General features: G+C 45.2%; 1 protein-coding gene across 3 annotated transcripts; it reads right to left on the reverse strand.

Moving 5' to 3' along the window:
• Positions 1–37,774: 37,774 nt before the first annotated feature.
• Positions 37,775–386,130, reverse strand: HHLA2 (HHLA2 member of B7 family). Of its 3 annotated transcripts, none has more exons than XM_078665808.1 (8): positions 385,382–386,130; positions 345,769–345,885; positions 342,198–342,282; positions 275,722–276,051; positions 222,005–222,259; positions 141,089–141,397; positions 85,237–85,311; positions 37,775–38,479 (listed from the first exon to the last, which is right to left on the reverse strand). In XM_078665808.1, the coding sequence occupies exons 1-8, from the start codon at positions 385,442–385,444 to the stop codon at positions 38,340–38,342; spliced, it is 1,374 nt and encodes a 457-aa protein (XP_078521934.1). In that variant the 5' UTR covers positions 385,445–386,130; the 3' UTR covers positions 37,775–38,339. The 3 variants fall into 3 exon arrangements, with proteins under 3 accessions (XP_078521934.1, XP_078521935.1, XP_078521936.1); XM_078665809.1 differs by having other exon boundaries at positions 85,233–85,311; XM_078665810.1 differs by lacking the exon at positions 345,769–345,885.
• Between the last annotated feature and the right edge of the window lie 190,586 nt (positions 386,131–576,716).

The raw sequence follows: 576,716 nt of genomic DNA on the forward strand, positions 1-576,716 counted from the left end.
GTACCCCCCCAATTTCGGAAATGTGCCAATATCTACTGTTCCTAAACTCTATATTTTGTTCCCATTTCACAAATACATAGGTGTCTTTCATACCGATTTTCCCATGTATAAATTTTCCCAGAATAATTGCTACATACCCGATACATACTAAAAAAACATTGCAAGACACTGCTCAGTTATTGACTCTGGGTTCGTCGGGTTCTTGGTGAACCTACAAGTCCTATATATCGCCACAGCCAGAAAGGTCCAGCGGATTTAACAATATATTTCTTTTAAATAGCTGTCATAATTAAAAGAAGTTACAGGTGAAAACGTTGACACAAATGGCTGCTTTTTTCAACTAATTTGCAGTTTTTCCTATATTTAACTGTTTGTTTCTACAAAGAAACCTTGAAGGATCTACACAAATGACTCCTTGCTGAATTCAAAATGTTGTCTGGTTTTCAAAAACGTATAGCTTTCCAGGATTCATTATTGCTTTCATACCAATTTCTACCATTAACTGGAAGGAGGTTGAAGGCACAAAAAAAGCAAAAATAGGCTATGTCCCAGAAAAATGCCAAAACTGTGTAAAAAAGTTTGGTTTTCTGACAAAAGTCTGCTTGTACCTGAAATCTGGGAAGATGGCAATTTTAGCACCACAACCCCTTTTTTCGATACCATTTTCAGGGAAAAAACAGACGCTTTCATCTGTAGCCCTTTTTTGCATTTTTCCCCCAAAAAACTAAATGTAGCTGTGTTTTGGCTAATTTCTGGGTCCCCTCCAGGGGAATCCACAAACCCTGGGTACCTTTAGAATCCCCATGATGTTGGAAAAAGTACGCAAATTTGGCATGGATAACTTATGTGGTCAAAAAGTTACAAGGGCCTAAGCTCGAACTACCCCATATAGCCAACATACCCCAAATAGCCCAAAAAAAAGGCTTAGCAAAGGAGGGGAAAAGGCTTAGCAGCAAAGGGGTTACTACGTATTCACTACATATGCTCCTGCGGTCATCTTCTGTGTTTACTGCTGGCCTCACTGGAAAGGTAGAAACAGCAAGGCAAGGTCCGTGGGCTGCCAATGAAGGCCTGCAGGGCCGTTGGCAGCCCGCAGGCCGTACTATGAATACCACAGGCCTAGAGATATTCCACTAGTTCCAACTTTTAGAATTGATTTTTCTGGGATCCTATGAAATTTAGGGAATTGTTAGAATCCATGTTAGTGCATTTTATTGTCCACCCCGGATAGGTTTTCAATGACCCATCAAAGGTAGGGTACCTTACTGGTTCCCTTTGTGCAGCTGCCCACTGTGATCACAACCATTGCGCACGACATCTTATCCAAGTCTGGATGATTATACTTCCCTTCTACTGGTATTCATACTGATGTTTGTGCTTATTGTTGTTGAATACGGAGGAGATTAAGCCTTATCCAGTGTCTAGAAGGCAGTAAAGATGGTCTCTCCTATGTAACTCATTTCCTTCAGTTGACAGCTGAAATAACTGGAAAGGGGTCAGCTCATGTTATTTCATTAACATCCTAAAGAAGAGAGCAAGGGCGAATCAACTGAAACATAGAGATTGCCTTTGTTTGCCAAACTCATCAATACTGTATCAATAAAAGAGCACAGGTTACAGGAATATTACAATGAGAAGCGAAAGTATCAAAAAATTCTTCAGGAGTATCAGTCTCATGGAACAGACAGCACAAATAAAATATCATGGTAAGGATAGCCTTAGTGGTAATAGCAGCAAGGGTCTCATTCCTGATAGTGAGCAGGAACAACAATGTTAAACTGGCACCTGCCCAAAATATATGAGTCTTCAGCAAATGTTAACATCGATTCCCTAGGCGGAAGAATTTAACAGGTTTACATGGAATTCCCCCCCCCCCCCCATGCTGGATCCATTCCTAAGTAGGTGCGTTTTACATTCACCTATTCCCTTTGCGGATCACTTTAAAGTCCAAATGTAGCTTGAGAATTGGTATCCTTATGCTATTGGACTGTGGAGCCTGTGATTTGTTAAAGACCAGGAATGGGTGACCAACAACAATATTCCTAAGGTTCATAAAAGGGTATCTGAAGTATTCAGACAATTTACGGTATTACCTTGATCTCAGAGCCAATGAAAAATATGCCACAATGTTTAACAGTCTCTTTAGAAGTCCCCAAATAGATTTTATGATTTCGTTTTTTGGAATTTCATGGTTAAAAAAGCAAAAGCATCAACTGCATGTCAATTGGGCAATTCGCACTATATATTTCTTTGTCTTCTAATTTTGTTGTAACCATTACTTTGCCTCCAGAGAGCACTGGCCACAATCAAAAGATACAGTATAGCAACATGTTCACTAGTGAACAGCCTATCCTCGGTCCAATGTTCGGGGAGGCAACACAAAAGCAACACTTTTTAGTACATTAGTAATGCCTCAGAATGAAGTCAGGAGTCTTCGATGATGCTTCTTTTATTTTAAAAAATACTGGAATATAGGACAAGCAAATGCAGCCAATGCGCTTCTCCCTGCGTAGGGCTTCATCAGGGCAGTATGTCTTGCAAAAATGATTTGAGAGATCAACTTTTTAAAGTCATGTAGACACGCTCAATTTGGTAAACAGTCTAAATATCGAATTCAAAATATCGAGATGGCAAAATATCAAGTTTTAAATATTGAGAGGACAGAATATCGACATGTAGGTAAGAAATATCATTTGTTATAATATCGAAGTCAATAATATTGTCAGTCATATTATCGTTGTTAAAAATATCGATTTTTTTGTGTTTTAAATGTTAATATATGTGTTAAAAGTATATCAGATTTTTGTAATGTATGTTTGAATTTTTTACAAGTAATGAATTTTATGTTAAATTATTTTTGCGTATTTTTGCTCTGTAGCAGGTTGTGGGTTTAAAGGGGAATAGGGTGGGAAGTAATTTAATGATAATATATTAATTAAGATTTTTTTGAATTAATGAATGAATTTTATGTTAAATTATTTTTGCGTAATTGTATTCCGTAGCAGGTTGTGGGTTTATAGGGGAATAGGGTGGGAAGTAATTTAATTTACATTAATTAATTAATGAATAAATACATTAATTAATATTTTTGTATTTATAATTTATATTGCTGTGTTAATTAATTAATTATTAATTAATTATAAATTGATTCATAATAATTAATAATGTATTGGTAAATATGTTAATTGTGTTTAAAAAGTTATTATTTATTAATTTGATATCAATTGTTAATAATGAATGTGTTAATTGTCATCGATAATCAGAATGGTTGTCCTGCTAAAAACTTAAATTGCTGCTATCCTTTTTAATAATCATACACTTGGGGAGCTGTGTAATAGCTCGGGTGGAGGGTAGACCGGGGAATTGGCTACACCAGGAAAAGGCTCACGCAGCAACAGGTGCTGTGTCAGCGGTCTAGTTGCTGGACCTGAGGCCCTGCTGACGACCTTAAAAGCGGCACATGATGCGACCGCGCAGCGAAGCTTGCAGTGGGCGTGCTGCTGGGATGCCAAAGGAAAGCCAGTCTGCGCCCGTCTGCGCCGGATCGAATCCAGGGGCCAGGAACCCTGCTTTATCTTCCCCAGATGCCATTACTATTCCAGTCTGCAGCTTAAACTAATAATACACCGGTAGGGCCAAAATGTATCCATACCATTCAACCTGAGCAGTGCCAGGCGAGCTGCCATCACTGTCCTTTCATCCTCCCCCCTCAACCTACCCCCTCCCCCCCGCTGCCCTCGACAGGAAATCCCATAGATTGTACCTCATAAATTGCCGATCACTACCTAAACATATGACTGAAATCCTAACACTGCTAGAAGACACAGGACCAGAAGCTCTGTTCCTGACAGAAACCTGGCTCACATTCAATTCTGAGCCAGATATCATACAATCTCTTCCTCCTGGGTATCTTAACCAGAGGAAAGACAGACTTGGGGGTGGAATTGCCATTATATATAAAGATTACATGACGTGTCGTGTACTAGGCAGCCCCGTATCAGTCTGTGAGAACATTCACTTTTCAATTGAACTGTCTCCTTCTTTATCCGTTTCCGGTATTCTGATCTACCTTCCTCCAGGGACGATTGGACTCTTTTGCAACTCCTTGCTGGAAACAGCCATCAATCTTGCCAGCAATTCACCTAATTTTATTCTTCTCGGAGACCTCAACCTGCACTTTGATGACCCCTTAGCAGTGATAGCAAACAAGCTAGTTCTCGATCTTAGGGTCTGCTAACTGTTTCAGAAAGTGTTGGAACCTACCCATATCAAAGGGCACCTCCTTGACCCTATCTTCTCGAACCTGGATGGAGACACTTAAAGGGAAAGCCCCCTCCCTATACCCTGGTCAGACCACTTCCTTAGTCCTTTTACTTGGCTCCCCCTTCCTATGGCATTACCTACCCACTTGACTCGCAGGCTCATTCGTCAGTGGCCCCAACTCCCTCTGGAGCAGTGGATTCAGGAGCTTGAAAAGACTAAACCATTCCTTGATCCCAATCCTGTGACTGCTAATAAAAGTGTTGATGACTGGATCAAAGGATCCCTGAACTCCGTACACCCTAAAAACTATCCATAAGAAATTGGGACCTAATAAGGCCGGTTGGTTCTCCCCTACATTACATATCCAAAAACAGCAATGTAAAAAGCTTGAAAGGATCTAGAGAAAAGATTTCTCACCCAGCAAAAAACAGGAATATAGGATAGCCATTTTCCTGTATAAGTCAGAAATAAAGAAAGCCCAGGCTGCCTACTTCGAGGAAAATATCACCTCTGCTGGGAATTCATCGCGAGAAACTGTCCTCATAGCCAAAAAGTTACTTAAAGTCCGCAACCCCCAGGCAGCACCCGACCCTTAGGGAAACCGATGTAACGAGCTAGTGGAATACTCCTCTAAAGTACAGAACATCCTCAAGCAACTCCCACAAGCCCATAGTGACACTACTACACCTTCTGCAGACTTGAGCCAGGGTCAAAATAAACATCTCCTGGAATCCTATGCCCCGCTGACCAATGAGTCCCTTTCTTCCATTCTCTCCTCAGTCAAATCAGTATCACCACTTGACCCGTCTCACCCAATATATTAAAACTGGCATTACCCAAAATTGCCCCCATTCTCATGGGTCTGATTAAGGCCTCCCTTGCGTCAGGAGTAGTTCCTCCGGAGTGGAAAAAGGCAATGATAAAAGCCCTGCTAAATAAAACGCACTTGGATCCGGCGGACTTGAGCAATTACTGCCCCATTTACTTGCTCCCTGACATCAGCAAAATTGCTGAGAAACATGTTAATGCTCGACTCTCCACTTTCCTGGAGTCCCACAACCTGCTCCACCCTTCACAAACAGGCTTCTGCCCCCGCCAGGGCAAAGAGACCTCCCTACTAATGGTTGTGGAGGAATCAAGGAAGATTCCAGACGCAGGAGGCTCGGCTACCATAATTCTTCTCGACCTGAGCCCAGCCTTTGACAAGTTGAACCATCAAATTTTGATGCATCGTCTCAGGAATATTGGTGTGTCCAGGACCACCCTACTCTGGCTCCAGTCCTTTTTAGAGGACAGACATTTCCAGGTCTTTGAAGGCGACACCTGCTCTAAACCCGTCCCCCTCCAGTGTGGAGTCCCACAGGGCTCCTCCCTGAGCCCAACTCTCTTTAATATGTATATGTCCTCACTGGTAGATATCACTTCCCCCTTTGGGATCCACACAGTGACATACGCCAACAATGCTCAGCTTGTCGTCGCACTCAACCAGAATGACAAGACGCCCACCGATCTCTGCTCCTGCCTCGAAGGAGAGGCAAAATGGATGAGTTCTTCTCATCTAAAGCTCAACAGCAGAAAAACGAAACTGCTGCTGCTGGGCAACCACTTAAATTTTAAATCCAACAGCATGTGGCCATCATGTATGGGCCCAGTACCATCACCTAAAACAGAGATCAAAAGTCTTGGCGTTTGGTTAGACCAAAAACTTTCAATTAAAACCCAAGCCAGGAAGACCGCAGCATCGTGCTATGGACTGTTAAAAATGATACGCAAGGTGCTTCCACTTTTACATAGCCAAGCCAAAAAACTGCTTGTCCAACCCCCTAATTCTGTCCCAAATAGACTACAGCAACACCCTCTTCTTAGGTGCCCCCAGTTCAGCAGTCATGAAACTACAGATCGTGCAGAACTCGGCCGCAACAGGGAATTCCAATCGCTGCTCAGCAAAACCTTCCTTGCGTGCCCTCCATTGGCTCTGGTACAGGAAAGGATCCATTTCAAGTTCTTGTGCGTAGCCCATAAGTCTCTGAGATGAACCGGACCACCTATCATTAAAAATCTGATCCGCCCCTACAGAGCCACCAGAAGACTATGCTCAGATGAGCTTCATCTAGCAGTGACACCCAAGATCAAGAAAGCTAGAAGCGGGGGCGGCTCTTCTCCTACAATGCTGCTAAACTCTGGAATGCCCTCCCTCTTAGCCTCCGTAAAGAACCCAACCACCACACGTTCCGAAAACATCTAAAGACCTGGGGGCATATTATCAAGGAATGGCTTTAAAATTATCGCGCTTTAGCGGCAGGAAACTGCCGCTAAAATGGCGATAATGGGCTTGATAATATGCCGAAGAGAGTTCCAATAGATGCCCATGTTAACACCAGAACATGGGCTTCTATTGGAATTCTCTACGGCATATTATCAAGCCCATTATCGCAGTTTTAGCGGCAGTTTCCTGCCACTAAAGCGGCGATAATTTTAGAATAAAACATTATATTGTGCGGTTAAAACATCTTAGAACACAGCCCAGCTGCCTACATCGACACGCCGGCAGGGCGGATTCATACAGTGAGCGAACACAGTGTTTTGGGTCTACATCCCGGAGGTCGACCCCGCGTAGTTGAGGAATCACCACCACCTCACCGGAAGCATAGCGTCCGCTTTTAGAAGAGAAGAATCAAAAGAACAGAAAAAACAAGGCCCCTCCATCCATCCTAACCCCTCACCCGCCCACAAAACCCTTCCCCCTTCCACCCCCACCACCTCCACGTCAGCTTAACCAAGTAGCATGTGTCCTCCAGGGCTCAACCTCCCTCTGCGTAGCTGCTGCCAGTAGGCCGTTTAGGTGCGCGTCGAGGCGCCTACAGGTTCCAGGGGTATAAGTTGTAGTATTTGCAAGTACTTTGGGCATGTCACCTCCCAAAGATCCTTAGACAAGAGCTGCAAAAACGGTGTCCAAAGGGTAGAATATTCAGAACCTTTCCCATCCATACCCATAGCAAGGGTGTGCCACTGCCTCTGAATCCAATCCCGAGTATCAGGTACCGCCGGAGAGCCCCATTGTGCTAAAAGGACTTGCCGCGCCGCCAATAGAGCCAGTGCAATTTGTTTACCCCTAAGGGAGCGCAGGGGAAACATTTTTGGGTGGGGTAGCCCTTGCAGACTATGTTCGGGCAGTCGGGGGAGTGTGATTTGAAAAGCAGCATCCAGCTCATCAAGGACTGTCGCCCAATAGCGTTCCAGCTTTGGGCAGCGCCACAACAGGGGCACCAGGTTCCCAGACAGCCCGCATCCCCTCCAACAAAGGCCTGACTTTGCTTTGTCCCACATCTTGATGCGCGCTGGAGTATAATACCAATAGGTCGCTGTTTTGTAGGCCGATTCAGTCCCTGCGGTGTTAGAGGTCGTGTGATGCGCTCAGTAGAACACATGCTCCCATTCTTTGATCTTTCCGTCTCCCAACGCACCTGCGCCTTTGTACGTTGCATCCGGGGCCAGCGCAAAATCATCGCATAGAGTTCCGAGATAAGACTATGGTCATCCTGTTTACAAACCAGCCATCGTTCAAAGGCCTTTAGCGACCTCGACATGAGGGCTATATTAGCCGAGCGAGTCACCCAATGTGCCACTTGCGCGTGGTAGAACGCATCCTCTGGGTCCAACGGAAAATAGTCCGACCACAGCGTCGAAAACGGGACTAGCCCTTCCAGGTCGAAGAGCATGCCTACCCTCTTGCAACCTTTCTCCCTCCAGCGGTGGAAGACCGGCGATGAACAGCCCAGGGGGAAGTCAGGGTTATCCACTATTGGTGTCATTGGGGAGGGGAAGGAAGTCCATCCCTTATGTAGAGCCAGCTGGTCCCATGCTTTTAGCGTCAGAGATGTCACAGGGGAGGAATACAATCCCCACGCTCTGCATTTGCGCGGCAGCCAAAACTCCCGCCAGATATTACATCCGGCCACTGCCTGGTCCATAAAGAGCCAATATTTACTGGACATAGGCCTGTTTCATTCCACTATGTATCTAAGACAGGATGCCTGGAAATATGCAGATAGTAGAGGGAAACCCAGGCCACCCACCGCCTTCTGGGAGGTGGCCACCGCGAACGCAAAGCGCGATCGCTTGTTATTCCACAAGAACTTGTTAAGCAGACTCTGAAGTTGCCTCAACATGCCCTGCGGTGGAGTGAGGGGCAACATCTGAAAGAGGTAGAGTATGCGGGGGAGCACTGTCATTTTAATCGCGGCCAATCTGCCAAACCATGCCAACTTAAGGCGTGACCAATCGGATAGGGTCTTAGCAACCTGCTCAGCTAGTAAGGGTTTTGGTAAGGGTTGGGGCTAATCGTATACCCAGATACGTGATGTCCGAGTGCACCCATTGAAAGGCAAAGTCCCTCTGCAGGTCCGCTACGTCAGAGTCCGGTATCGAGATATTAAGAATCTGCGATTTAGAGAAATTAACTTTTAACCTTGTCGCTGTGTGGAAGGCAAGGAGCTCCGCGGACAAGTACCGTAGGGAAGAGTAAGGGTCAGTCAACGCTAAAATAACATTGTCCGCATAAAGGCTGATTTTATGGACATCAGCCTCAAATCGGATACTCGAGATATCAGCGTGGGCACGAACGCACAGGGCGAAGGGTTCCAAGTAAAGCGCAAAAAGTAGGGGGGAGAGGGGACACCCCTGTCACGTTCCTCTAGTAACGGGAAAAGGGGAAGACCTACATCCATTCACCCTCACCACCACTTTGGGAGCTGTATAGAGGCACTGGACCCATCTCAAAAAGTTATCGCCTATACCAAAGGCTTTTAGCACCGCAAACATATAACCCCAGTCCAAGGCTTTCTCTGCGTCTATGGATAGTGGAGTGGTGTGGCTCACTGGTTAGAGGCGGCAGACCCATGAGCAGAGAACGGTCCGGGACCAGGGTTCAATTCCCAACGCGGCAGGGTCGTGGACCAGGGTCAATTCGGACTCGATAATTCTCGCCTCGGTGCCTACTCTAACCAGGGAACACACTTGGCAACTCTGGGCATTAAGCTTGCCTCATCTCTACATTGGCCCCCCACAGACGCCGGGGATGCCTGGTTTCACCTTGGATATACCCAGAAAAGGGACCATCTCACAGGGAAAACCAGGACGGGTTCCCCAGCGGTCTTCAGCACCAGGATACTCCTTGGAGTCGCAGTGCGATTTACAAGTACACCTACATTTACATTTAAAGTAGGAAAGCCCGAGCCTTAGAGCGGTGGACCAAGTCCAGCAGGTGGAGCAATCTCTTGGTGTTATCCCCCCCCTGCCTGGTTGGTGTAAACCCTGCCTGGTCAAGTTCAATCACTCCATCCATTAACAGGATAAGCCGCGCTGCCACAACTCCCGCAAACAACTTGGCATCAATGTTGAGGAGCGAGATCGGCCTATAAGAGCCGCAGTCTGCAGGATCCTTCCCAGGCTTGAGAATGACCGTTATGGCCATCTCAGTCATGGAGGGAGTGACCACCCCAGTGTCAAGGAAGGAATTGAACAGACGAGTCAAAAAAGGAGCCAGCTCCCTACAGTACGTCTTATAAAATATGGCTGAGAACCCGTCTGGCCCTGGCGACTTAGCCAATTTGAGCCGGGAGATGGCTGATATAACCTTTTCTATGCGTATCTCCGAGTCTAATTCCTCGGCTGATTCTGGATACAGGGGAGTGATACTAGATGATGCTAGATAGTCGGTTATGTTCTCACGCGTTACCCCTTCCCTCGTATATAAGGACTGATAAAAGTGGCGGAAGGTGTCGAGAATGGCAGTGTCAGTGTTGTGGTTTGTCGCTTGCGATCCCTGATCTCAGTGATGGCATAGGTCTGCGCCCGCAGCCTGTGTGCAAGCACCCTACCCCCTTTATCTCCACAGAGATAAAATTTGTGACGCAAGCGCAATAATGCATATGCCACTCGGTCAAGATCCAGGTGTTTGAGCATGCGCCTCTTTGTCTCTAATTCTCTCCATACCCTTGGGGCCCCCGTCCTCTTATGGATTGCCTCCAAATGGCGTACCTCCCCCTCCAGTTCCTCACGTTTCTCCCTGCGCAACTTAGCAAATGTGGCCGCGAGCGCTATGAAATCCCCCCTAACCACCAACTTCAGGGCCTCCCAGATTGATGCCAAGGATGTGTCCCCCACCTGATTTTCGGCGAGGTAGTGAGTGATAGTGTCACGAATCTTCGTCACCACATCATCCGAATGTAACATGGAGTCTCTAAGCCGCCAACCGGCCGACGGCGGTCGGGCACCACAGAACGAGACCTTTACTGATATAAGTGTAAGGTCGGAAAGAGAGCGTGGTGTAATGTGTGCATCAAATAAGTGGGGTAGAAAGGCAGATGTAGCTAAGAAGTGGTCAAGGCGCGCATATGTCTTATGTGCTGCTGAATAATATGTGAAGTCTCGCTCTTGAGGGTGCTGGATGCGCCACACATCATGCAACCCTTCCTCGGTCAGCCACTTCTTCCCTTCCTGCGACCAGGCGCCAGCTTGGTTCGAGCGCTGTTCTGATCTATCCATCCCCCCCTCCTTCACAATATTAAAGTCCCCCCTCCCCACTAAGATCAACCTATCCGGGGACGCCAGGACCTGCATGAGGGCAGCATGGAGGAAGGGTTCTTGCTGGATGTTCGGGCATACATAGACCCTATTGTGAAGGTCGCCTCTCCCCATTGAACCCGTACCGCCAAGAACCTCCCTCTAATATCTACCACTTGGGATAGCACCTTACAGTGCATACAGCTACTAAACAGCAACATCACCCCATTTTTCTTGTTTGGGCCAGAGGACCAGAGCTGCAAGGGATAACGCTTGTCCTGCATGCGTTGGACGTCTTTAGTAAGCAGATGCGTTTCTTGTAAGAGGCACACATCACTATCTGCATTCTCTAAAAGGGACATGATTGCAGCACGCTTCACCGGACTATTTAGCCCACGAACATTCAGGCTCACCACTTTCGGAACTCTAGACATCTCGTTTCAGACAAAGGAGACAGGCTAGAACGCATGCTGTGTCCAGACCAATAAAGGAGACCTGAGGCCGTACAAGCTGTCTGCAACTGTTCTCAATACCGCCAGACTGTGGGCTCAACGCTCCTACAACCCTCAGTTCCAAACGCGACACAGCCATAACTGGTGTAGTATAATACAGCTAAGGACCTCTCTGGACCGCACCTGAATCCAATGCACCCCTAATGCCCCCTCCAATTTCTCCTGCCCTCCCCCCTAGATGATGCGGATCTTCCCCCCCAACCCCCTCTCCAACCCCCCCAGACCCCCACCCCCCCACTCCAAAACAAACCCAAGAACACAGAGTAAAGCAATACAAGAAAAGGGAGCACAAGACAGTTCGTGAAACAGGCCTTAAAGGCAGAGGGACATGGCACCCTGCTTCAGTCAACCAGTTCCTGATACAGGACTCACTACCGGACAGGGACAGAGAAACCCCAGCCATTTACCTCTTGTGGGTGGGCCCCTCCGGCACCAGCTATCAGCCATCTTAGGGCCTCACAACTTGTCCTTGCCTCAATGCCCACTGCAGCATCCGTTACTAGGGCCACAGAGGCGACCGCCATCCCTCTTTCCTGCAAACTTGCAGACAGGTCAGGTTTAGCAACTGGAGCAGGCTTGCCAACTCTCTGCCATTCATCGGAGCGCTGCCTTCGTCTGCTGGGAGAACCACCGTTGTCAGAGGAGGGAGCGTTCCTTTCCAAACCCAGGATGTCCATGGCCGCCTCCAAGGAACGAACTTGGATCAGTTTATTCTTCCACCTGAAGACAAGCCTAAATGGGTGCCCCCTGGAATAGGGCACGTCTTGCTCCCGCAGGTAGGTAGTCACTGGTTTAAATTCCCTCCGCTTCACCAGAGTGGAGGCTGCTAGGTCCTGAAAGAGCACAGGGCGATGGTCACGGAACTGAAGGGGATTGAAATTGCGTGCCCTCCGTAAGATCCGTTCCTTAAGCTGAAAGTCATGCACGCAAACTAATATATCAGGGGGAGGAGCTTTAGGGCCCCTTGGCAGCCCAACTCTATGCACTCGGTCCAGCTGTATGTCCTGCAGGTCGTCCTCATTCAAGATATGTTTGAAAAGAGCTTCCACATAGTCCCGTAGGTCAGGTCCCTCCCCCTTCCACGGTACCGCCCGAATCCTAATGTTGTTGCGGCGGGATCTATTCTCTAAATCCTCGGCATAGGCTTGCAGGTCCAGGTTCTGTTCTGTCAGGCGGAGCACATCCTGCTGGAGCCGATGTATGTCCTCCGCTGTACTCAGGTCATGCTCCTCCAGCGTCGCCACTCGCTCTCCCACTCCATCCACATCCCGCCGCACCTCACGGAGATCCGACGCAAGCTGGGAGCGCATGTCTGCGATGTCCTCTTTGATTGCAGGGAACAGCTCTATCATGAAGGCCTTGGCAGCGGGCTCCGCATTCTCGTATTGTCGCGGGGACTTATCCGACACTGGTGAGGGAGACCGCATCGCCATCTTCGGCGTTCCATCTTTTCCAGGTTTGTCTTTCTTTAGCCTGGTCGAAGCCATGTCTCCCTCCGCGTAGGCCCGCAGGCAAGCCATCAGGACGAAGAAGGAAGCGTCCACAAGAGGTTAGTGTTCCTCACCTGCCTCACGCAACCAGAGGCACCCCACCGCTGCAGCCTTCAAAGATCTCCGCAGCTTTCAAAGATCTCAGCCTCCTCCCTACCGCTGCTACCAGACAGCCCCCAGCCTCGCGTTATTCTCAGCCCTTCAAGGCCCGTGCCGTCCACTCTCCCACGCACACCTGCAAGGCTGTGGAGGGGCCTCGCCGAGGGGAGAGCGGGAAAGATCCTCAAAGTTCGGGCCCTCTGCCTCGGGGCCCAGTAGTCTTCGGTCGCGGCGTCAGGGGTGTGGGGAAGGGGTGCAGCTGTTCGTACCAGGCCTCTTTCAGGCTGCTTGCCACCACCAGTCCGTCAGACGGACCCAGCACTGACCGCCGATATGTGGCCCGCAGTCCCGACACCCCCGGGGACCTCCGCCTCTCTCCACACCTCGGCTGCCACGCTGGGCTACAGCTAGGAGCCCCAGTTCTCAGTCTGTAGCTTGGGTTTGTGTCTCACGGGGCTCCAGCTCCCACTGTTAAACCACACACCCCAGGTACACTTCACGCTCCTGAGCGGGGAAGGCCAAACACAGCTCTCCACCCCACACACACCTCGGGGCCACCAGCCACCACTCAGCTCTCGCTAGGCCGCACACCAGCCTCCTCCGATCTGCGTGGTTGCTTCGGCGTATCTCTTGCAGCCCAGGGCACCGCCGCAGCTACTCCGGGTGCCCCAACGTTTATGTTCCGGCCGTAGCTCCAATGCAGGCTAGTGTTGCTGCCCCAGTGAATTCTGGCCTCTCTCCCAGCTCCGCTCACCTCAAGGCCTCATACCCAGATACCTCCGATCCCCCGGGCGGGCCGCCAGGCCAAGCAGGCAGGCAGGTTGGGGGCGCCCCTAGCTGCACGGGACACCGTTGATCAGGCCGGCGCGTGCGCTCACCGCACCGCGATCTCTCCGCAGGTCGACTCGGTAGCGGGACTCAGGTCACCCCCGGTCCCCTCGTGGGTCTAGGCCTCACCGCTTAACTCCGCAGATCCTCGGGTCAGACCCGTGTCATGGGGCCCCAACCTCCTTTCGAGTAGCACCTGGGCACCGGGCACCACAGTTCCGCCGCCACTCCGGTTGCTCCAACGCTCTTGCTTCGAGCGTGGCCCCAATGCGACCAGTGTCGCCGCTTCAGGGGATCAGGCCTCGCTCCCGACTCCGCTCACCTCAAGGCCTCACATCCAGGCACTTCCGATCCCCCGGGCGGGCCGCCTGGCCAAGCAGGCAGCTCGGGGTGCCCCCAGCAGCACTGGGCACAGTCGATCATGCTGCCGCGTGCACTCACCGCAGCGCGACTTCGACCCAGGCCACTCCCCGGCCTCCTCGTGGGTGAAGGCCGCTCCGCCTGTCTCCGCAGATCTCCGGGTCGGGCCAGCAAAAAAGAGTAGAACCTGGGCACCGGGCACCACGATTCTATGTTCAGATGGGCACCTTAGAGGGCGCTAAACAACGCGGTGAGCTTTGCGGCGCCGGAGGGACAGGAAAGCATGTCCTACTCCACCGCCATCTTGGCCACGCCCCAAGTGGCGATAATTTTAAAGCCATTCCTTGATAATATGCCCCCTGGCTTTTCCCTTAGAGGCTGACTCCCTCTCTGGTCACCACCACAGCGCTGGGATGCCTCCGGGTAACCATGCGCTTTATAAAAACCCTTTTCCTTTCATTTCATTTCATTTCATTGTGTACTTGTTTTCGGAGTGGGTTGAGGGTTGATAGGGTAGTATCGTGGGAAGTAATTTAATTTTTATTAACATTCTAAAGATTTTTTATATAATATTTTTTAAAGTAATTTTATAGTGTTATTTGCGTGAATTCATTTATAATTGATGGTTATTAATTTTATCGTTAATTGTTAATTAATTAATTGATAATTAATTATGCAATTGATTACTATTTTAAAATATTGGTGGTGACGTTTATAGGGGAATATGGTGGGAGGTAATTTTTTTAAATTAATTAATTGTTAATTAATGTTTATTATATTACAGGAGTGGGAATACTAAATTAAACCCCTACGCTATCCAACACTTTCCCTACTGTTATACTTGGTGGAGCGGGAATAGTAAATTATTTCCAACCGATATCCATCACTTTCCCTACTGCTGGAATAGTAATTTTTACCCACCTGCTATCCAACACTTTCCCTATTGTTGCACTTGGTGGAGTGGGAATAGTCATTTTTACACACCCGCTATGCAACAGTTTCCCTACTGATACACTCGTTGGAGGGAGAATAGTAATTTTTACCCACCTGTTATCCAACACTTGACCTACTTTTGCACTCAGTGGAGTGGGAATAATAATTTTTACACACCCGCTATCCAACACTTTCTCTACTGTTACATACTTGGGGCATCATTAGGATGGGGGGCGGACAAAGTCCGCCCGCCATCTTCACGGTAAAAGGGACCCCCCGCCATAAGGGCGGGTGTTCCATGGGGGCAAATAGGATGCGCCGCAATGTTAAAAATACAGGATGCGCCCGCCACTCTGGCGGGCGCATCCCGTATTTTTAACATTGCGGCGGGCGGTACTGAAAGCATCATCCGCTGCAATGCTAAAAATACATGTTGTGCTTTCCAAAGCACAACGTGAAAGGCACCGCGCGGTGCCTGCCACGTTATTCTTTGAAAGGATCCCATGTGCACCCACTACCCCCCGGAGTCCATGGGGGCCTTCAAAGGGCCCCCCAAGCAGACTCTGCATGCCTTTCCGTCGCGGCATTGAATGCACATACTAATATGGCTGGCAGTGACTGAAAGACACCACCACCATATTGAACCCTTTCCCGCCCGGTCGACATTTTTACCCACCCGTTATCGAACACTTTCCCTACTGTTACATTTGTTGGAGTGGGAATAGTAATTTTTACCCTCCCACTATCCAACACTTTTCCTACTGCTACACTTGGTGGTGTGGGAATAGTAAATTATTCCTACTTGCTATCCAACACTTTCCCTACTGTTGCACTCACTGGAGTAGGAATAGTAATGTTTACCCTCTGCTATGCAACACTTTCCCTACTGTTACACTTGTTGGGGTGGGAATAGTAATTTTATCCCCTACGCTATGCAATGTTTTCCCTACTGTTATTATTAATGCAGTCTGAAATATTAATTAAAAAATATTAATAATCCTAATAATTTAATTTATTATATATAAAATACATTTTTATTTTTATATTACAGGTTTATTTAGATATGTATGTAATTATAATTAAAATTATGTTTTTAAAATTGTATAATTAAATGTAATTATTATTTATGAATATTATGACAGTAATATATATATATATATATATATATATATATATATATAAAGTTACATTATGCATATTTAATATTTTTTACATTACATCTAATATTTATTAATTTTAACATGTCCAAAATAATTCTAAATATGTTTATTTAATTATATTTATAATTTAATTAATTTTATATTATTATTAAGACATTAAACAAAATCGATATTTTATACAATTATATTTTTAATATCAATATTTTGTTTTGATATTTTGGTACCTACCTTTATGGAGATAGGAAGTCGATATTTTGTCCATATTTTGGACTCAATATTCTGCTACCTCCATATTTTGACTGACGATATTATGTCAGTCATCCGCTCAATTTATAGGCACGTGATGTGTCCATATTGATAGGATATTTGAAAAAAGAAGAAGAAACTGTATGTGGCAAGATAGAATTCACTCTGATAGGTGAAGTTATAATGGCCGTGTCTGTCAATGTCTTACTCTCAGAATACAGAAAGACCCCAACCGCGGTGTGAGCAGTTCGCCTCCTGAAGTTGTGTTGGTTTTCCCCCATTGCTGTGCATTTTCAAATTACTTTATCAAACCAACTGCTAACTCTCTTCCTCTCCACGATTGTGCCATTATGAATAAACAAGCAACCTTTGTTCCTTTTTAGCACATCTATTATTTTTCTGAAAATGAAAAGGAAGCTCCAAATGCCCACTTACAAGCGAAAATGCAGAATTACTTGATTATATGGTCCTGATTACCCACAAAAGCCTTGAGTTTAGGCCCTGATTCTTCCATAAAATGTTAAAACAGATTGCAATCAAGGACCAGTACCACCTACCCATTGTAAAAAAAATCTTAGAATTAGCAAGGAGTAGCTAATAATGGAAGGCTATTAAAACATGGCTGTTGGTTTAATTCTTTCGCTTGGTGGCTTTTTGCTCTTTTCTGATTCACCTAAATTCTACAGCAAAGTAGCATTTAGGAATTAGAGCGCTTTATATAACTCAATCTAAATCTAAATTCAGAGCACAAATGTTTACTAAACTCAAGTAATACAGAACCTGCCTATTTCTGCTTATAAGTAGGGGTCAAGTAGAAGACTGCCTTTTGCACCACGTTATGGCATGCCAGGTATTGAATTATTCCATTTGGATTGTGGAATTCTCCTGCTATAGACTAACGTTTTACGGGACACACATTTGTGTATGTCTTGAATCATTTTGCTGGTCTGTCTCATAACATCCTGATATTATGCAAGTTACTCCATGAACAAAAGGAAAATGATTTACAATAGCATCAATGTAACAGAAACATCAGCTGTCTTGCAAGGTAAAAAAGTGATGTTAAAGGTAGAAAACCTAGACTTCATGCCCAATTCTTCGGATTTGTCAATGGATCACAAGATAATACCTGCCATTCTCAAATTACCATTTCTGTCAAATATAAACGCTTGGCTTTTTAAACTTTGAACAACAATTTATCAAGGTTTAGACACATCTAAGCAGTGATATCACCCACGGCACAAAGAAGAAAAACACGAGGAACGAGTTCTACTGTTATTCTAGTGCACTACAAGAATTTGTTAGCCCTAAAAATCTGTTTACAATACATCCAGTGGCATGTTTACTAATGTTTGTCACAACGTAGGACAGTAGGCAAAGTTGCTGTGATGTGTTGCGTGAAACAGAGAGAGCAGAAATGCATCATATCGACTAAGATACAGAGCACGTTTGCTACTTCCTAGCAATGGTGCACTGTGTGATGGTAAACAGCCTTTACAACTGAAGTGTTACAATGCATGCCATTACAATGCATGTTGTTACAACGCAAAAGTCTTGTTGCAGGGGGTAGAAGGTGTTGGAATTAACTTCAACACCTTCCCTACTGTTTCACCTACTGGAGTAGGACTGGCAAATTATACTATTCCAACTTCCAGCGCACCCCCAACAGCAAGTTGGGATAAAGGTATGCGTTGTAACAGCATGCATTGTAATGGCATGCATTGTAACATCATACAACCATGTGTGATTGATGCCTAGTGCCAACATAGGCTCCCTTGTGTCATGCTGCAAGGGTATCTGCTTTATGGGCAGGACTGTTTTTGTAGAGCAAGGGATACCTTCCTGCACAAAAACAATCCAAAGATAAATTTTCCTATATCTATGTGCGATGCAAAATGCATCACACAGAGGGGCTGATTTTGATAGTAAGCAGTCGTACTGCCACCCACTATCATCGCGGTCAGAGGAATGACCAACAAGCAGGAGGTAGTATGACTTCTGCTTTACGATGTGACCGCCGTGCTGGTGGTCACAAAGTACTCCTTTACTCAGTGGATTGTGCTGCACCCCAGGAAAAGGGCCACAGCGCAAGCAGCTGTGCAAAGGAGCACTTTCTGCACATCCATGCACTGTGCCATGCACCATTTGGTGCAAGGCACACAGTGCATGAAGGTGAGTGGGGGAACTACATGTGCCCCCTGAGCCACTTTACATTGGCCCACGACAGACAGGGCCCTGTTTGGGGCCCTCAAAATCAGTTTCCAACAGCCTTTTCATGGTAGTCTTTCTGACTTGAAAAGGTTGTCGGAAAGGGATATCATAATCCAGGTGGCCGAGCCTGCCTCAGCGCTGCCAGCATTCGGGATTGCAATTCCGACCGCTGCCCTGTTGGGTTCAGATGATCCTGTTGTAGGCAGCGGTATTCCCCCGACCGCTTAGGGTCCCATTGCCTGCATTGAAATGCGGCAGTCAGACTGCCACCAATGACCTGTTGGTGTTCAGTCTGACCTGCCTCATAATCAGGGCCTTAGTAAGAGGAAATTACAAGGAGAAAAAACATTGTTCTATTTCTCATGCCATCCTCTGACAGGTGTACCGATGTGACTCAATCTGAAGTTTACAAATCTTTGAAAATCTGGAATTGTGTCTTGTCAGAAAAGGGGACTCAATAGTATGTTGTTGCATACTGGTCTGCATTATACTTGTAGTGTACAACAATTACTGCAAGTAAGGCACAAATGCAAGTCCGGATCCTCACCGCTGACAACCAATGTTAGAAATGAGGGTCTCTAGTAGGCAATGGTTTTCAACATTGTCTAAGTAGGGACCCTTCTTCCTAGTCCGGGTAAGGGGGATACACTTCTAAAACAACCTCTGCTCACCCTCTTGATGACTTGGCACGAGCAGACAGGCTTATCTCAGTGGCAGTGATTTGTGCATGCATACAGTAACACAGTGAAAACACTACAAATGGGCACCATACCAGTTTAGAAAAATAAGAAATTCTTCCTCTAAACCAAACAAGATCAAAAAAGATAAAAATCCACAATACAGTTCTGACAAATATGCAGTTTGCAAGAACACCTTAAAATTGTAGAGATATCAACAAAACACAGTTCTAGTCTAACAGTTCCAGTCGACCACCTCAGTACGGGCCAGCTAAAGCATTGACAGACTCGTGAACAGTACCTTTCCTGGTGCTGCTGACACGTTGGTGTGAGTCGGTCAGGGCAACCGTCGCAGTTGCGTTGCAAATTGGAAGCGATGCAGGGTATGGTGCCCTCACGACGGGGTGCAGGCAGCGGCTCAGTAACGAACATTCACACAGCGTCAGTGTGACCAAAGCTTATGGGGCTGGGTGAGGTGGTGCTTGATCCAGTGCTGTCACGTTGCGGTGCAGGCGACAGAGCCGGTTGATGTTCAGGACATGCATCGGGTGAAACAAGGTGGTGCTGAGTGTGATGCTCACAGGATGCGGTGCAAGCAATGGCTCAGTGACAATCGTCCATACGGCATTGGTGAGACCAAGTGTGGCGTGGCCTTCTGCGGTGCCTTCACAACACGGAACCTGCGACAGACTAGATGACAGAGTCGGCTGCTCATTTCTTCTGTGCCGACTGAAACCAGCGGTTCCAGAGACGGTGCCTAGAAGAATGGTGAGATCTTTACTGTTCCTGAGACTTCTTGAACAGGGGGCTAGCCCTACCTCAAGCCCTTAGGGACACTTTACCAGCAGGATACAGACACAGTCCTCTCTTTGACAGACAACAGCTACTTCAGGCCAACCCAAGACAGCACACAGCAAAGGGACAGTACTTCTCCTTTAGCTTTTCCAAGCTCTTCTCCTTGGCAGAGGTTTCTCTTGAATTCCAGAAGTAGTCTATAAGTCTGGGGTCTGGGCTTCACTTTTAATAGCACAAATTCGTTTGTTCTTAGGTAGCAGAGGCAGAGAAGTTCTGTCCTCTCTGGTGCAGCTGCCCAGCAGGAGGTGGAGACAGCAATGCCCAAGGCAGACCAGGCCCATTCAGGTGTGAAGGAAATCTCCTGCCCCTTCTCTGATTAATACCTAGGTCTATTCAGCACAGCCCTGCCTCCCCCTGGAAAGACAGGACACAGCTCACCCCCCAAGTGCCTGTCTAAACAGAATGCAGGTCCTCAGCCCGTCTGCCCAAAGCCAAACAGTCAATACACAAACGTAGAAGAGGCACAAAGGATGGCTAAGCAGGAAAATACCCACTTTCTAAAAATGGTATAAACAAACACAGAATGTACAAATCATCCTTACTAAAAGATGCATCTTTATAGTCTGAGTTCAGGCATACTAAACTCTATTTTCTAATCTTGTTCCCATGGGCAGTTATACTTATGAATTGTTATAAGTAAACCACCCATACTATCATATGGGACAGATAGCCTTTCAATAGTGAAAAACGGAATTGGCAAAATTTCACTATCAGGACATGCCACTCACATCAAGACATGTCCTAGCTTTCACCTTCACTGCACCCTGCCCACAGGAGTACCTTGGTTCTACCTTAGGGGTGACTCATGCAAGAACTGGAAGGTTAGGTCTGGCAAGTGAGTGCACTTGCCAGGTTGATAATGAAATGGCAGTACTAGACTGCACACAGATACTGCACAGACGCTGCAGTCGCAGGTCTGAATTACCTTTGAAGGCTGCTTGTGGTGGTGGCACAATCAGTGCTGCAGACCCCCCAGCTATCTGCAATCTCCAATACCCTAGACCATCAATTCTAGGGTTCTTAATGCTTTATTTAGCTTATTTTAAATTATTTAGATTAGCTAACCAAATAAATATTTTGTCATGTCTTAGAAAAGAAACCTTCCATTTACAGAACATCACATTTACAAAAACACAAATGTTATATTCCACTCAAAAATGAAACAATTTAAAGACAAAAATGACAAGTGAAACAAACTTAGACGTGTGAAATAACATTAACATTGAAAGTACAACACCAGTACTACTTTTTACATAAGACACCAAGCGGACGTTAGATTCTTAACTAGACGTTGTTAATTGTCCAGCCTAGGCCAAGAGACCGGGGGTTATTTCTTCAAAACAATGTTGCCTACACAAGAGGAAAAAAATGATTGCTACATTTCTTAAGGCACAATATATACACAATTCCCCGAGCTCACAAGACTATAGGACCGGTCAATCTTGTTGTTTGTTAGTATTTGTAATGTCTTTGCTTTTGGTTATTTATGTGCTGAATAACATATGTGTTGTGATTACTGTTTGATACAATATTGAATGTCACTAAAAATGTATTGTCTTTCTGTATGATATGACTTAAATGGTCAATAGATTGAACAATTGAATGAAAAATAAAAAGGTGAAATAAATACACCCAACCACTTTAATTGTCAAAGAGGCTTGTAGAATACAATAACTCTCAACGCATGCCCAAACAACCTTTTATTATAACGCAGACCCACTAGCAGCATTTGATTTACGGGCCCTGGGCACACACAGTGCACTGTACTAGGTTCTTAACAGTAAACCAAATAAGCCAATTATGGAAACACTATTCCATGACAACAATTTACAGAGGAAGCCCTTGCAATTTGACACTGAATGGCAGTGGTAACGTGCCTAAAGCATCTAGACCAGCAAAAACGAAGTCCAACACACAGTAAAAAGACACAGGATGCAAAAAGCAAAAATACAGGGGAAACCCACACCAGTGATGCCAGGTCTAACACGTCACATCTATGGGTTAATGCATTGGAACACCCATGCTCCACCAATGAAAACCCTACCAGCTGCAATTGGTATATTTCAGAGCGCAAGTCACTGAATTAAGTAATTTGCTGTGCCTTGCATTAACTTGAGTGATGTAAGAACAATGCAACTCCTTCATGCATCTGGCCCATTGTGTCGCAGCAGAAGGGGAAAGGCACCAGGCACGTACAAAACAGGCGGTCTACAGTCCTATTTCATCCCTTTGTTACCATGTCACCAGAAAACTGCAGCAGTGAATCACTGTGGTGGTGTATATTCTCTCCAGCGAGAGGGAGTTTCAGCACTGTCTCTATTGCTGCCTGAGTCCGGAACCCGTAAGAATGGTATTTCCTGTGCTCTGACAGTCATTCATGCACCGAACCATTAATCCCATCACCTATCCATTTACTCATCAGTCATTACTTATCCATTCAGCTTATTTACTCAGGAGTTCATTCAACCATCCGTCCAGTAAATCATGCATTCTCACATTCTCCAACTCACCCATCTACACAAACTCATTGAGTAGTACTTTCCATTTCCCTTATAAAATACTTAATGCTTGTTTTTGTCATATATATTACTGTTATGTGAATAGCATGATCAGGCTTCAGAGAGCTTTGAAAAGAGGGTCCAATCTTTTTAATGCTTGCATCGCCGCATGTGTTTTTGCAAGTGGGTTTTACAATAGTGAAGTGATTATGTTGCATATATTGTCACAGTCCAACTTTTCAAAGATATTGAGACAGTTCATGCACAACGTGTTCATTTTAACCAGCCTACACATCATATTCCCCATGGACATGGAGAGGATGACATGAATTATAAAATATTCACAATATGATGGGATTTCCTGTTGCTCTAAGATCTATTGCTTTTTCCCACATACCACTGGCTGCTTCCAGGACCAGAGTTCAGGTTTACCCCGATTGTAACATGTTGCACACCATCAAGCTGATGACGTGTGACATTAGGCTGTATGTTATGTGAGAATTTGGGTTGTTGGTTGAATGGGGTTTTAACCCTGCTCAAGCAACAGCCACAATACTTATCAGGGTGAATCACAAAAGTCACTAAATTAACCTGTGCTTAACCATCTGGTAGCTTTGGGCAAAAGCAGTTAGGCTTAATTTAGAGGCAATGTGTAAGGTATTTATGCAGCACACAAACATCAAAAAAGTGTAAACACAACATAAGAAAATCTCACACCAATTTAGAAAAACCGAGTAAATTTTAGAAAGAATTTTTGACATAAAAATGACAAAAATCCAATCAGTTGAACCAGAGTTTTGAATTTTTAACATTTAACATAAAAACTTGCGCCTGAAAGATCAATGTGCCAACTGAGGACATTTAGTCACTAGAAACAAGGGCAAAATCGAAATATATGGCAGACTGCGATGGAGTGCGGGTAAAATACAAGAAGTGGATTGGGCCTGGTGGGCACTTACCTTAGGACTTTGAAGAATATAATAGAAAAATAGCTGAAAAGCTAAAGTTCAGCAGGGCAAGGCTGCGGGCGATGTCTGAGGAAGAGGCGTGATCATTAGAAGCTGCTGTATGAAGGCACAGTGAAGATTTGCATGTTCGGATATAGTCTCTTTTTTGAGAGTCTGAAATCTCCAGTAGGAGCCGACGAGGGCTTCACAAGACCAGATTACCTTCTGCAAAGAACCACTGAACAGGATAGGCTGCTGTTCTCAAACAAGATGCGGGAACTTCCGTTAAGTCAGAAATACTATGATGCACCGGGGCAAACATACGGGCAGGTAGGTCTTGGTCTCAGAACACATTTTAGCCCCAAAAAAATAAGTGCCAAGTTTTGGATTTTAGCTACCTGGGCACCTTTAGAACCACTTCCAAGTGTTCAGGACTGGAGAAGCACCACTTGGAGAGTAAGGACTCAATCACGTTGGGTCCAGGGAAGTGTTCAAGATAGTTGGAGCCTTTTTTGTCCCTCAGGCTCTGACTAGGAGGCTAACCAATTAGAGATTGGAGTCACTCTTGTATTCAAAAGGTGGGACAGGGCTTCACCAGAAAGGTAGGCTTCTGAGGGTTCAAGGCAGAATTCATACAGCAAAGCAGTCCTTCCAGGTGGAGCAAAGTACACTTCTGAAGAACAAAGCAGGTGCCACAGCAACAGGCAATCCTCTGAGAGTCCTTCTGCAGGTCCAGAAAGGGCACTGAAGAGTGGGTCTAAGAGTGCTATTTGATCCCTGATGCCATTTTTGTAATAGGAGAAGTTTTTAGAGAATTCCCTTTAAAGTTCTTGCAATGTCCTGCCTCTTCTGTCCTTGCTCCTGCCAGCTGTAGGCACAATGCACTAGTGTGACACTCTCTGTGTGAAGGCACGGCACAAACAATCGATTTGCAAGTAGGGTTGTGCCCAACTCCACCTCCTTCATGCCAATAATGGCCCATCCAGGCCCACTTATTCCCCCTATTGTGTGGCTGCCTGGGAGGAATAAACAAAGTCAAACTTCCAACTCTACCTAGCCATGTGACCCAGGAACAGGCTGCAGGCATGAAATAGTCAAGGCAGAAACCTGCCAACTTTCAAAATAGTTAAATCAAAGGGAGGATAGGCCCTGGGACAGTGGCCAGGTAGGGCCTATTTAAATAATGATACCAATGGGGAGTTACATGGCTACTACTTTGTACACCTGTATTTTTACTTAAACAGGTACAAATACCAAACTCCAGCACTGTGTCTTGCATGGATCCAGTTATTTATTTAACTTTTGTTTCTTTTACTGAATTATTTACCTTGTTTAAATCCTTAACAAGGTCTCAAGATAAGGGTAACATTCTTTTCTGACATACATTCACAAACAAATAATACAACATTACACAAACAAATAAACCGTGGGACATAAATCAAGGGCTTGTACATTTTGCATATAAAATACAATTATACTGTGAAGCACCAATCACCACACTATAATTCCACAAAACTTGCGAAATGTTCATTTTATTATAAGTCAATAATTCCGTTTCTACACAGAAACACTTTCATAAATGCCAAATACTATTTTGAAAATGCCAACGCTTTTCGAGTTCCAATACCACTCAAGGAACTCTCATCAGGGCTTCTGTTGTTTCAGAATTGACTTTGGTGTGGATTTTTTCTAAATAAAATACAAACAAAAACTGTGTGTAAAATAACATCTTATCTCACAGTGCCATCAGCCTCTATGCTAAGGAGTTTACCTTAAACTCGATGCATTATTGTGACTGTGACGGACTACAAGGGGGTACACTGCTTTCTTCCCCAAACTGGACGCTGTGGGAGTATTAGATCAATCCTACAAATCAACATAGTAGCAATTAGATGTCTATTGGTTCTCTGTATTTACAGATTTACAATTGATCTGGAACAGCAAAAATGGCACCTCATACCTCTTTACTTTGTTTCTTGGTTTGTCAGTTCATGAATTTGTCTGATTTCTAACTTTCTAAATAGGGCTTTTTCAAAATTGTGATTCAAAATCCAACTTTAACAATAAAGAGGATTTTAAATTACAATTTCTCAGACACCAACAATGAATGTCCTGCTTGCTCCTAATCAAACGTTAGTGTGAAGATTTGGGCATAGTCTATGATATGGCTGTGGGGCCTTATCATGGAGTACACTTGGAAATACTGTCCTGGGTCTAGTCAGTCTCATTTACTTAACACTAGCTTAACTCAGGGGAGATGTGGCTGCGAGCAGTAAAGATTGACAAAGGAACATGGTATAAAGCATTTAACAGCACCAAACAATGAAAGAAGAAAGTAACACAACCAGAAAGAGGCACAACAACAACTTATAACAATAGAGCATATCTTGATCATCTAAATCCACCAGCTCTCCAGGAAACATGGGCCATCGAGCAATCCCATTTGTTAGGATATAAAACCTTTTTTACCCCGGCAGTTCGTAGCAAAATGGGTAGACATAAGGGAGGGCTGTCTATATATTTGTCGATTTACACCGGCCCTATTGTCCTTAAGAGCTTAAGAGCTTTTTGGACTGTGCATACTATCAAATACTAGTGGTAACATGGGGCTCTTTAAAAATCTAGCTAGCCTTTATAGTGAAAATGATGAAAGGGGCTTTTCCAGAACTGAGCCATTGGGATTGGGAGAAAGAGATCCAAAGGGTACATAAATTCCCAATCATGGCAAAAAAGAATTATCAAAACTCACAAGATGGGAGCCCAAGACCCCGAGCAATTTTAATTTACTTTGGGAACTTTCTTTTGAGGGAAGAGGTATACTCTAAGGCTCGGCCTTACTCTAAGCGCTTATTTGAGACTCACTCGTTCTTTACTACTCCAGATTTCTGTCACTCTACAGTCGAAAGGCGGTGGAGACTACGTGAATTGATTGAGCCATGTCATCAAATGGGACTTCAGGCTTACCTAATGAATCCCGCTAGGCTTAAAATTATATTTAAGAACACTACCAGAGTTTTCACGTCAGAAATCCAAGCAAGAGAATACATGAACTCATTAAAATCAGATACTGGTGCAAAAACTGGATGATTAACTGAATAGAAGAATCTCATTTCTTTGCTACCTATGGCTCCTAATAAATGATCTAGAAGGGGAATAGCAGATTAGAATCATAGGTGGATTCTGATTGTGATTAATAATTCCGTTAGCAATTTAATTTAAATTCACATTTCACTTATAGAATGTCACTGGGTAGGGGTAGAGGTAGTAAAACTATTAGTAGCAATGTCAGGTTGGTGAATATAACTATATAGAATAACATTAGGTGATTCTTTGGTGACGGAGGGAACATGACTACCAGACACCATCACAGAGGCCATAAGCCTACTTGCCTTATTGGGTGGAGAGGGGGGTGGTGGGAGGGCTCAGAGGGGAGGTGGGGTATGGGGGTGGTGCAGGGGGGAAAAAAGGGGAAAAACTCATCATCAGAATAAAAATGAAATCAGATATGGCTACAATGGGAAGGAAAAGCAGATGCCAATGGGAAAGGGAAGGTGGTACAATATACAGAATAGAGATAAAAAAACTAATTTTTATGCGCATAGTCACAAATAATGTTTGCGGTTTAAATGACGCAAGAAAAAGAAGGGATCTGAGAGAATATTTTAAAAAATTGCAAGCGGATATAATTTGTATTCAGGAGACGCATATTGAGATATCGCAGAAGTTTCTATTGGAACAACTGGGTTATAATTTAATGGCCTGTACGACTCAGGGTACAAGGACTCGTGGGGTAGCTATACTGACACGAGGAAACACTGTTAGGCTGAAAAGAAAGCAGGTAGACAAATATGGTCGATGGATCTTGGCTGAATGTCAAATACAAAATTTTAATTTTACAATATGTTCTATTTACGCACCTACAGTTGATGATCCGGAGGTTCTAATTCATATAAATACACAATTGACCAATTGGCCGCTCCCGATTATAATGTGCGGTGATTTTAATTTAAATGGTCTTGACTGGCTGTGGCAGAACGACCCTAACAGGTTTAAAGGCAGAAAGAAAAAAAGCCATAGAGCTCTGATCATTCTTATGTTGGATAATGGATTAGTGGATACCTGGGAGCAGTTAATGGGAGGGGGAGGCAGCACATACTACTCGGCACCCCATAAAATTGTTGCACGGTTAGACTATTTTTTCATCTCTCCATCGTTGTTGCCAACAGTAAAAATTAAAAAACTACCGAGACTGATGTCAGACCACAATCCACTCTCCCTGGAAATCTCTTTACTAAATCTACACAAAAGCCCAACCTCATGGACATTTGAGAGAGCATTACTCCAGGATGCAGAATATATAGCCCATATGGAAATTTGGCTAAAAGAATTTTTAGGGCATAATAGAGGCTCTGCATCACCTTCAATAGTGTGGGATGCAATGAAGGCTGGTATAAGAGGAGAAACTATTAGTTATTCTCTCAGATGTAATAAACTGCAAAAAGAAGCAATAGAGAAAAAGATAAAGGCGGTAGTAAGCTTAGAGGAAGAACTGGTAACGATCATAAGGGCCAAAGGGGATGCGACAGGGGTGATACAAAAACTAGCCCAGGCTAAAGCATCAGTTGGTGAAATTTATGCGGCAAAAGCAGCAGGAAAGTATTTAGCGAGGAGGGAAGAGCAGTATGAATATAATGAACAAGTTGGAAGGATTTTAGCGATAAGAACTCGACAGGCAGCTACTAAGGGGCAGATAACAGAAATGATTACAGAGGCAGGGGTAGTAGTTAAAAGCCCAAAAGAAATTTGTTCAGTATTTCAAAACTTTTACAAAAAATTATATAGCCAGGAGGGAGTAGAACCAGAAGGGGGGGATGTGGAGAGTTATCTCGAGGCGGCTTCACTAGATAAAATCACTGAGGAAGACAAGAATGTGTTGGAGGTAAACTTTACCCGCAAAGAAATACTAATGGCCTTTAAGAGCTTGCCGTCGGGGAAGGCTGTGGGACCTGATTTAATACCGCTAGAATTCTATAAGAAATTCTTCTTAATCCTAGAAGGTGATATTAATACACTTATGGTTTCAATTCAGAACGGAGCTGAGCCACCGGGATCCTGGGGAGAAGCATCAATGGTGGTTTTTCTAAAGAAAAAGAAAATTTCTACTGACCCCGGGTCATACAGACCGATCAGCCTGATGAATAGCGACACTAAGGCTTATTCTAAAGTTATGGCTACCAGATTGAGTTTGGTAATTGGCAAGGTAGTGTCCCATCATCAGCACGGGTTTATCCCAGGTAGGGGGACAGCTGACCATATTAGAAGGGTTTTTCCTCTGTTTGACGGAACGGCAGCTTCACCCTATGTCCTTAATATTACTGGACGCTGAAAAAGCATTTGATAGGGTCTCGTGGGGCTTTCTATGGGCAACAATGAGCAAACTTAACTTCGGGAAGAGATGTTTAACTGGGTTAAAAGCTTTATACAGATGTCCGGTCATAAAGGTGAGAGTAGCTGGGGAACAGAGCGAAATTATTAAAATTGAGCGGGGAACTAGACAGGGATCTCCCTGTTCCCCGCTGCTCTTCGCCTTTTATATAGATTCCTTTATAAGACATATTGAAACAAATATGGATATCTACCCAATTGTTCTGAATGGTCACGAGACCAAAATTCTCGGATATGCAGATGATTTGGCAATTACATCATCAACCCCAGTAACAGCGCTAGAGGAAATAGAGAAAGAGGCAAAAATATATGGTTCCCTGTCAGGATATAAACTTAATCAGGCTAAAACACAGATAGTTGTAAATCAATTTGTCACGATAAATGATGTGAGAGTAATAGAATCGGCCGTCTATTTGGGCATTACGATAACTTCTAACTTATCCAAGGTGGTCGAGGAAAACCTGACCCCTGTGATCAGAAAGGCTAAACTAGATTTGGATAGAATGGACAACCTACACCTAACAATAATCGGACGCTGCAATGTTATCAAGATGTTTCTACTCCCCAAAATGTTATACTTCTTCCGAACAATCCCCTTAATATTTAATACCAAATGGTTCAAGGAAATTGATGGGATCTGCAACCGATTTATATGGGCAAAGGGTAGAACCCGGAGAGCTATAAAACTGATGGCGCTCTTTAAGGAAAGGGGGGGGGTCTGGCCTTGCCAGACTTTAAGGGTTACTATTTGGCAGCAGCTTTGCATTGTCTCAGAGGACTTTTAGGGGGAAATATGGAGGATATTTGGAGGGGTGGGAGTGCTAGCCCAGACATATATGAACTATTGGTTCGGAATTCTAATAAGGGATTGCTCACATTTAAGGAGTTAAATTATTACAAGAGAACAAAGTTTAAGGTCTTAGGTCTACTGTCCGGAAAAAGATTAAGCTAGGGCGAATGAATTTCTATACCCCTTTATATAAAAATGAACTCCTCCCGGAGGTGTTTCATGATCAAGTGATGAAGCGTTGGGATAAATCTGGGGTGGGCACAATAGGAGATATTATGGATGATTTAGGTTTAATTTCTTTCGAAAGGGCCTGCCAATTATATGAGTTAGAGCGTAAAGATTTTTTTAAATATTTGCAGATAAGGTCAGTAATACAAAGGAAACTGGTAGAGAATTGTAATTTTAAAAGAATCGATCTGATGGAATTTATTCAAAATGAGAAGGGATGCTCAATTTCACAATTGTATGGGGCATTGTGTCAATATAATGATGATGATAGGATAACATCTTTTGATAAATGGAGAACAAAACTAAATCTAGTTGGAAATGAGGGGGAAACATCATTAAGATTTATGAACTCTATTGTTAAAGTGGCAAACTTACAGGCACAATACTATAAAACGTATTATGAACTGTATTATACACCGCATAGAATTGCACGATGGGGGGGGAATGAATGGAATATCTTGCCCGAGATGCCAAAGCCTGCAGGCTGATACAGTTCATATGTTTGCATCGTGTCCTAATTTAGATCCTCTTAAACAGGCGATTGCAATATTTTTTAATGATGAACTGGAGATCTCTGTTAGGCTAACAAATGTGGTTATGATTTTGGAGGTAGGAAATGATGGACAGGATATACCGCATCAAGAATTCATATTTATCGCAATGGCTTTAGTTAGACTTTGCATAGCAACTTTGTGGAAGGATCCCAACCCTCCGTCATTTCATCAATGGCTTTCAAGAATGTTAGCTATGTATACTTTGGAGAAAGCTCTGTATGAAAAAAAAGGGCGTAAGGCGATTCAGATCGGTAAACGGATCTGGGCACCGGTGGAGCAATGGAAATTGAAATTAGAGGGGTAATGGACAAAAAGATAATTTTATAATGATAGGAAAATAGCCTGTATTGCTTAAAGTGGACATGAATTCAACAATATTACAAACTGTTTTTTTTTCTGCTGCTAGACCTTTTAACCCCACCCCTTCCCTTTTTCTTTTTCTTTGGTATATCTATTTATGTTAATACTTTGTATTGTATTATGCATTTGAAGAAATGCAAATGATGAGCATTGGCTGTATGTTATAAATATATGGAATGGAATAACTGTTAGAACTGTATTATCTGATGATGAATAAAAAAAAAGTAAAAAAAAAAAAAATCTAGCTAAAGTTAATTTTTATAATAACATCCCCACAGTCCACTTGGAAACCATCATTAAGAAATTCTCAGGCACCCTTATGAACATCGAGGAGAGCTGCGCGGGGAATATGGCTATTATGTGGGTAGGGGATTTTAATTGTCCCTTATGTCCAATGAGCCTACAGGGTGTGTGTGGCTGGGAAGACGAAAATTTGGGGGCGTCTAGTCATTTTGCCCACACAAAACTAGGGGACATGCTTAATAACTTACTAGTGGAGCATTCCATGGTATTTATTAATGAGGCTTGCTCCCGGCCCAAAATATTTACTCCCACTTTTAACGCAAGAGGGGCAAAATCAATTATTGATTTTACTTTACTTTCGTCGCGTTATGCCCCACTGGTCACTAAATGGGAGACACTTACCAGTGGTATTAGTGATCATTACCCTATTTCAGTCACCTTTAAACTAAATCTGGAAGTGCCATCCCATAATACTCATTGTAATTATGATTTTAATCCCATTCTTGGTCAGCAAAATGGATTTTGCATTAAATGGGAGACGGTAATCCCAGCTAGTTTCTAAAAAACCTAGTGATCAGTTCCCAAAAGGAAATGAATACGTGCCTGACCCTAGAAGAGGACGAAGATCTTGTTTTGGATTCTTTTAATAAAATGTGCTGCTCAATTAAACAGCTCCTGACCAGAAACCCGCGCAATGTAGTGAAGAGAACTCCTGAGTGGTTTGACCCAAATTGCACTAGGGCACTGAGGGAACTTAAACAAGCATTACATGTTACCCCAATAGTTAGAGCACAGGTACAAATGGCAAGGCGTAACTATCGTGTCGCCCTGGCTAGAAGGAAGGAAGACATAAAGGCTGAAGCTTGGACAGCCCTTCACGCAGCCTCAGTACAAAAGGACACTGTTGCCTTTTGGAAGGCTGTGAACGCTCCCTTCTACCAAGATGACCAGGGCCCACGTTTAGATAATGCTATCACGGCTCAGGAATGGGTGGATCACTTCCAAGCCCTCTATGGCATGCTGGTTCCACCTGCGGCTTCCCCCCAAACAGCAATAACTGCTGAGGGAGCAGATTCTTTGTTTCCCTTAGATATTCAGTTTGAACTGGAGGAGGTCTATAAGGCCCTAAGGGAAAGCTCAGCTTCCAAAGCACCAGGACCCGACTGTGTCCCTATTGACGTGTTTAAAACACTTCCAGACCTGTGGGCCCCTTTACTCACTAGAGTCCTGAATTGTATAAATAAAAGAGGTTTCATCTCGACATGGAAGGAGGCAATCCTGGTCCCGATTCATAAAAAGGGGGACAGGAATGATCCTGCCTGCTATCGGCCCATCTCTTTGTTAGATGGCTTTATGAAGATGGCAGGTAGGGTCATTCTCGCCCGCATTCAGGACTGGCTGGAGGGCCAGGAAGTGTTATCACCTTTCCAGTATGGGTTTAGGGGAGGGCGGGGGACAATTGAGCAAGGGCTAAATCTTTCCCTAATTGTCTCCAAATATATACATGCAAAGAAAACCAACCTATACGTGACATTTGTGGACCTCAGCTCTGCATTCGATTGCGTCTTGCATGACAATCTTTGGCAGACTTTAAGGGACATTGGCTTGGACAACCAAATAATTGCTTACATCAGAGAACTTTATGCTGGGGCAGGTGCACGTGTAAGGTACGGCCAGAGGGGGGAATGTACTGAGCTTTTTAAGATTAATAGAGGGGTAAGGCAGGGTTGCATATTAGCTCCCCTGCTATTTAACCTCTATATCAATGGGGTGGGTTCTTGCTTAACACAACAGTATTATGATTATCCTGTAATCAAAGGCAAACCCATCCCCATTCTATTGTACGCTGACGATGCGGCTATCCTCTCGCAGAAAATGGTGGGCCTTCAGAAAGCCGTCCAGACCGTCTCAAATTTTATGAAGTCCAGGGGACTACGTGTAAATGTCTACAAGACATTTACCATGTCGTGCGGCCCAAATAACCAAAGAACACCATGTCCAATTATTTTAGATGAAAGGCGGGTGGAGTTAGCCGACATCTTTTGTCATTTGGGGGTTCACTTTGACAGGCAAGGCACGTGGAAGCCCGCTGTAAACGCAAGGGCCCTAGCATTTAATAGAGCATCTGGTGCTCTTATGAGATTCGCAAAAAAAAATAGGGAATAGACCAGTCAGGGAGCTCCTCCAAATATTTAAAGCTAAATGTGTGGCCACTGGTACTTATGGGGAGGGGATTTGGGGCTGGCAGCAAGTGGAGGCAATACAGCGAATCGAGAACATGTTCTTGCGATTTTTAATAGCTATATCGAAGAACACTGCTATATATGCCTTACACGCCGAAGTTGCCCTCCTTCACATCACGGATATTATAAAACTAGCCCGTGTTTTACTTTGGCGCAATGTTTGGACCAATACTGCCACAGAACTGAATAGAACCATTATAGAGGACTGTTTAAGCTGTGATGGGGCAAAAAATATTAAATGGTTTAGTTACATCAAGAACTTTGTTAGTGAGATTGGTCATCCTGAATATTTTACCGACCCGGCCTCACTGGAACAGCTCTCGCGATCCACGCTAAAAAAGACTCTCCTAGAACATTTGGAATTGCAAAGATGGAAGGGTGAAAGGTCTAAAAAATCTGTCATGAGCCACGATGAGGTGACATCCCAAAGGGGCATTCAGCTGTATCTTGTATTGGAATCCACCAGAGGTTTCCAGAGATACATATTTTTGAAGAAATAAATACTTTTAAATGCAACCGCACACAAGCATTGGTCAATAAAAGCTTTGCAAAATTATGAAAAGTTTTAACAAGTTAGTTTGGCGACTCTAGTCCAGCTTGGGCATCCAAATCCAACAGGGTGGAGGGCTAGGAGTCCAATAAGATTACTTTGGACATCTACCTGTCCACCAGAGCAGACTTTTAGACGAGTTCCAAACTTTACAAAATGACCGCTATAGACATCAATGGAGTGGCCACGATGCTGAGGATGCCCAGGGTACTGTGGTCAATGGGGTGAAGTGCGGTTGATCCACGGGTTTGTTGAGATAACTTTGACCACAGTACTTGGGGTCCCACAACGTCCTCTTTGCAACAGTAGAATGCCAGCTGAGGCTGGGCTACTGTTCTCGTGACAGAGGGGTCACAGTTAATTTCATTGGTGGTGGCTAGTATGGTCTCTGATAGCACTTTTGGGTTCGGCAAACTCAGGTGCAACTTCTGACTATTTCGGATTTGTCCCTTGGCAGGCCCACAATAGAAGTGCTTACTGATTTGCCAGTTTGAGCTTCTTCAGCTTTTGATGTCCCTGGTGCTGTTCCAGCATGCCAGCCAACAGACTCTTGGAATCACTTCTTCAATCTGGGGCCGGGAATCCATTTTTCTCTGAACCAGGAGCGACAGACACAGTCCAAACTCACTAACCCAAAATGCAGCGAATGCAGTCCTTGTGACAATGCAGCTTCTCTTTGTGCAGCTTCAAAGCCAGCAGGGCAGCCCTTTTTAGGTCCTCTCTCCAAATCCGATTCAGAAAAGGGGGTGGTGATGAACAGAGTGTCTGAATTAGGCAGACCACTCTTACCCAGTCCAAAGATCAGGGCTTGATCCATCACCGTTATTTAGCTCACTGCCCCATCCCAGCTCAGAACCTGGCTATATGCAAATTAGTCTGTCCCTGGCCCAGTGCATCATGGGAACAGGGCAGACCAAACTACCAAGCCAATTCTTCACCAGAAAGGATACAAGCTACCGGGGACCGGTTTCTGGCATATCAGCCTCGTCGGCCCGGCTTGCTTGAATCCTGATGGAGCAGTGAGCAAGGGACTCATGTCTGAGTATACCCTGCCACACCTATAGTGGCCAAAAACGATTCAGAAAAGGGGGTGGTGATGAACAGAGTGTCTGAATTAAGCAGACCACTCTTACCCAGTCCAAAGATCAGGGCTTGATCCATCACCGTTATTTAGCTCACTGCCCCATTCCAGCTCAGAACCTGGCTATATGCAAATTAGTCTGTCCCTGGCCCAGTGCATCATGGGAACAGGGCAGACCAAACTACCAAGCCAATTCTTCACCAGAATATAGCCAAGTTCTGAGCTGGGATGGTGCAGTGAGCTAAAAAACGGTGATGGATCAAGCCCTGATCTTTGGACTGGGTAAGAGTGGTCTGCTTAATTCAGGCACTCTGTTCATCACCACCCCCTTTTCTGAATCATTTTGTCCACCATAAGAGTGGAAGGGTATACTCAGATGTGAGTCCCTTGCTCATTGCACCATCAGGATTCAAGCAAGCCGGGCCGACGACGCCTGAAATGGCAGAAACTGGTCCCCGGAAGCTTGTTTCCTTCCCAGTACAAGAATTGGCTTGGTAGTTTGGTTTGCCCTGTTCCCAGCATGCACTGGGACAGGAACAGACTAATTTGCATATAGCCAAGTTCTGAGCTGGGATGGTGCAGTGAGCTAAAAAACTGTGATGGATCAAGCCCTGATCTTTGGACTGGGTAAGAGTGGTCTGCTTAATTCAGGCACTCTGTTCATCACCACCCCCTTTTCTGAATCATTTTGTCCACCATAAGCGTGGAAGGGTATACTCAGATGTGAGTCCCTTGCTCATTGCACCATCAGGATTCAAGCAAGCCGGGCCGACGACGCCTGAAATGGCAGAAACCGGTCCCCGGAAGCTTGTTTCCTTCCCAGTACAAGAATTGGCTTGGTAGTTTGGTTTGCCCTGTTCCCAGCATGCACTGGGACAGGAACAGACTAATTTGCATATAGCCAAGTTCTGAGCTGGGATGGTGCAGTGAGCTAAAAAACGGTGATGGATCAAGCCCTGATCTTTGGACTGGGTAAGAGTGGTCTGCTTAATTCAGGCACTCTGTTCATCACCACCCCCTTTTCTGAATCACTCTCTCCAAACCCAGCAGTGACTGAGGTTCAGGTTACCAGAGGGGGCTGTTTCAACCCAGGAAATTAACCCATGGGGACAATACAGTCACTAGCCAATGGGCTTGCAGGTCCCCTTCTGTTTGGTGACAAAGGTCTGGTAATGTGTTGCATTTGGCAATTATAGAGTGCAATTTTCTTTCCACTCTCAAGATGTCTGAACCTTCTCTTGACTGGGAGGAGCTTGGTGACCCACCCCCAAAGGTTTGGCTACCTAAGGGCTACACAACCATGGGAAAACCGGTTTGTGAATGGATTTTCCCTCTCTGTCCCTGTCTCTAGCTTGTCTGCAGAAACAAAAGCCATCCTGCTCTGGTGTATTGTCACCGGCGGTCCTTCACAAATGGCTTCCCATTTGAAGCTCACCTTTTGGTCAAACATCCCCAGCAGCCTTCCTGGGAGAGGAGGTCACACCTCACTCTGTGGCAGCTGCCTTTGTTCCCGAGCCTGCAAGTCATTCACATGCCTCCCCAGATGGCCAGGAAGCTGTCTGTTGGCCAGGGTTTGTGCATAATCGCTGGAACAGCTGGGACACAGAGTGGCAACTTTCTAAAAATTGCTCAACTTAAATAGTGACATTAATCTAGACTTAGGCATTAAGTCAGATTTAATGCCACAATTAATTTGATACCTTACAGTACCCCAGTTAGGTTCTCCCATTCACAGGTTAGCCAGGCTGGAATGCCAGGTGGTAACCCTGTGTCAGCCAATCGGGCTTTTAACTTTCCTCAACAAAACAACAACTTTAAGGGTGTTGATACTAATATATATACAAACCTATATGTCTTGCTTACTAATGCCATAGGGCTCAAGAGGCATTCCTTAGGGGAGACGTACATATAGTATGAAGGAAATTGTGAATTTCCCACTAATGGTACATGGCAAAGTTGAAATAGCAGTGTACACACTGCTCTTCCAGAATTCAGTGGCAGGCTGGTGCCCATTTTGTCACTTGTCACACTCAGTGTGGCACAAACAGTGCTGCAGCCCTTGATGGACACTCTGCCTTATATGCCCTTGGTACAATATACTAGGGACATATATGTAAGTCAGTGTTAGACTTGGCATCTTTGGCGGGGTTTCCCCAGACTTTTTGCCTCTACCTCCTGTAATTTTGATGCTGTGCTGGATTTTGTTTTTGCTGGCTTAGATGCTTTGGACGGCACTTTGCCTCTGCTGATCAGAGTCAAAGTACAAGTGTTCCCTGTGTAAATCGTTTACAATTGGTTCTCCCTGATTGGCATATTTGATTTACTGGTAAGTCCCTAATAAAGGCCTGGGAGGTGTGCCAGAACCTGTAACTCAAAAGCTATTAGTGGGCCTGCAGCACTGATTGTGCCGCCCACATGAGTAGCCCTGAAAAGTATCTCAGACCTGGCACTGCAGTGTCTGTGCGTCGTTTGTTAACTGCTTTGGAAAGCGGTGACACCAGGCACTGTGTGTTTTACATTAGGCTGGCATGTCAACTCTAGACTAAGTTAATTACACATACAGTGAAAACACAAATACTAATACAGGATAAGTATAAACAGTTTATTATTTTCTTATTAATATTCTTATCTCTTTTTTATTTTTAAATAATATATAGACAAATATAAATATATATTACAGTCTTAATGCTAATCTATGAACCACATGTATTCTCTCCCTTTCACAGTTGATACATTCCATATGCTTTCATGACTATATTTCAAGTAGCAGCATTGTCATATTTTCTATTCATTTGTACACACATAATTTTTTTATTTTTCAACTTTAGTCAAAAGAAGTGTATATTAAAACAGATAAATAGCAAAAAAATGTATGCACAGAGACTGGTGGCTTGTTGAAAAACCACGCGTTTCGGCTAGTCCTTCGTCAGAACTCTGTCACAGTGGTTACTCATAGGCGTCTAGGTAACACTGTCCTTGAGTAATTTGAGACATGTGATGTCTCTATCCTGGATATATGGTGGCTTCTCTTTAAATCTTCTTTTTATGCCACTTTATAGATATTATTGCCATGCAGCTACAGGTACACCTTGGCAAGATGATATCTGTGAGTCTTCCTTCCTCTCAACGGGTGTTCAGAATATTCCTGCCAAGTGGTTGCTCAATATTGATATATGCAAAGTAGCAAAAACGAAGGTTACCATTATCCTGATAGTGCTGGGTTGAACTTTGCACTATTACAGTGTGTTTTTTGATGGGTCGGGATAAGTTCTCTATTTGAGTCACGATCGTGTGCTGATGCTATATTTTCTTGCATCCGTGCCTTCTGCTTTCCCAAATTGTCTATAAAAAAGAGATAAGAATATTAATAAGAAAATATTAAACTGTTTATACTTATCCTGGATTAATATTTGTGTTTTCACTGTATGTGTAATTAATTTAGTGTAGAGTTGACATGCCAGCCTAATGTAAAACACACCGTGCCTGGTGTCACTGCTTTCCAAAGCAGTATTTTCCCTGTCTGGGTTTCTTTATCCTAATTTCAGGGGCCTGTTCTTTTTCCAAAAAAGCCGTTTGTTAACTGCCAGGCCTTTCCTAACATGTAAGGTACCCCTATGGTAGGCACAAGGTACCCCATGGGAAGGGTGCAGTGTATGTGAAAGGTAGGACATGTACTGGTGTGTGTGTGAGACATGTCCTGATTTTGAAAGACCATCTAGCACCATAGGATAGAATGGGAAATGCTTTGTTACGTCTTACAAGTATAACGTTCCATTGGGACAAGATAGAGGCTCTCTGAACTCAGAATTGTATAATACATCTTTTAGTAAAGATGTTTTTTAAATTGTGTGTTTGAAAATGCCACTTTTAGAAAGCAGGCATTTTCTTGTTTAACCATTCTGGGTGCCTCTGACTGTTTGTGTATGGACTGTCTTGTTTTGTAGTGACAGGGTCTGGGGATGTGCATTTACTAAAGACAGCAACTGGGGGGGGGGGGTTGAGGTGTGCCTGGTCCTTCCTACATGACTCAGAGCTGAGCTTAATGGGGCTTGGCTGCATTTAGAGTAAGAGTAGGCGATTCCCTTGCACCTGAATGGGTCCTGTCTCCCTTGCACAATGCTGTCTCCACCCCTGTGGTTATACGGAACAAGTGAGGACAGAACTGGTTTGGACTGGGCTCAGAGACCATTGCACAAAGAGAACAAAGACAATTTCGGGTATAAGTATTACACCTAAAACTCCAGAACTTTAGATTACTTCTGGCCTTGAGAGAAACTTTTGCCAAGGAGAAGAGCTGAAGAGTTGTGAAAAAGGAGTCCTGCCCCTTTGCTGTGTGCTGTGTGGGGTTAGCCTGCAGTTGCTGTTTCTGCCAAGGAAAGGAATAATGAGAGTGCTACTTACACACCAAAATATTCATAAAAATACCTTTCAATGGGTTGCAAAGTTTTGCGTGCAGTTTAGCTATCGCTCACTGGTCCACAAGCTTGTGAGTCAATTGAAAAAAACTAATCTCAAGTGGCATTACAGACCGTTCGGATCCGCTCATAAACTAAGGCACATAACTGCTTGGGTTTGATGGAACGGAACTACTTTTGCGACCATTACTGGTAATAAGCGTACTGTATCTTTTTAGCACACCGTGTTTACAGAAGGTTGCATGAACTTCCCTCACATCTAAATGCTACAAGCTATTTACACTTGCTTGTGTTATCACACTCAATGGCGAGCACGCCTCACATTGATGGCGTTTTTTCGTCTAGTTCATTTACTTCACTTGTTAGGCAGTCACTACCAACCACACATTGAACTCTAGCTTTGGGACTATTCTCTTTGCATTACCTTTGGATTTATCACATCCAGTGTTTCTCGTACAATGTAGATAGTGATGTTGGGCATGCTGACACTTACACAGTGATTAACATGTATTTTTGTTATCAACATGTCTTTTTTGGTTTTCTTTCTTTCGTGCTTCAACCTTTACAGATATTGAACAGCTCACCCTGATGAAGGACTTATCCAGCCCAAAATGCATTGGGTTTGACCAATTGGGACCCTCACTTCTCTGCCAAGGAAAGAACAAAGACTGGAACTTTCCTTTGAACCTCCTTTAAGAAGATCTCCAAGGGCCTGTGTGTGCAGGCCCCATGTTCTGAAGCTCAGGGACTCAAAGACTTCATCCCCAGCACCCCTGAACTCTGCTGCTGTATTCTGACCTGTAAGGAGGTGCCTGTTCCAGTTCTGGGCCTCTGGTGGTTGTGCTTGCTGCTAGGAGCTTAAAGAACTGAAAAAATCAACACATTGTTCTTCTTGCGGCTGTTTTTCCGATACAGCACCGCTGTGCAAAAAGAATCCCCACCCATGGCCGCCCACTGCCGATCCCATGCAGCGCCCATCGCCATTGCAAGAACCAATGCATTGAAGGATCGTGGCTGAAGAAACCGACACAGCACCGCTCAACACCGGTGCATCAATCACCTGATTGCCACACATCGTACCTGCGAGGCAAGTCTTCCAGACACATCACCCACAGACCAGCATTGTCTTGGAGTCGACGCATCACTTCTCCCTACAGACTGGATCCGATGCATCACTTCTCCTGCATGCAGCAGAACTGTTGCTTCGTCTCCCCATGCTCTCAGGAGCTTATGTCGCTCTTTGTTTCTAGAGGCTTCAAATCTCTGCGGCTGGTTGGCCTTGTGAATTGTGACGAATCAACAGGTACTTTGCGAGAAATAACAAATCCATCGTTTTCTATTGACCAAGTGGTTTGAAACGTTTCTCAAGTCATATTCTTATTACATGCATGTTGGATTTTTGTTGTTTTGATATTGGTGAGTTTTGATGAAGATACTTTATTTTTCTAAACTGGCGTGGTGTCCATTAGTGGTGTTATCACTGTATTACTGTGTGTTTTGATCACAAATACTTTTCACATTGCCTTTGGGATAGGTCTGTCTGCTCGCACCATGCTATCCACGGGGTGAGCAGGGGTTATCTAAAGTGTGTATCCCCCTTACCTTGACTAGAAAGAAAGGGTCCCTATTCAGACAAAGGTACTTACCTCTACCAACTAGAGACCCCCATTTCTAACAGACAGTACTTGCCATCTGGGGACATACAATTCAACATACCTTTTATAATGGGTCAGAACACTGGCACTGGTGTCTGCTTAGCAGGCATCAGTTCACTCTCAGAGTCAAAAAGTCAGCAGCTAATAATCTAAATGGGGACAACAAGGGAGGGGAAACCTGCAAAAAAACTGTTTCTTTACAGTTAGCACTTATAAAATGTAATAAGGCAACCCAGTGCCATCCTATGGGAGAGGGAGGCCTCAAAGTGGTGAAAAACAAATGTAGGAGCTTTTCGCCACTAGGACATGTAAAACTTAAAAGTACATATCCAACATTTTAATTACCATGCACCCTGTCCTATGGGCTAACTAAGGCCTACCTTGGGGGATACTTATATGTAAGAAAAGGCGAGTTTAAGGTTTGGTGAGAGGTTTATTTGCCAAGTCGCATTGGCAGTTTAAACTGCCAACCGGCTGTAATGGCAAGCCTGAGACATGTTGAACTACAACCAGTAGCATTTAATTTACCAGCCCTAGATATATGGTATACCATTTTACTAAAGATTTATAAGTACATTAAATATGCCAATCAGGTGTAAGCTATTTTTACAATTTTCTAAGGAGTGCACACAAACACTTTAGGTCAACAAAAATGAATTCAGGAAAATGGGAGGATGAAGACAAAATGTTTGATGGTGACCCTTCGGAGAGGGCCAGGTACAACACTTGATGCATTACTTTGGCAGATTTGTGGATTCCACCAATAACCCTGTTATCCAGAAGAACAGCTACATTTCATGAGCCACAGAGAAATGGCATCATCTCAGGGCAAGATTACTTAGTGAGTAGATCATAACACCATATAATGCCAATTGCACATTGATGGACATATTTGGTTGAGTATCATGTTATGATATTCTTCTGCAAAGGCATTTCCTGTTGCACTAGTGTATAGGCACCAGTGTCATCTCAATTGTGAAATGGCAATACTCGTGTATCCTGAAGTCAGATATGTCTTAAAATGAGTAAATAGATGTACTTATATACACCGAACTGTTTACCTCACGAAGGTGACTCCAATTCAGAGCGTGCTTAGCCCCCCAATTCAAAGACTAGAGGATAATGAATAATATTGACCATATGAATATGACATTCATGTTTGTTGGTCTATTTGATCGTCTTTACATTACCTCTATGATATCAATCCAATCTGCTTACATCCCAATGATTCTATTATTTAATTCTTTGTACTTTGTTTCTAGGGAATTGCTTACTTTTAATAAAAGCACACATATGTGCATGACATATTTATTACATGTAAAAAAAATTCTGGAGATTGAACAGGTCTGTTGCCTAAATTTGACAATATTTTTTGCCACACTTTCGATCCTACGCAACAAATGGAAAACCTTTATAATTTATTTCATCATACAGATATTTCGATCATTCTTTTTTATCGTTTAAAGACTATAGTAGATACCACCACAAGGCATGTTAATCTAGGATTGCTGCTATCAAATTCCAATCTGTTGTACAATGTGGCATTTAGCAGACATCCCCTTCACTAATCTACACCTTCTTTCTGTCTCATTGTCTTCTGCCTCAGTGATTCTGGTAGAATAATCTTCCTATCTTGCAGAAATGTGCTTTCTACCTCACTCAATTTGTCTCTCACTTGCTAAAAAGACTAGGCGGTGGTTGGAATTTCATTTTTATGAAGCCAACAACTGCACTACCAACTTTTGAGTAATGTCAGCTCCTCACCACTGCCCCCCACTATTGCACTTTTCAGTACAGACACTATCCTGCACAGATGATACTAAAACTTACTTACACAGTTCTTCTTCATCCTCGTTATTATTTAAAGGTATTCTAGAAAGACCATCTGATTCTTCCCTTAACAAAAACGCGTGGACAGTTGAAATTGAATTCGGTAACACAATAAGGACCCCATGTCGACTGTAAAGGAATGATGAGGCAGCAGAAGACTCAGGAGTCCATTTGTCCACTAATGTCAATTCAATTATTTCTTTATTTGGTCATCATAACCATCAAAGTAACCTTAAAAATAACAGTTAAAAAATACACAATTGCATAAATGCATTAGTACATGATTTCATCGATTGGACACCAAACACGGTGGAAACAGGACTACCTGTCAAAGAAGTGTCCGGGGTGAGAGAAGAAGCCCCGTGATCATTGGAAGCTGTGGACTACCTGAGGCGCCATATAGCCCGCGCCTGTCATCTCTGAGTGCTGAACAGCAAACACTGTGGAAACATGTACTACTTCACCCAGAAGTGCTCAGGGACAAGGGAAGGAGCCCTGTGATCCTTAGCACCTGTGAATTCCATGAGGCACTAAATATCACAACCCCATCATCCCCGAGTGCTGACCACCAAATACCATGGAAGCAGGGACTACTTGTCCCGGAGGTGCCTGGGGGAGAAAGATCAATGTGATCCTTGGCAACTGTGGACTCCCTGAGGGACTATTAAGCACAAGCTCATCATTCCGCAGTGTGGCGCACCAAACACCGTGGAAACATGGCTTCCTGTCATGGAAGTGCTTGGGAGAGAGGTGGATCCATGTGATCCTTGGCAGCTGTGGACTCCCTGAGACATTATGTAGGGCAAGCCTGTCATTCAGCAGCGCAGGATATCAACACCATGCAAACAAGGTCTAACTGTCCCAGAAGTGCTCGGGTGAGAGGAGGAACAACGTGAAGCTTGGCAGATGTGGACTTTTTGAGGCACTACATGGCGCGAGAATATCATCCCACAGTGCAGGGCATCAACCACCCTGGAAACAGGACTACCTGTCCCAGAAGTGCTCGCGAGAGGAGGATCCATGTGATCCCTAGCAGCTGTGGATTCCCTGAGGCATTACCACCTCATATGTCTCCCTCATTCCAGTCCTTACCATGTGAGGCAATCCTGCCTCATGACAGCCAACAGAAACACTGGTATTTTATTTTTATACTATAAGCCCCTCTCAACCACTGCTATGCCTGTTTTCTTTGCTGTCCAACACGTCTGTCGGAATGCTAGTATGCTGTGCCGTGTTTCCTGTTTCTGCAAACGAGACATACGGTGACATGAGTTTTTTTTACTTAATGTTTCTGTTACTTGCTTTGCACGCTGCCGCATCAGTGTTACGGTCGGTCGCGTACCTACTCCGTTGCGAGAACGGGCTCCCCGCGCATGTGCTTGGCTGGGTCGGAGAGCTTTTCATTGCGTTCTGGCCTCGGGTCATTCCGGTGCTGGGTTCTGCTAGCGGCATCTAGCTCCTGCGGCTATGATTTTCGTTCTATGGCTATAGGGGAGGTGGCAGGGCTGTCCCTTTTGTTTGTTCCAAGTCTTGTGTTGATTCGGACTTGGTTTCTTGGTGACAGCATTTAAGGGGAGTGGCTGGACACTTCCTGGTGTGTTCTGTGGCTTTCTGATTGGTTTGCTCTTCCTGTTTGTGACCATGGGTGAGGAGGACCACTCCTGTGCTTGCGAAGTCCTTATCCAAGCAGAATAAGTTTCATGAGCTGCAGGAGGATAATCTGTTGCAAATTTCCAGGTCTGATTTGCAGGATTTGATTAATTCTGCTGTGTAGGCTGTGCTGCTTGAACCTTCTGCTAAGAAATCTAAGGAGGATGACGAGGACATGGACAATACCCCTAAGGGGAAGTATATAGAGGGAAAGGTTTTTTCAGACATGTTGGTCCATATTCGTGAGGTACTGGGGTTTGATCCTAAGTCATTGTCTGGTAAGGGGTTTTACTCCCAGTATAGGGCCTCGGTGGTGGATGACCTGCCTTTTCATGATGTCATCAAGGATATTCTGGCCAAGGAATGGCTTGAGGTTGACACGCAAGGGATTCCTCGCTTTCTGGAGAAGCGGTATTGCATGGCGGAGTTTGATGCCCAGTTTCCTCAGGGTCCTAAGGTCAATTCTATTTTGTCCTCCATGGTTTCTTCTTCTTCATCTTTGACTTTGTGAGAGGCTTCTTTTGCTGAACCGGTTGAACGGAAGGTGGAGTCCACTCTCTGGCGTTCCTATGCTGCTTCTCATTTTATGGTTCGTGCTAGCACTTATTCGGGCCTATGCTTCAGAGGTCCTTATCAAGGTGTTTAAGAAATTGTTTGGCTGTCTTCAGGATCAAGGGGATCCCACTCCTATCTTGGTGCAGATGGATGTCTTGGCTCAGTTTCTCGCTGATGTGACTTTTGATATCCTGTGGGCTTTCTCCTTGGCTGCCGGGGCAGTGGTAGCTGGTAGGAGGTCTCTCTGGACCATGCCTTGGTGTCTTGATGGTGCTCAAAAGTCCTTGGTTCATAAACTGCCTTTTGAGGGTCCCTGGCTTTTTGGTGATGATTTGAAAACGATAGTGCAATGGTCTGTGGAGGAGAAGAAGTTGTTGAAACCTTTTCAGACTGGCCAGAAGAAGAAATCTTTTTTCCACAAGCAAGAGTCTCAAGGTGCTCTTTCCTCTTCTCAGTCCTTTCGTGGTCGGGCCTGTGGTCAGGGGGCTGAGTTCCATTGTCAATCCCGGCTTCAGCAACAGCAGCTACCCCAGGGTGCTGGACAAAAATTAGTATGCCAAGGTGGTGGCTCAGCTCCATTTGTTCCTGGATCGTTAGTCAAGTCTAATTTCTGACCAGTGGGCCCTGTTGATCATCGCTCTGGGTTACCGGATTCCATTCTGGGGCCCTCCCCCTTTGGACTGTTTACAGTTTACCTCATTGTCAAAATAGCCTGTGAAATGGTCTGCTACATCGACCTGTTGTTATCAAAGGGTGCTGTTGTGCTGATTTTGGTGGTGGAGCAGGGCTTGGGGTTCTATTCCACTCTGTTCCTGGTCCCAAAACCCGATGGTTCATACCACATGATTCTGAATCTCAGATCTTTTAACAAGTTGGTGTTGCTGGATCATTTTGGATAGTCACCTTACAGTCCGTCATTCCCCTCATCCAGGAGGGCAATTTTTTGTCTTCTCTGGATTTAGAAGATGCCTATTTTCACTTTCCCGTCCATCTGGAAAGTCAGCGGTTCCTGAGGTTTGCAGTGAACAAGATCCATTACCAGTTTCCGGTGTTGCCTTTCGGCCTCTCTACTGCTCCCCGGACTTTTACCAAGGTATTGGCTCCTGCTGTGGGGGGTTTGCAGCATCAGGGTTTCTCTGTGTTTCCCTATCTTGATGATTATCTGGTCTCTGCTATCTTCCCTCCCTAAGGCTCTCTGGCGATGGAAGCAACAATGCCATGTTCCAGGGTCTGGGGTTCAAATTAAATCTGGCAAAGTCTCATCTGGTTCCTGTTCAGAGTCGTCAGTTCATCGGGGGACTTTTCAGCACCTTGTAGGGGGCGTTTTTTCTCCCTCCTTTCCGTATCCTTTCCCTGCAGACTCTGTTTCGGGACCTGCTATGTCGCCCTTCTTCCCCAGCTCGGATTTGGTTGTGGGTCCAGGGGTTGATGGCTGCCCCCACGGTGGTGGTTCCTTAGGCTCGCCTGCATCTCAAACATTTGGTGAATCATCTGTTGGCTCAGTGGGACCCCTCCCGGGAGGATTACGAATCTCTGGTTCTTCTCTCCCCTGTTCTGGTTCAGGATTTGGACAGGTAGCTTTGCAGTCCCACTCTGGAGAAGGAAGTGCACTTTCAAATTCCTCCTCCCCGCTTGTTGATGATGGAAGCCAGTCTTTGGGGTTGGGGGGCCACATTGTGGTCCTTGTAGGCCAAGGGTCAGTGGTCTCAGAGGGACAGCACCCATTCCTCCAACTAGCGAGATTTGGCAGTCATTTGGCAGGCGATGCTGTTCTTTCAGGTTTCTCTCCAAGGTACGAATCTGTTGGTTCGTACCAACAATCAAGTGGCTCATTGTTACTTGAACCACCAGGGGAGGACCAGGTGAGTGTTTCAGAATCTGCTGGCTTCTTTGATTTGTGCCTGGGTGGAATCGCACCTGTTGGCGTTGGGGGCTGTTTACATTCATGGGAGTCTGAACTTTCATGCGGACAGCTTGAGCCACAACCTTCCATCCTCTGTTCTATACCATCTGTCTGTTCCTCTGTTCAAGGACCTTTGTCTTTGGTTCGGGACTCCCTAGATCAATCTTTTTGCTCACTATCACAACGCTCTTCTCCCCCGGTTTTGTTCTGAGGTGGTTTATCCTCAGGCTTGAGAGGTGGATGCTCTCTGAATTCTCTTGGCCTTTGGGCCTTCTGTATGCCTTCCCTCCAATTCCCCTCCTCCCAAGGGTGCAGCATAGGATTCGGAGGAGAGGGTGTCTGTCCTATTAATTGCTCCTTTTTGGTCTTGCCACCTTTGGTTTCTGCTCCTGGTGTAGCTTGCAGAGGCAGGTTTGCCCGGCTTTCCTTGGTTAGGGTTCTACTTCAGTATCCACTCCTGTCTTTCCCCAGTCTTCGTCGCTTACATCTGATGGCCTGGCTCTTGAGAGGCTGACTTTGAAGTCTTTAGGCTGTTCTCCTGTGATGGCCTGTGACATTCAACAGTCTTGTCAGCCTTCAACTCTTAAAAGCTATGATAAGCACTGGGGCTCTTTTGTCTCCTAGTGTTTCTCTCATAGTGTGGATCCTGTGGTTGGGGATCCAGCTTCTATTCTTGATTTTCTTAAAGATGGTTTTTTGAAAGACCTTTTCTCTTCTACCTTGTCTGCTCAATGGGCTGCGGTTACGGGCATGTAGGTGTCCCTGGACCTCCTTGGAGATTTGTTGAGTTGGCTTCTGTGTAGGTTTTGGCTTTGTCATCCGGTCACCCCTGTGATTGGACCTTTTTGGGATTTGCCGACTGTTTTGAGGGGTCTGCAGGTGCCCCCCTTGTGAATCTTTGATGGAAGCAGATTTGTTGTGGTTGTCTGCTATGGTGGCTTTTCTGTTGGCCATCACCTCCGCGAGACAGTTGGGTGTTTTGCTTATCTCCAACCCTTATTTGCAGTTCCTTCAAGATAGGGTTGTTTTGTGGCTTGATACAGCCTTTCTCCCTAAAAATTCTACCAAGTTCCATTTGCAGCAGGAGGTGGTCCTTCCTTATTTGCCTGTGGATGGGGATTAGTTTGTTCCTTCGACCTTGGATGTTCACAGAGCCCTTCAGGTTTACCGTCAATGTACCCTGGGGTTTAGTCTTTTCCCTGCCCTGTTTGTATCCTGTGGGGGTGTGGCTAAGGGGAAGAAGTTTTCTATTTCCACCATCAGTCAGTGGATGCATTTGGTGGTCTAGCAATCTTATAAGTCTGTGGTTCTCCCTCCTCCTTCTCAGGTGCAGGGACGTTTGACGCATTCTGTGTCTGCTTCCTGGGCTGAGGCAGCGGTAGTCTCAAGAGATTTGTAGGGCGGGCCCTTGGAAGTCCCATCACACTTTTGTCCAGCATTATCGCCTGGATGTTTTACATGCCTCTCTGGACAATTTTACTGTTGGCGCTTTGAACTCTGCTGTAGCTTAATCATTTGTTTGATTACATTCTTGTACTTCTGCATGGATGCCTAGTGTCATGCGTTTTTCTTCTTAGTTTCCTACTTGTGAGTTCCTCGCATGGTAAGGACTAGGACAAAGAGGACATATAAGGGAATAATGTCTTGTTACTTACTGGCAATCTATGTTACCCTGATTATGGTCCTCCTCGTCCCAGTCCTGTTCTCTCCCTCCCTCTCGCTGTGTTTATGTCTGAACTTGTTGTTAGCAATCATAGTGGTGGGTGGGGAGGCTTATATTATAAAGATTTTAAAAATACTAGAGTTTCTATTGTCTTTCTTGAGCCAGGATTGTCTCACAATGGAAGGACTGGGATGAGGAGGACCTTAATCAGGGAAATGAAGATTACCGGTAAGTAACAAAAAATTATGTAGCACAAGCCCGTCATCTGGCAGTGCAGGACACCAAACATCAAACAAACTGGGACTACCTGTCCCAAAAGTGCTCAGGTGTGAGGAGTCACGTGATCCTTGGCAGCTGTGGACTTCCTGAGGCACTATATAGTGTGAGCATGTCATACAGCAGTGCGGGACGCATGCAGAACACATCCAGGTCAATCCTGCTCCCGTCAGCATCTGGAAGGGACAGTGCAGGGCCAACCCCCTTGGTTCTGTGACCTGGTGTTGTCTATTGAGTTTCCTGTTTGGACTACTTTACACCACCATTAAGGTACTGATGCCTTTCACTTATTCACTCAGCTAATCTTGTTGTGTGCATTGCCACTCTGTGATGTTACCTGGTTGCGACGAGCCAACCAATAATCCTTGTTGTACCTAAACCCAGGATTGCTGCTGTATTACTGCTCTACGCTGCCTGGGGGTCACAACTAGCAGCATGTCTCCCTGAAGCTTGGCAGCTACTAATTTTATGTAGAGCTGAGTGTCTGAGCCTAATACCTTGTGGACATTACATTCTGAGGAAAGTGTACTCTGTTTTTCATGATGTGGGGCAGGAGTGGTTAGGCCCTGGCAACAGGAGACTATTGTTCTTTCTAGGTTCCCCATTGGGTGTGAATAGGTTTGTCTTCATATTTCCTCTTTAATGATTGCCAGCCATGGGTAAGCGGAAAGCTGTTCCTTTTGTCAACAAACCCAACAATTGTGCTAGGAAAGTTGAAGATTCTAGCACCCTCAACCAAATTAATGATTTGATTAAGGAGGTTGAGATGATAATGAACCCGCCCATATCCACTGCTCCCCGGAGTCCAGGGAAGAATGTGAAATCAACTCTACCTGACATTTTTGGGAAGGAGCCAGAGAAGGTACAGATGGGCAGGAGTAAACCACATGCAAGCCCAGACCCTGGGTCGAACTCTGCCACAGATGGTTAATTGTCCATTGTTTCCTTGATGTTCCAACTGCCCCCACTTGAACATGTAGTGCTCTGCTCCAATAAGCTTACCCCTCTGATGGAGACTGCTACGGGAGGGTTACCAGTGTGGGACTGAAATTCTGGACCCGTGTCATAAACATCGTCGTATCATGACGATTTTGGTATCAGCAGACCGAGAATGACGAGTATACTATATACAAGTCTTTTCGTCATATTCGAGTAACGAGATAACCCTGAAATCAGGGATTCCGTTCTGAACCCTCAGGTTCCATTTTGTGTACGGCAGCCATTTTGTGGTTGCCCTCACATAGGCCGATGACTAAGGCCGACCGGGTCCATGGACACGTACACCTTTTGCTGACTCCTGTGTGACCTGGGCAAGCTGACTCCGTTGCCTAAAGCCAAACCTGCTCAGCCTGTTTCTTTCCCAGTGGCCGAACGAGATTAGGGATCAAGCCACAACATGCCATAAACTCTTTATTATACACAACTATGTCTAATCTTACACACACCTGTCTCTGTTCCTTTCTTTATGGCCTGCTTTACGATGAGGAGGTGCCCGTTTTTATTAGGGGTCCGTCCGATATCTGATGAAAAGTGTTAGGCCTTGCCGGGTAATTGATTGTGGGCTGGACAAACTGAAATATGGGCTTGTCATCATGATTCTGCTTTTTCTTTGTCGTGAAAATATGTGAATGGTCAACTGTAAATAAGGAATGTTTGCCTGAAGCATAATATTTGGTATAAAAGGGATGACTAGCTTTGTAAAGTTGAGCAGTCTCCTGAGAACATACACCGTGTTGTACTTCTAGGATGCCTGTTACTGGTTGCAGCCAATAAATTCGATCTTTGACATCACCAAGAAGACTCTGTGTTTCTGTAGTCTGAGACAGGAGAACTCGAAGATTTTGGGTGTGTCCCCTGGCACCGCTGGGTTCTTAAAAACCCAGTACTTCACTTAGCGCCCTACGTGGGGCGATTTCAGCGGTACCGGTCCAAGCCTGAGGTTCGTGAGGAGCTTCGTGTGAAATTCTGGAGGAAGGCCAACCACTTCATCGACCCCTGTATGTCGTCGTGGTCCGAAAGTCTTTGCTGCGAGGTTCCCCGCTTCCCAACGGCTACGAAGGACTGCTGCTCTGACTATCGCCCTGTCTTGGACCCTTTGATGTTTTGTAGAGCGAGACGATAGACGAGTCTTCGGGTAACGTCATTGATACCTCAGTTAAGTATGAGTGGAGCGTCTCCCAGTCCTTAGTTTTGGTTCTTAGTTTTTGGGTATCCCCTTGGGATCTTTGATTTGGAACTTGCAAGTGCCAAAGCCGAGGGACTCGTGTATTCACGAGACTATCGTATTCGATAATCCTTTGAAGTTTGAAGCTAGACTAGAGAGCGAAGATGCCTGGTCTTAGCAGACTTGGAAATTTGTTTTGTTGTGGTCGAAATAGGGATTCCCGATTGGAGGACTCGTGTCCGGTTCCTCCGATTGGAACTCCAACCTATGAGCTCTATGTGAAGCACGGCGTGGGCCCTATCACGTATAATGAAATATGGATCCGATACACCAGGAAAGATGGTGTTTTAAAATGGCCCCAATATGGTAGCTATGATGCCGAGATCTTAGATAATTTAGAGGTTAGACTTTTTAAGAAGAAAGCCCGGCCGGCGATGTTTGACTCTTTCCGCCTATGGCGAAAGGAAGCCAAACAGAAAGAAATTAAATTAGCAAAGAGGAATAAAAGAGAAAAGGGTATCTCGATAATGCAAGCTGCTATACAGTTTAAAGACAACGAAGAAGAACAAGCGAGTGAACAGTTGCACAGGCAACGTAAAATGGCGATTGATAAATGCTACCCAGTTTTGTCGCCTCTCCAGCAAGAGGTAGCAAAAGAACTTGAGAAAGACCCTTTAATGTCACACTTATTGAGTTCTCCACCCCCCTATGCTACAGCACCTCCGCAACCTTTAGTTGTGCAACCTCCGGTTGTTTTGCCTCAGGTTCTTCCACAGCCGCCAGCTCCTCTTCAGTTGGCTCCTACTGCTACGGCGCAGCCACCTCAAGGGACGCCGACTTTGCTACCTGCTCCGCCTTTACTTCCCACGACTTTGCCTACTGTATCGACTACCTCTTCTGATATTCCTTCTGATACTGCCTCTGCGACTTCTTCTTCTGTTCGACAGAGAATGACTGATACTGTTGCTAGTCTTCTATCTCCTCTCTTTGGGGCAGCAAGTATGACCCCTGTTTCAACGCACAAACAGTTGCATAGTCAACTGTCCGACTCTAGAGAGCGGGAAACATTGGATTATTTGGCACATAAATGGGTTACTGACCCCACAAGATATGAGCTAGAGTCTGTTATGGATGTCTTCCATCAGTGGGAAGCACCGAAGCAGAGATATGTTTTTGAGAAAATGTGTGCTTTTCTTTGTGAGGATTTGGAGGATAATGATTTGGAGCCCAATCCACCTGAGCTGTGCCGTGTACGGTTCGAGTTTGCGAAAGGCACGATTGTGGGTTCTGATGTTGAGAGGGCAGTTGCGACATTGTTGTCATTTCGGAATGAGGGTATTTCTCGATCGTTGTTTGAGCCTGATCCCTCTGTTAGGAGGAAAGCGAGACAGTACCCAATGATAGAGGTTCCTCCGGTATGGAAAGATGCAGTTCAGGCTGATGCCGCTCATAATATTGAGGCTGTCCCGGCTCACTTTCAGCGTGTTTGGGTGCATGTTCCGTGGAAGCGAGCTGAAGTTTTGGCTCTTAAGCAGACTTTACCTGACCCCCGTAAAAATCCTGCAGGGTACTATAAGGAATTATCACAGACTGCAGACTCATGTATTATGAACTTAGCTGATATAGACATGTTGTTTGGAAATGTGGTTCCACAACATTTATGGGGTTTGATTCGCCATAGAGATCATGTGCAAGAGTTAGGTGACACATGGGCTAATATTAGTGCTGCGAATGACAGACAAGTAGGCGGTGCTAAACCTGAGCCTTTAGTAGCAGAACTCCCTGGTAAGATCGTTACTTACATGAAGACTTTAATGCCTGCGATGCATGTAAATTGGGATAAATTGTCTGAATGTAAGCAGAAGAAGGAGGAAACTGTGTCTGATTTCTTCACCAGGTTTGAAGAAACGTTTATCGACCACAGTGGTCAAGACATGAGTACAGAAGGTGGTCAACGGTTGTTCGTTGACAAGTTTGTGCACAATTTGCTCCCCGAATTGTGTAAGAAATTGAAAGATTCAGAGAGTTCTTGGGCCGTTTCCTCATCAGCGCAGATATTGGCTACCGCACAGTATTATGAAAATAGAGATAAGGACGAGAAGGATAGAGCAGACAAGAAAACTAAAGAATTGAAGATGAAGGTTCTTTTACAGCAGGCGTATCCGCCTCGTAATGGTCAGCGTGAGTATCAGCAACCCCAGCAGTTTCAGAGGAACTCGCAAAGGTTCGAGTTTTCTCAACCACGTTTTCCCGTAGGTCCTAATCAGTGTGCATATTGCAAAGGAGAGGGTCGTTTTAAAAGTAGCTGCCCTGTTTTGTTACAGCGTATGAATGGTGTGTCTGGTACAAGAGGTCGAGGTGTTCAACAAGCTCCTAGAGGTAGAGGACGTGGAGGTTTCCCCTAGAACGCACGTTCCTTTCCCCCACAGAATTCAATGAATAGTTTTGATCAGCAGAATAACGCGTCTGGTAGGACGACTCAGTACTATGCTGATGACTACTATGCAGAAAGTGAGAATATGGAAGGTGATGATCGCTAGGACAGCCATAGACAAAGAGAGGGAGTTGTTTCAGTTCCAGTAGATCAGAGTGGACCATACGTTGAGGTGATTACATCAGGTGTGTCAGAGCCTTTTCTGTTGGATACTGGTGCTACGAAGAGTTCTATTATGCACTCTAAACTCCCTGGTGCACCTTTGTCTGGCGAGACGAATGTTTCAGTAGGTTTTTCTAGCACCCCGGTTAGGAACCCGATTTCTAGTCCTATGTCTCTGTCTGTTGGACCTTGTGAATTCGAAGCACCCCTTATTCTGACGACAGGTTGTGGTGAGAACTTGTTAGGATTGGATCTGTTGAAAAGATTGTACGCGACATTGTATTGTTCTCCTTCGGGAGTACAACTTACACTAGGTAAGAAAGTGGTCTCCTCAATGTATTTGTCGAAGGATAAACTTCCGACAGAATTGTCTTCTCTTCCTGATTCTATTTGGGCTACTGGTCCTAATGATGTAGGTCTTTTGGAAATACCGCCATATGTCGTGACATTGAAAGCAAATGTTAGAATGCCGCGCATTCCCCAATACAAGATCTCTAATGAAGGTGAAAAGGTGTTGTTAGCGATCATTTATGATTTGATTGAAAAGGATGTGATTGAAGAAAAAAGAGGTAATGTTTGCAATAGCCCTGTTTTGCCTGTCCTAAAACGAACTGACTCTTCTCAGCCACCCGTTTACAGATTTGTGAGCGATCTTAGAGAGGTGAATGAAATAGTTGTGCCACAATTTCCGGTTGTTCCTGATATCACTGCCTTATTAACTATGATCCCAGCTTCAGCCATTTGGTTCTCGGTCATTGATTTGAAAAATGCTTTCTTCAGCATCCCCATTGCCGAGGAGAGTAGGGATATTTTCGGCTTCTGTTTAGGAGGCCGAAGTTTCCGGTTCAAGCGCGCTCCTCAAGGCTATTGTGAGAGTCCGTCAATCTATAGTCAGGCGTTAAAAACACAGCTTGATACGATTGTTTTACCTGATGGTGCTACACTTATTCAGTATGTCGACGATTTATCAATCGCTGCAGATACTGAAGAGATTTGTAAAGAAGCTACCTTATCGTTGTTGCGTCATTTGTCTGACTTCCATCACAAAATGTCTTTCTCGAAGTTACAGTATTGTCGACAAGAAGTGACCTACTTAGGTCATCTCTTATCGAAGGAGGGAAGAAGATTGACCCCAGAAAGAATTCAGGCAATTGCAAAAATGAGTGTGCTAATTACACAGAGAGAAGTGCGTGCTTTCTTGGGTATCGCATCATATTGCAGACAATGGATACCAAATTTTTCCCTGCTGGCCAAACCTTTAGTGGCATTGACCTGTAAAGATACGCCAAATCCCCTTCCGTGGTCTGGAGATTGTCAGAAAAGTTTTTCCGAATTGCGTAATGCGTTGTGTTCGGCTCCTGTGTTGGGTACCCCCGACTACAGTAAGCCTTTTACACTATATGTCCATGAGAAAGAAGGTTGTGCGTTGTCAGTATTGACACAGTCTTTTGGGGACAAGCAGCGTCCATGTGCGTATTTCTCGTCGACTTTGGATCCGGTAGCTAGAGCGTTGCCGAGTTGTTTGAGAGCTACAGCGGCAGCAGCTGTTTCTATTCGGCAGTCTGCTGGTTTGGTGATGAACAACACATTGATCGTAATGGTTCCACATGCAGTGGACACTTTGCTAAACAGGACCAAGACACAGCACTTAACTAGTGCTTGATTGTCAGGTTATGAGTTGACACTTTTAGCGAGTCATGTGCACATAAAAAGATGCAACACGTTGAATCCAGCTACGTTGTTGCTGATTGTAGCAGAAACAGATGTTTCTGAACAGCATGATTGCTTTCTGAAGACAGAGGAAGAAACAAAAGGGAGAGTAGATCTTAGGGACACTCCTCTTGTGAAGTGTGATGGTACCTTATGGGTGGATGGTTCATGTTTCAAGCTTCCGAATGGTGATACGACTGCAGCATATGCTGTTACGACTTTGCATACGATTGTTGAAGCTGCACGCATCCCACATAATTCAGCCCAAGCAGCAGAGTTGATTGCACTTACGAGAGCGTGTGTGTTATCAAAAGGAATGAAAGTGACTATATATACTGACAGCCAGTATGCGTTTGGTGTGGCCCATAGTTTTGGACGATTGTGGAAAGAGCGTGGGTTCCTGACTTCGCATGGAGCCAAGATACAACATGGTCAGTTGGTGAATGAGCTTCTCAAGTCACTTACTTTGCCGTTGCAAGTCGCGATTGTAAAATGCAGTGCACACAAGAAGGTTACCGATGATGTCGGTCGTGGTAATGCGTTTGCTGATGAAGTTGCAAAAGAAACAGCGAGAGATGTGATGAGCCGAATGGATGTTGCAGGCCCTGCAAGATGGATTGGTGACGTTGGAATGTGTGAAGATACGATAGAGCGTGTGAAGTCCATTCAAGCTGAAGCTACAGAGAAAGAGTTGAGTGTGTGGAGAGAGAGTACGGGTAAATTAGACTCGAATGGTTGTTGGGTTGAATTGTCAGAGCATCAGCGATGGTTTCTACCCGATGCATACGTGCTTGCAGTGGTTACAATGGCGCATGGAATGGCTCACATCAGTGTGAAAGGGATCTGTAAGTTGTTGGCTCCAGTATGGCAAAATGCTGGAATTCCTAAGTGTGCAGAGAATGTGGTCAAGAATTGTATGGTTTGTCTGAAATACAATTCTGGTAGGGGAACTCCAACTCCAGCTGGTCATTTTGCACCTCCAACGTATCCGTTTGAGGTTTTGCAGCTAGATTTCATCCACATGGAGAGGTGCAACAACTTGAAATACGTACTCGTTGTTGTTTGTGCCTTTTCGAGATGGGTAGAAGCATATCCCCTGAAAGACAATACTGCCTTATCCACAGCTAAAGCCCTGGTCAAAGAATTTTTCCCGAGATTTGGTTTGCCGAGAATGGTCTGGAGTGATAATGGGAGTGAATTTGTGGGTCGAGTGATGAAGAGAGTATGTGAAGGGCTAGGTATACGCCAAAAGTTTCACGCTGCAAATCACCCCCAATCAGCTAGACTAGTAGAGTGCTACAATGGCACGTTAAAACTGAAACTGGCCAAGATACAAGCGAGCTCTGGTCTTAAATGGCCTGATGCGTTGCCATTAGCACTTTTATCGACAAGAATGACTGTGCATTCACGAGTGGGACTTAGTCCGTACGAGATTGTGTTTGGCCGCCCCGCCAACATATAGGGAGTGCCAAGGCCGACAAAATTCAGTGAGATTGAACACCCTGTACTGCTTGATTACTTATATGATTTGACGGCTAAATTGCGTGTTTTATACCAACAGGTTCAAGATACTTTGCCTCAGGTTTCTGAAGACTCAGGACACATCATTGATCCTGAATCGTGGGTCCTAATTAAAAACTTCCGGCGGACAAAGAATGACCAGCCCCGTTGGATCGGCCCCTACCTAGTCCTGTTGTCAACGAGATCGGCAGTGCGAGTGCAAGGAAAGAAGAACTGGATCCACGGCGTACACTGCAAGAGGGTCCCTTTGCCTCTGCCGTACGACCGGTGGGTCCAGGAGGGTATTGCTGACTCTGAGACTGAGACTGTGCCTCGTTTTCTGCCTTTCAGCGATGCACGTTTAATTGGGACAACTTCTGAGCGTGAAAGCGACTATCTTTTGCAAGAAGCCGTGCCATCTTCAGTTCGACTGGACACTACTGAGTCTGACCTATTGTTTCGTGATCAGACATTACCAGAGAAAAGCCGTTATAATCTGAGGCCGAGAACTATGGACAAATAAAGTTCCTTTTCTTTGCTATTTTTGAAAAGTGCAGCTCTCTCATCTGAGAAACTTTTTTGATTTTTGTTTTTCGAACCACCATCCGGGTTCAGCTGTAGGGTCGCGGGCGACAAGTCTTTGGAGTGCAAGCCGAAGACACAAGGTCGACGGTTCTGGTTGGTTCTTGGGCGTTTCCCTTGAACTGACAGGCGCATTCCTTAGCACGGAACACCCTACCTCCGCGAGCAGCAAGGTTAGAGGATGGAGTTTTTCGAGATGGAAGACCTGCCAAAGAGATGAACTTTAAAGCCAAAATGTGTATAATGATGACCAGAAAAAGTTTTTTGATATTATGCATTTTCATGTTGCTTAGTGTAATGATGTTTTTAATAGGATATGTTTTATTTTATTTTTGAGTGACAATTGCACCCACTACACAGCCCATACCTCCTCCTACTGTTTCCTCACATTCTTTTCACCCTTTTCCTGAACATGAGTCCATTAGAAGATTAGAGTTTATCAATAACTCCTTCGTTCAGCTTTTGCACCAACACCAATTAGTAGTGAACACGACTAACTGTTGGGTGTGTGGTCTTATGCCTCATACTACTGATAAAGGTATCCCTTATCTGGTCCTGCCATTCAGCTACAATGGTTCTGTATGGGCATACAGAACGATGTTCATCTATGCTCGTGAAGTCCAACCCCTACGTTCTGTAAACGATAATCCAAGGAATAGTGCTCTAGTTAAGGGCATAGTAGATATGATTAGAGAAGCTACTTCCTATGAGACTATCCCGAGAGATGAGACACTAGCGTATATTGGATGGAACGTAACAGGATATGGAGTTAGTCTGCGTGAGAACCAGCGAGCAAAAAGATCCTCCCCGATCTGGGTTGTACCCCATCAGGGTCATCTATGTCTGCAAGGTAATGGCAAGAATCCCCAAGCTCAGTTAGGGAAGAGTACCTGCACTGAGACGTATATTTTTGCGTCCCAGACTTCCCCATCGTTCCTAGCAGCTAGGGGTACCTACTTCATCTGTTATGATAGAGCATACACTTGGTTGCCCCCTGACTTCTCGGGCACATGTTTTGTTTAGTTCCTGTTGCCTCTCACTTACACAGCTGCGTCAGATTACCACAAGACAAGGGTAGTTAGAGGCGTCTTCAGTAAGGAAGACACTGCAGGACAAGAGTTGGGAGACTTCTTGAAGGGTTTCCTGCCGTTTTGGGGACCTATGGTTAACAACAGGAACATAAGGCAATTGATGAGGGTGGTTGAGTCCACTGTAGTTGAAACTGCCGGTGCCCTTAGTAACTAGACTGCTGAGCTCCAGTCGGATCGTCTTATGACTCTTCAAAACAGAGTTGCGCTAGATGTCATACTTGCAGACCGAGGTGGGGTATGTAAAGTGATCCAATCAAGTTGCTGTGTTTTCATTCCAGATAATGCTCCAATAGTGTACCAGGCCATTTCCAAACTGCATAAGATCTCCGAATCTATTCATGTGGATAAAAGAGATTGGTCGTTAATGGGGTGGTTCTGGGAACTAATATCCGCCTGGGGATGGAAGATTCTGATGGTCATTGGGATGATCTTAGCCATTCTTTTCCTGTTCTGTCTGTGCGTACAGTGTGCTCCTACTATATGTGGCCTCTGTGCTACATCATGTGTAAGGAAACCTGTATCGAGGGACGAGCTAAGTAATAGGATGATGCTACAGCAACATCTCAATGATTTTATGAATATAGACCTGGACTCAGATTAGCGTGAGTGTAGGTTAAATGCCTATGTAAGGGCAAAAGGAGGGTCTGTGGTACTGAAATTCTGGACCCGTGTCATAAACATCGTCGTATCATGACGATTTTGGTATCAGCAGACCGAGAATGACGAGTATACTATATACAAGTCTTTTCATCATATTCGAGTAACGAGATCACCCTGAAATCAGGGATTCCGTTCTGAACCCTCAGGTTCCATTTTGTGTACGGCAGCCATTTTGTGGTTGCCCTCACCTAGGCCGATGACTAAGGCCGACCGGGTCCATGGACACGTACACCTTTTGCTGACTCCTGTGTGACCTGGGCAAGCTGACTCCGTTGCCTAAAGCCAAACCTGCTCAGCCTGTTTCTTTCCCAGTGGCCGAACGAGATTAGGGACCAAGCCACAACATGCCATAAACTCTCTATTATACACAACTATGTCTAATCTTACACACACCTGTCTCTGTTCCTTTCTTTATGGCCTGCTTTACGATGAGGAGGTGCCCGTTTTTATTAGGGGTCCGTCCGATATCTGATGAAAAGTGTTAGGCCTTGCCGGGTAATTGATTGTGGGCTGGACAAACTGAAATATGGGCTTGTCATCATGATTCTGCTTTTTCTTTGTCGTGAAAATATGTGAATGGTCAACTGTAAATAAGGAATGTTTGCCTGAAGCATAATATTTGGTATAAAAGGGATGACTAGCTTTGTAAAGTTGAGCAGTCTCCTGAGAACATACACCGTGTTGTACTTCTAGGATGCCTGTTACAGCCAATAAATTCGATCTTTGACATCACCAAGAAGACTCTGTGTTTCTGTAGTCTGAGACAGGAGAACTCGAAGTCTTTGGGTGTGTCCCCTGGCACCGCTGGGTTCTTAAAAACCCGGTACTTCACTAGTGGCTGTTTGTTGGGTGTGGAGGCAAGCATTACCACCTATTGCATGACACAACAGCCAATTTGTGCGTGTTTGTACTAACATTGTGCGATGAAGTATTTGGTCTGAAATAAGTTGTTAAATCTTTGGAATGTAAATGTAATACTGCTACACAAATGTTAGCTCAGGCTACTACACCGCAGGGTAATGCAGTTAGCTCGACCCTTCCTTTGTCCCTTGCCATTCCTACTTCTGAAATACTTCAGCAGCATGGAATCAGGGTATCTTTGAATATTGGTAGGACACCACCAACCTGCCCTGATCATCTATCCCAAACCCCTAGGCATCAAGAAAGGATAAAAGGATTAATCTTTGGGCAGGTTCATAGACCTGGCTACAACTTTGCTGACCATTATAGCCCAGTATATTCTAGTAGAACTTTTGCTCCCGCATCCTCTGGAAGGAAAAACAACAGTAAGCACAGGATGGTTTCCGGGTAGGGGCATCTGTGGCTTTTAGTGCGGTGAGAGACTAACCCGAACAAAACATTGTGAAGGCTATTATAACTTCAAGTTAATTAATGTGCTAACACTGGGGAAGGAGTGTTTTGAGGGCAGGGCCACTTTACATAACAAAGTTCTTCTCTGCATATTGTGCAATTATCAGTTTAAGGCAATCATGATGGAGGATATCCTGAGTACCAGCAGACATTGCTCAGACTTGAGCCGTGTGGCTCCATTGAGGTTTTGGTGGCTTGTAGAGGATTCCTAGATGGCCTACTGGCAATTTAAGCTCATGATATCCGCACCACAGAAACCTGGATCCAGTTTGCTTTCTGTAGCAAAAGAGGGCATAGTGGTCATCCATGGCAGGGGGAGGGCGCTTTTTTGAAGGAGTTACCCTTAACTGGTGTTGGATGACTACAATTCATAAGTGCCCACAGCACCTTTGTCCCTGTGCACATTGTAGTGGCCCCTGAAGTCTTGATATCTCAACTAGTAGTAGAGGAAGATTCTATCCTCGTGGCCATCACACTGGAGCAATGTGGAGCCATGGGCCAGCTGCAGATCCTTTCCTGGAACTTGGCTGGTTTAAGCAGTAAGTCGGTGGACCCATCATGGGGCAAATACATTGATTCCTTCCATCTTTGCCTTTTTTAGGGAACCTGGGGCTTAGAGCCATTACACTGGTCTGGCTTTGCCACTTTTTTAGTAGATGCGCTCACTTTTATGTCGAGTCGCCCCTCCAAGGGCCTCCTCATATGGGTTAAAATCTCCCTCAACTGGGTTATTGAGCAACTAGAGATAAAGATGCCAGATATGCAAGGGTTATATATAAGGGTTAGCAATGTGCCCTTTATCAATAGCTATAACTTCTACAATCGTTGTTTGGTTTCCAATAGTGCTTCTCCCACATCAAGTATCCTCGATAATCACTTAGGGTCCTTGCTTTATAAACCTAAGAACATTCTCTGAGATGACTTTAATACCACTTTCACGCAGCTGGATTATTTTACTCTGGTGACCAAAGCAGAAGATGCAGCCCTGGCTATTCCCAAATTGAATACCACCCCCTTTAAAAACCTGCTCTATATTGGCCATACAAATGGCTTTGTTTACTATTGCCACTAGGATTCAGGCATTGCACGGCAGAACAGATTCCCATCATACCAGGTCTTTCACTTTCTCTAGAGGTTCATTATATATTGCTATCTCTCGATGTATGGAAGTGGAGGTTTTCTGTGTTACTGAAAGGACATAGAATGACCATAACCCACCGCACCGATCGCTCAAAGAAGGGCTATTTGAGCTTTTGGACCATATCAGGCTGGAGGCGGCCCCTCTGCTAATGAGGAGGAGTGTTGACCCACTGCTCTGCAACCATTTCAAAATTAAAAATAAATGATAATTGTAGGAAGCTGGCTCTGTATATACTATAAGAAAGTGAGGTGTAGTGTAAGCCTGGGCGGCCAGCTACGCTCCGTGCACGGAGTGCACGGAGTGCCGCCTCCTACGCATTTTGCGTAGCCGTCGTAGCCAGGCGGCACTACGCGCGCTCCGCAGACGGAGCGTAGCCGGCCGCCACCCGCCTCCCTCCCGCCCTCCCTAAATACATAAATAAATGTATAAAAAGCTTTTTAAAACACTTACCTTGTCTGCCGCGTCCCCGGGGCTCCCTCTCGCCGTCCCGCGATGCGCGCCGCCATTTCGGATCCTAATGCGCATGCGCGGGAGGTCGCGCATGCACATTTCTTGTGAGGAATGTGCATGCGCGGCCGCCCGCGCATGCGCATTAGGATCCGATTCGGTGGCGGCGCGAACGGCGGGACGGCGAGAGGGAGCCCCGGGGACGCGGCAGACAAGGTAAGTGTTTTAAAAAGCTTTTTATACATTTATTTATGTATTTAGTGAGGGCGGGAGGAGGCGGGCGGCGCGGAGTGGGGCTACGCGGAGTGCATGGGTGGGCGTAGTTGTGCGCCCACTTCACGTAGCTCCGCGGAGCCCCACTACGCCCAGGGTTAGTGTAGTGTGCACAGAGTCCAGTGAAACCCAAAAGGTAGACAGAGGTAAAGTAGATAGCACCTCACTCTCTATTTGTAGTAGTGTTGTTGAGCAGTAAGGCTTTATCAGAGGACAGTGTTAAGCATTTTTTGTACCCACTCAGTCAGAAAATGAATTCACACACTCAAAGACTGAACTTCAGACCAATTGTTTTTGTATAAAATATTCTTTTAGTTATTTTATTTTCTAGAACCAAGCAAGCCTGGCACAGGTAAGTAATTCATACTTTAAGGTAGTAATGCAGTTGTAACACAGTTTGGTTTGCAATTGTATAGGCACTTTGTTTTGGTTACAGTATTGTTGCTGAAAATGCAATGCATTGGAAATACAAACATATACTTTGTATAGGCTTTTTAGTTAAATTATCAGTTGATTACTTTTCTTACACAGTACATTATACCTGGATACTGCACTGGAACATCTCCTGTAAACAGGTGAGTAAAAGCATTTTTGTTATTTAGCACAATTTTAAAAGGATTTCTTAAGTTTCCAACTCCACACTTGGAAACTTTTCATAGAAAAACAGTCAATGTTATCCTATGGAAGAAAATAGCGATATCGGTTAACAGGTAAGTACTTTGTTGTGGGAGTTGGTATTCTGGGGTTAGACTCAGGGGTACCCCAGGTCAAGGATGCACTCTTGTTACACCCTCAGTGGCACTAGGGTGGCCGATTGCAGAGTGCTGAGGCCCAATGTTATCCAATAGGGCATAGGGGGCCTCTGTTTGGTGGCTGCTGACAAGTAGGTGTAGTATTCTTGTTTATGATGGTCCAAGGAGACCCAGAATCAGCCATTAGCTCTAGTTCAACACCCATAAATTTAACCACACACTTAGGAGAGTCCAACACATCCTCTTCAAGCAACCCTAAACTCACTAATGATACAATCATTCCTCTTTCTTTAAGGGATTCATCAGACACGACATGCTCACATCTTGACAAATTTGATCCCAAATCAGTGTTATCTCTCACACAAGAGACTTCCCCTTTTTTAAAATAATTTCTTTTGTCCCCAATTTTCTTTTTGTCTTCCCTACAGGACTTGGAAAAATGACCAACTCTACCACATTTGTTATAAGGATGTTGAAAATCCAAGATAATTCCAAGTAAAATCCAAGGTTTATTGAACTGCAGCACAGTACATCCACTCTCCAAGTTACCAGTTCTTTTTCTCCACCCCAATCCATTTCAGACCATAACAATTCTAAATGGAATCCATAACACAATGTGCATGAGCAGCCATGAAGAGACATTCTATTTAAAAGGGAAATATGTACACACCTGGAATTTGTATTAAAAGGGAAATATCTGTAAACAAGAATACTACACATTTTCCCCCTAAAGAAAATTAAGTGATTACGTAAACATTAAAAAATATATCCTTACACATAAAAGAAACTACTGGTTATAATAGAAAATTTAAGACACACATTTGGATACTCTTCTAACATTCCATCTTTTGCCATCTTGTGTGACAACGCTATTGTGATAAACTTTCACAACCTTCATAGGTTTGCCAAACTTTGTCTCACCTTTGGTAACATAACCAGGTTTACGAATCCTAACCACATCACCTACCATAAAAGCAGGTTGTTTGACTTTGATCCTAGTATCATAATCACTTTTGTATTTGCACTGTTTGAGTTCCACTTTCTCAGCTACATCCTTGACATTCACATCAATCATGCGATAACCAGCACTTTTCTTAAACCACCAAGGACATAGGTTAGATACAGGATCTCTACCCTTTAGTAGGCGGAAAGGAGAAACTTCTGTAGTGGCATGAGGCGTTATACGGTACAGCCATAACTTTTCTCTCAATTTCTCCTTCCACATTCCCCCAAAGTTCCGAGCCCATAGGATATCTTGTTTGAGAACCCTGTTATATCTCTCCACTAGCCCATTTCCTTGTGGTTCATACAGAGCAGTGGTGCAATGCTTTATACCATAAGTACTCAAAAACTCCAACATCTCTGAAGATTTGAACTGTATCCCATCCTCGTCGCCAATTTTGTAATAAGGATGTTGAAAATCCAAGATAATTCCAAGTAAAATCCAAGGTTTATTGAACTGCAGCACAGTACATCCACTCTCCAAGTTACCAGTCCTTTTTCTCCACCCCAATCCATTTCAGACCATAACAATTCTAAATGGAATCCATAACACAATGTGCATGAGCAGCTATTAAGAGACATTCTATTTAAAAGGGAAATATGTACAACATTGGAATTTGTATTAAAAGGGAAATATGTGTAAACAAGAATACTACACAAGGCCACTGGGTTGTGGGAGCAAAGCTCCTAGACTTAAGCTCAGGGCAAGTGGGGGTTCAAACCAGCACAACATGTGCACCCTCAGCGGCACTGGGACAGTTGGGTGTAGAGTGCTGTTTAGGTGTCAGGTGCCCTGTAGCTTTCAATGGGGAGTCCCAAGTTTGCAAACACACTGCAGGCTTGAGGAAGAAGGTCTTCTGGGTGCAACCACCACTTGGAGAAGTAAGTTGGAATGTTGGGGGTTGGTTAGGCACCGTTGGTTGGGCCACTCAAGACTGTGGGGCGCAAGGTGCAGTGTTGCCTTTATAGGTCGGATCGTCTTACCAGCTCCTGGTCGCGGTTGGGGGACCTTCTAGTTTGAGGCTGCAGGCGTCAGCTGGAGGCTTGAGGCAGGTCAGGGGTCACTGGATCTCAGGTCAAGATTGCTGGGGAGCCTTCCGCTTGGTGTTGGGCCACTCGAACTTGAGCCGTGGGCATCGGGTGCAGAGTGGTGCAGACTCGCTGACTTTGGCGGACCTGGAGTTTGTTGGTGAACAAATCCGGTGTTCACAGGAGACAGAGTCTTTTCTTTTGAAGGCAGGGCAAGTCCTTAGGGTTCTTGAAGCTGCTGGCTGCAGGACACACCAGAGTTTTGCTTCTGCAGTTTCGAGGTGGGGACAGGCCGGAAGGGTTAGGGCCAAGTCAGTAGGCGTCCTCCTCTTGTTACCTTCGGCACGGCTTTTCGGTCCTTCTTCTTCTGGCTTCTTGTCTGAGGAAGCAAGGTTCAGGGTTGCCCCTAAATACTAGATTGAGGGGCATTACAGGTAGGTAAAAGGTTGGGACCAATGGGTCCCTTCCCTGGGGTGGGTATGCCACCCTCAGGGTGGGAGGGGGGCATAGCCTTTCCCTGGTTGGTTGGGTCCCCCCATCTGCAGGATGGCAGGGACTGAGAGTTGTGCTTCACCTCGCCTCCCCCACGTGTGGGGTGGAGTTCGCAGAGGTGTGCACACCTCTCTTCCTCACTTGTTTTTCTCACTGGTTTTCCCACCGAAAGTGGGGGTAAGAACCAGTGGGGCCAGTCGCTGAAAGCAGCAAGTTTCCTGGGGAAGCTCATAAAAAAGGCAACCCTTTGAAGCTTTGCCTTTGTGAATCCTGGCCATCTTGGGGAGGAGGCTTTGCTCCTCATCCCAGGATGCGCAGTGTTTTAGGCCCCCGATAACAGCAGGCTCTCGACCCAGGGGTCCAGAAACATGTCTGGTTGTGGCAGCTGAAAGAAGCCACTCAGCCTGGACACTAGTGGTAGGTCGTTTTTCAGCAGGTATCTCTAAGATGCACTCTGTGTACATCTTTCATGAAATTCCACACTGGCATCAGTGTGGGTTTAATGTGGTGAGAAGTTTGATACCAAACTCAGTATTTCAGTGAAGCCACTATGGTGCTGTGGAGTTCGTAATGACAAGCTCCCAGCACCATATACTCTTAATGGGAGCCCTGTACTTGCAATGTCTTAGAATGGACTTAAACACTCTAGAGGTAGAGGGCTCATGTACCTGTACCCTCACCACAGGTATAGGGCATCCAGCTAGAGGGGTGACTGATCCATGCCAGGGGAGTGGGTTGTAGGCATGGCACACAGGGAATTGTGCCATTTCGATTCTTCACCTTTTTCTGCACCAAGACATGAAGCCTGCAAAGGTAGTGTGTGAGCGTAAAGGTACAGGACCTCAAAGGGTGGCATAATAAGTGCTGCAGCCCTTAGAAGCCTTTCCTGGTCACTGTGCCCTGGGAACCTGTGGTACCATTTACCAGGGACTGACCTGTGGACAGAGATGCCAATTGGGTTTTGTTTTCAATGCAGTTTTAGTGAAAGAACATAGGCCCTGAGTACCTGATTGGCAGAGCCACTCAGTCAAAGCACATCAGCAGTTCAGCAAAAAGTGGGATCTACCATGCAGAAAGAGAGCACTTTCTCACAAATTTGATTTTTCCTACTGCAGTGGCTCAGTTTCTTGAAAGCAGGGCTGGTCAGAGCAGGGGGTAGGAGTGGTGACACTCTCTAAGTATTCATGACAATTTGTCCAGCTGTCTTTCTGCAACCAAACTGCCATGCACACTTTGCATGTTCTCCAGTGGCTGCATTGTGCATTCTGGACAGAGAACCTGCACGGGCTCCCATTCCCCATCTAAGTGGCGAACCACTGTGCGCAGACCAATCGCGACGCTGCTGTCATTGTCACTGCAGCATCGTGATTGGCTTCGGGGAGCCCGAGTGCCTCCTGCTGCCGAGACTCAAGATAGGAAGTCGATGAAGAGGAAGGAGGAGAGGCAGCAGCTGGCCGAACCTAGGTACGTGCCTTAAAAAAAAAGTCATTCCACCCGGCCTTCCGCCCCACCACCCCAATCTGGTAGCAGTTGTTACTGGACCAAGCTACCTGAGGATGTATACGCTAGAAACTACAGGAGGGTTCTTAAGTGGCCAAAAATCTATTGTTGCCCTATGCAACTTACCCCAATTTCCAATCTTTTTGACACAGTCTTTTGCCCATACAAGGATGCTGGTTTAGATACCATTCCCATCTTTATAGTTCATGATCATTTCATTGGCTTTTTAAACTGCCTCTTCAAGCTGTAGGTTGGTATTGGCAAAAACAAAAGAATTGTCTCTGAGTTTGCATCTTGTTTTCTTAAAGGCTGCAAATAGGCTAGAGCATGCTTGATGCTATTACATCTTTATGGCCTCTACAGATTTGTGAGGCAAGTAGTTACTATAAATATATACTAGAGGCTAGCAAAAAGAACTGGGATGGCAAAATTGGCAGGATTTGTTAGACGCTTCCAGAATAAAGAATGTTTCTTTTTTTGGCACATAGTTGCCCTTGACAGTTCGGAAGCTCGCACTTCTACTGTACACCACATTTAACAAAAGACTTGGGTTCCTCATTTTGGCAATCTTTATTCTACTCCCCCTTATGTCTAGTTGCCATCTAGTATTGATCTGCACTCTCAGGTTGATGTAGATTCTGTCGAGCTCAGTACTGTCATCTTCTCCTCTGACGACACAAGGAAGCAATCTTATCCGAGAAAGCACCCTGACTAGATCTTAATTCCAGGTGACTTGTATTGCTTCGAGATCTAAACCCCATTTATTGATAGCAACAAGCCGTGAGGGAAATGGCGCCTTCCCTTTAGCCTGCATCGCCGGGAGGGAAACGGCTCTTTAATCTCGCTGGACCCATACGCAGCGGGGTCTCTACAACACCCAGCTGCCCCGGGGGTCTGGCGCTGGGGCAGTGACGCCATCAATGCACCCGGAGGCGCCATAACTGAAGGGAACGCCTCCCGCCCCGCGGGACGTGCGCGGGCAGCGCCGGGAGAAGCCCGGGACAAGGGCGGGGCTGTGTGTGGCCATCAGGGGCCAGAAGAGCCCGGACCGGGCCACCCCTCTAACATCTCCAAAGGACAACCGCGAAGAGTGGACAATTACACAAAGGCACTGTTATCTGAAATTACCACTTTGTGGTTACCCTTGCATTTAATCCCTCTTCCTAGCATCGGGAGGGAGCATTGGGTACACAAGGGTTAGCAGCCCCCGCAATTGTGAAAATGAGCCATATGGGTAAAAACCAAAAGCCTGCTGCTTCTCGCCCTATGACTAGGCAGCAGGTCGCGACAACACAACCCCTTCCCACCCTAACGGCTATTGACAAGATACTTAAAAAAACTTTTGGGGTAGTGGTAACTGCAATAGAAAACACAGAGTGGAGATTATCAACTACTCCTGCTGCCCATCTGCTACAGCAAGTGGGGGATTATTCAGCAATCACAATTAATCCCCCTGATTCAAGTTCCTTTCTCACATCATCCTTTGCTGAGTTGCCTTGTGCCCAGGTTCCTATAGATGTAGAAGCCAGTTTCCATGCTCCTAGTCCCCCCCTCCCTCTGTAATCAATGTAGCTATCAAATCGCGCCCCAGAAGTAAGAAAGCTAAATTTCCCCAAAAAATAATTAAAAGAACCATGCCCAAACATGATGTCGTAACAATCACTGCTGGCCCTCCCCTATCGTCTATGGGTGCACCGGCCTGGGTTACCCACCTAGTTGCCGATTTTCAGGCTCTAATCGAGCAGACTATTGGCACACATATTAAACCCCTGGTATCTAGCATTGATAGATTAGTTTCTACCCTTAATAATATGGGTCTAGGGAAAACACAGTCTATCAGCCCATTGGGGAAGCTTGCTCTTAATGAGGATGGTGGTATTCTAAAGCCTACTCCCCATGGTAGGACCGATGTGCCCAAAAATAGTGTTATTGGGAACCAAGGCACACGACTAGTTTCGAATACTACAGAGTCTGTCCCCGATTCTGTTAGCCTCCCACCCAGAAATATTATTCCTGCTGAAATCCCCCAGGCAACTAGAAATTCTACCCCTATTTCCGGTAAAACAAAATCTATGCCTAGGGATGGAAAAATAGGAAATGAAAACAATAGAATGGTGAGGGGGGCTCCTGATTATCGGAATCCAACTAGCGGAAAGGCACTACTTAAGGGTCCCTCATTTGAGCTCCCCCCAGAATCTCTACCTTATGTCGTAGTACTAACGGGGGTACCTCCCCTAAGTCAGGGAAAAAGTGAAGACCATACAGATCTAAAAAACAAGTCCATACAATGGCTCAATGCCAACAGGCCTCTATCCCCAAATGTTTCAGGGGAAATACTTTCTGTCAGAAGAATAGAATGGATCGGGAGGGGACCCAAAAGCATTGCCGGAAACTGCGTAGTAATAAACTTTAGGGATACCAGCGCCGTAGAATACATCTGTAGTATATCTTCCAGCAGGTCCAACACTCAAATCCTTCCCCTCCATTTGTCAAACTTCTATCCTACCCCTCACTTGAGGACTGGTCTAAGTAAAAGTGTCCACTACGGTGAGGGCCATAGTAGTCGTCCATATAGAATGCAGCAGGGGATAACAACTTGGGAGGACTCCCACTCATATATTCCTCCACTTTCATTATTTCCTCAAAGAAACAGGTTTAGTGTGTTGGAACAGGAGGATTGGCGCCCTGAGAAGGAGAATTCCCTACCAAACACTGCCAGTGGACTAGCTACTTTTGTAATAGCTTCGGAGGGAAATGATATAACTACTACCTCCGGAAATGCAATAGTACCTCAATTCTCGATTGGGGAGAGTAGGAGAGAAAAGGGGGAAATGGTGCGTCAGTTGGGAGCTTGTACTCCCTTTGTGGCCGTACCTAGCGTGGAAATAAGGGAAGGGAAAATTCAGCTAGGGACCACTACTAGTGATTGCGGCCCCGCCATAGGAATAGGGAAATCACAAGCAAAAGCTGAGGTAGCTGATGGAAGTATAAAAATCCTCTCTTGGATCGTAGCCGGGTTAAAAAATAAATTACTTACGCCTGAGTGGGGTTCCTTTATGGCATTACATGACATCTGCCTGATGCAGGAAACCTGGGCACTGGAGGAGAGTGTTAGCCCAGGTTATGCAACCTTTGACATCTTGGCAACAACTATGTGTAGAGGAAGACCATCGGGTGGCCTTTCATTCTGGGTGGGTACGCACCTGGGTGCCCAGGCAGCCCAAATACCAACTAATTCCCCAGATGTCCAATGTGTGCTATTGACCCCCCCAAAGCATGCCCCAAGTAGCCATAATAAATATCTATTCCAGGCCAGTTAGGAATGGTCAGGAATCAGACACAATCAATGTATTGGATCTCTTCATCCAGGCACTTGACCCCTCAATCGCTACAGTCCTTGGTGGTGATTTTAATTGCCAGTTCGAGCCTCTGGTCAGCCCAGAGTTGGGCAAACAGGATGATGAAGACTTGTTTTGGTGTATCCCTGACCCTAAGATCCCCTCTGTCAGGGCATGGACTCCGTTGGTGTTGCAAATTAAATCATTTTCCCTTGCAACGTATTTGCGGGCGTGCAATGGGAGGCTGGAGCCTGATCGACTGGGGTCAGCCACGTTTAATAGGGCAGAACAAACTTCCATCATTGATGCCGAACCTAACACAGAGATCTTGCCCCTTATGGTAGCCAACAATAGGCGTAGGGTTAAACGGCCTCACTTTCAGGACTCCCCTAGCAGGCTCGCCAAAATATATCAGATTGCTGTACCTTTGATTACTGAGATGGGTGTTTTGGGCCCCAACGGCCAAGCCGTGGAAACCCATAGGCAGTTGGCTCTCGCCCTGGGGGGTGTGTTTTGTCCGGTAGGAGGGAAAAAACAGCATAGGGCTACGACACACCCCTGGTATGATGACACCTGCAGGAAAGCAAAAAAAGACCTCCTTTTGGCAATTAAAACTAAAGATAGTGTAGGAATTAGGCTATCTAGATTGCTCTATAAAAAGGCAATTGTTAGGGGAAAGAGGGACTGGGAGGAAACGAGGTGGGAGGACTTGAGATCTGCTCTCCTTTGTAAGGACGCTAAGTCGTTCTGGGCCATTGTTAGCTCAGGTGTGAATGGGGGAGGGGAGGTCGTTTCCCCGAATATTGCGCCCTCAGTGTGGGAGGCACACTTCGGAGCGCTATATGCAAACTTGGAGCGAGGCGATGCCCCTCGCCTAGGTTTTAAACCCTCCCAAGAGTATAGTACGTCAGGGATGATGGATTTGTCCTTGGAAGGAGCTGTGGTCCCCCCGTCATCCTCCGTCCCAGACCCCCGCCATGAGTATCGACTGGTGGGGGTCTTGGGCACGGGGCCGCGGTTGGAGCACCAGGACGCTCAGGATGTGTATCACTCTGTAACGCCAGAGACCATCACCCTGAAGGAGGTAGAATCTGCTATAGCAAGGCTGCTCCCCAATAAAGCCCCTGGCCTTGATAAATTACCTGGGGACATATTTCGTTCTCAACCTAAAATATGGGCACCATACCTGGTTTTCCTGTTTAATACGGTCCTTATGGGGTCTGATCCACCAGACACCTGATTGGGACATATTTCGTTCTCAACCTAAAATATGGGCACCATACCTGGTTATCCTGTTTAATACGGTCCTTATGGGGTCTGATCCACCAGACACCTGATTGGGAGCTGAGATCGTCCCCATTTACAAGAAGGGTTGTCCGCTAACCCCATCAAACTATAGGCCCATTAGCCTCATAGACACAACACAAAAACTAATGGGTAGGATCTTACTGGACAGGATCCAAGGGTGGATGGAGGAATATGAAATACTGACTACACTTCAGGCTGGGTTTAGATCAGGCATCTCAACCCTGGATCAAATCTTTCGGCTTCAGGTCCTATTCTGGAAAACGGCAAGAGTGGGGGGTGGCTGCCTCTACCTTGTATTTGTGGACCTGCGGGCCGCTTTTGATCTTGTCCCCAGGGAAAAATTGTGGAAAGTACTGGCAGATCTGGGTCTCCCGCCCTATCTATTGAACATCCTGACTAGATTGCATGTTGGCAATTATGCTCAAGTTAGGTGTGGGAGACATGGGGATCTTTCAGCTCGATTCCCAGTCTCCAGGGGTGTGCGACAGGGGTGCGTCCTGGCTCCCACGCTATTTAGCTTCTACATCAATGGCCTCGTGGACGTCCTAAATGGTGTGAAAGACAACGCCGCTCCTTGGCTGGCTACTGGATGGGTGCCCGCTCTGATGTTTGCGGATGACACTTTGCTGCTATCCAAAACATCATCGGGCATCCAGCGCATTTTGGACGGGTTTATAACATTCTGTGCCTCGCGGGGATTGGAGGTTAACTTGGATAAAACCAAGTTTATGATCTTCAATCCCCCGAGGCAGACCCGCCCAAATCCCGTCCTGAACAGTATTCCCCTGGAACGGATAACATTTTTTGTCTATCTCGCTATTACCTTGACGGAAGATTTTGGCTGGGGCCACCAAATCACTAAATCTGCTCTTAGACTATTGCAGATAGTAAGGGGTATTAGCAAGTTCCATAGAACATCAGATTTTAAACCGGCTGCTCCGGTTCTCGAAATCTATGGACTTCAGGCCAAGACAGCAGCAATGTATGGTGCTGAACTCTGGGTACATAAGAATACATCAAGCCTCCTGAGGGCTGAACAGTCCTTTATGAGTAATCTGGTGGGTTTACCACAGAGAACACCACTTACCCCCTTGCGACTGGATCTGGGGCTGGAGTCCATAGAGGAATTGGTAGCTGCCCGACCCTTGCTCTACTGGAAGAGGTTCTGGTCAGCACCGGAACTGGCCCCCTATGGAGCTGAATTTTTGGAGGTCTGGGGACAAATAAAAAATAAAAATATTCCTTGGCTAACCCACATCAAGGCCCCTACCACCCAGGTATGCTTGCCCCAGCTATGGGAGACCCCCGAGTTGAGCTGCCTGAGGATACCTAGGACACAGCTGCTAACCTTGGTGAGGCGACAAAATGTACTTGCCCTACAGCGATCAACAACTCAGGGCAAGCTGTCTGTAGAGTTCCTCCTAGTGAAATCAGAACCACGACTTGAGGAATTCCTAGACGTAATCCAACCCCCTCTTGCGAGGAAATTATATACCCAATTGAGGCATGGCTGCCTGCCAATCAGGGCATTTACCTCGAAAGGGGCTAAAACACAAAATGGAACCTGCCGGCATGTAATTATATGCGAGAAGATGTTGCCCATGTTATGTTCTTCTGCCCAGCGTATGCTACAATAAGAAAATGCTGGTTGATCCCATTATGTAGAAAGTTGGGCTTCAGGCATTGCATACAGGCGTGTAGAGTTCTAATGTATGACACCTCGCCTCCCATTGTCTTTGCTGTTTCTCGTTTTTTACATGGTATGTGGCGCCGAAGGAAAGGCTTTGTTTAATGTCAATGTTAACAACCTTCATTAATTTTTCTAAATCTTAAACGATTTACTACCTGATAACTTTCCTGTTAAATCTATTTTTGCGACTAATATTAGTTGCTCATATTTATTGTTTTAATTACTGTGCCTTGTATGTATTTTATCTGCACTTTTATGGTATTTGACCGAAATAAAGTTATCATTGCATTGATATTCTGTCCAACTCCATCATTTCAGGTACTCTCCTTCCTGGTTCATGGAGAGTAGCAGTGATTATACCAATCTTTAAAAAGGGTGCCAGGTTTGATCCAAGGAAGGCCTTTCAGCCTACATTGACATTTTACAGAAGTTTTGGCCATACTCTAGGCATGGGCCACTAACTTTGATGTCCTTTCCCAATTTCAGGCGTGGTTTAGATTCAAGGTGGGAACAGTGGATCAAATATTTAGATTCATGTTGATACTCTGGAAGTATATCAAGATCCTGAAGGATCATCTCCATGTTGCTTTAATTGGTCTGAGATCAGCCTTCGATCTGGTTCTCAGAGCTTACCTCTGGGACTCTTTCAGGTCAATGGGAGCTCCTTCCACCTTGGTAGGGATCTTAGTGAGGCTGCGCAAGAATATTTATGCCCAAGTGCGGTGGGACAAGGATGGGGTGTTAACTGAGAGGATTAACGGTACACAGGGGGTGCGACAAGGATTCATTCTCTCACCAACACTGTTCTCCCTGTGTATCAATGATGCGTTTAACTACCTCTAGGACTGTGTTAATGATGCCCCTAAACTTGGTGATGTTTCTATCCTCGCATGCTGTTTGCCAACAACATGTTGCTCATCCCAAGAACCCCTGTAGGAATCCAGAATTTACTAAACACTTTTTGTGATATCTGCAACTATAGGGGCTTAGAGATCAATGTCAAGAAAACTACATTTACAAGTATTAGTCTGCATAGATCTTTCAGCAGAAACTTGACACTGGGGACCACAGTACTTGTGGAAGTCAAGCACTTTGGTTTACTGGGTACAAGAATCAACAGCTCCATGTCGTGGTCACCCTACATTGAAAAGTCCAGGGCTACTATACTACACAAATCAGCCGCTATTGGAAGGACGCATAAGGATTCCACCCAGAAGGCAGTATACCCAGTAGTTGAGGTCTATAAGATTTCTGTCCGGTTGTCTGCACTTTATGGGTTCGAGGTTTGAGGTACAGGTTCCTTGGACACCCATAAAGCCAGAAAGAATCATATTAAAAGGTCCTTACTTTCCCTTCCTCAATCTACGTCAATCATACCCTTGTACTTTGACTTAGCTTTGAATTGGATTGGTGACCTTGCGGCTTTGAGACCTCTGGTCTACTGGGTTAGGATTTAGTCTTGTCCAGGGCTCGCATTATAGAGGCAAGGCATTTGCGAACTTGTCCAATGGGACAAGGACTCAAATGTTCCTTGCCTAGCTCATATACAAAATGGCTCTTAATTCTGGGTCTGGAAGCCTTATAGACCAACCCCTGCTACTAATAATTCTTCAATGAAGGTTCTTGTGAAGGAAGTATTCTGGGGGCACATTAAAACAGAATGCACCTGAACATTGAACAGTTACACAGATAAATGAAACAAGGTGAACCCGGATTGATCAATAAACAATAGTACTCCATATGTTTGGATCTGATGGAAACCATAGAACATATTGTTTTGTTATTTTGTTGTCCTCTGTATCCTTCTGCTAGAGGCAAAGAACTCTATTGTCGGAGTTTGGGGCTGCATTATTTACCTATTCTTCTAATCTTGAGCTCAGATACAAGTAGATTCACTGTTTTCTGCATCAACATGTTTTTATGGGAAATATCCTTTACAATGCAACTTTTACCACGCAGTGCCTTTACGACGCAACTTTTACAATGCAAACCATTACAATGCATTGCGCTAGGGGGCGCTCTAGGATAGGGAATAGATTTAATTTACTATCCAACACCTTCCCTACTATCCACGGGGACTGGAGTTGGAATAGTAAATTAAACTATTCACTATCCAGCACCCCAAAGCGCTATGCGTTGTAAAGGCATGCATTGTAAATACCGCGTTGTAAAGGCATGCGTGGTAAAAGCATGCGTTGTAATGTCATACATCCGGTTTTTATTGGTGGTGAGTGTGACCAGAAAAAAACTTGGTCTCCAGCTATAGCACTAGAGCATTAGCACTTTATTCAACTTGGCTGACCTGTGGAATCGTTCAGGGAATGTGTGGGCATTTGAGTCGAGACTTGTGGGCTGCCATCAATATCTGTCAGCACATGAAGGGTTATGTTTCTATATTTTAAATAATATTTATGATTTATCAATTTTTATACTGTATGCTAATGAGACCACTGATGAATTGCATAGTTGTATTTTTTCTGTCACCAGGTAGGTCGCCCCCCCCAGCCGCCACACGGTCACCCTGTGCCGCTGTCCCGCTGCCCGCTGTGTCCTCGCCTGTGATCGTTGCAGTCCTCTTCCTCTGCCTTGGACAGTTTTTTTCCTTTTTTGTGCCATTGTTACTGCCTTCCTTTTTGTCACTATTACTGTTCTCGTTATTTTGTGCTTCATCGCCCCTAGTGCCCATGCCCTCTCCCCACCGGCCCCCCACCCGCTCCCCTCCCTCGCGCTTCCCGCCGCGGCCTCCCTGCGGCCCTGCCCCCCTGGTGCCTCATTCGCCCACTCCCGCCTCCCAGCTGCTCCTCCCTCACATAGCCCTTCTTATGGAGGCCGCGTGGTGGTGAAGGGAGCGACCTTTGACCCTGTAACCAGGTAGGTCGCCCCCCATCCACCACATGGTCCCCCTGTGCCGCTGTCCCGCTGCCTGCTGTGTCCTCGCATGTGATCGTTGCAGTCCTCTTCCTCTGCCTCTGACAGTTTTTTTCCTTTTTTGTGCCATTGTTACTGCCTTCCTTTTTGTCACTATTACTGTTCTCCTTATCTTCTGCTTCGTCGCCCCTAGTGCCCGTGCCCTCTCCTCCTATGGCCCCCATCCACTACCCTCCCTCGCACTTCCCTCCGCTGCCTCCCTGCGGCCCGCCCCCTGGTGCCCCATTCGCCGCCCCGCTCCCGCCTCCCAGCTGCTCCTCCCTCCAATAGCCTTTCCTATGGAGGCCATGTGGTGGTGAAGGGAGCGACCTTTGACCCTATCACCAGGTAGGTCGCCCCCCAGCCGCCACACGGTCCAACTGTGCCGCTGTCCTGCTGCCCGCTGTGTCCTCGCCTGTGATCGTTGCAGTCCTCTTCCTCAGCCTGTTTTTTTCCTTTTTTGTTGCATTGTTACTGCCTTCCTTTTTGTCACTATTACTGTTCTCCTTATTTTCTGCTTCGTCGCCCCTGGTGCCCGTGCCCTCTCCCCCCCTGCCCCCACCCACTCCCCCCCTTGCGCTTCCCGCCGCTACCTCCCTGTGGCCCCGCCCCCCTGGTGCCCCATCCGCTGCGCCGCTCCCGCCTCCCAGCTCCCGCCTCCTAGATGCTCCTCCCTCCCATAGCCCTTCTTATTGAGGTCGCGCAGAGGGTGGGCGCAGCGGGTGCGCGCGCGCCAAAGGCAAGCCTGTCTGCGCCCGTCCGCGCCTGGACCGCACCCAGCACCAGAACCCCTAGCCCCCGCAGAAACCGAGAAACCCGACTGAGATACAACACCACCACCCTCCACGCACTCAACACCGGCCGACCAGCCACCTGCTACCAAGCCACTCCGAAGCGCACACACAGACCCTTCTCCTGCCAAACCTGCAAATTTACCTGCGTCCGAACCTACATCCCACCACCCAGACCATGCAACAGCAACAACCACCTCAAGTGCATCCTGCTCAACACCCGCTCCATCCACAAGCACGCCGTCGAACTCGGGGACCTCCTCGATACAACAGCACCAGACGTCGCCTTCCTCACAGAAACCTGGATGAACGCCTCCTCAGCCCCGGACATTGCCATAGCCATCCCGGACAGCTCACCCAAAAGGACCGTTTCAACCAAACGGGAGGAGTAATCGCCATCATCTACAGGAACACCATCGACGTCACGACCAACTCCTAAGATGCCCTCACCACCGCCGAACACCTACATTTCCAGATCCACACCAACCCCAAGACCGCCCTTAGAGGAACCCTAGTCTACAGACCCCTGGGCCCACGTACACAATTCAGTGAAGCCGTCGCCGACTTCATCAGCCCACATGCCCTCGCCTCATCAGACTACATCCTCCTAGGGGACCTGAACTTCCACCTGGAGAACAACAATGACAACAACACCACCACCTTGCTCGCCAACCTCGCCAACCTCGGATTCAAGCAACTGGTAAACACCCCCACCCACTACGCCGGCCACACGCTCGACCCCATCTTCTCTGCCAGCAGCCACGTTGCCTTCAGCCACTCCACCGGACTACACTGGACCGACCACAGCTGCATCCACTTCACTTTAAGTAGACCACATCCCACCACCACCCGCAACAGATCCCCTGCAGATGCTGGAGCAAAGTCACCAGAGACCAGCTAACCACATCACTGAGCCAGAACCCACCTATCACCACCACTGACACCAATGACGCAGCCCGCAAACCTCACACAGTGGATCGTCAACTGCGTCGATGCCCTTGCACCACTGAAAAACCCTCCAGGCAAGCCCGGCAACAGGAAAACAACATGGTTCACCGACGACCTCAAAGAATCGAGGAAATCCTGCCGAACCCTGGAGAAAACCTTGCGCCGCGAACAGACGACAGAAAACATGACAGCCCTCAAGAACGCCACCCGCAAACACCACCAGCTGATCCGCACCACCAAAAAGACATCGTACAAAGAACGGCTGGACAACAACACACACAACAGCAAGGAACTCTTCAGCATCATAAAAGAGCTCTCCAATCCCAATGCCAACAGCAACGACATCACACCGTCACAAGACCTCTGCAACTCCCTCGCCGTGTTCTTTCACCGCAAGATCGCCGATATCCACAACAGCTTCGGCGCCCAGACTCCGCCCCCAGCCACCAAACCAACACCCCCTACAACCAACCTCAGCGCTTGGACTCCCATCAGCACCGAAGACACCGCCCATGCCATGAACACATCCACTCCGGCTCTCTTTCTGACCCATGCCCTCACCACATATTCAACAAAGCCGACACCATCATCGCGCCCCATCTATGGAACGTCATAAACAACTCCCTCGCATCTGCCACCTTCCCAGAGAGCTGGAAGCATGCAGAGATCAACGCCCTACTGAAGAAACCCACAGCGGACCCTAAAAACTTCCGCCCGATCTCTCTTCTTCCCTTCCCGGCAAAAGTGATCGAGAAGATCGTCAATAAACAGCTGACCGCATTCCTCAAGGTCAATGGATCCCTCGACCCATCCCAGTCCAGATTTCGAGCCAACCACAGCACCGAGACCGCCCTCATCGCAGCCACTGACGACATCAGGACCCTACTCGACAACGGGGAAACTACCGCCCTCATCCTCCTAGACCTCTCAGCCGCCTTTGATACAGTCTGCCATCGCACCCTAATAACCCGCCTCCACAACGCCGGGATCCAAGGTAAAGCCCTAGACTGGATCACCTCGTTCCTCTCCGACAGAACCCACAGAGTCCGCCTCCCTCCCTTCCGCTCCGCGGCCATCGAGATCATCTGCGGCGTACCCCAAGGCTCATTGCTCAGCCCAACCCTCTTCAATATCTACATGAGCCCCCTCGCCACCATCGCACGCAATCACAACCTCAACATCATCTCATACGCCGACGACACCCAGCTGATACTCTCCCTCACCAAAGACCCAGCCACCGCCAAACTCATCCTCCAGGAAGGAATGAAAAACGTCGCTGAATGGATGAAACTCAGCCGTCTGAAACTGAACTCAGACAAGACGGAGGTCCTCATCCTCGGACCATCCCCATCCGCCTGGGACGACTCCTGGTGGCCCACAGATCTGGGCACCGCACCAACACCCACTGACCACGCATGCAACCTGGGATTCATCCTGGACTCCTCTCTCACAATGACCAAGCAAGTCAACGCCATCTCATCTTCATGCTTCAACACCCTGTGCATGCTCCTTAAGATCTTCCGGTGGATCCCTACCAGAACTAGAAAGACGGTCACACAGGCCCTCGTCACCAGCCGACTAGACTACGGGAAGGCCCTATACGGAGGAACCACAGTCAAACTTTAGAAAAGACTCCAACGAATACAGAACACATCCACACGACTCATCCTCAACATCCCCCGCCACAGCCACATATCAGCCCACCTGAGAGACCTGCACTGGCTCCCCGTCAAAAAAAGGATCACGTTCAGGCTCCTCACCCACGCACACAAAGCGCTCCACGACATAGGTCCCGAATACCTCAACAACCGCCTCACGTACTACACTCCAAGACGCAAACTCCGCCAGCCTCGCCCTCGCTACCGTCCCACGGATCCGCAGAACCACCGCCAGAGGAAGATCATTCTCCTACCTGGCGGCCAAGACATGGAACTCCCTCCCCGCCCACCTACGACTGACCCAGGACCACCTCACATTCAGGAAACACCTCAAGACCTGGCTCTTCGAGCAGTAGCGGCCTTTCCTCCCTCCCCCTCCCCACCGCAGCGCCTTGAGACCCTCACGGGTGAGTAGCGCGCTCTACAAATGTATTGATTGATTGATTGATTTCCCTGTTTACACTGTTTTATGGTCTGTAGTCTCGACAAGATACCATTGTTACCATATGCATAAGATCCACCAATAGACATAGAGGACCACTTTAGGTTGTTATCTACAATTTTGAGTTCTCCTTCCTGTGTAAATAGGCTAGTAGGGAAGTACTCAATGTAACCTCAATATGTGTGGAAGATAGCCAAGAGCGCTATACTGGGAGTTCATGAGGTTAATTTACTGTTTTTAAAACTTGTTTTTATTGTATAACTTTTATGTCCTATATCCGAAATAAAGTATTCTCTACTACTCCAACAATTACTACTAGATGATTTCTAGAAATAAAACAGTTTATTATTTGATCATCGTCATATTGCACGAAGGCGGATGTTATAACAATATAAAAACAAACACAGAATAGTGCAAAGTATCATTCTAAAAAATAAACCTATAGCACTGTCAGGATTCCAGAAAAGAATAATCACAATAGTGCCAAGCCTAAGAACCCAACGATAATGGCTCGTATAATTGTCTAAGGATTGCTGCCAAACATCATACAGCACTAGAGTATTTCATAAATGCATAGATTTGTTAAAGTGTGATATAGTGCAGGTACTTAATTAACTAAACATAGCACTTTCAAAAATACTAATGGAATATTTCATATGGTGCGTACCATGTTAAAGTGCAGTTTAGTGCAAAATTACCTAACATAGCACTTTCAAAATTCCAAGTTGACTGTTTACTTGAATCATGGTTACTGAGATAATAACTTAGACAAATCCTTATTCCACTTATACTAGACATTTAGCAACAATTCGACTCACAGCGAATACTGTGTAGCCTCAAAGACCTGTTTATAATATTCTATATGCTACTAAGTAGCGCAGAGTCCTCAAATTCAAACACACTGGATGTTTTCTTTTGCAGCAAACACCAAGGTTCTCCTGACAGAAGAACAGACTATATTCTACAGTTATGGAGTCCATGCCTCAAGCAGGCTACATGTCGGGTGTCTTCCTGTTACTCCACCTGTCTGTAAGTGCTCTGAGGGGTAAATTACCCATTCTGAAGTGGTCATACAAGCGTTTTGCAAAGGGAGGTGCCATAGTGTCTAGAAATGGTTTGAATTAAGAGATAATCTTGATCTAACAAACTGGTTAATTAGATTCCCATTGTTCCTATTCAGGACTTAATGTTCAAGAACAAATACCCAGTAGCTAGTCTTTAGGGACTGCAGCCTCGGCCTTTCAGATGATTCCTGGGTTTTCCCACAGTTTGGTTAAGTCCAGCTCTAAGAACCAACTCAAAACAAACTTCAGCCAGGGAACTTTCTGTGAATTTTTCATACTCAATAGTTCCTTAAGAAGCGACCCTATTATCAGTTTGTTCTGGGGAAGACCATAAATGTACTCAATAAACAGAAGGCTTCAGGTTTGCCACATCAGGGATTCTTTTGAGACCAGCATACAAAGTAAAGGAACAAAGGAAGTACTGGAAGAACCTGAAATGAGGGTTCTTATGAAATTGTTCTTTGCTTTAGTTAGCTTGTGGATGTTTTCATAGCCCTGCAGCATAGCACAATAAACTTCAATGGCAGGAGAAATGGAGCGAGAACTAGTTGTTAAGTGCATTTGTGTGATAGGCCTGCGTTGGATGATTAAGAGAACTTTAGGCCTGTGTTGGATGAGTAGCAGACTCTTATTAAGTTGGGGGCCCCACTTCAACTTCTCATACAATTTTACACCCAAATAATAAAAACTTTGCACCCGTTCCAACAACTCGGCTCCCGCCCTCGCAGCACAATTTCTGTTTGGTCTAGTCCCGAACACCATAAACTTTGTTGTTGATGCATTCAGCTCAAGGCCTCTTAGATCACAAAAGGTTATCAAGTACGTCATGAAGACCCACAGATGTCTGGGAAATGATTAGCGAGTTATGGGTAAAAAGTAAGATTGGAATCTTATTGCCAAGTAGAGTTGATGATTCGGTCAGATTTTCCAGTAAATCTTTGGCCACGCTGTTTATGCAGAGAGTGAATAGCATAGGAGCTAGAACACACCCCTGGTAAAGACCTCATAGGATTGGGATGTGATCAGTGAGTTCTCCCTTGCCTCCCCAATGTAACTGTGTGTATTATTTTCATGTAATTGTGTGATAAGATCAATGAGATGCGCAGGGACACCAATTTCACCTAGGACACTCCATATTTTGTACCACGTAACAAGACAGAACGCAGCACGCAAATTTACAAAGGCTACATACAAGTTTTGTATATTGAGCAACACATATTCCAGGACAAACTGTAAATCTGAACACCTGGTCTTCGAACGAAAGTCAGCTTGGAATGGAGGCAACATACGATGTTCAGCTACCCAATTTAACAACTTATCAAGGACCTGCCTAGCAAAAACCTATTGCAGCTTGCGGATTGTCTATAAGACTCATGGGCGTATAGTTTGGTAGATTACCAGCATCGCCATTCTTGTAAATTGAGATTACTTCAGCTCCTTTTCACAATTCAGGGATTTCCCCAGCAGCCCCAATGTTATTCGATAATAAATTAATATATTTGGACCAGATTTGGGGCTCAGATTTGTAAAAGTCTCCATGTACCTTGTCTGGGCCAGGTGTCTTAGCTAGTTTAAGGTGGCTGATAGTGGCAAGGGTGTCAGATATACTGAAGTAAATTTTACTAGCCACTGATATATTAATGTTGGGGGTAGCTGTTATGGGAATTCTAGAACTTGAGCACAAAAACAAAACGGGGCATACAAGAATGAAAAAAGTGTGTGGCCCATTTTTCAGGTTGAATATGATGATGTAAATAATTTGTACTACCCAATCTTCCATGTGAGATTATGGCCAAAAGGCTTTGTTATTATTTGACTCAGCAGCACATAATAAATCTTGGAAGTTCTTTTCATCCTAATGATTCTTGGCTTTCACAAGTACCACTTTATAGACGCGTAAGGCCTCTACAATCTCCTGGCATTTGAACAGCTGTCATAAAAAGCACTTGGCTAATTTAAAAACAATTTAAATTACTGTTTCCTCTTCATCCAAAATGCTTGTGTCAGACATTTGATAAAAAAAATGTCTCATAGTTTATTGAAAAACCTTTTGTGGATTTCTAGAATAGGAATTTCCTCATCGGGGAGAACTACAAAAGAAGACAAGTGAACATCATATAGTTTGAGAATACTTGGGGCCATGTAAACTGCCAATAGTTATTAGCTATAATAGGTGGTGGTACCTCTGTAGAACAAAAGGTTAAAACTGCACTAAAACAATATAGAAACGCCCCTTAGTATCACATCATTTGGATTTATACATGGCCAAGTTCTACAATATCCTAGAGAGGCCCGCTTTTGCAGAGGAACCAGCGTTATGTGTAATATCTCCTAGCCTTTGTTCGACCTGTATGGGGTTCCAATACACATTACCATTCCAACCCCACAGAGCAGCCTGAAATGAGGTCACCCTCCTCCCCTCCAATGTCATAGTCAGTGTTTTCACGTTCAACCTGCAGGCCCATGCAGTCTATAGTTTTATTTCCTTCACAACCAATCAACAGAGATATATCAACCCTGGGGCCCCTGTCAATCATTTAAGTTAACCCAACACATCCATTCCTATGATTTTTTGATGCCCGAGATTGATAGTTGTTAATTGGCTTTGGGTTATTAGCTTTTCCCATACTGTCAAATCTGTATGAACACCACCACGGGGTGCACCAAAGGATGCTGCTTCTTACTACCACTCAAGTAGATTTTCTATTCAAACAGCAGCTTTCTCAACGTGAGCGGTAGCTTTCTTTATGCGAGAGTAGCGACCTGCTGCAACCGCCCACATTGAACAATCTCGCTGGTAGGCGGTCTAACACTTGATTGTCTCGCGCTCGCCAACTTACTGTTGCGAGCCATGTGTGGGAAGAACTGTACCATACTGCAGTTGGTGGAGTTTTTCTGAAACTCCACACTACAAGCGAAGTGGGCAAAACTCTGCAAACTCCGCCATAGGAGCAGAAGTTACCGCACACCCCTAAATTTTACGACTAGTAACTTTAATATAGTTAACGTTACTAGTAGTAAAGTTACTAGTAGTAAATTACCTTTGTGAATACAAACAAGGTAGTAAAATTATACTTTTGGTCTAACTTTACCTTTGTGAAGCAGGCACTAAGTTTAGACCGGAAGTCTAAACTTACACTTCAGGTCTAAAGTTAGACTTTAGGGCATAACTTAGACTTCAGGTGTGAAGTTAGGCTTCAGGTGTAAAGTTAGGCTTCAAGTCTAAGTTTACCTTTCTGAATCGGGACGCTAAACTCTTATTTTAGACCTAAAGTGTAGCTTTAGACCTGAAGTCCAAACTTAGACTTCTGTTATAAACTTACACTATTTAAAGTAATTACCTGTATGCTCATTTCCCACACAGTAAATTTGCATGTGAAACTAGTAAATGCAATAAACAAATAAGGTAAACAGCAGGGTGAATTTGCCTGTACAGACCTAACAAGTAACAGAGCATTTTCTTAAGACCTTTTACTGCACAGTAACAATTTCTCTCCATACTATTTGTTTCTGCAATTTCCCATAGCACTCAGAGTCAGGGTCTGTATCTATTTACTACTCTACATATGAAGGTCAAGGGCAATCATGGATCAGTTACATGAACACTGGCTTACATTGCATATGAAATATCCTTATATTTCATTAACATTAAACATTTTAAATGAAATATGTAATGATAACCATGCACTCACCTACATGCAAGTATCAAAAGAACAATCACAGGTATTGTTGCTGCATATAATCCATGATGACTTCTTCCTGTTTCTCTTTCTACAGAAAGATGGTATTTAGAATTTATTTTTATTATTAAAAATTTTTTCATTACGATAACATTAACGCATAGACCCACTAATGCTATTTGTTGAGAGAAATTTTTACTAACATTTAGATTGACTATAGCTAATGAAGGCCTGGATCATAGCTAATTTTGTTTGTCATCTGATTTGTGACGTGTGAACATTTTACCTCTCAGCAAGCAGCACTCCTAATTATCGAAACCAATATCCATGTACCTTCTTTCCCATGTGAATAAGTGTTTTCTTTTCTTTGTGTTGATCATGGAATGTTTTAATGAAAAGCAAATTCAGGAAAACATCTGCAATTTGCAGACTGGTCAATTTATCTTATCTAGTTGCAAGGAGTTTCTTGAAGGACACAGAGAGAAACTTGTATTGTGAGAAACCATGAGAACCAAACCAGCATATAACTGTATCTTTTTACTTTAACATAATTTGACAGTCTTATGAGAACTGCATGAAGGTATATAAAATGTTAGGGCTTGTGGGACCGATTCACAAAGGTAAACTTAGACCTGAAGTCCAGCTTAGACCTGAAGTGTAGCTTTAAACCTGAAGTCTAAGTTTAGACTACAGGTTTAATTAAGCCCTGAAGTCTGAAGTACAGACCGGAAGTGTAAGGTCCAATTCACAAAGATAAACTTGGACTTTTGGACTAAACTTAGACTATATGTCTAAGTTTACAACTTTGGAAATTCACAGAGGGCATTTACGAGTACTATCTTTGGCTGAAATTTCACGCATCTGCAGTGCCCTTGAACGGGAGTAAGACCCTTCTCCTACATCACAGCCAAGACCTGGAACAAACCTCCCCTCCGCATGAGATGACCCCCCACACTGCATGCATTCAGGAATAGTCTCAAGACCCAGCTCTTCGGATGAGCCAGAGCTGCCCAAAATACCCCCAGCACCATGAGACCCTCACGGGTAAGTAGTGCGCTTTACAAATCCCTGATTGAATGATTGATGTCCACAGAGATCTGCCCAAGTGCATATATAAAGATAGTACTCATAAATTCCCTTTGTGAATTCCCAAAGTCATAAACGTAGACATATGAACTGAGTTTAGTCCAAAAGTCAAGATTAGCTGCCTTTTATAAATCATGATTGATTGATTGATTGACCTTTGTGAATCAGGCCCTTTGTTTTGACCTGAAGTCTAACTTAGACCTCAGCCCTGAATTCTAAGTTTAGTCTACATGTCTAATAGTTTAGACCTGAAGTCTAAGTTTATTCCTAAAGTCCAACGTTAGAAAGGACGTTTAAGTTTGGGCCTAAATTCTAAGTTTTGTCATGAAGTCTAAATTTAGACCTAAAGTTTACCTTTAGACCTGAAGTCTAACTTTATATCTGAAGCCTAAACTTAGACTTCAGGTCTAAAGTTGGACTTCAGTTTTAAAGTTATACTTTAAGTCTAAACTTAAAGTTCAGGTCTAAAGTTAGACTTCAGGTCTAAGTTTACCTTTGAGAATTGGGCCCTCAGTTTAGACTTTAGGACTAAACTTACACTGCAGATGTAAACTTACATTTAAGGTCTAAACAAAGGGCCTGATTCACAAAGGGAAAGTTAGACCAAAGTTCTACCTAAGACCAAAAGTCTAACTTGACTACTTTTTGCTATTCACGAAGGTAAGTTACTGCTAGTAACTTTACTGCTAGTAAACTTACTAGCAGTGAACTTACTAGTAGTAAAGTTACAGCTAAAGGTACCGCAGTAGCATACCTTTATGAATACCAAAAAGTTGTAAAGTTAGACTTTTGGCTAAGTTAGACTTTTAATCTCAGCTTACCATTCTGAATCGGGCTCTGTGTTTTTAGTGCAGATGATGATGCTTTCAGATTAAAATAGAGCAGCGTTCTCTCAGAGAAAGGGGGCTGTTGTTCCTTGTCCTTTCCTTTCAAGACGAATCCCCGTTTTATTTTTTTATTTTCTTAAGACTTGATCTCATATGATTGCCTATTAATTGAGGTTCATGCATTCTGATTATAACTTGCTACTAACCAATTCTTGCCTTCTGTAAACTATTAACCTTTAATAAACCTTCATGGTTTGAAACTAAATTGTCTGTCCTTCTTGTATGCTTCACATATTATTGAATGAATTGGTTTATTGCCCAAGCTCAGTTGTGTATCACCAAAGTTCTTAGGGGATTAACACTGCTCCAGTGCATCGAGAGTAGTAGTTTATGTTTCTTAAATTTGCACAGAAAAAAGCGACAGCAGTATTATATCCCAAAAGTTATATAATTCAAATAAGTAAGTTTGTAAAGTCCTCTAACATTCATAAAAGTGTGAAATGTATTAATCATATTAAGTATGATTGGAATTATTATTGATGGAAGGTGCCATGCAGATCAGGTGTCATCACAAGCACTTTGACAACATCAATAGTATAACAAGAATTGAAATCTCATGTGTATTGACTCATCTGCGTTTCAGGTATATTAATAAATAGTGACTTAGTATATACAGATAAACACAGGTACTAAAACTGATTGACAGTCTTACTTTCAAAAGATGAGTTAACAGATTGAGGAAATTCACAAAATAAGGATAAAGTTGCAAGGAATACCTACCCCTAAATGATGTCCCAAAAAGAAGTGAAATAGGCTTATTATGAGGTGGCTGAAACTACATCACTCTAAGGCTTCAGGAAAAGCACTGATAATGCCAAAAGTGTGTAGTGTCTTGAGGATGTAATAACGAAACCTTTGTGGCGGCTAATGGATTCTGTAGAACTTTGACATAAGCATTAGAGCATAGTGAATTAAATGCAGGTTTAGAATGTGAAGTTTGCCATTACATGCACAAGAATAAAGACTTGATGTACAAAGCTCTGTTTGTGGCACAGTCATTGGTGAGTACCCAGGTTGGGGAAGACGCTACAATTGGTGACAAGATAGGAGAAAAGTACCCTAAGATCAACAGTGCCCTCCAAGAGAGTTTGCCATGGTCCAGGAAACTGGCTGTGGTTGCCACGTGTGCCTTCTTGGAAGGGCAGAATCGAAGTTTGACATATGCAAAGTCAAACCACAGTCCCAGTTCCGTGACAGGCATTTGACGCTAATTAAAGTATCACTGAAAAGTCTACACATCAGTGGCCAAGAACCTGCTGGGAAAGCCACACAAAGAGGTACTGTGCAACTATGTATCTGAAAGCCATACATTCATATGGAATGACAACATTATAGGAGGATGCAGTAGGGTTTTAAAAGAGCAGCAAAGTTCAAGATAACACTGCGAATAGAAGCAATGTGACACAGAGATCAACCATGTGTTAGATAGCACAAAGAGACACTTGAAGATAAAGTGATACAAGAAACAGGCATTTGCTACCCAGAAAATTTTGCCCAGGGTTGTCTTGCAGAGCTGTCCATACCCGAAGCAGGTGACCACCAAAACTACTGGATGGTGGCTCAAAACAACTCCTAAGATCTCCTAAAAGTTGAGGACTCACATGGAGACAAGGAGGGAGATCAAGGTTCCACTGGCTGTCCACAGTGACACAGAGACCACCACATCATAGAGCCTTAGAGATGGTATGGATGAAGTAGATCCTAGTGGACAGCAGACAGTGTTGGAAGGAACGCCAGCCTCAGCATTAGCCAATCTCATGTATGGTTACAATGCCGCGCCTTCTTGAAATCACCACTGCCGTTTGGTTCTGCCAAAAAGTTTATTATTGGTGATTGATGGACTGCCTGGAAAGAAACATTTAATGATTTCATTGATGCGATTGAAATAGCAGATAACTAGAAGAATGTTAATTTCCTTAAGAATATTACTGGTGAAGGTGTAAAAGAAGTCATTAAGAAAATGCAGCAGCTAACAAAATTACATACAGTCAAATCAAAGCAGGCTTGAATTTCAAGTTCAATGCAATGGCAAATGTAGATTACGAAAGATTCATCTTCAGTCAAGATAGAAAGAAAACTGGTGAGACCATCGACACATTTTTTGAGAGACTTGATACGCTTATTAAACACTGAAAAGTTAAATAAATGTATTGATGAGGAAGCTATGCGCCTCAGAGTGATTGACAGATGCTTGTAAGATTCATTAATATGACGAATGCTGAGAGAAACTCTTACTTAGTCTGGAGCGAGTTCTCATGGCTGCCAGAGCTTAAAATCATATTAATCGACAAGCTGTTGACATAGAGGATGGAGGTGCCTAGAGTGAGTCAGTCATGAATGTGAGAAATAAACAAACGCACAAGGCTGGGAGACTAAGAGTGAATTCTCCACATAAAAATAAATTGGGCTTTAGATGTGGATTTTCGTGTCCCCACTAAGGTAAATGGCCCAGCCATTGGGTAGATCTGCAAAGGTTTTGGAAAGGAGACCCATTTTCTGATGATGTGCAAGGCAAAGGAAAAAGTAAATGTGTCACAGCGTGAAGACAAAATTGCTGTCGGAACGTTCCAGAAGTAAAGTTCGACACATGCTCAGAAAGCCAAGCGGTCGTATCAGCTGAGGCAGATCGACACCAAATAAAAACGATTGACATCTAAATCTTCATCAAATAGTTCTTCCATATCAATATCAAGTGTAAGTAAAGATGATGGGTGTGCCATGTTGATGTTTACATCAGAGAAGCATGCACATGTTGGACTGGTTGTATGTGAGGAAAAACATCGGTCCAAGAAAAGCCAACATGACAAAGCACCAAAGTTGTTTAAATATTGTCCGAAGATCACACTAAAAGTCAATGGTTGTTCAATACCTTTCATTATCGATAGTGGTGTATCAATAAATATTATGTCTGAGGCAAAATATAATGAACTGTCTCCAGTGCCCCAAATTAAGCCATCGAAAACTAAAGCATATACATCTGCTACATCAAAGCCACCAAAAAGGCAAGGTTCATTTTTAGCAGCGCTGTAGGATAAGAAAACAAAAGTCCAGGCACCCAGCCATGTACTTCAAGGTACGGCGTCAAGTGCCTCTTTACTCAGCTTCAGCACAGTTGCTGATATGGGACTGATATCTTTGAACTATAGCATGAATGCTCATCACAAAATAGTAAGTCTTTTCACTTCCTTGTTGCATGGGTTGGGAAGATTTAACACTCTGAAAGTCAAATTACAGATTAATGAGAACATCTGTCCTTTCACTCAAAGACACAGATGAATTGCCTTTCATTTACAGAAAGCTGTTGAAAAGGAACTTGAATCTTTACTCAAGCACGATATCATTGAGCATTCTACTGGTCCAACTCTATGAGTTAATTCAATAGTGGTAGTACCCAAAAGGACAGTGAAGGAGCTGCTTGCATCTGCGTGGATATTCGTCAAGTGAACAAGGCCATTTAAAAAGAATGACATCCATGTTCACACATTGCCGACATGATACCATATTTGAATGATGTAAAGGCATTCTCTCACCTGGATCTAAATAAAAGATATCACCAGTTGGACCTCGAGAAAAATTGCAGGTACATTACAATTTTTTCTACACATGTTGGTCTTTTCTGTTACAAGAGACTAAGGGGCACATTTATGAGAGGCTTGCCCCGCCGTTGCATCACTAAGTTTGATGCAATGGCGGTGCAGGCAGTACTCCATATCTACAAGTCGATGCAAGTTGCCAAATGTGTCAGTTTTTGTAGACCTGCATCAAAAAATGCCTGTGCCAAAATTGGCTGCACCATACACAGAGTGAAATATGCTAGGCAGGTGTTCCCTCATATATTCTAATACAAAACTAACACAGTGACATTTATGATTTTGCAAAAGTGTGATGCATCGTCGTAATGCAACGTTCAGAGCCTAAAATGCTTCTGAATTTCAGCGTATCGGCAACCTGCGGATTTCCTTAATTGACCTCAGGAAGGATGAGGTTATTAGATATTACAGACTTAGAAGGGACTCCATAATGGAAATGCTAAACAATATAGCACCACAGCTCCAGCCCCCAACTGCCAGGCCCACCAACATCCCTCCAAACGGCAAGCTGAAAACAGGAAATTAATGCACCTGGCAGGTTACAGCGAGCACCATGTCTTGTTTGTGTAATCTACTCATGGCAAAAGACCCCCAGGAATTAGTGGCACCTCCATGGTCTCCATGAGCTTCAAACACACCTGCAGTTTGTCAACCTGCACACAATAAGCCACTAAGTCCTTCAATGATACCCATAATTGCACTATTACACCCACCCCAAAGCAAACCCTAAGATCGAGTAACCCAAAAAAATAGGCTAAAAAAAAAAATACAAAAGTACGTTTGGAAATGCACACTTAGAAACAAACCACAAAAAAGCACATTACTGATTCCTACACCCAAACACCAATGCCCACTAAGCCGAGTAACAATACAAGCATTTACAATGCAACGGTCTTGCCTTTGCAAAAGTTAGAGCTATTGGCATTGTAAATGACAACATTTTTATTTATGTGTTGGTTTTGAAAACATTTAGATAAATGGCATTGTCATTTACAATGCCAATGGCATAATCTCTCGCAAATGCGAGACCTATTGCGTTTGCACCCACACACACACACACACACACACACACACAGGCACACACACACGCAGAGCCACACACACACAGAGCCACACACACACACAGAGCCACACACACACACAGACACACACACAGAGCCACACACACACACACACACAGAGCCACACACCCACACACACATACAAACAGAGCCACACATAGACACACGGAGCTACACACACTACTTCGGTTAGGGCCTGGGGGAGATCCGTCCCTTGTTTCTAAAAGTGCAGTCCCCTAGGTCAGACCCCTTTGTCTCTGTCTTACCACCCATTGGCTCCGGATTTTGGGGGATAATGAGTTTATTGGATAACGAGGGGAAAGCTGTTCTGTCATCCCTAACCACTTCTTAAATAACAGAGATGTGTTTTTGTAACCTCAGTTAGCGTGCTGGAGAAGGATATACTGGTTCTGTGGGGCTGCCATCAAACAGTGTAATACAAACTGGGAAAGATTTCACAGCAGCAATGAAAAACACCAAACTTTTCATCCTCACCAACCTTGCAGTGTTCTGTACCACCTTCACTGCATCAGCCTGGTAGAATTTGCACAGAAGGCTAAGATTATACGATACAAAGATATTTATGCCATCTGCCGATATTAATTGTTTAAACCTTTAATCATTTATTTGTTCTCTATTTTTCAGGTCTGCGAACAACTTCTTAATGACGGGCCCAAAGGTAAATACGGATTTATTTTCTATATAAAAAGTTATTGCTGTAACGGGCAGAATGGGATTTTTTTTAAACGTGTTACAAGTACATTTTAAGTTACTGTGTAACTATTGCATAGGCAGAGGGACCCCCCCCAACCCATCACAAACATGCATTTGAACAAAATCATTTGTTACAAACAAATGTTGTAGGGTTGAACTTTTCACAAGAAATATATAACTGGGATAACCGTGCATGAGAATGTAACTTGTCTCCGCTTGTGTTAAAGGCGCATTTGACGTATTCCACCAGCGTGGCGGTGGGAGCGCAGCACAGCATCGAAGAATGCAAGTTCCAGTTCGCCTGGGAGCGGTGTAACTGCCCCGAGAGCGCCCTCCAGCTGTCCACCCACAATGGACTCCGCAGCGGTAAGGTGTTGCCCTTCTTCGCGTCTACCGTGCATAGAGCCGGGTCCATTAGCGGTGGCTCCCGTCTGAAGTGTTTCTTTCGTGTCCCTAAATATAGACTTGTCAAACATATTCACGGGTGCACCATTTAACTATCCATGTAGCGATATGAACGCTGCCTCACTAGAGCCTTCAAAAGGAAATATTACATTAAATGGCCCTGCTTTGACAGTTCGTTCTTATTTTTCTTGTGGATTTACATAGCCTTTACGCTGGTAGAATAGCTCACTGGACGAATGCATCTGCTCCTGAAATCTGCATGTAGTTAGAAGGCGATGTATGACACTCCCAACATGAATTTCTATGCCTTTTGCATTTCTGGGGTTGATAAATGACTATTAAGAAAAGAAAGAAGAACGTCACTAGGACCTCTTCTCCAATGGCTGGCCACCGTTTTGGAGGCCAGCCAATGGAGAAGAGGGGCGGGGCTTAACCACGCTAGTGATGTTCACTCTACCCCATTAAGTCTCGCCAGCGAGACTGCGCATGTGCGCAGTCTTTCACAGGCGGAGACCTAACAAAAATTAAGAAGAGGAAAAGTAGTGAAATTTACAGTTTCTTTTCTTGCCCTTGTGTATTCGCGTATAAGGGCAAATACTAAGGCATGATAACATTGTAAAAACTCCCCTTACAGAAATATACAGTTTGAAAGTAAGTTGAACAGGTAAGATTTTTTAAACCATCTCCACCTCACGGAAGCTGTGAAATCCGACACCCAGTTAGCAGCGTGCAAAACACAGGCAGCTCCACATGTCAGCCCGCAGCCCCCTTTGCTCACATTTCCACACTACTAATACACCAAAACAGGTAAGCAAGAAAGGCAGCTGTGCAGGCAAAGCTCCCAGAGGGCTAACTCACCCTCCATTCACAACAAAAACAAACCAGTGCTACTAGGGTCTGATCGGCCGGTCGGCTGCTTGCGAGATGCCACGATGGATCACTGACTGGAAAGCAGGCATGGACCGAGATGCACTGACTCTCCGAGGCCCGACAGGTGGCACAAATGGACAGGCCTCTCAGAAATACAACCATAGACCAGCCCATCGCAGCACTTGATGCAAATGGTAAACTGACACTTTGACAGCAGATATCCACCCACCTCTTCAGCACACCGTCTCCACAGGGTCACTCTTGGGGCCACTCGGGTTGAGCCAGGGCACGCCTTCCACGAGCGGCCCTGGGTATCGCTAGTGCAAGGGAACTTCAGCAATAGGAAACAGGCCTAAGGGCCATAGGCTGTGACAGAAGAGTGTATTCAGTATTTTATTACCATTTATAAAGTGTGCAACAAGTGACGACAGGCCACAGGGTGCATTAACGAGGCACTACAAATGCTGCTGCAGGCAAACACAAGAGGGAGTTGTGCGGGGCAGTTCAGAGTTCATACTAACCACGAAATAGATAGTGAAACCAAAAGGCAGTATTATGACGCAAAAAGATGAGCCCATCTCAAAATTTAGCTGTTTTGCCCATTTAAGGGCAGTTAAGCTAGCCACGTCACAAATACCCACTTATATTGAGCCAAGTGCATCCGATTGACGCAGAGAGATGGTGTGCATCCATCCGCACTGCCTGCTCTTAAACAAGCATTGGCATAGCCAATAGGTCTCGCCTTTGGGACATTAAGGGGCAGATTTACAAGCCCCCTGCGCCTCTTTTACACCGCCGTTGCATCAATTTTGCGAGAAAAGATGCGCCATGGTGCGGGGTATTTACAACATGATGCATCTACCAGATGCGTCACGTTGTAAAGCCCTGCGCCAGAAGGAGGTGTTCCATCGCAGGGGGGAGGGCGTTCCGGCACAGGAACGACTACCAAAAGTGGCTGAGTGAAATCTACAAGATTTCACTCAGTCACTTTTGGGCCCATGCTGCGTCGAAACCCTGCGCCTGCTTGAAGCAGGCGTAAGGATTGACGTAGAATTGTGGAGATAGGGCCCCCCAGAGCATTGCTGGAGCTGCGTCGCGCTTGCGATGCAACTCCAGCAATGCTCCGCTTTTACAGCACAGATGTGTGACGCATCTGTGCTGTTTTTGCCCCATGGTGCAACCGCATTGTAAATGTGACGCATCCAGGGTGGTGGAGATGCGGCACAAAATAACTGGCGCATCTCTGCTGAGATGCAGGGATGCGCCAGTTATTGTAAATCTGCCCCCAAGTGTTTAGTTATCCAGCACAATATCCTTGGTGCAACAACATCAACTGTCGCATGACTAAACACTTATAAGGTACAAGGTTTAGCAATGCAACAGTTGATGTTGTTGCACCAAGGATATTGTGCTGCAAAACTAAATACTTATAAGGTCCTAAAAGCGAGACCTATTGGCTATGCCAATGCTTGTTTCATTTGCTGGACTGATTTCCTTATGATCTCAAATTGATAATCTGTGTAGTTTTTGCCTAAAAAAGTTGCATAAAAGTGGCAGGGGTTAGTAACTGTGCGGGTGGTGTGTGAGACCTCACAAGAGGGCTACAGCTGTTCCATCAAATAGTATACTTTAGATCCTAGGTGAAGGTCCCTGGTAGGGTGTGGAAAAATGAAGAAGCGAAGGAATTACACAGGTATTAGATTGTGCGAAGGGCTTTCATTGTTTTGTAAAAAAAAAAAATATTTACCTTGTTTATTTTGCAGATTGTATAGCACAATCGAGGCCTACCAAGATCTATGCACATAGCAGGCAGGAATGTGGGTGTATATTCAAAGTTAGCGGAGCCTGGTTAAAGGTGTACAATAAACTATGCATACATACATACAGGACAGGGCAATACAATACTATTGTGTAACAGATGTAATGGCAGAAAAACCTGATCGGGCAATATGCCCTAACAGTGATTACAGGGGGCAGGATTAGTGCAAGTTATACACTGGGGCCTCATTTACCCAAAAAAGTGACGCAGGTGCGGCGCAATGGCCTAACCAAAGAGGCCTCGCGTATATACAAAACGTGCTGCCTAATGCTCCTTCAAAAACAGAAAATGACCGGCATTATGTTTACACATATATCCAGAATGACAATGCAACATCTTTATAAGTGAACGTGTCTACGTATAAATGAATCTTAAGATGTATTTTATGTGATCCAGGCTGCCTGATGTCTGTGTGACGGGTTCTGTAGGTGCATTGTGAGGTCCGTGGTACGCTGAACCAGGCTCTCTGATATCTGTACGAGGCAGTGGTACACGTGGGGGGATCGGAAGGGCACGGCGTGCCCCTACATTAAAAAAATATTCTAGTCCGTTCCACTACTCTGTCTTTCAAAAAAGCATCCCGGGACGGCAAGAATAGTTCTACTTTAAAACAATAACTTTTTGATTAAGCTTCTTGGGGCGGCTCGCACTTCTCTTGAACTCCAGAGGCTGCAGCAACCCCTCCCTGAGCTCCCACAGACCAGAGGGCAGGCAATTGTCATTCTGATTGAGGATGATTACCCCCTTTCGAATGACAATGCGCCTGCGCCTGCCTTTAGCATACCATGTGCCAGTTAGATCGTAGTTAGTGATTTCAGAGAAGCTTTCCCTATATTCGATTTTTTGGGAGAAGGTGAGGATCTTGCAAACTTTTACTACTGGTAGCTGAGGAGCCAGCCTTGCTTGTAACTTTGTATGTAGTATATTGCACTCCACGCAACCAGAGAAGCAGGCAGCCCTCTGCGACTTAATAGTGAAGCCCTTTCCACGTCGCAAGGGCATGAGGTAAGCGCCCCTGGTTTTTTAAAGTAAAGAAAAGCGCATCACAAGGCTCGACCGTTTGGAGCTACTGCAGCCAGAGTTCAAGCGCCCCAGTAACAGGATAACGGACCTGCAACTCGATAAATATACGTATTTTAAAAGGACATATGAAGCCAGCGTTCCTCCTCCTATACTTTATGTCATGAGGAAAATACTGAAATTTGACAGCACTCAAAAGTGGATTTAGAGGAATGCCAACCTCATGTGGAAACTATAGAAACGCTAAATGCAACTAGACGTTCACTGCCAAAATTCGCTAATAAGATGAAGCGGTAACAGGAGTGAAACGTAACAGCACCTTTGGCTTTAGAGGAAGAATAACTCTATCACAGACATTACCTTCCACACCCAATTCGATGAGACTGGACACTTTACCGAAAGTTACCACAGTGCTGGGGAGATTGTACTGACCCCAAGCACTACGACAGATACCATTTGTAGTCTTGATAAAGGTGGATAGAATTTTGGGAAGCCACCGAAACGCGTTGACGCATTCTTCAGTATAATTCACGACTCGGATATCCCTGTTGATACACTGTACCGTAGTGTGCATAAAATTGGTGTCAGAAATTGAGTTGGAATATACACTTAGTATTGTACAAGTTCAATGTCTTACTGTTTTCTGTCTTTATGTATCAATTTTGCTGGTCAATTTTGAATGTTAGGTATTTTTATTGCTATTTCTTTTAAACCTGTGTTAAGTGGTCTTTAAACCGTCCACTTTTTTAATCATTGTGTAACCAATAAATTGTGTTCTTTTTATACATGCGAAGTTTGTAATTGTTTTCGTTTCCAAACTTAAATTGTGTTTACAAATTTAACTTTGTTCAAGGGAATCTCTCCTTTTTTTCACTGTAGTATATTGCTACACTCTGCAACAAATCCAGTTTTAGTAAAAAACGAAATTAACTTTTTTTCTCCCCAATAAAACATTGGGAAAACAAACGCCTCTTTGTGCCCCCGGTTTAAATAAGCAGCGGCAGGTGAAAAGGAGTGAGTTTCCAGGATCTGAATTTGGGGACAAGGGCTTCGAGTCCAAGTCTCCTGGCTCGACCGTCTGCAGCGTGGGCAGATGAACAACTTTATAAGCCTTTTCAACAAGTTGAATTGCTGCCTCTTACTGCATTAACAGTACTACTTTACACAGCACAAATAACTCGTCTTCACTATATTACTTAAAAAATATCTCTGTACCCGCCAGTCGCTTGGCTCAAAATGAGGTTTAAAAGGTGATCCGATTAAGTTTCACTGGGAATTCAACACTTTTTTGGAGGATGATATAGGTTTGAAAAGTTGGGGTTTGCATTAATGTTTATTATTTTATTTTATTTTAAATATTTATAAAGCGCAGCTGATACCTTGCAGGCTTCCTGGCGCTGGTGAATGTACTGCTGAGGATAGACCGGAGTAGCTAGCAGACGGGTGGGGGATTAGGGGAAGAGCCAGGTCTTGATGCGTTTCCTGAATAGAAGAAGTTGTGAGTTCTGGCGTATGTCAATGGGTAGGCTGTTCCATAACTTGGCCGCTGCGACCCTGAAGGATCTGCCCCCGGTTCTGGCTTTATTGAATCTGGGCACCTTTACCAAACAGGCTGAGGACGATCGTAGGTCTCTAGTGGGAGTGTACCACAGGAACAAGGCTTGCAGGGGTCTAGGCCCGAGTCCATGCAGAGCCTTGAAGACAATGCAGAGGGACTTGAATGCCACCCGCTGCTTTAGAGGAAGCCAATGTAGCTCAACCAAGGCTGCTGTGGTCGAGGACCTTCTCGTCCAACCGAGAGCCAGCTTGGCGGCGGCAGATTGAATTCTTTGAAGTCGGTCCAGCAGCGTGACTGGGGACTCAAGGAGCAGGGCATTACAATAGTCAAGGCGACTGAGTATTGTACACCTGACTATCGATGCCCGGGCTTGTGCGGGGAGGAGTGGCATAATTTTACGCAGGGAACGTAGCAGGGCTGTGCAGATCCCCACTGTTTTTGTTACCTGGGTTTCCATACTCAGCTTGTTGTTGAGCATGGCTCCCAGGTTACGGACCGAGGAGACTGGCAGAGGTTTGTCTCCAGTCTCTGGAGGCCAGAATTCACTCGGAAGCTGGCGGGGTAGATGTGTGCCGGCACAAAACAGAACCTCTGTTTTAGAGGAATTGAACTGGAGGGAATTACTGTGGAGCCACCCAGCCGTCTCTCTTAAGCAGTTGTGGAAGGTAGTTAAAGGAATGGAGTCCTCTCCTTCCCAAGAGAGTATGAGCTGCGTATCATCAGCGTAGTTGATTGTTTTGATCCCAAACGACTTAATCAACGTGATCAGCGGGAAGAGGTACACGTTAAAGAGAATGGGGCTGATGGAGGAGCCCTGGGGGACTCCCTGAGGCACCGGAGCGAAGGAGGATTGGAATGGGGGGAGGGAGACCGCCTGTTTCCGATCCCATAAGTAGGAGTGGAACCAGAGCAATGCTGTGCCAACCACACCTGCTTCACCTAGCCTCTGCAGCAGCGTTCCATGGTTGACCGTATCGAATGCGGCAGACAGGTCCAGCAGTATCAGAGCTACTGGCTGGCCCCTGTCCGCACGCATGCGAAGGTCCTCCATGGCTGTCAAGACCGCTGTTTCGGTGCCGTGGGCAGGGCGGAATCCAAACTGATAGTCGTCTAGGAAGTTGTTCTGTTCTAGGTGCCTGGAAAGACAAGAGCTGACCCATCGTTCCGCAACTTTGGCTGGAAATGGCAGTAGGGAGATGGGTCGATAGTTAGATAGACAATCTGGACTCAAGGAGGGTTTTTTTAAGAGTGGGGTGACAAGCGCTTGTTTCCACAGAGTGGGGACATAACCACTATGCAAGGACTGATTGCATATTTGGCGCATGGTGCCAAAAAGTTCCGTTCCAAAACTTTTCCAAATCTTTGGAGGCAGGGGGTCGAGCGGGGAGCCCGAGGTAATTGCAAGCGCCAATCTATCAAACTCGGCGACCGGGATAGGAGGAAATTCCCGTAGTCTGGTCGACAAGCCGGAGCCGAGAGGCGTCAAGATTTGAGAGCTGGAGCTAAGTCCCTGAGTGTAGGTGGCTCCGAGAGAGGGAGGTGATTTCAAGTTTTGAATGATAGTGTTTATTTTATTGATAAAAAATACTGCAAGGTTATCACAGAGGGCTTGGGTGGGGGGCTGCGTAGAAATGACACAGTCTGGATGAGTTAGGTTCTTAAGTATCTGGAAAATACTTTTCGAACTATTGGTGGCATTGGTGATGGTGGAATAGTAGAAGTTGGCCTTATTATGAGCGATAGCAGTTTTGTACGCCCGAAGGTTATCTTTCCAAAGAGTTTTGTTGGTGTCGAAATAGCCTTGCCTCCACCTTCTCTCTGCTTGTCTGCAGGCTAGTTTGAGTGCTCTCAGTGAATCATCGAACCAAGGGGCAGGAGCTCGTCTCTTTGGTTTGCCCTTTTTCAGAGGAACGAGGCGTTCAGAGATGTTTAAGATCCTGGTACAAAGGGACTGATAGTTATCCTCTACCGACTGAGTGACGGAAAAGCTGTCTGCCACCTCAAAAACCGTACCGGACGGCTTTAGTTTGTCCAGAGCTTTCCAGTCTCTATACAGAAAATCGGGGCCGGAGCTAGGAGATGATCTGCTGGTCTTGCTACTGACTATATGAAATTTAATAAGCGCATGGTCGGTCCAGCACATAGGCAGAATGTCGCTCAGCGCTACTAACTGGGGAGAGGAAAAAATTAGATCGAGCAAGTGCCCTGCAGAGTGTGTAGGTTTATTGACCAATTGGGAGAGTCCCATACCTTCACAGGAAAGTAGAAGATTATTGAGAGCTGAATCTAGGCTACCGTTAGGCCATAGGTTAAAATCGCCTAAAACGATCAGCTTATTATGAGTGGTAGCCATATTGGTAAGGGTGGTGAGGAGCGATTGCTGCTGAGAGGAGTTGAAGGCTCCCGGTGGGCGGTAACAGATCACAGCCGTGAAAGTTGTTCTGGCGTGGCAGTTGATTGAGAGTCCAAGTATTTCCGTACCGGCCACTGGGTCCATATCAAGGATATTTATGGACCAGGAGGCTCTATATATTATACCGACTCCACCACCCCGACCTTTGGGTCTAGGGTCTAGGGGTTTACAGAGGCCCCTTTGCTTGCCAAGTGGATGAACATAATTAAAAAGCTGATAAGTTGACAGGTGCATGGTCCCTCTTGTGGCCCTCACATTTCTCGAATGGAAAAGTGTAAATAATAAAAACACGTAATGTTAGACGAGTGGGCAGAGAGTGCCAGACAGAGGGAGACAGACAGATACAGGCAGAGGGTGACAGGCAGAGGGAGACAAACAGAGGGAGACAGAGGGAGGGAGATAGACAGATGGAGGGAAGGAGACGGAGGGAGGGAGGGAGACGGAGGGAGGGAGACGGAGGGAGGGATACAGAGAGGGAGGGGGGAGACAGACAGAGGGAGGAGGGAGACAGAGGGAGACAAGGAGAGGGAGAGAGGGAGACAGAGGAAAGGAAGGGGAGACAGAGGAAGGGAGGAGGAGACAGAGGAAGGGAAAGGAAGACAGAGGAAGGGAGGGGGACAGAGAGAGGGAGACAGAGAGAGGGAGCCAGAGGAAGGGAGACAGAGGGAGTCAGGGGGCGACAGAGGAAGGGAGGGGGAAACAGAGGAAGGGAGAGGGAGGGAGACAGAGGGAGGCAGACAGAGGGAGGGAGACAGAGGGAGGGAGAGAGGGAGACAGAGTGAGGGAGACAGAGGGAGGGAGACAGAGAGGGAGTGAGACAGTCAGTGTGAGTGAGACAAAGGGAGAGAGAGGGAGAGAGAGGGAGTGAGAGGGAGTGAGAGGGAGTCAGACAGTCAGAGTGAGTGTGACAGGGAGGGAGGGAGAAAGGGGGAAGAGAGAGAGCTAGAGAGAAGGAGGGAGACCGAGAGAGAGATAGAGATAGAGAAAGAGAGAGAGAGATGTGTGTCTGGTGGCTCAGTGGACGAAGGCATCCGCTGCAGGGACCTGTGATCAAACTGGTATGTTTTGCTATTTCTAGCCACGCCCCTGACTCCGCCCACTGATCCAATCTGTTGTTATTCCCGCCCCCCGATTCTCCACCCACAGTTCCCCCACTTTTTTTCCCCCACTTCCACCACTGGTATGAGGGTGTAGTTGTCGATTGTGAGTGAAGCTGTCCGATGGCCCTATGAGGGAGCTGAGACCAGGGGTACATTACTAGCCAGTTTGCCTCATACCTGTAGGCTCATACCTGTAGGGTGTGGGGTGGGAGGGCAGCTGTGGTACACTGTGATCCAGGCTACTTGGTGTCTACAGAGGGGAGGGTGTCCCGAACACTGACAGGTGCACGGAGTATGGGGTGTCTGCGAGGGAGGGGGCTTGTGCTACTCGGTGACTCAAGATAGTAGGGTGAAAATGGAGCTGTGCACACTGAGGCAGGGAAGTCTGAGAGGGGTGGAGTCACTGGGAGGAGGGGGGATATCCCGTTGCGACATTGTGAGCCAGGATGTCTGCAGACTGCAGGGGCGTAACCTCAGATGTTTGGGTTGTTACACCCCCCCCAATAAAGGTATTTGTTGGTAGATGGTTGGGTATAAGTGTTTTCAATCGGTTATGGTGAGGTGTTTACAAAATACAGTGTTTCCCTCACTTAATACCCCTACCAATCTACGTCCCGCTCCCTTTCCACTGCCCCTTAAGCTCCTCTGTCGTGCCTGCAGCGCCAGAACCCCCCCCCCATCTTACTGACCGAGACACGCCCCTGAATGTCTGGTGTCAGTAGAGGGCGCGCAGGTGCCTGCAGCTGTGAAGGGGATGGGATAGTGGAAGGCTCGATTAATCAACAAGGCTATGTAGGAAAGGAGTGCCAAGCATAGAAGTTTATATGAAGGAAATACAACAAACCTATCTCGCAGGAAGGAAATACTAAACACAAATCTTCTAATTCAATGAGGATAGCAAAGTGAATGTGAAACGACTGCCTGTAAGTGAAAACACCCAATAAACTGCTGCCTTTACTCTTACAAAAAATGGCGGTCTCCTTTATTGGGATGTTGGTGGGCGTCAGCCTCGGAGGTATCACCACTATGCTTCTCAGGAATTAAAGTGTTGTGAACTGCAAGTGACAGGCTACAGACCATGGGCACTCACAACATTTCTCTCGGGGGCCAAATTTACAGTGTGGTTTGTGTCCGAGGGCTGCACCGGTGGGGGCAGGGTCAGTAGGGGAGGGGGCGGGGCTAGAGCATTAAAAAAAACTGTGACCATGAGGTTGAACACAGGTCCCTGCAGCGGACGCCTTCGTCCACTGAGCCACTAGACCCGGCATACACAAATCTCTCTCTCTATCTCTCCCTCTCTCTACCTATGTTAATGAGGCTTTTGTATTTTATCTTTTAGCGCACTGCAGCCCCACTCTGACTTTCATTGGAATGCCCGAGCCCCGACAGAGCAGCAGAGTCTCTCAGAGTTGCGGCGGCCAGTAGACACTTTTTTTTTTAAATACGGGTAAATTGTCTGCAAGGTCCGCGGGCCGCCAAGGAAGGCTTGCAGGGCCGCTGGCGGCCCGCGGGCCGTACTATGAGTACCCGTGCTACAGACAAACCGTACCCCCACCTCCTTTCTGAAACGTCTCTTTATTGGGCTCTTCCGGGTGCTGAAGTGTCTGTCTCCGCTGAGTTGTCTTGCCATACGCTTGTCAACGAGATTGAACACTTGGCAAAACTAAAAAGACAAAAGAAAAAACACACACACACACACACACACACAGAGCACAGGGCACGTGTATGCCATGTCCTGTTCTGCCTCTTGTTGTACGGCTGGACAATGCGCCATGAGCGAGCGTTTGGGGACAGGACAGAGAAGCTATCTGGAGAAGACAAGCATTTGCATTATTGTTGTAATACTTTATTCGATGGACATACATCATAAAAGTACAAACGTACAAACATATAAAAACAAATAATCTATAGTACTGCAATTACATCTCATGGATCAAAATAAAACAGAAATTGTTTTAAGAAATTAACTTCCCCTTTCCCGAGATTTACACGTTGTTCACCAGTCTGGAGCGTAATAGCCACGCACCCCCCAAATATTTGGCCACCCCGCAAACAATGTACAAAGAAACCGTGTTGGTTGTAATAATACGTAGGGCTGACATACAATCTTTGACCCCCAACTCCCTACATACAGGTTTCAACCATTTAGCTCTAACAACTTTATATGTTGGGCAAGCAAATAGGAAATGGGGAAGGGTTTCCTCGGGACATTGGCACCCTGGACATTTTAATTCAATACCCCCCTTAGAATTCCATTTTCCCACAAAACCATTAAGGGGCAGGGTGCCATACCTTAATTTCAAAAATAGAGTTCTATGGCTGGCTATTTGGATGAAATCTAAGAACGGTTCTAGCTTCATATGTGGTTTATGAGCAAGAAAGTTCGTTGTTAGCGTTCCCAAGTTTGAACTGTTATTAATTTTGGACTCAACCCAATCCCAGTACAATTTTTTTACACTTTCTTTTGGGGGTGGATCCTGAGACGCCCAAGACTCCCCGAGTCCTAATGACACTACTAGTTTTTTGAGGTTGTTAAGCCATTTTATTTGTTTGGAAACATTGAGAGTTATTAGCTCATCCAACACTCGAGCGTACCCCCTTAGTTCCTCGGTTCTTCTAAGGCGGACCCAAAATAACAAAGGCCGAAGCTGAACTTTGTCCGCGATTGATTTTTTACCCATATCAAAAAATAGGGGGTAACAAGGGTGAAGAAATCGGAAGTGACACTAAATCTCTGATAAACTTATTTTCAGCAATTACCAGTGGCCTAGTGTTTTCTGCCCCCCAAAGTTCGGCGCCATAAACTGCCGAAGATAAAGCCTTCCCCTCGTAGACTATTAGGGCCGGGGCTACCGGACGGCTTATGGAAAGTCGCTGATTTTTTGTTATTGCACCGGACACCCTTTTTAGATTCAATACCATCTTAGAAATATGGGAGTCCCAAGTCATACGGTTAGACAGTCTCACCCCCAGGTAGTCAAACTCACTCACAACCTCCAGGGGTGAACCACACAGGGTAACATGTACCTTTCTCATCTTACTATTGGGGGTTAAGACCATTAGTTTAGTCTTCAAAGTCTTAACAGTTAACCCACGGTCATCACAAAATAGAGAGAAACGTTCAAGAAGCGTTTGTAGACCTTAGGGGGTTTTAGACATCAAGAGGGTATCGTCAGCAAAGAGGAGGGTCGGGGTTTTCTCCCCGGCAAGAATGGGGGCATCTGCCGGAACCTCCCTCAAATGGTCCACCACCCCATTTATGAAGAGGGAGAATAGTGTTGGCGCCATCACACATCCCTGCCGTACCCCCCTGCTGACTGGAACCCTCTCTGTCAATTGGCCCTGCCTTCCCCAGCGTATTCTTGCATAGGTGTTCTCATGCATTTTAACAACTAATTGGAGTAGAGGACATGGAAACCCCATTGCTTCAAGAATTTCCCATAGCTTGGCCCGAGGAATACCATCGAATGCCGTTTTTAGATCAATGAAAGCCAAATACAGGCAACCCTTGGTGATCGATACTGTCTTCCAATATACGGCACAAAACCGGAAAACTTGGTCCATAGCACCAACATTCCGCCTGAAGCCAGCCTGAAAATGCGTAAGGATGTCATTGTCCATTAACCAGGTTTCTACTCGGTTTATGATGACCCTACCAACTACCTTTTGAATAGTGTCAATCAGACTAATTGGTCTGTAGTTGGCAGGGTCCTCTCTATCTCCTTTTTTGAAGATTGTGATCACCTCCGCACCTTTCCATGATGCAGGGATTGGGTGGCCTAACTGAATAAGAGCCAATAGAGTAGCTATATAGTTAGCCCAGAGTGGGGGGTCACGTAATAAAAGATCTCCCGGCAAGCCGTCTGGGCCGGCTGCTTTCCCTGGATGCATCTTTAGAATCGCAGCTTTAACTTCTAACTCGGAAAAAGGTATTCCATTAGCCAACATTTCCGAACCAGATGCGATTTTATTAAACTCCAACAAAGACGGGATGGGTGCCTGGTCAACAGGATTACAGTATAATTTTAAAAAATGGGCGTACCATTGCTGGTCAGTAATATGATTTACAATTGGGCTACCAGCCCTCCTGTCTAACTTATTAATCAATTTCCAAAATATAATGGAGTTTTTACCGCTGGCAGCAGTTTTGAGCTTTTGCCAATGCTTTTCCTCCCAATTTTTTTTTGCCAAAGCAATGGAGCCACGGTAATCTTTCCTTGCTAATCTAACTAATAGTGGGTCCTTTAGTTTTATTGCTGTGCCAATAGCTTTCCTCTTGGCTTTGCACTCTGCAGTAAACCACGGATTCTCTTTAGACAGTCCATTGGTCACTGCGGGTTCCCTTTGGGGTGTTTTAACAAAATTTGCTCCTATTTTGTCAGTAAAAGTTTGGTATTGGTCCAATAGTTTTTGGCCCATAAGTGGAATATTACTTCTTACCACCTCAACAAGGTTGGAAGTTTCTACTCGGACCAGTTCCCTAATTTTATCGATTTTCCCCTCTTCAAGCTTAACCACGTCCCACTTCAGTTTCCGATTGCAATTGGATGGTTGAACATCCTTTGTAATCATCTCGGGGCCACCTTTATTGTTAATCCCATTGCCCCAGCCAATTTCCATACAAAGTGGATTGTGGTCACTGTCAGAGGACTGTTTGACTTCCATGTCTTTTAGACTAGCCCAGGAAGGTACATCTAAGAAGATATAATCAATACGTGATGGGCAATTAATTCTATTGAAGGTCATTGCTCCTTCACGATCAGAGATTGTCCGACCATTTAATGCCCGTAAGTTATGGTCCAGAGCTAATGCATTCAACTGTAATGCTCTTGCAGTCCACTTTTTAATAGGCGCCAACGTTAACAGTGGAATGGCCTGACTCACGTCTTCGGAATTTGAACCCATAACATCCTCAACATCCAAAGGTTCAAATGTACAATTAAAATCTCCCCCCAGCAAGATTTTAGATTTAGGTGGAAGCTCGGTCAATTTAGCATCTAAAAGCTCAATCGTTGGGGAAATAGAACCACCCGGTGTCCCTCTAGCATATACACAAAACAGGTGAACACAACTCCCATTGGGACTTTTCAGAGAAATATGCAGAATATCACTTGACAGTATATTATGTATCGTAACAGAATAATTCAAAATCACTTTCACCCAAATAAGCAGGCCGCCAGAGGGGCGCCCTTTACCTATGGAGACCGCTGGCACAAAGTAAGAGGAGTACCCATTTTTATATTGGGGAGTCGTGCACCATGTTTCCTGAAACATACATATATGAAACTTATCAACAAAGTCATTCCATTCTGGGATTTCAAGGTTTTTTCTTAGTCCCGCTATATTCCAAGAGAGAATGTGGATGGACCGAGAGTCAGTGACTATTACAGGAGTTGTGGACGAGGGGATGCACTCAGATTCAATCGTTCTAATGGGCATATCGATCACAGAGTCTTCTCTATTTTCTCCACTATTCTGTATTAGGACCTTATCACCTGGGATGTGGGTTGAAAGTCAATCTACTCCCTCTAAACTACTAAAATGATTGAAGCAAGGAAGAGGGGGGGGGGTAATGTTGCTGGCCCAACCAATCTCCCTGAAACTGGCTAGCCCCCTGAGGATATCTGCCTGTTCTCCTTCGCACAGTACTCCAACCTCTATCTTCCCCTCCATCCCAGAAGTTAGCTTTATAATCACGGAAAGATTCTTCTCACGATCCCCATCTTGAATTGTTCGAAGCTCTTAACCAGCTCCATCTATTGCTACGTTGATCATGAGGCATATAAAAATGGGAAAGCGATTTAACCTTTATAGGAGAGTTAGTGTCACATGGGGGTCCGGCACAGATAAACTCCACTGTGCGCGGGTCCTCAAATGTCACAACTATACAATCACCCTGAATATTTTTGGTCTTCTGGCCCACCCAAGGTGCTCTTTCTAACATAAGCATGTTACTGCGAGTATTTGGCGGTAATGGGTAATTTCTGTCAAGCCAGTAGCATACTTTGTTTTTAAGAGCCCAAAATGGTTCAGATGAAGAGGGAGGGAGCTCAGGAACTCCTGTTAATACTATTACATAGGGGTGAGCATCAGGGGGTAGGTTGATGTTCCGACGCGATTTAATACCTACAGAAGGGGCTGGGGGTGGTTTAGGATCAGTTGTATTGGAGGATTTAGGGGCAATAGTGGAGGCAACCTTCACTTTTAAAGGCAAGCTGTTTGACTTGGAGGGCAAAATGTTGGAGCTATTGTTAACAGTCTTGGCAGGGAGGGTTTTAGCAGGACGCACATTTGGGGCCGGGGCATTCCCTACAGCTTGTGAGGAGGGCAAGGAAGGTGTATCACCAACTAAAACTTGACCTCCAGTAGTCTTTATTGGAAATGGTTTTGGTTTACCTTTTAATTCTAGATTTAGGGCTTTCAGGTTATCTTCAATGTTCTTTAGTCTGGTTTCCTAAGGGGCAAGAAGGGAAGCAATCAGTGAAGCTATAGAGCTCATAAAAATGCCTTTCTCGTCTTCCTCCCCATCAGGTTGCTCCACCTGAGAACAATCCTCAAGGAAGTTTTCCAAACTTTGGGTTGAGGCTGTGTCATCGGGAATACCCAAAGGTAGGGGGTGAGAAGCACGATGCTCCGCAGTTTGGTCTTCGCTGGTTGTTACAAAGCCCACAGTGTCATTTTCTACCTCCAACCCACCAGACAAACCATTTGGATCTCTAGGAATTCCCCCCTCAGCCAATACGGATATTAAAACAGTGTTATCCTGATTCGAACAATGCGAGGATTTGGGTATAGCACCTTCCCTAAGGCCTCTAAGTGCTAGTAGTCCTTCAGGTTCGTTTATGATGTCTGGAGGTACTACTAGTGAAGTCAAAGGGGCAACTTGGGGGGTTAGTAAGGGAGTATGATCCTCAAATGCGGTTTGGCTGATGGAACCCGGTTGGTTTTCAGAGATAGATTGTGAAGGGTCTAAGAGGCGAATACATTGGGAACTGGTGAGGGTACATGGGCTAAAGGGCCTAACGATGATCTCCTAGCAGCTTCGAGATCCCTGGACACTCTTCGTTCCATGAGGGCAATTCCCTCATCTATTAAAGTGTTAGTGCGCACAATAAAATTATCCAGGGTACCCGTCAGTTTGGTGGCGCTAGCAGCAGCCTTACTTCGGGTTTCCCGAGAGCACATCCCTGGACCCAAAAGACAGCACTATAAGAAGTAGGAATAGACACACTTGTTAGTACCAATGTTATAACAATTACCAAACAATCAAAATAATAACCTGGGGATATGGCCCAGACCAGACTCTACGGGCCTCGGAGGGCCACAGAGGGCCCGCCCTTTGCCCGGGCTTAGCCCCGGGCGCTCCCGCGCGCTACCGCGCAGCGGGATCCAATACCTCTTATGTAGAGCTAGGGGCGGGGGCGTTACCGGCAGGGAGAGCAGCCACAGGTGTGACAGGCAGGGACTCTTGGGATATTGAGTCCCTGCAGTACTGCTCGCAGCCCTGCCGGTGCCTCAAGACGGTTGTAATCACTCAGTCCTCACAGCCCCAGAAAGTCCAAAGTCCAGGAGGGCGCAGCGGGACCGCGGAGCGGGTCCGGCAAGGCGTGGGTTTGCAGAAGCAGGCAAATGTAAAATGTTAAAATCGGCTCCCAGCGACGGCAAACAGTCAGTAAAGGATTTGCATTATTAAAGTTTGCGCTATTGCCATTGCTAAATAATGCAACACCAATAGCTCAAACTGTGATAATGCGAGACCTATTGCATTGGAAATGCTTGTTTGAGAATGCATGTTATATAACTTGGATTCTCAAAGTATGGCCCGGGGGTCACTTTTAGCCCTGCTGACATTAATATGCGGCCCCACTTTGAACAGCAGCACTGGGCTGCTGTTTACTTGACAGAGTGATAAAATTAACTCGCAGCACTAAGATGTTCATCCTTCCGAGGTCGATAAAATTAGCAAATTTCTTCTTCTATAAAAAAAATGTTAGGCAACCGCTCACCCAAACCCTAATTGTAAGCATGCGTGAGGTGGGGAATAGGCAGTTTTTACTGCCTTTTTTAAGTGGATCAGAGTAGGTGAGGATTTAGTGCTGGTTAGTTGGTTGTTCCAATGGTTCTCAATTTGGGAGCATGGATACAAATGACAAGGGGACTCTGGCACAGTGAAGCCGTGCTGGGAAATGTTGTGCACGAGAATGTGGGGCAGTGAAAAGCAGCACCCGAAAAGGAGCGAGATGTGATCTGGAGTCCCCCTGCTAGAGGGATGCTGGGAATCGGACAGGGCAACATTAGGCCTGTAAGAACCTAGGCCAAGAAAGAAACAACCCAAGAACAAAAGAAATAGAAAATACTGCAACCCCAAGGCACTGACATGTAAACACTTTTGAAGGAGCACAACATTATGGGGAGCTGTAAAACAAACCACTCGCCTCCCCTGCAGACCAACCGCAGGGGGTAACCCATGACATACCGGTCACACTGCTTCAATTGAAGGGATCATAATATCCTTCCCTCTCCTACGAAATACACCACTGTAGGTCCAACCCGTTTGCCGAACAAAGCCCACCACCCATGGTTACTCAGGCCAGGGAAAAGATGAATGTCCTGTAACCCCGACCTCACCTATCCGTCGGTTCATCGGAGGATGTGATCTACCGGCTGGAACGGTCAGACTTGAAGCTGGGGAACAGGGTTTGAGTCTCGGCAGGGGCGCTGAACATTTTGTGCAAATCACTTAATCTCCCCGTGCCTAATGTAATGAATCTGTCTGTTTGTGATGCAACTGGTGCTTAGGTAAAGCGCTCTGATCCCTTCGAGTCGAGTTCGTGCTAAATAAAAGTCCGGAAAAAAAGTGGCACGAGGCAGGATTGAAGAACATTGCGCCATTAAACAAGGGGCAGTTTTTTGTTTTTTTTTGCATTTTCAGCAAGACTTTGGCAATACTTTTATTTTATACGCTGTACAGGGAAAGCTTTTGTATAATCCTTCTGTATTTGGATTTTGATACTTGCACGCTATTTGTCATTGAAAATACAAGTACCAAAACGCAAATAAATTGAAAGACAGGATTAGCAACTCACATCAGACATTGAGTAACACGCTTGTAGGCTATAGTATTTCCCATTCTGGCACACTGTACATTGCTGAGCAGTGTCAGCACTGTGGCTGGCGATGCTACAGAAATCTCAAGAGACTTCATTCCAGGCAGGTACCTTATCTAGCCGCTTTTTAGGTCGAGCATCGAGAGACCCTCTAGTATACTTTAGTATACCTCTTACTTACTTGAAAATGGGACAGGGGAAGTGCACACGCTTTCCCTCGCCGATTTCACCTCGTGGGCGCGCACGCCCAGGCCGGCGCCGTGCACATCCCCTGTCCTACTTTTACCGCAAGTCAGCCTCTCGCCTCTCGCCTCTCGCGCACGCACACACAGCCACACTCACGTATGCACACACACATACAAACAAGCACACACAGGCGCAGGCACACACACGCACGCAGGCATACACACACGCGCACACAGACACACATACCGCCGCCCCCACCCCGCCCCACTTACCGCGTCAGCGGACTCACCTGCCACTCCTGACGCCGAGACTCACGTTCCTTAACGTGAAACGTAAAGGTCTTGTTACAGAATCGGTTCCTGTCAAAAGTTGGTGACGATACCATTGTTTACCGTTTTGTTTCAGATAACGAACTCCACTTTAATCCTGAAGCAGTTATAATGACAGCTTTATTCAAAATGCGGTCCCACTCAATCCTTACTACCGCCACACCCACTCAAAATACAATGGAATTATTCCCCTGCTGTCAATTTCCTAAATTAAAACCCTGCTTTGAATCCACGCCATCATCGGGCGACTGCTTACTTGGACACATGCCGTGTGGTGCATCACTACACACAGTCTCCTACCAAAAAACAACACAACCGCAAGCAGCCTTTACAGCTTCTCTCATGACTGCCTTTGAACAGAATATTCCCAACTCAAGCAACTTTTGTTTCGTGGGGACAGTCTCAGCTGAGCTGGATAAGAAAACGAAATCATACCGACCGATAATAATAATAAAACAAGCATTTGCAATGCAATAGATCTCGCATTTGCTACAGTTTAAGCCATTGGCATTGTAAATGACAATGCCTTTTATTTATCTGTTTTGAAAACCAACACATAAATAAAAGGCATTGTCATTTACAATGCCAGTAGCTAAAACTCTCGCAAATGCGAGACCTATTGCATTGCAAATGCTTGTTTGTCTTTGCATTCAGGTCTCAGTAGTTCCTATTTTGCAAAGATTTAGCTAAAATGGGAACTGAGGCGTCCATAATGTACACATCTGCAGGTGCGTATGGGTCCACGCTACATGCCCATTCAAATTGTCGTCCCTCTGTTAAGAATGAAAACAGCCGTTAGTGTTTCACTTTGAATAGAACAGTCAGCAGCCCTGCTTAAAGGTTCACTAACTTAAAAATGAATTTAAGGACTGGGACAAGGAGCTGCTATGAGGGGGAATATGCTAGCAGACATACTGAGAGCATCCGGTAGTATTCAATTAAGAAAATATTTCAGCTCAAAAGTTCTGACACTGCCTGTTTAAAAACGAGACCTGCAATGTTTAAGCAGATTTCAGTTTGCTTTCTTTACTGCAAAACCGGAAACAAAGTACCAATAAAAACGACGATGAACTATGACAAAAACAGGTAAATGTCAAGGCATGCTGCAAAAACGCAAATATCTTAGAGATGCTAACCCTTCAGCTGCTACAATACCATTGACCTCAATTCTCTTCTCTTCCAAAGACACATAAGGGTAAGCAGCGGTCTCAGCTCCGGCTATACAGACTTCTCCAGCGTGAGCCCAAGGGCAGCCTCCCTCCCCGAGTACCAGCTGAACGCTTCCTGACACCGGAGCAGCCCAAGAAACATCTAGGAAGGGGTGACCAAGATCCAAACAAAGTCCTCCCCCTGCTCACTTACTTTGGCTCCGTCCTCGAACATCTGGGCGAAGCCCGGAGCTTTGGGCACGTTCTGGGCCATGGTGAGTGCGGGCCGGGGTGAAGAGTGACAGAAAGAACTGGCTGCCGCTGAGAAAGAGAACACGCCACACGCGCTTTGACGTTACTTCCGGCAGAAGTTCATCCACAGACAGAAGTAGACCTCTCGGAAAGCATTGAGCGGCGGAAGCAATCCGCATTGGCAAAGCCAATAGGTCTTGCTCAATTAATAACAGTGCCAAGCTGCTGCCTTTGTGAATCTTTGCATTGTTTAATAAAAGAGCATTAAAAAATCAAAACATTGAAGGCAAAGCAAACACATATCTGTAGCAATTTAACACAAGCAATGGCCGTGCGGCAGTAAAGCCACGCGGCAGTGAAAGTAGCAGCAGGGGGAAGGGGCATGGGCGATTTCCTTTCGGGAGCGTGCGACCATATTGCGCCACCATATGGTGCCGCGCACTCCCAAAAGGAATCGCCAAGATGTGCACGCGTTGCATTGCAAGCAATGCAACACGTGCACTTCTTTGCTTAAAAAGCTCTGCCGATGGCATTAGGTCCCCTCCTATGCAACGCATGCGCGTTGCGTAGGACGAGACCTAAAAATGAAACAGAAATGTTTCATTTTTAGGTCTCGTCTGTCAATGCGCATGCGCATTGAGTAGAGCGAGACTATGGGGGCTTAAACAGAGCTTACCTACACTGGCGATTCACTGGCGATTTGATGAAGTGCATGTGCACTTTTAACTCAATGCGCAAGCGCAATTAGTTAAAATGCGCGTGCACAGCATCAAATCGCCAGCTTAGTGCCGCCAGCAGCTCTTCCCGCTCCGCCCCCTGCTGCATCAAAGGCTTGGCGCTCTGCCTCAGCCCAGCCATTCTCCTCCCCTAATTACCCCCTGCTGCATCAAAGGCTTTTTCACGGCCGGCCGGCCGTGCTTTCAGTTTCACGGCTGGCCGGTCGTGTCTCCTTTTCTTTTTTTTTTTTTTTTTCTTTTTAATCCGCTGCATGTTGATAATAACGATATCTGCTTGCTTTGCTTTATAACACTTCTTATCATAGTTTTGCCGTTTCTAAGTTCTATCAATCACAGGCTTTATAACACTTCTTATCATAGTTTTGCCGTTTCTAAGTTCTATCAATCACAGGTTCTACTGTTATCATTCTCCTCCCCCCTCCCCACATTAATGCCCTCCGTCTTGTTTGTTGCAGTCTGTCTTCCTTTTGTCTCTCCCTATCCCTCTTACTTCACCTTTTTCTCTCCCCTTCCCTCTGCTTCGCCATCTCTTCTTTCCCTCTCGATTCCCCGTGTTTCCTCCTTTCCCCCGCCTCACTCTCTTCACTATATGTCTCACTCCTTTCTTTCTCCCCTTTATATAATTTTTCCGTTCTCTACTTCTCTCTGTCCCTTACCTCTGCACACCCCTTCCCTCCCTCCACTCGTCTGTTCTCTCCCTGCCCCCTTGTTTTTTTTTCCTCGCACAAATGGGAAAAATGGCACCCATCTGTGAACCTGGCAACCCTGGGAGCTGCTTTCCTTCTTAGATGGCATTACGTCAGCAGCTATTCCGGGTCCCTGCCACTCCGGGTCCCAGTTCAGGCCTTTCTTTTGCACGTCATTGTTTTCGGGCAAATTGGTCCAATTTTCAAAAGGGTAGGGGGTGCGGGGGCACACTGCAGGTCAGCATTACATACCGCAAATCATTATGGCAGATGCAGTTCCTGTTAGATGTGTTTTAACATATGTGTTTGCACAGCCAATGCTTGATGCATTCCTGGACATGTGTTTCTGAGTTATTTCGCTCCTTCAACAGAAAGTTGCAGTCGTATTGAGATCAATTACAGTTCCTTCTTCCACGTGTATCTGCTGCTGTACATTTAAATGTATATCAGTTCTCCTGCAAGAAGTGTTGTCTTCCATACTATGCTCTCCAGATGACACCATATCATCAGCGATTCCAGAGCTTTGCCCTGGGCTTGCCTTTACCTTTTAGGGTGCATTAGTACATCTGTTATAGTTGAAATGAAACAGGACGACAACTCCCAGAATGCATTCGGCTGTTAAAAGGCAAGCTGAGCACTATTCTGTGTAGCTGGTATTGTGCTCTTACTTGTACATCCGTTCCTGTGCTATGAGCTGCTCCTGGGCTTTTAAAAATGCAGCAGTCCTACTGAGAATGTATATGGAGTCCCTGCTAATAATTGTTGCATCTGTGGCATTAAACTAGTCAGACCCCTCACCCTCACCCCTTCACCCTCAACCCCTCACCCTCAACCCCTCACCCTCACACCCCCTCACCCTCACACCCCCTCACCCTCACACCCCCTCACTCACCCTCACACCCCCTCACTCACCCTCACACACCCTCACACACCCACTCACCCTCATACACCCTCACATCCTCTCACCCTCACCCACCCACCCTCACCCACCCTCACCCTCACACCCTCACACACCCTCACACACCCTCACCCTCACACCCTCACCCTCAACCCCTCACCCTCAACCCCTCACCCTCACACCCCCTCACCCTCACACCCCCTCACCCTCACACCCCCTCACTCACCCTCACACCCCTCACTCACCCTCACACACCCTCACACACCCACTCACCCTCATACACCCTCACACCCTCTCACCCTCACCCACCCACCCACCCTCACACCCTCACCCACCCTCACCCTCACACCCTCACTCATCCTCACCCCCTCATCCTCACACACCCTCACTCACCCTCACTCACCCTCACACCCTCACTCAGCCTCACTCAGCCTCACCCTCACACACCCTCACACACCCTCACCCTCTCACCATCACCCCCCCTCACCCTCACACACCCTTACCCTATTCCCCTCACCCTCACACACCCTCAGTTACCCTCACACCCTCACCCTCACACCCCCTAACCCTCACACCCTCACCCTCACTCCCTCACACACCCTCACTCACCCTCCCTCACACACCCTCACCCTCACACCCCCTCACACCCCCTCACACCCCCTCACTCACCCTCACTCACCCTCACACACCCACTCACCCTCACCCTCACACCCCCTCACCCTCACACCCCTCACCCTCACACCCCTCACCCTCACACCACTCAGTGCTACAACACATATTGTGTTACAATAGGTGTCACATTTGCGAAAGATAAAACTATTGGCATTGTAAATAACAAAGCTATTAATTTCGCTATTTTCAAAACAAGCACATAAATAAAAAATGTGTCCTTTACAATACCAATAGCTCAAACTTTCCTAATGCGAGACCTATTGCATTGCTGTGCTTCTCTCCCCTGCTGCACTCGCCTGCTCTCTAGAGATGTGGCCTAACGACCAGAGCTGCCATCTAAGTCACGTAAATACAAAACATGTTGCATTCCAAATGCTATAGGTGTCACATTCGCGAAAGTTATAACTATTGGCATTGTAAATGACAAAGCTATCAATTTAGCTATTTTAAAAACCAACAAATAAATAAAATATTTGTCATTTACAAGACCAATAGCTCCAACTTTTCTAATGCGAGACCTATTGCATTTCCAATGCTTGTTCTGTTTGAAATACATCCCATGTAAGGTCCCTTTGATGGGAAGAGGAGGTTTCTGAGGTGGAAGTACCAGGCAAGTAGCACTACTTAGCCTCTTTCGTTGCCAGCCATTGGAATCTCTCTTCATTACTACCTCCACCTGACCCCGGACTCTGCAGCACCCTCCCTTCCAGGCCTGATTATGCATCTTCTACCAATTTAGCACTCATGCACCTAATCTCACAGCTGACCTTGGGACCCAGCCTCAGCCCCATATCAGCCACCATCCGGCTCCTTTTTCATTATTCATGGTAAAAAACATTAGTAAAATCACCCTCAAACTTAAAACATTGAAAATAACTGTAAATATAATTAGCGCACACTTTAAAATATGTTCCACAGTTGCCCTAATGACCTGACTACTAATTATATAAACAAAAACAGAACGGACATGACAGGGCAGGCTTTAGCGCTGGTGCGAAAGTTTTTATTGGTGACCCACCACTAACCTCTTTCTCTGTAGATACTTGTACTACCACCCTCCAACAGTGCCCCTCATCTCTCTGTAACTTCTCCCCCTCGTGCACTCCTTAGACTCTAAATCTACCACCCTCCACCAGGGCCTCTCATCTCTCCGTAGTCCCACCCCATGACCTCCTCCTCTGATTCCCTCATTGCCACTCTCATCCAGTGCCCCTCATCTCTCCAAAGCCCCTCCCCCTCATGACCTCCTCCTCGGATGCCCTCACTGTCACCCTCCAACAATGCCCCATATCTCTCTGTAACCCTTCCTAAACCCCATAACCACCTCCTCGGATTACGTCATTGACACCCTCCACTGGTGACTCTCATCGCTCCATACCCCCTCCCCTATGACCCCCTCCTTGGATTCCCTCACTACCACCCTCCAACAGTGCACCTCATCTTTCCATAGCCACCCCCTCATGATCTCCTCCTCAGACTCCCTCCCTACCACCCTCCACCAGAGCCCCTCTCCCCATGACCTCCTCCTCTGAGTCCCTCATTGCCACCCTCCAACAGTGCCGATCATCTCTCCGTAGCCCCTCCCTCATAGGCATTTCATTTGTTGTATAGCGATACTCGTAATGTAGGGTTTCACAGTACTTTACACCATGCACACATTATGCAGAGACAATTAATCACACAAGTATTTAAATCAGACTATAGGGAGTGTCACATAAGCCAATGAGGATTATCAGGTGTAGGAATCACATGTCTTCCATACTGGTGGGCAATATGTTTTAAGATGTTTAGGTCTGGAGAAGCACAAACACAGGATTTAAAGCATACTCCAGTGGTTGGGGGTTGGCTTTACTGATTAAAATGTATATCTCCCAAACAAATTCTTTATGGCAACATTAGAATAATGAAAGACTGGGACAATTCTAACTATATTGCAACAGACACAAAAAAGAAGTTCTAATTATACCATTCAGGTTTGTATGCAGCTCTTTGATGAAAGTTCATAGGCCACTTTCCTATGTTAGGACTATAACCACTGAACTGCAAGTAACAAAAGGATCTCTGTAACAAAGGCAGTAACCCACTGAGCCATCCACATAAACTACAATTTATCTGCTTTTTAAAACTACAAACGGACAAAAAAATGCTCTCCAACAGTATCATTAATCACCACAGTTATCTGGACATTTTAATAGTTGTCTTGCATCCATCGCAGAGCCAGTCACGATAATGATACAAACATTTTAATTGAAATATAAATGGCATGCACAAAGTATGTTTCTTGCAAGGCCCTCAGAGATTAAAAAAAATATGAACAAATAGCCACACAGTCTCCAAGCATACACGAAGTATGCATGTTGCTGGGCCTTTGCAGAATAAAACAAGCATTTGCAATGCAATAGGTCTCGCATTTACGCAAGTTTGAGGTATTCACATTGCAAATAACAATGCCTTTTATTTTTGTTTTTGTTTTTAAAACATAAATAAAAGGCTTTATCATTTACAAAGTCAATAGCTTAAACTTGCGTAAATGCGAGACCTATTGCATTGCAAATGCTTGTTTCTTTTGTGTGATGCGTTTCTTAAGAAGGTGTGTGTTGGGCCATCTCCCTCGTATATATATCTCTCCCACTGGACTCCGTGTTGGTCTCTGTTGCCCGACTGCTTCTCTCCGTTCCCTCCCTCTTGCACTCGCTTGTGTACAATGCCAGACCCAAGCCCCCCATGTTGCTTTACACCAACTCTTCTGTTGTTTTCGCTTCCAGCCCTCCTCCCATGGTTGCTTGTGCATCTCGTCTCATGTTGCTTCAGCGTCCCCCAATTCTCTCTGTATTGCTTCATCATGTACCCCCACCCACCCATGTTTTGCTTTTCCCTGCGAGACCTAAAAAGTCAGAAAAGAGAAGTGGAAGGAGGAAGTTATAGCTCTGAAAGCAGCCACAACAAAGAGACAAAACGAATACAAAGGAAGAGTGTTATATAGAGACACGAAGTGTGGGCTGGCGGAAGAAAGAAACATGAGCTTGGAGCAAGACTGGGCAGCGGTGGTATTTAGCAACCTTGTCATTCAACAACGCAGGCGCCGGGCTCCTAAGAAAAACATAGGATACCTTATTTTTTATTTTTTACATATTACAGACTGGTTGTGTTCTCATGCGTAACGGAACGGTGCACATCTTGCAGCAAACGAGAAAACAATAATTAAAAATTAAAGAACACTTTTCAGCATTTAAACGCACGCTTGGACCTTAAGGAGGGCTCAGTTTACTAGAGCAGACAGAAATTAATTGTTTAATCCAGTAATTTTTCAATCCATTGCTTGTATATCGTGCACAGAAAAACAAAATGTCCAAAGTTCCACAGCCAGGGTTAAAGCCACAAAATTGTATTTTACTTTGTATATCACTGTCTTAACAGGAACAAAAAACAAACATTCGCCATGAACGCGGGAAATCATTCAATTTCGCACACCTCAATATCCTGATTGCAAAAGTCCTAAGAAATCGGAGCATTTTTTTAGCAGCCTTTAAATCCTCATAATTGGGAGATGCTTTAATGTTTTTTTATTTACGTAAATAAAAAAACCATTAAAGGATCTCCCATTCATGAGGACTTAAAGGCTGCTAAGAAAGGATCCGATTTCTTAGGATTACATGTCCCAAAACGTATTTACGGAAAAGCAAAAACAAAACAAAACAAAACAAACTCTCGCCATTGCGCAAAGGCAGACGCTTGTTTGTATGTGTTAATCGTGTAACAGCAGTGCCATAGTGCCCAAAGCATCTAGACCAGCAAAACAGAGTCCAACAAACAGCAGAAACACAGGAGGCAAAAAATGTAGGGAAGCCACATGCCAATGGTGCCAGGTCTAACAATGAACAAAGCATGAAGTTCTTTAGTTGTTTTTTTGCCTTATTTGACTTATTTTTCTGTTTTTCACTGTTATTGCTGTCCCCCTTTTGCCTTCTGTACCCCGGCCTGCTCGTTTTCCCGCCGCTGCTTCCCCTGCGGCCCGCCCCCCTGCTCGCCCATTTGCCGCCCGCTCCTGCCTCCCGCCTCCCAGCAGCTTCTCCCTCCCCTTACATGGCAGCCGCGCCGCTGGCGCGCCAAAGGCAGGCCCGTCTGCACTCGTCCGTGCCTGGACCGTGCCCAGTGCCAGACCCCCTGGCCCCCGCGACCGTCACTACGCCTGTCTCAGCTACGATGCTAGCACCCTCCATGCACTCAACACTGGACGATCACACTCCTGCTTCCTGGCCGCCCAAAAACATACACAAGTACCCTTCTCGTGCCGGAACTGCAGCTTCACCAGCATCCGGTCTGCCAATCCACCCACCGAGAAAGGATGCAACCACCTCGGATGCATTTTAATCAACACCCGCTCCGCCCGTAAACACACCGTCAAACTCTGGGACCTACTTGACTGACAGAGACCTAGATGAACCCCTCCTCGACACCCGACATCACCATACCCATCCCTGACGGCTACAAAATCACCTGCAGAGACCGCACCAACGGAATAGGAGGCGTTATAGCCATCGTCCACAGGAACACTCTCAGAATCTCAACGAGCACCGACGACACCCTCAACACCGCCGAACACCTGCACTTCCAGATCCACACTGATCCCAACACCACCCTCAGAGGAACCCTCGTCTACAGACCCCCTGGACCCCGGCCACAGTTCAGTGACTCCATCGCTGACTTTGTCAGTACGCACGCCCTCGCCTCCACAAATTACATCCTCCTCGGGGACCTGAATTTCCACCTTGAGAACAACAACAATACCAACCGCTTGAACCAGGAGACGGACACGCCAGTGTGGTGATTGAGACGACCGAAGCAAGGACTCGGATAAGGTTGGCCGGCGAATTCCCTTTAAAATCTTGAAAACCTAATCAGAAGCTGTATGGATGAGACCCTGTGGACATTTCTATTACACAATAGAGTGGAACAACTCTTAAAAAGGAAAGTCAAGAATCGTGTTGCATGAGATTACCACAGAAAGCATAAATAGATCTCAGCATCTGCTGACTAAGGGATCACTAACTGAAAGTCATATAATATAAGATCACTTAATCCTATATCAGATGGTTATCTAATATCCCCTGGATAATTGCGTTGTCTTATTGGAAGTGGTCCTGAAGAAGGTGGCCTTGAGCCGCCGAAACGCGCGTCGACCAAGTGCGGGGTCTCACATTGATCTTGGAGACCTGTATTCATGAGCTTACTTCCTTATTTCATTTGGTGTGGTGGTGTATGTAGTTAGAATGAGTATGTCTGGAATATTGAGTATGTGTGAGGATGTGGGTATCTTTTTCCAGGGGTATATTGAATGATTTATTAAATTGTAGTATCCTTGTTTTTTATACAGAATAGTTGCACATACACTTTATAATGTTTTTCCTGTGCCTACACTATTTATGAAAAAATGTTTTGTCTTTATAAAAATTGATTGTTTGTATTTTATGATGATCTGATAAAGAAATTGATGTAAACTTACGTATCCTATATCTATAAAAATGAAATAAATTATTTTTTGAAAGAACTACAGGTTACTTTTGAGCCTATGTCACCAAAATTTGATTAATGTATATTGTTGTATTATGATGATATGGTAGATAAGGGAAGTCTGTTCTCTGTTATACTGCAACAACAATACCAACTCCACTACCTTGATTGACAACCTTGCAAACCTCGGACTCAGACAGCTCGTCACACCACCCACCCATTCTGCCGGCCACACGCTTGACCCCATCTTCTCCGCAAGCTCCCACGTCTCCTTCAGCCACACCACCGAACTCCACTGGGCTGACCATCGCTGCATCCACTTCACCTTCCGGAAACCCACCATGCACCACCGCACTCAACAGACCTCCCGCCACTGCTGGAGCAAAGTCACTGAAGACCAGCTAAACACCATCCTCCCCCGATTGCCCACCCGTCGACCCAACCGACCCGGTCACCGCCGCCCGCAACCTCAGACAGTGGATTGACATTTGCGCTAACACTCTCGCCCCGATCAAGAAACCCTCCAACAGACACACCAACAAGAAAGCCAAATGGTTCACCGCAGACCTCCAGGCCTCTAAGCAAACCTGTCAAAAACTAGAGAAGAAATGGCACCGCAAACAGACACCAGACAGCCACACAGACCACATGAATGCCATCCGCAGACACCACCACGTCATCAGATCCACCAAAAGGACCTCCTCTAAAGACCGTCTAAACAACAACGCACACAACAGCAAAGAGCTCTTCAACATCATGAAGGAACTCTCCAATCCCAGCTCCAACACCAACGACATCCCACCTTCGCAAGACCTGTGCGGCTCCCTTGCCACCTTCTTCCATCGCAAGATCACAGACATCCATGACAGCTTCAACACCATGACCGCCCCCATAGCCAAGGAGACCCCCGACCTCACAGGCCACCATCCACACCAATCCCTTGCTCACCCGGACCAACATAAACGATGAGGACACCATCAAAATCATGAATACCCTCCACTCCGGCTCTCCGTCAGACCCATGCCCACACCACATCTTCAACAAAGCCAGGCCACCAGCGCACCCCATCTCTGCAAAGCCATCAACATCTCCTTCGGGACCGGGACCTTTCCGGAGAGCAGGAAGCCCACCGAGATCAACGCCTTACTCAAAAAACCCAAGGCTGACCAAAAGGACACAAGAACTTCCCACCCATCTCCCTGCTCCCGTTCCCTGCGAAGGTTGTCAAGAAGACCGTCAACAGACAACTGACCTGCTACCTCGAGAAGAACATCATCCTGGACCCGTCCCAGTCCGGGTTCTGCAGCAACCACAGCACTGAAACCACCCTCATCGCCGCTACCAATGACATCGGGGCCTTGCTAGACAATGCCGAAACCGCGGCACTCATCCTCCTGGACCTGTCAGCCACCTTTGACACTGTCTGCCACCACACCCTACGCACACGCCTCCACAACGCAGGGATCCGAGACAAGGCACTGGAATGGACCACCTCCTTCCTCTCCGCAGAACAAAGATCATCCGCCTCCCCCCTTTCCGATCCAAAGCCACCAAGATCATCTGCGGTGTACCCCAAGGGTCGTCCCTCAGCCCAACATTGTTCAACATCTACATGGCACCGCTCGCTCACGTCGCTTTACTACACGACCTCAACATAATTTCCTACACCAACCACACCCAGCTGATCCTCTCCCTCACTGGGGACCTCCTCACTTCCAAAACCAACCTCCACGAAGGAAGGAAAGCCGTAGCTGAGTGGATGAATAACAGCCGTCTGAAGCTGAACTCGAACAAGACGGTAGTCCTCATCCTCGGCTCTACCCCCTCAGCCTGGGACGATTCCTGGTGGCCGACCGCACTGGGAGCAGCACCAACGCCCACCGACCACCCACACAACTTAGGGTTTATCCTCGACTCAACACTCTCCATGACCAAGCAAGTCAACGCCGTCTCATCCTCCTGCTTAACACCCTCCACATGCTCCGCAAGATCTACAGGTGGATCTCCACTGAAACAAGAAGAACGGTAACCCAGCAGCAGGTTAGACTACGGAAATGCCCTCTCCTCAGGAACATCGGCCAAACTCCTGAGACGACTACAACGCATACAGAACGCTCTGCACGCTTGATCCTCGACATACCTTGCCGTAGCCACATCACACAACACCTGAGAGACCTTGGCTTCCCGTCAAGAAGAGGATCACCTCCAAGCTCCTTACCCACGCACATGAAGCATTCCATAACACCGGACCGGCATACCTCAACAGACGACTCGCCTTCTACACCCCGAACCGCCAGCTCCGCTCTGCCAACCTCGCCATCGCCACCGTCCCCCGCATCCGAAGAACAACCACCGGTGGCAGATTGTTCTCCCACCTCGCCGCCAAGACCTGGAACACCCTCCCATCCTCCTATGGCAGACCCAGGACTCGCTAACCTTCAGGAGGCTACTAAAGACCTGGGTATTCGAGCAGTAGTAGCACCCCTCCCCCTGAGCGCCTTGAGACCCTCATGGGTGAGTAGTGTGCTCAACAAATGTTTTGATTGATTGACTGATTGAAGGACATTAAAAGAGAACTTCAGTAGGCACCATCCCTATAGTCCTTCAGTGAGAGATTAGAAAGTATAGTAACTAAGGATGCTAGCCAGATTGGGTTGGGGGTGGTGCTCAATCAGAAAATAGAAATAGGGGACAAAGGATTACATTTGCGCCATGTAAGCTGACAGGTCCAGAGTGAAAGTATTCAGTGATTGAATGTGAGCTATTGGCCCAATTGGCTTTGATTCAGCCAGCTGGCAGGCCTACCTGCTGCTCAGAACTGCATACGGCAGCTGTCCCGGCAACTCAAGGAGCACGTTATTGTGATTTGAACAGAATGTGCTGCTGTCAAAGAACACAATTTCCGTGATGCTTTGCCTCCTTTGGACTGTATGAAAGGGGAACGCAGAAGAGGTGAGATCTACTGCAACAACTCCATACTGAATTTCTAAGCTGATTAGGGACACAGCACCCTGCATACCCTGAAGATTACGGGATCCCCGATGTTGGAAAGACCCATACAATGTGGCCCAGGAGAGAACTTCAAAATAACAGGCAATTGTACTTTTTCTGCAGTGCACAGCTGAGGTCCACATTAGTGCCTTTGTACTATGGAAGTGTCAGGTGTACTTGTGCCCCTAGTATTGGTTCCTGCTAGCTCTGGACCTGCGTTTTGTGTTTCTTCATGTTGGTCCTGAAGGTGGAGTAGCCATCCTAGGTGATTAATAAATGGAGGTGATCGATTGCGATGTTTATATTGTGGCCGCGCAGAACCCCGTGAAGGTGGTGCCAGTGCAGCTTGCAAGCTAGAGACCTATCTGTGGTGCATGAATTGGTGCTGAAAGCCAAAATAGGCGAAAAAGGATATGGAGAATCCTCAAGTTACAACACCAAGCTTAGGTTCAACAAGATCTGATTGGACTATAAAGAGGAGAGAAAGGGACATTTTTCCAAGCAAGGAAAATGTAATTCTCATATTACTCAACCAAGCAAAGATGCTGAACTGGAGTCAAATTGTTCTCCCACATAAGAGAAACATTTCTGATCACCATTGGCGGAGTCAATAGGAAAGTTTGTGTCTATACATTTTCATGCAGTAAAGGATGGGAAGTCATGGTGACAAATAACCTCATCAGTTAGGTCTGTCAACGCAAGTATTGATTTATGGGCTTAGAATGGATTTAGCAGGCCTGTTCAGCTTATATGAAGGATTCCCTATCCCAAGACTATCACCCTTGCCATATTTACAAGGGATAATTTTGCATGCTTTGATAAACACAAGCTTTTGTTCAGAGAGAGACCAGCCTTTGTCCTGCTGGAGACACAAGAAAATATAGTTGTTATGGCAATGGATAATGATAATGGAAGCTTAGGGAAAGATATTGTACTTTCCTTATTGACCTTAGGAGAAAATATAAACCCCACAAAGCCATCCACTCTCTCTATTGGATGTAATCTTGTTTATACAATACAATGCAACATATATTTCTAAAGCACATGGCTACTCAAAAAACTTTTCCAGCACTAAACATGATGATGGGACAGAACAGAAAGCTTAAAACAACCAGGTTTTCAACAATTTTCGAAACTCCACCAATGACGAGCAGCTACGGATTTTCCGGGGACGAGAGCTCCATAAAGTTGGACCCACAACAGAAAATGACCTGCCACCTTGTCTAATGCTTTGATAAGGGGGTATATTAGCAAATTTTGTGGAAACTGCTCCTGGAAAAGCCAGGTATCTTATGTGTAGGATACTGAACTCTTGAGGAGCTTAACATTCTGCATCAGGTGATCAGTGTCTAAGGACCGGTAATTTACAACCTCTTTTTGAACATGTTCATGTTATTCTTGGCTCCAAGAGAATGTGAATATAAATGGATTTGTGACAATAGGTACATTTGATCATTCAAGGGAAAAGGGTATATTAAGGGGTTCTCTTCTAACATTGGTTTCCACTAGAATGCTAAGAAGTGTATGAACTGAAGGTTAGCAACTATAAGTTCATGGGCTCACATTTCAGTAGTTAAAATTCAGACTGAACAAAAGCAAGAATGTATTTTAATCTTAGCAAAAGTGCATTTCCGTAAGGAGTTAAAGTGTAATTTGTCGGTCTTTCTGGAAAGTTTGGAAGCAAAGCTGTTATTGATCACAATGGAAATGAGTGAGAGTGTTGTAATTAATACTAAGATAGATCATACTATAGTAGAGGAACTACTATGTATTGGAGATGTATAATATTCCCCAAGCTCAGTATCCAATTGGGACCACTGGGAGTGATTTGAGCACCATCTTTGATTGGTTCAGTAGGAGCAGCCTAATACAGTTGAGGGGCCATTCAGACCTTGACAAACATTTTAGATTTGGTTCTCTCTCCTACCCGATGGCTTATGTTTTCATCCCTCGTGACAAAAGTAAGTTGTTTAGGGACTTTATGATGCTTCACTATGAAAGGAATGATCATTGGGTTTTACAGAGGGCCCTTATATTAAAGGAAGTTGTTACCTTTAGATATGGATTTTCTCCATAGATTAAGCACCCACTTGGGCCCAAAGCAATGACAAGTGCTTATATAGTTTCACATGTTGTCTAAACCTGGTGCTAATTGTATTTTTTATCTAAAAAAAATATAGATTGGTTCGTATCCCTAATGGATAGGGTTCTTACATGTCTTTGCACTTTTTTCGGAGTCAGTGGGAAATTATAGGAATAACTTTGTAACCAAATATATTCTGGAGGACGGTTTGATTTAAAGTGTAAAAAGAAGAAAAAATAATAATTAAGCTACAATCTCTCTATAGGACATGTCCATCGGGGGCATCTGATATTAAAATTAGGTGGTTGAAAAGGAAATATAAGATCTTGAATAAAAGGAAGAAAGCAAGCTTTTATGACAAAGAATAAAAGTTATAGAGGCATGGATGAGAAAAAAAATTGGGGGTTGGTAAATAAAATATCTGATTCTCATGCAGTGACCCCTTTTATTTGATCTCTGAAGAGGATTAGGTGTCACATGTGAGCAATCTTTATGGACCGTCCAATGCAAATGATCGGAAATATGCGTATAATGCTGATCCAGATTTTAGTCTTTATGTGGCTGACCTCTCAACATATTTAAATGAACCTAACTCATTTTCTCTAAAAAATGGTTGCAATTCACATTCCCTGCCTGATGTATGCAGACAATTTCGTCATTTTAAATGATACTTTGAGAGGTGTCCAGAAGAACTTGAATGCACTGTCAGCATACTGTGCATTAAATCACTTTAGGATTAATCTAGATACAACAAACATCCAAAATGTTGGAAACAAGTACCCAGCTTCAATTCGCATATTAATAATATGAAAATAGGGGGGGCATGGCTTGGCATGCCATGATTGAGGGTGCACTCTAAGAGTGCTCCGGACCCCTCTGTCATCCACCCAAGCATCCTTCACCATCGGCTCGACTAAATAGAACCCAACACATGCCGATACCCCTCTGACACAGCGCAGAATACCTGGACAAGCGGTGAAGCCACGAGGTAGCTGGGGATACAAGCACCCATGCAAAATGTTGGATCGTCTGGTGGTCGGAGGCCAGACACCAGAGAGCCGACGGGAGCAGTACAACTACCTGAAGGCGTCCCATATCTCTTGACCACATGAGCCTATGCACCGGGGCCTGCGGCGAAGACTCCTGACCTGCTAGTGAGACCCGCGACCACTCCACTGCCGATCCGGAATCTGTGGCCTGCAATTGAGCAAGAGCCTCTCGCGAAGAAACCCTGCCATGGCGAAGCCAAGGAGCGGAGGATCAACCTGCGGCTGAGAAGGCATATTCAGCCTTAGGGTCCTGGGAGAAGAATTAGAACCCTGGGAACGTGCCCAGACCGCGCAGGCAGAGTTTGAGTGACCTATGGCGGTCTGCGCCCCGGACTGCCTCTGGCAGTGCGATGAGAATGTCTTTCACTTAGGGGTTCGAACCACTAGAATGCATGGGCTCCTGAGCCTGATATTTGGCTGCCCAACTGAGGGCTGCTGAGCCGCGGCAGCCCCCACAACCCCAGCCTCCCTACTGCATCACCTGGCAGATAGCACCCTCTACACAAAGAACAGCCTGCAACCGCAGTGACTCATGCTGCCTTGGGGAAGGGATCGCCCCCTTGGGCCATGCCCTGACCACATAGGTGGGCCCTAGACTCGTGGGATTCCCGGAGGGAACAGAGCAGGGGCAGATCGGAGACTTGATTGAGCACTGGATCAGATCCTGGATACCTAAGAACTCCCTGTCCACCTGGTTTGCGGTGGAGAGTGCCTATTGCTCTCTGGCTCCCAGACCTCCACTGGGAGCTCCACACAGGCCTATAATTGCCAGGATTTTCAATTTTAAATACAGAGACTCCATCCTGAATGCGTCCCGCACCCAATAGACTCTAACTTTCCGTGGTCACCCCATACTAATCTTCCCAGACTACAAGCAGGGGGTCCAGGCCCAGAGGCGCTCCTTCACAGAAGTGAAGCAAAGATTGCATACCCTGAATCTTCAATTCAGGTTGCTCTTCCCAGCCTGCCTCTGAGTGGTGTTTCAGAACAAAACCCATTTCTTCGAATCTTCTGAGACGACCTGGTTGACTGAAGGGCGGCCTCTCAGGATGCATGCCTTGGACCCACCCTCGGAGGCCCAAGCTAACGGCTCCTGGAAGGTATCACCCAAACCATGCAGAAGGCACACGTAGTCCCGCAGGAGGCGTGTGGCCCACCGAACCGGGTCGGGCTTACCTGCAGATAGCAAACTAAACCCTAGAAATCAGGCACCTTTGAACAACAACTGCTCCCCACAGCGCTCCGACAGACTGCATAGAAACCAGAAGCTCCTCACCTAAGACTCTCCACATTGACTCCGCTGAGTCAGACCTCTCTCGCAGTCCAGCACTTCTGGAATGAGTGGCCTAACCAGAGCCACACTGCCCAACGTATCACCACCAACCCTACGCTTAAGTGGGTGTATTCTGCTACATTCTAGTCATTTTTGCTGACACAATGAATATCCCTATGTAAGGAGGGGTCCTCCACGCAATTCCAACCTGAACCTTTTAGTTTGGTCAGTTAACCTTACTTAATTGGGATGACAGATGCTTCTGTTCTCGAAGTATAGGGTGGGGGGAGGGGGGAGGGGGGAGGGAGGAGGGTTGGGACAGTTATCCTGAGTTTTTGTTATTGCACTGTGTTTGTCACACCAGCCTTTTCATTCTACAGTATGATAGCCATACACACTGCTTGCAAAATAGCACCACAGTTATTACCTTGCAACCAGAACATACTCCAACCAAATCCACAGCCAGCACCGGCCCTGTAGGCCTCCAAACCCACTCGCGCCCAGAATGACGTACACAAGTAATATTGGAGACGCTCTCCAAATACTATCATGGAATGTCAATGGGCTTCTTGATAGAGTTAAATGGACAGCAGTCTTGCGCTATGCCTAACGCCAGGCATCTGACATACTCCTACTTCAAGAGACCCACCTCATGGGTAACCACTGTCCCTTCCTAGCGAGATCTGATATGATAGAGTTTGGCACTCAGGGGTTGCCTGGGGGTTACGGGGTGGCAGTTCTCCTGCATCGTAATCTCCCCTTCGCGCTTGCACAGGCCACCAATGAATCTCAGGGATGTTTTATGGTTCTAACTGGAACAATAGGAGGGAAAGTCCTCAACTTAGTCTCTATATACTCTCCTCCATCGATGCTTACTGCAAACTTGAAGAGTACTGCCTATCCCATTGGATCCCTACCCCTAGGGACGACCGTAATTGGAGGAGATTTTAACGCGGTTATGCACCCAGACCTTGATATCGCAAAAGCGCCTTCTGCCACAAGGACGACACACACCAAACACTTAGCAAACTGGGCAGATGCCTTGGGCATCTGTGACACTTGGAGAATTTGGCACCCCCAGAGCAAGCAATTCACTCACACCTCAGCTGCGCACCACACTCACACATGAATTGACAACATTTTGATGCCCTCTCTCGACTGCCAGGGGATCAGGGATGTCAGTATCCCTCCGAGGGGCATTTCGGACCACTCACCCATGTTCCTGAGCATTGGGAACCCCCTGACATGATCCGCCTAACATGGGGGACAAACGCATGGTTCCTCCAAGATAAAGAATTAAAAAAAGCAATAGAGGTAGAACTGCAGCAATACTTTCTCACCAATAACGGGTACCCTATGGAAGCAGGCAAGGCCACCATCTGTGGCTTCGCCAAAGGCCACCTTAAACTCAAGCATCTGACTCACAATAGCCAGATAACTCTCCTAGAGGCTCAGGTGACCTTCCTTGAGAAACGTCCGCCTGGAGACCAAGACAATGCTCAGACGAGACAGCTCGTACACCTAAGGGATGAAATTCGGGAACTTTTCATGGAAGCTGCCAAGCTACTATGAAGAGCCTCCATAGCTAAGGTGTACAGCTGGGGAGACAAGAATGGGAAGATCCTGCAGAGAGTGGCCACATACCCAATGGCCAACCGCATAATCCAAGAGATTAAGGATGCAGAAGACCTCATTCACTGCCCCCCCCAGCAATGGCCCAGACCTTTGCCACCTACTATTGCAGGCTCTATTCAGCGCAGCGCCCCGTAGTTTCCCTCTCAGAGCTGCTCATCTCGGAACCTGTCCGTCTCCCTGCCTCACTACGGCTGAGTCTGCCGACATAGACCTCTCCATCACCAGAGAAGAGATCAATTAAGCTATAACACGTACCACAATGGGCAAAACCCCAGGCCCGGACGGTCTCCCACAAGAGTACTAAGCTGCATATTGAGAGATACTAGTCCCACACCTCTCAGATCTATTTGCTGAAGCCCTCGAAAAGGGCTCTTTTCCCCCAGAAACAGATGCTGCCACCATTATTGTCATTCCTAAAACACAACCGCCCTCATCAAATTGCGCAGACTATCGCCCAATCTTTCTCATAAACACAGAGGTTAAAATATTTGCCTAATTTCTAAACCATTGGCTAAGACCCTACCTCACCAAATTGATCCACCCCGACCAATGTGGATTTATGCCATCATGGGGGACAAGACACTGCCTCCAACGCCTTCATTTGGCCCTAGCAAACTGCCAGTCTCTAACCCCCTACTTAGCACTACTCCTAATCGATTTTGGGAAGGCCTTTGATTCTGTGGATTGGCAATACTTGGAGAACGTACTGGTCAAGATGGGTTTAGGCCTACACTTCTGCAACCTGGTTAACATCTTACACTCCTGACCTCAAGCAGGGGTGCTTGTCAATGGGGTACTATCCAAAATGTTTCCCATTAGTAGAGGAACGAGGCAGGGCTGCCCCTCTCACCCCTCCTTTTTCCCCTAGCGATGGACCCCTGGCGTGTCTCATTTGGTCCGACGACCGAGTTCAGGGTTGGCAATGGCCAGACTCGGAGGAGGACAAAATCACCTTGTACGCCAATGACGTCTTGCTCTTCCTTGCGAAGCCCAATCTGGCCCCCACTGACTCCGGGTGTTACACTCATTTCGACAGGTTTCAGGGCTACGACTGAACCCAAGTAAATCTGTCCTGGTCCCCCTGCAGGTCCCAAGAGATTGCTTCGACAGGCAATCCACAATACCCATCAAGTGGCAATCATTTAAATACCTGGGAATCTGGGTGGCATTGCTCCCCGACCTCGCCTGGTCACTCAATATAGCTACATTAGTAAATAGGGCTAAAGAAGACCTCCACAAATGGCAGACACTGCCACTTAACCCCTTCGGGAGAGTCGCACTTTTTAAAATAATGATCCTCCCTAGATTACTCTATGTAATCCAAAACACTCAATTTCACTTCCTGCAGACGTGGTTCAGGGAGCTAAATAGCCTAGCCACTAAATTCCTTTGGGGTGGATGGAGACCCCGTCTAGCCTTAGCCCAATGCCAAATGCCACCCTTTGATGGAGTCATGGGAATGACCAATATATATTTATACTACTTACCAACTCGCCTACTCACCTTACATGATTTGTTTAATGGGGGCTGGTCCGATCCGGCGTACAGACTTGAACTGAACGAACTAGGCCTACCCCAGATCAAGGCGATGATGTACAGGGGGCCCATAACCAGAACTCTGCCTGTAGTGACGCAAGCAGTTCTCCTAGCTTAGCGGGCATCCCTGCGCCACGCCCATTGGACAAACAAATTGACCCAATATACACCGCTCTGGCAGGGCACCTGGCTCAGGAAGGTTAGTAAATTAGATGGATTCCAGGTATGGGACCTTATCAGTGTTTCTCTGCTTGGGGATGTGTGGACCGGCATTCACATGGGCACTTTTAACGACCTACAGATCCAACACTCCCTACACTCATCACAATCCTACAGATACTTAATATTACGTCATGCCCTCCACACGCGTAAATCAGATGGCACGACACTACCAGAATACAGTCCCCCGGAAGCACAATCCATGGTGGGAAATCTAGAGAAGGGAGGAATCTCGCGCATCTATCGTTCTCTAACCAACAACAATCCAACCACACTAGACCGGCATAGGAGTCAATGGGAGGGCACGACACTACCAGAATACAGTCCCCCGGAAGCACAAACCATGATGGGAAATCTAGGGAAAGGAGGAATCTTACGCATCTATTGTTCTCTAAACAACAACAATACAACCACACTAGACCAGCTTAGGAGTCAATGGGAGAACTGGGTGGGCCCCCTTGAGAAGGAAGATTGGAGGGACGCACTTATGGCACCCAAAACGATCAGCACCTCAGCCAGGCTCCGCCTGGTCGAACTGTACTACTTACATGCAGCCTACTTAACTCCAAAACGCCTTCACAGCACTGGCTTGAACTTGACTGCATCCTGCACTCGCTGCGACGAGGCACACTTCAGCTGGGAGGCGCTCCCGCCTCCCAGCTGCTCCTCCCTCCCTCTTCGCCTCTTAAGGCGGCCGCTGGCGACTGGACAGGGTGACCTTCGACCCTGCTGAAGGGCCGGGCCGCTCTCCTGCCGCCACAGCACCACCTGTGCGTGCTTTCCCCCGCTGCTGCCGCTCTGACTGGGGTTCGAGCCTCCTGTACCCTGTTCAGCCTGTGGTTTGTGCTATTTCGTAATTGTCCTTGACTGATGTTTTCTGCTTGTATTCCTTTTGACTGTGTTTCCATCGTGGTTCCCCTCAGCCCCCGCTCCTCCCCCCCACTCTTGCTTCTGTGGCCAACTATTCCCGCTGCTTCACCCGTGGCCACGCCCCCTCGCCGCCCCACTCCCGCCTACCAGCCGCTCCTCCCTCCCTCCTCGTCTCCTATGGCGACCACTGACCGGGCGCGCAGCGGACGCGTGAATCGGGTGTGCCGATTGCGCGCCAAAGGCAAGCCCGCCTGCGCCCGTCCGTGCCTGTCCGTGCCGGGACCGCGCCGAGCACCTGAACCCCTGGACACCAGAGCCGCCACAACACCGGACTGCACTACGACGCCAGCACCCTCCACGCACTCAACCAAGGACAAAATCATTCCTGCTACCGGGCCACCCCGAAGCGCACCCAAGGACCCTTCACCTGCCGGAATTGCAGCTTGTCCTTGACTGCTGTTTTCTGCTTGTATTCCTTTTGCCTGTGTTTCCATCGTGGTTCCCCTCAGCCCCCGCTCCTCCCCCCACTCTTGCTTCTGTGGCCAACTATTCCCGCCGCTTCACCCGCGGCCACGCCCCCTCGCCGCCCCGCTCCCGCCTACCAGCTGCTCCTCCCTCCCTCCTCGTCTCCTATGGCGACCACTGACCGGGCGCACAGCGGGGGCGCGCAGCGGACGCATGCAGTGGGTGCGCCGATTGTGCACCAAAGGCAAGCCCGTCTGCGCCCATCCGCGCCGGGACCGCGCCGAGCACCTAAACCCCTGGACCCCGGAGCCGCCACAACACCGGACTGCACTACGACGCCAGCACCCTCCACGCACTCAACCCAGGACGAAATCATTCCTGCTACCGGGCCACCCCGAAGCGCACCCAAGGACCCTTCACCTGCCGGAATTGCAGCTTCACCAGCATCCGGCCCGCCAAACCATCATCCAGAGAACCCAATCACCTCCGATGCATCCTCCTCAATACCCGCTCCGCTTGCAAGCACGCCATTGAACTCTGGGACCTCCTCGACTCAACCACCCCTGACGTCGCCTTCCTGATGGAGACCTGGCTGAACACCACCTCGGCACCAGACATCGCCATAGCCATCCCAGAAGGCTACAAGATCTCCCGCAGAGACCGCACTAACGGAGTGGGAGGGGGAATCGCAATCATCCACAAGAATACCCTTAGAGTCTCGACCAATACCGACAACACCCTCACCACCACCGAGCACATGCACACCGACCCCAACACCACCCTCAGAGGAACATTCATCTACAGACCACCCGGACCCCGACCACAGTTCAGCGACACCATCGCCGACCTCGTCAGCACCCACGCCCTCGCCTCCACGGACTACATCCTCCTCGGGGACCTGAATTTCCACCTCGAGAACAACAACGGCGCCAACTCCACCGCCCTGATCGACAACCTCGCCAAACTCGGATTCAAACAGCTCGTGACTACTCCCACCCACGCCGCTGGACATACACTGGACCCCATCTTCTCCCCAAGTCCCAACGTCTCCTTCAACCACACCACCGAACCCCACTGGACCGACCACAGATCCGTCCACTTCACCTTTAGGAAACCCACCACACACCACCTCACCCAACAGATGCCACGCCGCTGCTGGGGCAAGGTCACCGAGGACCAACTGACCACCACCCTCGCCTTGAGACCACCCGCCGACCCCACCGACTCCAACACTGCCGCCATCAACCTCAAACAGTGGATCAACGACTGCGCCGACATTCTCGCCCCACTCAGGACACCCGCCGCCAACCACACCAACAGAAAAGCCACATGGCTCACCGAAGACCTTCAGACCTCCAAGCACGCCTGCCGGAAGCTGGAGAAGAGCTCTGAGACCGAACACCAGACAGCTACACAGCCCACAAGAGCGCCACCCGCAGACACCACCAACTCATCAGGACCACCAAGAGGACTGCCTTCAAGGACCGCCTAGACAGCAACACACACAACAGTAAAGAGCTCTTCAGCATCGTGAAAGAATCTCCAACCCCAGCTCCAACACCACCGACATTACCCCATCGCAAGACCTGTGCGACTCACTGGCCACCTTCTTTCACCGCAAGATCACCGACATCCACGACAGCTTCAACACTGCCACCCCCACCTCCGCCGCCGAGACAACCACACCTGCGACCGCCACCTGCACCAGCCGCCTGACCGCCTGGTCCAACGTCAGCGACGAAGAGACCATCAAGACCATGAACTCCATCTGCTCCAGATCCCCATCTGACCCATGCCCACACCACGTTTTCAACAAAGCCAGCACAGCCATCGCACCTCATCTCCGGAAAATAATCAACATCTCCTTCGAGACAGCAACCTTCCCGGAGATCTGGAAGCACGCAGAGATCAACGCCCTACTGAAGAAACCCAAGGTGGACCCCAAGGACCTCAAGAACTTCCGACCCATCTCCCTGCTTCCTTTCCTGGCGAAAGTCATGGAAAAGATCGTCAACAGACAGCTGACCGGCTACCTCGAAAACAAAAACATCCTGGACCCTTCCCAGTCCGGCTTCCGCAGCAACCACAGCACCGAGACCGCTCTCATCGCCGCCACCGACGACATCAGGATCCTTATGGACAAAGGAGAAACAGCCGCCCTCATCCTTCTGGACCTATCCACTGCCTTCGACACAGTCTGCCACCGCACCCTAACAGTACGCCTCCACAACGCCGGAATCCAAGAGAAGGCCCTGGCCTGGACCACATCCTTCCTCTCCGGCAGATCCCAGAGCGTCCGCCTCCCACCCTTCCGCTCCAAGACCACCGAGATCATCTGCGGCGTTCCACAAGGATCATCCCTCAGCCCGACGCTGTTCAATATCTACATGGCACCACTCGCCCACGTCGCCCGACAGCACAGCCTCAACATCATCTCCTCATCCTCGACTCTGCCCTCACCATGGCCAAGCAGGTCAACGACGTCTCCGCTTCCTGCTTCAACACCCTCCGAATACTCCGCAGGATCTTCAAGTGGATCCCCTCCGACACGAGAAAAACCATCACCCAGGCCCTCGTCACCAGCAGACTGGACTATGGAAACACCCTCTACGCAGGGACAACAACCAAGCTCCTGAGACTGCTCCAACGCATCCAGAACGCCTCGGCACGACTGGTCCTCGACGTCCCCCAACGCAACCACATCACACCCCACCTGAGAGACCTGCACTGGCTACCCGTCGACAAGAGGATCACCTTCAAACTCCTCACCCATGCACACAAAGCCCTACACAACGCCGGAACAGCATACCTCAATAGTCGACTCAGCTTCTACACCCCCACCCACAGCCTCCGCTCAGCCAACCTCGCCCTCGCCACAGTTCCACGCATCCGGAAAGCCACCGCCCGTGGCAGATCCTTCTCCTATCTCGCCTCCAAGACCTGGAACACCCTCCCTACCGGCCTACGACAGACCCAGGACCTGCTGGCCTTCAGACGACTTCTCAAGACCTGGTTTTTCGAGTAGAGGCAGACTCCCCCCCCACCCCCCCCTCAGCGCCTTGAGACCCTCACGGGTATGTAGCACGCTCTACAAATGATTGTTGTGTTGTGTGTGTGTGTGTATGGACCTGTCCCCTCCTAGGGCAATATTACGAATCTATAGAAACAGAGCTCGCCGAAGTCTTGGGTTGGGAGGTCTCACACAATCCACTAAACGCGCTCCTGGGAATCACAGATGGGCTGGATGGGTCCAGGAATGATAAACTATTCCATAATACGGCCATGATTGTGGCCAAAAGAGATATTGCTGCTAACTGGAAACCTCCAAACCCACCTAGTTTAACAATATGGTGCAGGGGAGTGGACTGGTGTGCCTCACAGGAGAAGCCCTTGTACAAAGCCAGGGGATGCCCAGCTAAACATCTAAGGGTCTGGGGCAAAGGGCTGGGCTAGATAGAATAAATATGTTGTACTCCACTGACATTACATATTGTATGTGGCATTATGAGATCAGGATCTGCAAAGTGCATAACATCCAAAGAAAACATTTTGTGACGTTTTATCATTACTGTAATGGGCTATACTATGATTATCGCTGGTGTATTCTTGTTAAAAATGCGATAACATTGATTATCAAAATAAAATTTGAAAATAGAAGAAGTTATGTCTTATAAGTATTTGGGATCACACTTAAATACCAAGTTAAAGTGGAATGAACACCTACAGGAAATAAGATCCCGGGCTTGAGTATGGGTGGACTCCTTGGTGAAGTTTGATGGTATGCATGTAGTGTGCCTGTAAAAGCCTTTCTGCTTTAAATCTCTCCTCTTGCACTTTATGGGTCAAAAATATTAAGCATAAATAAAGGGGATATCTTAGACCTGGTGGAAAATATGTGAACAAAAGAGTATTATATCTTCCAAAAGGGTTTATGATGCAGAATATTAGATGCAAATTAAAGCTGATCTTTTGAGCATATATGGCAGGAATACGATTTCAGAAAAAAATTACATAATTCTACTTGGGTGGATACCACTGAAAGAATAGCCCAGATTGTTGGATTGAAGCCCAACTGAGAGAATGAAAATGGGCTCCACCTCTCAGGAGATATGCACGAAATCTCAAAGATCATATTTTTTCCACAGAGGTCTTTGCTAGTTGGGAGCCCTTCCAACATAAGAAGTTAAGTTGGGAAGCTGACTGGATTTTGTCATATCAAAAAGATAAGATGTACTTATTCGAAAAATGTTCAGGCCCAATGCCAGTGTCCTCATTGGGCAGTTCAGATATGTATCCATATCCTTTTTATGTGCCAGGCCCTTTAATTTGTTTGGAAATTTTAAAACTCAGAATACGTCTTAATCCTTTTATGGCTTTCCCCATCTCGGCTAAAAAAGCTAGGGAAAGTAAAGTTTACTGTATATGCACATAACAAAGAAAATGCTCTAATATTCATGTACTAATTGATCCCCCTCTTCTTTTGATTAAGTGTCGGAAATATTTAAGAGCATTATTTGTAAAATATGGTGCATTGTTGTTTCTTCTTGCAATTGATGTTTTAGCTAGGATTGGATTTTTAGATATAATTGTTGGTCTGTGAAGCTTCTTACGATCAAAGAGAACAATGGACTGTTAGGAATCAGTATTATAACAAGATAATCAAGCATTTTAATGTGCTCAATTTTTGCAATTGGCAATTCAGTTAGTATTCATTTCTTAGATGCAATTTCTGGCTTAGAGTATTTTTGAAATTTTTTGAGAAATATGAACAGTTAGGAATTCATTTTATAACAAGACAAATGGATTGTTTAATGTAAGTGATTTAACAATGGGGTATTGAATTGCATTGGTTTTGAGGACAAATTTCCCCACAAAAGTACTGTTTGATCCTGATTCTGGTTTTTCTGACCATCACGAGGTGTAAGTTAGTGCTTTTTTTCAACTGTTACGATATGATGTCTGAAGGACATAATGATAGAAAGGAAGTGGCTTCAATTTTGGTATTTGCAGGACGCCCTACCATTTTTACTGAATCCAAAATATTTGCTATGCTTATCTGATATGCCTATCAGCCACACCTTTATATTGTGTACCTCCACATTGAGAACCCAATAACTTACAGCCATATGGTCAGGGAGAAGACTTCCTTTACTCACCTGCTGCTTATTCAGTGATTCAAAATACAGTGTCTTTACTTGAAGGTCTACTACCAAAGAAATCCACCAACAAAATTACAGTCTCTACCATCTCTAGTTCTCAAGCTTGTCAATACAGATCCCTAGGTATCTCACTGATTGCTTAGGAGTCGAGGGGTCACCTAGATAACAAAGTTGTAGTAATATAGTCAGATATTGTAGTGTCCTACACCAGACAAGTCATTGAATTACGACCTGCTTTAATGGGCCAAGAGGAGCTTTGGGATGCCTAACAGAAGAGAGATGCTGTAGACAAGTCTAGAGAGGACCAGGGCCTGTGCTGAAGATTTGAAGTAATCTGCAATGATGTACTTCATTCCTGTTAGAACTCTAAGTTGGTAATGTCCATTTTTAGCTAGAGTTTAGAAGTGAGCTTGCATATTGCGGTTTTGTGACAGGTGATGCCTAGGAATTTTGAACTCTGTGCAATAGGTTTGCAATCAAACATTTGGTGTTGCATGCAGCCTGACCTGGACTGTATGGGGCAATACTATGAAGAAATAAAGAGTATTTCAGTATTTAGAGGGCTCATCTTGAAGCGGTAATGTGATATGCATGATTGGAAGACTTAGTGTGTGTTTGCCTGGTTGATGTCTTCTGATGAGATGACTTCCAGGTGGTCCTGAGTGTCAACAGCATAGAAGTGATAGGAAATTCTCAAGTGCCTAATAAGGGAGCTGAGATGCTCTGTGTGCACACTGATATGTGTTAGCTACCGAATGACGACTGAGATGATATCTTGGATTGTTTTGGCTGACATAGAGTTTGAGAAACATGAGGAAGGTTTTAGGTTCAGAAACAACTTCTGGGGAGTGAAGAGGCGCTGTAGAGCATAGGCTAGCCATCCTCTGAGACAGAACTTTACACAAACTATAGAGCCCAACTCGACTGGATTAATCTAAGAATCTTCCCGTCGACATAAGAAAAAAATAATTTTACTTTAAAGAACTCACAGCCAACTGGGGTATCCCTTGTAGCAGGCTTCATAATAGAGTTCTTTCATGTTCCAAGGAATGGGGTATGTTACAGCCTGTGAGATGCACAGGAGCACTTTATTTGAAAAGGAATATGGTACTGAGTGGAGGTAGGGTTACTCTTTAAAACTACATACCTGGTAGCCCTAATGTTTTAATCTTCATGCCAGGCGGTATGATTAACACCGGGAAGAGTCAGGAAGTCCAGACTATTTAGGTACCCCTACTTCCTCTTAGGGTCAACATGTTACTGCCACTTACCTTCCAATGGTAACCATGTGACAATACAAGAAAGGCCCCAAAATGTTGTTCTAGCAGTGCCATATAGAGTGCACCATTGCCACCAGGGCATTGGAGCATTTCACATGTACACCACTTTCATTTACAGGTGAGTTAAGGGAGGCCTAAGGCCCCCAGGTACGAATGGTTTTGCATTTCCACATTTGTGATTTCCTAATAAGAAAATGCATATTTGGAAATGCAAGAGCATTCATACCTGGGGGCCTTAGGCCCATAGGTACGAATGGGTATGCATTTCCTAATGTCTGATTTCTTATTAGGAAATCACATATTCACTATTTCCTAATAGTGATTGGAATCCTTAGGAATCGCTATTAGACAATCCAAGATTTAGTACATTCCAATTTGCATTTCTAAGGATTCACTATTTTGGAAATGCTGATTAAAATCTTTGTATATATGGGCATTAGTTTTTTTAATTTAGGAGGGAAAATGTCATTCACTACTTTGGCCATGACATGTTTTTTATCTATCAACTTAGTTGAATCAGACTGTATTTTGTGGTTACATAACTTTGCAAAGAACAAATTTTCATTAATAGGCTTATTTGAGTCATTGAAGATCTAGTGGTGCCATTCCTGTACCTATTGTTTCTTCTTCTTCATTCATTCATGTGAGTCCTTTGTTTTTATGATGGCTGTACTGTCTTGTGCATTCTATCTTTTTTCTTTGTACCTTGTTCCTTGCAGCACAAATGTTAAAGGAATACTTTATTTTTAATCCAAAGAGTTAGTTGCTGTCTCTGTTAACTAATACTGTCTCTACCTCTTGATTTAGGATAGAACTCTAGCCTAAGGAGGTTTAGATCATAAAACCAGGAATTTCCGTTCATGCATACCAGGTATTCCCAAGGCCTCTTTCAATATTGAGTACATAACGTTTAAGTATATATATATATTTTTTAGGCTACTTTTTCCATTTTGTAGTTTCAAATCACTTACAAGTTTCTACACGATATTTTCAACTATGAATACAATCTCACATTAAGAACAGATCATAACATCAAACTTACTAATGTATTTTGATTTAGTTTATATGGTTAAATACACATAACTTTGATATGAAATACTGCTACTTTAGAAGAAATATGCAAACCTAAGTCTTTACAATCTAATTTAATTGGCTGCTTTGCACTATGAATATCGAAAAGCAGATTGGCAAGTGGAGACCATGTTAGATCACATACATAGTACATATCTCACAACCACTGAAGTATGGATTTTACTCACCAACAAACAAATGTATTACCATCAGCTGCATGTAGTTTGGTGACGAGATATTGCACAGATAGTCCCCGCTGTCTGAAAATGTGAGACCTTCAAGTAGTATTGAAGAGGTTGTTGAATTTATATCACTTGAAATTCTACCTTCATAAGCTTTTTCTCTTGTTAAGTTTTTGAATGAGTTGTTAAACTGTGCCAACAATGTTGATAAGTCTTTTCTTTGAATTGACCAAGTGACTGTGAAATCAGTGATGCTCTTCTCTTTAGAAGTGCACTTGAAAACAGCATCATGGTTTTCTTGATGAACTTGAGACTCTAAGATTGAATATCAAAATACAAAAATTAATCACCTGTGAGACAGATAAAATCAAATATAACACAAATGGATTTGAAGCAGGATCCCAAAACATCTATGGTACAATGAGAAGCATAAGGCAATGTAAGAAATCTGTCTTTTTTTGCTGGTTTCAGAATTCTGTGAACGTTACCCTGCTAACCAGTAGTAATGTGCCCGTGACCCCCTTTACACATTGTTGAATGGGCATACACCTAATTGGTATACTTAAATTCAAAACACGTCCCTACTACATGGTACAAAGTGTACCAAGGGCCTGGAAATTGAATGCCATTAGTGAACTGCAGCACCTATTTTGCCATCCACTATTGTGTTAATGCAAACAGGGCTTCAGGTATACTCTGAGTAACCTGAGTATAGCAGTTTAAAAACAGCAATTCGACCAGTCAAAATAAATCCCTTCGACAGGTCAAAACCTCTTTTTGAAATATCAATATGATATCCCTATGTAGGCCTTGGTGCCCCCAAGGAAGGGTGTGTGGTACTTAAAATGAAGGCATGCAGAAATGTAATGTTAACATGTCCTTGCAGTCACTAGCACCCAAAAGTTATATTTTTACTGTGGCAGGTCTAGCTCTACTATGTAGAAACCCAAAGTACAAATGACAAATTCTAATATTGTATCTCAGGAATGAGACGTTATAAATCATTAAGCAGCTTTTTAAAATACTTATTAAAAATCCAAATAATTGGTGAAGTAACCTTTAGAAAGTTACTTCTTTCTTCGTTGTACTGCTAGATTCAAAATTATGATTTGCTCTCTTACTTCTTCCAGCCAGTAATTAAAATCTGGATAGGTGTGAAGTGCCTCGCGGGAGCAAACATTAGGCTTACCTGAATGGGCAGAGGTGAATCCTCTGAATCTGACAGAATATGCAGAAGGGGGCTGTGAGCATCCTTTTGACATAGTATCGAATCCTGCTTGAATTTCAAATCTGCTTGACAGAACTACCGATTTACATATAACTCTATGGAGAGCACTTGAAAGGAAGAGAAATAGGATGGCAAAAAAAAATTCTGTGTATCCACTGTATGGTTGCTAAAACCCTACTTTTTTCCATGAGACTTCTTTCCCTCGGTTCTTTGTTGGTAAAGTGCATTCTGCAAACTCGATTTTAGTGTTAGATGTGGGAGGACTTTAGGATTATCCTGGTATACTCCCAAAACATACACCCCAGCCCTCAGGAGCCCAAGTGCAGGATGGCTGAAAACTTTCACCATCTTACAAAATGCCCAAAGTGGGCAGAGTTGACCCAACTAACATTTACTCAATTGGTTAAGACATTCCCAGTGACTTATTCGATCTACTAGCTAGTGCCAGGCATTAATGAGACATCTAATTGAACCCACTTCAGAACACTACTGGACCTATGGGAGAATTAGAAGAGGACTGAACCTGCTGTCTGTGGCCTAAAAAGATGCCTAAAGGAATGGACCTGCTCTCTCTTGCACCCAGGATAAAGTGGACTCAAAGACCAGTTTACTGATATAAGGTTCAAGCTACGTGGATTTCAACAAGCTACAACAGGCTTTTTCCTGGAAGGACCTAGCTGACCAGTGGCAACTGGACCCGGACTGGACCCTACTGTTGGCCTCTGCTGAACATCGGTGAATTTCTTAGTGTATCTCCTGAGGTCCTGGGGTGTATTGGAAGTGTACTCCTGTGGTGAAGTGGGTCTTATAGTGAGAAGGTATTAGTAGTAGTATAGGCAGAAGGTAAAATCTTTGACCAGGAGGAACCTGGCTGCTGTATCCCACCCGTACTCCATTGCAGTCACCCTAAAATTGGACCTAGGTCTCAGTTTCCACCACCATTAACCATCATTTGCGCTTTATATTTCTTGGCATCATTCCTAAATAAAAACATTAGAAATTCATATCTCTGGTTCCCCTTATTGGTTATTTGTCATTATTGGTTTCATTGCATTCATTAAATGTTACTTTTTCTGTTTTGGTTTTTTATTGTTCTGCATTTTGTCTAAGTCAAGCCTGTCTGCTCTGTACCACAACAAGCAGGGGTTTGAGCTTTAAGGGCTCACCTTGACACGGGTTGCAATTATTTCTAAGAGATAGTCACACTCCCCATATTGCTTTTACTAGTTATCTCAGAAGGGCATAATGATAGAAAGGAGGTGGCTTCAATTTTGGTATTTGCAGGACGGCCTATCATTTTTACTGAATCCAAAATATTTGCTATGCTTATCTGCTATGCCTACCAGCCCCACCTTTATATTGTGTGCTTCCACATTGAGAACCCAATAACTTACATCCGTATGGTCAGGGAGAGGACTCCCTTTACTCACCTGCTGCTTATTCAGTGATTCAAAATATGGCATCTTTACTGGAAGGTCTACTACCAAAGAAATCCACTAACAAAATGACAGTCTCTACCATCTCTAGTTCTCAAGCTTGTACCGCAAGCGGAAGCCAAACAAGACATACTTCTTTACAGTTATCAATGACAGTAAAGAAGCCTATATCCAAGATAGGCTTACCAACAATAGGTTAGAAAGTGTAACCTGTACCCTTCTTCACAGACAACAACACACATTGCTAGTTACTTCGAAAAATGACCTCTCTTTAAGGACTCAAACTGCAAAGTAAAACAAGAAAGTCTGGTACCAGCCGTACTCTTCTACAAATTCAGCCCCTGCATCACAGATGTAGAATTCAGAACCACAATAAAAGCCTTTAATCCTCTATACCTTGGTGACCGCACCCTAGCCACTGCTGTCCCTGACTCCAGAGTTTCTCTGATCAAGAGCCACCTTCATGTCTCAGGCAAGTTCATAAAATATGACAATTTCCACAACAACTTGGTGGACCAGGATTGTAAATTTATATAGGGCTTAGCGGGACATTGAATCTCTTAATGAACAGGTAGGACACTACCCCTTGGAGCCCAGAGATAGCTTGTAATGTTAACTGTTGCTGTTAGTTGTATATTTTGTAGGATTATTAGAACTGGTATACTGATTAGTTGCATGCAATTTCTAGTCTAAAGGAAAGCTAGCTGCTAATTGTTGTTTTTGATGCAGATGTCTTCATTATGTATCAATTTGCATTCCAAATTGTTTTCTGTGTAATAAATGGAAATGGGAGACATTTATTATTCTTTTTAGGTTTCGCCTCACCGAAAGCTGCGCAGCAGACTTTCGCGCAGAGCGAAAACTTTTGAGAAGAGTATGGTGCCTTTGTCACGCCTCTCACTTCCATTGGCTAGCTCCATAAATGGAGGCTAGCCATTGGAAGTGAGATCTGTCCTTCATGGTCCCAGGCGATTCGTGGGCGTTCCTGCGATGTTTTTCTCATCCTGCCCCTTTTATCACGTCATGCGGCTGTGGGCGTGTGTTTTTTTTTTTTTGTAAAGCTTTGTTTCTGCCATTTCGGAAGTGTCCTTTGCAGGGGTGGGTTGCGCGATGTCCCGCTGTCCATTCCCGCCCCCCTCCCGCTGTCCGTGTGCCCGTTAACCCACCCCCCTCCCACTCTCGTACCAGCGACCAAACATGCAGTGACAGTCTAAATGTGTTTACAGAGCGGTGCACACACCCTCGGGTCCTGCGCTGCAGTGAATGTGTTTACAGAGGGGTGCACACATGGTCTCCGCGCTAGCGTGAATGCTTTTAGAGAGGGGTGCACACTGCAGCCTCTGGGTATGTGGTCCGTAAATGTGTTTTGGGAGGATCACGCACAGCCTGGGTCTCTGTGCAGCACACCACTCGTCTCGTTGCTTCTTTTGATGTATCTATGTAGATTGCTGCGCACAAACACTGGCTCTAGCTACTGTGAACGCCCCGCAGAGACGCAGCGCAGCCATTCTCGTGACTTAAGGGCTGGAACGGCCGACTCTGAAGCTGGGGATCCGCGTTTGAGTCTTGGCAGCCTCGACATCCTGTGTTTCTGGACAAATCACTTTATCTACCCCTGCCTAAAAATGAATGTGTCCGTCCGTAATGCAACTGGTGCTCGCGTACAGCGCACTGATACTTTCGGGTCGAGTTTGCGCTATATAAAACGGCAAAATAATCACAATGTGTACTCGTGTGCATAGTACAACCCTGCTCACCGCTTTTGTGGATGTCCATGATGACATGTCCGGCAGGTTTTCTATGTCTGCATTTTGCTCACACATAGATATGCCTCTTTCGCCTGCACCAGCCTATCAATGATGTGTGGTCATTTCTACATCACCTCGAACACCACCCCTCCCGAGTGTCATCTACCACGACCCCATAAGCCCCTTTCACCCATCCCTTCTCTCTTGTCTCGGCTCTATACTTGCCAAACCTTCATTCCAAGACGCCTTCCAGTTACCCCAATCTCTCAGTCCACCTCCCCTTCATTTCCTCCTCCCTGCCTGTCTCTCCTGAGTCCGTCTTCTCCTCTGGTGCCCCTTCTTCCCACCATCAGTTCACGACCCTTCGCCTCACCTACCCCTCCATCACTCCACACAGACCCCCGCTGCATCCCGTCTGTTATTCAGCTCCAGCACCTGCCGAGCCTCAGCCAGTCTCCCTTCCAACCCTCTCATCCTATCCTTCTCACATCTCCTTCACTTCGTCCCTCCTTCTCTCCACTACCCGGTTTCACTCAGCCATTCTTCCCTCTGCAGCCAGCTTGTCCGGCCCCCTTCCTTCAGCTCTCCTGCCGTTTCTTCTCTTCATCTCCTCCCTCGTCTCCCCCCTTCCATTCCGGCCCCCTTCCCTTCGTACCCACTTCCTACGACCCTCCCTATCCCTACACCCAATAACTCTATCCCTCCCTCGTCGTTGTATACCACGTCCACCATCCGTCCTTGGTGCCCCACCCCCCTCCCTATGACCCCCTCGTCCCTCCTTCACCCCATCTTTTTGCCCGCCATCCCCCATTCACAGCATAATCTGAAAAAGTGTGGGCAGAAGGTGAGGTGGAGAGCTAGAAGGGGGAAGGAAGGGAGAGAATCGGGTGCTAGAAAAGTTTACGCCATATAAAACTGCATTAAGTAAAATAAATACTTGCACCCATTCACAGCATAATCTGAAAAAGTGTGGGCAGAAGGTGAGGTGGGGAGCTAGAAGGGGGAAGGAAGGGAGAGAATCGGGTGCTAGAAAAACTCGAGGAAGATTACTTCATATAATTTTTTACACATCGTTTTATTTTATTTTAATTGTAACGGATCTTTTTGCAGAGTGCAGAGTGCAGAGCGAGTGTGTAGAGTGCAGAGTAGTGAGTGCAGAGTGCAGAGTAGTGAGTGTGCAGAGTAGTGAGTGCACAGTAGTGAGTGTGCAGACTAGTGAGTGCAGAGTGTGAGTGCAGAGTGCAAAGTGAGTGTGCAGAGTGAGTGTGCAGAGTAGAGAGTGCAGAGTAGAGAGTGCAGAGTAGAGAGTGCAGAGTAGAGAGTGCAGAGTAGAGAGTGGTGAGTGCAGAGTGCAGAGTGCAGAGTAGTGAGTGCAGAGTGCAGAGTGACTAGGGAGTGCAGCGTGACTAGGGAGTGCAGAGTGACTGCAGAGTGCTAGGGAGTGCAGAGTGCTAGGGAGTGCAGAGTGACTAGGGAGTGCTAGGGAGTGCAGAGTGACTAGGGAGTGCTAGGGAGTGCAGAGTGCTAGAGAGTGCTAGGGAGTGCAGAGTGACTAGGGAGCGCAGAGTGACTAGGGATTGCTAGGGAGTGCAGAGTGACTAGGGAGTGCTAGGGAGTGCTAGAGAGTGCAGAGTGACTGCAGAGTGCTAGGGAGTGCTAGGGACTGCAGAGTGACTGCAGAGTGACTGCTAGGGAGTGCTAGGGAGTGCAGAGTGACTGCAGAATGCTAGGGAGTGCAGAGTGACTAGGGAGTGCTAGGGAGTGCAGAGTGACTGCAGAGTGACTGCAGAGATTAAGCTAATGGCAATGTAAATGGCAATGCCATTTATTTATCTGTTTTCAAAACCAACACATAAATACAAATTTTGTCATTTACAATGCCAATAGCTCTAACTTTTCCAAAGGCGAAACCATTGCATTGTAAATGCTTGTTAGGATTTAGTTAGGAAGGTCAGACAGTATAAGATTGCAGGCAACATGGATGAACATGGATTAAGTTAGCAGAAGCACAAAAATGCATCTTAAGCATGTCAAGCACATTTTGGTGATGGCTCACATGCAGTGCCATGGCAAGAGTATAAGTACAAGAAGACACTTCTTTTGATGTTTTTTATTTGTAATTACTCAGGTGTATTCTTCAGATTATTTGAGAACTAGAAGTTGTAAGAATTTACATAATGCTGTTCATATATCTGTGACCATAGGGCTGAAGGACATTAGCCCTTGCTCCGGCCTCCCCATCCAGTCAGTCTACCATTGGAGGAGCATTGCCTTACTGCTTTTTAGCAGTGAAAATAAAGGAAACATAAAATGATAATAATTGGTTGTTATTATCATTTTATGTTTTCTTGCTGCTGTAGCTTTGCGGCCAGGGCAGGGCAGGGCTGCTCTGTTTTCAGGGCATGGGAGGAGTGGATTGCCCACTACAAGTGTGCATGAATGTGTGCCCGGCCATCTCGGGCGGAGAACATGCCCAGGCCCCCAGTCCCTGGCTGAGCACCAAACTACGGCGCTCATACCAATCACAATTCTGCATTGCAGCATTGTGATTGGCTATGGGGAGCCTGGGAGCCAGGTGATTCCTGCTTGCCTGTCCCGGCCTGAAGAGATGACGGAGGAGAGATAAGGAGGGACCTGGCAACCAGGTAGGTTTTTTCCTTTTTTTTAAACCGCCTCACCCCCAGCCACCTGACCACGATATATGCAGGCCTCCACTGCAGTCTCCTGGAACTAAAACGTCTATTCAGTCTCATGAAAAGTATTCTAACAGGCCTCTGAAGCAGATTTTATTTCTTGATGACCCTGGCAAGTTAACCATCAGCAAGGAATAGATCTGGATGGATGAAAGACAATTACACAGCAGGGTTGCACCAAACTCTATAACTACATCAAAAGCCAGAAACACAAGCTCTGATCAGAACGTAATTGCGTAAAAGTGACAGTGATAACACAGAAAGAGTAGGAGAACAAGTTTTCCTTTCAAGGTTAAAAAGACAAAATCAATGAAATTAGAACAGAAATGTTGATAGTAATTTCTTTTATTTCCATATGCAATATGATGATTCATAATACAAGCATTAAATGTTGAATTCAGGCACCAGGTTGTCGTGTTGTAGTTAATGTAGATGATGACTGGTTGTAAATATATTTGGATATATTTGAATATATGTGTTAGTATTGCATCTACTGCATACTGCATAGATCAATGTAAATACTAGGGGCCTCATTTATGAGAAATGACGCATCGCTGCGTGAAAGCAGCGATGCGTCACTTCTCAGTGCGCACTCCTTGCGACATTATTGATGCGTCATATTTACAGTATGACGCAACATGTCGCCAGGAGTTACAGATACGTCAGTATTTCTGACGTATCTGTAAGCGCAAAAGTCACGTATTGCTGGGGTGTGTCACAAAAGTGACGCAACTCCAGCAATGCGTCCTTTCACATAGGGAAAGCCCCATGTGAAAGGGCTTGCGTCAGTCTTACGCCTGCTGTGAGGCAGGCGCAAGATTTTGACGCAACAGCGTCCTAAAAGTGACGTAGTGAAATCTCATAGATTTCACTGCGTCACTATTACGAGGCTTTTTGCGGGGGAACGCCCCCTCTGCATACATTATACCTGACGCAGGTATAATGTAGCGCAGGGGTTTACAAAGTGACGCATCTGCTTAGATGCGTCACTTTGTAAATAGTGCGCAACAGGAGGCATGTTTTACGCCGCCGATGCGTCACAAAAAGTGACGCATCGGAAGCGCAAAACTGACGCAAGGCCTCATAAATGAGGCCCTATCTCCCTTACCTAACATGTCTAACATAGGCCAAACTCCCAAAAATGTATTTTCAACCATGCAGCTCAAAATGCACCCTGAGACATGTTACAAATCAGAACATTTCACAACCTTGTAGGGGATATAACGCGGTATATAAATAACATTAGCGTAACATTTGTTATCCTTGGTTAACTGTTTATAGTATTTCCTGCTACTATGGGTTGAAATTCTATTTCTCCTGGCTAATCCCGTATGGTATTTCCTGCTGGCTTACTACTTCTCCCAGATGTTAGGCTTCTGTCATTTGTGAGTTTACTCCACATAGTTCTACTATTTCTTGTGCATGTCCACATACACAACCGCTTGCTATCCCTCACTTATTTTTGTGTCAAAGCTCATGCATAGGCACAGCATAAAATGCACCATAAGAGCATAACTCTGGTATTCACATGCAGTATGTGCACTGCCCATATAGGTTATACTACAGACACATTCCATACCCATTCATAAAGTGGTTTAGTGCCTCATCAGTGGGAAGAAGTGCTACATAAATGCAAATACGTTGCCAACAGAAAAGACATATTACAGGACACTGCCAAAGCACTGCTTAGGGTAAAGAATTGTGTGTTTTACATTAGAAAATCTGATGCTTTCATGCCCTCAACCAATTAAGTTTAAAGGTGTGCTGGGGCGTGACTTCCGCGCCGAGTCAAGATGGTGGCGGACAGCTGAGCTCCATTACAAGCACAGAGCTTCGTCATTTTTATCAGCCTTTCCCTGCCATGCCTTTCTTCTCCCGCGTAGGTTTTTGGCTCCTGGACATCGTGGCAACCTTATTCATTAAAAATATCATTGAGGTATGTGTTTATGGCTGCCGGTGCTGTGGCGGTGATTTTCTTCACACAAGCGACCGGCCATTTTCTAGTGCGCCGCTTGTGTCTCTGACTTCCTGCTTCCTCAGGAGTTACATCATAACAGTAACTTTGTGTACCATTAACAGCTGTTTGAAGTGCTTTCCTTAGCTCTTGGTGCCACCGAGGTAAATTCCTTTCCACACATACGAACAATTTGACATCCAGCCTGCTCAGGATTACTGGGCAAGTGACAGTTCTCTTCAACTATGTCTTTCCTGGAATGACTCTTTGATCTAGGTTGGCCCAAATTTAATCTTTCTCTGCTTATTGAAAGATGAACAATGAGGTTCTAAAGTAATCTACACACAGAAATTACATAGAAAAATATGATATAATATGTGCTGATATCTCCATATATATATATCACTTTATATTGAATTTGTTACGCCTCTACAATTTTTCAAACAATCTTTTTGTGCATGGGCAGGATTCGATCTTTTCTAAAGCTTATGCAGCATTCAATTAATTGATCAAGATGGCCAGTGACTCACATACCTCTTCTAAACAACTTTCTTCATGTATGAAATCAAAGTGAAAAATAAATTACCCTCCCTCTCCATTTCTGTCATCCGATAATACTGTTTTAGACACAATTTTGGATGAGGTACAAGGCCTTAAACCTTTCATGTGCGAAATTAATGAAAAACTACAACAGATTGAAGACAGTTGGATTGTCATGGAGAATAAGATGTCTGAGTTGGAACAGCGTGTTTGTAACTTTCAAGATATGACTACCAAAATACCTATGATGGAACAAGAAATCAAAAATGTCAAACTACACACTGAGGACTTTGAAACTTGAAACAGAAGGAACTTTCGTCACCCTTCTGGCCTTCCTGAGAAAATCGAAGGTCCTGACCGTCTAACCTTCCTGAAAAAGTTTTTAACCTGATCTTCTTGGTCTTCTTCCACACCCTCTCTTAACATTCAACATGCACATCGCTTGGGCCTTTTTCAACTCCACTCCATTAAACCGTGTGATATCATAATGCTCTTTTTGGAATTCACTGATTTGATGCATGTTTTGAAAACTGATAAGGAAAAACATCTTCTGGTCTGGTCATAACATATGCATCTCTCAAGATATTTCCAACTCAACTAATGTTCGTCGAAAAGAATTCCTAGCCCTTCGACACCGGATCAGAGAAGTGAACATTCGTTATGGTATTCTTCATCCCTGTAAATGTACCCATGAAGTTGTTGCACATTCTTTTGATGATCCGGCTAAACTTAAAAACATTTACTGAATATTACAAGTCATAATATGGAGGCTAATGTTTGATGTTGCTATATACTTCTAACTCTACGCATGCTTATTCTATTCTTTGAATCTATATTTCTTTAAATATATTGCTATTTTTTATATATTTTCCAGTTTCCTTCTCACCTGTTGTACTTGCTTTTGACGCTAGCATGCCCTAAGTTCATCCTTTGTTCCCTTTTTCCAGATCTGGATTTCTATCCTTGATCTGTCCTGTATTTTTCTTTCTCTTATTTCCTTTCCCGCATTTCTATTTCTCACTTATTTGGCCCTCTTACTATTTTTCCATGTGGACTTTTCTTATTTTCCTTATATTTGTATGAGTGTCTAATTTATCCTACTTTTTCTTTTCTTGGTGACTGTTTTCTTATGTTCTCTCATTGTTGATAAACAGTGTTGTTTTATTTGTTTTATTAATTTTCCAGCCTGTTGTAACTGGTCCCATATCATCAGTTATATTCATCAGTTGATTTGCTGGGACTTTTGGCTGTATCATAGCCCTTCCCATCACAATTCTGTGAGGTGATAGTCCTGTTCTTCTGTCAGGGTAACTTCTCAAACTCATCAAAACCAATGGTACTGCATTCGGCCATTTTAGTGTTGTGGATACACAAACTTTAGCAAGCCTAGATTACATTGTACCATATACTTGCTCGACCACACCTGATGCTTTCGGTCGATAAGCACAATGTAGTTTTTGTTTAATTTGTAATGCTGCACAAATCAACCAAATTATTTAATTATTAAAATGAGTTCCTGTATCAGATTCTAATGAGACTGGAAATCCAAATCTTGGAATTATCTCTCTAAGAAGCAATTTAGTAAGAGTTAAGCTGTCATTACATATTGTTTGAGAAGCTTCAAGCCAAAGAGAGAACAGACACACAATCACTAAAACATATCTTAGACCACGGAATGGAGGCATTTCAATAAAATCTACCTGCATGCATATAAATGGACCTGACAACTGTTTTCCTCCCTGCGTTTTGCTGCTTACAAGTTGCACACCTATGACAGAGACTTTCTGCAATGACTCTAAACTTGGGATTAAATCCAGTTTGTTTGAATAGTCTAATCATAGCATCTCTACCCGGATGTATGACATTACAACGCATGCTTTTACATCGCAGTTTTTACAACGCATACCATTACAACGCATAGTGCTTTGGAGTGCTGGATAGTGAATAGTTTAATTTACTATTCCAACTCCAGTCCCCGTGGACACTAGGGAAGGTGTTGGATAGTAAATTAAATCTATTCCCTATCCTAGAGCGCCCCCAGCGCAATTCGTGGTAAAAGTTGTGTTGTAAAGGATGTTTCCCTCTCTACCCATATGGGTAGGACCATGACAGACTCTGGCCATCTGGGAAAATAAACTATCTGGTAATAGTCGTCTTCCACGGTAATCCACACTTCATCATCTGACATGCATGTACAATCTGCTTTGATCCAACCCTCTCTTTCTTCATCACTAGCTGCATCTTGTAATTGTCTGATTTCTTCCTATGTTTAAACAGATGAAAACATTAGACTACATTTTACTTGATCAGAGCGTTCTGTCAATTGTTCCCCATTGATTGAAATTGAATTTTGAGTTCAATGACACACAATTTTGTCAGCATATCTATTGCCAACGGTAACATAATCATAGCCAGATTTATTTGCTGAACATTTCACCACCCCAATTCGTTCTGGCAATTGTAGTGCCATCAACAGATCTTTCACACACTCCCGATTTCATATTGGTGAACCCAAAGAGTACAGAATCTGATTCAGGAAAAAGAGTGTCTTGTACATCGGGTCTCGCTTTTGAACAAAGCTCAGTAACATCCAAACAATCATGATCTGCCTCATCCACCACAACTTCACAGCTTGGATTTGGCAACAACATAGCTGGATTCAAATTTGTACATCTTCTCACAGTCACATTTTCAGCTCCACAAATCACTCTTTCATATTTTGTTAACCGAATGCTTGTAAGATGCTGTCTGCAAGTTTGTGTTAACAAATTCTCAACTGAATGTGGCACATACACTTTCAATTGATGTTCCATCACAGTTTTTTCACTCTGCTTGAAAATCAGGTATCAGCAACTGCTTTTAAGCAACTAGGTAAAGCCGCAGCCCCTGGTCATGTTTGGCAGAGAAATATGCCACTGGATGGTGTGCTATTTCATGCATTTGCGTTAGAACTGAAAGAGCACATTTGTCATGTTTGCTGCAGAATAAAGCAAAATCCTTATTGAAATCTGGCAATCCCCTATGTGGGTGCTCGACAAAAACTATCTCGCAGCTCAACAAATGCTTTCATGCATTTTTCATCAAGATGTAGTTGATCTGATACGTCTTTACGTTAGTCGTTTCAATGGCTTGACTATCAAGGAGTAACTGTTAATTTACTGTCTGCAATATCCAACCAGTCCCAAAAACATTTGACTTTCTATCTGAGTTTTTGGTGGATTCATTTGCAAAATTGCATTAATCTGATCATGAGACACGTTCCTGATTCCTTTCTCAATTTTGTGACCCAAGAAAAGAACTTCTTCTTGACAAAATTGTAATCTCACTGGTGACACTTTATGCCCACCTACTGCCAATTGGTTCAGTAGAGCAATTGCATCTGTCATACAAGCCTCTTTTGTCTTTGATGCAACCAATAGGTCATCTATATATTGCACCAGAACCAAATCATTAGGCCTTACCAGTGATTCAAAGCATTTCTTCAATATCTGATTGAAGGTTGAGGGGCTCTCTTTATGCCCTTGAGGAAGTTGGCACAATGTCAAAGCACGATTTCCGAACAGGAACACAAACAAATATTGGCTATCTGGATGAAAAGGTATCGAGAAGAATACTTGACACAAATCAATCACTGTAAACCATTCTGTTTCACAGGGACTTTGATAAAGAGTCCCAGCTGGATTTGACACTATTGGACAACAAGGTATTATCATCTGGTTTACTTTTCACAAGTCCTGAACTATTCTGCACTTTCCGCTAGGTTTGCGAAATCTCATTATAAGTGAATTACATGACTGCCTAGAAGCTCTTTTAGTATGCCTTGTTCAATCAACATTTCAATCACAGGTGTTACTCCTGCAGTCATCTAAGGACTCATTTTGTAAGGAGGTGTTCTTAGAAATTCTGCATTTGGTTTAACTGTAATTTAAATTGGGGCTACTCCTTACATCAACCAATGTCTTTCCCTGAAAAATTACACAAATCCATCAACACCGTCTCTCAACTCAACAGGCAAATCATTTTCTGTAAATAAAGGATATGAATCATTCACTCATGTACCCTGCCTTGCCATTTTAAAAACAACATCGTCATCTTTCGTATAGAATGCTATTCCATCTGGTGTACAATAGGTGGAATAATTAATTTTACAAAGTAAGTCTCTTACCAATAGGTTAACCGGACTTGTATCACACACCACAAATCCGTGTAAATCTTGCAATCCTCCAATCTGCACTTTCATTGTTTTTTCAACTGGGGTTTTAATCAATTTGTTTGTCTTCTACAACTTCCAAGTGGGGCACCCATCAAAAAGTAGATGACTGGTTACCAATCCGTATATGTATGTAGTTTATCTCCCAACGAGTATGCGGGGGGGGGGTCTGTTCCAAATTAGTCATCTACTTTTTGACGGGGTCCCGCTTGGATTGCGTATTCATATTAACCAGGATTGTGGTTTTGATTCTGTTGAGGACTATTACGTGGAAATCATAATACTGTACAGCATGCGTCCTCGCTTTTATCTACAGGCTTTGTATACCTGCCAAAACAGTCTCGGAGCTTCAAAGGCTGGGAACACCAGGGTGGGAAGCAATACGAAACTCCGTTCGCTGACTTTGCTACGGGTGTGGATTTGACTGCTGGGATGGTTGTCAATAAAGTTATATTGAGAGAAAACAGGGGTCGGGTAGCTCAGAGAGTATCGCGGTGGGATACCATGAAATTGGCACTTGATTTCTGAAGTGGCACGATTGGGGGCAATAATCCGACTATCGGCAGCTAGCTGAATTCCGATGAGGCGATGCAGAAGGACAAGGTTCAGCACAGGGAAACGGGGAAACACAGGAAGGATCGGGCAAGAAAACCAAGCGCCGCCATGTTGTTAGGAGGGGTTTATGAACCTCCCCTCATGTACATGATTGGTTTCATAGGCGTCATGTGACGGCACGCCTTTAACTCTCAAACCAAGGCATTCTGGGATTCGTAGTGCAGGGGGAACAAGTCAGTATGAGACAGCACATTCTACCTCATTAATGATGCATTATGGGATTCATAGTACACGGATGGCTACACGCTCCTATTCCTAACACTGTGTGTGCAGTTTTAAACTGCCATTTCAATCTGGCAAATAAAAATGTTGGCAGGCCCAAACCTTTTTTTTTAATATGTATAAGTCATCCCTAGTGTAGGCCCTGAACAGCCTAGAGGGCAGGGTGAAGGGTATTTCAAAAGTAGGACATGTGCTTTTAAGTTTTACATGTTCTTGTTGTGAAAAAACATTTTGTTTTTCAAAGCTGAAATGACTACCTTTTCCATGGGATAACAGTGAAGTTACCTTGTAACATTTAATAAGCTGTAACTTCCAATTTGGAGCAGGTAAACAAGTTGAGTTTGGTGCTTAAACATTTGTATTTAAAAGGACATCCTTAAAGTTAACGTTGAAGTTTTAGTCACAAATCACAATTTTTAAAATGCTACTTTAGAAAGTTGGAATTTCTCTTGTCTGAACCATTTGGTGCCTGCAACTTGATCCTAGGTTACATGACTAGGTGTAGCTGGAAGTTGGTCTTTATGTATTGCTCCTAGACAGTGAGACAAAAGGAAGCGAGGTGTTGACAGGATGGGCCACTCTGAGTTGATGATGGGGAGAAGCTGTCATCTACCACACTTGCACATCACAAAGGCTATACCTAAGCACTCTAACAAAATGTTTGTCATTGGTACTTTGTGACCCCCATACAAAATGGAGCCAGGACAGGGAGGAAAGGAATGCCTGGCATCTCGGGGGGAGGTGAAAACCTCTAGAAGCCCCCTCTACTTCAAAGTGGGAACCAGATATAAATATATGACCCTTAGACTCAACTCTTCAGTACACTTCTTGACCTGTGGCCCCTGCCAGGAAGTTAGACTGCTTTGCTGCTGAAAGACTACAACTCTGCTGCGCTGCCCTGCCCTCCTGCCTGAGTGAGAAGAATTGGACCTGCATCTTTAAACCCCGGACCACAGACTAACTCCAAGGGCTAGTTAGCTGGCCTCCTGAACAGAACTCATGTTAACAATAAGGTGATGAGTGTCAAACAAAGGACTGTACTCATTATGGGGTACTAATTTGTAACCATGGCATGTCATCATTCAGTCCCTCTTTACGTTTCTTCAAACTACACACCCATCTTTGTTCTTTATTAAGGAGGGTCTGTTGGCTGTCTGTCCTAAGACCCTGTCGAAATGTTTGATATACAACCCATTTAGTGTCATCAGCAGTATCATGTTTTTTCAAACACTGGTTAGTCATTTTAGTGGAACATTGTTGGGATCTTATATTACTGCTGTGAACACCTATGTGGTACAGACCTTCAGAGAGTCATGGAACTTTGTCTGGGGCAAGTTGTGGTCCAGAAGGATAATTTGTGGGGTATCGTCATAGATGAGAGATGAGAAGCTCTTTGATCTAATGAGTGAGGGCAGAGGCTTGACATATATAGTGAAAAATGTGGGAGGAATAGTACACACTTGGGGAGTGCCACAGCTCTCAGGTGTGTTGGGAGATGTAAAGCATAGCATCCTTCAAGGAAGGATACCAACCTGTTTTCCACTGTGCTCAAGTTTACGAACTCTTCCAGTCTAGTTGGGAGGGCTCCACCGACAAAAATATTAAATGCAGTACAGAAATCCAAAATGAAGTGCCCCTTTTAACTCATCTAACATTGTGACCAAAGCTGTCTCAGTGTCTTATTTCAAATTGGAAGCTCAGCTGCTGGACATCTAGGAGCTCATCGACTTCCTGGTAGATGCTGAGTCGTTTGCCAACAATACTCTCAAGCGCTTTACACAAACATTGGAAGAAGGGTAAGGGGGTGGTAACTGTCTGCCACCTGGTTTTCCAGCGATTAAAGTGTAACAATGGCTCATTATGCTAGCAAGCACAGTGCATGCAGAAAGAGACAGACTGGAAAGGTCAGTGAGATAAAAAATGAAAGTTGGTGTTAAATAGTGAAAAGTGGAAACTGAGCAGATGTCAACTGGTGAGCCAGACTTTCACTGTGGTAACCTCCACAACCTTCTGGGTGGAAACCGGATAAAAGGAAGACTAATTGTGATAAGTGGTAGTGAATATGTAAGAACATATTGCGTTATCGGCTGCAGCTCAAATGATTTGATTGACTGGTAGAGTTCCACAATTGTACTTATAAAGAACACACCAGCCTGTTACAGAATTCCTCTGTGGAATTAAGGGGTCAATTAGGATGGCGGACGGATCGCCACCGCTATGCAGGTGGTGGCAATCCATCTGCCATCCTTGCCCATCCGCCACCTATTTCCCCCCGCCATATTACAATGGCGGGGGGGACCGTGGCGGACGGGAAGACCGTCCGACGCTTTTCCACCGCGGTCGCAAGGCGACCGCGGCGGAAAAGCTCTAATATGGTGGCGGTGTCTATCAGACACCGCCAGCCATATTAGGAGGTGCTGGGGGCTATGCCTTTACGAAAAAGGCATACGGTCCTTGCATTGGGGGCCCGTTGCAGGCCCCCAGGGTGAATGGGTGGTGGGGGGTGCACATGGGGGGTTCCTATGGTACCCCCCTGCAGTTGCATGCACAATGCGGCAGGCACCGCGCGGTGCCTGCCGCTTTGTGCATGCAAATGCACAGCATGCATTTTTTACTTTGCAGCGGGTGCTGCTTAAAGCAGCACCCCCCGCAAAGTTAAATATACAGGATGTGACCGCCAGGGTGGCGGTCACTTCCTAATTCCAATGGAGGGAACGCCGCTGCCCCTGCGGACGGTCCCTCCACCTCGGGGGTGGCGGACGGACGCAGGTCCGTCCGGCATCATAATCGACCCCATTAGTTTATTCGGGATAGCAATAGATTACAGAAAAGTTTCACAATCGCAAGCAGTTTGTATATCAGAATGTCATATACAGAAAGGTTGTATATTAAATTTTCTTTACAAAAATATCGTTCAATTGCATGCTGATTTTCTTTCAACTCCAATGTGGCGATATTATTGTAAATAATATTTTGGACACTTTATTTATGTCACACGACTTTCGCGCACATGCAATAGAAAGGAAAAGACTAGGCAACATTGAAGTTAACCTTGAGAAATGTGCATAATTTTAGGAATTTCTCGTTGCGCTTGTTACTAGAAATTCCAGAATTTACACCATTACGCTACTTTGCATAATTTAATTATGTATCATTTACTGTATACATTTACTACGAATGATGCAATTTGCCATGACAATTTAACGCACATGCTCCGGAACAACACAACCTAAGAAGTTGTTTTTCATGCTGCTTTTGGTTCATACATCCTTGCTTCAAAAAAATTATTTGAGGATGCATTTTGTGCTAAAATATACCACAAAACGACGGATTTGCGTTTAGTGTATTTACACTAATTTATGCTTCATTTCCTATACTTAAGGTGTAATTTTGCATAATTACGTGAATGTGAGTTTCCAACACCCCTAGAAAAGGTTTTCTACCTTGGCAGGCTTGGTAATGCATCTGCTCCTCTGGAGAGGAGGAGTAGTGACTTACGTTCCTGCTGACACAGATCCTTCATGTTTTTATCTACAGTTATGTGTACCAGGTATGGTGTGACCTTTGCGGAGGGAGTATAAACTGTCTAGCTAACAATAACTGGTGTTTCTAGTCAATATTCAGGGTTAGCCTGTAACTGTTGTAGAGAATCATAGTGTCACCTCATCAGAAAGTGTCCACTACATTTGTGATGCTTTCTATTGGTACTATTTGTTGAGACAATACCAAATGGAAGGCCTTTGGTCATGTATTGCGCAGTGGGGGCCGGCCTGTACACAGGGTCGTGGGCAGGTGGGACAAAAATAAATGTAAATAAATGAATAAAAAGGTAATTTCACTTACCTTCCTGGCACGAGGTCCTCCTCTCTCAGGTTTTCCCCAGGCAGGCACGCTCTAACGGGAGACCAAGGAAACTGCAGTAAACAATCCTGGCGCTGCTAGCAGCATGAAAGAAGTGCCAGGATTGGACGGAGCGTCCTCTTTCGGCACTCCTGAGGAATCTAGGGGGCATATTTACAACTAAAGTGGGGGGAGCACTGCGTTAAGCCAAGAAGGCTAACACCGTGCTCTGTCACATTGGAAACCCAGGGCTGCACCGTATTTACAACAATACAGTGAAGCCCTGCGTTTATCCCTGCACTGGCACTAAATTTATCTGCCTAGCGGCAAGGGTGCCTGCCTTGTGGAAAATGACTTTTTTTGGCAGGAAGGTGTCCCTTCCTGCGCATAAACAATCATAAATGGCGATTTGTAACTTAGATGTTGAAACTCATAATTTTTAAAATGATTATTCATGTGCAGGAGGGGACCCCTTCCTACAGATAAAAAATCATGTATGGTGCTTTGCTGTTTCTATGTGTGCTGCACAATGCAGCACACTTAAAATGAACAAAAACAAGGCGAAAGAAAGCATTTCTTCTCATTTCACGCGTTTAAGACAAGGTTTTCCTGGTCTTAATTTGAGCGCTGCTCCATATTTACGCCACCCTTTGAAATATGGGTCAGCGTCAAAATCAATGGGTGTTGCAGTGGAATGCCCACCGTAACACCCATTGCCTACCCCTGTAGTGTAGTTCCTATATTCCCAATAGGCTCTGCGCATTGGAACAGTATATCCTGTAGTTTTAGACGTAGGACTGAAGTCGACTAGGTCTCTACCGAATATACTAAACTTAATTGTATGTGCCAGCTAGCTCAGAGGTCACTAGAAACTTTCTTGAATAAACAAGAAGGTACGAGTTTCTAACAACCGCTTAAAACATGACAACTTTATTCCCCAAGACTAAGAAATAGATCTCTAGAGTCGCAGAAACAATAGATAGTTATTTCACTCAGTCATTCGTGCATGCTTCGTATCACCAGAGGTGCAGAGAAATAGAGAGACGGGCGTTTTCAATAAAAGGGTATTTATTGAACAGTCTTCTTTCTCAAGCATAAGAAATGAACTGCTGCAATCGTAATACTTGCTGTAAAGTACAGAGCGTACAATACAATACAATCTATAAGCATAAGAAACATAACTAAAGCATGTGTCCATAATCCCACCAAAAATACATTAAATGCATTAAACATGGTCTATACACATACATGAGTATTAGTCTTGCACGCATTTTACAAGTAATAGCTCTCATTAAAAAATGCTATCTAAATGAAACATGAAATGACAGTTATGAGAATGGCTCTTAATTTACAGAAGAAAAAAGTCGAGACCATTCCATAGCATAATATATAAACTGTTATCGTTTTCATGAGATACTGCCAAATATTTGTCTATAGGAAGCATCAAATGAATTTCTTGTTCTCTAAGAATAGTTCTACTTCAAGCAGATTACTATGTGCCAAGTGAAAAAGAATTGGGTCTATTCTGGGATGAAGCAAAAAAAGTTTTCAAAATGTAGATTGTAGAAACTTAGGGGCATATTACCAAGCAATAGCGATAATTATCGCTATTGCTTGGTTAGAGACAAAAATTTACCGCTGAGCTGCGGCGATTTTTATCGCAGATAAACCTTGGTATTACCAAGGTTTATCGCAAATGCGATAAAAAACGGCCGCAATGCATGAATATCGCTGGAAAGTCAGCGATATTCATGCATTACCGAGCTAATGCTCTTAGCCATGTTATCCACCTCCCATTGGATAACATGGCTAAGAACTGCTCAGGGCAGGTGTTAGCTTTTGGAGATATTTGCGCTTAGCGCGAATATCTCCAAAAGTTGGTAATAGGAGATAGCGATGTTAGCGACTGTTTCCAGTCGCTAACATCTTGGCACGCCCACTTTGCATGTTATTAGTGATAAATATCACTGACATGCAAAGTGGGGCCCAAGATGGTCGCTATCTCCTACTAGCTGTTCCTAACTGGTGTTAGCGACAGCTAGGTAATAGGGAGATAATTTTACCTCCGCTTTCTTGGCTTTTAAAGCCAAAAAAGCAGAGATAAACCCCCTTGATAATATGCCCCTTAGAGTTCCCAAGTTAGAGGGTTTGTTTTGAAAAACCGAAGGCCGAATTTCAGAGTTCATGGAACGCTGTATGCACTTTCAAAAGTTATTCTCGGTGTCGGGAGAAAACATCAAATCATCTAAGCTGGCAAAGAAACCGTCTACCACAGTTGGTGAAAGTGGAACTACTTCATCAAGTAGATCAAATGTGCATAGATGTGAAGCATCGCCGTCAGCGTCAGTCACATTAGCAATGTTCGATGTAGATGGTACCTGTGTTCCTGTTGTTCCACGTACCTCACCAAGAGCTGGATTTGCTGGTGAGATCTTGTAGTGTAGTTCCTATATTCCCAATAGGTTCTGCGCATTGGAATAATATAAACAGCAGTGTAGACGTAGGACTGAGGTCGACTAGGTCTCTACTGGCTATATTAGACTTAATTAATTTTGCCTGCTAGCTCAGAGGTCACTAGAAACTTTCTCGAATGTTCAAGAAGGAGTTAACTTTCCTGATTAGACAAGAAGGGATTCGTTTCTGAAAACCATAAAACATGACATCTTTGCTCCCTCAGAATAAGAGTGTATCTCTAGAGTCGTGTGAAAACAATAGACAGCTATTTTACTCAGTCAATCGTGCATACTTAGTTTCACCAGAGTGCAGAGAAAAGAGAGACGGGCGTTTTCAATAAAAGGTGTTATTTATTGAGCAGTCTTCTTTCTCATGCAAGAGAAATGAATTGCCACAATTGCAATATGTAGTATAAAGTAAAGTGCGTACAGTAAAAGGAGTATTATGAAATAATACTGTAAAAGCATTGGTATGGTTTCTTAGCCATATGATACTTTAAAATGGACAAAGTATATACATACATATATACATTGACTAACGTACTCAACTGGTGCTTCTAAATACGCCTACCCTGGTGTACCTGACCTAAGCCTAATACGTGGGAAGGAGTAAGTAAGTAGCAGTTTAAGTTAAGTTGGTTTTGCCAAGAATCTGAATCAAGAATTCTCTTTAAGGGTTTAGTCAGCTCCGTACCTGGGTAATAGAAAGCAGGAGGTCTGGTATCTGTCTCTCAGGACTCGATATCCCAGCAACCCGCGAGGGCGGCTGAGAACACCGGAGCTGGATTTCTCGGCAGGAGAAAAGACAGCGTCTCTCTCAGTGCGTCAAAAGGGAGGGGCGGCGTCCGTGGGCTCTCGCATCAGCTGGGCTCTCAGGCAAGCAGATAGCCGCTCTGCTCCAAACCACCGTGTGTCTGCTTAAGGCAACGTTGGTATATTTATACCTGAAAGGTGGCGGGTTTGACATAAGGTTGGACATAAGACGTCAATAAAGATGTCACTAAGAACTGGCCATTCTTACAGTGCTCACAGGAGTTCTAGGACAAGTCAAAACAAAAGCCATGGGGATTGCTGGAGGTTTGTTTTGTTCAGAGAACTCGTTGTACTTTCTAGGAGTCTAGGGAAGTAGCCTTTGCTTAATGTGGACCGCATGGGCTACGACTAAATATGGATATGATTCTTATGCCTTTATAAGGATATTATTTATTATAACCGCATAAGGGCATAAATCAGGAATATCGAATTAGGGTCCTAGATAGAATTACAACACCCACTCCACGATCTAATGTCCCTCATTACTTAAAACTAAGCAATAGTAAACATATAACGGTGCATGTGTTTTCCAACCCACCCCAAAATACATAATTTGCATTTGAAATGGTATATGGTAAATACACGAAAATGAGTATTGCTACTGTACGCTTTTCAAGCAGTGGTATCATGCAGTTAAAAAATGCATATATATATCAGCTGAATGAATTGCGAAAATTACACATGAAATGGCTCTTAATACAGAAGAGAAGGTCGAGACCATTCCATCACATAATAATACAAAATGCTGTACATGTGCTAGAGGCTGAGGTAAAATATTGTCTCTAGAGTCCCTAAAATAGAAGCTCTGTTCTCTAAGAACAGTTCTACTTTAAGCAGAGTACTCTGTGCCAAAAAAAAGGTAAATATTTTGGAAGGGAAAAAAAAAGAATTTCGCTTTCAGGGGAAAAAATATTTCCAAATGTTTTTAGTAGCTTTTGTTTATCAAAGCTGAAGGCCGAATTCAGAGTTCAGGGAACGCTGTGTGCATTTTGCTTCAAAAATTATTCTTTCTGTTCAGGGGAGAACATAATTTCAGACAGACTCGCAAAAAATTGGTCTACCGCATCAGGTGAAAGTTCGACCAAGTTTGAAAAAGCCGCAACAGTGCAGTCGTGAGCATGATTGCTATCATCGATGTCAGGATCAGCAATGCTCACTGAAGGTTGTACCTGGGTGATGCTGCTCTCATCTCATACTTCACTGCCACATAATCATAGTGGTGAGGTCTCAACGAATGCCGTCATCAGAATCGGTAGCCGCTGGGGACAACACGACGCATGAGTCGTTACCGGACCTAGCAAGGTATCTGTATCCATTGGTACTGCTGATAGTAGTGTAAGACAGACGTCCAACACGCATTCTTCTCCGCATAGCATACATCGAAGCACAGGTAAGATGCAATTTTGCCAGATAGGTCTGAATGAAAGAAACCAGGTCATATTCAGATCACTTAGCCGGGCTATTCCGAGGACTTTAGTTATGCGGTCCTGGTAGCGTACTGCTAGGATCGTTTCTTCCATCGTTGCTGGAGTCTTGTCTGCGACTTGGCTTGCCATATCGGAGCAGAAGAATCAAAAATAAAATTCCTGCTACGAGTCCCAAAAGTAGAGGTAGGCCACCAAAGATCGAATGGACAAAATTAGGAAAAATGCCCAGAACTGTTTCAAAGGGTGTTAACAGTCCCGAAAAAATTGTCTTAAATACATGTGCGATGCCACTGGTATCTGACATATTTAGGATTTGGCGTAGCATTTCTGCGAAATGTACGGGGCAATTTGTTGATAAAAGGTTATGTATCTCTGCCGTTGTCCTTGCAACTTGCAGATCATACGTTTCTCTGGACTAGGTCAAAGGCACAGTCGTCTGTAAAAGAATAGACTTCGTTCTGCTTAAAGTATCAATTCGAATAGAAGAGACATTCAAACGATATATTGCCGCCTCCATATCTGGTGTGCTGTTTGGATACAATACTTGCATACAGCAAGTGACCATGGAACTAACGCCGACGAGATAGGCTTTCCCTGGCACCATGCCACAACAGCTGTGGTCCACTATTAAAATATAGCTCCCGTTAGAAAGCCGTCTAAAAAATGGCTCTATCTGTGTTGCAGGAGTGCCGTGCAGATGACATGAAAGGTTATTCGAAGACCCCTCGCAGGCCCCATGCAAGTTAATGCCTTGACACAGAAGTGTACCTCTTAGTGATCGTTTACAATTTGTACCACTAAGAAATACATTCTTTTTCTTTTCACTGTAACATGGGTGTGTATAAGGTAGTTTCCATGTTGACTTGATGTACCCTTTACCCAACCTTTCATACTGGCCTGCTGGTATATATTCTTGGCAGTATTTAAATGGGAAAGTTGTTATCGGAATTGTGATTATTCCGTGTATTATCCATTCAATGACAGGTCTTTCTGACATTGTCAATGGTAATCTCTCAAGTTTTTCAATGCTCAGAATCGTATAGTCTGCTCCTTTTTGTGCCAAACTGATTTGTTTATCAGTAAGGTTAAAGATAGAAAATAATGACGTTACGTTGATTAAACGCCATGGCACGTAGCCTGAACGCAGATTTTGCAACGTCCAGCCAAGCTGTACAATAGAACGTAATTGGGACTGACCATGTTGTAACATTAGTGAGTCTTGCTCTATTATATCAATAGCAGATGATACAATTCTGTCCAGTGAATATATTCTGGAGGACAGAGTCGTTAACCCATTGTCCACAACAGAAAGTGATTTTTCCAAATGAATACGATCAATTTCTCGTATTTATTCTGCTGTTTCAATTTGCATTACTTTCCAAGCTTCGTTGTACGCAGCGTATATACCGGCCGCTATGAAACGTTTTTGACGCTGTTTGCGTGGTCCCAATATGAAATCACGCAAGTCAGCACCGTCTTTAAGTAAAGTCAAGTGTTGCGCAATTTCAGCTAGTGTGGATTTCTGTAGCCATTCGAGGCATAGTTTCCTTACACTGTATGTTGTAACTATCCCTGGATGTTGTCTCTGGGAGTATCTTGGGTCTGGCCTGGTCATTTTTAACCCCTGTATTTTGTTCAGGAATCTATCTTGACAGTTATTTGTGTCTGTGGGCCAGATCAACCATTTTTTCCAATCAGGATGTGTTCTGTTTTGGTATAAAATATGAAATACGTCTATCTCCACATCAGTAGTGCTATTACTATCAGGTATGGGCTTTGGAATAGACGGTTTATGTCCCTAATTTTGGCTAGGCTAAGACAGGTAGTCTGTTGAATGGTGTCATTCAAGAATAATAATTGTTCTGTGATCATGCAGGCTCTAAATAATGCTTCTAGGCCTTGGACCTGCCACTCTTTTGTACCCCAGATGGTTTTTGTTTCAATGGTATTTTTCCAGAATTCAAAACCAAATGTAATCATTTTTTTCATAAAATGTTTCAGAATAAATCAATTTAGTATTTGCCAACATTGTTTTCATTCCTGTCTTATTTAACATTTTGAAATAAAACGTTTCTGCATCACTTGTGTTAAACCCTGAGAAGTATGGGAATTTCTCATAAAACGTTTTTGAGCTGCTTCTAGGTGGCGTTGCACAATGTTCCCATTGGTTATAATTAAAAACATTTCTAGGCTGTGCAGATTTATGCAAATAGTGATGACCAAAGTGATTATAACAGTATAATTCTTCATAATTTGATGAACCCTGTAAGTAATCATGTTCTGTAAATTTAGCTGACATTACTAAATCTGACATCATATTATTTATATTTTCAAAGTCCCAATCATCAGAGAAAGTACTTGGTTTTACAAAGTCACCTAATGAAACTTTAAACTGATGTAGATATTTCAGGAGCTCAATCGGGCCAAAAATGTCAAAATCAGTTCTGTCCCATGCTACCCCGCCGGGTATTGGATTGGCTGTGACGTTCACTGATGATAGTTCTCTTTTCTCAATGTGAGATGACTTGTGAGGTTTTAGGACCAAGTTGATGTTCTGACTTGCTGTGTCCATTGTACTGTATTTTCCTTCAATGAATTTTCCCAAACAAAGAACCATGATGAGCCAAAGCAGGAGGAAAAGTACACCTAACACAATCCAAAATTCAATCCATGGAGAAATCAGATAGGTTTCTTTGAGTTGATGAAAGAGTTCAGTTACTTTGTCTTTGAAAGTTTTTGTTGCTGGCATTTCTTCAGGCTCGCTTGGATCTTCAGAAAAGTCATCGAAATTGATGAAGTAGCCAGATGCAGTTCTGTCAACTGTTGGAATTGCTTCCGAATTTTTATTAGTCTTTGGATCTTTCTTGGAGATATTAGTATAGTCCGATGCTACATCGTTGTAGACTGGTGTTTCTTGACGAACTGTTGCAATTTGGGTTTCAAGAGGCCCAAGTTCCATGGCATTTTTGCATAGTCCTTTTTTATTCACTGCAGGTTTATAGAATGTGATTAGTCTCTCAGTTTGAACCTCTTGTATTGTAATACATTTTGGTACTCTGCTATTTCTTGGGAGTCCACTGGGCCTACTACTTATTATTGGCCACATGATTGTAGTTTTACCAGATCGATGGATACAACTCGGTTCTCCTTTTTACCAGCAAGGGGCGGTAGTACAACTGATCTTGTTCCGTTGACAGCTAAGACAGGTACGGCTTTTCTGTAAGAAGGCCCAAATTCCTTCTTCACCGCGATCTTTTCTCTGACCAGATCCCCAATCTTTGGAATCCAGACAGGTCTTGCTGGGACAGGTGGTTTTTCTTCAGTGGCTGTTGGCTGTTGCTTTAACGTTATGTTGCTCAGGTTTCGTCTTGTTTCATTTAATTCCTGTAAAACAGCCAAACGGTCTTTGATATCAAAGCATTTTTCTTCTACCACTGAAGTCTGACTATCAAGGTCCTGAATATGCATTCTAGTACCGAACAATAGTTCGTACGGACTGAAACCTTTTAGAGAATTTCTTGGCAGATTATTAAGACTACGTTGGACACTTGTTAAATGTTGGACCCACCCAGCACCTGAACCTAATACCCTCGCCGTTATTGATTGCTTTATGTACCGGTTTTTTCTTTCCACTACTGCATTTCCCTCAGGATGGAAGGGACAAGAGTACCGTAATACAATGCCCATGCTGGCCATGGCCTCCTTATAAGCTCGAGAGCTAAAAGCAGGACCCTGGTCAGAATGTAGCATGGCAATTGCGTATATGCCGATACGGACTGGCAAATCTTTTATAACAGTTCTGGCGTCAGCCGAGCGCTGGTGTCTACATTTTAAGTGAATCTAGTCTTAAACATAAATGGGACGCATTTCTCCTACCGGATTTCTGCGTATAGATAGCCTTATGCTTTCTAAAAGAAAGGTCCTGGCAATACTCCGGTCGGTTCGCCACTGCGATCTCTGTTGCAGTTTGGACAGCCCATTGCAAATTTGTAATGTTGCAGGCTCATCCCCGGCCACCAGTATTCTGATTGTAATTGTTTTAGAGATTCCTTGATCTCTCGATGCCTTAGACCCAATCCCATGTGTGCGTCTGCTATTAAAAAGACTCTCCTGTTCGTGTTTGTAATTACTCTATCCCCCACTCCAGGGATTCGAGCAAAAGGAACGGAGTTTGCATCTATTATGTATGTATAATTGAGTGGATAGTTCACAGGTAATGCTGCACAGTCGCCTTGCAATGATTTTTTTACCGACAGCATTGTTTCCCCGTCCATGTATTTTTCTGAACGCTTTTTTGTGGCTTCGGAAGCCGTTTGAGCTGCTTCCGCTGTGGCTCTGTGAGCCAATTAATTCCCTGCAACGTGAACGCCATCTCGTTGATGACTCAGTGTATGTATCACGTGAGTTTTTTGTAGTTCTTTCTGTAAAAGAACTACCTGTTCCCAAAGCTTTTTATGCTTTATTGTGGCACCTGTGTCATCTTTGTAATCATTTTGAATCCAGGTCTGCATGTCATTATTGTAAGACTTGACGCAGTAATGCGAATCGCACACTATTAGTGTGGGGAATTCGCGATCGGCATTTTCAAGCACCATCTTTAAAGATCTTATTTCAGCTCGCTGTGTTGAACAGTTTCTGAGTGATTCAGTTTTGGTAATTAACGGTCTGAATTTACCCAAGCGCCAGCGACCTTTAACAATCGCGCACGCTGCATTGTCGGATTTTTTCTCCACATCATAGTGTTGTGCAAATCTGTCCATGTAGATTACACATTTGTATTGTTTGAGAGGCAGAATTTCGATTGGCAGAGGATATTCTTCTTCATATTCTAGATTTTCTAGTTTTTTGATTTTTGGGTCAAAATAGTATTTCATGTCTTCTGCAGCAAGAGAATTTTCCCATTGTATCCATTTTGGATCGAATGCCACAGCAGTCAAATTGCGTGTGCTTGTTAACGCCTCAAGGGCTGATCCTGCTGTTAAAACAGTTATTCTTCTGCCTTGGGCTTGGGCTCTTTCTTTTGCTACAGCTGTTTGAACCGCTATTAGAATTTTTTCAGTAGAACTGAATTTCACTTCAGCTTGTGTGTACAAGTCTGATTTGTAAGCTATTGGTACCGTTTCTCCCTCATTAGAGGTTAGGTACGTGAATCCGCATCTTCCTGGGATGACTCGGATTACAAGGTTGCGTATGTTTTCGCGAGTTTGTAATTTTGTTTTAGCTAACATGTCTGTTTGCAATGATCTTAAAATTTCTGTGTGTTTCTGAGTCCAATTGATTGGTTTGAAATCAGGTTTTATTAATTCATAGAGAGGTTGAACTCTTTCTGCATAATTTAGAATGTATGTTCTTCCGAAATTCAGGAAACCTAGTATTGATTGTAAGTTCTTCAGCGTTTTAGGTGCTTGGAGTACAGCACACTTCTCTAAGAAGTTGTCTGCTAGGCTTTTGCCTTCACTTGATAATTCATATCCTAAAAATAAGACAGTTAGATGGGCAATTCTTGATTTTTTAAAGTTGAATTTGTAACCCTCAGCTGCGAACCCAAGTATTATGGTGTTCACTCTTTTCAAGTGAGTATCCAGGTCATCATCTGTGAGATAGATGTCATCGACATAAGATAATGCTTCATCATCATATATTTGTAGTAACTCTGTTACTCTTGCTGAGAATAATCCTGGGCTATTCTTGAATCCCTGTGGGAGTCAAAAGAAGTTTTTTTGTGACCCCATTATTGAGAACGCGGTCAAATACCTGCTCTCAGGTGCAATGTTCTGACAAAAGAATCCATTAGAGATGTCTAATGTCGTTTTGTATTTTTTGCGCACGATGTTATTCATTAGTGCTGCACTGTGTAAGTTTTGTACTGCAAATGTTTTGCAACATGAGTTAAGGTGTCTGTAGTCCCACTAGACGATATGAATCGTCTGGCTTGGAGACAGGAAACAAAGGATTGTTCATTTGTGAGGTGCATGTTTCAATCACCCCCTGGTATTCAAGTTGATCTAAGATCTCCCTGACTTGTTTTTTAGCTTCTTGTTTAATTGGGTACTGCCTTTGTGCAGTGGGTTGACATTTTAACTGGATTTTGTGAGGAGGAGAGTACTCATCCCATCCTACATGATTTTTATATAAAGCAGGAGCTTGGGCCACTGCCCATTTTCTTGCATATAAGGATTTTTTATGATTTGGAATATGATTTGAGAAGGCAGGCATAATCATTTCTTCGCTATGAGGGCACTCCCTGACAAACTCTGGTGGCCAGTCGTTCTCAGCTAAAAGGATGTCATAGCCTTTCGAAAGGTTATCCCAAAAGAGACCCCTTATTTTCCTAGTCTTGTCCCCCTCTATACGCAGTGTTATTTCGTATATTTTATGAGGTTTGCTAACTCTGGTATCTGCAGTTTCCACCTGAATGTATTCATTCGTGTCCACTGTCTCCAGAAGATTCATCAGGATCTTGCGAGCTATGGTCACTTCTGCTGCGCTGTCTAGCATTGTCTGAGCCCACTCTCCATTTTTCAGTTGTGTCCTCAGTATCCTCAGCATGTTTAATTATTTTAATACTGGCTACCTTCTTTCTGGGAAATTGTAATTTTTTACTTTGATGAGCAGGTTCCTTGTCTTTGGACTTGACGTGCTCTTCCTTGTGTTCTGACCGTCCTCTTCTTTCCGATTTCTGTGAGGAAGTCTGAAAAGATCGAGAGGGACGTGTATCAATATCTTGATATCTAGCAGGTTTTTTCAGATTATCCCTATTTCTAAAGGTTGTATCTTTTCTCAGAGGGCTCCCTCTGGGGAGACTTGTTACCTTGGTCCAGAGATCTTCTCTCCGTCGAGGAGACCTTCCTCTGGACTGGAATCGTTTTTCTCGCGCCTATTTTATTCCTCATTTGATTGATTGATTGTTTGTCCGAACATTGACTGTTTGGAATTGGTTCTCTCTTTGGGTATTCCCTAGTTGCGAATACTGTAGAATAGAAATATTCTGTCTAGTCTTCGCAAAGTAGTGAAGGATAGGTAGTGCAGACTTTTGTCCCCATTGTAACCCGTCATGCCTATCTTCTCCCCATTGTTCAGTAGTTGGTTCAGCCCGGACCGCTTATTAGAGGTGGATCATCCGGCTCCTCTGGAGGGCACCCCTAATAAGGATATGTTTTTAAAGTATGGACTAGTCGCCGTAGCTTATAGTAAGTTATGGCATAAATATACTAAAAAGGATCAGGAAAGTCAGTGGCCACTGATAGGATCCTTCGATGACGCAAAAATAAGCGTGCTGGAAACAGCCCTTTGTAACAATAAAACAACGCCCACTATGCTTGATAGTTTCGGCATGTGTTGCAAGGAGACGGAACAACGAAAGAAAAGAAACGAAGTCAGACTAGAGAAAGAATTGCGAAAAGCAGCTCATTTAGCCGCGAGCAAGTTGAAAGAAGAGATAAAGGAAAGAGAGGGAGCTAGACTGAAGCAAGAATCCGAGACATCGAGCCAATGTCCCGTTAGAACACCCTCTACGCTTTACCCTGAGCTACCTTCGAAGCAGCGAGCGAACGATGATCTACTGCTAGGTCCCCCGATCATCTACATGCCCCCTCCATACGCCCCTTCCCAACCTCTAGTGCAACGCACGCAACCCCCTAGCACAGATGAGAGCAGTGCCAGAGCCTCGGTCCTCACGGCCTCCGCACCGGCCGAGCCCCTTGTACTCAGCGCAGCGCAAGCAGCAACATTAGATGAGCCCGAAACTGAGAAGAAAGACTCTGCTAGACTCAATCGATTGAGTAAGAATGAACGAGCAGGGATTGATAAGATTGTAAAGACGCTAGTAGAACGGAAAGAAAACGAAGATTACGTGACAGATATATGCAATACATATGCTGATAACCACAGACGACACTTTGTTGCACGTTTCTGTTACCACACCCTTAACGCCTATGAAGACCGGTATCGGAACAAAGGTCCTGAAAGCCTAACGACTCTGTATAGAAAAGTCAACATTGGAGACGAGGGCGAGGGTGATGTGACGGACCTCTTCACGCGCACGCTTGAAGTCTTCCGCCACCTCACTGAACAAAGATTAGAAGCCGACACCACAACCCCTGTACGACTGAACCTCAAACCGAGAGAACTGACACCATGATGCCAATAAGAGAAGCGGCACCTTATTGGGTATCCTCACGAGGACAGGGAACACACGACGATATTAACCACCAAGATGCGAGAGGGAGGGTAGTGTACAACTGGGTCTACCAACCCTGGGATCCGCAAGACATCCTGACTTTCCGAAAGTCCTTGCCCGATCTACGAAAGAACCCCACTGCCTTCTACACAGGATTAGGTACCGCCTTGGGTTCGACGATTATGACCCTAGCGGACATCGACTTGTTTTTCGGGCTATGTCTGCCAGCTGATGTGTGGAAGCAAATCCGGAAAGTCGACCACCTTGAGCTGTTCGGACATACCTGGTCACAACTCGATGGCATGGACAAACAGCGAGAGCCCGGACAGAAACCCTTGAAATCGATTCTAGACCTGCCAGACAAAATAGTACTAAAACTGAAAACCATAGTACCAGAAAAGAAGGTGGACTGGTCGATAGTAACGGCCTGCTGCCAGAAACCACAGGAAGACGCCTCAGAATATTTCTCCCGGTTCGAAACGGCGTTCTCCGATTACAGTGGCCAGGACATGACCTCTGCGACCAGACATCACTTGTTCGTCCAGAACTTTGTAAAAGGCCTGACACCAGAAGTCTCGCAAAAACTGCAGACTAGTGAAAGTAGTTGGGCTGCCTCCAAACCCGCGGCTATCCTTCAGATGGCTCAATACTACGAACGGCAAAAGAACGAGAACGATAGGGCGACTGAGAAAAAGAAAAAGGACTTGAAAGAACGAGTGATGATTGCTCAATTGCAAGGAGTGACGACAGGAAGGGAACAGTATAGAGGAAACTACCAGTCGAATGCTCCTAGAAATCCACCCCCTAGAGACCGCACACCCGCGCCCGGCGCTCCACGAACAGACCTCGATGAGAACCAGTGTGCGTTTTGCAAAGGATTTGGCCATTGGAAGTCTCAATGTCCGGTTATTCTGGAAATGATTAAAAATAAAGAGACGAGGGACATGACGAATGGCCCCAGGACAAGAGGACAGGGACGAGGGCACACCTACGACACCAACAATGACAGACCTGGCAGACCGAACACGTTTGACCACCCCCGACAGAACCAATGCCAGCAGACTGACTGTGACGATGCCCGCGACTTTGCATAGGACTGCCTAGGGCAAGGGAGGGATCCAGTCGAGCTCTATGTTGACCAGCAAGGTCCTTATGTCACCGCTAAGGTCCTAGGTACGAAGTCTCCATTTCTGGTAGACACTGGGGCGACACATAGTGCGTTATCTAAACGACTGATTCCAAGGGCACCCTTGTCTGGCTCACACATACCATCAATAGGCTTTGATGGAACGCCCTCCACTAACCCCTTATCCGCACCGGTTTCCTTCGACTTGGACAGTAACCCCACTGACACGACGTTTCTGCTTTCCTCCAACACCCCCGATGCCATTATGGGACTTGACTTACTGAAGCATTTCCGAGCTACTATCAGGTGTTCACAGGACGGAGTTCGAGTCATTCTGTACGATAACCTGACTCTGCTCAGACCTCATCCCGCACGACACATGTCCTCCATCTCTGACGCTGACGCATCCTTACTTGACTCTCTACCTCTGTATCTGTGGGCTAAAACTGACGCTGACGTAGGACGAATGGTGATCGACCCCGTGCGCATAACTGTTCGCCAAGATGCGATACTCCCAAAACTCCCACAGTATCGGATATCGCCCGAAGGTGAGAAGGCATTGGTAATGATAATCCAGTCCCTGGTAGAGGCAGGAGTGGTAGAGGAAGTAGTCAGCAATATTTGCAACAGCACTATCCTACCCATTGTGAAGAAGCAGGGCGAGAGAGATGAGAAAGCGTACCGCTTCATCATCGACCTTCGAGAGGTCAACAAGGTAGTTGTACCTCAGTACCCCGTAGTCTCAGATATCGCCACCATTCTGACCCTGATTCCTTCCACAGCCACCACCTTCACTGTAATAGACCTCAAGAACGCTTTCTTCTCCATCCCCATCCACCCAGACAGCCGCTACCTTTTTGGCTTCACGTTAAAATCCCGCTCATATAGATTTTGTAGAGCTCCCCAAGGTTACACAGAAAGTCCCAGCATCTATAGCCAGGCCCTCAAGCGACAACTGGACGCCGTTCAGCTGCCGGATGGAGTGGTGTTGATACAGTACGTCGATGACATCCTTTTGGCGGCCGACACCACTCCACTTGCAGTCACAGCCACCATCCAACTCTTGCACTTCCTTGCGGAAAATGGCCACAAGGTCTCCAAGAAGAAGTTGCAATTCTGCCAACCCCAGGTCACCTACCTAGGCCACCTCTTGTCCAAAGACGGGAGAAAGCTTACACCCGATCGAATTCAGGCCATTCTAGAAACCCCTGTCCCAAAGACCCAGAAACAAGTCCGCTCCCTGGTAGGCCTCACCTCCTTCTGCCGGCAGTGGTTGCCAAATTTCAGCCTCATTGTAAAGCCACTACTTTCCCTACTAGCCAAAGATGTCCCCTTCCCACTCCCTTGGACCCCCGAATGCCAATCTTCCTTCAAAGAACTTCGAGACACCCTTTGTTCTGCACCAGTCCTAGGAACCCCCGATTATACCAAGCCCTTCTCTCTCTACACTCACGAAAGGGAGGGGTGCGCTTTGTCTGTCCTGACTCAAACCATTGGCCCCAAGCAACGACCATGTGCCTATTTCTCTGCCACCCTTGACCCCGTAGCGAGAGCCTTGCCTGCCTGCCTTCGAGCCGTAGCTGCCGCTGCTGTCTCTATCCGACAAAGTGAGGGGATCGTACTCTCGAATTCCCTCACGGTATTAGTGCCCCATGCTGTTGACACCCTCCTGAACCAGACTAAGACGCAACACCTGACTAGCGCACGACTGACTGGATACGAACTGACTCTGCTTGCACCCCACATCACGCTGAAAAGATGCACCACACTGAACCCAGCCACCTTGTTGCCTCTGCCCGAAAACGACCCAAATGTCCCCCCTATACATGACTGTGTGACCCTCACAGACGAACAGACTAGGAGTAGAGTTGACCTCCGAGACACCGCCTTCCCAAACCCTGACGGAGAGCTATGGGTAGACGGCTCTTGCATAAAACTCCCCGACGGCACCACCTCAGCTGCCTATGCAATTACCACAGCCCGAACTGTAGTTGAAACCGCCCGCATCACGCAACGATCCGCACAGGCGGCAGAACTGATTGCCCTCACACGAGCATGCATCCTAGCAAAGGGGACGACTGCAAACATTTACACGGACAGCCAGTATGCCTTCGGGGTGGTTCATCATTTTGGGCTCTTATGGAAGGAGAGGGGGTTTCTGACATCTCATGGCACACCTATCCTGCACGGAGATCTAGTCTCCGCTCTGACTGAAGCAGTTCTCCTCCCCAAGCAACTGGCCGTAATCAAATGCCAAGCACACAGAAAGGTGACGGACATCATAGGACAGGGAAACGCACTGGCCGACATCACTGCTCGAACCACAGCCGAAAATAGGACGACGACTCACATGTACGTGACTAGGTCACAAGCTGAAAAATGGACGGACGCTAGGGAGACTATTAGGGACATCCAGATGGCCAGCTCACCACACGAATTGACTGAATGGGCACGGGTGGGATTGAAAGATGATGAAGGCTGCTGGCGGACAAAGGACACTAACAAATGGTTGCTACCCAACTCGTACCTGATCCCCATACTGACTATGGCTCACTCCCCTGCACACATAGGATCTGCCACCATGATCGAACTCATCTCCAAGGTCTGGCACAACGACAAAATCCCCGACTCAGCCAGACGCCTGGTCCAGCAATGCCTTATCTGCCTGCAACACAACCCTGGGAAAGGAACTGTGGTACCCTGGGGAGGGTTTGGGGTCCCCGACCATCCTTTTGAGGTCCTCCAGATGGACTACATCCAACTAGAAAGATGCCAAAGCCTGAAGTATGTATTAGTCATTGTGTGTGCCTTCAGCAAATGGGTGGAAGCCTATCCAACCCGTGATAACACTGCCATGACCACTGCCAAGGTACTACTGAAAGAGTTTTTTCCCTCGCTACGGTCTTTGTCGAATTCTATGGAGCGACAACGGCCCCCACTTCATAGCTGAAGTTATCCAACTAATCTTGAAAGGGTTGGGTGTAAAACAGAGGTTTCATGCAGTCTTTCACCCCCAATCTGCTGGCTTAGTTGAGCGACACAACACCACACTGAAACTAAAACTGTCGAAGATAGTGGCCACCACAGGACTTAAATGGCCAGATGCCCTACCACTGGCATTGCTATCGATGCGCTCCACTCCCACTAAGCACCATTTGACCCCCTACGAGGTTGTATTTGGGCGACCGATGAACCTCTGGACTGCCCCTAAACCGACCTCCATTCACGACGTCCCGGACGTCCTTCTGTCTGATTACTTGTGCAAATTGACTAAAACGTTGTCTGTCATTCATCAGCAGGTGCAGCAGGCCATCCCCGATGCTTCCAGGGGTCCGGGTCACGATATCCAACCGGGGGATTATGTGCTGATCCGAAATTTCCAACGGGCGAAGAGTCTGGAACCCCGGTGGACGGGCCCCTGGCAAGTACTGATCACCACCCGGACGGCTCTTCGAGTGGAGGGGAAACGGCACTGGCTGCATGCACACCACTGTAAGAAGGTCTCCTCGACCCTGGCCACGACAGAAAACGTCAGCACCCAAGAAGAGCTCCTGAACAAAGACCGGCCATCACTGAACTGTTATCCTGATACCGAGGCACTCGAACTTGCAAAATTCTCTGATCCCACTGTGCCATCCAGGGAAGGGTATTTCCTGCGTCGAAAGGAGGGAGCTTCGGCTAAGTAGACCACGGACTAAGTTGAATCTCAGAACGGTAGCCTAAACACAACCAAGGTTTACCCGGAGAGAAGCTAAACGAAGTCTGCGGTTCTGCCCACTACCGAGCACCTCGAAGATGATGGAAGCGCCAGATAAGAAGATGATGGAAGCAACTGGAAATACCCACTACCGGAACCCAAAGACTGACAGTATGCACAAATCGAAGACAATTGCCCTTTTCATTGTCCTCCTCTTTTGCCTCCTCCTCATGACTACCTTCTGGATCGTGGAAGAGACCGCACCCGCTCATCAGATATTGCTGACCACTGCACAGCCAACCACTATGAAAGAGCATCACCTGATCTCCCTTTCGCCTCAGCTCCGAGAAAGGCGTAAGGAGTTCTGGAACAATTCCTTCGTGCAACTGTTGCATCAACACAACCTTGCCGCCAACGCCACAAACTGCTGGATCTGCGGGTTGCTCCCGCATGCCACCGGACACTCCATCCCTTTCATCCCTTCCCCTTTCTCAGTTCACGGCTCCTGCCTTGCCTGGTTGATCCTCTTGCAAGAGAGCTACAAGGACAACGCCACTTCAGGTCAAACAGTGTCACACTTCTACCATGGGTTCTGGCTGAACAAAACCGGAAGGACATCTGCTCCCTTTTGTCCTTTGACCTCTGGTTCCTCCTTCCATATGGACATCCCTGCCAAGGAACGAGTTGAAATGCAGGTGTTCCATAATCCAGCCAGACCCACCTTCTCCTACCTACGGAAACGAACTGCTGCCACTCTGACTGTGGCTCTGTCTGTTATCAATGTCACGGGCCTCGTGTGCCTCGAAGGCCTGGGAACACAGCTGGTGGGTCACAGTTCCTGCCACATCACCAGAACATTGGACTCAATTGATCCCCCCTCCTTTGTTGCTTCTCCAAATATGTACTTTGTTTGTGGCACCAAAGCTTACACTTGGCTTCCAAAAGGTTGGGGGGGTACTTGCTACATCGCCTTCATTCTCCCTCCAACGTACGTGGCCCCAGCAAACCATCACCGGCAGAAGCGCGCAAGAGACATTGAACAAGCCGACTCCACCGGAGCACAGTTCCTGGATGCAGTGAAGGGACTTGTTCCTCTGTGGGGCCCAATGGCAAACAGCCGCGCCATCCGACACCTGACCCAGGCAGTAGAAACGACCATGAACATCACGGCTCACTAACAATACGGCCGAGCTTCAGGCAGTCCGCCTGGTGGCTCTTCAGAACCGCCTTGTTCTAGATGTGGTTCTAGCTGACCGTGGAGGAGCATGCCGCATCATCGGATCCAGCTGTTGCACCTACGTGCCAGATAACTCGCCCTCAGTCTACAAAGCAATCGAGCACCTCCACAGACTTTCCTCTGAGGTTCACCAGGAGCAGGAGGGATGGTCGCTTGGGAGCTGGTTTTGGGGTACTTTGAAGGACTGGGGATGGAGGTTGTTTACATTTATATTGATACCGGTCGTGGTACTGTGTGGGTGTTGCCTAGGTATTCAATGCTTACCACCTTTGTGTTCACTCATTGCTAACTGCATGTGCCCTAAGACTTTGGACTTCGGAACTGAACACATGAGTCCCCTCTATGAAGTAGAAATACGTGGCCTTATGGGGATAGATCCGAATTGACAAGTTGGCGAGACATGTTAAAAGGGAGGACTGTTGAAATCTAGTTTGTGAACTGAACATCATCTGCGCCATCTTGTCCATTTCCTCAGACTCACGCACAAATATGCACGGCAGCCATTTTAGGTGCCATGGCCTCTCTGCCCACTGCCGATAGCCAGCGCGTCTCTCCCCCCTCACTCCCCGGCCTCGCAAGCATTCCCCCCGCGCCCTGACAGCCCCCGGTCTCTCCTGCTTGGGCCCTAAACGCACCTCCAGCGCGACCTTGCCTCCGAGCCACATCCCGTGCTGAAACCCCACACTCTTTCATCTCATTCATAAAACAGGCCCTTTGATAACCTCTTCCTCCTTGCCCGATTGTCCGGCCTGATCCCAGGCCATCACCTAGCCCAACAGTTGCAGTTTATTGCCCCTACAGTAGGACCTCGCCTCACATCAAAGGAGCGGGGATTATTCAATGCCCTCACACCCCTAGATCCGACCGATCGCCCGCATTTCTGTTCCCAGCAGAATGTCCAGCTGCGCGATAGCCATCATGCTGAGATTGGGGTGGGGACTCCTACTGTAGATATGTGTGGGAACGGGCCTGAACCGGGGATTCCAAAGATGCCTTTTCCGTACTTCAAAGCAATACCACGGATGTCACAAATGTAATAAAGCCATAAAACTGTGTATAAGAGGCCAGGCCTCAGAGATGCGGTTAGAGCACCTCGAAACGATACCTCGTTGTCCGATCTGATGTGTTCTGCTCCGTCGGAAATAAACTCCTGTTTCCTGCCTTCCAGTCTCCAGCGCCTGCCTCTTTATTTGGTAACCGTGAGTTGGGTGAGAAGCGGCTAACGCCGGGCAAACCTTGAAAAGGGGTAATCGACCTGATCTGCCTGACCCTTTTTCTAAAGACTGAGGTCGACTAGGTCTCTACTGACTATATTAGACTTAATTAGTTTTGCCAGCTAGCTCAGAGGTCACTAGAAACTTTCTTGAATGTTCAAGAAGGAGTTAACTTTCCTGATTAGACAATAAGGGATTCGTTTCTGACAACCATAAAACATGACAACTTTGCTCCCTCAGAATAAGAGTGTATCTCTAGAGTCGTGTGAAAACAATAGACAGCTATTTTACTCAGTCAATCGTGCATACTTAGTTTCACCAGAGTGCAGAGAAAAGAGAGACGGGCGTTTTCAATAAAAGGAGTTATTTATTGAGCAGTCTTCTTTCTCATGCAAGAGAAATGAATTGCCACAATTGCAATATTTAGTATAAAGTAAAGTGCGTACAGTAAAAGGAGTATTATGAAATAATACTGTAAACATTGATATGGTTTCTTAGCCATATGATACTTTAAAATGGATAAAATATATACATACATATATACATTGACTAACGTACTCAACTGGTGCTTCTAAATACGCCTACCCCGGTGTACCTGACCTAAGCCTAATACGTGGGAAGGAAGTAGCAGTTTAAGTTAAGTTGGTTTTGCCAAGAATCTGAATCAAGAATTCTCTTTAAGGGTTTAGTCAGCTCCGTACCTGGGTAATAGAAAGCAGGAGGTCTGGTATCTCTCTCTCAGGACTCGATATCCCAGCAACCCGCGAGGGCGGCTGAGAATACCGGAGCTGGATTTCTCGGCAGGAGAAAAGACAGCGTCTCTCTCAGTGCGTCAAAAGGGAGGGGCGGCGTCCGTGGGCTCTCGCATCAGCTGGGCTCTCGGGCAAGTAGATAGCCGCTCTGCTCCAAACCACTGTGTGTCTGTTTAAGGCAACGTTGGTATATTTATACCTGAAAGGTGCCGGGTTTGACGTAAGGTTGGACATAAGACGTCAATAAAGATGTCACTAAGAACTGTCCGTTCTTACAGTGCTCACAGGAGGTCTAGGACAAATCAAAACAAAAGCCATGGGGATTTCCCAGGTTGCTGGAGGTTTGTTTTGTTTAGAGAACTCGTTGTACTTTCTAGGAGTCTAGGGAAGTAGCCTTTGCTTAATGTGGACCGCATGGGCTACGACTAAATATGGATATGATTCTTATGCCTTTATAAGGATATTATTTATTATAACCGCATAAGGGCATAAATCAGGAATATCGAATTAGGGTCCTAGATAGAATTACAACAATCTCAATGAATGGCGTCATCAGGATTGGCAGCCGTTGGGGGCAACACGATGCATGAGTCGTTACCGGACCTAGCAAGGCGTCAACATCCGTTGGCAGTGCTGATGGAAGTGTAAGACAGATGTCTAACATGCATTTTACTCCGCAAAGCAGGCATCGTAGAGCAGGTAAGATGCAATCTTGCTAGATTGGTCTGAATGAAAGGAACCAAGTGGTATTCAGATCTCTTAAACGAGCCAAGCCAAGAATCTGTGTAATTCTGTCACGATACCGCATGGCTAGGAGAGCTTGTTCCATGGTAGTCTGGGTATCGTTGGTGACTGGACTTGCCATATCGGAGCAGGAGAAATAAAAATAGAATTCCTGTTACGGGTCCCAAAATGAGAGGCAGACCGCCGAACACAGAGTGCACGAAATTTGGAAAAATGCTGAGGACTGCTTCGAATGGTCTTAACAGTCCCGAAAAGATCGTCTTAAATACATGTGCGATGCCACTGGTATCAGACATGTTTAAGTTTTGACCTAACATGTCTGCGAAATGTACTGGGCAGTTTGTTGATAATAATGCATGTATCTCTGCAGAAGTCCTTGCAAATTGCAGATCATACATTTCTCTAGACGAGGTCAGTTGCACAGTTTTTTGCAAAAGAATGGCTTTCATTCTGCTTAAAGTATCAATTCGTATAGAAGAGATATTCAGTGGAGGTCATAACAGCGTCTCCCTTTCTTTAGTACTCTTTGGATACAATACTTGCATACAACAAGTGACCCTGGCTGACACACTAACCAGATAGGCTCTTCCTGGCAACATGCCACAGCAGCTGTGATCATTGAGCATAACGTAGCTCCCATTGGAAAGCTGCCTAAAAATTGGTTCTATCACGGCCGCTGGAGTACTGTGCATGTGACAAGAAAGGTTATTTAGAGAACCTTCGCAGGCTCCATGTAAATTAATACCTTCACATAAAAGTGTACCGCTTAGTGAGTTTTTACAGTTCTTTGTACTAAGAAATACCTCCTTTCCCCAACTCCAAAATTTTTGTGTGTATGGTAAAGGCCAGGTTGATTTAATGTATCCTTTACCCAACCTTTCATACAGGCCTGCTGGTATATGCTGTAGATAATACTGAAATTGGAAAATCATCACTGGTATCGAGATGGTGCCATGTATTATCCATTCAACGACAGGTTTCTCAGAAACTGTCAATGGTAATCTTTCCAGTTTTTCAATGCTCATCACCGTATACTCTGCTCCTCTTTGTGCCAAAGAGATTTGTTTATCTGTAAGGTTAAAGACAGTAAACAATGACATGGTATTGATTAGACACCATGGCACAGAGCCTGAACAGAGATTTTGCAATGTCCAGCCTAGTAGCCTTATAGAACGCAATTGAGAGTGGCCATGTTGTAACATTGCACGAAAAAAGGGAGACAGGTCCTTGGCGGGGCTGAGGGAGGGCTGGACCCTATATTTAACGTAACACACAAAGAAATGCCCCCCTACTCAATCTACTTATAATCAAATTTCAATAGGATCCAAAAAATCTCATTCAATCTGATCCGGTATATTTATTTATACCATTTAGTCATCTGATCATATACAAACACTATTTCTCTGGCAAGAGTAAAATACACAATGCAAAGAGTTACACACAGTCATAAACAATTGACCAAAAAACGTATTTACAAAAAACATTCAAAAAAAGAATTAACATCAACAAAACATCCATTTAGACAAAACAAATTGCAATTAATCAATTTTGCAATATACTAAACCATTTACATACACAAATTGCTTTCCTAAAAAGAGCTGATTCAAGCACAAAAGCAACAATGCATGTGTCAATTTATCAAAAAGAAACACTAGATGTTCAGGCTGACTCTTGATAGACTCGCCGACGCGTTTCAAGTTCGGACCAAAAGTGTCCAAACCATCATCAGGGCTCTTTTATTGTTCAATTATTTATCTGTTAGGATGCAAGAAAACGAAGTTTTAATGACAACCTAATCGCCTCTTTTTATAAATGAATTTTTTCAGGAACCGTTTGGATATGATATAATAGTACCTGTATATTCTTATACGGATGACCTGTGGGAGCTTCTGTTAAGGGACACAATCTTCTCTTCAGGTCATGGATGGAACAACTTTCTTTTAATGTACATGGGATCTATAAATGAACAGTAAATCGTTCATAGTTGTGAAGATGACTATTAAAGTATTTACAACAGCACAGTTGAATACTTCGTGAATTCATACCTTAATCAAAGCAATCTTGTGCTGCACAAAGGGGCGGAGGGATATCGGTTTCTTGTGTGATGCAGTCCTATTTAAACAACACATAATGTTCTTTTTAGCAACCTAATATATTTTGATAGATTTAAGTCGCTTTATGTGACAATACGTGGCCATCATACCTGCTAAGTTCTCTATTGTGGTGGTCGTGGCCAGGTACTTCCTTTTCTTTTTTCTACTCTGGTGCCCACGTTGTCCTGCTTAAATAAAGTGCTTCATGAGGACACAGTTTCTTTGCAACAGACAGACTTTGGCTAAGTAGTGCGTCTCCCGATACCGGGTTTCCAGCACTAACATACCTGTATTCGTCTTGATAAACGAGCCACCTCTCGCCCCCGTCTACCGCCCCATCCGGGGCCTGCACGAGTATGTTTTTATTCCGATACCTCGATTTCCGATCAATTCCAAAAATTATTGTTATGCGCTCCCTACAAGAGAGAGAAGCTATCTCAGTACCATCGTGGTTATGGGGCTTAATTAAACGCAAATACGGCCAAATCCGCCGTGTGTGTCACTTTACCTTATAGCGCGGTCTGCTGCAACTATCCCAAGCCGTTGTCTGTCACTGACTCCTCGCTCGTTTGTGGAGCCGGCGGCCATCTTACAGGGGTGTAAAAAGGCCTATGTTAACAATAATGCATTCTGGGAGTTGGAGTGTTCCCACTTCTTCGTTGTCCTCAAAGGATGGCAGGCACTTATTTGAGTGGGCCCAATGTTGTTTAAGGGGAGAAGGAGTCACACTGGAAGATGTTTTGAACAGCAATAGGAATTAATTTCGATTTTATAATAAATAGCCACAGTAGCTCTCAATTCATTGTGGCTGAGGCATCTACAAACCGACAGTATGACCCCGAAGACTCAAATTCTTGACAGTTCTGACATGTTGTTTAAGCCAGTTGTTATACAGTTAAATTTTAGAATAAGGTATGCTTCTTTCTCAAGTAGCATCCTATCAATGTCTGCAGGGCATTGTACGTGACTCATTGTATGAAGTACAGACCATCTATAGTCGTTTTCGTTATGGGACATTTCAACAAAATGTTCAACCATAGGGGCTGTAAGTATTTTCTTCTTTATCCTTGATCTATGTTGGCTTATTCGAAGATTGACCTGCTGGTTCGTTTTGCCTATATAGATCTTAGAGCAAGGGCAAATTACCACGTAAATTACGTTCCTGGTTTTACAATTCGAGAAACCAGTGTGTTTCCATTTTACTTCTTGATGTTGGAACTCAGTTCCTTCAATGGTGCTACCACACGAGACACAATTGCCACACCTATGGTGCCCTTCAATTGGTTTCATTTCCCATAACGCGAGGAGATCGTGTTTAGGTTGGGACTTTGGGAGATCAGCTCTCACTATTTGTTGTCCCACACTTTGGTTCTTTTTGTATGCGAAAATAGGCCGCGGGAAGGGGCATTCAAGTTCTTCTAACAGATGCCAATTTTTCAGTACCGCTTGTCGAAGCTTATGAGTATCCGGCCCAAAAGTGGTAACGCATACTGGGCGGTCTAGTTCAGTTTTTGCTTTGGTTAGCATTAAGGTTTCCCGAGAGGTAAACCTTGCCCTTTTATAGGAATGCTTCAACAGCTTCCTTGGGTATCCTCTATGGATCATTTTGTTACAGAATCCCTGGGCATGGTGGTCATAATCGCCTATTTCAGAACAATTTCTCCGGATGCGCAACATTTGTCCATACGGCAAATTCGCCTTCAGGCTTCTGGGGTGGTAGCTGTTATGATGTAAAATGGTGTTCTTGTCTGTAGGTTTCTTGTGTAAGGAGGTTTTCAATTTTCCATCCTCGCATGTGACTTCAACGTCCAAGAACGTCATCTTCGTGGTACTTGCCTCCATGGAGAATTTAATGTCCCCATGTCTGTTATTGATCCATTCATGGAACGCCAAGAGCTCGGTCTGGCTCCCCTGCCACAGGAGCCAGACATCGTCCATGTAACGCCACCATTGTATGAGATTCTCCTTATACGGATTGTTGTTTTCCACAAACATGGTCTCATACTGTGCCATGTAGAGCACTGCCATTTCTGGGGCATAAGGACACCCCATGGCAGTGCCCTTGATTTGCATATAGAACCGATCGTTGAATTTAAAATAGTTCTTCTGTAAGGAACTTTTTTCGATTCATCCAAACATATAATGGCAACTATGGACGTCACGTCCCTCTACACACAAATCCCTCAAGAAGAAGCTCTAGAGGTAATGGAGTTGTATTTAAATAAAAGGGAAAAGCCACATAGGGTGCCTACTGCATTTATTTTAAAACTTGCAGCGATAGCATTACAGAAGAACTATTTTAAATTCAACGATCGGTTCTATATGCAAATCAAGGGCACTGCCATGGGGTGTCCTTATGCCCCAGAAATGGCAGTGCTCTACATGGCACAGTATGAGACCATGTTTGTGGAAAACAACAATCCGTATAAGGAGAATCTCATACAATGGTGGCGTTACATAGACGATGTCTGGCTCCTGTGGCAGGGGAGCCAGACCGAGCTCTTGGCATTCCATGAATGGATCAATAACAGACATGGGGACATTAAATTCTCCATGGAGGCAAGTACCACGAAGATGACGTTCTTGGACGTTGAAGTCACATGCGAGGATGGAAAATTGAAAACCTCCTTACACAAGAAACCTACAGACAAGAACACCATTTTACATCATAACAGCTACCACCCCAGAAGCCTGAAGGCGAATTTGCCATATGGACAAATGTTGCGCATCCGGAGAAATTGTTCTGAAATAGGCGATTATGACCACCATGCCCAGGGATTCTGTAACGAAATGATCCATAGAGGATACCCAAGGAAGCTGTTGAAGCATTCCTATAAAAGGGCAAGGTTTACCCCTCGGGAAACCTTAATGCAAACCAAAGCAAAAACTGAACTAGACCGCCCAGTATGCGTTACCACTTTTGGGCCGGATACTCATAAGCTTCGACAAGCGGTACTAAAAAATTGGCATCTGTTAGAAGAACTTGAATGACCCTTCCCGCGGTCTATTTTCAACTGAGTTCCAACATCAAGAAGTAAAATGGAAACACACTGGTTTCTCGAATTGTAAAACCAGGAACGTAATTTACGTGGTAATTTGCCCTTGCTCTAAGATCTATATAGGCAAAACGAACCAGCAGGTCAATCTTCGAATAAGCCAACATAGATCAAGGATAAAGAAGAAAATACTTACAGCCCCTATGGTTGAACATTTTGTTGAAATGTCCCATAACGAAAACGACTTTAGATGGTCTGTACTTCATACAATGAGTCACGTACAACGCCCTGCAGACATTGATAGGATGCTACTTGAGAAAGAAGCATACCTTAACTGTATAACAACTGGCTTAAACAACATGTCAGAACTGTCAAGAATTTGAGTCTTCGGGGTCATACTGTCGGTTTGTAGATGCCTCAGCCACAATGAATTGAGAGCTACTGTGGCTATTTATTATAAAATCGAAGTTAATTCCTATTGCTGTTCAAAACATCTTCCAGTGTGACTCCTTCTCCCCTTAAACAACATTGGGCCCACTCAAATAAGTGCCTGCCATCCTTTGAGGACAACGAAGAAGTGGGAACACTCCAACTCCCAGAATGCATTATTGTTAACATAGGCCTTTTTACACCCCTGTAAGATGGCCGCCGGCTCCACAAACGAGCGAGGAGTCAGTGACAGACAACGGCTTGGGATAGTTGCAGCAGACCGCGCTATAAGGTAAAGTGACACACACGGCGGATTTGGCCGTATTTGCGTTTAATTAAGCCCCATAACCACGATGGTACTGAGATAGCTTCTCTCTCTTGTAGGGAGCGCATAACAATAATTTTTGGAATTGATCGGAAATCGAGGTATCGGAATAAAAACATACTCGTGCAGGCCCCGGATGGGGCGGTAGACGGGGGCGAGAGGTGGCTTGTTCATCAAGACAAATACAGGTATGTTAGTGCTGGAAACCCGGTATCGGGAGACGCACTACTTAGCCAAAGTCTGTCTGTTGCAAAGAAACTGTGTCCTCATGAAGCACTTTATTTAAGCAGGACAACGTGGGCACCAGAGTAGAAAAAAGAAAAGGAAGTACCTGGCCACGACCACCACAATAGAGAACTTAGCAGGTATGATGGCCACGTATTGTCACATAAAGCGACTTAAATCTATCAAAATATATTAGGTTGCTAAAAAGAACATTATGTGTTGTTTAAATAGGACTGCATCACACAAGAAACCGATATCCCTCCGCCCCTTTGTGCAGTACAAGATTGCTTTGATTAAGGTATGAATTCACGAAGTATTCAACTATGCTGTTGTAAATACTTTAATAGTCATCTTCACAACTATGAACGATTTACTGTTCATTTATAGATCCCATGTACATTTAAAGAAAGTTGTTCCATCCATGACCTGAAGAGAAGATTGTGTCCCTTAACAGAAGCTCCCACAGGTCATCCGTATAAGAATATACAGGTACTATTATATCATATCCAAACGGTTCCTGAAAAAATTCATTTATAAAAAGAGGCGATTAGGTTGTCATTAAAACTTCGTTTTCTTGCATCCTAACAGATAAATAATTGAACAATAAAAGAGCCCTGATGATGGTTTGGACACTTTTGGTCCGAACTTGAAATGCGTCGGCGAGTCTATCAAGAGTCAGCCTGAACATCTAGTGTTTCTTTTTGATAAATTGACACATGCATTGTTGCTCTTGTGCTTGAATCAGCTCTTTTTAGGAAAGCAATTTGTGTATATAAATGGTTTAGTATATTGCAAAATTGATTAATTGCAATTTGTTTTGTCTAAATGGATGTTTTGTTGATGTTAATTCTTTTTTTGAATGTTTTTTGTAAATACGTTTTTTGGTCAATTGTTTATGACTCTGTGTAACTCTTTGCATTGTGTATTTTACTTTTGCCAGAGAAATAGTGTTTGTATATGATCATATGACTAAATGGTATAAATAAATATACCGGATCAGATTGAATGAGATTTTTTTGATCCTATTGAAATTTGATTATAAGTAGATTGAGTAGGGGGCATTTCTTTGTGTGTCATGTTGTAACATTAGCAAATCCTGTTCTATTAGGTCAATGGCAGATGATACAATGCTGTCCAAAGAATAAATTCTGGAGGACAGAGTCGTTAACCCATTGTCCACTACAGAGGGTGCTTTCTCTAAATTAATAAAATCTATTTCTCGTATTTTTTCTGCAGTTTCCATTTGCGTTATTTTCCAAGCTTCGTTGTACGCAGCGTATATACCGGCGTATATGAAACGTTTTTGTCGTTGTTTGCGAGTAACGAGTAAGAAGTCTCGCAAGTCAACGTCTTCTTTAAGTAAAGTTAAGTGTTGTTTAATTTCTGGAAGTGTGGTTTTCTGTAGCCAGTCAAGGCATAGTTTTCCTACACTGTATGTGGTGACTATCCCTGGATGTTGTCTCTGGGAGTACCTTGGATCTGGCCTTTTCATTTTGAACCCCTGTGTTTTGTTCAGGAATCTATCTTGATAGTTATTCGTGTCTATGGGCCAGATTAACCATTGTTTCCAATCAGGATTGGGTCTGTTGTGTTTTAAAATCTGTTTCACGTCTACCTCCTCATCTCCAGTGCTATTTCTGTCAGGTGTGGATTTAGGTATGGACGGTTTATTTAAATCTTTTATTTTGGCTAAGCCAAGACATGATGTTTGTTGAACAGTGTCATTCAAAAATATGATTTGTTCTGGTATAATGCAGGCTCTGAACAAGGCTTCTAAACCCTGTACCGGCCATTCTTTTGTGCCCCAGACAGTTTTTGTCTCTATGTTGTCTTTCCAAAAGTTAAAACCTAATGTAGACAGCTGAGCATAAAAGTTTGCAGAATAAATTTGTTTAGTATTGGTCAACATGGTTTTCATTCCTGTCTTATTTATATTTTTTAAATAAAACGTTTCTGGAAATTTCTCATAAAATGTTTTAGAGCTGCCTTTTGGTGCAGTTGGACAATGTTCCCATTGATTATAAGTAAAAACATTTCTAGAATTTACAGATTTGTGCAAATAATGGTGACCAAAATGATTGTAACAATACAGTTCTTCATAACTTGTTGAACCTTCTAAGTGTTCATGTTTTTGAAATTTTGCTGACATTTCTAAATCTGACATCATATTATTAACAGTTTCAAAGTCCCTATCATCTGAAAAGGTGCTTGATGAAACAAAATCACTTAAAGAAACCTTGAACTGGTGTTGAATTTTTAACAGTGCCACCGGGCCCAAAATGTCATAGTCAGTTGAGTCCCATGCTATACCACCAGGTATAGGAACGGCTGTGATGTTCACTGATGACAGGTCTCTTTGCTCACAATGAGATGATTTGTAAGGTTGCAGGAGTAAGTTGATGTTCTTACTTGCTGTGTCCATTGTACTGTATTTTCCATCTATCATTCGTCCCAAACTTAAAACCAGAATGAGCCATAGTAGTAAAAAAAATGAACCCAATCCTATCCAAAATTCAACCCATGGTGAAACCAGATATGTTTTCTCAAGTTGATGAAAGAGTTCTGTTATTTTTTATTTGAAAGTTTTATTAACTGGCGTGGTTTCAGGTTAACTGGGATCCTCAGAAAAGTTATCGAAGTTGATAAAATAGCCAGAGACAACTCTGTCAATAGTTGGTATCGCATCTGGATTCTTTGAAATCACTGGAGTTGCTTCCTCCTTTGACATGTTTGTATAGTCAGATGCTACATCATTGTAGACAGGAGTTTCTTGACAAACTGATATTTGGGTATCAAGAGGGACGAGTTCCATAGCTTTGTTGCTTAGTCCTTCTTTTCTCACTGTAGGTTTATCAAAGGGGATAAGTCTTTCAGTTTGAACCTCTCGAATAGTAGCCAGATTTGGTCGTCTGCTACTTCTTGGGAGTCCACTGGGCCTACTACTTATTATCGGCCACATGATGTGGTTTTACCAGGTCAATTGATACTGTTCTGTTCTCCCTTGTACCAGCAAGCGGCAGTAGTAACACTGATCTTGTTCCAAGAATTGCTAAGACAGGTACTGCTTTTCTATAAGAAGGCCCAAATTCCTTCTTCACCACGATCTTTTCCCTGACTAGATCCCCAATCTTTGGAAACCAGACAGGTCTTGCTGGGACAGGTGTTTTTTCTTCAGTGGTCGTCGGCTTTTGTGTTGTGTTACTCAGACTTCTTGTTGTTTCATTTAAGTGCTGTAAAACAGCCAAACGGTCTTTGATATCAAAGAGTTTCTGTTCCACCACTGAAGTTTGACAATCAAGGTCCTGGATAAGCATTCTAGTACCAAATAATAATTCATATGGAGTGATTAACCCCAGAGAATTTCTTGGCAGATTATTAAGACTTCTTTGGACACTATTTAGATGTTTGACCCACCCGTCACCCGAACCTAATACCCTAGCTGTTATAGATTGCTTTATGTCACTTTTTTTCTTTCCACTACCGCATTTCCCACAGGATGGAAGGGACTCGAAAACCGCAATGCAATGCCCAAGCTGGCCATGGCCTCCTTGTAAGCTCGAGAGCTAAACGCAGGACCCTGGACAGAATGTAGCGTGCCGATTGCGTATGTGCCAATAAAGACTCGCAAATCTTTTATAACAGCCTAGCGCTGGGGCCACATCCAAATGAATAATTGTGCAGGAATCCACTGCGACCAGGACATATTTATAGTTACCATCCCTCTGTAAGGGACTACAGTGGTCCAGGTAAACACACGCTAATGGTTTATCTGAAATCAGAAGGGGCGTCTGCGCAGGTCTTTTCACTGTAGAAACTTTTATTTTTTGGCAGATTTCACATTCTAGAACATAGTTTCTAGTTTGTTTCCTCATACGTGGCCACCAATATCTCTGGTTTAACAATGATACTGTTCCAGAAACTCCTGCATGTCCAGAGGCGAGTCCTTCGAGTGCTGCTAAGATTAGTCCTAACCTATGTTCCATGTTTGGGATAGCCCTGTCCCCCACTCCAGGGATTCGAGCAAAAGGAACAGTATTTGCATTAGTTATATATGAGTACTTTACAGGATAGCCTTTCGGGAGTGTTTTACCACTGTCTTTTACTGAAGCAGTGACCGCTTGCATTATTTCCCTGTCTATTTTCGTTTTTTAATGAGTAAATGCAGCTACGGAAGCCGTTTGCACAGCTGCCTTCGCGGCCTCATCAGCCAATGAATTCCCTTCAACGTGAATGCCATCACGCTGATGACTCAGTGTATGAATCACGTGAGTCTTTTGTAGTTCTTTTTGCAAAAGAACTACTTGTTCCCATAGCAGTTTATGCTTAATTGTGCCACCTTTTTCATCTTTGAAACCGTTTTGAACCCAGTTCTGCAGATATTTAATGTAAGACTGGACGCAGTAATACGAATCGCACACTATGAGTGTGGAGAATTTGCGATCCGTATTTGCAAGCGCCATCTTGAAAGCGTGTAGTTCAGCTCGCTGAGATGTACAGTCTCCGAGTGATTGAGTTTTTGTGACCATAGGTTGAAATTTACCTTCGCGCCAGCGACCTTTAATAATCGCGCACGCAGCACTATAGGCTTGTTTACCCCCAATTGCGGGCTGTGCTGATCCGTCTGTATAGATTATACATCCGTAATGTTCAGCTTGTGTGTAGAAGTGTGATTTGTAAGCTATTGGTACCTTTTCATCTTCATTAAAGGTTAAGTATGTGAATCCGCATCTCCCTGGGATGATTCGGATCACTAGGTTGCGCATGTTGTCACATGTTTGTAATTGTGTTTTTGCTAACATGTCTGTTTGCACTGAACGCAACATTTCTGTGTGTATTTGCATCCAATTAGTAGGTTTTAAATCAGGTTTGATTAGTTCGTAGAGAGGTTTAACCCTTTCTGCGTAATTTAGAACATAAGTTCTTCCAAAATTCACGCAACCTCAGAATTTACTGTAAGTTTTTTAGCGTTTTTGGAGGTTGAGCAGCCACATTTCTATAAAAAGTTTGCTGCCAGGCTTTTGCCTTCAATTGATAACTCATATCCCAAAAATAGGACGTTGAGATGGGCAATTCGTAATTTCTTGAAATTGAATTCATACCCTTCAGAAGCAAACCCAAGTATTATGGTGTTCACTCTTTTCAAGTGCACGTCCAAATCCTCATCTGTAAGATAGATGTCATCGACATAGGACAATGCCTCATCATCGTACATTTGTAGTAACTCCGTTACTCTGGCTGAAAATAACCCTGGACTATTCTTGAATCCCTGGGGGAGACGGCAAAATTGTCGCTGTGTCCCCATTATGGAGAAAGCGGTAAAATACCTGATTTCTGGTGCAATGTTTTGACAAAAGAAACCATTTGAGATATCTAATGTATTTTTTATATTTTTTGCACACAATGTTATTCATCAGTGCTGCACTATGTGCGTTTTGTACTGCAAAAGTTTTGCAACAGAAATTTAAATGTCTGTAATCCAAAACTAGACAATATGAATTGTCTGGTTTGGAGACAGGAAACAAAGAATTGTTCATTGATGAGGTGCATGTTTCAATCACCCCATGGTATTCAAGTTGATTTAAAATCTCCCTGACCTGTTTTTTAGCTTCCTGTTTTACAGGATATTGCCTTTGTATTGTAGGTTGAGTTTTCAACTGGATTTTATGGTGAGGGGAATCCTCATCATATCCTACATGAGGTTTGTATATTGCTGGGGCCTGGGCTACAGCCCATTTCCTAGCATATGTGTATTTTTTATGAATTGGAATGTGATTTGAGAACACTCGCCATGTGGGCACTCCCTGACAAATTCAGGTGGCCAGTCTTGTTCAGCTAGAAGGATGTCATAACCCTTAGAGAGCTTCTCCCAAAAGAGTGCTCTAATTTTTCTTGGTTTGTCACCCACCATCCGGAGTGTTACTTTATATAACTTATGTGGTACACTAACCCTGGTATCTGCAGTTTCAACTTGGATGCTTTCATTCAAGTCCACTGTCTCCAGATGATCCTTCAGGATCTTGCGAGCTATGGTTACCTCTGCTGCACTGTCCAGCATTGTTTGGGCCCACTCCCCGTTCTTGAGTTGTGTCCTCAAGATCCTCGGCATGTCTGATCTTTAGACTTGCTACCTTTTGTTTGTGGAAATTGGCTTTTCTTATTTTTTGGAACGTGCTATTCGTCTTTGGACTTCACTCGTTCTTCTTTTTGTTCTGAACGTCCTCTTCTTTCGGATTTCTGCGAGGAAGTCTGAAAGGCACAAGAGGAACGTGTATCATTATCTTGATATCTATCAGGTTTTCTCAAATTATCCCTATTTCTAAGGTTGTACCGTTTTTCGGAGGGCTCCTGCTGAGGAGACCTTCCTCTGGACTGGGAACGCTTCTCTTTAGGAAGTGTCTGTTTAGTGCCTAACCACTTCTTTTTAGGAGTAGTGAGATTATTTTTAATACAAACTTTTTCAGAATTTTTAGTTAGTTGGGGTTTTACTGGTTTTCCACCTAAACTATCTCTACCTAGTTCTTCATAGGATTTTTCAATAATTCTGGCAAGCTCATACGGTTGCTCAGTAATATCTGTTTCTTTTAGTTTTTGGCAGATCACCACTGATGCTGCTTCACCTTTTATGTTGGCTAATAGTATAGCCGAGAGCTGTTTGAAATCTTTCAGTAATTTCATACCCAGATTTATGGCCGGTTCTGGACCTTATTCATTTTGAATGTGTCTTAGAACATCTGGTATTACTGCCATATATATTGGCCATTATTTTTAGAGATTCCTACCAATGTCGGATCTCCCATCCCCTCATCCCGAGTTGTGAAAGCCTATCATTTGTACTAGATCTCTCTCCCACCCATTCCTTTTCTGGAATTCTTGCCTATCGCCCACCGGGAACGGCGACCGCTTTTATAGAAAATCTCCCCCCATTAGTCGCCAGTTTAGCGACTATGCCAGCGAATTTCACCCTACTGGGGGATTTTAACATCCATCTGGATGATTCCTCTAGTTCACATGCTCTACATCTTATTGCTAGCTTAGCTGCGCTACAACTTACTCAGCGAGTTGATAGCCCTACCCATTCAAAGGGACATCTCCTTGACCCGATTTTCAGCAATTGCTCGGGCCTAGAAGTCTGTCCGCCTACACCCGTCCCGTGGTCTGATCATTACTTCATTCCTTTCACTTGGACAATCTCCAACTCCCTCCCTCAGTATCAACCAACCCTATCCCTTCAGAGGAATTGGTCAGAACTCCCTGTGACTGAATGGCAATCTATTCTGGATCAGACCCGACCCCCCAGCAACCCTGACCCTAACGTGGCAAATAGGGACTTTAATAGGTGGATCACTAGCTCTCTCGACTCGGTTCTCCCTTTGGGGAAGATGGAGGCAAAGCGGGCATTTAAAACCGCCCACTGGTACACTCCTGAACTGCGCAAATCTAAAAATAAGTGCAGACGCCTAGAAAGGAAGTGGAGAATGGACTTCTCTTTGAGCAGTAAGGCCGTTTATAGAGACTCGATCAGGGCCTACAAAAGAGAAATCAAAACTGCTCAATCAACTTTCTTTGCGGAAGAAATTACCCTAGCTGCCTCTAAACCAAAAGAAATTTATAAGATTGCAAAGACTCTCCTAAAACGGCGGGAACCACCTCCCAATCCCCAAGATGCACAAATTCGTTGTAATAACCTAGCTAACTACTTTTTGGAAAAAATTCAATTGATATATTCTTCCTTTAAAACAAACTGTTCCTCTCCCCAGATAGAGACCTCTTCTGTCCCAGAGATCCACCCAACCCATTCCCTGCAGACTTTTCCTCTGATGCCCCTCGCCACACTTGATCTCATAGCTTCACAGATAAAATCAGGTTCGCCCAACGATCCGGTACCATCACGAACCCTAGAGCTGGCACGCAGTAAAATTCTTCCAACTGTATTGAATCTACTCAATTCCTCCATAACCTCAGGCTCAGTCCCCCCACTCTGGAAACGAGCGATGGTTAAGGGCCTTTTAAAAAAAAAACAACCTTGATCAAGCCGATCCTAAGAACTATCGGCCAATATCGCTCCTCCCCTGGGTGAGCAAAGTACTAGAAAAATATGTTAATACCATATTAATGGAGTACATTGAGACAAGCCAGCTGCTCGACCAGACACAGACAGGTTTACGGCCCAAACACGGAACCGAGACAGCATTATTGGCAGTGACGGAGGAGGCACGGATGATCTTGGACAGGGAGGCTCAGCAGCCATAATCCTCCTGGACTTAAGTGCCGCTTTTGACACTGTCAATCACAACACCTTACTTCTACGGCTGTCGAAAATGGGGATAGCGGGCAAAGCCAAGTCTTGGATAGAATCTTTCCTCTCTGACCGCTCTTTCCAAGTATTCGAAGTCGATATCATCTCACCGAGTAAACCACTTGTGTGCGGCGTACCCCAGGGCTCGGCGTTAAGACCTACGCTGTTTAACATTTATATGGAGCCACTAGCAGGGGTGGTTTGTCCGTTCGGGGTTCGAATTATCACGTATGAGGACGACACCCAGCTGGTGGTGTCCCTCAGCCAACTGGAATCCAACCCCGGAAACCTGACAACCTGTCTAGAGGAGGTTTCCAGTTGGATGACACGGTCACATCTTAAATTAAACAGCGACAAAACCGAGCTAATGCTCTTGGGCAATCCTTCCCCCCTAGCCCTTAAACTGCTCTGGCCCCCTTTACTAGGCTCTCCACCTGTGCCTAAAGATAAAATTAAGAGTCGGGGCATTTGGCTCGATAAATCTCTTAATTTTAACGCCCAAGCCTCCAAATTGTCAGCAATCTGTTTCGGACTGCTTAGGTTATTACGGAAGATCTTCCCTGTGCTACCTTTTGAGGCTAGGAAGATAATGATACAGGGACTTATCCTTTCTAGGTTAGACTTTGGAAATGCACTATACCTGGGTGCTCCACAGTCTACTCTGAATATGTTGCAGATCGTGCAGAACCGCGCAGCTCGCACACTGCTTCAAATTCCCCGCCGTACTTCAATCAAAGCAGGAATGAAGAGTCTTCACTGGCTACCAGTCAGACGAAGAATCGAATTTAAGTCTCTTTGCACCATCCACGGAGCATTCCGGGGAAAAGGTCCATCTATCAATTGTTCCCTGGCGACTCCATACCTCCCTGCAAGGCAACTCAGATCATCGATGCAGTCCTTGTTGATGGTGCCTAAGATTAAAAAGTCTGGATGCGGAGGCCGTGCCTTTTCGTACAATGCACCTAGGTTATGGAACTCCCTGCCCCTCCACCTACGCACGGAATCGATTCTATCGATTTTCCGTAAGCACTTAAAGACCCTGCTCTTTTCACAACCTGATTAGGAAGTCGATTTATCCTCATAGCTCATGATATCTGCTCAGCGCTAGGACGCCTCCGGGTAACTACCGCGCTTTATAAATCGTCTTTCCATTCCCTTCCATAGACGGGACACCATGTGTTTTTGTGTAGATTGAAGCAAAGACTGTACCCCATGTGTCGCAGTCTTCTACGTGTGGTGCAATCCCCATTGGTAAACAGATTGTTAGAATCCTGTGTTTCTCATGAGGTGTACTATCAGGAAATACTGCCTCTATTTGAGTAATTTTTTGCGCTAACCAGAACGAAATTTGTTCCTGTTTTGCAGGCAATTTACCAATGACTGACTGTATAGTCTGTGGTGTCATTTTGTTAGTGTTCCCTTGATAAGGGATGTGCTGTGGAACTCGTACAGCTGGTTGGACTGTTAAAGTCCTCATGACATATTGAACCTCCTGCCTGTGTATTTTAATCAGATATTTTAGCTGAGCCAATAGTTCAGGAGCTGTCATTCTTTCAATGTCAGGATGTGGTGTATAGCTGGCTAGTACCGGCCATGTGGCTCCTGGTCTACCTAGTGGACCGAGCCTGGTAATGTGATTTTGATGTTGGAGGGCGCCATTAAACCAGAGCTGATGCTCTTGGTAAGTTAGTGGAATTTCAACGTCCTCGAAAGAAACGTATTCCACTGGTGGTTCCTCTAATTTGGAGTAGTGGAACTCGTGTGTTGTTGCATTTGCTGCAGGAAAAAGAATCCATGAATAGAATACCTCTGTCTGCCGATATTCATGTGCCTCCATAACAAATATTACTTTACCACCTCTTGGTGATATTCCATTTTCTATAAGTTTTATAGTAATGGTTTTCCTTATATTTGCCGGGATGAGTATGGCATCCGCTTCATTTTGTTAGACATTTGTGTCATCCAAAACTTCTTGAGCTGCTACTGCAGCTCTCTCCCTTTCTCTTTCGTCTTCACTATCCGTCATTTTGTTGACCGAAAGTGTTTGCAGAACAAGTTTCGAGGAGCCAAAGATTAAGTGCACAATATTTTGGAACACTGTATCCTTCAACGTTGAACAAACTAAAAATTAATACATAGGATTTTTTCGTCCTACTCATTTTAAAGCGGATATTTTATCCTTTAACCCACTCCAGACGTCTATTGGAGTATTTTACGGGCAAAGGGGTCTGTGTGAAACGCACGAGTGAGTTATTCTAGTATCTAGCGTTAAATTATCGCCTTACCAAACGTTGGGCGCCATGTAGTGTAGTTCCTATATTCCCAATAGGCTCTGCGCATTGGAATAGTATATCCTGTAGTTTTAGACGTAGGACTGAAGTCGACTAGGTCTCTACCGAATATACTAAACTTAATTGTGTGTGTGCCAGCTAGCTCAGAGGTCACTAGAAACTTTCTCGAATAAACAAGAAGGGATTCGTTTCTGACAACCGCTTAAAACATGACAACTTTGTTCCCAAGAATAAGAAATAGATCTCTAGAGTCGCAGAAACAATAGATAGTTATTTCACTCAGTCAATCGTGCATGCTTCGTTTCACCAGAGGTGCAGAGAAATAGAGAGACTGGCGTTTTCAATAAAAGGGTATTTATTGAACAGTCTTCTTTCTCAAGCATAAGAAATGAACTGCTGCAATCGTAATACTTGCTGTAAAGTACAGAGCGTACAATATGAAGAGTATTATAAAATAATACTGTAAAAGCATGATATGGTTTCTAAGCCATAAGATACCTAAAATGCATAAAAGACATACAGTGATAAATAATGACTAAAAGTACTCAACTGGTGCTTCTAAAATACGCCTACCCCGGTGTACCTAACCTAGGTCTAGTACAAGAGAAGAAGTAAGTAAGGTGTAGCCTAGTTTTTGTATTATTTGCCAAGAATCTATTTCAAGAATTCTCTTAGGGTCTAATCAGCTCCGTACCTTGGTTTTAGAATGTAGGAGGTCTTTTATCTCTCTCTCAGGACTCGATTTCCCAGCAACCCGCAAGGGTAGCCTGGAAACACTGAAGCTGGATTTCCCGGCAGGAGAAAGTACAGCATCTCTCAGTGCTTCAGCTGGAGGGTCGGCTTCATTCGGCACTTGCTGCAGCAGGGTACGTCGGGCAAGTAGATAGTCGAACTGCTCCAAACCACTGTGTGTTTGTTTGGACAAGTGTGGGCATATTTATGCCTTAAAGGTGCCGAGTTTGACGTAAGACTGGACATAATAACGTCATCAGAGACTTAATTCTCTGAAAACTCCGTGAGTTCTTGGATAACTTAATATTAATGCAGGGGGAAGTCCCTGACTGCTGAAGGCGGGTTTTTCCAAGAAATCGTTGTAGATTTTCGGAACTAGTGGAAGTAGCCAAGCCGTATTGGGTCTACTTGAGCTATATCTTAATATGGTTATGATTTCTATGCTTATATAAGGATACAATATTTTATACCTATATAAGGGCAGGAATCGGGAACATCACACTAGGGTCCTAAAACGCTATACAACACCCCTTTCACACTAAGTATAGCGTGAAAGGGTGCCTTATCCACAAGGCGGTGTTAAGCCATGTTAAGTGGCTTAACACCGCCTTGTGAATAAGGTGAAGTCATTATTGCCTAGGGAACATTGATAAAATTGATGTTCCTGTGGCGATAGGGGCTTCTAAATATGCCCCTGAATCCCTATGCTTTCTCTAACCCAATTGTCTTAGACAGCTGGGTTAGAGGGGTTTAAAATGCTCATGCCTGGCTGGCTGTCACAAGAAGGCAGGTCAAAGAGACATACACACTGTACACTTAAAGTGCCCTGCCCCCTGAGGCATGGCCAAGATGGCGGAGTGAGCGGACGCACTGTCCTTGAGCTTCGCTCCCACCAGGCCTACCAGCACCCTCAATAGCACCCACCAGCACCCGGCTGCCCCGCTGAGGACTCACCGGCAGGTCTGGAACCGCGGGGCACTGGTGGCGTGGGGCCATCCATTACAGATTGCCTACTGCAGCCATCATCGGAGCTCCAGAGGCTGGAGTGTGGCAGACGGGGTTGCGCTGGGCCATACGCGCGACCTGTCTGCAGGTCCTTTGCAGCTGAGGTCCGGTGCACCCTTGGGGGACCCAAGTGTGGTGTCCACCCCAACTATAGACTCTGCGCCGTATTGCTCCCGGCCCCTGCCCTAGGTCCTACTGCGGAGCGGCGACCCAGATGGAAGAGAGGCCTGAGACATGTGGTGAGGCCTTCCCGGCAGCGGAGCTTGATTGGGACCGGGGCGGTCACGAGACCCATGACTGCAGGGTGACGCGGCACGGCACCGTACTCGGACCGAGTGAGGCCATGACAGCGCCAGCGGGACTAAGCCCGGACATCGTAAACCGCAGAGGTGAGGTGGCCGGGGCAGCGCTGGAACTGACGCGTGCTCCGGCTGTGGGCCTCCTGCGAATGGTGAATCAGCACATGTCCTGGTGATTCTGCTCTCTTGGCCCCCGCCCGAGGTCCGGGTTGCGGGCAGTGGCCCAGGCCCTGACGTAAGTGAGGTCTGAGGCTGGTGGTGTGGCCTACTCGGCTGGACTTTGCAAGTGAGCCCACGGGTTCAACAGCAACACAGGACTGGGCCCGAGGAAAGGCGCGAGCCTCGAGTCTGCGCAGCAACGCTGCTTTGTGCCCGGTTGGGGCTGTAGGAGGCTTCGACGGCACCCTATCGCCCGCTACGGCCTACGTGGGGCCGGCGCCCCCACTGGACTTCTGCAGGTGAACTGTGACTGAGGTGAGGTGAGAGGTGTGCACGCTAGGGGCCTGGAGGCATCTCTTGGGCCCTTGCAGCGGTGGGTTGTTGGCACCTGCCCCCGCCCCATCTCTCTAAGCCCAGCTGGTAAGGGCCGTCGCTGCCTAGCGTCTGGTCATCATCTAAGCCCGCCATTGCGGCCCCGTCTGTGTCACACTTCTACGGGGTGCTGTGGCTGTTTGATGGGGCTCCTGGAGGTGGACAACGCTCTCACCGGTGATGTCCGGCCTCCTTCGCAGATTGCCCCCTCCCCAGATTGTGTGGTTGGTCCCCAACTTAGACTACCACGATGGCAGCTGCCAAGGCCAAGAAAGACCAGTCCGTCCGGGACCTCCTCCTTAAATCTGCTGGGGACACTCTGGCCCGACTTCAACAGCAGGCAGCACGGGCCCAGACACAACAATTACCAGGGAGGATCTGGAGGCACTGTTCGAAATCCTGGCCATCAAAACTGATCTGCAGGCCGACCTGCGAGAGATGCACAGAGACGTCGACACTGTGGGGGAACGATTGGCCACTCTGGAAGATTCGGCGACCGCCAGAGACGAGGAGGTAGCGGCACTCCAACAAGAGGTCTTATGACTCCATGAACAACACTTGGACCTCCATACACACGCTGAAGACCTGGAGAACAGGTTCAGAAGGAACAATGTTTGCATCCAAGCGGGCCCTACCGGGGCGCAAGGGGACGACCCCGCGAGCTATCTCCAGGACCTCTTTCGCACGATGCAGAATGCCCCGGACGACTCCAGCGTCAAGATCAACCAATGCCACCGTGTGGGCCTGCTGCGGTGACCGAATCGCCCTTCTGTGGACATACTGGTGTGCGTCTATGACTTCACAATATAGGAGGAGATTCTCAGGGTGGCCCGTTCATCCCAGCCACTACACTTCTGAGACCATTCTCCCCAATTGTATCAGGACCTGGCTGCCAGCACCCTGCAAAAGAGATGGGACTTTCGCCCCGTCACCAATCACCTGCGCTCTCAGAATATCTCATATGCATGGGGTCACCGTTTCCGTCTCATTTTCCGCTTCAATGGGGGCCTACACCAGGTGTCATCCCTGGCCGACTCTTGCAAAGTCATGGATCTCAACATAGACGACCTGCCCTCTCAAGCAGATGCCTAGGGGCCGGGCTCCCAGCCGGCTTGCGGGCCCCCGGGGACCGAGCTGTGAACCGCATTTGCCCTGACAGTTTGTGGTGTCACATTACTCTCCTAGGCCTGGCGAGAGTGGGGGACTCTTTTCACCTTTTCGTCTGATAGGTGCGGGCCCATTCTCTTGGTTGACTCCAACTTTCCCTAACCAATCCCAGGTTGAACTTCACAAACTTGCTCAGGTTACTGTTTTGTTGCTCCATGTTTTGTTCTTTTTCTTTGAGGTTGGGTGGGGACTTCTCTCCAGTGAACTTTTTCTTTAATGCCTTTTTGTCAAGCTGTGCTTCGGTGTTCCCGTCCTGGGGCCCTTCCTCGACCCTTGCTTCACAGCGCGCTTCCAGCGACCTCAGCTTCTGCTCTAGATGGACCGTCTTTCACAAATGGCGATCAAGGTAGTTAGTTTCAATGCCTGAGGCCTTAATAATCCTACTAAGCCGAAAGCAGTCATCTCGCTACTTGAACACTCTGGGGGCGATATATGCCTCCTTCAGGAGACACACCTCCTTCATAATGACACACACCGTATGCACCACAGGGAATTTCCTCTACCGTTTTAGTCATTTGGGAGAACTAAGCGAGGCGGAGTGGCCATTCTACTCTCAAAGCGCTTTAGGAGGTCGGTGGTGGGTCCTGTTGCAGAGATCAAGGGGCGTCTACAAGTGCTGCGATTCAAGGTGGGGTCCTCTCATATAACTTTTGCCTCCATCTATTCCCCCAACGACCACCAGGAGAAACTTTTGCTGGACGCACTGGCCGAAGTCCTCCATACGCCTGATTCCATGGTGGTGGTGGGCGGTGACCTTAATATAGTTATGAATGCAGGGCTCAATAGATCGGGCTTAAGGTCCGGGGATACGGGAGCCATATCGTTGAGGGGTGGGGAGTGGTTGAGTGACTGAGGGATTAGAGATGCCTGGAGGAGCCTACACCCAGATACATGAGATTACTCCTACTACTCAGCGGCCTACAAGACCTATGCCCGACTGGACCACTTTCTTGTCACCCAGGCTGCTTGGGCTTGCACCTTAGACTCACCATTGAAGCTCACTCCCTCTCCGACCATGCACATATCACTTTGATTTTGAGCTTCCCACCCACACAGACACCCACCTCACAATGGCGGTTAAGGGACTGGCTGCTCCGATCACAGGCAGTAGTGGACGAGATTAGACGTTGCTTGAACGACTATCTGGGGATTCATGATAATGGCATGACGCTGTTGTCTTCAGTATGGGAGGTGCCCGAGCTGGTTATGAAAGGGGCCTTCATTGCCAAAACGGCCTATGACAATAAGATGCGTTGGACCAAGCGTGCGGAATTATAGTAAGGGAACACGAAACCATTCATAAGCGTACTAGGGCCCCCAGAATAGGGCGCCAAGTAGAGAAGGAACGCCTCCAGCTGCGGCGCTTAGACCTGGACAGAGCTGAGCACGCCGTAGTCCGGCTGAAGCACAAATATTATATTGACTCTAACATGGGTGGTCGCATGCTGGCCCACTGTCTCTGCGGCCAACGTGCCGCGCAGTGTATCAAAGCCATAATGCTAAAGAGCGGGCCCTCGGTTACAGAGGACTCCGCGATCGAAGCAGCTTACCATTCTTTCTACGAATCCCTATAAACCACGGTCTTCCCAGACTTGGCGGATCACGGCGAGTATCTTCGTGAGGTGGCGTTCCCTCATCTTTTGCCCACTGCAGCGGAGGGACAAGTGGCCCCCATACGCATAGATGAAGGGATGTCTGCCATCACCCGCCTGAAGCCCCTGAAGGCGCCGGGTCCCGACGGCTTTAGCGCCCTTTTTTATAGGACCTTCTGCACCGAGCTGGCCCCCCTGCTCACCCGCTTATTCAATTCTTTTGCGGACACGGGCTCCCTCACAGCCTATATGCTACAGGCTCCGATCTCGGTCATCCCTAAACCAGGGAAAGACCCGGAACATTGCAGCTCTTATCGATCAGGCGATTTCTTAGCTGAATATTGACGCAAAGCCATTCTCCAGCATACTGGCCCATAGACTGAACCCTCTCATGCCTGGCTTGATCGACCTGGATCAGTCTGGCTTCATTCCAGGTCGGCAATCTGGGGACAATACCACTCGGATTTGTCACTTGATTGACAAAGTGCAATGCTCTAAGGAAGAGGCTCTTCTCTTGGCGGTTGACACACAGAAGGCCTTAGACCGCGTGCACTGGCGTACCTCTTCGCCACCCTTGAACGCTTTGGACTTGGGGTGAGGTTCCAAAAGTGGGTAGCGAGCATAGATAACGCTCCGCCGGCGGCGGTGAGAGTCAACGGCCTACTCTCGAGCACAATACCGGTGGGGAGGGGGACCAGGTAGGGCTGCCCTCTCTCCCCTTACTTTTTGTATTGTATATGGAACCTTTCGCTCAACGACTTCGGGACAACCCATCCGCACACAGTATCCCGTTTTGGGTCAGACTGCCATCTCATTAGTCTTTACGCAGACGACATCATTTTCTCGATGGCCCACCCCCATACCTCATTGCCAGCGATAGTGGAGGATTTACATGCCTTCAGCCGGGTCTCCTGCTTCAAAATAAATATGCAGAATTCCCAAGTGCTTCATCTCACTGCAGTGCCAGCGACAGTCAACACCTTACAGACACACTTTACCTTCGATTGGGGGACAAAGGGTATCCCTTACCTTGAGCTGGTCCTTTTCAAGAACCTGGACAACACTGCGGAGGTGAATTATATGACCCTCCTCTCACAAATCCGTACAGACCTGACCAGCTGGCAGTGCCTGCCTTTGTTGTGGTTTTGGAGGCTGACTGCTGTTAAAATGAACACACTTCCTCAGGCCTTATATCTCTTTCAGACGCTCCTTCTACAGCCACTGTCGCATTCACTTCAACACATACAAGCTGAGATTGAACGCTTTGTCTGGGGGGCGATTCTTCCTCGCCTACAGAAGTCCCTGTTGCGATGTCCCAAAAAGGAGCGCGGCCTCGCACTGGCCAACATTGCCCGCTATTTTCCGGCCGCACTACTGAGGTACCTCGTGGAGTGGAATCGCCCCACGACAGAGAAGCATTGGGTCTTCATGGACCAGAGAGTGGCGGGTCACCATATCTGGAGGGAAGCCTGGTTACCGCGGTCCGCCCGTGCATGGGGACTATACTCCTCACCAGTCACATGCCCTACTCTGCTGATTTGGGATAGGGTTTCCATGAGGGCCAATCTCACCACCTTCCCTTCACCAATGACTCTGATCTTAAATGGACAAGAGGGTTGGCCAGCGGTGGTTGGATGGTGGGTGCAAACGACTGGGACACCGGTTTGACATACAGGGCCTCATTCCTTTTACAGAGCTTCAGGCGGACGACAGCCTTACTGCCTCAGATCTCTTTTTGCACACACAGATGATGCACTGGGTCTCCAGCACCACAGCACGACCTTTGGCCATTAGACCAATGAAGCAGTTCGAGAAATGGCTTCTGTATAAAAAAGATGATCACAAACTTATCTCCGAAATATACTCACTCCTCACCATGAACACTGAGAAGACATGCTCGTCAGGTCAGAGGCGCTGGGAAGCTGAACTGGGGCGCACACTGTCAGATAAGGAGTGGGAAGATATATTTAATAGAGTTCATCACACCGCACACTCCATGGGGCACACTGAAACTGCATTTAAAATTGTATCCTACTGGTATCTAACCCCGGCCTGCCTAGCCAAGTGGCACCCTCACTGCGACGGTCTTTGCTGGCGTGGTTGCGGTACCCTGGCACCCTCCTCCACCTTCTGTGGAACTGTCCGAAGCTTACGAGGTATTGGGAGAGAGTACTTGATGACATAGATAGGGCCTTTAACACCACAATTCCTAGGCTTCCCTCTTATATACTCTTAGGACTACCCAACGCCCTGACCTTTCCCTTAAGAACTAACAGAGGCATACAGATTGCGCTTGCGCTGAATGCCACACACCGGGTACTGTTAGCCGGGTGGAAATCAGACAGGATCCCGGAGCATACGCAGTGGCTGCACCAACTATGGTACCTTTTAGGTATGGAGAGGCTGTTGATGGCTACACTTGGGAACAACTCAGAATATGCAAAGATCTGGGCTACCCTTATTTCCATCCTATCCACTGAATTCTGGGAATTCCGGCAATTGTCCTGTCCTAACTACCTTTGAATATTGAAACTGATCCCCGAAAGTGGAGGGGACACATAGGGCACTTTAGCTGTTTTGGGAATCTATGACCCTTTCTAACACCGGGGCTCTCATGTCCCTTACTTTTTAGGCCAGATTGTCCTTTTTTAGTTTTGCTCACTGGACAGGGATGGGATGGGGGTGGAGGGTGGGTTTATGAAGGTTCGTCTTCTCGAAGTTCTTTTGGTTTTTCTTAACCACAGACCCAATAGCACTTCACGATGTGTTGCAAAACTTTGGTGAGCTGCTGTGTTCACTACTCGTAACACACTGGACAATGCAACTATCTACTCAATGTGATCTTTGGGCCTGCCACTCATCTTCCCTCACCAACGCGGCCGGCCTGGCATTAGTATCTCGATCTCACTACCTGCCCTCCTAGCTTGTCAATGTCTCCACGGGCCAGCTGGGTTGTAGGTGCCAATATGCTGTATTTTCCAACGATGTGCTCTACTAATAAACAACTATTTTATACTAAAGTGCCCTGCCCATCATTGCCTTCTGGCAGCAGCGGAAAGCCCTGCCCCCCATTTTGACATTCTGCTCGGGATGTATTTTAAAAAATAAAATGTTAATAAACTTACTTTATTACCATTTTATTTTTTCATCTTTGAGGCAATTTTGTTAGTGAGGTGATGATCCTCGGTCTTAATGGAGGAGCAGTCCCTGGTGTTGCGGCCATTAACAATTCCGTGGCACTCATGGAGCATGTACTGTGGTTGCTAGGCACAAGAAATGGCTTCAAACGTGAGCTGTGCTTCGTACACAGTCATGATGCACATCTAAGAATGGCATGACTAAATGGTCATAGTTCAGCTATGGAACACAAGTTCAAGTTCAAGTTCGGGCATTTATATAGCGCACTACTCACCCAGAGGGTCTCAAGGCGCTTGGGGAGGGGGTTCATTATTTGTCGAATAGCCAGGTTTTAAGTTCTTTTCTGAATGAGATGTGGTTTTGAGTAAGGCGGAGGTGAGAGGGGAGTGAGTTCCAGGTCTTGGCAGCCAGGAAGGAGAAGGATCTGCCACCCATGGTGGATTTTCGGATGCGCGGGACTGTGGCGAGGGCTTGATTAGACGATCTTAGTTGGCGGGTGGGTTTGTAGAAGGATAGTCGAGTGTTGAGGCATTCGGGTCCTAGGTTGTAGAGGGCCTTGTGTGCGTGGGTGAGAAGACGGAACGTAATTCTTTTGTTGACGGGAAGCCAGTGGAGGTCCTTTAGGTGTCCGGTGATGTGATCTCGGCGAGGGATGTCCAATATGAGTCTCGCTGATGAGTTTTGGATGCGTTGGAGTTTTTTGTGTAATTTTGCTGTGATTCCGGCGTATAGAGTGTTACCATAATCCAGCCGACTCGTGACCAGTGCGTGGGTCACAGTCTTTCTTGTTTCGAGGGGGATCCAGCGGAAGATCTTTTTGAGGATGCGAAGTACGTTGAAGCAGGAGGATGAGACTGCATTAACTTGTCTGGACATCGAGAGAGAGGAGTCTAGGATGAAGCCAAGGTTACGTGCGTGGTCTGTGGGGGTGGGTGCTGTGCCCAGAGCGGAAGGCCACCAAGAGTCGTCCCAGGCAGAGGGTGAGGATCCTAGGATGAGCACTTCAGTTTTGTCTGAATTGAGTTTTAGGCGGCTCTGTTTCATCCATTCGGCTACTTCTTTCATGCCTTCGTGAAGATTGGTTTTGGTGGTGTTCGGGTCTTTGGTGAGGGAAAGGATTAATTGGGTGTCGTCGTCGTAAGAGATGATGTTGAGGTTGTGTTGGCGTGCGATGGATGCGAGTGGGCTCATGTAAACGTTGAAGAGGGTGGGACTGAGTGATGACCCTTGTGGTACTCCGCATATGACTTCTGTGGCTTCTGAGTTGAATGGGGGAAGTCGGACTCTTTGAGTTCTCCCGGCGAGGAACGAGATGATCCAGTCCAAGGCTTTTCCTCGTATGCCGATGTTGCTGAGGCGTTGTAGTAGGGTGCTGTGGCAGACCGTGTCGAAAGCGGCGGAGAGGTCGAGTAGGATGAGGGCCGCAGTTTCTCCGTTATCCAGTAGTGTTCGGATGTCGTCTGCCGCTGCAATGAGGGCAGTTTCGGTGCTGTGTTTGGCTCGAAATCCGGATTGAGATGGATCGAGGGAGTTGTTGGATTCAAGGAAGGCGGCGAGCTGGCTGTTGACGGCTTTTTCAATGACTTTGGTGGGGAAAGGGAGGAGGGATATGGGTCGGTAGTTTTTAAGTTCAGAGGGGTCTGCTGTGGGTTTCTTCAAGAGGGCGCTGAGTTCGGCGTGTTTCCAGCTTTCTGGAAAGGTGGCAGAGTTGAACGAGCAGTTGATGACATCACGAAGATGGGGTGCGATGATGGAGTCAGCTTTGTTGAAGATGTGGTGGGGCAGGGGTCGGTTGGCGAGCCAGAATGGATTGAATTCATAAGGCGGATGGTGTCTTCAGTGGTTATTGTGTTCCAGGCGCTAAGGTTGTTAGTTGGAGGAGTATGATCTGAGGGGGGTGGGGCGGGTTGATCGCTGGGAGAGTTCGCGAAGCTGTTGTGGATGTCGGCAATTTTGTTGAAGAAGGAGGATAGCGCATTGCAGAGGTCTTGGGAGGGGGTAATGTCGTTGGTTGCTGCGGTGGGGTTGGTGAATTCTTTGACGATATTGAAGAGTTCCTTGCTGTTATGAGTGTTGTTGTCAAGACGATCCTTGAATGCTGATTTCTTGGCGGATCGAATCAGTTGGTGGTGTTTGCCGGTGGCTGTCTTGAAGGAGGCCATGTTGTCTGAGGTTGGGTTTTTTCTCCAATTCTTTTCTAAGGTGCGGAGTAGCTTCTTGGATTTTTTAAGTTCGTCATTGAACCAGGGAGCCTTTTTGCTTGCTGGTTTCATCTGGTGCTTTTTCAAGGGTGCTAGTTCGTCCGCACTGTGGGTAATCCAATGTTTGAGGTTGATGGCCGCTTGGTCTGGGTCCATAGAGAAGGTGGGAGGGTTTTGGCTGAGTGATGTGAGGAGTTGGTTGGTGGTGATTTTGTTCCAGTTTCTCCGAGGGATAGGTTGTGGACGGTTGTGGGTCAGGGTGGTTTTGTAGCTGAAGTGAACACAACTGTTATCCGTCCAATGGAGAGCTGTAGTGTGATCGAAGGAGATGTGCTTGCTGGAGGTGAAGATAGGGTCGAGCGTGTGTCCGGCTGTGTGAGTGGGGGTGTCAACAAGTTGTTTGAGTCCGAGATTGGCCAGGTTGTCTAGAAGGGTGGTGGTGTTGTTGTCGAGTTTGTTTTCAAGGTGGTAGTTGAGGTCTCCTAGAAGAATGTAGTTCTCGGAGGCGAGGGCGTGTGGGCTGACGAAGTCCGTGATGTCGTCGCTGAATTGAGTGCGGGTGCCTGGGGGCCTGTAAATGAGGGTGCCTCTAAGTGTGGTCCTGGGGTCGGTGTGGATCTGGAAGTGGAGATGTTCGGCGGTTGCAAGATTGTCGTCGGAGCTGGTTGTGATTTTGATGGTGTTTTTGTGGACGATGGCGATGCCTCCTCCTGTTTGATTGGTGCGGTCTTTCCGGATAATTTTGTAAGCGTCCGGTATGGCTATGGCGATGTCAGGAGCAGATGATGTGTTCATCCATGTTTCAGTAAGGAAGGCGATGTCAGGTGACGCAGTGTCGATTAGGTCCCAGAGTTCCGTTGCGTGTTTGTGGACCGAGCGTGTGTTGAGCAGGATGCAGTTTAGGTGGGTAGAGTCGGAGTTGTTTTTGGAGGACGTGGTTTTGGTGAGGGTCCTGAAGCAGTTGAACTTGCAGGAGAGGCAGGCGAATGGGCCGTGGGTACGTCCTGGAGTAGCATCGCAGCATAGTGGAGTACGTCCGGGGTCGAGGGCGAGGAGAGTAGCGGCATCATATGTTATTCTAGTGGGTTGGGAGCGGCGGGGACCAGGGGGTCGGGCGCTGGGCGCGGTCCAGGCGCGGACGGGCGTAGACGGGCTTACCATTGGCGCACCTTCGGCGCGGCCGTAGCGCGTGGACGCTGCGCGTACGTCCATTCGACATAAATGGAGGATGGAGGGGGGTGGGGCGAGGGGGGTGTCAGCAGGGAGGCGGGAGCGGGTGGAGAGGCGGTGCTGGGAGGCAACAACAATCAACAAAATGGTAGCGACCCCAAGCCAAACAGGACGAGGCTGGGATAGTAGTATTTGGACAGAGAGGAAGCGTCGCAATAGGCAGCAAAAAACAATTTACACAGCCAAAAACAATATACACAGTTACCGGCAGCAATGCGCAGGCAAAGTCAATTACAGTTAATTGGTGCGCAGCTCAGCGTCTACAATCGCGCTACGATGCAGTACTAATGAGGCACAATGAATGAATCAATGCAGGGGTCAATGCGAGCAAAGGGCAGTACTTTAAAATGCTTTTTTCAGTTTGGCAATGAGGCGATACGATACCAGCTTGGGAGCGAGGGAGCGACCGCTTCTGAAGAGGTTCAGGACGGTCACAGCGCTAGTGGCCGAGGGAAGAGGCTATCCTTTCTGTGGGAGGGGGGTGTCAGCAGGGAGGCGGGAGCGGGGTGGAGAGGCGGTGCTGGGAGGCAACAACAATCAACAAAATGGTAGCGACCCCAAGCCAAACAGGACGAGGCTGGGATAGTAGTATTTGGACAGAGAGGAAGCGTCGCAATAGGCAGCAAAAAACAATTTACACAGCCAAAAACAATATACACAGTTACCGGCAGCAAAACACAGAAAATTACTATCTCCATGACTATATTGCCCAATACCCATGCTTGTGGAAATCATTGGACACTGTCAAAGTCCATACCTGCATCTGCTGTGCAGAGAGTGTGGAGTTCATTTCTGCACTGTGTATAAATTGCATGCCAGCAGTGCTTGGAGCTGTGGCCCTCCCCTTTAGTCATGGTCTGTATCCACTGGAACCACTACAAGGCATTTAGATATACTATGTGACCAGCAGTTATACTATGTAGGTATTGGACAAGGGGCATGGCCGGAGACTCTGCCCATTAATTTATTTTCAATTTTATTTTAGTTCCCAGATTATTCAGACCCTTCAGTTGTGCAGTTACGTGGGTTGCCCACAGAGACTGGCCGGAGGTCAGTCCCTGTGCCCAAATATCTGTAACTGGTCATACACCACTGCCCACAGCCTTTGGCCATGCATTTTTTTTAGATAGCTGCAATACCTGGCCTTCAGTGAGAACCGGAATACAACCCTCTGTCGGAGGCCAACACTCTCTGCTCCCAGACTCTGGCTGTGTGCAGTGGGAGTTGACCACAGGTAGACAGGTCCTACTTCACCCTGCATTGTGCAGCCAACCCTAGCTGCATAAAGCCTTTGATTGTGTTAAGGAAGGGATTGGTGGCAGGGACCGGACTGTGTCCAGGTCCTACACTCAACCGAATGAGCATGGCCATTTACCAAGCACAGCATAATGTACTAAATAATAAAAAAATAAACAAAATCTGGATTCATGAAGCTCTACAAGCCCCATGGGGGTCCAAGGCACCCAGGGAAGGCCAGGAATTCACACATTCCACAAAGGTCTAGTAAAACTCATGACAAAAAAAATAAGTCTTTATATTTTTGTTTTTACTGCCTGAGCTTCCCTTTGGGCTACCTCCTCCACCCACATGGGCCTCAAGGTAGGTTCACTCAGACCACTTATCCCCTTTTCATTTTTATTTTTTCCAACATGGTGCACTGTGTTATAACAACTGCTACAGACATTTTCTGTGACAGCCAGCCAATGAGAGCATGACAGATTCTTAAATACTCAATCGGATTTGTAAATCTGCAACGGATAACAAAAAAAGAAGCTTCCTAGGGCCAGATGTAGGAGCCCAAATACCGGTCGGTAACGGCCGATTTCGGCCGTTACCGACCGGTATTTAGGATTTGGCATGTAGGGGGCATCTCATTTACAGAATCGGTAAATTTACCGATTCGGTAAATATACAGAATCGGTACGATTCTTAAATGAGATGTAGGTGGCACTTCAAAGAGTGCCACAGGCCCTTAAGAGTCGGTATTTTACCACCCAATCCTATTGGGTGGTAAAATACCGAATTCAGGTGTGCATGCACATCTGTGCATGCACACCTGTGCAATGTGACACACAGACATGCCCTTAGGGCATGTATGTGTGCCACATGTTACACGTGCCTGTACTTGGGGTGCTAGAGGGTGTCAAAGTGACACCCCCTGCACCCTTGCAGGATTCGGTATTTACCGAATCGGTAAATACCGAATCGGTATTGCCCATTGATTCCTATGGGCTTCAAGGCCCATAGGAATCAATGGGCAATACCGGATCGGTATTTACCGATTCGGTAAATACCGATTTTTACAGATTCGGTAATTCTAAAAAGAAATTTACCTACATCTCCCTCCTTCTAATTTACCGATTCATAAATACCGAATCTGTAAAATTCGGTATTTAAGAATCGGTAAATTAGAATTACCTACATCTGGCCCCTAGTTCCTAGACTTTATTTATTTAATTGGTTTTCTGAATCCTCCGCTGATTTGCGAATCCATGGTGGATCCGCAAATATCTCTAAAATGTAACCTCTGTGTGCCCATACCAGAACACTTTGACATGCTAGTTTCATGAGAACTACTGAACTGATTTACACCAAACTAATCCAAGGCCCCTTCATGGGGACAATTCTATTTACATTCCAAGGTTAGTGTAATTTTGTTCAAATGTCTTTCTTGATCAAGGATGAAACACTATTATGGAAGTAAAAATAGCAAGTCTCACTTTGTGACTCCTACTATTTAAGTCCCCTGCAAGACAGAGCTGCGCAAAATTTGCCATGAAAAAGCAAAAGAAGATGCACTCTTTTTTGGAACTTTGTATGCAGATTCATCAAACAGCACCAAAGTCATTAAGAAAAAATATGCCTTTACAATGGAAAATTTTACCTATTCCTGGTAACTAAAAAGGCACTGAAATTCGCTAATTATGGCTACTAATGGCGACAACACACACCAAAACTCATGTCACCTACCAAGTTGTTGCTAGGTAGCAAGCAAAGTTGCTGCACTGCATTGATTGGAAGGGAGCCAGCAGAAATGCACCATATCTAGTGAGATGTGGCTTTTTTCTTCTGTCTCCTGGTGCTGGTTCACTGTGTGAAACCTAGAACCAACTCAGGCACCCTTGCCCCTTAGTGGGTAGAGCATTTTAAATCACCTGTAGGCTGTGAGCAGACAATGGCCCTCATAGCGATGTTGGTCAGATCGCAACTGACAGGCCGTCAGTTGCTGCCTGACCGACATCTGGACCGGCAGTCTGCCGCTACATTATGATGCGGGCAGTTGAAGGTAGGGGTAGAGGGACCAACCAATGGTCCTGACGGGTTCAAGGAGCCTGTCCGACCGTCAGTCAGAAAGTAATGCCTTACAATGGGGCCTGCCTGCTCAGACATAGCCGGAGGTATTACGATGTCCCTTTCAGACAGCCTTTCAATGACAGTCTGACCGCCATTGAAAGACTGTCGGAAACAGACTTTGGGGTCCTCTAGCATGGCTCCCGTCCATCTGCGGCCTCCACTATGAGGCCTTGGGGGCACCTGTGGTGCCCCCTTAAACATACATGCATCATCTAGCAGGCACCGCATGGTGCCTGCCATACGGTGCATGAATGTTTAAAACGTGTATTCCTATTGCGGATTGTGCTGCGGCCTGCAGCAGAAATGGCAATAGGAATCTTGAAGGTGGTCGTAATGTAATCTGGGAAGTGGTACTGTCAACTCCTTGTCAGGCGGTCCCGTTTTCTACACAATGCCCATCTATTGCTTATCTCACTGGCATCATAATGAGGCGCTATTTGTTTACTTCTGTTTGGCAGGTGATTTAAAAATGCTCTTGGCAGAAAAGAGCAAACATGCTTCCCTACCCGCATTAGTCCGGGCAGGGAAACTACTATGTCCTTTTTTTTTCTTTTTTTTTTTTCTTGGTAATCCTCATATACCATTATTGGAAGTCTTGATGGGAAACTGGCCGCCTCTATACAGTTGGTCCTCCTGGTCCGGCCCTAATTTCGTTGACTACTAGAAAGATAGCAAGCCTGATCCCTCAAGTAGCCACTGCTTTCCCAGTTCAACTCCATTTCACACCGTGATTGGCGCCCTGTGTTACTTTGAAGGCAAGGGAACCATCAGGGCCCCAGATAAATCATAGGAAAACCATTCATTTGTCTTGCCATGCCACTAAGGCCACCCAGATCTTGTCGAAACTTGTGGGGTCGCATGCCATGTCAGATTTACTTGTAAAAATAATATGTCTTAAACAGCTTGAAAAGGTAGGGGAGATTGGATCTTTCCAGGCTCTACAGATTTCGCGCCTTGCCAAAAGCATAACATAAAAGATAAATCTCGTACGAGGTTCATTTACATTATAGTCCATGCACAGCCCAGAAAAAATGGTTCTTGTATTAAATTCCAGAGGTGCTTGAAGGACTTCTTCCAAAAATTCCCGAATCTTGATCCAGTACTCTCTTATCTCTAGGCAGTCCACGAACATATGGACATCATCCGCGGCAGGATATCTACATCTTGGACAGTGATACTCCGAGTTAGAAAATTTAGCTAATTATTTAGGGGTAATGTAAGCCCTATACATAGTGTAAAGATGATTTCTTTTTAATGTAGCAGGCTTGACTACTGCCTGCAAGATGACAAAAGAATCAGACCACAAATCTTTAATATTTCCACTATTCGGGTTTAAGGCATCACCCCAAAGTTTTTGTATCTCTGGTTCGGTAACATTTTCAACGTCGAGCATAGCTGAATACCAATATGAGATTTGATTTTTCCACCTTCCACACCTAGATACTGAATCAAACTTCGGGCTTGGATCATTGGAGTCCCATGTTCTAGTCGACCACCATCCGGACAGCTGGTAGTATTTGAATCTGGTGAGTGTTCCCCCAGTCAGATTAGAAAGAGCCTCCCAGCTTAAAAGCTGTGCACCTTCCTGTAGATAACCCCAACATTCCAATCCTGCCAACCTCAGGGGTCGGGACAGTTGGTCATCCAGACAGACAGGGGTCCCAGGGGAGTCCCAAATCGGGGCCTGTGTTGCGTAATATGGGATATCAAGCCTTTTCCTAATGAATACCCATTTTTTTAGGGCTGCCCCCAGAATCTTAAGCCTCACTTTCTTAAAAAACTTAGAATCCCCAAATTTAAAAAGACATTTTTTTTGTCCCTGCGGAATGTCTTGCAATAATGCTGAAAAAAGAATGCCTTGGGAGGATAAATCAATTTTACCAGCTAATAATCTGAAATTTTTAAAATGAAATGCATGGCAATACACGAATAAGTCTGGGAGAGCCAACCCTCCTGTTCCTAGGCTTCGAAACTACTATGTCCAAGGGACAGTTCCCCTGGGACATAATAAGTGAGCCGGGGGATGGGGTGCCTGGGGTAATTTTAAGGATTGGGGATGGGTGCCACATGGCACACCTCCCATTTTCTTTCATTTTGACTCTGTGAAATGGGGTCTCAAGGGCCTAAGTAGTCTTAGGGAGTTAGGGCCGCCCTTTTGTAAACAAAATCAGCCCTTGCTGAACTACTGAATGGATTTATACCACATCATAAAAAGCACAATCAGCGTGCTAAGATCTAGCTTCCTCTCAAATTTGCTTTAATTTCATTCAGCAGTTTTTGCGGAAGTGCTTCTTAAAGAAGTCCATGAAAAATGCACAAGGATTTTGTATTTTTGGACCTCAATTTTTTTTCTCAACCCCCACTTGATGGCTTACCCAGAAACTTTTTATGCACAAATTAGGCAAAAAAGATCACTTTTTTGCAAAGTTTCATCAAACGGCGCCAACGTTATTAGCAAAACAAAAAAGGTAAGTGTTAGAATAAAGCTGCTACACAGGAACTTGAAGAAGAGTAGCTTAATTGTACGTCTGGTCTCACTGCTGCCAGCCTCACACAACGTTCTAACATGAGCGCCCCACCAACATTCCATGGGTTATGATAACTTCACGTGAGGGGAGGGGTAGTGGGACATACCATTAATCGCATTACGATATATTGAAAAGCAATTTACAACACATCTCCCTCTGTAGAGAAATCAACATATAGATATAGAACAAATCCTCAAAGAGAGGCAACAGTAAATAAACATTCCAGCTATTTCACGTAGTCCTCCTGCCAACGTGGTGGTTGACGTACTCTAGTTTCTCTGGCTACTTGAACATCAGGTAGTACAACATCCTGGTTCTCATCACAGCCAGGTACTGGAACACATACATTGGGGCAACAACTTACATTGTCCATACTCCATGTACTGCCATCGTTCAAAATCACAGAGTTACTGTTTACACGCTGGATTCTCAATGGTTTGGAGAAAGAGGACACTTTTGCACGCCCAATAACAGGTCTTTTGATTACCACCCACTGTCCAACATGGAATTTTCTACTGGAAGCTCCCCACTTTTGGTCGTATTTGGTCTTGTAATCAATTTGATGTTGGTCCACCTTCTCTCTCACAGAATCTCTATCCACCCACACTGGAATACCTCCATTTAACCAGCTGGGGGTGAGTTTAGATCCTGGATTTCTCCCTTTAAGGGATACGAAAGGAGAAACTCCAGTCACAGCATTAGGGGAAGAATGATATGACCATAGAGTTTTCCTAATGGCTTCCTCTACTGGTTCATGCATGGTAACAGCCATTTGAATGGAGTTCTTCAACATTCTATTTGCTCTTTCTACCATTCCATTTGCTTTGGGACAGTAGAAAGGTGTTCTTACATGTGAAATGGCCAACTCAGATAGAAATTCTTTCATTACATCAGACGTAAATTGGACCCCATTGTCTGTCACTAGGGTACTTGGTATTCCCTCTCTTGAGAATATCTCCTTCAAAAACTCAATTAGGACCGGTGTTGTTATGGAAGGTACAAACTTGGTACTGACCCAATGAGAGTGATAAATAATGATTACGAACATAAACCTCTGGTTGATGTTAAGTAGGTTCAAAGGGCCTATAATATCAAGCCCACGCTTGTCCCAGGGTTTAGTCGGCAACGCCACCGAATGAGTGGTGCTTTATGTATCACCTTGGATTTGTCACATCTTCCACATGCCTCACAGTCCTTCACAGTGTTCTCCACCAACCCATCCATCTTAGGGAACCAATAGTGCTGCCTGATCTTACTCTTGGTCATGCTTCTCCCTGGATGACCTTCGTGTGCTAATGCAATAATACGTTCCTTCATGCTACCAGGGGGAATAATTTTATTCCCTCTGCACACCTGACCATTCATGTTGGATAACTCATTTCCTACTACCCAATATGGTTTGAGAGTTTCTGACAGCTCATGGCTAGACTCAGGCCAACCTTTCTCAATTAACCTCCTCAAATCCCTCAACACTTGGTCTTCTTGAGATTCTCTCTCCCACTCCTCCTTATTGATGGCTGGGTATTCAACTGCGAGAATAACCTCCTCTGGTGGACTGCATAGGCTGTCCTCACTATGTATGGGTAATCTTGACATGCAGTCTGCTATGGCGTTTTTTACACCCGCCACGTAACACATGTTGAAATTGTATCCTTGCAATGCCAAAACCCACTTTGAAATACGTGGAGTGGCCCTCTCAATGTTCTTTGTTGAAAACAATGGGATTAGGGGCTTGTGGTCGGTCCGTAGTGTAAAGGGGATTCCCCATAAAAAAAACTTTAAATGATTTATTGCCCAATAGCACGCTAAGGCTTCCCTCTCTATTGTAGAGTAATTGGACTCAGGTTCTTTAAGTGCCCTGGAAGCAAAAGCAATTATTCTCTTGCATCCATCTACCATTTGGGTGAGGGACGCCCCCAGGCCTTTAATGCTGGCGTCAGTTGTCAGGGTAGTTTTTTCGTTAGGAACAAACATGCCTAAAGTGGGTGCCTTGGCAATGGCTGACTTGACATATTGGAACTCCTGTTGGCACTCAGAACTCCAAACGAAGGAGCAACACTTCTTCAAAAGCTCTCTCATAGAGCATGTGTGACTTGAAAAATTCTCTACGAATTTGGTCATGTACTCCACTAAGCCCAGGAAAAATCTGAGCTCATCTTTATTAGAAGGAGCGGGAGCTAACATCACTGCGTCCACCAGACTAGTTTTTTGGCTTGATCCCCTCTCCTGAAATGGTGTGCCCTAAGTAAGTCACAGACCTGACACCAATTTTACACTTGTCTTTTTGGGTTGTAAAGCCTGCCTTGCTTAATTTACTTAGTACTTCTCTCAGATTCTTGTTATGCTCAGTTTCTGAATCACCATAAATTAGAATATCGTCCTGGAAACACAAGACTTTTCCAAGACCCTCTAAAATGTGCTGCATAATGCGTTGGAATACGGCAGCTGCGGACGCCAACCCAAATGGCATCCGGTTGTACTGGTATGCCCCAAAGGGTGTTATAAAAGAAGTCAGGCTTTTAGACTCCGGATGAAGGGCAACCTGGTGGTACGCCGCCGAGAGGTCTAAAACACTGAAATATTGTGCTCCTTTTATTACACTGAGCATTTCATTTATTTTGGGGAGAGGATGCCTCTCCACCCAGATGTTGGCATTGAGGTCCCTGAGATCCACACACAAGCGAATCCCTTTACCCCCTCCTTTTGAAGCTACCACAATGGGGGCAAGCCACTCCGAGCTCTCAATTTTTTCAATTACCCCGATGGATTCCAACTTCTCCAGTTCACTTTTTAGAGAGTCTCTCACCACTAACGGTACTGATCTGGCTTTATGCACTGTTGGTTTGCAGTGTTTCTTCAACTTTATCTTATGAAGGAAACCCTTCAGCAGTCCAAACTCATTTGAAAATACCTCGGGGAACTCCTCACACACTTCTGTACCTATGCTAGGTTGTTCCACCAAGTATACCGGCTCAGAAGCATTGGGATCTAATTTAATGCCAAGGTCTTTCTGGTGTTTCCACCCCAATAAGCATGATCCCTTCTTGGTTAAATATACTTTGCCCACGGTGACTCTATCCTTGAATTTGATCTGCATAATGACCATTCCTACTAGGGGTATGGTGTCACGGTTGTATCCCCCTGGGTTGATGTCAGGAGGCAATAACTCATACTCTCTGTTAACAGATCTCGCCTTAAATGTAGCTTCATTTATGAGTGTATATGGGGAACAAGAGTCAGCGTATACTTCATAAGGTACATTGTCAAGCAATATCTCGCATTCCGGGTAACTACAATCAGAGCTCTCAAGAAGTTCATTCACCTGGAATACAATGTCACCTCTAGGTACCTCATCATCAAGAATAACATGGGTTACATCTTTCTTCATATCATGACAAACTTTAGTAAAATGCCCCGTTTGTTACACCTCCTACATAAAACGTTCCTTGCTGGGCACTTAATATTATTTGCTAGGTGGTTAGGGTTACCACAACGGAAGCACTTTAACTTTTGAGTTTCAGCCCTTTGAACGGAAGTTCCCATTGGTACACTTTTGCTTTTATCATTCTTTGTTGATACTTTTAATACCTCTTCATCACAACCTTGTTTTACCTCAACAGAGTCCTTCATCTCACTCATACAGAAAGCTGTGTGCTCAATGCTCTTAGCTATATCCACAGCCTGTTTTAAATCCGGAGCATCTGCTAGCAACTTTTCTTCTATTTTTTTATCATATGTACATCTAACCAATTGGTCTCTGATCAGAGAGTCAGTAAGAGTCCCAAAATCACAAGTGGAAGATAGCCCTCTAAGCACTGCAATATAATTCACAACTCTTTCATTCTTCCCTTGAGACTAGAGAAGAATTTGTGTCGTTCCAAAACCACGTTGATTTTCTTACCAAACTAAGCATCTAACTTTATCAAGGCAACTTGATAAACATCAGGTGGAGCATCACCATCAACACTCCCACTCCCACTATCACTTACAATGTCAGGTAAATTGTCATATATTTCTCTTGCATGCTTCCCTAAATTATGCAACAGAATGTGTAGCTTCCGCACAGATGAGAACCTGTTACCACCAATAGCTATTAAGTAGGACTCAAATATCCTCACCCAATTCTTCCAAGGAGTGAGGGGTTCCCCATCCTCAATAAGGAATGGAGGTGGTTGGGACATTGACATTGCAGTTGCCATGGATTAAGCAAAAGCTCAAGGTAGGAGCTATAGGATATTATGTTAAGAATTAACTCAGGTACAGCTATGGTTTATCTAAGCCTTAATCGATTTCAACATATGCATAGGTATAATGTTGACCAAATGTATATATCCTTCACATATACTCCTATATTCTTCTCTTTTCATATATATATAAGTGCACTTGTACACAACAACTAACTCGCCATTACTAGTTAAACACGTCTCCTCAATCCTTTCCTGGTAGGTCCTTGCTGGCAGGCTTTACTTTTCTTTCATAAATGCTGAGCCTGTCAGCGCAATCAGTACACTTCAGGTCACTGTCACAGTACACCGTTTTCTATATAGACTTCAAAATGCTGTGCCTATCAGCGTGGTAATGTACAATTGTATGTCACCGACAGGCTCTCTGGATCTCAACAGCTGTGCCTATCAGCGTGACGTTGTTCAATATCTGTCACCAACAGGCTCTTTAGGCTCCACACAGCTGTGCCTATCAGCGTGACACTGTACAATTGTGCGACACCAATAGACTTCCTCCACAGTATGTGCACATATGACCCTTATTCACCAGAATGCGTTTATACGTTTACACGAGAATCCCTTCTATCAGCGCCGTAGGTTTCCCAGGGTAATTGCCCTCTGGTGGCTGCAATGCACTAGCGCATGATCCTGCGCCTCAGCTTAAGCAGCTGACAGGAAAACAAACGAGCATAAGGTTCCACCTCGCCTGACAGTCGGCAGCTGACTGATCCTTGCCTGAATTGCCACACCTACACTTATTTCAATATGCTAAGCCTCCTGGCCCAATCAATTAAACTGTAGGGCTTATCTCGCGGCTTTCACTCAAAAGCTGTAGGGCTATTTCAGGGTTTTCACAATTCACACTTGACGCCGCTAAAGCAGTAATCGGAACGCAAATGGTGGAACAGCTCCTCGGAACTACAATTGCGCCGACTTCAATGACTGTCAACCTCGCACCTCATAAATACTTCGATTTATTTTTAATTCGTCTCTCAGGCTGTCAACACAGCATCAGTCACTACGGTGTGTAACCCGCATTAACAATCAAATTTTAATCTGCGCTGATCAATTTTAGCAAGGCTTATTTCCTGAGACGTCAAATGAATTCATAGCGCTGGTGCGAGTTAAAATCACGCGCTTTCTATGTTCGAATCAACTCACGGCACTCTTCTCATAAAGATGTCTCGGCTCATCGGCAGCGCTGAAGAAACGGAGGAAGACCAGAAGCTGCCCCCCGCGCAGCCCCGTCGCCAATTTGTTGGAATAAAGCTGCTACACAGGAACTTGAAGAAGAGTAGCTTTATTGTACGTCTGGTCTCACCGCTGCCAGCCTCACACAACGTTCTAACATGAGCGCCCCACCAGCATTCCATGGGTTAGGATAACTTCACGTGAGGGGAGGGGTGAGTGGGACATACCATTAATCGCATTACGATATATTGAAAAGCAATTTACAACAGTAAGTCTTATGGAAATACTGACCTAACTATTAATAACCAGTGCGACCACTGCTAACCCGTGTAGTTATAGTTAGGATCGTGGGGACAACCCTCAGGACATAGTTTTTTGACAGATCCAGCCAAGCCAGAGAAATCAGTAAGTCCACTCCCAGCAAGTTAGAGGCGGAAAACTGCTCCCACCCACAGGGAACAGACTTTTCATTTGTTTTTGTGCCCGCTGTTATATATATATATATAAATAAATATATATATATATATATATATATAGATAGAGGGGCAGAGTGTAACATGCTATTTAAATTATTATCATTGCGTGTGGGTAGGGCCAACACTCAGAAGAGATTTAACTTTGAATGAGTCATGCTGTTCCTCTCCTCTCTCAATGGTAATTAACTCCATATTACTCTATGTATATATGGTTTATGCCACATTATTTTTTCATGCGTATTTGTTTGTACACAAACTATTTAACCAAAACCAGGCTGCATTGAGTTAAATTTGTATTATGTGCACATCTCCATGTAAACTATATATATGTTTGTGTTTGTGTATTTTGTGTATATTCATGACCTTATATTAGCCGCAACTGAGAAAAAGTAAATGTTCCCTATGCACTATTACCTGGTCTACTGAACCATGCAATCAGTTTCAATTAATCCAAGAACATTGAAGCACATACCTGCTTTATTCCAAATACCTGTCCAAGTTAGATTTCCATGTTGGACTTTGCAAATACACATCTTTAATTTGGTAATGTTAATGCTGCTCACAAGAGAATTTAAACCATCATTCTGTTTTGTCAGATTCTTGTAGATGTCAACAATGGAATCATCATCAAAACGCCATGTGATATTTGGTATGGGGTGAACACCAAATGCAGAGCATGTTAACATTTTACGCTGTCCATCATAATTCAAAGCAAATTGTTTAAAAGCTGTAAAATAAAATGCATACATGTAAAGGACGTTGCAAAAAACGTTTACATTCATCTCTAAAGGTTTCATTCTATCTACATTGATGAGGATACCAGTCATGAACAGAACAAGGAATGCTTAGCATTTTATAACAGTTTGGGGTAGCATACATAATATCAGTGTTAATATATTTTATATTGCAGTTCAATTTTAGTAGTGTGAAATAAATAAGTGACATTCTTTGAGACTTTTGGGTGAGTGAGAACAGCTCCCACCCGTCCCAAGTAAAAAGTCACAAATAAAAGAGTAAACAGAAAGGGATACAGGATTTTTGTTATGATACATGTAGGGAGACAATTAGTGTGTCCACTAAATGGTTTTAGAATTTGTCAGGGTATCAGGGGAAAGTAGGTCCCTTTGAGCAAGTTGCTATATCAGTTTCTGTCTTTGGAACTTCATGGAGAATAGTTGCAGGTACATATTACTTTGTACAGCTACTTAGGGATATATTTAAAGTTTAGCTGATGGGATATCTCATGAAACTTCTGTCCAAGTGCATTACAGATTATGGTACTTGTAAGATGGTGGAATACGGCATGAGTGATATCTGCCAAGTATCCGCCAAACATTAAATAAGACCCTAAACCGCAAGAAATTGAGTAACATTTGCAATTTAGTAGTGTCATGACTACACAGTTATTTTGTAATTAGTCAGGCCTGGGTGACCTATCCTCTGATCTATAACTGGCAGGAACACTCTAAGGCTAGAATCAATTTTGAACAAGCCTAGACTCCATTTTCTGCCTTATCATCAGCATGTATACCTTTGATGTAGATGCCGTCTTTCTAAGAACCTGCCCAGGTGTCAAGTTTTCCAGACAATGACATCAATAAGTCACCTAATGCAACATCAATCTGGGACAAGTGCCTTGTTATATATAGTTCAAAGTAAGTTCATAACAACAGCAACACAAAAAGATGATGGATTTAATCCGGAGCATCATCAATCATTCACCCCAAGCTAATAACAACAACATGAAGTGTAGTCTGAATGTATGTAGTTTTAACAAATTTGTTTTTGCTAATGCGTCTAAGACTAGTTTATTGATGTACACCGGTTATGTCAGAAATTCCTCAAAAATCCTCATTTGAGATAAGGCCGGTGATCAACAGTTTACAAGACTCATCAAGTGGCTATTGCTTTAGAGAGATCCTTTGCCCAGGTTATTGCAAACGTCTCTGGGCTCTATTTAGATCTCAGCAGATGGAGTACTCTTTCACAAACATGACAGATATCCCATCTACCATATTACAATCTCCATAGCATTTAATGGTATCGCAATATTGTGGACAGGATCTCCATCACGTCCGCCAAGATCTAATGTAGACTCTCTAAAATAAATCAACAGATTGCTAAACGGCTGAGAGCTGATTTGAGACAAGCATGAGAGGAGAGGAGTTGAGCTCAGCCGGTATTTGTTTTCCTTTCAAGGGAACACTCTCTCCAGGCTGTGGATAACTGCAGCTTCTTGTTATAAACAGGTATGCATGACTCTGAATCCTTAGAAACTCTAGCTGCAAGTTAAGCTACTCCATGCTCTCATAGAATAGAGCATAGAAGTAGTCTTTAGGGTGTTAGGTTTTCAAATGACATTCCGGCTATGTTAGAAATGTTCATAATATTCTGCTTAAGCTGTTTTAAAAAATATTCTGTGTAGGTATTTTACATTGCAAAGCAACGGGATGAACCTGCTGAAGTAAAAAACGCTTTTATATAAAGTGTTTTTTTACTGCAGTACTTGTTTGTGATATTATAAAGAACTAAATTGGGTTTGAACTACCACTGCGTCCCTGACCCTTTTTTTTAGGAACTGTTAGTAACCCACAATGCACGGACACCACCTCAACTATTTAGTTAGTGGGGTTGTGTGGAACTAGAACTAACTGAACTTTCATATTCAAGCTTTGGTGTGATGAACTAAGTTCAGGCATCAGTGGGTGGGAAAGAAAACATACACAGTTCAGCCAGAGTCTTGGTTTAGGCAATATGATGCACAGAGTCAGCATTCAGATTTTCGGGACCAATACGTAAATTTTAAATATGTAAATACAAGAAAAACCTCATTACAGATACACAGACACTTTCGTAGTAAATATGGTTACCTCCTATAGGCAATAAAGGAGCCCCTATTGCTGTACATGTTTCAAGCTTGACTTTTAAAAAGTTATTTCCCATCTGTAGGTTTTCTCTGTCTTTTGAATCCTATGTCTATTTGAGCTGTTTGGTTAAAATGGCGGCTCCTGTTGCGATACAAGTAAATAACAGCAAGACAGTCACACAACATCGTAAGAACAGAGGTGTGCAAAATGTGTGGGGGAGGGCTGTTACATTTTTAATAGCTTCACAGACAGCATATGCTTTTGAAACATTTTACTCATGGGTAGAGCTAGAGGCTACAGATGCTGCCTCGGGGCATTTTCAGGCTTACCAACTGGCAGCAGCGCCTGCACACTATAGGGCATACAAGTATCTGGAAATCTCTTTGACTTACCAAGGTGACCACAATTGATTTGCTGGTGAGTTACCAAAGGCACACAAGCATGTTAGATTGGTTCCCCTTAGTACTAAAAGGGCTACATGACCAGTACTAGCTGGATATTCAGCCTTCCCACATCCTGGAACCCTACCCATCATTGATGATGTAGTGCTTCTGAATCAAAATGTCTCCTTATAGAGGAAACTGATTCAGTATATGCAAGAAGTGTGAACACAAGAGCAGATCTAACATGACCAGCACTACAGGGGAAGGTTGCCGTAGAGCCATCAGTCCACAGGTGATACATGCTATCATGGGAAAGATATCCACGAAGCATGACAAAATTGCCTTCTGGATTGCTCTCAAGACCAATCAGTCAGAATCAGTTTACCATTGCTTGACACCCAAAGGCAAGCATAGAATATTAATTAAACACCTGGGAAGTGGGAATATATATATATATTCACAGAATAAACCATAGGTTTTACAGATGCTATAGTTAGGAATTAGCACGTAAAAAAAAGTTAGAAATTCACAGAAAAAAAATAGGTTTCAGGGACGTTATAGTTAGTTGGACATTTCACTCATACAAAACTATAGAAATTCCGCTGTTCTAGTTAGTTGAGCTAACTATAACTCGCCCCCCGTAATGCACTGCTGATGACGTCACATATTACATCATTCACGACATGGTCAGTGACATCACTGAGGACATCCCTGAGGACATCTCAAATGACATCACTGATGACGTCACTGACGACATCATCCAGTGAATGTGTATTTCTATAAAATGTAAATATGTTCTATATATATATATATATATTGCGCTCAAACAACCTTGCAAATCCAAGGAAGAAAAGACAGCACTCGGGGGGGGTACCAAATTCACACAGTAGTTTTATTCACCACAAGCGTGCCACAGACGCGTTTCGGCTCTTAGCCTTCGTCAGTGTGTGATTTACACATTGAAAACCGGTACGTGTTATATATTTTACAATGTGAACAGGTTACACCTCTCAGTCGACATCGACAGAGGACCAAAGCACTCCCAGCTAGCGCGAGCGCCATCTTGGAACGGTAAAAAGTATACACACATTCCTATTCACAAAGAATGCACTGCATATTATCATACCTACAGATAGGTAAATATGCACAAATGGGAGGTCTTATTCATAATACTGGAAATTATTGTACATTCCTAATATAGCCGTGGATCGGCAATGGTCCTCTAAAAACAAAGAGAGATTACTCTATGTGTAGCCTGTAATGTAAATTCATGTGTTACATTAAATAAACCATAATGTAATATACAAAATGCAAGGGGTGAGGGGTGCCAGGAAAAACCGTGAGGAAATGCCAGTGGTGTATTAAAATCAAGTTACTGTCAACTAAGCAAGTAACATAGGAGACAAAGAGCCCTTCGAATCCTACCAAAGTGCCACTTATCATGGGCAGTGTGTCTAGATAAGATGAAAAATTAAGGAAAAAAGAATCAAAAGGACTTCTCCCTTCTGTAAATTGCATATGAGTTCCAGAGGCAGTTTGTCAATTCATCTTAATAACCTCCCCCACATGTTAATACAGATTATACAATATATACACACGCCCACACGCACTAGTAATATACACATACAGTGACCCATATTTTTGCAGAAATAGAATACGATCAGTTATAGAAACAGCCATGATGTTATTTGCCTAAATGGACGATCATTTCTTCCCCACTATTCATCCCCTTCGGCCATTTGGTGGATAGATCTATGATGTAGCGTGACTCAAGTCTGCGTAGTCGTCGCAGGCGGTCACCTCCTCTAGCGTTGTTTTTTATGGTGTCAAGACCAAAATACTGCAGCTGATTGCGGTCCCTGTTATGTTTTTCGGCAAAATGCCGGGCAACTGGGTATGCCTGATCTGCTTTGTCAATGGCTCTTAGGTGTTCTAAGATCCGCAATTTCAGCATATTGATGGTGCTCCCTATGTAGCGAAGGCCACAGGGACACACCAAACAATAGACGGCTAGGGGAGTACTGCAAGTTATGAACTTTTTTATATGCAGTTTTTTACCGGTTTCATGATTGTCCACTGAAAGTACTCTTCTACTTCCAGCGCACGCTTTGCATTTCCCGCATGGGAAGAAACCACTCATAGATTTTAAGGTGTTACTTTTGGCCAAAGGTCTCTCCAGGTGGCTGGTCACCAGATGATCTCTTAAAGATCTGGTTTTGTTAAAGTTTATCAGTGGGTGATCAGGTAGGTCGTCCTTGATGATACTGTCTGTTTTAAGAATATGCCAATTTTTTCGCAGCATTGATCTGAGGTCATTAGCTCCCGCAGAGAAGGGGGTTATTAATCTAAACCTTCCTGTGCCATTGTCAGCCTTCTTGGTGGCAGGTTTTGTGATGAGTAAGGAGTCTCTAGGGATAGCTCTTACTTTATTCAAGGTTCTTTTCAAAAGAGACTCACCATAACCCCTAGCCTTAAAACGAGTTACACACTCGTTGGCTGCTACATCAAAGTCCTCTAATCTGGAACAATTCCTACGGAGCCTGAGAAGCTCTCCGTACGGAATGCTCCTGACTAGTTGGGGAGGGTGACTACTACTGGCAAAAAGGGTAGAATTGCCAGCGGTTGTTTTCCTGTGTAGAGCTGTATGTATCTGCTGGTCTTGTATACACACTTTCAGGTCTAGATATTCAGCTGATGTCGCGCTTACAGTCCCTGAAAAGTGTAAGTTATGGGCATTCTTATTCAGTTCATCAATGAAGGCATGTGCTGTTACTAACGGGCCCCGCCAAACAATAAACAGGTCGTCGATATACCTGAACCAACCCTCCGTCCTCCCTTCCACTCCATCCACCGTACAGCTCCTGGGTACCTGCTCCTCCCACCAGCCAACGAAAAGGTTCGCGTAGCTGGGAGCGAAGCAAGTACCCATCGCCGTCCCAGACACTTGTCTGAACAATTGATCCTCGAATAAGAATATATTATTGTTCAAACAAAATTCGATGAACTCGAGAATCATGACACTGTGAGTTGCAAATCTCATTTGTCTCAAGTTCAGAAAATGCTGGATGGCTTGTAAGCCCTGTTGATGATCGATAACAGTGTACAAGCTGGTGATATCAAGTACAATATATATATATATATATTCAGAAAGTTCGAAATCAACTCAGCATCCGCTCACGCTGACAACGAAAGTTGAGAAAAGCCACAAACTTCGTGCTCTCGTTTCCAGTGTTATTTATTTGTGAATAACAGCCCACCAGTCGCCATGACGCGTTTCGCCTCAGCCGAGGCTTGATCACATGTCATGTAGAAAAGAAAGGAAGTGACATAAGTAGTGTAGATGGTCACATGATCAATGGTACATCCTTTGTGAATTAAAGTGGTATTCACCAATTTCAAGGAGAACGGAATAGAAGGCATAGTGTCATCTTATTACAATGTTCGTAACTTGAGCTGGGTGCTCGAATCATATTATACCAAATCATTATGTACATATATTCACTATCGTTATTAACAACTAGTTTCTAGAGCTATAGGCAGGCATATATACAAAATTATATAAGAATAATTCTAAAAAAATGTAGTTTTTTAAGAACACATTCAAAATTCATATATTTACACCAAATCCACAGAGTATTATTCACCATTAGTTTTCTTATTAAAAACCTCATAAAGCAGGCCTATTTCATCCCAATATTTGACTTTATGTATATTACAGTTTTAAATAACATTACGAATTTGCCATGCATAGCTTTTTAAGATAGTGAATTGTATTTGAGTCTAAATCATGATTCAGTGCAAAATCATACCACAGTGGGTAATGGCAATGTATAACCTCCATCCAAAGATCTGGTTCCTATACATTTTATTACTTTCTACTTTTTACTTCCTTGGGGGTCGTCAATTTGAACATTACTTAAAGTGACAGTGCATTAAAATTTAGTCTATTGCTAATAAAGTTTCAAAATTGATCAAGCTACCAAATATGTACATGTGAAAAGGTATCACATCGCTCATCGAATGCACTGGTGCCAACAAGAATATCATATATCTCAACATCAAATCATAAGCATGTGTAGAGATCTTCACTACAATTAAGTCCCCCAGGCTGCTTGCTATTGAGTTCGAGGATGTACCGTGTTTCTAAGAGACGTAATTTTCCATCTCTGTCTCCTCCCCTCCTCAATGGTAGAACTGAGTCCACCAGGTAGTATTTTAGCAGGTCTGGGTTGCTCTGGTGACATTTTTCAAAGTGTCTCGCTACTGGATAGGACTGATCTTTCCCTGAGATTGCCCGCAGATGCTGTAAGATGCGCTTGTGGGCAGGAAGACGAGTACTCCCAACATACTGTAAGCCACACGGGCATAGTAGTATGTACACCACAAATTCAGTTTTGCATCCCAGCTTCTGTTTGATAGCAATCGGAGTATCATAAAAGGGACTTACAAAATGGGTTTTGTTGATGGCGTGCTTACAGGCCTTACATACCTGACATTTTTTAAAACCTGTAATCCGTTCCCACCATTTCTTAGGAATGTCCAAGGTGTTAATAACGATTGCACTGCCTAATGAAGGAGACTTCCTGAAGGTGATCTCAGGTCTATTTTTCACTAGATCCCCAATAACAGGATCCCCTTCAACCAGATTCCAGTTTTTTGAAAAGATCCTGCGAATCTCAGCGTGCTGTTGGCTATAGGTGACAATTGCCCTGCATTGCACTTTATCATTGGTTGCAACTGAGGTATCAACTGTACTACCAATGTCTTGACAATTGCCCAATAATTGTTCTCGAGTCAATTTAGTTGTTTTGATTATAGCCTCATCTATCATCTTGTGGCTGTAACCCCTCTCCAAAAACCGCAATTTGCACATATTCTGGGCTAATATGCATTCATTATCTGTACTGCATATACGCTTTATGCGCAGCATTTCCCCATAGGGGATGCTGCGAATCAGATGGCGCGGATGATTGCTGGAGGCATGTAACAAAGTGTTGCCAGCGGTAACCTTTCTGTGTAGTTTAGTCTCCATATATATATATACCAAAGTGTATTGACCAATGAATGGGTGTATAAGAGTCAGGATGGATGATTAAGTAGGTGTGTGACTGACTGTATAAGTGAATTATTAATTGTGTCTTGCTTAATGCATGTGTTAGCGATTGATACAGACATTCACACATTTTAGGTTGTCAGAAGGTGTGTAAGTGGTTGCATGGTTTGGTTTCGCAGCTAAATGAAGATCTATATGGGCTATTGATTGCTTGTCTGAGTATCTGTATGGGTGCCTGAGTGTCTGTGTGGGTGGGTGAGTGGTGTGGCTCTGTGCATAGATGTGTGAGTGTATAATTCACTGGGTATATGTGTTCAAGACTGTATCTGTGAAGGGCTGTATGGCTGGGTGAGTGTGTGTATGAGTGTCTTAGTGAGTGAATGGATACCTCAGTGGTACATGTGTGAGTAATTGCATATGTGAAAGGCAGTATATATGAGTGTTAGACTGTATAAATGACTATATGTGAGAGTGAGTGATTGGGAGAGTGCCTGTGTGTGCTTGTATTAGTTATTGTATTAGAGTGTTAGTATGTGTTAGTATATGTTTAAATAAATGAGGTGGTATGTGTATAACTGTACAGGTGAGTAAATAAAAGTGTGCTTAATTATTTCAATTCCTGACTAGGGGGCCTATTATGATTGCGGTTTTCCCGCATCCTCCGGGCCGGCGGAAGCCACCACCTGCCCGGAGGATGCGGGAAAACCGCCACGGAGCCTCGAAAGACCCACCGCCATATTAGGATGGCTGGTGGGTCTGGCATTCCGTCCGCAGCTTTTCCGCCGCGGTCGCCTTCCGACCGCGGCGGAAAAGCTTTAACATGGCTGGCCGTGTCTATCAGACACCGCCAGCCATATTAGGATGGTGTAAAAGGCATGCTTTTACGCGGCAGCTTTTCCGCCGTGGAAAAGCATATGGACCTTCACTTCGTGGGCCCTTTGCGGTCCCCCTGGGTGAAGGTGGGGTGGGGGGTGCACATGGGGCGTACCTATGGTACCCCCCTGCATTTGCGTGCACAAAGCAGCAGGCACTGCGCGGTGCCTGCCGCTTTGTGCATGCAAATGTGATGCATGCATTTTTAACCTTGCGGCGGGTGCAGATTGAAGCTGCACCCGCCGCAATGTTAAAGATAGAGGATGTGACCGCCACCCTGGCGGTCACATCCTAATCTGCTCGGAGGGAACGCCGCAGCCCTTGCGGACGTTCCCTCCTGCTCAGGGGTCACGGACGGACTCAAGTCCGTCCGCGATCATAATCGGTCCCTAGGTGTGTAAATAACTCTATGAATGAGAGGCAGTGTCTGTATAGATATGTGACTGGATAGGATAATGCTGTATTGATGGCTGACTGTATGTGTGAATGACTGTATGGGTGAATGAATTGATGTGTCTGTAGACCTAGGAATTAGTCAGTGGATATGTACTAACTGGTATTGGTGAGTTCATGGTTTCTAAAAATATAGTCTGTATTTTAGAGTGGGTGTATCAAGTGTTATATTAAAGTCTGATGAGGTGCATCAGATTGTCACATGGATGATGTCATCAGTAATATCATCAGTGATGTCATTTGAGATGTCATCAGTGATGTCACTGACCATGCTGTGAATGATGTAATATGTGATGTCATCAGCAGTGCAGGACGGGGTGGGCGAGTTATAGTTAGCTCAACTAACTATAACAGCGGAATTTCTATCGTTTTGTATGAGTGAAATGTCCAACTAACTATAACGTCCCTGAAACCTATGTTTTTTTCTGTGAATTTCTAACTTTTTAAAATGCTAATTCCTAAATATCACGTCTGTAAAACCTATGTTTTTGTCAGTTATTTTCAAATGTTTTTTAAATGCTAATTTCTTACTATCATTCCTGAAACCTATGGTTTTTTCAGTGAATTTCAAAGTTTTTTTGAATGCTAATTTCTAATTATAATGTTCATTAAACCTATATTTTTTTCTGTCTTTTTTAATTATCATCCCATTCTCAATCTGGTGAAAACTGCAAATCTCACCACTCTTCTATCGATACTTTCCACCAACAAAATCGCCACAAACGAGCGCCACAACTGAAGCTAATGATATGCAAAGTAGGCATTCCCGTGCAAAAAAAACAAGAATACACCACTTCCCCATATTTTAAACAACCAGCCACATCTGCAATGCGATCCAAAAAGCAGGCAATAAGGCTAACAAATTAACATCAACCTTTAACTGGTGTAAGGAGGTCGACTATGTACTGCGTGAATTAGACCCAACTCACAGCCACATCTAAAGACCAGCACGTGATAGAGATAATGATCATGCAGCTCCGACACTCAACAAGACCACAACACCCAGCGCCACCAGCACCACCAGAACCTCCCCCCTGGACCACCCCCCGCTACTACCACCAAGGCAGCACAAAACAGGACAACGGACCTTCCCAAAATACCATGGCCCCTCAGCCGCACAATAGCTGAATGTTGGGAGATGTGGCAACCAACTATGTATGGAGAAAGCAAGTCACCCATCAATAATAGTGCCCACAATGCCAAGTGTAACTCTGATGTGCTGCACAGACCTCACTATGCAAACCACAAACCTCTCCATGTAGAGATATACTATTGATACTTGTAGTGTGGTGCACAGTGGATGCAACCATGTTACCTCAGGCAGGTGGGAAGATCTCGGGCATGTAGCTGTGGTGTCCCCCTCTGGAAGCAGAAGCAGAGTGGTCTGATCCAAGGTACGTCACTCCAACGTAGGAGTATGAATAAATAGGCCAGGCCATAGGCATGGTTCACTGCTAGGAAGACCAACGAGTCTGCCAGAGCGGCGGCTCTTACCCTGGCACAAGGCTGGCGCCATGACCGCGGGCCTCCTCCACACAAGCCCCCTGCGAAAACCCAGTGGCACAGCACCGCAAACTTATGTCTGTACCGACTACTGCCTTCAATCTACACTGCGGACAGCAGGGTTCATAATTTGAATTCAGCCTGGATTTATTAATTGCACAGAGAATTGTACTCTATGTCCTCGGATTTTGTCAAGAAGTGACAAAAAGCATTCCTCGATGTCTATGCTAACTACTGCCTTCGATCTACACTGCGGACAGCAGGGCTCACAATTCAGATGCAGTGGCGATTGCAGATGACGAAATCCAGTTCACCAGAGACATTGCTCCCAGTGCGGCCCGCTGGGACCACGCATCCTTGCAGAATGTGAACACGCTGTGTGCTTCAGGTGCTACTAACTTACTGCACCACAAGTCATCTCCAAGTGGCCTTACCAAGGCAAGACATTGAACCCAGTGAGGCCCGCCGGGACCACGTATCATCACAGGGTGCAAACACGCTGAGTGCTCCAGGTGCCACTAACTGTGCAACTCAACTCAACGCAACGTGGCTGTGCGCCCATCCTGACCGCTGCCTGCCCCTACACTGGGGTTACATGGTTTACAATTCAAGATTAGTAGGGACGCAAATTATGTAAGAGACTATAATGGGTTAATGCTCCCAATCTGTGCAGCTCAAGTCAACGTCACCTGCCTGTGTGCCTTTGGTGACTGCTGCCTTCGGTCTACACTGTAGAATACCGGCGAAACGTGGTGCCAATTAACCCTGTTCAAAGCAATCCGATCCCACATGTGTAACTGGTTCCTGAGTCCTCAATGGCAGCAACCCCAACTTCTTTGCAGGAACCATAGCACCAGACTCCCAGCAATCAGTGAGGGATATTTGCATATCCCTCACTTGAAGGCCAGCGACACGTGGTGCCACTGAACCTGCACTACGAAGGCCGGTGGGGCCACCAACATATGCATGTGACTGTGGGCCCTTGCTCACCGCTACCTCTGGCCTACACTGTGGAACACCGGTGACACATGGAGACACTAACCGTCTTCAACACAAGCCAATCTCACATGTGTAACTGTGTCCTGAGACCTGAATAGCAGTGACCCCAACTCCGCGAGACAACTACAGCTGTAGACTCCCTTCAATCAGTGAGGCATATTGCCATATGGAAGGCTGGCGACACGTGCTGCCACTAACTCTGCTCAACACAAGCCGATCCCACATGTGTAACTGAGTCCTGAGTCCTATATGGCAGTGACCCCAAGTCTGTGGCAGCAACCACAGCACCAGACTTCCTCTTATCAGTGAGGCATATTTCCATATGCAACGGCGGCGAAACGTGGTGCTACTAACTTTGTTCAACACAAGCCGATCCCACATGTTTAACTGTGACCTGAGTCCTGAATCGCACTGACCGCAAGTCCGTGGCAGCGACCACAGCACCACACTCCATTCGATCAGTGAGGCAGATTTAGATATGCAAGGCCAGTGACACGTAGTCCCACTAACCCTCTTTAACACAAGCCGATCCCACATGTGTAACTGTGTCCTGAGCCCTCAATTGCAGTGACCCCAACTTCATGGCAGCGACCACAGCACCTCACTCCCTTTGATTAGTGAGGAGTATTTACAGATTGAAGTCTGCCGACAAGCGGTGCCACTGAACCTGCACTACGCAGGCCGGTGGAGCCACCAACGTATGCACATGGCTGTGGGCCCTTCCTCATCACTACCTCTGGCCTACACTACGGTCAACAGAGCTCACAATTCAGATAGAGTCCTGATTCCACATGAAGCAGTCCAGTAGGCAACACACATTACTCCCAGTGAGGCCGTCCACACCAAGCACCATCACATGCTCATACAGTCTCAATGCTTCTGATGCCACTAACCCTATTTAACACAAACCAATCCCACATGTGTAACTGTGTCCTGTGTCCTGAACGGCAGTGACCCCAACTTCGTGGCAGCAACCACAGCACCAGACTCCCTTTAGTCTTATTTGTTGTTCTTTTCTTTAAATACATTTTTTATATGTAAATCTATACATGACTAAGATTCTTCTTTGTCCAACCGCACAAGGACACTTCCAGGCCCAAGAAGGTTGTTGGGGGTATGTTGGTAATCTGGGGTGAGGGAGTGTCAAAGGGGTATCACTCACAGAAATAACTCCATTATCTTTTCACAAATGCCTCGGATAGATGCCAGCTGACGGACTGAATCACAAAATGGTTTTTCAATACTTATATAAGTATTGAAAAATATATAGTGTTAGTTATCAACAGTTTGGACCCAGGCTTGCAGAGGGACAGCTGCGGCCCGTCCTCTCGATTCCCAGATGCCGTACTACGAGCCGTCCACATCATTGTGTCTATCCCTGCCCTGTTCCGTCGTACGCCACGCCACTCCGATTACGTTCCGACATTGGCCCCACATAGCTACCTCTCGCAGGGGTACTCACTGTTGGTGTGCAGGTCAGTGGTCTAGTTCTCAACATCTCACAGCCCCTCCCTGAGGGCAGGTATGCACACACACCACACCCATCCGGCACATGGCCATGTGACCACGCAAATATAATAGATTGACAACGTCACATCCTTTATTGCCGGAGCTGACTACCTGGCGAATGCTCCACGGGTCTCAACCATAAAGAGTCAATGATAAATTGTGCAGACGGTTAGCCGCACCCTCAGCTGTATGGCCATCAGCGGCCTACCATACCCTTGGCGCGGACTTCATATGCATCGGGTTAGTGCCACCCCAAACTCATGTGGCCATCAGGAGCCTACCACCACGTGGCACAAATTTGAGTTCCACAGGCTTAGCGGCACCAAATCCTGAGGTGGTCTCCGCCATTGACGACTCAGGACTCAGCGACATGTCTGAGATCTGCCGGGCTGTGGAGAAGCTGAAGTGGTCTCCACCATTCAGGACTCAGCGGCATCTGTCACATCCACGGAACAGCTAATTTGGTCTCTGCCATTCAGGACTCAGGACTCAGTGACATCTATAAGATCTGCACAGAATCTCATGTGGTCTCCGCCATTCTGGACTCAGGACTCAGCAACACATCTCAGATCGGCGGAATATCTGATGTGGTCTCCACCATTCATGACTCAGGACTCAGTAACACATCTGAGATTCGGTGGGGTTTTGACGTGCACGTGCAGTCCGCCCACTGCTGCACACTCCGCCGGCACCCGTTAATTATTTGCTTATAGATGCGCAGAGGCAACAGTCTCTCTCTCTTTCTCTCTCTCTCTCTCTCTCTCTCTCTCTCTCTCTCTCTATCTATCTCTCTCTCTGTCTCTCTTTCACTTCCCTCTCTTCTCTCTCTCTCTCACTCTCTTCATTCCTTTCCTTCTATCTCTCTCTCCCCTCTCCCTTTCTCACTCCCTTTCTTTCCTTCCCTCTCTTTTTCTCTCTGGCTTGTTTTTCCTTCTCTGTTTCTCTCTTTTAGTCCTTTGATATGCACATTAAACACGTCCTTTTTTTGTGTTTTATTTTTCAGGCTCTGTCGTCGACATCCATGGTCCCCACAGGAGTCTTCCACCTTGTTTTTTTCTATTATGTTTGTTAAATTTTGTTTATTGGTTTATTTTTTATATATATAATAATAAAAAAATAAAATTTTAAAATAGTTTATGGTTTATAAAAAAATAAAGTTTTACAAAAAAAATTATTAACCTTTTCGGTTGTTTTCTTAACTACTGTGTGACTAATTCTTGTTCTTATTACTGTTATTTGCTGGTATCCACCACGGTGTGAAATTTGGGACCACTTATTGCAGGAATACTGGTGATCTCTGCAGTTTGCACCAACTTCTGAATACTGTGTTAGATTTAGCTCAACTTTAGTTGCATTAAAGTGCTGATAATGAAATGCAGAGTAGCCTTGCCCTTGCAAAAAGACACGAGGTGCACCTTTGCGATTTATTCTAAATAATAAAATCCAGTATTGAATTGCACTGAGGCAGTACCTGCACTTACAGTGTACACACACAATCAATGAAGAAATCTCATTGTATTTATATTGATTAGGAATTGTGCATCAGGTGCTGGATCTTGCCCAGTTCATATATTGCTCTGCACATGAAAAAATTACATCACAACTGCAATGCGAACTTAATTTCGGCGATAACCTACGTTATCACCAGGAATTTTACACCTGCTTTCTTCGGTGTTAAGCAGGACGACTACCTGCAGCATGAATGGAAACACAGCCAAGAGCCACACCAGAACAACCACAGGTGCCGTAGAGTCAATCAGCACGATACAGGGATACCCATGAGGGCCACAAGACTTATCTTAACAACCCCAGGACCACCAACGCCCCCCAAACCCACATCTGAGCAAGTGTGTCTGTGTGGTCGTTGTGTTAACATGATAGACACGGGCCGTGCAACATCACAGTGTGCTATCTTCAGCAGAAGTTACCATGTCACCTCAGCGTTGGCAGTGATCCTGGACATGTAGCTACGCATGCATCCTCCTGCAAGTACAACACACGTGAGCTGGTCTGGCGTACACAGGTCAGCGCAGGGGTGTGCCTATCCGGCAAGGGAAATGGGGTGTCTCAGACATATCTGTATGCAGGAAGTGCGGTAAGTGTGTCTCTGTGTTCTGATGTGGTCTGCCACAAGGGTAGCAGCAGACGATGTTGTAAAGTGGCATACACCACCACCAAACGGCACTCTCATGGTGTAGTTCGAATGCCCCAGGACATGCCAGGATAGGCATTACAATGCTGTGCCGTACGAGTGCATGGGATACAACAGTGTACTGTACAAAAGTGTGGGTGTTCGTGGGAGGGAGGAGCAGCTGTTTCGCAAGTAACACAAAGGGAACCCGCCCATGTGCCACGTGCTGGGCATCTCATTCTTGATGACCATTGTCGCAGACATCCCACAACACCCACGACCGGCCTTTGTACATGTCCTGTATGAATGCAGCATGGTTTTCACTTCTATGCTCGTACAGTGGTGTGATGTTGTTGGATTATGTGACTTATGCGCCTTGTTGGTATGTTTAATTTTGGCCATTGCTTGTCTATACTTGTACTGTACTTGATTGTACATGTGTGCCATTGTGCCCATCTCCCCCGTCCCCCCACTCCCTGCTTTTTCCTCTTCCTGCTGCTGTTGTTTCTATAACTTTGCTCCTCCACACATAAATACATGTAAACAACAAATTAGAATACTTCCTTGATTCTTTTACGTTTCAGAACTTCTCTCTATTAGTTTCTTTTTATTTTCCATATAAACAGTTTTTTTCATATTCAGCGACACATCGAAGTCAGCAGTGCAACGTATTCTATCAGCAACCTTTCTAGAACTTTCTACAACATGTGCAGGTTAAAAGGTCATCAATTATTTTAAACCTAACGATATTTTTTGCAACATCTTCTCAAACATTTAACGGCACGTGCAGGTTAAAAGTTCACAATTGTTTTAAGTTCAAACAGTGCCTTCCAAATGCAAGTAGCAGGTGTGGTTGAGTTGAGCAAATTTTATCCTATAATATGTACTCCACGTTCAAAATTCTTTTTCTTAACCAATCACAAAGATGCTTTTCCACTAAACGAATGTGCACCCTACTTTTAAAAAACAATGCTTTTCATCTCCCAATCAGGTATCATTTTGTATCTGAAAAAAACTAGTTTCCACATATCTCTTATTCTATGAAGGAACTGCATGAGCTACAGACATCTTTCCATACCTTCCAGCCATACCTTCAAAATGCTAGTGTGGATCGTAGGACAAAGCTATGCTTTCTGGTGCAAGAGGTATGCAGAACAGAGACATATTGACTTAGACCTAGGTTTACAAAATGTGAACATTAAATGGTTCCCACAGAGAGGATTGAAGTGGCACCAATTGTTGCCTTTGCTTAAAACCTGTTTGCATCTCCAACACCCTGACCACATGATTGTGCACTGTGGTGGAAACGACCTAGGCACATTGACTGGATTTCCAATATATGCCCAAGACAGAAGTGGAAATGGTCAAGACAATGTTGTCCTCAGATTGAAAAATCTAGGAAGAAAGTCAACAAAGCTGTGTCTGCATACCTCAGAGACCACACAATGGGGTCCATCTACAACAACAACATACCTTTTGATATGGCTGATATCTACAAAAGTGATGGAGTACACTTCACAGATCAGGGAAATAGAGTTTTCCTGAATAACTTGAAGCTGTGCACCCGCACTTATATGTAGCTCTAACTAGTGAACACAAGGGCTCTTTTTAGATCCAACTTATAACTTACAACTTAGGCCCGCTATTTTAGGGCCAGGTAACAGCAACTCCCGGACCCTCGCCAAAGTGTGTTCTCCACACTGCTGTGCAACAGCAGCCACACCATCTCACTTTGCAACACAGAGCTCTCGCTTTGATCACCGACTCTACTCACCCATAGGGGTGAGTAGTTTGCGCTTTACAAATACCGTATTGATTTACCTTCGCACTCCCTATACAACACCACCTAAGCCCCATATACAAGTTGGGCAGGTGTGGCACAGCACCCAGAGCACCTGACTTCACAGCACAGCACACACAGTTGAGGCTCACGGTTTCATCCCCGAGTCCAGCAGAAGCTCAATTTAACCGCATGACACTCTAGGCAATAGCTCACTTAATTTCTGTACCAGCACTTTCAGACCGATAGGGGTCAGTAGTTCAGGGACTTTACCCTGAGTCCGTCAGCAGCTCAGCTTACGCCCCCAGAGCCATCAGACCCGTAGGAGTGAGTAGTTTCCACTTCACAAATACCGAATTGATTTGATAGGCAGATCTTCGATCCTGCTGACACGGGGAAGCTTCGATAAGGCTATTTTCGGCATTTTACTTTAGGCTCAGTGGGTGGAGGGAAGTTCTATTTTATGTTGTCATTGCTTTTAAAACTGCGTGAATAACCCTGAACACCTACCTGAATTACTCGACACTCTTGCACCCCGGTCCACCGCAGCCCTGTGGCTGATTGATGTGGCGGGCATAGGCAAGAGATAAGACCGGAATACATTCACTTCCGGGAGCGTGCCATTTTGGTCGGCGCTCTAGTTGCTGCACGCCACAGTTCTTTATTTAAAGCTTAGAGACGGCACTGGCAGACTGTTTACTGCAGATCTTCAATCCTGCTGACACGGGGAAGCTTCGATAAGGCTATTTTCGGCATTTTACTTTAGGCTCAGTGGTTGGAGGGAAGTTCTATTTTATGTTGTCATTGCTTTTAAAACTGCGTGAATAACCCTGAACACCTACCTGAATTACTCGACACTCTTGCGCCCAGTCCACCGCAGCCCTGTGGCTGATTGATGTGGAGGGCATAGGCAAGAGATAATACCGGAATACACTCACTTCCGGGAGCGGGCCATTTTGGTCGGCGCTCTAGTTGCTGCACGCCCCCTGTCAACTATTTAAATCCAGCATGGCGCGGGAGCGCAGCGGGCGCACCGAAGGTGCGCCAAAGACAAGCCCGTCTGCGCCCATTCGTGCCAGTATGTTGCCTCTCGCCAGATATGCTGGCCAAAAGCTGCCAGGTAGTGGTCTCTACTCTAGAGAGGATTTAGTTAACCTGCGTCCTCCACCTCACCAGTGTAACATGCCTCCATTTCATCCCTTGAGTGGCCCGTTAAGCTGTCCGTGTGGCACATTTGCACTCCCCAAACCTATACCTATATTGGTCCCGCCTGACATACTCCAGTTAAATGTAAGGTCACTAGCTAAACACCATGCAGAAATACATGACCTTATTGTTGATCAAATCCCTGATATTTTCTTTTTGACGGAGACATGGCTGAGTGATGATATGACGGCCGTATCGAATCTGGCGCTACCCCCTGAATACTCGATTTCTTTGGTGAATAGAGCAACCAGGGGAAATGGTATCGCTGTGATCACCAGGTCTAGCTACTCCTGTCTCTTTGAGAAAGTCAATATGGAGGGAGGGTTATGTGCTCACTTTAGTATCTGTGTGAGCACTCATTTTACCCTTTCCGGGCTATTAATATATAGACCTCCCGGACCTGCCTCCAGTTTTAACAACATCCTCTTAGAGACAGTGGGAGCATTTGCCGTGGAATCAGCTAAATTTAGCATTTTTGGCGATCTTAATCTCCATTTTGATTTGGAGCAGCACCGGACTATTCGCACGATGCTTGCCGATCTAGCCGCTTTTCAGCTCCATCAAATAGTTAAAAGCCCTACACACAAAGGAGGACATCTGTTAGACCCTATTTTTACAAACATTGAGATGGCCACTGTGATTACCCCTACACCTATGGCCTGGTCCGATCATCTTCTTGTTGAAATGACCATTCTCACATCTACATCTGCACATAGCAATACTCAAATTCCGGTATTTAAAAGACCATGGCGCAAGTTTCGACTGGAAGATTTCCACGCACTCTTAGGAGCAGACCCTTTAGACTCATTTAGTAATGTCGAGACAGGATATGATTCCTTCTGTGCCTGGATTACCCGGGCACTTGACACTCTTATACCGGCTACCTGGACTAAGGGGCGCACACAGGACTCTAATCCCTGGTATAATGACATCTTGTCTTCCCTGAAGAAGACTTGTAAAAGCCATGTGCGTGAGTGGAGGTAGGTTTATGCTCCAGAGAAAAAAGCCTACTATCTAGCCGAACTTAAAGCATATCATAGAGCGGTCTGCAGGACCCGAGCGGAATACTATGCATCTGAGATTAAATTGAGCTCCAACCCCGCTAAAGTCATCTTTAAAATTCTTAAAGATCTTAGTGTCAAAAAATCTCCAGCGCCCATTCCCATGTCAGAATCCCATTGTGAAGAACTGGCCTCCTTCTTCGTGAAGAAAATACGGGCTATTTATCAATCTTTCTCTCCCATGAGTATGCCCGGCCCAGCTCCTTTGATTAGACCAGCCTTAGCCTCTAATCTGATGGCTAGTCCTGAAATTTCTTGGGAAGAATTTAGTAAATTAACTGTGAAAATTAAGTCTGGCTCCCCGGCTGATCCGCTCAAACCTGCCCAGTTCAGAGAATCCTTGCTGCCCTGTATGGCCCGCTACACCAGCTGATTAATGCCTCTTTTTCGTCGGCCATTGTTCCGGTGAAATGGAAACAAGCGTGGGTCCATCCCATCCTTAAAAAACCTAATTTAGACCCCTTGAAGCCTGAAAATGTCAGGCCAATCTCTATTCTTTCCTGGATAGCGAAGGTAGGTGAATCACATGTTAACTCTATTCTTACCAACATTTTGAGCTCCAATAACATTCTGGATGAAACACAACATGGGTTCCGCGCCGGTCATAGTACAGAGACTGCTCTACTGGCCATGACGGAACATCTGAGATCTATTCTTGATCATGGTCAAAGGGCGGCACTGATCCTGTTGGATCTCAGTGCCGCCTTTGACACCGTCTCCCACAGGATTCTGCTCCACCGGCTTGAGGAGGCAGGGATCACTGATATGGCCCTTGCCTGGTTTAGATCTTTTCTAACCGAGAGGGTGTTCCCCAAGGCTCGGCATTGAGCCCTACACTATTTAATCTCTATGTCCAGCCGCTAGCTGCTGTCGCTAAACAATGGGACCTCACCATCATCTCATATGCTGACGACACGCAGCTAGTGGTCGCCCCAACGGAAGGATCGGCCCCTAATGTCTCCAGGTTTAAAAACGGCCTGACCGCCGTGGCAGACTGGATGACATCTAACTCTCTGCAGTTAAATGCAAATAAGACAGAGGTGCTACTAGTCGGAAAAAACGCAGAACAATGGGGCGATCACTGGTGGCCCAATGCTCTGGGTAAAGCCCCAGAACCCAAAACTGAAGTCAAAAATGTGGGGGTTTGGCTGGACTCCTCCCTTAGTTTCTGCTCGCAGACAAAAAATGTCTCCGCTGCATGCTTTGTCATTTTGCGCGGTCTAAGACCTATTTTAAAATTATTTGACCCAGCCACAAGGCAGCGGATAGTCCAGTCTACGGTTCTCTCTCGATTGGACTATGCCTGTTCCCTGCTGTTAGGTGCAAATTGAGCAGAAATCACCCGAATGCAGCGCATCCAAAATGCGGCTGCTAGAGCCTTAGTAGGCCTTCCTAGATTTTGCTCCATCTCTGAGACCATCAGGAGGCTTCTTTGGCTCCCTGTGGCTCAGCAAATTCAGTTTAAGACTTTATGCCTCTCTTTCAAAATCTAAAGCTTGCTACGCCTAAAATGCTCTGTAACCTTTTGACCCCGTATGTCCCAACTCGCGCACTACGCTCTGCAGGTCACATCTGGTCAGAGTACCCCGGATCAAGCGCTGCCGAGCAGGAGGAAGCTCCTTCCGCTACTTGGCAGCAAAATTGTGGAACACATTACCACCCCCACATACGAGAACAGGAAACCCTGTTGGACTTCAGGAAGGCAATCAAAACCTATCTCTTCCCCCTAAACTAACCTCCTCTGGAAATATACCCTGTTGAACTCCATCTGAGTCAGTTATTGTCTGCTAAACAGCGCCGGGACGCCCCTTTGCTGGGACAACTGAGCGCTATACAAGCTATTTTAACATAACATAACATAACATAAATTTACCTTCGCACTCCCTGTATAACACCCCCTAAGCACCATACATAAGCTACAATGTTCGAAACAAAAGTTCATCCGAGTAGGTGTAACTACATGCTCACACTACTTAGACAGATGTGGCACAGCGGCCAAAGCGCATGACTTCACAGCATATGACACACAGTTTGGGCTCACGCTTTCATCCCCGGGTCCACTAGCAGCTCAGCTTAGCACCATGAGACTCTAGACAATACCTCACATATTTTCCGTACCCAAGGACTTTCAGACGAGTATGGGTCAGTAGTTCATCTTAGTAGGTATAAACACATGCTGACACTACTTCCACAGGTGTAGTGCAGTGGCCACAGCACATGACTTCACAGCATAAGACACACAATGTGGGCTCACGCTATAATCTCCGACTCCTGCACTAGCTCACCCTAGCAGCATCAGACTCTAGGCAATACCTCACTTAATTTCCGTAGCCCAGTACTTTCAGACCGGTAGGTATGAGTAGTTAGCTTTGCATCCCCTGTATAGCACACCCTAAACACCCACAGAGGTTACAGTGCTCCTACCCTCCTCTTTCCTACTTTTTGCGCCCTTTTTTCCCCTTACTCGCTTCAACGGAATCACAAAATGGCAGCCAACACTTCCTAGTTGCACGAGACTCTAGAAAATACCTCACATATTTTCCTTACCCCAAGACTTTCAGACCAGTACGGGTCAGTAGTTCATCCTAGTAGGTATAAACACATGCTGACACTACTTCCACAGCTGTAGTGCAGCGGTCAGGGCACATGACAGCTGATAGTCCAGTCTACGGTTCTCTCTCGATTGGACTATGCCTGTTCCCTGCTGTTAGGTGCAAATCGAGCAGAAATCACCCGAATGCAGCGCATCCAAAATGCGGCTGCTAGAGCCTTAGTAGGCCTTCCTCGATTTTGCTCCATCTCTGATACCATCAGGAGGCTTCATTGGCTCCCTGTGGCTCAGCAAATTCAGTTTAAGACTTTATGCCTCTCTTTCAAAATCTAAAGCTTGCTATGCCTAACATGCTCTGTAACCTTTTGACCCCGTATGTCCCAACTCGCGCACTACGCTCTGCAGGTCAACATCTGGTCAGAGTACCCCGGATCAAGCGCTGCCGAGCAGGAGGACGCTCCTTCCGCTACTTGGCAGCAAAATTGTGGAACACATTACCACCCCACATACGAGAATAGGAAACCCTGTTGGACTTCAGGAAGGCAATCAAAACCTATCTCTTCCCCCTAAACTAACCTCCTCTGGAAATATACCCTGTTGAACTCCATCGGAGTCAGTTATTGTCTGCTAAACAGCGCCGGGACGCCCCTTTGCTGGGACAGCTGAGCGCTATACAAGCTATTTTAACATAACATAACATAACATAAATTTACCTTCGCACTCCCTGTATAACACCCCCTAAGCACCATACATAAGCTACAATGTTCGAAACAAAAGTTCATCCGAGTAGGTGTAACTACATGCTCACACTACTTAGACAGATGTGGCACAGCGGCCAAAGCGCATGACTTCACAGCATATGACACACAGTTTGGGCTCACGCTTTCATCCCCGGGTCCACTAGCAGCTCAGCTTAGCACCATGAGACTCTAGACAATACCTCACATATTTTCCGTACCCAAGGACTTTCAGACGAGTACGGGTCAGTAGTTCATCTTAGTAGGTATAAACACATGCTGACACTACTTCCACAGGTGTAGTGCAGTGGCCACAGCACATGACTTCACAGCATAAGACACACAATTTGGGCTCACGCTATAATCTCCGACTCCTGCCCTAGCTCACCCTAGCAGCATCAGACTCTAGGCAATACCTCACTTAATTTCTGTAGCCCAGTACTTTCAGACCGGTAGGTATGAGTAGTTAGCTTCGCATCCCCTGTATAGCACACCCTAAACACCCCACAGAGGTTACAGTGCTCCTACCCTCCTCTTTCCTACTTTTTGCGCCCTTTTTTCCCCTTACTCGCTTCAACGGAATCACAAAATGGCAGCCAACACTTCCTAGTTGCACGAGACTCTAGAAAATACCTCACATATTTTCCTTACCCCAAGACTTTCAGACCAGTACGGGTCAGTAGTTCATCCTAGTAGGTATAAACACATGCTGACACTACTTCCAGAGCTGTAGTGCAGCCGTCAGGGCACATGACTTTACAGCATAGGACACACAGTTTGCGCTCACGCTTTAATCTCGAGTCCCGCACCAGCTCACCTTAGCAGCATCACATTCCAGGCAATACCTCACTTAATTTCCGTAGCCCACCACTTTCACACCGGTGGTGGTGATTACTTCGCTTCGCACCCCCTCTATAGAACACTGTAAACACCCCACAGAGGTTACATTGCTCCTACACTCCTCTTTCCCACTTTTCTCGCCCTTTTTTCCCTTACTCGCTTCAACTGAATCACAAAACGGAGGCCAACACTTTCTAGTTGCAAACGCTCGCAGCGCTCGCAGTCAATAAGCAGCAAGCTTGTGCTCATAACGCCTCAGCCAATCAGATAGCAGAATTCCCAAATTTCGATCTCTGTAAATTTTGATATTTCTCAAAAACTACTGAATGGATTTACACCAAGTAAACAAAAGCGTGCTTTCTGGACCAAGACACTTCTCCCTGCCAAATTTGGGGTAATTCCTTTCACCCCTTCGACCTGTAGCCTTGTCTAAAGTTTCCTATGGAAATTAACATGGAGGAAACACGTTTTGGGACCCCCCTTTTTTCTCGGCCCCCCTTGATGAATCACCGCCAGACTCTCAACATAGGAGCTGATATCAACAAAGAATTAGTTTTTAAAATTTCATGAAGATTTATCAAACGATGCCAAAGTTATAAGCAAAACAAAAAATGCACTTCCTATGGAAACTAAGCAACCACCAGTAGGTAATAACCTACTGGCGGTATGTATATATTCACTGAAAAAAACATAGGTTACAGCCCAGTTATAGTTAGGAATTAGCATTTAAAAAACCTTAGAAATTCACTGAAAAAAACATAGGTTTCACACATGTTATAGTTAGCTAATACCCCCACCAAACCATACAGACACTCATACTGATACTTAAAAAACCAACTAATAACCCATATACACACTCATTTAGTTACTCACCAACCCATGCAGCCACTTACACAAAGTGAGACACTGATACATATATTTACATATTTAAACATTACTCGCTAATACATGTATTCACTAAGATACACTTAATAAGTCAGTTATACAATCAATTTTACAAAAAAAACCATCCATTTAGACAGTTATTTACCCATTTATTCTTCCATCGACCTTTAGATATACATATATTAAAAAAATTACTTTTCAGAAAGACACGCATTCACTGGATGATGTCATCAGTGATTTGAGATGTCATCAGTGATGTCATGAGTGATGTGACTGACCATGTCATGAGTGATGTAATATGTGACGTCATTACCTGTGCATTGCGGGCGCACGAGTTATAGTTAGCTGAACTAACTATAACGGGGGAATTTCAATGATTTTGTATGAGTGAAATGTCCAGCTAACTATAACGTGTGAAACCTATGGTTTTTTCAGTGAATTTCTAAGGTTTTTTAAATGCTAATTCCTAACTATAACGTGGCTGTAACCTATGGTTTTTTCAGTGAATTTCTAAGGTTTTTTAAATGCTAATTCTTAACTATAAAATGGCTGACACCTATGGTTTTTTCAGTGAATTTCAAAGGTTTTGTAAATGATAATTTTTAAATGTATTAATTGTTATATATTTTTTATACTGATTTACTACATTGTTTTAAAGTATTTAATTTTAGATATTTTATTTTTTAAATTACATTACATATTTTTTATATAAATTGTAAAAAAATGTTTTTAAAAATATTGAAATTGTAATATTTTTTTATTTTATTTAATATTTTTTTAATTTATATATATTTTATATAGCAGTCAATGTTAGCCTATGGAAGGAAATTCAAGTTACTGTAAGTATGGTTAGAATTACTTTTCAGGATTGGTAGTGGGCTGAAAGATGCAGCACTGAGGTCTCTGCTGATAACAGGTGAGTAAATCGGAATTCGTAGTTCGGCTGATTTTAGAGGAATTTTTTAAAGTTCCAAAACTCCACACTTAACAGAATTTCCAAGTGAAACCAGTCAATGTTAGCCTATGGAAGGAAATTCAAGTTACTGTAAGTATGGTTAGAATTACTTTTCAGGATCAGTAGTGCGCTCAAAGATGCAGTACTGAGGCCTCTTGTGATAACAGGTGAGTAAATCAGAATTCGTGGTTCGGCTGATTTTAGAGGAATTTTTTTAAGTTCCATAACTCCACACTTAAAAGAATTTCCAAGTGAACCCAGTCAATGTTAGCCTATGGAAGGAACATTTTTTTCATGATCAGTAGTGGGCTGAAAGATGCAGCACTGAGGTCTCTCCTGATAACAGGTGAGTAAATCGGAATTCGTAGTTCGGCTGATTTTAGAGGAATATTTGTACGTTTCAAAAATAGACACTTAGAAACGTTTCTGGTGAAAACCACACAATAGATTCCTATGGAAGGAAATACAAGTTACTGGTAAGGATGCTTAGATTTACTTTTCAGGGTCCGTACTGAGCTCAAAGATGCAGCACTGACGTCTCTCGTGATAACAGGTGAGTAAATCGGAATTCGTAGTTCCACTGATTTTAGAGGAATATTGTGCTCAATAGTGAAGGAAGGGGGCTGGGCCTGAGGTGACATGTATGCAAACACGTCCTGTGGTGCGTTTTAGGTTGGGGAATTAATTCCTCTTCAATCCTGAGGTCCCCTGTGAGCCAACTAGCCCACCAGGTACCTCCAGTATGCGCCAGGGAGCTGCGTTGCAGAGAGGTGTTCAGAGGGCATGCCCCCTTTTTACAACACTCTGCAACGCAGCTCCGTGGCACTTACTGGAGGTACCTGTTGGGCTAGTTGGCTCCTAGGGGACCTCTGGATTAAAGAGGAATTAATTCCCCAACTTAAAACGCGCCACAGGGCATGTTTGCACACATATTACCTCAAGCCCCGCCCCCTACCTTCACCACTGTGCAAACACACCCCATAGTGCGTTCTAAGTTGGGGGATTAAGTCCCCTTGCATACTGGGGGTCCCTGGGAGCCACATCACCCATCAGGAATCTCCAGTATGCACCAGGGGGCTGCGTTGCAGAGAGGAGTAAAAAGGGGCGTGGCCTCATTACACCTCTCTGCAACGCAGCCCCCTGGTGTGTTTGCAGAGGGGGAACTAATTCCCTTTGCATACTGGGGGTCCCTGGGGGCCAACTAGCCCACCAGGAACCCCCAGTATGCACCAGGGGGCTGTGTTGCAGAGAGGTGTAATGAGGCCATGCCCCTTTTTACATCTCTCTGCAACGCAGCCCCCTGGCGCGTTTGCAGAGGGGGAACTCATTCCCCTTGCATACTGGGGGTCCCTGGGGGCCAACTAGCCCACCAAGAACCTCCAGTATGCGCCAGGGGGCTGCGTTGCAGAGAGGTGTAATGAGGCCATGCCCCTTTTTACATCTCTCTGCAACGCAGCCCCCTGGCGCGTTTGCAGAGGGGGAACTCATTCCCCTTGCATACTGGGGGTCCCTGGGGGCCAACTAGCCCACCAGGAACGTCCAGTATGCGCCAGGGGGTTGCGTTGTAGAGAGGTGTAAAAAGGGGCATGGCCTCATTACATCTCTCTGCAACACAGCCCCGTGGCGCGTTTGCAGAGGGGGAACTAATACCCCCTGCATACTGGTGGTCCCTGGGGGCTAACTAACCCACCAGGAACCTCCAGTATGCGCCAGGGGGCTGTGTTGCAGAGAGGTGTAATTAGGCCACGCCCCTTTCTACAACACTCTGCAACGCAGCCCCCTGGCGCGTTTGCAGAGGGGGAACTAATTCCCCTTGCATACTGGGGGTCCCTGGTGGGCCAACTAGCCCACCAGAAACCTCCAGTATGCACCAGGGGGCTGCATTGCAGAGAGGTGTAATTAGGCCACGCCCCTTTCTACAACACTCTGCAACGCAGCTCCATGGCGCTTACTGGAAGTACCTGGTGGACTAGTTGGCCCCCAGGGACCCCCAGTATTCAAGGGGAATTACTTCCCCCTCTGCAAACGCGGCAGGGGGCGCGTTTGCAGAGTGGTGCAGGGAGGGGGCAGGGCTTGAGGTGATGGATTGCACCACTCTGCAAAAGCGCCCCTTAGCGTGTTTGCAGAGGGGGAAGTAATTCCCCTTGAATACTGGGGGTCCCTGGGGGCCAACTAGCCCACCAGGTACCTCCAGTAAGCGCCATGGAGCTGCGTTGCAGAGTGTTGTAAAAAGGGGCGTGGCCTAATTACACCTCTCTGCAATGCAGCCTCCTGGTGCATACTGGAGGTTTCTACCCTGCCTCCATTTCGCGTTTTTCGAGTTTCTTTTTCTGTTTTCTTGTGCCTCGGTTCTACCGAGGCACAAGATGGCTGCCAACACTTCCTGGTTTGGAGTGTTTGTGGTAAATAAATAAATAATACCCTATTTTTGACTAGACATATATCATAACAGATAGCTCAATAAATAAGAGTCAAGATTCGAGGTAGTAGGAGTTTTGCAGGTTTAATACAGCATAAGGACAGGAACAGGACAACCTGCATAGGAATAGGATGGCAGGGCCCAGCAGCTGCTGGGGCTGGATCTGGGATGAGCGCGCTGGCTTTTAATAACAATACATGAGCATATATACATAACGCAAACACATAGCATTACATTGCAGTAGGCGTAGCAGTGGGTGGAACAGAAGGCGTGACGCGTAGCAGTCGCGAAAGATAAGGGCGAAAGTAGGTGTAACTGGGCGTATACATAGACATGTGGTGCAAACGTAACAGGATATGTCATGAATGGGGCGGAAACATTGGAGGGGGCTACCTGAGGAGCCGGGACCTCTAACCTGATGGTGCGCGCAAACTGGCAATGACGTATCACTAGGAGAAGCTGGGGGCTATGAACTCTGTGCTAGGAGCAGAGACTGAAGTCTGGAGGGTCGGAGCGACATGTACCTAAACAGTATCTAGTATCTGATGTTTAGAGAACATGTTGATAGGAACTAGAAGTTAGGAGGGGAAAGGCTAACTTGATTCTAAGACTGGACCATGCATTATTCTACATGTAGTGCGTGTTGAAGAATATTAAATGACCATTAAATGCAGTATTTCTCTAACATGGAGCCCTGAAGGCTAGACAACGACGGAAACTATTGATGCGATTCAGTAGCTTAGGAATGCAGAGAAGGAGGACTGAACTGATAACTGGAATCATAACATACTTTTGGCAGACTCAGAGACTGAGCCAAGCTGGGCCGGGCACTGCGAGGCAGGAAGTAAGTGAAGGGTCGAGGATACAGGTGGGGGCTGTATCGCTCCTCAGCGAGGCTTCAGGAGACAGGAGCTGAATCTGGTGTCCGGGCCCTTTTGAGGCCTAGAAACGGGGACTTTACAATGAAATAACGTGCACACTGAGAAACGTGGCAACGTAGCTTTACATAGGCCTGATATTCGTAGTATTCACGAGGACTGGAAACTAGCATACTAGAGGTGGACACAACTGTAATTGCGTCATTAATCGGACATGGGGAGTACATATGCATATTTAATCATGCACACATAACATATGATGGATGACACGTAGGGACACAGAACATGGCAAAATTTACTTTTCCACATTCCCTCCTTGTCACTACGTTTCCATCAGGAAACATCAATATTCATGATACCATCTATCATTTCATACAGTATCATTTGCTCGTCTCGAATTATCTTGGAACGGGATTTAGAACGGGGCTTGGGACTAGGAATACAAGAGGTAGCACAAATGCCGCAAATCGCAGGGCCACATTGTATACAGAGGCAGCAACTGAATATGATCGCTACTGCAATACCTAGAAAGGATAATATTTTCCATCCCCATGCGGAAATAATATTCCAGAACCAACCGGACCATGTCCAGGTGCCTGGATCTTGGTGTATCAGATGGGCAATTTTATGGAGTCTGGTTATAGCTGAATAAACAGACGGCGCGTTATTTGGAATGAAAATGCAGCAACTAGATCCGATGACTCTACAGGCCCCGCCCCTATCGGCCAGTATGACGTCAAGGACGAGACGATTTTGCAAAACGACAAATCTCATAGCAGATTGCTCTTCGGTTAGGTTACCTAGAGCAGAAGCAGTCTCATTTACTACAACTTCGAGGGTTCTGGTTAATCTACGGATTAGCTTACTATTCTGGACAGGTCCTATAAAGAAGAAGAAACCTCTGTTGAAATCTGTATACTGTTCTAGAGCAGTTTCAGTATAATCGACAATTGGGGACTCCCTTCTATGTCTAATGTGTACTAGATGTGTGTTTCTATGATAATCAGATGGGGCTAGAAAAACTGGTGGCAGTAGGAAGGCAATGTAACAGGTTCCCTCCCAATCGAGGGGCAGACGAACATATGCGGTTTGACCACAAATAAAATAAGAATGACGTGAAGCTTTAAAGATAGATTTCCCACTGTCACTATACTTGACAATAGTAGTACAATCACTATGTCCTACATGTACGGAACCATTATTTCGGACACATAATTCGCCTTTGACTGGTAGTACTGAAATAGCAGGTAAGTCTGGAGTAGTATCAGACTGAACATTCAGGACCATAAAATTCGACGAATAATTACCTAAATTATACACTTCATTTTCTAGATCTAAACCTGTTCGGTGAGGGAGACCTTGCTTGTCTGGGAAACATGTACTGTTAAGAAAAGACATGTCTGTTGAAGATGACGTTAACGTGGACCATGCTCCACACGAACCATTATGTGAAAAAGGATAAGGAAAAAGTGGCAGAACTCCCTTCGGGGTCTGGAAAGGGGGGAGTCGACCACACACCCAACAATTAGTGGCATTGCTGGTCTGGTGTGAGTAATGTAACATGCGGATAAAGGAGTTATTACGCATAGCGAGGCGGTAAGACAGTTCATGAGGGGGCAGATCACTAAACGTGTGCTCTGCTGTAGTATTAGCAGACTTATTTACATGTGAAACTGGGAAACATAGGTAAAATGCATAACTGGTGCAGGAAATCATAAGGCTGGAAAACAATATAAAACATAGAAAAATGATACATCGGATTGAGTTTTGACTAACTCTCTCACTATGGGGGTCTATTGTATACATGTCAGAAACAGTCTAACCGTTTCACCTAGGGGAGGACTTAGACAATCAAACTGGCTGACTTATTTTACTAGACCGGAGTTTCTGTTTATACTCCTGCTGCGGAGTTTTCTCTAACAGGGGAGGGGTTGTAGCAATGTCTTTTGCGGGACAGTCCTTGAGAACAATGCTTTGGCAATCCTTTGAATCCTGGGAAATGTTCTTTAAGGCGGGTTTCAATTCATTAAAAAGTTTAATATGAGAAAGGTGCACCCAGCCTTTGCGTCCTTCCAACTTCACGGCTGTACGGGTGGTGAGGAGGACCTGTCGGGGCTCTTTCCATCGAGGCTCCAGCGGACTTGATCTGTCAAAGTTGCGGACCATCACCATGGATCCTGGAACGATTTCATGCGGTGCCACCTCGGTATTGTCTGGAAATGCGGCGGCAACCTGTGAACGACATGAGTTGAGGGCAGACATCAAGGAAGCTAGGTAATCTGTCAGCATATTACTTGAAACATCGGTAATACTTCGGGGTCTAGGAGTACCCCACATATTTGGGGGGCGGCCGAAAACGACCTCATACGGGGACAGACCTGATCTGGAATGTGCGACCATGCGCATATAAAATAAAGCGACTGGCAGAGCTACTAGCCAGTCCACACCTTTTTCTTGACAGACTTTGGCGATGCGGATTTTCAGGGTTTGATTATGTCTCTCAACGAGACCGGCTGCTTCAGGATGGCGTACACAATGGAACTTCCACTGGTACCCTAACAAAAGGGAAACGTGCTTCATTAACTCTGAGGAGAATGGCTGGCCGTTATCAGAATATACGACTCTAGGGAGTCCATAACGAGGAAAGAACTCACGAACCAACTGCTTGGCAGTGGTCGCTGCTGTGTAATCTGGGACTGGATATGCTTCTGTCCACCTGGACAAAGCGCATACAACTACAAGGACATACTTGAAACCTCGACATCGCTCCATCTGAATATAATCCATCTGGAGGACTTCAAAAGGGTGGTCAGGGGGCTGGAAACCACCTTGTTCCACCGGGACACTTTTACCTGGATTAAACTGACAACATATCATACAGGTACGGACTTTCTGCTTAGCTGCAGCTCGTAAATGCTTGTTGAACCAAATGTTCTGGATACTGTCTAACATAGCTTTTTCTCCTAAATGTGCTGGACTATGTGCGGTATTAATAATGACTTGAACCATAGAGTCGGGGAGAAACCATGTGGCTCTACCCTTCGTTAACCATCCTTGATCTGTCTGGACCCCTCCTTGTTCGGACCATTTCTTGATTTCTTCGGGAGTAGCATGTAACTGGATATCTATGACATCTTGTGTAGGGTCCTTAACTGTCATACATGTAATCGGATCTGGAGTATGTGTCATGTTAACTTGAATGTCTGGAGTCTGTGCTGTAAGCTTGGCTGTGCGATCTGCTAGATCATTACCTTGGGAAATAATGTCAGTGACTTTCGTGTGTGCCTTGCACTTCATGATAGCGATAGATGTCGGTAAATGTATGGCATCTAACAGAGCTTGAATAAGGAGACCATGCTGAATCTTGGTTCCATGAGAAGTCATGAAACCTCTCTCCTGCCAGAGCACTCCAAAGTCGTGTACGACTCCAAATGCGTAACGTGAATCTGTGTAAACATTGACTTTCAGGTTCTTGGCGTGTATACAGGCTTGTGTCAGAGCAACTAGCTCTGCTGCTTGAGCGGACAGAGTATCAATACGGTGTGTTTCAATAACTTCAGTGTCAGTAGTCACTGCATACGCGGCGACTAGTTCTCCTGTACTAGTTCTTAGGCATGAACCATCCACATAAAGTGTCAGGTCGGGATCTGGTAACGGAGTATCTGTCAGATCTTGTCTTGGCTTTGTCATAATGTTAACTACTTCCACACAGTCATGTGGGTCAGGATTCGAAGTAACTGATGGTAACAGTGTAGCAGGATTTAAAATGTTGCAGCGTCTGATTTCTATGTGTGGCTGGAACAGTGTCAATTCATAACCTGTTAAACGTGCAATTGTCAAGTGCTGAGTTTGTGTTCGGTTTAAAAGAACTTCCACGGAATGTGGAACTTGTACTGTCAAGGTATGTCCTAAGACTATGGAATCACTTTGTCTGATAGCTAGGGCTGTGGCTGCAACTGACTTGAGGCACGCAGGCAGAGCCTGGGCTACTGGATCTAGTGTGCTAGAAAAATAAGCACAGGGCTTGTTTTGTCCTGCTTGATCTTGTGTGAGAACAGATAATGCTGTACCTTCACGTTCTGTGACGAAAAGTGTAAAAGGCTTACTGTAGTTCGGTGTCGCTAGAACTGGAGCTTGACATAGAGCTTTCTTTAACTCGTTGAAACTCAGTGTATGTTCAGATGTCCAAGGGAGGACAGTCGATGCGGCTGCCTCCTGTGTCGTTAACTGTATCAGTGGTTTGGCTAGAAATGCATACTGAGGAATCCATTGTCTACAGTAAGAAGTAAGGCCGATAAAAGCACGTACCTCCTTCTGGGTCTTGGGCTGAGGAAGACTCACTATTAACTGGATACGGTCTGGTGTCAACTGCCTACCCCTCTTGGACAGTAAGTGTCCTAAGTAGACCACTTGCTGGACACAGAATTGAAGTTTAGAAGGGGACACCTTGTGCCCCATCTCGGCTAAGAAATACAAAACTGTAAGGGATGCTCGCTCGCAAGCACGTTCGGAACGGGCTGTGATCAGTAGATCATCGACATACTGGAGCAGGGCAGTGTCAGTTGGCATGTGAATGTTGTCTAGTTGTCTCTTGAGTGCTTGACTGTAAATACTAGGACTTTCTGTGAAACCTTGAGGAGCGCGTGTGAACATATAGCTCCTTCCATTTAAACAAAATCCGAAAAGAAACTGGCTGTCTGGATGAATTGGAACACTAAAAAATGCATTCTTGAGGTCGATTACTGTAAAGAACGTGGCTTTGGAATCAATGGCTGTCAATAGGGAAGAGATGTCTGGGACAACTGGGTACTGAGGAATAATACATTTATTAAGTTCTCGTAGGTCGATCACTAATCGATATACTGGGGGTGCATTTGGATCAGTACGTTTCATGACTGGAATGATCGGAGAATTACATACATTGGAGTCAGTTTCTACAACTACTCCTTGAGCGATGAGCTCGTCTATAATTTTGGATAAGGCTGCTACAGCCTCAGGTGGCAATCTGTACTGTCTGATTCGTGGTAACACTACACCTGGCTTGAGAGTCACACGATAAGGTGTGATTTGCATGTAACCTACATCAGTTGGACCTTGCGCCCATAAATGCTGCGGAACATTAGACAGTCTTGAATCAAAATCTCGTAATACATAGTGACCCTTAAAGTCACGTAGGAACAATCGTATTCCCTCTGGGGAACAGCATATAACTGCACCTAACTCTTTCAGTGTTTTAATGCCTAATAGGTTTTCTGGACATGACTTAGTAAGTAACAGATCAGTAGTGCGGGACAATGGACCTACTTCTAGAGTAACTGGCTTTGAAATCTCATTTACGATAGGTTTTCCTGAAAATCCAAGGGAAACATTTCTTGAGCCTGAGAGCGGAGCCCCTGGAACTTCGGCGTGACTAATTGTGGTCCTACTTGCCCCTGTATCAATCAAAAACTTTCTGTCTTTCCCTAATACTTGACTATGAACATAGGGACCTTCTTGATCTACAGGTATCTCGATGAGAGGCAAGCCTACCTCCCTCTCTAGGCTGTTTCATGAATACTGCTGGTACTCTGGATACTCAGACTGTGCATACTGGTACATCTGCTGTGTGACATGCTGTGTTGCAGCGATGGGCTGCGGTGCGGTAACTGTCTGTTGTGCATTCTGTGGCTGAGGAGTCTGTGAAACTTGCTCTTGTCTAGGCGGACGTGGTCTTTCCTTAGTCTTACCAGTAGCTATGTTGTGTTTCAGAACTGCACACTCATTTATAAAATGACCTGGCTGTTTACAATAATTGCAATTCCCTTTAACGGGAGCTGCAGGATGACTGACTTGATTCGGACCCCTCTTCTGACTGTCTTGAGGAACGGATTGTGCCACTAGTACTTTCATTTTCGTGTCTTTCATACGTTTTCTCTCGTGTTCTTGTTCTTCTCTGATTCTATTCTGGTGGTACTGGAGCATCTGCAGCATTTGGGACGGGGTATTAGCTTGCCAGGTACTCTCGACTTTCAAAACTCGATTTTTAACTTGTGGGCTTGAATTCTCGACTAATTTAGTAACAAAAAGGTGAGGGTATGACTCACTACTTGTCTTGAGGCCACTGTTGATACTAAAACATTTTTCAAACCTAGAATAAAAATCACTAATATCCTCATCTTGCTTCTGTTTACAGGCTGAGATTGCATCCCAGTCTTCTTTTCTAGTTGTCAATAATCTGGGTAGAACTTGAATCAATAATTCTGGTAATTCTTTACATTTATCTCCAAGACCGGTACCTGGTACTCGTGCCTTGTCTTCAGCTTCTAGAACTGCCCAATCGATCTTTTTCTCTCCCACCTCCCATTCTTTTTCCTTTAGCTTTTCATACACCCCTGCGGGCAACAGGACCTTTAACATTTTAATGATATCTGGGTAAGTGTATTCTCCCATACGGAGCATGTCTTTTAATTCTCTATGGAACCCTGCTGGATCTTTGTCATGACAGGGAATTAATTTCTTCATTTCGAGGAGTTCCATCTTTGTAATCGGGGTGTAAACAAACACTCGTTGCATTTCACCGTCCTCTGTCTTAACTGGATGCACTTCTCGTAACGGGTTCTGTCTCTCCATGTAAAATGGTTTACTTTCTGGGGGTGAGACATGAACAAAATGCGGATTCAGGAACGTTCGGTATTTGTGACGCTGTTCTAGAATGACACTAATTAAATCGGTACCTAGACCTCTCCATCTATACTGGAGTAACTCGTTCAGGACATCGTGTAACGGACCTGGATCAGAGTGCTGACCCTCATACAGAGTAATGAGGTGCTGGATCATATACATACCCACCAGTCGCTGTTCGGCTGGGGGCAATTTCAGAAACATTTGTGCCACTATTTCGTCTGGAAAAGTGGTAGAATCAGTAATCCATCGGACTGCTGATCGGGCTAGTTCCTGTTCATGCATGGTACTTAACTCACTGTAACCGATTCGTGATTTTAGAATGTGATCGGTAGCTTGGAACACTTGTTCTAGGGAACCTTGTTCTGGTGCTGACTGATGGAAAATTGACTTGTGTTCTAGGCGTAAATGGCGATCTGGAAATCTAGATTTTCCTACATACGCTATCCTGGCAGTATTCTCGTCGTCTACCTCTTCAGTATCAGAGTTACTTTCTTTCTCGCTTACTTGTGCTGCTTTACGTTGTTCGTGTATCTTTATTATTTCTCTACGGATTTTCTTGTACATACTCTCCATGGCACTAATGGTATTGTGCTTACCCTCGGCTATATTATCACTCCACTTTGTCAGGGTTTTCATTTCGGCCGGATCTTTAGACGGGTAATCTTGTTCTCTTATTAGACAGTTAACTAAAAACTTTAATATCATACGCTGGATCTCAGCTTTCCTTTGAGACATGGCATCACTAATACTTTCTGGATCATCCCCTGTACGGATGAAACGATAGATTCTGTCAAGATCTTCTTTCATATTGGGTAGGGTGACTAGATACTCGGTCACCCTCCTTACGCGTACTGAATATAAAACCATATTATTCTCGCCTGGGACTGGGTCATAGGCACATTCGCTAAGGGCTTGCCTGATTTCTGCAACAGACTTATTACTCTTGGGAGTACGCTGTGATGCTTGAGCATGTAATTCGAGTGCTGATAAACGCTTGCGTGGCGGCGGGGTTTGAGGAGGACCTCCTCCTGCGGCCCCTAGACTAGAATCGTCGACTGATATTCTTCGTGGCGGAGCGGGAAATTGAAATGCTGGCTGGACCGGGGGTACCGTAGCAGGTACTGCATGGGGTGCCCCGGTGTCTGGAGGAGCAGGATATGCCTGATTTACAGGGACTGGCGGAGCGCGAACAGGATCTGCATATTCAGGGACTGTGTCGTCCAAATAGGACGAAATAAAAATATCAGCTGCGGTCTGTTTGTGACGTAGCTTGGTCGGAACTAGTGGTGGCGGGAAATTACTGGATGCCTCCGGGGTCGCTTTTGGCAAGCCCTCGGCAAGAAGAGGATACATACCCTTAATAAGGGCATGCCTCTGTCTGTCTGACTGTTCGGCTTTGACTTGTTCACCTATCTCGATTAATTCTTTTTCTTGGACTCGCTCTAAGGATTCTCTACTTAATTCTGACTTTCTGATTTCTTTTTCAGTTCTTTTATGAGCTTCTTTACGCCATAACTCGATGGCATCTTTCTGTGACTGTCTGGCTTTCTTTTTCCATAATGCTTCTTCTACTCGCATGATGCATTCGGCATCCCATGTACCCGATACGGGCCATCTATACTTTTCCTCTAACTGTTTGGTATATTCTACCCATAAATCTAGATACAATATGGCACTTATGCCATGTTTCTGATACATAAAGTGACCTGGACTGTCCCTGGGCGGGACGGGAACTGCTGCTTCCAGCAGACCCTTTCTAGTTTTTAACTGACGTAACTTGGAAAATATGGGCATGACTGAACTGTAATCTAGACACAATACAATACACAATGAACACGATACTTATTCCCCATTCATACCACGACATTAAAATACATGAAAAACATTTAAAATAACAGTTCGAACAGAATACTACCTGGAAATACTGAGAACAGAACACATAAATTTTCTCGAGAACAGAAACTGACTAGAACAGAAACTAGATGCACTGCTGAAACAGTACGAAACTTACCGGTCTCGTAAAGAGACACGTCAGGACCCGCATCCACCGAAGTGGACACTTCGTTTGTGGGACTGTGTACCACCAACCCACAGACCAGAGTCAATTAAATGGACCCTGTCTAGATACCACCCCAGTAACAGTACTCACCGGGCAGCAAGAACGGAAGGCCTCAGACTGGACTGGACTGCTACGACGACGGACGACGAACTTCGGACTTCGGACTTCAGTTACGGGTGGACCTCCGGATACCTCGGACCTTGGACTCTTGGCTTGGGCTCTGGTCGGGACTCGCCGCGTTCCTCCACCGTCTCGTCTGGATGCTGGACCGCCTCCTCCGTCTCCTCCGTGGGCCTGAGGGATACTTGAGCAGAAATATCTGCCACTGCGCAGAAGAGTTCCGTCACGACTGCAGAGGGTCAGGGGGTCGGCGTGGCTTCACCGACGCGTGGGGAAAGGGCAAGTCCCTGTTCGGGCGCCATTATGTGGTAAATAAATAAATAATACCCTATTTTTGACTAGACATATATCATAACAGATAGCTCAATAAATAAGAGTCAAGATTCGAGGTAGTAGGAGTTTTGCAGGTTTAATACAGCATAAGGACAGGAACAGGACAACCTGCATAGGAATAGGATGGCAGGGCCCAGCAGCTGCTGGGGCTGGATCTGGGATGAGCGCGCTGGCTTTTAATAACAATACATGAGCATATATACATAACGCAAACACATAGCATTACATTGCAGTAGGCGTAGCAGTGGGTGGAACAGAAGGCGTGACGCGTAGCAGTCGCGAAAGATAAGGGCGAAAGTAGGTGTAACTGGGCGTATACATAGACATGTGGTGCAAACGTAACAGGATATGTCATGAATGGGGCGGAAACATTGGAGGGGGCTACCTGAGGAGCCGGGACCTCTAACCTGATGGTGCGCGCAAACTGGCAATGACGTATCACTAGGAGAAGCTGGGGGCTATGAACTCTGTGCTAGGAGCAGAGACTGAAGTCTGGAGGGTCGGAGCGACATGTACCTAAACAGTATCTAGTATCTGATGTTTAGAGAACATGTTGATAGGAACTAGAAGTTAGGAGGGGAAAGGCTAACTTGATTCTATGACTGGACCATGCATTATTCTACATGTAGTGCGTGTTGAAGAATATTAAATGACCATTAAATGCAGTATTTCTCTAACATGGAGCCCTGAAGGCTAGACAACGACGGAAACTATTGATGCGATTCAGTAGCTTAGGAATGCAGAGAAGGAGGACTGAACTGATAACTGGAATCATAACATACTTTTGGCAGACTCAGAGACTGAGCCAAGCTGGGCCGGGCACTGCGAGGCAGGAAGTAAGTGAAGGGTCGAGGATACAGGTGGGGGCTGTATCGCTCCTCAGCGAGGCTTCAGGAGACAGGAGCTGAATCTGGTGTCCGGGCCCTTTTGAGGCCTAGAAACGGGGACTTTACAATGAAATAACGTGCACACTGAGAAACGTGGCAACGTAGCTTTACATAGGCCTGATATTCGTAGTATTCACGAGGACTGGAAACTAGCATACTAGAGGTGGACACAACTGTAATTGCGTCATTAATCGGACATGGGGAGTACATATGCATATTTAATCATGCACACATAACATATGATGGATGACACGTAGGGACACAGAACATGGCAAAATTTACTTTTCCACATGTTGACGGACAGTTTTCAGCCAATTAGCATGCAGCTCGTGCTCGTAATGGTATGCGTATGGTACAACTTCGGATATATATCTATGAATTTACGTTTGATTTTCTCAGGAACTTCTGAATGGATTTACACCATTTAACAAAAAGCACAATCTACGGACCAAACTCTACCTTTTGCCAAATTTGGTGTAATTCCATTCAGCAGTTCTGGCTGTAGCTGCGTCTAATGGTCCCTAAGGAAAATTGCAATGGGAAAGCACATTTTGGGACACCCCTTTTTTCTCGGCCCCCGCTTCACGATTCACCCCCAAACTTTCAGGGAAGGTGCGGAACTGAGCAGGCCATCTTGGAGAATTTCACGAAGATTCGTCAATCGGCACCAAAGTTATTCCAAATAGAATGTTGTGGATTTCCTATGGAAACTGGGCCCTAACTATAACTACCTACTGGCGACCGCCAGTAGGTAATATATATATATATATATATATATTCTCCATTAAAGATAATGGGGTAAACCAGTAACCCTCAGAACCTGAGTAGATATGCAAAAGAAAAACAATGGTTCTGTCGGGAATCACGTATAATTTGTTTTACCGTACTTGATTAATGTAATTTCATGAAATGTATTAAGTACGGTAAAACAAATTATACGTGATTCCCGACAGAACCATTGTTTTACTTTTGAAATGATAGTTCTTGCAGAACTCTGATATCTCCTAGTCCTGAGAGAAGAGCCAGGTTTTCAAGGCTTTCTAAAGGCAAGTAGCGAGGGAGCCGCTTTTAATTCCAATGGTAGGCTATTCCAAAGCAAGGCTGTGGTCCTGAAGAAGCTCTTCCCATCCGAGGTTGTCCTACTGAAAAGGGGTACTACAAGGTTCATAGCTGACCCTGAGTGAAGCATCCTCCCTGGGGTATATCATTTGAGTTTATCCTTGAACCAGGCTTGCCCCAGTCCCTGCAGTGATTAGTAGGCCACGCAAAGAGACTTGAATTTAACACGTTGTTAGACTGGGAGTCAGTGGAGTTTCCTAATAGCTCCTCTAGCTGACACACATTAAGGGATGTTAAAGAAAAAATCATGCTGCTGCATTCTGCGAAGTCTAAAGATTATTCAGAGAGCCTAGGGCAGATTAAGATGTAGGCTATTGTAGTAAAGTACCAGTCCGATGATTACTGTCTTCAAAAGCATTGATGGCAAGACTCAAAAAGAAAAATGAGGCAGATGTTATATTATTCACTTGACCTTTAAGCTGCAGCTCCAGCAAAAGGCCTCGATTTTGTATTTTATTAGCTGGTTCAGGCACCAGGCCTAACACAGGTAGGCCTCAATCCTGCATGCAGAATGAAAGGTTATTGCCAAAGTTGATGACCTCAGTTTTAGCAGCATTCAGTTTAAGACAATTGTTGTCCATCCAATAGCTTACATTGCTAATTCAAGTTCTAAATGCAGAACCTAAGTTATTCTCGTTTCGCTAGTGACACCACGATTTGAGTGTCATTTGCGTATGATGCTAAAGAGAAGCCTGATTTTTTGATAAGTGAAGCCAACGGCGTGACATAAAGATTGAACAATGTTGTGCTCAGTGCCGAGCTTTGAGGGACTCCACAGGGCAGGGAATAAGGTTTGGATATAAATGTTCCCAACGCCACGCTTTGTCCTCTATTGGCTAGAAAGGATTGGAGCAGACCTACTGCTGAGGCCTCTATCCTCAGACTCCACATACGATCAACCAGTATTTCATGGTTGGCCATATCAAACGCCACGGGGAGGTCCAGCTAAATCAGATCCACAGTCCCCCCTTATCGAGCGTTTCACTATATCTTTGGTGGCTACCACCAAGGCAGATTCTGTTGTGGTTTTTCTTGAACCCCTATTGAGTATCATCCAGTGGACAGTTTTCTTTAATGTATTCTGATAGCTGTTCATTCATTACTTTCTCAACCAACTAGGTGGCAAAGGTAAGTCTAGAAAGAGGGTGATAGTTATTATAATCCAGACCAATTAAGATTGTCCTTTTTTAGCAGAGGCAGGACAGAGGCAGATTTCCACTGTGCAGAGGAAACACACACCGCAAACATCATAATGAAAATTTGCCCCAAATGTTGTGCCATTTGTGCTGAAATCAAAGGCATTATTTATGGAGGGCAAGGGTGTTGCGGAGCACCGGATTTGATTAATGGAATTAGATTCATAAATTGTTCTTCGGAAGGAACCTTGAAGGTAGAAAATCTGGCTTGACCTGATGCCACATTCAGGTTTGCCCTTCTGGTTGTGTGGCTGTCCTGCCTGCTGCAAATTTGTTGAAGATGTTAGCTACATTTTCTTGAAAGAAATCTTCCAGGGCATCACAAAAATTAAGATTAATTACTGCTGGATTGGGACTGACTGGTACTACCAATTTTCTTATAACTTGGAAGCGGGTTTTATTTACATCACATGCTAATTTTAACTGCTCAGAGTGATAAGAGGTTTTAGCAGCTAGATAAAATTTCTATGTTTGGCTAGTATATTTCTGTAGATAGTTCTCTCTTCAACCTCATAGTTTTTTCTCCATTTCTGTTCTTGCCTACGGCAGTCCCGCCTTGAAGTCCTAAGGGTCTCATTATACCATTGCTGGGAAACTTTCTTTGTCGTAGTTTTTTAATTGACCGGGGGTAGAATGTCAAAAAATTAGTTTAACCAGAGCGAAACATTTCCAAAACTCTGCACCAGGATATGGTTGTAAGGATGGCTATCAGTTCAGCCGGCTGAATTTTATGCCAGGCTCTGATTGAAATGTTTTGTGCTACATCTGTGTGCACAGAGGTTTTCTGAGTCTTTATCTGCCACTTAACTGCCCAGTGGTTGGACCAGGTAAGAGGGAGGGATGGTAATATAATAATGTATGGATGATTGATAAAAAATCTTTCAAGCATATGTCCAGCCCTACGTGTCTAACCTCTGGAGACTAAGGGTAGTCTGAATGCGTTCATAGCGTCGATCAGCTTTGTAGAATCTGGGTCAGTCTTGTTTTCCAGATGGAAATTAAAATCACCTAGCACCGAAAAATTGGAATTGAGGATAGATAATTCAAGAGTAGTGCTAAGCTTTTCTACAAAGCCGCATCTAGGTCCCCAAGGGCAGTAAATTAGCACACCCTTAAATTGTTGCATGTTAAGTGGTTGCACCAAGAATACTATGGTCTCGAAGCCAGGAGATGTTGATGGCTCAAAAGTAGCTTTAACATGATTACGATAAAAAACAGCCAGCCCTGCTTCCTTTTTTGTTTGTCTATTAAGCTGATGGATGGCAAATCCGGGGAGGGTGGCCACAACAATTTCTGGTCCAGAATTTAAATCTGCCCATGTTTCAGGTACAAACACAATATCTGTGTGCTGCACCTGAATTAAGCCAGAAAACTCTAGGTGATGCTTCACTAGGGACCTCGTATTTAAAAGCATACATGTAATATTCAAATGTGTTGGGCCGGTGTTTTCCTATTCTGCTGATTGGGTGCCTCAGTATGAGGTAAGTGTCTTGCTTATTTGGGTCTTGAGCACCTGGAATGATTAGATCGAAGGTGGTAGAGTGTGGTCAGAGAAAAAGCATTAGCGGAGGGTACTTACCACCGGGTCTCGGTGCCAATGAGACCTCTCATGAATAACTGATGTTCCTCACTTCATCTGGAGTTGTTCGACCAGGGGGCCGGGCACTAGGCTCGATACAGGCACAGACGGGCTTGTCCTTGGTGCGCCCGCTGGGCGTGTCTGCGTCATCCTCCGTTTTTAAGCTTGAAGGTAATGAGCCGGGAGGGAGACTAGACCGTCTCCCTCCCAAGATGGCATCCGAGAAAATGCACACCAGAAGAAGATACTACAACCAGTCTTCACCTCCACTCAATCAGCATTCAGGTGCTGCAGTGGACCGGGGAGGAATAGAGGCAAGCAGCTAGCACTGGCAGTCAGTATGTCCTGAATTACAGTAAAATAAACCTATGGCTATGTTTGTAGCAGCCAGTAGTTACCTCAACAAAGAATACCCAGAAACTAAAGTAAAGCGATAAAAAGCATTTTTTTTTAAAGTAATTAAAATGTATTTAAAGAAATTGAGTAAGCAGGTGCCTTCTCTGCAGCTTTAGCCGCTGTGCGTCAGTGCCATCCTCTGTTTTTAAGCTGGGAGGAAATGAGCCTGGGAGGGAAACTAGATCATCTCACTCCCAAGATGGCATCAGAGAAATGGCACACCGGAAGGAGGTACACCAACCAGTCCTCCTTCCACTCAATCAGCACTCAGGTGCTGCGGTGGACCGGAAAGAAATTGAGGCAAGCGGCTATCCCTGGTACTAGTATGTCCCGAATAACAGTAAATAGCCCTTATGGGTATGTTTGTAGCAGCCAGTAATTACCTTAAGAAGGAATACCCAGAAACTAAAGCAAAGCGATAAAAAGTATTTTTTTTAAAAGTGATTACACATTTTTGGGGAAAAATCAAGTAAGCAGGTACTTTCTCTGTAGCTTTATCCAAATTTGCGTTAATTTACACTAACATGTGTGTGACACCTTCATTATCAGTTCATCCTGAACTATTGAAAGAAGTACAAAATAGGCATGAAGCTACTGCAGCTATGTGCTTAGGTATAAAGTAACCCTGGGCGGGGAACTATCTATGCTTGTGGAGTTTGCATAATTTTGGTAACTTCGCCGTTCGCGTAGAACGCGAAGTTACTGAATACTAAGCAATCTGCACCGTAGCGTAGTTGTGTTCCTTCTTCACGCGCTCACTATGCGTTCTCGCGCACGCGGTAACGACTTACTGGGATTCTGCGTTCACCGACGAGATTTCATACCCGTTCGTCAACGGCATTTGGACTCCTGCCACACAATCCCACGAGAGTGTGCGGACGCAAACACGTCATTCGGACACGCCATCTGACTTTCGGCTGCAGTGTTGGTAAGATCCACATCCTGAACACGCAAAAATTGCAATCTGGCGAAGAATATCTCTCGAGCATCATAAAACCTTCTCGAAAATGATCATTTTGCTCAAAATAACTCCTCAGAATGTGATTTGGCTGTAGTTTTTTGTGCAAGATTTCCTTTTTCTTTTTTTACTTTCTTTTTCAAGAGGAAGAAAGTGCCCCACGAGTCTCCAACTTTCTGTTCCTGTCCAGCAGGCTCCTCCGAGTGCTCCTTTGTCCATATGCTGTACACTTTCATTTGGATTGGAGTTGGAAGTATCACTTTTTGTGTCTGTCTGCTGCATCATATCATTGGATTGGATTTGAGGACTTTGGGATTTGAGATTTCATTTTACAAGTAAGTTGAAGAATTGGTGTTCTTGTTTGTACCTACATTTTTTGGGGATATTCATCATTTTTAAAATGTATTGTTGTGGGTGGCCTGTAGTTTCAGTAGGGGCCTAGTTGTTTTTCTTTGATTGTAATTTCAGCCAGTAGACCCAGAGGTACACATGGGTGGATGTGTCTATGGTGTCTGTTGAATTTAAACATCATGTAGGGCATGGATGGCATTGGACTGAATTGCTAAATATGTTTTTTTGGGGTGTATTTCACTTTTTGGGTGTGTGTTAATAAATAAATACCTTTGTTGGATGTGTGTGTGTGCTTGTTGTGTAACTTTTCAACCTTTCGTAGCCCTGTGGATTTTCGTTTTTGCATTTTTGTATTAAAGCTGTGTTGTATAGCAGGCCCCCTTTGTCTGGTCATATATAGGCCTGCTTGAGTTAATTGTTTTCCATGGCCTTTTGTGACTGAGTGACCATGTGGCTTGGGGCTATTTTGTGGTTGTAGTTTAGAAGTGTGCTACTTTTTCCATATAGGCCTGCATGTCTTTTCTTTGTTCCCCTTGGCCTATGCTTCTTGTTGTTGTGGCCTGGCCATGTTGGTGGTGGCCATTTTGTGAAGGCAGGCAGTGTGTTTTTGCCATAGCCTTGCATTGTCTGTCTTCCATTTCTTTTTGTTGTGGGTGGCTAGCGGCTATTTTGTGGAGCCATCCAGGCAGTGTGCTTTTGCCATAGGCCTGCATTGTCTGTCTTCACTTTCTTGTTATTGTGGGTGGCCTGGCCATGTGGGTGGCGGCCATTTTGTGGACACTGTACCATTTTTTTGTTAGGTGGAGGCATTGACATGCCCATTCTGGGCAGCCCCCACCCCTATGCAGAAAAAAACCCAAAAAACGCTGGTGCCTAGTGGGCTTCCTGCCCCCGGGGGCAGATTAGTGGCTGTTGCCGCATCTGCCTCCTGGAAGGGGCAGAAAGTCTTTTGCCTTCTTTAGGGGCATTGGGATGCCTATTCTGGGAACACCCCTGCCCTGTAGAAAAATAATCCCTGGTATAGCGTGCTTTCTGCCCCCGGGAAGCAGATAGGGGGCTACTGCCCCCATCTGCTCCCCAGGTGGGCAAAAAGACTGTTTGTGCCCAAAATGTATGGGGGAGCAAAGGCCCTTGCTCAATGGGCCACTCCCTCCTCCCTGGTGCTAGTGATCCCCAAGTAGGGATCCACTAGGGAAGGGTACCATTGGAAAGGGGAGAATCTCCCCTTTCCAACAATACCTCTCACATCTGTTGCTCTAGAGGCTGAGATTGTCCCACAAGCACTGAAACTGTGAAACTGAAACTAAGATCCAGTTTCGCTTGAGTTGCAATGACAATCGTGCGCCATGCGCACGATGTTCATTGCAAGAATATCCAAAAATAGGCCTGGGGAGGTTGGGGAAGCTCTACCCCACATCCCCAGGCAAAACAAAATGGGAAGTCCCTCAGCTATCTGCAGCAGAGGGATTTTCTGAGCATGTGCTCATGACGGAAAGGTTCCGTCATGAGCAAAGGAGCATTGGTGCTCACGACGGAACCATTCTGTCATGAGCACCCAAAGGGTTAACACCTCTATTGATTGTTTTTGTGCAGGAAGGTACACCCTCCTGCACAAACACAACTGTGCCAACAATGCAGATACTCTTGCACAATGGTCCATGGGTTCCAGCATTGGTGATAGGCACCAATTTGTGCGCCACGCTGGTTGAAAGGACAGGAATATGGTGCATTCCTGCATTCGATTTGGCGTAAAGCAGCGCAGCAAAAAGACAAGCAGCCCTGCCCTACGCCAAGTCTTTGTAAATGAGCCATTTAATGCCTATCAAGAAAACTCTCCATTTAATTTAACCTAGGATGCTTAGCAAGTAAAAATATTTCCTCTTCCATATTCAGACTGGATGGACTAGAAATTGTGATATGAGATGCAAAAGATTCACTTGGGGTGCAATCCAATATTTGCTATCCGTGCTCTTAGTGAAAAAGTATAGGCAAGATAGGTAACTTACCCATGCACACTCAATGGCAAGAGTTCCATGTGTCATATAATAATTGATTGTCATTTATAGTATGGCTATCCATAGAACATTTGAAAACCTGTATTTATATAGTATGTATTCCTTACAAGACAATCTGCTATTGAACTGTAAGAAAATATGCACTTTTTGTTTGGTGTAATCTGTTCAACTAGACTTTTAACAGCTGTTAAATAGTATTCTATGTAACTATGTGCCATTTTTTAAATGTGTATTTTAATATTTTATGGAATTTACATCTTAATAAACTTAAGTTACTATTATTACTAACCAAGTTTGGGAATTTACCCTGTACTATGAATGCACTATCTTCTCTGAAAAGGTCACTGCTGTGTGTTCCAAGCTAACAAATAAGCTAGTGATTTTTCACTGGAACGTCAGCACTAACTGAGGGACCAGATGCACAAAGCTTTTCTTGTTTACATACGGCCTGATTCACAGAATTGGGCCGTTTAAGAATGCAAAAAGGCATTTTTTGAAGTGCAAAAGCCCACTTTGCGATTTGGTAACCTGTTACTGAATCACAATTTGGGTTGCAAATTGGTATAAGGAAGGGGCATGTTTAGGGTGTCCCTTCTTGATACCGAATTGCAGATGTATGTGTGAATGTTTTGTGACAGAATGCGGTCGCAAAACATTTGCATTTTACCACCTTTGAGGCTGCATTTAAAAAAAAATACCTGCTTTATTAAAAGCAATCACAGACATGGTGGTCTGCTGACCCCAGCAGGCCACCATCCATTTGATTTTAGCGATTCCCAATGGGTTGCAAACCGAAACCTGCCACATTAATATTCATGAGGTAGGTTTATTTATGACCCACTAGGAATTCCTAAATGTGTTAAACAGGCATTTGTTGACTGCAGTTTGTGATAAATACCGAATCTAAAAAAAGTGCTATTTAGTAATCACAAACACTTACCTTCGTACATCTGGGCCCTCAATTGTTTTGACATAAAGGAATTCCCGCCTCTGCTTGTATCAAGGATGAGACTCTTTCCTTCATAGTTTAAGAATTCAGTCCTAGATTTACTAAGATTTTTGGTTGGGTTTGCATCACTTTTTTGATGCAGACCCAACACAAAATTCACTTTGGTATTTGCAAAGCAGCACAACTGTCAGTTTGAGTTGCTTTGTGAAAACAAGTAATGAAATGCTGCATTTTCTGCTGTCCTGCATTACCATGAGCCTTGGAAGCATTCCATGGGTGGTGTATCGGTGTTCTTGTGCATCCACTCCAAAGCCATATCTACAAAGGTTTGTAGAAAATGGTGCATCTGTCTACAGTGGATCGGGGATCCAACTTTAAACCTGGTCTCCTGCTCCGTTCACCCCGCATTGCACCACGTAAGTTTGCCTCACCCCAGCGTTTGTCCCAATCCTCCCTTCACCCACTGTCAGCCACATTAACCCTCCCGTTCTTCCTCCATTAGGGCTGCAGACCGTCATCTACAGCCGCCTCCCTGTACAGCACTTTACCTGTCTCTTCCTTTACTTCTCATCTGCCCACGTCCCGCTCACATTACCTACTGCACCCTGGTCTATTCCTTCGTCCCCTCCTATGGCCTAGCTACCTGTCCTCTCCCTCCCCTTGTAGACACCGCCTCTTCTCCACCTCTGTTACTGTTTATGCGTTCCGTGCCTCCTTACCTCCTTGGACTGCTCCTTCTGCTGTTCCCCCAGCTGAACCGCCCTACCACCTCTCTCCAACCATAACTCCCACCTTGCCCGCTTCACCATTCCTTCACCTTGCCTGTCCCTGGCCCTCAATTTGCCTTTTCCTCTCTTATACAGCACCTTCAAATATGGCAACCCGGTCCTAATGATGATCCTAACTTGAGAGGATCGGAACACCGTTGACCGATCATACAGCGCAACTCACGACGCATCCTCAACTTTGGTTCATGAATAGTCATTTGTCTGCCAATCTTTGAAGAGGAACCATAGTTTTGTATATATTTATTTTTCACTTTGTCACTTTGCGTCCCTCGCTGTGTTTTCACTTGTCACTCGTGCCGTCACTCTTTAATTCACGAGCACTACATGCACAAAGCCCCCTTGGGTTGCCTTCGCATTTCATGCCAACAGTGCTGTTATGACTGTCCTGTATGACCTGTAAATTATTTTTAATACATGATGCCATGAGCACCTTTTAAAAAGTACCCGGAGTCCTTTCTTTGCTACCTTGTAATGTCTTGTACATACCTGTGTATCTGTCTTTCTAATAAATCCGGTTGAGACACTGTTGTATGAAAATGTCTACGTCTGGCATACCAAGGCGAAATATGTACATTTCTCTTTAATTACTCTTTGCATTTGTGCTGTTTTCTGCAACACAAGTACAATGAGGAAAATGCCCTTTAAGGAGAAAGGACTCCTTGCTGCACAAAAACTCTCTGATCATAATGCAGGCACGGTTGTACTGTGACGCAAAGTAGCCTACATTGACGCTAGGCAGCCCTAACTGCGCAAGTCCAGAGAGACAGAAGAATTTTGCCTTTTCTTTGAAAATATGGTAAAGTTCTACTCTCTCCCTTTTATGCACTGCAGCGCAGCAGCTTCACTTGATGCACTGCATTGTGTGGGCTACATCTCCCATCAATATAGGGAGGAGCTGAGGTGCTTTCGATGAGCAAGATGGTAATATTGGTGAGTGAGGGGCAGAGTACAAAAAATGTAAAAGGTGATTAGAAATACGTCCCAATGGGCAAAACTATTTTATTCTGGAGCCCCCTTTGGGTATATTTAAAAACAGTGAATACAGGGGGTAACAACTACCCTATCTCAAAAGGGTCAACATGTTTCTGCTCCTAGCTGACTATATAAGTTCATGGGCATGCTTCAGGACCAGAAATAAACTGCCACTCAGCTTCAACAGTAAAGAAAAGGAAGAGTGGTTAAAATTGAGCATACATTAGACCTGGTGATTCACTGGATGCGTGAATCTCATCCTCAGGTTTTACTCATGGTACTAATGTTCCACGATTATCCTAACTTATCCCATGAGGATTTACAGAGCTGCTTCATGTAGCAATACTTCTCTGTGTACCCTGGCTCAAATTTTGATATCAGCCCGAGGTATTTCACACATCTATACACTTCTTTCCTGAATTTGATCTTGTAGATGGAATAAAGTAGTTATCCAGATTGAGTTTTTTTTCAATAACCTGGTCATGTTTTTGGCTGTGTTAACAGTGATTTTCCATCTGGTAAAAGTGAGAAAGAAGCATTTGTGCAGCCCATAGGTTTCGCCTATGCGAAATCAATTGGCTTTCTCAGTTGTTTTTACATGTTGCACAGCAGTGTGAGCTATTGTGCAACATGGCTTAAAATAACAAAAATAGCGCTATGACATGACCAGTAGTGACTATCCGTTTAAGCCATGATGCACATCAGCCTGCATTACTGTGCGATAAGTAAAAAAATAATAGCGCTGAGGTATGGGGGCCAACAAAATGAGGGTGGGAGAGTTTGAGAAAGCAGGAGGAGGGTGGGGTCTGGGTGACATAACAGAGGGCACGGTGGGTTGGGTGACATAACGGAGAGTGGGATGATGGCGGGGGAGTTCAAACAACGGACGGCAGGGGAGTAAAACAATGTCAGATAGTGGGAGGAGGGCGGGGTCTTGTTTTTAAAAGACAAGGGTGAGCTTAAGAATAGGGACAAACATCTTATTATATATAGCACATGGAGAGCAGAGGGGCATAGGGCTGACTCTTCAGAAAACCATGCATTCTGAGAATCTGGCCCTTTGCGAGTGCAATTTTTGCATTTGGGATTCATCATCCCAAATGCAAAAATCGCTAATTGCGAAATCGCATATTTGCGAGGAATTGCATTTAAGGAATCTCTATTTGAGATTCCTTAAATGCAATTCATTAACCATTTTCTATTAGCGAATTTGCTATTTCTGGCCGCTATTTACCACGAAGTCAGACTTCGTGGTAAATAGCGAAAACTCAGAAAAATGCACTTTAGTGCATTTTTCTGAGTGGTATGTTACACACACACATGTCCTTTGGACATGTGTGTGCGCAACATCTGGGTACATTTGCTTTTCAGGGGTGCTACAGGGTGTCCCTTGGACACCCCTGGCACCCTTGAAATCGCATCCTTATTTGCGATTAGCAAATTGCTAATCGCAAATAAAGAATAACTCCCCATTCATTCCTATGGGCCTTTAGCCCATAGGAATGAATGGGGAGTTATTCCTTATTTGCGATTAGCAATTTGCTAATCGCAAATAAGGAAGATGTAGGAATCGCAATATTTTTTGCAATTCCTACATGAATCCCGTTTTGCAAGTCCTTAATAGCGATTCCTTATGAATCGCTATTACAGACTCGCAAAACGGGACTTTGATGAATCTAGCTGCTGGTCTTATTATATATCTACAATATAATCTTTTGTGGTGTATTCATTGTGTCAAAGGTGTGGGTGTTTTATGCAAACGCTTTACCCATTGCCTCTGGGGATAACCCTGACTCCTCTTTACGAGGCTACCAGGGGGTGAGCACAGGGTATCTTTGGTGTGTAACTTACTTGCCCTGACTAGAGTGGTGGGTTCTGCCTGGTTTAGGTGCATACCCTAGCCAATCAGAAACCCCATTTCTAATACAAGTGATTTTGCAAGTACATCGCAAGCATGGTGCAAGCAAGACATAAAATTAGTGCACAAATACACATCATCAAGCCCCCCCCCCCTATTGCTGCTTGGTGCTCCATTCCAAGCCAAGTGCAAGACTCCAGTTGATATTTGGTGGCTGCTAAAGGCACCCAGGTTGCAATCTTCTACTGGCAACATGTTCCCATTTGAGGCATGCTATTTGGCATCTCTAGAAACCACATGGCAGGTGTCATCACTAGAAACTGGAACAGCTTACCACACATCACCTCATCATTGAGCTACTGTAATACTTAGTTTGGCACTGGAATTGTCATATGCTCCTATTGGTGGCTGTCCCAGATCATTGCCTACATCCTCTCTTATCATGGTATTAAGTGGAAATACTTCAGACCAGAGTTATTAATATTTCACGCAACACAGCAAGACAGCTTGCTGCACTGTGTGAAAGGGAGAAGGCAGGTATGCACCATATTTAACATGATATGGCACATTCCTGTCCCCTCCTTGCTCTGGCATACTTTTGGCTGCCTAGCACCATCGCAGGCCCACTTGCATCATGGTGGAAGGTTGCCTGTGTTACAGGCAGGGTTATATTTGGGCAGGAAGGGACACCTTTCTACTCAAAAACAATCCTCTAAGATGTTTTCCTCTCTCTATGTGTGCTTCAGAATGTAGCAAATGTAGAAAGTGGAAAAAAGGAGAAGAAATAAAAATATTTCTTCTTGTAATGCCTACCCTGGGAAGGTGTAGCATTTTGACACATTCCTAGGTCTACCACTCATGGTATATCTGGGAATGCACCTAATTAACCTCTCTGGGACAGAGTAACACAAGGCAGCACAAGGTGCTGCCTTGCATTACTCCAGATTCACCAAGCACCAAGTGGCCTTGCATGGATTGGTAAAATTGACTTTAGTGTTGTGTTGCCCTTGTGCTACTTTGCGTGACACAAGGGTAATGCAAAACTTTGATTAATCTGGCCCCTCAAATTTTGCTAAGGTGAGGCCGATATGCTGCATGTGCAGTATAGATTTCAAGGGCGTCAAGCACTCCTGCCATTGTCTTCTGCGTTGGCCAGGAGCAGCATTGCCGGCCCGGCTTCCCTACACATGGATGTACTTATTGCTCTGTTTTCCCCAATAGTAGTAGGAGGTGCACACACGATGGCCCTAGATCCATGTAAGTGGGCATGGTTCACATGTCTGCCTGATGTAAAAACTGGACAGTCCACAACGGTCTATGCACGGGCATTCTGCAGGTAGCTAGGCACCTAGATTTCATTCCTGGGCAGGATCAATGTCCTTCTTTGACCTCTGTTCTTTAGCCATATGACACCTGCAGATAGCACACCAGCCAGCTGGAAATCTTTGTGGGATGGACCAGTGTGGTGTTGGGGAGAACTATCGTAAGGCTCCTGTGTATAATTTCAAGTAGCTGAGGCACATAGCATCAAGGGAGAAAAGGTTTACATTCTTTTAAATACACAGATGGTTTGGGCCAAATAATGTTGTATAATTTTGTTCTACAGAGATCAGAAAATCTAAACTCCTACTCCGGGAATTTTCATAATGTTCATATTTTAGTATAGCTCCACTAGTTAGCTCTGCTGTATTGTGGTAGTACTGACAATTTTCATAATGTTCATATTTTAGTATAGCTCCACTAGTTAGCTCTGCTGTATTGTGGTAGTACTGACTTCTGGTAGCACAGCCATGAGTAGATACATATTGGAGTCTCTATGGACTTTGTGGATTTCTGTCACTGTAATTGTGCAATAAATTATGTGAGTGTGTTAATTAGGTCACTGGAATGTGCAGTGGTTTATATGTAGGAGTCTCTCTGGTTTCTGGCTCAGGGATAGTGCTTCACATGATGGGAGCTGAGTAGGTTATTGGCAATTGGCTGATGATCTGCATGCTTGAGTGAAGTTGACCATTGGCATAAGGATGGTGTTTTACAACATTGCTTTGAACTGGGGCAATGGTGTAAGGATGGTGATCTATATGCTGGGGTGGTAGGTTGTTGTCACAAGAATTCTGCTTTCCAGACTAAGGGCCACTAATGAACCAAGAAGATATGGGCTGATTCACAAAGGTAAATTTACACATGTAAATTGACTCTTGTGTAAATGTACTCTTGTACTTTGCAGTAACTTTACTACTTTTAGCGTTTTGCCATTTCTACGTGTAAAGGTTACTCCAAATTGTAGACCAATTTGCAAATGTTTTGGGACCTTTTTGCCAGTAGTAGATTTAGAAGTGCAGTTTGCGAATAACAATGACCTTAATATTTTGTGGTTAGGTGTGCCTCACTAAACCTCCTATAGCCCACCTGACACTTCCTTAAACCCCTGCCATTCACTGACTCCCCATCCATAAAACACCACACAAGCACATACACTTGGCAGTCAAATATCAAATATTGTCACTAATAGGTTGCTAGACTAATGGCTTTGGATGATTGTTTCTCCATTTATCTTACTTACTTCAAAATTTGAACAGGCTGATCTGTCTGGTACTGCTAGACATAAACAACTGCCTAAGAAGCAATTGATGGGGAGAGGAATTTGAATTTAATCACTCAGTTGGTCATTTTGTAAAGGGTGCAGGTTTTGTACATGGTTTAGGATTACATTTCATAATGTATTGTCATTTAATTGTACACCTAATTTCCTGCCTTCCCTTTAAGATGTTTTCACATGTGCTGTAAGGCAGGAATTGTGAGGCTAAAACAAATTCAGCGCTACATACACTGCAAACATGAATCCATCAAATTTACTCTTTACCTGTCACATTCAAGCTGATTTTGGTTTCTTTTTGGTCTGTATTTGTTCCAACATAACAAATGTACTCTTCTTCGTCGTCCAATCTTAGGTTTCTCAGTTTGAGAGACGCATTTCCATTTCGAAATTCATTTTGGAATAAGTGGGTTCTGTTTAAATACTGTTTGTCTTGCTTTTCTGGGTGATCTTTGCCCTTGTAATAACTGTGTACAACTGTCGTGCTGGGTGTCATCCGTTGCCAGTGTATTACGATATTTTCACCAGGTGTAAAATAACAAGGTAGTACAACATCTTCAGACACTTGCCCAAGAACAAACTTTTTATCTTCGTGCACTGGAAAAAGATCATAAAACATAACATTAATTTAATAACATCCACAGTAATCAAATAATTCAGAGATACGGCTCATATGTGGTTCTGCTTTATGGCACTGAGTAGTAATGAAGCCCTATTGATAGTTCCAAGCATTTCAATTATGTGGAGTGCCTGGGGGTGGGGGTTATAGTGTTATACAGAAGGACAGGACAGTGAAGGAGGCTGAGCAAGTCATTTAAATCAAGTCGGGAAGCCTGCCAGAAATCCCGGACAGTAGTGGCTCTAGACTACGCTTCTCTGCACTTCTGCCCACCATATTTTGAGATCCCATCTTAGCCAGCAGTGATTTGTCTGCCTTCAGAACAGCTGCAGTGCAGCAATTGCTTCATAGGAAGAGCACTATAGGGTACATGTACAATGACTTTTAGCAGTCACAAATGGAAAATCGGTTGGTTTGCGACTGCTAAAGACCCGTTTGGCATGACCAACCCTATTTTGCGAGTTGGTAACCTATTACCAACTCACAAAAGGATTTGCGAGTCAATATTTTGGATGGGGCGCTTCAAGGGCGTCCCTTCCTAACAGCAAGTCAGAGTGCCTTATATGAATGTTTGTCGGCCAGGAGGCGGTCGCAAAGCATTCATATTTTACCAACTCCATGATGGTGGTGGTTACCACTTCGCAAATGAGGAGTCCCCAAGGACCCTTCCCCCTTTGCGAATGTGGTCACCAACATTTTTAAGAGCAGGCAGTGGTCCCACTGTCTACTCTTAAAAATTGACAAGGGAGCTTTTCATTTTTCTTTTTTAAATGCAATTGGTTTTCCTTTAAGAAAAACTGGATTTTGAATAAAAAGCAGTCAAGACATGGTGGTCCCCAGAAGGCCACCATCCCTGTGATCACAGTCCATTGCCATTGGGACACAAATTGTAACCTACTTCATGAATATTGATAAGGTAGGTAATTGGCGACCTCATTGGAAATTGCTAAATGTGTCTGAGTCCTTGATTGCGAGTCGAAAAAAAATCGCAATTCCCAAATAGCAAAGTAAAATTGTCATACATGCGGCCCTTTGCTCAGTAGGCGTGATGTTATTGTTGGTGTATTTTGTAAAAAAAGGTTCTTATCAAATGCAAACTCCCCAAAATAATAAAGCAATATACCTAACACACAGTGAGTCTTTTTTTCACCGAGCATTAGGGCTATAAATGGATTTCTATGCCTGGGATCACCATCCCTCGCATTGCGCTCAGGAAGGGACATCTAGTGATAGTAATGTGCTGCAAGTAGGGTCGCTGGTCGTCTCTATAACCTCACGTCCCTGTGGACGATGGGCCATCAGGTGTGAGGTTTCTTCGTTGATTGTGTTGATCCCAAATCTAAATGTAGTAAAGTAAATGTAAAATAGGGTAATGGGTGTCCTGATATTGATGACAGCTACCACACATTTGTGTCCGCTTAAGTGACATGCTGCATATTCAGATTAACCTCTGTTTAGAGCCCTTTCATAGAGAGCTGAAATGCAAGTGTACTCTTCTTTATTATACTATATCTTCATTTTTATTTTTATTGTAATGCTATTCATAGCGCCCAAGATGACTTAAGACTCAATATCACTTTACTCTAAAGTCACATTATTTTTGGTGGAGAGATAGATATCAACTGTAGTTTTTCCAGGAAAGAGCTGGATTGGCATTTACCATTTCAATTGCAGTAAAATAAATATAGATGCAAATATAAAATGAAACCTGCCAGAACTAGTTGGAAACAAAACTTTTTAAATGGTGTCCAACAAGTAATAGCACACTCTAGACAATTGTAAAAAGAAAAGTATTCAAATTAAGAAACCAGTGAATCTGACTGGAAAACATATACGTCTTCTTTGAGCTCTATGGCAAATATGAAGGAATTTTAAAGACACCAGTCGTGTTGGAACACCGCAGTCCAGTTATTCCTCTCTCCAGCCCAATCCCAACTTCTTATCCCAGTGGAAAATGTATCAGCTAGAAGCTGGTCAAATAACCGGAAAAAGAAATTAACAATAAGCCTGGGGATAAGATGAATAAATACTAATTGCAGTGGCCATTCCCCATTTTCAGGAATAAAAACAGTGCCTCACTTCTAGTTGGCAGCAAGTTTCTCATACCCAATTTACCAATGTTGAAAGTATTGGTAATTTCAGGTACAAAATTAACGATGTAGGATTGCAGGAAATTTTGTGATAGAACTCTTGATTAAGTATTTTGAAGCATTTGAATTCGTATTTTGCAACTTTACTAGACCATCACACATAATAAATTAAATGAAACATCGTGCTGATGCTCATTTTAAGTAAAATTGTCTATGAATGGCATAATTACAATTTGCAATGCTTCTTATTTCAAAGTCAGCCTATATCAGGCAGGTGAATTGGCCCAGTCCTGCTAACAGTTCCTTATCACGAGTGTGCTAAGATAAGCTATTTGAATTTAGTGCGATTGTTATTTTGTTCACTTTAGGCTTTTCTGACAGTTTTTCTCCACCTCAGACACTGGTCTGACTAGCTGGGGTGATTTCTAGGCTTTCTGCATAAGACATGTCAGCGCAATCCTTTGGTAGCCATATGCCTTTGCTGACTGTCTAGCCAGTTCGCTAAGGATTAACGGCATAGATGCATCAAGCGAAATTGCTATCGCAATCGCTGCGAAACAGCGATTGCGATTGCAATTTCCGCTCCCGCAATGCATCAAGTACAAAAGCAGCAAATAGCGAATTCGCAAAACAAAGAATCGCAAAACCATTTGGTAACCCCTATTGCGATTCCTTAATAGTGATTACCCACATTTTTTGCGAAATCAATAGCGAAATCGCAATCAAATTGCGAATTTGCTAACAAATCGCTGTTCCCATTCATCATAAATTGCAAATTGCGAAAATACCCTAATTCGCTAAAAAGAGTCGCAATTTAAGGAGAAGCAAAACCAGGTGGTTAACATGAAGTCCAATTGTTGAAAAAAAAAAGGTAAACAAGAAACAGGTGTTGGGTAAATCAAACACACTTAAGGAGACTCAGTAGGGGCATGAGAAAAGTCACAATGTCAGGTCTCTACATCGTGGCAAGGCGGCTGAGGCTCCAGGCTGCAGCCCAGAACCGACGCAGGATCCAGGAGCGCATATTCCGGCTGCGGATTACACTCCTGGGCCAGACTGAAGAGGTGATCTACTCCAAATAAAGGCTCAATGGGGCTATGATAAAGAAGCTCATCAGAGACCTTGACCCCCTGATGCAGCACCCAACACGGAGGACCAATGCCGTGCCCACCCATGTCCAGGTTCTGTGCTGCCTGCACCTCCTGGCCTCCAGCAGCTTCCAGGGGATAGTTGCAGTTACAGGGGGTATATCACAGAGCACAATGTCACGCTGCCTACAGACTTTCCTGGATGCCATGCTGAGCCGGATACACCACCATATCACCTTCCCAACAACCTAACAGGACTTAATGCAAACAAAACTGGACTTTTATCACACTGTTCATTTCCCCCATGTAATTGGCTGCATCGACTGCACCCACATTCACATCTGTCCACCCGCGGAGACCAAATACATATACCGGAACCGCAAGTCATGCCGCTCCCTCAACATCCAGATGGTCTGCAATGCGAAGACCATCATCACAGACATTGTGGCCCAATACCCGGGGAGCACGCATGATTCATTTGTCCTCCGGCACAGCGGCATACACACCCGCTTGGCCAGGGGTGATTTTGGCGAGGGACATCTCCTAGGTAAGCACACATGCCCACATACAGTATGTTAAGACCATGTTGCTGCGCATAACAGGCACTGACCCTCTGCTCCTACCTTCAGGTGACAGCACCTACGGCCTCAGTGAATGCCTCCTCACCCCATACCTCAACCCTGCTACACCACAGGAACGGCGGTACAATGCTGCGCATACACACACCAGATATGTGATAGAGCGGACATTTGGCATGTTAAAGAGTCGATTCCGCATCCTCCACAAGACTGGCGGGGCGCTCAAATACTGGCCTGAGGTCTGCTGCCGCATCGTGGCCGTGTGTGCCATACTCCACAATATTGCCACCAAGCGGAGGATACCTGTGGAGGTGTCTGGTAGTGAGTCGGAGGGGGACAACCTGCCACCTGCACATGTGCATCATGCACACGGGGAGAATCCTGCTGAAGGACACAGGCGCCGCATCAACATCACACTGAACTATTTCTAGTGCACCATACCCCTCACACAACACTGCACTCATGCATGCCACATGAATGAATGACATGAGGAAGATTTGTGTTAAAAATAAATCTTTTGTTTAGTTAACAAGCTCTCGATGTGTTTTAAATCTGCAAACATGTGTGCTAGTGTATTGAGTCATACAGGCTCTTTATCCTGAGCAGGCATGCACTGCCTGAAATGTACAGTCACTGGCGCCTCCTGCCAGACCCACCCTGTCACCTCTCAACCTCCACATTGGGAGTGTCCTGCCATGATGCAGCGTTGGGCCGGGAACTGCGGCACCTTTCAGGTTGCACTGGCACAGACAGGCTGCTGAGGCTAGATGTACCATCACTGGCATCATCCCCCCCTCTTGCATGGCCATGGCCAGATGCCTGTTGGTTTTCCACAGTGGTGGTGACCTGCTCCAGGGCCCTTGCAACATCTTGGCAGCATTGTACAATCTGTATCTGCATGGCCAGTGACCTGCGCGGCAGCTGGGAAGTTGCGTTCCCAATAAGGAGGTTTGAGCGGGTGTAGGCAGATAGCGGTGTCTGCAGCTGGTGGTGGCGTCTGCGTGTGATGTCCTGCTGCGCCACCATAAGTTGGTTGCTCTCCTTGACAGCTGCGGTTAGCTCCTGCACACTCTCAGTGAGTTGATTAACCCGTTTCTTGCTTCAAACGTTCAGCACCAGTGCTGAACGTTCTAAGAAACGGGTGGGGCCGCGTCGGCCGTTGGACGTGCGCAGCACTATAGAGGTAATGCTCGCAACGTCCAACGGCCGACGGCAGCACTAAAGGGGTTAATGTTGCGTGCAGTTTTGTAGAGCTACAGCTGCATTGCTGCCATGTGCTGTGCCTGGTTGCGGTGCACAGCAAGCATCCGAGCCTCAATACCAAGGCCTAGGTTATGTGCCTGTTGCTCCATGTCTGCTGGGGTGGCCACAGAGCGCTGCTGCCTCAACCTGCTGCTTGCCTGGGACCGCACAGTGGCTGTGTATCGTGTCTGCCTCCTGGGTGGTGGTGAGATCTGCTCCACTGGCATGCACGACGACTGGTGAGGTTGTGCTCCTCCTATGGCTGCAGGGGTGGCCCTGCGTGTGTGGGAAGGTGCTGGTGCAGGTGCTGGTGCAGGTGCTGGTGAATGTTCTGGTCCAGGTGCTGGTGCTGGTTGGCTCTCTCCCTCCGTCTCATCAGGAGTCTCCACAATGTGGAGTGTCTCGCTATCAGACGTCTCAGCATCTGCAGCACCTGTGATATGAATGAGTGCATGATTAATGATATGATTTAAGCACCTGGGATGTAGCAACATGCATGCAGGCTAGCATTCCCTGACTGGCTTTAGAGGTATGTTTCACTTGACTATTCTGACTGTGTGTGGCTATCAGGGCACATTGTCACACTACAGGTCCCACAATGCAATTGGGCGTTTGGGAGGTGCAGGGACTGTATTACTGGGGTTATAAATATGGCTTGCTCTGGGGGCTTGGGCATTGTTAGGGGACGGGGTTGCAGTTGCATGGCTCTTACCTTGTGATTGGTGTGTGGCACGGGAGGTGTCCAGTTGAGTGACCCCCACGCAGGCTGCAGGGTTGATGGTGTCCTCCACTAAGTCCTCCATTGTTGTGTTCGCAGGGACTGTGGGGTCTCCTCCTCCCGTGGCCAGTCTCTCCCCAGTCTCTCCGCAATGCGCTCAGCAACGGCTCGTGCAGGGCGTTACACCGGGCGGTGACGTCAGGCAGAGGAGGGGCAGGGTGGGGGGTTGTAAAATGCGAGATATAGACGATGTCAGGTACGTACCGGAAAAAAAAAAATTGTTGCGCGAGCTGCATCACATTTGAAGATGCAGCGCGGGTAACGAAATTCGCTTTATTTCTTTTTTTCGGTACTTACTTGACATCATCCATATCCCGCATTTTACATCCCCCCACCCCTGCCCCTCCTCTGCCTGACGTCACCGCCCGGTGTAACGCCCTGCACAAGCCGCGGCTGAATGCGCTCCTTGGCACGGCCTCTGAGGTCGTACCACCTCTTTTTGAGGTCATCGATTGACCGGTGTGTGACTCCAACGGCGATGACCTTGGCCTTGATGCGCAGCCAATTGGAAAAAACCCTACGCAAAGAGATCTCATGGAGCTGGGAGGTGATAACTCTGGAAAAATATATAGAGTTGGGCCTAATACCAAGAGGCCTACGAATTTTCACGCTATCGAATCACCCCGATACCAGCCCAGAAATGCTGGAAGAGTGGGGGCAAAACAACATGGCCTGCTCTAACAGAATGATTCTTTTCATCATTAAATATGCTAAGAAAAATATTGAAGAGCTCCATATAAAAATTAGGGATCTAGAGGAACAAATAATAGCGCTTGGAGAAAGTGATAACATTGCAAACAATCTGCGACAAATCATGGATAAAAACTTGGATAAGCATGACAACAAAATCCAAGAAAGAAAACAACGAAAATTTCTACGTGATAAGGGCGACTCAGAAAATGGAACTATCTTCACCTTTGCAAAATGCTTTGATGTACTAAAGCAGCAACAACAACTACATCCCCAGACTACACATAATAAACCAGATATCTCATTAAGTGAGACTGAATCTGACTTAAGTGATGGTGAACAAAGATCCATGGGCTTCAAAAAGCTGTCTTTTTTAGACGAAATGCAGATGCTCTACAAAGATCAACAGAATCCAAAGCCAAAAGGAAGAGGACGGGGAAACCAGAGAATGAGAGGAGGAGGAAGAGGTAAGACTGGAGGCCGAGCCCAAGGCGGAAAACCAGAAGAAGCAGGAAATCAAGGATATCGACTACGCAACAGAACAGTTATGAAAACAGTATAGATTCCAACAAAACGTATCCAAAACTCACTGTCAACCTGTCGGATTACCAATTATCTACAACTGAGTGTACTTTGCTAGGAAAAGGACTGACGTTCTATCCGGACAAACACCAAGATACTGTGGAAACACGGATAAACTTATACAAGTTTGTTCGTAAACTCAAACTGAAAAAGTTCTTTGCCAAAGACAGAACTGCAAGAACTGACAATCCAACATCCACTGAATCAAATGGCAATGAGGAACAAGAAGACTTTACAGTCACTGATGCAGGAGGCCTAAGAACTGCCTACAAGTTGATACATGAAATCTCGGAAACAGAATTATAAGATACTCAACTACTCTCCGAGATGGGGATTCCATCAAGCACTAATCTACGAACTAACCTAAAGAACAAGTCAAAGTTCTGTCCCATACTGCTTCCAGGTAACCGCATAGACACATTTCACGATCTCGTGGTGACAGACCTGGAAACCATGAAGAATATAACTACAAGAAAAGAGAACTTAACAGTGGAGGAACACAAAGCCCTAAACGCCTTACAAATGAATATTGCCATCGAAATCACACCAGCAGATAAAGGTGGCAATATTATGATCCAAAACAAAACGATTATATTGAGGAAGCATATCGTCAATTGAATGACGTGACAAACTATAAAGAGTTAACACATGATCCTATCCCGATAATGATGAGCTTCTTACATGAATCTATCAATAACTGGCATGATAAAGGACTGATCAGCAAGGAAGAAAAAACCTACCTTACAGTACAATATCTGATAGTCCCAACTATTTACTTTCTGCTAAAAATTCGCAAGACTCTACACAAACCTCCGGCGCGGCAGATAATTTCAAGTTGTGGGTCACTATGTGAAAATGTGGTCCCGTGAGAGTGCTGCTCCAACCATTTGAGATAACAACTTCAATTCAACAAATGTCATGGCTCACTGGCTGCAGCTCACGGGGCATTGGACTGGGCTCCCTGGATTTTAGTTGGATTTCCTGCTCTGCTGGCTCCCGGTCGCGGCGACCGCTCCTCGGTTGTGCTGCTGGACCCGGCCACACCGCCCACACCGCTGCGGGACTGCGAGGCAGTTCCCAACACACCTGCAGCCTCTTCCCGCAGCGGCTACGCCCCCCCGCCTGGCTCATCCATAACTGTTCGTAACACCCGCTTTGCGGGTGCTACTCACTGGCTGCAGCTCACGGGGCATTGGACTGGGCTCCCTGGATTTTAGTTGGATTTCTTGCTCTGCTGGCTCCCGGTCACTGCGCCCGCTCCTCGGTTGTGCTGCTGGACCCGCCCACACCGCCCACACCGCTGTGGGACTGCGAGGCAGTTCCCAACACACCTGCAGCCTCTTCCCGCAGCGGCTACGCCCCCCCGCCTGGCTCATCCATAACTGTTCGTAACACCCGCTTCGCGGGTGCTACTCACTGGCTGCAGCTCACGGGGCATTGGACTGGGCTCCCTGGATTTTAGTTGGATTTCCTGCTCTGCTGGCTCCCGGTCGGGGCGCCCGCTCCTCGGTTGTGCTGCTGGACCCGCCCACACCGCCCACACCGCTGCGAGGCAGTTCCCAACACACCTGCAGCCTCTTCCCGCAGCGGCTACGCCCACTCGCCTGGGAGGATTAAACCCAGGTTTCTCATTCCGCGCTGCGGGACGCGCGCGGGACGAAGCGCGGGGCTAAGCCCGGGCAAAGGGCGGGCCCTCTGAGGCCCTCGTAGGCTAGTGTAGGCTGGGCTGGGCCTACTCTCTTACGCCTGTATTGAATTGGAACTGTGGACCTCGATACAGGCGACGGACATGGCAACGCCGTCTGAGGAGGGAATCACTGGGAAGGCAGGTGGATTAAGAAATGGGTCATTGGACAAATATTTTTCTAGGGTCCTGGGTGATGGCGATAAGGAAACTTCCATGGCAGAGCGTAGGGCTGAGCGTCGTCGCTCTGTTGAAAGTATGAAAAGCAGGTCCCTTACCGATACCGCTCTTCATCCTGTCGCCCAGGAGGGAGGTTCACCTAACATTAGCGAGGATCCACTAACCCAGGATGGCGTCCCTCTTTTGTTGCGGGATTGTACTCCCACTCTCTGTTTGCCTCCCGATCAGATTGTAAGTGTCTCCCCCCATCCTAGTCTCTGTTGTACGGCTGCAGATCGAATCACCCAGACCCCCACTGCAGTAAAGCCAAGGAAGATGAAGCCGAAACAACTAGTTGTGGTGGAGATGCATGGCCCACCACCCAGTAAGAGAAGAAGGAAGTTGAGGGGAGGGCAGGGTAAAGCCAAAACTCCCCACTCCGATTTCGGTAAAGCATCAAAGCCCCCTATCATTCCTGATATGGCAATAGTGGAGGTGCCAGAATCTCCTTCAACTCTGCCACTACCGTTAGTAGTGGCTTCACCTGTCATGGGTACCAACACCACAGACCATGACACTATTCCTGGGGACCCACCACCGAGTGCATTACTTCCCGCTACATCATTGGGGAATTTGGAATTCTTACTCAGGTCCCTTCTCCTGCCCATTAGCGAGAGCATAAAGAAAGTTGAGATTAGACTGACCATTCTGGAGACTGCCATAGGTAGTATGGTTACTTTAGCTAAAGCCCAGGTGAGTGGGGCTGCTCCGCCCACAACCTCGGTTAGGTTATCCTCTACCAATGCTTCAATTGCCCCATCCCAGCCCCCCAAACCGAAGTCACAGTCCCATGGTAGGGCCGACCCCGTTTGTCAAAGACCGCACCCTCTAAAGCCTATAAACATCCCAGTAGCAGGGCCAGTGGGCGATTCCCAAAAGGGACCGATAATGGCCCCCACAGGAAATATGCGGGAGGAACAGGGAAGCGCCAGACACATTAGAGCTCCAGTGACCAAAGGGCCACAAGTGGAGATACCTCCACAAGCGGTGCCTTTTGTGGTCGTCTTGACAGGGGTTCCGCCGTTATTAGATAACAAGAGGGAGGGCTACGCTCAATTGAAAAATAAAATTATACACTGGTTGAGTACTTATAGGCCCATTTCACATAACATTGATGGAGACATAGTGCACGTCAGGCGGCTCAATTGGTTGGGTAGCAGATGTAAAGATATTGAGGGTGATCTGGTGGTGGTTAATTTTAGAGACCCGCGCGCAGTGGATTACATATTAAATTGGCCCACTGGAAATGGGTACAATTGCATTACCCCACGGGCTCTGACATATTTCTACCCTAGATCAGTGGTGTTTCCCCCAACCTATGCAAGTGGGCTCTACCCCTCCAGACCCAACCCCCCGCCACTATATAGTAATAGGTATGCTCCTTATGGCCAGTACCCCGCCCAGGCGGCTGACTCTTTTGGCTGGATCACGGCACCCCAGAGATACAATAGAAATAGTAATAGCAGAATGGAGCACTTGAGGCCCTTTACCCCTCTGGAGACAGGCAACAGGTTCTCGTTGCTTTCCGGTATGGAAGACTGCGACTGATGTCTACAGTCTAAGGGGGAGAGGGGTGGCCGACCAACTGTGGCTAATCCAAAGGGTACAGATTTTGAGACACTAAGGGTGGCAAGATGTAATGACAATAGACAGGTGGGCCCCTTAGTAGCCCAAAGTACGGATAGTAGCATCACCAGAGTCACTACGGATGTATTGTGTATAGACACCGTAGATGGTAGCATTGTATCCCCCAAGTCATCCACCTGTGTGGACGCCGTTCCCATGCCCAAGGAGGGGGGAAGGTGCGGGAGCAAGGGGGTCCCTGGTATAGCTCCTATAGGTCACAGGGTTATACACCTGTTATCTTGGAACGTGGCAGGGTTAAAAAGGAAGATGGCTCTACCAGAGTGGCACACATTCATTGAGAAGTTTGATGTTTGCCTGTTCCAGGAAATCTGGAGTCTGCTCCCACTACACAAATCCGGTTAAACTACATATTTTTCCCCAGCAGTAAGCAGTGGGAAGGGTAGACCCGCGGGAGGACTATTGGTTTGGATCAAAATTGATCTGGATTGGGATGTTGTCATTCAAGATTCAGTGTGTAGGGATGTACTGCACCTCTCTAGGGGATACATTGAGGGGAGCAGGCTCGAATTATTTAATGCTTACGCTAGAGGGGCACCGGGGGACACTTCCTCAGTAATTTTAACGAGTTTAGACTTAGCATTAGCTAAGTGTCCCCCATCTGCTAAAATTATAGTGGGCGGGGATTTTAACTGTACCTTTGAACCCCTTTCTGGGGATGATCCTTTGGGTACTGAGGGGGAAGATTCTAGATGGTCTATCCCAGCCTTGTCACTACCCCCTATTCGAAAATGGTCAGCAAGGGCAATACAAATTAATGCCCTTATAGGTAACACAACTTAAGAGCACTCAACGGCAGGACTATATCCGACAGCGTTGGTGCAATGACCTTCAACAGGCTTAATGGTCCGTCTAGAATTGATTACATCTTACTGGATGTTAGATTGTGGAAAGACCTAATAGATATGGAGGTGGTGGCTACACAGGATAGTGACCACAACCCCCTCTGCACTAAGTTTAGGTGGGGTAACCCCAAGGGTGGGGGGATGAGTGCTCCCTTGAGGTTAACCAAAGAGGTTGTCCCTTACAATAGTAACCGTAGGTTGAAATGGGATAAGGCCCAATTTTAGGAAGATCAACTTGGGAGTATAAAATCTCTTGTGGTAGATCTGACCTTGGACTTGGCGGCATGGGAACAGGGAATGGGAAGAGCCCCGGAGTCACCCATTGCCTTTGATACAGCCTACAAAACGACAATAGAGCAGGTGAGCCAATATTTTTTATCCAAAGGGAAAAGCCATAGAGTTAATAACACACCTCCCATCTCTAGTAATCCCTGGTACTCGGTCCAGTGTAAGGGAAAAAGGAAAGAGCTAACAGCTGCCCTACTTAAAAAAGATCCCTCACTAGTTAGAGCGGCTAGGAAGGACTATTTAAGGGTAAGGGCACTGGCCAAACGAGAGTGGGAGGAACAACATTGGCAGGACCTAAACTGTGCTGTCAGCATGAGGAATTCAAGGTTATTCTGGGACCTTATTAATAAAGCTAGGCAGCAGAGCGCACAGCCTTTAGCCGCCCACATAACAAGCCAGCAATGGTTTGACCATTTTTCGGCACTATATGGTGAAACTGAAGTCCCCTCTTGTCCAATGGTAGCTAGGGGTAGAGAAGGGGAACTTATAGGGGAGCTCGAGGACCCATTCTCGCCCTCGGAAGTAGTAGTGGCCATCAGACATCTGACCCCGAAGAAGGCGGCTGGCCCGGATGGGATCCCGGGGGACCTTTTGATAGAGGAAACTAGGGCTTGGGCCGAACTAATTGCCATTATAATGAATCTGATTGCCAGGGGTCACCCCGTGCCAGATTCTTGGAAGGGGGCAGAGGTGGTCACTGTGTTCAAAAAGGGGGCTAGAGAGGACCCTGCCAATTACAGACCTATCAGTCTGATAGACGTGATTCAGAAAGTGGTTGGCAGGGTCATCATCTCAAGGGTTGGAGCTTGGATGGAAGAGGAACAAATCCTCTCCCACCCCCAAGCAGGTTTCCGCCAGAAGGTGGGTACGATGGACCAGGTCTTTCTCTTTTTTGTCATCTATTGGAAGTCAGTTACCATCAAAAGGGGTAGCCTTTACATGGCTTTCATAGATCTCAAAACGGCTTTTGACCTGGTCCCTCGAGTAAAGCTGTGGGAGACATTGGAGAAGATGGGTTTCCCCGGGTCTCTTCTGAGTTTTATTGTAAGGCTCCACGAGGGGAATTATGCGAGGATCAGATGGGGCACCCAGGGCCAGCTGACAGATAGGGTGCCCGTGAGGAGGGGAGTACACCAGGGATGTGTTATGGCACCGACCCTCTTCTCTCTGTTTGTGAATGGAGTGGTGGATCATCTGAGAGAGGAAGAGGCGGATGCACCATCCCTGGCGGGGGAAAGAATCCCCACTCTACTCTTCGCGGACGACACCATACTGATCTCTAAATCCCCGGCGGGACTCCAAAAGCTTCTGCACCGATTCAGCACCTTTTGTATAGATAGAGGACTTACCATTAACACCTCGAAAACTAAGCTCATGGCTATTTTACCCTTCCAAAAGATTTAGAAATAACTTTACGCTCAAAGGGGCACCCTTGGAGTTGGTAGATTCATTCGACTATTTGTTGGTGCCGGTAAATAGTCGGATGAATTGGAAGGACCACCTGGCCAAAATGTTACTTGGCCATAAAAGAGTGTCAGGGGTGACCTTGAGGGAGCATCGGGAGTCAACGAGTAAACCTGTGGCACCGGTCATGGCAATCTATGAGGGCCAGATACTCCCGACCGCACTATATGGCTCCGAGCTGTTGGGGTTTGAAAATGTTTCAGAGCTAGTTGCAGCGGAAAACAAGTTTCTGAGGGACTTGGTGGCTCTTCTTGTTTCTACTCCGCTAATTCCCTTGCGGCTAGATCTGGGCAGGCGATCCTTTAAAGATCTAGTGCGGCTGCGCCCTCTATTGTTTTGGGCTCGGTTGCGAAGGACCAGGGAGCTCGCCAAATATGCTGCTGGGCTGGATGAACTAATATTGCTCGACATCGGTAATAAGATTGGATGGTTGAGCAACGTGAGGCAGTTGGTGGTGCAATTGGGCCTGAGGGATGTGTGGGCGAGTCAAATGCCACCCCCCAAACCGGTGATTAAGAAGTTATACTGGGACTGGGTTCAGGCAGAGGCAACACGCAGTGGGGTTGGGGGTTTACTCACTGAGCGGTTTTTAGAGTTTAAATGGTCTAGGAAGTTGGAACCCTTCCTCGACCTCATAGCCAAGCCTCTGGATAGAGCCCTTTATTTAAAACTCAGGTATGGGACCCTTCCGGTGCACAAGTTCACCGCGGGGTGGACTAACACTGGTGGTCCTTCGCCCCCCTGCCCCGGGTGAACTTGTGTCCAAAGGAGTCTGTGGCGCATTTACTTTTTGCCTGTCCCGCTTATAAAGTTGCCAGGAAGGTCTGGTTGAAACCAGTATGCATGGGGTTGGGTTTGAGGTGCCATAGAATGGCCCTACGAGTTCTCACCACTGACCCGTCTTCCTCTGCCATGGTATGCGGGGTGGCTAAATATCTGAGTAGTGCATGGTTGACTCGCACTAGGAGGATGAAGATACATTCCACCCCGCCAAATAGCTAGCAGGCCCTTATTGGCAGGACGCCTCGATGATGACTGGATGGATTTGAAGTCATTTTAATCATTATGCAATAATGTACTGATGAGGATGTCTTGGCTGGGGCCTCATAATAATCACCCAATGTACTGTATAATGTGCAGGTTCCAACTTTTTAACAAGGGAATTTTATCGTTGATAGTTTTTACTAATGTTTTTACTGTATAAAATGTATTCTTTTATGGTGAGAATCTTACCGAATAAAGATTTATACTACTACTACTACTACTACTACTACTACTACTACTACTACTACTAAATGTGGCACTTTATGTGGAATATTTTTGGGCACTGATAGTTCCAACGCTGAGCTCATTTGTAAAAGATGCTGGGGACTTTTTGAGAAATATCATGGAGACAGAATGGCAACAAGAATATTGGTTAGCCACAATAGACGTGGTATCATTGTACACGTCTATACAAAATGACATTGGCATAAATGCAATCAGATATTTCCTTAAACAAAGACCGATATCAGAATTGAGACATACCAACATGCTGATCGAAATGATAACATTCTGCCTTGAGAACAATGTGTTCCTTTTCAACAAGAAAATATATGCACAAATTTGCGGATGTGCCATGGGTGTGTCTTTCTCTCCGAGCTATGCAAATCTCACCATGGGATGGTGGGAGAAATGCATAGCTTGGAGAGAAGAAAACGAACCATACACCACGGATGTGGTGTTATGGCTCTGCTTTATTGACGACCTTTTCGTCGTCTGGAAAGGGTCCAAAAAGAAATTGATTGAATATATTGGCGTACTGAACAACAATGAAGTAGGTTTAAAATTCACTTTCAACATTCAGAAGAAGGAAATAGTTTTCCTAGACACTAAGGTATACGTCAAAGACAATAAACTACAAACAACCGTGTACAGAAAGAAGACATCTACTAACAGTGTTCTGCACGGCACAAGCTTTCATCCCACCCCTTTGAAACAGAGCATACCCTATGGGGAATTTCTACGGATGCGACGCAATTGCTCGGAAAATGTGGAAATGGAAAAGAAATTTGCCGAAATCAAATCTCGATTTGTCAAACGTGGATACAAACAACTGACATAGCTCGAGGAGAATACAGAGCGAGATCTAAAACGAGAGCATAAACGCTAGTAGTGAAAAATAAAAACACAGAACAAAATTACGACAAACCTCGTTTGATTCTAACGTATTCCAAAGAAAGTTTCACAATTCGTAAAATCCTAACAAAATACTGGAGTGTCCTAAAAAAAGACCCAGAAATTGGAACCCTGATAGGGGACAGACCCCTAATCACATATCGCAAAGCTCCATCACTCAATGATACTCTAGTGAACAGCCACTTCAAACAACAGAAACCAAAATCATGGCTTCATAAACAGCAGCTAGGATTTACGAAGTGCCACTCGTGTAAAGCAAGTAAGGTCGGACAAAATCTCAAATCAATTATTGACCAAAAAGGGAGGACCTTTGAGATACGGGATAAAATAACATGTGACACCCAATTTGTTGTCTACCAAATACAATGCATTTGTGGCAAAAAATATATCGGCTCCACGAAATGTCCTCTGAAAAAAAGAATTTTGGAGCATATAAGAGCCATTGAAAACAAAGACTATAACTATGCAATTTCAAAACACCTAAAAAGTCATCCTGGGAAAACATGGAATGACATTAGATATTCAGGCATAGCAATGGTCAAAGAAAATGAGAGCGGTGGAAACCGGATTCAGAAATTGAGACTTTTGGAGTCAAAATTAATCATTCGCCTTAAAACAAGAAGCCCGTGGGGCTTGAACGCGGATGAAGAGATGCATGTACACTTGTGACATTGGTAACTTTATAATTTGATGAATACCTTTGAAGGAACTTTCTTATGACCTAAAAAACATATGCTGATTAAGTTTATAAAACTTTGGTCGTTTGACAGAAAGTGAAGACTTGATATATATCACATAATGAACAAATTTGGTTTATATTTTGAAACACAACAGAAATTAGTAAGCGTTTATATGCTCAAAGATACTTGTTTAATTGATTTGTTATCCTTGTGAGGAGTGTTGTATGTTTGGGGGTCCATTAATTGAGAAAGAGTCAAAAAGGGCACTTAGCCGATACTGACTCATTGACACTCAGTCAAGACTGACCAGCTACGCGAATTTGTAGATAATTGCAACTAGTGGCACAGATGTAACTTTATGTCTAGCTCACCCAATTCATGCTAGTTATACAGAATAGAAGCGATAGCACGTTTCTGTTCTTAATGTTAATACCACAGTCCAACTCTCCGTTACACAAAGCTAAGCTCGTAATTGAGCCGTTTTGCAACTACAAAGCCCATAATGCATCTTGATTTGCTAAGTGGAGTCTTCTGTATAAATATGAGAAACAAATGATGGACAACTGTTTATTTACCGTGATCAGGGACAGATTCTGCCCGAAACGCGTAGGTGGGGATCCTACAGGATTAATAAATCACAGATGAATCTTTGAGTGGTGTGCGGCGTCTTCTTCATTGAGGATTTTTGCTATAAACACACATATATATATATATATAGGTAGTTATAGTTAGGACCTAGTTACCATAGGAAAATCGCAATATTCTATTCCCAATAACTTTGACGCTGATTGACAAATCTTCGCGAAATTTTTAAAACTTATGGCCTGCTTCGGTCTGCTTCTATCTTAAAAGTTTTGGGGTGATTCGGCAAGCGGGGGCCGAGAAAAAAGGGGGGTCCTAAGACGTGTTTTCTCCATGTAATTTCCTTAGGATACTTTAGACATGGCTACAGCCCGAACTCCTGAACAAAATTACACCAAATTTAGCAAAAAGATAGCCCTTGGTTCAGAAAGAGCCCTATTTGTTAAATAGTGTAGATCAGTTCAGTAGATTTTAAAATATTAATGGAAAAAGAAATATATATATCTGGGCGGAGCCTAACCACACAACTCATGGTGAGATCTGATTGGCTGTCAGCACTTCATCCAAGAAGTGTTGGCAGCCATCTTGGGACCAATATACATGATAGTAAATAAATTAAAAATCATTGCAGTTAATAGAAGGTTTTAAGACTTTAGTTACATTATAAATTATTTGTTGATGTACCATACTCATTTTAGGAATTGTGGTGTGTTCTAAGGTAATTTTACCATGTGAAAAAGCCTTCTGCTGGGATATCATGAAGCATGTTTGAGAGATAACTATTTTCTCATGCTTTTGCCACAGAGGTTTGGAAGGTGATCTATAAGCTAAACTGAGAGCATATTTTCTGTAAATTCACATTATCTTTCTCAGTCATGTGAGAATGAAGTCTGACATTCTCAGTAAAACATGTACATCCAACAAGGGCAGAGACTGTCAGTTGATTCCTTTGTGTTCTACTGCAGCTTCCCAGAGTGTTCTAAAGAACAACTAGTTCACTGATAGACCTACTTATGACAAACGTATTGCACACCTAAAGCCATCTTGATTGGAATCAAGTGGTAAATCTTAAAACATTTAATTTAAAAAGGAACAAAATGAGGGGGTTCATTTTGCCATAGAAAGTATGATTAGTGCTGCAGAAAGAAAACTTAGGGTACATTTTGAGTGACTTCTCAAATCCTCTTCTATTTCATTAAAAAATTCTGACATGCAGACTGAAACATGAACTTTCAATACCAGCAACTTATGACAAAAGTATGGCACACCTGAAGCCATCTTGATTGGAATAAAGTGGTAACATTTAAACATTTAATTTGCAAAGGAACAAAATGAGGGGGTTCATTTTGCAATAGAAATTATGATTAGTGCTGCAGAAAGAAAAATTAGGGCACATTTTGACTTCTCACATCCTCTTCTATGTCATAAAAATAATCTGACATGCAGACTGAAACATGCACTTTGAATACCAGCAGTAGACTTCCCTGGTGAGCAGTAGCTTTACTACAGTGATCTAATGAGCAACTAGAGTGCTAACATTCAGAATTTATGGCAAATGTGTGACACATCTGAATGCCTTCTTGATGGAACCAAAGTCAAAAACTGAAAGTATTTCCTACTGAGGAGACTGCAGTAAATGAGGAAATTAGGAAACTTCATAACAAATAAGTCTCCCAAGATGGCCACCAGAGAGAGACAAAAGAGCCCAAATGTAGCACAATTATCATCCAGATGTAGCCCATGTATAGCTCAATTGCAGAATGTCCCAGAGTGTTCTTAAGTACAACTAGAGTGCTTACTGTCTTACTTATGACAAAAGTATGGCACACCTGAAGCCATCTTGATTGGAATAAACTGGTAACACTTAAAACATTTAATTTAAAAAAGGAACACAATGAGGGGGTTTATTTTGCCACAGAAATTGATTAGTGCTGAAGAAAGAAAAATTAGGGCACATTTTCAGTGACTTCTCAAATCCTCTTCTATTTCATTAAAAAATTCTGACATGCAGACTGAAACATGCACTTCTAATACCAGCAGCAGAATTCTGTGGTGAGCAGTAGCTTTACTACAGTGATCTAATGAGCAACTAGAGTGCTAACATTCAGAATTTATATCAAATGTGTTGTTCTATAGCGTTTTAGGACCCTAGTGTAATTTTCCCGATTCATGCTCTTATATAGGTATAAAGTATTGTATCGTTATATAGGCATAGAAATCATAACCATATTAATACATAGCTCAAGTAGTCCTAATACGGCTCGGCTACTTCCACTAGTTCCGAAAATCTACAACGATTTCTTGGAAAAACCCACCTTCAGCAGTCAGGGACTTCCCCCTTCATGAATATTGATTTATCCAAGAACTCATGGAGTTTTCAGAGAACTAAGTCTCTGATGACGTTATTATGTCCAATCTTACGTCAAACTCGGCTCAAGGTATAAATATGCCTACATTTTCCCAAGCAAGACACGGTGGTTTGGAGCAGTTCGACTATCTACTTGCCCGACGCAACCTGCCGAGGCAAGTGCGAAAGGAAGCCGACCCTCCAGCAGACGCACTGAGAGAGACGCTGTCTTTTCTCTTGCCGAGAAATCCAGCTCCAGTGTTTCCAAGCTACCCTTGCGGGTTGTTGGGAAATCGAGTCCTGAGAGAGAGAGATACCAGACCTCCTTCATTCTAAAACCAAGGTACGGAGCTGATTAGACCCTTAGAGAATTCTTGGATTAGATTCTTGGCAAAAGAATACTGAAACTAAGCTACACCTCACTTACTTCTTCCCTTGAACTAGACCTAGATTACCTACACCGGGGTACGCGTATTTTAGAAGCACCAGTTGAGTACTTTAAGTCTTTATTTATTAATGTATGTATTTTATGGCTTAGAAACCATATCATGCTTTTACAGTATTATTTCATAATACTCTTCGTACTGTACGCATTGTACTTTGCAACCAGTACTACGATTGTAGCAGTTAATTTCTTCTACATGAGAAAGAAGACTGTTCAATAAATAACCTTTTATTGAAAACGCCTGTCTCTCTATTTCTCTGCACCTCTGGTGAAACGAAGATGCACGATTGACTGAATGAAATAACTATCTATTGTTTCCGCGACTCTAGAGATACATTTCTTATTCTTGGTAAACAAAGTTGTCATGTTTATGCGGTTATCCGAAACTAATCCCTTATTGTGTATTCGAGAATGTTTCTAGTGCTCTCTGAGCTAGCTGGCACTCACAATTTAGTCTAATATATTCGATAGAGACCTAGTAGACCTCAGTCCTACATAAAATCTATAGGATATATTATTCCAATGAGCAGAGCCTATTGGGAATATTGGAACTACACTACATGGCGCCCAACGTTTGGTAAGGCGATAATTTAACGCTAGATACTAGAGTAACTCAGTCGTGCTTTTCACACAGACCCCTTTTAGCCGTAAAATACTCCAAAAGACATCTGGAGTGGGTTAAAGAATATAATATCCACCATAACTGAGTAGGACGAAAATTCTATGTATTAGTTTTTGGTTTGTTCAACTTTGAAGGATACAGTGTTCCAAAATATTGGGCACCTAATCTTTGTTTCCTTCAAACTTGCTCCGCACACTTTCGGTCAACAGAATGACGGATAGTGAAGACGAAAGGGAGAGAGCTGCAGCAGCAGCTCAGGCAGTTTTAGACGACACAAGTCTCCAACAGAATGACCGGATGCTATACTCATCCCAGTAAATATAAGGAAAACAATTACTATAAAACTTATAGAAAATGGAGTATCATCGAGAGGTGGTAAAGTAATATTTGTTATAGAGGCACATGAATATCGGCAGACAGAGGTATTCTATTCATGGATTCTGTTTCCTGCAGCAACTCCAGTAACACACGAGTTCCACTACTACAAAATAGAGGAACCTCCAGCAGAATACGTTCCTTTCGAGGACGTAGAAATTCCACTAACTTACCAAGAGCATCAGCTCTGGTTTAAAGGCGCCCTACAACATCAAAATCACATTACCAGGCTCGGTCCACTAGGTAGACCAGGAGCAACATGGCCGGTACTAGCCAGCTATACACCACATCCTGACATTGAAAGGATGACAGGTCCAGAACTGTTAGCTCAGCTAAAACAGCTAATAAAAATACATAGACAGTTGGTTCAATATGTCATGCGGACTTTAATAGTCCAACCAGCTGTAAGAATACCACAGCACACCCCTCATCAGGGGAACACAAACAAAACAACACCACAGACTATACAGTCAGTAACTGGTTAGCCCAGAAATGTACTCAAATTGAGGCAGTATTTCCTGATAGTACACCTCATGAGAAACACAGGATTCTAACAATCTGTTTACCAATGGAGATTGCACCACACGTAGAGTACTGCGACACTTGGGGTCCAGTCTTTGCTTCAATCTACACAAAAACACATGGTGTTCCATTTGTGGCAGTAATACCAGAAGTTCTGAGACAGATTCAAAATGAATACGGTCCAGAACCGGCCTTGAATCTTGGTATGAAGTTACTGAAAGATTTCAAACAGGTCTCGGCTATACTATTAGCTAACATTAAAGGTGAAGCAGCATCCGTGGCGATCCGCCAGAAGCTAAAAGAAACAGATATTACTGAGCAACCATATAAGCTTTCCAGAATTATTGAAAAATCTTATGAAGAACTAGGTAGAGATAGTTTGGGTGGGAAACCAGTAAAACTCCAACTAACTGAAAATCCTGAAAACGTTTTTATTAAAAATAATCTCACTACTCCTAAGAAGAAGTGGGAAAACACCAAACAGACACTTCCTAAGAGAAGCTTTCCCAGTCTAGAGGAAGGTCTCCTCAACAGGAGCGCTCGGAAAAGAGATATAACCTTCGAAATAGGGATAATTTGAGATAACCTGATAGATATCAAGACATTGATACACGTTCCTCTCGTACCTTTCAGACTTCATCGCAGAAATCCGAAAGAAGAGGACGATCAGAACAAAAAGAACACGTGAAGTCAAAAGACGAACAGCACGTTCCAAAAAATAAGAAAACTCAATTCACCAAGAAGAAGGTAGTAAGTCTAAAGATCAGACATGCCGAGGATCTTGAGGATACAACTTAAGAACGGGGAGTGGGCCCAGATAATACTAGGCAGCGCAGCAGAGGTCACCATAGCTCGCAAGTTCCTGAAGGATCATCTAGAGACAGTGGACTTGAATGAATGCATTCATGTTGAAACTGCCGACACCAGGGTTAGTGTACCCCATAAGTTATATGAAGAAACACTCCGGATGGAGGGGGACGTAACTAGGAAAATAAAGGCACTCTTTTGGGAGAAGCTATCTAAGGGTTATGACATTCTTCTAGCTGAACAAGACTGGCCACCTGAATTTGTCAGGGAGTGCCCACATGGCGAAGAGATAATTACGCTAGCCTTCTCTAATCACATTCCAATTCATAAAAAATACACCAATGCAAGAAAATGGGCTGTAGCCAAGGCTCCTGCATTGTACAAAAATCATGTAGGATGGGACTCTCCTCACCATAAAATCCAGTTAAAAAATCAACCTACTGCTCAGAGGCAGTATCCAGTTAAGCAAGAACCTAAAAAACAAGTCAAGGAGATCTTAGATCAACTTGAATACCAAGGGGTGATTGAAACATGCACCTCATCTATGAACAATCCTTTGTTTCCTGTCTCCAAGCCAGACAATACGTATCATTTAGTTTTGGACTACAGATACTTAAACTCTTGTTGTAAAACTTTTGCAGTACACAATGCACACAGTGCAGCACTGATGAATAACATTGTGCGTAAAAAGTATAAAACCACATTAGATATTTCTAACGGTTTCTTCTGTCAAAACATTGCACCAGAAAGCAGGTATTTGACCGCTTTCTCCATCATTGGGAACACAGGGACAATTCTGCCGTCCCCCCCAGGGATTCAAGAATAGTCCAGTTTTTTTTTCAGCCAGAGTAACAGAGTTACTACAAACGCATGATGATGAGGCATTATCCTATGTCGATGACATCTATCTTACAGACGATGATTTGGACATGCACTTGAAAAGAGTGAACACCATAATACTTGGGTTCACTTCTGAAGGGTACAAATTTAATTTTAAGAAATCTCGAATTGCCCACCTCAACGTCCTATTCTTAGGATACAAGTTATCAAGTGAAGGCAAAAGCCTGGCAATGAACTTTCTAGAGAAAAGTGCGCTGCTTCAACCTCCAAAGACGCTGAAAAACATACAGTCAATTCAAGGTTTACTAAATTTGGGAAGAAATTATGTTCTAAACTATGCAGAAAGGGTTAGACCTCTCTACGAACTAATAAAACCTGATTTCAAATCAACTAATTGGAATCAAAAACACACAGAAATTTTGCGTTCAGTGCAAACAGACATGTTAGCAAAAACACAATTACAGACACGCGACGACGTACGCAACCTTGTGATTCGGAACATCCCAGGGAAATGCGGATTCACATACCTAACCTTTAATGAAGGTGAAAAGTTACCAATAGCTTACAAATCACACTTGTGCACACAAGCTGAAATGAAATTCACTTCTACAGAAAAGATTCAGACAGCGGTTCAAACTGCAGTAGCAAAAGCGAGAGCTCTAGCGCAGGGTAAACGCATAATGATCATTGCACCTATACCTGCTTTAGAGGCAGTGACAAAAGCGAGCATTCTAAATGCTAAGGCTTTACATCCGAGATGGATACAATGGGTTAACTCTCTTGCTGCAACAGACGTTGAATACGTTTTTGACCCCTACTTGAAAACACAAGAATTTCTACAATACGAACACGAATGTCCTCTGCCTATTGAAAATCTGCCTCTAGAACATTACGGATGTATAATCTATACAGACGGATCAGCACAGCCCACAATTGGGGGTAAACAAGCCTATAGTGCTGCATGCGCGATTGTTAAAGGTCGCTGGCGCAAAGGTAAATTTAGACCTATGGTCACTAAAACTCAATCACTCGGAGACTGTACAGCTCAGCGAGCTGAACTACAGGCTTTCAAGATGGCGCTTGAAAATACCGATCACAAATTCCCCACACTCATTCGCGATTCGTATTACTGCGTCCAGTCTTACAATGAATATCTGCAGAACTGGGTTCAAAACGGTTTCAAAAATGCAAAAGGTGGCACAATTAAGCATAAAATGCTTTGGGAACAAGTAGTTCTATTACAAAAAGAACTACAAAAGACTCATGTGATTCATACACTGAGTCATCAGCGTGATGGCGTTCACATTGAAGGGAATTTATTGGCTGATGAGGCCGCGAAGGCAGCAGTGCAAACGGCTTCCGTAGCTGCAATCACCCATTCAAAAACAAAAATAGACAGCGACATAATGCAAGCTGCCTCTGCCTCAATAAAAGACAATGGTAAAACACTCCCAAAAGGCTTTCCAGTAAAGAATTCATATATAACTGTTACAAATAATTTTCCTTTTGCTCGAATCCCTGGAGTGGGGGATAGAGTAATTCCAAACTTGGAACATAGGTTAGGACTAATCTTAGCAGCACATGAAGGACTTGCCTCTGCACACACAGGAATTTCCGCCACAGTATCATTATGAAAACAGAGATATTGGTGGCCACGCATGAGGAAACAAGCTAGAAACTATGTTCTAGAATGTGAAATCTACCAAAAAATGAAAGTTTCTACATTGAAACGACCTGCGCAGACGCCCCTTCTAATTTTAGATAAATCATTAGCGTGTGTTTACCTGGACCACTGTGGTCCCTTACAAAGGGATGGCAACTATAAATATATCATGGTCACAGTGGATATCTGCACAAGATTCATTTGGATGTGGCCTCAGAGCTCGGCTGACGCCTGAACTGTTATAAAAGATTTGCGAGTTTTTATCGGCACATACGCAATTGGCACGCTGCATTCTGACCAGGGTCCTGCGTTTAGCTCTCGAGCTTACAAGGAGCCCATGGCTAGCTTGGGCGTAGCATTGCGGTACTCAAATCCTTTCCATTTTGAGGGAAATGGGGTAGTGGAAAGAAAAAAACGTGACATAAAGCAATCTATGAGATTTGAAGGCCATACCGCCCACTAGGCAGGCAGCACGTTTTCAAATTATTGCATAATGCAATACGATGAAATATCAAAAACTACAGAGGCCAGAGCAAGCACTCTAGCTTTTGGAACCGTAGAAGCTGAACGCATTTACGCCCTCATTGATGAGGATCTCACTGAAACCACCTCAAGTCGCACAAAAGAACAATGTGTGACACAACTACTCTATCTCTCAAAACGCCGAATCAACCAAAAACTTCACGCCAATACGCCTATTAAATACCACCGAGTCCTGCGCATACCCCGAGGCCTTCGTATTGCTCTCAAGCCCTCACTTTGTAAAAATTCCAAACCATTTCAGGAAAAATGGAATGCTATATTAAACAAGTGCAGTCTTGATCTTATTCTACTGATTGTAGAAGAATTTTCCACAATCTTGCTCGACCTATCAAAAGAAATCTCTGACATTGAAAAAGAACTTGAAGAATCCATCACCCCTGATGAACTATCCAAAACTTTAGCAGAAATCAATCTACAACTCGACAAACACACCAAAGAAATTAACGAACGCAAGATTCGCAAATTTCGTCGAGATACCCTCGACTACAAATTAGGAGAGGTATATACATGGGCCGATGTGTATGCCCAACGCCGTCGGAATACGCCCTATAATCCCAACACAGACACGTCCTCAACAGGAAGTGAAGGCAGTAACCGCCCGACAAGGAAAACCGCACCTGAACCATCAACATCAAATGAGACTCGTGATCTCAGACGAAAATCTATGTCTGATAACAACACACCTTCAACATCTGTGCCTTTTTTAGAGGCAGGCCCAGACGAAAGAGACGACCCCGGAGGGGAAAAAGATATGGAAAGAACACTAGAAGAAGTACAACCACCAAACAAGAATGTGAGGAAACCCAAGGGCAAGAAGAATCGTTAGTAATAAACATTTCGGACACGACACTATCTAAACATGAAATGAAACTATTGCAGAAAGGTACTTCATTTATACCAACCAGTACCACCAACCTTCTTGAACTAGAATTAAGCACCTTCAAACTCACCCGGAAACTACGTCTCAGACATTTTTTTGAAAACGTATTACCACCTACCACAGACAACAAACCTGATCAATTACGCGGATTAAAACCAACTAGCACCTACATGCCACCGTGCAGCCATAAAAGCATTGACTCATTTGAAACACTCGTTAAACAAGACATTTCGAAAATCAACTTCTCCAAGAAAAGGAAGCAAAACATCACTATGAAGGACAAAGATACCCTCAAAAAGATTGCAAATAACCCCACCATTAAATGCCTCAAGGCCGACAAAGGCGGGGCGCTAGTCGTCCTGAATACTAGCATGTATGAATCTAAGATCAAGGAACATATTGCTGATCCTGAAATATACCTACAACTAGATGACAACCCCACCCAACAATACAAACTCGAACTTAGGGACCTTATTACAAAAGCTTACGAGAACGGTATAATTGATGATCGAACCAAAAAATACCTAATTGTGGAACACCCCAGAAGCCCGACTTTAACCATGCTTCCCAAAATCCACAAAGATCTAAAAGACCCCCCATTCCGACCTATTGTGTCAACCAGAGGTTCCCTCCATGAACCCACAGGGAAATTCTTAGACCGACATCTGCAGCCAATCGTCATGAACCTCAAAAGCCATATCAAAGACATCACCGATTTTCTCAAAAAACTTTCAAACATTGACATCAGCACTGATGAACACTTGATCCTCTGCACTGCTGACATCAAAAGTCTTTATACATCCATTCCACATGGAGGCGGCATCGAAGCCATAGAAAAAGCCCTTTTGAATAGTGACATCACAAATTCCTTGCAAACTTTCCTTATGGAACTCATGATATTCACACTTTATCATAGTTATTTCACTCATGATCAAGATTGGTACCTTCAAATGTCCGGAATGGCAATGGGCAACTGCGTAGCACCAACCTACGCCAATATTTACATGGCTGAATTTGAATCCACCTACATTTATGCCAACCAGAACTGGTCAGACAACCTCAAACTATATGTTCGTTATATTGACGACTTATTTTTTATTTGGAAAGGCACCCGTGAAAATCTGGAAGCAGCTCTAATTGACTTGAACACCAAAGACAACCGCATCATCCTCACATGGAACATCAATGAACACCAAATAACTTTTCTTGATGTGTCAGTTGAAATCACCGAAAAAGGATTGACAACGGATCTTTTCCGTAAACCTACAGACAGAAACAACACTGTACATCATACCAGTTTTCATCAAAACTCTCTCAAAAGAAACCTACCTTTCAGTCAAATGTTGCGGATTAAACGGATTGTATCTGATCCTGAAACTTGCAAAAACCAAATGGAAACTACTGCCATGAGATTCCTCAACAGAGGTTACCCTCCGGAAACCATCAGAGAAGCCATACAAAAAACTTCAACCATCTCACGACAGGAAGCCCTAAAGGGATCCATGAAAAAAGCTGAAAACCGAACAGTTTTGGTTTCAAGGTATTCCACCTCTAGCAACACATATAAAAGCATTATCCTCAAACACTGGCGTATACTGTCATCTGAACCGGACATTGGTAACCTCTTTGAAAATCCGCCCATCTTTGCATACACTAGGGGTACCAACCTGAAAGAGATCCTATCTAAGAAACCAACTGAACAATCCCCCCATACTGGCACACGTCCATGCCATAACTGCAACAGTTGCAACAACGTCATCAAAGGTAATTGCATAAGTCACCCCATGAGAGGATTCCCAATCAAACTACATGTGGATGCCACCTGCGATTCCACCAACCTTATATATCTACTGAAATGCCCCTGTGGTATGATATATGTGGGCAAAACCACCAGAAAAATTAAAGTCCGCCTAAACGAACATAAATCAAACATCCGGACCAGAAATCAGAAATCAAGCATTGCCATACACTTTAATGAACTTCACCATAATGTGGCCCAACTGAAGTTTTTGGTGCTAGAAATCATTCATAAAACGGAAGGTAAAGACAACAATAAAGTACTCCTTCAACGAGAGACATCCTGGATATACAGACTTCAGGCGATGAAGCCATATGGTCTTAACGACCGAATTGAACTTAGTTGTTTCCTGTAACACCCACTTGGGTATATATTTGTTCCACATCTGTTTCTTTTGTACATAGATCCAACTTATAATACTTGAGCATTGATATTTCACTTTGTCACACCATTCCAATATGGCCGATCCACACACTATTCTCACCGAGTCCTTTTTCCATTTCCACTAACACATCACGTGTCTCCCACTCCGCGAGGTGTTTCTTCTACCTACTCCGCAACACTCCGCTATTTTCCTACGAGCCCACCAGTCACTTCGTTGCTGTTTTCTCGAACCTACTAACCAAGTAAGTCCGCACGTTCTGATCGATAACATAACCTCTACCCGACTACGTCGGGAATGACACCATCACTAACACGCCTTTCCGCGTTTTCTGTTTCAGAAGCTCAACCACGTTCCATGTTCATGGAATGTAAGTAATGTCACTTTATCACCCCCCGTTTTTTCGCCCCATTGATCTTCTTATCTATACCCCACACGGTCCATAAAGTATATTAAACACCACGCTATCGAACACGACCCTTACACGTTAAAGCACACCCTTGCCCAGATCTTTTAAGGGTTATAAGGTTTTTCTTATATCATTGACACCCAACACAATGTTCCTGCACGTTCGCACAATTTTGCATGTTTTTCATACACCTTGATCAACACTGTTCACCCAATTGTCATTCTGTTTCATGAGCTCCGCTCAGCATCGTAAAAGCGTTCCATTTTGTGTTTTCAGAGCTCCTTGACAAAGGGCACCCTTTTGCCCGAAATCCATCGGAGCACACTTTTAAAACTTACCAGTAATGACCTCTATGTGGTCCAATGAAGCATATCTGAATACTGGGATTTATTTGAACTTCCTGTCAACCAAGAAAAAGAATATCTTGGAATAAACAAGTGATTATCCTTCAAAGGAGTCTGTCTTCTTTTGACGAACCATATCGGAGTGCCCAAATTCAAGGATACGTTTACATTTCTTGTAACGTACTCATCCAATAAAGCAATCTATAACAGCCAGGGTATTAGGTTCAGGTGACGGGTGGGTCAAACATCTAATAAATGTCCAACGTAGTCTTAATAATCTGCCAAGAAATTCTCTGGGGGGAATCACTCCATATGAATTACTATTTGGTACTAGAATGCTCATCCAGGATCTTGATTGTCAAACTTCAGTGGTGGAAGAGAAACCCTTTGATATCAAAGATCGTTTGGCTGTTTTACAGGACTTAAATGAAACAAGAAGAAGTCTGAGTAACACAGCACATAAGCCAGCGACCACTGAAGAAAAGCCACCTGTCCCAGCAAGGCCTGTCTGGATTCCAAAGATTGGGGATCTAGTCAGGGAAAAGATCGTGGTGAAGAAGGAATTTGGGCCTTCTTACAGAAAAGCAGTACCTGTCTTAGCAATCCACGGAACAAGATCAGTGTTACTACCGCCCCTTGCTGGAAAAAGGGAGAACAGAATCGTGTCCATCTACCTGGTCAAACCACATCATGTGGCCGATAATTAGTAGTAGGCCCAGTGGACTCCGAAGATGTAGCAGACAACCAAATCTTGCTACAATCCAAGAGGTTCAAACTGAAAGACTTATCACCTTTGATAAAACTGCAGTAAGAAAAGAAGGACTATGCAACAAAGCAATGGAACTTGTACCTCTTGAAAACCAAATAACAGTTTGTCACGAAACACCTGTATACAACGATATAGCCTCTGACTATACTAATATGGCAAAGGAAGAAACAGCTCCAGCAATTCCGAAAAATCCGGATGCAATCCCAACAATTGACAGAACTGCCTCTGGGTATTTTATCAATTTTGATACATTTTCTGAGGATCCCAGTGAACCTGAAACTACACCAGTTAATAACACTTTTAAAGAAAAAATAACAGAACTCTTTCATCAACTTGAAAAAATATATCTAGTTTCACCATGGGTTGAATTTTGGATTGTGCTAGGTGTACTTTTTCTCCTGCCCTTGTTCATTCTCTTTTTAAGTTTGGGAAAAATGATAGATGGAAAATACAGTACAATGGACACAGCTAGTAAGAACATAAACTTGCTCCTAAAACTTCACAAATCATCTCATCGTGAGCGAAGAGACCTGTCATCAGTGAACATCACAGCCATTCCTATACCCGGTGGTATAGCATGGGACACAACTGATTATGACATTTATGGCCCGGTGGAAATATTGAACATTCTACACCAGTTTAATGTTTCTTTGAGTAACTTTGTTTCACCCAGCACATTTTCTGATGATTGGGACTTTGAAACTGTTAATAATATGATGACAGATTTAGAATGTCAGCTAAATTCACAAAACATGAATACTTAGAAGGTTCATCAGATCATGAACAAATGTATTGTTTTAATCAAAGTCAAAGTCAAACAAGCTTTATTCGGATCATACAAAATGTCCACAAAAGCATACTATACAAAAATTCTAAAATCCGTTTATATTTATTTATTTATTTATTTATTTATTTATTTGTGTATTTTATAAAGCGCACAGCTGCCCAAACATCAGGAAACATCAATTCATCACTTAGATTAAATGAGCACAACGCTAAACAAGTATGCTTATGTTGCTTCGTAATTCAGTCTTTCTAAATGAACAAGTTCATTCCTTTGTTTCATTGCCATCATTATATAACAGATAACTGCGTTACATGCTGAGATATTATCCAAGTTCCGTAAATAATTAAAAGCAATTTTATAGGAAAACAGGATATTAGTTTTAAAAATGGGACGGAGATACGTTTTTCTAAGTTCTATATTGTTTTAATCATTATGGTCACCATTATTTGCACAAATCTGCAGACCCTAGAAATGTTTTTACTTATAATCAATGGGAACATTGTCCAACGCCACCAAAGGGCAGCTCAAAAACATTTTATGAAAAGTTTCCATACTTCTCAGGTTTTAATGTCACAAATCCAGAATGTTTTATTTCAAATATATGAATAAGACAGGAATGAAAAACATGTTGACCAATACTAAACAAATGTATTCTGCGAACATTAATGCTCAGCTGTCTACATTAGGCTTTGACTTTTGGAAGGACAACATTGAGACAAAAACAGTTTGGGGCTCAAAAGACTGGCAGGTACAAGGTTCAGAAGCCTTATTCAGAGCATGCATTATCCCAGAACAAATAATGTTTTTAAATGACACTGTACACCAAACATCTTGTCTTGGCGTAGCTAAGATAAAAGATTTAAACAAACCGTCCATACCTAAAGCTACACCTGACAGTAATGTTACTGCAGATGAGGAGGTAGACGTAAACTATATTTTACAACAGAACAGAACTAATGCTGAATGGAAAAAATGGTTAATCTGGCCCACAGACATGAATAACCGTCAAGATAGATTCCTGAACAAAACACAAGGGTTCAAAATGAATAGGCCAGATCCAAGATATTCCCAGAGACAACATCCAGGGATAGTTACAACATACAGTGTAGGAAAACTATACCTTGAGTGGCTACAGAAATCCACACTTCCAGAAATTAAACAACACTTAACTTTACTTAAAGAAGGCGTTGACTTACGAGACTTCTTACTTGGACCTCGTAAACCACGTCAAAAACTTTTCATATACGCCGGTATATATTCTGCTTACAATGAAGCATGGAAAATTACGCAAATGGAAACTGCAGAAAAAATACGAGAAATTGATCTTGTTAATTTAGAGAAAGCTCTCTCTGTAGTGGACAATGCGTTAACGACTCTGTCCTCCAGAATTTATTCTTTGGACAGCATTGTATCATCTGCCATTGACATAATAGAGCAGGACTTGCTAATGTTACAACATTGCCAGTCTCAGTTACGTTCTATAATGCTGCTAGGCTGGACGTTACAAAATCTGCATTCAGGCTACGTGCCATGGCGTCTAATCAATACCACGTCATTGTTTACTGTCTTTAACCATACAGATAAACAAATCTCTTTGGCACAAAGAGGAGCAGACTATACGGTGCTGAGCATTGAAAAACTGGAAAGATTACCATTAACTGTTTCTGAGAAACCAGTCGTGGAATGGATAATACATGGCACCATCACGATACCAGTGACGATTTTCCAGTTTCAGTATTGCTTACAACACATACCAGCGGGCCTGTATGAAAGGTTGGGTAAAAAATACATTAAGTCAACCTGGAATTTACCATACACACACAAATGTTGGAGTGGGGGAAAGGAGGTATTTCTTAGTGGAAAAAATTGTAAAAACTCGCTAAGTGGTACACTTTTATATCAAGGTATTAATTTACACGGAGCCTGTGAGGGTTCTTCAAATAACCTTTCTTGCCACTAGCACGGTTCACCAGCAGCAGTGATAGATCCAATTTTCAGGCAGCTTTCCAATGGCAGCTACGTTATGCTCAATGATCACAGCTGTTGTGGCATGGTGCCAGGAATAGCCTATCTCGTTCAGGGGCGGTGGGTGACATTTGAAAGTGGTGGGGCGCAGAGTGATTTGCATACAGCACCATAGCGAGCGAGTGCAGCGTGCGTGCCCGAACCCCAAAAGGGGTGAAAAAAAGAAGAAAAATCGTGCATTTTCAAGCAAATTTGAGAAAGCAGGAAGGTTAATAAAGCAATTGTGAAAGTGCAGTTATTACATTAATAGATGGCATAACATAGGTAGCTGCTTATTCAGTATAACCACAGAGCTTCATACATTAAAGTTCAAGTTTAAAAATTGTATAGCGCACTACTCACCCAGAAGGTCTCAAGGCGCTTGAGGGAGGGGGGTTGCTTTACTTATCGAATATCGACGTTTTTAGTTGTTTTCTGAAGGAGAGGTGGTTCTGCGTAAGGCGGAGGTAGGTGGGGAGAGCATTCCAGGTCTTGCTAAGTAGGAGAAAGATATTCCCCCATGGTGGATCTTTGGATGCGTGGAATTGCGGCGAGGGCTTGATTGGACGATCGTAGTTGGCGGGTGGGGGTGTAAAAGGACAGGCGCGTGTTGAGGTATTCGGGTCCTAGGTCGTAGAGGGCTTTGTGTGCATGGGTGAGGAGACGGAACGTTATTCTCTTGTTGACGGGGAGCCAGTGGAGGTCTTTTAGGTGACCGGAAATGTGAGCTTGGCGGGGGATATCTAGGATGAGTCTGGCTGAGGCGTTTTGGATGCGTTGGAGTTTTTTCTGTAGTTTGGCTGTGGATCCGGCGTAAAGGGTGTTTCCGTAGTCCAGTCGGCTTGTGACCAGTGCATGGGTGACTGTTTTTCTTGTTTCGGTGGGGATCCAACTGAAGATTTTTCTGAGCCTACGTAGGATGTTGAAGCATGATGATGAGACGGTGTTGACTTGTCTGGTCATCGAGAGGGAGGAGTCCAGGATGAAGCCCAGGTTACGTGCGTGGTCCGTTGGTATGGGTGCGTTTCCCAGGGCCGGTGGCCACCATGAGTCGTCCCAGGCGGAGGGGGCTGAACCTAAGATGAGGACTTCCGTTTTGTCCGAGTTTAGTTTTAAACGGCTAATCTTCATCCACTCGGCTACTTCTTTCATCCCTTCATGTAGGTTGGTTTTGGCGGTGTTTGGGTCTTTGGTGAGGGAGAGGATCAGCTGGGTGTCGTCTGCGTAGGAGATGATGTTGAGGTTGTGTTGGCGCGCGATGGATGCGAGGGGACTCATGTATACGTTGAAGAGGGTGGGACTGAGTGATGATCCTTGTGGTACGCCGCAGATGACTTCGGTGGCCTCTGATCTAAAAGGGGGGAGGCGGACTCTCTGGGTTCTTCCGGCGAGGAACGAGATGATCCAGTCCAATGCTTTTCCTTGTATTCCGACGTTGCTAAGGCGTTGTATAAGGGTGCTATGACAGACTGTGTCGAAGGCTGCTGAGAGGTCCAGGAGGATGAGGGCAGCTGTTTCTCCGTTGTCCAGTAAAGTTCGAATGTCGTCTGTTGCTGCGATGAGGGCGGTCTCGGTGCTGTGTTTGGCTCGGAAGCCGGACTGTGAAGGGTCAAGGGATTTGTTGGATTCGAGGAAGGCGGCGAGCTGACTGTTGACGGCTTTCTCAATGACTTTGGCAGGGAAAGGGAGGAGCGAAATGGGGCGGTAGTTCTTAAGTTCAGTGGGGTCTGCTGTGGGTTTCTTCAGGAGGGCGCTGAGTTCGGCATGTTTCCAGCTTTCCGGGAAGGTAGCGGTGTTGAGGGAGCAGTTGATGACGTCTCGGAGATGAGGGGCGATCAAGGAGTCTGCTTTGTTGAAAATGTGGTGGGGACATGGGTCGGTTGGCGATCCTGAGTGGATGGAGTTCATCAGGCGGATGGTGTCTTCAGTGGTGATAGGGTTCCAGTCGCAAAGGTTGTTGGAGGGGGGTTTTAGTTCGGAGGTAGGTGGGGTGGACTGGTCTCCAAAGCTGTTATGTATGTCAGCGATTTTGTTGTGGAAGTACGAGGCTAGAGAGTCGCAGAGGTCTTGGGAGGGAGTGATGTCGTTGGTGCCGGCAGTGGGGATGGTGAACTCTTTGACGACGTTGAATAGTTCCTTGCTGTTGTGGGCGTTGTTGTCGAGTCGATCCTTGAAAGCTGATTTCTTGGTGGATCGGATCATTTGGTGGTATTTACGGGAGGCGTTCTTGAAGGTGGCCAGGTTGTCAGTGGTTGGGTTTTTTCACCAGGCTTTCTCGAGGGTACGACAGATCTTCTTGGATTTCTTAAGGTCATCATTGAACCAGGGGGCTTTCTTGCTACCTCGCCTGATTTGATGGTTTTTCAAGGGTGCTAATTCGTCAGCGCTGTGGGTGATCCATTGTGTGAGGTTGGTGGTTGCTTGGTTTGAGTCCGATGATTTGGCCGGAGGGTTTTGGTGAAGCGATGTGAAGAGCTGGTCGGTGGTAATTTTGTTCCAGTTTCTGCGGGGAATTGGTTGTGGGTGGTTGAGGGTCATAGTCTTTTTGTAGTTGAAGTGAACGCAGCTGTGGTCCGTCCAATGGAGAGCTGTTGTGTGATTGAAGATTGAAGGAGATGTGCTTGCTGGAGGTGAAGATTAGGTCGAGCGTGTGCCCGGCATAGTGGGTGGGGGTGTCAACAAGTTGTTTAAGTCCGAGATTGGCGAGGTTGTCCAGAAGGGGGTGGCATTCATCTAATAGGACATTCCGTCCTATTAGATGAATGTTATTAGCTCGCAGTTGTATGTTAGGATTTTATCTTACAAACTGCAAGTAACAAAAGGATCTTTCTGACAAAAGCAGTGACTCACTGACCGATTTACATCATATGCACATGTTGTGATCTGCATCAGGTACACGTACAAGATAAGATTTAAAGCCCTGTTTACAGAGAGGCAGGACTCGGAAGGATCCAGTAAACAAGGAATGCCCACAAGAGAGATGTACTGAAGCTGGACAGCCCAAAGCAAATAAAACCAGATAACAGAAAGCAGGCAACTGTGCGTTACAAACTACAAAGACAATGGTAAGCAATAGGTGAAATGTATTCCCAGAGAAGCTTTCAGAATTTAACCACAATGTCGTGAGCAAACCAAATAGCTGCACCGTCTGGTAGGCTTCGACCTAAAAATGAGGCTCTGTTGGCGCACTGGCTTTACCACTTGTCGCCGCATGGTGCAACATGCTGAGTGATGCTTCTTCACCCACCATGGACTCTAAGACTGTTCACTCCTGCAGGGTCCGACTAGCTATGCTGTCAGACCATTCATTACTTGACACATCACACAGCTGGAAATTAATAATAATGGAATGTGCAGAATCAATCAGAGATGCCAACACGTCCAGGGCGAGCCTCGCGCTCACACACCTGTCATCCTTCACCGCTCAACACAGCGCCCTAAGACAATATGCACCTCTGATCACTCACACACGACCCGAAAACACATCTGATAGAAACTAAAACCAAAGACAACACACATTCCACCATCCACCACCACACCATGATGATTGTCGGGGTTCTTCAGGTCAAAGAGTCAACTCCTAGGTGCAGTAGAGCTTTCTAATGCACAGAAGAGCAGTACTTAGCTGCCAATCTGCATAAGCAAAGCCTTCTTCAGATGAAAGGCGGTAGATTGCCACACTCACACCCGTTCTCCCGAATACTCCAGTCCTGACTTCCCCATTTGTGCTTCGTTTTATGTCCCTACTGCACTCCTTCGCCTACCTTAATGTGCAGGGTCTAGGGGGCCCCTAGGGATGACAGATTCCTTATGAAGATCTCTACTTCCTGCTTTAACTGCTTCAGTGCTTGTTTCTAAAGTTTATAACTTGCAACACTAGATTTGGCCAATTCATCCTTGGTGAGCATTTATTTATTTATTTACCATCTTGTCTTAAGTTGAACTCCATCTATACAGAGAGGTTTCAGTACCAGACTCTATTTCTATCCAATTACATTCAATTCCAAATAAATCGAACAACTGTGTCAAAGTGAAACAAAGGAGGGTACAGTTGCTTACATTAGGGCATTTAAATCACCCTTATTTCAATACCTTTTTTAAAATTCCCATGAAAATGTTGATTTTTTTTACCTATTGGAACTCCAAAGCAATTTTTATGCTGGCTTTAAATATTGTTTCTTAAAGAAAGGTGATAAGTAACTAAGATGGTTTAAGGACCTGGATATTCGTACCTGCCTCGCTGAGGGTCCAGGTTTGAGTCTTGACGTTGGCTCCGCATTTTGTGATTCTGGGCAAATCACAAATTAGATAGCTCCTGGAAACCCCCACCTGTGATAAGCTGCCAGCTGCGCTATACAAATCCGAGTATTTATTTATTAACATTTATCTCCTCCATAAAGTGGCATTAGGGTTAATCGTCTATCACAGTCCTTGACCTTTGTAATGTTTTTGAGCGTCCTGCAGGTTAACAGCCGCACTCTTTGAGGGTCTGTCTGACAGAGGGAGCCTGCCTGATACCTTCACGACTCCGAGTCTGAGGCCATCTGAAGCCCAAGCGGTCCACGTGCTCCTCATGGCGAGATTTAGGGACCGGATGGAGTTAGCAGCCTGAGGATGATGTGTCAGGATGCATTACCCGGAAATACGAATCTTACTGGGGTGAGAATATTCTAATCTCCACACTACGCCAGACGTACAGCCGACAGCGAACTAGACCCTGCACATTAAGGTAGGTAGGTGAAGGAGAGTGCGGGGCTTCTTGGCACATCTCCACGTTCTCGCCTGCTGTGGAGGCCTGGGCCTGCTTGATGACAAAGTCACACTCACAGACACACCGACACCAGGTTTATTGACCGTAACGTCACCCAGCCTGACTTTTTCTGAACGGACCATGCCTACCTCATCGTCTCCGTCGACCGTCGGCTATGCCACATGTAAGGTAAGGTTGCCAGCTGAGCCTCAGCTGGCCTGGCAACCTTGCATGTGGCAAAGCCGACGGTCGACGGAGACTATCTCCAATGATGAGATGATTGAGATCATGATGGGGCATCATCGCAGCACGCACCCACCTGTGTCTCAGTGCATTCTGTGACGAGTCTGACTCTGACGACGTGACAGTCTCTGCTGTGTGGTGACCGTGTGTGGAACTCGGAGCAGGTCGGACGTCTTCTGCTGCTGGCTCTAGTCACGACTCACTAGTCTGTGCATGTGGCGGCGACATTCGAATAGAAACAGAAACTTACACAACGTCACCGGTGCGCGCGGCCTGAATGGCCAATCACTGCTGGCTTCATGCTGAAGTCACACAGTGATTGGCCGCATATGCTGAGCAGTGTCTGCCACTGCCCCCAACCATGCGCGGCATCCAATAATGGATGTTTCGCGGTGGACCAGCCAATCCTGGTGCTGCATGCAGCACCAGGATTGGCTAGGGGGGCAAATTGTGTACTCGCCCTGCTGGGCCTTCGTAAACCCGGGGCCCGGCTGAAGCAGCACCCCAGCCCCTTCTGACCCTCTTTCTATGCTGCACTGCAGGACAGCGCATCGGCGCATGCTCGGGCAAGTCACAGCCCATTATTCCTCATGCGCGCACAGTGCTGCTGGCCTATTGCAGAGACTGTCACTCACAGCAGCAGACCAGCAGCCCCGCCCCCACCCCCTGTGCACTCCGGACCGAGTGTAAATTATCCCCGTGTGTCCCGCGCTGCGGCTAGAATGTAGTTTATATAGCTTGAAGATAGATTAACACTTGTACGCTCACTGTGCGTCCAGCTTAGAGGGGCTACGCCCCTACGCCCCAATGGACGCACCGCGGCTGATCTTGTTAGTGTGTCAGCCAGGGTCACTTGTTGTATGCAAGAATTGTTTCCAAAAAGCAAGACAGACAGGGAGTCGGCGTTATGGCCTTCACTGAATATCTCTTTTATATGAATTGATACTTTAAGCAGAATGAAAACCATTCTTTTACAAAAAACTGTGCCACTGACCTCGTCTAGAGAAACGTATGATCTGCAAGTGGCAAGGACATCTGCAGAGATACATTCATTATTATCAACCAACTGCCCAGTACATTTCACAGAAATGTTAGGTCAAATCTTAAACATGTCTGATACCAGTGGCACCGCACATGTATTTAGGACGATTTTTTCGGGACTGTAAGCACCCTTTGAAGCAGTCCTCTGCATTTTCCAAATTTTGTGCACTCTGTGTTCTGCAGCCTGCCTCTCATTTAGGGACTCGTAGCAGGAATTCTATTTTTGTTTATTCTGCTCCGATATGGCAAGTCCAGTCGCCAACGATACCCAGACTACCATGGAGAATGCTCTCCTAGCCATATGGTACCGTGACAGAATTACACAGATTCTTGGCTTGGCTCGTTTAAGAGATCTGAATACCACTTGGTTTTGTTCGTTCAGACCAATCTGGCAAGATCGCATTTTACCTGTTCTACGCTGCCTGCTTTGTGGAGAGGAATGCGTGTTAGATGTTTGTCTAACACTACCATCGGTTGCGCCAACGGATGCTGACGCATTACTGGGTCTGGTAACGGCTCATGTGTTGTGTTGCCCCCGACGGCTACCAATCCTGATGACGGCGTTCATTGAGATCTCACCAGCAAATTCAACTGGAGGTGAGATACGAGGAACAACAGGCACACAGGTACCATCTGATTTGAACATTGCTAACGCAGCAACTGACGCTGATGGCGATGCTTCTCATCTGTGCACAATTGATCTGCTTGATGAAGTAGTTCCACTTTCACCTACTGTGGTAGACGATTTCTTTGGCAGCTTAGACGATTTGATGTTTTCTCCTGACACCGAGAATATCTTTTGAAATCTGCACACAGCGTTCCATGAACTCTGAATTTGGCCTTCACTTTTCATAACAATCCTTCCAAAACTTTGGAACTCTATTTTTCTGCTGCTAATTTTGACTTTTTCCCAAAGAACTGGAAAATATAAAAAAAATTGTGGCACAAAGTAATCTGCTTAAAGTAGAACTATTCTTAGAGAACAAGAAATTCTTTTGAACACTTCCTAGAGACAATATTTGACCATATCCTCATAACCACAACAGTATATTATTCTGCTATGGGATGGTCTCCATTTTTTTCTGTTTTTAAGAGCCAATTCATGAATGTACATTTTCATTTTTGATTTAGTTAGTATTAATGCTTTAATGCTTTATACTTCATATGAAAACACTATTTCGTAAATGCTTACAGTCAAATGCTCATTTTCGTGTGCAAACCTTTTCAAATGCATTTTTTTTTGTATTTTGGGTGGGAAACACATGCTTTAGTTATGTTTTAGATGCTTACAGATTTAGTAATGTCAGACATAATACGTGGAGTGGGTGTTGTATAGCGTTTTAGAACCCTAGTGTAATTTTCCCGATTCATGCCTTTATATAGGTATAAAGTATCATATCCTTATATAGGCATAGAAATCATAACCATATTAAGACATAGCTCACGTAGTCCTAATATGGCTCGGCTACTTCCACTAGTTCCGAAAATCTACAACGATTTCTTGGAAAAACCTGCCTTCAGCAGTCAGGGACTTCCCCCTGCACGAATATTGATTTATCCAAGAACTCATGGAGTTTTCAGAGAACTAAGTCTCTGATGATGTTATTATGTCCAATCTTACGTCAAATTCGGCACCTTCAAGGTATAAATATGCCGACATTTGCCCAAGCAAGACACTGTGGTTTGGAGCAGTTTGACTATCTACTTGCCCGACGCAACCTGCCGAAGCAAGTGCCGAAGGAAGCCGACCCTCCAGCAGATGCACTGAGAGAGACGCTGTATTTTCTCTTGCCGAGAAATCCAGCTCCAGTGTTTCCAAGCTACTCCTGCGTGTTGTTGGGAAATAGAGTCCTGAGAGAGAGATACCAGACCTCCTTCATTCTAAAACCAAGGTACGGAGCTGATTAGACCCTTAGAGAATTCTTGGATTAGATTCTTGGCAAAAGAATACTGAAACTAATCTACACCTCACTTACTTCTTCCCTTGTACTAGACCTAGGTTAGGTGCACCGGGGTAGGCGTATTTTAGAAGCACCAGTTGAGTACTTTTAGTCTTTATTTATTAATGTATGTATTTTATTTATTTTATGGCTTAGAAACCATATCATGCTTTTACAGTATTATTTTATAATATTCTTAGTATTGTACACATTGTACTTTGCAACCAGTACTACGATTGTAGCAGTTCATTTCTTCTGCATGAGAAAGAAGACTGTTCAATAAATAACCTTTTATTGAAAACGCCCGTCTCTCTATTTCTCTGCACCTCTGGTGAAACGAAGCATGCACGATTGACTGAGTGAAATAACTATCTATTGTTTCCGCGACTCTAGAGATACATTTCTTATTCTTGGGAAACAAAATTGTCATGTTTATGCGGTTATCAGAAACTAATCCCTTCTTGTGTATTCGAGAAAGTTTCAAGTGATCTCTGAGCTAGCTGGCACTCACAATTAAGTCTAGTATATTCGATAGAGACCTAGTAGACCTCAGTCCTACGTCAAATCTATAGGATATATTATTCCAAAGCGCAGAGCCTACTGGGAATATAGGAACTACACTACAGAGTGACATATCTGAATACCTTCTTGATGGAATCAAAGTAAAAAAAACTGAAAGCATTTCCTACTGAGGAGACTGCAGTAAATGAGGAAATTAGGAAACTTCATAACACATAAATCTCCCAAGATGGCCACCAGAGACAAAAGAGGCCAACTGTAGCACAAATATCACCCAGATGTAGCCCAAATGTAGCCCAATGACAGAAGTGTGCAAAACACTTTATTTTGTTAGGTTTTTGCAGTTTTATATAGTGCAGACTTGTCAGGTATTGGAGTGCTTTACATGAGCGTTGGTTACATCACACAAGAACAAATTCAGTTTGGTTTTAGACATGGGGAGATTAAGTGATTTGACCAGAATGTCCAGCTGAAGCAGAAACTCCAACCTGGTTCCCCAGTTGCAAAGTCTGCAGCTCTGGAAGTAACACCACATCCTCTCCCCTAAGTGCAACATTTAATCAAGTGGTCAACTGGATAAAAAACCATAAAGATAACAAATAATTTAAAAAGTGCTTTGTCGCTATTTGAAAACTCAGAAAATATGTCCTAATTTTTGTTTTTTAGAGCACTAACCATAATTTTGATGCAAATAAGGCCCTCTCATATATGTAATTTCTAAAGGAAATGCTCTAGGTATTACAGTTTTGATTACATCAAGATGACGTCAGGCGTTCCACACTTTTGTAATAAATATAGAATGTTAGAAATCTAGTTGTTCATTAGGATATTTTTGAGAGGCATAGGCCAGGGGCACGGACTCTGAAAATTGAAGGCAGGTAGGAGGGAGCAGAGGCAAAAATTTGACCACACTGGGCAGGAAGGAAGGGCAGTAGCAGCACAACAGACTATGGAGGGCAGTGGAAATGGGGGCAGAGGCAACAAAGCAACAATACAAGACTGGCAAGAGAGGCCGTGGCAATATATTAGACTATTGTGGGCAGAAGGAAGAGGCAGTGGTAGTACAACTATACATGCCAACAGACCCGATTCAGCCAGGAAACTTCCAATGTTTTTAAGCCGAAATGGGCTTTATTTGATCTGTCTCCTGTCTACAATGTCCTCTTTTTCAATGTAAGTCAAAGGGGAAAATCAATACCCAGGTTTTTTTTTCAAAATCTTCCTCTTACCAAGTTCAAAACGTTAGCAAGTATGGTATATTGGATCATGGAAGGCAGGAGGAATTGGGGTAGGGACATGGACTCGGATAACAGAAGACAGGAGGGACATGGAGAGGTGCACCAAACTGACCCTACAGAGCAGGCATCAGGGTTTGCAGCAGCACAATACACCACACAGGGCATGGGGGGTGGGAGTGCAGCACAACAATCAATAGAAAGCAATAGGGAGGGGACAGGACCATGCACATGGACAACAAAGAACAGAGGGTAAAGAGGCAATGGTAGCTAGCTGACCATAATGGACAGACAGGAGAGAAATCTGCAGCTTAACGGACAATAAAGGGCTGGAGGGACGGATCAGGGGCATTACAATGGAACAGGCAAGCCAGGAGGGAGGGAATAGGGGTGTGCACATGGAAAAAGAGAGCTGGGGGAAAGGAGGCAGGGCAGGAGCAGCAAAATGACCATGGAGGTCAGGCAGGATGGGCACTAGAAGCAAGACACACCATGGAGAGCAACAGTGACACTATAATGGCATACACACAGACCATGGAGGGAAGGTGGGAGGGGTCAGGGGCAGCTAACTGACCACACAGGGAAGGTGGGAGGGGCTGTGGCAGCACAAAAGACCAAGCATGGCTAGCGGGAGGGTTAGTGCCAGCACAATGTCTATTATGGGCAAGAAGGAGGGTGCAGGGGCCTGCACAAAGGACCATGGAGGATAGAAAGGAGGGTCAGGACCTAGGCACAGACAAGAGAGTTCAGGGGAAGGAGCCTCACAACAGACCACGCGGGGCAGGCCGGAGGAGCAGTTGCAGCACAACAGACCAGGGAGGGCAGAAGGGTGTGGCAGTAAAATGGACCATGGGGGACAGGAGGAAGGGGATAGGGGCATGGAATATGGACAGGCAGGGTGGAGGTGGCAGGGACAGGTTACAGTAATCTGACAATGCTAGGCAGGTGAGAGGGGAGTGGCAGCTCAATAGAACACTCAGAGTAGGTAGGAGTGGCAGGTCCATGGAACATGGTGGGCAAAAAGGATGGAGCAGGGACATGCACACAGACATTGGAGGGCAGGGTGAAGGAGAATGATGGGGCATAGAATTGGGCAATGGAGGGCAGGAGGAGTAGACTGGTAAATCATGCTAAATGGAGGGCAGTGGCAGCACATCAGACCATGCATGGCAGAAGGGAGGAGGCTAGTCCATGGATTCAGACAACAGAGGATAGGGAGGAGGTGGATAGGGCAGCAAGCTAACTGTTCATATCGACAACATCCTCCCAGTGGACTGGTCGGATCATCACATGATCTTATTCTTCATCAACCTAAGAGCCCTATCCCTGCCTCCTGCTCAAGTCCCCCCAAATGGTCAAGAAATCTCATCCAGATCCCCCTGGATGCCATGGAGGATAGACTAAAGTTGCTCCTACCCAGCGACAAAGATCTCTCCACAAATGACCTCACTGCGCTCTATAACATGAATATGGGACTCCTCCTTGACCAACTAGCACCCTTGAAACAAAAAAAAATTGAGCCTTTCCGTCCAGATCCTGCTTCGACTCTGACACTAATGAAGTAAGGAGACAACTAAGAGCCGCAGAAAGATGCTGGAGGAGCTTGCCCACTACCTGCCAGCGTGACAAACTCAGAACTATCCGGAAGAAATACAATAATCACATCAAGAACAAAAAATCTATGTTTTTCTACTCTGCTCTGGAGAGCGCAAAAAACAGACCTACGGAACTCTTCAGGATTATAGACAGCAAACCTCCAAACCAGACACTTCCCTGGGGCAGGCCTCCAAAGAACGATGCGACAACTTCGCCAACTTTTTCAATGACAAGATCTCCAAGATCGAGCGCTCTCTGGTCACCAACTGCTCTTCCCCCTCCCATAGCAGACATGGTGGGGTGCTTGGTAGCGCCTCCCCTCCCACTACTAAACCCTGGTCACTCTTTCAGCCCATTCCAGAAGAAGAGATGGTCAAACTTATCTCCACCTCTAAACCTTCATCTCACACCCTTGACCCCCTTCCGGCTCAACTCACCAAAAAACTGAAACTCTCCCTAGCCCCACTGGGGTGCAGGATTATCTACAGCTCCCTAAAAACTAGAGTAGTCCCAGACTGTCTGAAAGTTGGACAAGTCACTCCACTGCTAAAAAAAACAGGCCTGGACAGAAATGACTTAAATAACTTCAGACCCGTCTCTAACCTTCCTCTTCTTTTTAAAATCATAGAAAGATGTGTTCTCCAGCAACTTGGTCCTTGGACAATACCAACCTACTCGACACACATCAGTCGGCATTCAGGAAAGGGTGCAGTACGGAAACTGCAATCCTCAACGTAATTGATGACATATACAAATCACTGGACTCAGACCAATGTTGCCTCCTCATTCTCCTAGACCTATCGGCGGCATTCAACACGATCGATCACAATCTTCTCCTTAAAGATCTCGAAAAAAGGGCCGGACTCAATGACGTGGTCCTCAACTGGTTCTCTTCATTCTTGAGCAACCGCTCCCAAAGAATCAAAATCAGAAGCTTTGAATCCGACCTTCACCCAGTCAAGAGGGGAATGCCCCAAGGATCTGTGCTCTCCCCTCAACTCTTCAACGTCTACATGGAACACCTCACCACCCTACTCAGAAAAGCTAACATCCCCTTTCACCTCTACGCTGATGATACCCACCTCTACTTGGAAATCTCATCTTCTAAAGAGATTCACAGACTCAATGAAACACTAAGGGAAGTGCAACGTTGCCTGTCAAGCAACCATTTAAAGCTGAACCAGGACTAAACCGAACTACTCCTCATCTCGAACAAAGAAGAGAACCCAAAAATGGTTGAATGGTTAAAAGAAATCGATGCGCTCAATGGGAACTTCACCTTGGCTGACTCCGTTAAATCATTAGGCATCACGCTAGACTTCAAACTAGACTTGACCAAACACATTAAGATCTCGGCAAAGAGTGCTTTGTTTAACCTGAAACTACTAAACAAAATGAAACCTTTCATTCCACCCAAAGATCTCAAACAAGCCACCCAAGCATTGGTGTTGTCTCGACTGGACTATGGAAATGCAATCCTCTCGGGAATAGCCAAAACTCATCTTGCTCCTCTGAAAACAACCCTCAACGCGGCCGCAAGAATGGTCACTAAAATAAAGAAATTTGATCACATCTCTCTGGCACTACCAATAGAAATGCGGGCGAACTTTAGAACGGCTTGCCTCACACACAAAACCCTTCACACAGACAAACCCGAATATCTGGCGTCCAAACTCAGAAAAGTGGATCAGAACAGGACTCTCAGAAGCTCTAATACTCTGCTTCTTATCCTGCTAAACGCACGAAAACAAAAAACTGCGGTCAGGTCCTTTGCCGGAAATGCGCCCAAAATATGGAACTCTATCCCCCCCACATCAGAACTATTCCTTCCTTCCCTAAATTCAAAAGCCAGCATAAAATCCTTTTCCTTGACCGCTCCTTATCGAACAGATAGGAGCAGCTCAGAGTGCTTAAAGCGTCTCTGCTCCTCTCTCCGATGTGAGTTGTCAAGACTTTGTATTTGGAACTCGTCAGCATCCTCTCTACTTTGATTCGTACCCTGAATGTCTTGGTTACTGTATTATGTTTGCTTTCTTTTGCACTGCTCTGTACTTGTTGTGCAGCGATCTAATACCTTCCGGTCAAGCTAGCGCTATATAAAACTTCTAAAATAAAATAAAAAAGAAGGCGGGAAGGCCAGTGGCAGAACAACGGCCACACAGGGATGTAATTAGGGAGCAGGGACATGGACTTGGACAATAGATGGATGGGAGGAGGGAAGGCAGGAGCAGCAAGCTTGGGTGGGGTCAGCACATAGCCAGGCCCTGCTTCCAACCCCCACCAACCATTGTGATATGCATCTTACTTAACGTTTAAAAAAAAACTAGAAATTTGCTGAAATAAACAAAGATTACAGGAACGGTATAGTTAGACTCAGATTTGACTCATACACAACCAGTGAAATTCAGCAGTAATAGTTACTTGAGCTAACTATAACTTACGCCCCCGCAATGTACTGCTAATGACCTCAGACATTACAGCATTCATGACATGGTCAGTTACATCACTCATGACATCACTCATGACATCTCAAATGAGCTGTGAATAGAATGGAACTATAATCGCTACAACTTTATTTAGGGATAGTGTGTGTATATTAGCACCCCCTTTTTTCTTTTCTTTCGTGCAAGAACCATTATAATACGCAATGTGCCCAGATTAATATGGCCGATAGCCTTTCACTTTAAAGTAATGTGTAGTCCATTGTTTATGTTGATGTTTGCAATCCTAAGTATGTTTATTATGATTGAGTCATGTTGACGAACATACAGGTATGGCGGTCACGGGGCAATATATGCTGAAATGACATTGTGTGCATATTAACACTTGTTTTCTTTTCTTTATTGTATCAATTCCTAAAGTTTCACATCGTGACCAGGCCAATATGGCCGCCAACTTTTTGGATTAAAGTAATATGGAGTCCTTTGTTAATGTTGGCAACTTTAGGCATTTGTACATTTAAATAAGGATGCTACAATGATGTCTTGTATCGTTATCAAGGTTCGGACGAGCCGAAACGCGTGGATCACGTCCTTTGCAGATTAAATACTTCCAAACTACAACTTGAGTGCTGATTCCTTCCTTGTAAGAGTGAGAGGAGATTAAATACATATATATGTAAAATTCACTGAAAAAAACACAAGTTTTTTGGTTATGAAAAAAAAAACCACAAGTTTCAGGGACATTATAGTTAGAAATTAGCATTTAAAAAACCTCAGAAATTCACTGAAAAAACCACAGGTTTCATGGACGTCATAGTTAGTTGGACATTTCTCTCGTACAAAACCAGAGAAATTCGGCCATTATAGTTAGTTGTGCTAACTATAACTCGTGCCCCTGCAATGCAATTCTGATGACGTCAATCGGAGACAAGCTGTAACCTTAGGTACCTTCCTCTCTGTTGTTCAATATTTACATGGCCCCGCTCATCTCTCTTATAAGCTCCTTCGGAATTGAAGTGACGTCTTACGCAGACGATACTCAAATCATTGTATATCTTGATAACGACACTACAGATGCCGAAGTGAACTTTAAATGCTGTCTATCGCAAGTCATACAGTGGATGAAGGACAACCATTTGAAATGTAATACCGATAAAACAGAAATTTTTCCCATTGGGAGGGATGTAACTTTCCTTCCGGATGTGTGGTGGCCAGAGGGAACTACACCCCCACCAGACATGGTTAAAGTAGCTAAGAATCTAGGGGTACAGTTTTATACCGCGTTGTCCTTTGTGCCACATGTGCTAGCCACAGCAGGGACCTGCTTTAGCTTAATAAGATCATTAAAGAAATTCTTTGATCTGATCCCGCTCCCTGCAAGGAAATCAGTAGCACTGGCCCTAATTCTTTCGCGTCTGGACTACTGCAACAGCCTCCTTGCAGGAGCAAATAAAACCACGATTAAAAAAAACTGCAAGTGGTACAAAACGCTGCAGCACGCCTAGTTCTGAGGCTTCCACGCAGAGCGTCCGCATCTGCGGCGCTTAAAGTTCTGCATTGGGTTCTGATTCATAAAAGAATTATTTTTTAAATTCTTTTAATCACTTATAGAGCCATGCTTAAAGTGGGACCTAAGTATCTCTCAGCACGGTTCTCCCTATATACCACCACCAGGACTCTTAGGTCATCCACAGCCAACCTCCTGAAACCCCCCCCTCTTTTAGACAGATTACTAAAGGAGGGAAAACTGTCGCTGTCCTGGGGTCTAAAGCATGGAATGCCCTTCCAACCAACTTAAGACTACAGAAAACTGAATTTCATTTTAGGAAGGCACTGAAGACATGGATATACAACATTCCGGATGCCCACTGCCTTGCACTAATCTAGTCAGAACATAAGCTGGTTGGCTATAGGACCCGTGCTCAACGTCTACTCCTCAGCGCCAGGATACTCCTTGCGGAGTGACAGTTTGCACTTAAGAAATGCTAATTTACATTACATTACATTACATATTACATCACTCATCCAATGGTCAGTGACATCACTGATGACATCACTGATGACATCTCAAATGACATCACTGATGACATCATCCACGTGATCATCTGATGCACCTCCTCACACCCTAAAATACAGACTACCATTCTTGAAACCATAGACACACCAATACTAGTACAGCTACAATATTCTGTGCACTATGCATGCAGACCTCTAACCAGCTACATATTATTGATACGCTCTTCTAAATACCCGGTTGGTACCTATGGAGTCTAGAAACCCTTCTGTCTGTCCCATGCACTTCTCCATTCACCCATCCAGCACTATCTATGTATCCTATCACTCCATCAATACCAAAGCACTTATAAATTCAGCACACACTTTCTTGCAACACTGAAATTGCTTCAGTTATTAGTCATATGCTTAAGGAATGGCGTAGTCACTAACACAAGTGCAGGTACAATATTTTGTACACTATGCATGCACACCTCTAACCAGCTACAAACTATTGATACACTCTTCTAAATACCCAGTTAGTACCTATGCAGTGTAGGAATCCTCCTGTCTGTCCCATGCATTTCTCCAATCACCCATCCAGCACTATCTACTTATTATATTTCTCCACCTATACCTGAGTACTTATAAATTCACTATACACTCTGTTTGTAATACTGTACTTATTCTAGTTACTAGTTATGAACTTATGGAATCCCCTAGCTAATAACACAAGTACAGCTATAATATTTTGTGCACTATCGAAGCAGACCTCTAACTAGCGACATACTATTGATACACTCTTCTAAATACCCGGTTAGATAATTACTTATCATTCCAAAAATAAAACAAAACAAAATTAACAACGATGGTTGCGTTGTGCAGCACAAACTGCATCCACCGACTGCTCACCGAAGCATATACGTTTCTTACACTTTACGCAGTGTTGCTTGAGAAAGGTGAATTCTGGCCTAATGTCCATTGTAGGTGTTCCTGAGGATGCTCCAGATGTACTTGCCACAGCAGGTGAGGGGTTCAAAGCAGCTCGCCTCATTTCCTCCTGAGCAAGATTGAGAGGATGTGTGGTCCAGAGATGATTGTACATAGAAGCAGTGCCACAAGAGTTTTTTTTCACTGCCTCTTGAGAGGACTCGGTCACAAATTTTGCATGTCACCTTTCTCGCATTTACTTTTTTTCTCTCCAGGTGGAAAAGTGAAAAATTTCCACACTACAGATTCCGGCCTCTGTGGACGTGGTGCCTCCGGCAAGAATTCTTCTTCAGAAGTTACTTCCTCCTGCAGCTGCTGCTGTCCAGATGCCATTTTGTTTGATATTTTTTGAAAAACACCAAAAAAAACAAGCAAAAAGGGTTCTTGTAGGAAAAGAGATGTCTCTCTAAAGATGCTCCAACAAGAATGATTAAAACTGGTGGGGTCCTTCAATAGTTACAGTGGAAAAAGTTTTGAACCAATAAAATCTTTTTTTTTAGGTCACATGGGAACCCATGCACTCTGCGCTCACAAAGCACACACCCGCCGCAACTTTGCGAAAATATATTAAAAAATAATATAAGTTTATTATAAGTACAATATATTATTTTTATGAATATCTTAGATAATCTCTTGCCCGAATATGAATATTAAGGACACATACATATAATTTTAGAACATAATTTTTTTTTGCACAAGTCGTGCACCCAGCGCGCCCCAGCATGTATATATAACGTCACACGGGACCTGCCACCACCCAAGAGTCGTGTACCGTAATGCGCATGTGTCGTGAATGCGCGGGAGCAGGAGTTGCGGACTGGTCGCAAACCAATCGCGCACGTCACGTAATATTAAAATGTATATGATGTAACTGAAAAACACGCAGCCGTCGCACACCGTATGTGGAGCCTTCACGACTTTTCTAAAATGGCAGCTAGAATCTGCGCACCCACCGTGATGTGTACACTTTGGGTGCACGACTCCGAATTTTTTGGGGAAAAAAAGAAAATAATATAAATATATTAAAATGAAACAAAAAAAAAATTAAACAGTATTTCAGTTAGAATTTTTAAAACCAGATTTTTTTTGCAAGTTTCAGAAAAATGTATAATGTTATTTAATGAATAAAATATTTATAAATAAACAGTTAAAAAACTGTAGAAAATCAGTACAAAAAAATTGGTATAACTACTATTACACTTAAACATTAGCATTTAAAAAACCTTTGAAATTCACTGAAAAAAACATAGGTTTCAGAGACATTATAGTTAGAAATAAGCATTTAAAAAAGCTTTGAAATTCACTGAAAAAACCATAGGTTTCAGAGACGTTATAGTCAGAAATTAGCATTTAAAAAAACCTTAGAAATTCACGGAAAAAAACATAGGTTTCAGGGGTGTTATAGTTAGCTGGACATTTCACTCGTACAAAACCATAGAAATTCCCCCGTCATAGTTAGTTCTGCTAACTATAACTCACGCACCTGAATTGCACTGTGATGATGTCACATATTACATCATTCATGATATGGTCAGTGACATCACTGATGACATCACTGATGACATCTCAAATGACATCACTGATGACGTCACTGATGACATCATCCACGTGACAATCTGATACACCTCATCATACACTAATATAACCTTTCATCACTCACTGTAAAATATGAGTACCATATTTGAAACCATTAACACACCAATACCAGTTACTACATACCCACTCACTGATTCCTAAGTCTACACGCACAACTACCCATTCAACAATAGAATCACTTATACATGCAGTCACTAATTAATCACACCTACATTTACTCACTTACACAATTATACACACAACACCTCATTTATTCAAACACATATTAACTCATAGTTAATATGTTAAAAAATCACCATTACAATTATACACTCATTCACATAGTTACTCTCACAATCACTGACTCTTACATATACTTATTTATATACACCAACTCTCACATACAATGCCATTCATTTCTTTACTTTGTTGAAGATGTACAACTAAAACATATATTAGCTCACCAACACACAAATAAATACACTCAGTCATCCAAACAACTGTTTCCACATGCACTCCTAAACCTATACACCTAATCGATCAACCATTCACACATCTATGCATAGAGTTACATACACCCCATCCAACCACACACAAACTCAGTTTCCCATACAAATACTCACCCAACTAATCAATAACTAATATACACACTCATATAGTTAGTGACCAACTGATGCAGCATGTTATACAACAACAGAGACAGTGATGCACACATTCACATAGTTTTGTTACTAATCCATGTATTAAGTGAGACACTTTTAATTACTCACTTAAACATACAGTCGGACAGCTACTAAATCCTCCATCCAGACAGTTATATATCCACTCTATCTTCAATACAGAGTGGTATATATTTAATACATATTTAAATTTCAAACTAAACCACGTGCTCTGGATGATGTCATCAGTGATGTCATCAGGGATGTCCTTTAAGATGTCATCAGTGATGTCACTGACCATGTCATGAATGATGTAATATGTGACATCATCAGCAGTTTATTGCGGGTGCACGAGTTACAGTTATCAGAACTAACTATAACGGAGGAATTTCTATGGTTTTGTACGAGTGAAATGTCCAGCTAACTATAACACCCCTGAAACCTATGTATTTTTCTGTGAATATATATATATATATATATATATATATATATACATAAATATATATGCACCACACAAAATTCTGTATTCCGGAAGGAATCACGGACGCCTTGGGTCGTTGCAGAAAGTGTCTTTATTGACTGCACAGCAACGCATTTCAACTTTCGCCTTGATCACGCTAAGGGTCAGGCGATATTACACACACATTTAAATAGTGCTGGTAAACAGACTGTGAGTACAACATAGTGAAAATAACCAAACAAATAGCGGCCATCTTATCGATGTAAGTGTTACATATCAGTTCATCAATAACCGCCGCATTTAAATCCAGTCGCCGATGATAACTACATTGCGAAAAACATGATAATGTATCCCCCACACAATATTGTATTAGCAACTCCGAGTTACCTGCTAAATTTGTGGCAACTGCTGAATCCACCATATCAGTCTGTATATACAATCACGTTCAGTTGTTTAGCTCAGAATTAAGATAAATATTTAACCGTTTTGAAATACAGGCGCCTGTACGCACCTTCTTACTATAAATATCTAAATAATCATGGTAAACTAACAAATAAGTCAATAACAAGTCTGCCAGGTCTAAACAAACAACAATGATTTCAATCAGCATTGATAACAACCACAAACGTTGCTGCCAATAGTACGCCAATACAGCAAAAAACTATATTGCCAAACAATAATCATGGAGCTGGAAAGTTCACAATTTTGCCCAAGTGGACACACACTTCCATCAGGCATTGCAGTGGCCAGAATACAAACCTGTACCCAATACCTAAAATGTGAACAAACAACAAGAATTAAAATACATATTATAAAAAATAAATATTATAAAAAAGTTTCAGAAGACACGGCAAATACTGCTATAAACATAATAGCACTTTAGTTGTGCAGGTGTACAGATAATTCCTCACTTGAGTTTAATCCCAACGGGTTCATGGTTTCTAAGTCTATGATATATCTCTACTCAAGTTTACAGTATGAAAGTTGTCTGTTCCCTCCTCGTACATTTTTGGGAACAGCGTCAATCACCACCATCCGCAGAAGTTTCTCATTTTGGAAATGTTGTTCTAAGAAATGTCGCGCTACAGGGTATTGGCTGTTATTATGACGAAACGCCCTGATATATTCCAGCACTCGTTTTTTAGCATGATGAATCGTGCTGCCTATATAGGCCTTGTTACAGGGACAAATGAGTGCATATACCCAATACATAGTATTGCATGTAAGCGCTTTTTTCATCTCCACTTCCCTTTTACTGCTAGATATCACAAGTGTAGTGCAATTGATGCTGTTACTGCACGCCTTGCAGTTTCTACAGCACCGAAGGCCTGCACGACTAACACTACTGGGTCTGGCAGACTGGGTCACAACGTTAGGACTCAGTTCATCTCTCAATGTCTGATTCCTTGGGAAAGTGATTTGGGGACAACTGTTAAGATGTTTATGAAGGCTTGTGCCAGTTAACAATACATGCCAGTGTTTTCGAAGTATCTGGCGACCATCCTGTGCTTGCCCAGAATAGGTCGTAATAAATTGCAGCATGTCTGTTTCCGCCTGTCTCTTCACCGGGAGTAATAACTGGGTGCGATTTACTGCCTCAACCTTCTTACAGGCTTCAGATATAGTTCTACAGCTGTAGCCTCTATCCCTGAAGCACTGCAACATAATTTCCTTTTCTTTCTGCTAACTGCTTTCAGAGCTACAGTTACGATTTGCGCGTAACAACTCACCAAACGGAATGCTATGAACTAATTTACGTGGGTAGGAGCTTAATGCACTCAAAATACTATTCCCAGCAGTTGACTTCTCCGGAATAGTTTTGTGTGTATGGTGTGATCTATGATTTCTACCAGGAAATCCAAAAACTAAATTCTAGTTTTACTCATCTGTTCGGTAAACACTAAATTATAACTGTTCTCATTGAGTTTTCCAACAAATAGCCTAGCTGAATCAATATCACCATTCCAAATTAAAAAGATGTCATCTATGAAACGCAACCACAGGACACAGTGATCGTATTCTTCCAATTGTGAGGCCACCTGCTCCTCCCACCAGTCCATTACCAAATTGGCATAGCTGGGGGCAAAGGCTGTGCCCTATGATTGTCGATAGACGACATCATCAAACAGAAAAAAATATTCATTAAACAAAACTCAATCATGGCCAAAATCATCTCAGAATGACAAAATAAAGAAATGGAATGACTTTTCAGGTAATGCCTTATGGCTTGTAATCCAAATTGGTGTTGAATGCATGTGTATAAACTACACACATCCAAGGTAACCAAGATATACCTTGGCTCCCAGTATATTTGCATTTGAATTTAAAAAGCTTATATAGCGCATCATACACCATAACGGTTTCTTGGCGCTTTTAGCGGCATGCAGAGCGAAAGTGAGGGGGATCGTTAGTGTGGGAAAGCCTGAACAAACAACAAGGTTTTCAGGCCCTTGCGAAAGAGGGAATATTGTTTTATCGCTCGTAGATGGTCAGGAAGGGAGTTCCAGAATACAGGGGCCAAAACTGAGAAATTGGAGCCTCCCCATTTTTTCCTGGTATAGCGAGGGACCTGCAAAAGTGACTGAGAAGAAGAACGAAGGTGTCTAACGGGGACATAATCTGTTAAGAGGGAAGAAATAAAGGCAGGGGCCGTTCCCTGCCGTGCCTGAAAGACCATGCACCCAATCTTGAAGAGAGATCGTTGCCGGATAGGTAACCAGTGCAGCGCCTTCAGCAATGGTGTAGAGTGGTGGAAACTGTGAAGGCCATACACCAGCCGGGCTGCTTGGTTCTGCACAAGCTGGAGTTTACGTAGACTGTATGCCGGGATGCCGTTGTACAGGGCATTGGCATAGTCTAGCCGGGAGATCACCAAGGCAGACATGATAAGTTTAAGTGCCAGAGGGGAAAAAAACCGGGAGACAGTGCGGATAGTATATCCCATCAATGATGGTCAAGAAGTGGGTAGTATCACTTAGATAAGCGGGTAAATTGACCACATAAGGCCTTAAATAGTATTCAATAAAATGAGATGTATTTTCAAGTAATGAACCTATTGAAAAAACAATGGCCTGCCCGGGGGATTGACTGGGCCTTATGGAGTTTAGGGAGTAGATATAATATAGGGATCCTTGGATGGGAGCATTTAAGATAATTGCTTTCCTCCCATTCCAATAGTTCCTGCTCTCGCCACTCTACAAACATCTCTCCATATTTCGCATTAGATTTAGCTATAGCACCTTTGTCAGAAATGCAAGAACATGTCTCATCGGTCAGTTGTTGACAACCCTCCAACAGATATGCCAGTCTGTCTAACACCCCAACATTTCCACCTTTGTCAGACTGGCGTATCACAATAGAAGTGTCTGATTTAAGATCTTCTAGTGCCACTGTTTGATCATAAGTTAAATTATTTTTACAAATAGGTGTTTTTTTGTACCAAATTTTCTTAAGGTCACTCAAGACCCCTCTTTCAAATACCTCTATAGCATCACATTCAATATGAGGTAAAAATACTGACTTGGGTTTAAAACCACATCCGGGGTTGGTATTCACATTAATATCAAACTGTTGTAAGTTGGAAATGACATCATCATTACCCACACCTTGTTCATACTGGGATGCCAAGGCATTTAAAACTTCAATGTCGTCAATATTGAGGTTACTCATAGTTACTGCCTCAGATGCTGTAGAGGCTGCTTTATGGTTAGTGTCAAACCATTTTTTCAATTTCAATTTACATGAAAAATAAAAAAATCAATCATGATTTGGGAAAAAATTAAAATTCATGGTAGAACAAAATGACAAACCTTGTCCAAGAAGTTTGATTTCTTCTGCCGTGAGTATCCGCTGGGAAAGGTTGACAACTGTCATGTTTGTGTTTTCTTCGGCCTTGTTACCATTTCCATGGGGGTTGTAACATCTTTTCTCTCTCCTCTGTTTGGCTTGTTTGTTCCTGTTCCTCTGCCGACTCTCCCTCTCTTTGCACCCTGACCTTGCTTCTGTTCTGTCTGCCCATGATTCATCATTTGGCATTCAGCTAAAAAATTAGTAGATTTTCTTTGGACCAAACTGCTTCCAGAATAAATTGCTGATGTTGACGCGTCTGATAAACTTCATCAGACACATCACTCACACATCACTCTGACTGATTGAGCCACTACCATCTTTTTCAAACATGTGATCGTATTTCCTATGAAAACATGATAATGTATCCCGCACGCAATATTGTATTAGCAACTCCGGGTCTAGTCATTCTCACGCTGAGAGTACCACTAAGAATGACGTTGCCTAATCGGATGGCATTAATAAAGGAAGAAATACAGCTCTACAATGACCCAGCAACCTGAAGGATTTCGTATTTTTGAAGGTGCGAGTTACAGCTGCTACCACGGAAGGTTCTTACTTACCTGAAGACCACATTAACCAGAATGCACGGCATGCACACGCCCGTCAGGGCGGGATCATGAAATTTAAAACCAGCATGAGATGCAAAGCAGCTGTCTCTTTCCCTCATTAGCCTGCCATTGATGAAGGGAAACCTGCTCCAGAAACGCGTTTTGAAAAAGGCTTCAAAAGACTGACGCTAATACTTCGTGTCAGGCACTTCACTGTTTGAGCAACCTTCATTTGGATATATATATACTTTGATTGGTGAGCTGACCGCTAGGGGGAGGAGACTCTGGTGCTAGCAGAGATTTCAACAGGAGGAGTTAATGAAGGACGATATCCTCACAGCATGGGGCGCTGAAGAAGGCCCACTCGCCGAAATGCATCCGCCTCCGCTGGGACCCTTGAAATAAAGCTGCTGTTTTCAATGCACTCCCCTCGTGGCCTCTGTTTCTTCTCCTCGGATAAGAATCCCCTTCATACATACTGTGCTCGCCAAGGCACGGTCCAGAGGCCCTGCAGCATCCAAAAGACCCGGAATGAATTTGGCAACACGCTGCTTGCAGTTTTCCTGTATCCAGGGCACTGGAAATTCCCAAGTCTGCCAGAAACGTCAGGAAGCCGAGAGAGGACCGAGATATTTTATCTCAATAGGGCACCCAGTCTCGCATTTGACTGCCCCCACTCAACATTTTACCTGGTGCGACTGGTCGCTGCAGTCAGAGGGGACTCAGAGGGAACTCTGCTGTTTCAATTGATCTTCGATCCGCCCTACTCACCTGAAAAGCCTGCACCGATCCTACGATTACTCACTCCCCTATACTACCATCTCGGCAATGCAAACACACTGCATGCTGGGACTTGAAGTTCGCTATACTTAACACGAACTTTGATTGGTGAGCTGACCGCTAGGATGAGGAGACTCTGGTGCTAGCAGAGATTTCAACAGGAGGAGTTAATGAAGGACGATATCCTCACAGCATGGGGCGCTGAAGAAGGCCCACTCGCCGAAATGCATCCGCCTCCGCTGGGACCCTTGAAATAAAGCTGCTGTTTTCAATGCACTCCCCTCGTGGCCTCTGTTTCTTCTCCTCGGATAAGAATCCCCTTCATACATACTGTGCTCGCCAAGGCACGGTCCGGAGGCCCTGCAGCATCCAAAAGACCCGGAATGAATTTGGCAACACGCTGCTTGCAGTTTTCCTGTATCCAGGGCACTGGAAATTCCGAAGTCTGCCAGAAACGTCAGGAAGACGAGAGAGGACCGAGATATTTTATCTCAATAGGGCACCCAGTCTCGCATTTGACTGCCCCCACTCAACATTTTACCTGGTGCGACTGGTCGCTGCAGTCAGAGGGGACTCAGAGGGAACTCTGCTGTTTCAATTGATCTTCAATCCGCCCTACTCACCTGAAAAGCCTGCACCGATCCTACGATTACTCACTCCCCTATACTACCATCTCGGCAATGCAAACACACTGCATGCTGGGACTTGAAGTTCGCTATACTTAACACGAACTTTGATTGGTGAGCTGACCGCTAGGGGGAGGAGACTCTGGTGCTAGCAGAGATTTCAACAGGAGGAGTTAATGAAGGACGATATCCTCACAGCATGGGGCGCTGAAGAAGGCCCACTCGCCGAAATGCATCCGCCTCCGCTGGGACCCTTGAAATAAAGCTGCTGTTTTCAATGCACTCCCCTCGTGGCCTCTGTTTCTTCTCCTCGGATAAGAATCCCCTTCATACATACTGTGCTCGCCAAGGCACGGTCCGGAGGCCCTGCAGCATCCAAAAGACCCGGAATGAATTTGGCAACACGCTGCTTGCAGTTTTCCTGTATCCAGGGCACTGGAAATTCCGAAGTCTGCCAGAAACGTCAGGAAGACGAGAGAGGACCGAGATATTTTATCTCAATAGGGCACCCAGTCTCGCATTTGACTGCCCCCACTCAACATTTTACCTGGTGCGACTGGTCGCTGCAGTCAGAGGGGACTCAGAGGGAACTCTGCTGTTTCAATTGATCTTCGATCCGCCCTACTCACCTGAAAAGCCTGCACCGATCCTACGATTACTCACTCCCCTATACTACCATCTCGGCAATGCAAACACACTGCATGCTGGGACTTGAAGTTCGCTATACTTAACACGAACTTTGATTGGTGAGCTGACCGCTAGGGGGAGGAGACTCTGGTGCTAGCAGAGATTCCAACAGGAGGAGTTAATGAAGGACGATATCCTCACAGCATGGGGCGCTGAAGAAGGCCCGCTCGCCGAAATGCATCCGCCTCCGCTGGGACCCTTTCAATAAAGCTGCTGTTTTCAATGCACTCCCCTCGTGGCCTCTGTTTCTTCTCCTCGGATAAGAATCCCCTTCATACATACTGTGCTCGCCAAGGCACGGTCCAGAGGCCCTGCAGCATCCAAAAGACCCGGAATGAATTTGGCAACACGCTGCTTGCAGTTTTCCTGTATCCAGGGCACTGGAAATTCCGAAGTCTGCCAGAAACGTCAGGAAGACGAGAGAGGACCGAGATATTTTATCTCAATAGGGCACCCAGTCTCGCATTTGACTGCCCCCACTCAACATTTTACCTGGTGCGACTGGTCGCTGCAGTCAGAGGGGACTCAGAGGGAACTCTGTTGTTTCAATTGATCTTCGATCCGCCCTACTCACCTGAAAAGCCTGCACCGATCCTACGATTACTCACTCCCCTATACTACCATCTCGGCAATGCAAACACACTGCATGCTGGGACTTGAAGTTCGCTATACTTAACACGAACTTTGATTGGTGAGCTGACCGCTAGGGGGAGGAGACTCTGGTGCTAGCAGAGATTTCAACAGGAGGAGTTAATGAAGGACGATATCCTCACAGCATGGGGCGCTGAAGAAAGCCCACTCGCCGAAATGCATCCGCCTCCGCTGGGACCCTTGAAATAAAGCTGCTGTTTTCAATGCACTCCCCTCGTGGCCTCTGTTTCTTCTCCTCGGATAAGAATCCCCTTCATACATACTGTGCTCGCCAAGGCACGGTCCGGAGGCCCTGCAGCATCCAAAAGACCCGGAATGAATTTGGCAACACGCTGCTTGCAGTTTTCCTGTATCCAGGGCTCTGGAAATTCCGAAGTCTGCCAGAAACGTCAGGAAGACGAGAGAGGACCGAGATATTTTATCTCAATAGGGCACCCAGTCTCGCATTTGACTGCCCCCACTCAACATTTTACCTGGTGCGACTGGTCGCTGCAGTCAGAGGGGACTCAGAGGGAACTCTGCTGTTTCAATTGATCTTCGATCCGCCCTACTCACCTGAAAAGCCTGCACCGATCCTACGATTACTCACTCCCCTATACTACCATCTCGGCAATGCAAACACACTGCATGCTGGGACTTGAAGTTCGCTATACTTAACACGAACTTTGATTGGTGAGCTGACCGCTAGGGGGAGGAGACTCTGGTGCTAGCAGAGATTTCAACAGGAGGAGTTAATGAAGGACGATATCCTCACAGCATGGGGCGCTGAAGAAGGCCCACTCGCCGAAATGCATCCGCCTCCGCTGGGACCCTTGAAATAAAGCTGCTGTTTTCAATGCACTCCCCTCGTGGCCTCTGTTTCTTCTCCTCGGATAAGAATCCCCTTCATACATACTGTGCTCGCCAAGGCACGGTCCGGAGGCCCTGCAGCATCCAAAAGACTCGGAATGAATTTGGCAACACGCTGCTTGCAGTTTTCCTGTATCCAGGGCACTGGAAATTCCGAAGTCTGCCAGAAACGTCAGGAAGACGAGAGAGGACCGAGATATTTTATCTCAATAGGGCACCCAGTCTCGCATTTGACTGCCCCCACTCAACATTTTACCTGGTGCGACTGGTCGCTGCAGTCAGAGGGGACTCAGAGGGAACTCTGCTGTTTCAATTGATCTTCGATCCGCCCTACTCACCTGAAAAGCCTGCACCGATCCTACGATTACTCACTCCCCTATACTACCATCTCGGCAATGCAAACACACTGCATGCTGGGACTTGAAGTTCGCTATACTTAACACGAACTTTGATTGGTGAGCTGACCGCTAGGGGGAGGAGACTCTGGTGCTAGCAGAGATTCCAACAGGAGGAGTTAATGAAGGACGATATCCTCACAGCATGGGGCGCTGAAGAAGGCCCACTCGCCGAAATGCATCCGCCTCCGCTGGGACCCTTGAAATAAAGCTGCTGTTTTCAATGCACTCCCCTCGTGGCCTCTGTTTCTTCTCCTCGGATAAGAATCCCCTTCATACATACTGTGCTCGCCAAGGCACGGTCCGGAGGCCCTGCAGCATCCAAAAGACCCGGAATGAATTTGGCAACACGCTGCTTGCAGTTTTCCTGTATCCAGGGCACTGGAAATTCCGAAGTCTGCCAGAAACGTCAGGAAGACGAGAGAGGACCGAGATATTTTATCTCAATAGGGCACCCAGTCTCGCATTTGACTGCCCCCACTCAACATTTTACCTGGTGCGACTGGTCGCTGCAGTCAGAGGGGACTCAGAGGGAACTTTGCTGTTTCAATTGATCTTCGATCCGCCCTACTCACCTGAAAAGCCTGCACCGATCCTACGATTACTCACTCCCCTATACTACCATCTCGGCAATGCAAACACACTGCATGCTGGGACTTGAAGTTCGCTATACTTAACACGAACTTTGATTGGTGAGCTGACCGCTAGGGGGAGGAGACTCTGGTGCTAGCAGAGATTTCAACAGGAGGAGTTAATGAAGGACGATATCCTCACAGCATGGGGCGCTGAAGAAGGCCCACTCGCCGAAATGCATCCGCCTCCGCTGGGACCCTTGAAATAAAGCTGCTGTTTTCAATGCACTCCCCTCGTGGCCTCTGTTTCTTCTCCTCGGATAAGAATCCCCTTCATACATACTGTGCTCGCCAAGGCACGGTCCGGAGGCCCTGCAGCATCCAAAAGACCCGGAATGAATTTGGCAACACGCTGCTTGCAGTTTTCCTGTATCCAGGGCACTGGAAATTCCGAAGTCTGCCAGAAACGTCAGGAAGACGAGAGAGGACCGAGATATTTTATCTCAATAGGGCACCCAGTCTCGCATTTGACTGCCCCCACTCAACATTTTACCTGGTGCGACTGGTCGCTGCAGTCAGAGGGGACTCAGAGGGAACTCTGCTGTTTCAATTGATCTTCGATCCGCCCTACTCACTTGAAAAGCCTGCACCGATCCTACAATTACTCACTCCCCTATACTACCATCTCGGCAATGCAAACACACTGCATGCTGGGACTTGAAGTTCGCTATACTTAACACGAACTTTGATTGGTGAGCTGACCGCTAGGGGGAGCAGACTCTGGTGCTAGCAGAGATTTCAACAGGAGGAGTTAATGAAGGACGATATCCTCACAGCATGGGGCGCTGAAGAAGGCCCACTCGCCGAAATGCATCCGCCTCCGCTGGGACCCTTGAAATAAAGCTGCTGTTTTCAATGCACTCCCCTCGTGGCCTCTGTTTCTTCTCCTCGGATAAGAATTATATATATATATATATATATATATATATATATATATATATATATATATATATATATATATATATATATATATATATATATATATATATATATATATATATATATATATATATATATATATATATATATATATATATATATATATATATATATATATCAGCTCCATTTCCTCTTCACCACGGCTTCCGCCAGAAAGGAACCGCACTCGTAGGGCCTTGTTACCATAAGTTTTATTCCAGTAACAGAGCAACAAGTAAACAGACGCGTTTCGGAGTAAACCTTTCTCTATGTTTACCGGAACGCCGTACATCCACAGTATTTAAACATCATCACTTCCGCTGTGAACATCAAAAAAGGACTATCCTGTATATCGGTAGTCTCTTAAAATCAGCGCCATCTTTAAATAGCAAACTGCTCGACTTTCGAACATATATATATACGAAAATCACAACCACTTACTCAAGCCCTGTATGGGCAACCATTATCATGTTCACAAGATATAATCAAGCCCAAGATGGGCATAAATCCATGATGCAATGAATACTGAATGATTCAAGCCTCCTTAATGACAATACTTAAATCATCCCAAAATATATCAGCGTGGAACACATACCATCAATGATACCCTTGAGACGAAATTAAAATCGAAGTTTAGAGAAGATAAAAAGGATGATATAAAGAGATAATAAAGAGTAGAAAAATCATGAAAGAGTAGAAATTGTAACATTGGCAAATTAAAACATCAATGTCAACAGATCATCAGTTCATTTAGGCAGAGTACAAATTGAAAACCAAATTTATCATTGAGAGAAAGCAGAGAGAGAGAGAAGTGAAGAGGAAATGGAGCTGGCATATTGATGCGGGTGCACCCCCGCAAGTAGTCGCACCTGCCTGCGAGTGCGGCGAATTGTTTGGTGTTGAGGAGCGAGGATATATATATATATATATATCAAAGAAAGACGTACGCAATACCTCACGCTGCACGAGCCACACCAACAGTTTACTTGAAAAAGATCTTTAATATAATTTAAAAGACAGGCATAACGCGTTTCGAGTTTACAAAACTCTTCCTCAAATGCCAAGCTGCAGTGTCCGTGGGTTCGTTTTGATTTAAATAACGTATCTCATTAGGCAGTGAGAACGGACTTCAGTCATTTACTCCAGTTTAAAGGGACAGTGTATGAAGTATTATTTTGTTCTTTCTCCCATTTGCTCTATAGAAGAAAAAGCAGAGGTGAGTACTTGTGTGTTTCAGGTTTCCAAGTAACCCCACAGTGGTGAAAAAATAAAACAGTGTTCTCTGCTTTAGTCTTTAGAGTCATGTCATCACGGGACTCCATTGCCCATAATGCTCCACTGCCCTTCAAATATTAACTGGTTCCCACTGCTGATCTTGGTAAAATCGATGTCAGCGCGATGTGTCCAGAGTGCAAATATTGCTTTGAAAGGGAAAGTGTTCCATACCTCGGTCACACCGTGCAGATTAGATTTCACTACCACGCAGACCTTCATCAGCTTATCTTGTTTTCAAGGCTCCAAGTCTGTCGTGCTATATATATATCCCTTTCCAACAGCGTTGCTAAGACGCCGCTGCTGGCCTCACAATGCCGGTGCCGTCGATGGAGAAACAACCATCAGTACACCAGTCCAAGTCCATTCAAATAGGAAATGAGAAAGATGGCACACCAAGTAGTTTTGCACTAGGATTTATTGTGCAAAAAAAGAATAACATGTTTCAGTAATAAGCCTTTATCAAGTTTACATTGTGTGCTCAACCCACTCCAGAAATACGTGAGAACCTGTCAGAAAATGAAGGAAAGACTTTCAATTCATTTCATTGCAGAAGAAAGACCTCAGTTTTTTTGCTTTCCTTCGTAATTTTGAACAATACATTGCAACGTAAAAGATTAATACACATTACCAATTCATGTGTGTATATCAAACCTAAGAATTCTTTTCACAATACAATTAGTAATCGTTGCAAAATAAGTACATATAGATGGTTATTACACTTTCAAGTGAAAAAAACAACAACAGTGAATGCTAGTGTCCAAAAATGCATTTACATTTAAAAAGGCGCTATATGGCATAACAGAACCACATGTTAGCAGCGATGACATGGAGGTCAAAAAAGCATGCCAGTTGCATACTACTGCGACTCACCAAAAAACCAAGCTGGAAAAATAACCTAGACTTGAGAAAAAATCCCTATATAGGGCAAGTGTTCAAGAGGATGACCATACTGGCAATGAAAATATGATCACCATTACTCTCTCTAAGTCCTGAACAATAATCCAAAATTGGGGAGTGGTGAGTCTATCAATGTCCTCCCTAAGCTTTAACTTCATGTATCTAAGGCGAGTGCCAGATTGCAACTATGTGAGACTGTAAATTAAAAAATGCCTCAATGAGTGACACAAGTGAGATACCAACAAACAAATAACATTGTAGTGAAAAGATGGCATACAAACATAGAGGATTGGATATGTGTATATTAATGGAAAAATTCAGCCAATATGAGTTGTCAGCTCCTCGCTGATGTTCATTCCAAATGGAATTCTAGTATTTAAATTGATAATGTATTTAGACTCTACAATTCGCAGCAATTTCTCTCTGTCACCACCTCTAGTGTGTTTCTTAATACAGTCAAACGCAAGGGCCCTTAGGGTACTGCTGTCGCTGTTGTGTTTAATCCTGAAATGACGGTTTACGGTATAATTCAAATTATTATTCGTGATAGCACGGAGATGTTGAAAAATTCCCATTTTTAATGGTAATTTCGTGCTACCAATGTAACGTAGCCCACAGGGACATTCCAGCAAATAGATGGTAAATTCTGTATTGTGGGTGATAAATTTGCGAATATATCTAACTTTGCCATTTCAGTAATGTAACTCTTACAGATTTTACTATGTTTGTAGGCTTTACATGAACCACATGGGTAGAAGCCTTCCATTTTTCTGTCAAGCCAACTAGATGGGGGTCTCTGTTCCTGGTAACTGTGTACTAGGGAATCTCTCAGCGACTTAGACCGTCTATATGTCACCAGCGGTGCCGCTCCTACAATATTGCCAATAATGGGATCGGTAATCAGGAGACTCCAATGTTTCTTTAGAAGACACCTAAATAGCATGGATCTTTTGTTGCATGTAGTAACGAGTCAAGGTGTATTACTGTCATTACTTGTATTTTTGTTGTAGGTTAATCCTTTTTTGTTTTCCTTACTTCTGAACAGAACATCTGTTTCCTTCACTGCTTCTAACTTTTGAATTGCTTGATTTAAGATCTTATGTGAGTAGCCTTGTTGCATATATCTCAGTTTGAAGTTATCCTGTTCTTTCCTATAAGCCTCCTCAGTGCTACAATTACAACGAGCTCTCAAAAGTTCGCCGTACAGAATGCTATGTACAAGTGGTGCTGGATGATGACTTGATGCGTGTATTATTCTGTTACCTGCTGTCTTTTCTCTGAAGAGTGAAGTGTGTAACTTATTTTCTTCAATTTGAATTGCCACATCTAGAAATTCACAGTATGTGCTGCTGATAGCATTAGTGAAACTAAGATTGAGATCGGTAGTTTCCAAAACATTAATAAATTTCCTGGCACTCTGTTCGTCCCCATCCCAGATAAGGAACAGATTGTCAATATATCTGATCCAGATCAGGATGTGTTCGATGAATTTGTTGTACTGTTCAATCCAGACCACCTGCTACTCCTCCCAGCCCAGAAAAAGATTATCTAGGCTGGGGGTAAAGCAAGTACCCGTGGTTGTACCTGACTTCTGTCTGTAAACCGCCCCCTCGAACACAAATATATTTTGTTCCAGGCAAAACAACATCATGGATCCCAGCATGTTAGTATGATCCAACAAGGAGAGTGGCCTGCCCTGATGGAAATACATAAAAGCTTCAACTCCCTTTCTTTGTACGATACATGTATACCATGAGCATACGTCCAGAGATATCATAAGATAAGAGCTCTCCCACTTGACATCATGAATCCTTCTAAAGAAATCAGTGCTATCTCGGCAATATGACCTTAAATCAACCACAAACGGGGCCAGATAGGTATTCAGAAAAATTTAGGTATTTTCAAGGAGACCCCAATTAGATGACACAGTGCATCACCCTGGTGGTCTAGTGGGATGTTTATGTATCTTAGGAAGCAGATACAAACAGGGTATATGGGGGAGGTCATTCTTTAAAAATAGATATTCATCATAGTTCACTAGAGATTCGACCCACCAATTATTTAACATGTTGTAATAATGTCCATCACTTCCCATTTTTTCTTCTAGAAGAAACTCAGAAGAATTATTTTCTTGAGTTACTTTTTTCCTTTACCCTTTTCCTGTGTTGAGCTTCACCTTATTGCTTCAGCACCATGGGACCTCCCAGGATATTCAGTATATAACATAACATCAGAGATACTGGGATGTATCCATGGCCTTTAATACAGTTTAATACAGACACACAAAAAAAGCATATTGGCAAGCTATGTACCTTGGGTGTAGATTCAGGATAGTGGGCTGAATGGGAAACTGGTTGTGCAATTTTTTTTTCCATACATTTATTTAAAATAAAATCAAAGCACTTACCAAATACTGAAGAATATTGATCACACAGAATGAAAAAGGATAAGATTGCAAGCAGATTCATCTCTCCGATTGGGTAGATTGCATTCTAAGCATGCAAGGGAAAAATTAAGTAAATGGTTAACCTAGTGATAATTTTGTTCAAATTAAAACTGACCTAAAAAAAAAATTTTCTAAATCAAACTTCAATTAACATTTTATCATCATGCACCCTTAGTAAACAATGTTCATAAACAATATTTGCTCAAACTTATCATACATGGTTTAAAAGAGGCAGGTCCAGATTCTCAAAAAGATCATGAAATGCAGCGAGCAGGTGAAAATGCTGTGCTGCGTTGCATGACAGAGAGGAAGAAGGAAAGGACCATATCTACAGAGATATGGCCCTTTCCTCCCCTCTCCCTAGTGCCAGCACTGATTTCAGCTGCTGAGCGGCAGGTACACACCTGAGTGCCACAGTGCTAGGGTGCGTGCCTGAATCTGACATAGGTTTTGAACAGGAAGGGTACCCTTCCTGTACAAAATACAATGGCTAGACAAGTGTAAAAGCTTTTCCTACTTTGTATGTGTGCTGAACAGTGCAGCACACATGCAAAGTCATAAAAGCAAGGAGAAATGAAAACAATCTTCCTCTTCACGTCTACTTTTCTGCATCGTTAATTGTGCTAACCCCTGTAAACTAATGTTACTAGATAGGGGTTAGCGTCAAAATGGATGTGTTGTTGCATGGAAACGTCCATGTATCACCCATGTAATGCCCTCTTGATGCAAAGTAAGGCAAAGCCGCGTGTCATGCATACTTTTGAGTGCTTTCTAGTGTAAAACAAGTTATGCACTGGAAAGTGAATCAAAAAATACATTTTTTGCTGGTTAGCGTCACTTTTGTTACACTAACACTAACCCAAAGCAAAACATTTGGGATTCTCCCCCTTAATCTCCCAAATATGGGTTTCTATCAATTAAAAGTCTGTCTAAAAAAATGTGCTACAATAGGCAAACTTGTATGCTTTTCCTTATTATCAGTGCTTTTAAATGTTTACAGCCTGACACAACAAGTTCTTTGCATGATGGCCATAAGGAAAACAAACAATTATTGGGAAAGCTAATTCTAAATGCTGAAAAATCACAAAATACATTCAACAAAGGAATCTACACTCTAGAGTGGAACCTCGCCTCAAAATCCCACCGTAAAAGTAAAAAAAACATGGGTGGACCATCCTTATCTGTTCAAGCAGCCAAACTATTGAACTCTTTACCCCCACACATAAGACCCACGGACAACCACCTTCTTTTCTGAAGACTAATCAAGAATTGGCTCTTTCCCCACATAACCACCATACTCAAATATAAGCATACAGCATATCCCTCTGTATATAAGCATGTATTTGAACTATAAATGTGTACCTACATATGTGTATTGCTTTGTAAAAACATGTATAATAATTGTGTTTTTAAAGATATAGATATTCGTTAATTTTGCTTAACAAATCTACATATTACTTATAGTTACATTATTCTATGTTTAATATGTATATAAGTGACTGTGTCAATAAGTAAATCTTTTATCATAACTATCTACAATTGCTTCACTATTGAATTACAAAAAAAACCCAAATACATTAACTTAAAGTACAGCAATACTTGAAAGTCTGAGTTTATTAAATGCAACTTTAATCTACATATATTACCTTCCTTCTACAGATATGCCATTGCATGTACTTATGATATAATCTCCATGTACTTATGTATCTTTATAATTAATAGTTTGCTTCTAATTTAGCATATTCAATTTACTTCCTATATTTTACCCTATATATCTTGCAATATATCCTCTTCTCCACATCTGCTGTAGAAATGTGCACTGTATTCTCTCTATCTGTTGCCACTTTGCTTTCATTTATGATTCTCCCTGCTGCACCTGTATTGTTAAACTCTTGTATCTTTTCTTCAGACCAATCCCCATTTTTTCTCAGTATTCTCTAACCATTAATCTAACCACTAATCTTTATTCCTAAACTTAGAGAGAGGTTCCCTTACCTCTCTCTAACTTCTGCACCAGTTAATCTTTGATTAGTCTACATGTGCTACTTAATCCTTGCTTCTATACTGTTGAAAGGTTGTGCTATAATTCATGTTTGTTGTAGACAAGGCTTTGGCTCAAATGTTCATTGTAATGTTAAGCACACTTATATCTAGATGGCAGAGCTGTGCTACATTCAAATATAAATAAAATAAAATAAAATAAAATATGGTTTGCTTTATTATTTCAGACTCAGAGCTTTCTGAGGCAACGAGGTTGGAGTTGTCCTTGGCCATTTTGGGGGTGTTTAGTCATTTTTGAGAGCTTTTGTGAGCTGGCAGTAGTGAGACTGTGTATATCTGAATAATGCACATCAATTGACTGCTTTGAGTTGCACAATTATAGTGAGCTTGACTTTATCTCTGGCTGTCTGGACTTAACTGAGATCTTCAATATGCAGACTTTACCCATGACTCTACCTCTGTACATTCAAGCATTGATATACACTCTAGATATGCAGACCTGCCTTCCCTGTCGAGCACATGTATGTATTTGATATATGCATGTTGCATTCCAGTTGCAAATATTGAACCCTATCTTTCTATAGAATTACCACCCAAGATCAGGCATACTTATGTAAATGTAAATGTATGGGACTTGTAAAGCACACGGCTACCCGTAAGCGTCCCGACGCTGAAGACCGCTGGGGAACCCGTCCTGGCTTTCCCTGTGAGATGGTCCCTTCTGCGTATCTCCAAGGTGAAACCAGGCATTCCTGGAGTCTGTGGGGGGCCGTTGTAGAGATGAGGCAAGCTTAATGCCCAGAGTTGCCAAGTGTGATCCCTGGTTAGAGTAGGCACCGAGGCGAGAATTGTCGAGTCCGCTGACCCTGGTCCACGACCCTGCCGCGTCGGGAATTGAACCTTGGTCCCGGGCCATTCTCTGCTTCCGGGTCTGCCGCCTCTAACCAATGAGCCACACCACTCCACTGTATGTAATGTCCAGTCACATGTGAGAGGGTCCTCCATTATCAAGGGCACATCTATTGGTATGCACTATTTGTTAAGGTAAAACATCTTATTGTTAAATAGACTCTATTCCACTAGATTTTAATTCAGGGGCATGCTTCATTATCAAGTCCTTGCTACAGGTACTAGAATTGTATCTGGGTGGGCGCGACTATGTTTATTCAAGTGAGCTCTTTGTGAGATATGCTTTGTAAGGCCAGGGGTTGGAGATCTAAACTTCAAACTTGGCTCGGATTGCCCAGAATCAAAGTTTTGTCTTTTTATTCTCAGGGCCCCTTGATGATGTTAATAACAAAATGGTGATGCAAAAGAGTTCTATTATGTACCTGAATTGGTCAACATGTTTCAGCTTTTCTGCATCCAAACGAGTCACTTGGCTTTTATCAGGACCGTGTTTCCTGAGATCGCTCACAAGATAAGTAGGGTATTAGCTCTTATGTTTGTACCTATTCAGTGCTTGATACATTCATTCTGACATTCTTCCCTGTCATGCCACCCACTCACAAAAACCTCCTGAGGTACTTACCCAGTCCTGTTCCTGTGGATCTGACAAGGACATCAAGAAGTCATAGGTACTTTTGGCTCGTGTAGCAACTACATTTCGGTTTACTACAATGCTGCTATACATCCAAATTGCCTCCTTCTGAAAAAAGGTGAAGAAGAAATGCAAACATATTCTCATGCACTGTCACATGAAGAAACGGTACTGTAATTAATGCTACTGTCTTTATGCCATTATGTCACTGTGTTTTTATCAAGTACCTTCCAGGGACGGCTCCTCCGCTAAGGCGGAGGAGAGTCCCCACACTTCTATAAGAACAGAAAAAAAGAAAAAGAAAAAGAAAAAGATAACCTTGCTATTATCGTTTTCTTTTTCTTAGCTAAGTGGCTGGGATAGGGTGGGGTAGGGTTAGAGACACAGAGAGAGGAGTGGTGTGCACACATTAAGTGGGCATAACTGCTTGGCCAGCGTCATGGGCTGGCCAAACAGTCATGCACACTTTGCATGTTCCTCACCCGGTTGTAATGCACAGCTTGGGGAGGAACATGCCCAGGCTCCCAATCCCCATCTGAGTGCCAAACCACAACACTCAAACCAATCACAACGCTGCATTGCAGCATTGTGTACTGTACTTCCTTATCTTGGGAGATATTGTTGTTTATATATATGAATGTATGTATGAGGCTAAAAATGTCTTAAAAGCTAACATGATGGGTCAGAGTAGAGGTACTCTGACTCCATGTTTAAGCAATGGGGGTGTTAGTGACAAAAGTTATGTGTCCAAAATAGATTTTTTAATCGTTTGAGATATTTATGACAACGCGTCTGCCAGCACAGACCCCATCTACCGTCGTAAGGATGTCGTGACTATCGCTGCAACACCGTGAATATTGGTGAAAATATATAAAAAATATATTTGTACACTCTAGCTGGTGACTGTCACACGCTTATGAACCTACTCACATATTCACTCAGACACTCATACACCGATTCACATACCTACTCACACACTTATATAACCAGTCACATATCCACTCAGATACTGATGTACCCAGTATCATACCAATTCAGGTACTCATGAAAACACTTACAGAGTCACTTGGAGAGTGTCGCACCCATGTACAGAACCACTCAGACATTCATACACATACTTACAGATCCCGTGTGAGACTTTTGCTTCCACTGACACTCACTGATAGACAGATTCACTCAGGCACTTATGCACCCACTCATAGATCCAGTCAAAGGATCATGTACCCATTCACATACTTAGTCAGAGACTCATACACCCACTCTCCGACCTATTCAGACCCTCGTGCATCCACTCAGACAGTCACACACCCAGTCAAACACTTACTCAGACATTCATGCATCGACTCACAGACCCATTGAGAGACCTACAATTCTTTGAGTCAGTCACAGATCATGTCTGACAATCACCTGCTGACTCACAGAGCTACTGTGAGACTTATACTCATACCTTCACTCTTAGAGAGATGCACTCAGTGACTTATGCAGCTAGTGGCACACTTACTGAAAGACTCATAAGTCTACTCTGATATCCACTCATAGACTTATATATGCAGTGAAAGACTCACTCAGAGACTTATGCATACACTCACATAACTGAATTAATGAGATAGTGATTTATCTACTGTGATGGTTACAATTAGCAAGATAGTTATAATTGTTGAATGTGGTGGTGGCTATTAAATTCCTGCTTTTTCTTTGCATTTTCACGACGTATCTGTGACGATCACGGGTACCGATGTCATCGCGATCTTTGGTGTCACCGCGAACACAGAAAATAGGTTTTAGAGATGGTTTTTATAGAAACTCCCTAGAAAAACATGATTTTAGAGAATATTGTGTAAAATACTGTAATATGTGTAAATATATGTATTTTAGACTTTATGGAAAACACGTGATCGTCACGATTAACAATGACATTGCGACGCCCATAATAAGCACAAAAACTAAAAATGTAATTGATAGATGGTTTTTAAAGAAACTTAGTACAAAAATATGAGTTTAACCATGCTTTGGAAGAAGTATGCATATGGTAATATGAGTAGTGCAATGTTCAGAATGTTTTTTTTTTACGTTTTATTTTTGGATGTGTTGCTGGTCATTGAATGTGTGCTTTTGTTTTCTGTTTTCGTGACGTATTTGAGGCGATCACAACATCGTTGAGAAGATTGTCAAATAAAAAAAACAATGGTTAGAAAAAATCCTTCACAATGTTTCGGGTACAAGGGTGACTCTGACAAGAGTCTTTGCGTTGGAGGTGTGTATATGGCTGCTACACAAAAGACCAGATGCTGAGTTTCAGGTTACTTAGAAAGACCTTTATTTGGGCGGACAAGAGACACCGAATGCGGCATGACATAAGCTACAGTCCCCCAGGGGAGGGTGATCTCGGGATCCCAAATCTCCAGGATTAATATTGGGTGTCCCAGATTAAGGCGTTTGTCGAATAGTCGTGCTCAGAGTCTGAAAAGCATTGACTCTTCATGAACAGGGCTCTGGCAGGACAGTCAGTATGGCAGATTCCTTTCCTGCCAAAACCGGCAGCTAGGCCGAAGAACCTTTATCTCTCACTCGTAGTTCAAGCCCCCCTAAAGGCATGGGATAGAATAGAGGAAAAAAGAAGTCTTACCACCTTCTCATCCGCATTGACCCCCATTGTGGAGAACACTTCTTTCTCTCCGGGGATAGATGCAAAGGCTTTGACTTGCTGGACGAGAGAGGGTAGCAGATTGATTGGACACCTCTTTGATGAGGTAGATCTGCTTTGTTTTGGATAGCTCTAAAACCAACAGGGTTTCCCTGAAACAGAACGGTTTCGCTATCAGCAAATAAGACACTAGGTCATGCACTCTAGTATCCTCCTGCAGGCTCAGCGCCACCTTACTGCGTTCAAGAAGTGGCTATTATCCAAATCTAATGATGCCCACCTCATATCACAGATATACAGTTTAATAAGACAAGCCCCAACACCTCATACGAGGCCGAGTTAGAGAAGATGGGAACTAGAATTATACCGTACACGTACTCAGCGAGAATGGGAGGAAATACACTACAGAGACAAACACACTGCGCGTAATGTTTCCAGCGTAGAGGCCTTCACTAAAAGAGCAACATATTCATTTTTTACTCTCGTTAGACTCCACAGAGTCAACAAAAGACGCCTTGTGCTTGCGGGGAAGCGGTTCACCTTTAACCCTGATACTCAAGGATATAGACACTCATTTAGAGACAGAATTGCCCGGGTTTCCAACATACATTCTCCTAGGCTTACTGAACGCTCTCACATTCCTGCTTAAATCACGCAGAGGACATCAAATAGCCCTGGCCCTCTCACTCATGGTTCAGAGTGCCTTGTTCCCTGCTCTTTGGAAAACCTTTTTATCGCTACTTTCCTCTGACTTTAGAGAACTCACTGGCCCCAAATATTTCCTACTTTTGCGCCTCACAGATCAGACCCAGACTGCTCCTTAGGATGCAAATTAATAGGCTCAGTCGCTTAACAGCCAGGGGAAGGGGAAGGGAGGAGGGAAGGGACATTGGGGAAGGGGAGGATGTTGGAGTTGTTGATTAGATAAGTTTTTTCGCTTCTCCTACGTTTGTGGGAGGTTACAAAGCATATTTTCATTATTGCTGCGATTATTTTCGTCAAAAGTGTATAAATCAATAAAAAAAATGTAAACACAAAAGCATTCACCAGCCCTAAAATCCACTGCAAAGCCGCCAATTGGGATTCCTATGCAATTATAGCCTTAAAGGAAACGTGTCAAACCGACCCAATTGATATACCTGGCCGCCTGGGCTATCACGTAAGCGCGACCCGCCTCCAGCGCTTTGGGCGAGCCTGTGGGGGCCTCTCTGTCTACATATCAACATCATTAAATGTCAGAGTAACACAATCCCCAGACTCAACTGCGGATATGCAAATCTTAAAACTAGAGAGCATAACAACGGCCATAACCAGAACCCTAATTTTAATGAACATATATGCAAATCCAAAAAAACTTCCAAAAAAAACCTATTCCAACGTATTACCTTGGTAATCACCACCAGGCGCTTAGAACATCCAGACTGGGAGATAATCCTCACGGGCGACTTTAACGCAAACCTTTTACAGGCACCGGAGGACGAAGTCAACATTAATGCTGCAAATGAAATCTGGAACGTCTTGCCGCAGGCTATTCCCCAGGTAGTGAAGAAGGACAAGGAGGGCAAACAACTCATGTGGGACCTCGAAAACCTTGGTCTCCGAGCACTAAATGGAAGAACTAATCAAGATAACCCCCTTTCAATTACCTACATCGGCCACAAATCATGCTTGGTATTGGACTATACATTCGTTACTCTACCCCTGCTTAGTCAAATACAAAACTTTCACATTATCTGTTCCCTGGACAGCGATCACTCTAAACAACATCTTGAGATGGCGACGGAAATACCCGTACTCGAACTAGCTCCCATGTTACCAGGCAACCTTACGACGACCAACTTGAAGCGGCTCAAGTGGACAAGTGAATCCCTTCCACAAATATCTAATGACGCCAAAAAACTATTAGAAGACCTTTTGACTGAGAATGCCCTGAGCCCGGCCCTTTGGAATAATTACTTGATGCAGCTCCCTAGGACCAACTCAAGCAACACAGCAAGATCCTCTGCTAAACCTAGGAATCCATTTAATAGATCTGCACTACCTTTAAAGAGACATCTGAAAAAACGTATACGTCAGGCACGCGGACACACCAAAAATGCTAGTGTTTGGTCAGCCGTACGCAAGGTCAGGACCCAATATAAGAAATTAATATGGACCGAAAAACAAACCCTTCAAAATGAGTTCTGGTCCAAATTACTGCACAGCATCAAGAGAGCCGATTCGCGGGCCTTCTGGCTACTAGTTAACTCTGTAAACCGGAAAGCCCAACCAATAGGCATGGCCTGCATAACCGAATCCCAATGGTCCCAACATCTAACGGACACATTTTCAATCAATAACAAGAGTGCAGCTACCTTCTTGCCCCTCGAAGCAACAAATGACACAGTGCGGGAAGTCACTGCCTCAGTCCGCCAAGAGACCAGTGCAATGGGAAATGGTCCAATGGCTTCATGGCCCAGGCATGATGTAGAACAAAGTATTTTAAAAATAATTGGAAAAAGCAAGCAAGACAGCGCCCCAGGCCCTAACGGCGTCCCACAAGCCATCTACAAGACTGACCCGCAGTATTGGGCTAGTAAATTCAGCTTACTGTTCCGAACAGTTACTAACACAGGCAGTATTCCTGAGAGCTGGAGGGGAGCCATTATATCCCCTATCTATAAAGGCGGCGAGCTTAAGGACCCAAATAACTATACGCCTGATTGCTTTCCTCGACGCAGAATCAAAATACTATGCGTCATTGATACTAGCGGACCTGGCTGAATGGTCTGAAACGAACAGTAAAATACCTTTGAACCAAACCGGCTTCCGGCGTGGCATGGGTACAACGACGAATGCCAAGGCCCTAAGCCTTATTGCTGAGAAAAGTCTACAGAAATCCCACGATCTTTATACCTGTTTTGTAGACTTTAAAGCGGCATTTGACCGCGTCAACAGGCAAATGCTTTGGGCAAAACTAAAACACCAGGGCCTACCGGACTCAATTCTCTCGCCCATCATTAACCTCTACACTGAAACCTGGATGCAGGTAAAAGTTGACAATGGGCGACGTCTGACCAGGAAGATCTACACTGTTGACGGACTAAAGCAAGGATGCGTCCTGGCCCCATACCTATTTAATTTATTTATGAGCGATCTGGCAGAAAGTCTAGACAAGGTTAACGCACATCCTCCTAAGTTAGGCACTCTTCGCCTTACGCACTTATCGTACGCGGACGATGTGGTACTCTTGAGCCAGACAAGATTTGGCCTGCAACGTCTGCTACACGACTTGTCCGCCTATACAAAAAGGAACCTGTTAACCATAAACATTAAGAAAACAAAGACAATGCTCATATCACGACGAAGCAAAAATCTGCCAACTTTTCGAATAAACAACGACCAGCTGGAATCCGTCAATGACTATAAATATTTGGGGATACACTTAGACAGGCATTTAAATTTCCTGGTACATTTCAAAGCCATGGAAAGAAAGGGGGCAGCATTATTGCATGCCTTCAGCAACTTGGCAGCTGAACTAAAGGGCCCTCTTGTCTCCCCCCTGCTAATTACAATGAAAGCCAAATTACTGCCTACAATAGCGTACGGGAGCATTCTGCACCATGGGAAAAGCGCCACCCTCCTGGAGAAAATACAAACTAAAGTCTACAAGCGGGTCTTCTTCTTACCGAATAACTCTTCCCCAGCACAAGTCAGACTTGAACTTGGACTACAATCCCAAGTCTTACTAAAAAAATATGAGGCCATTAAATTCTGGTACTATGTCTGGAGGAACAAGGAGAATAAAATGAATGGCGCACTTTGGGGAGCGATCCAGACAAGCCCGAACTCTGAGCACTCAAAATATCTAAAGCTCTCACTAGAGGAAACTGAGCTCGGATCACTGTGGGAAACAAAACTCCCAGCCCCTTCGTTCAACCAGGTAGTCAAAAGCACTGCCAAGAAGCACTCGTTCCTCAACGACAAAATAACTTTCAGCACCCGGTCTCATGCCTGGATGATTATTAGATCATACACAAGGCCAGCGCCAGCCCCTTATCTAGACACGGCACTCTCGTTAAACCTTAAACGCAAATTCCTCCATCTAAGGATGGGCATCTTACCCACACGACTAGACCAACCCAGATGGAGACCACAAGTAACAACGGAATGTGATCTCTGCGGTGCAGGCAACCAAGACTTTATACACATAGTTTGTATCTGCCCAGCCATGTACCACGGACGGCGCCACTGGCTCAAGGACAAATTCAATGAGCTAGGAGTCCGTACTTGCCGGTCCGCGATAGTCCATGCTTTATGCTCAGCGGACGCCCAATTGATATGTAGATTAGTAAAATTCCTGGACAGTTTCGCGGAGAAAACAAGGCACGCTACCGCTTGCCGGACTCCCATTGAGACTTAAGACCATTGCTGATAGATAAATCCGCATCGCAGTAAATTCTGCTACGACTGGTCGTACTCCTTGCATCGTAAATCTTTTTGGTAACGCACATTTTTTTCTTTTAACTCCTTTTCTTTTCCTCTTCCTATTTATTTCCTTGCTAATAATTTAAGAACTTTGTTTTAAATGCTGTAGTATGCCACAAATTGTAATGGTTTTGATTAACCGAACAATAAAGAATTTACTTTACTTTACTTTACTTTTCACTGATCTTTAAGCCCTTAAAACACTCAACTCCCCTACACGCCACCCATCCTTGAACCCCAATACTCCCTCAATACCGCTAAACTCTATTCATCTGTGAACCCTAAAACCTGTCACCACCCTAAACTCCACCCACCCTGATCCATAAAAACCCGGTCATTCTAAACTCCAGCCACCCCTAACCCTAAAACTTGAACAAAAAAAAGCCTCATCGCCCCCAAACATCATCCATCTGAGGAAAATTGAATTTTGCCTTGTCATATGTGCCTACGTGTTCCACATCCTATGTCATATGTGCATGATCGATATGCATATATCCCCCTATGATCGATTAAAGACGCAATTATAGTTGTGTCCAACGTTAGTATGCCAGTTTCCAGTTCTCGTGAAAGCAACGAGTATTAGGCCTATGTTGCCCACGTTTTACATTATGCACGTTAATTCATTGAATTGTCCCCGTTTCTAGGCCTCAAAAGGGCCCGGACACCAGATTCAAGCTCCAGTCTCCTGAACCCACTCCGAGGAGCGATGCAGCCCCCACCTGCATCCCTGACCCTTCACTTACTTCCTGCCGCGCAGCGCGGTGCCCGGCCTGGCTCTGCCTGCCTGTCTGCCAAGAATATGTTATGCCTCTAGTTATCAGTTCAGCTCTCCGTCTTCACATTCCTAAGCTAACGAACCACATAAACAGCTTTAGCTATAGTCTAGTCTTTCTGTCTCCATGTAAGAGAATTAATTAACATCCATAGAAGATTCATAGCACACGCAATACACGAAGAATATATGCATGCACCAGTCTTAGTGTCCAGTAGCCTTTGCCCTGATAACTTTTAGATTCTATCAACATGTACTCCAAAACACCAGATACCAGATATGCTATAGGTACATGTCGTCCTGACATCGCAGACTTTCGTCTCCTCTTCTAGTGCAGAAGTCATAGCCCCCAGTTCTCCCCGGTAACACGTCATGGCCCGTTTGCGCGCACCACTAGGTTAAAGGTTCCAGCTGCTCAGGTAGCCCCCTCTATGTATCCACCCACTTTATGACACTTCTGTGACGTTTTCATCACATGTCTACGTGCACGCCCTGTGCACGCCTTCTTTTCACGCCCATGTGTTCTTATCGTACGCTTGTCACTAGTTACGCCTACTGTATGTAATGTAATTGTGATGTTTTACTATATATATCATGTACTGTTGATGAAACGTTGCAGCTGCCACTCGTGCCATTCTATTTCAGGCTGTTCAGATCCTGTCCCTTCCCTTATGCCTGAATAAAGCCCGTTCAACTCAGATACATCGGATCTTGCCTCTTAATTATTGAGCTATCTGTTTTATTAATGTATTCAAAAATAGTACCGGTAATTAATTATTTATTTACCACATAATGGCGCCCGAACAGGTACGAGCCCCTTCCCCACGCGCTGGCGATATAACGCAGGCCCCCTGACCCTTCTACAGCCGTGACGGAACTCTACCGTGCACGTGCAGATATTTCTGCTTCAAGTCTCCCTCAGGCCCACGGAGGAGACGGAAACTGCGGTCCGGCATCCAGACGAGGCGGTGTGGAATGCGGTTCGTCCCGACCAGAGCCCAAGCCGAGAGAGCAAGGTCCGAGGTATCCGGAGGCCCACCTGTAACCGAAGAAAGAGGTCCGAAGCGCATGCGTAGTAACCAGACGTCGTAGCAGTCCAGTCCAGTCCGAGGCCTTCAGTTTCTGCTTCCCGGTGAGTACCGTTGCGGGGGAAGTATCTAGACAGGTTCATTAGTTTGTTCCTGGTCCGATGGGTTTGGGTACACAGATCCAGTCCGACGTGTCCATCTAGGTGGATACGGTATGACGTGTCTCTTTATGAGACCGGTATGTTCTGTACTGTTTTAGCAGTGCATCCAGTAATTCTAGTAAGTCCGTTCTCGAGAAATTCAAGTGTTATGTTTTCAGCGTATCAGGTAGAATTCTGTTCGAACTGTTATTAATGTATTTCTATGTCGTGGTATGAGTGATTTGTTTGCCATTTCATTACTGTGATTATTGTGTATTGTGTTCGCAAGTACAATTCAGCCATGCCTCTGTTCTCGAAATTACGTCAGATCAAAACCAGAAAAGGGTTACTCGAAGAATCAGTTCCTGTCCCTCCTAGGGACAGTCCTGGACATTTTATGTATCACAAGCATGGTTTAAATGCCATATTATATCTAGACTTATGGGTGGATTACACCAAACATCTTGAAGAAAAATATAGATGGCCTGTATCAGGTACATGGGATGCCGAGTGCATCATGCGAGTAGAAGAAGCATTATGGAAAAAGAAAGCCAGACAGTCCCAGAAAGATGCCATCGAGTTATGGCGCAAAGAATCTCATAAAAGAACCGAAAAAGAATTCAGAAAAGCAGAGTTAAGTAGGGAATCCGCAGAAAAAGCCCAAGAAAGGGAATTAATTGAAGAAGGTGAACGAGTTAGAGCAGAACAGTCAGATAGACAGAGAAATACCCTTATTAAAGGTATGTATCCTCTTCTTGCCGAGGGCTTGCCGAAAGCAACCCCGGAAGCACCCTGTAATTTACCGCCACCATTGGTCCCGATTAAGCTACGTCATAAACCGACCGCAGCTGAAATTTTTCTTTCGTCCTACTTAGACGACACAGTCCCGGAATATGTAAATCGTATTCCGCCTGCTCACGCTCAGCATCCTGTAAATAATGTAATTCCTGTTCCTCCAGCCACTGGTCCCGGGGACCACGTTAATGTGCAAGTACCCCCGGACCAGCACACATTAGGTGTACCCGTTTTGCCAGCCACTCTACCAGCACGTACAGTATTAACTGACGATTCCAGTTCAGGAGGTGCGGGGGGAGGTGCTCCTATCACCCCGCCTCAAGTAAGACGACTGACGCCGCGAGAAGCAGCGTTACAGCGTACGCCAAAAGTGGCTACATACGCAGACCTCAAGAGACTTCTTACCGACTGTATATATGATCCAGTCCCAGGCGAAGATCACATGGTATTATACTCAGTACGTTTAAGACGGGTTGCCAACTTTTTGGTCACCCTGCCCGACATGAAAGTACATCTAGACAGAATATATCATTTTGTCCGTACAGGAGAGAATCCAGGAAGTATTCACGAAGCTATGGCACACAGGAAAGCCGAGATTCAAAATATGATTTTACAGTTCTTGATTAACTGTTTAATAAGAGAACAAGATTATCCAGATAAAGACCAAGACGAGATGAAAGGCCTGACTAGGTGGAGTGACAATATAGCCGCGGGAAAACACAAGTCACAAGGTAGTATAGAAAGTATGTACAGGAAAATTCGCAAGGAAATTATAAGTATACACCAGAAGGAGGAAGCAAAAAGAGCAACCGAGAAAGAGAATGACTCTTCCAGTGAAGAGGTAGACAGCGAGAATCCCGCCAGAATAGCATATGTAGGTAGAACTAGACTTTCCGACCGACATTCATGTCTAGATTACAAGAAAGTTTTTCCTCCTCCCGTACCAGAACAATGTTCTCTAGAACAAGTATTCCAGGCCACCGATCAAATTCTGAAATTACGAATAGGTTATAGTGAGCTTAATACCATGCATGAACAAGAACTAGCCCGATCAGCAGTCCGATGGACTAGTGATTCTACCACGTTTCCAGACGAAATAGTGGCCCAAACGTTTCTGAAACTGCCCCCAGCCGAGCAGCGTCTGGTGGGTACGTATATGATCCAGCACCTCATTACATTGTATGAGGATCAGTATTCTGATCCAGGTCCTTTACATGATATACTGAACGAGTTACTCTTAAACAGATGGAAAGGTCTAGGTACTGATTTAATTAGTGTCATCTTAGAACAGCGCCACAAATACAGAACGTTCCTGAATCCACATTTTGTTCCTGTTCCACCCCCAGTAAGGAAATCATTCTACATAGATAGACAGAATCCGTTGCGAGAAGTACATCCAGTTAAGGGAGAGTGGGGTGATCTCGAACGAGTATTTGTTTACACCCCTATCACGAAAATAGAACTTCTAGAAATGAAAAAGTTAATACCCTGTCACGATAAAGACCCAGCAGGGTTCCACCGTGAATTAAAGGACATGCTCCGTATGGGAGAATACACGTATCCTGATATCATTAAAATGTTAAAGGTCCTGTTGCCTGCGGGCATATATGAAAAACTTAAAGAAAAAGAATGGGAGGTGGGAGAGAAAAAGATAGATTGGACCGCATTAGAGACTGAAGAAAATACACGAGTTCCAGGTACCGGTCTTGGGGAAAAAGCTAAAGCATTGCCCGAGTTACTGATACAAGTCTTGCCAAGATTACTAGCCACGAAAAAGGAAGACTGGGATGCCATCTCAGCCTGTAAACAGAAACAAGATGAAGACACTAGTGATTTTTATTCTAGATTTGAGAAATGTTTCATTATTAATAGTGGTCTGAAAACAAGTAGTGAATCGTATCCACATCTTTTTGTTACCAAACTAGTCGAGAATTCTTTACCACAAGTTAAAAATCGAGTACTGAAAGTCGAAAGTACCTGGCAAGCTAATACTCCGTCACAAATGCTCCAGATGCTCCAGTATCACCAGAACAGAATTAGGGAGGAGCAGGAACATGAAAAGAGACGTATGAAAGACACGAAAATGAAAGTACTAGTTGCACAGTCTGTTCCACAAGACAGTCAGAAGAGGGGTACGAATCAAGCTAGTCATCCTGCAGCTCCCGTTAAAGGGACATGCAATTACTGTAAACAGCCAGGTCATTATATAAACGAATGTGCAGTTCTGAAACACAACATAGCTACTGGTAAAACGAAAGAGAGACCACGTCCGCCTAGACAAGAACAGGTTCCGCAGAATTCTCAGCTACCGCAGAACGCACAACAGACAGTTACAGTACCGCAGCCTATAGCTGCCACACAGCACGTTACACAGCAGATGTACCAGTACGCACAGTCAGAGTATCCAGATTATCAGCCGTATTCATGAAACAGCCTAGAGAGGGAGGTTGGCTTGCCTCTCATCGAGATTCCTGTAGATCAAGAGGGTCCCTATGTACATAGTCAAGTATTAGGGAAAGACAGAAAGTTTCTGATTGATACAGGGGCAAGTAGGACTACCATCAGTCATGACGAGGTTCCAGGGGCTCCGCTCTCAGGCTCTAGAAATGTTTCCCTTGGATTTTCAGGAAAGCCTATTGTTAATGAAATATCGAAACCAGTTACTCTAGAAGTTGGTCCATTGTCCCGAACTACAGACTTGTTACTTACGAAATCATGTCCAGAAAATTTACTGGGCATCAAGACACTGAAAGAATTAGGAGCAGTTATATGCTGTTCACCAGAAGGAGTACGATTGTTTTTAAGAGATTTTAAAGGTCATTATGTATTACGTGATTTCGATCCAAGATTATTGAATGTACCACAGCATTTATGGGCGCAAGGTCCAACTGATGTAGGCTGTATGCACATTACACCCTATCGTGTTACTCTGAAGAAAGGTGTTGTATTACCACGAATCCGACAGTACAAATTGCCACCTGAGGCTGTAGCAGCCAAATCCAAAATTATTGACGAGCTAATTGCTCAAGGAGTAGTTGTAGAAACTGACTCCAATGTATGTAATTCTCCTATCATTCCGATTCTGAAACGTACTGATCCCAATGCACCTCCAGTTTATCGATTAGTGATTGACCTTCGAGAACTTAATAAATGTATCATACCCCAGTACCCAGTGGTTCCAGATATTTCTTCCCTATTAACTGCTATTGATTCAGAAGCTACGTTCTTCACTGTTATTGATCTCAAGAACGCATTCTTTAGTGTCCCCATTCATCCAGACAGCCAATTCCTTTTCGGATTCTGTTTAAATGGAAGGAGCTATAAATTCACACGAGCTCCTCAAGGTTTCACAGAAAGTCCTAGTATTTACAGTCAAGCGCTTAAAAGACAACTAGACAATATTCATATGCCAACTGACACTGCCCTGCTCCAGTATGTCGATGATCTATTGATCACAGCTCGTTCTGAACGTGACTGCGAACGTGCGTCACTTACAGTCTTGTATTTTCTGGCCGAGATGGGGCACAAGGTGTCCCCTTCCAAATTGCAATTCTGTGTCCAGCAAGTGGTCTACCTAGGACACTTACTGTCCAAGAGGGGTAGGCAGTTGACACCTGACCGTATCCAGTTAATAGCACATCTTCCACAGCCCAAGACTCAAAAGGAGGTACGAGCTTTTATCGGCCTCACTTCTTACTGCAGACAATGGATTCCTCAGTATGCATTTCTAGCTAAGCCACTGATACAGTTAACGACACAGGAGGCAGCCGTATCGACTGTCCTCCCTTGGACCCAGGAACATACACTTGTTTTCAATGAGTTAAAGAAAGCTTTATACCAAGCACCTGTTCTAGCAACACCAAACTATAGTAAGCCGTTCTCACTTTTTGTCACTGAACGTGATGGTACTGCATTATCTGTTCTCACACAAGATCAAGCAGGACAATACAAGCCCTGTGCTTATTTCTCTAGCACATTAGATCCGGTAGCCCAGGCTCTGCCTGCGTGCCTCAAGTCAGTTGCAGCCACAGCCCTAGCTATCAGACAAAGTGATTCCATAGTGTTAGGACACTCCCTGACAGTACAAGTTCCACACTCCGTGGAAGTTCTTTTAAACCAAACACAGACTCAGCACTTGACAATTGCACGTTTAACAGGATATGAACTGACATTGTTTCAGCCACACATAGAAATCAGACGCTGCAACATTTTAAATCCAGCTACACTGTTACCCTCAGTTACTTCAAATCCTGCCACACATGACTGTGTGGAAGTTGTTAACACCATGACAAAGCCAAGACAAGACTTGACAGACATTGCATTACCTGATCCCGACCTGCCGCTTTATGTGGATGGTTCATGTATGAGAACAAGTACAGGAGAACTAGTAGCCGCGTATGCAGTGACTACTGAAACTGAAGTTATAGAAACACATCGTATTGACACCTTGTCTGCTCAAGCAGCAGAGCTCGTCGCTTTGACCCAAGCCTGCATACGAGCCAAGAACCTGAAAGTAAACATATACACAGATTCACGTTATGCATTCGGAGTCGTACACGACTTTGGAGTGCTCTGGCAAGAAAGAGGTTTTATGACTTCTCATGGAACCAAGATTCAGCATGGCCCCCTCATTCAAGCTCTGTTAGATGCAATACATTTACCGACAGCTATCGCTATCATGAAGTGCAAAGCACATACGAAAGTCACTGACATCATTTCCCAGGGTAACGACCTGGCAGATCGAACAGCCAAGCTCACAGCTCAGACTCCAGATATTCCAGTTAACACGACACCGACAGACATTCCAGATCAGACTACTTGTATGACAGTTAAGGACCCTACACAAGACGTACTAGATATACAGTCACATGCTACCCCAGAGGAAATCAAGAAATGGTCCGAACAAGGAGGGGTCCAGACAGATCAAGGATGGTTGACGAAGGGAAAAGCCACATGGTTTCTCCCCGACTCTATGGTTCAAGTTATTATTAACACCGCAGATAGTCCAGCACACTTAGGAGAAAAGGCCATGTTAGACAGTATTCAGAACCTCTGGTTTAACAAGCATTTACGAGCAGCAGCCAAGCAGAAAGTGCGTACCTGCATGATCTGTTGTCAGTTCAATCCAGGTAAAGGTGTCCCGGTGGAACAAGGTGGATTCCATCCTCCTGACCACCCTTTTGAAGTCCTCCAGATGGACTATATTCAGATGGAGCGATGTCGAGGTTTCAAGTATGTCCTCGTAGTTGTATGCGCTTTGTCCAGGTGGACAGAAGCATATCCAGTCCCAGATTACACAGCTGCGACCACTGCCAGGCAGTTGGTTCGTGAGTTTTTCCCCCGCTATGGATTGCCTAGGGTCGTGTATTCAGATAACGGCCAGCCATTCTCATCCGAACTCATGAAACAAGTATCCCTTCTGTTAGGGTACCAGTGGAAGTTCCACTGTGTACGACATCCCGAAGCAGCCGGTCTTGTAGAGAGACATAATCAGACTCTGAAAATCCGCATTGCCAAAGTATGCGCAGAAAAAGGCGTAGATTGGATGGTAGCCCTGCCAGTCGCTCTTTTTTATATGAGAATGGTCGCTCACTCCCGTTCAGGTCTGTCTCCTTATGAGGTAGTTTTCGGTCGTCCCCCAAACATGTGGGGTACACCTAGACCACGTACAATAACTGATGTTGACAGTAATATGCTGACAGATTACCTGGCTTCCTTGATGTCTGCACTACTTTCTTGTCGTTCACAGGTTGCCGCTGCTTTTCCAGACAACACCGAAGTAAAACCGCATGAGGTCATACCAGGCGACCTCATTTTGATTCGTAATTTTGATCGCACAAGTCCGCTGGAGCCCCGCTGGACGGAGCCCCGACTTGTACTACTAACAACAAGGACCGCCGTGAAGATTGAAGGAAGAAAGGGGTGGTTACACTCCAGTCATGTGAAGCGATTCCATGGACTCAAACCAAAAACTGTTTTCAAGGACTGCCCCGTTCTCAAGGACTGCCCAGATACTGACTCTAAACTTCCCCTGTTAGAGAAAACTCCGCAGCAGGAGTATAAAGAAAAACTGAGGTCTAGTAAGTCAGCCAGTTTAATTGTCTAAGTCCCTCTCGGGTGAAACGGTTAGACAGGTTCCTGACATGTATGAGATAGACCCACACAGTGAGAGAGTTAGTCAAAACTCTAAGAGAATACGTTATCAAAAGAATCTTCGAAGTAGATGTATTATTACTTTATTGCTTTTGCTATTTCTGAGTCTTATGGTTACCTGCATAAGTTATGCCTTACATTTATGTTTTCCAATTAATTCGCATGTACATTTTTTCTCTAATACTACAGTAGAGCACACTTTTAGCGACCTGCCTCTTCACGAGTTATCCTATCGTCTTGCCATGCGCAATAATACGTTTATCCGAATGTTACACTATTCACATCAGACCAGCAATGCCACTAATTGTTGGGTGTGTGGTCGACTCCCCCCTTTCCAGACACCGAAGGGAGTTCTGCCACTCTTTCCCTACCCGTTTTCACACAATGGTTCGTGTGGAGCATGGTCCACGTTAACGTCATCCTCAAATGATATGTTTCTTCTGAATAGAACATGTTTTCCAGACAAGGAAGGTCCTTCCCATAGAACAGGGTTAGATCTAGAAAATGAAGTATATGATCTAGGTAATTATTCCTCGAATTTCATGGTCCTGAATGTTCAGTCCGAAACTACTCCAGATTTGCCTGCTATTTCAGTTCTACCCGTTAAAGGTGAATTATGTGTCAGAAAGAATGGTTCCGCACATGTAGGTCATAGTGATTGTACTACTGTGGTCGAGTATAGTGACAGTGGGAAATCTATTTTCAAAGCCTCACGTCATTCATATTTTGTATGTGGCCAGACCGCATATGTTCGTCTGCCCCTCGATTGGGATGGAACATGTTACATTGCCTTCCTACTACCACCAGTTTTTCTAGCCCCATCCGATTATCACAGAAACACACATCTAGTACACGTTAGACATAGAAGGGAGACTCAGTCCCCAATTGTCGATCAAACTGAAACTGCCTTAGAACAATATCAAGACTTCAATAAAGGTTTCTTTTTCTTCATAGGTCCTGTCCAGAATAGTAAGCTAATACGTAGGCTAACCAGAACCCTTGAAGCAGTAGTGAATGAGACTACTTCCGCTCTAGGTAACTTGACTGAAGAGCAATCTGCTATGAGATTTGTTGTGCTCCAAAATCGTCTCGTCCTTGACGTCATACTGGCCGATAGGGGAGGAGCTTGTAGAGTCATCGGATCTAGTTGCTGCATTTTCATTCCTAATAACGCACCGTCTGTTTATTCAGCTATAACCAGACTTCATAAAATAGCCCATCAGTTACACCAGAATCCAGGCACCTGGACATGGTCCGGTTGGCTCTGGAGTATAATATCTGCCTGGGGATGGAAAGTATTGTCATTCCTGGGTATAGCAGTAATGATCATATTCAGTTGCTGCCTCTGTTTACAATGTGGCCCTGCGATTTGCGGCTTGTGTGCTACCTCTTGTATTCCTAGTCCTAAGTCCCGTTCCAAGACAATTCGAGACGAGCAAATGATGTTATATGAACAAATAGATGGTATCATGAATATTGATGTTTCCTGATGGAAACGTAGGGCACAAGGAGGGAATGAGGAAAATTGAATTTTGCCTTGTCATATGTGCCTACGTGTTCCACATCCTATGTCATATGTGCATGATCGATATGCATATATTCCCCTATGATCGATTAAAGACGCCATTATAGTTGTGTCCAACGTTAGTATGCCAGTTTCCAGTTCTCGTGAAAGCAACGAGTATTAGGCCTATGTTGCCCACGTTTTACATTATGCACGTTAATTCATTGAATTGTCCCCGTTTCTAGGCCTCAAAAGGGCCCGGACACCAGATTCAAGCTCCAGTCTCCTGAACCCACTCCGAGGAGCGATGCAGCCCCCACCTGCATCCCTGACCCTTCACTTACTTCCTGCCGCGCAGCGCGGTGCCTGGCCTGGCTCTGCCTGCCTGTCTGCCAAGAATATGTTATGCCTCTAGTTATCAGTTCAGCTCTCCGTCTTCACATTCCTAAGCTAACGAACCACATAAACAGCTTTAGCTATAGTCTAGTCTTTCTGTCTCCATGTAAGAGAATTAATTAACATCCATAGAAGATTCATAGCACACGCAATACACGAAGAATATATGCATGCACCAGTCTTAGTGTCCAGTAGCCTTTGCCCTGATAACTTTTAGATTCTATCAACATGTACTCCAAAACACCAGATACCAGATATGCTATAGGTACATGTCGTCCTGACATCGCAGACTTTCGTCTCCTCTTCTAGTGCAGAAGTCATAGCCCCCAGTTCTCCCCGGTAACACGTCATGGCCCGTTTGCGCGCACCACTAGGTTAAAGGTTCCAGCTGCTCAGGTAGCCCCCTCTATGTATCCACCCACTTTATGACACTTCTGTGACGTTTTCATCACATGTCTACGTGCACGCCCTGTGCACGCCTTCTTTTCACGCCCATGTGTTCTTATCGTACGCTTGTCACTAGTTACGCCTACTGTATGTAATGTAATTGTGATGTTTTACTATATATATCATGTACTGTTGATGAAACGTTGCAGCTGCCACTCGTGCCATTCTATTTCAGGCTGTTCAGATCCTGTCCCTTCCCTTATGCCTGAATAAAGCCCGTTCGACTCAGATACATCGGATCTTGCCTCTTATTTATTGAGCTATCTGTTTTATTAATGTATTCAAAAATAGTACCGGTAATTAATTATTTATTTACCACACATCCCTGAACCCCCAAAAACACTCACTATCCCTTAACTTCACCCAAGGGTGTGATTTTGGAAGTTTCCTTTAAATTGCCATTCATTTAAAAAGTTTCCTTTAATTTTTGATTTATTTGTATTTCCTTTAAATTGTCTCCTCTTAAAATTGGTTTTCCATGATTTGGTTTTATCCAATGTGGTTTCTCAGTTTTCTTTTTCCATTAATTCATATACCTCAGTGGTTATCTCATATGCATTTAGTTCTGAGTTAGGAATACCTACTGTAGCTGGGACTATACAATTGTAATAAACAGCTCAAATATGTACTCACCTCACCCAGAATGTTCCCTATGTGATGTATTAATAAATTAAATATTTTCGGGTCGGACGATGCCTATTACAGGAAAAAAATAAGCTGCTGTCATATCCCCAAACACTAAATGCTTTTTCAGAAAGGGATCACTACCAAACAGATCGATTTTGTTTTATAACCTCCGCCACTGTAAATTGGTGGGACAAGGGTGACCAACTGGATATCCCACCTTATCTCTTTCTTATTTTTGTAGGGCAAATACCTGGGATATAAGCTTAATAGGTTGGATGTGGAGAGTAGTTTGAGTTCTATTTTCAATTTACAGTATGGGTGCATTAAAATCATGGTTAGTTTGCACTCACATATATTCTGTGTGCTAAATGTACAAAAAGAGGAAAGAGTAATACAAGATGATTACGTATCCTCAAGGCTAGTCAGACTTTCATGTGTACTTTAGAAATGTACTGACAAGGGGCTGAAGTAGTATTGTGTTAAGGGATAACAAACTACAAGTGTTTGATTTCTTTAGTATTAGACTCATAACGCTTAGTATGCTAAGACTTGTCACTTATAACTGTATGAATGTGCTGAAAGTATTGCTTATTTGTTTATAGACGTGCACACAATATGTAACCTGTTTAGTATTAAGTAAGTCTAACTGTGGGCCTGAAGTGCATTGCTAATGAATTTTCCAGCTAACGTTTCAATCCATATTTTGCTTGCATTGTAGAATGATGCATGTATCTTGAGTTCTCATTGCAGGTGGACAATGCTTCATTAGTTGAGAGAAATAATTATTGTTCCTAAGTAGAGTAACCTGAGAAAAATAAATTCAATAATGGATGGAGAACGAGTTCTCGTGGGAGAAGGAGATGGTACCAAGGGCACATAACATATCTCAGTATGTGAACATGGAGGCAGAGGAAGGAAGCCAGAGGGTGCTGGAAATAGAAATTCACCAGTGGTACTATGGGAGGTGCCTTGATTCAGTTATTGCTTATGTTGTGATGTAGTTAGAGACAGCTGACACTCTACTTTATGGCTCTTTGAGGTGTAAACCTTATTTAAGCTTGGTGGCTTTCTGCGACATGATCTCGGATGGAGTTGCTTCTTAGGAAGGCCCTAACAACTGACACCTTTTTTCCTCACCTTTACCAAACTTATTCTAGATTAGGATTTCCATTTAAGGTAGTGTAGGGATAGTTAGGGATGTATAGGGCTTTTGCTTGGGACTTGATGCAATCCAAAGTGCATTTTTTTCCTGTGATAATATATGCCCCAGTGATTGAATTAGATGTTTTCTTTTTGTTGTACCACTTAATCGTTTTGGAGCTTCAGTTTCATGCTGTTTATTTTGTACTTTTACATTCAAAATGCTTTGATTGATGTACATTAATTTGTTTCAGAATTTTAATTAAACAAACTAACATGAATTTGGCTGTCGACCTGGATTCTTACTAGATATTTCGAAAGGACTTTTCTCTTTATTGCTCATGCTGCTCATAATGGGCCATCGGTGCAAATACTTTAGCATTAGGGGTTCTTGCTCTTCCAGATGTGATAAATTGATAGATGGTTAACTAACTCCTACGTATTTATTAACCTAGAGGTCCAATGCGCTGATGTTGCCTCATTCATACTGGTCCATACCGTTAGCCTAAATCCATCCACATTTTTAGGTCTCGCGCCTAGCGTTCCACTGCACGAGACCTTTTGTAAGTGAAAAATGGGTTTTAGCACTGACCTAGGAATCGCACAAACTCGTGCGTGTGCTTTTCCTTTTGTGATACCCCATTGGCCTTTGTGTGCGTCTTTTTATAAAAGACTACACACAATTGGCCAAAGGCGGGCACATTGCTCCGCACATGGCCTATTGGTGTCTATTACGCGCTTGGTGCCAATAGGCCATGTGGTTTTAATTATCGTGCCCAGACACGGGCACGATAATTGAAAGCACACGTCTCGCTGTGGCGCACGCGCACCACTTGCGAGCTTCTTTGTTTTTCAAGCAGAAGTGAAAGCAAATGCTTTCCCTGCCGCTTGAAATTGTCCTTGTTTAAGAGGGAGTTGTGGCTTCCCACCTCCACACTCTGGGCTGTCGCATTTGTGGTTTTGAAGGCGGGAAACTTTCCAGACATGTCAGCCATTGAAAGAGGCGCCTTATTTAAAAGAGGTGATGCAGAAGGCTACCTCTCATCCTGCATCGCATCGCTCCAGTGAAACGGAGAGTGGGCAATTATACAACCAAGCCAAAATCCACATGTCAGGGTAGTACTGGGGAAATGTACTGCTAACCTGACTTTGCACAATCTCTGTGTCACTGCGGCGGACGTACCAGAATACAAGATTATTATTATTATTATTATTATTATTAATAAAAAAACTTATATAGCGCACAGCTACCCTAGGGCATCCCGGCGCTATGAACAGTGCATCAACCGTGAACCATAAGTTAGTTGTACCCGCTCACACCGGGAACAAATGAGTTTTCAGGCCCCTACGAAAGCGCAAAATGCAGGTCTCAGCGCGGAGTTTTAGTGGCAGAACTTAAGAAAACGCGCTGAGCGCCGCAAATTGCCCTGCGAGCGTGCCTGTGAGCTCTGTGCTGCAAGGTTGAAGTGCCTTTGTTCAAGGTATCAGGTAAGGTTCAAGATATCAGGTAAGGAAGGAAATGTCTGGGCTGTGAAAGGCGGGAACACACGAGACCAAGGGCCAGATGTAGGAAGCGTAATTCCGGTCGGTAACGGCCGAAATTACCGAATTTCAGCCGTTACCGACCGGAATTAGGCTTTTCATATGTAGGTGGCTTCATTTCAGATTCGGTAATTTACCGAATCGGTATTTAAGAATTCGGTAAATTACCGAATCTGAAATGTAGGGAGCACTCAAATGAGTGCTTTTCCCATTTTAGGATTCGTTATTTACCACCAACTAGAAGTTGGTGGTAAATAATGAAAACCTTAGAAAAAGCATTTTTTTTGCTTTTCGAACAGTGCCATGTTGCAGACATACATGCCCTTAGGGCATGTATGTCTGCAACATGTGACCCATACACATTTGAGGGGTGCAACAGGTTGTCAAAGTGACACCCTGCCACTCTTCAATGTTTCCCCCATTTACAAAATCGGTATTTACCGATTCGGTAATTGACATTCATTCCTATGGGCCTGGTGGCCCATAGGAATGAATGGCAATTACCGAATCGGTAAATACCGATTCGGTAATTACCGAAATTTACCGATTCTGTACTTATTTAAGAAGAATTACCTACATCCCATTTGCCTGTTCTTAAATACCGAATCGGTATGATTCGGTATTTAAGAATCGGTAATCTGGGATTACCTACATCGGGCCCATAGTCTCTTCTGCCATTGAAAACACACAAGGCCTGCAGGTGCTAACTCGGTCGGGGTAATAGTGCAAGGCCAGTCCTGCTAGGTGCTAACTCGGTCGGGGTAATAGTGGAAGGCCAGTCCTGCTGTTGCAATGTGACAGTGGAACCAGTGCAGGGCAGCGCTTGAGTCATTCCTGAGTGAAAACATAAAGTTTACTTCAGAGACATTCACCTTTCCCTTGTTTTTATGGACGAGCTCGCAATTGGGGCCAAAGAGAAAGCGGTCATACTTTCAACATATGGAAAGCTCTTACAACAAATGCCGCCTGGCAAGATTATGCGTGTTTTGTGTAAATTATAACATTTTGTAAAAGAACACCTTTTTCCTGGGTTTAAAGAAATCAAGTTAAATCTGAATATAATAATAGGCCGCATTTCACCAGGGCCCATTTTGTTGAGCTTGTGTTGGGTTTTGCATGGTGGGTCAGTGGGGCGTGTATTCCACATAGGGACCATGCACTTGATTTTGTATTGAGGGTCAGTGAGTCACGCAGGCTGGCGAGTGCTATATGGTGTTCTGGGGTACTGGCAGATAGAGTGGCGGCAGAGCCGGGTCGGGAGCTTTGCCGGTGGTTTGGCCTAGCACCTGGAGTCTGGCCCTCCGGTTCGTTGATTGGGGCGGCTGGCTCGGAGACTCGGAGGGGAGCTGTGGGAGGCACCGGGCTATGAGTAGGCATTTCCCGGTGCCTGACGGGGACCGGATCAGGTGATGGTACGTGGGCATGGGTGGACCGGGTGGGGGGTCTGATGTGATCCACTGTTTTTCAGACTTGGAACCCGGTGGATAGTGCAGGCTCTGCTGGGCAACACAGCTTTACATTCCGTGTCGGGGCTGCAATTTCAGTGCCACATCCGTGCGCACGGTGTGTGCCAGGTACTTGTGGAGCCGGCGAGGGGAACTGATGTCTTGATACATTGGCAACTGGCTGTTGTCACAGCGGGCACCTACGCGGGAGGTTGTAAGTGGGTACCTGTCTTTGTGGTGTTGTGTGCACCCAGTCGGTTCTCTCCTGGAGGTGCTCTACATACTTGACGACGTAGTAGACAGTTTGAGACGTGATCTGATGTAGGAATCTGGTGGTTGCGGTGCAACATGAGGGGTGTGTAAGACGCGGGGCTGGATACATCAACTTGTCTGCTGCATTGGTGTGACTGTTGCATTGGAGGTACCTTATCAGATCTCTGTACAAGCCGGAGCATATCATTGGAATGGGGCATTCAATGGGTTATTAGCACAGATGATTTGCTCCTTTGTGTTGCAACCATGGAGTGGAGTACAGACTTCGCATCTTCGTGGTAGATGTGGCAACCGGTGTTGCTGATGGCTGGGATCGGAAGTTGGGGGGGCATGCAGGTTCCTGGGATCCAGACGTGCAGTTTTGGGGGGCAGTTTGGTGGTCCGCATGGCTGAGGAGCCGGGTAAGAGCTACGTCGGGAACGCTCGGGAGTTTTTCAGATTATGTAATGGTCACTTGGTTTGCGCATGGGGTGTGTACATCTGGGGTGCTATTGGTGCTTAGGCGGGGTGTTTAAGTGCCTGCATCGCTAATCAGGTTGGTTTTTTGTGTTGGAGCGAAGTTCATTGTGCTGAGGTTGGAATGGGCACACCAATTAGGGGGTGCCCCAGCGGGCTGCCCGGGGCGAGGCGGCTTGGCTGCATCTCGTGTTTTTAGATGAGTCATTGTGGTGGCTCCCGTGGTTGGGCCCGAGCTTTGCGAGGTCGCTCAACATTCTGTGGTGCGGCAGCAAATCACTTTATTTCGTCTTCTGAGTCTTTCTTTAATGCAATTGGATTATGTAGAGTGCTCAGATTCTCCCAAGGCGTATCGATTGTCTGGTTTTGATAGGTGGGCACCGGAAAGCAGTGAGTGGGAGTAGCATGCGCGCAATTTATTTTTAAAATTTTATTTTTAAAGTTTTGTATAGCGCTAGCTCGACCCGTAGGTATCAGAGCGCTTTAAATACACGCAGTACACAGCAGGAGGACATTACAATTACGTAGTAGGCCGACAGTAAGGAAGCAAACCATAGATCCAAATACAACATGGGAATGAATATGCAGTACAGCGGAGGGGGAGACAGCAAAAAGAAAGGGCGAGAATGACATCGACCGGTCACCCTCTATCCATGAAAGTCCAGGGAGAGGGGAGACAACTTGGATAAGGAAGACTGGGTTAGTTGACGTTGGTCATGAAAGTATTTGTTTAGGAGATGGAGTTTCAGGTCCCTTTTGAAACAGGAGAAGGAGGGGTTGCATATGAGGACTCCAGGGAGAGCGTTCCATATCCTGGGAGCATTGCCCGAGAACGATCGGTATTGGGTACTTTTCTTTTTCACTTTTGGAGGAATAAGAAGGAATGAGTTGGTGCTTCTGGATTGACCTGCTCTAATCAGTTTGTTGTTTAAGTAGTTGGGGGTAGGAGAGTGAAGGGTTTTGAGTGTGATGCAGGCCAATTTGTAGATACATCTCCCTTCCATGGGAAGCCAATTGAGGCAGTTGAGAGCTGGAGTGATGTGTTCAAATCTTTTAACTCCAGATACTAGTTGAGCTGACATGTTCAGCACTGCTCTTAGAGGGGCTAGGTGAGCTTTAGGAGTCCCTGTAAGGATGGCGTTTCCGTAGTCGATTTTGGAGAAAACTAGGGATTGGACCACTGTCTTGAGGCCATCATGAGGTAGAAAAGGTTTCAGTTATTTGAGGTGTTTTAGAGAGAAAAGAGCACTTTTTGCAGAGTTTTTGATGTGGGCCTCCATTGATAAGTTCTTGTCAAGGGTGATGCCTAGAGACTTGACTGAGTCGGATAGAGTAAGGGGGCAGTTTAGGGCAACCAGATTCTTGAGCCACTCTTGGATTGGGCGATGGTTACTTTTTGGAGAGAATAGGATTAGTTCCGTTTTGTCAGGGTTGAGCTTTAAGTGGTTAATGTAGAACCAAGTTTGGATCTCGGTTAGGGTAGTATTAAGGAGTTGAATGTCGCTGGGAGACTTGATCCTGAAATAGATTTGGGTGTCGTCCACGTAAAGGTAGTAATACACTCCGTTTTTTTTCAATATGATTGTGAGGTGCTCCATGAAGAGATTAAAGAGGGACGGGGAGAAGATCGAGCCTTGCGGAACCCCAAGTGTAACTTTAGTTGGTTTTGAGAGACAGGAGTTAATTTTAGTTTGTTGCGAGCGATGTTGAAGGAAGGAGGTGAACCATTTTAGTACTGTGCCATTGATGCCGGATCGTTTCGACAGGGTCTTCAAGAGGGCTGGGTGGTTTACAGTGTCGAATGCCGCAGAAAGGTCGATAAGGATGAGTAGGCAGGCATCTCCTTCGTCTAGGCCTTGTGAATGTCGTCGGTGATGTTGAGCATAGCTGTTTCCGTGCTACAGTCTTTTCTGAAACCAGACTGAAAAGCATCAAGGAGGTTGAACTCATTAATGTGATTATTGAGTTGGAGGAGAACACATTTCTCTAATGTTTTGCAAGGAATGGGAGGTTAGAGATAGGTCTGAGGTTGTTTAGATCATTAGGGTCAGCCCCAGGTTTCTTGAGAATGGGTGTGATTTGTCCTAGTTGAAGGGAGTCTCGGACACAGCCTGAGGTGAGAGAGGCGTTGATGATTTTTGTCCAGAAAGGAGAGATGGTGTGGTTGAGTTATTTTATGATTGCGGAAGGGAGGGGGTCCATGGTGTGGGAGGAAGGTTTTAGATTCGAAATTATATTGAAGACCTCGTTTTCCGACATTAGCTCAAAGTCGGACCAGTGTGCATTGTTTTTGAGCTGGAGGTAGGTCTGAATGACCTTGTTAAGAGCTCTTTCCTAGTGGTCCAGGGAGGTTGAAGGGGGTGGTTAAGGGGGAAGGGGGGTTAGCAGTTGGTAAGAAGGATTGATCAGTTTTAGAGACTTTATTTGTGAAGAAGGTGGCAATTTCTTCACATCGCTCATTGGTGGCTTCGATTTCTTGAGAGGGAGTGCAATTAGTTTGGCTTTTAACAATGTTAAAGAGTTCTCTTGGTCTGTTTTTCACTAGATCTAGTTGGCTGCGGAAAAAAGATGCCTTTTCATCGAAGATGTGTTTTTTGTAAGACCGTCAAGCAGATCTAAGATGTGTTAGGTGCAGGGATGAGGAGTTTTGTCTCCAAGACCTTTCTGTTTTGTCTGAGTTGGGGCAGTTCATCATTCAGCTCCACATTAAACCAGGGGTTTGATTTGGTTCTCCTCAGTTGTTTGAGTTTGAGAGGAGCTACTTGGTCTAAGACCTCTGCCATTCTTGAGTTGAAGTGAGAAGTGAGGTCATCAGCCGACCATGATGAGGGATGGAGTTGAAGATGGGGAAGAATCTTGGCTTCAAGTTCGGATAGAGGTATTTCTTTGATATTTCTGGTTAAGAGTTTGGGTTTGACAACACAGATAGGTTGGAGGTTGGCAGGTGTGTCAATCTTGAACCGAATGAGGTGGTGGTCGGACCAATCAATGGGAGAAATCTCTCTCAAGGAGATCAGATCGTTGTTTGTTATGATCGCATCTAGAGTTACACCTTTGATGTGGGTTGGTTTATTGCAGAGTTGCTTGAGGTTATTGTGGAAGACCAGTGGTCCCTACCTCGTCGGAAGGGCGGTGTAGTCGGGGGGGTGGTCACCGGACATCCTCTCTTCGCCCACAGGATCCGCTAACCCACGAAGACCCGGAAACAGACCAACAGGATACCGGAAGCGGAACCCTTGCCGGCGACCCGGAACCCGACCCATCTGGAACCGGAAGCTCGTCCACTGCAGTCCGCCGGGAACATAAAAAAGACGGCAGGAACGGGGAAACATCGTTCAGCCCAGCGGACTCGTGGCAGGAGACAGCGAACGGCGCGGAACCCCCGACGGAGAGCAGAAGGAAGGAGGAGAGCGGAGAGGAGGCGGAGATTGGAGAAGAGAACGAGGAAGAAGACCTGTGGACGGAGGATTGGTGGCGACCTCCGGAGGTGGCTGGAGAGCGGCCGTAACTCGGATGAGAGTTACGGCGGGGCACGTGAGTACACTCTATCCTTCTCCGTGTCCCTTAGTGTAAATAGTGTAATTGACTGTAAAATCTTGTATATAGAGACTCATGAGCACCCCGCACTCGCCTTAGTCCTTAAGAGAAGTATCACGAGCACTGTACGTAAAAACCTCGCACTTATCCCGGACACCTCCCATCACACTACCCTCCTGCTTGCTGATTGGTCTTATCCCTACCTACCCTTCCCACCTTCCCCACAGTCATAACCTGGCCCTTCACTTCCCGGTGACGGTGGAAGTACTCAGTAGTCCTTACTGGACGGGACTAACCCCTGTACTCTCTCTCTTACATATCTCAGAGGAGACCCATCAACCGGCCGTACCCTGACGACAACAGAGGACCACAACCCGGATATCCACTCAACATCCACACCCTCCCGGCTGGGAGCTTCTCGGCGGCATTTCTTCCCTGCAAACTCTTTTGATCCAGACTTTGTGTGCACTGTCAACAAATAAATCCTTGACCGTAGCTCACTACATTCGGCCTCCCCGCCTGTTATTCCGGTCCGTCCAGCCCACAGTTTCACAGGTGGTGTCAGAAGTGGGATCCGCCGGAAGCATGGAGGCCGCCGTCAAACACCTAGCAGAGAGCCAAGAACAGCTTGGCAAAATGATGGAACGCTTCCTGAAAACCGCGGAAGACGATCGGGGTCAACTCCATGACGTCCTTAAGGGACAGGGGACCGCTCAGGATCAAGCCCTTGAAAAACTGACCACAGTCATGGGGCAACAAAGGCCCACAACCTCCTTACCATCAGTAGTCCTCCAAAAATATGTCTCGGGTGAAGACCCAGATTATTTTTTTACAAATTTCGAGCGCCTGGCTCAGGCAGCAGCGTGGCCTGAGGATCGCTGGGGCCACTATCTGGGCCCTCTATTGACTGGTGAACTGCAGGCAGCGTTTCAGCAGGCCAATATCCAGGGCCTGACTCCCTACCAAGACATAAAGACTTGTATTCTAGAGAGACTGGGAATCGATGACGAAACCTACAGGGTTCGTCTGAGACAGGCCAAAGAGGGACCCCAAGAAACGCCACGGGCTCTCTCATTCCGGATACAGGACCTGGCAAACAGATGGTTGAAACCTGCCACAGCCACTAAAGACGAAATTCTTTCAAAAATATATCTGGAGCAGTACCTGGCGTCTCTACATCCGGCCACCCAAAAATGGGTGAGACAACACGCCCGCCTGACCCTGGACAGCGCGGTGGAGATAGCCAGTGCCTATAGTAGAGCCCAAGAGTCACAACGGGTCAAAGAGGAACCTCATCCACGGATTCCACATGGCAGCCACGCACGTCCACAAAGACTTCCTCCCGCGGCCAGAAGACCAGATCCTGCTTCCCTGCTGCCCTACCCAGTCATGCCTCGACCTAACCCACCTGGTCCTCAGTGTTACCACTGTGGAGGGTATGGCCACATAGCTCGTGTGTGCCCCCAAAAAGAGGAGCCCATGGACATAGGGATGGTCCGGAATTATGTATGTCTTACCAACGAAGTCACCCCTCCGCCGTTCCGCTGTCCGGTGAGAATCGAGGGACACCGGATGATGGCATTGGCCGACACGGGATGTAGGCATAGCGTCCTCCGACCCCAGGAACTACCCCATCCTGTCGGACCACTAACTGGAACGGTCGCTATCAAGTGTGTCCATGGAGACACCCAGAGTTATCCGACGGCCCAAGTACGGGTACAACAACAGTCTGATGGGGGTAGAATGCTAACAGTCGGTTTGGTTCCTAATCTCCCTGAACAAATCATATTAGGTAGCGACTACAGTGGTCTTCCCCACCTCCTGGAAGACGCTACGGACTCCCTAAAGAGGTGGTGGGCGGAGGCCCCGTTTCCCCAGGGTTCTCCTTCAGCGAACTCTCCTTCAAAACCTGGAAAGACCAAGAAGCAAAAGAAAAAAGAGAAAAGGGCCTTTACTGGGGCTTATCCTGCTCAGGTTGACGTTCACCCCTGGGAAACTGACCGCGAATTCCGAGCCACCCAGCAAGAGGACCCCGTGCTGCAGGAAGCCTGGAATCGTGCTCTGGATAATGAGGATCCACTGCAAGTAGGTCCTTACTTCTTTCGAAAGAATGGTCTCCTCTACAGAAAAGGGGGGCCACAGCTCCCAGCCCAGTTAGTCATCCCAGGATTGTTTCGGGACAAAGTCCTATATCTGGCCCACAGTCACTTGCTGGGAGGGCACTTCAGTGATGAAAAAACGGGGCAAACAATCCTTGAAAAATTCTACTGGCCGGGCGTACACGGTCAAATAAAGCAATACTGCAGGGAGTGCACGGTCTGCCAGAAAAATAGCCGGTATCGGCCCCCCGAGTCCCGCTCCAGCCCCTTCCTCTTATTGATGTGCCTTTCTCCCGAGTAGGGATGGACCTGATAGGACCCCTGTTGCCCTCTAGGACGGGGTGTAGATACGCCCTGGTGTTGGTGGATTATGCTACCCGGTTCCCGGAGGCCGTCCCTTTGAAACAGCCCACTACCCAAAACATCGCCAAGGCCCTTATCTCCATCTTCAGTAGAGTAGGGTTCCCTCGGGAGATCTTGACAGATCAAGGTACGCCTTTTGTGTCCTCCCTCATGCGTCAAGTCTGTGCCCATCTGGGTATTAAACAAATAAGAACCTCGGCGTATCACCCCCAGACCGATGGGTTGGTGGAGCGCTATAACGCCACCCTAAAGACCACCCTCAAAAAGCTGCTAGGCCTTGAGAGTAAAAGGTGGGAGGAGATGCTTCCTCTTGCCCTCTTCGCGATCCGTTGCAAGGTGCAAAGTAGCACCGGGTATTCCCCATATGAATTGTTATATGGCCGAGCCCCTAGGACTCTGTTAGACATGGCCCGCGAGGCATGGGAAGCCGAGCCTGATCGAACCCGTCCCCTCCCTGAATATGTCGACAATCTCCGAACCCACTTAACCCAAATCAGAGAAATAGTGAGACAGAATATGGTAGCCGCTCAGGTCTCCCAGAAACAACAGTATAACAAAGGAACCAAGGCCCGTTCATTTAACTCTGGAGACCTGGTATTATTGCTTCTACCCTCCTCCGACCATAAACTGTTGGGACAATGGCAGGGCCCCTTCCCTATCTTAAGACAGGTGACTCCCGTCACCTACGAACTCGATATCGATACCACCCGAGGGGTCACCCAAATATACCATGTCAATCTGTTGAAGAAGTGGGTGGGGCCCCTCCCTGTTCTGACAACCACTCCCTCTCTCCCCTTTGAGGGCTGTATTGATCCGGACCTCCCGGAAAGGAACAAACAGGACCTTAGACAAGTCTTATCCTCTGTGCAAGCAGTATTTTCCTCCATGCCCGGGCACTCCACCATTGTGGAGCACGCCATTCACACCGAAGCAGGGAAAACAGTGCGACAGAGACCCTACCGGATCCCTGAAGCGCGAAGGGCGGTCATACAAGAAGAGACGACCCAGATGTTGAGGATGGGTATAATCGAACCGTCCAGCAGCAGTTGGAATTCCCCAATCGTTCTAGTACCCAAACCCGATGGCTCTACACGTTTCTGCATCGACTTCAGGGAGGTGAATAAGATCTCTGCCTTTGATTCCTATCCCCTTCCTCGAGTAGACGAGATGGTAGAGCGTAAAGGTAAAGCCAAATATATCAGTACCCTTGACTTGTGCAAAGGGTACTGGCAGATCCCTTTAAAACCCGAAGACAGACCGAAAACGGCGTTTTCAACCCCTGAGGGTTTATTCCAGTTCAGAGTGATGCCCTTCGGGCTCCATGGGGCCCCGGCAACTTTCCAAAGGGCCATGAACCTGGTCTTACGACCCCATACCAGCTATGCCGGGGCATACCTAGATGACATAGTCATTTATAGTGACAGCTGGGAACAACACCTACACCATTTGCAGACCGTAGTACGCTCCCTTGGTAAACACGGCTTTACCATCAACCCTGCCAAAACCACCTTGGCGGCCCAAAGTGTGAAATATCTGGGTTATCTATTGGGAGAAGGGGTCATTTGCCCTCAAAACAATAAGATTCAGGCTATTCACTCCATACCCTTCCCTCATACCAAGAAAGAACTTCGAGCCTTTCTCGGGTTGCTGGGGTATTACAGGAGGTTTATTCCCAACTTTTCCCAAATAGCCGCTCCCTTGACCGACCTGTTGAGAAAATCCTCCCGAACCGAAGAGAAGTTACAGCAACCCACTCCCCAGCTGCTGCAAGCCTTCGACCTCCTCAAGCAGTCCCTGTTGTCAGAACCCGTGTTAATCCGTCCTGACTACTCCCGACCTTTCATCCTGCAGACAGACGCCTCCGATCAGGGTTTGGGGGCCGTCCTGTCTCAGCAAGATGCAAAAGGGGTCGAAAAACCAATACTGTATCTCAGCCGAAAGCTCTTCCCACGAGAGCAGAACTATGCGGTCGTAGAAAAAGAGGCTCTAGCGATTAAATGGGCTGGGGACAGTCTCCGGTATTATCTGGAGGGCCGGGAGTTCCTCTTGTATACGGATCACGCCCCGCTGGAATGGATGGCCCGTAACCGGGGCCACAACGACCGGGTACTTAGGTGGTTCCTTTCTCTGCAGCCTTTTCGATTCAGGACACTACACCGAAAGGGACTAGACCAGGGCAATGCAGATTACCTCTCCCGTTTTCCAGCTACGACCAACCCTACTAGTAAGACAGCTAGGGAAAGGGGATGTGGAAGACCAGTGGTCCCTACCTCGTCGGAAGGGCGGTGTAGTCGGGGGGGTGACACCCCCACACCGGGAGAAACAGCGTCCCTTGGTCACCGGACATCCTCTCTTCGCCCACAGGATCCGCTAACCCACGAAGACCCGGAAACAGACCAACAGGATACCGGAAGCGGAACCCTTGCCGGCGACCCGGAACCCGACCCATCTGGAACCGGAAGCTCGTCCACTGCAGTCCGCCGGGAACATAGAAAAGACGGCAGGAACGGGGAAACATCGTTCAGCCCAGCGGACTCGTGGCAGGAGACAGCGAACGGCGCGGAACCCCCGACGGAGAGCAGAAGGAAGGAGGAGAGCGGAGAGGAGGCGGAGATTGGAGAAGAGAACGAGGAAGAAGACCTGTGGACGGAGGATTGGTGGCGACCTCCGGAGGTGGCTGGAGAGCGGCCGTAACTCGGATGAGAGTTACGGCGGGGCACGTGAGTACACTCTATCCTTCTCCGTGTCCCTTAGTGTAAATAGTGTAATTGACTGTAAAATCTTGTATATAGAGCCTCACGAGCACCCCGCACTCGCCTTAGTCCTTAAGAGAAGTATCACGAGCACTGTACGTAAAAACCTCGCACTTATCCCGGACACCTCCCATCACACTACCCTCCTGCTTGCTGATTGGTCTTATCCCTACCTACCCTTCCCACCTTCCCCACAGTTATAACCTGGCCCTTCACTTCCCGGTGACGGTGGAAGTACTCAGTAGTCCTTACTGGACGGGACTAACCCCTGTACTCTCTCTCTTACATATCTCCGAGGAGACCCATCAACCGGCCGTACCCTGACGACAACAGCCCCGCAGAGGACCACAACCCGGATATCCACTCAACATCCACACCCTCCCAGCTGGGAGCTTCTCGGCGGCATTTCTTCCCTGCAAACTCTTTTGATCCAGACTTTGTGTGCACTGTCAACAAATAAATCCTTGACCATAGCTCACTACATTCGGCCTCCCCGCCTGTTATTCCGGTCCGTCCAGCCCACAGTTTCACAGTTATATATTTCCAGAAGGTTGGAAAGGTTCAGGACAGTGTAGTGTTCTGGGTCGTTTCAGTGTATTTTGAGGGCACCCAAGAACACGTCTTTGGTGTCTGTCAAGGAGAATCTTGTTATGAAGTCTGTTAGTTCTTCTGGGAAGAGTGTACGCTCTCCTGGAGGATGGTAGATAGTGTGGAATTTGATTGGTGGGGTGTCCTTGGTAGTGAGTTTGACGCCTAGGTATTCAAACGAAAGGTATACTGCAGGTTTGAGTTTGGTAATCTGTATTCCATCTCTGTGCATGATGGCTAGCTCCCCCCCAGTTTTGATCGGCCTGTCTTGTCTGATAAGGTTGTACCCTGGAGGGGTGAGAATGTCAAGAATGGGGGTTGAGTGGGCATTGAGCCAGGATTCAGTGATGAAGGCGATGTCAATTTCTTCTGCGAGAAGAGCTTCAGCAATGTACGTAGCGTGTTGTACTGCTGATCTGCAGTTTAGGAGCATGCAAGAGAGGGGACGGGGAGCCACTATGATGGGGGAGTTAGGTGGATAGGGGCGTACTGAGCAGGGGGTCTAGGCGAGTGGACAGTATTCGCTATTCTGTTGGGGCCGATAATAACAGGGATGTGGACAGGGGCTGACTTCCGGTCCAGCGCTAGGTGCGAGCCGAAGAATTCAACAGGTTTCGGTACTGAAAAGGGTTGGCTATCCCTGTGGGGATTGAGGACCTGGCTCGTTGATGGGCTGGAGGGACGAGAGGTGCGCTGTGGGGCTAAGTGAGATGAATTGAGTGAAGTAGGAGCACAACACTTCGGGGGAAGGGAGCACCGTGGCTTGGCCCTGTTGAGAAGGTTTTGTTGTAGGTGAAGGAACTCAGCAGCAAGGGAGTCAATTTTCTGCTCCATTCTTTTCAATTGCTGTGCTATAGAGCTGAGAGAGTTTAAGGTTTTAGGCAGGGGTCAAGGGTGACTCGGGTCAATGGAGGGAGGTTGAGCAGGGGTGAGTGGTTTGAAGCGGTCCATGGGATTAGGAGAGAAGTGATGTTGTAGGTGAGGAGTCTGTATAGTTAACGGATGCCTGAAACCACGCCGACCGGCCGAGTTGAGTAATGACTCACGCGGAGGGACAACCTCCTTTTCTTACCCAAGGTGGTAGTAAATGAAATGAGAGCTAACACAAGTGCGCGATGATCTTGGGTAGAAAAGTTCTATCTGCTTGGAGAACGAGGGTAGTAGAGGGGTAATTTCTGATAGGCACTAGGTTGTAATCGGAGCATTGTGGACAGCGGAAGTGGCGTATTCCTGATTGCTCTGTTCATTCTTCATCCCTGGGGCCCCTTCCCTGCCCCTCCCCCTCCCTATTCAGCATTAGCCCCTTCAGCGTGGAACACTCTGGTGCTAGGGGGCAAGGTATACTTTGCGCATGTATGCTGGCTGAAATAGAGCATGCTCAGTCCTTTACATTCACGAGTCAGAGCCGCCCTTATCATAGGATCTTCCGGGCATTCAAGGGTGGCAGCATGCTGACGGTTGACATACTTTCTTAAAATAGGGCTGCCTTGGCTATTTGCGAGACCTATTGGCTTTGCCAATGCTTTTTTAATTAAATGTTGGTACGCCTCACCTTCTTACCACTACCTTCAGTGGTCCAATTTTAACTACTCGGAGGAAGGATGTAAAGCTAACGCCTTTAAACCATGGACGGCAGTACGACACTCAATAGGAGCTGTCATTTAGGCTTATCTTCTGGTCCTTTTATCTCCTGATGGGAACTGGAATAAACATGGTGAACCTGTTAGTCGTGTTGTTGTCTAGGATCATCTTCCTGTTGCCTGAGCGACTCGTGCAGTTTTGTGGTTTGAGTGGACCCGCCATTAGTTTGGGTGAGTGGTGGCGTCCTCGGGGAAACACTGGAGCAGTGGGCTTGCTTTGCCCTTTTAATGCGACAAACATGGGCACCATTTCTTTCACCCCTAAGACCCCGGCGCCGGGCCTCGACAATGAGCTGGCAGTGGCTGTACACCTCTCGCGAGGTTTTGGTGAGCAGCAGCCCCTCATTCGCGCGGCTAGAGTCCTCCTGGTCGTCTGATGTTTTTCAGTGAGACGCCTGACACTCTCCGCAGGACGTATGTCACGAGCGGTGACACAGAGCTGCCACAGAAGGTCCCAGGAACTCCAGCATTAACAGTAAGTGGCACTGAATAAATAAATCAACGAAATTATAGCACACAGCTCAGAGTAAGCTAGGAAACCGGCATGATTCCAAAGTCAAATGGGGCCTGAGGAACGCCAGAACTTTATATAATGTCGCACACTGAATGCATGAATGAATGATTGAATTTGTAGCTCTTCAGCTCTACAGGGTAAGCCACAGGCAGGATCTGAAGTCACGCAGGGCTAAAGTACCTCAGCACCAAAAGTAAGGTCACACTGAACGCAAGGATTCATCTACTTATAGATCAAAGCTCTAGAGGGTAAGCCATTTCTGCGTTGACCACACTCTTTTTTGCCTTTCATTCTATCCACACTGGACTCATTTTCACAACGTATGCTAGCATCTGTAAATTATACTGTTGCACCCATTGTTCCCTTTCATGCTGTGCAGTGCCCTGACACCTGAGCTGGGTATAGAACCAAAATGCTTATAAATACCAGAACTTAGCGGATTTGCATGCGGGATAGGTAACACTGAAGATGTTCACATTTTAGATAACTTGGCTGGGACCCAGATACGTCACGTTGTGTCTAATGCAGCTCTGTGCTGGTGATAACTGACAGTGAGGTATGGTTGTATTTGTGAACAATTCATTTTCCTTCCCTATCCTAAATTCTACCTAACACACAGGAAATCAAGAGCACAATCCTAAAACAACTAATGCACAAGAAATAATAACCAAAAAGTAATAATAATTGTACTAACCTACTAATTACTAATCTTGGATCTGGAGTAGCGCGGTACTTGTTGCAGATAACGCTTACAATTACAATTTTGATTTTGTAAGACACTGTGAACTTCTGCTTCAATTACTTACCGGTAATTGCATTACTCTGAGTCCTACTCCCTCGCTTCCCTTACTTACAAAATTGAGGCATCCCTGCCTCACCAGACACCCGTACCCACGTGATTTGTCACGTGGGGACTATATATAGCCCCCTCATACCTCCTGGAATACCACACAGATCGAAACCATACCAAAAGGTTGGCCTGGACCATCAGGGAGGGAGGGAGGGATGTAAGTAAGGGAAGCGAGGGAGTAGGACTCAGAGTAATGCAATTACCGGTAAGTAATTGAAGCATTACCTCATCGTTCCTCCCTCGCTTCCCTTCCTTACAAAATTGAGATGTACAAAGCCAAACAGGACAACCAAAGAAGGTATGCAAAAAACAGGTTTATTAAAAAACACAGAAGACCAGGGAAAAACCACTATTCAGGAACCATAGTGGAAAGAACCCTGTGTCCAAAGACATCAGCACAGTCAACCTCCTGTCCAATCCTGTAGTGAGAGGCAAAAGTCAGCGGGGACGCCCAGGTGGCAGCCCGGCAGATCTCCGAAATGGAAGCCCCTTGGACCTCCGCACAGGAAGCAGCCATGGAGCGAGTGGAACAACCCTGAACCCCCAAAGGAGAAAGGTGACCCCCCTCTTTGTAAGCCAAAGAAATCAGTGAACGAACCCAACGACTCAAGGAAGGAGTAGAAGGACGCAAACCCCGATTCACAGGACCAAAATTAACAAAAAGGGAATCCGAGAGACGGAAAGGAGCGACCCGCTCCAAATAGACCAGGAGAGCCCTCCGAACATCCAAAGAGTGAAGCCGGACCTCAGACTCCGAGGACGGAGAATCAAAAAAGGAAGGAAGAACCAACTCCTGATCCCTGTGGAACTGAGAATCCACCTTAGGACGAAAGGAAAGAATCGGCCGCAACACGATTCTGTCATCAAAAATCCGACAAAAAGGGTGCTTGGAAGAAAGAGCACCCAGTTCACCCAGGCGGCGAGCAGAGGAAATGGCCACCAGAAAGAAGGTCTTGAAGGACAAGAGGCGCAGATCTACCGAAACCAAAGGCTCAAAGGGAGAAGACATCAAGGCGTCCAAGACCAGAGAAAGATCCCAGGTCGGAAAATGCCGCAGAGGGGCAGGAAGAACATTACACAAACCCTTAAAAAGGCGACTGACCAACCCCTCAGAATCAGAGAGATTGCCCCAAGAGCTCCGAAACGCCTTAATCGCCGCTGTAATGGGGCATCAGAAACAGCCAGCCGAGGATCATCAGCACATCCGACAGCCGCCGTCCCCTATTCCGGCCTCCAGAACCGGAACTACAGCCCCAGCCACTCAGGGCCGGTGACTCCGTCACCCGGAACCTGTTCGCCCAGCCGCCGAAGAGTGCACCGCAACTCCTGCAACGCGGTGAGGAAGGCTCGCGTACTCCAGGCCGGCACAGCCAGACCCAGCAGGCAGCAAAAAGCGAGGGCGAAGCCCTCAGAACGTGAAGAATGACCGCAGCTCCGCAAAACGGCCAGCGCGTGGGACGCGCGTCTCATAATGGTGAGACAAAAAAGAACAGGAGGTATGAGGGGGCTGGGGGCTATATATAGTCCCCACGTGACAAATCACGTGGGTACGGGTGTCTGGTGAGGCAGGGATGCCTCAATTTTGTAAGTAAGGGAAGCGAGGGAGGGACGATGAGGTAATGGTTAATATCACGGAGTTAAAGAAATGTGCGTCATTCGGTTTCTGAGTATTTCTGCACTTCAGAGCATTGCTAAAATGAATCCCATCATTTTTTTGTTTTTCTCTGTGAGAAGCTGAAAGTGTGACGGGTACGCCCAGATGTGAGCCGCATGGTTACTGTGTCTAGGACCCAAAGGTCACCTTCTATAAGGATGCACACAAACCAAAACGGCTTTGAATTTGCTTGAGTTTCCATTTGGAGAGAGAAGTGATCCAACAGTTCGGGTTGAACTGTTCCTATTGGCGGAGGGTTAAGCCTGATTTCCATACACCTGATCTTTGCCTATAAAAGCATAATCAGCTAAAAAGGGTGGACTGGAATGGAGCCACAGCAATTGCCAGTAGCTCATAATAATTCAAGCATTCCCTCCATCTCTTTTTTGGTCGAGTCTTTGCAGCGCATGCAGTATTGGAGTATGGCTTAGAAACCCCGCCCATATTTGTCATTGGCTTGTGTCCTTGTCCTTCATAAATTCTGTCTTGCGAGTCGTTATTATGCATGTTAGTCCCACCTTGGTACATCCTTGTCTGCGTTTGTAACTTCCCATGGCAACTGGTCCTTTTACTTCTGTTGCGACCAGGCGCGCAACACCCATTGGGCTCCCGGGCTGACACAGTTTTGCAGGCTGGCGGCCATCTAATTTCAGCCGCACCCGAGTGCTTAACAGGTCATTAAAAGACCATTTACGTGTAAATTAAGGGTTTGGTGTGTTTTCATCCCTTCTTTCAGTCACCCTGTCTATGGTTGGAAGGATTAGCCCCCCCGAAATATTTTTCAGCCCCCCCGAAATTTGGCTCTAGTTGCCCTCCTGGTTGCGACACAGTATGTCTTATTCAGTCTGTAAGCCCTCTTTTCTCTCATTGGTTGCTTCTACTGCAGGCCCAATGTGCTTTCCTCGCCATGTGCGCTTTCGCTTTCATGCAGCCCCAGACATTGGCGGCCACTTCTTCGAAGTGAAATAGGTCTCTCATTTACAAGAGTTTGAGCTAATGGCATTGTAAAGCACAATAGCTTAAATTCTTGTAAATGCGAGACCTATTGCATTGCAAATGCTTGTTAAACTAAGTGATAGCAAATCACAGTGGGTAATATTAAATACTTAAGAAGTGTCCCGTTACCAGTTTCTTTTTGTCATGAACTGCCTTTCCAGGTGACAAGTGCAAATGATTTTGCCTACGTTTTAGAATGTACTGTAGATACACCGTTCATAAACAAAAGAACTGACAAAATATGACATAAGCATTGCTTTTTATGTTGTCACCCTGGTTTCTGCGAGAATCCTGTTAGTAAAGTGAAGGATTTCGGTTACAAACTTGGAAAGAAACACTAGATGTGCCGCTTTTTTTATTTTTACATCCAAAAAAAGGGGTAACTTGCCAATGTAAACTAATTAAACGGACATAATTGCTCTGTATGCTACGTAGAGCTTACAAAATAGTGTCACTCAAGTAGTGACACAAAAAGGCACGGAAATTAAACACATAAGAAGACTACAACAATGCAAACGTCACCCATAAGCAAACGCTATGCGTCCGTGATATTGGTGGATCAACCTTCATGCTGACAAATGCTCGTTTCCTTACATGAATCGGCAGCGTATTCCGTCGGTAAGTTAACAATACTCTCTATTTCACAGTAGAAATATACCAACGGGTAGGAGGACAATATTTTCTTGTACGGCACAATGTTTATTGTTTTTAATTTTAATTGTAAAACTTTTAAAATTCAACAAATGAATTGCTGACAAAACTGAACAGAAAAAAAGCTCACCTGCTTCCCCACACTGCCCTTAGCTTTCAACTGATTTGTTTGTGTGGTTGCTAAGGTAGCCATAAAACTGTCGCTGTAGGTGTGAGCTACGTTACGTAACCGGTTTCAAACAATGGACCACAATGAAAAGCAATTAGAGGACACCGCGGAGCACGTGGAAAGGTCCAATTCATTTACCAGCTTTGGCATGACGTGATTTCGGCGGGGTATGCCTTTATCAAATTCCGCGGAGGCCAGTAAATTGCCCAAACCCTCTATTGAACATCATACGGTACTCCCATTGGTGGAAGTTCAGCTGGCCCCAGTTCGTTAATTGGGGTAATAGTGTGGTGTTCCATGATAAACTACAACTCCGAGCAGGCATCACTACTGGGTAAGTATCTCCAGCGGGCCCCTTATGATCTAAAAAAATGAGCGCTGTTATCCCTGGCAAAAAGGTGGTTGCGTGTACTTGGTAAATCCCGGTATAATCAATATTCTAATCTAGAGCTTTCCTGGGTCCCGATACGCCCTGCTGCCACAGTTACAAGAGTCCGCAGGGCCGCCAGACGCCGATTCAATGATCGCGCCTCTGCCTGAAGTCATGGACTGCTCCTGGCAGCAGCCCCTTGCTTTACTTGGTTGAGGTGGTCCGAGGCAATCCAATCCCTTGGAACTCCGACTACTTCCACCAGGTGGGGTTGGTGCAAACAATCGGGCACTGGACCCATTGTATTAGCATTTCCTTACGTCTTTCCATCCATAAGAGAGAGTCGCACTCAGGATTTCAAGGAAAATAAAGTTTTATTTGACTGCCCCTTTCAACCTCACGGTCTTTGTCAAAGTCACTCCTTGACCCGTGACCCGGAAGTGGCTGTGTTTAAATGCATTCAAAAATAATAAGTAGACATATGCACGTGCCGCAGTCTCAATACATGTGAAAACAGACTCATCACATTTTCAGCATTTCATATAGCATTCATAATGAACACAAAATTGCAATTCAATGATTATGATTTTGAAATGAAACGTGATACAACAACAATGCATATTGTCTGTCGTGCACCGGGGTTTGCCTAGTAAACACCAAGTGGTATGCGAACTGTCCTTGCGCTGTCAACACGAGTATGCTAATTAGAAACACATGCTCTATTCCCTGCTGAACTTCACACATCGCGCTGTCACCGCATGTAGGGAATATTAAGAGCTGGAGCTGCTTGAAATCTGCCGTAATAATCTGCAAATAATATAAGATAAAGAAGGGATGGGGAGTTGATATCTAATAGGGCAGGAGACAAGTGCCTATATAGCTCAAATATGTCTCTTATGATCTTCTAAAATAGAGTAACATGCCTAGTGGCTGTTCAAACTCGTGATGTGTATAATGCCGAGTGGCAGTGCGCTCCTGCCGGACTCCTATAAACTCATCTAGTGATCCTTACTGGTGAGAAAAACGCAAAAAGCCCCACTATTACTATACAAGGGAAATGCCTCTACAAAGAAGAAGCAATTCCCACTAACATTACCCCACCCTCGGTGCTATACAAACAAAAAGTGTGGATGTGAAGCACTCACGGCCAATGCAGCCCCTTTGTACAAGTTGATGATACAAAAAAGTGAGCGACCCAGATTACCCTTGAGGGCTTGGGTAATTAAATGAAAAGGTAAGAGTGCCTTCAAGGGAATTCGTTTAAATTTTTTTTTCTTAATTTACAATGTGGTTTCGTCAGAATCAATAAATCATCCTCTTTGGAAACAAATTCAAATCAATAAAGTTCGACAAAGACAAACATAATAACGTATATGACAAACAAACGCATAAACCAGGTGTATGAAAAATAGAAGTTTATCAAACAATTAAAAATGATTCATATGATATACAGGAAACAAAAATAGGACTGGAGGTTGATACTCAATTTATGTACAGACAACTCAACAGAACCTATAGACGCCTATCCCAAAAGTATATTGAAAAAACAAGCAGGATGAAGCGGAGGTCGACGTTTCGGTCTCCTACAAACTACTTGACGAGACCATCTTCAGGACTGGTGATATTTTCAATCTGTATATTACACAATGTAATAGTGAAAATTGTGTCTGTTGCGTATGACTTCCTCAACAGAACCCGCGTTGCGTTATTTGAATCGAAGTGTTAAAACTCCCGGGCAATTACTCATCAGAATCAATCTTTATTTTTACTGGACGGCCGCTAACGGTTGTAGCCAAAGTTGAACAGCATTCACGCCCGTTATAAACTTAATTTTTGATAGATGGTGTGAACGTAGGGTGCCGTTAGTCAAAAGCCAAAGTTGAACAGCATACAGGCCCGCACAGAGACGGGGCTGTCGAGTCAGAAAGCGCGACTTTGCAACCAGCTACAAGGGGCCTCAGTCAATACGGTCGTCTTCAATCGAAGCGCCACAATACGGGGGTCCTGTCTGCAGAATAGACTCCCTGAAAGATATCAGTATATAGTGTCCAAAAATCAGGCATCGATGGTATATAGTATCGTCTCTACCCTAGATGAACATGAAGGTCTTCCTCATGACTGAGTCCTCCAGGGATTTTGCTCTGCAGTCGGACAATGTACTCTGATTCCAGACGTTACAGACTGCATTTGGCTGGAATCCTGTCAATACCAAAATAAGATATTTTAGAACTGATGTCAGTCACATCCCTGTGCTCCAAATCGCAGTGCGTGGCTACTGTGTAGGTCAGATCCCTATTACTGACAGTGTGCAGATGTTCTAAAACTCGCTTTTTAACTGGAAAGATAGTGCTCCCAACATAGCGCAAATCACAGATACAGATCAGGACATTAACGACAAAGTCAGTGTTGCAATTGATAAAGCTTCGTATTGTTTCGCTTTTACCCGTTGGCAAGTAATACCTCTTAACATTGCAGCTGTTTCTACAGGCCTTGCAGTGACCACACTTATGGAAACCCAGGAGTTCCCTCCACCATGTTACCTGGGTCCTGCTGCTCTGTGTTAGGTCACTATGTACAAGTGTGTCCTGCAATGAGTGACATTTGCGATAAGTGATATGTGGCTTCGGACTAACCAACTTGCCTATCACCATATCTTGCCTGACTAGGTGCCAATGTTTACATTTTCTTTTTTGAAATGCCTGTGAGGCGTTGTTAAAAGTAGTTATAAGCCTCACCTCTTGCTTGGTCTTATTTTTTGTCTCAGGAACCAGGAGGCTATTCCTATCCCTTGTGGAAGCCTTTTCTACTGCTGCTCTGATGGTTTTTCCCATGTAGCCCCGTGTTTTAAAACGGCCCAGCATGTTCTTCTGTTCCCTAGAATAAACCTTTGTGGTACTGCAGTGACGATTCGCCCTGAGGAGCTCACCATATAGGATGCTCCTCTTCAGGTCATCCGGGTGGCGGCTTTGGGCATGTAGTATGCTGTTCTCGGCAGTAGCCTTTCTGAACAGACTGGTGTGCAAACAGACCTTTTTTTCCTCAACCAAAACATCAAGGAACTCAATCGTGGTGGCATGAATCTTACTGGTAAACCTAAGATTTAAGGTGTTAGCTGATAATCCTGTAATGAAATTATGTAGCAAATCCTGTGGACCATCCCATATCAGAAAAACTTCATCAATGTAGCGGATTCACAGTATAAGATTGTCCATGTAAGATTCGTTATCCCTGTGCAAAGGTGCTCTGCCTCCCAACACCCCATAAACATACAGGTATATATGGGAGCGAAGCAGCTTCCCATCGCAGTTCCGGTGCATTGCTTGTACCACTTATCCTCAAAGACTGGCTGACTGACTGATATCTTCAAAAAGGAAACAGTTGTTGTATAAACAAAATTGTAACATGTCCAACAATAACATGGTATGGTCGTGCATGGAGAGGGGCCTGTCTCGAAAGAAGTACTTGCACGCCTCAAGGCCCAGGCTTTGTTTAATACAAGTGTACAAAGACACTACATCAACCGTAGTGAGAATGTACGAGTCCTTCCAAGGGATTCCCTGTATTATTGAAAGAAAATCCATAGCATCTCTGCAATAGGAGGGCACATTGATCACATATTGGCACAGGAAGTAATCTAAGTAGATGAAGGAATTCTCTAAAAGGCTCTGGTTGGCCGTGAAAATAGGTCTGCCTGGTGGTTCCGTTACATGCTTATGCACCTTGGGGAGCATATAAAACACCAGGATTACAAGTTTCCTTACCAGCAGGAAAGAAACTAATTTTGGCTCAATATTCCCTGCCCGTGCCACATATCCAGCAATTTGTGGTAATCCAAGATGGTCTTGTTGTACTCCATTAAGCTAGAGCTCAGATAGCTCCCTGAGTACTCTAACTGATGTCTCTGATGTCTGGCCTCCATTCTGTACTTGTTAATATCCCACAGGAAGACATTGCCCCCCTATCAGAGGGCTTTATGACAAAGGTGTCTGCTTTACGGAGGAACTCTAGTCCCACCCTTTGCGCTGGTGTCAGATTCATGGCAAACTAGTTACTCTGTTTCTTCCACAATTCCATCAAACCAAACAGTATGCAGGGGCGTAACACAGGCCCCTGCAGCCCCTGCGGTGCGGGGGGACCCTCACCCTCCAGGGGGCCTCGTCAGCACCGCACTTCTGCTGGGGGGCTCTAGATTGAGCCTGGAGGGTCCCCTTCACGTACCCTGCAGGGGGGCCCCATCAAGGTTCGTTACGCCACTGCCAGTACTGTCTCATGGTATGTGTTAATGCCATCGGGTAGAGTCACAGGGTTAGACTTGGATTTGTGCTTAAAATCATTCCTGGACCTGTGGTCTGGTACAATGCCCATACTCCTCAAAAGATCACGGTCCGTCTCCCAGTCCCTCATGCTAAAATCCTGAGTGCGACTCTACCTTATGGATGGAACGACGTAAGGAAATGTTAATATATATATATATATATATATATCCGACAATGTGGTTCCTGTTTTCCCTTAAATGGCGCTTCATAGCGGTGCGTCGCTCCTGCGGCCGAACCAAGCCGCTTGTAAATCCAACAACGTCAATTTCCGAAGAAAAAACGAAATGAGCCGCCACTCACAGCCACTGTTCTTTTCAAAACAATTATGTTTATTTTCTTGTTTTAGCACAGATTCTGACCAACGCGTTTCGGTAGTTCCATCTACCTTGCTCACGGTTTATTTCACCTGAAATTACACATTATTTAAAACACACCCAGATTACCCAAAAAGCATGTGATTTCCAGACTTCCTGTTTGTTCTGAAGCAGGGAATTCTGGACCATGTAGTTTTCGTAATCATTGATAAATCATTCCCATCATGATTACCAGTCAGTATTTCTAGACATACTGTCTATTTAATCATACAATTTACGCTGCGCAAACAATTAATACACTGTGAAATATGGCCCTCTAGTGGGCATTACGCGCAGCTTGTGATTCACGGTCTGTGGTGCCCTCCAGTGGGCTGAAAGAAAAGGGAAAGGGAGTGGGATGTGGGTGTGGAAGGAAACAGTTGGATTAGAGAAGTTAGAATGAATTCCAATCTACAAATGGATGTACAGTTCCTCCGACTGGTTCAAACCTAAGGGTGTCATGGTTCGAAAATTCAGAATGTGCCGGGACTCTTTTTGCCTCAAAAGTTTTTCTCGGGGGCCACCTCGGTCGGATAGGGACATTGTTTCTATTCCCCAAAACTTTAGGAGTTTCCAATTTCCATCGTGATGGCTCTCCATGTGCTTGGCTACCGCGTTATTTCTGTCCTTATTGACTGTAGCGCGAACATGTTGTAGGATTCGTATTTTCAATTCACATATGGTGCTCCCTATGTACTTTAACTTGCAAGGGCACTCTATCATGCAAATTTTGTACTGACTTTTACATGTTATTAGTTCTTTTATTTTCCAAGTTTTTTTTGTTGGCCATAACTAGTTCTTTTGTGGGCTTAGCAATCTCACACACCTTGCAGTTATAGCATTTGACGAATCGTCAAATAGTTGATTTACTAGGTATATGAGGTTAAGACTGTATCTGGAAACAGTTGTTTGGGTGAGTGAATCTCTTTATGGGTATGGTGATGAGTAAATATATTTCTCAATGATACATGTCTAACAACCTAGAAATATAAAAGGCAGTGTATGTGACAGTTGAATATAAATAAGTATACATAAGACTCAGTGATTGTATGAGTGACTATCGAAAACTGTATACTTGTAATAGTAATTCTATAACACACTAAGTATGAGTTACTATCTATACGAATAAATAAAGTGGTGTTTGTATAAGTGTGTAGCTTAGTAAATGTAAGTATGATCAATTGTTTGCATATGAGGGAGAGGTGTGGCGCCGCGGCCAGGGCGACTGACGCTGGAATTTGGGGACCACGGTTCGATCCCCGGCTCCGGCGGCAGGTTAGCCCAGAACCATGTGACTCTGGGCAATAGCTCGCTTAATCTTCCCGACGACCCCCAGCGCCTAGAGACCCTTACGGGTGATTGTGCGCTTTACAAATGTGGACTTTACTTTACTTTAAGTGAGTAGAATGACTGCATAAGTGAATAGGATGTATTCTGGTGTGTAAAGTCGATGTAGGTGTATATGTATATTTGATAGTGCTCTATTGATCATTGACAGCATGTATGAGTGAATCTATAGGTAAGTGTTTAGATGTGTGTGTAGATGTAGGAATCACTTAGTGGGTTTTTAGAAACTGGAATTGGTGTGTCAATGGTTTCAAATATGGTACTCTGTATTTTACAGTGAGTGATGAAAGGTTATACTTGTGTATGATGAGGTGTATTAGATTGTCACATGGATGATGTCATCAGTGATGTCATTTGAGATGTCATCAGTGATGTCACTGACCATGTCATGAATGATGCAATATCTGACATCATCAGCAGTGCATTGCGGGCGCACAAGTTATAGTTAGCAGAACTAACTATAACGGAGGAATTTCTATGGTTTTGTATGAGTGAAATGGCCAACTAACTATAACACCCGTGAAACCTATGTTTTTTTCTGTGACTTTCTAAGGTTTAACTATAACGGCTCTGAAACCTATGTTTTTTTCAGTGGATTTCAAAGTTTTTTTAAATGCTAATTTTTAAGTGTGATAGTAGTCATACCTATTTTTTTGTACTGATTTTCTACAGTTTTTTAGCTGTTTATTTATAAATATTTTATTCATTAAATAACATTATATATTTTTCTAAAAATTGCAAAAAAATATTTTATAAAATTCAAACTGAAATATTGATTAATTTTTTTGTTTTCATTTTTTATTTTAATATATTTATATTATTTTCTTAAAAAAAAAAGTTCCCAATTTTTTTTCGGAGTCGCGCACTCAAAGCGTACACATCACGGTGGGTGCGTGGATTCTAGACGCCATTTTAGAAAAGTCGTGAAGGAACTGTGTAAGGTGTGCGGAGGCTGCGTGTTTTTCAGTTACATCATATACATTTAATATTACTTGATGTGCGCGATTGGTATGCAACCAGCTGCGACTCCTGCTCCCGCGCATTCACGACACATGCGCATTACGGTACGAGACGCTTGCACGGTGGCAGGTCATGCGTGACGTCATTTACGTGCTGGGGCACGCTGGGTGCGCATCTCCCGCAAAAAAAAAGTTATGTTCCAAAATTATATGTATGTGTCTTTAATATACATATTAGGGCAAGAGATTATCTAAGATATTCATGAAAATAATATATTTGTACTTACAATAAAATATTATTTTTAAATATATTTTCAAGAAGTCGGGTGCGTGCATTCTGAGCGCAGAGAACCAGGTCAGCAGAGCTGCTGTAGAGCCAGAGAAACCAGGTCAACAGAGCCGCTGTAGAGCCAGAGAACCAGGTCAGCAGAGCTCCTCTAGAGCCTAAGAAGCAGGTCAGCAGAGCTGCTCTAGAATCAGAGACCCCGGTCAGCAGAGCTGCTCTAGAGGCCAAGAACCAGGCCAGCAGAGCTGCTGTAGAGCCAGAGAAACCAGGTCAGCAGAGCTGCTGTAGAGCCAGAGAAACCAGGTCAGAAGACCTGCTTAAGACGTAGAGAACCAGGTCAGAAGACCTGCTTTAGGAGCCAGAGAACAAGGTCAGCAGAGCTGCTCTAGAGCCAGAAAACCAGGTCAGCAGAGCTGCTTTAGAGCCATAGAACCAGATCAGCAGAGCTGCTCTAGAGGCAGAGAACCAGGTCAGCAGAACTGCTTTAGAGCCTGAGAACGAGGTCAGCAGAGCTCTTTAGAGGGAGAGAACCAGGTCAGCAGAGCTGCTTTAGAGCCAGAGAACCAGGTCAGCAGAGCTGCTCTGGAGCCAGTGAACCAGGTCTGCAGAGCTGCTTTAGAGCCATAGAACCAGGTCAGCAGAGCTGCTTTAGAGCCAGAGAACCAGGTCAGCAGAGCTGCTCTAGAGGCAGAGAACCAGGTAAACAGACCTGCTTTAGGGGGAGAGAACCAGCTCTGTAGAGCTGCTTTAGAGCCAGTGAACTAGGTCAGCAGAGCTGCGCTAGAGCCAGAGAAACAAGGTCAGCAGAGCTGCTTTAGAGGGAGAGAACCAGGTCAGCAGAGCTGCTTTAGAGCCTGAAAACCAGGTCAGCAGAGCTGCTCTAGAGCTAGAGAACCAGGTCAGCAGAGCTGCTTTGGAGCCATAGACCAAGGTCAGCAGAGCTGCTCTAGAGGCAGAGAACCAGGTCAGCAGAGCTGATATAGAGGGAGAGAACCAGGTCAGCAGAGCTGCTCTAAAGCTAGAGAATCAGGTCAGCAGAGCTGCTCTAGAGCCATAGAACCGGGTCAGCAGAGCTGCTTTTGAGACAGAGAACCAGGTCAGCAGAGCTGCTCTAGAGCCTAAGAACCAGGTCAGCAGAGCTGCTCTAGGGCCAGAGAACCAGGTCAGCAGAGCTGCTGTAGAGCCAGAGAAACCAGGTCAGTAGAGCTGCTTTAGAGCGAGAGAACCAGGTCAGCAGAGCTGCTTTAGAGGGAGAGAACCAGGTCATCAGAGCTGCTTTAGAGCCAAGGGACAAAGTCAGCAGAGCTGCTCTAGAGCCATTAAACAAGTTCAGCAGAACTGCTTTAGAGCAAGAGAACCAGGTCAGCAGAGCTGCTTTAGAGACAGAGAACCAGGTGAGCAGAGCTGCTCTAGATACTAAGAACTAGATCAGCAGAGCTGCTCTAGAGCCAGAGAACCAGGTCAGCAGAGCTGTTGTAGAGCCAGAGAAACCAGGCCAGCAGAGCTGATGTAGAAGGAGAGAACCAGGTCAGCAGAGCTGCTTTAGAGCCAGAGAACCAGGTGAGCAGAGCTGCTCTAGATACTAAGAACTAGATCAGCAGAGCTGCTCTAGAGCCTAAGAACCAGGTCAGCAGAGCTGCTCTAGAGCCAGAGAACCTGGCCAGCAAAGCTGCTTTAGAGCCAGAGAACCAGGTCAGCAGAGGTGATTTAGAGCCAGAGAACCAGGTCAGCAGAGCTGCTCTAGAGCCAGAGAACCAAGTCAGCAGAGCTGTGTTAGAGCCAGAGAACCAGGTCAGCAGAGCTGCTTTAGAGCCTGAGAACCAGGTCAGCAGAGCTGCTTTAGAGCCAGAGAATCAGGTCAGCAGAGCTGCTCTAGAGCCTAAGAACCAGGCCAGCAGAGCTGCTCTAGAGCCAGAGAACCAGGTCAGCAGATCTGCTGTAGAGCCAGAGAAACCAGGCCAGTAGAGCTGCTTTAGAGGGAGAGAACCAGGTCAGCAGAGCTGCTCTAGCGGGAGAGTACCAGGTCAACAGAGCTGCTCTAGAGGCAGAGAACCATGTCAGCAGAACTGCTTTAGAGCCATAAAACTGGGTCAGCAGAGCTGCTTTAGAGCCAGAGAACCAGATCAGCAGAGCTGCTCTGTAGCCTAAGAACTGGGTCTGCTGAGATGCTCTAGAGCCAGAGCACCAGGTCAGCAGACCTGCTGTAGAGCCAGAGAAACCAGGTCAGCAGAGCTGCTTAAGAGGGAGAGAACCAGGTCAGCAGAGCTGCTCTAAAGCTAGAGAATCAGGTCAGCAGAGCTGCTCTAGAGCCATAGAACCGGGTCAGCAGAGCTGCTATTGAGCCAGAGAACCAGGTCAGCAGAGCTGCTCTAGAGCCTAAGAACCAGGTCAGCAGAGCTGCTCTAGAGCCAGAGAACCAGGTCAGCAGAGCTGCTGTAGAGCCAGAGAAACCAGGTCAGTAGAGCTGCTTTAGAGCGAGAGAACCAGGTCAGCAGAGCAGCTTTAGAGGGAGAGAACCAGGTCAGCAGAGCTGCTTTAGAGCCAAGGGACAAAGTCAGCAGAGCTGCTCTAGAGCCAGTAAACAAGTTCAACAGAACTGCTTTAGAGCCAGAGAACCAGGTCAGCAGAGCTGCTTTAGAGCCAGAGAACCAGGTCAGCAGAGCTGCTCTAGAGCCAGAGAACCAGGTCAGCAGAGCTGCTGTAGAGCCAGAGAAACCAGGCCGGCAGAGCTGATTCAGAAGGAGAGAACCAGGTCAGCAGAGCTGCTTTAGAGCCAGAGAACCTGGCCAGCAAAGCTGCTTTAGAGCCAGAGAACCAGGTCAGCAGAGGTGCTTTAGAGCCAGAGAACCAGGTCAGCAGAGCTGCTCTAGAGCCAGAGAACCAAGTCAGCAGAGCTGCGTTAGAGCCAGAGAACCAGGTCAGCAGAGCTGCTCTAGCTGACACTGACTGACTGACTGACACTGACTGATTGACACTTACTGACACTGATTGACTGACACTGACACTGACTGACACTGACTGACACTGATTGACTGACACTGACTGACTGACACTGACTGACACTGATTGACTGACACTGACTGACTGACACTGACTGACACTGATTGATCATATATGAGGCAAAGGCCATAGGGTCAGCTTTGTATGGGGCTGAGATGTGGGGGCAAGAAAACCTTCAGGAGTTACAGGTATCAGAAAATAACTTCCTTCGGAAATTAACAGGCACCCCACAGAGCAGCCCCCTTTTGCCTCTTAGATATGATCTTGGCAGGAAAGAAATATCGGCAATGTGCAAACTTCGTCCGATATTATATTGGCGTAGAATCTGGACCACCCCTGAGTTGTCACAATATGCAGCAGGGTTTGCTGATGTCATCAAAGCAGACCGATTTCATAAAATCAGATGGTTTAGATCTTTAAAATCAGCATTATGTGAACTAGGGTTAAATGAATTGTGGTCCGACCCAACTGGGTCGTCCTTCCCATCCAAGACATTTATAAAAAATCTTTTCTGGGAACAGGTAGAAAACAGGAGTCTTCTCAGTAACAACCATGGGTCTATGACGGCTACTTTCCTTGAAGCAAAGCTTTTTCCCATGTACGAAATATATTGGGATTTAATAACGAAACCCATGGATAGGAAACTGTTTTTTCAAATGAGGGCTGGCTCTCTACCTCTACGTAATTTAACTGCAAAATGGAGAGATGGAGGCCCAGCTATATGCCCAGTTTGTGGGGAAGGAAAGGAAACGTTGGGTCACTTTTTGTTTTCTTGTTATGCATATTCTGTTCCCAGACGTGTTTGGCTGGCTCCCATGTGTAGAAATTTGGGTACTAAAAGTAGCATGGTAGCTCTACGCATAGTAAAATCTACCTCCTTAAATTGGATTACAATAGCGACTGCAAAGTTTCTGGGGTGGGCGTGGGTAATTAGGCAGAGATTGCTAGTAGGGTAACTACTCTCTGCTTAGTTGAACAGAGATTGCTAGATTATCTACTCTCTGTTCCCCATGCGAGGTGTCTTATCTGGTTTTAATCTGTTTTTTACTATGAACTTTGCACTTTTGGATTAACTTTGCACTTTTGGATTATATATACTGGATGAAATGAATTTTAATTGTCTTTTTAACATGTATTGTGCTTAAGTCATATTCGATTTTGTAATTTAATTGTATTTTTATTATGTGTTTGTTTGTTTGCTTTTATGAGTAATACTCGAATAAAGCACTTTTTGAATTGAATTGAATTGAATTGAATTGACACTGACTGACTGACACTGATTGACTGACACTGACTGACACTGATTGACTGACACTTACTGACTGACTGAGACTGACTGACACTGACTGACACTGACTGATTACTCTCTACTACTCTACTACTCACTCTCTACTACTCTCTCTCTCTACTACTCACTCTCTACTAACTCTCTACTACTCTACTAATCTCTACTACTCACTCTCTACTACTCACTCTTTACTACTTTCTACTACTCTCTCTCTACTAATCACTCTCTACTACTCTACTACTCATTCTCTATTACTCTACTACTCTCTACTATTCGCTCTCTACTACTCTCTACTACTCTCCCACTAGTACTCGCTCTCTACTACTCACTCTCTACTATTCACTCTCTACTACTCACTCTTTACATCTCTCTACTACTCACTCGCTACTACTCTCTACTACTCACTCTCTACTACTCTCTACTACTACTCTCTACTACTCACTCTCTACTACTCTCTACTACTCACTACTACTCTCTACTACTCTCTACCACACCCCCTTTACTACTCTACTACTCACTCTCTACTGCTCTCTCTCTACTACTCACTCTCTACTACTCCCTTTACCACTCTCTACTACTCACTCTCTACTACTCTCTCTCTACTACTCACTCTCTACTACTCTCTACTACTCACTCTCTACTACACACTCTACTACTTGCTCTGTATTACTCTCTACTACTCTACTACTCACTCTCTACTTCTCCTTACTACTCACTCTCTACTACTCCACTACTCTCTACTACTCATTCTCTAATACTCTACTACTATCTACTACTCTCTCTAGTACTCACTCTCTACTACTCTCTACTACTCACTCTCTACTACTCTCTCTCCCTCTCTACTCTCTACTACTCTCTACTACTCACTCTCTACTACTCACTCTACTACTTGCTCTGTACTACTCTCTACTACTCACTCTACTACTCACTCTCTACTACTCCTTATTACTCACTCTCTACTACCCACTCTCTACTACTCCACTACTCTCTCCTACTCATTCTCTAATACTCAACTACTATCTTCTACTTTCTCTAGTACTCACTCTCTACTACTCTCTCTCTCTCTACTCTCTACTACTCTCTACTACTCACTCTCTACTACTCACTCTACTACTCATTCTACTACTCACTCTCTACTACTCACTCTCAACTACTCTCTTCTACTACTCACTCTAATACTCACTCTCTACTACTTTACTACTCACTCTCTACTACTCACTCTACTACTCTCTACTACTCACTCTCTGCTACTCTGTCTACTACTCTCTACTACTCACCCTCTACTCTCTAATACTCACTCTCTACGCTCTACCTTTCTCTCTACTACTCTCTACCTCCACCTCTCTACCTCTACACCTCTATCTCTCTACCTCTCCCTACCTCTCTCTACACGCACACATATGCACATATATATGCATTTATATATATGTATGTGTGTATATATATATACATACATATATAAACATATATATAAAAGGCGTATCTATATAAATACAAATATAAATGCATGCATGCATATACATATACGCATACAAATGCATGTTATGTACATGAAAGTTTGAAAAACACTAATACAAGCAAAGCTAAAAAGCCACCTAATTACAAACAGAATTGCTTTAACTTAAACGAGGGAGAAAGCTATTGCATTTTCAATGCTTGCTTACTTTGGTACCACCAAGAAGGCATTCAGATGTGTCACACATATGCCATAAATTCGGAATGTTAGCACTCTAGTTGCTCATTAGATCACTTTAGTAAAGATACTGCTCACCAGGGAAGTCAGCTGCTGGTATTCAAAGTGCATGTTTCAGTCTGCATGTCAGAATTTTTTAATGAAATAGAAGAGGATTTGAGAAGTCAAAATGTGCCCTATTTTTTCTTGCTGCAGCACTAATCATAATTTCTGTGGCAAAATGAACCCCCTCATTTTGTTCCTTTGCAAATTAAATGTTTTAAGTGTTACCACTTTATTCCAATCAAGATGGCTTCAGGTGTGCCATACGTTTGTCATACTTCTATTTCATCGAGAAATTCTGACATGCAGGCTGAAACATGCACTTTCAATACCAGCAGCAGACTTCCCTGGTGAGCAGCAGCTTTACTACAGTGATCTAATGAGCAACTAGAGTGCTAACTGTAGGAGAGTGGGGTCTGCAATCCTATGGTCACCCCAGATTTTTGCTTTTTGCTTCACTGGTTTACGACTTCCCTTGGCTGTGGGCCTGCTAATCAGACCCACAGCCTAGCTGTTCTCTCTCTAAATTGACAACCATGTACTTTAGGTGCATTTACCAATTGGTACAGGGCCACCTTATCAGTCCCTGTACAGTGTACTATAGGTACCCAGGGCATAAGTGTACCCAGTACCTACCAGGGGCTGAAGCATGTATTATGCCACCCATGGCTGGCCATCTAAAACTGACACAACTGGCTGCATGACAGCTGGGGCAAGGTGGTGTAAACACCCTTTGCTGTAGATATAGTATACCTATATCTAACCCTAAAATGGACACATATATTCCTATCAGTCACTCCTATGGAAGGCCTTATCAATCCTGAAGGCAGAGTGCTTGGAATTATGTGAGATGGTGCTCTGGCATGAGCTGAGCCCGTTTGCAGCTTGTGGAACCAAGTCCTAATAGCTGTTCCATGATAACGCTATACCATATACTCTTAAGTGCATTATCAACCTCGCGGTTAAATGCTAACTCTGGTATAACATTATCAAAACATGTCGAGTAAGGTGTCATACGATTTGGAATACTACCCTCTCGCCAATTCTGGCGACGGGGGTAGCATTCCACCCTTCTAGAGGGACACGACATGTATGTAACTGTGAACCCCGGTTAAAGTTAACTCGAGCCTCAGCATCACAAAATGGATGCTGCCACCACAGACACAAGTCTGACCTCCTGCTGCTGGGAGTCCTTCCAGCGAGGATGGCTTGGACAAAGGGTTTCCTGCCTTGGGAGGTGCTAGCACCACCCCAGACAGGATTTTGTGTATTGAGGTAGGGAGGCCTGAAAGGAATGAGACATGCCTGGGGCACACAAGGTGCCCTGTGCATTTACCGGTTCAAACCAGTTGCTGGGGCATCCCAGCCCCAGCTCTGGTGGGAAACCGGACAAAGGATAGGGGGTGTAACCACCCCCCGTCCTGGTCCCACCCAGGGGAGGGACCTAGTCAGTAGTGCAGCCCCCTTTAGGAGAATAAAGGTAGGAGCTGGTCCCATTCCAAATTAGATTATCCTGAACTATTCAACAAAAAGAAACTCTGGCCTTCGACGTTCTGCTCCACAGAAGACTGAAGAATCTCCCTTGTGGGCAAGGAGTGTCCACCCTGCAACTGCAGGCACCATCAAGCGTCCAGCGGCTTCACTTTGTCATCTTCTCTCGAGGATCCAGACTTCAGAGCCCGACGAGACCCAGATTCCCAGACCTCTCCGACCTCAACTCACATCTGCAGCAAAGCTGAGACCCGTGGGTGCGACGAGACACGTGGGACCGGCCATCTTGAACGAACCTGCACTTCGCTTCCAGCACGACTCCCGAGGTAAACTCGACTAAGTGCTTTGGGGACTGAGAAGTTCCAGCCCCGAGCAGCCCCTGCACCGAAGATCAGTCCTCCAGCATCCACGAGATCTGCGTGGGGCCCTTCTGCTTGGTTGCTGCTCGACGCGTTGTCTGGTCACTTGCCGGCTGGCTAGTGGCCTCCTAGACAATGAACCTTTGAATCTTTGCTGCTGGTCTGGTTGCTCCAGACTGGCCCTTGCTCCCTTCCAAAAGAGGGGCACCCCGGACTCTCCTAGTCCGCACTAGACATCTTTTCCCTTCACCGCGTGGGTTGCCTTTGCCAAGGCCTGTTGAGTCCAATCCCGGATCCGACACCGCCGACAGCGAGAGCCTGCGTGGGACAGCTCGTGCCTCCATCCTGGTTGTCGAAGACACCTCCTGGTCCACGTGACTGCAGAGTCAAGTGTCCACTCTTCACCTGATCGCGACAACAGCACCTGGTTCCTTCCTGGTTCCACACCGGTCACTGGCTAGTGACTTTGAACACTGTCCTCTCTGCTTTCAGGTCCTCTTCTTCACCGATCCACCCTTGGATCGCACCGGACATCTTCCTCCTGGTCGCTTGCAGCATCTTTTCTTTCAGGCTCCATTGACTTCAACGCGAGAACCCAACACACTTTGGCACCTATGCACCCGCAGCCCGTGGGTGAGGTAACGAGAGCATTTCGGTGCTCAAGGGTAGTCTAACTGTCCTAGTGTCCAATTCCACAGTCGTTGTTGTCCTAACTAGTCAGGATGGTCCGCACTTACCTTTTACTTTAACTGTACTGTCCATAGACGTTGTTACGCATCTCGCGTGTGAGTTCACACTCTGCACACGCGTTCCGTGGGCCTCCTATTACTTACCTGAAGTTAGTGTAGCGTGGTCCCATCGATCCTACAGCCTCTGGACAGCTCCATTCCTTTTATCGACTCTCACATTCCACTTACTTAGTATATGGTTTGTCGTGCCCCTAGGGCACCATTGTAATTTTGTGCAACTTGTAGTATTTTTCGTAAGAGATTGTCATGTGCTTAGCCCTCTGACCTCATAAAGAGTTCAGAGGTGTTGTTATTAATAAATATACTGTTTATTGTCATAACAACCTGTGTGGTGTCCTTTCATCTGGTATTCAAGGGGTTATATTGTGGTAAAACAGCTGGCTTCACATGCCAAAAGAGTTTAGCCTAAGACTGCTTTGTCCATGCTACCATTAGGATAGCTGGTCTATAAGGTTGACTTACAACCAATCACCATAAGGGTTGTTTGGACTGATACAAGGTGATCACTAGAACTAGTGAGCATCATATATCAGGCCAACTTCTCACACTAACATTCAGAATTTATGGCAAATGTGTGACACATCTGAAGGCCTTCTTGATGGAACCAAAGTAAAACAACTGAAAGTATTTCCTACAGAGGAGACTGTAGTAAATGAGGAAATTAGGAAACTTCATAACAAATAAGTCTCCCAAGATGGCCACCAGAGCCCAAAGAGCCAAAATGTAGCACAAATATCACGCAGATGCAACCCAAGTATAGCCCAATGACAGAATGTTCCAGAGTGTTCAAAAGAACAACTAGAGCGCTAACAGTCTTACTTATGACAAAAGTATGGAACACCTGAAGCCATCTTGATTGGAATAAAGTGGTAACACTTAAAACATTTAATTTGCAAAGGAACAAAATGAGGGGCTTCATTTTGCCATAGAAATTGGGATTAGTGCTGTAGAAAGAAAAAATAGGGCACATTTTGACTTCTCAAATCCTGTTCTATTTCATTAAAAAATTCTAACATGCACACTAAAACATGCACTTTGAATACCAGCAGCAGACTTCCCTGGTGAGCAGTAGCTTTACTACAGGGATCTAATGAGCAACTAGAGTGCTAACAGTCAGAATTTATGGCAAATGTGTGACACATCTGAATGCCCCCCTGATGGAACCAAAGTAAACAAGCATTGAAAATGCAATAGGTCTCACCCTCCTTTAAGTTAAAGTAATTCTGCTTGTAATTAGGTGGCTTTTTAACTTTGCTTTTATTAGTGTTTTTCAAACTTTCATGTACATAACATGCATATGTATGCATATATGTACATGTATGCATGCATTTATATTTGTATTTATATAGATATGCAGATTACAAATATGTTTATATATGTTTGTATATTTATATACACATACATATATATATATATGCATATATATATATGTGCATATGTTTGTGTGTAGAGAGAGGTAGAGAGGCAAGAGGTGTAGAGGTAGAGGTGTAGAGGTAGAGGTAGAGAGGTAGATTTAGTCAAGTAGAGAGGTAGAGAGTAGTAGAGAGAGAGGTAGAGAGTAGATAATTAGTAATAGAGAGTAGAGAGTGAGTAGTAGTGAGTATTGGAGAGTAATAGAGAGTAGTAGAGAGAGTAGCAGTGAGTGAGTTGTAGAGAGTAGTAGAGTGAGTAGTAGAGAGTGAGTAGTAGAAAGTGAGTAGTAGAGAGTAGTAGAGAGTGAGTAGTAGAGAGTAGTAGAGAGTGAGTAGCAGAGCGAGTAGTAGAGAGGAGTAGAGAGCTTAGGAGAGAGTGAGTAGTAGAGGGTGAGTAGTACAGAGAGTAGTAGAGAGAGTAGTAGAGAGTAGTAGAGAGCAAGTAGTAGAGAGTGTATAGTAAAGAGTGAGTAGTATAGAGTAGTAGAGAGTGAGTTGTAGAGAGAGTAGTAGAGAGTGAGTAGTAGAAAGAGTAGTAGAGAGTGAGTGGTAGAGAGAGTAGTAGAGAGTAGTAGAGTAGTAGAGTGTGAGGAGTAGAGTCAGTAGTAGAAAGTAGTATAGAATGAGTAGTAGAGAGTGAGTAGTGGAGAGTGAGTAGTAGAGAGTAGTAGAGAGCAGTAGAGAGTGAGTAGTAGAGAGAGAGTAGGAGAGAGTGAGTAGGAGAGAGCAGTAGAGTGAGTAGTAGAGAGTGAGTAGTAGAGAGAGAGAGTAGTAGAGAGTAGTAGAGAGTAAGTAGTGGAGAGTAGTAGAGAGTGAGAAGTAGAGAGAATAGTAGAGTAGTAGAGAGTGAGTAGTATAGAGTGAGTAGTAGAGAGTGAGTAGTGGAGAGTGAGCAGTAGAGAGTAGTAGAGAGCGAGTAGTAGAGAGTGAGTAGTAGAGAGTGAGTAGTAGAGAGTGAGTAGTAGAGAGAGAGTAGTAGAGAGTGAGTAGTAGAGAGTAGTAGAGTGAGTAGTAGAGAGTGAGTAGTAGAGAGTGAGTAGTAGAGTGAGTAGTAGAGAGTGAGTAGTAGAGAGTGAGTAGTGGAGAGTGAGTTCTAGAAAGTAGTAGAGAGAGAGAAGTAGAGAGCGAGTAGTAGAGAGTGAGTAGTAGAGAGATAGAGTAGTAGAGAGTGAGTAGTAGAGAGTAGTAGAGTGAGTAGTAGAGAGTAGTAGATAGTGAGTAGTAGAGTAGTAGAGAGTGAGTGGGAGAGAGTATTAGAGTGAGTAGTAGAGAGTGAGTAGTAGAGAGTAGTAGTAGAGAGTAGTAGAGAGTAAGTATTAGAGAGTGACTAGTAGAGAGTGAGTAGTAGAGAGTGAGTAGTAGAGAGTAGTAGAGTAGTAGAGAAGTGAGTAGTAGAGAGTGACTAGTAGAGAGTGAGTAGTAGAGAGAGTAATAGAGAGTAGTAGAGTAGTAGAGAGTAGTCAGTCAGTGTCAGTCAGTGTCAGTCAGTCATTGTCAGTTAATCAGTGTCAGTCAATCAGTGTCAGTCAGTGTCAGTCAGTCAGTGTCAGTCAATCAGTGTCTGTCAGTCAGTCAGTCAGTATCAGTCAGTCAGTGTCAATCAGTGTCAGTCAGTGTCAGTCAATCAGTGTCAATCAGTCAGTTTCAGTCAGTCAGTGTCAGTCAGTCAGTATCAGCTAGAGCAGCTCTGCTGACCTGGTTCTCTGGCTCTGAAGCAGCTCTGCTGACCTGGTTCTCTGGCTCTAAAGCAGCTCTGCTGACCTGGTTCTCTCCCTCTAAAGCAGCTCTGCTGACCTGGTTTCTCTGGCTCCACAGTAGGTCTGTTGACCTGGTTCGCCGGCTCTAGAGCAGCTCTGCTGACTTGGGTCTTAGGCTATAGAGCAGCTCTGCTGATCTGGTTCTCTGGCTCTACAACAGGACAGCTGACTCAGTTTTATGGCTCTAAAGCAGTTTTGCTGACATGGTTCTCTTGATCTAGAACAGCTCTGCTGACCTGGTTCTCTCCCTCTAGAGCAGCTCAGCTGACCGGGTTCTCTCCCTCTAAAGCAGCCCTACTGACCTGGTTTCTCTGGCTCTACAGCAGCTCTGCTGACTTGGTTCTCTGGCTATAGAGCAGCTCTGCTGACCTGGTTCTATGGCTCTAAAGCAGCTCTGCTTACCTGGTTCTCTGGCTCTAGAGCAGCTCTGCTGACCTGGTTCTCTGGCTCTAAAGCAGCTCTGCTTACCTGGTTCGCTGGCTCTAGAGCAGCTCTGCTGACCTGGTTTTCTGGCTCTAAAGCAGCTCTGCTGGACTTGTTCTCTGGCTCTAAAGCAGCTCTGCTGGCCTGGTTCTCTGGCTCTAAAGCAGCTCTGCTGACCTGGTTCTCTCTCTCTAAAGCAGCACTGCTGACCTGGTTTCTCTGGCTATACAGTAGCTCTGCTGACCTGGTTCTCTGGGTCTAGAGCAGCTTTGCTGACCTAGTTCTTAGGCTGTAGAGCAGCTCTGCTGACCTGGTTTTCTGGTTCTACAACAGCTCTACTGACCTGGTTCTCTGGCTCTAAAGCAGCTCTGCTGAAACATAAGTGCTTATAAAAGTATTCTGCTGTCAACTACTAGCACTCTAGGAACCCAGTCACTGTCTATGCACTTGCAGAATGACTCAGGCATTGAGACAATCAGTGGTACAGTCAAATGTGCACAATATATGCGGTCCCTTAACCCCTTGCAGACTACTGAGTTAGTCCTGCCAAAGTCCAGGTAATAGTCATGCTTGTCTGGAATCACACTGTGCGTCTGTGTCCACTCCTACAATCATCCTGACATAAGTATTTCCTTATCTAATCACTCTGCTGAAACATAAGTGCATATAAACGTATCCTGCTGTCAACTACTAGCACTCTAGGAACATAGTCAGTGTCTATGCACTTGCATAATGACTCAGGCATTGAGACAAGCAGTAATACAGCCAAATGTGCACAATATATGCGGTCCCTTAACTCCTTGCATACTACTGAGTCAGTCCTACAAAAGTCCAGGTACTAGTCATGCATGTCTGGAATCACACTGTGATTCTTTGTACATTCCCACAATCATCCTGACAGAAGCATGTACTTATCTAATCACTCTGCTGAAACATAAGTGCTTATAATCGTATCCTGCGGTCAACTACTAGCACTCTAGGAACCCAGTCACTATCTATGCACTTGCAGAATGACTCCGGCATTGAGACAAGCAGTGGTACAGTCAAATGTGCACATTAAATGCGGTCCCTTAACCCCTTGCAGGCTACTGAGTCAGTCCTGCAAAAGTCCAGGTAATAGTCATGCTTGTCTGGAAACACACTGTGAGTCTGTGTCCACTCCTACAATCATCCTGACAGAAGAATGTCCTTATCTAATCACTCTTCTGAAACATAAGTCCTTATAAACGTATCCTGCTGTCAACTACTAGCACTCTAGGAACCTATTAACTGTCTATGCACTAGCAGAATGAATCAGGCATTGAGACAAGCAGTGTTACAGTCAAATGTGCATAATGTATGCGGTCCCTTAAACCCTTGCAGACTACTGAGTCAGTCCTGCAAAAGTCCAGGTAATAGTCATGCTTGTCTGGAATCACACTGTGAGTCTGTGTCCACTCCTACAATCATCCTGACAGAAGTATGTCCTTATCTAATCCCTCTGCTGAAACATAAGTCCTTATAACCATATCCTGCTGTCAACTACTAGCACTCTAGGAACCTATTCACTTTCTATGCACTTGCAGAATGACTCAGACATTGAGACAAGCGGTGTTACAGTCAAATGTCCACAAGGTGTGCGGTCCCTTAACCCCTTGCAGACTACTGAGTCAGTCGTGCAAAAGTCCAGGTAATAGTCATGCTTGTCTGGAATCACACTGTGAGTCTGTGTCCACTCCTACAATCATACCGAGAGAAGCATGTCCTTAACTAATCTCTCTGCTGAAACATAAGCGCTTATAAACGTATCTTGCTGTCAACTACTAGCACTCTAGGAACCCAGTCACTGTCTATGCAGTTGCAGAATGACTAAGGCATTGAGACAAGTAGTGGTACAGTCAAATGTGCACAATGTATGCGGTCCCTTAACCCCTTTCAGACTACTGAGTCAGTCCTGCAAAAGTCGAGGTAGGAGTCATGCTGATCTGGAATCACACTGAGTCTGTGTCCACTCCTACAATCATCCTGACAGAAACATGTCCTTATCTAATCACTCTGCTGAAACATAAGTGCTTATAAACGGATGCTGCTGTCACCTACTAGCACTCTTGGAACCTATTCACTGTCTATGCACTTGCAGAATGACTCAGTCATTGAGACAAGCAGTGGTACAGTCAAATGTGTACAATGTATGCGGCCCCTTAACCCCTTGCAGACTACTGAGTCAGTCCTGCAAAAGTCCAGGTAATAGTCATGCTTGTATGGAATCACACTGTGAGTCTGTATCCACTCCTACAATCATCTTGATAGAAGCATGTCCTAATCTAATCACTCTGCTGAAACATAAGTGCATATAAACGTATCCTGCTGTCAACTACTAGCACTCTAGGAACATAGTCACTGTCTATGCACTTGCAGAATGACTCAGGCATTGAGACAAGCAGTGATACAGCCAAATGTGCACAATATATGCGGTCCCTTAACTCCTTGCATACTACTGAGTCAGTCCTACAAACGTCCAGGTAATAGTCATGCTTGTCTGGAATCACACTGTGATTCTGTGTCCACTCCTACAATCATCCTGACAGAAGCATGTACTTATCTAATCACTCTGCTGAAACATAAGTGCTTATAATCGTATCCTGCTGTCAACTACTAGCCCTCTAGGAACCCAGTCACTATCTATGCACTTGCAGAATGACTCAGGCATTGAGACAAGCAGTGGTACAGTCAAATGTGCACATTAAATGCGGTCCCTTAACCCTTTGCAGGCTACTGAGTCAGTCCTGCAAAAGTCCAGGTAATAGTCATGCTTGTCTGGAAACACACTGTGAGTCTGTGTCCACTCCTACAATCATCCTGTCAGAAGAATATCCTTATCTAATCACTCTTCTGAAACATAAGTCCTTATAAACGTATCCTGCTGTCAATTACTAGCACTCTAGGAACCTATTAATTGTCTATGCACTTGCAGAATGAATCAGGCATTGAGACAAGCAGTGTTACAGTCAAATGTGCATAATGTATGCGGTCCCTTAAACCCTTGCAGACTACTGAGTCAGTCCTGCAAAAGTCCAGGTAAGAGTCATGCTTGTCTGGAATCACACTGTGAGTCTGTGTCCACTCCTACAATCATCCTGACAGAAGTATGTCCTTATCTAATCCTTCTGCTGAAACATAAGTCCTTATAACCATATCCTGCTGTCAACTACTAGCACTCTAGGAACCTATTCACTTTCTATGCACTTGAAGAATGACTCAGACATTGAGACAAGCGGTGTTACAGTCAAATGTCCACAATGTGTGCGGTCCCTTAACCCCTTGCAGACTACTGAGTCAGTCCTGCAAAAGTCTAGGTAATAGTCATGCTAGTCTGGAATCACACTGTGAGTCTGTGTCCACTCCTACAATCATACCGAGAGAAGCATGTCCTTAACTAATCTCTCTGCTGAAACATAAGCGCTTATAAACGTATCTTGCTGTCAACTACTAGCACTCTAGGAACCCAGTCACTGTCTATGCAGTTGCAGAATGACTAAGGCATTGAGACAAGCAGTGGTACAGTCAAATGTGCACAATGTATGCAGTCCCTTAACCCCTTTCAGACTACTGAGTCAGTCCTGCAAAAGTCCAGGTAATAGTCATGCTGATCTAGAATCACACTGAGTCTGTGTCCACTCCTACAATCATCCTGACAGAAACATGTCCTTATCTAATCACTCTGCTGAAACATAAGTGCTTATAAACGTATGCTGCTGTCAACTACTAGCACTCTTGGAACCTATTCAGTGTCTATGCACTTGCAGAATGACTCAGGCATTGAGACAAGCAGTGGTACAGTCAAATGTGCACATTAAATGTGGTCCCTTAACCCCTTGCAGGCTACTGAGTCAGTCCTGCAAAAGTCCAGGTAATTGTCATGCTTGTCTGGAAACACACTGTGAGTCTGTGTCCAGTCCTACAATCATCCTGACAGAAGAATGTCCTTATCTAATCACTCTTCTGAAGCATAAGTCCTTATAAACGTATGCTGCTGTCAACTACTAGCACTCTAGGAACCTATTAACTGTCTATGCACTTGCAGAATGAATCAGGCATTGAGACAAGCAGTGTTACAGTCAAATGTGCATAATGTATGCGGTCCCTTAAACCCTTGCAGACTACTGAGTCAGTCCTGCAAAAGTCCAGGTAATAGTCATGCTTGTCTGGAATCACACTGTGAGTCTGTGTCCACTCCTACAATCATCCTGACAGAAGTATGTCCTTATCTAATCCCTCTGCTGAAACATAAGTCCTTATAACCATATCCTGCTGTCAACTACTAGCACTCTAGGAACCTATTCACTTTCTATGCACTTGCAGAATGACTCAGACATTGAGACAAGCGGTGTTACAGTCAAATGTCCACAATGTGTGCGGTCCCTTAACCCCCTGCAGACTACTGAGTCAGTCCTGCAAAAGTCCAGGTAATAGTCATGCTTGTCTGAAATCACACTGTGGGTCTGTGTCCACTCCTACAATCATACAGAGAGAAGCATGTCCTTAACTAATCTCTCTGCTGAAACATAAGCGCTTATAAACATATCTTGCTGTCAACTACTAGCACTCTAGGATCCCAGTCACTGTCTATGCAGTTGCAGAATGACTAAGGCATTGATATAAGCAGTGGTACAGTCAAATGTGCCCAATGTATGCAGTTCCTTAACCCCTTGCAGACTACTGAGTCAGTCCTGCAAAAGTCCAGGTAATAGTCATGCTTGTCTGGAATCACACTGTGAGTCTGTGTCCACTCCTACAATCATACCAACAGAAGCATGTCCTTATCAAATCTCTCTGCTGAAACATACGTGCTTATAAACTTATCTTGCTGTCAACTACTAGCACTCTAGGAACCCAGTCACTGTCTATGCAGTTGCAGAATGACTAAGGCATTGAGACAAGCAGTGGTACAGTCAAATGTGCACAATATATGCGGTCCCTTAACCCCTTTCAGACTACTGAGTCAGTCCTGCAAAAGTCCAGGTAATAGTCATGCTGATCTGGAATCACACTGAGTCTGTGTCCACTCCTACAATCATCCTGACAGAAACATGTCCTTATCTAATCACTCTGCTGAAACATAGGTGCTTATAAACATATGCTGCTGTCAACTACTAGCACTCTTGGAACCTATTCAGTGTCTATGCACTTGCAGAATGACTCAGGCATTGAGACAAGCAGTGGTACAGTCAAATGTGTACATTGTATGTGGCCCCTTAACCCCTTGCAGACGACTGAGTCAGTCCTGCAAAACTCCAGGTAATAGTCATGCTTGTATGGAATCACACTGTGAGTCTGTATCCACTCCTACAATCATCTTGATAGAAGCATGTCCTTATCTAATCACTGTCCTGAAACTTAAGTGCATATAAACGTATCCTGCTGTCAACTACTAGCACTCTAGGAACATACTCACTGTCTATGCACTTGCAGAATGACTCAGGCATTGAGACAAGCAGTGATACAGCCAAATGTGCACAATATATGCGGTCCCTTAACTCCTTGCATACTACTGAGTCAGTCCTACAAAAGTCCAGGTAATAGTCTTGCTTGTCTGGAATCACACTGTGAGTCTGTGTCCACTCCTACAATCATACCAACAGAAGCATGTCCTTATCAAATCTCTCTGCTGCAACATACATGCTTATAAACTTATCTTGCTGTCAACTACTAGCACTCTAGGAACCCAGTCACTGTCTATGCAGTTGCAGAATGACTAAGGCATTGAGACAAGCAGTGGTACAGTCAAATGTGCACAATGTATGCAGTCCCTTAACCCCTTTCAGACTACTGAGTCAGTCCTGCAAAAGTCCAGGTAATAGTCATGCTGATCTAGAATCACACTGAGTCTGTGTCCACTCCTACAATCATCCTGACAGAAACATGTCCTTATCTAATCACTCTGCTGAAACATAAGTGCTTATAAACGTATGCTGCTGTCAACTACTAGCACTCTTGGAACCTATTCAGTGTCTATGCACTTGCAGAATGACTCAGGCATTGAGACAAGCAGTGGTACAGTCAAATGTGCACATTAAATGTGGTCCCTTAACCCCTTGCAGGCTACTGAGTCAGTCCTGCAAAAGTCCAGGTAATTGTCATGCTTGTCTGGAAACACACTGTGAGTCTGTGTCCAGTCCTACAATCATCCTGACAGAAGAATGTCCTTATCTAATCACTCTTCTGAAGCATAAGTCCTTATAAACGTATGCTGCTGTCAACTACTAGCACTCTAGGAACCTATTAACTGTCTATGCACTTGCAGAATGAATCAGGCATTGAGACAAGCAGTGTTACAGTCAAATGTGCATAATGTATGCGGTCCCTTAAACCCTTGCAGACTACTGAGTCAGTCCTGCAAAAGTCCAGGTAATAGTCATGCTTGTCTGGAATCACACTGTGAGTCTGTGTCCACTCCTACAATCATCCTGACAGAAGTATGTCCTTATCTAATCCCTCTGCTGAAACATAAGTCCTTATAACCATATCCTGCTGTCAACTACTAGCACTCTAGGAACCTATTCACTTTCTATGCACTTGCAGAATGACTCAGACATTGAGACAAGCGGTGTTACAGTCAAATGTCCACAATGTGTGCGGTCCCTTAACCCCCTGCAGACTACTGAGTCAGTCCTGCAAAAGTCCAGGTAATAGTCATGCTTGTCTGAAATCACACTGTGGGTCTGTGTCCACTCCTACAATCATACAGAGAGAAGCATGTCCTTAACTAATCTCTCTGCTGAAACATAAGCGCTTATAAACATATCTTGCTGTCAACTACTAGCACTCTAGGATCCCAGTCACTGTCTATGCAGTTGCAGAATGACTAAGGCATTGATATAAGCAGTGGTACAGTCAAATGTGCCCAATGTATGCAGTTCCTTAACCCCTTGCAGACTACTGAGTCAGTCCTGCAAAAGTCCAGGTAATAGTCATGCTTGTCTGGAATCACACTGTGAGTCTGTGTCCACTCCTACAATCATACCAACAGAAGCATGTCCTTATCAAATCTCTCTGCTGAAACATACGTGCTTATAAACTTATCTTGCTGTCAACTACTAGCACTCTAGGAACCCAGTCACTGTCTATGCAGTTGCAGAATGACTAAGGCATTGAGACAAGCAGTGGTACAGTCAAATGTGCACAATATATGCGGTCCCTTAACCCCTTTCAGACTACTGAGTCAGTCCTGCAAAAGTCCAGGTAATAGTCATGCTGATCTGGAATCACACTGAGTCTGTGTCCACTCCTACAATCATCCTGACAGAAACATGTCCTTATCTAATCACTCTGCTGAAACATAGGTGCTTATAAACATATGCTGCTGTCAACTACTAGCACTCTTGGAACCTATTCAGTGTCTATGCACTTGCAGAATGACTCAGGCATTGAGACAAGCAGTGGTACAGTCAAATGTGTACATTGTATGTGGCCCCTTAACCCCTTGCAGACGACTGAGTCAGTCCTGCAAAACTCCAGGTAATAGTCATGCTTGTATGGAATCACACTGTGAGTCTGTATCCACTCCTACAATCATCTTGATAGAAGCATGTCCTTATCTAATCACTGTCCTGAAACTTAAGTGCATATAAACGTATCCTGCTGTCAACTACTAGCACTCTAGGAACATACTCACTGTCTATGCACTTGCAGAATGACTCAGGCATTGAGACAAGCAGTGATACAGCCAAATGTGCACAATATATGCGGTCCCTTAACTCCTTGCATACTACTGAGTCAGTCCTACAAAAGTCCAGGTAATAGTCTTGCTTGTCTGGAATCACACTGTGAGTCTGTGTCCACTCCTACAATCATACCAACAGAAGCATGTCCTTATCAAATCTCTCTGCTGCAACATACATGCTTATAAACTTATCTTGCTGTCAACTACTAGCACTCTAGGAACCCAGTCACTGTCTATGCAGTTGCAGAATGACTAAGGCATTGAGACAAGCAGTGGTACAGTCAAATGTGCACAATGTATGCGGTCCCTTAACCCCTTTCAGACTACTGAGTCAGTCCTACAAAAGTCCAGGTAATAGTCTTGCTTGTCTGGAATCAAGCTGTGATTCTGTGTCCACTCCTACAATCATCCTGACAGAAGCATGTACTTATCTAATCACTCTGCTGAAACATAAGTGCTTATAATCGTATCCTGCTGTCAACTACTAGCCCTCTAGGAACCCAGTCACTATCTATGCACTTGCAGAATGACTCAGGCATTGAGACAAGCAATGGTACAGTCAAATGTGCACATTATATGCGGTCCCTTAACCCCTTGCAGGCTACTGAGTCAGTCCTACAAAAGTCCAGGTAATAGTCATGCTTGTCTGGAAACACACTGTGAGTCTGTGTCCACTCCTACAATCATCCTGACAGAAGAATGTCCTTATCTAGTCACTCTTCTGAAACATAATTCCTTATAAACGTATCCTGCTGTCAACTACTAGCACTCTAGGAACCTATTAACTGTCTATGCACTTGCAGAATGAATCAGGCATTGAGACAAGCAGTGTTACAGTCAAATGTGCACAATGTATGCGGTCCCTTAAACCCTTGCAGACTACTGAGTCAGTCCTGCAAAAGTCCAGGTAATAGTCATGCTTGTCTGGAATCACACTGTGAGTCTGTGTCTACTCCTACAATCATCCTGACAGAAGCATGTCCTTATCTAATCACTCTGCTGAAACAGAAGCGCTTATAAACTTCTCCTGCTGTCAACTACTAGCCCTCTAGGAACCCAGTCACTGTCTATACACTTGCAAAATGACTCAGGCATTGAAACAAGCAGTGGTAAGTCAAATGTGCACAAAATATGCAGTCCCTTAACCCCTTGCAGACTGCTGAGTCAGTCTTGCAAAAGTCCAGGTAATAACCATGCTTGTCTGGAATCACACTTTGAGTCTGTGTCCACTCCGACAATCATCCTAACAGAAGTGTGTCCTTATCTAATCACTCTGCTGAAACATAAGCGCTCATAAACTTAATCTTCTGTCAACTACTAGTACTCTAGGAACCCAGTCACTGTCTCTGCACTTGCAGAATGACTCAGGCATTGAGACAATACCTAAGCACTTATAAATTAATTGAGCACTCTGTTTGCAGCACTGTCATCATTCTAGTTACTAGTGATGTTCTTATAGAATGACCTAGGCACCAACACAAGTACACGTACAAAATTCTGTGCACAATCCCTACAAACCCCTAAGCAGATACATACTTTTGGTACACTCCACTAAATACTGAAGTAGTACTCATGCAGCCTAGGATACCTCCTGTCAGTCTCATGCAGTTCGCCAATCACCCATCCATCACTTTGTTCTTATTGTATAACTCTGCCAATACCTGAGTACTTATGGGGCAGATTTACGAGCCCCCTGCGCCACCAGTAGGTTACTTTTTGTAATGTAGTGATGGCGCTGGGGGCTCCTTCATATTTACAAGGAGAGGAAAAGCGTGGCTTTTCCTCTCCTTGAAAATACGACCAATTCAAACGCAGCACTTTGTATTGAAGGGGCATTCCATGGGTGTTGCTGTGTCTGTTCCTACACAAAACCTATGGAATAACATATCTCAAGATTTACGAGAAAGTGTAACTCTCAGGATACGTTGTAGTACGGCCTAAGGCCTGCTTTTGGGCACATGTTATGTTAGCATGGCTTGTTAGAAGTTGAAACGCCATATTACCTTTTGCTGAAGGTCTGCACATGAGAAAAGATTTGTTTGAAACATCTCCAGACTTGCATCGTGCCCCTGGTCTGAACAGTGAGTGCTGAAGCCATCAAGGTTATCAAAACATGTTAGCTGTTTTTCGACATGTTCGAGTAACGCTTTCTAGACACAACATTTTGGCAGCTGTGAGCCAAGAAAATTTCAGTTTCCAGTGATGCAGACAGCCTGTGCTGATCCAGATGTAATTTACTCTTACTTAGTGGAAAGGTAATGGAGTCTCACGCACAAGCCTAAGAGACCTTCTATAGTTTATAATTAGGTTGTGGGGTTTCAGGTTTAAACCTATAATAACTGATAAAACCCCACTGAAAGAAAAATAGCCCTCACCGGTGAAAACATATAAACACTGAAAAAACACCTGCACAACCACAAACTAAATGCCATTCAAAGAAAGGAAAAAGAAAGTGAAAGAATCATTTTGTTCTTACTGAAGGGGTCAATAAAATGTAACTTTGTTATACAAGCTAACAGTAAGAAAGACTGGCTAACATTATTATGCTTGAGTTTTGTTCTTTAGGGATGCCACTAAAATATTGTTTCTTCTTCCTTTTACTTTTTTCAGTTTTATGGCCTTTGGTCTAAAGATGCAGGGTTAGTTTCACGTTTTAGGTTTAGTTTAATTATTTTATAAACTGTAGAGAATCAGGACATATCAAACTCACATTTGATATTTTGGCTGCATTTGATTCTTTCACTGATAGGTAAAATGGCTAGTTTCATAAAAATCTTTCCTAATATGTGTCATCACATTTACCCACAGAGAATGGGTAAAAACCCTTAATACATCAGAGCATAGTTTCTAGTGGGTCAATATTGATAGTAGGTGAATTGCCAACACCTCAGGTTTAAACATTAAATGCAAGGTATAGTGACAAGTATGTATATCACCAAGCATCTGGGATAGTGGTCAAAACGTGACACCAGACTTTTGGAAAACATGGAACGCATTGTCACTTATTATGCTCTGCAAAAAAGGTTCTTTCCTAGTTCAACAAAGATTGGAGTGATATTGTTTGTATTTGTAGTGATTCAGCTACGTATATAAAAAATGTGTGTGATGATCTGTCAAAATTGATACCCGAGCTGAAGTGATTCTCTGTAGGAGATTCTTGCCACTTGTTAGATGTATGCTGAAAGCATCTTTGCAATCTTCAGAGTTAATGAGGGATGCTATTGACTTTTTAGTCCATTCTGGTGCACTGTTTTCTTATGCCCAGGAACTAAGATGCAAATATTTATCATTTTGTGCTTTATGTGGCATCTAAGAAAGAGTCATCCCAACTGTGCCCCTTAGCTGCACCTGCAAGTTCACCTGCCTCCGAACCTGCCCCGCACCCGCCAAGACAAACACCAGCAGCAACCACCTGAAGTGCATCCTGATCAACACCCGCTCCGTCCACAGACACGCCGTGGAACTCTGGAACCTCCTCGACGCTACATCACCGGACGTCGCCTTCCTCACGGAAACCTGGATGAACGCCTCCTCTGCACCCGACATCGCCATCGCCATTCCGGACGGGTACAAGATCATCAGGAGGGACCGCATCAACCAGACCGGAGGTGGCATCGCCATCGTCCACAGGAACACCATCCGCATCACGACCGACGCCAACGACTCCTTCGCCGCAGCCGAACATCTCCACTTCCAGATTCACACCGACCCTAAGACGACCCTCAGAGGCACCCTCGTCTACAGACCCCCGGGACCACGCACACAATTCAGCGAAGACATCACAGACTTCATCAGCCCGCACGCCCTCCCCTCCACTGACTACATCCTCCTTGGGGACCTCAACTTCCACCTGGAGAACAAAAAGGACCGCAACACCACCGCCCTGCTGGAAAACCTCGCCAACCTCGGACTCAAGCAACTGGTCAACACCCCCACCCACTATGCCGGCCACATGCTTGATCCCGTCTTCTCTTCCAGCAAGTACATCACCTTCAGCCACGCCACCGGACTCCACTGGACCGACCAAAGCTGCGTCCACTTCAGCTTCAAAAGATCCATGACCCACCACCACCCGCAACAGGTACCTCACAGGAATTGGAGCAAGATCATTGCAGACCAGCTCACCACCTCCCTCAGCCAGAGCCCACCCGCCAACACAAGGGACCCCAACGAAGCAGCCCACAACTTCACACAGTGGCTGACCGCCTGCGCCGACGACCTCGCGCCACTAAAGAACCCTCCCAGCAGACCCAGAAGCAAGAAGGCATCCTGGTTCACCGACGACCTCAAGGACTCCAAGAAGACCTGCCGCACCCTCGAGAAAGCCTGGCTCCTCGACCGGACCACCGACAACATGACCGCCCTCAAACACGATACCCGCAAGCACCACCAGCTCATCCGCACCACCAAGAAGAAATCCCTGAAGGAACGACTGGACAACAACGCCCACGACAGCAAAGAGCTCTTCACTATCGTCAAGGAGTTCTCCAACCCCAGCACCGGCACCAACGACATCACTCCATCACAAGACCTCTGCAACTCCCTCGCCTCGTTCTTCCACCGCAAGATCGCCGACATCCACAACAGCTTCGGCGCCCCACCCACGCACCCAACCGTCGAACCAACGCCCCCCACCGCCACCCTTTGCACCTGGACCACGGTGACCACCGAAGACACAGCCCGCACGATGAACACCATCCACTCCGGATCACCGACCGACCCCTGCCCACACCACGTCTTCAACAAGGCCGACTCCACCATCGCACCCCAACTCCGGAACATCATCAACGCCTCCTTCAACACTGCCATCTTCCCGGAGAGCTGGAAGCACGCCGAGATCAGCGCCCTCCTGAAGAAACCTACAGCGAACCCCACCGATCTCAAAAACTTCCGCCCCATCTCGCTCCTCCCTTTTCCTGCTAAAGTCATCGAGAAGATCGTCAACAGACAGCTGACCGCCTTCCTCGAGATGAACGGATCCCTTGACCCCTCGCAGTCCGGCTTCAGAGCCAACCACAGCACCGAGACCGCCCTCATCGCAGCCACCGACGACATCCGGACCCTACTCGACAAGGGGGAAACAGTGGCCCTCATCCTCCTGTACCTCTCCGCTGCGTTCGACACGGTCTGCCACCGCACCCTAGTCCAGCGCCTCAGCAACATCGGTATCCAAGAGAAGGCACTGGAGTGGATCATCTCGTTCCTCGCCGGAAGAACACAAAGAGTCCGCCTCCCCCCGTTTCGCTCCGAGGCCACCAAAGTCATCTGCGGCGTCCCGCAAGGATCTTCACTCAGCCCCACCCTCTTCAACATCTACATGAAACCTCTCGCAGCCATCGCACGCCAGCACAACTTCAACATCATCTCTTACGCCGACAACACCCAGCTGATCCTCTCCCTCACCAGAGACCCCGACACCGCCAGAACCTGCCTACACGAAGGGATGAAAGACGTCGCCGAGTGGATGAAGGACAGCCGCCTGAAACTGAACTCGGACAAGACGGAAGTCCTCATCCTGGGATCTTCGCCCTCCGCCTGGGACGACTCCTGGTGGCCCCCAGCCCTGGGCACCGCACCCAAGCCAACCGACCACGCACGCAACCTGGGCTTCATCCTGGACCCCTCCCCCTCGATGACCAGACAAGTCAACGCCGTCTCCTCATCGTGCTTCAACACCCTGCGTATGCTTCGCAAGATCTTCCGCTGGATCCCGACCAAGACCAGGAAGACTGTCACCCAGGCACTCGTCACCAGCCGACTGGACTACGGAAACGCCCTCTACGCCGGAACCACAGCCAAGCTACAGAAAAGACTCCAGCGCATCCAGAACGCCTCCGCCCGACTCATCCTGGATGTCCCCCGACGCAGCCACATCTCCAGCCACCTGAGGAACCTGCACTGGCTCCCCGTCGACAAGAGGATCACGTTCCGGCTCCTCACCCACGCACACAAGTCTCTCCACGACCTGGGCCCCAAGTACCTCAACGACCGCCTGACCTTCTACACGCCCACCCGCCAGCTACGGTCCACCAGCCTCGCCCTCGCAGCCGTACCACGCATCCGAAGAGCCACCGCCGGAGGAAGATCCTTCTCTTACCTGGCTGCCAAGACTTGGAACTCCCTCCCCATCCACCTTCGGCTGACCCAGGACCATCTCGCCTTCAGGAAACAACTCAAGACCTGGCTGTTCGAGCAGTAGCATACCCCTCCCCCCAAGCGCCTTGAGACCCTCCCGGGTGAGTAGTGCGCTATACAAATGGCATGATTGATTGATTGATTGATTCTCAGCCCAAGGGGCTATGAATGCTGAGAGGGCATTTTCACAGAAGTTTACATGGGTAGGAAAGCGCGAGCGCACATGACCAAAGACTCACTGAAGAAGTATTGTATGGTGTACTACAATAAGATTAATTTGCAAAAATCTCTTTGGACCTCATATACACTATACGTACACTGTTTATATACATTGTTCTTTCAGTACAGAAAGCAAGCAATGATAAAAGCAAAATGTTCCATAAACACCGGAAAAACACTTTTTCTGTTGTTCTTAGTGGCGTGAAAATGTGTAACCACTGATAACAACTGTTTTTTAAGATATTGAAAACACTGAAAAATCCCCACCAGAATTTACCAAAAATAGAAACTGAAAACAGGACAGCCTATTTATAATACATAGTTCCTATATAGGGAGAGTGTTAAAACTAGGTACTATAGGACCTGTTTTCACCATCATTATAATAAGATTTCTCCTTTTGTATTTTATGGAATTGTAACCATGCTGACCCTATTATTTTTAATCAAATGTCTGCTTATATTTTATCCTTACCGTGTCTCTTACTTACTCCTGTTGTGGACTGGTATGAGAGTATGACAAAAGAGTGTTCTCACTTCCCACCATTCCTGAGATGGTCCTAAGTCACATGTTCTAGGTTGTCTAATCATTGGTTACTTTGCTATATGACAAAGAGCTAATGTGACACTGATGGTTGCTGGTTGGGATTTTTCTAGGTACTGAGGTGAGTTTCTGGTACACCACAATTCACTGATGTCCTAGGTCCTTCTGCACAGTTCTGAGTATGAGCAGGATCCTTGCAACAGTTGGTCTTTCTGCACTTCTCTTGCTTTTTTCTGCTGCTCTCTTGCAAATGTCTGCACCCTTCTTGCCTCTTTCTGTACCACTCTTCTCTCTTTATGCACCTCTCTTGCATATGTCTGCACGCCTGTTCCATCTTTATGCACCTTGTTTGCCTGTTTCAGCAACCTCGTTGCCTCTTTCCGCAGTTCTCTTGTCTCCTTCTGCACCCTTGATGCTTCTTTTTGCACTTCTCTTGCTTCTTTGTGTACATCTTGTGCTTCATTCTGCACACCTCTTGTCTCTTTCTGCACCCTCTTCCCTCTTTCTGCACCTCTCTTGTCTCTTTGTGTACATCTCTTGTCTCTTTGTACATAAATCATGCCTCTTTCTGCACCTCTGTTCCTTCTTTCTGCACCTTCACTTGCCTCTTTCTGCACCTCTCTTTGCTTCTTTCAGAATTTCCCTTGCCTCTTTCTGCACCACTCTTGTACCTTTCTACACTTCTGTTGCTTCTTTCTGTACTTATCTTGCGTCTTTCTGCACCTGTCTTGCCTCTTTCGGGACCCCTCTGCCCTCTTTCTGCACCTCTTTTGCCTCTTTCTGTACAACTGTTCCCTCTTTCTGCACCTCTATTGCCTGTTTCGGCACCTTACTTGCCTCTTTCTGCACACCTGTTTCTTTCTGCACGTCTCTTGCCTGTTTCTGCAACTCTCTTTCCGCTTTCCGCAGAACTACTGCCTCCTTCTGTACCTCTTGCATTTCTCTTGCCTCTTTCTGTACTCCTCCTGCCCGTTTCTGCCCTCTGTTGCATTTTTTGGCTCTTCTCTTGATTCTTTCTGCACATGTCTTGCCTCTTTCTGCACCCCTCTTCCCTCTTTCTGTACCCCTGTTTCCTCTTTCTGTACTTCTCGCCTTTTTCTGCACCTCTCTTGCCTCTTTCTGTACCCGTTTCTTCTTTCTGCATCTCTCTTGCTTGTTTCTGAAACTCTCTTGCCTCTTTCTGTGGTTCTTGTGCCTCTTTCTTCACTTCTCTTACCTCTTTCTGTACCTTTGTTGCATTTGTCTACATTTCTCTTGCTTCTTTATGAACCCCTGCTGCCTCTTTCTTCACTCATATTCTGATTTCTGCACCCCTCTTGCCTCATCTGCACCCCTCTTCTATCTTTCTGCATATTTCTTGTCTCTTTGTGTACCTCTCCTTTCTCTTTGTGCAGATCTCTTGCCTCTTTCTGCACCTCTGTTGCTTTTTTTCTGCACTTCTCTTGCCTCTTTCTGTATCTCTGTTGCTTCTTTCAGCATTTCTTTTGACTCTTTCTGTACCCTTTGCCCCTTTCAGCACTTCTGTTGCTTTTTTCTGTACCTCTCATGCTTCTTTCTGCACACCTCTTGCCTCTTTCTGCACCCCTCTTCCCTCTTAATGGACCTCTCTTGTCCCTTTCTATATCTCGCATGTCTTTTTGTACACATCCCTTGCCTCTTTCTGCACTTCTCTGGCTCCTTTCTGCACTTCTCTTTCCTCTTTATGCACCTCTGTTGCTTCTTTCAGCATTTCTCTTGCCTCTTTCTGAGCCCCTCTTGCACCTTTCTGAACCTATTCTGCCTCTTTCCGCACCTCTCTTGTCTTTTTCTGCACCTCAGTTGCCTCTTTCTGCACTTCTGTTGCTTCTTTATGCAGTTCTCGTACCTCCTTCTGCACCTCTGTTGATTTTAACAGCACTTGTCTTGCCTATTTCTGCTCCCCTCTTGCCTCTTTTTGCACCCATTTTGCTTCTTTCTGCACCTCCTTTGTTCTTGGTGTACATCTCTTGTCTCTTTCTGCACCTCTATTGATTCTTTCAGCATTTCTCTTGTCTCTTTCTGCATCCCCTTGCCCCTTTCTGAACTTCTGTTGCTTCTTCCTGGACTTCTCTTGCCTCTTTCCGCATGCCTCTTCTCTCTTTCTGCACCTCTCTTGTCTACTTCTGTACCCTTATTCCCTCTTTCTGCACCTCTCTTTCTCACTTTTGCACCTCTTTTTCTTCTTTCTGTATCCCTGTTCCCTCTTTCAATACCTCTCTTGCCTGTTTCTGCAACTCTCTTGCCTCTTTCTGTAGTTCTCTTGGATCCTTCGGCACCTCTGTTGCATCTTTCTATAATTCTCTTGCCTGTTTCTGCACACCTCTTGCTTGTTTCTGCACCTCACTTAACTCTTTCTGCACTTCTACTGACTCTTTCTGCACCTCCCATGGCTCTTTATGCACCTCACTTGCCTCTGTTGCACTTTTCTTGCTTTTTTCTGCACATCTCTTGTTTCTTTCTGCAACTCTTTTGTCTCGTTTAGCACTTCTCTTGCTTTTTCTGTACTTCCTTGCCTGTTTCTGCATCCCATCTTGCCTCTTTTTGCACCTTTATTGCCTCTTTATGCACCAATATTCCCTCTTTCTGCACCTCTCTTGCCTCTTTCTGCACCTCTTGTGCCTCTTTCTGCACCCCTGTTCCCTCTTTATGTTCCTTTCTTGCCTCTTTCTGCACCTCACTTGCCTCTTTCTGCATCTCTCGTGCCTCTTTCTGCACTTCTCTTGTCACTTTCTGCACCTCTGTTGCTTTTTTCTATACGTCTCTTGCTTCTTTCTGTACCTCTTGTGTTTCTTTCTGCACACCTCTTGCCTCTTTATGTACCTTATTTCTGCACCTCTCTTGTCTCTTTCTACACATATATTGTCTCTTTCTACACCTCTGTTGCTTCTTTTGGCACTTTTCTTGCCCCTTTATGCCCCTCTGTTGCTTCTTTCAGCCTTTCTCTTGCGCCTGTCTGTACCCATCCTGCCCCTTTCTGCACTTCTGTTGCTTTTATCTGAACTTCTCTTGCCTCTTTCTGCACCTTTCTTGCCTCTTTCTACACCCCTGTTCCCTCTTTCTGCACCTCTCTTGCCTCATTCTGTACCTCTCTTATCTCTTTCTGCATCCCTGTTCCCTCTTTCTGTTCCTCTCTTGCCTCTTTCGGCACCTCACTTGCCTCTTTCTGCACCTCTCTTGCCTCGTTCTGCACTTCTCTTGTCTCTTTCTGCACCTCTGTTGCTTTTTTCTATACTTCTGTTGCTTCTTTCTGTACCCCTGTTGAATCTACTGCCCTCGTCTTCCCTATTTCTGAACCTATCTTGCCTCTTTCTGCACCCTGTTGCTTTTTTTCTGCACTTCTCTTGCTTCTTTCTTTACCTCTTGTGTTTCTTTCTGCACACCTCTTGCCTCTTTATACACCCTCTTTCTGCACCTCACTTGTCTCATTCTGCACCTCTCTGGTCTATTTCTGCACATATATTGCCTCTATCTACACCTCTGTTGCTTCTTTTGGCACTTCTCTTGCCTCTTTCTACCCCACCCTCTGTTGCTTCTTTCAGGCTTTCTCTTGCTTCTGTCTGTCTGCACCCATCCTGCCCCTTGCTGCTCTTCTGTTTCTTTTTTCTGAACTTCTCTTGCTTCTTTCTGCACATGTCTAGACTCTTTCTGAACCCCTCTTCCATTTTTCTGCCCCCTCGTGTCCTTCTGCGCCTCTGTTACCTCTTTCTGCACCCCTGGTTCCCCCATTCTGCACCTCGTTTGCCTGTTTCTGCAAGTTTCTTGCCTCTTGTTGTACTTCTCTTGCCTCTTTTTGTACCCCTCTTCCCTCTTTCTGTGCCCCTCTTGCCTTTTATCAGTTCTCTTGCCAATTTCTGCACATTTTTTGCTTCTTTTCGTACTTTGCTAGCCTCTTTCTGCACCCCTCTTGCTTCTTTCTGCACTTCACTAGCTTCTTCTGCAGCTCTCTTGCAATTTTCTACACCCATCTTGCCTCTTTCTGTACCACTCTTCAATCTTTCTGTACAGCTCTTGCCTATGTCTGCAACTTGTTCATCTGTTTCAGCAACCTTCTTGCCTCTTTCTGCAGTTCTCTTGCCTCCTTCTATACCCTTGTTGCTTCTTTCTGCACTTCTCTTGCTTCTTTCTGTACCTCTTGTGCTTCTTCCTACACACCTCTTACCTCTTTCTGCATCCCTGTTTCCTCTTTATACACTTCTCTTGCTTCTTTCTGCTCATCTCTTGCCTCTTTCTGCATCATTCTTGCTTGTTTCTATATCTCTGTTTCTTTTTTCTATACTTCTCTTGCTCCTTTCTGCACCCTGGTTGCCTGTTTCTGCAATTCTTTTGCCTCTTTTTGTACCTCTCGTGGATCTTTTTGCACCTCCCTTGACTCTTTTTGTACCTCTATTACCTCTTTCTGCAGTTCTCTTGCTTCTTTATGCACCTCTTTTGCTTCTTTCCATACTCATCTAGCCTCTTTCTGCACTCCTCTATTTTCTTTCTGCACCTCTGTTGGTCTTTCTGGACTTTTCCTGCTTCTTTCTGCAACTCTCTTGCAAATGTCTGCACCCCTCTTGCCTCTTTCTGTACCACTCTTCCCTCTTCATGAACCTCTCTTGCCAATGCCTGTACTAGTGTTCCATCTTTCTGCACCTTGTTTGCCTGTTTTAGCAACCTTCTTGCCTTTTTCTGTAGTTATTTTGCCTCCTTCTGCACTATTACTGCTTCTTTTTGATTTCTCTTTCTTATTTCTGTATCTCTAGTGCTCCTTTCTGCATACCTCTTGCCTCATTCTGCATCCCTGTTCCCTCTTTCTGCACTTCTCTTGCCTCTTTCTGCATCTCTGTTGCTTTTTTCTACACGTCTCTTGCTTCTTTCTACACCCCTGTTGCCTCTTTCTGCACTTCTCTTGCTTTTTTCTGCAACCCTTTTGTTTCTTTCTGCACACCTCTTGCCTCTTTCGGGAAACAACCTTTACAAAGCAGTCATAACATCGCACTACCTTTATATAGGAGTCATTACATCGCAACATCCTTTACATCGCATGTCATTACAACGCAGCCATTACATTGCATGTCACTACAACGCATGTCATTACAATGCATGTCACTACAACACAGGCATTACATTGCAAGTCATTACAACGCATACCATTACAACGCATAGTACCCTTACACTATCCAACACTTATCCTATTGTTGCACTCACTGGAGTTAGAATAGTAATTTTTACCCCTACAATATCCAACGCTTACCCAACTGTTGCACTCACTGGAGTTAGAATAGTAATTTTTACCCCTACACTATCCAACACTTACCTTAAATGCAATGTAATGGTATGCATTGTAATGGTATGCATTGTAAAGGTATAATGCGACGTAATAGAATGCGTTGTAAAGGTAGTTTCTGAAAATGCGATGTAATGGCATGCTATGTAAAATAATGTATTGTAAAGGATGTTGCGATGTAAAAACTGCATTGTAAAGACATGCATTGTAAATGTATGCGTTGTAGCATCATACATTCGATTACAGCACAAGGCACACAATTGTTAATCAATAGAATGACAGTAAATAGCACAATAGACAGTGGGCTCCAGGGGAGACCAAATCATATACTAAGAAAGTTGTATAACAACCACGACTTAACTAGACACAGTGCCTAGAGCACGTAGAATCGCAGGGACCCCAAGGAACCACCCAAAGTAGTGACACAGGGGACCCACGGAGTACAGGTGCAGTGTGAGAACACAGACGCGAGCTCGGTACAACTCTGTGGGAGAGTGGCGATTGGAAAATTACAGTTTAAGAACACTTCCGAGAGGACTTCAAGCAAACCCTTTGGAACATAAAAGGTCAGCACCCTTGTGAGTACTGGAGTACCTGTGTTACCTATCTCAGGGGAGCCGGGTGCAAAGGTGTCAAATAATATCAGAAACCTTCTTATTTTCAATGGTGTGACTCAAAGAAGTGTTGCTGCTGGGAAGATGAAAAGTGTCTGGTAGAATCTAAGCCTGGATCTGAGGTGAGAAGAACCTGAAAGCAGAGGGGACAGGGTCACTTCAGGGTGACCAGGGGCTCGGTAGACGCATGTCCACGGATGTTGGGTGCTTCAGGTGAGATGATGGAATTCTTGACTCTGCAGCCATGGGGACCAGGAGATGTCGATGGTGACCAAAGCCTAAAGGTGAGCTGTCCCACAAAGGATGTCGAGGGCTGAGGGGTCGGTGTCCAGATTGAACACCAACAAGCCTTGGCAAATGCAACCCACGAGGGCCAAGGAAACCAGTCACGGTGAGGACTAGCAAGGTCCAGGAGACTCACCAAGCTAGGGGGAGTCAGAGCACGTCTGGAGCAATTAGGGAAGCTCAATAGATATCAAAGTTACCTTCACAGGGACCAACAGGCCAACGGACCAGGGATCGTGCAGGGACCTCAAGCGAAATCATGAAATACCTGCCCATGGAACACTTGTGGAGTGTAGGCGTAAATCTTTAGTGGAAATACTGCTCAGGTCAGGACTACACATAGCCCAAAGCACAGCCTCAGGGATTGCCAAAAAGCATATGCTGCTGCAAAAGTACACGGTGCACAGCGGTTCGGGTTTCAGGCTCTCCACGAGGGATACTGGTCTTAAAATTACTGAGAGGGCATATCATCCTCAGGGACACTCAGGAACCAACCTCCTGTGTTGCAGAAATCTTCAGCGTCCTCAGGAGCTCAGGAGATGCAAACCGGTCAGATGCGTTAAAGGTGCCTGCCTTGCAGGGGAGTAACTCCTTTACTCCAAGGGAGATTCTTCAGTCATCTAGCGTAGCGTAGATCATCGAAGTACTTGGTTTCTGCTTGCAGAGTTTAGTCCAGGTAAAATTTAAAGTCCTGTAGTCAGGGTTCCTACTTCATACCCAAGGAAGGGATGGGACAAACTCTGGGGACCCACCTATGGGAAGGTCAGGACAGAGGGGTGGTTACACTACTCTGATCGCAAAAAACACAATAATTACTGACCTAGTAAACAAGCAACTGTCTGAACACCTTGAGAATAACAACCTGCTGGACCCCTCTCAGTCCGGCTTAGGGGCCTTCCACAGCACCGAAACGGCACTACTGGAGATAGTTGATAACATCAAACTCGCCCTTGATGCCAGCCAATCCGCCATCTTGGTACTATTGGACCGGTCTGCAGCTTTCGACACCATCTCCTATAGCATCCTCTTGGGGCCACCTGTGGGAGCTTGGTGTTGAGGGCACAGCGCCGAACTGGCTCAGGAGCTACCTCACCGACCGTACATTTCAAAGTCCAAATAGGAGCTTTCACCGCCAGTAGCCGCCCATAGATAAGGGTGTTCCACAGGGTTCCATACTGAGCCCCACTCTCTTTTACTTGTACCTATCCCCCCTAGCTAAAATATTCAAAGCATACAGCTTTGATACAGTGTTGTATGCCGTCAAAACCCAATTAATAATCACCCTTGGACCAGATCCCACCTCTACAAAACCCAATTTAAACAATGTATGACAGACATCAAGGACTGGATGACTAACAACCGCCTCCAACTTAATGCTGGAAAAATGGAGATCTTACTCTTCAGAAAGGTTCAACAACTGTGGACCGACGAGTGGTGGCCAACCACCTTAGGACCCTGCCATTCACCTAAAAAGGCAGCACACAATCTTGACGGCACCCCAACTTTCAATGTCTGACCACATTAATCAGGTATTGCGCACATGCTAAGGGATAATGCAAAGCCTGAGAAAAATCTTTAAATGGATACCACTCTCCTCACGCATGCCTTTAGTGCAGGGATTTATTATCAGCCACCTGGACTACGGCAATGTCCTGTTGGCACCCATAAATGAAACACACCTGACAAGACTTCAGGTCCTACAGGATATGGAGCCAGACTAGTCCTAAAACTCACCACCCGCTCGCCCTCTGCCCATCTGAAGACCCTCCACTGGCTTCCCATCAAAAAGCGGATCACCTTTAAAGTATGCTGTCTGGTACACAATATCCTAAATAGAAAGGGACCCCACTATCTTGCGCAGAAATGAATCACATATCAACCTACAAGAACCCTCCGCTCAGCCAGCAAATATCTGCTAACCATACCAAACACCCGCACCGTCAGGTATGGTGGCATATCATTCTCCAAAATCACCGCTTCGATCTGGAACGCACTGCCCACACACCTCAGAACGGAAACAGACCATAAAAAATTCAGTAGGTCCCTCAAAACCCTATTATTCTAAACTCCCCTCACCCGCAGCTCATCCTCTCTGTCTCTCACGGTGATTGCTTGTACAGCGCTATGAGACCTACGGGTGATATATGCACTTAAATTAAGGTCAAATAACAATAACCCATTCCCTTTGTCCAGTTTTGCGCCAGAGCAACCGGTTTGAACTGAACTATGCACAGGGACACCAATTGTGCCCCCAGTGCAGACTATCAGGCACTCTGAGTGCACCCACCCAGCCCCAATACACTAAATCCTGTCTTGGAGGTGGTCACACTTGCAACACAAAAAGATGAAAAGATGCAACACAAAAAGATGATAGACGGAATGTTAAACATGGACAAACATTCACCCCCAGTCACAGATCTGGGTCTAATCCATCGTTATTTTGCTCACCACGCCACCCCAGTTCAGACATAGCCATATGCAAATCAGTCTTAACCCTGTGCCTCATGGGAACAGTCCAGACCAAACTTCCAGGCCTTTTCTTCTCTGGACAGGAATCAAGCATCGTAGGTCCGGTTTCGGGCTTTCAGCCCTCATCAGCCAGGATAGCTTTATTGCAGTGGCATAGTGAGCACGAGACCCTGGTCTGGGCATACCCTTCCTACTTAGGGTGAAAATGTAACACAAAAAATGATGGACGGAATGTGGAACAATGTCAAACATTCAACCCCAGTCACAGATCTGGATTTAATCCATTGTTATTTTGCTCACCACGCCACCCCATATCAGACATAGCCATATGCAAATCGGTCTTGACCCTGTGCGTCATTGGAACAGTCCAGACTCTTCTCAGACGATTTCAAGAATACTTCACAATCCAAAAGGGTGAAGAATGTAAGCTTCTTTAAAAAGAAGGCCCCCAACTGCACCGACCACCACGCAGGTCAAGGAACAATTCAGTAACTGACACTTGCCCAATAGTTCCAGGACCAATCCAGCAGTCCGTAATATCACAGATCTGGATTATAACATTACATCACAACATTAGCTTACAATAGATGATAACAACAGCATAAGCCACTGCTACACCAGCCCAAACCGCAAATCAGTTCTCTAAATGGGCACACAACAAACCCAGATGGGTTCCAGTATTGCCAAGTCTCATCAGTGAGGCGCAGATCGTAAATTGACAGTGAGCGCGGTACCTATCTGTAGGTACACCTGTTGCATGGAAGGTATCACACTGAAATACAGAGCGGATGCTTCTAAAGTTCTCAGTCACTGACAAGACATCGGGACAGTCACAGTCTGTGCTCCCACTATTGTCCCTGTGTCCATGCTCCCATTAGCAGATGTTATTCCCACAGTGATCCCCCCAAAGTATCCTCAGAGGTCCTGGTACTGAGGAGCTAGTTGCAGCCCATATTTCCGATTACCCTCCTTGTTACCTCAAATACAATGTCCCAATCTGTTGGGCCTCTCATCACCATCTCCTCGGGCACCTTGAGCTTCAGTTCATTACCACAGTCTCCCTTTCTTAGCGCTTAAAGCCCCTCCCGCCAGAGACAATATTCAGGGTGGGTACTCTATTCACAGTTCACCTATGGGTTTGCACACCGCTTTGGGATTAGCAGAAGAGTTTGAGATCTCACTGCAGTATGGTGGCGATGTTATGTTTGGTTGTATTTAAACTGTACGTAAGCAATGGTTCCCACTTGACTATCAGACTCTGAAAAAGAGCAGCTGTGTGGCTTAGCTCTGTAATTCCTTACTCCGTAAGATCCCAAATTATGCCGTTGATGTCCCACATTGCCTCAGCCCGTGAACCTTCCAGAACACTTCCTTTATCCTGCAAGATGAAAGATAGAAGAAAAAGGTCAGTGCCGAGCACATGCATATTAGGAGAACACTGATTGGACTATCCAATGTAACAAACGTCTTATGAAGATTGCACATTATGTTTATCACATTTGGACATTATGCATGGGAGACGACCATTATAACGCGGTCTTTACACCGCGCTACCATTACGACGAGGTCATCACAACGCAAGTCGTTACAACAACTTGCGCTGGATGGCGCTATATACTAAGGAATAGTGTGATTTACTATTCCAACACATTCCCTACTGTTAAGTGGGCTGGAGTTGGAATAGTAAATCATACTATTCCTAAGTCCAGCGGCACTAGCGTTTTGATGACTGCGTTGTAATGGTAGCACGGTGTAAAGACTGCGTTGCAATGACATACATCCTTATGCATTCGGGGTATTATTACAATTTGGAGACTAGGCTCAGATTTGAAATTTGCACGTTTGTGACTGTTAACATGTGTTTTCCTATGTGCCATTCAATAATTTTATTTTGCTTACTAATTTTTTTTATTGAGGTGAAAAAAGTAACGTATAGTAGTCAAATGAACACATTATGAATAATAATTACAACAATTAATTTAAAGAGACAATGTGAGAAAAAATAGAAAAGAAGAGAAGAGAAGATAAACATTAAAGAAAGAAAAGAGGTAGGAAAAAAAGAAAAGAGAGAAACAAGGAAGAAAATGAAATAAAGAGATATAGAAGAGAAGCAGGAAGAAAAGAAGAAAGAAAAAAGAAGAGTAAAGAGAAAAAAGAGGAGAAAAGATAGGTAGAGATAAGAAAAATGTAAGAAATTAAGATGTTAAGATGCAGGTGCATGTGTAGAAAGATAGGAAATGAAAGGTAGCCAAAGTTGGTCTGATTGAATTTTCTGAGAAAGAGTAAGAGAAGAAATAGTAGCAATTTTACGTTCCTCGCAAACAAAGTTCCACCACATTAATAAGGATAATTTAGAGTTATCTTTCCAATAGGACAAAATCACTTTAAATGCTATAGGGGAGAGGAGTTGGACTAACGGCTAGGGTGCTCGACCTCGGACCTGGGGGACTAGGTTCGAGTCTCGGTAATGTCGCTAAAACCTCCTGTGATTCTGGGCAAATCACTTAATCTCCCCGTGCCTAACAAAATGAACGTGTGTACTCATGTAACTTAACTGGTGCTATGTAAAGCGCTCTGATACCCGGTTCGGTTCGGGTCAAGTTTGCGCTATATAAAACTCTGCAAAAAAAAAAAATTTTGCAATAAATACATCAAATTACAGAGTAATATGATTAGAAGCATCAAAATCAGGAGAGGAAGAATCTAGAAAAACATTTTGTATAGTTAAAGAAATATTACATTGAAATATTGCCATACATTTGGACCAAATAGATTGCCAAAACTTTAATGCATTCGAATATTCATAAAGTTGATGAAGTAAAGTCCCAGTATATTTAGAACAGGACCAACAAAGGGAAGAGGAAGTAGGGGAAAACTTAGACATATAAACTGGGGTAATAACAGCTCTACTATGAATAAAGTAAAGGGATTGAGTAATACGTGCGTCAACAGAAGTTTTAAAAAGCTTGAGCCATATTTTATCCCATGTGAAAATTGAGAATGACATAGATAAATCTGTTTCCCATAGTAATTCGACAGGGGATTTAGGACGTTCAGTGACATGAGATAACAACTTATAAATAAAAGCAGCCTTAGGCTTATGTTCCTGAGAAACATTATAAAAAAGGTGAGGGTGAAAAAGAAATCGGGAGGGTAGACGGCAATTATTGGAAGATAAATGAGACTGTAAAGCTGTTGATATTAAAAGATATATTTAATCAAAAGGAGACTAGCTCATCAACAACTAAGTTAAAGGACTCAAATATGTTTTGTCAGGGGGTGGGAACACCTTGTAGGTGTGTTCATGAAGCCCTCACCCACCAACCTAGTTGGTGGCATGCTTCATCATCGGGCCCACCCAGTAACACCTAGCGTGTCCCGGGTGTGCTTCGTCGCCTGATTACAGCGGAGCAGGTATATTGCTGAGTGTGCAGTGTGCGGTGTAAGGTATAGTAATGTTAAAACGGCTTGGCGGGGGTCCCAGTACCCGAGGGTAAATTAAACTTTAATAACTGGGCCTCCGTCAGCGGTTAAAAATAAGGCTTTTCGGATGTAGGAGGCGAGTTACGGCCTCTCACATCCAGTAGTGGGTCAACATGTTTCAGCCAGTGCCTTATAACTATGCTGGCTTTCTTCAGGACCAAGATAAAAAGGTGTAGGTGTGAATTAAAGGTAATGGGTGTGTAATTCAGACTATGTGTATACACGCCCTAAAGTGTTTATCTATGTGTGAGAGGGGGATTCCCTTCTCAAAAACACGCTAGTTTTAGCTGTATATGACTTCAAGGTAGAGAAGTGGCAAGGGGATGACCAGCATTTCTGGGCAGAGCCTGCCTGGGACCTGTTGTGCCTCCTTCACATTCACCGGTATGCGGTATGTAATCAGGCGTCGAAGCACACCCGGGACACGCTAGGTGTTACTGGGTGGGCCCGATGATTAAGCATGCCACCAACTAGGTTGGTGGGTGAGGGCTTCATGAACACACCTACAAGGTGTTCCTACCCCCTGACAAAACATATTTGAGTCCTTTAACTTAGTTGTTGATGAGCTAGTCTCCTTTTGATTAAATATATATAAACCACGGGGATACGGACTAGCTATCTGGTCCTCTCTCTCTCTCTTGATACGCATAGATATTAAAAGATATTCATAAAAAATGAATCAAGTAAATTATATTGCAACTGTAATTCCAGGAAGGGAATAACAGAATTATGTTGGATTAATTGATGAATAAAAATAATTCTCTTCTCCTGCCAATGCTTGTTATAAAATGATTTACGTTTATATTTGATACATTTATTATACCAAATAGTGGAAGATAAAACACATTGATATGGGTGTAAGCTATCAGAAAAATGTTATATATTTATTGTCAGAGTGTTTTAAAATAGGATTGTCTGATATAAAGGTACAATTAGACATGTATATTGTACCTCGAAAAGAAAATTAGTTTAATAGGGAACGCTCAAAAACAATCCAATGAGGAATGGGTAAATCAGAAAAGTCATAGTTAAAGCACAAAATTGACGAATTAAAAATGGAGAGTGATAAGATTTGAAATCTGGAAAACGTACATCCCCTTCTGTTTTGGGATGTTTAAGTTTCATAAGAGCAATACGGGGGTGTTTATTATTCCATAAAAACTTTGTAAAAATAGAATTAATCTGTGAAAAATACGAAGTAGGAACTCAAAAAGGTAACATGGATAATGTATAAAGGACATGGGGCTCAATCATCATTTTAATAGTATCTAATCTACCCCATCATGACAAATGAAGGGGTGACCAAGAAAGAAGAAGTGACTGTATTTTGGTAACAAGAACATTAAATGTATAACTAATGGTGGTAGATAAGGTAGAGGAAAACCAGATACCAAGGTATTTAATTTTTGTGGGACACCAGGTAAAATTAGTATTATTAAACATATATTGGTAGCAACAAGAATTTAGGGGTAAAACCTCTGTTTTGGAAAAGCTCAATTTATAACCTGAGATACTAGAATAAAGCCGTACTTCATCCAAGAAAGGCGGAAGGGGGTAGGATCAGACATATATACAAGGATGTCAGTTTAGTTTCAATAGAATTATGTGAATACGTTCAAGGAAGGGTTCGAGACATAATACAAATAACAAGGGCGATAGGGGACAACCTTGGCGTGTGCCTCTATATAATGGAAAAGATATAGAAAAATAATTATTAACAAAAATAAAGGCATGAGGAAACAAATACAACAATTTAATTTAAGATATATAATTTTGACCAAAACCAAACCATTGGAGTGTAGTGAACATGAATTTCTAGTTAATACGGTCAAAGGCTTTTGAATTTCTAGTTAATACGGTCAAAGGCTTTTTCAACATCCAAAGAGAATGCCGCAAGTGGGGATTTGTACTTTTTTCCGAATGAGATAACATTGACAAACATGCGAGCATTATCCGAAGCCAGTCTGCCCTTATCAAAACCAGCTTGATCTGTTTTAACCAATAGTGGGATGACACTCTCAAGGCGAGTGGCGACGCTTTTAGCATATATCTTACAATCATAATTGATTAAAGAAATAAGGCTATCATTTTTACATAGGGAATGATCGTTTATCAGGTTTGGGAATAAAGACAATCAAGGCATCCATAAATTCAGCAATACGTGAGTTAAAAAGTGGCAAAAGTTTGGGTGCAAAAATAGAGGAAAAAATTGAAAAAAATTCAACAGAAAGACCATCAGGACCTGGTGCTTTCGATTTGTTTAGGGATTTAATGGCTTCCGTTATCTCTTGAAGAGTAACCTCACTTTCTAGTAATTCAAATTTATCAGGAAGCTAAGGAGGGCTAGGGAGGCCCGCGAAAATAGGTATATAGATTTTGAGCAGAAGGATTCGTATCATCAGAATATAATGATTGATAATAATCAATAAATACAGAAGCAATATCTTCATGAGAGGATGCCAAAAGATTAGCGGATTCATTTAGAGTAAGACCTATATTTTTACGTAGCGATTTAATTTTTAAATAATTGGCCAACATCTTAGCAGCTTTATTTTGACCACCGTGATATTTACTCTTAATTTTAACAACATTGCATGCATCAATCGTGGCAAGTTTGTTAAGAGCAGATTTGGCCTTAATCAATTCATGGAGAGTAGAGGGGGATTGAGACCTAAAATAATTATGTTCCAACAGTTTAAGTTGCTGTAGTAAAATGTCATACTAGGCATTAGCAGTTTTCTTCTTTTTTGCTGAATATGAAATAACAAAAGAACGAAAGGAAGACTTAAAGGCATCCCAGTTTTAGTAATACAGGTGTCTGAAGGGTCAATAACGGTGAAAAATTCATTAATAAAGGTAGTAGCTTCACTAACAAAAGTATTGTCTGATAACAAAAAATTATTACGTTTCCAACTACCACATTTTGGCATTTTGGTGAACTAAGGGAGATGTCTAGGGCAGAGAAAACAGGGGCATGATCAGAAATACAATCAGATCCAATCACAGAGGATTGAATGGATGGGAGTAGGGGTTTACTAACTAAACTATAATCAATTCTAGAACGAGCATGGTGAACATTAGAAAAAAAAAGTAAATTCAAGGGTATCGGGGTTACATGTCTTCCAGACATCACATAATGAACGAGAGGCAATGGCAGATTGAAATGATTTATGAGTTTTATCGGGATTGAATTTGCATTTGGATTGTCTATCTGAGAATGGGTCTAACCATTGATTAAAGTCACCTGCAACAATAATATTTGGAGCATCAATAGAGGATAGTAAGATCTTAATGTTATTCCAAAAATCTGGGTCTGGTTTAACAGGAAAACATACAAGATGATGGACGGAATGTTGCACAATGGCTAAACATTCACCCCAGTCACAGATCTGGGTTTAATCCATCGTTATTTTCCTCACCAAGCCACCCTAGTTCAGACATGGCCATATGCAAATCAGTCTTGACCCTGTGCCTCATGGGAACAGTCCAGACCGAACTACCAAGCCATATCTTTTCTGGACCGGAATCAAGCATCCTAGGACCGGTTTCTGGCTATCAGCTGTCTTCAGCCAGGATAGCTTGACTCCAGTGGCTTAGTGAGCAAGGGACCCACGTCTGGGCATACCCTTACCACATAGGGTGAACAGCAAAACACACAAGATGATGGACGGAATGTTGCACAATGACTAAACATTCACCCCCATGCCACTGTGCAACATTCCGTCCATCATCTTGTGTGTCTGGTTTAACAGGGCCTTAAATATTCAGTAAAATAAGTTCTTTGTTTTGTATAACAACCTTAGCCATTACCCATCTTCCATCATCATCATATTGTGTAGATAAGATTTGTGCATGAATTGAACAAAATAGAAAAAAGAACTCCCCGTTTTTAAAAGTCGGAACATTTAAAACAATAAACGTTATGATTAAAACCTACAAGTCTAAAATTCAATGATCATTAAGTCTAAAAAAGCTTTTTTGAGCTCGGCCAACAGTTGTTCATGCTCTCGTTAAGCTAAGCAATTAGTTCAAGATGGTATATGGCCTCAGTGCCAAAACTTGTCTGATTACTTAGATGGTAGAGTCCATCAGCTTCATTCGAATATGTTGTACAAATTTACCAAACACAGCCATATGCTTCACTATGTCCAGTGTGTACAATTGATGGACTGCCTCCTTTGCAGTTCTAGTCCTCCGTTGTAGCAGGATGGGCCTAAGATAAAGTCTGTGGAATAGAATAGCTACACCACCTTTCCGGTTAGAAGCTGGAGAATAAACAACCTGACCCACCCATTTTCTTTTCAATTTAAGTGATTCTACATCATTACAATGCATTTCTTGAATAAATGAGACATGAGAATTTAATTTAGATAAATTAGTTAGTACCTTTTGTCTTTTGACGAGATTTCCAAGACCACGAACATTACACGTGACAACATTACACATAGTGGAGGGGAGGGAGGGCAAGACATGAATGGAGGTAATACACTGCAGGAGAACAACTGGAAACAAAGAAAAACACCACTGATTAGATGAAAACAAAATATACAACAACGTTTAATGATAATGGGCACAAGCAACAATTAACAAAATTGATAAAAATAAGCACTCAAAATAATATAATGAAAGACACTGATATAAGCAAATGATCGATAATTATAATGCACCATAACAAAAAAGTAGAAAAACCAAGGGATGATCGAGGAAGAGAGAGAAAAAGGAAAGAGAAAGAGACAGAAAAAAGAAAAGAGCAAGCAGATCAAGGATGAGAATCCAGATCTGGAGATAAACAAGCAACAAGACAGTAGGGACATGGTGATGACAAAAGCAGAGACAGCGATATAGATAAATGAGAGAGAAAAAATAGTGAGCCTCAGAAAAAGAAAATGAATGAATACTAATTTCAGGAGTGTGAGAGTGGAGGTACAAAGAAAAAAAAAGAAAAATATTGAAAAAGGAGAAATATATAAGAGTAAGAGAATACATTTATACTTCTAGGAACAACATCTACAATTCTAGGATCAACATCAACCAATTAACAGGGAGAGCAAGAGAATGTAAAACATTAATTTTCCATATTTCGAGGAGATATATTGATGAGAAAGAGTCTCAGTTAGGCAGGATCATTAAAAGAGAGAGACCTTCCTTCGTGAGTAACTTTGCAGAGACATGGATGAAGAATACCATATTGAATGTTCAAGTGTCTCATCTGGGGGCGAAGAGCCATAAATTCCTTGCTACGAGCATTCATTGCATTTCAAACCTCTTGCGAAATGAAAATATTGTGGCCTGATCATATGAGGTGTTGTTTCGATTCAACCGCTTTCAGGACCAGCTTCAATTCAGTAAATACTAAGAAGAGCATGATGATACCACATGCTTTGTTAGAGTTAGATTGAAGACAACCTAAACAATGCACCCCATGTATATTAGGGGTGATGAAAGTTGAAGATCTAAAAGGTCAGGCAGAAACTTCTTCAGAAAGGATAACATATCTAGACCTTCAATATTTTCTGGCAGGCCATAAAGGCAAAGATTATTCCTTCGAGTATGATTTTCCAAATCTTCGGTGTGGAGCTTAAGCTTGTGAATGTCTTGTTCCAATGCAGGGATTTTAGTAGAAATATCATGAAGATCTCTAACACGTTAATCAAGTTCCAAAAGCTTGCCCTACATAATGATCCAGCGATCTTCACTTTGTTTCAGTTTTTCAGTACTAGTGCCCATGAAAGGTTGAATACCACGTACCTCCTCTAGAATAGAGTCCAGCACAGGATTTTGCGAGGTATGTATGGGGAAAGGTAGATCATTCTCATGTCTCTTTGGTTTAGCACCTGAGGAGGATGATCTAGAGGAATGTTGGAGGTCATTCGCCATCTTGAGTTGTGGAAGAGAGCGATGAGTAGTAATTAAGAGTGGACTAATGTGACCCATACACAGCAAGAGAGGAAAACAGGAATAGTGATTGTGCACGGATTGGTATAAGTGTCGAGTTGAAAAGAAGCAGTATAATATAATACTGTAGATATTGAAGAAAAATATAGTTAGTATGGTCCAATGTTACCTCAGGGAAAGGAGGAGCCTTATCAGAACAAAAATACAATACAATACTGTGTAGCACTGCGTGAAAATATGTAAATCACAGAAGAAAAGGTGGAAGGAACGCACTTATTGTAGAAAGATATCAGCACGTAGTACTTTTTGATGCATGCGCCATGTAACTGCCTCCACTTTGGTAGAGGTAAGTTATCATTGAAAAGGTGCCTTCAAGGTATGTAGCAATGTGAAAAAAAAGATAAGCCTTCTGAAGTATTTCTAGGTTTACATCCCCTCTCATAAACATTCACAGAAAGAGAGAGAAGCATCAGCATTCACTTGAAAATGTGGAACAGAAAAAGAGAAAACCCCTTCTCAAGTCTCAGTATTTGATTCCTTCATATGGATGATGAGAGGAAGAATAAATAGACAGATAGGGGCAGCATTCATAAAAAAGAGCAGCTCTAGAAGACATACCGGCAATTTCAGGTGATAAACCGGCATTTGTGATGAAGCACAAAGGAAATGCGGGTGCGGCGACACAAAATGGTGGGCGCCCACGATTTTATGAAGGAAATGAAGCTTTCCTCTGTTCCAGGCTTCACGGAGCAGTCAGAGCAGGAAAGAGCGGTCGTTGAATGCAACGCGACTTGAGGAAGCTGATTCCACCATCTCCGCTCCCAGACTCCGATAGTATGAGGCAGAAACAATGAAGAAAGCTCTACAATTCGATGAAGCTCACACACTATCCGCCATTTTGCTGCGGCGTTCAAGCCACGCCCCGTGCCAATCCATTTTTGTAGTTGGAAAATTAAATCTCTATTAAATAAAAAAGTTTGGCCTCTGGGCTTCCATCTAATGTATTGCCAATGTTTAACATCCAGTACAATGGTTTTGTGGTGATGCCTTTAACTTGACGGATTGTCAATACGTCATGGAATGTTTGCATGTAAGAAGTGAGGAATATTCTATGGTGGCAATTATCTCTGAGCACCTGCTGTATGGAAGTATATTACTGCTGTTAATAAACAATTCTGATTACTGATGCATTTCCTGAGAAGTATATCTCTGCATTATTTGGCGACCAGGATGGAACACTGACGTTTTTGACCTGGATATGAGCTTGAAAACATGACTTGATGAAGGCGTTTCTGCATACTCAATTGACTTCTTCAGGGGGCACTTTGTTCTTCTCGGCCACCAAACTTTCATTACCACACTAAAACCCTTTTCCTTCCTATTTCAAAGCTTATTCAGAACTTCACCTTTTGAAGTTTCGTAGCGCACAGTGGTGGTGTTTTAGAGATTTTAAACAGTACATAGCTGGACAAATCCAATTTCATGCACCAAATAGCTGTTTTTCTACACAGTAAACTCACAAAAATAATGTGCCGAAACTGTTAGTTTTAGTTTTTTATTTCAAGATGAAGCTTGTTGCTGCTTGAAGTCTCTTAGGTTTAGTCAAAGGGCAACATCGCTCAAGTTCAACAATGTCGAGCTTGCTCATATCACCTTGTTCAAATTGATGCGCTCAAAATCTATGCTTTATTTACTCGAATTATTTAACATAGGGACAGGAAAAATATTTACATCACTCTGGAGCATGTTGCTTATAAGACAGAAAAAGTTTTAAAACGATTTTCTTATTGGCCTGAACAAGAAATGACCGGCCGGCCACCAATCAGCATCCGACACTGAAAATGCATGCAGTGTGAGCATATGTAAACGTCTTTGCCTTCCAAGCGTACTCGTCAAAAAGAGTGTCAGTATACTTATGGTCAGATAATTGGGAAAAATTACAACATCCCATACTCAAATTTACAGATACATATACAGATATTAGACACACAGAACCCACATTATGTAGATTGCACCTGTGCGTATTTAATGTTGTGACACCACTTCTGGATTACTCTAATTGCATAGGGGCCTGTGCAATATTGCACTGACATTTGCTCTATACGACTAGTGCAAGAATATCCAAATAACCAAGACACAAGAAAGCATAACCAATGGAATGCTCTACCAACTGATTGAGGGCCATATTATCAAGAACGGCGTTAAAATTATCACCGCTTTAGCGGCGATAATGGGCTTGATAATATGCCCTTGTAAATTCCCATAGAAGCCCAGGTTCACACGCCGTTCTTAATAATATGGCCCAGACTTCTCAAAGCTTGGCTCCTCTACAAATAATTTGTGTGGAACACATGCACGTCTAAATATTTTCCCTCTGGCTTTATTAACAAGCGAGAAGTACTTTAAGACTCCCACTACTAATCTTACATTTACCATGAAATAAATAAATAAAATCAATTATTGGCCACATTTTTTATAAAGAATTTGTGGCAGTCTACCACGTCTTGCTTAAACTTCCACCATCGACATTATCGTCTATAGCTATCAGTATACTAGACTGCCTTAATGTATTCAGTCATAATCGCTAAGCATGACTTTTAAATTAGGTAATAACAATACATTGTGATATTCTTCACATTTGCCTGCATGTGGGCTACAATTTCGGATCGGATACATTTCTTGTTGACTGATTGCATTCTGTGTGTATATTTTTGGCAGGTAACTCACCTCATTAGTAGCTGCCAAAAAAACAGCAGTAGTAATTGTGCTGCGTGTATCGATTCTTTTAGGTGAATTCTATGGACTGTGTCACGTAATAAAAATGAATCATAAGATATGTTTCCTTAAGAAGATCGATAAAAGGCCTTCAAACCAATGCTTATGAAGAAAGGCAACAGGATATTCTGCTCGACTTTAATATTAAGGCAATTGAAACCAAGGGGCATATTAACATGCCCAATTTCACCGCTTTAGTGTCAGTTTTTTGCCGAAAAGCTGCGATTTAAATATTGTTTTATTATCAAGGACACGCTAACACGTGTTTCCTTGAGTTAGCAGCCGTCTTTTCTCCACTTTGCATGTCAGCGATTATTATCGCTAATGACATGCAAAGTGGGCGTTCCTCACAGAACAACATGGGTATACATCGCTAAAACTGCATTGTGATATTTACAAGGCTGCCCCAGACCCACAAATCGATGATCAAAATCGTGCTAAGGCCCCTTTATCGCAGGATTTTAACTCCTGCTATTAATCTGACTTAGCCATCTGTAACATGGGAGGTGGATCTCAGGGCCACACCTGCCTATTTTCAAGGTTTACATTATCACAGGTCATTTTTCGATGCTTTTCTCACGCTAATGCATGTTATCACCCTCTATCGCTGGATTTCAAATCGCCTGGGTGAAAAGCAGTAATAATATGTCGCTAACCTGGCGCGGAAATCTAGCGATAGACGGCGATAATGAAAATCGCTCTATGCGCGATTTGTGATAATTATCGCATGTGCTTGATAATATGCCCCTATATCTGATGCACTTCAGTGGTTTTTAGTTCAGAACAAAAGCGTCTTTTCATTTGTATAGTGGAATTTCTTTGTAAAGACTGCACCTTAATGGTGTCATTTTCATGGAATTTCGAATTTCAATTGTTTTTAATTATTATTGATTTTATATCAATCAATCAATCAATCATACCATTTGTATAGCGCACTACTCACCCGGGAGGGTCTCAAGGCGCTTGGGGAAAGGGGTATGCTACTGCTTGAACAACCAGGTCTTGAGTTGTTTCCTGAAGGCGAGATAGTCCTGGGTCAGCCGAAGGTGGATGGGGAGGGAGTTCCATGTCTTGGCAGCCAGGTAAGAGAAGGATCTTCCTCCGGCGGTGGCTCTTCGGATGCGTGGTGCGGCTGCGAGGGCGAGGCTGGTGGACCGTAGCTGGCGGGTGGGCGTGTAGAAGGTCAGGCGGTCGTTGAGGTATTTGGGGCCCAGGTCGTGGAGAGACTTGTGTGCGTGGGCGAGTGATCCTCTTGTCGGCGGGGAGCCAGTGCAGGTTCCTCAGGTGGCTGGAGATGTGGCTGCGTCGGGGGACATCCAGGATGAGTCGGGCGGAGGCGTTCTGGATGCGCTGGAGTCTTTTCTGTAGCTTCGCTGTGGTTCCGGCGTAGAGGGCGTTTCCGTAGTCCAGTCGGCTGGAGACGAGTGCCTGGGTGACAGTCTTCCTGGTCTCGGTCGGGATCCAGCGGAAGATCTTGCGAAGCATACGCAGGGTGTTGAAGCATGTTGAGGAGACGGCGTTGACTTGTCTGGTCATCGAGAGGGAGGAGTCCAGGATGAAGCCGTTGCTGAGGCGCTGGACTAGGGTGCGGTGGCAGACAGTGTCGAACGCAGCGGAGAGGTCCAGGAGGATGAGGGCCACTGTTTCCCCCTTGTCGAGCAGGGTCCGGATGTCGTCGGTGGCTGCGATGAGGGCGGTCTCGTGGCTGTGGTTGGCTCTGAAGCCGGACTGCGAGGGGTCGAGGGATCCGTTCGTCTCGAGGAAGGCGGTCAGCTGTCTGTTGACGATCTTCTCGATGACTTTAGCAGGAAAAGGGAGGAGCGAGATGGGGTGGAAGTTTTTGAGGTCGGTGGAGTCCGCTGTAGGTTTCTTCAGGAGGGCGCTGAGCTCGGCGTGCTTCCAGCTCTCCGGGAAGGTGGCGGTGTTGAAGGAGGTGCTGATGATGTTCCGGAGTTGATGGTGGAGTTGGCCTTGTTGAAGACGTAGTGTGGGCAGGGGTTGGTCGGTGATCCGGAGTGGATGGTGTTCATCGTGCGGGCTGTGTCTTCGGTGGTCACCGTGGTCCAGGTGCGAAGGGTGGCGGTGGGGGGCGTTGGTTCGACGGTTGGGTGCGTGGGTGGTGCGCCGAAGCTGTTGTGGATGTCGGCGATCTTGCGGTGGAAGAATGAGGCGTGGGAGTCGCAGAGGTCTTGTGACGGAGTGATGTCGTTGGTGCCAGTGCTGGGGTTGGAGAACTCCTTGACGATGCTGAAGAGTTCCTTGCTGTCGTGGGTATTGTTATCCAGTCGTTCCTTCAGGGATTTCTTCTTGGTGGTGCGGATGAGCTGGTGGTGCTTGCGGGTAGCGTGTTTGAGGGTGGTCATGTTGCCGGTGGTCCGGTTGAGGAGCCAGGCTTTCTCGAGGGTGCGGCAGGTCTTCTTGGAGTCCTTGAGTTCGTCGGTGAACCAGGATGCCTTCTTGCTTCTGGGTCTGCTGGGAGGGTTCTTCAGTGGTGCGAGGTCGTCGGCGCAGGCGGACAGCCACTGTGTGAAGTTGCGGGCATCTTCGTTGGGGTCCTTTGTGTTGGCGGGTGGGCTCTGGTTGAGGGAGGTGGTGAGCTGGTCCGCGGTGATCTTGCTCCAATTCCTGTGAGGTACCTGTTGCGGGTGGTGGTGGGTCGTGGTTCTTTTGAAGCTGAAGTGGACGCAGCTGTGGTCGGTCCAGTGGAGTCCGGTGGCGTGGCTGAAGGTGATGTACTTGCTGGAAGAGAAGACGGGATCAAGCGTGTGGCCGGCGTAGTGGGTGGGGGTGTTGACCAGTTGCTTGAGTCTGAGGTTGGCGAGGTTTTCCAGCAGGGCGGTGGTGTTGCGGTCCTTGTTGTTCTCCAGGTGGAAGTTGAGGTCCCCTAGGAGGATGTAGTCAGCGGAGGGGAGGGCGTGTGGGCTGATGAAGTCTGTGATGTCTTCGCTGAATTGTGTGCGTGGTCCCGGGGGTCTGTAGACGAGGGTGCCTCAGAGGGTCGTCTTAGGGTCGGTGTGAATCTGGAAGTGGAGATGTTCGGCTGCGGCGAGGGAGTCGTTGGCGTCGGTCGTGATGCGGATGGTGTTCTTGTGGACGATGGCGATGCCTCCTCCGGTCTGGTTGATGCGGTCCCTCCTGATGATCTTGTACCCGTCCGGGACGGCGATGGCGATGTCGGGTGCAGAGGATGCGTTCATCCAGGTTTCCGTGAGGAAGGCGACGTCCGGTGATGTAGCGTCGAGGAGGTTCCAGAGTTCCACGGCGTGTCTGTGGACGGAGCGGGTGTTGAGCAGGATGCACTTGAGGTGGTTGCTGCTGGTGCTTGTCTTGGCGGGTGCGGGGCAGGTTCGGAGGCAGGTGAACTTGCAGGTACAGCAGGTGAAGGGTCCGTGGGTGCGTCTCGGGGTGGCTCAGCAGCAGGCGTGGGTCCGGCCGGCATTGAGTGCGTTGAGAGTGGCGGCGTCGTAGGTCAGACGGGTCGTCTTGCATTGGCGGGGAGGGCCAGGGGTCCTGGCGCTGGGCGCGGTCCAGGCGCGGACGGGCGCAGACGGGCTTACCTTTGGCGCGCCTTCGGCGCACAATCGGCACGCCCGCTGCGCGTCAACGCTGTGCGTCAACGCTGCGCGTGCGCACGGTCGCCATTTATGGCGAAGTGCAGGGAGGGAGGAGCAGCTGGGAGGCGGGAGCGGGGAGGGTACAGAAGGAAAGGGAGCGTGTCCACACTCCCGGCAGCGGGAAGCGGGGAGGGCGCAGGGGGCACTGCAGGGGAAGACTGCACAGGGGGGGACACCAATACAAGCAAAAAGGTACAATAATAGGAATAAAAAGCAGTTACAATACAATTACACTATAAACAGAACAGCAAAGAAATGCGGGAGAACAACGAGCGACGGCGGGGGGCGTGGCCAGGAGGAAGGAAGGCTCAGCGAGGCTGAGAGCAGCGGCAGGCGGGGGGCACACGCGACAGCTGGTGGCCGTGCGGCACGGGGGTGTCCTAGATTAGGTCACACTCACCTGTGTCGCACGGTCGCCATTTATGGCCAAGTGCAGGGAGGGAGGAGCAGCTGGGAGGCGGGAGCGGGGAGGGTACAGAAGGAAAGGGGGCGTGTCCACACTCCCGGCAGCGGGAAGCGGGGAGCGGGGCGGGTGGGCGCAGGGGGCACTGCAGGGGAAGACTACACAGGGGGGACACCAATACAAGCAAAAAGGTACAATAATAGGAATAAAAAGCAGTTACAATACAATTACACTATAAACAGAACAGCAAAGAAATGCGGGAGAACAACGAGCGACGGCGGGGGGCGTGGCCAGGACGAAGGAAGGCTCAGCGAGGCTGAGAGCAGCGGCAGGCGGGGGGCACACGCGACAGCTGGTGGCCGTGCGGCGCGGGGGTGTCCTAGATTAGGTCACACTCACCTGTGTCGCACGGTCGCCATTTATGGCCAAGTGCAGGAAGGGAGGAGCAGCTGGGAGGCGGGAGCGGGGAGGGTACAGAAGGAAAGGGGGCGTGTCCACACTCCCGGCGGCGGGAAGCGGGGAGCGGGGCGGGTGGGCACCAGGCCCGGCTCCAGGAATTTTTATTTGGATGGGCCAAGGGTGCATGTGGGTGGGCCACTGGGACACAATTTGTTGCATATATTTCTGGGCAGGTCTGCTTCAGGGCCCTCATTTATCTCTTCTTACTCTTGCAAGGCCCAGTAAAATGCACTTTTTTCCAAATCTCTTTCTAAATGTTATTACTCTCAAAAAGTGCTTTTTCCTTGTAATGTTTCTTTGAATGGAAGAGGAGCTTTCTGAGGTGGGGGTATCAGGTAAATGACACTTCTCGGGCTCCCTCTGTGCGAGCCTTCAGGGAGAATCCCTCTTCATTACTACCTCCACCTGACCCCAGACTCTGCAACACACTCCCTTACAGGCTTGAATATCCACTACCCCTCTCCAGTGCACCTTATGTCACAGCTGACCTTGGGCCCCAGCCCGATATCAGGCACCATCGGGCTCCACTTTCATTTTGCCCGGTAAAAACATTAGAAAAATCACCTTCAAACTTAAAACATTGAATATAGTAGTAAATGTAATTAGCACGCACTTTAAAGTATGTTCCACAGTAGCCCTTATGACCCGACTGCTAATTAAATAAACAAAAATAGAAAGGACATGACAGGGCCGGCTTTATCGTTGATGCGAAAGTCTTTTTGAGTGCCACACCAATAACCTTTTTCTCCGTAAATACCTTTACTACCCCCTTCCAACAGTGCCCCTCATCCCTCCATGACCCCCCCTATTGACCTCCTCCTCAGATTTCCTCACTGCCTCACGCCACAAGTGCCCCTCATATCCCCATAGCCCCCCCCATGACCTCCTCCTTGGAGACCAGTACCCCTTATCTCTCTGTAGCCTCTCCCACTCAAGACCTCCTCGTCTGACTCCTTCACTACCACGCTACACCAATGCCCCTCATCTCTCCCTAGCTCCCCCGCCACCCTATGACCTTTTCCTCAGATTCCTTCACGGTCATCCTCCACCAGTGCCCCTCATCGCTTCTTAGCCCCTCCCACTACCTCCTCCTCGGATTCCCTCACTGCAACCCCCCAACAGTGCCCCTCATCTTAACGTAGCCCCTCTATCATATGCATTTCATTTGTTGTATAGCGCTTCTCATATCAGTGTAGTGTGTGTCAGTACTTTACATCACACACACATTATACAGAGACAATGAATCATACAAGTATGTAAATCAGTCTATAGGGAATGTCACATAAGCCAATGAGGATTACAAGGTGTAGGAATCACATGTCATCCATACTGATGGGCAGTATATTTTAAAAGGGTTTGGTATAGGGAAACACAACCTTAGGATTTAAAGACTATTCGATGGGGGTCAGCTTTACTGATAAAAAAGTATATTTGTCCAAACATACTCATTTTAGCAACATTAGAATAATGAAAGACTGGGGAAGTACTAACTATGTCACAAACCAAAAAAAGCGAAGTTCTAACTATACCATTCATGTTTGTAGGCAGCTCTTAGATGACAGTTCATTGGTCACTGTCCTATGATACGATTGTAACTTCTGAACTCCAAGTAACACAAGGATCTCTGTGACAAAGGCAGTAACCCACTGAGCTATCCAGATACAATACAGTTCATCTGCATTTAAAAACTACTAACAAACAAATGATTGCTCTCCAGAAGGATCATTAATCACCAGCGTTATCTGAGAATTTTGTATTGTCTTATTGCTGTCCTGCATCGGCCATGATAAAGATCAAAACTGTTTAAATGAAGCTCACACGAAGTATGTGTCCTGCTTGGCCTGTGCAGATTTTAAACAGGAAAAAACATGTAGTAACACTTTCTCTTACGTACTCCATTAGTCAAACTTTGTCTCACAGCCTGATGTGATAAGCCACTGCAGGGGTTAGGAAAGGTGACTAAGAATAAACAAACTTCTTTTCGCCTGAGCTGCAGAGAAAAAGAAATATCAACGCAGCAGGACAGTAGGCAAAGGTTACCAAAGGTTACCGGTGTCAAAGAAAGGATTTGTCACCTTTCGCCATGCCGAGATGAAGGGGTGAAAAAGTAAACAAAGCCTCCTTAACATGTTAATGGTCTTTGAAGACCTGTGAAGTACCCGGGTGTGGGGCTGCGATTAGCTCTAAATCTGTGTGTGCGCGCCCGGGAAAGCTGTCTCGGCCCGGGCTGAGACACACGACCTGCGCGTTGCGTGCCTGCCGCCAAGCCCTCACTGCTGAGGGCCAAGGCTCCTGTTCGGGTGGGCCAGGCTCATGTTTGGGTGGGCCTGGCCCACCCGGCCCACCCGCTAGAACCGGGCCTGGTGGGCACAGGGGGCACTGCAGGGGAAGACTGCACAGGGGGGACACCAATACAAGCAAAAAGGTATAATAATAGGAATAAAAAGCAGTTACAATACAATTACACTATAAACAGAACAGCAAAGAAATGCGGGAGAACAACGAGCGATGGCGGGGGGCGTGGCCAGGAGGAAGGAAGGCTCAGCAAGGCTGAGAGCAGCGGCAGGCTGGTGGCCGTGCGGCGCTGGGGTGTCCTAGATTAGGTTATACATTCATACATACAAACATGAAACGCTTCGTCGTTATAGCGTGACTGCCCACCCTGTCTTTCCAGGAATATAGTTACATAGTATATTGGTTTTGCTGTCCCCCCCTATCCCCTGCCCCGTTAGAGGGATAGAAATGGGTGAGAAAGGGAAAGGATAGAGAAGGAGAGAGAGAGAGAAGAAGCCTTAGAGTGCCAGAGGTACGTATTCTTCGAGTTTCTGTTGTGGGCTCGTGGGGATTCCAACGTGATTTCTCCCTTCTTTTCTCACGGAGCCCTATTGCGAGTCTAAGCAACACGTTGGATTGCCTGCGTTTCAATCAATGTCCACTAGAGGACAGTGTGGTCCAAATAATGCTGGTCAGCAGAATTCTAGAATGACCGCCTTACTAAGAACATGTATGGTCCCGCGAGTGAGAGGACTGGTGACTCACAGAGGTAGGCGAGCCAATAAATGACCAGGGAGAGCCAAATCAAGGGTCTGCTGTGGTTCTCAGTGACTATGCAGGAGTCGAATCCTGAAAATATTTGGCATGTAAAAAATACAATACACATCTTGTTGGAATATGACATGGTGTCTTCAAAATAGAAAAAAAAGATTCCTTGAACACACTAAAGTTTGTTTGATCTTAGTACATCAGATCATAACTCTTCACTGAAAGGTATTTTTTTTTTAATGAGAGCTTTTAAACTTGAAGTGAGAAACATTCGTGCCCCTCCTTCATGACAATGCTGATAGTGAACTACGAGTCAAGTCTGTGCTCAATTTATAAAAGAACAGAGGGAGATTTGAAGGGATCTACAGGGATCTGAGCTAAAGTTGAGATTTGAGCATTGTTTCACATGATACATTATCGACAGCTGTGGCAACTAGTCTAGATTGCCTCCTGTAAAAGTTCTGCTCGCTTTGGGCTCACGTACAGGTTCCAAGAGGACCCCGAGCCGAGCCGAGCCAGCGCCAGGCACCTGCTATGAGTCTCGCTTTATTTTTCAAGGGTTCGCCTGCCTCTACTGATGATGCACAGTACTCAATTTGGACACCATTTGTTTGGGACATTTTTCAGGTACGCAAAGATGACGAGATCCCAAAGCGCCATAAATAACTTAATCTCCCCGGGGCAGATTTACGTTTCCTGCTGATTGCAGGGATGATTGGAAACAAAGTATATAACCACACAACCAATGAGTTTCGTGCAGCCAAGGGTATAGATATTCCCAACAACTTAAGTATTTTTTGAAAAAGCTTTTGTATTACTCCATAAAGAATGGCATCAAATAAACACTCCGTCACGACAGTTCGTGCAAAAACACTGAAGAATATATACAAATATCTACAACAAATATATATACATTACATTGAAAGCAACATATGCATGAAAAAAATGATGAATAACAATATAATACAATTATTGTGATGACACCAATTATAGTATACAATGTGAATTCAAAAGCACACATTTGCAAATTGAACACTTTTTCAATTCAGATTCATTCCGGTGTTCTCCCTTCTCTCCACGCAGTCAACGTGTTGGCTGAGAAGGTAATCCCTTACCCAGTCCTCGTCCTGAGGAGAACCTAGAACAAACAAGGTTCGAAACGCGTTGACCCCCAGCCTGTGTCAAGAACGGAGGGTGCAGCTAGGGATAAATTCATACCACTTCTGTGGGCCCTATCTGCAATTCCTTATAAAATCACTATTCACAGGTGTTGTGTGACAGGCAGGCCATTCCACCCTAGTGTCCGCCCTGTTCACATGTTTTGTTACCAAAGGACTGGTTTATTTCTTTATTGAATTGTAGAAAAAGTGTTCAATTTGCAAATGTGTGCTTTTGAATTCACATTGTATACTATAATTGGTGTCATCACAATAATTGTATTATATTGTTATTCATCATTTTTTTCATGCATATGTTGCTTTCAATGTAATGGATATATATTTGTTGTAGATATTTGTATATATTCTTCAGTGTTTTTGCATGAACTGTCGTGACGGAGTGTTTATTTGATGCCATTCTTTATGGAGTAATACAAAAGCTTTTTCAAAAAATACTTAAGTTGTTGGGAATATCTATACCCTTGGCTGCACGAAACTCATTGGTTGTGTGGTTATATACTTTGTTTCCAATTACCCTGATCAGCCATTTTGTTCTGTTTCTCAAATATTGAGGTCCAGGTTGGTCAGTTGCAGGACCCTACACCTTTATTTGTGTACTGATTGCAGGGATGAGCCAGGAAAGATACGTGACGCTAGTTTACCCTTGCGCCACTACAGATGCACTGCATTTACAATGCGGTGCATCATGGCGCAAGGATAAACAGATGCGTGCCGCATCTGCCGGTGTAAGGTTGGCGCAGTGCTGGAGTTGTGTCACGGTGTGACGCAACTCCAGCACTGTTCCAACCTGGCCTATCCTCAACATGGTGCCTCACGCGTTATGCCTGCTTCAAGAAGGCGCAAGGTTTTGACGCAGCGTCGTCGGAAAAGTGACTGAGCGAAATCTTGTAGATTTCCCTCAGGCACTTTTCCGAGGCGTTCCTGTGACGGAACACCCCCCCCCCCACTGCGCCTGAACGCCCACATGAAACCTGACGCAGGTTTCATGTGGCAAAGAGCTTTACAACGTGACTCATCTCCCTAGATTCGTCATGTTGTAAATAGGGCGCAACAAGGCATATGGTTTACGCCGCTGTTGCGTCACTTCTGTGATGCAGCGGCGGCGCATATGTGGTGCTCGGGGCTCGTAAATCTGCCCCCACCTGCCTACCAAAAAAATGAATCTGCCCTCATGTAACGTAACCAGTGCTCATGTGAAGCGCTCCAATAACTTCGGGTCAAGTTTGCGCTATATAAATCTGCAAAAATAAAAAAGCACATCTCTCAGTCCCATTAACGTAGGTCAGCAGCCAAATGCTGTGCTTCAGAATTGTCTGAATGACTTAGTTCCAGGTCACAGAGTCCAACCCCAAGCGAGGGGTTACTGTCCTTGCCCCAGCTGTTCCTGCGTCCAACTGTAGGTCAAACTCACAGTGAAGTAGCTTGGGAGGCTAATGTCAATGATGTAGATCTGTGGTCAAAGATTTGGAAGCGACAGACCTCCTTACATTACTGCAGAAAAAGGCAAGCAGTCAACTGTTTGCTTACGACCTTTGGCTACCAAATAAGCAAAAGTGCAACCTCTATGCCACACTTGAGGAATCTGGGGAAGGAAGGCAATAGGCGGAGGAGGAACATAACAGTCTAGGCAGCCAATAAGGATGGTAGGGCAGACTAACAAAGGAAGGGCCTAGATTGTTGTTGAGAGCCCTGAAACAAAAAATAGGGGACTGTTCAGGAAGGTACATTATTATTATTAACATATACTTAAAATAAAATGTACCTCAGATTTACCTATTAAATTAAATGTGTATTAAATAATGAATTAATTTAAATGTATTTATTTATTTATAACCATTATTTCTTAAAGATGAACGCATTTGCACCCACACTAGCATTTGTCTTTGTATTTAATCTGTATTACATTTTGAAATCTGTGTTGAATTAATTTAACTTCAAATTCTGTTAATGCTTCGCAGAAAAAATATATGTATATGTATGGCACAGAGGAATTTTGTCTTCATTTATATTCTTTATTTTTCTATGCAAAATATGTTTTCATATTTAACATCTTTTGTATGCAGAACATTGATACAACATAATCAAGCAGTAAGTCCTGAGTGCCTCAAACACCGGTTTCAAAGAAAACATTAATTTTCCTTTATATAAAATGACATACTATCTCATCATCAAACATACACAGTACATACACATTCATTTGTCTATATACTCATTCATGTACAAAAAAGGTTTCTCTTGTCCTTAACAACACAGGTCTTAGTGATTTCTCAATATGCTAATGGATTAGTGTTAGAACTGGGGGTCTCTAGTTGGCTGAAGTAGGTACCTTAGGCCAAATGGGGACTCTTGCTTCTAAGTCAGGGAAAGGAAGGACACCTTCTCATATAGCCCCTGCTCACCCCCTCGGTAGCTTAGCACGAGCAGGCAGGCTTATCTCCAAGGCAAATATGTAAAGTATTTGCAATCCCCGCTCTCAGTAACCCAATGATGACACCACAAATGGACTCCACACGAGTTTCATAAAAAACAAGTATATGTTTATGTAAAAAAATATACGATGAGACCACACGATAAAAATCCAACATATGCATATTTGTAATATTTCACGTGGCGGGTTATTAGGCCAGCAATCCCTTGTAGGTTCCTGCAGTATTAATGAGCAATTCTTGATGATCCAATGCAGTCCTAATGCAAAGCTATGCAGTTCGTAATGCAAGAATCAGGCACTTCGTAATGTAAAAATAATGTAGTTCATTATGCAAAAATAAAGCAATGCGTAATGCAACAATCAGGCAGTCCGTTATGCAAAAATAATGCAATGCGTAGTGCAACAATCAGGTAGTTTGTTATGCAGAAATAATGCAATGCGTAATGCAACAATCAGGCATTTCGTAATGCAAAAATAATGCAATGCGTAATGCAACAGTCAGGCAGTTCGTAATACCAAAATGATGTAATGGGTAATGCAACAATCAGATCAGGTAGTTCGTAATACAAAAATGTTGTAATCCGTCACCGATCATGGTGCTCCGGACGGTCTCTATGCTACTCCTGCTGACTTGCGGTTAGCTACTGCCAAAAGATACCCCCCAACATGGGTATGGTGTAAAACAACGTATAGCTCCACACTCCAGCCCCAGTACTGCCACACCTAGGCAAGTACGGGCTGCAATCCGGAATTCAGCGGAGGCTCATGCTGGAAAGTAAGGAAAGGCCGAGAGCCTCTCTTTAGTAGCCTGCACCCCGTCCCAAGCGCGACACATGCACACTCGCTGAGCATTACCTGGGGGGTGCGATATCACTCTCCACTCCTCGCTACTTGGGCCTCCGATGCGACTTTGTTGATCTTGGGCAGTGAAATACGCCCCCACCATTCCCAACAGGGTCCCTGTTGCATGGTGCAACAGGTGCACTAGCACAGGGGCCAAAAGCTTCAGGAAATCTACTGAACACCGATCATTGCTATATGTTGCTACTAAAGAAGCAGTCAAAGCGCAGTTACCTTCCGGGCACCATGGCCATGATTTGAATGGTGCAACAGGTGCACTGGCACAAGGGCCAAAAGGTCCAGCAAGACCACTGAACACCGATTATTGCTATATGTTGCTACTAAACAAGCAGTCACAAGCACAGTTACCTTGCAGGCACCAGGACCATAACAAAATCACATCAGATTACGGATCGTTGAAATCACTTTAAAACCTTAATAAATAAATAATAATTGCTGTTCACCATTTTCACACAAGGCAGTACCATGGCTTTTTCAATTTGCATGTTCAGTGGCACTCCCTTCCTTCTGCATTGGCGGCTGAGTCACTTCACCACTGCTCCTCGCAAACTCCCCTCAACGCAGCCCCCCACGCCCCCCGCCCCCGTCAGACTACGGCTCATGGTCTGACTGCTCTCATTGCATACACTGTTGTTATTACAGATAAACCATATGGTATCTTTTGTTGCTGTCTAAAGCTTTCTTTTACCTTAATTTTTGATTGAGTTCCACACAAAATATTTAAATGAATATATACATAAATAAACATTAAAGCTCACTGTGTCTCATTCTCCTCAGAGGAGGTACAGCCAGCTGCACTGCAAAACCTCCCTCAATGCGGCCTCCCCTTCCTTTAGCAATAGTGGATAGGTCACTTCGCCGCCACTCCTTCCAAACACCCCTCAACACGGCCCCCCTCTCAGTCAATGACTGCTGGAGGTGTCTTGTTCCCCTGAGGGAGGTACAGCCAGTCAGAGGAGCTGGACAGCTGAGCCGTGCTGCGGGGCACCGGTCATTGCAAGTGGTTCAACTTTGGTTTCATCTCCATAAACAATCTCAAAAGCAGCCCCCTGGATGAACCTCTTGCATGGTACAGCAGGTGGAGTGGCACAGGGACAAAAAGTTCCAGAAAATGCACTGAACACCATTTATAGCAATATTTTGCTACTAAGCAAGCAGTCCCATCTGCAGTTACCTTGCAGGCACAGGGGCACAGGGGCAAAAAGCTCCAAGAAACTCACTGATCACCAATTATTGCTGTATGTTGCTACTAAAAAAGCTATTTTTAAGAACAGTGGTCCCTAGAGAAACAACAGTAAAAAGGGGGGGGGGGAATGAGTATAGACCCAGTCAGTACTATATTTGTATAACTTGTCGAGCTGGACAGAGGTCAGATATTTAATATTTTAAATTCAAATAGGAACAATACAGACAAAACAATTTGTAAGTGTGACACAAGCCTGCATCCAACTAAAGCAAGATGGACAAACAATGAACACAAAAGGCTCAGGCAAAGCTGTAGGCTTGTTAAACACACCGTTTTCAATGTAACAAACAAATTGCAAGAGAACACCTTTACACATTAAATGACAATTTAGAGCAGTGTATAAGGTGTATCGGGTGTCGACGGCGTTTCGATCCATATACACAATAAATGGATCATCATCCTATGGCTGCCTCCCCCTTCCTGCCCTGCGTGGAACCGTGGAGTCAGTTACCTTGTGGTTTTTGCATTGGATTTTTATATATCCCACCATTTTTAGGTCTCGGCTGAGCGCGCGGAAGCGCTTTCTTGCCGAGAACCTTTTGTCGCCGTGTCTGCTTTCCAGGAGACAATCCTGGAGGCGAATTCAAACTGGCACGCGCACAAGTACGAGCGCTCAATTGACACACACACAAACACGATCGCCCATGCACGCACGCACCCACACATACAGAGAACCCACCCCCGCCGTCGCATACACACACACGCGCGCACACACACACACACACACACAAGTGCACCGAGCGCCCCCCTCCCCAGATATCTCAGTTCTGCAGGACTATGATCAAAGTGCAAAGGAGCCGTTCAAATCCCAATCCACTCAACTCCTAGTGAGATAGTAGAATCACCACATCAGGGCTACAAACCTCTTGGGTAGGAGGGCACTGGGTAGGGGATCGAGCATTTTGGTTGGAGGAGAGGCCTCTACCTACCACCTTGCACCCAACGAGATGCCATGCCACCTCGTCAGTAAGAAAGCTTGCCGCCCATAAAAACTCTGGAGTAAGTTGTTTTGTAGCTAGGAATGGTTCCTTGACCATGAAAAAACCTGACGGATTTAGCTGCTGTACTCCAGAGTCAGCATTTGACCCCATCATGCTGACTTGCTTGATGTAATGGCAAACTCTATTCCTAAGTTTATATTATTTCAAAATGTATTTCACCGCATGGCGCGAAATATTCCAGCCCACAAAATATAATTGACATTTAACTCCTTCGTTTTTGTTTATACCGCACGTTTAGTATTATGAGGTATTTTTGCAATGTAGAGCTTGGCACTTTCCTGAACTGAGAAGCCTTTAGATTTCTTATGGTCTGGCTTTGAATGTAAATCTGAAAACAATTCCTTATATTTTAGACTGATCGTTTATTGTATTTGTAATAATTCAGTGGAAATCAGACTTTATGGCTTTGCACCTGTAAGCACGCGCACAAGTACGAGCGCTCAATTGACACACACACACACACGAGCGCCCATGCACGCATGCACCCACACATACAGAGAACCCACCCCCGCCGTCGCATACACACACACGCGCACACACACACACACACACACACACACACAAGTTCACCGAGCGCCCCCCCTCCCCCCTCCGGCCCACTTACCGCCACTCCGGACTTCAGCCGCCACCGCGGGGCTCTCCCTCGGGCATAGGAGCCCCGCGTCACCCGCACTGCTTCTCTCCGTGGGCGCGTGCACGGGCTTCCAAAGCCGGAAGTCCCGCCCCACGGAAGGTTTCGGTTTCGCTCACGTCGGAATCGCTGGGGGCGTGTGGTGAGTACCCTTTATTTAGAACCTGCCCTTCGCCAAGGATATCGTTGCTCTTATCAAAGCTTGTCCCCCCAGAGGCTGTGCTCATCAGACCCCCACCGATTTCTTCAAACATGGCACCTCTTTCTTTGTGTGAGGCTACTTGTGGACATCACGCCCCCTCCTCCACCCCTGTATGAACTTGCCTGAGTCCGCCAAACTATGCGCTGCCTACAACGAAATAATTAAATGTGTGTTCAGTTTTTGATCGTTTATGCTGTACATATAAGCTTCTGGAATGTAATCTGGAATCACACTGTGCGCCTGCCTGCAGACGTGGAGTTGGGAGCTTTGGTGCAGGCTACTCAATCAGGAAAGCGCGCTCCTACGTTTATTCTACCATTTTTAGTGGCTTGCCGCGTTTAAAAAAATCTTGGGGGCTGTGTGTCCCTGAAGTATTGTTCTTTTTGCAGTTTAATACACCGCGAACTTGATCTGACGGTGTTGGACCACTTTACATGAGCACCAGTTGCATTACAAGGCCAGGTTGTGTTTTTTAAGGCACAGGGATATTATGAGTTTTGCCAGACTCAGGGCGTGTAAGGGACACAGCTTACTTTATTGGACACATGTAATATTATCGAACATGTCAACTTTATGAAATCACAAGCCATTGCGGAGTTTGTGGATATGTGTGGTTGCTGCGTGTTATGTACCGAATATACTTCCGTTGGGTCTTGCCCCTTACTACAAGCATTTTCGTGGTTTGGAATAGCTCTGTCCACACTTTGTACTCCGGTTGAGTAGTGATGGAGCGGCCTCTGAAAGGGGTTGCGATCACGGGCATCGTATCTGCATGACTAACAATGGTTTAGATTGACATCTACGGAATACACTCTTGTCAACAAGCATTCCTCTAGCTCCTAGTGGACATCAGATGGAAGATCCTACGGCGAAGAGGCATGGCTTCTGTTTGACCCCCACTCAGTGTGTCAGGTGAGCTGCGGAGGCAGGCGCCATCTGGAGCCACAGCAGCATGCCTGGTGCCTGCTGCATGCAGGGCCAGAGTGGCTCGCCCCTCCCCCTCGTATGAAAGTGTGAACCGAACTAGCACATCCTCAGTGCACTTCACAGAAATAATGTTCACTCCACCCTAATACCCGGTCACTCTGTGACTTTTAGGTGCCAGTGACGTCAGGTGACATAAAGTAATGTAATGTAGCAGCACAGAGCAAGTGCCAGCTATCAACAGTGCTTACCCATGATCAATGGTTTCGGATTTAGATTTTTGCTGCAAAATGCCACTTGTCACATCAGTTTTTTTTTAAGTGGATGGCTCTCGATTTATTTCAGCTTTTAGGCTACGTTCTCCTGAAAAAAATAAGTTTTCATATACATATGGTTTACACATCTGAAAGACAATCCCGCAAGTCGCCCTGGTCCCAGATTTTAATTTGTCATTCGAAGCATGGCCATAGCCTGGTTTATTTTTAGTACTTTAGTGGCAGTGCTCACTGCAGGACAACTTTCAGTTCTTATATTTTCTGCTTCTATTGTCCGGGATTTTCACTCGGTGGTACTTTGGCGGCAACGTCACACTCCGCAGGACTTAAATAAATTCCTCTGCCATTGTTAAGTGAGTTTAATGAGGCACAAATCTCATCAAAACTGCTATATTTTGATATAATTTTTCTTACATAAAATAAGCAGGAAGTTAGTTTTTAAAGTGCAATTTACTTTTTAAAAAAAATACAGGGTTCAGGTTGGGAATACCTTGCTAAACAATATCACATGATTTCATAATAGTGTCATTTATTTGGCCCTGCCCTTCTCAGAACAGTGGCAGTAGGTTGTAGGAATTTTCAAAAATGCATGAATCAACACACTGAGGTAAAGAAACCTATTTTATAGCTGATGTACCACGATTATATTTTTATTTGTATGAAGACTTTGTGCTTTTTAGTAAGTGTGTGTGTGGTGCTCTGTGTGTGGGGGGGGCTCTGAGTGGGTGTAGATGTGTGTGTGGGAGTGTGTCTGTGTGGGGCTCTGTGTGGGTGGCTCTGTGTGTGTGGGTGGCTTTGTGTGTGTGGCTCGGTGTGGCTCTGTGTGGGTGTAAATGCAATAGATCATGCATTTGCAAGCGATTAACCTATTGGCATTGTAAATGACAATCCCATTTATTTAACGATTAAGCTATTGGCAATGTAAATGACAATGCCATTTATTTAAGATAAAAAAAAAATGTCATGAGCAATGCCAATAGCTCTACCTTTAATAATGCCGAGACCATTGCATTGTAAATGCTTGTTAGATAATTGCTATCGTCTCCCGTGACTTGGGTCCTCCTTCTTGGCTGTTTCAACTGATCCTCATTTCTGCTGGTCTGCTCCTTTGTTCTTCTGACTGACCTTTTTCCTCTAGTCGACCCCCCCCCCCCCTTAGGTCTCCAACACCCCTCCCTTCCTAGGATTGTTTGTCCCCAGCCTGCTTGTTTGTTCTTTCACTTTGACTGTTTTGTCCACCTGAAGTACTTTCCCCCTTGCCTGTCTGCCTGACTTGATATGCATTCCTTACCTCTTTTTACCATTCCCCCTCACCCTTCCCTGCCCCATTGGATGTGTGTCTTGACTATGCTAGACGCTAATAACTCATGTTAATGTTTAATCACTGTTTTTCTCCTGTGTTATACTTTGCTCCTGTAACTGATGTAATGTTTTTGTAACTTGTAACTCGCTGATCTCATGTACAGCGCTCTGATACCTCCAGTTCTAGCCAGCACTATATAAGACTCTGCAAATAAATAAAATAAATAAATAAATAAAATACAGTGTCAAAGGCTGCAGCGAGATCTAAAAGGATCAAAGCAGCTGTGTCATCTTGACTCAAGATTATATGGAGTTTATTTTGTACTGCAACCGAGGTTAATTCTGTACCGTTGTGGGAATGAAAACTGGCCTGAACAGGATTTTATAGTTAGCTGGAGTCAATATAGTCAGCTGAATATTAACCCATCTTTAGGCAATCTTAGCACAAAAAGGCAATAATGAGCTGGGGCAATAACTGCTCATGGTAGAGGGATCCAGCATGGTTTTTCAATCTTTTGCCATCGCAACCTTTGAGCAAAGTTTGTGGTCTTAGGAAGATCACCGAACCCTATGTTTCAAGTTCTATATATGCCTACAACAGGAATGCTTGGAAACCAGTGAAAAAGCTGGTAGTGAATATTATAGGAAATTGAAACTGGGCGGAACCTCCAAGCATGTAGACTCTTCCCTGGGGCTTCATGCATTGACTGACTAGCAACACCAGATAGGGCCTATGGGTAGAGGGTTCAGACTGGAACTAAACAACTTGTGTTTTATCCCTGTGTGACCTAATTATGTGACCTTGATCAAATTGTTAATTTACTTGCCTCTCTTCCACTGCAAAATTCGAGACTGTGACTCTTGTTTCTATCACCAGTTCACGAGAGAGGCAGAAAAGGGAGACAAAAGGATGATCAGAAAGGTAGTAAAACAGTGACAAAGGGAGATAAAGGAAGACATAAGGGATGGAAAAATTATCTACAAGAGTGACATAAAGAGACAGAGGTGTTGTGTGGTGGTAGGAAGTGGCATGAGGTGGAATCAAGTCTAGACAGCCGTAGCATTCTGAATCCTCAGTATTCCATATTCCCGGCAGCTGGCTCATAAGAAAAAACTTTGCTCCCCTGCAATTCTTCCCTTTTGTTTTACATTTTAAGTACTGCTGTAATTCCTTATCTTTCAACATTTTCACTGCTTTGGAACAGGTAAAATGCCTAAAGCATAGGCAATAAAAATAAACATTGGCAAAGTCAATAGTCTTGCCTTCAGGCTTTTCTAATGGCTTTTGCCAATACTGTTCAGCATCTGCAAAATGTAAACAAAATTACTGTTGAACGCATCCAAAAAGAATAAGCGCCAGTGTGAGTCATTCTGCATGCAATGCATGTTTGATAACGGCTATCGCGGCCACAGCATGCTGATATATAAACACTGTTGCCTCATCATGGATATACATGTATGCATCATGGCGCTATGGTGGCCATTTATTTTCTTTTTAATTTATAAATCCAAGATGGTGGATGCTAATATTGGCGCAGTAAGCAAAAAAAATATTTAACATTTGCAAAACTGTATTATTTATGAAGACGGGGGTCAGCAGCAAATCAAAGCAGCTGAACTCTGAAAAAATAAATACAAATTATAAATAAGAGGTTGTGGAGGTCTGGGGTAGCAAAAGGGGGTAGGAACACTGCTGAGTGGCGCGACATGGAAGAACAATTAACAAGGAGGGGTCAGAGAGCAATAAAGGTTGTGGTCATAAAATTGAACAAAAACAGCAAAAGAAATCTCTGACATTGATGAGTGGAAAAAAGCAACGAAAAAGGGACTGTTTGCCTCAGCGCCAAATTCCCTAATACTATGTATATAAAAAAATGTTCCAAAGGAAATGATTTAAGCAAAGTTTGAAGCATAGGCAGGGGAACAGAGTACAAATCCTGCTTTCAACAAATGACAAATAAGGAACTATTTAGTTTTAAAGATTCCATTGTTCGTAATCTTCAAATGACAATTCCAGACAATGATGAGTTGCTTCTTGTAACGGTGCAGGGTAAGTGACAAAAGAAAGTACACGAAAATATGTACAGTGCGCAAAACAAAAACATGTCTCTACCAACAGGACAGAAATCGGATAAAGAGGAACAGCAGTTCAGTCAAATTCACAATTTTTGTTCCACATTAGTCCTATTATTAATATATTTTTGATTAAGACATAATATTTGACGTTTCGACCCCCCAAAAATTATTTGGTAGGGCCTTCCTCAGGACAGATGTAGCAACCTGACCGAGTGTGAAGTGTTGGCTAGCAAATAAGACCATCAAATAAGAAGTAAAGTTGCAGAGGGCACATTGGAAAAAGTCCTCCTCTCAAATTAGGAGGAAAACATGAGAAGCATAAAGGTGCATATCAAAATGCTTTCCCGCCTGGTCCCTCATTTGCTTTGGGTCTCATTTACAGAGGAAACACTTCAGAAGGTGTCGCTGGTGCTACATGTGTGCCAGCGCTACCTCAAAATTACACTTAGGGATCTCGCTTCTAGCATCAACTTGCAGCCGGGAGTGCTTCCACGTCAAGAGAAGCCGGGAGGTTCAGAGGGACTGCATTTCCCAGCCTGCCTGGCCCTTCAGCGTCACCAGCAAGTGCCCCTAGGTGCTACAAAACCGGCCGCGGGCTCCCGCAGCGCGGACGCGTGTGGGAGTGCCCGGGGCCATATGCGCCCCTCTGCGCCAGACCGTGGCAGGGCAGGGCAACCCCATTTGGCCTTAGGAAGTTGTTCCCGGGCGTCTCTATTGTGGACTTGGCACTGGGCATTGTTTGGAAATTAACTCTTAGAACTAACAAAGTGACTGGCTATTCCCCAGGATTCTTTAAGACAGTGAGTTGACTAATGTACTTTATCCCCCCAAAAGTGGTAGTCGGGCCGTTTTCCTTTTATAAGATCGTGTATTGATTAGAACTAATCAATTTTCTTTTACAAGTTTGATTTTATAGGATCTATTGCAGGTATTTTAACTGTGTATAAATTGTGCCCAGCCCTTTATGATGTCGAAACAAAAGTGTAAAAAAAAAAAAACTGATGTTGACCCTTCCTGATCTACTATAGATTCCTATTTATTAAAGGCAGTAAGGGCAATTAATGTAGAGATAGATAGGGCAGAGTGTCGATTATCACTAGGAGTAGGAGCGGTGATAGGAGAAGTCATAGGGCGGGATGAAGAGCCGGCCCTAAGTAAATGTGATTACTGTGATTCCTGACCCAGCCCCAGTCCCTGCCCAATCTTTATCACCTGAGGTCCTATTAGTCCAATCCCATAGCGATCTACCTACGCCAAAAAAGAAAAGGAGCTGCAGGAAAAGTCAATCAAAAGTAGGGACTATTCACAAAAATATAAAAGGGCTTCCAGTTAATACTGCTGGCAAACCATTGGAGAAACCCTCTGACCCGGGATATTTGTCTGACGAACTAAACCACCTCGTAATGCTTTTAACATAAAAATTAGAAGCAAATATTAAACCTCTATACGATAAATTTGATACACTCAATAGAGAGGTTAATAAATTGAGCAACTTGATCAGACATATTAGTAAAAACCCTCAGGAAATTGTAAATGGGGCCCAGGTGGGTCAATATTAGTCCTTTAAGCAAGGTATAAATATTGCTACGACCTCAATTAATACCTTAAATGCCATCAGTACGAATAATAAGGAATTTGAGGATCAAGGTCCTAATTCCCCAGTCCAGAAATCTGGTGCAGATAATATTTCAATGGGCCCCAGACATCCTGCAGTAAATGCACGTAAAGAGACAACTACAACTCCTAACATGTTAAGGGAGAGTGCGGAAATGGATGATATACTCTGGCAAGTTCTGCTTAATCTAGGAGCCCCACAGACCATCATTTACTTGTTAGTTAGGCTATATGAGAAAGTAATGACCAGAGTACGGTTTGGCCAAAGGGGGAGTGTACACCTAATTTTAAAGTGAAACGTGGTATCCGCCAGGGCTGTGTCCTAGCACCCTTGCTTTTTACTCTATTTATTAATGAAGTCGACCCAGTCCTCAAAACGATTCAGGCGGACGCCCCCAAAGCCGAGGGCCAGGAAGTACCAGTCCTGCTGTTCGCGGACGACTCAGTGCTTTTATCCCGAACCCCGAGAGGCCTCCAGCGATTAATTGATGGGTTTGCAAATTTTGTTAATGGAAGAAAGCTTGTGATTAACAAGGCTAAAACCTACACAATGGTCTGTGGCCCCAAATCAAGGGATATTAAATCATTTTTAATAGATGGAAAGAAAATCCAGAACATTGATACTTTCTGTTATCTGGGGTTATCGTTCGCCTGCGATGGCAAATGGGGGAATGAATTGTCAAATGTCCGGGCTAAAATTACAAAAAGTGTGTACGGGGTTTTTAGGTTTGCATCTAAGTTGGGGGATCGCCGCATCAAAGATGTGATCGATATCTATAAAGCTAGATGCACATCAATCGCATTATATGGTGCAGTGGTCTGGGGTCATCAGCCTAGCCAAGATATGCAAATAGAGGAGAATTCTTTAAAAAAAAGCTTTTATGTTTGCCTGCCTCAGCATTGACCGAACTGATTCACTGTGAGGTAGGGCTCAACTATTTGTCGGATCTGATTGCACTTAGACCCCTACTATTGTGGAGGTCAATATGGGCAAAGGAGGCTACCATCTCTAAAAAAACTATTATTAAGGATTGCCTCCGATTAGACAATTGCCTTAAGATCCCTTGGCTCAAATATATAGATATGGTATATAGAGACATATTCAATATGCCAATTGTGGAAAACCCAAATGTTGTAGTGGGATTGGCTAAACAGGAGAAAAAGAACAAGTTCTTGTACCATAAGAGGGAAAATAGGCTGAAAATCGTAGAGATGCAAACCACATATCAGCTTTACCATCAGCACATTGAGATTGATGGTTTTCAAGGCTATTTAACTCTAGTCACAAGACCATGTCACCGCTTTGTATTAACAAGGATGAGACTTGGCCTCGTTCATCACCTAGTACAATTCCCCATTATGAAACAGAGATCAGCCTCCCTGTGCCCATGTGACGGGCACACTAAACAGAGCACATTGCACTTTTTACTTTTATGCGATTTGTACCAGAACTTGAGAATTGCCTACCTCAAACCACTGTTTAAGAAATATAGGGCCAGATGTAGGTCGGTCGGTAACGGCCGAAAATCGGTATTTTCGGCCGTTCCCGACGGTATTCATGATTTGGTATGTAGGGACATGTGTAACTGATTCGGTAAAATTACCGATCGGTAAATTTACCGATCGGTATTTCTACCGAATGGGTAAATATGAGATGTAGGTGGGACTCTTCTGAGTCCCACAAGCCTTACAGAATCGGTATTTTACCATCAAATCAATTTGATGGTAAAATACCGATTCTGGTGTGCATGCACATGTGTGCATGCACACCTATGCCATATGACAGGCAGACCTGCCCTTAGGGCAGGTATGCCTGCCACATGGCACCCGAGCGTCTTTTGGGGGTGCCAGAGGGTGTCAAAGTGACACCCCCTGCACCCTTGTGAAAATCTGTATTTACCGATTCGGTAAATACCGAATCGGTAATGCCCATTCAGTCCTATGGGCTTCAAAGCCCATAGGAATGAATGGGCATTACCGGTCGGTATTTACCGAATCAGTAAATGCAGATTTTTACCGATTCGGTAAAAAAAACATCTGGATGCTCCTACATGTCCCCCCTTCTTATTTACCGATTTTTAATTACCGAATCGGTAAAATTCGGTAATAAAAAATCGGTAAATAAGTCCTACCTACATCTGGCCCCTAATGTAGTATGTATTAATGCTGCTATGAGTCTATCGTTTACATTAAGAGAACCCGAGATCTGTTTTTATACTGCTACATAAATTCTAAAATCAATTTACGCCCGGAAAAGTATGGTGTTTTAATGATATTATAATGTGATTGAATCTTCGATATTTTGTTGTGATTAACTTTCTAAGATCTATTTGTGCCCGAATGTATACATTGTTCAAATGTCAATATGTTTTGTGACTGCATTCTATGGTTTCTTCATTTGATTTTAACAATTGTGTATGTATACCTGCTTTTATGGTTGACGTTTCTTAACCAAATAAAGCTTATTGAACTGAACTGAACTACAAAAAGGGACACAAAAGGGTTTGCGGCCTCATCTGCAATACCATTGTGCCCTTGGGTGCCCAACGCAGGAGCACGTGTCTTCTGTGGCCCAGCGACACAAGATTGGTTCTAGCTCATACACATGTTGAAAATTCTTGCACTGCCTCTGCTCTTCACACACTAAGGGAACTATACAAAATAATATCTTCATATTTATGACTATAAAATGTCTAATTTCTTGGCTTGACCTTATCACAGCAGAACAGGAAGATCCGAAAATCTCCAGTAGTAGAAAAAGTTCAGCAGAGCAGGATGTTATTTATAACTGTGGACACTGCTGCCTTTCCGGTAACTTCATACTCATTTTGGAAGAAAGTGAAAAAAATATAGATAATCGTTTCACAGGGAGCAGGAAAGACGCTTACAAGAGAAGAGCCAACAAGGTCCTAGCTACCAAGACAAATGTCAGATGAGGGGAGGCAGAGAAGGGCTAGTCTAAGTGGCCCAAGTAAAAGTAAACAATAGCTTATAATGGAACCAAGTCATAACAAAAAGAGCATTTTATATGTATAGTGCCTGTGGAATAATGCTTTTAGAACATGTGCATGCGCTAGAATCAATCTTATAATCGCATATGTCAAAATCATTCAATAATTGTACATGCTCTGAGACTGCACATATGCTGGACATTGTATAGTTCATGAGAACTGCTTAGTCAGGGACAGAGCCACTCTAACAGGTTAAAAGGCGTAGGGCCATTTTTCTGAATGACGTAGTTATCTTATAGTCAGATGCAAATAGGCGGGGCATTTCTTAACTAGACTCTGATAGCTTCATGCGTAAATCAAGTAACCAAATCTAACTGTGAAATCACGGCCATCTTAGACACACGCTTTACACTCCACATCAAAGCACATCTTGGAACCATTCAGATAAAGTTACCGTAAACACACCACACCCTCAGACACACAACCTGGCGCAATAGCTATATCTCTGGAAAAGCAGACAAGAGATGAGCACCGCCCATTCTAAAAGTCGGACAAAAACGTGATTGGATTGGGAGGAAAATGAAAAACAGGGACATATAACCACCCTCACTCACGGTATGGGACGTCGCAGTGTTATCACAATTCCATTCCATAACAAGGAGGAAGCGCTATGTAACGTAATTCGAACTGGTGTGTATTCAGGAAGCGTCAATGGGTGTCAATGGGTGTCAATGGGTGTGTACTATTTGATAAGAAGACAATCTAATCGGGTTCTGACAGTGCATTGGGCGGATTACTGCAGTATCTGTGGCGTGGGATGTTCAGGGCATTTTAATCTCCATGGGCAGTGATTGTGTCCCATTAGTACAGGGGACTGGCGCATCAGCAGATTGTGACCAGCCCATCCCGTGCACCCTATGCCAGCCCCTCTGTAAGAGGGTCACCCAGCTAAGGAGTTACTTACAATAAGTCAGGTTTGATAGATAGGTGTCTAACCGATTCAATATTTATTGCTGGCTATCTGAATAACAATTCATTTGAAAAATGTATTATCTGATATTAGTGTTTTTTTCTAATCACGTGAAGGTGAAATCAACTGGGGAACATACCCTAACAAGACATTTTAAACAGGACACAAATGCCAGAGAAAGATTTCCAAGTGAACATCTTTATTTGCTGCACTTGCGAAAATTGAACAGATGATTTTAAAACGACAGACCACCTTATCCCATACACGTGGGGCATAGTCTCAAGGACTTATCGCTGAGTTATCGGCACTTTAGCGCAGCAAAAGTGGCAAAAGAATTATCGCCCCATTCTCAAGCTGGTGCAAACTGCCGATATCGCCAGTTTTCCAGCAATAGCTTCCGCAAAAAATATCGCCACGAATGAGAGCGACAGCTAACGCTAATGATATGGAGAGTAGGCATTCCCGTACAAAAAAACACAAAAACACCACTTCGCGACATTGTCAACGACCAGCCAGATCTGTGATGTGTCCTAAAAACAGGCGATAAGGCGCGATAGCAGCAGGGATTTAACACCTGCCTTTTACTGGTGTTAAGCAGGACGACTACCTGCAGTATGAAAGGGAGCCCAGCCCAGAGCCACATCCGAAGACCAACAGATGCCATAGAGCCAATGGTCATGCAGCTTGGAGACCGTGGAGGGCCACAACACCCACTGTTACCACCCCCAGGACCACCCCCACCCCCAGGACCCCCCTGGACTATCACCGAGGCAGGCAGAACAGGATAGTGCATGTCCCGTAAAGGGCATGGCCCCGCAGCCACACAACAGCAGAATATGGGGAGAGGTGGGAACCAAGCATGTGTGAAGGAGGTAAATCACCCATGAATAAGAATGCACACAATGCCAAGTGTGGCTGTGATGTGCTGGACAGTCCTCAGTATGCAGAGCACAGACCTGTCCATGTGGACATATACTGCTGGTGCTTGTAGTGTTGTGGACAGTTGATGCAACCGTGTTACCTCAAGCAGTGGGGAAGACCTCAGTCATGTAGCTGTGTTGTCCCCCTGTAAGCGTAAGCAGGTTGGGCTGGTCCGGCGTATTACAGTCCAGCATAGGAGTGTGAATAAATAGGCCGGGGCTCTGGGTGGGGTTCACTTCTGGGAAGGCCAGAGCATCTGCCAGGGCGGCCGCCCTCACCCTTCAACTAGGGCGCCGCCTTGACCGCCGGCCTCCCCGACACAGGCCCCCAGTGAACCCAGCGGCACAGCACTGCAGAGTTATGCCTGTGCTGACTACTGCCTTCGACCTACACTGCGGACAGCAGGGCTCATAATTCAGATTGAGTCGCAATTGCAGATGATGCAGTCCAGTAGGCAACAGACATTGCTACCAGTGTGGCCCCCCCAGACCACGCATCATCGCAGGCTGCGCACACAATGAGTGCCACAGGTGCTACTATCTCTGTGCACCACAAGTCAGCATCACGTGGCCTTATTGAGGCAGAATTCAGTAGTCAAAAGACATTGCTCCCAGTGTGGCCCACCCAGATGACGCATCATCGCTTGCTGCTCACCCCCTGAGCGCTTCAGGTGCCACCAACTCTGTACACCACAAGTCAGAGCCACATGGAGGTGGGCCCCTGCTGACCTCTGCCTCCGGCCTACACTGCAGTCAGCAGGGCTCACACACATCCAATCCATTCCTGACCTCAACGGACGATGCATCATCGCAGGCTGTGCATCCGCTGAGTGCTACAGGTGCCACTAACTCTCTGCACCACAAGTCAACGCCACGTGGCTGTGGGCCCCTGCTGACCGCTGCCTCCAGCCTACACTGCGCTCAGCAGGGCTCACACAAATCCAATCCATTCCTGACCTTCACGGACGACGCATCATCGCAGGCTGCGCACCCGCTGAGCACCACAGGTGCCACTAACTGTGTAGGACAAGTCAATGCCACATGGCTGTGGGCCCCTGCTGACCTCTGCCTCCGGCCTACACTGCTGTCAGCAGGGCTCACACACATCCAATCCATTACTGACCATGGGCATCCGCAGAAATTTTCCCGGGGGGGCTAACCTGACAAACGAAGGGGCGTGGCTAATGTTAATCAATAGGAGTGGGCCTAACATGGCAGACAATCAGGATCGGGTAATGCTCAGGCCAAGCAGAGAAAAAAAGTGGTGAATTCTGCATTTGAAACTGGACAACAATTAAAGCACACATATGAACCTTAATATTACCCCCTGGCCCCTTAACACTCATACATTCCCCGATTCCTAAAATTAGCCCCCTGGCACCCCAAAACCCATACCCGCCCTGAACCCTAAAATGTCCCCCCCTTGCAGCCCAAAACCCATACCCACCCTGAACCCTATAATTACCCCCCCTGGTAATCCAAAACCATACCCACCCTGAACCCTAAAATTACCCCTGCCCCCCCAAAACTCATACCCGCCCTGAACCCTAACATTAATCCTGGCACCCCAAAACCCATATCCAACCTGAACCCTAACATTTCCCCTGGCACCCCAAAACCCATACCTGCCCTGAACCCTAAAATTACCCCTGGCACCCCAAAACTCATACCCACCTTGAACCCTAAAATTATCCCTGCCACCCCAAAACCCATACCCAACCTGAACCCTAAAATTACCCCACTGGCATCCCAAAAGCTGAACGCTACGTGGCCGATTTACAAGCCCCTTGCGCCACTTTTGCATCACTTTTAACATGGGAAAAGGGACGCAAAAGTGGACCAAGGGTCTTGTAAATCTGCCCCTACAAGCTTACACTACATTTGCATATTCGGAGGGGACTGTCCTCCTTGAAGTTTCCATGCATGTAAGTCTAAAACACTGTAACCTAGATATGCAGCCAGTAGGTAATGCTGGTGATGCTGTATAATGCATTAAAGTTACTGGAACTTACTTAAAAACTGCTGCCTGCTCTTATGATACTAATTAGTGGAGTCAGCCTGATCAGCAGCACTGTCGTCCTAGCATCCAGCCCCTCCCAAAGGTCTCACTTTCTAGATAGGTGTGGGTCAAATGTTCCTGGATTCTCCTTGCCTGGACCTCCTCTGCTACTTCGTCGGGGCCCTTGGATGCAAAAAGAGACAGATCCATGGCCCTGTTCACCATTTATCTGGTGAGCAGAGCCGTGGATGTGTATTCCATACAAGTGCACAGACAGCAGGGTGAAAGGGATGGCAGTGCAGGTGACACTTATTTTTGTAAAGTAATTCCTGCTGGCGTCATAGCCCAGGGTGTGCTTTATGTGTACTTGTATGGAATACACATCTATACAAGTGCACAGACAGCAAACCCTGGGCTATGATGCCAGTAGAAATTACTATACAAATGAAAAGTGTCACCTGCACTGCCATCCCTTTCCCCCTGCTGTACACATCTTCCCACTCCCAGCCCATGACGAGGCAGCTAGAAGTGGTGATTTGTCATTCTGAGGGGTGTGAATGTTATAAGAATGTGTGTGCCTGTCTGAGACAGCTTCCGGCACAGCACACACACAGACACAGCCGCACCCGAGTACTTCACTAAAAGACCATTTACTTGGTAATGAGGCGTTGTTGTATTTTCACCCCTACATCTCCACTCTGCACATGGCTTTGGCTGGATGAATTTGCCCCCCCTCCCGAAATTTGAGGGAGACGAGTTGACGTGAGGTTTAAAAGAGGGGTGAACGAGGGATTGAAGACGCAGAGTGGTGACCGTGATGGGGCAGACATTTAATGCAGTTTCCTTTTCAAATGGGTTTATTGGACAAATCTAATTTGACAGACTTGCAGACCGCAAATGCTGCTGCCTTTCCATGGCGTCTGAAAGTTTTTTTCTGGAAGTTGGGGCGACGAGCTGATTGGGTTCTTTTCTTCCTTCATGTGGTGGTGATGAGTGGGTTGCAGGGCGCCTGCACTTGTCGCCTCTGTCATTGGTAGCCCCCTGCTTCCATCTGAACGCCGAGGATCACCGCCTCCCCAACCACCGGCACCTTGAGGGGTCGCCGTGATGACTAGGGTGACCAATTGGCATGGTTGCAAATTCCAAATTCAGGACAGTGAGTGAAAAAATTAAGGACAAAGGTTCAAAATTCGGGACAAAAATTCAGGACAGGAGGTCAAAATTCAAGACAAAAGGTATGGTTTACAGACACAGAGAAGGTTGCGCAGTACGTAAATAGACAACCACTAAAGTACAAGTGAAAATAAGTTTATATTAGGTTGAGACAATTGTGCACTTGATGGTTTGTCAGTATACGCGCAGCTTTAAGCAAATGTGCAGGTCTTTTTGTGGTAACAAAATCGCCCCCAACTTTCCAGCTCCCAGAGAAACACCTCATGTCCGGTCCGGCCAGTCTTGCCTGGATACCACCCTCCGATGGCGCCCCTCATCTTCACATAGACCCTCTCTCATGTGTATTTAATTTCTTCTATAGTGCTACTCATCCCAATTATGTGGGGCAGAGGTTTGGAGTGCGTTACAACACACACATATTATATAGAGACAATCACTCATATAAATGCGAAAGTCAATGTATAGCAAATGTTGCTTAAGATAATGGGACTTACAATGTGTAATCATATTTTCATACATCATTCAGTCTTTCACCATTCATTCTGTCCTTCCAACTGTGTGCCCATCCATGCAGCCGTTGTCGGGAGTGGGAGTAGCTGCCGGGCGGTGTCGTCAGGAGGGGGTGGGGCAGGGTGGGGTAGTAATCAATGGATTACAGAGCTTTACAGGTAATAAAACATACAAATAAATAAAACGAATTTCGTTGTGTGCACTGCATCCCCAAATGCGATGCAGTGCACGCAACAAAATTTGTTTTATTTATTTATATGTTTACTTACCTGTAAAGCTCCGTAATCCATAGATTATTACCCCTGCCCCTGCCCCTCCCCCTCCCGATGTCACCGCCCGACAGCCACTCCCACTACCGACCGCGGCTGCATCCACGTCGATATTCATCCATTTACAAACCTATCCATCACGTTTCCTTCCATCCATCATTTCACTCATCCATACCTCAATCAACCCTTTTACTTATCCATCATCCATCCATCCTTTCACCCTATCCATCCATACACTCATCCATACACTCTTCCACCCATCTATCCATTAACTCATCCATCCAGCCATTCACCCGTTCAGTCATCCATTTACCCATCTCCCTTCCTCTATCAATTCCCCTTTCACTTAGCCATCCACCCACCCATCCATCTACTCATCCACTCATGAATCCATCCATTGAACCTATCATTCATCCATCCTTTCACTCATCCATCCACCCTTTCACTCCTTCACTCATCTATCCATCCTTTTGCCCATCTACCCGCCCTTTCACTCACTCATCCAGCCTTAAATCCACCCTTTCACTCATCCGTCCATCCATTCACACTTTCACTTATCAATTCATCAATCCACCCTTTCACTTATCAATTCATCAATCCATCCACCTATTCACTCGCCCATCATCCACCCTTTCACTCATTCATCCATCCATCATTTCACTCATCTATCCAGCCATCCATCCACCCATCCCTTCACTTACTTACTCACCTTTTCACACTAATTATGAGACCCATCAAAACTCCATCTTCGCTGTAGTTCCTAAAGCAAGGGGTGGGCTGGAGCAGGGTTTACTATGCCCCTACACATAGGCAATCTGAAAAAGTGGAAGGCATGAGTCATGCATGATGCACAGTGCCTTGACGTGGGGCGACTGTGATATGGTGTTGTTTCCAAACAAATCAGCTAAAAATCTGTGCTTAATATATTTTGCCGCCCGACTGGTATTTTTGTTGCTTCTGTCATTGCATCCAGATATATAATACAACAAGTAATGTTACATTTAGAACAAGTAATGTTACACCTACAACAAGCCAGAAGTATTGGCCTTGTCTATGGTTGTTAGTTGCATAAAATAACAAGCACTGGCGTTGCTAATAGGTCTCGCAGTAGGAAAGTTTGAGCTATTGGTTTTCTAAATGACATTTTATTTTTTTGTTTTGTGATTTACAATGCCCATACTTTTAACTTTTCGCATTAGGAAAGTTTGAGCGATTGGTATTGTAAATGACACTTTTTTAATTTACGTGTTGGTTTTGAAAATAGCACATCTACTGTTACTTACTGTGACCATGATGTCAAATGCTGATTTCTAGAATGGATATTTTAGTCAACAGAGCAACCAGACATGACTTATTTCACTGTGTTGCCCTCCGGTCACATTGTTCTTTTCCCATAAAGCATATTTGTTATCTGGCATGGTTTCAACACCAGAATTAACTCGAGATGCCTGAAGAAGTGTGAGCCACAGTTAGGACTGCCCTAGTTCCTGACAGGGTGTGGAGAAATCCAGGCCTAAATTGGCCCCTGAGCACACCAGATCTTGAGTTATAGACTGCGCTCTTTGCCTGTTTCCACTCAGGGTCAACCCAGTGACTCGAAATCAGTATCCATATCCATCCTGATCACCAACGATTAGCTCCAAACCCTTTCTTGTAAACAATAACCCTGCATGCAAGACCTCATGCAGGGCTCCAAGCTCTGTATTGTAAACGATACCCCTTGCAAGCCATGGTTCATGAAGCGCATGTGCTGTCGCAGGTGAGGCCTAAAAAATTACCATTCTCATAAATACATTTTAAAAAACATGGATTAAAACAGACATGAAAGCAGCCGTGGCACTGATGTGGACTACTTTTTGGCAGTCGTGCACTAGTGCACAAGCAAAATGCTGTCACTCGTCGTGCAAGAAAGCAAGTGACTGAAGTTGGGTGACTGGTTGCTTTATGCTATATGTGGTAATGAGGGAAGCAAAATGTGCGTGACACTTGAGCAGACCAGTGGATGAAGAGGGCTGATCGAAAACCCTTTTATGTATATATAGATGCATGTATTTTTATTAGGAATATGTTGGAAAACATGAGCGTAGTGAGATTGTCCTGGCCACACCCAAAAATGTCAGGGTGGGACAGCTGGTACCATCAGCCCCTGAGTTTCACCACTGCCCTCCCATTTGCTTGACCTGGATTGAGGTGGGGTACAAACCTGTGATTTGCACCTGACAGATAAAACTGAAGAGAGATACCCATCCTGTGGATCTTCCAAAAGCACCGGCAGCAGAGAAAAAAATGTAAAAAACAAACGGCTCTTTCTAGAGTAGTGGAAAACTGTGAGAGAAGAAGCACTATTGGCCATAGCCAAGAAAGGTAATGTTTTTGGATATTGGTAAGGGTGATCAATTTGTTTGAGCAGCGTGTGTAACGTCACATCACACCTGAGGAGGAAAGGCTTTATTTGTGTGGTTGTGTGTGTTGTTGTGTGGTTGTGGTGTTGTGGGTGTGTGGGTGTGTGTGTGTGCAGTTATGTTGGTAAATACACAGTCATTCTGTGACGTTTGACTGATCTCGTGCGGGTTGGAGTAGGCCGATCTGTACTCTGCTAGGGGAGTGTCTTAAGGGGAGGTAGTCAGGATCTGGCAGTTAGATGTGAGACTGGTGGTGACAGTTTGTCGCGGCGCGCACATGCCCTCCTACTTTGATGTGCGATTGTAGGGAAAGGGAAAGTTCTGGGTTTGACTCCGAATGGTGAGTTTGAGTGATGGTCGAACACAGGAGCCAGGACATGGTTTCCCTGCAGCAGCGGACGATTTCTGACTGACAGCCTACTGTGAACTGAACGGTCAATCCCTGTTGGTTGTTTTCCTAAAGGACTGTACACGTTTCTGTAGCTCAGCGTTGTTGGTAAATGACACACAAAGCTGGCTTCTATAGTGTTATGTTATCTGCAGTGGTGTGGTGTCCCACCCTCCTCCCAGTCACTCAAGTAGCTTACCCCACCCCGGTCTGTTCTTGTTGCTCACTCCTCTCCCTCACCTCCCTCGGCTTGTTTTATTTCACGGCTTTGAGCCATCGTGTAAACTTTGATTTAAGGATTACAAGGCACGGACTAGCTGTGTTTCTGTGGCTTATTATTGCGACTGTTAAAAAGCCTATTCGTTACATGGGTGCGACTGAACACTGCGTGTACAAAGGTTGTGTCTACATACAAGTGAATACTGCCTGACTGAGTTCATGATGGCGCATAAAGGAAATGTGCATAGTGTGTGGCTGCACGCGTGTACACTGATTGCTGGTATTTGTTTTAATTACCTATGGGGGGCACATGTGTCCTGATTGCATAGTACACACTACTATTGTGTGCCTACTTTCGTCATAGCTGTCAGCAAGCCTTCCTCCTTTCATCTGTGTTGTTCTTATGTGCGCAATTCTTGTGGCTGCATGTAGGGGTTAGGTGGATTGTCTATACATGTGCTGATCTTGTATATGAACTTGTTTGCGTGAAGAGTGAAAAATGTGTTTCTACACACATGCGTGCACCACTGGCATCAGTATTGTGGTGGTTGTATATGTATGTTGTAGTGGGCTTAGAGCGCGCAAGTGTAACCGTGTGTTTGTTTCTGTTTACACGTGCATAGTCTGTAAGCATTATACCTCTGTGTTGGTTATGTACAGATCAGAATGAGTGAATGCGCACGCGTATGAGAGGCACCCTGTCTACACATATGTATTTATAGTGTGAACACAAGCGTGTACGTGTTGAATCCGAATAAAGGGTCAGTGCACATGTGAGAGAAAGAAAGACTTTGAAAATATTTCCACCAGTCTGAAGACGATCGCATAATAAATCGCCAGAGTACACTAAGGAATTCATCATTCCATGTCTGCATGTGTCAGTTACAAATTAACCACTGACTAATAGAATACAAGGCACGGGCTTGCTGCGTTTCTGTGGCTTACTATTGCGACTGGTAAAACAAGCATTTGCAATGTAATCAGTCCGATTGCATTGCAAATGCTTAAGTTTAAAACTGAGCGCCGTGCCGCTTCACGGACATCACGCTCGGTTTCTTGATATATTTCTTAACTTCAACACTGAGCGTTGTGTCTTTGAAGCGGGCGCTGCACTCAGTGCTAAAGTTAAGAAATATACAAATAAACCGAGCGCGGTGTCCGTGAAGCGGCGCCGCGCTCAGTTTCAAAGTTAAAGTTAAACAACTGAATGGCAATCCTCAATGAGGTCCAACAAGATCAGCGGAAAGGAAACGAGCCTGGCTACAATCTGAGGTGCTAAAAGAATGACGAGCTATAAAATGCGCAAGGTTTCCTAAACATCGAGCTGTTGCACCGAGATCATACACTTGAAAATACAAGAGCAAAGACAGGAGAGAAGAGCTGATACTTGGAGATGTGAAAAGAAAGGTAGAGAGGAACTGGAGTAGAGGGGATGATGAACAGACAGTGGGAGACAGGGAGACAAAACGACAGAAAAAAAGATACATGTGAGGAGTGATGAGGGAAAGTAGGGTAAAAAGGTAAATGCGTGACAATAGCGAAGACGTGAAATGAGAGAGAACGGGTGTAGCAAAGACCGGAGAGAGAAGCAAAGACAGGAGAGAAGAGCTGATACTTGGAGATGTGAAAAGAAAGGTAGAGAGGAACTGGAGTAGAGGGGATGATGAACAGACAGTGAGAGACAGGGAGACAAAACGACAGAAAAAAAGATACATGTGAGGAGTGATTAGGGAAAGTAGGGTAAAAAAGGTAAATGCGTGACAATAGCGAAGACGTGAAATAAGAGAGAACGGGTGTGTGAACAGGAAGAGCGGCCGGGAAACTGAAAGTACGGCCGGCCAGCCATGATTAATTAGGGGAGGAGAAGCCGCAGAGCGCACGCTGGGTGAAGCCCTTTGATGTGCTGTGCGGCCGTTAAAAAAAATGCAATTAGGAGGGAGGGAGGCGGATGCGCGTGCTTGTTTGGTCACGTGATTCACGTGAACTTAAAGAAAACCGCAGCAAGAAGCCCTTGGTTTGACGAGGATTTTGAGGACATGAATTCTCGCTCCGCTCAATGCGCTTGCGCGCATTGATAGGTCGCGAGACCAAAAAAGCAGCAACCATGGCTGCTATACCATAACTATAATCCTGTCCTTTTAACTTCTTTCACCGCCTTCCTTTGGCTAACTGAATTCTCACCAAGCAGCAGCAAAGGCGTTTTTGCACTTCCATCTGACAGAATGCCCTGCCCTGGACTGAGGCTGTAGGAGGCCACCACATGCTGTGCCACCCCAGACGGCCCCATTGTCATTCTGTATGTGACAATCAGCCCCACACAGAATGATAATGGGCGGGGTGGGGCTGCTCTTGTGCTCAGAGGAGTGCGCGGCAGCCCCATCAGGGAGCTGAGGCCTTTTGCAGGGGAACAGCTCTGTTCCCTGCAATGCCTAATATTACAGACAAAAGGTGATTTCCTGCCTGAGGACGAGCCCCGGCATGTCAGGCCTCCCTCCAGGACGCATTTGTGCACATGGGGGTGGGCAGGGGGGGCAAGGAGAGGTGCTCCGGGGGAGGGGGGGGCACGTGCCCCTCCTTGCCCCCCCTGCGGACGCCCATGTTACTGACCTTCACAGACGATGCCTTATCGCTGGCTGCACACCCCCTGAGCGCTTCAGGTGCCACTAACTCTGTGCACCACAAGTCAATGCCACATGGCTGTGGGCCCCTGCTGACCTCTGCCTCCGGCTTACACTGCAGTCAGCAGGGCTCACACACATCCAATCCATTCCTGACCTTCATGGACGATGCTTCATCGCTGGCTGCGCGCCCGCTGAGCACCACAGGTGCCACTAACTGTGCACCACAACAACCTATGGACCCTTTATGATTGAGTTACATACTGCAGATGCAACAATGTCACCTCAGGCAGTGTGGAAGACCTGGGACAATGATGATGATGCTCTACTGCAGCTGCAACAGGAATATCCCGAAGGGACACTATCATTGACAATTTCTTCACATGAACACGCTCAGCTCTGGTGTCTCTACCTCAGTGCACCACCAGTCATGGCTCATTCTGATTAAATATTGGGTGACCTTTGTACTTTCCCTGGCTACCTCCATGATGCTTAGCAGATGTTTGTGTTATGTTGGTGTTTTCTGTTTCCACTTTTATAGTGATCACTGTTCAAGTTTTTGCCAGCACCAACCACTCCCTGAGGGCTGGCTCACACTCACCCCACACCCATCTAGCACAGGCGTCACTGGATATGTGATCCTGGTAATAAAAAGAGGCCGTGTGCACATGCCCGTAGCCAGTTCCACTACCTATCCAAATGTATCCGTGTGGTCATTATGTATAAATGATGGCCCCAGGCCCTACCATAATACATTGTGCTGTGGACAGCGGACGCAACCATGTCACCTCAGGCAGTGAGGAAGAGCTTGGACATGTAGCTAAGTCGTCCCCCCTGTAAGGGACAATGTTGCAATATAGCATGTACCCAGAGGGCGGGCTCGCACGAACAGTAATGAAGAAGCGCAAGACCGCTCGGGGTCCAGGGTCATACATGCCAAGTTTTGTGTGTATTTGTATTGCAGCAGCATGAGCCAAATGCCTAGCCATATTAGCAGCACCAGTTCAGCCAGGCATGTCCTCAACATCTGTCTCTGCTCTATCCCTACCACAGGCCTACACTCACGTGGCCCCCTCCTTCAACGGCCAACATCACAGTGTCGGTGTCAGGCTTGTGGACATGCGCAGACAGGCATGATAATACTGTGCCGTAGGAGTGCAAGTGATGCAATCGCGCAGCGCATATAACTAAATGGGTTCGGGGGAGGGAGGAGCAGCTGTGAGGCAACATAACACACAGTGATGCCGCTCATATGTAACATGCAAGACATGTCAAACATGAATCCCAAAGTCGCACACATCCCAAACCCCACCCCCAATAAGCCACATTACATTTCCTGAATGCAAGCAGATGACAAACTAACATTAGGGATGAAAGCTCCTTTGTTTGAACTATCAGGCGGGATCACATCTGCACCTCCGACCTCGGAATTACATGTGCCCAGCACCCCCTGACAGATACCATAGCAGCTGATGACAACTCCCACACTACGCACTGCCCGAGGAAGGAACAACGTATACACACCCCACAGACAGAAGTTCTTGCTCGAAGTTATCTTGCATGGAATGGCCTTCACACTTACTCCCACACGATTCCAGGTGTTCAACCATTGCACACTAAAACAACTCATTGATCTGAGCTGTGGCATTTCATCCACAGAACTGGTTCAGGTCAAAACAGTGTCACTTCAACCAGAGCCACTGCTGCAATGGCAGAAAATCCCAGACACATGCACAATCCCAGTCACGTGTAACTGTACCGTGCACGAATGTTGCATTTACTGGGGGCACTGCCATTGGCAGTGCTGCGGATCAGTTACAGACTAAGCTTTCGCCTTGCCAACATCACCTGCATTCAGCCTGTGTTGTATTGTCGATCGTGCATATTCGAGTGGTGCATGTATGTCTGCCTATCCAACAGGATAGTAGATGAAGTGAATTTTGACATGTGTGTGTGTCCCCTGTTAGCACATGACCAGGAGTGTCACCGTGATACCCGTTTATGGGATGCCTTGATACTTGGCAGGTATGCTGGCAGCTGGACCTGGGAAATTGCACAAATCCTCGTGTGCAGTGACCACATTGAACGCCTCCCCTATTGGGCTGTAGTGCAAGTTGGTGAAAAGGGGTGGACGCAGCACATCTATCCGGACCTGCTAATGGATGGACTCCCCGTCCTGTTTGATGAAGTCGGCAACTACCTCATGTTGGAAATATTGGCCTACAAAGCTGCAATCGCTTTCATGGACGAGTAACTACGTACCTGCAGCCACAGATTAGAACACATTGCCCATGTTGTGACACCTTGTTGCATCTTGGAGATCTAGGCCCAGATGCATGAAGCTAAAAACCGCTCGCAAAGGGGCAGATTCTCAAAATCTGCCCCTTTGCGACCGGTATTTTTGCATTTGGGATGCATCATCTCAAATGCAAAAATCGCAAATTGAGAATTTGCTAAATTGCGATTACTTGCATTTAAGGAATCTCAAATTGAGATTCCTTAAATGCAATGCATTAAAGTTGAAAAAATAGCGATTTCGCTAATAGGGCTCGCAAATTACCATGAAGTACAACTTCATGGTAATTTGCAAAAACTTTGAAAAATGCACTTCAGTGCAGTTTTCAAAGTTTCATGTTGCGCACACACATGCCCTAAGGACATGTGTGTGTGCAACATATGTGCACAGATCAATTTCCGGGGTGCAACAGGGTGTCCTTTAGACACCCCATATTTACAACAAGGGGTGGTGAGGGACAGAGTCTCTGAATTAAGCAGAATACTCTCACCCAGTCAAGTGATCAGGGCTAGATCCAACACCGTTTTTTAGCTCATTGCACCATCCCAGTTTCAGAACCTGGCTGTATGCAAATTAGTCTGTCCCTGGCCCAGTGCATCATGGGAACAGGGCAGACCAGACTACAAAAGCCAATTCTTACACTGGGAAGGAAACAAGCTTCCGGGGACCGGTTTCTGGCATTACAGCCGTCTTCGGCCCGGCTTGCTTGAATCCTGATGGTGCAATGAGCAAGGGACTCATGTCTGAGTATACCCTTCCACGCTTAGGGTGGACAAAAATATTTACAACAAGGGGTGGTGAGGGACAGAGTCTCTGAATTAAGCAGAATACTCTCACCCAGTCAAGTGATCAGGGCTAGATCCAACACCGTTTTTTAGCTCATTGCACCATCCCAGTTTCAGAACCTGGCTGTATGCAAATTAGTCTGTCCCTGGCCCAGTGCATCATGGGAACAGGGCAGACCAGACTACAAAAGCCAATTCTTACACTGGGAAGGAAACAAGCTTCCGGGGACCGGTTTCTGGCCTTACAGCCGTCTTCGGCCCAGCTTGCTTGAATCCTGATGGTGCAATGAGCAAGGGACTCATGACTGAGTATACCCTTCCACGCTTAGGGTGGACAAAAATATTTACAACAAGGGGTGGTGAGGGACAGAGTCTCTGAATTAAGCAGAATACTCTCACCCAGTCAAGTGATCAGGGCTAGATCCAACACCGTTTTTTAGCTCATTGCACCATCCCAGTTTCAGAACCTGGCTGTATGCAAATTAGTCTGTCCCTGGCCCAGTGCATCATGGGAACAGGGCAGACCAGACTACAAAAGCCAATTCTTACACTGGGAAGGAAACAAGCTTCCGGGGACCGGTTTCTGGCATTACAGCCGTCTTCGGCCCGGCTTGCTTGAATCCTGATGGTGCAATGAGCAAGGGACTCATGTCTGAGTATACCCTTCCACGCTTAGGGTGGACAAAAATATTTACAACAAGGGGTGGTGAGGGACAGAGTCTATGAATTAAGCAGAATACTCTCACCCAGTCAAGTGATCAGGGCTAGATCCAACACCGTTTTTTAGCTCATTGCACCATCCCAGTTTCAGAACCTGGCTGTATGCAAATTAGTCTGTCCCTGGCCCAGTGCATCATGGGAACAGGGCAGACCAGACTACAAAAGCCAATTCTTACACTGGGAAGGAAACAAGCTTCCGGGGACCGGTTTCTGGCATTACAGCCGTCTTCGGCCCGGCTTGCTTGAATCCTGATGGTGCAATGAGCAAGGGACTCATGTCTGAGTATACCCTTCCACGCTTAGGGTGGACAAAAATATTTACAACAAGGGGTGGTGAGGGACAGAGTCTCTGAATTAAGCAGAATACTCTCACCCAGTCAAGTGATCAGGGCTAGATCCAACACCGTTTTTTAGCTCATTGCACCATCCCAGTTTCAGAACCTGGCGGTATGCAAATTAGTCTGTCCCTGGCCCAGTGCATCATGGGAACAGGGCAGACCAGACTACAAAAGCCAATTCTTACACTGGGAAGGAAACAAGCTTCCGGGGACCGGTTTCTGGCATTACAGCCGTCTTCGGCCCGGCTTGCTTGAATCCTGATGGTGCAATGAGCAAGGGACTCATGTCTGAGTAGACCCTTCCACGCTTAGGGTGGACAAAAATATTTACAACAAGGGGTGGTGAGGGACAGAGTCTCTGAATTAAGCAGAATACTCTCACCCAGTCAAGTGATCAGGGCTAGATCCAACACCGTTTTTTAGCTCATTGCACCATCCCAGTTTCAGAACCTGGCTGTATGCAAATTAGTCTGTCCCTGGCCCAGTGCATCATGGGAACAGGGCAGACCAGACTACAAAAGCCAATTCTTACACTGGGAAGGAAACAAGCTTCCGGGGACCGGTTTCTGGTATTACAGCCGTCTTCGGCCCGGCTTGCTTGAATCCTGATGGTGCAATGAGCAAGGGACTCATGTCTGAGTATACCCTTCCACGCTTAGGGTGGACAAAAATATTTACAACAAGGGGTGGTGAGGGACAGAGTCTCTGAATTAAGCAGAATACTCTCACCCAGTCAAGTGATCAGGGCTAGATCCAACACCGTTTTTTAGCTCATTGCACCATCCCAGTTTCAGAACCTGGCTGTATGCAAATTAGTCTGTCCCTGGCCCACTGCATCATGGGAACAGGGCAGACCAGACTACAAAAGCCAATTCTTACACTGGGAAGGAAACAAGCTTCCGGGGACCGGTTTCTGGCATTACAGCCGTCTTCAGCCCGGCTTGCTTGAATCCTGATGGTGCAATGAGCAAGGGACTCATGTCTGAGTAGACCCTTCCACGCTTAGGGTGGACAAAAATATTTACAACAAGGGGTGGTGAGGGACAGAGTCTCTGAATTAAGCAGAATACTCTCACCCAGTCAAGTGATCAGGGCTAGATCCAACACCGTTTTTCAGCTCATTGCACCATCCCAGTTTCAGAACCGGGCTGTATGCAAATTAGTCTGTCCCTGGCCCAGTGCATCATGGGAACAGGGCAGACCAGACTACAAAAGCCAATTCTTACACTGGGAAGGAAACAAGCTTCCGGGGACCGGTTTCTGGCATTACAGCCGTCTTCGGCCCGGCTTGCTTGAATCCTGATGGTGCAATGAGCAAGGGACTCATGTCTGAGTATACCCTTCCACGCTTAGGGTGGACAAAAATATTTACAACAAGGGGTGGTGAGGGACAGAGTCTCTGAATTAAGCAGAATACTCTCACCCAGTCAAGTGATCAGGGCTAGATCCAACACCGTTTTTTAGCTCATTGCACCATCCCAGTTTCAGAACCTGGCTGTATGCAAATTAGTCTGTCCCTGGCCCAGTGCATCATGGGAACAGGGCAGACCAGACTACAAAAGCCAATTCTTACACTGGGAAGGAAACAAGCTTCCGGGGACCGGTTTCTGGCATTACAGCCGTCTTCGGCCCGGCTTGCTTGAATCCTGATGGTGCAATGAGCAAGGGACTCATGTCTCAGTATACCCTTCCACGCTTAGGGTGGACAAAAATATTTACAACAAGGGGTGGTGAGGGACAGAGTCTCTGAATTAAGCAGAATACTCTCACCCAGTCAAGTGATCAGGGCTAGATCCAACACCGTTTTTTAGCTCATTGCACCATCCCAGTTTCAGAACCTGGCTGTATGCAAATTAGTCTGTCCCTGGCCCAGTGCATCATGGGAACAGGGCAGACCAGACTACAAAAGCCAATTCTTACACTGGGAAGGAAACAAGCTTCCGGGGACCGGTTTCTGGCATTACAGCCGTCTTCGGCCCGGCTTGCTTGAATCCTGATGGTGCAATGAGCAAGGGACTCATGTCTGAGTATACCCTTCCACGCTTAGGGTGGACAAAAATATTTACAACAAGGGGTGGTGAGGGACAGAGTCTCTGAATTAAGCAGAATACTCTCACCCAGTCAAGTGATCAGGGCTAGATCCAACACCGTTTTTTAGCTCATTGCACCATCCCAGTTTCAGAACCTGGCTGTATGCAAATTAGTCTGTCCCTGGCCCAGTGCATCATGGGAACAGGGCAGACCAGACTACAAAAGCCAATTCTTACACTGGGAAGGAAACAAGCTTCCGGGGACCGGTTTCTGGCATTACAGCCGTCTTCGGCCCGGCTTGCTTGAATCCTGATGGTGCAATGAGCAAGGGACTCATGTCTCAGTATACCCTTCCACGCTTAGGGTGGACAAAAATATTTACAACAAGGGGTGGTGAGGGACAGAGTCTCTGAATTAAGCAGAATACTCTCACCCAGTCAAGTGATCAGGGCTAGATCCAACACCGTTTTTTAGCTCATTGCACCATCCCAGTTTCAGAACCTGGCTGTATGCAAATTAGTCTGTCCCTGGCCCAGTGCATCATGGGAACAGGGCAGACCAGACTACAAAAGCCAATTCTTACACTGGGAAGGAAACAAGCTTCCGGGGACCGGTTTCTGGCATTACAGCCGTCTTCGGCCCGGCTTGCTTGAATCCTGATGGTGCAATGAGCAAGGGACTCATGTCTGAGTATACCCTTCCACGCTTAGGGTGGACAAAAATATTTACAACAAGGGGTGGTGAGGGACAGAGTCTCTGAATTAAGCAGAATACTCTCACCCAGTCAAGTGATCAGGGCTAGATCCAACACCGTTTTTTAGCTCATTGCACCATCCCAGTTTCAGAACCTGGCTGTATGCAAATTAGTCTGTCCCTGGCCCAGTGCATCATGGGAACAGGGCAGACCAGACTACAAAAGCCAATTCTTACACTGGGAAGGAAACAAGCTTCCGGGGACCGGTTTCTGGCATTACAGCCGTCTTCGGCCCGGCTTGCTTGAATCCTGATGGTGCAATGAGCAAGGGACTCATGTCTCAGTATACCCTTCCACGCTTAGGGTGGACAAAAATATTTACAACAAGGGGTGGTGAGGGACAGAGTCTCTGAATTAAGCAGAATACTCTCACCCAGTCAAGTGATCAGGGCTAGATCCAACACCGTTTTTTAGCTCATTGCACCATCCCAGTTTCAGAACCTGGCTGTATGCAAATTAGTCTGTCCCTGGCCCAGTGCATCATGGGAACAGGGCAGACCAGACTACAAAAGCCAATTCTTACACTGGGAAGGAAACAAGCTTCCGGGGACCGGTTTCTGGCATTACAGCCGTCTTCGGCCCGGCTTGCTTGAATCCTGATGGTGCAATGAGCAAGGGACTCATGTCTCAGTATACCCTTCCACGCTTAGGGTGGACAAAAATATTTACAACAAGGGGTGGTGAGGGACAGAGTCTCTGAATTAAGCAGAATACTCTCACCCAGTCAAGTGATCAGGGCTAGATCCAACACCGTTTTTTAGCTCATTGCACCATCCCAGTTTCAGAACCTGGCTGTATGCAAATTAGTCTGTCCCTGGCCCAGTGCATCATGGGAACAGGGCAGACCAGACTACAAAAGCCAATTCTTACACTGGGAAGGAAACAAGCTTCCGGGGACCGGTTTCTGGCATTACAGCCGTCTTCGGCCCGGCTTGCTTGAATCCTGATGGTGCAATGAGCAAGGGACTCATGTCTGAGTATACCCTTCCACGCTTAGGGTGGACAAAAATATTTACAACAAGGGGTGGTGAGGGACAGAGTCTCTGAATTAAGCAGAATACTCTCACCCAGTCAAGTGATCAGGGCTAGATCCAACACCGTTTTTTAGCTCATTGCACCATCCCAGTTTCAGAACCTGGCTGTATGCAAATTAGTCTGTCCCTGGCCCAGTGCATCATGGGAACAGGGCAGACCAGACTACAAAAGCCAATTCTTACACTGGGAAGGAAACAAGCTTCCGGGGACCGGTTTCTGGCATTACAGCCGTCTTCGGCCCGGCTTGCTTGAATCCTGATGGTGCAATGAGCAAGGGACTCATGTCTGAGTATACCCTTCCACGCTTAGGGTGGACAAAAATATTTACAACAAGGGGTGGTGAGGGACAGAGTCTCTGAATTAAGCAGAATACTCTCACCCAGTCAAGTGATCAGGGCTAGATCCAACACCGTTTTTTAGCTCATTGCACCATCCCAGTTTCAGAACCTGGCTGTATGCAAATTAGTCTGTCCCTGGCCCAGTGCATCATGGGAACAGGGCAGACCAGACTACAAAAGCCAATTCTTACACTGGGAAGGAAACAAGCTTCCGGGGACCGGTTTCTGGCATTACAGCCGTCTTCGGCCCGGCTTGCTTGAATCCTGATGGTGCAATGAGCAAGGGACTCATGTCTGAGTATACCCTTCCACGCTTAGGGTGGACAAAAATATTTACAACAAGGGGTGGTGAGGGACAGAGTCTCTGAATTAAGCAGAATAATCTCACCCAGTCAAGTGATCAGGGCTAGATCCAACACCGTTTTTTAGCTCATTGCACCATCCCAGTTTCAGAACCTGGCTGTATGCAAATTAGTCTGTCCCTGGCCCAGTGCATCATGGGAACAGGGCAGACCAGACTACAAAAGCCAATTCTTACACTGGGAAGGAAACAAGCTTCCGGGGACCGGTTTCTGGCATTACAGCCGTCTTCGGCCCGGCTTGCTTGAATCCTGATGGTGCAATGAGCAAGGGACTCATGTCTGAGTATACCCTTCCACGCTTAGGGTGGACAAAAATATTTACAACAAGGGGTGGTGAGGGACAGAGTCTCTGAATTAAGCAGAATACTCTCACCCAGTCAAGTGATCAGGGCTAGATCCAACACCGTTTTTTAGCTCATTGCACCATCCCAGTTTCAGAACCTGGCTGTATGCAAATTAGTCTGTCCCTGGCCCAGTGCATCATGGGAACAGGGCAGACCAGACTACAAAAGCCAATTCTTACACTGGGAAGGAAACAAGCTTCCGGGGACCGGTTTCTGGCATTACGGCCGTCTTCGGCCCGGCTTGCTTGAATCCTGATGGTGCAATGAGCAAGGGACTCATGTCTGAGTATACCCTTCCACGCTTAGGGTGGACAAAAATATTTACAACAAGGGGTGGTGAGGGACAGAGTCTCTGAATTAAGCAGAATACTCTCACCCAGTCAAGTGATCAGGGCTAGATCCAACACCGTTTTTTAGCTCATTGCACCATCCCAGTTTCAGAACCTGGCTGTATGCAAATTAGTCTGTCCCTGGCCCAGTGCATCATGGGAACAGGGCAGACCAGACTACAAAAGCCAATTCTTACACTGGGAAGGAAACAAGCTTCCGGGGACCGGTTTCTGGCATTACAGCCGTCTTCGGCCCGGCTTGCTTGAATCCTGATGGTGCAATGAGCAAGGGACTCATGTCTGAGTATACCCTTCCACGCTTAGGGTGGACAAAAATATTTACAACAAGGGGTGGTGAGGGACAGAGTCTCTGAATTAAGCAGAATACTCTCACCCAGTCAAGTGATCAGGGCTAGATCCAACACCGTTTTTTAGCTCATTGCACCATCCCAGTTTCAGAACCTGGCTGTATGCAAATTAGTCTGTCCCTGGCCCAGTGCATCATGGGAACAGGGCAGACCAGACTACAAAAGCCAATTCTTACACTGGGAAGGAAACAAGCTTCCGGGGACCGGTTTCTGGCATTACAGCCGTCTTCGGCCCGGCTTGCTTGAATCCTGATGGTGCAATGAGCAAGGGACTCATGTCTGAGTATACCCTTCCACGCTTAGGGTGGACAAAAATATTTACAACAAGGGGTGGTGAGGGACAGAGTCTCTGAATTAAGCAGAATACTCTCACCCAGTCAAGTGATCAGGGCTAGATCCAACACCGTTTTTTAGCTCATTGCACCATCCCAGTTTCAGAACCTGGCTGTATGCAAATTAGTCTGTCCCTGGCCCAGTGCATCATGGGAACAGGGCAGACCAGACTACAAAAGCCAATTCTTACACTGGGAAGGAAACAAGCTTCCGGGGACCGGTTTCTGGCATTACAGCCGTCTTCGGCCCGGCTTGCTTGAATCCTGATGGTGCAATGAGCAAGGGACTCATGTCTGAGTATACCCTTCCACGCTTAGGGTGGACAAAAATATTTACAACAAGGGGTGGTGAGGGACAGAGTCTCTGAATTAAGCAGAATACTCTCACCCAGTCAAGTGATCAGGGCTAGATCCAACACCGTTTTTTAGCTCATTGCACCATCCCAGTTTCAGAACCTGGCTGTATGCAAATTAGTCTGTCCCTGGCCCAGTGCATCATGGGAACAGGGCAGACCAGACTACAAAAGCCAATTCTTACACTGGGAAGGAAACAAGCTTCCGGGGACCGGTTTCTGGCATTACAGCCGTCTTCGGCCCGGCTTGCTTGAATCCTGATGGTGCAATGAGCAAGGGACTCATGTCTGAGTATACCCTTCCACGCTTAGGGTGGACAAAAATATTTACAACAAGGGGTGGTGAGGGACAGAGTCTCTGAATTAAGCAGAATACTCTCACCCAGTCAAGTGATCAGGGCTAGATCCAACACCGTTTTTTAGCTCATTGTTTCCTTCCCAGTGTAAGAATTGGCTTTTGTAGTCTGGTCTGCCCTGTTCCCATGATGCACTGGGCCAGGGACAGACTAATTTGCATACAGCCAGGTTCTGAAACTGGGATGGTGCAATGAGCTAAAAAACGGTGTTGGATCTAGCCCTGATCTCTTGACTGGGTGAGAGTATTCTGCTTAATTCAGAGACTCTGTCCATCACCACCCCTTGTTGTAAATATTTTTGTCCACCCTAAGCGTGGAAGGGTATACTCATATGTGAGTCCCTTGCTCATTGTACCATCAGGATTCAAGCAAGCCGTGCCGAAGACGGCTGAAATGCCAGAAACCGGTCCCCGGAAGCTTGTTTCCTTCCCAGTGTAAGAATTGGCTTTTGTAGTCTGGTCTGCCCTGTTCCCATGATGCACTGGGCCAGGGACAGACTAATTTGCATACAGCCAGGTTCTGAAACTGGGATGGTGCAATGAGCTAAAAAACGGTGTTGGATCTAGCCCTGATCTCTTGACTGGGTGAGAGTATTCTGCTTAATTCAGAGACTCTGTCCATCACCACCCCTTGTTGTAAATATTTTTGTCCACCCTAAGCGTGGAAGGGTATACTCAGATGTGAGTCCCTTGCTCATTGCACCATCAGGATTCAAGCAAGCCGGGCCGAAGACGGCTGAAATGCCAGAAACCGGTCCCCGGAAGCTTGTTTCCTTCCCAGTGTAAGAATTGGCTTTTGTAGTCTGGTCTGCCCTGTTCCCATGATGCACTGGGCCAGGGACAGACTAATTTGCATACAGCCAGGTTCTGAAACTGGGATGGTGCAATGAGCTAAAAAACGGTGTTGGATCTAGCCCTGATCTCTTGACTGGGTGAGAGTATTCTGCTTAATTCAGAGACTCTGTCCATCACCACCCCTTGTTGTAAATATTTTTGTCCACCCTAAGCGTGGAAGGGTAAACTCAGATGTGAGTCCCTTGCTCATTGCACCATCAGGATTCAAGCAAGCCGGGCCGAAGACGGCTGAAATGCCAGAAACCGGTCCCCGGAAGCTTGTTTCCTTCCCAGTGTAAGAATTGGCTTTTGTAGTCTGGTCTGCCCTGTTCCCATGATGCACTGGGCCAGGGACAGACTAATTTGCATACAGCCAGGTTCTGAAACTGGGATGGTGCAATGAGCTAAAAAACGGTGTTGGATCTAGCCCTGATCTCTTGACTGGGTGAGAGTATTCTGCTTAATTCAGAGACTCTGTCCATCACCACCCCTTGTTGTAAATATTTTTGTCCACCCTAAGCGTGGAAGGGTATACTCAGATGTGAGTCCCTTGCTCATTGCACCATCAGGATTCAAGCAAGCCGGGCCGAAGACGGCTGAAATGCCAGAAACCGGTCCCCGGAAGCTTGTTTCCTTCCCAGTGTAAGAATTGGCTTTTGTAGTCTGGTCTGCCCTGTTCCCATGATGCACTGGGCCAGGGAGAGACTAATTTGCATACAGCCAGGTTCTGAAACTGGGATGGTGCAATGAGCTAAAAAACGGTGTTGGATCTAGCCCTGATCTCTTGACTGGGTGAGAGTATTCTGCTTAATTCAGAGACTCTGTCCATCACCACCCCTTGTTTTAAATATTTTTGTCCACCCTAAGCGTGGAAGGGTATACTCAGATGTGAGTCCCTTGCTCATTGCACCATCAGGATTCAAGCAAGCCGGGCCGAAGACGGCTGAAATGCCAGAAACCGGTCCCCGGAAGCTTGTTTCCTTCCCAGTGTAAGAATTGGCTTTTGTAGTCTGGTCTGCCCTGTTCCCATGATGCACTGGGCCAGGGACAGACTAATTTGCATACAGCCAGGTTCTGAAACTGGGATGGTGCAATGAGCTAAAAAACGGTGTTGGATCTAGCCCTGATCTCTTGACTGGGTGAGAGTATTCTGCTTAATTCAGAGACTCTGTCCATCACCACCCCTTGTTGTAAATATTTTTGTCCACCCTAAGCGTGGAAGGGTATACTCAGATGTGAGTCCCTTGCTCATTGCACCATCAGGATTCAAGCAAGCCGGGCCGAAGACGGCTGAAATGCCAGAAACCGGTCCCCAGAAGCTTGTTTCCTTCCCAGTGTAAGAATTGGCTTTTGTAGTCTGGTCTGCCCTGTTCCCATGATGCACTGGGCCAGGGACAGACTAATTTGCATACAGCCAGGTTCTGAAACTGGGATGGTGCAATGAGCTAAAAAACGGTGTTGGATCTAGCCCTGATCTCTTGACTGGGTGAGAGTATTCTGCTTAATTCAGAGACTCTGTCCATCACCACCCCTTGTTGTAAATATTTTTGTCCACCCTAAGCGTGGAAGGGTACACTCAGATGTGAGTCCCTTGCTCATTGCATCATCAGGATTCAAGCAAGCCGGGCCGAAGACGGTTGAAATGCCAGAAACCGGTCCCCGGAAGCTTGTTTCCTTCCCAGTGTAAGAATTGGCTTTTGTAGTCTGGTCTGCCCTGTTCCCATGATGCACTGGGCCAGGGACAGACTAATTTGCATACAGCCAGGTTCTGAAACTGGGATGGTGCAATGAGCTAAAAAACGGTGTTGGATCTAGCCCTGATCTCTTGACTGGGTGAGAGTATTCTGCTTAATTCAGAGACTCTGTCCATCACCACCCCTTGTTGTAAATATTTTTGTCTACCCTAAGCGTGGAAGGGTATACTCATATGTGAGTCCCTTGCTCATTGCACCATCAGGATTCAAGCAAGCCGGGCCGAAGACGGCTGAAATGCCAGAAACCGGTCCCCGGAAGCTTGTTTCCTTCCCAGTGTAAGAATTGGCTTTTGTAGTCTGGTCTGCCCTGTTCCCATGATGCACTGGGCCAGGGACAGACTAATTTGCATACAGCCAGGTTCTGAAACTGGGATGGTGCAATGAGCTAAAAAACGGTGTTGGATCTAGCCCTGATCTCTTGACTGGGTGAGAGTATTCTGCTTAATTCAGAGACTCTGTCCATCACCACCCCTTGTTGTAAATATTTTTGTCCACCCTAAGCGTGGAAGGGTATACTCAGATGTGAGTCCCTTGCTCATTGCACCATCAGGATTCAAGCAAGCCGGGCCGAAGACGGCTGAAATGCCAGAAACCGGTCCCCGGAAGCTTGTTTCCTTCCCAGTGTAAGAATTGGCTTTTGTAGTCTGGTCTGCCCTGTTCCCATGATGCACTGGGCCAGGGACAGACTAATTTGCATACAGCCAGGTTCTGAAACTGGGATGGTGCAATGAGCTAAAAAACGGTGTTGGATCTAGCCCTGATCTCTTGACTGGGTGAGAGTATTCTGCTTAATTCAGAGACTCTGTCCATCACCACCCCTTGTTGTAAATATTTTTGTCCACCCTAAGCGTGGAAGGGTATACTCAGATGTGAGTCCCTTGCTCATTGCACCATCAGGATTCAAGCAAGCCGGGCCGAAGACGGCTGAAATGCCAGAAACCGGTCCCCGGAAGCTTGTTTCCTTCCCAGTGTAAGAATTGGCTTTTGTAGTCTGGTCTGCCCTGTTCCCATGATGCACTGGGCCAGGGACAGACTAATTTGCATACAGCCAGGTTCTGAAACTGGGATGGTGCAATGAGCTAAAAAACGGTGTTGGATCTAGCCCTGATCTCTTGACTGGGTGAGAGTATTCTGCTTAATTCAGAGACTCTGTCCATCACCACCCCTTGTTGTAAATATTTTTGTCCACCCTAAGCGTGGAAGGGTATACTCAGATGTGAGTCCCTTGCTCATTGCACCATCAGGATTCAAGCAAGCCGGGCCGAAGACGGCTGAAATGCCAGAAACCGGTCCCCGGAAGCTTGTTTCCTTCCCAGTGTAAGAATTGGCTTTTGTAGTCTGGTCTGCCCTGTTCCCATGATGCACTGGGCCAGGGACAGACTAATTTGCATACAGCCAGGTTCTGAAACTGGGATGGTGCAATGAGCTAAAAAACGGTGTTGGATCTAGCCCTGATCTCTTGACTGGGTGAGAGTATTCTGCTTAATTCAGAGACTCTGTCCATCACCACCCCTTGTTGTAAATATTTTTGTCCACCCTAAGCGTGGAAGGGTATACTCAGATGTGAGTCCCTTGCTCATTGCACCATCAGGATTCAAGCAAGCCGGGCCGAAGACGGCTGAAATGCCAGAAACCGGTCCCCGGAAGCTTGTTTCCTTCCCAGTGTAAGAATTGGCTTTTGTAGTCTGGTCTGCCCTGTTCCCATGATGCACTGGGCCAGGGAGAGACTAATTTGCATACAGCCAGGTTCTGAAACTGGGATGGTGCAATGAGCTAAAAAACGGTGTTGGATCTAGCCCTGATCTCTTGACTGGGTGAGAGTATTCTGCTTAATTCAGAGACTCTGTCCATCACCACCCCTTGTTTTAAATATTTTTGTCCACCCTAAGCGAGGAAGGGTATACTCAGATGTGAGTCCCTTGCTCATTGCACCATCAGGATTCAAGCAAGCCGGGCCGAAGACGGCTGAAATGCCAGAAACCGGTCCCCGGAAGCTTGTTTCCTTCCCAGTGTAAGAATTGGCTTTTGTAGTCTGGTCTGCCCTGTTCCCATGATGCACTGGGCCAGGGACAGACTAATTTGCATACAGCCAGGTTCTGAAACTGGGATGGTGCAATGAGCTAAAAAACGGTGTTGGATCTAGCCCTGATCTCTTGACTGGGTGAGAGTATTCTGCTTAATTCAGAGACTCTGTCCATCACCACCCCTTGTTGTAAATATTTTTGTCCACCCTAAGCGTGGAAGGGTATACTCAGATGTGAGTCCCTTGCTCATTGCACCATCAGGATTCAAGCAAGCCGGGCCGAAGACGGCTGAAATGCCAGAAACCGGTCCCCGGAAGCTTGTTTCCTTCCCAGTGTAAGAATTGGCTTTTGTAGTCTGGTCTGCCCTGTTCCCATGATGCACTGGGCCAGGGACAGACTAATTTGCATACAGCCAGGTTCTGAAACTGGGATGGTGCAATGAGCTAAAAAACGGTGTTGGATCTAGCCCTGATCTCTTGACTGGGTGAGAGTATTCTGCTTAATTCAGAGACTCTGTCCATCACCACCCCTTGTTGTAAATATTTTTGTCCACCCTAAGCGTGGAAGGGTATACTCAGATGTGAGTCCCTTGCTCATTGCATCATCAGGATTCAAGCAAGCCGGGCCGAAGACGGCTGAAATGCCAGAAACCGGTCCCCGGAAGCTTGTTTCCTTCCCAGTGTAAGAATTGGCTTTTGTAGTCTGGTCTGCCCTGTTCCCATGATGCACTGGGCCAGGGACAGACTAATTTGCATACAGCCAGGTTCTGAAACTGGGATGGTGCAATGAGCTAAAAAACGGTGTTGGATCTAGCCCTGATCTCTTGACTGGGTGAGAGTATTCTGCTTAATTCAGAGACTCTGTCCATCACCACCCTTTGTTGTAAATATTTTTGTCCACCCTAAGCGTGGAAGGGTATACTCAGATGTGAGTCCCTTGCTCATTGCACCATCAGGATTCAAGCAAGCCGCGCCGAAGACGGCTGAAATGCCAGAAACCGGTCCCCGGAAGCTTGTTTCCTTCCCAGTGTAAGAATTGGCTTTTGTAGTCTGGTCTGCCCTGTTCCCATGATGCACTGGGCCAGGGACAGACTAATTTGCATACAGCCAGGTTCTGAAACTGGGATGGTGCAATGAGCTAAAAAACGGTGTTGGATTCCTGATCTCTTGACTGGGTGAGAGTATTCTGCTTAATTCAGAGACTCTGTCCATCACCACCCCTTGTTGTAAATATTTTTGTCCACCCTAAGCGTGGAAGGGTATACTCAGATGTGAGTCCCTTGCTCATTGCACCATCAGGATTCAAGCAAGCCGGGCCGAAGACGGCTGAAATGCCAGAAACCGGTCTCCGGAAGCTTGCTTCCTTCCCAGTGTAAGAATTGGCTTTTGTAGTCTGGTCTGCCCTGTTCCCATGATGCACTGGGCCAGGGACAGACTAATTTGCATACAGCCAGGTTCTGAAACTGGGATGGTGCAATGAGCTAAAAAACGGTGTTGGATCTAGCCCTGATCTCTTGACTGGGTGAGAGTATTCTGCTTAATTCAGAGACTCTGTCCATCACCACCCCTTGTTGTAAATATTTTTGTCCACCCTAAGCGTGGAAGGGTATACTCAGATGTGAGTCCCTTGCTCATTGCACCATCAGGATTCAAGCAAGCCGGGCCGAAGACGGCTGAAATGCCAGAAACCGGTCCCCGGAAGCTTGTTTCCTTCCCAGTGTAAGAATTGGCTTTTGTAGTCTGGTCTGCCCTGTTCCCATGATGCACTGGGCCAGGGACAGACTAATTTGCATACAGCCAGGTTCTGAAACTGGGATGGTGCAATGAGCTAAAAAACGGTGTTGGATCTAGCCCTGATCTCTTGACTGGGTGAGAGTATTCTGCTTAATTCAGAGACTCTGTCCATCACCACCCCTTGTTGTAAATATTTTTGTCCACCCTAAGCGTGGAAGGGTATACTCAGATGTGAGTCCCTTGCTCATTGCACCATCAGGATTCAAGCAAGCCGGGCCGAAGACGGCTGAAATGCCAGAAACCGGTCCCCGGAAGCTTGTTTCCTTCCCAGTGTAAGAATTGGCTTTTGTAGTCTGGTCTGCCCTGTTCCCATGATGCACTGGGCCAGGGACAGACTAATTTGCATACAGCCAGGTTCTGAAACTGGGATGGTGCAATGAGCTAAAAAACGGTGTTGGATCTAGCCCTGATCTCTTGACTGGGTGAGAGTATTCTGCTTAATTCAGAGACTCTGTCCATCACCACCCCTTGTTGTAAATATTTTTGTCCACCCTAAGCGTGGAAGGGTATACTCAGATGTGAGTCCCTTGCTCATTGCACCATCAGGATTCAAGCAAGCCGGGCCGAAGACGGCTGAAATGCCAGAAAACGGTCCCGGAAGCTTGTTTCCTTCCCAGTGTAAGAATTGGCTTTTGTAGTCTGGTCTGCCCTGTTCCCATGATGCACTGGGCCAGGGACAGACTAATTTGCATACAGCCAGGTTCTGAAACTGGGATGGTGCAATGAGCTAAAAAACGGTGTTGGATCTAGCCCTGATCTCTTGACTGGGTGAGAGTATTCTGCTTAATTCAGAGACTCTGTCCATCACCACCCCTTGTTGTAAATATTTTTGTCCACCCTAAGCGTGGAAGGGTATACTCAGATGTGAGTCCCTTGCTCATTGCACCATCAGGATTCAAGCAAGCCGGGCCGAAGACGGCTGAAATGCCAGAAACCGGTCCCCGGAAGCTTGTTTCCTTCCCAGTGTAAGAATTGGCTTTTGTAGTCTGGTCTGCCCTGTTCCCATGATGCACTGGGCCAGGGACAGACTAATTTGCATACAGCCAGGTTCTGAAACTGGGATGGTGCAATGAGCTAAAAAACGGTGTTGGATCTAGCCCTGATCTCTTGACTGGGTGAGAGTATTCTGCTTAATTCAGAGACTCTGTCCATCACCACCCCTTGTTGTAAATATTTTTGTCCACCCTAAGCGTGGAAGGGTATACTCAGATGTGAGTCCCTTGCTCATTGCACCATCAGGATTCAAGCAAGCCGGGCCGAAGACGGCTGAAATGCCAGAAACCGGTCCCCGGAAGCTTGTTTCCTTCCCAGTGTAAGAATTGGCTTTTGTAGTCTGGTCTGCCCTGTTCCCATGATGCACTGGGCCAGGGACAGACTAATTTGCATACAGCCAGGTTCTGAAACTGGGATGGTGCAATGAGCTAAAAAACGGTGTTGGATCTAGCCCTGATCTCTTGACTGGGTGAGAGTATTCTGCTTAATTCAGAGACTCTGTCCATCACCACCCCTTGTTGTAAATATTTTTGTCCACCCTAAGCGTGGAAGGGTATACTCAGATGTGAGTCCCTTGCTCATTGCACCATCAGGATTCAAGCAAGCCGGGCCGAAGACGGCTGAAATGCCAGAAACCGGTCCCCGGAAGCTTGTTTCCTTCCCAGTGTAAGAATTGGCTTTTGTAGTCTGGTCTGCCCTGTTCCCATGATGCACTGGGCCAGGGACAGACTAATTTGCATACAGCCAGGTTCTGAAACTGGGATGGTGCAATGAGCTAAAAAACGGTGTTGGATCTAGCCCTGATCTCTTGACTGGGTGAGAGTATTCTGCTTAATTCAGAGACTCTGTCCATCACCACCCCTTGTTGTAAATATCTTTGGACACCCCTGCACCCTTCAAATCGCATTCTCATTTTGTGATTCGCTGATTGCGATTCACAAATTGAAAATTCTTCCCATTCATTCCAATGGGCCTCTAGGCCCATAGGAATGAAAGGGGAGGTATTCCTTAATTGCGACTCGCATTTGCGAATCGCAATTAAGGAATTTTAAGAAATCGCTATTTTTAAAGTGATTTCTTCTTGCATACCATTTTGCTATTCCTTATTGGCGATTCCTTATTTTTCGCTAATAAGGAATCGCAAAATGGATGCTTGATGCATCTAGGGGCTGGTCACATATCCCACAACAACAGTGGACATGGCTGCATTCACCTGGACTCCGAATACATGAGCAGTCAACAACGCGGCTTAACACGCACCTGTGAAAGGTGAGACACTCCCCCGGAGTGGACAGCGGCTCTTGGCAACGTTCCTCATTCTGACATACTGCTGCATTGGTCTGCATGTTGTGGCACTTATCTTGCCTGTACTGACACGCATATGCTCATAAAGTCTACGCACCTTCACTTGTATTCAACTGTGATGAGTGTTGATTTGAATGATAATGTGTGTTTCAATTCCTGTCTAGGTCATGGCCATACCTGCGCATTGATAGCATTACCCAGGGAGTACATTTTTGTGGAATCACTGTCCCTACAGTCACCCATACTTTCATTCTTGATGAATTGGAATATTGTATTCACATTCAGTGGAGTGTTGAAGCTGGACCAGTAAAGGGCCATGAAAACCCCACTTTACATTGATGGCCCATGGAGGGCCCCCCAGAGTCCTTGCGGGATTGACAAGTTCATAGGGAGTGGAAGAATACAGTCCGCAGTGTGATTGCTGTGTCATTGGTAACCAAACCAAATATGGCAGTCCATGTCGGGGTCCAAGGTGAGTGTCGCTCAGTGTATAGGGGGACAGTGGGAGGTGTTATTCCAGGGCTTGATGCAGAGGGCAGAACCAAGCGGAACCCGGCCATATGGCGGAGATGTATTCTACCACTTCATTCTTACTACAAAGCCAGATTCATCATCATCTTCATCCTCTGATGTGTCTGGTGCCTCACATGTGGGTGGTGGTGTTTTGTCTGCATCACTGTGAGGCAGTGGCACATCAGGGGCCGGAGGTGGAATGTCTGCCGCACTATGTGGCACTGACACTTCAGGGGGTGGAGATGTGGATGTAGTAGTAGCACCAGCATCTATCCGCACCAGGCCTTGGGGTGGCAATGCCATGACAAGGCTCTGCAGGGCATGGAAGATCCCAGCTACATCTCACTGGTGTGCCGCCTTGGCAGCCATTCTGAGGCTTGCATCCACTCCATGTCCTCCATGATCATTCGCATGAGACGCAACTCCATGCTGACATTGCTGGGGCCACTGGACAGTTGTTCTTGGCTCAGAGTCATGACTCACGTGATGTCAGCCATGGCTTGTTGTAGAGCTAGAAGCGGTCAATGGGTGTCCATTAAGGACTGTGAGTGGTGCCTGATGGGACTTAGACACCTATGTATGGCATCTAGTTTGGCTGTCATGAGGTTAAACCCCACCAGCAGCTGGTCAGACATCTCCTCCGGGCACCCTAGCACACGGCAATGGAAGGCCATGTGTTGGTTGTGGGGGTCCTTGGAGACAGCCATAGCGGTGGGTGCTTCCTGCTGTGTGGTCTGTGTAGGGGCTCGGGTCTTATGGATGCAGCTGGGCTGCCCTGCCCCTGGAGGTGGGGTGCTGGAGCTGTCCCTGAGCTGTTGGAGTGCGTCGGTGTAGATGTTGGGGAGATCCTCTTCATCATCAGTGCTGATTTGTTGGGTCTGCTCTGCAGTAGTTGTTGATTCTCCCTCTGTAATGTGAAGGGGAAATGCAGATTGACATTGTGTTCACATGTATGTTCACGCATTGTACAAGTTTACTGTCAGGCTGCATGGCAATGTACATTGTGACTGTTTATGAGGAGACACCTATTTGAAGCGGGACACTTGGCATTTCTACACCATCAGGGATGTGGGGTTGTAGTTATTCATTATCATCTCACAGTTTCCTACTATGCCAAATGCGAATGGCCATGTTCTAAACAAAAGCAACAGCAGTTGTGTCCTCTGTTCTGTTGTGAAAGTGTTGTAGTTTGTACCACATTGTTGTCAATGTTGGGGTGGTCTGCATCTTATGTGTGTGTGTGCTGCTTTCTTGGTTACGTCTCTTAGCCCACCAGAAATATATAGCGTATCCCGATAACATTCACGTTGACTGTACCACCAATACGGTTAGATGTTTGCCACATTTTATCATCTTCACTGCACCTCATAAATCAGCAAATAACGTCTTAATGTGATCATAAGCTACCATGCTAAGACTCTTCTGTATGTTTGCTTGTCATACATGTTGTATGTCCAGTTATGCTTGGAAAGGGAATCCTCCTCCCACACATATAGCACCGTAGAGAGTGCTTCACATTTTTCAATCAACACACTCACTTAAGTATAAGATTGCACCTTCACTTATTTAATGGTCCGGAGGAAAGCCAGTTTTAATTTCAAAGGCCTGGCTGAAACATGTAGACCACACCTGGATGCAGGAGGCCCTAATATATACTCCTATCACATCCACCAGCCTTTTTAAACGCTAACAGAGGCCCACTTATTAAAGATTAATTACCCCTCGGGTACTGGGACCATTGTACAGCTTTTTAACTATCACTATTCACTCCCTGGTGATGCGGATCCCCCGGAGGCCTCACCTCTGGAGGATAGAATTCTTGACGGCCACCTCCCCGAAAAAACAATCTCTTTGATTTACAAGAAGCTGATTAATCACAGGGCTGATCCCCTTGAGGTGAGGGACAAGTGGGTGCAAGATGGGATAGAACTAGATGACGAAGACTGGCAGACAGCAGTCTCTTCCCCGCGGGAGGTTTCCATTCGGGCTCGACTAAGGCTGGTTCAGCTTAAGATACTGCACAGGGTCTATGTCACGGGGGCCAGACTTGTACACATGGGACTGTCTGATAAGGGACTCTGTAGACGGCAGTGTGGCCTTACAGGTACATTTCTACACATTATCTGGGAATGTGAACACATCACCACATACTGGCGCAAAGTACATGACACTATGCGTAGGGTCTTACGTGTCTCTTTGATGCTGGAGGCGAGGAGATGCCTCCTAAACATATGGGAACCCACCGACCTCAACAACTCACAAACGCAATGGTCTACTTTGGGCTTCATGTTAGCGAAAAGAAATATAGCTCAGCTATGGGAAGCCGAACAGCCTCCCACTCTGGAAATGTGGGAAAACAACTTAGATTGGTGTATGTTTAGGGAAAAAACGCCATACCTCTTGAGGGGACGCCCTTGAAAGTGGTCACTGGTGTGGGGACCCTGGAATCGTTACAGAGGAGAAATGTGTACGCCACCAAGACATGCTGTTTTAGATGACCCCCCTCCCCGTGAAGTTCCCTTTGATTAGTGATTTCATTTATCCTTGTACCCCCCTGATGTATTATTTGCTACATGACAGTGTCCTCTGTACTGTGATTTTTGCTGATGCTATTGTTTAATAAAAAGAATTAATAAAAAAAAACTATCACTATTCACGTCACAACACTGCACACTCAGCTACATACCTGATCCGCTGTATTCAGGCGTAGAAGCACACCCGGGACACACTCGATGTCACTGGGTGGGCGCGATGATGAAGCATGCCACCAACTAGTTTGGTGGGTGAGGGCTTCATGAAAAAACATAATGGTTTACACTTTTTCATACAGCTCTGATTCTGGTAATATTTTACAATAGGCTAGTCCTTTTTGATTAACATATAAATCCTAGGGATACGGACTAGCTACCTAGTCCACTCTCTCTCCTCTGTTAAACGGCGTAACCAATAAACCTGTCACTAGTAAGTCTAGTGAGTGCTCTATTCATTGACTTTGGTCACTTTCAAGTTAAATAATTAATTTTATAGTGTTATTATTTTAAAATAATATGTACTGTTATTTTGTCTTTTAGTTATTTAATTTCATTTTGTTGCTATCGGAATTTTAAGGCCACAGGGTGGGAAATATTTTACAACAATTTTAAAAAACTGTGCAATTGTTATTATTTTTCATATCATTTTATGTATTGTGTTATATAATAAGGTTGTGTCTTTAGTTTTTAATAATTTCTATACATGAAATGACATTAAAAATGTATATGTTTATAGAAATATATTCAAAGTTTATTTAGAGTAAATATATGCAATTTATTCTGTTAAATTTAGTATAGAGAAAATTAAACCTGTGCTGTTTAAGGTTTATTATTTTCCCTAATGTTCCTTAAGCTGGACTGGAATAGTAGTTCTGATCCCTCCAAACTCTAACTCTTAACCTACTGTTGCCAAGGTTTTACTGAAAATATTAAATCTCAATATTCTAAAGTCCAACACTTTCCCTACTGTTGCTTATGTTAGAGTGGAAATAGTACACCTAGGGCCAGATGTAGGTCGGTCGGTAACGGCCGAAAATCTGTATTTTCGGCCGTTACCGACCGGTATTACAGATTTGGCATGTAGGAGCACAATTTTACAGAATCGGTAAATTTACCGATTCGGTAAATTTACCGATTCTGTAAAATACCGAATCGGTATTTTTACCGATTCGGTAAATCTCAGATGTAGGTGGGACTCTTCAGAGTCCCAAAGGCCCTACAAATTCGGTATTTTAACACCCAATCCAATTGGGTGTTAAAATACCGAATTCAGGTGTGCATGCACATGTGTGCATGCACACCTAGCCATGTGACAGACAGACATGCCCTTAGGGCATGTCTGTGTGCCACATGGCGCACATGCCTATTTTTGGGGTGCCAGAGGGTGTCAAAGTGACACCCCCTGCACCCTTGCTAAAATCGGTATTTACCGATTCTGTAATTACAGAATCGGTATTGGCCATTGATTCCTATGGGCTTCACAGCCCATAGGAATCAATAGGAAATACCGATTCGGTATTTCCAGATTCGGTAAATACCGAATCTTAACGATTCGGTATTTCCACATCTGGAAATACCTACATCTCCCCCCTTCATATTTACCACTTCTTAAATACCGAATCGGTAAAATTCGGTATTTAAGAAGTGGTAAATAAGAATTACCTACATCGGGCCCCTAGTGTTTAATTTGAGCTGGTGGTTGCAGGTGGAGGCCACCGACAATCATTTTTGGTAACCAGCATGTTTTTCCTCATAAGACATTTATGAGAGCAAGAGAGGGAAAAATACAGAAAGCAAAAAGACGTAAGAAGAGAAATACAGAAAAAACTTCAAAAAGGGGAAAAGCAGGCACCTTCAAGTGTGAGACAAAGGGACTCAGGGTGTCTGGCAGTGGATTAGAGAGGCATTATGTAGATTTAAGACTACACACAGCCTCTGAATTTAGTGTGCTAATATTTAATAGCGCCAATTGCAGGTGTCTGAGCAGATCCCTGGGCAATGGAACTCGTTCTGTTACAAATTAAGCACTGAGAAAATCCAACCCCTCCAAAACCCAACACGTTCTTTACCGTTGCTCAGGTTGCAGTAGGGTTAGTAAATTTGGTACCTCCAGAGGAACCATCTTGAGGGTGGTTCTGCTGAAGGTACAGAGAGCACTAGTGGCTGGTGATCATCTCAAAATGTGTCAGGTGGTAGTCCATGTGGCATACAATAATGTCCTCTGCCGTTCTAATGGATGGGGAGCCTCCCACCAAACTCTAAGGGGCCGATTAGGATGGTGGACCCATCGTAAGAAGGGACCGTCCACCACAGGAGCGGAGGTCCCGTGCGGCGAATTAGGATGCACCCGCCATGCTAAAAATGCATGTTGTGCGTTTCAAAGCACAACATGACAGGCACCGCGTGGTGCCTGCCATGTTGTGCTTTGAAACGCAGGGCGGTACCATAGGTACCATAGGTACCAGACTCCCTCGCCATCCTAATGTGGCGGGGGGTCATTTATGTCAGGATGGCGGACGGATTGCCCTTGCCGGGCCAGCGGTGGCTACCGCTAGCCCGGCGGGGGCAATCCGTCCGCCATCCTAATCGGCCCAAAAATGAGGTCCTTAGTGGTCCTACTGGTCCTACTGTTGTGTGGGCGTAGGGTGTCATTAGTCTCTAGGGTGAGTGACTGACTTGAACACAAGTTTGGGAACAGAAATCCAGTCCTGAACGGGCCATGATTGTCTTGTTTCACTTAATTGTCACTCTCTGACTGAGTCAGATGGTCAGACCTTGGTCGGGCCATGAGCAGGTAGTGTGAGAGTGAATCTTACTGAGTTGTCACATTAACTCGACTAGAATCTCGCCTCTCCGACTCCCTTTGTGGTGGTGCCGGTAGTTGTGACTCCTTTGAGCTGCGGGTCCTGGGGAAACCTCTAAAAGAGAGGAAGGTTTTGTTAGTGGGGACTGGTTTTGCAGCAGTGCAGCAGTTTTAAAAGCACTACAAAGTTCCTTGTATATGCATCAGTTTTCGGGAGATAATAAAAGTGCCAAGTTAACTCTGGTAATTTATTAATGACCCTGCTGGAGAAAGATGAGAGTTTTATCTAGTGGCAGTTTGCACTTATCTAAGGTGGCGCAGAGAGTTAATATGCCTGCTGTGTCTACCATGCATATTAAAGAACAATATTTTATGTGTATAGCTCAGTGGGTTACTGCTTTTGTGGCAGATATTCTGTTGTTACTGTGCAGTTCATAAGTTACTATAGTAATCTAGCACAGTGAGCTATGAACTGCCATGTAAAAGCTGCATGCAAGCTGCATGGTACAGGTTCGAATGATATGTTTTTTCCCAGTCTTTCTAACCTGATGTTGCTATGAAAGGTTTGTTTGAATTGAAATAAATTCTTATTATTGAAGTCAACTGTAACCACTATGTTATGTTCTGAATCCTGAATTTGTGTTTCTCCAGTCCAAGCACTCTTGAAAAGTGCCTACCAATATGGATGACATGTGAATCCTATATATTAAAGTCTCCTTTGCCTTATGTACCATATTCTAGACACTGATTTACACATGTATGATTTATTGTCTCTGTATGTGTGTGTGATGGATTTTGAAAATGTGGAAAGTTTTGTTGAGGAGCAGTGACAAATGGAGTCGATTTTAAATATGGACTGTAACATCTGCATTTGTAAAGCAAGCATTATGCCTTTGAATATTCTGGCTGTTAGATAAGATTTTTGTTGATCGTACGGTATGTTCCACACAAGATTCCCTATTCAGCACACTATGCTATACCGCCTTTAATTCTGATCTGATTTTGAGGAATCATATTTGTTGAAAGTCTAGGAACTGCCCTGTGATCTTGAGGGTTGCAGCAAACTTGCCCTCATAGTGAACAGAGGACTACTGCCCGGTCCTGTGGTTAGCACATAAAGGACCTTTTTTATCTGGGTCAGTAACTTTTTATCTGAGTCAGTGAGCGAGTGACCTGTTGACCCTGCTGTAGAAACGTCTGTTGTTATGTGACTACCCTGAACCTTGCACTGTCATTCTGTGTGCATGTTGTGTGTAGGGTGCACATGCCACATGCACTGTAGTAGGACTCTGTGTGTGCTTGAGTCTGAGTATTAAAGTATTAAAGCCAGAGAGATCTATTTTGGATGCACATGACTTAGCAATGCACAATATGAAGGATGTGAACCAACTCTCCAGACAGTGGAGTGCATCGCCTGCATTCTTGTGGCTAGAGGTTGGAGATCTAGGCAATGACGTGAGAAGGATGGAGACAGTGCTACCTTTAGAAATTCCACGAGGAGTTTGTTAGCAAGAGCCTGCTGATGAGTCCTTCCTCAGTACTGTCATTTGGTAAATTCTAGTGGTGAAGGTTGAGACTGTAGCTCTGTTCGTCAAGGTGAGGATAGTTCTGGGTCAAGCCTGCATTTTTGTTTATCCCTAATTAATGTTTTAGAGAGGCTGATGACAGTCAGGTGCAGAACCCTCACACATTTTTATGCCCATGTTGTTTATGCTCCTGTTAGGAGACAGCCCCCGTGCCGACTGTTGTGACAAGCATGAATTTACACAGAATCTGTGTCAGTTGAGCAGCCTGAGAAGGGCAATTGAAATAGAACCATCACAAACCAGTTCTGACGATTGAGAGAGTAGTTCCAGTATGTCCACATCCCTGGCCTATAAAATGTGTATAAAAGTGTGATACAAACTACGTCACTTTATTCCATTTCCATATCCTTTGTGACCAAGGAAGGGTGTCCTCCTCGAGTACTAGAAGAACTGCTGTGTGTCCAGCACTGGTGTTTGTCTGACAGCCAGTGTCCATGAAGTGAGGGGAAATGCCTTTAAGTATGCACTTTCTGCTGGGGGAGTTTGGGGTCTGCCTAGTGCCTAGAAGCCTGCCATCTGTACGAGGGAAAGAGTCTGTCTGGCCTTTCAGAAGGGAAGACTGTACATTAGAACACCCAGAGAAAACAAACTGCCTGAAAGTGAAGCTAGGAGTGATCCATGTTGCAGATTGTCTCCCAGTCTCTCTATGGTTCCTGTCAAAAACCGTGAAAAACTATACAAGCTCCTGCACATTGGGGGCTGCAATGGCCGTCGTCTTTGCATTGGCCCAGGAATGGGGCCACAACTGCTGAACCAATGCCTGTATGCTGGTCAAGGACCACTTAATGACAAAGAAGTAACTAGTTGAGCGTGAAGGATTAATAGACAGAATTCCTACTCCACCAGGAGTATAAATTGAGCAAACGTGTGAACTGATTGTGCATTTGACTTGTGAGGTTCTAAACTCTGCATCTGGCCTTATTCATCCTTCCACCATAAATTGATGGCAGACAGTTATATCAGGAGTCACATAGGAGGGAGATAGCAAAGAGGGAGATAAGGGGCATACAGGCACATGCATCAATGTTGGCTTTTGCGATTTCTTAATTGCGATTTTTAAGGAATCGCAATTAAGGAATCGCAAAAGCCTATGCATGTAGAAATCGGTTAAAAAATAGCGATTTCTAAACATTACTTAATTGCGACTCGCAAATTGCGAGTCTCAATTAAGGAATACCTCCCCATTCATTGCTCTGGGCCTAGAGGCACATAGGAACGAATGGGAAGACATTCTCAATTTGCAATTCTCAATTAGAGAATCGCAAATTGAGAATGCAATTTCAAGGGTGCCAGTGTGTCAAAAGGACACCCTGTTGGGCCCCTGAAATCTGCATGTGAGTACATCTTGCACGCACACATGCCCCAAGGGCATGTGTGTGTGTAAAATGGAACTTTGAAAAATGCACTTAAGTGCATTTTTCAACATTTTTGCAAATTACCATGAAGTTCAACTTCATGGTAATTTGCGCCCCCTAGTAGCGAAACCGCTACTTTAAAGTGGTCTTGCATTGCATTTAAGGAATCGCAAAATGCGATTCCTTAAATGCAATTGCAATATGAGTACTCGCAAATAATTGCGAATTCTAAAATTACGAGGGCCTTGACCCTTGACGCATTGCAAAAGCTAATTTTGCGATCGCAAACGGCTGATTTTTGCGAAACGCGCTGTTTGCGATCTCAAAAGGCTTTGTTGCATGTGCCTGCTAGTGCTGTAAGAGAGTTGTGACTAGGATCACTACCCTATATACTGGATTGAATTGTGTAATATGTGTGCTTTTGTGAGGCTGAAACGTGCTTTATTTTAAAGAAAGAAAAGCTCTGGGTTGGACATTGAAGTTAATGTATCTGTTTGGTGATTGTTGAGATCGGAACTCATGTCTCCCAGACTACCCTCTAACAAGCCTGTGACTGCTCGCCCTCCTTACAGAGAGTGAGAGTGAAAGGTGATGTACTTGGGCCAGTTTGCATAGCCATACATGAAAGGACTCCAGGACACTAGGGGCAAAGTTCCTTAACCTTCATGGTTAAGGCCCACTTGCCCCTAAATGCCATTGCCCTGCCCCCCCCCCCCCCAATGGTGTCTGACAGTTTACATGCGATTTCCATCACACAAACTATGAATAGCGATGTGTGACCCCATCATAACAATTTAAAAACATGCTTAAAGGGAGATGGAGAGGAGGGCAGTGATCAGAACCCCCCCCCCCCCCCCCAAATAGCTTGATTAAGACTACTGATGGCAGGAAAACAAAGAGGGAATTTTTGAATCGAGGTCAGCTAACAACAGACAAGTTATTTGTCTCATCAGCTGCTTTCTTCCAAAAAATGTAGCTGCCTTTGGAACAACATTTTGTGGAAAATTAATGCCACGGTACCCACGAGAAGGATTGTGGATCAGTTAAAGAACTGCTAGCATGAAAGAAGCATGTACACAAGTAAAGATGGCCCAAAACAGAAAAGCACCACAGACAACATATGGGGGACCTGAGATCCACAAACACTTCACTGCAACAGAGGAGCAGGTGGCTGTTGTAATCACGCTAGTGTTCGTCTGCAGACATCAAGGCCAGTACACAGTAGACCTTTCAGGGGTAAGCAATGTAACATACAATTGTGCAACTAAGAGCCTTCATGTTCACATATGTAAGTATGATATCCAGTCCCTGTTCAATAGCATCTACTAACACATATAAAACACATTCCCTCCAAATGTACTATCCAGCACCTGGAATAGGCACACACATCACAATGAAAGGGGGGATGTAGGAGAGATGCTATTGACCCTGCAATTAGTGCTAAGAGCCATGTAAAATATGACATTAAGAAGGACTGACCTATGACTACTCTGGATATTATGCTGTAAAGCAGGGTTCTCCAATGTCAGTCTTGCAGGACCGGATCAATGCCAGATTTTCATGATAACTACATTTATTCGAATGTGAGTATGGTAAAAAGAAGGCATCGATCCGGCCTTCCAGGACAGACATTGGAGAACCCTGCTGTAAAGTCAATTTATATAAAACTTTTTGTCCATGTAATCCTATTACCTTACTACTCATAGTTCTACATCCAATTGTACTTACTAGCCCATAAACCAGCCATCACCAACAGAACAAGCATGGAAGAGATCTGCCACATACTGCTGATCAATACGAGGACTTTAATCTAGCCCACCACTGCTGATCCCAACCAGCTACATACTATGACCGCTTCTATAGATTTCACAATTATATTCGGATATGGGGTGATGGTAGCAATGTCCATACCAGCAGAACTCATTATGACTTCTCTTCAACCATGTCTGCTCAGGGCCATAAGCCTTTTGCTCAGTATTAGATTGGACAGCCAGTGTGGTAACTAGATAAGTAGACTAAGAGAATAAGAAATATCATAAATGAACCTGTAGAGCTGCTCAAAGCTGCCAGCTTACTGAAAACCATAAACTGCAGTCTATCCTAGAGACATCTTAAACCCGCTATACTGCTAAGCGCTCCGTCACATAGCATGCTAACCGCACCTTGGAGGTCATTAAGCACAAAATGGAAACACTGAGGGCCTCATTTATGACAAATGACGCATTGCAATGCAGCGTGAAAGCAGCGATGCGTCACTTTTCAGTGCGCACTCATTGCGACATGATTGATGCGTCATATTTATAATATGACGCATCATGTCGCAAGGAGATACAGATACGTCAGTATTTCTGACGTATCTGTAGGTGCAAAAGTGACGCATTGCTGGAGTGTGTCACAAAAGTGACGCAACTCCAGCAATGTGTACTTTCACATGGGCAAGTCCCATGTTGTCAGTGCCTGCGTCAGTCTTACGCCTGCCATGAAGCAGGCGTAAGATTTTGACGCATTAGCGGCCAATAAATGGCGCAGTGAAATCTTATAGATTTCACTGCGTCACTTCCATGACCCTTTCTTGCGTGAAAACGCCCCCCTTACATACATTATACCTGGCGCAGGTATAATGTGGCGCAGGGGTTTACAAAGTGATGCCTCTACCTAGATGCGTCACTTTGTAAATATGGCGCAACAAGGCACATTTTTTATGCCACTGGTGCGTCACAAAAAGTGACACACCGGCGGCGTAAAAGTGACGCACAGCCTCATAAATGAGGCCCTTACTACATAGGATCAAAAACAATGTAAAGACAGCACTTCCAACCACACACCTTACATGGTGTACTTGTTGTCCTAGGGAGCAAACACTTCAGTGTCCCACACAGGATGCTAAGCACTATATAAATGTTGCAATAGAATACAACATAAATTGTGACACACAAGTGCAATTTATATCAATGTCAGTGTAAGGTACAGAGAAGTGACATTGCTGTCTGTGCAGTAAGTCAGTAGAAAGTGTGAAGGCATGAAGTGCACGATTCACAAACTGCATTTAGTACTATGTAATGTAGTACTATATTACTATAAATGGAATTCACAAAGCTATGGCTGTAATATTTGTGAATGTTTTTGTGGTAAATGTGGAGGGCAAGGAAGAGTGGCTGGAAAATGGGGAAATTTAAGCAGGGATTTAGGAAGCCACACAGCCACAAACCAGAAAGAGTAGCTCTATTCACAAACTACACTTCTGAAGTTACCACGGCCCTAAAGATGTAAAGATAGTTGTGAATGTAGACCAGCCCAGCTTTGGAGCAAATTAAGCACCATACATGGCCACTTACAGGCTCTGTAAAACACTCCAAAAGAAATTAAACAACACCCATCAGGAAATAATGCTAAATTAAATAAATGATTGTGACATTCAAATAAATATACATATTTTAAGGTTTAAACATCATATATAATTGCAATTTCATTATTTTATCATTTTAAACTGTAATAATAAAATGTATTTCAAAAGTAATTAAACTTTTCTTTCAAAAATGAAAATAATAAAAATTTATTTCACAAATAATCTTTAACAAAATCCACTACTTATTAAATACAAAATACAAATGCTACTAAGTGTGGTATTTTCTTAAATTAGTACCTAATAATTATTTATACATTATATTACAATAGTTAAATGACTTATATTATATATATTTCAGGAGTTAGAGCCTGAATTAGATGTTGGTGGATCGGGTCCCATCATTGCTTTTGCGGCGATTTCATTACTCGCCTACTTGGTAGTCCGCCCGTCCGATTTAGATGTGAGCGGGGTTATGAACGAAATACCGCTTGAGTCCCGCTGACTCCGTCAGAATCATTCGGCCACCTTCAAGATGTCAGAGGCTGAAGCGGCTGTCGGCGGAAGCGCATCCAGGATTCCCACTGAGCTAATTATGATGTGCATTTCCGTCAAGGTAACGGTGGCCGGAAAACCTCCTACTTCGAGTTGGAAGATTCGAACGAAAAGTGGTAAAAGTGTACCTTATTTCCTATTTCCAACTTCTGTGTCATTCTTGTACCCCATTTTCCTGGTCCCTCCTTTTCTTGCAACAATGTGACCACAACGCCAATACACTCCGGTGTTGCCGGGATCAAAGGTACGTTTTATTACACTTGTCACAATATGTATGAAAGTTGTGTGTATGTTGTTCGTGTGGCATGCGATATGTAACAAAAAAGGCCAAAACACATTATCAACATATGTTTATTTTGGAAAACACAACACATGTGTATGTTACTTCTTTCCTGTCTGTGTCCCACCAGGAACACTTGCCCTCAAAAAACCGTTACCAGGAGACCGCCAGCACAACGGGGACATCTAAATCGACTCGCTGCAAACATTCCACCATGATGGCGGAGGAGTACTGGCAGCCAGCAAAGAAGACCACCAACAGCAGTTTCGCAATCTGTTGCTGATACATCTAAATAGGGCAGGCAGGACGCCATCAACTTGACGGAGTACTAGAGACCGCCTGCGCTGCGGGACGGTCATAGTCCCGCCAATATCTAAATCAGGCCCTTATTCTGATGTAACCATTACATTTATTAGGTCTGGCCTAATAATAAATATTTTAAAATAATTTAAAGTTCTATTATACATGATTTTGTTTATAAAAGAATAATAAACTTCAATAATTTTCCCTACACTTTACCACAGGGAGTTCTTCACCACAGTGGCTGAGATCTTTACCTTGGTCTGCAATTTTACGACCAATAGCTTTACACTTGTAAATTTTTCATAGGCGACACCACCCACTGATTTGAGAAGGTGGAGACATATCAATCTACACATAGGTGTACATTTACACTTGTAAATGGTCAAAAGCAAATAAGAATAGAGTTCCCCTAGGTATAGTAGTAAATATACAGGTGAGTAAACATACACGTGAATGAGAATTGGCCCTAAGAGTTTCCTTACAAATCAACACGAATAAACCCTACTGAGTGCCATACTAGATAAAAACTCACTGCCTGTACCATGTTGCACTCTCTTGCAATGCAAAGTGAAGTAGTGTGACATGAGCAGTATGTGCTATCATATACACAGAATATAATGGTTAACACTATACATGTATCATGCCCAATGAGTACTGCAAAAGAGACAATGTGCATGCCTGTCCTTCAAATGTCATGCAGATAAAGACCCTTCTAAAATTGTATGCTTCTAACCATGATGTCTGTGCTAAAATAATAATTCAAATTGTCACATTTTCTCCTTCTGTCTAGGTGGAACCAGAATTGCAGATGATCCAAGCAACCCATTGATGTAACACTGACACATGACTAACCAATGGCATGCATTGATGAAAATAACATCATGTTGGTAATTGAAGATATTACAGAAGCAACAAAAGAGGTAAGGACTGACAGCTTGAAAAGCGAGATCACACCACGCACTACTGCCACATTTACTGTGGCCAAAGGCACAGCCACTAACTTAACCCCTCCCATGTTCATGACAAGCTCAACTCGTCATGAGCCACGGTTCCCGTGTGCTCATGAAGAGCTGAGCTCGTTATAACTGTCAGAACGGTCACACGCAGGGCTAATTCCCCAGCTGTGCTGAGCGTTCTGAGGATACGGGTGTGGCCGTGACGAGCTCAGCTCATCAAGAGAACATGAGCACCGTGGCTCATGACGAGCTGAGCCCGTCACGATCACCGGGGCGCTGTGCGCGCCCCCGGCCCCCAGCACAGCGGGGGAATTACCCCCGCAGCCAAGGGGTCAGGGTGGCCACAGGCCTCCTTGACAAGAAAGATCACATCCTGCAATTCAACAGACAGCCATACAGAGTCATGGTTGCACATCCTCAAGACATTCAGTTTAACTTGAAGCCCTAGAGCAGCATGCATGCAGCATGAGCGAGTGCACTAAGATCATTAATAGCTACTTCCCTGGCATTGATGACACCGAGATCGTAATCAAGGAGGCCAATCTATCATTCCACCACTCAGTGTCATCCAGAACATTCTTGGTGAGACACCTGCATGGCTAGACCAGACAGTGAAGGGTGCATTTTGGTAATGATCTAGTGTTGCAAAAGCGTTCCTAGGAGCTCAATGGTGGAAGGTCAACTTATTTGCATGAGCAATGCACTTGACAGCAAGACAAAATAAGTCCATCAACACCCAAATGGCTATGTCTGAAGGGGACATTGTCTCAATTTTACACAGGATAGCTTCTATATTGTGAATCATGATCCCACCCCTCCCCCACTGGGTCTCAGGCAACGAGAGAGGCAATAGTGTCCTTTAGCATCTTGACAATCAATTTTTGAGGGTTGGCTGAAGAACAAATGTAGTAGCTGTATGCAGATGTGTGTAATTAAAATGACCAACACACAAGTATACAGGAATGCACAATAGTCTCATCCCCGACAATGTGAGACGTTTTTCATCTGATGACAAAATATTTTTTGTTTATGCTTATGAAAATAATATGTAAAATCACTGCTGCTCAGTGACAGAAGGAATTAATATGGCAGTCATTCTTACTGTACCACTAACTACTAAAGAATTTGTGGACGATTTCCTGCCTCTTCATCCATCCGTCCTATGTAGCTGCATCAGCACTGGGGCCTTGCTTGTGTCCCCAAACGCTATATTTGTAAAATGAAATAACTGAAAAGTCCCACTGCTTTTCTTGTGGCTACTGGATAGCAAGGCCAACCGAATCTTGAAGCAACTTCATGCCTATTTCTTCCATCATCTTGCACTTTCTAGCTCTATATCTCTCTTGCAGGTTCCTTTTCATCTATGCTTTTCCCATTTGTCACTGTTTCCCTACCATTATCTTCCTTCTTCTTTCTCTCTTTTCTGCCTTTCTCGTTTCTGGCCAAGGTCCGATTGTGAAAAATAAGTCCTGGTCCCCAAACTTGAATGCTAGTTACCCCCATATTATAAATAAGATAATCCTTGTAGCCAGATGTAGTGTAGATATATTCATTAGATTTATTGTCAAGATAATCAGATCAGCAAATCACAGGAAGATGGTAAGTCCATATGACGCCCCACCAGGAGCAGCCTCTGTCCTGCTCAGCCTGCCACCAACTGACACTCCACAGCTCCCCAAGCACCCAACACTCCACGATGACCACATCATACCTCCAACATTCCAGTCATCTTCAGGCACATCCATACACACACTGGCTGAGCAGTAGATAGAGGAACCATAGAGAAGGGAAGTGCAGCAATAGATTATAACACATCCCCCTCCCTAAGGAAACCAAACACAATGAAGGATAAATAAAGATGCATGAAAATACACTGAACAAATGAATCAAGTACATAAAACAAAATGAGAATGTAAGCAAATTCAAATGTCAACGAAATCACACACCTTAAATCACAACAAAAAGGGTTTCCGGAAAGCATTAAATACAAGAAAACCACAAGAAGATTCATAACCAGGTAAAACCCAAGATTGCTTCAACTCAAACATTTAACAGGTAAGAAGCAGTGAAAACTCACAAGAAAGTGTCATAAGCAACACAATCCTAACTAGGATAACACTTAAAGAAAGTGCAGGGAAACCATTCACCCACCAACCAAACAGTGAGTGTACACGCATAGAACTTCACGTGGAAGTGCTTACTCTATGCAGACCAAACCACAATAACAACACAATCCTAACTAGGATAACACTTAAAGAAAGTGCAGGGAAACCATTCACCCACCAACCAAACAGTGAGTGTACACGCATAGAACTTCACGTGGAAGTGCCTACTCTATGCAGACCAAACCACAATAACCTATTAGGAAAACCATCACTCATCAACCAACAATGGTTGATGACAAAAGAAACACACAAGATGTGAATCCAGGAAAAACCAGTGATAAACACTACACCCCAAACTCAGGGCAACCCATAACGGAAAACACACGCCAAACCAAGTACACACCAACCCAAGTACACACCAAACCAAGTACACACCAAACCAAGTACGCAAGCAAGGACAATAAACACAACACACACTCTACCCCTCCCTTTCCATATAAATTAAAGAAAACCAGACAAAACAGACAGAAAGAACCAGCGACAACAGCAACAAACTTCCATTACAATATTATAAGCACCCAGTTGTAAATAGGCCAAAGTTTCAGTAACACAACAAAACAAAACAAAAAATGTAGTCACCGTTGTCTGCGATCGGTGAGCGATTTCTCACCCGAAATCCATGAAACTCCTCACCCAAAGTCCAGAAAAAATATGCCGGATCCAGTGTTTCCAATACAGCACCAGTACCACAGTCGCAGTGATGACAAGCAAGTCCCAACTGACCACATGCGAGGGGTCGGCACTAACAAGGACACGACAACCCCACCCTGAATTAGAAAAGAAAAACGCTGCATCCCTTGATAAGAGGGAATGACGAGGAGTCTGGACAGCAAGAATGAAAGCGGGAGGCAAAATAACCCAAAATCCATCGAAGAACAATCTTTAACGTCGTGATCCTCAGCCAAACAAGGAGATCCTTCCCAAGGTGCTAAGATGGCCGCCACAGCGTCGTTCAGCGTCATTTTCTAAGGGAGATGGGCCACGTTTACTGCTTTAGCGTGATGACCCTTCGAGACACTGCAGTCATCCGACGTCACAGCCTTCACCAACACGCCGGAGAATTCGAGTAACGTCATCAGTCGTGCACTAGCAAGGGAAGAAAGAAGAGCTCCGCCAGTCAACCGTCCCAACCGTCACAGGTGCCGCATATGGTGAGTTGGCGAACATGTAATGTACATTAGCCTAATAAAAATGTCCCAAAACACGTTACGAGAAGCCACTCAGCCCCCAGACCTTGTTTCCACAGCCGCAGCCAGTCCGCTTAAATTATTCGTAACGTGAAGTGTAGACTCACCAGCTGCCGGCTGCCAGGTCAGATCTACACCGTCTGCTTCCCACTCGAACGCCGCCGCCGCTTCAGTCCCAAGTCAAATCCACACCCATGCAGCAAACTGACCACATGTAAAACTAAGAAGGGAAAACTCGCTGTCTGCTGCCACTAGTCACAGGTAAAATACTCACAGCCAGTCTGTTTAACTCGTGCCGCCTCAGGTCCCAGGTCAAATTCAACGGATTGCGGGACAGTCAGCATGTGAAAGCCATAAATTTTAAACAGCAGAAGGCAGCAAACACACTCGAGTCAGACCGAAAAGTAAAAGGCAGACCTTCAAAATCCAAGTTGCGCAGAAGCAGATAAATGATTAAACGCTTACCAGAGCGCTTGTTTCACGTTATCTTCTTTCTTTAAAATTCCTGTAGTTACTCAAGTCCTTTGTTTAATGGTAATCCAGGGTATCCAGGGTAACGTAGGGTAAACCTTCACCAACACGTAGGTAGTTCCTTTGACCTCGTCGCCAGTATTATAAATAAGATAATCCTTGTAGCCAGATGTAGTGTAGATATATTCATTAGATTTATTGTCAAGATAATCAGATCAGCAAATCACAGGAAGATGGTAAGTCCATATGACGCCCCACCAGGAGCAGCCTCTGTCCTGCTCAGCCTGCCACCAACTGACACTCGACAGCTCCCCAAGCACCCAACACTCCACGATGACCACATCATACCTCCAACATTCCAGTCATCTTCAGGCACATCCATACACACACTGGCTGAGCAGTAGATAGAGGAACCATAGAGAAGGGAAGTGCAGCAATAGATTATAACACCCCACCTGCACAAAATACACACTGTATCATCCTCTTGAGAGTGCATGTTGCTGTTGGGGTATTGCTGTAGAGAAAATCCACTTTGCACAGTTCGACTGAGTAATGTGCGTACAAGACAATCATGCCACTGACAATCTTATAGAGGTAAACAAGTCTAATCTCAGGCAGGTCTAAGTATTTGGAATCATGTCCTGAGTATGCCAAACCACTGTTCAATGATGCCACATGTCTTTCTGCGACCTGTGTCATAGGCTTCTTCTTCATACGGCTTTCGCTTTGTGAAGTGTGTTATCAGTCATGGTCTACCGGCTTAACCATGGTCACCTACATTGGGTGATTTCATATAGATTACAAGCAGGGTTTGATCAGGCATCTATGCATGAGTTTTAATGGAGTAGGGCCTGATTTATATCTTGGTGGAATGGATACTCTGTCGCTACAGTGATGGACTATCCATACCACCAAGTCTGTGGTCTGCCCTCCAAATTTAAATGCGTGGGGACCTCAGGGTGAATCATGACAGAGACTACTTCATCTCTGCCTTGATTAAACACTTCTGAGGGCCCTGGAGAGTTAGAGCCGTCAGAGGCAGACCTATAATTCTGCCAACCTAGTTTAGATTGGCGGATTTAGAGGTCAATTTTCCCTGCATGTCACTGTCAGGAAATCTCTGGTGGTAAGGGATAGTGAAAACTGCTAAATTCTCCCTTTGTCATGAGAGAGTACTCCCATGTAGAGGGGAGTATTTTCTTTCAAATTTTCAAGACGAAAATACCGCTTTGGGATTTTCTTTTGGAAATTAAAAAGAAATCAGTGTGGTGCAGGGCTCTGTCATGTTGAAGGAGCCCTGCGCCAAACTGTAAACATCATTGGCAGGGATCCCTGTGACAGCGGTTTCTGACAATTCTTTAGAATTGACTACTGGCTTGGCACTCATTTCTAAATTTGTTGGGCAGAGTAGTTTTGGCCTGGCGGACATCAAGTCCTCTGCCAGGCCATTGAAGATCACTCCGTCCTGCAACAATTAAATCGAGCCCTTTGTCACAATATGGGTCATCATTTTTCTTAACTCTTTTTAATGTCTTAAAAATTGTGCAAAATAATATAATATTGCGAAATATTTGCAATTGCTCTTTGATGCAATTTGCACAGGTCCTCATTTTGGGCCCGATTATAATGTCGGGAGGATCGCCACCGATGGTCCGTCTGACAAATAAGGCTGAGTTCCAACCCATGCATCATGATGCGGACGGTCGGAGCACAACGGGTGTAGGGACTGACGGGTGCCTCTGACAGGCTAAAGGAGCCTGCCAGAGCGTCAGTTGGAGCCTAATCCCTACAAGGGGGACAGTGCCTGCGGTGGGACTGCCATAAGGATTGCGATGTACTTTTTCCCTCTGCCTTACATTGGTCCGAATGCCATATAAAGGCAGACGGAATAGGGCTTTTGGGGCCCCTAGCAGGGCCACATCCCCAAAAGCATCTGCTATGGGCCCACGGACGCACATGCGGAGCCCCCAAAAATATCCATTCTCCGTGTGCCTGGCCAGGATGTTTGAGAACTGCCCTTTTGGGCACAGCGTGTTTTGGTTCTCTCTTGAGTTAACTTTTGGTGCAAAAGTCTGTAAATGTTTACATGGAGTGAGTTCTCACCCTATTCCATAGTAAATATGGGCTTAAATGTGATGTATAGGAATAAAACGCACACCAATTAGACATCAAATGTCACAACCATATTTATATGTTACTAACTTTGTTGATAGGTAATCCTTCAAGTAGACTGCTTTGTGTCTTCTTATAATTTCCTGTCTTGCTAAGAGATATTGTGACGCTATTATCCTGAACTCAGACAATAAGATTATGTCACATGCTTTTCATTGGTATGTCCTTGAAAGGCAAATGTATAAGCTACTTTTAGTCCCTTAATTATGCTTCTATCCCACCTGTATGGTGCGACAATATCATTGTCATATTACCGTTTTTGTAAGTATTGATTATGAAAAAAGTCAGCCCATTGGAATTAATAAATAACAATATGCACCACATTGGACAACATTTTGTTAACTATAATTAGGACGCTGAATGTATGTCAGGAGACATTTGCAAAGGTGATATTGTGATATAAAACCATCCAATCGGATTTAAAACTTACACTCATTACTAGAGCCAGGGTAAACAGCCCAAATTTACTGTCTTTATTATTTCTAACATAAAGGTGTTGTTTAATAATGGGCACTCCTGTTTCACACTGTGAGAAACTAAAAACATAATGAGAACAATTGTTGGCCTTAATTTCATGTTTCTTCGTCATATGAGAAACATTGCAGCATTTACTCTAAACATAGTCTATTTATTTTGCAGCGAAAAGTCACCTTAACCTAGATTGATCATACACCTTTAAGAAAACTCTAGGGGTGGGCGGAATGTTTCATTTTGCCAGTGGAATTGGCGGAACTTTGGTGACTCTATGTTGCTCTTGTAGCACGGAGCTCCAGCAAAATTCCTCCAACTGCCATGTTGTGGAATTTTTTCTTGCACATTAATTTGGCGAGCGAGATTTGACATGCAGGAGGTTGTGGGCTGTTACTACCATTCACCGTCATAATACTGTCCCTTGAGTAGAAAATGTACTCGAGCGGCAGTAAAATCATCTCAAGTAGGTGTGCCCACTTATGCGCCGCTTGGTGCCGTTTGCATGGATATTTCAGCATGGGATGCTCGCCCAGTGCTAAACCACAGTGCGAGCAGAGCGACATGTCTATTTCTGCCTGTTCGCAGAACTCCGCGGAATCTCGCGAAGTATGTTGTAACTCTGCGGAATTCTGCAGACTCAAATTCCCGGAGTTTTCCCCATCCCTTGAAAACTCTAAGGTTATTCTAGAAGGGGTGAAACGTGTGTCGGCTGAATGCTCAACGTAGCCACACATTATTTGGAAATCATGGAATTAAGGTAATATAATTATAAAGAGAATTCAAGAGTAATATTCCACCCAGAAAATGTGCATACTAAATTACAGTCAAGCAACTATTTAATTTTAAATAAGCACAATCAAAGAACTAAGAACACACAGCAACAAATGACTTTGGCTCATAATCTATTCTTGCTGCTATTATTTTAATAGTAATTTATCCCAATAACCGAGAGAGAGATTCAAGTTCATTGTTCCCTACACTGTTGTTAGACATTATTAGGGGTTCAGATGCAACTCCCAGCAAGCACAGAACGAGACAAATAAAATTGGATAATGTGGTGCTTAGGGGGTTCCGTTGTCCGCTCAAGACCCTCCAACTCAAGCTCCTAGCCCACCACTCATATACAGAGAATCACCATGTCTCTGCATCGGACCTTAGCGGAAGGCTCCGACCCTCTGAAAAGCAGAGTGACCAATTGGATTCATATTTAAAGGTCTTTCTGCGAGGCTAAAAACTGGGAATATCCCCTGACAGGCGCAGATAGGATTGCATTATCTCGTCATGGGGTAGGGTATGTGTGCATATATATGTGCAGTGATTGCAGAAAGACAGTGCTTAATTTGATCCAGCGGTTTCCAGTGCTCTGCACCTCCACCTTATTGTCAACACCAGCACTTAGCACAGTCTGCCAAATGGTGTCGCTGTTTGTGTCATTTGGAGATGAGAACAACAACAGTTGTTCATTAGTTCAACATACATGAACAATGACTAATACATGCCAACTGAGCCGTTCTTACAGCTTTGGATGCCTAGAATAGTCTAAATTGTCAACCCTGTAGGAGTGTGATGGCCAATAGATTTGTTGTTACTGGCACTGGCTGGAGTAATGGGTGATGCAAGTTGCAGTGCATCCCCCTCCCCCACCCTCTGAAGAAAGCCTTGTCACCGATTTTTTTAATAACAACTTAAACACTGAGAAAAGAGCTTGTTATGTATGGTATGCCCTGTTCGATTGGTCCTTTATTCAGACATTTGTAACACCCTCCACTCTGCAGCCAGAGGAGTGGCTGTCACAGTGATGCTGGTGCAGTGACACCGGGGCTCAGGGGCGTGAGTGGCAACTGGACCCTAAATATAGCTGTTTTTCCTATTGAACCAGAGGGCGGGATACTCATTTTCCTTGGTTGCATTAGAACCCAATGCACCTTTACTACAACACTGCCAGCTGTAATAGTAATCATTGTAATAGTTTCAATACTTGAATCCCCTGGTAGAAATACAAATGTTTGCGGCCTAGTTAATCCAACGTACTTGTGCTGTGAGTGAGGTTGAGAAGGCGTGGCATTGCAGTGCAGCTAAATGGTACACTTCAAAAAATGAGAAAGTGGATGCCCTTGGCAGCATCTGAAAGTCCTTCCTCTCTTTCATACAGGGCATCACATTCTTTCACTCAAACAGAGCACTGTCCACCCTAACACTTCCCATGGCTTGTTCCGCTCTTCAAGCTGTCAGCACCACGCGGTGCTTCACACATTCCTTGTCTGGTTCCACATGACATGCCTTCTGGTCAACTATCACAAGCCCATGGGGTGACTGTCAGTCACACTCTGCTGCTGGGCAGAGGTGAGCGATGTGATGGAGGGAAAATGCCACAGAGAGCACAGGGTGAGGGTCGGGGGGCAATGAGAGTAAGAAAGGCAGTGAAGAGACAAAGGGAATGAGAAACTTGAAACAAGAAATTAAATGAACCAGAGAAACTGAAGCAGCCACTATCACACTGGTGAAACCGTAGGGGTAGAGCGGAAGTAGGAGATTGCAAATGCCATTTAAAACAGGGGCGGCTCCTCCATTGGGGCGGAGGAGCGTCACCCTACTGCTTTCACGCAGAAACATAAATTGGTAATAACTACCATTTTGTTTCTGCTTCTCACACTGCGAGAAAGCAGAAGGGATAGGTTGCTGGCGGGTGGTTTGACAGGGATCCCTCTGTTCTACATTGAAAAGATATTGCTAGTCACCCCAGAGTTCTATGACCTTATAAAAGAACTCGTGTGTGACTTGCAATAGCCATAAAATGTAAGCGGGGTACTTTATCCCATATATAAACTGAAGCCTACAAAATGAATGGAGAGCACCTACCAAAATGGATATTGCTTCCAATAACGAAAAGAGAGAACAATAGGAAATCATTAGACACATCAATACCCAAAAGAGAGAGTAAAGATATGATGAAACAAATGTACAAAGATAGAGTCAAACAAATTGAAAATATGTGAAGTGTTTAGAGATTCGGAAACGTAAACGAAGTGATCGGTGAGGAACAAAATAAAGTTGGGTAGAATTGCAGAGGGGCTGGGTGTGATTTTACTTGTAGTTGGTGTAGAGAGTGTGAACTATATAAACAGACAAATAATAATAGTGAAAAGCACACCAAAATTGAGTAGCACAGATAAACTGACAAAGTTAGAAGCAAGTAACAGTGAGGGAGAAAGAGGAAGAGAGAAAGAGAAAATGAGATGGAAATAAAGAACGAGAGAGTTAGACTCATCCAGACAAATAGAAAACAAATAATGTTATAGGATAAGGAGGCCTGTACGTCTGATAGGTTAGATTTCTTAGCATCCTGGGAGATGGGGCAGGGAAGTAACTAATGGTCCTGGGTGCATCAGATATCTGTGGAGCAGTGCTAGAAATTAGGGGGATATTACCAGTTCCAGCAGCTATTACTCTGGTCCGGAACTGGAATTTGGCCAACCTAGTGACACTTACTGAATTTGTCCTCGTATCATTTTCCGACAATGGCACATACTTCAACAGTGTCTGAGGGTTGTCTGAATTTCAGTTTGGAGCAGCAATCTGCATGCAGTGAAGGGGGCTTTCTTATTTTTACTGCCAGCCGGGCACAAAAGCCAGATTTAAAGAGCCATCAGTCGTCCTTTTGTTCAAGTTTCAACCTGGCTCTGAGCTATCTAAAGCCTATTACCTAGAGGATAGTGCAGTGGAGTGACTTCGGCTCGGTAACCAATATAAACACTTGTCCCTGCTTAGAAATAGGTTCTCTAACAATGTGTTCCCCTCCCAGTTGTCCCAATTTTTCTTTTCAACTGGACCCCACTCCAAATCTGCCTCCTCACAGATGCAACCTCCGCACATGACCCAGGAACATATTCACCTATCTCTTATAAATGCACGCTCTCTCACCAAGCATAAATTTGAAATCTAGGATCTCCTAACTGACCATGATCTTGATATACTTTTTATACCTGAAACATGGATGGACCCTTCTTCTGGACCCGATCTCTGCACTGCCACACCCGAGGGTTACCTGGATCACATACAAGAAAGACCTATTAAAAAGAGAGGCGGACTGGCGATTATTTATCGTGATAAATACCCAGTTAGGGTGGAAAATATTCCCTCCTTGAGCTGTAAAGCGTTTAATTTTTCAATTATGCTCACCCACTCACAAACCCTTAAGGGTATCCTTCTTTATCGACCACCGGGCTTGAGGACAGATTTTCTATCTACTATCGGCAACCTGCTGGAACCAATAGCAGGTGAACCCAATTTCATCATTTTAGGTGACTTTAATTTTCATCTAGAGAACCACGCTGATAAGGACACTTCCTCGCTCATTGCTGAATTAGAGGCAGCGGGCCTTACTCAGTTGGTGAAAAGCCCCACACACTCATCGGGCCACACACTTGATGATCTATTTTCCAGCATCCTGCCTTCAGTCTGGACTGACCACTGCGCAGTTCTATTCAATATTCAATTAACCAGAAAAGTTACCATGAACTCCAAACTAAATCGATCCACATCTTTCAAAGCGTGGAATAGCAAAGATCTACATCTTCTTAAAACCCATCTGCTCTTCACTCAACCTGATCATACACTCGACCCAGATCTTGCCTCATCTAACTATTCAGAATGGCTTCATAATGCATTCAATTCCCTGGTACCACTAAAAAATGGCTCTAAAAACCGACATGCCCCTTCTGCCCCCTGGTTTTCAGAGGCCCTAAACCTAGAAAAACAACAATGTAGAAACCTTAAGAGGCACTGGCAGAAAGACTATGACAACAATGTAAAAATCCGCTACAAGGTAGCATTAGTTAAGTACAAACTTCTCATTCCCAGGATAAAAGTAAGTACTACCTTAGTCAGATAGAATCTGCTCAAGATTCTAATAAACAACTTTATCAGGTAGTGGCCAAGCTATCAGGCCAATCGCCGAACTTCACCATAGCCCCCTCACAATCCCTGTGCAATTCAATTTCTTATTACAACCCAAGACTGACTACCAGATTTTGGATCGTGACATGGCAGAAACTTCCCCCTCGTTCTCAGAATTTGGTCAAGTTTCACCGCATCAGATCGCAAACCTAATCTCCATTATTAAATCAGGATCCTCCACTTACCCGTGCCCTCCCTCAGTTCTGAAACCTATCTCCGATCTTATAGCTCCTAGCCTCTCTAATATCTGCAATGCGATGTTTGGAACAGGCAGTTATCCGCCCATATGGAAAAAGGCCATTATCAAGCCTTTGCTTAAAAAACACAATCTTGACCCAACAGATACAAAAAATGTCAGGCCCATTACCAGCCTTCCATTCCCAGCAGCAAAGACTTTTGAAACAATTATGAACTCCCAGCTGTCTGAATACATTGAAGAAAATAATTTACTGGATGGCACGCAATTTGGATTCCGTAGGGCTATGGAACCGAGACAGCCCTCATTAAGGCATCAGAATAAATTAGGATGATACTAGATCAAGGTGCTGCCGCCATCCTGGTTCTGTTGAACTTGTCAGCAGCATTTGACATGGTCGATCGTGCTACTCTGATTGACTGTGTCTCAACCATGGTATCAAACACAGAGCCAAAGCCCTTTTAGCCTCTTTCCTCTCTAACCGCGAGAAGTGTGGCTCAGTGGTTAGAGGCGGCAGACCCGGAATCTGAGATCGACCGTGGACCAGGGTTCGATTCCCCGCCTCGGGGGGTCTAGGGCTCATAAATTCCACGGTCTCGACAATTCTCGCTCCGGTGCCTACTCGACACACGGGGTCACACTCTGCGACTCTGGGCAATAGCTTGCTTAATCTCCACATCGGCCCCTCGCGGCGGGATGCCTGGCTTTCACCTTGTGGATACCCTGCCGGGGTTTCTCACAGGGGAATACCAGGACGGGTTCCCTAAGCAAGCGCGGAGATGCCCCAGGGTAAGTCCTGCGCTATATAAGTTTCATACATTTACATTTACATTTACCGCACCCAATCAGTGAGTCTTGGCACTTTTAACTCTCCATCATTCACCCTCCCATGTGGCGTGCCTCAAGGATCATCATTGAGTCCGACACTATTTAACATCTATGTGTCGAACTTGGCCAGAGTCATTAAGGCACACGGGATGGGTCTCACTTCGTACGCTGATGATACTCAATTGGTGCTTGCAGTGCACAATAATGGAGAAGCAGTCACGGCCAATTTTCAGGATGGAATGGTGGCCATCAGTACCTGGGTGACTAACAATTGCCTAAAGTTAAACTCCGACAAAACAGAGGTGATTACATTTGGCAAATTATCCCTGGGTTGGTCCCCCATCTGGTGGCCTCCACTCCCTGTATCAAAGGTCAGAAATCTGGGTGTCATATTTGACGACAAGTTGTCCTTTGCACCTCATGTCAACACGGTTGTCTCTTCATCTTTTTACACCCTGAGGATGATAAAAAAACGTTTACCGTTCCTTCCACTCAGTGCTGGAAAAACCCTTGTCAGTACTTTGATTACTGCAATGGGCTTTTCATGAATGCACAAAGTAAGGTCCTCAACAAATTACAGCTGGTACAGAATTCAGCGGCCAGGATTTTATCAGGTACCCCTAAGTATAAATCGATCGCTAATGTGCTGCGACAGTTTCACTGGCTTCCTATAAGAAAACTATCAAATTCAAGGCCCTCTGTATCGCTTATAAAGCCACACGCAACCCTGGACCTTTGTTCCTAAAGGAAGCTCTTGGTGCTCATACCCCTAATAGATCCCTACATTCTTCCACAGCGAACCTGTTAAGAGTTCCCCGCACTAAGAAAGCCACATGGGGTGACAGACGATTTACCCTCGCTACCGCCAAGTTATGGAACTCATTCCCCATCCACATTAAAACCAGCCCGACCTTACTTGCCTTCAAGAAAATGATAAAAACATGGCTTTTTAGCCAATAGTCTATAGTTCGTGGTTCTTGCTTGCTGTCCCTAGCGCCGAGACACCCTCTGGTTTTTGCGCGCTTTATAAATTGTATAAAATAAATAAATAAAATAAATGGAATGAAACAAAGACACACAGCTTATTATTTCAAACGTACTTTAGAAAGACTATGACTTGGAAGCAGGTTTTTTACTTTGTTCAACCTCCCTATATAAGATGTGTGTGCACCGCAAGAAGGCAGGATTTATCTGTGTGTATGAGTAATTACAATTTTTTGTTTAAATATCTTTATTTGCATTTTTTCAAACAAACAGTTTACAGTTGAAGAAGAAAGTGGGGAAAAGGGAAGGAAGGGGGAGGGAAAGGTGAGACAGGCAGGGTAGAGAGCTTGTCTGAGACAGTGAACAAATAGTCATTACAGGTGCAATAAGGGTCGGCAGGTATTGCTGGAATATTTGCAAACTGTGATAAACATTAAATCCCTACAGCAGGTAATTTACCACCGATTGCATTCTCATTGTGTTACATATGTATCAACTATCAGAAGGACCTTTAGTGTCCAGACAGATATAAGAAGACTATTCAACTGTTCCCAACTGTACACATCAATGTCTGTACCTGGTTATCCAGTTCGGTATCAAATTGAGGCAAAATCAGATACAATTTAGGATTCTACAATCAAACATAAAAACAAACAAAGAGAACCATTGTCTTATCGTCAATGAGTAATTACTAATATAATTATTTAAATGGCGCATTCTAATTTACTTTTATTTAATTATTTTATAGCGTTAATTATTCTAGCTATAGGGTGTCAAGAGGGCTGCACTTCACACATCCAGACAAAATAAATCGTACAAGTATGTAAAGCAATGTACAGGGAATGGTACATTATACAATCCAGGTTATGAGGTGTAGGAGTTACATATTGTCCGTGCATGTGCACCTTATATGTTAAGAGTGAATGGTTGGGAGAAACACTAAGTCAGGATATAAAATTGATGCATCGTTTGTGGTTGTCTGTACTAACAAGACGTTATTACTTCCCAAAGAAACCCTTATTTGCAATCTTAGAGCAACAATAGGATGAGAAATAAAAACAATAATGATTTAAACCCATGACTTACAGTTTGTGTGCAGCCTCTTTGTGGATAATGAAGTAATAAAGAACAGATTTACTTTCACATATGTCTTTGATGCCAATTTCTTTGCAGCGGGTAATTTTGAAAATAAATGTATAAATTGACTCTCAGACTCTAATTTTCAAGTCCTGTCTCTCGTTACTAATCCCCTTTCCTCTTTCACATCTTGACTCCCAATGTAATGGTTCCCAGAGAATTTGTTTTGCATTTCCAGCACTGGTGTGGCGGCAGCAGTTGCCACGAGAATTTCGCCTGCCACCTGATAAATTGCAGCAGGCAAATGCCTCTCCCCCTATGATTAAGACAGTCAAAACACTGGCGGCGAAACTAGTTAGCAAAGGTCAGGCCCTTTCAGCCACCCAATTAATATTAGCAGCTCCTGACAGAACCGTGGTCTCAGCGTCATATATAATCTGGAAGGATACACGCAGACAGATAGGGGCGCGCGCTCTCCAGAGCATCCCTCCACCTCAGACTCGACGCAGAAGGTGCGACATTCTTGAGTGCAGGAAGGAGATGATTCCATTTGTCAGAAATGACGCGGCATACTTGTCCAATTAATTAGTGCGCAAGAGCATAAACAGAGAGTGACCCCAGGGCCCGACTGCGCAATGCCGCATCCCAGCACCCCTGGAAGGCTGCATACCGCGCATTCTTGGTCTAGCCCACTAACTGAGCTGGAATCCCAGGTCCCTAAATGGTAAGAGGGTTTGCAATATAAATAGGATATGGGCAAGTTATAACTTTCAAAACGCACACGAGTTCAATTTATAGCCTGCCCTGTCCCCTGTGCTTCGGGGCAAAGGAACGAGAGGCCCCTTAACGGAGCCAGTTAGTGAATGACGTCACAACTTGTTTTACAGCCTTACCAGACTTCCTCAAACAAAGAGACATTTCGGAACCCTTATTTTTGGTGATATTTCATGATGCACGAATGATTAAGAGAGGATACGCTTTTTACTTTTCGCTGGTTGATCCCTTTAACTCCAGGACATTTATGGGTAATTCGTTTTTTGTTGTTGCAGTTTTATACAGCGCACACTCCACCCGAAGGTATCAGAGCGCTTTACATGAGCACCAGTTGCATTACAGACGGGCACATTAATTTCTAAGCACGGGGAGATTAAGTGATGTGCCCAGACTCACAGGATGCGTGAGCCTCCCGCCATACTCAAACCTGGCTCCCCAGCTTCAAAGCCGGCCGCTCTAGCCGTTAAGCCACATTTTTTACTAGCTTTCCAAGTGAAGATGATATTTTTTCTGAAGTCGTTCTACTCAAATATCTCAAAAACCGCCTGTGGTTTGAGATAAGCCAAAGTGGAAGCATTATTTTGAGAACAGGTCAGTTTTTTTTTTAAAGATAGTCTGTGTTGTTTCCCACAGGTAATATATTTTTTATTGTACACACAAAAAGAAGCTACCCTGAATGATTAGTCGTTATAAATGCGACCAAAACCTTACAAAGCACTGAGCACTAAGTCATTGGAGTGCTAGGCATCTCAAATAATGTAAAGGACTGTTCTCGCACACCACCAGGTGTCATGCTTCATCATTGGCAGTCATCCCTCTCTAAAAACTGCGTTTGATAGAGAGCGGGCCTACATCTGGAGACAGGGAGGCACTTCTAGAAATCTAAGTGGAGGCCCGTGGGTGAGTGATTTGAAAACCCAATGTAAGAACCCAAATAAATTAATTCACTGGGTGCTACTTGGAATTAAAAACTGAAGTGTGGGGATTGGGGAAGCTAGTATCCCATCACCACCATTATCATTAACACCTTCAGCCCGGCACGAATTTTCGCGCTGTGCTGAAGGTTCTAATGAGCCAACGGGCTCATGACGGAACGGTTCTGTCATGAGCACAGGCCAACCGACGCTCATGACGGAACCGTTCCGTCATGAGCATCGAAGGGGTTAACATGTTTCTGCCGTTGGCCTAACAGGGTCCGTGGCATTCATCTGAATGAAAAAATAGGGATTCTATCTTACCAGATATGGTCAGATGTTACCACTGTGCTAGCATGACCTGTGCCATTCTCTAACTAAACAGTGTTTCTTAAACCTGTAAAACCTAGAAAAATGGGAGTATGCGACCGTACCATGTGCGGTTACATTGTAATAGCAGTATCAGGAATGCCGACCGGAGTTTGATCGGTCTTGAGACCGCAAGAGTGTTGGGCGGACGTGAGTCGTAAACAGGCTATAATGTCTACCAGTAAGAACAACATGTGACTCCTACACTTTGTAACCCTCATTGTATTATATAACATTTCCTGTATATTGATTTACACACTTGTATGATATATTGTCTCTGTATAATATGTGAGTGTGTAGTAAAGTGCTAACACCCTACACTGTGGTAAGTACTGATATAAAACAATACAAAAATAATAGTAAGTGCCATTTAAATCATTATTTGTGGGTAATTACTCATACATAGAGATGTATCTGGCCTTCTTACAGTGCATGCATATCTCTGTTGTAAATGGGTTGAGCAAAGTCATAATCCTGTCTACAAATCATAGTTCCTTCAAGTACATGTGATGTAATAACACACTATATGCCTTTTCCCCTACACTTCATTGGCATCTAGGTGTTAGGCCTCAGAAAGCACCCAGGCAGGATGATGATCGAACAAAAAGACAGCTGATGGCCTTTTAAACCTGTTTTTATTTGGGCCCAATTGGAAGTAAATATAAGAAAGCCCCTTCACTGCCTGCAATTTTCTGCTCCAAGCGTACAGCATAAAACGTGCGAGCACTGCCGAATGTGTCCTGGTAATTGAAGATTACTCCAGGATGAACTAAAGATATTTCAGAGGGTCCAACCCGGATCCAACTCATTAATGCTGCCAGATCGGGGATACAGCTAGATCTTCCTATTTCCTGCACTGTATGGCAGATCATGTGATCCAGAATGGCATGGTACCAAAGTATTACATGTAAAATATAAACCTGTACTATTATACACTCCAAAGTATTGACTTGCACTATATAGTCAAGTTAAGGAGATATGGAATTAAATTAGTAAATCTTTGCTTGCCTACTTATGTTTTCACTTGATAAAGGGCAAGTTAATATTTTGGAGTTGATTTATGTGCAGGTTCTTTCTTGATTTACATTTCAAGATATATTGGCATTCACAATTGGTCACTGTTATCATGAATACAAAATAGCTTTTGCATTAAGCTCCTAACAAATGTCTTTTACCACTCCCCTACCGCTGGCTCTGTCTCCTACCCTGCAATGCATCCCAAACATATATTGTGCCCAAAGACCCTCTTCTCTCCTTAAGAACCTGCTAGTACCTTTTTGCTCTCACTCACCCTCAACCTCCATCTCCCCCTGCATGACTGTCTACGCCATGCTCTTCTGATAGGCCGAGTAACCTTAATCTGTGTAATCAGTGCAGTTCCTTGAATCATGCTCACCCTCTCCATCCAAGGTACCCATTAACTTTTTGTAATCAGCTGTAAATAGTAGGCACAACTTGCTTTTGTCTGTATTCAAGTATGACCTGGTTTGGTGCTAACAGTAAGTGACATATTTAGTTTCCCACTTTGGTACACCCCTGCATGCAGGCACCCCAACACAATTACTTCTAGTGTTATTGCCTTGTCCTTGCCTGTTATGGCGCCCATTGTAATCAGTTTGTTGCTACAGAAATGCTGTAGATTGGGCATGGCCCCAAATATATGCTTCAGTAGGCCTGTTTTGGTGTTTGCACAAAATATTGAAGCGCATATTCTCAAGGACTTACCGCTGAGATAGCGGCACTTTATCGCAGCCAAAGAAGCAATGAAGTTAACACCCTATTCACAAGCTGGTGCTAACAGCCGATATCACCAGTTTACTTGCGAGAGCACTCGCAAAAAACATTGCCACAGATGACACGGGTAACTAACGCTAATGATATGCAGAGTAGGTATCCCATTCAAAAAGCCACGACAACACCACTTCGTAACATTCTCAATGACCATCCAGATTGGATATAAGATCCTAAAACAGGCGATAAGGCGCGTTAGCAGCAGGGTTTTAACACCTGCTCTTACTTGGTGTTAAGTCGGATGACAACCAGCAACATAAAAGGGAGCCCAGCCCAGAGCCACACCTGAAGAACAACAGATGCCATGGAGCTACCGATCATGCAGCTCGGAGCCCCAAGAGTGCCACAGCACCCACTACCACCACCTCCAGGCCCGCCACCCCCCCGGACTCCTCCTGCCCCCCTCTGACTACCACAGAGGCAGCACAGACAAAGACAGCGGACCTTCAGAAAACACACCAGCCTCACAGACTTAACACCAGAGGATGTAAGTGCCCACTACAGGCTCAAAAGGACAACCATCCTCTGCATCCTGACCATCATTGCTCACAGGCTCACACTACCAACACAGCGGACAACCAACATCCCTCCGCAGACAAAGCTGCTGGCTGTGCTGCACCTGTTGGTCTCTGGTACCTTCCAACCAACAACTGCCAGAGTCGTAGGAGTCTCACAGCGAGCCCTATCAAAGTTCATCACAACCGTCTTGGAAGCCATCATCAGCTTGGTACCCCAGTACCTTCACTTCCCCCACACTATGCAGCAACAGCTGGAGACCAGGCAAGGCTTCTACGCCATAGCTGGCTTCCCGCACGTGTTGGGGGCAATTGACTGCACACATGTCCTACTTGTGCCCGCTGCCTACACTGCACACAATTACCGCAACAGAAAGCACACGCATTCCATCAATGAGCAGGCAATAATTGACCACCGGGGACTCTTCACCAACATCGTCACCAACTACCCAGGCAGTGTGCATGATTCCCACATCTTCCGACAGTCCATCATCAACCAGCGCTTCCAGGATGGCACCTATGGAAATGCACTGCTCGTTGGTAAGTACCAAATGAACACACCACACACCATAACTCCACAATCATGCAACTCACAACTCTGGGAATGCACACATTACAAAGTCACATACAACATGCCAAACAACATGCCCACCCACCAGACACGACAGCACAACTTACTGTGGTAACCTGGGCTAGCCATGTACACAAGCCATCAACGGCATGGCACCTCAGCCACACAATAGCAGAATGTGGAGAGAGGGGGGAACCAGGCATGTGCAAAGGAGGCAAATGACCCATGAATAAGAATGTACACAATGCCAAGTGTGGCGTGGATTTGCTGACCAGACTGCAGTATGCAGACCACGGACATATCCTTGTCGACATATACTGCTGGTGTTTGGAGTGCAGTGGACAGTGGAGGCAACCATCTTACCCCAGGCAGTGGGGAAGATCATGAAAATGTAGCTTGTTACGTCCCACCCTGTAAGCATGAGCGGAGTGGGCTGGCCCCGCTTTTGCCAGGCAAGCGTAGGGGTGTGAATAAAAAGCCAGTTGCTCTGGGCGTGGTTCTCTTCCATAATGGCCAATGTGTCTATCAGGGTGGCGCCTCTCACCCCGCCACAAGGCCGACGCCGTGAGCGATGGTGCCGGCAATTGTGTGTGCCTGCTGCACCCCAGGCCGCTGGTCCCCAGACCGGTCTTGGCAGCCCCTGTGCACCCAGGCCTCACTGCTCACCTTCTGACACCGATGTGTGTCAAAGAGGGCCCACTATGTGCCGTGCAAGTTCCAAGCCCGAGGCCCGCGACCATGGCAGCCTCCTCAGACCATCGCTGGCCTCCGCGACACAGGCCTCCAGCACTCCTTTCTCGTTGACATGCTCCACCGCTGCCTCCACATTTGGAACTGAGTCCCTTGATGTGGTGCTATCAACTCTGTGCATAGCATTCAAAGGACTGCACCCCCTTTCAGCTCTGGTGCCACTAACTCTGTGCCCCGAAATTCATGAACACCCACTGGTTGAACTCTGGTGGCATCTGAGTATATGGCCTGCGGGTTGTCTTCATCATGATGTAGAATGAGTCTGTAGTATTCATCTCCTCCATATTGCCTGTTTCTGCTTGGTTCTGCCCTCTGCATCATGCCCTGGAAGAACACCTTCCACTGTCCCCCGAAACGCTCCACAACATTCACCTTGGACTCCGATGAAGACCCGCTCAGCTCTTCTGGCCCTACCTCAGTGCACCGCAAGTCACAGTCCAGTGGCGGTGTGCCTGTGCCGGCCGCAGTGCATCCGGGGGCACTAACTCTGTGCAGCTCAAGTCATGGACCCTTTCTGTTTGAACTTTGAACTTCTGATTGTCTGATCACTGTTGTAGTTATTGCCTGCACCAACCACTCCCTGAAGGCTGGCTTACACTCACCCCACACCCATCCAGCATATGCGTCATTGGACATGTGACCCTGGCAATAAAAGGGGCCGGGCACACGTGCCCGTAGCTAGTTCCACAAACTATCTAAGTGTGTCCATGTGGTCATTATGTATGCATGAGGGCCCGGGCTATACCACATTATATTGTGCTGTGTACAACAAATGCAACCATGTCACCTCAGGCAGTGGGGAAGACCTGGGAATTGTAGCTGTGTTGTACCCCCCTGTAAGCGTAAGCGGAGTGGACTGAACATACGACAGTCCAGCGTAGGGGTGTGATTACTCAACCCGGGGGCCTGGGCGTGGTTAAGTTTAGGCCTTGCCAAGTAGTAACTAATGCCTGTGTCTCTGTTTTAGTGTGGGCGCCACCTGTCCCACAATGACAATGTTTCAATGTAGCATGCCCCGGAGTGCGGGCTCGGCCGAAGGAGTAAATGAAGGAGCGCAAGCCAGCTCGGGGTCCAGGCTCATACATGCCAACTGTTTTGTGTGTCGCTATTACCACAACATAAGCCGAAGGTCTACCCTCAACCGCATTGCGAGTTCAGCCAGCGATGAACTCTACATCTGTGTCTGCCCTATCCTTACCATAGGCCTACACACACATGGCTGCCCACCTTCAATGCACAACATCACAGTGTTGTTATCAGGCTTGTGGACATGAGCAGACAGGCATGACAATGGTGTGCCGTAGGAGTGCAAGTGATGCAACCATGCTGCGCACACTAGTAAATAGGCTCCGGGGAAGGAGGAGTAGCAGTGAGGCTACGTAATACACATTGATGCCACTCATTTGCTACAAACTGTACATGTCAATCAGGAATCACTAAGTCACACATATCACACACCAATGAACCAGTGAGCCTGCCAACACATCATGCAGAACCAACTATTGGCTCATGTCTCTTTGCACTGTCACAGGTGATCAAGGATATGCACTCTGCCCTTGGATGATGACACCCCTCCGAACCCCGAACACACAGGCCCAGAGGGGGGAACATCCTTTACCACAAAACTTTTACAACGTGGTACCATTACCACACAACTTTTACAACGCAATTCGTCACAATGAATTGCACTGGGGGGCGCTCTAGGATAGGGAATAGTTTTATTTACTATCCAACACCTTCCCTACTATCCACGGGGACTGGAGCTGGAATAGTAAATTAAACTATTCACTATGCAGCGCCCACCAACGCAAGTCGTTGTAACGACTTGCGTTGTAAAACTTGTGTCGTAAAGGCATGCTTTGTAATAGCATGCGTTGAAACGTCATACATCCGCCCAGAGGCAGTACAGTGCGGCCCACAGGCTCACCAGGGGCATTGTGGAACGCAGATTTTGCGTGTTGAAGTCACGTTTCAGGTGCCTGGGCATCACAGGTGGAAGGCTTCTGCACAATCCAGAAATCGTGTGCAAGATGATCGTTGCATGCTGTGTGTTTCACAACATATGTGCATGCACCAATGCCCCATGGATACAAGTGCCAGATGCACTAGACAATGATGAGGTAGATGAGGCAGGTGGACCACACCCCACTGCAGCTGTAGCAGGAATAACCTGTAGGAACACCATCATTGACAATTTCTTCACATGAGCACGTCACATTGTCACAGTCCTTAGCAATCATGGGACAGTATAAAAATGACCACAGGCACAGCATGTGCAAATAAATGCATCCCAACACACATTCCCTGAGTGCATGTCACTCCTCTGTACAAGCACATCACTCTGACAAGTGTAAGTGCAACATATAGTGCTAACAATCTCATAATTTGAAAATAGATGGTGGGTGTGTCACCTCTGTACAGAGAGGCTGCTTAGGGTGTCATGTATTTGAAATGCCCTTTTATGTGTGTCAAAGATAGTACGGAATCCCACTCATCAGCGTTTCACATGTGTTCCAAATCATTACATATAGGCTGTCATTTGTGACCTACAAATGACAGCAGGCCTTCTTTTGCGGTCAAATATGTACCACCACGATGCAGGGATGCACCCTGTGACTCAAATCCCACACATGAGCAACATGGATGTAAGGGGGAATCACTGCCCCTACATTCGTCCATGCTTTCATACATGATTAATCATAAACATGACATGTCTGTATGTATTAGTATGTGTTATTCACGTTCAGTGGAGTGTTGAGGCTGTCTTAGTACTGGGCCAAGCAGACAACACTTTACAATGTTGTCCCGTGGAGGGCCAGCCAGAGTTTTATGGGGATTGCCAAGCTACTCGGAAGAAGAAGAGTCCAGTCCGCAGGCTGATTGCTGTGTCATTGTCAAGCAAACAAAATATGGCAGTCCATGTCGAGGTCCAAGGTCAGTGTCGCAGAGTGTATCCGGGAACGGTGGAGGGTGTTATTACAGGGCATGATGCACTGGGCAGAACCAAGCAGAAACAAGATATACAGCGTAGATGAGTGCTACTGCTTCCTTCTTACCACTAAGGCAGATTCATCCTCATCTTCGTCCTCTGAGGTTTCATGTGCCTCACATGTGGGTGGTGGTGTTTGGTCTCCATCACTGTGTGACACTGACACATCAGAGGCCAGAGATGTGGATGTAGAAGTAGCAGCAGCATTCATCTGTGCAATGTCTTGTGGCATCACTTCCATGAGGAGGATCTGCAGGGCATGGAAGGTCCCATCTACAGCTTTCTCGTGTGCAGCCGAGAAGCCATTCTTAGCGCCTGCATCCGCTCCATGTTCTCCATGACCCTCCTTATGTTTTCAAAATCACGGATGACATTGCTGTAGCCCCTCTGACTAGATAGTTGTTTTTGTCTCCGAGTTATGACTCCAGCCACGCTGCCATGGATTGTTGGAGGTCATGGGGCAGACTGTGGGTGTCCGTTAGGGAGTGTAAGTGGTCCCTGATGGGACTTAGACACCCACGTATGGCATCTAGTTTGGCTGCCATGAGGTCGAATCCCAACTGCACCTGTTCAGCCAGCTCCTTCTGGCGGTCCAACACACAGTGTTGGAACGCCATGTGTTCTTCGGGGAGGTTCTGGGAGCCGGACGTGGTGATGGGTGCTTCCTGCTGTGTGGTCTGTGTAGGGGGTGGCCTCACCTCAATGGTGCTGGGCTGCTCTGCAACTGGAGGTGGGGTGGGAAGGTTGTCCATGAACCGTTGGAGTTCATCGTAGTCGTTGTCCTGGGGGTCAAATCCATCATCACTGACGTGATATAGGGTCTGCTCTGCAGGAGGTGTTGATTGTCCCTCTGCAATGTAAAGGAGGGATGCCGATTCACAGTGTGTTCCATGTATGTTTACGCATTGGCGAAGTTTACGTGCATACTGCATGACAATGTACATTGTGACTGTTTGTGAGGAGATGCCTATTTGATGCGGGACAGTGGACATTTGCACTACATCATGGATGTGAGGTTGTATTTGTACATTGTCCTCTCACAGTTTTTTAGGTCTCGGCTAGCCGCGCGAAGCGCGTCTCCGCCGAGCCCCTTTTGTCGGCATGTGTGCTTCCCAGGAGACAGTCCTGGCCGCGCGCATCGCCTTGGAGGCGATTTGAAAGTGACACGCGCACGCGAACGAGCGCTGCGGCCAGGCGCTGTCTCCTGTGAAGCACACACGCATGCGCATACACACCAAGTGCTTCGTGAAATTGCAGATGACGGTAAGTAAATGTATTTACATTGCGTGTGTCTAGCGTGTTGAGAAGTTAAAAGTTAAAAGTTTCAAGTTGTTTCCCCTACGATTCCCCTCGTGGTGTGCCTGGAGAGAGAGTACGACTGTGCCTAGCAGTGACCGATCCCTCCCCCTCACTTTCTGCCACGGGACCTGCTTCGTCCCCGGACAGACAGACCTGCGCTTACCTCTCAGCCATCTTCACATGTCCCAAGGCCCCCCCGTCGTCTGTAGGGTCCAGTCTGAGGCTCTACTCCGCCACTGCCGGTCCGGGCTTCCCCTTCCTCGCGCCCCAGAAACTCCCCGGCGCGCCGGGAGTCGCAGAGTTCCTGTTCCGGACTCCCCGCTTGGCACGAGCTGTACAAGAAGTGCCCGCTGGGCGTTCTCCGTGCCCCCGCTCGGTGAACCCTGGCTTCCTCCTCCCCGCGCACCGTCCGGTCTGTCCCCGTGGCCGTCAGGGCGCCCTCGGCGTGCCGGGCTTTCCCCGCACACTATCCGGACCTTCCCTCCCTCCCTCCGGCGCAGCAGGGACTCGGAGCTCAGGATTGAAACCCGAGCCTTCCTCGCGGGAGGGGGAGGGAGTGGAGAGGACAGCTGGGAGGAAGAGGGAGGGCACAGGAAGGCAAGGTGATCGTGGCACCGCTCAGACAAGAGGAGCAGTGCAGGGTGGGGAGCCTGGGACGGGGCAGAAGTGCAGAGGGCACATGTACTCAGAATTAGAGAACTTACCCACGAGACAGTAGGGATGTGAATGTCCCCTGATTGCCATGCGGGTAGAATGGAGCGGCAGGTTGCACTCCAAAGGGACAGGCGGGTAAATTGCCACAAAGAAAGGAAGGCAAACAAATCCTCGCGAGTCTCACTCACATTGACAGGCATCGAGTTGTCCCCGTGTCCGCCTGTTTTGTTGTTGTTTTTTGGGCAGTTTTATATAGCACAAACTGGACCCGTAGGTATTGGAGGGTTTTACATGAGCCCCAGTGATTCTTAGAGTTTATCCATTTGTATCTCTTCCTTGAGCTACTTTACAACTTGTACATTTCCATTTCAGAGTGAGTGTGCAGAGTGAGTGTGCAGAGTGAGTGTGCAGAGTGAGTGTGCAGAGTGAGTGTGCAGAGTGAGTGTGCAGAGTGAGTGTGCAGAGTAGTGACTGCAGAGTAGTGACTGCAGAGCGAGTGTGCAGAGTAGTGAGTGTGCAGAGTAGTGAGTGCCGAGTGAGTAGTGAGTGCAGAGTAGTGAGTGCAGAGTAGTGAGTGCAGAGTAGTGAGTGCAGAGTAGTGAGTAGTGAGTGCAGAGTAGTGAGTGCAGAGTAGTGAGTAGTGAGTGCAGAGTGAGTGTGCAGAGTAGTGAGTGCAGAGTAGTGAGTGCAGAGTAGTGAGTGTGCAGAGTAGTGAGTGCAGAGTGAGTGTGCAAAGTAGTGAGTGCCGAGTGAGTAGTGAGTGCCGAGTGAGTAGTGAGTGCCGAGTGAGTAGTGAGTGCAGAGTAGTGAGTGCAGAGTAGTGAGTGCAGAGTAGTGAGTGCAGAGTGAGTGTGCAGAGTAGTGAGTGCAGAGTGAGTGTGCAGAGTAGTAAGTGCCGAGTGAGTAGTGAGTGCCGAGTGAGTAGCGAGTGCCGAGTGAGTAGTGAGTGCCGAGTGAGTAGTGAGTGCCGAGTGAGTAGTGAGTGCCGAGTGAGTAGTGAGTGCAGAGTAGTGAGTGCAGAGTAGTGAGTGCAGAGTAGTGAGTGCAGAGTAGTGAGTGCAGAGTAGTGAGTGGTGAGTGGTGAGTGGTGAGTGCAGAGTAGTGAGTGGCTGGCCCTGTTTCTAGCTCAAGCGGCACCGGCACCTGTAGTCTAAAGATAATATCTCTGCCTCAAGTGAAGTACTCTGGTACCCAAGGATGACTAGCAAATAATATTATTCACAACGTTGCTTACTATTCAGCAACATTTGACAGTTTGCAATCAATCTTTATAAAACAATTCAGAGTTTGATAACAAATTAATGCAACACATTGTAATATACAATGGCAATAGCTCAAACTTTAATGCTGCGAGACCTATTGCATTGTAAATGCTTGTTTTCTCTGCTTTTATGGTGCATTTTCTCACATGAAGCATGGGAATTGCAGGCCTTTCACTGGTTATCGCTGATTTTTGTATCGTGGTTTGGGACATCGCTGCTTTTTTGCGTTCGGGTTTTGCATTTTTTAGGCGTCGCGTATATTTTAACACAGTCATTTGATGCGTTATCATGAGACTATCGCAGGGTACCGCCGTGTTGAGAATACAACGTTAACACAGCGTTTTCCCCCGATAGACTGCAATGTGAAAAGTTGCGTTAAGCTAATTTAGCGATAATTATCACACATTCTTAAGAATATCCCCCTGAATTTTAATATTCTGATACCAGAATATCATTATAAGAGTATTGTATATTAAGGAATTATCATTGACAGGAACATCATAGCTAAGTATGTTGTGTTTCAGACATGTCTTCAATCGATGGTAGATATATTGTTTTAAATATGTCAATACCGTTACTAGAGACATTCTTATTATTTTTAAATTTTTGTTTTTATATGTTTTTGTGGCGCCTCTGGGTCGGGGTGAAGGGCTAGGGGGGTCGGGGTCGGGTCTACCGCCCCCTCAAACAGACTCACAGAGACCGGTATGCGGGGTAACGCAGGTTTTATTGTTTTGAATGTTCGTTTGCGAGGTGCAGTCTTTCTGTAGTAGGGCAGCGCGGTCTCCGCCTCCTCTGTCAGTCTCTGTAGGCGTTTCTCCGCAGCGGCTCTTCGCACGTCCCGGTGGGTTCTGGGACTGGGAGTCCTGGAGTCGTCCTCCACGATGACAGGTCGTCCGCAGCCCAAGGGAGAAAAGAAGAACAGCGAGTCAGCGGACTGCAGGTGTCGCAATCACGGGTAAGGGGGTGAGGGCTCACACGTGCACAACTCCTAAGGACTACGGTGGTGAAAGGTGAGGGAGGGGTAGTGCAGCAGGATGTGCGTGTGTAACTACTTTCGTGGTTTAAACCACTTTAAGCCCGCCCAGCCTGGAAGCCGTGCACGTACCTCTGGGAGCCACACTTCCCTGGTTGAAGTGGGGCTGGGTGAAGCGCCTTCCTGGTGGCCTCCTGGCTTGTCGGTTTCTCCCCTCCGACGTCGACCCTCCTCGACTGGGTCCGCCTCTTCACTTCTCCTCCGTTCTCCCGCTCTTGCCTCGGCCTCGGGTCTCAGATGGTCTTTGGTTTCCCGGCTCCGCTCTGCTCCGATGCCTCCCTCGCTCCGTTGTTCTCGTCCCTCCTCCGCCTCCGTGCTCCTCTCGCCTTCGTCCTCGCCTCTCCAACCGTCCGCCTCTCCGTCTTCACCTCCGGGTGTGTAACACACCTGTGTGGCGTCGTGGGCGGCATTTACCTGCACAAAGGGGGCGTGAGTGGTGACGTCTTCTCTGTCCAGCTCCGCCCAATTAAAGAAGCAGGACTCTCCGGCCTCCTCGGGATCCAGACCGTCGGAGTCTTCTGCGCTCCTCCAGGCGTCGGTATGCTGCACAAAGAGAGGGGAGACAGGTGACTCAGGCCACCCCGGACCCACCCCGTCACACCCCTCCCCCCTTAGATTCTCCCGATCGGGGAGAGGAAACCGGGAGAGAAAGTCCGCATTGGCATTGTCCTTCCCCCTGCGGTGCAGTACTTGGAAGGAAAAGGGCTGCAAGGACAGGAACCACCTCATGACCCTCGGGTTGTTGGAGGCGTTGCGGCTCATCCATAGGAGCGGGGCGTGATCAGTGTACAGAGTGAATGTGTGACCCTCCAGGTAATACCTCAGCTTGTCTACGGCCCATTTTATCGCTAGACATTCTTTTTCTATGGTTGGGTACCTCACCTCCCTGGGGAACAGTTTCCGGCTGATGAAGAGGATAGGGTGCTCATGTCCGTCCTCAGTCGCTTGTGACAGGACCGCCCCGATCCCGAAGTCGGAGGCATCAGTGTGCAGCACGAAGGGACGGGAGAAATCGGGGGATATGAGAACCGGTCGGGAGGTGATGGTCTTTTTGAGGGTGTTAAACGCTCTACTCATCTCCGGTGTGGGTCTCCGGAAGTCCGCCTTCGGGGTCTTCTTCAGGGTGTCTGTGAGGGGGGCTGCAATGTCGGAAAAGGCGGGGATGAATCTCCGGTAGTATCCCACCAACCCCAGGAAGGCCCTCATCTCGCGGAGGTTGGTGGGGAAGGGGGTGTCTGCGATGGCACGCACTTTTTCGTTCTGGGGTTCGATGAGCCCCCGCCCCAACACGTAGCCCAGGTATTTCACCTTCTGGAATCCGATCCTTGATTTCTTAGCATTGATGTGGAGCCCGGCTTCGGTTAATCGCAGCAGGACGGTTTCCAGGTGTCGGAGGTGTGTTTCCCAGTCCGGGCTAAAAATGATGATGTCGTCCAAGTAAGCTGAACTGCAGGCCTGGTGTTCTCGTAGTACCTCGTTCATTAACCGCTGGAAGGTAGCGGGAGCTCCATGTAGCCCGAACGGGAGGACAGTGAACTCGTATAACCCGTCCGGGGTTGAGAATGCCGTTTTCTTGCGATCCTCTTCCCGTAGTGGCACCTGCCAGTATCCCTTGGTGAGGTCTAGGGTGCTGATGAATCGGGCTTCGCCCAATTTTTCGATTAATTCGTCTATCCTTGGGATAGGATAGGCGTCAAAAGACGACACAGCATTCAAGGCCCGGAAGTCCATGCAGAACCTGCTGCTCCCATCCGGTTTGGGTACCATCACGATCGGGGAGGACCATTCACTCCGCGAGGGCCGGATAACTCCCAGGCGTAGCATTTCCTTCACCTCTTTGCTTATGGCTTCCCTTTTGGCGGCCGGTATTCTGTACGGACGCTGCTTGACTATGGTCCCCCTTGGTGTCTCGATTCGGTGTTCGGCCAGGTTCGTAGATCCCGGGAGGTCGGAAAAGATGGTCGCCCGTCGAGTAAGAACATGGAGTAGCCCTTCTCTCTGCTCTGGGAATAGTTCCTCATTGATGACAAGATGTTGAAGGGTGTTTTCCTTCTGGGTGTCTTTCGCATGGCGAGTGTAGGCCACGACGGGAGGGGCTCCTAGCCATTTTTTTAGGACGTTGATATGAAACACCTGGCTTCTCCTCCCTGATAACCGCAGTCGGTAGGTTGTGTTACCGATGCTGTCGATGACCTGATATGGTCCCTGCCACTCCGTTTGGAACCTCTTCGAGGTGGATGGCACCAACACTAGGGCCCAGTCGTTTACTTCTAGCTTTCTCCATTTCTTTCCTTTGTCGTAGTGGTGTTTTTGTTTGGTTTGGCTTTTCTCTAGTTGTGAATAAGCCAGCTCCCGTATTTTCCCGATTTGGTTTTTGGGGGTTTGGCTGTACTCCAGGAGCGTTTTTGTGTCTCTTGTAGGCTCAGCCTCCCAGTACTCCTTTGTCATATCCAACAGGCTCCGTGGCTGCCTTCCGTACAGCATTTCAAAGGAAGAACATCCCAGGCTGCTCTGGGTTTGCCCTCTGATGACATAGAGAGCAAGAGGAAGCAGCCGGTCCCAGTCTTTTTGGTTGGCCGTCAGCATTTTCTTCAGGATGGATTTGAGGGTTCCGTTATACCGCTCCACCAGACCGTCCGTCTGTGGGTGGTATATGGATGTCTTGATCTGATGCATGTTCAACAGGTGGCACACCTCTTTCATGACTCGGGACATGAAGGGGGTACCTTGGTCGGTAAGCACCTCCTTCGGGAAGCCGACTCGGGAGAACAGTTCTAGGAACTTCTCGGCTATGTTTTTGGAGGTGGGTGACTTCAGGGGAAAGGCCTCGGGATATCTGGTGGCGTAGTCCACAATGACCAGGGCGTATTGGTTTCCCCTGTTCGTTTTCGGGAGCGGGCCGATAAGATCCATTGCTACCCTCTCGAAGGGGGTGCCGATGATCGGTAGCGGCTGTAGGGGGGCTGCTGGGGGTCTGTGTACGTTTTTGCGTTGACACACGTCACAGACCTGGCAGTGAGTCTTGATGTCTTGGTAGACCCCTGGCCAGTAGAAATTCCTCAGGAGGTTCTGGGTGGTTTTCTCGCTCCCGATGTGCCCGGCAAGGAGATGGGTGTGAGCGTAGAACAGTATCTGCTCCCTGAAACACACCGGGACCAATAGTTGTTTTGGTTCGTTTTCCTTCGCCTGTCTGTATAACAGGTCCTCCTGAATCAAAAACCGAGGGTAGCGGGGTCTCGGGTTGTCCTGTTCTGCATGGGCCTGTTCCCAGGCGTTGAACAACGTTGAATCGTTGGCTTGGGCGAATTGGAAACTCCGGTCGCCCTCCCATGGGTCAGGGGCCACGAGCACGGTTTTTGGGTCCCCCCTCCCGCATTCAGCTTTTCCGCAATGAGGTCCAGGAAGTGGGGGTTATCAGTCCCTAGGAGGAGTTCCTCTGGAAGGTTGTCCATAACCCCCACCTTAACCACCACCTGCCGCCCCCCCTCCAACTCTATAGGGATGCTGGCGACCTGATAGCTCTTTACATCCCCATGCACACACTTAATGTGTACCAAGGAGCCGGGCATTACCTGGGAGTCACACACAAACTTACCCTGTATCACTGATTGCTTTCAGCCAGAGTCCAACAGGGCTTTGACCGTCCTGCCATTTACCAGGACACTCACGTGATAAGCGCCACCCAGCTCTGCGGAAAACAGAACAGCCCGAGGCAAGTAGCCGACCTCCATGGGTTCTTCTGATGTTCTCTTCTTTGGGCAAAACCGGGCTATGTGGCCCCATGTGCCACAATCGAAACATTGAGGGCCTCTCATAGAGGGCACGTCGGGGTTCACTGGTCTGGGTGCAGAAAACCCGGGAGGAGGTCTGGGTTTCCGGTCTACTCGAACCGGTGGTCTTGTGGGTTTTTCCGGTTCCATCGGGTGGAAGCGGGGTTGAGCCCTTGAATAGGTGGAGGCCATCTCCATCGCTTGGGCTGTGGTCAAGTTGGAGTGTAGTCGTAACCAGCGCTGGGTCCCAAACGGCAGAGCTTCCAGGTATTGCTCTAGGTAGATCTTGTCCATTATGGCCTCCTTAGTACTCAGGGCGGGGGTCAACCACTTGTCCGCCGCCGCTTTCAGCCGGAAAAACAGTGTTTTGGGGTTTTCGCCCGGGGTTCCCCTCTCCTTGCGGAAGCGGGCGCGATATGCCTCTGCATCCAGCCCTAAGTGATCCAGGATGATAGTCTTTATCTGTGCATAGGGGGTCTGTCCCGTTCCGTTGGCCACTTGATACGCGGCCTGGGCCTCTCCTGTCAAGAGCGGGGCCAGGAAGAACGGCCACTTCTCCAATGGCCAACCACACGCCAGGGCGACTCTCTCAAAGTTAATCAGGAAGGCATCCGGGTCTTCCCCCGCCACATATTTTTGCAAGGAGATGCCGGAGGGGGTGGGGGGGTGTTGTCTTACCACTTCCCTCACGGGGTTCCCGGCTGGGTCGGTCCTCAGCGGTTGCAGTTCCTCGATGGTCTTCACCACGCTTTCCCGGAGGGCGACCCTGTCGGCCTGGGCGGTGACAAGCTGCTGTTCCACGGCCCAGCCCAGCTGCTCCTGCCCTTTCACCAGTCGCTGTAGTAGCTCCTCCATCTTTGTGTCCCAGATGGCTATAGTGCCCGCATTCTCCACCACTTGTGGCGCCTCGGGGTCGGGGTGAAGGGCTAGGGGGGTCAGGGTCGGGTCTACCGCCCCCTCAAACAGACTCACAGAGACCGGTATGCGGGGTAACGCAGGTTTTATTGTTTTGAATGTTCGTTTGCGAGGTGCAGTCTTTCTGTAGTAGGGCTGCGCGGTCTCCGCCTCCTCTGTCAGTCTCTGTAGGCGTTTCTCCGCAGCGGCTCTTCGCACGTCCCGGTGGGTTCTGGGACTGGGAGTCCTGGAGTCGTCCTCCACGATGACAGGTCGTCCGCAGCCCAAGGGAGAAAAGAAGAACAGCGAGTCAGCAGACTGCAGGTGTCGCAATCACGGGTAAGGGGGTGAGGGCTCACACGTGCACAACTCCTAAGGACTACGGTGGTGAAAGGTGAGGGAGGGGTAGTGCAGCAGGATGTGCGTGTGTAACTACTTTCGTGGTTTAAACCACTTTAAGCCCGCCCAGCCTGGAAGCCGTGCACGTACCTCTGGGAGCCACACTTCCCTGGTTGAAGTGGGGCTGGGCGAAGCGCCTTCCTGGTGGCCTCCTGGCTTGTCGGTTTCTCCCCTCCGACGTCGACCCTCCTCGACTGGGTCCGCCTCTTCACTTCTCCTCCGTTCTCACGCTCTTGCCTCGGCCTCGGGTCTCAGATGGCCTTTGGTTTCCCGGCTCCGCTCTGCTCCGATGCCTCCCTCGCTCCGTTGTTCTCGTCCCTCCTCCGCCTCCGTGCTCCTCTCGCCTTCGTCCTCGCCTCTCCAACCGTCCGCCTCTCCGTCTTCACCTCCGGGTGTGTAACACACCTGTGTGGCGTCGTGGGCGGCATTTACCTGCACAAAGGGGGCGTGAGTGGTGACGTCTTCTCTGTCCAGCTCCGCCCAATTAAAGAAGCAGGACTCTCCGGCCTCCTCGGGATCCAGACCGTCGGAGTCTTCTGCGCTCCTCCAGGCGTCGGTATGCTGCACAAAGAGAGGGGAGACAGGTGACTCAGGCCACCCCGGACCCACCCCGTCACAGTTTTATATATTGGAATGTATAAAACATTGTATTTTAATGTTATTCTTTTATTTGTGTTTTTTAATTTCATTTATTTAATTGAAGTTATTTTTTTTTTAAACTATTATGTGGCTAATATATTTTTTAGCAGCAGAAAGTTGATTCAGAGGGGAAAATGGTGGGGAAATCTTTAGAGAATATATATGTATGTATGATATCATTGGTGTACTCATTTATTTTCCGAAAAACTAGGAGCAGAATGCACATCATTATTATACTTAAGAGGTGTTTTATGATTATTTGTTTTCCCAATTTAGGATGACCAAACGATTTCTTTGATTACGTCATATCCTGTTTTGGTAAGGGGAGTTTGATTGAGTCCAGTTACATCACAGTTGTGCTTACTTGGTTGCTTGCTCTCTAAATTTGTCAAACCCTGCATTTTCCAGTTTCAGGCTTCTGCTTCTCTTCACTCTTCACCTCACTGCTAGGGACATGTGAGGCACCGGGATTGTTGGAAGATGTGTCTGGTTTCAAGTTTTTTTCCTTTCTGCTATTACTAATTTTCTTAAGCAATTCTAGACACCAAATTTAATTCTGGCATCTTGGTTTGTTTCTGGAGATAGTAGGCTGATCCTATGCCTTGAAGACTCTTCACCCGATGCCAAGAGCATCTGCTTGTTACAACAGCGAACACTTGGTGCTGGAATTTTCATTAACAGCTTTACAACAGTGTTTTACAAGGACATTGGTCGATAAGACACACATTCAAGGAGATCTTTTTCCAGCTTTGGTACAATTGTTACTGTAGTGTCACCTGTCCTACCTGAGGGATGTCATTGATGATCTATGTGAATATCATTTTTAACTTGTGGAGAAAGCTGTGAAGAAGGCCACTGGGGGGGTGAGAGACTCCCGGCCCGACTGGACTGGACCACGGTGACTCGCCGTCGCCGGACACCCCCAGTGGATGCCTGCTCCACGTCACAGGCCAAGCGGGATATCATAGAACACATTCGCTCCCTTGAAGATGACCGCGAGGGGCACCCCACGAAGCCCCGCACTCCGTGAACTGCAGAGGACCGACTCTTGACCTTAGGTAATCAACGGCCAGCGAGGAGAACGCCGCCCCAATCCCTGATATAGTAATGGACAATTATCGTGGCTTGGCGCCCCCTGAAAGACGATAGGACGACCCCTACGCTACTGCGACCCCTATGAGACTGCATCCCCAGACATCGCAGGTGGAGTGCGCCCCCTGAATTGAACCCGTCACCCCAATGAGTGGGGACAGCTGGGCACTGGAGGCGGCCTTGATGAGTCGCCAGCGAGAAAAGGGGCTGAGGGGGAGCGACATGGGGTGAAGCTGCTCTCTTGAAGGGGACCATGGGGTTGGTCCCGGTGGTCCTACAGTCCAGGAGCGGTCTCCCCACCGTTGGGGCCTGGCACTTCTGAGCCGATTGATGAGACACGACTACCTCTGCGCTGAACTTGTGTTAACGACCCCCGAATCCGCCCTGGGCAGCGGGGCAGACGGGCCTCGGGGCAACCGAGACCCACTCTTCTAGCAGAACACCCCCCTCTTTGTCCCTTAGGAAGTGACATTCCTGAGTCCATCCAAACCCTCGGGTAGAGGATGCCCGGAACCTGGGACATTATTCTACGGCCACGTTGGCCTGTTGTGGTTATCTACCCTCTATGTACTTTCTTTTTTCCTACTTGTACTATTCTTCCTACTTCTCATCTGAGCCTTTCCTGTACTAGACCTCTTCTCCCTTGGTGTAGAGTGGTGGTTCGGAGATTATCGGAGATGCCTGCGCGACTGCGGTGGGTGGGGGAGGCTGACCCCCTCCGCTCCACAGGGTGGGAGATGCTGGATGACGAGGCGGCTCTAACCCCCTTAGTGTCATGGCGGTGAACGTTCCTAAACCCCTAAAGGTCCTGACGCTTAATGTCAAAGGCCTTAACTCCCACAACAAGCGGAATCAGGTATGGCGCTACCTTCTCCATCATTCCCCTGACATTGTCTTCCTTCAGGAGACACATCTTTTGCGGGGGGACACTAAACGCATGGCGCATCCCAGATACCCAACACAATTATGGGCATCGGCTGACACTAAAACGGCGGGGGTGGCGATTCTGTGCAGAGCTGGCTTTAGGCGGGGATCCACAAAACCCTACAAGAGTGGAGATGGACGCTTCCTTCAGACCACGGTACAGGTGGGAGGGATGCAGTTCACTCTAGGTAATGTATATGCACCCAACCAGTCGCAAGATAAATATCTCCAGTCGCTCCTACGGGAACAGTTTCGGACCGGCGAACCGCGCACAATACTAGGCGGGGACTTCAATCTGGTATGGGACCCAGACATAGACCGCGGGGACAATGCTTTCAGCGGCACGGGCGCTATGTCAGCCACGCTAATGGAGCAGATTACGGACCTAGGACTCGTCGATGCGTGGCGCTACCATAACCCGGGGATTCGCGACTACACCTTTTACTCGCACTCCCACCGCACCTACTCGCGCATCGACCACTTCTTTATCTCTCTAGACCTGATGCGGGACACGCTGAAGGTTGCCATATCGGATATCTCGCTGTCGGACCACGCGCATGTAGAGCTGACTCTGCAGGACCCTCTGGCGCAAACTCCCCGGGAACGCAGATGGACCCCCCGCCGAGCGTCCTTCGGGACCCGGAGGATGTTAACAGCATCCGAGAAGCCATAGACTCGTACTTCGCTATCAACGATATCTCGGAAACGCCGTTCCCGGTAGTGTGGGATGCCTTTAAGGCCACCATACGGGGTCACATTACCTCCCTGGCGATAGCCCGAAGACGGGCGGCCTATAAACTGGAGGCTGACCTAACGGGTGAGATCAAACAGGCGGAGGCGCAGGACAAGGACCGACCTTCCCTGGCTTCCAGGAGGAAATTAGCGAATCTTAGGGGACAACTTCGCCTCCTACGCACCAACAAGGCGGAGCACTCCCTACTAGCGCTAAAACAAAAATACTATGAGGGGGGGAACAAGGTGGGACGCCTGCTGGCAGGAAGACTGAGGGCGAGAGCAGCCAGAGCCCATATTGCTACTGTACAACGCCAGGAGGGTACTTGTGCCGTCACTGAAAGAGCCAAGCAGGATGCCTTTGTAGCCTACTATACCTCTCTGTACGCGGGGGAATCCACATCAGTGGAGGCGCGAGCGGCCATCTTCGCTGAATAGGAGGGGACTCCGTTATCGCAGGTATGCGCGATGGAGCTGGTGGAGCCCATACTGGAGGACGAGGTCTCTGCGGCTCTTAAAGATCTCCCCGCGGGGAAAACTCCGGGGCCAGACGACTTGCCACTGACCTTCTACCGAATCTTTCAGACTCAACTTCGCCCCCATTTGCTGAGGCTGTTCCACTCTTTCTCAGACACATCTGGTCCGTCCCTGATATGGGAATGACGGAGATTGCGTTATACCGAAGCCGGGGAAGGACTCCCCGGCCCTCCTACCGCCCCATCGCCCTCCTAAACACCGACCTGAAGATCTATACCAAGATACTGGCCAAGCGAATTGACCCTTACATGCCTGGACTGGTGAACCCGGACCAGGTGGGGTTCACCCGGGACCGTCAGGGGGCCGATAATGTGCGCAGACTGGCACACTTGGTGGGCAAGGTGCGGCACTGGGACATCCCGGCCTGTCTTCTCTCGCTTGACGCGGAGAAGGCCTTTGACCGGGTGGACTGGGCCTTCCTGAAAGAGGTCCTCCAGAAACTGGGTCTAGGTCTCAAAATGATAGCGAGTATTATGGCCCCATACTTAGGGCCGCAGGCCAGAATCAGGGTAAATGGTCAATTAACGCCACCGCTGACGATACACAGAGGCACGAGGCAGGGGTGCCCACTTTCGCCGCTCCTGTTCACCCTTGCAGTGGAACCCCTTGCGGCACTGATAAGGCGCGACCCTAGAATACATGGAATAGCCCATGGGGGGAGGCACAACAAGGTGGCGCTATTCGCGGACGACCTGATCCTCACCCTTACGCACCCTCGTGAATCCCTCCCAGCGGTCCACGAGGTGCTTTGCCTATTTGAACAAGCGTCGGGCCTTAAAATAAATCACACTAAATCTTGGGCACTCAACCTCACTGTACCTGCGGAGGACATCCCATCCCTGAAGAAGGCTGTACCCTATCAATTGGCGGAGAATCACATCAGGTACTTGGGCCTTACCCTAACCCCCCACTTAGATTCCTGGTCCTCGGTAAACTGGACGGAGTGTCGCAAAGCGGTGTTAGAGGACCTTCGGAAGTGGAAGCCTCTGATGATCTCATGGCTGGGACGCCTTAACGCAGTTAAGATGTCGATCCTTCCTAGAATTCTATACCTATTCCAATGCCTGCCCACCCCTATCCCGCTCCACTGCATTCGGAGCCTTCAGCGCGAGCTCACGTCCTTTATCTGGGGCGGGAAGCGCCCCCGATTTTCGCAGAAGGTCCTCATGGAACCGAGGGATAGAGGCGGCCTGGCATGTCCCAACGCACACCTCCGCTTTGTGGTAGAGTGGGGCTCACGAGAAAGCGACAAGCATTGGTTCCAAATGGATCGAGCGGTCACAGGACGTACCATATGGGATCTGCCCTGGCTCCCGCGGGCGGCACGCTCCAGAAGTGCATACCTCGCAGTCCCCACAAAAACGGTTCTCGACATATGGGATAGCGTAGCCGTGTCTCGAGGCCTCACCACGTTCCCATCCCCGCACACCCCGATAGCGGGGAACCCGCAGTTTCCCCCGTCCCATCAGACTCGGGCGTTCGACAAATGGACACAAGGGGACTTCAGAGTAGTTGGAGACCTAACGGACACCCCGGGTACACGAGTACACCCCATGACTGCAGGGGTACGGTGCGTACACACCCCATGATTGCAGGGGTACGGTGCGTACACATGCCATTCATTATTGGGGTACGGTGGTACACACCTAATGATTGCAAGAGTACGGTGCATATGTGATTGTGTGGCTCTCAGTACGAATCGCTCATACGTGACGTTTTCCGTACGAATCGTGTTCTCATTCCCCGGTCCGGATCGTACTTGTTGGGTCGTACAGCATGTTTACGATTCGTACGGTTCACTGCGAGGGTCTGTGTCGTACGGAGTTTCCCTTGCTTTTCGTACGGTTCGCAACGATTCGGTAGTATATTTTTCAAACTAATCGTACTACGCGATTCGGTCGGAATTGTACGAGTCATACGGAAAGGGCTACGGATTCTATTAGGTCATACAGATTGGTTTAATGAATCGGAATCAGCCCCTTTATGTACATGTTTTATGTTAATCAATATTTTTTATTGTAAGAATTACATATTTTTGGCTACATACATGGGGTTAGTCATATATGTAATGTGTTTGAAGAGAAGTACTTTCCCTGCTCTTGTTTAGACTGTGGTAGGAATAGTAAAATGAACCTCTTCGCAGTTCAACACTTTCCCTGCTGTTGTGCTGTTTGAAGTTGGAATACAAAATGTTACCCTCCGAAATCCAAGGCTTTCCCTACTTTTACCCTGTATGGAGTGAAAACAGTAAATTTTGCCCCTCAAAAGTTGAACAGTTTCCCTACTGTTGTGTTGTTTGGAGTGAAAATAGTAGATTTGACCCCGCAGAAGACGAATATGATGTAAAATTAAACAAAATTAAAGATAACATTATATATATTTTTTTATAGCAATTTATTAAACCAGTAGACGAGTTTCGGCAGACTGTGCCTCTCTCAATGTTGGTTGACTATAACAATTTTACACGTCACTGGTTTTAAAACTACTTAACGTACTCCCATTGGTTAAAGAATTAGTTGCCATGAACAAGGAACTACTCGTCCATCCACAAATGCTGCCATTATTGAACAGTTTGTTAAACTATAGTGCATTCCATATATCATACCTCTGGGTTCAAGGAATCTTTAATGGATATTCCATACTCCATGACGACCACAGCATACTTAAATACAATGCATGCATTGTGGCTGCTTTTACACATGAGAGTGGTATTCACCACAAATATTATTGTGCTTTACTCCCCTCATCGGCAGCTACTTACTATTCCAGTTACAGTATACCTTCAAGCATTTGTTTTGTAACTCACGTTTGTACATTTTAGTAATGTTGACCTTGTGTCAAAAGATGTGCCTCCTATTTAGCTCTGTGACGGTTCCTGCAGTTTCAATTATATTTTCCACCAAATGCCACTCTTACACTGCGGAACCCCTTTTACAAAGGGTGCCACTTATGTGCAAGTAGCTGCACATCAATAAATCCATCAGCAATGTCCCACGAGGACAGGCGCACCCTCAGGTTTCCAAAAGCAATTTATTGCTCAAACAGACACGTTTCGGCAGACTGTGTCTTTCTCAATGTTAGTTCGTAATAATAATTTTGCACGTCAACGGTTTTGAAAACAACTTAACTCACTCCCATTGGTGAAAGCATTAGTTGCCATTAACAAGGGACTACTCGTCCATCCACCACTTCTTTACCTCATATGCCGACATCATTGAACAATTTGTTAAACCATAGTTTATTTGAAAAGTTTTAAAAACGAACAAATATGGCCCGTACAGGGTGCTGTACAAAGGAGTGGAAGCGAAATGAGTTAAAAGCATTAATACAACACCATAAATTACCTTAACAAGCATAAAAACAAAAAAAAACAAGAGCAACAACACATCTTGTGGGACATGTGAGGTACCAGAAAAACAACAAGTCTTATGGAGCATGTGGAAAGACAAAATGACAATGTTGAACAGAGGTCACAATCCATCTTGTGGAACATGTAAAGTACAGGAAGAGCAGCAAATCTTATAGGTCAGGTGGGGACACAAAGTTAAACTTTTTAACGAAAGTATCAAAGAGTGTCAACAGGAAATAAAAGTTAGTTAAGATGGCTTCGGGGCTATTGTTGTAGATGGTCATTCAGGAATAACCATTTGACTTGTTTTTTTAATGAGGTAGTTGAGGGGTTAGATCTGATCTCGGCAGGACCATATTCTTGGTGCAAGGCCGGAGAAAGCACAATTTTAGGTTCTTTTCTTTTTGATTTTGGGAGGTTTAAACAGTAGGATGTTAGAGTTTATGAGTGTCTGACTCGGACACGATAGTTCAAGTTTTAATGTCAGATAAATGGGGGTGTTGTAGTGAATAGCTTTATGTATCAGGCAAGCTATCTTGGATCGGATCCTTGCTTTGATAGACAGCCAGTTTCATTGAGTTAGGTCTGGTGTGATGTGGTCATGTTTTCTGAAACCAGTGATGAGTCTGGCCGCAATGTTCAAAGTGGCTATTAGAGGTGCCAATGTAGCTTTAGGTAACCAAGCTAGGGTCACCCTCCCTTACTTCAAGTGTGAGATAACTAGGGATTGGACTGCAGACTGAATGTCCTCAGAAAGCAAGAATGGCTTGATTTTTCTTAATATGTTGAGCTGATTGGCTCTCTTTGTAGTTGCACTGAAGTGATCTTGCATATTCAGGTATTTGTCCAGAGTTGCCTAAAGAGCTCACAGAGTCAACAACAAGAGGAGTGCATTTGAGAGCTGTAAGATGTTTGAGCCAGTCTTGAGTGGGTGCAGAGTGATTATAGGGAGCAATCAGGAGTAATTCTGTCTTGAGAGTATTTAGCAAAAGATGATTATGAGTTAACAATTGCTTAGTTTTTTGCAGCACACAGTTTAGAGTTTTTATGTCATTTAGTGACAAGATTCTCAAATACAATTGAGTGCCTTCAGCATACATATGAAATTGAATGTTAGAGCGGTTCAGAATTTTGAGAGTGGTTCCATGAAAAGGTTGAAAAGCTTGGGCGAGAGTGTGTAGTCTTGAAGCACTCCAATTGAGACTGGGGTACTGGTTGCAAGGGAGTGATTAACTTTGATTCTTTCTGCTCTGTTTCATAGAAACAAGGCAAACCAATTTAAAATTGGGCCTGATAGCCCCATCCTTTTTTAAGAGGAACAATCAGGTTTTCATGTTTGACCATGTCAAATGCTGAGGACAGATTAAGAAGGATCAGTAGAAAGGGTCCATTCTGGACAAGAGATCTTATGACATCCACAACTATGGGGCCGATTACGATCTCATTAGGAAAGCATACCGACTGAATCGGTTTAGAAATGCCTTTCGGACGTGCATGGTTGGGAAGAGGGGACCCATGGGTACCCTTACGGGTCTTATTCGGAGGGCCCCGGGTGAAGGGGAACCGTTTAGTTCTGGGCAAACCAAATCATAAAGGCTGTCTGAATCGGTCATCGTTCTCGCTCGCATGGAAACCGAGCCCATAGAGCTGTATGAATCGGTTATGGAATGGCTCGACCTGTCCGAATGCCTTTTGGAACCGATTCGAACAGTCCTTATGGTTATCCAGGCATCGTAATCGGTTGTTTGGAAGTTTGTCTGAATCGGTTGGAAAGAAGGGCTCCGGATCAGATTCGGCAAACCGAAATCCAATTCAGAGCCCTTCCGAACGAGATTGTAGTTGGCCTCTATGTGTGTTAGAGCTGTTTCAGTACTGTTACCCACTCTGAAACCTGACTGGTATAGGTCAAGGAGCTGAAACTTCTCAATGTGGTTGCAGTGCTGTATGTGAAAGCATTTCTCAAGCAATTCAATAGAGTATTTCATATGTCATACCTGTGGGTTCAAGGAATCTTTAATGGATATTCCGTGCTCAGTGCCGACCACACCGCATACTTAAACACAGTGCGTGAAAGTTGGCTGCTTTTCCATACGTGAGTGGGATTCACCACAAATATAATTGTCCTTTACTCCTCTCATCGGCCGCTACTTCCCATTCCAGGTACAGTATACTTGTTTTGTTATTTATGTTTGTACATTTTAGTATAGCTGACCTCATGTCAAAAGCTGTGCCTCCTGTTTAGCTCTGCGACGGTACTGGTAGTTTCAATTATATTTTCTACCAAATGCCACTTTTACACTGCGGAACACTTTTTTCAACAGGTACCTACTTATGTGCAAATTAGCTGCACATCAATAAATGGCAAGTAGCGACGGACGAGGAGAGTAAAGGATAATTATATTTGTGGTGAATACCACTCCCATATGGAAAAGCAGCCAGCATGCATGCATTGTGTTTAAGTTTGCCGGATGGTCGGCACTGAGCACGGAATATCCATTAAAGATTCCTTGAACCCACAGGTATGACATTTGGAATACACTATGGTTTAACAAACTGCTCAATGATGGCGGCATGCGATGCAAAGAAGTGGTGGATGGATGAATAGTCCTTTATTAATGGCAACTAATGCTTTAACCAATGGAGTTGAGTTAAGTTTTGTTACACCAGTGATGTGTGAAATTGTTATTGTGATCCAACATTGAGAAAGGCACAGTCTTCCAAAATGCGTCTGTTAGAACAATAAATTGCTTTTGGAAACACGGAGTGTTCCTGTCCTTGTGGGACGATACTCATGGATTCAATGATGTTCAGCTACTCATACACATAAGGAGGCACCAGTTGTGAAAAGTGTTCAGCACTGTAAGAGTAGCATTTGGCGGAAAATATATACACACACACACACACACACATATATATATATATATATATATATATATATATATATATATATATATATATTTACTAGCAGCCCGTCCCGACGTTGTCCGGGAGCAATTATGGCTCAGGGCCCCCGCCTGCCCTGACGTTGTGTAACCTGCCCACCTCACTGGTCACGTCACTTTTTCCTGCTGTAATGCCCCGTTTGGTACCTGCCCACGTCACTTGCCACCTCACTTTTTCGTCCTGTAATGCCCCGTTTGCTACCCGCTCCACTTTGTATGCTTTTGTCCCCTGCACACGTTTGTTTTTCCTCCTGTTTACCTGCCCACGTCACTGCCCACGTCACTTTTTCCTCCTGTAATGCCCCGTTTCACTTTTTCGTCCTGTGATGGCCCGTTTGCTCCCCGCTCCACTCTGTACGCTTTTGTCACCTGCACATGTTTGTTTTTCCTCCTGTTAACCTGCCCACGTTACTTTTTCCTGCACACGTTTGTTTTTCCTCCGGTACCTGTGGCTCGCTCACCGCTCCTCCCGTTTATTTTTCCTCCTGTTAACCTGCCCACGTTACTTTTTCCTGCACACGTTTGTTTTTCCTCCTTTACCTGTGGCTCGCAAACCGCTCCTCCCCGCCGCCGCTCCTCCCTCACGTTGCTGACTAGTAACTTGGGCCCTACTTCATCCACCGCTGACCGCTCCTCCCCGCGGCCGCTCCTCACTGTCTGCCCGCCGATCATCTCCGCCTGTCCGCCGGTCATGTCCGCTGCTCCCCTGATCTCCGCCGCTCCTCGTCACTGCTCCTCCCCGCGCTGATCTCCGCCTCTCCTCCCCGCGCTGATCTCCGCCGCTCCTGTACGCCGCTCCTCGCGTGTACGCCGCTCCTGATGTCAGCACGCACGTCGCGGCCGGCGCTACTTCAGAAGGGACTACTTTTTTTTAAACTTATATTTTTTACTAACGTATTTATTTTTAATTTATATAGCCTATGTCCATCTGCACACCCTGAGGATTACAACGATGTATCGGGTGTGTGGATTGGCGCTGTGGTTCCCGAGTTTACCTGGCTCAAAGGTTTGTGTTCTCTCTTTATAATCGTAGTATATATATATATATATATATATATATATATATATATATATTAACGCTCCTGCTCCACTTGGATACGAGGCACTTGCAGGAGGGTGCTGGTTGCGGCCGTCAAAAACCGCAAAACATCAGGCTCCGAATTTCCTCACGTAAAATATGGCAACATGTAAACAAAGAAATACCGCACTCATGGGGGCGTGTAAGCGAACTTTTTAATTAATTTTGCTGCCAAACAAACAGACGCGTTTCGACGTGTAGCCTTCTTCGGTATTCCCACGAGCGCGGTATTTCTTTGTTTACATGTTACCATATTTTACGTGAGGAAATTCGGAGCCTGATATATATATCCCTGCTTATTGGACGGTTGTGTTTGAGGGTTGGTGCAGTATGGGGAACTGAGGAGGGAGTCGCCACGCTGAAGCCAGGTTGAAGTGGCCCGCGCTATGTCATCACCCCCGTGGCTGTGCAGAACCAACGCACAGCATTGTGGTATCTGTAGTACAGACGCACTGGGCGTCCTACAGATGACACGGACAGCAAATTACATTTCCAGGCTGGCCTACCGAGGGGCGGAGCTGACTCACCTGACTGAAATGGAGAAGGTATTTCAACCACTTTGCTTGCCTGCTCCATGCAAACACCTCATGGCGCTGACGAAGGCTGAACCAAGCCGAAATGCATTCGCCCTAATGCTGGTGTCCGTGGCAATAAAATCCCTCCAAAGAATCCTCTGTGTGGTTTCCGCTTCTTGCTTCTGTTGGGGAAGATTCCTGCTCATATTTCAGCGCGACTGCCAGTCACGCGCTTGGGAAACCCCTGCACCCTCGAGGGACACGGTCAAAACTGGCTTCTGCTCCGCAGTTTGTATCTTTGCCCAGGGTACTGGGAGGACCGTATTCCACCCTTGGACACTTCAAGACACCCGGCAGTGTTGGAGACATTGTGCCCCACGTTGGGTGAACCGGAGCCCCGGTTCGACCCCTGCTTATTGGACGGTTGTGTTTGAGGGTTGGTGCAGTATGGGGAGCTGAGGAGGGAGTCGCCACGCTGAAGCCAGGTTGAAGTGGCCCGCGCTATGTCATCACCCCCGTGGCTGTGCAGAACCAACGCACAGCATTGTGGTATCTGTAGTACAGACGCACTGGGCGTCCTACAGATGACACGGACAGCAAATTACATTTCCAGGCTGGCCTACCGAGGGGCGGAGCTGACTCACCTGACTGAAATGGAGAAGGTATTTCAACCACTTTGCTTGCCTGCTCCATGCAAACACCTCATGGCGCTGACGAAGGCTGAACCAAGCCGAAATGCATTCGCCCTAATGCTGGTGTCCGTGGCAATAAAATCCCTCCAAAGAATCCTCTGTGTGGTTTCCGCTTCTTGCTTCTGTTGGGGAAGATTCCTGCTCACATATATATATATATATATATATAAAAATACAAACATATATATGTGATGGAATGTTTATATGAGTATATATTTATATATCACATAATATTAAAAATACATATTAAAATATTTAACATGTACTACTTTGCACTCGCTTCATATCGAAAAAGTCATATGTGTCTATTTTTCAACGGTATTAGAGTCAACAACATTTTTTGCTGATATTTATGTACTTACTGTTATCACTATAGGAGCACAATATTGTGGTAAACAATATTTTTGTCAATTATATTTTTTACCACAATATTGTCAGTTACTGCCTTTGGTACGAAAGCCCCTCTTTAAGGGCATCCTATACAGTATCTATATCATTGTCTCGATTGCCAATCACTTTAAAGTATTTAGTAATGCACTTTTTGATGCTGTGTTTCAAAAGTTCATCTTTAAGCGGGATTTTATTGAGGAACCAAATTCTCTGGCTGTCTTGGCCCAGCCATTGGGTCTCCACCAATGTATTTGAAACCTGCCAATACTCCATTAGGGTTAGAGGCTGCTGATGCACCTCTTTCAGTATACAGAGTAGGAATTTGCCTAGTAGGATGTAGTCCATCTCACATAACGTTTCTGTACTGCCGAAGTTGGGAGGAATATATACCTTTACAACACGGATTTTACTCCGCAGTACAATCACAACGCGGTTGTTACAATGACTGCGTTGTAACCACGCAATGCCATTATACGCAAGTCACTACATTGACCTGAAATAGATTGCGCCGTAACATTAGAAATGTATAATTTACTATTCTAACGCCAGCCTACGTAACAGTAGGGAAGGTGTTGGAATAGTAAACTATACTATTCCTTATGCTAGAGCGCCATCTACTGGAAGTCGATGTAATGACTTGCGTAGCAAAGGCACTGTGTGGTTACAACACAGTCGTTGTAATGACTGCGTTGTGATTGTATTGTGGAGTAAAATCCGCGATCTAAAAGTTGTTTCCCCCCTGCATGTGATATCTCCCCTGGTGCCGCATACCTGTTCTGTGTTACATCTGTTTTACCTTTCAATATCTGACATGAAGTTGACAGTCAGAGTCAAAGGTCCCCAGCCCAATCTGCCAGCATCTGTATTGCATCTCATAGTAAGTTTGTCTGGCCTCGATACTTGGGCATAAATGCAATTATAGAGAGCACTGACTTTCAATGTATACTCTTTGTTATCCACTTCCTGCTCTCTTGCTATCGGTTTATAAGGTCCATTGAGCTGACGCTGGGCCCAGGTATTTTAACACATATTGGCCAAGCATGCAGAGCAGTTGGATTTGCTGCTGTCCTCTAACCCATACAAAGTGCCCCCATAATCAGCCCTTACAACAATCATAATACCCCAGCCTTTAAACCTAGCCGTATTTAACAGACAAACAAGAGACTCAAAGAATAGTCTTCTCCCATTTTACCTCAGGTTTCCTTTCATTTATTTGTTCACTGATCACAGGGATAGCCTATTTTAGGCCACTGTCACCCCACCACTGCAAGTAACACTATACCATCTGCCTCTCCATTGTTTGCTTTTTAGATGAACACATGTGGTGTTCCCAACCACTACACTACCTAGGCTTCCCTTTTCATACCCCACTCTCATCATTCATCTCTGCATCTCCTTGCTAAGCTTCTTCAATTGACATATGACCTCTCACCCATTTTCCTTTTTTCTCATCTTCTCCATGACCAGTCAATCCTCTCCTCCTGGCTAGGATCTCTTTTTGATTACGGTTGAACCAGGGCCTCTTCTGCTTAAGATGTCTCTCCTTTTTCATACCTAAGATGGAGCAAGATTCTATGTGCAAATGTATTGTCGATTTGTTTCCTGTTCTTTCAAAAATATGATGCAAAGAATTTCAATGTATGAACCTAACCACTAGGTTCTTCGTAAATGCAGTTCCTAGATGGAAGGCTTTACTCTTCTTTACAGTTACAAGGGAAAGATCCTGAAACAATTGATGCTTCAGACTGTTAGTTCAATATTGTTTTGGAGTTTATGCATGATTCTTTATTTACCTTCAAAGGAATGCAATTGTGCCAATATATCTTAAAATGGTGTTGAGACAGAATATCGAGTAGGAAATGTTGACTAACACAAATATCGCGTTGGCAATATCATGATTCAGAAATATCAACAGCAATAATATCGTGGTAAAGAATATCGAATTTAAGGTAAGAAATATTGTTTAAAAAAATGTAAAAGTCATTATTTTGTTTGCACAAATATAGTTGTTTAAAATATCGATTTTTAATTACTGTTATGTATATTAGTTTATATTTTAAATGTATGTTATGTACTTTTTTAATGTTTTTTTTATTTCTTTAAATATGTGTGTTACATTTTTAGTAGTTATCAGTGTTATTCTAATTAAAATTTTTGTTTTTTAGTTTCGTAGTGGGTTGTGGGTTTAAAGGGGAATAGGATGGGAAGTAATTAAATTACAACAAATTAATGATTATTTTTTATTTATTTAATTTAGATTTTTTAGTGTTAATTGTGGGAAGTAATTTATTTGTAAGGACTTATATATTGGTTGTTAATATTAATTAATTAATTGATACTTAGTTATGGTAATTGTGTTATTTTTAGGTGTGGGCTGTGGAGTCTATAGGGGTAAAGGGTTGGAAGTAATTTATTTTTGATTAATTAATAATTAGTTGTTAATTTATATTAAATAATTGATTGAAAATTAATTATGGAAATTGTGTAATTAATTCTAGGTGTGGGTTTTGGGGTTTATAGGAGTAAAGAGTGGGAAGTAGTTTAAGTTTAATTAATTATTAATTAGTTGTTAATTTATATTAAATAATTAATTGTTGATTCTTATGGTAATTGTGTGATATTTTTAGGTGTGGATTGTGGGGTTTATGGGGTAAAGGGTTACAAGTAATTTATGTCTAATTAATTAATAATTAGTTCTTAATTAATATTGATTCATTAATTGAAAATTAAATATTGAATTTGTGTAATTCATGTTATAGGGTAGGAAATAAAAAAAGTACATTTATGTAATAATTAATGTTTTTGAATCGAAATAATTAAAAACATTTATTTGTTGGAAAATTATGTTTATTTTATTTATTATAATATTTGTAGGTATTTGTCATATGCATTTAACATTATAATATGTTTTTTAATTTGTAACATTAAATATATTTGTAATTTAATTTTAAATATATTTATATATTTTTGTATTTATTTTGTTTCTAATTATTTTTGTTGTTAACATTTTATTTGCTTTTCTTTTGAACCTACTGGAGTGAGAATATTAATTGTTACCCCTCTGCAATCCAACAATTTCCCTACTGTTACACTGAGTGGAGTGGGAACAGTAAATTGTATCCTGCCACTATCCAACATTTTCCCTACTGTTGCACTCACTGCAGCGGGAATAGTACGTTTTACCCCTCCGCTATCCAACACTTTTCCTCCTGTTATACTCACTGGAGTGGGAATCGTAATTTTTACTCCTAAGCAATCAAACACTTTCCCTACTGTTACACTCAATGGATTGGGAATAGTAAGTTTTACCCCTCCGCTATCCTGCACTTTCCCTACTGTTGCACTCATTGGAGTGGGAATAGTAATTTGTACCCCTACGCAATCCAACACTTTCCGTACTGTTGCACTGACTAGAGTTGGAATAGTAAGAGTTACCTCTCTGCTATCCAACACTTTCCCTACTGTTGCACTCATAGGAGTGTGAATAGTAATATGTAACCCTCTGCTATCCAACACTTTCCCTACTGTTACACTCACAGGAGTGGGAATAGTAAGTTTTACCCCTCCGCTGTTGAACACTTTCCCTACTGTTGTATTAACTGGAGTGTGAATAGTAAGTTTTAACCCTCCGCTATCCAACACGTTCCCTACTGTTGCACTCACTGGAGTGGGAATAGTAAGTTTTACCATTAAGCTATCCAACACTTTCCCTACTGTTGCACTCAATGGAGTGGGAAAAGTAATTTTTACCCCTCCACTATCCAACACTTTCCCTACTGTTACACTGAGTGGAGTGGGAACAGTAAATTGTATCCTGCCACTATCCAACATTTTCCCTACTGTTGCACTCACTGCAGCGGGAATAGTACGTTTTACCCCTCCGCTATCCAACACTTTTCCTCCTGTTATACTCACTGGAGTGGGAATCGTAATTTTTACTCCTAAGCAATCAAACACTTTCCCTACTGTTACACTCAATGGATTGGGAATAGTAAGTTTTACCCCTCCGCTATCCTGCACTTTCCCTACTGTTGCACTCATTGGAGTGGGAATAGTAATTTGTACCCCTACGCAATCCAACACTTTCCGTACTGTTGCACTGACTAGAGTTGGAATAGTAAGAGTTACCTCTCTGCTATCCAACACTTTCCCTACTGTTGCACTCATAGGAGTGTGAATAGTAATATGTAACCCTCTGCTATCCAACACTTTCCCTACTGTTACACTCACAGGAGTGGGAATAGTAAGTTTTACCCCTCCGCTGTTGAACACTTTCCCTACTGTTGTATTAACTGGAGTGTGAATAGTAAGTTTTAACCCTCCGCTATCCAACACGTTCCCTACTGTTGCACTCACTGGAGTGGGAATAGTAAGTTTTACCATTAAGCTATCCAACACTTTCCCTACTGTTGCACTCAATGGAGTGGGAAAAGTAATTTTTACCCCTCCACTATCCAACACTTTCCCTACTGTTGCACTGACTGGAGTGATAAATTTAAGTTTCAAGATTTTTAAATAGTGTAATGTTTTAAATTATAATACACTGTTTAAAAAAATAGATTATATGTTATTAGTACATATATATGTATATTTTTATATAATTTTAAAATTATAAAAGAAATTAAAACTAATAGTTTATTAATTGTTTTAAAGTAAATATGTATATATATTGATTATTATGTATGTGTTTTTTTAATTAAGTTTGTTTGTTATATTTGTTATAAATCCACTTTATTAGTTTTAAATACATTTTATTATTTAATATATTTAATATGTATTATTTTATGTTATATATATCTATATAAATCAATATATTGTACAAGGTGAACAACCTTTACAACGAAACTTTTACAACGCATTACCATTACAACGCGGTCATTACAACGCAAACTATTACAACGCATTGCTCTGGGGGGCGCTCTAGGATAGGGAATAGGTTAATTTACTATCCAATAACCTTCCCTAGTGTCCACGGGGACTGGAGTTGGAATAGTAAATTAAACTATTCACTATCCAGCAGCCCAAAGCGCTATGCGTTGTAATGGACTGCGATGTAAAAACCGCGTTGTAAAGGCATGCGATGTAAAAGCATGCGTTGTAATGTCATACATCCATTGTACAACTATATATATATATATTTTTTTAATTTCTTGATATTTTTGTACTTACCTGTTTAAGTATAGAGAGTCTATATTTTTAACATCAATATTTCGTCAGTGAACCATTTCAGAAGTAAAAAGAGTTCATCCATCATCTCTCCCAGAGAGTTAGTTTAATTTTACAAGAACCCCAATTGATTGATTAATTGACCCTCTCAGAGACATCTTTGAATGTTTCCTTCAAACTGTACAAGACTTATTGCATGTCTGCATTTGACTGAGTTGAAATCTTTATCAATGACTCTGAAGAACTGCATCATTAATGACTTGGTTACTGCTTTGTATTCGTCAGACTGTGTATCCTGTACCTCCCATGATCCAGTCATGTCCCATGAGCCAGTCCTTATATGGACCACTTGGGGGACTGCTTCTTACTGTTCTTGTGGGATCCACTCCGAAACAGATCCTAGATGTTTCTATCTTTCTTGGACTTGCTGCACACCATGTATTCAGTGGACAGCATATGAGCACTTCAGGGCCCCAGAAATGAAACACCACACCATGCTCTTAGTCTTCACACAGTAGCAGGACCTGGAGGGGAAGCCAGGCTACCACTCACCTTGCCCCTTCCAACTCTCAATCTGCCACATATCATTACACGTTTAAACCTTGAGAAATTAAGCATATCTGGTGAGGCTAAAGTGGGCCATTTATAACAGGCGAGTCTTGCTGTAGCTTCCATTTACACAAGTCAGCTGAGCATGCCTCTCAATTGAAGCCTCTTATGAGTGATCTACAGGGAGAACCCTATCCCAGGGTCTCTTTTCTCATCGAGGTCCCACACCCACCCTCCAAGTATAGATGTCAGCCACCTCCTATGAGGGCATCCCACGCGCTACACAGTGAAGTAACTTCAGAGCCCAGTGGGTTCACCAACTGGCCTAAACTTCGACCTTCTTAAGGCATTGAACCATCAATGGCCTTAAATGGCCCACACTTCTTCCTCGCCTGACCCAGTGTGCACCACAACCCAGACAAGCACTTCAAACTAGTCTTTAAATTTATCAAACATCCAGCTGGGACTTTAGTGTAAAAATCTCCTTTTTAACAATGTACACCTGAAAACATCCATCTATTATTTGGTTAGTTTGTGTTTGTTGGACAATAGACCATGTGCATTCATTGTAAACAGTGGGATTAACAAGAGCTGCTTGAAAAGATAAGGCATTTTGCAATATGTTTGGAAAATAAATTAATTGATCTTGACTTTAGTATCAGCTTCAATTGTGAAAGTTGCCATATCTGTGTTTGAAAAATATCATCAATCTTTAATATCTCTCCACTAATATCAGGATGTCATTAAAAAATAGTGGATTATTATATCACAGGTAAAACAAAAATCTTTCATTCTTTCATAATAGTGTTGCAATTACTATCAGGTTTTAAAATATTGTAGTGTAGTTCAATATTCAGAGTCCCAACCAGTCTGAGTATTACATCATGATTTCAAAGTGATGCGGAAGCATTGTTGTGAAGGTGGTTTTATGGTAACCTCTGATAGGTTCAGCAGTTAGGTGGGAGCAGTGGCTAGAGAGACAAGTTATGATTCCTGAAGTCAGAGCTATGTCCTCTATCCAGCTGAGGGAGATCTGTTTCATCTGAAAATGTGTGTCCAACTAGACACCCAGCTTCTGAAATTAATTTTCAGTTTCTGAAGCAGCCCCAGTTAAGGATATGTAAAAAGGGCTTAGAATAGGTTAGACAGCCCAATAAATACAGATATGGCCACTTTCGTAATTAAATCAATAAATTAGAGGGAGTTCCAGTTAGGAATACTATTCAAAGCATATCGCATTGGGGGCTACACGTTTGATGGGTGCAGGCTGTGTTGGGTGAAAATTCTTTTGGAGCAAATCCGTTTGAAGCGTTTAATGACTGAAACAAAAAGGGAAAGGCTAGGTGTCACAGAACTCTTTCATTATGTAGTGGTGTTGTAAGATTCATTTAAAAAGCATATCTGCTTTTTTTGCTTGGATGGATCAAAGGGGTTTTCTTGTCCTTATTGAAATTGAAATTGAAAATTTGAAATTGAAAATTGAAATTGAAATAATGTATTTGATTCAGTTCTCTTAAGAGAACAACACATTTATAATCGATAAAAGTTAAAATTTTTGCTAATAAAATTATCACATTAATATAATTTTAAAAAAGACTTTAAAAAGTTATACATGATAATACACACAAATTCGTTGGGTGGACCATTGGAGAGGGAAATCAACATCTGGACCGAATTTATATTACATTTTGTTTTGATCGGGGTAATGTATCTGTTCCTGGCTGCTACAACGATCTCGCTTGGACATACAAACAGAACATGTTCTAGATCTTGCACCCCGCCTTTGCATAAGTCACAGAGATTAGTCCCTCCTTGATTTGATGACCACTTGAAAGTGTATGAATCCAGCGGTAATATTCCTAGCCGTACTTGAAGAATAGTTCGCCTTACTCCATGATTTAGATTAAAAAAGGTATATGATTGCGTTTTTAAAAAAAACTATTGTGTCCGCGTACTGTTTGTACGTTGGGAGCCTTTAGCAGTGTTGAATGTTAAGTTCCATGCTTAGCCTTGGTGTTAGGTGCTTCAAGCAGAGTTTCAGCTGAGCTGGTGTCCAAGATTTTAACATTTCTAGGGAGACTGATGTTAATTTAAAAGCATTACTTATGTTTTTACCAAATATATACTTTGGAGAGTCTTGCTCCAGTGACTCTGTTTTTAACAGTGCTCTAAGGGTTCCTGGATCGGCATGAACCAGGTTATATGCCCATCTAATTATGTTTGTGATCCCTCTGGCATAGGAACTGATTAACGATAGTTATAACCTAAGAGCTTGGACCGAAACTGCTTGCGGCATCCTGATTAACTTCCGCAGGATTTTCCCTTCTTTAATATCTATTTCAGACCATTCTTTTGTTGGGATATGTTCTATTGCGAATGATAAAACTGCTGGAATTTTTGCATTATAAACCTGGAGCAAGGAGGAGAATTGTCTTCGACCAGTGGATGAGTAAAGTCTTTGGAGGGCCCCTGTATGGACATCTGCTTTATGACCCATTTTTTGCAGATGAGGCTGGATGCGCAAAGTCTGAGTAAACGTTCTCCCGAGATACATATATTCTTTAAAATTTCCAATGGTTTTCCTCCTAGTAACCAGTTATATTTGCAATGAGTCTTCTTTCTTGTGAATGGTGGAATTTTTGTTTTAGTGGTATTGGAATTAAATAGTTTTCATCTGTATATCTGGTGAGTGCCGAGAGGTTTCGTTGGAGGCCGAATGGAGTCAGGTCCAAGATTACTACATCATCGGCATACATCATGCAGTGGATTTTGGTGGTAGCAAGTTATTGACCTGATTAAGAGTTTCTGGTAGATCACTCAAATATAAAGAGAACAATAGGGGGGCTAAGAGACACCCCTGTCGCAGGCCGTTTGGAGTTGGAAATGGGAAGGTTAGACCCTTCTCCCTCCCCATTTGAACTTGGCACCAAGTCCCAGAGTACAATGATGTTATTAAATGGAGAAGGTTTTGTGGTATTCCCATTTTCTGGAGTTTGTTCCAAAGTCTGACTCGATCGACCCTGTTGAAGGCAGTGGTAAATTCTACAAATACTGCATATACTACCTGCGATTCTTTTATCACATATTTTTCTAGTATTGTTTGGAGTACTGCAATATTATCTATGACTGAGTGTTTGGATCTGAACCCTGCTTGGTAGAGTGGAATGGAGCCGGTTGAGAATGCCCATTCTTTTAGATGATCTAGAAGTGCTGCAGCAAAAATCTTCCCGGTTGCATCTAGGAGAGCTATCTGTCGGTAGTTGCCAGGAAGCAGTCTAGACATTTCTTATGAATTGGGATTACTATGCTTCCCTTCCAGGACTATGGAGTTTCCCCTGTACTGATTGTGTGGTTATACATGCATGTTAAAAACTTACTCCACTCCTTTGAGTTGTTCTTTAGGACCATTATCGGAATTTGGTCTGGACCCATTGCAGCCGAGCTTCTTGCCTTTTTTTATGTAGTATTCTACTGAAGATGGTGTTAGTGGCTCAATGTATGTGACTTTGTCCTGTCCTATATCGACTTGCATTTCTGTGTCGCAGTTGGAAGCTTGGTTTACTTTGTATAAATTAGTTATGTATGTTTCCCAGTCTGAAGGTGGGACAGGGTTTAATTTTAACGTTTTTTTTGTTCCTGTTTCTGGTGCTATTATAGTCCAATATGCACGTTTATCCTGTCTTTTTGCTGCTTTCTGTAGGTCTATCCATTTTTTATCCTGTAAATTTTGTTTTTCTTTTAATTTTTGTCTTCTGCAATAATCTTGTCCTTATTAAGTAGTGGTTTCTTGAATGAGCACCACATCCTATAATATAGATTTAGTTTGTATGCCACAGGGACAGCTGGAAAAGGGGATTATACAACAACAGTCTTTTTGCCACTGATTGTGTGCATGCATGGGAGCTGTGGTGAAATTTGACTCAACTCAGGGTTTTCAAAGAGAGATTTGAATGGTATTCATCATCGTATACATCAATATACACCATGGCTTCCAAGTAGAAAGATGTTTTGGCAAAGAAATTTGCTTGAGGAGCCTTGGCACAAGAACGCAGCCACGTTCGTGTAAGGGATGATTTAAAAGTCGGGTGCTCAAAGAGTAAGAGAACATGCAGTGCCCAAAAAATATTAAGTGCAAAAAGAATAATTGATGGACAGAATGTCATACATTCGCCTCAGTACAGAGATCTGGGCCTAAATCCATAGTGTTTTTGCTCCCCATGCCATACAAGTTTGAACCTAGCCATATGCAAATCAGTCTTGAACCTGCGCCAAATGGGAACAGTCAAGCCTGAACTGCCAGGCCAGGTCCTCCCTGGACCGGAAACAAGCATCCTGGGACCGGTTTCAGGGTTTCACTCCTCCTCAGCCTGGATAGCTTAACAGTGGCGTCACTAGGGGAGTGCGGGGGGTGCGGACCGCACCGGGTGACACCATCACATGGGGTGACACCATATACTGCAGTGCATGCCACGCACGCACGACACACCACCTACTAGTGTGGTGGTTATGGTTTTTTGTTCCTGTTTCTGGTGCTATTATAGTCCAATATGCACGTTTATCCTGTCTTTTTGCTGCTTTCTGTAGGTCTATCCATTTTTTATCCTGTAAATTTTGTTTTTCTTTTAATTTTTGTCTTCTGCAATAATCTTGTCCTTATTAAGTAGTGGTTTCTTGAATGAGCACCACATCCTATAATATAGATTTAGTTTGTATGCCACAGGGACAGCTGGAAAAGGGGATTATACAACAACAGTCTTTTTGCCACTGATTGTGTGCATGCATGGGAGCTGTGGTGAAATTTGACTCAACTCAGGGTTTTCAAAGAGAGATTTGAATGGTATTCATCATCGTATACATCAATATACACCATGGCTTCCAAGTAGAAAGATGTTTTGGCAAAGAAATTTGCTTGAGGAGCCTTGGCACAAGAACGCAGCCACGTTCGTGTAAGGGATGATTTAAAAGTCGGGTGCTCAAAGAGTAAGAGAACATGCAGTGCCCAAAAAATATTAAGTGCAAAAAGAATAATTGATGGACAGAATGTCATACATTCGCCTCAGTACAGAGATCTGGGCCTAAATCCATAGTGTTTTTGCTCCCCATGCCATACAAGTTTGAACCTAGCCATATGCAAATCAGTCTTGAACCTGCGCCAAATGGGAACAGTCAAGCCTGAACTGCCAGGCCAGGTCCTCCCTGGACCGGAAACAAGCATCCTGGGACCGGTTTCAGGGTTTCACTCCTCCTCAGCCTGGATAGCTTAACAGTGGCGTCACTAGGGGAGTGCGGGGGGTGCGGACCGCACCGGGTGACACCATCACATGGGGTGACACCATATACTGCAGTGCATGCCACGCACGCACGACACACCACCTACTAGTGTGGTGGTTATGGTGCGATGCACGGCGGTGGCGTACCTAGTTTGTGGGTCCCAGGGCCGTCAATCTAATAGCGCGACCAATGATGGCCCGGGAACAGCCCCCGCTCTGTGTTCCTCTGACGCCCACCACCACGCGCTTAGACTGATGCCACTAAAAACAAATAAAACAGTTGCCGTCCAGTTGCGCTCTGTGCGGCACTTAGCTCCGCTGATAGACAGTCCCCTCCTGGGTGGATATCGCTTTCCCCCACGCCGGGCCACGCCAAAGAGAAATGGCGGCTGCCGCATCTCCCGCTATGCGCTGGTAGCACTCACTGGGCTACTGCACACACCCTCCTCTCCAGAACTCCCAGGAGGGGGTTGCTCTCTGTAATATGCGCACCTGACTGGCTCCAGTATCCCCACCCTCCACCTTGCGTGCCCTGTGCCCCTCCGCTCCCATCCGTCTGTTGGGCTCCGGCTGGGTCACCTGTCTCGGGGTCTCCCGTCAGTTACTCACCATCCTCAGTTCTCCGTGCGGCTCTCAGCAACCCGAGGCAATCCGGAGTCTTCTCGGTGTCATCTCAGGTACTTGCCCATACTTTGTGAACTCAGCAGTGGCATCACTAGAGGGGTGCGGGGGGTGCGGACCACACCAGGTGACACCATCACATGGGGTGACACCATATACTGCAGTGCATGCCACACACGCACGACGCACATGGGGTGACACCATATACTGCAGTGCATGCCACACACGCACGACGCACCACCTACTAGCATAGTGGTGATGGTGCAATGCACAGCAGCGGCGTACCTAGTTTGTGGGTCCCAGGGCCGTCAATCTAATAGCGCGACCAATGACGGCCCTGGGACAGCCCCCGCGCTGTGTTCCTCTGACGCCCACCACCACGGGCTTAGACTGATGCCACCAAAAACAGTCGCTGGCCGGTTGCGCTCTGTGCGGCACTTAGCTCCGCTGATAGACAGTCCCCTCCTGGGTGGATATCGCTTTCCCCCACGCCGGGCCACGCCGAAGGGAAATGGCAGCTGCCGCATCTCCCGCTATGCGCTGGTAGCACTCACCGGGCTTCTGCACACACCCTCCTCTCCAGTACTCTCAGGAGGGGGTTGCTCTCTGTAATATGCGCACTTGACTGGCTCCAGTATCCCCCCTCTCCACCTTGCGTGCCCGGTGCCCCTCCGCTCCCATCCGTCTGTTGGGCTCCGGCTGGATCACCTGTCTCCCTGGTCCCGGTCACCTGTCTCCCGTCAGTTACTTGCCCATACTTTGTGAACTCAGTGTTGTGTTGTCTGTATTTCGTAGACAATCAGCAGCGAAGCCGTCGTGGATCACAACCACATGCCATCTTGGCTGGCCATGCCCCACGAAATAGAAAAAAAATTCACAAGAGGGGCACCTGTACTCCTCTACCTGTATACATAATGACATTACAAAATCACCTGTTTCCCAACAGACATTACTTGGGACTCTGTCAATGCCGGTGGTGTCATGCCACTTTATTACTTTATTTTAAGGCATTTTGCACAGCAGCCCGAACCTGAGATGCACTGACAGCTGATTCTTGCTTTATTTCACAACATAAACAGCAGACAGAAGGTCCCTTTCATTGCTTGCACTAGGGCCACGTGCATACATGGTAAGTCACTGTATCTCAGCACAGAGCACACACAGCATTTGTTGCCCCTGTGTTTTCTCTTTTTAAATACTGATGGTTTCTGTGAAGTTTGAGCACACGCGATAGGAGCCTACCCTGCCATGCACTCCATTTTCACCGGCAGGAAATGGGCTGCAGCCCCCATCTTTTTGTGAACCCCACCGGCAAAGCACGAATTCTGGCATTAATGCAGCTGTCGATGGTACAGCAGTCATGGCGCATTATTTTGGGGTTAGGTGCACCTGAAGCTTTGTGTGCGCGGGTTTGTGAGCTCATTTTGGTGGCTCGTTGTTGAAAAGAAGTGTGACTGCTTTGTGTGGGGGTGCACGTTTGCATATTTGATTGTTGACTCTGTGCAGTGTTATGGTAGGGGTGACATTTTGTAGAAAGGCAATGAGTGTTGCTTTTGTACTTACACAACTGGCCCTTCTCGGGCGTTGCTTCTTTCCCTCAATTCAAGGAATGTGTATCGTTGCCTGAAATCACACAAATTTGCGAAGACGCGGGAATCAAGCCCGGGGCCCCACATTCCCCCTAAAGATGTGCGAGCGCCAGGCAGAGCATAGGGGCGCGCTGCTCGTCCCACTGGGCTTCCACAAAGGCTTGAAAACAAATATAGGACGGTTGTTTTTTTAAATCTGGATATTTTTGAACTGCAATACGTATCGCTTTTTGAGCATGAAGTACTTCTGAATGTGTGTTAATGTATGTTGTAAATAGCACTGACATCTTACTATATATCAGGCGCTAAAAGGCGCTATACCAACAGTGCAGGGGCTCAACGCAGGCCCCTGTAGCTCCTGTGGCACAAGGAAAGAGCGGGGCCCCAAATCTTCGAGGGGCCTATACCAGCCCTGGGGCAAAGAGATTATGTGAGATATGGGTTTTTAGGGGGGCCAGTATCACATTCTGCAAGGGCAGGGTCATCATTTGCGCCTCTGGTGAACAACCTTTACAACGAAACTTTTACAACGCATTACCATTACAACGCGGTCATTACAACGCAAACTATTACAACGCATTGCTCTGGGGGGCGCTCTAGGATAGGGAATAGGTTAATTTACTATCCAATAACCTTCCCTAGTGTCCACGGGGACTGGAGTTGGAATAGTAAATTAAACTATTCACTATCCAGCAGCCCAAAGCGCTATGCGTTGTAATGGACTGCGATGTAAAAACCGCGTTGTAAAGGCATGCGATGTAAAAGCATGCGTTGTAATGTCATACATCCATTGTACAACTATATATATATATATATTTTTAATTTCTTGATATTTTTGTACTTACCTGTTTAAGTATAGAGAGTCTATATTTTTAACATCAATATTTCGTCAGTGAACCATTTCAGAAGTAAAAAGAGTTCATCCATCATCTCTCCCAGAGAGTTAGTTTAATTTTACAAGAACCCCAATTGATTGATTAATTGACCCTCTCAGAGACATCTTTGAATGTTTCCTTCAAACTGTACAAGACTTATTGCATGTCTGCATTTGACTGAGTTGAAATCTTTATCAATGACTCTGAAGAACTGCATCATTAATGACTTGGTTACTGCTTTGTATTCGTCAGACTGTGTATCCTGTACCTCCCATGATCCAGTCATGTCCCATGAGCCAGTCCTTATATGGACCACTTGGGGGACTGCTTCTTACTGTTCTTGTGGGATCCACTCCGAAACAGATCCTAGATGTTTCTATCTTTCTTGGACTTGCTGCACACCATGTATTCAGTGGACAGCATATGAGCACTTCAGGGCCCCAGAAATGAAACACCACACCATGCTCTTAGTCTTCACACAGTAGCAGGACCTGGAGGGGAAGCCAGGCTACCACTCACCTTGCCCCTTCCAACTCTCAATCTGCCACATATCATTACACGTTTAAACCTTGAGAAATTAAGCATATCTGGTGAGGCTAAAGTGGGCCATTTATAACAGGCGAGTCTTGCTGTAGCTTCCATTTACACAAGTCAGCTGAGCATGCCTCTCAATTGAAGCCTCTTATGAGTGATCTACAGGGAGAACCCTATCCCAGGGTCTCTTTTCTCATCGAGGTCCCACACCCACCCTCCAAATATAGATGTCAGCCACCTCCTATGAGGGCATCCCACGCGCTACACAGTGAAGTAACTTCAGAGCCCAGTGGGTTCACCAACTGGCCTAAACTTCGACCTTCTTAAGGCATTGAACCATCAATGGCCTTAAATGGCCCACACTTCTTCCTCGCCTGACCCAGTGTGCACCACAACCCAGACAAGCACTTCAAACTAGTCTTTAAATTTATCAAACATCCAGCTGGGACTTTAGTGTAAAAATCTCCTTTTTAACAATGTACACCTGAAAACATCCATCTATTATTTGGTTAGTTTGTGTTTGTTGGACGATAGACCATGTGCATTCATTGTAAACAGTGGGATTAACAAGAGCTGCTTGAAAAGATAAGGCATTTTGCAATATGTTTGGAAAATAAATTAATTGATCTTGACTTTAGTATCAGCTTCAATTGTGAAAGTTGCCATATCTGTGTTTGAAAAATATCATCAATCTTTAATATCTCTCCACTAATATCAGGATGTCATTAAAAAATAGTGGATTATTATATCACAGGTAAAACAAAAATCTTTCATTCTTTCATAATAGTGTTGCAATTACTATCAGGTTTTAAAATATTGTAGTGTAGTTCAATATTCAGAGTCCCAACCAGTCTGAGTATTACATCATGATTTCAAAGTGATGCGGAAGCATTGTTGTGAAGGTGGTTTTATGGTAACCTCTGATAGGTTCAGCAGTTAGGTGGGAGCAGTGGCTAGAGAGACAAGTTATGATTCCTGAAGTCAGAGCTATGTCCTCTATCCAGCTGAGGGAGATCTGTTTCATCTGAAAATGTGTGTCCAACTAGACACCCAGCTTCTGAAATTAATTTTCAGTTTCTGAAGCAGCCCCAGTTAAGGATATGTAAAAAGGGCTTAGAATAGGTTAGACAGCCCAATAAATACAGATATGGCCACTTTCGTAATTAAATCAATAAATTAGAGGGAGTTCCAGTTAGGAATACTATTCAAAGCATATCGCATTGGGGGCTACACGTTTGATGGGTGCAGGCTGTGTTGGGTGAAAATTCTTTTGGAGCAAATCCGTTTGAAGCGTTTAATGACTGAAACAAAAAGGGAAAGGCTAGGTGTCACAGAACTCTTTCATTATGTAGTGGTGTTGTAAGATTCATTTAAAAAGCATATCTGCTTTTTTTGCTTGGATGGATCAAAGGGGTTTTCTTGTCCTTATTGAAATTGAAATTGAAAATTTGAAATTGAAAATTGAAATTGAAATAATGTATTTGATTCAGTTCTCTTAAGAGAACAACACATTTATAATCGATAAAAGTTAAAATTTTTGCTAATAAAATTATCACATTAATATAATTTTAAAAAAGACTTTAAAAAGTTATACATGATAATACACACAAATTCGTTGGGTGGACCATTGGAGAGGGAAATCAACATCTGGACCGAATTTATATTACATTTTGTTTTGATCGGGGTAATGTATCTGTTCCTGGCTGCTACAACGATCTCGCTTGGACATACAAACAGAACATGTTCTAGATCTTGCACCCCGCCTTTGCATAAGTCACAGAGATTAGTCCCTCCTTGATTTGATGACCACTTGAAAGTGTATGAATCCAGCGGTAATATTCCTAGCCGTACTTGAAGAATAGTTCGCCTTACTCCATGATTTAGATTAAAAAAGGTATATGATTGCGTTTTTAAAAAAAACTATTGTGTCCGCGTACTGTTTGTACGTTGGGAGCCTTTAGCAGTGTTGAATGTTAAGTTCCATGCTTAGCCTTGGTGTTAGGTGCTTCAAGCAGAGTTTCAGCTGAGCTGGTGTCCAAGATTTTAACATTTCTAGGGAGACTGATGTTAATTTAAAAGCATTACTTATGTTTTTACCAAATATATACTTTGGAGAGTCTTGCTCCAGTGACTCTGTTTTTAACAGTGCTCTAAGGGTTCCTGGATCGGCATGAACCAGGTTATATGCCCATCTAATTATGTTTGTGATCCCTCTGGCATAGGAACTGATTAACGATAGTTATAACCTAAGAGCTTGGACCGAAACTGCTTGCGGCATCCTGATTAACTTCCGCAGGATTTTCCCTTCTTTAATATCTATTTCAGACCATTCTTTTGTTGGGATATGTTCTATTGCGAATGATAAAACTGCTGGAATTTTTGAATTATAAACCTGGAGCAAGGAGGAGAATTGTCTTCGACCAGTGGATGAGTAAAGTCTTTGGAGGGCCCCTGTATGGACATCTGCTTTATGACCCATTTTTTGCAGATGAGGCTGGATGCGCAAAGTCTGAGTAAACGTTCTCCCGAGATACATATATTCTTTAAAATTTCCAATGGTTTTCCTCCTAGTAACCAGTTATATTTGCAATGAGTCTTCTTTCTTGTGAATGGTGGAATTTTTGTTTTAGTGGTATTGGAATTAAATAGTTTTCATCTGTATATCTGGTGAGTGCCGAGAGGTTTCGTTGGAGGCCGAATGGAGTCAGGTCCAAGATTACTACATCATCGGCATACATCATGCAGTGGATTTTGGTGGTAGCAAGTTATTGACCTGATTAAGAGTTTCTGGTAGATCACTCAAATATAAAGAGAACAATAGGGGGGCTAAGAGACACCCCTGTCGCAGGCCGTTTGGAGTTGGAAATGGGAAGGTTAGACCCTTCTCCCTCCCCATTTGAACTTGGCACCAAGTCCCAGAGTACAATGATGTTATTAAATGGAGAAGGTTTTGTGGTATTCCCATTTTCTGGAGTTTGTTCCAAAGTCTGACTCGATCGACCCTGTTGAAGGCAGTGGTAAATTCTACAAATACTGCATATACTACCTGCGATTCTTTTATCACATATTTTTCTAGTATTGTTTGGAGTACTGCAATATTATCTATGACTGAGTGTTTGGATCTGAACCCTGCTTGGTAGAGTGGAATGGAGCCGGTTGAGAATGCCCATTCTTTTAGATGATCTAGAAGTGCTGCAGCAAAAATCTTCCCGGTTGCATCTAGGAGAGCTATCTGTCGGTAGTTGCCAGGAAGCAGTCTAGACATTTCTTATGAATTGGGATTACTATGCTTCCCTTCCAGGACTATGGAGTTTCCCCTGTACTGATTATGTGGTTATACATGCATGTTAAAAACTTACTCCACTCCTTTGAGTTGTTCTTTAGGACCATTATCGGAATTTGGTCTGGACCCATTGCAGCCGAGCTTCTTGCCTTTTTTTATGTAGTATTCTACTGAAGATGGTGTTAGTGGCTCAATGTATGTGACTTTGTCCTGTCCTATATCGACTTGCATTTCTGTGTCGCAGTTGGAAGCTTGGTTTACTTTGTATAAATTAGTTATGTATGTTTCCCAGTCTGAAGGTGGGACAGGGTTTAATTTTAACGTTTTTTTTGTTCCTGTTTCTGGTGCTATTATAGTCCAATATGCACGTTTATCCTGTCTTTTTGCTGCTTTCTGTAGGTCTATCCATTTTTTATCCTGTAAATTTTGTTTTTCTTTTAATTTTTGTCTTCTGCAATAATCTTGTCCTTATTAAGTAGTGGTTTCTTGAATGAGCACCACATCCTATAATATAGATTTAGTTTGTATGCCACAGGGACAGCTGGAAAAGGGGATTATACAACAACAGTCTTTTTGCCACTGATTGTGTGCATGCATGGGAGCTGTGGTGAAATTTGACTCAACTCAGGGTTTTCAAAGAGAGATTTGAATGGTATTCATCATCGTATACATCAATATACACCATGGCTTCCAAGTAGAAAGATGTTTTGGCAAAGAAATTTGCTTGAGGAGCCTTGGCACAAGAACGCAGCCACGTTCGTGTAAGGGATGATTTAAAAGTCGGGTGCTCAAAGAGTAAGAGAACATGCAGTGCCCAAAAAATATTAAGTGCAAAAAGAATAATTGATGGACAGAATGTCATACATTCGCCTCAGTACAGAGATCTGGGCCTAAATCCATAGTGTTTTTGCTCCCCATGCCATACAAGTTTGAACCTAGCCATATGCAAATCAGTCTTGAACCTGCGCCAAATGGGAACAGTCAAGCCTGAACTGCCAGGCCAGGTCCTCCCTGGACCGGAAACAAGCATCCTGGGACCGGTTTCAGGGTTTCACTCCTCCTCAGCCTGGATAGCTTAACAGTGGCGTCACTAGGGGAGTGCGGGGGGTGCGGACCGCACCGGGTGACACCATCACATGGGGTGACACCATATACTGCAGTGCATGCCACGCACGCACGACACACCACCTACTAGTGTGGTGGTTATGGTTTTTTGTTCCTGTTTCTGGTGCTATTATAGTCCAATATGCACGTTTATCCTGTCTTTTTGCTGCTTTCTGTAGGTCTATCCATTTTTTATCCTGTAAATTTTGTTTTTCTTTTAATTTTTGTCTTCTGCAATAATCTTGTCCTTATTAAGTAGTGGTTTCTTGAATGAGCACCACATCCTATAATATAGATTTAGTTTGTATGCCACAGGGACAGCTGGAAAAGGGGATTATACAACAACAGTCTTTTTGCCACTGATTGTGTGCATGCATGGGAGCTGTGGTGAAATTTGACTCAACTCAGGGTTTTCAAAGAGAGATTTGAATGGTATTCATCATCGTATACATCAATATACACCATGGCTTCCAAGTAGAAAGATGTTTTGGCAAAGAAATTTGCTTGAGGAGCCTTGGCACAAGAACGCAGCCACGTTCGTGTAAGGGATGATTTAAAAGTCGGGTGCTCAAAGAGTAAGAGAACATGCAGTGCCCAAAAAATATTAAGTGCAAAAAGAATAATTGATGGACAGAATGTCATACATTCGCCTCAGTACAGAGATCTGGGCCTAAATCCATAGTGTTTTTGCTCCCCATGCCATACAAGTTTGAACCTAGCCATATGCAAATCAGTCTTGAACCTGCGCCAAATGGGAACAGTCAAGCCTGAACTGCCAGGCCAGGTCCTCCCTGGACCGGAAACAAGCATCCTGGGACCGGTTTCAGGGTTTCACTCCTCCTCAGCCTGGATAGCTTAACAGTGGCGTCACTAGGGGAGTGCGGGGGGTGCGGACCGCACCGGGTGACACCATCACATGGGGTGACACCATATACTGCAGTGCATGCCACGCACGCACGACACACCACCTACTAGTGTGGTGGTTATGGTGCGATGCACGGCGGTGGCGTACCTAGTTTGTGGGTCCCATGGCCGTCAATCTAATAGCGCGACCAATGATGGCCCGGGAACAGCCCCCGCTCTGTGTTCCTCTGACGCCCACCACCACGCGCTTAGACTGATGCCACTAAAAACAAATAAAACAGTTGCCGTCCAGTTGCGCTCTGTGCGGCACTTAGCTCCGCTGATAGACAGTCCCCTCCTGGGTGGATATCGCTTTCCCCCACGCCGGGCCACGCCAAAGAGAAATGGCGGCTGCCGCATCTCCCGCTATGCGCTGGTAGCACTCACTGGGCTACTGCACACACCCTCCTCTCCAGAACTCCCAGGAGGGGGTTGCTCTCTGTAATATGCGCACCTGACTGGCTCCAGTATCCCCACCCTCCACCTTGCGTGCCCTGTGCCCCTCCGCTCCCATCCGTCTGTTGGGCTCCGGCTGGGTCACCTGTCTCGGGGTCTCCCGTCAGTTACTCACCATCCTCAGTTCTCCGTGCGGCTCTCAGCAACCCGAGGCAATCCGGAGTCTTCTCGGTGTCATCTCAGGTACTTGCCCATACTTTGTGAACTCAGCAGTGGCATCACTAGAGGGGTGCGGGGGGTGCGGACCACACCAGGTGACACCATCACATGGGGTGACACCATATACTGCAGTGCATGCCACACACGCACGACGCACATGGGGTGACACCATATACTGCAGTGCATGCCACACACGCACGACGCACCACCTACTAGCATAGTGGTGATGGTGCAATGCACAGCAGCGGCGTACCTAGTTTGTGGGTCCCAGGGCCGTCAATCTAATAGCGCGACCAATGACGGCCCTGGGACAGCCCCCGCGCTGTGTTCCTCTGACGCCCACCACCACGGGCTTAGACTGATGCCACCAAAAACAGTCGCTGGCCGGTTGCGCTCTGTGCGGCACTTAGCTCCGCTGATAGACAGTCCCCTCCTGGGTGGATATCGCTTTCCCCCACGCCGGGCCACGCCGAAGGGAAATGGCAGCTGCCGCATCTCCCGCTATGCGCTGGTAGCACTCACCGGGCTTCTGCACACACCCTCCTCTCCAGTACTCTCAGGAGGGGGTTGCTCTCTGTAATATGCGCACTTGACTGGCTCCAGTATCCCCACTCTCCACCTTGCGTGCCCGGTGCCCCTTCGCTCCCATCCGTCTGTTGGGCTCCGGCTGGATCACCTGTCTCCCTGGTCCCGGTCACCTGTCTCCCGTCAGTTACTCACCATCCTCAGTTCTCCGTGCGGCTCTCAGCAACCTGAGGCAATCCGGAGTCTTCTCGGCGTCATCTCAGGTACTTGCCCATACTTTTTGAACTC

The sequence above is a fragment of the Lissotriton helveticus genome, chromosome 11, assembly GCF_964261635.1.
Source record: "Lissotriton helveticus chromosome 11, aLisHel1.1, whole genome shotgun sequence".
NCBI classification, from domain to species: Eukaryota; Metazoa; Chordata; class Amphibia; order Caudata; family Salamandridae; genus Lissotriton; species Lissotriton helveticus.

What these genes read in the sequence shown, in the direction of transcription:
- HHLA2 (XM_078665808.1), bottom strand. Translation starts at nt 385,444, where the DNA reads ATGGCTACCTTAGCAACCACACAAACAAATCAGTTGAAAGCTAAGGGC. An exon ending in AGGGCAGTGTGGGGAAGCAG is followed by an intron (nt 345,886 to 385,381) that starts GTGAGCTTTTTT and finishes ACCTTTTTTCAG; the next exon opens with AAGGAGGCAATTTGGATGTA. An exon ending in ATCCACAGGAACAGGACTGG is followed by an intron (nt 342,283 to 345,768) that starts GTAAGTACCTCA and finishes TTGCATGCTTAG; the next exon opens with AATGCAATCTACCCAATCGG.